Source organism: Vicugna pacos, chromosome 3 (genome assembly GCF_048564905.1).
Source record: "Vicugna pacos chromosome 3, VicPac4, whole genome shotgun sequence".
In the NCBI taxonomy this organism is placed as follows: Eukaryota; Metazoa; Chordata; class Mammalia; order Artiodactyla; family Camelidae; genus Vicugna; species Vicugna pacos.
Window position 1 is genome coordinate 115,265,278 of NC_132989.1, and position 576,716 is coordinate 115,841,993.

At 44.2% G+C, this 576,716-nt stretch overlaps 4 protein-coding genes, 1 long non-coding RNA gene and 1 other non-coding gene across 13 annotated transcripts; 3 read left to right on the top strand and 3 right to left on the bottom strand.

Moving 5' to 3' along the window:
• Nucleotides 1–36,452: 36,452 nt before the first annotated feature.
• Nucleotides 36,453–60,780, bottom strand: MTRR (5-methyltetrahydrofolate-homocysteine methyltransferase reductase). Of its 5 annotated transcripts, XM_072958871.1 has the most exons (16): nucleotides 59,905–60,448; nucleotides 59,346–59,407; nucleotides 59,035–59,199; nucleotides 57,979–58,132; nucleotides 56,207–56,324; nucleotides 53,295–53,670; nucleotides 52,264–52,386; nucleotides 50,617–50,770; nucleotides 49,733–49,821; nucleotides 47,148–47,328; nucleotides 45,165–45,207; nucleotides 44,422–44,608; nucleotides 41,689–41,807; nucleotides 40,527–40,619; nucleotides 40,253–40,435; nucleotides 36,453–38,015 (listed from the first exon to the last, which is right to left on the bottom strand). In XM_072958871.1, the coding sequence occupies exons 3-16, from the start codon at nucleotides 59,161–59,163 to the stop codon at nucleotides 37,874–37,876; spliced, it is 2,091 nt and encodes a 696-aa protein (XP_072814972.1). In that variant the 5' UTR covers nucleotides 59,164–59,199; nucleotides 59,346–59,407; nucleotides 59,905–60,448; the 3' UTR covers nucleotides 36,453–37,873. The 5 variants fall into 5 exon arrangements, with proteins under 5 accessions (XP_072814972.1, XP_006198358.2, XP_072814973.1 ...); XM_006198296.4 differs by lacking the exons at nucleotides 59,346–59,407; nucleotides 59,905–60,448 and adding an exon at nucleotides 60,518–60,780; XM_072958872.1 differs by lacking the exon at nucleotides 59,346–59,407.
• FASTKD3 (FAST kinase domains 3) lies at nucleotides 60,524–69,777 on the top strand. 3 transcript variants are annotated; one of them, XM_015251679.3, is made up of 7 exons: nucleotides 60,524–60,786; nucleotides 62,321–63,791; nucleotides 64,476–64,561; nucleotides 66,542–66,716; nucleotides 67,820–67,889; nucleotides 68,228–68,342; nucleotides 69,383–69,777. In XM_015251679.3, the coding sequence occupies exons 2-7, from the start codon at nucleotides 62,354–62,356 to the stop codon at nucleotides 69,488–69,490; spliced, it is 1,992 nt and encodes a 663-aa protein (XP_015107165.2). In that variant the 5' UTR covers nucleotides 60,524–60,786; nucleotides 62,321–62,353; the 3' UTR covers nucleotides 69,491–69,777. The 3 variants fall into 3 exon arrangements, 2 of the variants coding, with proteins under 2 accessions (XP_015107165.2, XP_015107168.2); XR_004189409.2 differs by lacking the exon at nucleotides 69,383–69,777 and having other exon boundaries at nucleotides 67,709–67,889; nucleotides 68,228–68,306; XM_015251682.3 differs by lacking the exons at nucleotides 67,820–67,889; nucleotides 69,383–69,777.
• A 1,658-nt stretch (nucleotides 69,778–71,435) lies between these two features.
• LOC140695723 (uncharacterized) lies at nucleotides 71,436–78,573 on the bottom strand. The gene is made up of 3 exons (XR_012071567.1): nucleotides 77,792–78,573; nucleotides 72,044–72,172; nucleotides 71,436–71,926 (listed from the first exon to the last, which is right to left on the bottom strand). It is a non-coding gene; the product is annotated as an uncharacterized lncRNA (long non-coding RNA).
• Nucleotides 78,574–78,649: 76 nt separating this feature from the next.
• CFAP90 (cilia and flagella associated protein 90) lies at nucleotides 78,650–90,949 on the top strand. Its single transcript, XM_072951526.1, has 3 exons — nucleotides 78,650–78,884; nucleotides 88,846–88,962; nucleotides 90,470–90,949. Exons 1-3 carry the CDS (start codon nucleotides 78,741–78,743, stop codon nucleotides 90,647–90,649), a joined length of 441 nt encoding a protein of 146 aa, XP_072807627.1. The 5' UTR covers nucleotides 78,650–78,740; the 3' UTR covers nucleotides 90,650–90,949.
• Nucleotides 90,950–94,936: 3,987 nt separating this feature from the next.
• On the bottom strand, nucleotides 94,937–473,075 carry ADCY2 (adenylate cyclase 2). 2 transcript variants are annotated; one of them, XM_072958874.1, is made up of 25 exons: nucleotides 472,496–473,075; nucleotides 452,553–452,750; nucleotides 373,637–373,798; nucleotides 284,545–284,694; nucleotides 223,404–223,552; nucleotides 217,217–217,328; nucleotides 212,977–213,104; nucleotides 207,958–208,116; nucleotides 207,016–207,148; nucleotides 205,479–205,655; nucleotides 201,314–201,357; nucleotides 197,788–197,868; nucleotides 189,734–189,803; nucleotides 186,657–186,754; nucleotides 170,670–170,754; nucleotides 157,843–157,980; nucleotides 152,145–152,270; nucleotides 145,898–146,067; nucleotides 131,647–131,731; nucleotides 126,474–126,632; nucleotides 116,189–116,335; nucleotides 114,351–114,458; nucleotides 103,411–103,525; nucleotides 99,831–99,955; nucleotides 94,937–95,750 (listed from the first exon to the last, which is right to left on the bottom strand). In XM_072958874.1, exons 1-25 carry the CDS (start codon nucleotides 472,718–472,720, stop codon nucleotides 95,598–95,600), a joined length of 3,297 nt encoding a protein of 1,098 aa, XP_072814975.1. In that variant the 5' UTR covers nucleotides 472,721–473,075; the 3' UTR covers nucleotides 94,937–95,597. The 2 variants fall into 2 exon arrangements, with proteins under 2 accessions (XP_072814975.1, XP_072814976.1); XM_072958875.1 differs by lacking the exon at nucleotides 116,189–116,335.
• A 7,561-nt stretch (nucleotides 473,076–480,636) lies between these two features.
• Nucleotides 480,637–480,709, top strand: TRNAD-AUC (transfer RNA aspartic acid (anticodon AUC)). The gene has a single exon. It is a non-coding gene; the product is annotated as a tRNA-Asp (tRNA).
• The last annotated feature ends 96,007 nt before the right edge of the window (nucleotides 480,710–576,716 follow it).

The window sequence follows — 576,716 nt, forward strand, 5'->3', positions numbered from 1 at the left end:
AAAAATAAACCTAATTACCTCTCCCCCTAAAATAAAATAAAATAAACCACAGACACATTTTTTCCCAGATACTGACAAATGCTGACCTCACTGAGGTCAAGAGCTTCTCCTGGGAGGTTGAACTGATGGAGAACATCCCCCCACCCCCAGTCTGGCCCACAGCTTAGAGGACGCCCTCCCACATGCATGAATGCATGTCTGGTTAGTTTGCAGTCACCTATGCGTTCCCTGGATTATGACATACTAGGTTTCAGGCATCCTTTCTGTTCTTTCCCTTGGTCCCTTCAGTCTGAAACTCCCCTGTGCCTTCAGCAGGCTTGACCACCCTGAAGCCTGCCCCCCTCCCAGGTCATTAGAAAATGCATTGACACTATCACCATGACAACCCCAGCGACCTCTCACCATTAACCTTTGTGCCTTAGGAACTGGCCCTTCAATCAGATTCTTCTTCCCCCTCATGGACCTTTTAAAAATAAACAGTTGCTCCTGCTGACCACTCTGTGAATTGCACCTTCCTTAGTCTCTTATGAGTGAGCTACAAAAGGCCTTCATATCTAGAAAATCTTGCATGTCTAAATAAATTATGTCTCCTGTGCTTCTTTGAGCCACTATGATGTCAACTTCAAAAGTTCTGTAATATATCAACTTTGTAAAAATTGGCATTCTCTACTTTTTCTGTCTTTATTAAATCTCGTTGGTTGAAGATTTACTTTGTTTTCTTTGTTCCTCTTCTCTTGTTTCTCCTGACATTAGAGGTCAGGACTAACTGTGTCTACCGGACCCATGATCACTTCAGAATTTTTTTTCTTTTTTTTACTATGTCATTCCTCATTGAATTCACATTCTTGTACAAAACCAGTCAGTGACGTCTTCGGATGCCTTTTGTCAGGGTGTGTAGAGTAATTACTAGGACATCTGTGTTGGTCTTTAGAGTTTATTCATAAAAGAACATCTGTTCTCTAGATGGACATCTGGTCATTCCAGCATAAGATCTGACATCTCACACCTCTGCCCTTAAGCCTGATTGCATCTGCAGAGATGAGGATCCATCCTGGGCTGAAATTAAAACCTGACCCAATGTCTTATCCAAAGACATGATGTTCACCTTTCACTATAGAAACTTAAGCACTGGGAGCTATTAAATTAGGAAATAGCCATCAGGAAAAGTTCAGATTACCTCTCCATGACCTATGTGCCATGCAGACATGTCCAACGGGCAACAACGCCCATGCAGAGCTGCCCTGAGGACAGATGTGGGATGAAGAGCGAGGAATACCATCCCCACCGCAGTGTCCAGCCATGACAGGGTTAGTGTGCTGGGTTCCACATCCTGCTGTCAGAGCTGGAGAAGACCCAGGAGAGGAGTGGACGTTTGCACATACCGGACTGCCCTAGAGGGAGCCAGGGGCCATGACTGAGGCTTTGAGGGAAGGAGGCTCCGGTCTGTGTTCTAATCAGAATGGGCTGTTATTGTCCCGTAAGAAACGGCTGCCCACACCCTGACGGCACATGATCACGGATCTCACAAGTCCCGAGTGGCAGAGGCAAATACTCCATCAGGCGCATTTCTCCCCTCCTCCCAGGTCGGATTTCTGGTGTCAGCCTTGCTAGGAAATGCATCAGTCCTATAAGGGCCCACAGTGCTGGTCTCAGCTTGGGGGAGGCAGGAGAACAAATCAAGAAAAGACAGAAGGACGCTGTCCTGCCTGGAAGGCTTCTGGGAAGGGCATCCCAGAGAGGCCCGGGTCTCACTGAGACTGTGTCTCCTGAGCCCAGCAGGTCAGGAGAGCGTCCCATAGGAGGTGATGCAGGCTCACTGTTCACCCCCTAGCTGGTGACCACGTGACAGCTGTTAGCCTGAACTGACTGGCTGCAAATGTGTTTGTTCACTTAAACACAGAATATAAATGTCAAGCAGCAGAGCAAAGAGGAGGAAAGGGAGCAGAGGCAAGGATTAGGGGGCTACGGCAGGAAAGACTGATTGTGAGATTTAAGAAGTAACAATCCCTAAAATGGCCACTGGGCAGCACGTAGAGCCAAGCGCACTTGACCTCTAGAGCCCTGGGATCTGGGGACTCTTTGCAGGTCTCCGTTTCCTCCCCATCAGCTCCCGCATGCTCTTATCTCAGAATCCTGACCATCCCTTCACTGCCGACCAGGCTCAGCTCCATCTTGCCTCGCTGCCTTTCCCTTCCATCGAGTCAAAACCCTAGAGGCAGACAACTTAACATCAAGCACTGTTAGATTCCATAAAAGATAAACTGCAGGTTAGAAGGAAAAAAAGAAAGAGAAAACCTATAAACACGTTAGAATTGCTGTGTATACAGAAGAAAATGCCAGCAGCTGTTTGGCAATCTCTAGAACGCTGGCAGACTGATTGGCTTAGCAGTTTTCTACTAGGAGCTGATGATGTTTGAAATGTTAGATGAAAACAATAAACCTGTGCTTCCCATAGCTTGACTCAATCACTAAAATGGAAAAAAGGTAAGATATTTAAATTCTGATGTGTGAGCATGGTTCTTTGGATTTATTGAATCAACAGTGCCAAGTACACAATATCTTACAATTTCTGAATTGAGATTTTTTAATTATATAAACCATCAGGTTTGATAACATTCGTGATTAAAGTCTTTAAAACTCAACCACTTCATTTCAAAGCAAAAGTAACTATAATCCCTTACAAATGTCTCGTAATGTCAACCTAGACCTGCATAATAGTGTAGCTTGAGTTAAATATGGAAAAATTTCCAACCCTCGATGTGTTTTGTTCTGTACAGCAGGCCCCAAATCTCTCAACTTATTTTTTTTAGCATTTTGATAGATCAATTTAATGCTTTTAACTCTTTAGAAGAAAAATTATATGGAAAGCCCAGATCATTCTTTGAAAACAGAGGCGCAATATCCAGTGCTCAGGAAGACATTCCATGTGTTGTCTTCTATCTGGGGAAGATTTTGGATTATCACTGTAAGTTAGAAAAACAGAACAATTGATTGGTTTCTTTTTTTCCTTTATTTTTAACATTTTTTATTGATTTATAATCATTTTACAATGTTGTGTCAAATTCCAGTGTTCAGCACAATTTTTCAGTCATACAGGGACATAGGCACACTCATCATCACATTTTTTTCTCTGTGAGCTACCGTAATGTTTTGTGTGTATTTCCCTGTGCTATACAGTATAATCTTGTTTATCTATTCTACAATTTTGAAATCCCAGTCTATCCCTTCCCACCCTCCGCCCCTCTGGCAACCACAAGTCTGTATTCTCTGTCTATGAGTCTATTTCTGTCCTGTATTTACGCTTTGTTTTTATTTGTTTGTTTTTGTTTTTGTTTTTTAGATTCCACATATGAGCCATCTCATATGGTACTTTTCTTTCTCTTTCTGGCTTATTTCACTTAGAATGACATTCTCCAGGAGCATCCATGTTGAAAGGAGTTCAGAAGTTGGTACTGCATTTTTCAGAAAGAAAAAAGAACTTACAGTCTGTACACAATTAATGAGATAAAATGATGATCCTGGGACTGCTTTCAGTCTTTCCTGTCTGTTTCCCACCTGTCTCCCTCAGGATCAGGAATGAAGGAAGCCTGCTTCCATCAGGATCCTTACAGCTGCCTTTTCCAGTCCTCTTCCCCTCCAGGTTGTCCACTTCTGAGGGCCCTAACGTCTCCTTTCGCCCAGCGCTCCATTTTATAGAAACCTCCTAAAACCCCTTCCTCTCTACTGCTCCCTCAGCCATGGCACCTTTACGGAGTCCCCACGGTTAGCTGGAGGCTGCTTTCTCCGTGGCTTCGCCCCCTCTCTTAGAGGAAGGAGGGCACGATTCTTCCTCCTGGCTGCCCGTGGGCTATTCTGGCAGTTTGCACCATCTTCTTTCCCACTTCTCTCCTGGGAATCCCACGTGATGATACACTTACTTTCCTCCACAGTGCTACCACGGATCAGTCCTCAGTTCGCTACTCTTCTCTCGTTTGGGTCCCCAGTCTGGTTCAGCGTTCTTGCCTCCACCTCATCCCCTGAGTTATTAGAGCCTCCACATTTATGCCTCACCGGTGACATGATATCAACTCCAATGACAACTACCCCCAGATGTTTATTGTCTTCAGATGGCTTGGCCACAGCTCAGATGACGTCATTACCCAGGATGGCTCCACTTTGAAAGAAACAAATCCCAAATTCTCTGCACTGACAACAACCCCCTTTCTTTGCCCTCTCCGCATGCCCTGTAACCACTCTTAGCTCACTGCAATGATTCCTCACTAGACACTAGACATTCCTCCTCCCTGAGCTGTTCTTCTTCCATTAACCACCTGCCTCTCAGCTCACCTTTTCAACTTCATTCTCACAAAGGCTGTATTATCCACCTCTTTGTAGCGTCTCCCTCTCCGCCTTGTACTCTCCCCGCTGAGGCACGACCCGGCCACGTGCCCATTTCTGGGAGACTGAACCAGCCTGAAGAGAAGTGCATGGCTGCTGTCAGAGCCGTTCCAGACTCCGCACCTCCAGGGTGGCTGTGGGGTCCTCGCGCTCATCCCTGCTTAGTGAATTCTCTGATTTCCCATGATGTATTACCTTTCTCCAAAGGTTTACACCTCCATTTACACCTTCTCACTGTAGATGTTCTTGAAAACACATCATTGGCTGTGAGCTGCTTTAGTGTTGATATGCTTTTCATCAAATCTTGCCTTAATTCTTCCTTTTCCTTATCTCTTCTGTGTGAAAGGAAGGAGTCTTTCTACTTATTTCCAGGGCGTATTGCGTCACACTCAGAAGCCACAGATCTGGGGAAACTTATGAATCCCAAGCAGCATAAATACAAAAGCAGCCACACCTAGGCACATCCTAATAAAACTGCTAAAGCCGAAGATGAGGCTTTCCCTGTGGCTTCAGAATCATCACAGTTTCATTGTGAAAGACTGTGCAAAAAGTTGTGCTCACTCCTTTGCAGTTTCCTCTTCTGCAGAATTATGGGCTGTGAAGTCCTGGGTTTTGTTTATTCTTGGTCTGGTCTGGTTTGGGTTGGGCTGGGTTGTCCTTAACTCCAAATGTGATTCTCTGGTCCTCTGAGACTGATGACAGCTTTGAGCAGCCGCTTTCGCCCCCACCTCTGGATCCCTTACAGCTTCTGAATCAGTATTTTTGATAAATAAAGTAGCCCAAAGAATGGACTTTATTCAATTTTTCCATCAATTACCGAATATATTTGTCTATAAGTGAGTTGGATCCCAGAAAACTTAGTCAAAAATAATTTATAGAAATAATTTTTTTTCAAATAGATGTTGGACATCAAAATAATTTGATGGAAAGATTAAACTACACACCCACTGGCTTTCATACATATAGGAAACCATATTGTGCTTTACTTAAGTAACACTTTTACGTAATTTTTCACTCTTACTTTTCAAATCCATTTTAGTCAAGTATTCCTGCTCTATATTGTGCTAGAGCAGATACATGGGTGTGCACACCAACATAGGACAAAATGTGATAAAAGAAATACCTAACAATTGCTGGATTTAATTAATACATCATATTAGGTTTCCCAATTTTTATAAGTTTTCTTAGAAAGAAATTATATTTCTATGTATATATGTGCATGAGTGTATATATAAATAGTGGTTAAATATCGTGGGCTCCAATACCCACAATGGATATCCCAGCTCAGCATTGCCTGAGTGGTGCCAATGAGCACATTTCCTTCTTGTGCCTTTTTATGACTTATATCTCTTTGTTTATATTTTCTATATGGTGAGACACCATACAGACTTGCTTTTAATTGCTTAGACAGTTTTCTTCAGTTGTTTCTTTTTTAACTTATTTACAATAGCTGATTTAAAGTCTTTGTCTAGTAAATCCAGTATCTGAGCTCGCTTAAGGTCAGTTTGTGTCCATGATTATTTTTCCTTATGCTTTCATGTTTCTTTGAACAACTCAGAATTTTTGTTGAAAACTAGACATTTTTAATCATATAATGTGGCAACTCTGAAAATCAGATACATGCTCTCACAAGATTGTTTTAGTCACTGTTTGTTGTAACGCTGTTTTCATTGTTGATTTATGGGGATCATAACAACCCTTACTTCATGAGATTATTATAAAGGTGAAATTATTTCACACATAATATAAAATATGTAGAGTGTTCCAGGAACACATAAGCATTCGCTCAATATAAACTGTTATTATTATGGACAGCATCAAAAGTGGATCCCTCTGGATATATGCCCAGTAATAGGATTGCTGGATCATATGGTAAGTCTATTTCTAGTTTTTTGAGGAATCTCCATACTGTTTTCCACCTGCAAGGCCACAAATGGGGTCCTTAACTGATTCTGAAAGCAGCATCTCTGTCAGGAGTCACTAGACAGCTTTCTTAGATGTAGAGCTGGATAGCTCTCATGTGAATAAGACCAGTGAACTGATAAACAGAAAAGATGAAAGTCACTGGAAATTTGTACTGCACATTTCTAAAATCCAGGTTTCCAATGATGGTAATAATTAAGATTGTAAGAACTAAAACTGAACAGTGCAGCCAGTGAAACAGTGAGGAAATAGCCCACAGAACAGGAGCATTCCAGCAGGACAATCAAAATTCCACTCTCTCCTTCAGATAAAGAGGGAAAAGCAATGCTATTTCATTCTACAAAGGCTCGAAAATTGCACCACCTGGGGAGTCATGGAAATGTTAGCTATCTTGATTGTGTTGTGGTTTCATGGGTATGTACATCTACCAAACTTCATCTAAGTGTACATCTGAAATGTGTGTAGTTTCCTGTACAGGAACCAAACCAGAAAAAAAATATTAAATATATATATATATATATATATTTAATATTTTTTTATTAAATATATATATATATATATATATGTATATATATATATATATATATACAGGCTGTGTTTTTAAATGTAATTATTGAGAAGAGTGAGGTCAGTAACTTCCTGCACTTTTTACCAAGGCTTGAAGTTGGCTTTAAAAAATGTTCAGTGACAAAGTAAAATAATTCCAAATAGGTACATTTTGTATCACAAAACAGGTGACAGGATTCACCACAGAAAGAGGGATGTGAGAGTTCACGTCTTCAGAAGTCACACCAAGTGGTAAAACATGAAGCTACTGTCGCTCACTTTATAAGAATTCTACAGTGGACCAATTTTATGCTTTTCTCTGCAGATGACGGAGAATTTCAGTAGTGAATCCAGATGTTCCAATGGAAAGTTGATACCGTATTTTCCCTCAAAGTGCAGACGCTCCAGTCTAATGTTATGGTTTAGGGGAAAAGCAATCAACTTTAGCCAAAAAAACAGAACTTTAACTTTTTTAGCCAAAGCTGAGGATGACACCTTTTGCAAGCTTGTGAAGCAATTTGAAACTGACTTCCAGTAAAAGAACCAGGCAATGTTCTAGGTGGTTCTCATTTGTCCAGTCACAATCTCTGTGGCAGCTTCCACGAGCCTGTGTCTGAGTTCCCTGTATTCGTGGATTTGCCTGAGGAGGAAAGCTTCTAATTTCTGCGTGCATCACACTGACATTCCTACTCTAGAACAGACAGTCGCGGGGTAAGGGGTTTGCTTGCATGTTTGTTATGAAGACGTTAAAGTCAGAGTGCTGCCTGATTCTGGAAGGCTGAGGCTGGGTTCACCTGAACTCTGAGCACGCCATCACACTTCTGGGTGTGCTGGTTGTTTTCTGTTCCTGACTTCAAAGAGAGATATAAGAGCAAATTTATTTAACGTATAGCCAATTAATCCTTCGCTTCTAATTAGAACCAATAATGTCCAAGTGAAATGACAAATCACCATCTTAAACAAAGCACTGGCAACTTTTTTGTAAGATATTAAACTACACTTAAGAGAGGGAAGCATGAGATGGAAGGATAGTTTGGATTTTTCAGAATCCAGATCTCCTTTCCAGCTTGTGAGTCTTTAACACTGAGCCATTTAAATGTTTCATGTAATCGAGGATTAAATTGCCTCTGATTGCTGATTAAATCAGGAGAAGCGGCACACAGCCTCGTGCCTGACCTACACATTAGTCTAAGAAATGCTGCAGACTGATTTCTACCACCAGCAACGTGTAGCAGATTTCACGCGACGTTTCTCCTTTCTGATCTGAAAGTGATCTTGACTGGCTAGCTTCATCTTGTCAACACAATCAAATAGCTCTCTCTGAATTCGATCTGATATCAACTATTTTCATTGGTAATAAGCTAGAATTTTTTCCAGTGGCAGAGCTAATACAATTCTTAGAAAAGACTGACCATGAGGCGACTGCTGCTGGGAACTTTAATGCAGGCTCTCAGTTAGATTTTTATGGCGCCCTAAGTCACCCACTCTGGGAACTGTATTTTCAGAAGAGAACTGGGCTCCATAACTGATGCTTCTGATACTGAATTTCAGATGATAAACTACATTAAAATGGAATCACACCTTGTTCCACCTCTTGAATATGTAATTCATCTTTAATACAAGCCCATTTTTAAAAAGAGAGCATGAAATAGAGTCTTTTTTAAAAATCACTGCTGATGCTTCAGCATTGCAAAGAGGCCGTCAGGCAGGGACGACATACATCCCAGGCATTGTTTCTCAGTCCCCAAAAGAGAAAAGAAGCAAAGATGAGAGCAATATATTTCCTTTGGTTTTTGTAGTTTCAAAACAAATAACCTAAACGCCTTGGTTCTGTATTTATTGAGGTACAAGACATCCTTAAATCAATTATTATTAGTGATCTCAACAGGGGTGAACAGCAGAAATAAATTCCAAAATAGTACCCAGCCTGCAAGTGTTTTATCCCACATGGTAATGCACTGTGCGGTACTTGGAATTACCTTCTGTGCATTTCTCAGGGCAAAGTGAGAATCGCTGTACGCGCTCTCAGTTCACAACCGCTGGTCAGCAAAGCACGGGAGTCAGATCAGCTTTCTGGCATCTGCCATAGATAATCGAACACTCATCTATGTCAGCTGCGTCGTGTGGACAGAAATCTCCAAATACACCGAGCCTGAGTGGATGCCCTGGGCGCGGCCGCCGCAATCGCCTTAGAAAGAACAGCGAAGAATCTGCATATGAGTTGCTTTAAGGGCATCATTTGAAAATTCTACTTACACAGAAATTTATTGTGGGAGCCGTGGGCTTGAGCACAAGCCCCCTCGTGCAGAGTGGCTGCTTTGAGGCAGATGCGGGTCAGTTCACTGCAGCTACTCATGGTACCTGGTATCTGCCCATAGTGCCCCAGAGCCGTCTTTTGATGCAAAAGTGCTGATTTTGGATATAAGCAATGAAGATACTTCAAAAATGCACCCATGAAAAAACCCCAATGGACTGTAAAAGATACCCTGGGGCCAAAGAAAGTTCACGACCACAGGTGGAAGTCAGCGCTGAGAGTGGTTTGACGGTGCTGGGAAACGTGCATGATTTATTCTAGCAGCGAGGGAACCGTCATCCAGGAGCATCAGGTGTGTGTAAGCGCAAGCTCCCTCAAGGCCGCTCCGTCCGTGTACGTTAACGAAGTTTTATGCAAACTCATGGCTGAGAGCAGGCTTGATACGTGTTTAAGTGAAGTCTCCCTTGACCTGCAGTCACTCTCTAATGCGTCCTCAGGCAGCCCCTGGGCGCCTGGAGACCCCTGCTGAGACTCTGTCCCTAGCTTTGAAGGCACCTGACCCGCTAACTCCACCAAAGACGCCAGTGGGAACACTCCCTACACAGGCTTTGCCTCCCATGAATGTCACCCTTCCGCAGATAAATAAGGAACAGAGACACCTTCGCCTGCGCTCCGGGCCGTTGGCCCCGGAGGATCCAGGGATCAGACCCACAGGACTGTGCGTGCCCGTCACGGTCCCCGCCCAGGACCGCCCACAACACTCAGCTGGAGTGACCGGGTCCCCTTCTCACGGTCCCCTCCACCCACATTCGCTTCCTTTCTCTTTGGCATCACTCGTGGGTCCGTGGGGCCAGATCCCTGGTTCCCGCTGACCCCGTAGCCTGACCCTTCTTGGGGACAGAGGCTGCTCCACGGCAGGGACACCCTCAGCCTCTCAGTTACTCCTCTCAGCTCCTGGAGGGCCTCTGCCCCCTCCACACACAGGGAGCCCTCTCCCCCCCAGTATCGATGCCCATCCCCTGTAGGCTCAGCGAGATGTCCCTGAAGGGGCAGGAAGCTCAGCTCCTCCCAGCAGCTTCCAGGGCCAGCAGCACAGAAATACACCTAAAGCCAGACGGGCAGGTGTGCGAGGAGACACCTAGGTCTGGGGGCGCTGGGTCTCCACGTAGCAGAGCCTGGCCCTGCGCCCCAGAGTGCCCGGAATTCATGGGGTCCCTGTCATTCAGGCGACAGAGCCCTGACGTTCATCAAAGCCACCATCTGCAGGGCTGTTCTGGGGAGGCCTCGTGCTCTGCAGCGAGCAGGGATTCTGCAGCACCGCAGGGCCGGCGTTAGAGGATGGCGAGTCTGGAGAAAGCCGTGAACACTGGGGGTCACTTCCAATCCAAGTGCGAGACTAAAGCCAGTTTCCTGTGAAAAGCACCCAGACTTCTACGGTATCCAGAAATAGCTCTAAAAGTTAAACTGATGAATGCCATTTGATACCCAGTTCCTTTAGGAAGATTAAACTGCGTGGTGCAGCTTAAAAATATTCACCTCTAATTGTGCTTCTTACGGTAAAAAGAAAAAAGGAAAAGAACGAAAATGTTACACAGAAATTTAAAATGTGACAACTGTCCCCAGGTTTCAGCAGGAATCCCAGCCTAAGGAGGAGCTGCTGTATGAAGTGGCTTCCAGCGGAAGCGGCAGGTGCCACCTGGAGAGCCCACCACGTGGGGGCTTAACGAGGGTACGGAGGGGAGGTGCAGACACATGAGCAAAAACTGCAGTCGTGGGAAAACAGCATCCACAGGAGGTTAAAATGCCTAGATTATAGCTAAACTTATTCTAAACCAATTGTCCTTCTGTTAAGTAATAATTTAAAATGATAACAGCCACACACCACCACACACCCACGAAGATGGCTAAGCTCCAAAAATGCAACAATACCAGTTACTAGTGAGAATGTGGAGCAACAGAAACCCTCATTCATTGCTGGCAAGAAAACAAAGTCAACCAGCTACTCTGGAAGCAGTTTAACAGATCTTACAAACCTACTGGATCTTGATCTAATTAGAGGACCAATGGGAAAAAGCAAACTGGTTGGAAGGAACTTTAATTACAAAGGGAAGTGACATGGATAGAAAGGGGGAGGGGGGATGGACTCGCTCCCTGGGGCCTCATTATCTCCTGTTTATTGGTGGAGAAATGGAGGCTCAGAGGGTGTGAGCAACTTTCTCCTGGTTACACAGGTCAGCTGGGTCCAAAGTTAAGGTCCCTTTCCCCGTTCTTCCTGGGGACTAGAAGGAGACTGGCCATCTACACAAAATGCCTGGTTTTAAAACTAGTGGCTTATAGAAAAGAATGAAATAATGCCATTTGCAGCAACGTGGATGGACCTACAGATGATCATATGGAGTGAAGTAAATCAAAGACTGTGATATTATCATATGATATCACTTATATGTGGAATCTAAAAAAAAAAAATGATACAAATTCTATTAACAAACCAAAAACAGACTCCTGGACATGGAAACAAACTATGGTCACCAAAGGGGAAAGGGCCGGGAGGGATAAATTAGGGGCTGGGGATGAACAAACACACGTTACTGTATGTAAAACAGATAAACAACAAGGACCTACTCTATAGCACGGGGAACTATATTCAGTTCCTTGTAATAACATATAATGGAAAAAATCTGAAAAGAAAATACATGTGCACGTATATGTACAACTGAATCACTTGGCTGTACACCTGAAACTAACGTTGTAAATCAAGTACATTTCAATAAAAAAGATTTTTTAAAACTAGTGCCCTAATAGGCCATTGGGAAGAAAATAACAAAATGCATCATCCCATTGCCTTACAGGGTGCGAAGGGCCTTCAGTGCGCTTGAAGATCTGAAGGCGTAGTCGGAAACAACGCAAACGTTGTCTCCTGGCGCCATCTAGGGGACAGTCCCTGGAGTGACACCCCTTTCCTCCCTCCTGCAACCCCGGGCACACGGCCCTCCTGCCTGCGCCCTCACCCCAGCCCCTCCACGCACAGCACGTCTTCCCACGAGTAAGACACGCAGTTTGGGGCTGAGACAAAGCTGGACACTGAACAGCTGCCTGACGTTGGCAGGTTTTCTTTTCTTGCATTTCCCTTGTTCCTTTAGAATCTACGTACCCAAGGTGACGTACCCCGCTTTCACAAGCCAAGTTAGGAAAGCAGTTCATTCATCATAGGGGGGCCCTTTATCTTGTCCCCAACCCTGTCAGCTGCGCCGACACCCCTGAGCTTTGCCGACAGCCCCTAGGGTCCACCTGCCTTCTCTGCACACCTGGCTGCAGCGATGGCTGCCCACCCTTCACCCCAACGGGCTCCACCGAGTCGCACTGGCCCAGTTGGCTGCTGTGGTTACTCAGGGGTGGCCTGGGGGGTTGCTGCTGGCTCCGCTGGCAGTGGGCGTAGCCCGACGATGGATGGTGATCTCGTGGACGGCAGGTTCACAGCAGCATCAGTTCCTCTTCCTTCCCCGCTTCTTCTTCCCGTTTTTTTCTGTCCCCGGTGCCCTCCCTTCCGTTCCTGAACAATTCAGTCCTCAGGTGCGGAGCTAGGTAGTCACATGAGGAGGCCAGCATGGGGGTCTGAGGTGGGCATCCACGGGGGGTGCGGCCCGGCAGGCGGGCGGCGTCCAGGCCCTGGCAGAGGGAGGTCATCCGCAGAGAGGGGTGTGGTGCTTGGTCGGCACACGGGGGGCGCAGGGTGAGGCCCCTTAGAAGAGCCTGCAGGTCTGTCCCCTGCACCCAGGTCTGAGTGATTGCACCTTACCACCGGGGCTCCTCTCAAGGACTCCTGGAGCCGCCATCCCCCTACCTGTGACCCGCAGCAGAGGTGGCGAGCCCTCATCTGTCCCTAAACCCCGAGCTTCTCCCGCTAGGCTGGGCCTTCTGGTGCTCCTGGACACCACGTTCCAGGGACGGGGCCCTGAGAGGTGGATTCACTCCCGGAGGTGGAGGGACGCCCCTCAGTTCTCTGGAATCATAACCAACATGCCCCTTCCTGCACTGAGACTCCAAGACCCGCAATTCCTAACTCAGGCCTCAGTATCTTCAGCACCAGGGACTGAACAATCCAGGAGGACGAAACAGTCCACAAGCATCACCCACTCCCTGACCCCACCTCAGGTTTTCACTTCTCTATCATGTGGTCGTTGGTTTAACACAGTGAAAGGAATGCATAAATCTCTGGCCTTTCCTGATTTTGTCTGAAGCCTCTCGGGCTGGACAGCCCAACCTGGGCAGGCTGGGTAAAGCGTCCAGGGGCCGTTCCACCTGCAGCCGCTAGAAGCTTCTCCTCTTCCCTGAAGCTGCCCTCGAGATAAGCAAGAGAGGATCTCACACGAGTTGCCATTTCTCCATCTTTCAGTGCTTTGGACTCCCCAGGGTCAGTGCCACGTACAGATAAATGCACTTCTGCTGTGCTGATAACATATTTTATTGTAACCTATGGAAGATGTACGACTCTCTCCATATGCAGACGCTGGGTCATTAGTCAAATGAATCATTCCCGCAGGTGCCTGGGGAAGGTGGGGGCCAGCTGACATCTTTATGAGAATTACATAATCTTTGTGTCTCACGCAACTAAAAATAGCTCTCTAAGCAGAAACATCTCAACAGGCCTGCATTCTTCTGCATAAGGGCAAAATCATGCCTATTAAATCTCTTCTAAATTTGCTTAGTGTGGCTCTTTGCTTTGAATATGCTTTTTTTGCTGTCATTGGTCAGTAAGCTGGCATGGAAATGCCCCCGTTGGTTAGGTGGCTGATTTTCTGTGCAAAATCTGATTAATTTCTCAACAAACGGAAAATAGAAGTCTCTTGTTTCCCTCGGCCTCCTAGAGCACTGCTGTGGAGCAATTGCTTGTTCTTAGCGGCCAGTCCTAAAACGAGACCCACCCAGTCTCTCAGCTGTCTCTCTGCTGGTGTGTTAACACTGGCAGCCTGAAGGGCTGAAACACCATTTCTGAGGACTACAGAGTGATTAAAGTTCCTGTAAGTTCAGCCAGCATCACCGTGAGGCATGCTTCTGGCTGTGTGGCCTGTTGGTCAGTCTGGCTCAGACACACAGGCGCCGCATTTCAGGATGGGAGTGAGATTCGCCCCTTGTCCTCTTGGGTGATCAAGGCCCTTAAAAGACTCCTGTATCCTAACCTGGGAGGGTCAGCTGGGGGAGTCTCTGCTGCTCACAGTCAGCCGCTTCTATCCGGGCATGTTTGTGACACAGACAAGTACTTTAGTGACATATGGATGTCACAGACGAAAAGTCCAAATCTGTAGTGGATTTGAACCTAAGAATGTGATTTTTTTGTCATCCAAGATGGTAGAAAGTTTAAAGTTTAAAGGATGTAGGCAAAACCTCATGCCTCATTGTAACTGAGTCAGCCCAGAGGCTGGAGATGTATGTGCCTTGGACCTGCAAAGCAGATGTGCATCAGAGCTTCAATCCCGCTTCACTGCTGGGACATTTCAAGGCAGGTGCTACCTGGGTGTCAATCGTTTAACACTGGCGTGTGTACAATTAATGTTCAGGGTGCTGGGGGTCCATGGAGGGTCCCCAGTCTGTCAATCTTGGCCACCAGAAGAAGAAATCGTTTGTAAAAGAGGGGAAGAGAAATGATCAGAGAATATCAGAAAGTAAGTAGACAGTTGAGGAAAAAAACTGACCTCCTACCTCTTCTGTGTACCAAATCTTGCCATTGATAATTCTGGAAGAACAAAGTCTATGGAAGGATAATGACATTAAATCTTCTTTTTAAATACACCCATTTTCATTTCTATAAGACTTGCAAGTCTAGAAGTTCGCTTCATGATAAAAATTGCAGTCTGTCTGTGCCGGTGTTTTCTACTCTGGGTTTTATGTTTGTTTACATAGTTGTTTTTGGAGGAGGAGGAGGAAGTTACCCGGTGCTGCCCTCAGGCTGGAGCCATGGCACCGACCTCAGCCAAAGCCCCACCAAGCTTGTGCTGAATTTCTGGCAAACGCCTACTTCTAGCTGCGAAGCCGGGGCAGCTCGGTGGTCTGCCGTGTTCCTGCCTCAGCGCTTGCGTTCCATCAAAGCCGTGGTGCCCATTCCCTGAGGAGGGAAGTCAGTCTCTGAGCTCTCCAGGTCCACCTGGAAGTCAGCAGACCGTCACTAGTCATTAGACAGATGGAATTAAGCACGATGAGAAAATGAATCTAGACACTGACTTTATACCCTTCACAGAAATTAATTCAAAATGGAGCATGGAATTAAATGTAAGATACAAAACTATAAAAATCCTAGGAGGAGAAACCGAGGTGACCTTGGGTATGACAATGGCTTTCTAGATGCAATGCCGAAGACATAATCCATGAAAAAAATCATTGATAACTGGAACTTCATGGAAATTAAAACTGGAAAAGACAACATCAAGAGAATGAAAAGACAAGGACAGATGTCTGATAAAGGACTGTTATCCAAAATATACAAAGAACTTTTAAAACTCAACAAGAAGAAAACAAACAACTCGATTTAAAAAATGGGCCAAAGACCTTAACAGACTCCTCACTGGAGAAGATACAGATGGCAAATGAGCACATAAAAAAATGCTCCATGCCATGTGTCATCAGGGAAATGCAAATTAAAACAACACAGAGACACCACTACACACCTATTAGAACAGCCAAAATCGAGAACACTGACAACACCAAATGCTGCCAAGGAAGTGGAGCAACAGGAGCTGTCAGTCATTGCTGGTGAGAATGCAAAATGGCGTGGCCACGTTGGAAGACACTTTGGCAGTCTCTTACAAACCTAAACGTGCTCATACATGTGATCCAGCAACCCTGCTTCTTGATATTTATCCAAAGGAGTTTAAAACTTATACCCACATAAAAGCCTGCACATGGATATGCAGCTTTATTCATAACTGCCAAAACTTGGAAGCAAACAAAATGCCCTTCAGTTCGTGAGTGGTTGAATAAACTGCTGCATCCAGAGAATGGGATAGTATTCAGTGCTAAAGAGAAGTGAGCTGTCAAGCTGTGATAAGACACGGAGGAAACTGAAGTGCATAACCCTAAGTGAAAGGAGCCAATGTGAAATGGCTGCAGACGGTATGATTCCAACTCTGCGACATTCTGGAAAAGGCAAAACTATAGAAACAATAAAAAGATCAACGGTTGCCGGGTTGGGTGGGGAGGGGCAATAACAAGCAAAACAGCATGGATTTTAAGGCATGAAAATACCCTATGATGTTATAATGGTGGATACATGGCATTGTACATTCATCTCAGCCCACAGAACATACACCACCACATGCAAACACTAAAGTAAACTACGGACTTTGGGTGATAATGGTGTGTCAATGTAGGCTCATCCTTGACCAAAAATGTACGGTTCTGGTGAGTAATGTTGATAATGGGGGAGGCTATGCTTGTGTCGGGGCAGGGAGTTCTTGGGAGCTCTCTATAGTCCCCTCTCAGGGTTGTTGTAAGCCTAGAACTGCTTTAAAAAAATAAAGTCTTTTAAAAATGCGGGGGTGGGGGAAGCACAGTTAGATATCACAATGCGAACAATACAATAGCTAAAAATTTTTTTTAATTGACCATATCAAGTGCTGGTGAGGACATGGAGCAGAAGAACGCTCTCACACTGCTGATGGAATGTAAAATCGTACAACCTCTTTGGAAAACAGTTTTGCAGGTTCTGAAACAGTTACTCACATCCCCGTATGGCCGAGTTATTCCATACCTAAGTATAATAATAAAAGCACATGTCCACACGAATTCTTGTGCACCAATATCATAGGAGTTCTCTGCAGACTAGCCCGAATGTGGAAAGACCCAAATGTTCACCAACAAGTGAATGAATAAACAAATTATATCATTCTAAGTGAAGTAAGCCAGAAAGAGAAAGAAAAATATCATATGAGATCGCTCATATGTGGAATCTAAAAAAAAAACAAAAACAAAAACGAAGCATAAATACAAAACAGAAGTAGACTCACAGACATAGAATACAAACTTGTGGTTGCCAAGGGGGCGGAGTGTGGGAAAAGATAGACTGGGATTTCAAAATTGTAGAATAGATAAACAAGATTATACTGTATAGCACAGGGAAATATATACAAGATCTTATGTAGCTCACAGAGAAAAAAAAGTGACAATGAATATATATATGTTCATGTATAACTGAAAAATTGTGCTCTACACTAGAATTTGACACAACATTGTAAAATGATTATAAATCAATAAAGAATGTTAAAAAAAAACAAATTGTAGCAGATCCACCCAATGGAATACTACTCAGCCATAAAAAGGATAAACTATTGATTGCACACAATATGAATAAATTTCAAAATAATCATCATGACTAAAAGAAGCCAGGAAAAAAAAGAGAATTCATGACATATGATTTCCTTTATAGAAAGTTCTAGAAAATGCAAAGTAATGTATAGTGTGACATAAAACAGATTAGTGGCTATTTGTGATGAGGTATCAGGGTGAGGGGAGATACACATTTCAAAAGGACACAGGGAGACTCTCGGAGCTCATTACCTTGATTTCTGGGATCGTTTCACAGGTGCACACATCTGTCAAAAGTCACCAGTTTTGCACATTAAATATGTGCAGTTTATTGTATGTCAATTATACTTCAATAAGGCTGTGAAAATGATTCGCTTCATAAATAAAAATTTTATGACTTTTAACCATTCTGGGTTGTGTTCTCCCCAAATTCATATTTGAGTCCAAACCCTTGACACCCCAGAATGTGACTATACTTGGAGATGGACCTTTAAAAAGAGAATTAAGTTAGAATAGTCATTGGGGTGAGCCCTAGTCCAAGATGACGGGTGTCCTTCTAAGAAGAGGTGATCAGGACACAGATACCCACAGAGGGAAGATCACGTGAAGACACAGGGGGAAGACAGCCGTCTATAGCCCAGGAGAGAGGCCTCAGAAGAAATCAACCCTGCAACCCTTTGATCTTGGACTTTTGAAACTCTGAGATGATACATTTCTGTTGTTTACTTGCAGAATTCAACCTTTTCCCTTTACAATGTCTAGTACACATATTATCTAATAAAGTATGTAAGACAGTAAGAGGGACTCAGTCAAATATCTGACAACAGTTAAAGTATCAGCAACAAGAATGCAGGCTTTTGCCTAGAGCTTTATGATTTTTGAGAACAATTTTGTGTATCTTTCCCAACAGAACATTTGCTGACAGGTGTTATTTTCCTCCTCTGTCGCTAATACTTAGTTCAAGCGTGTACAACCCACTCACTAAGGAGCAGGAAAACCTAACAGTTATTCTAGGAGGGAAATCTCAGGGTCATAGCGTGTGAGCAGACAGAAGAGACCCAGGGTCTCAGAGGGATTTAGAGTCTTGCCAAGACGGTGCAAGAGTCCACCTTGGAACCAGCCCTGTGATTTGGGTTCCTTGGCTTTTATATCCGTGATGTCTCTGCAGATAAAATCCTAAATGGGCATGGTCACAATCATTCTACAGTCAGGCAGCACAGAAAGGTCTTACACCAGGAAACCAACACGTCTGCCCCTGAGGCATTTCAAACAGTATTTATCCTAATCCATTTTTCAGTGAATACTTATACCAGTTTGTAAGGAACCTACCTCAATCTGTCCTTGTAGTTTCATAATCAGTTTCCCCACACAAAGCAGCTCTCCTGGGGTAGGGGGAGATTCTGGCTGTTTGAAATGTGAGCCTTATGAGGGAGCCCTGGAGGTGGATGTGGGCATTTGTAACAGAATCCAGTTCTTAAATCATTCCCATCTGCAAGGTTCAAAGTAAACATTGCATTCCCCTGCTCTCCTTTTCAGTTAGGTTGCCCTGGGGCTAAATTCTCCAAGCAAAGGAAATCGCAGTTTCCAGCACAGGGTGAATTGAAGGAGAACTTTCAATGCCTTGTCGGTTTTCCATTTGCTCCATTTGCAGAGCTGCTCTGTGCTCCTACCTCTCAGCAATTATTTCCACTTGTCATGGTGCTGGCCTTTCAGTCCACCGAGACTTCAGACACCAGCAGGGTAATTACAACCAGCGACAAGAGCCTTGGTCTTCCTGGACAGGACGTTGTCTGCTGACACAGCCCAGAAGGCTGCTCCGTCTCCTGTAACGCTCTAACCATCCCTACATTCCTCCTGCCCCAGCTGTGTGTGCAGCTCGTCCACCTTAACCGCTTCCACCTGACTTTCCCACAGTCAGAGGATCTTTAATTTCACCTGATGCCTTACGGCCATCCTGAGCCCTGGGCTGTAGCTAGGCATCCTGCCTTTGACTTTGTCAGAGAGAACCATCCAGGAGGGCAGGGGCTGCTGTGACCCTCCCACTCACCGCAGTGTCCTCAGCTCCCAGAGTTGGCCTGGCACACACTTGAAATATCTATCCATCATTGTTGGCTGAAGAAATGAAGAAATGAAGAGTGTGTCACTTGATTCTTCTTGCTGCCAGAGCACCCCATCAGTTCATTTATTTAATTTTTCAACATTTTTGGATAGCTCACTGTGTACATCACAGGGTAAACATGGACACAGGGATACAGTCCAGGTCAGAATGAAACTTAAGAGTGTAGTGAGGAGGTATCCTGCGTATAATGTCAACCCAGTATGGTAACCAGCTATTGGGCTGGTGACAAGATTCAGTGGCTCCATCAGCCAAGGACCCACTGAGACAGAATCATGGCGACCACACTGAGCAGCCTGCCCCTGAGCTGAGTCATGAGGGACAGACAGGAGTTGGCCAAATAGACAAGCAGGGATGGGGAGTGACTGGTCATGCCAAACACTGAGTACAATGTTTTTAAAGGCACAGAAGTTTGAAAGTGTGGCATCTTTTTCAGTAGGTACCAGCAATTTTGCACTGCCGGGGTGCAAACTGAGACACAGCTGTGGTGGTAGAAGTGACTGAACAGAAAATACACTGTCAATAGTTCTAGTAATTAATAGCACACTGTAATGTGATTTACCTAGTTATTTATCAATTTATTATTTAATTATTTATCAATTTATATAGTTGCCTCCCACATAAGATTGAGCACTACTTGAGGAGCACCCAACAAAAAGTAGGTTTGTAGCAGCTGCTCATTGAGCATTTATTGGATGGATGGAAGGGTGGATGGGTGGATGAGTGAATGAGTGGATGGATGATGCATGGATGAGTGGATGGGTGCACAAGTGAATGGGTTGATGGATGATAGATGACTGAAGGAAGGATGGATGGATAGTTGGATGGGTGGATGGATGATGGATGGATGAGTGAATGGATGGATGGAAGGGCAGACGTTTGATGGATGGATGGATGGATGAATAAACATGTACATTAAACTGAAAATACAGTTCCACACTTTGTAGCTGGGGCTCCCTATAATGTCCCTGCTCCTCCAGGGGACATTCCACACCGGGTAGGCTCCAGCCTCAGGACTCTCTCCATCTGACCATCCAGGTTTCCTGGCCAAACAACACTGAGGGGCTGGAATGGTCGCAGAGCCCATTCTTTCCCACAGCTTCAGCATGGAGAGTGGGAGGATTCCTCCTCTGTAGCTGGGAGGGAGCCCGTGGGGTGACATCATAGATTACGGTCTCTGCTGTCACTGAGCAGAAACGGTGGCATGGAGATGTCCGCGTCCCGCCCTCACCTCCCCAGACTCCAGACACGACTCTCTGCTGTCCTCGGCGGACGCCTGGATGCTGCTTTGGTTCTGGGAGTGCAGGGTCTCATCTCAGAGACACCCCATTAACATCGTCTGGTGGCTGTTTTATTTTATTAGCTTTGCTGTCTTGGCCCCATAGCTATTCCTTCCAACCCCATCTTGATAAACCTGAACTGCCAAACCTCAAAGGCTGATGAACTCCAGGAAAATTCCTTTCTTCTCAGCGCCATCTTTGACCAACTACTTCAGAAATTGGCTAAGTTTAGGCTGGCCCGCTTGCTAAGGCTCAGTGAGAACTCACCCCTTCTTCCCCGCGACAGATCACTCCTAGGGAGCGGCTCAAGCTCTGGCGTGCGGGGTAAGGGTGTATGCTTAACTGTACTCTGTCCTCTGGTTCATCTCCTGAAAGACACGTGTCCCCAGACCATGCCTGGTACTTACCATAGGAGGAAAACTGAGACACAGGGTCTAGTCTGTCAACCTGACCTGGGGACTCGGCTCAGGTCAGCCTCGGCACGTGGGGAGGAGGAGGTGAGGCCACTTAGGCATGTCTGAGCTCCTCTGACAGAACCAGGGCGTTTACTGCTCGAGGGGGAAAGATTTCAAATTTTGGCTCCTAATACTTCATTTAACCAGCAAAGGGAACTGCGGATCTGATACTGTAGGGAGAAGATGGGCCAGAAGTATCTCCCTCCACTTTTTTCTTGGTCTTTTAGATTTCACATGTGACGACATTGTCCCACAGAACGGTGACAAGTGCTGGGCACTGGGTCTAACTTATGAAAGCACATGAGCACATCCCTAAGGGACCCCACTATGGCTGCGTAATTAGCAGTATGTCCCCAAATCTTCTTGGAGCAAGTCACATTCATCCTCTGGGCTTTTCTAGTCCGGCTCCAAATGAAACCCTCCCCAGTCAGTCTTTTTTAACTGATAATTAGGCAAATATGCAGGTAAGTGATAACTCGTTCTAACTCTAGTTTACTCTTCTGTAGCTGCTATGAAGAAAGGTGCCCGTGATAAAATAATCCGTGTGCGTGGCAAAGTCCCCTAGGCCTTGTGACCATAATTCATATATTTCACTGAGAAACTTCTTACAAAGAAAATACAACTTTCTCAATTCTCCTTGAAAATACTGAAAAAAAAAAATCTTAAGAACCTACAGATAGGTTCTGAAATGAAGGCAGAGTTTAACCGCTCTTATACACAATGGAGTCATGCTCTTTTGTTAAAGGCATCCATCTGAAAAAATAGAAACATGATTTAGAACTTTTCGGAATGTGTTCCTTTACCTGTTAACCTCTGGAGCATGAATTAAAGCTGGTAAGATACACTAGGTTAACCACTATTGGATCAAGGACCATGGAGACACAAGGGTGTTCGGGAACCAGGCCGTGGGATAGGCAGTTGCCAGGGGAGTTAGAAATACATCAAAGGGACCTTGGCATACATCAGACACACCTCTGAAGTTCACAGCACACCCAGCCACGGAGTGGTGTTTCTCCAGGAATGGGTGCAGAAGTGTTAGGAGCAGGCATCATATTAGTAACAGCACTGCTCTTAGTAATTAATATGCGCACATTTTAAGTCTTTATCTTATATCAGGACGAGGCCTAGCTCTAAGGACTTCACATGTGTGAACTCATCTCATGGACCATTGTCAAAATTCCTGTTCACTGTGGTTAACCTATCGACCCAGTTGCCAATATTGATAAAGATTTAATAATCTTCTCAAAATAACATAATTTTCTCAATGTGACAAGGCCTTTCACATGAAGTCTGCCGGTCAGAGATCATGTGAAACAGACCAAGAGGTGCACATATGGTTAAGCACCACCCACCGCTGTTCACCTGGAGCCTCCAGTTCAAAATGCTACTGGGAGAGGGGAGGGTACCTCTCAAGTGGTAGAGCGCATGCTTGGCAAGCATGAGGTCCTCGGTTCGATCCCGGTGCCTCCTCTAAGAACAAATAAATAACCTAATTACCTCCCCCACCAAAATGCTATTTGGACTCGCCTCAGAGAAAAAGATTTGAGGCCTCAGTCTGTGTCCATCACTAACTTCACGGTTAACCACTGAAGAAACGCTACGCAGCTAAGTCTCACCTTGCACAGTCAGCTGGGAGAGAGTCCCACTGCCTTTTCAGGAAACCTGTAACAAGTGTGGAAGGAGCTGTGAGAGTAGAACTCGAAGCCATGAAGACCTGCACGTCTCCAGGCCTTTTTAGTCCTACATCGTTGGAGGAAATAAGGCATCTTTTATAATGACTATTGCACTTGTCCTTGGCTTACATTCCAATACTTACAACGAGCATCAGCTTTTCTTACATGTATCTGAAAACTGAAGTTAAAAAATGGTGAACGTTCAGAAATGAGAAGGTAATTAATATATACAGACACACCATCATACATTTTCTCAGTCTGATTTGATTAGAAAAGCAGTTAAGATTCTGGGCAGGCCGCTTTGCCATAGTCAGATGATGGACCGCAGTGGTGATCACCGGTCACCATGGAGACAAGCATCTTAAATAGTCCCCAGAGCTGGTCCGAGCTCCCGCCGGCCACACAGGAGTTCAGGAGGACGTGGCCGTGACCCCGAGTGGTTCCATTTCTCCTCGAATTTCAGGCTGGCAGGTTGCCCCGTCGGAGCCTGGAGACCCACGTGGCCGCGGTACAAGCCAAAGGGAACAGAGCATTCCTGACCCAGCTCCCCTTCATTTTCTGACTAGTATGTTCCAGCAGATGGAAAATCCCCCTCCGGTGACCTCGCACTCACCGTCAGTCACGCGGAGGCAGGATTAGACGCTAAGTGATGAAGACGGTGCATTTTTTTAAATGACAGAAATAATGAAAGCCAAGGAATGAGGGTCATGTGCTAGATGTACTGAATTTCAATTTCTGTATTTTATCACAGTGAAGAAAATACAACATGCTAAGAAAATGGTAAAATTTTTTTTTTTCTTTTTGGGCTTTTTCTTTTTTTTTTTAAATGCAAGTCCTCTTCCCACACAACAGAAAGCTCCCCCATCAGGAAGCTGTTCATTTACTGTAGGATCCCAGGCTGCTCCCTCTTCTGAAGCCAAACTTCAGGTCAGACGTGGCCTAACACATTAGCCACCGCCTCCTCTACGGGGCACATTATTCTCAGTAGCAATTCCACAGTGAAACACGTAATAATAATGGCGGGGAAAAAACACAGTGAAAACTTCCTCTTATTGACCTTGATATACGTATGTATAATTATTTTTAAATTTATTTTTATTTTTTATTGAAGTGTAGTTGATTTACAGGGTTGTGTTACATATAATCATTGTTACGTATAAAAGTTAAAATTAGATATTATAGAAAAGATCAATAGCAATGGATTGCTTCCTTTTAATCCCGCTAATGCAAATGCATTTTTGAACAAAGGGGGGAAATTTTTACCTACAGAAGGGCCTAGTGCCTTAACTGAATACAACACAGAGCCTGTTTTTGGTCCATAACTTCTGCATAGTTGTCAAAACTAACATTCTTTGCATAGAGTCACGTTCAGTGGACACAGAAGACGTGTCACGACTCTTCGCCCATAGTTAATCGAAAAGCGCTTTTGAAATTTTAAGTCCGAAAAGGGGTTTCATGTAAAGGAACAGATTAATGAAGTGTTAGGGAAAGTCTTGAATATAAGGGTGAGTTTGTCAGAGATCCGTAAAATCACGTTTCACAACAATTTCCAGAAACTGAAATACTGTTCCTGTCTTTGTTGCTTCAGGACCGATTCTAATGGCTTAAATGTCTCTGCAGCTGAAGAATTCCCGTAAGATACCTTCACCACGAATTTCTATTATGCTAAGAGAAAACGTCCAAAGGAATCTGAGAAAAGAGCTGAATGTTAAGAAACATCGAGAATTTGTTTATTAGCGGAGGTGCTGGGGATGGAACTCAGGGCCTCGTGCGTGCTAAGCTTGTGCTCTACCACTGAGCTAGACCCTCCCCTCTGAGGATGTTTAATCCACGGCTTTAGAAGAAATGTTCAGCTCTCGGTGATGTTGATAAAAATTCTCAAACACACCCTGCGGTTCCTTCCAACAACACAAGGCCAGCATCTCTTGTCCTTTCCTCAACATTCTGCCTTAAATTGGAGTCTTTTTTCTGCGTAAATGTCCATTTGCTTATATTTTATTGTTCCGTAGTTAATGGCTTTGTTCATAATGTCTCTGTGCTGATCTTCAAGGAGAAAGTTTTGAAATTTTAAAGCTTGACTTTCACTGTATCATTTTTGGAGTTGATTCTGGCTCTTTGTAAATATTTTTATATTTAAAAATTTACACCAGTGGGGAAGGTATAGCTCAGTGGCAGAGCGTGTGCTTGGCATGCATGAGGTCCTGGGTTCAATTCCCAGTACCTCTGTTAAATAAATAAATAAACAAACAAACAAATTACCTCCCCCCCCCCAAATTTTTTTTAAAATTTACACCAGAATAAAAGCTGGCTCAGAAAATGCTCACACATACAGCAGAGAACAGAATCTGAGAAGCACCTGTTGCGTTCATGTTAATTTGGGGGGGGGGCTGGGGCGGGTTGGAGGTAATTAGGTTTATTTATTTAATTTTTTTTTTAATGGAGGTACTGGGGATTGAACCTAAGACCTTGTGCATGCTAAGCATTCACTCTACCGCTTGGGCTATACCTTCCCTCTACGTTAAGCTTCATTAATTTTCAGATGGCAACACACTTCCAAGGCTGGGTGGCCTTCTCGACACCCGTCTGCATCCGTGCAGCCCTCCGTAACTGAGCACGGCACTTCGCCGGGGAGGGTCTTTTCCTGGCTGTACCGATATCCTAAGGCATTTTTCACCTACACGGTGAGGCTGAAGGAAGCAAATAATCGTCTACCAAAGTTAAAAAAAGTCACCATGAAGAAAACCTTCAGGTGGTCCTACAGAATCACAGGTGAAGTAACTCAAGTTCTGTCTCTTTTTGTTTATAATCCCCGTGCCGCCGTTTTAAACATCGACTCTCCTGTTTAAACTCAGAAACACTGAGGATGCTGGGGACGAGGACGGCGCTGAAGCAAACTCTAGCAGCGCTGAACTCCCACTAATTTACTCTCAAAATAAATGCATGAGCTCTCATGCCCCGCTGGTGGGGGTGCAAAATGAGACAGCCACTTTGGAAGACAGTTTGGCAGTCTCTTAGACATTTTTTTCAAAAAGGAAAATAAAAGAAAACCTTAGCACATGACCCAGAAATCCCACTCTTGGGTATTTATCCAAGTGAGTTGAAAACTTAGTGTTCATGCAGGTTTCCTTCAGCAGGTGAGTGACTGAGCAGCTCTATGTCCACACACCAAAATACTACCTAGCGATAGAAAGGAACCAGACACCAGTTCACGCAGCTACACGGGCAAAGCGTGAAGACGCTTCGCTAGAGGAAAGAGGCCCTACCCCAGACGCGCCCTGCTGTGTAGCCCCAGCCGTACCGCAGCCTGGGGAAGGCGACTTCTCGGACTGTGGTGCTCGGGGTTCTCTAATGAGAGGAATCAGGGTTCTTTGGGAAAGTGTTTGTAACACTGTGGCAGAGAGAATCCAAGATGATCCTGGAGCACCTTAGGCTGCCAGAAAATAAGGCAGTCCTTAGAAAATAAAACAAAGGGACATATCGAAGGAACACAGGAGTCAACGCGAAAGACCTTACAGTAGCCAAAGATGAACAATTTGAGCAACAAAAATAACGCAGGATTGCATCACAACCCATAGTATTTAAATAAATACTCGGGAGTCCATGCTGATAGAAACAAGTGATAAAATAAAATGTGTAGCTTAGATGGGACGAATTTCCTCAAAAAAGCGTTAGAATATATATATATTCCTCCAGGCGGTCAAGCTTAATTTCTCTTCCTTTTAACAGGGGCTGGACTTAGTGACTTGTTTCCAAAAAATCGACTATGAAAAGGAAAAACAGAAGCTGCCCAAAGGAGAAACCTAGCAGGTTCCACTTTAAGCAGGCGACAGGGTTAACCTGGCCAGCGATGAACCATGGTACGCGATGAGGTGACAGCTTGCCTCCGGTGTATTCTCCAAAAACCACGACCCCGACGTAACCACAGTCACTCTCCAGCAAACCCAGATGGAGGGCCTCCAACAAAACTCCTGACAAGGGCTCTTCAGAACTGCAGGGTCTTGAGAAACTATGGGAGACTGAAAAGCTGCCACAGACTGGAGGAGACAAAGGAGGTAAGAAGACAGATACCATGTGGTGTCCTGGATGGGGCTCTGGACCAGGAAATGTCAGTGGGAAAAGTGGCGAAATCAAAATAAAGCCTGGAGTGTAATTTTATTAAGTCCCATCAGAATTAATTCTACAACAATATTATTATTGTGTAGTTTAGTAAGTTATTTAATATTACTTGATGAATTTGCTAAATTCCTATGATTAATATCACCTAAATCTTATTTTCAAACTAGAATTTCAAATTCTAGAAATTCATTTATTTAAAGGTTTTAAAAAGTAATTTAGGAATCACAGAATATCTAGGGTTCCCAAGAATAAAATTAATGAAAGATGAGTAACCCTGTGCGAGAAAAATTACAAAACGTTGCTGAAGGACGTTCCGAAAGATTTAATCAAATGGAGAGCAGTACCACTTTCATGATAGCCAGTGACAACACGGCAAAGAGTTCAGCCCTTCCAAATTCCATTCAAGGCAATTCCAATTTAAAAGACAAAATCTCATCAGGATGTTTTGATGAATTCAAAAAGCTTGTTCTAAAACTTACAAAGAACCACAAAGACCTGAGAATTACCAAGATGCTCATTTAGAAGAAAAGTAAGGTTGTGTGAATTTATGGAGCAGTTAAACCTTTTTAGCCAAACCTCCTCATTTTCAGACTAAGACATAAATCTCACAGAATTTCAGTGATGAGTCTATGAGGCCCACAAAGGTTGACACACAGGGGCTGATAAACCCTGTTCACTCGGGCTGAGGGAAGTGGCAGAACTCGCCGACCGAGGAGCCCTGGGTTCTGAACTGGCTTATGCTCTGATCGTGCCACTTAGAATGGGCTTAGGCACACACGTACACTCAACATACCAAACCCTGAAGGAGACTGATCAGACAATGCATTCGATGTACCAGCCAACTCTAGATTAATGTTCTTACACTGAAAGAATACTTCTGAAAATAAAAATTGTCCTAGCCTAAAGTGCACATCTGAACCTCTGGTCACGAGAATGTAACGGACGTCAAAAGCAGTATGTGGATTTCCGTGAAACGTAAACCAGCCCCATTTAAAAAGAAAAATGTTAGCGTTAAACAAAACGTACATGAAGGCCCAGAAAAACTGATTTAACAACAGTATAACTGTTACCTGCTGTTAACAGTGTTTAACTTGAAGTTCCTTTCCAGGTGGGGAAAATGTATCATATCCAGGCAAATATTGTGAATATATTTAAATTACCTCAGTTTTCAACTTTGAGGAAAATAAGCCACTTTGGCGTGTACATCCACGTACATTAGGCAAGCTGCACCACCTGAGTGACTCAAAGGGGTTAAATCTGTGCGGGTCACAGAACAGGAGGGAAACCAGAATGGACCAGACTTGGCACGCGGGATGCTCTACAAGGCAGGCAGCATGTGATCCAGGGCATTCATTCATCTCACCAAAAATTGTGGTCCACGCACTTCTGGTTCTGCGGAGAGCTGCTTGAGATTGCCCGTATGTATGAACGCTCACTTTTATGTTTGAACCTTTAAAATATTTATCATTAATACCTCAGAGGCAAATAGAGAATCTCATAGAAACAAAAATGATTGTAGTTTATACACTTGGCTGCATTTTATAGAAAAAGATGGAAATATACAGCACAGAGAAAAGCCAAATCATACATGAAGTCGTCATCAGTAATGGCAGTCACATTTAGGTAGGACCCACTGAATGCCAGGAGCTACCTAAGTTCATCTCACAAATTAACTCATAGTCCCATCCCACAGCCTGAGGCACGAAGAGGTTAAGTAACTTGTCCAAAGACTTCAGCCCTGGGTGAGAGTGGAGTTTCAAACATGTGTCTGTTTCAAACACGGAATTATGCTTTTAACTACTGTGCTGTCTCTCCAGTGAGCAGTAGCTCCTAGTTTCTGATTCCAGACAGTGAGCTTCCGTCACTCTCCCAGAGGGCCCCCCGGCACATGCGGAAGCCGATGAGACCTGCCACTGAATTCTGTGTAAATCAGAAGTACTTCAATTAAAAACAAATAAATATGTGGGTAAAACGTTAAGTCCTTAATCATGGCAAAGTACAGATTCAGATGAAACAACTTTACAGTATGATTAGTGCTCTGATTAAAGACTTTAAAGCTTGAATTTACCAATGTGGCCATCCTTTCCAGTATTTTATTAATCTGACTGATTAAAGATGAAATTGAAGGACAATCTACTTGGTGAGAACATTTTAGGAAAATTCTACTAAAGCCAAGTCATGTTCCAGTGAAGAAAATCCACAGAGTGAAGAAACAGGGTCTTGAACAGGCAAGAAAGCAGCACATCTTAGAGGCCCTGGGGGATTGGAAACCGCCACGTTGCTGTGGGGATTTTAAAGTCAAGGAATAGTTTAGGTACTTGGGATCAGTGGGAGGTCAGAAGAACACTAAGTTTTTACCAGAAAATTCAGATTTAAGACTTACTTAAGGTAATTGTTTATTTTTCATGTAGCAAGTTTTAAATTTATAGTAACAATCTGGATGTACAGAAATACAACATCCTTTATTTTTTCCTAAGTGATCATGGTTTACTCATAAATCCCTTGGTCCAGGCTTGGTAATCAGACTCTTCTCACTCTCAGTGCTTCTGACACCAACGTGTAGATGTTTTCTTATTATGTTGAGGTGCGTTCCTTCTATACTCAATGTGTTGAGAGTTTTTATCATGAAAAGATGTTGAATTTTGCAAAACTATAAGACAAACATGAGGAAGGAGGGTATAACTCAGTGGTAGAGTACACACTTAGCATACACAAAGTCCTGGGTTCAATCTCAAATACCTCCACTGAATAAAATAATAATAATTTAAAAAATAAACCTAATTACCCTCCAAAAGAGACAAAGATGAAAGAAATTGAGGAAGGCACAAATAAATGGAAAGTCCAAGTTTGTGGACTGGAACAATTAACACTATTAAATGTCCTTACTATCTAGAGCAATCTAAGATTCAGTGAAATCCTTATAAAAATTCCATTAGTTTCACTTTTCAGAAATTGAAAAAACAATCCTAAAATTCATATGAAACCATAAAATATCCCAAATAGCCAAAGCAATCTTGACTAAGAGGAACAAAACTGGAGACATCACACTCTCTGATTTCAAGCTATGTTACAAAGCTATAATAATCAAAACAGTATGTTGCTGGCATAAAAACAGACACAATGAACGATGGAACAGACTATGGAGCCCAGAAGTAAATGCCCACATATCCAGTCAACTGATCTTTGACAAAGGTGCTAAGAATACACAATGGGAAAAGGATAGTCTCTTCAACAAATGGTGTTAGGAAAACTGGACAGTCACATGCAAAAGAAACTGGTTCCCTATCTTACACCACTCCCAAAAATTAACTCAAAATGAATTAAAGACTTAAATGTAAGACCTGAAATCATAAAACTCCTAGAAGGAAACATAAGGAAAAAAAGCTCCTTGACATTGGTCTTGGCAATGATTTTTCTGGTTATGAAACCAAAAGCACAGGTAATAAAATGACCTATTAAAATCAAAATAAGTGGGACTGCATCAACTTAAAAGCTTCTGCACAGCAAAGGAAACCGTCAACAGGTTTGAAATGAAAAGGCAGCCTATGGAATAGAAGAATGTATTTGCAAACAATATATCTGATGAGTTAATAATATCCAAAATACATAAGGAACCCATACAATTCAATAGTAGAAAGAAAGAAGGAAAGAAGGAAGGAAGGAAGGGAAGAAATTGAAAAGGACCTGAATAGACATTTTTCCAAAGAAGACATAAATGGCCAACAGGTGCATGAAAAGATATTCAAGGTCGCTAATCATCAAGGAAATGCAAATCAAAACCATAATGAGTTATCATTTCACACCCGGTAGAGTGGCATTCATCTAAAAGACAGACGATGACAAGTGTTGGTGAGGATGTGAACCCTTGTGCCCTTTTTTGATAGGAATATAAATTGGTGCAGCCACTATGGAAAACAGCATGGAAGTTCCTCAAAAAATTAACAGCAGAGCTACTATATGATTAGTAATCCCCCTTCTGGGTGCACATCCAAAGTAAATGAAATCAGAATCCTGAAGACTCCCGTGCTCATTGCAGCACCGTTCACAGTAGTCAAGGCGTGGAGACAACCGAAGTGTCTGACAACAGATGAAGGGATGAAGACAATGGGGTCTGTTCTGTTAGAATCGCTAAACAAGTTGATCAGTAGACTAGGATGGCTATCATGCCTTAATAGCCTGTGTAGGCAAACAAAACCCAAAGTTCGTAGTGCCTCAAGGTTGAAAAAACAAAACCTAAGGACACCCAACTACAAGCAGCCAAATAACCTCTCCAGGATAATGTAGCTGCTTAAGCCATAGCCAATCAACAATGGCCTGGCTTTGTTTGTAAGTCTTTTCCGTAGCTTCTATAGGTGGGGCTCTCCTAACAACTTCTGGTTTGGTGCTGCCTGGTTTGAACTGACTTTTGCTCAAATAAAATCTTAAAAATTTTAATATGTCTCAGTTTAACAATATACACAGGATAATAATAGGATATTATTCAGCCATGAAAAAGAAATCCTGTCATTTGCAACAAAGTGGAGGAACACAGAGGACATTATGCTCAGTGAAATAAGCCAGGCAGAGGAAGACAAATACTGTATGATCTTTTATGTGGAATCTACGAAGAACAAAATCAGTCACAGAAATGGAGGGCAGAATGGTGGTCACCAGGGGCCGAGGGCGGGGAGGTGGGGAGATGATGGTTGTAGAGTGCAAGCCTTCAGTTTAAGATGAGTAAGTTCTGGGGATCTAACGTACAGCGTGCTGACCATAGTTAATAATACAGCATTGTGCACTTGAAACGTGCTAAGAGAGTAAATCTTAAGCATTCTCATTACATACACTCAAAAACGGTGACTATACGAGGCGATGAATGTGATAATTAACCTGACTGTGGTAATCACTTCACAAAGGATACAGAGATCATGTTGTGTATTTTAATTATGTACAACTTTAGTTGTTAATTATACTTCAGGATGCTGGAAAAAGATCTTGAACAATTAACTTTTGCTTTGCTGGTTCTCTGTTGTATACTGCGTTTTTTTTTCTATTTCTATTTCATTTTTTTTTCTATTTCAGGATATCTTTACTATATCCTTCTATATTCTTGATATTTAATATACTGGTCCTTTTCTAACTTCTTTGTATCGAAGCTTAGATCATTGACTTTTAAGCTTAATTTTATAAGAATTTAGACCCCCAAATTTCCCCTAGAGCACTGATTTAGCTGCATACTACACATTTTGGAATGTCATTTTTTGCCTTTGTCCAAGTATTTTGTAATTTCCCTTGTGATTTTTCTTTGACTCATGAGTTATGTTGTGTTATTTATTTTCCAAATATTTGTGGTTATTCTAGTTTCATTTAGTTACTGACTTTTGGTTTAATTCTCAGAAAACATGTTGTGTGGTTTCTACCTTTTTGAAAGTTGGTCTATTCTGTTAAATAGTCAATGTAAACTAGACAAATTCTGTTCTGAAGAATGTGTTTTATATATGTCAGTTAGAGCCTATCGATTGTGTTGCTAAAAAAATCTCTTAAGTGCTTACTCTTCTATCTACTTGTTCCTTCCGTGGTATGTTAACTTTTCTGTGATTTTGGATTAGGTTCTTCCCCCTTTTAGTTCTGACAATTTTTGCTTTATGTATCTTAAAGCTTTTTAATCAAGTGCATGCATGTTTAGGATTTTTACTTCCTCCTCCTCAATTGACTTTAATCGCTATGAAAATATGTCTCATAATATTTCTTGCTTTATGTCTCCTTTTTACATTAACTACGCCTGCTTTCCTTTTCTCCGATTGGTATATCCTCTTTCAAACTTTCAAACTTAAAGTATGTCTTTTCTAAACAGCATATGGGCTTGTTCGAGTAATCTTGGCTCGTTCAGTACAGTTACAGTTAATATAATTACTGACTACTTTTGGCAGGCGTCCTTGGTTTGTCTACAGTGCTCACTATAAACCTAGGATGCACAGATCTGTGGGGCATGGCTTTCCAGAAAATTGTTACATTAGCCATGTAATTTTGGGCTTATAAAGGAGAAAGACCATGACCTAAATAGTTCCTTTGGTGTAAGTGATGCCCCGTACGCACGATATGTCATATACGTCTGCAAGGGCCTAACGCAGCAGGAAGATGCAGGGAGTGGTGCAGGCCGTCCTAGATTCTCAGTGATCCATGTGTCCTGAGTTTACCTGCAGCCTTGCCATTGGTAAAGCTTGGTAAGGTTAAGATTTCTGACTCTTGAGAGTCTGATTTGATGATCTGACTCTATTATGTCAGTTCTCTGAGTGGTTTCACTGCTTCAGTCCTTGGCCCCCCCAGTTCTCTCAACCGCACCAAAGCGAGCCCTGCAGAATGTGAATGAGATCACGTGACCCCTCTGCGCTACTGGCTGTCCAGTCAGAGTAAAAGCCACAGCCTGCAGTGACCCCAAGACAATGCACCGTCAGATCTCCCCATTTCTTTTCTGTTCCTCCAACTCACCACTGTCCTACCTCAGGGCCTTTGCACTGTCCCTGGCCTGAACTATCCACAGCAGCTGGTGCCTTGTCTCTTCCAGGTCTTTCCCTTCTCAGTGAGACTGTCCCTGACTGCTCTGTCTGAAGTTGTGTGGCCTCTCCAACACTGCATACCAAACCCCCGTTAGCCTGATTTGTCTTTCTCTGTAGCTTTATCACCTTCTCAGGCATAATTGATATTTATTTATTCATTGATTTATGGCTCTCTTCAAATAAGAATGTAAGCTCTGAGTAGAGGTGTTTACCTATTTTGTTCACAGCTATATCCACAGTACTTTTAGCACCTGGTGAAGTAGGCTCTCAAATATCTGTGAAATGGATGAATGAAATTTCCCTCTGGGTATGGTTTTGACTGCATGTGTACATTTAGTACCTTTTATTTATTTTTAATTGAAGCAGTTACAATGTGTCAGTTTCTGATGTACAGCATAATGTCCCAGTCATGCATATATGTATATATGTTTTCATATATTTTCATTAAAGGTTATTAAAAATATTGAATATAGTTCCCTGTGCTACACAGAAGAAAATTTTTAATCTATTTTTATATATAGTGGCTAATATTTGCAAATTCCAAACTCCCAAACTTTTCCCTTCCCACTCCCTTTCTCTGGTAGCCATACAATTGTTTCCTATGTCTGCAAATCTGTTTCTGTCTTGTAGATGCGTTCATTAGTGTTCTTTTTTTTTAAGAGTCCACATATGAGTGATATATGGTATTTTTCTCTTTCTGGCTTACTTCACTTAGAATGATCATCTCCAGGTCCACCCATGTTGCTGCAAATGGCATTATTTTCTTTTTTATGGCTGAGTAGTATTCAATTGTGTAAATATACCCCAACTTCTTTATCTAGTCATCTGTCAATGGACATTTAGGTTATTTCCATGTCTTGGCTATTGTAAACAGTGCTGCTATGAACACTGGGGTGCATGTATCTTTTTGAATTAAGGTTCCCTCTGAATATATGCCCAGGAGTGGGACTGCTGGATCATAGGGTAAGTCTATCTTTAGTTTTTTAAAGAACCTCCATACGGTTTTCCACAGTGGCTGCACCAAACTGCATTCCCACCAGCAGTGCAGGAGGGTTCCCTTTTCTCCACACCCTCTCCACCATTTATCGTTTGTGGACTTTTGAACGATGGCCATTCTGACTGGTGTGAGGTGATACCTCATTGTAGTTTTGATTTGCATCTCTCTGATAATTTTGAGCATTTTCTCATGTGCCTATTGGCCATTTGTACGTCTTCACTGGAGAAATGTTTATTCAAGTCTTCTGTCCATTTTTGGATTGGCTTGGTTTTTTTTTTTATTAAGTTGTATGAGCTGTTTATATATTCTGGAAATTAAGCCTTTTGTCAGTCAAACCATTTGCAAATATTTTCTCCCTTTCCAAGGGTGTTGTTTTGTTTTGCTTGTGGTCTCCTTTGCTGTGCGAAGGTCGAGTGTAACTAGGTCCCATGTGTTCATTTTCGCCTTGTTCCCGTCGCCCGGGTAGCCTGCCCTGGGAGACCTGCTGAGGTTCATCCGAGAACGTTTGCCTGTTTTCTTCTAGGGGGTTTTTGCATTTAGCACTTTTTAGAAATCAGACCAAATGTTCTGTAATCCATTTTTATTTCCTATGCCATGAACTGTTTGTGTGTGTTTAGAAATTCTTCAGTGTGGCCATTGTGGGTAGCTTCTCATAGTTGATTTTTAATTCTATTTGGATTAGCAAATTATGCCTTAATTTGCTGCATTTTCCTTTATGGCCTAGCTCATGTTTCAAGTGTATCTGAAACCAACGTGGGTGCCTCATTTGTTGAATGTGGCACATACGTCATCTCGTTTGCAAACTGTGATGTTCAAATTCTCGTGTATCTTCATCTGACCGTTCATGGCTAGATTAGTGCCCCAGTACTATGGCGTCTGGAATTCAGTGTAGAACACTTGCACACAGACCCATCGGTGTGTTAACAGAGCGAAGACTGTGTGTAGTCAGCATTCTAATGAGGATAATAAATACGTAATGACCAGTAATGACCATCTTGCTCCTAAGCTCTTCAATTAATTCCACCAGCGACCAGCATTGTTGCTGAAAGTAATGGGGCCAGCCGAGGCTTCTTAGAATGACTGAGGTTAGAAAGGAGCTCTGACTGACTACTTAGTGGCATTAAGGTATGATGGAGTTTGGACATTAGTTCAGAGCACTCCCCACCCCTACATAAACAAGGCCAAAGACTTTTTCTAGCAAGACTCTTGGGTGGAGGGCCGCTCATGGTGCTAGGAGGAACAAAACCCTGCCCCTGGAATACACACAACCACCGTGAATAAACTTTCCAGCAAGATGTGAAACTTCATGAAAGACGTGGCTGGACCACCTAGAGACAGCACCTTGTTAAGCTGACGGATGGGTTGTAGGATGCTGTGTGCCTGGTTGGCTAATGAACTGTTTAGTATCTGCACGCGCTGCAGAATCTAGACTGGGATCCATTTTCACTACTGTCTGTGGGCAAGATTGAAGGAGCAGCTGATCAATACCTAAAACCTGGTATCTAACAACAGAAATAATCGGGTTGTTGTGCATAAACCAGGTGCCCGGCCAGGTTCCGGGGCCTCCATGACTACATCTGTCTCCTCAGGGACTCACCAGCCTTGGGGTCAGGCACTGACCCACAGCGCAGGGAGGCGAGCACAAGCTGTACGGTGTGTCTTCCGTCAGTTGTCAGTACGGAGTATTGTTCTTTGTCCCTTTCAATGTTTTCACCTTAAGTCTATTTCAGCTGATACATATATAACATGCGTATAATTTTGCTTGATGTGTTTTCTTGTGCTTTTTGTTTTTTCAGAAATATTTCTGCTATGAAATATATGAAGTATATGAGATTAGAGAATGTAATAAACATTCATGAAGGCTTAACACACCTTAACACAGTATTTCCTTCAGAATTTTATTTTTCAAAATGACCAGAAGACTTTCACAGGTAGAGGTTTGTTTTTCAAATGCCAATCTCTTTAATATAAAAAACAATATATGCTGGAGACTTGGAGAAACGTTTTCACATCCGTTTTACATTTTGTTTTCAGCTCTGACATATTTTATGAGAGGATGTGTCACTGGGAAACGTCTTAGCCCACGTGCGCTGCTGTAACAGAATACCACTGAGGGGCTTTAAACAACAGAAACGGCTCAGAGTTCTGGCACTGGAGCTCAAGGCCAGGTGCCCGTATTTGTCGGGTTCTGGTGAAGGCCCCCCCCCCCCCGGCTGCTGGGTGCCGACTCCTCACTGCCCCCGCCAGGCAGGAGGAGCTGGAGCCTCTTAACAAGGGCGCTGATCCCCGACCCGAGGGCTCCACCTTCACGACCTGATCACCCCCAAGACCCCAGCTCCCACCACCATCACAGTGGAGGGTAGGGTTTGAACATGAGTTTTGGGGGATGTAAATATTCAGACCATAGGAGGAATTTTGAAAATATAAGGCTATTAAGTAGGTATATTAAGCCTAAGCTGAAGCTCGCACGAGATGATGGAAGTAAAATACATCACGTGGAAGAACTAAAACAATACGCCAGAGGGAGCCAAAATAAAAAGGTAGGGAGTGAGGAGGGCTGAATGGAGAAGGAAAAGACTGTAGCTTTACTAAAAAATGTACTTGTTCACATCTGTAAATTGAATGCAAATTTCCCTGAATTCTGGAACTGTGATACTAAAATAGAAGTAACTTTGGTAAATAAATCATATGCCAGAGTGGAATTTCAAAACGTTTCATATTCCTAGCATCATTAAAAAACTAAATCTCTGTCAGTATTACCTTAAAATATTTTTTGTCAGAAATATAGTTTTGGTAATAAATCACTTAATAAAATTATATAAACATAATCTGATATGCCATACATATGTAATCTTAACACAGTAATATGAATACTCTTTATGGTATATTTTACATAGGAATATAAGTTATTTTTAGATTATTTTAAAAAGTGGTAACAAGTTCACAGGATTTAACTATCTACCCAGTTAACTCTAGTGCCCACAACCCATATTGCACAGATACAGATTCCCTGTGAGCTGGTCAGGGTCCCTGCAAAGTTCTCCAGGACGCAGAGGTGGCCCCGGGAGGTGCTGGTGGAGTGAGAGCTGCCTTCCAGCTCAGGGAGGTTAGGGGAGGGGTGGGGACGGGGGCAGATATGGAAAACTGAATCGAAAGTTTCCGATATTGTTAAATGGTCCACCACCCTCCCTTCCTCTAAGAAATGTTAAAAATTTTTTAATTGAAAGTCTCAATCTTCAGTAAAGTTGTCTTTTAGTACATTCAGTCAAGAAAGCTTAATTCTCTTCCACTATTTTCCAACTTTATCACCAAATATCCTGAAGATACCGTTTTTCTTCTTTTAAAGTAGCCAATGTTCTCATTGCTTCTAGTTTCTCAACTCCAACCTCTTTGCTTATTACTTCCACAAGGGCATCATTCACATCCTTCGCCATATTCTTAGCGTCTCTACAAAAAAAGAACAGCATTGATGTTCAAGAAATGGGAATTTTTACCAAATCCTCCTGAATTCACAATCTCATTGCTGGTGGCTCCACTATCACGACACCTCAGTCCTCCCTCCGTGCATCTAGAAAGTGTCCCACAGGCCTCCCAGCCTCAGTCACCTATCATCCCTGCAATGCCAGGCCTTCATGGGGACCACACTGCTCATGGCTCAACATCCTTCAAGGGCGTCCCTGCTCCGGGAGCAGCCGAAATCTGTGTTTGAGGACCTCACAACCTGCCCCTTCACACCTGTCTTCCCTCTGTTCTCAAGGCACACAGCGTGACTTGCACTCCTGAGAACAAGCTGCCTTTACACCACTAGGCCTGCACATGCATGCTCACATGTGCACACGCAGTTACTCACAGACACATTTTACTGAGCACCTGCTGAGGGCCTCAGCTCTCACTAAGAGCTCTTCCACGTCCCAGCTCCTTCACCCGCAGGACGGGCGAGGCGCCCCTCCCCAGTGCGCCTGCAGCCCCCAAGCAGCACCTGCCATCCCCGAGCATCTGCTGACTGGCCTTTCCCACGGAGGGGGTGGTTTGGGGTGCGGAGTCTACCTCCTTGATGTCCCGTTTCTCTGACATCCGTACAGTGCCAAAGTGCTCAGTACACACTCGTTTGTTTGTTGAATGAATAAAAGTGTCAGACAGCACTCAAGTGTCAGAACTTGAGCTTATCCTGTCACTTACAATAAAACTTCCTGAGAAGATCATGTATAAAGAAAGGCTGTCTCAACTTCCCCATCACGCTCTCTCAACGACTCCAAGAAAGCTTCTGTCCCCGTGGCCCCTCCCCATGGCTCAGGGGCTGCCAGTCACTAAACCTACTGGTCCCTTCTCTGTCCCCTTTTTACTTGACTATCAGCAGCAAAGGCTCCCCCTTGAGACGGTGTCCCCGGGCTTAGGGACAAGTTCGCTCTTTTTGCGTGGCTGTTCCTTCTCAGTCTCCTTTGCTCGGTCCATGTTAAAGTGAGTGGGGTTTCCCTCTGAGCCCTCGCCTGACCAGCTACGAACCCTACCGACTTCACTCCAGAGGGGTGAAAACAAAGCACCAGTTATGGTAAGGAGTTATTTCTGGGTTAATGTTTTAAGAGTTTGGATGTTTAAGAAATCCTCCAATTCTCAATTACCAGTTTCTGATACATCTGTACGTATGTATTTTCACAATGGACTTCAGCTCTATTATTACAGGTGCATCTAAGACGCCAGCCTCTGACACTGACGGCACTGTCCTTCACAAACAAAACGAAGACCAAATACTTCATTAAAAGTGAATGAAAACGTAAACTGACAATCTCTGCCCTTTAAGACCTAAAGCAGTGGTTTCTAGCTGAGTCACTAACGGGTCGTGAAATCAACTTAGTACCCACAGACAGTTTTTTTTTTAATGAAACAAACAAAGCAGAAGTCATCAGAATGTGTCATAAAGAATTAAGTCAGAAAAGTTCGTTCTTGTTTCAATTATACTTATAGGTCATTATGCCAGTATTTCTTTTTCTGTATCACAGCTTAAAAATACCCCAAAACTTGACTTGGTGACTTAGTGAATGTTTCAAATGCCAGGGATCTATTAGAATAAAAAAGAATAATTCTTTACTTCAAAACTCCTTTTTAAAAATCTAGCAAAAATTCCTTGAGTTCCATTAAAACGAGCAGCCAAGATCCTAACATTTTTACTCTCTTTGGTGATCTCAGGTTTCCATAACGAATGCTTACTCAAAAAATAAAATACAACCTACGAATGACTCCTGGCTATGCCCACTCTGACATTACAAATTACGCGCTGAAGAAAAAGAATCCCAGATCCACATTCTGAGTCAAAACCAAAGCTTTTCTCCTTAGCTAGGTCAACTGCACAAAGCACACACTGCGACACAACAGCATGCATCCTGAAACTCCAGGTTAAAGGGTCACCAGCTTAACACGGCATGACTTTTAGAGCCTAAAACATGTATTTAAAGCAGCACAGACCACTCCCCAGTGCATGACTTAATTTTCACCATTTTCCTGGTAACAACAATTTCGTGACTATTAAACGTATTTTAAAATCATACCAGAATTTGTATTTCTATCCCTGTCCTTAAGAATCAAATCTTTCACCCGTACGTGTCTAGATTATTAACTGATCGGCCCTGTTTCTTTAGCAAGCATCACCGACCGCCCTCCCCTCGCCACCTGAGCACGTGGCCACTTACCCACACACGTAAATATAGCCATTCTCGTGAAGAAGGACCCTCGCCACCTGCTTGCTGTGACGCTGGATATGGTCTTGCACGTACTTCACTGGGGCTTCCTCCTCCCCCACACGAGCATCTCTTGAGAAGGAAACTTTCAAGTGAGTTAGAATTCCACACTTAAGGAAATGTCTGAGCTCTTCTCTGAAATGCAAAACATACAGGTCGCTAGAAGGTTTGTAACTTAAAGCTGAAAAGGTCTGAAATGAGAACTGCCCACTAGCAGGGAAAATACCTGAATAAATAGTCCCTGTCCTTGTGTCTGCAGCCAAAGAACAACCACGTCGCTCCGAAGCGCCCGCCCAGGTGCTGCTCTCGGAGTTTCTCCCTACGTGAAAAAGCAGGTTGAGATGCTTGATAGAAAGAACAGGTAAAACCAATCTCTGTTTGGTCAGGAAGTATCACTGACAAACCCAGATGGGCCTGCAGAACCCACCTCTGCGGTCACACAAAGTCCACTTACTGAATTCACCCCTTACCACCTGCGGGGAGCCTGAGCCACTGCAGCAGACGCTGAAACGAGCTGGCTGGCGAGCCGTCGTCACCTACGCGCTTTCTACGTCATCTCTATCATGGGCTCATTCAAAATACCAGTGTGAAGCCTAACTTCTACATTAAATATTAATTATAATTTTATGAATAAAATTAACTCAATTCATAAAATGGAAAAGTGGCTGAAAAGGTAGGATGACTTGCTGTGAAACGTTTCAGAAATAATGGCCCCTCCAAGGATCACACTGAGTGTATCTGCCATTACCTTTTTGCTTTAAGGAAAGAAATAAAACAAAAGAAAATAAAACAGCAAAAAAGACTCTGTCCAAAGGGTACTGCTACACTGTCCAGGGAACATTACATAAGAATTGTTATTTCACAAGCAGGAAGAGAAGCACAATTTCATCTACTTATTTTATATCAAATAGTTGTGTTCTGATACAAAGATACATGTATTAATATCATTCTGTTGAAAATTACTGGTGTCGGGGGTTTAACTTTGAAACTTGTGGTATAACTGGATCTCTGTTACTGCTGACTTCATCCAGTTAAGGAGTAGCTGACATCAGAGCAGCATCAAGGTGTGCCTGAGATCTGTCCCCAGCTACATGCACTATAAACCACAGTGCAGTGGGGGGGGGGGGCGCTGGGGGGACAAGACGGGACATAGCACCGCAGTGGAAAGGGACGTTTCAGCACAGAGCCGCATCCCCAGAAGATACATTTACTTCTCCCATGGGGACAAATTATGCTATCACACACTTGATAATGATTTTTTAAAATAAAAATTTTACAACCAAAGTCCAATGTTCTAAAAACTACCAAAGAAATAGAAAAGTCCTCTATTATATTCCCACCCAGAATCTCAAGGGGTACATTTCTCACCAGCCAAAGAAAGCACATACCTGTGCTGCAGGAAACCAATGAAGGGCGCCACGCCCGCTCCTGGTCCCACCATTATGACAGGGGCGGAGGGGTCATTCGGTAAGTGGAAAAAATTTGTCGTTCGAGGAGAGATGGATATCTGAAATATTAAGCCAATGGTCGTAAGTTCAAAAAATACCTAGACAAAAACATATAACCAAGGTGATCTCTGCTGAAGAAACCAGGAAGTACGACTTCCCTCAAAGAAGCATCATAAAACTAAACTGCAGCATTAAATCTCACTGAAACCACAAACACACCTGTCAACACAGAGAAATGAGTCTGTCTCACAAATTTTTCTTTTCTATCCAAGTCAAAGGTGTTTTAAGAATGATACGCATGATATTTCTGAGGAAGAACACTGAATAAATAATAATCAGATTCTTTTTCTAGGCCCAAGAAAAGGATCTGCTTCCTAGTAGGCAACTGATTCTATGCAGCATGAAGAAATGCACAAAAAACAGACACATGACCTTTCATGTTAGGACATGAAGGACAATGAAGACTGCCCTCGAGATGGGGAGATGGCTTTAGGCCCAATCTGGCAACCAGAAGGGGAATTAAGGGGCTGCTCCGAAGATGTAGAGAACTGGGCTGTATCTGTTACTCTAGGTCCAATGTGATTTGTGTTTTGTTGCAAAACTAGAAGAATAAGTGATAGACAGATAAGCAAAATCTTTTGGTTACAATTTCGAAAGGTTTTCCTTCTAAATCATGTGCCAAGGATGCCCACAAGTTATCAATTTGTAAACACGTGTATCTTCCAGTGCCTGAGTGGCACTAACAGTCAAGAAAGACAGGAATCTTTCCCACATTCCTTGCCTGTGTAACTAAGTATTTTAACCTCTATTAGAGAAAAATCGTATGAAGTTCATCAACAGGATGAACACAGTACTTTCTAAATGAAGAACTGGCAGAGCTGTGTCAAATGGCTATGGTTTCATTCTCGTTTTGGAATGAAACTGTGATTAACATCACATTAGCCTGATTCACTTGATTCCTTCCCTTACTTTCATGGAAGGTACTCAACATGACAAGCAGTACAACTGAAAAATGAACAAAACCACCTCCATCTTTGTGTGACTTACATTACATGGGTGGAAAAGACAATAAACACACATATATCTATGGACTGACAGGTAGTGGTAAGTTCCAGGAAGCAAAAGAAAACAGGATGTGAAGGGTGCGGCAGGAAGTGTTAACGAGAGCTCACTGCCGTCTTCCAGGCACGGGCGGCAAGGAGACCAGACGCTCACCGCCGGCTCTCCCCAATGGCTGCAGCTCTGCACCACGATCTCCTCCACCTGGATCCAAACCCGAGGAGCACCCCTGACCTGGATCACCCCACCTGACGTCAGAGGGAAAGGGCAAGGGAGGCGAGCCACATGCCACGCCACCTGCTCAGAGCTCCTGCTCAAAGGTGACATAATCCTGCCTGCTCACCCCTCACTGCCAGGGCTGGTCCACTGGCCAGGCTGAGCATCGGTGAGAAGGGAAGCCTACCCCCTCCACAGCAGGGACACCTGTGAACAACTGTACTGTCTACCAGCTGGGGGAGGGCGTGTGGCGGACGGATCGTGTGAACGTTAACGTGGTCTCCACTTCCTAATGAAATACAGTACTATCAGCACGTTGAAATTTAACTAATTTTAAATTGTATCCTTTATATAAATGGGGAAGGGAGGATGGGGGGAAAACGCGTGAAAGAGAATGCTTACTGTTTGTAAGACGTTATCAATATGCTTTTGTGTAACATTCTGGAGAGCATCTGCTGTGATCATGAAGTGACGTAATACTTTATGTCAGTACTATAGTGTTTCTTTTCAAAAAAGAAATCTCCCAGGTTCTCAGTATTTTACTAATGCATAATAATCTAAGAGTCCAAGGGCCACACACAGCAAAGCACCTGTTCCAGGCAGCACACTGGGAAAATACCAAGTTAAAAGGCAATTTCAAGCACTAATCTTCCCTTAAGCCTCAACTATATACCAGAAATCTTAATCCCCACTAAGTGCTTTCAACTTCAGTAACTTACAGCAACCAAACCAGTAGTAAGATAACACTACAAATGATGTGTTCGTTTTTCAATACCATGGAGACTTCATGATAAAGACTGATATTTTTTTTTTTTAAATTTCAACCATCCTCACCAGTGAGGAGGGACAACAGTAACTGGTCCCCAATGTGTGGTCTCTAATGAGATTCTACCAAGTGTAGATCAAAATACAAAATAATACCACGGCCCTGACAAAAAGGGAAGGAACAACGGCAGGGGAAAATCCTACTATTCATAGTTGAAAGACATAAAATTAATCTTCAGTTGTCAACTGACTGCCATTTTAAAGTGACTTATTCGGAACACAGGATACAGACTGAACGTAAGATGAGCTGTTTCGCGTCACCCGACTCTTCCTGAGCCAATCTGCCAAGAATATTAACAGAAAAGGTCTCCTCCTCCACGACTGTGACAAGCCAGGAGGAAAGACTATTATCTGAAATCCACACGTTACATATTTAGAAAATACAGACTACTTAACAGTGAGTTAAAGTAATGTTTCCTGACTTTCCAAAAGAGATTTTAAAATTCAAGTGTGGCATAAATTTCCTCTGAAACACGCTGACGGCAACGGACAGAGCAGGAGACACTCCACTGCTGTTTCTAACCAGGCAAACGGCATAGTTTCAGTGATCCCGAAACCGCACACTTGTCATACCTGGGGAGCCAGGGCCTCCTCGCCGTCTGCAGGGGGCGCACGCGTGTTTGGCTGAAGCATCGATTCAACCAGCGTGGCCAGCCAGCCTGTGCACACGCCCCTGCGCAGGATCCCCGCTGCGGAGTCAGACGGAAACTCCACAATGTTAAAAATGAAATGAAGCTTCCCTGGGTGAAACAGACTGGAGCTACAAAGACACAGAGATGGGGTTTTAAATGCCGCATTAGGATGAGCACACACAGGCCAAACTAGGCCTTCTCACTGCACTGAGGGGTGTTTCCTAATAGGCTCTGACTTACCTTCTGACTCTTCCAAGAGCAGCTTTGTTCCCTACTGAAAAGCCACCCCGGCCTCCAGCTTTACATCATTTAGGAAAGCTTCCAGTTACCTGCCTGCCTCCAAGATTACACAGGATTCACACAAACTTCCCTGTCTCCTCCCTACCTCCTCTGCCGCCCAGGGACGGCGCCGGGCACACCAATCAAAGCAGCAGATGGAGGATCTGGACACTCACTAAGAGGGGAACCATGGGAGCCACTGAAGATTCCACATCCTATGAACTCCTGGAGGACAGGAGTCTAAGTCCAGTCTTCATCCTCATCCCTATCGTGTCTGCTGCTGTCTTCCACAAACCTGAGCAGCTTTCAGTAAATGAACTTGCAGCTACTAAAGATTCAGAAGTCAAGGGTTTCATCGCGTCTTAGGAGAAAGACGCCGTGCATCGTGCTAATGAACATCAGTACCTTGCACAGGAGTACGGTCTGGGTTGCAGCTTAGGAAGATGCTCTAGAAGAAAATAATAAGCAGTTATTAATTCATTTCTACTGAAAACAAATTATATGCGAAGGGTAAAAATTCAAGGTCTGAATTTGATTCCTGTTTTCTCTTATTTGGAATATTCAAAACAGCATGTTTTAGTTTTAAATCATATTTTACAGCACACATTTACTTATTTTAGAGTAAATTCACTGTGTCTAAGTAAAATATTACTAAATATTTTTTCTAATTCTTAAAGACCAGACATACCACATTTCCTCACTCTGAACTCAGTATGTCTACCTAAAGGGGGGTTTTTGTTTTTTTTTTTCACCCTGAAGGATGAGAAGAACAGGATCCACGAATGTGCTTCATAATCAGGGAAAAGTACACCCTGTGTGTGCACCTGTGTGTGTACAAACACATTTCTGGGGCACAATGTCCAGAGTTTTCGGATTATTAAGATAATGACCCAAAAAAAGATAAAAGACCACTATTTTAAGGGCTATGGAAAATGCTCAGGCTTGAAATATTTTTCTTTTTTATATTAATACGGCAGTAACAAAAATGGGAGTGTAACAGTGGAATATAATCAAATGATCCAGAAACCAAGTGGTTTCCAGACACATAGGTACACTTTTAAAAGAAGATTAAGAAGTGTCAATATTTGAATACCTAACTGTCCACTAACAGACTGGACATTGTGTTCAGTACGTTATAGACGGTTATTTCCCCAAAATTTGGAAAGACCTTTCTAAGATATCTTACAGTCGGAATATCAGAATAAGGTTTAATAGAGGGCTTGACTTAATACTAACCTTTAAATATATTAAGTTTTCTGACAAAATTAGAAAATAACTAAAAATTTTATAAGTCTCTTTTTTTACATTATCTATGTAATAAGTGATATATACAAGTTTAAAAAAGTAACAGGAAATTTGTAAAAAGGACTGAAACACATTTTCCGTGATGAACAGCTTTACGAGACTTCCTAGAAGTGCCCTACACACATTCTGATGGGTCACCAACCCCTCATTAGCTCAAGACTGGACCGATGAGGGTGAGAACGTTCATTTGAGAGGGAAATAGGAAGAGCGGCCTCACCATCCTGAGGAGGAGGAAGGAAAATACTAATAAATAAAAAGGAAAAGCAAACAGGGCCCGACTTGTAAAGGAGAGGGCCCCCTCCTGTCCTGGGCATCAAAAGGGACCTTGCTGGCCAGCGTCCATGTTCTCCTGTCACCCAAGACTGATGCAAGTCCCAAACATTTCACTGCTTATCTCGATAGGAAAACAGATGAGATGATGAAACTACAAGCACAGGAAATAATAAAGGTTTTAAAATCCTATAAAATTCTTATAGGCACTGTCCCTGGTAAATGTCTCCAGTTCCTGCCACTCCTCTGCGGGAGTATGAGGCCCAGGAGAAACAATCTGGACAAAAACCAGGGCAGCCTTACACTCGGACGTTTTGTGAACGGTCCCTCACAAGCCTAACCCCCAGAGGCACCGTGAGTAAGGCCCCACGTCTGTACTGGTCCAACATGAGGAGCCCCCTTTGGCTCTTCAAAAACCCTAAATTTCAACTTGCCAGGATGGGGCATTTCTGTGTCTGCACACAGAGCGCGTGCTTTATCAAACTCCATCAATAATCATTATCTTTGAAAAAGATAGTTTTTTCCTTGGGAAGCTCGTTTTTAAATAAAATTTGACCAGATGCTTTCTGAAAAACAGAATTAAAACTGGCTGTATTAAGAGAGCAAGTGACAGTGGCAACGTAGGAAAGAAAATTTTTTTTAATGTAAACGCTTGGAAGAGAGATTCTTTAACTTCAAGGCAGTTCAGATGTCCAGGCGCCCTGGGACAAACGGGAAGACCACTTACAGACCAGTCACTGAGCTGTGCTCCCAGGCGCCTGCAGGTAACTCAAAGGCGCTCTTCCCCGGAGAGGCCGCCCCCGCACCACTCACCGAGCAGGAGGCCGAGCGGGGGCCGGCAGGACGGGAAGGCCCGCAGGAGGCCCAGCACGCAGGCACGGGCGTCCCTGACGAACCGGTTGTAGTCGGGCGCCCCCTGCCGGCTGCACAGCTCCTGCAGCCGCCGCCTTTCCGCGCCGTCGCCGGTGTGGTCCACGAGCGCTCGCAGAAACGCCTGTGGCAGGGGCAAAGGAAGGCCTGTAACTACGCATCGTTACCCCAGGCCACGATGCCTGTCCTCGTCTTAGCTGACCACTGCCACCTACAGTTACTGGACAACTGCTGAGTGCCGCTCCTCTGACAGGCACTGGGCACAAGATGATGCCCAACCTGCCCATCGGGGTTCGCAGGCTGGCGAGACCAACGAAGGCACGAAGTCATTAGCGGGGACAGGCCAGCGACCCAAGAGGGGCCCACGGATGTCAGGGGCTTCTGAGGCCAGGGGCTTCCGGAACGAAGGCTGAGCGGAAGGCCGGCCACGGGGAAGGCGGAGTGAAGCACGCCCAGGCGGACGGCGGGGCCACCCCAGGGCCGGGAGGCAGGCGAGGCCCGGCTCGCGGGGAGCACGCGCAGGTCCGCACAGACGGGACGTGTGGCCGCGGGGCAGTGGCCACAGAACAAACAGCGGGGGCCAGGACAGCGAGAGGCCCTGCACGCGGCTCTGTCTCCCCGGAGCCGCAGCGGGAAAAGGAGAGCACGAACAGCAAAGTAAAGCCCCGAATCCCAGCCTCAAGGATCCAAGCGAATCCACACTTGCTCGTTACATTTGTTTCAACGTGCTTCCAAGTGTGCCCATCACGCGGCACACGCGGCTCTCGTTGTTCAAGGGAAGCGAGGCATCTGGGCATGTCACCTGCATCAGTGCTGCTGAAACGTCAGAGGGCACCCCTAATTTCACTCCGTGGCCCCCATGGACCCCGGGGCCTGGGTGCCCTTAGCAGGGACGACTAGGTCTAGCGCCTGCAGGTCACAGATGTCCACTGTCCTCGCCCAGAACCCCTGCCTGAACTCTCCAGGGACAAACAACTACATGGCTTCTTCAAAGCCCCGGACACAGAGCCACCCCTGGGAAACACTGCAGAAGGAAGGAAGGAAGCCCCAGTCTCTGCGAGTCTCTGGTAGAACGGGACTTTACCAAGAATGCTTCGCACCACAATTTCTCCAGTTGATAAAATTTCCTAAGTTACAGGCTAAAATAATAGCAACTATAAATTCCTTAAAATATTTTCCACTTTACAGTTACAGAAAACTTTCTGGTACTGAAACACGAAATACTGCACTGTGCAGAGAACAAGCTAACAAATATAACTAAAATTTAATCTAGAAATATTTTTAACCTAGTAATTCTACTCCGAGGAATTTTAAAAAAGGCTTCAAACAAGTGTACAAAGATGAATACAGTACTAGAATGTTCACCTAGTTTTGTTTTTAACAGTGGAAAACTGTAAACAACCGACTGTCCACAATCAAATCAATTATGTTGCACCAACAGCATCTTTTCAAAGTATCTCCAGCGCCTTTCCATGCTGGGATATCCAAACTCATGATTTCTTTTTAAGTGAAAAAGGCGTGTCACAGAACAGCACATAGACTGCATGACCTCGCTTTTCCTCAGCAAAACAAAACTCAAGTGAGGGTTTGACTATAGAGGACTTTCGTTTCCTAAGTTACTTACTTCTGTGTGGAAATTTTATAAGCAGATTGCTTATGTAGTAAAGAAAAATGTATTTTTAAACATATACTTTATGAAATGTTCAGAAATTATAAAGCTGAACTAAAACTGAGTTATTTAATCAAGAAGTTCACATGACAGTGAACTGTAAATTTACTCAATTGCATCTGGGGCTAAACTTCTCTCTAAAGTAGTTTACTTCCCAAAGACCACAAATGCAGTAAACACATTAATAAATTAACAAACGCATTAATAAAACAGAGACTACACACTGCACGGCGGACAGGGCAACCTCATAATAGCACTATTCATGTTTATTGGCAACACAAGCTCCATTTAATACGAAAATGTCAGTCGTGCCCGGCACAATACTGACATCTAGTGGCTCTTTCTGTCTCCGAATTCATTTAAATTACCAACAAAACCTACCAAACCCCTTCAATTTTCCCTGAAGAATTCTGACACAATACAGATTTCTACACAAAAAGGGTCTTCACAACATTAAGCAGGTGGCAGGTAGCGGAAAGCCCGCCCTCCCCCGCGCTTCCTGTCATCAACCAGGGAAGGTGTCCGTGCGCAGCTGGAGAGCACGAGTCACTAGGGCCACTCTCCCCTCCCAGTGAATGTCTAGTAAATAAAACAGGACTAAGAAACAGCCCTACTTTAACAACCTCATTTCAGTAGAAAACAAAATTTCAAAATAAGCACAACAAAAAACATATTTATCCTTGACAATTACAAAGACACCACACACCCGGGGAACTGTTTTGAACACATGCTGTGAGGACCATATTTTCTAAGCCTTCAAAATCTGCAAATACCAGATTTAATAAACCGTACACAGAGGCAAGCACAGTTTTAAACAGTCAGCCAAACACAAATAATTAAAAAAAATATATATATATACCTTTTTAGGAACTGCTCGTATTTCAAGGCACCAGGTGAAAAGGAAGCGGAGAGAACAGCCCTCGGGTACATGCTGGGGCAAGGCTGCTCCTTTTCAGGAAGACGGGAGAGAGTTCGTGACACAAAGTAAATTTCAATCCCTAAAAACACAAATAGCTAATATTTCACATTACTGTGCTGTCAAAGTATAGTATGACTTGTGACAAAGTTTAGTCAATCAAAAACATCTCCCCAAGAGGAAGACAGCAGAAAAACACACTTTACCAAAAAAATTACTATGAATTCAACAGAATGACTGTATTAGCCACACCCACCAAGTCTAGGTATAACAAACAAGAGGGAAATCACCCACAACCGGGGGACAAAACGCCCATCACCACTGCCCGTTATCCTCATAAAGAATTTCAGACTGACTCAACTCCAGTTCAAAGGATTCTAAGCAGATAACTAAAAAATGACTTCCTTTAATTGTGGAAAAAATTATAATATGCTAACTTAGAAATAAAATAATACTAACTGCAAAAAACAAACAAATCGGCCCAACTAACCCAACCTGCTTCTCCAAAACTAGTCACATTCCTGTTTTCAAGTTTTCCCCAGTCTGCCACAAGCCTGTTAATTTCCAGAGCTTTGAAAAAGTTGATTCCTCAACTTCATTTTCAATGTTCGTAAGTGTCCAATAAGCATAACCTCTATTACCATCTCATTCAGCGTAACTGACCCAGTCAGGGTATCTGATGTGAAAGTTAAGAAACCACCAAGACCAGAGAGCGGTCTATTCCACCGCTGATCGTGGCCGACCCTCGGGTATCTGTGCAGACTTGTCCTCGTCACCTCCAACCCCTTAGCCCGATGACACCCTGAGAAGTAAGAGCAGGGCTGCACCTTTCTTCTTTGTGTCTGCCTTAATTTTCAAGAAGACACGGTGTTCTAGCCTGTCTGCGAGCTGCAGCCTTTGGACTAGGTCCTGTACCTCGGAGTCACTGTTGGGACAGATCACGTTGAAGGCATCTCCAGGCTGATAGGAAAAATTTGTTTTCTAGAGAAGAACCAACATGAAAGAAAAAAATTCCATATAAGTGAGTTTTAGTTCCAGGGTAACAAAACCAGAGTTTTCATTTTACGACCCTTTGAATACATGAATTAGAAACAAAATAATTCTAATTGCAAAAAACAAGCCCAACTAACTGAATAAATATATTTTTAGTGGAAGTTACTTTTAACAAGAAATTCTATAGTTATCCAATGTTTTGCTTTATATCATTGAGTATTCAGACTGGAAATAAAGACTTTCCGCATCTTCTAGAGAGTAAGTTGCTCCAATAAACAGTGTTTCAATGATCCATGTAAAAATTCCTCTGATGAAAACACACACACAGAAACACACACATTACGCGCTAAAGCTACTACCTTTAGGGCCACCTGCGTTGGCTTCCAATCTCCTCTCTTTACTCCTTTCCTTTGGGGAGGAACTGGGGTGGGAGAGAACACTTTTTTCCCCTTAGTGACACACATTAAACCATCTGGCACCGTACTGGCGGGGAACACACTCGGGCTCCAGAAGGACCCCCTCCCCACAGCACGTCTACTCAGAGGGTGAGGAATGCTCCGAGAGGGCCTCTGACCACGTGTGCCCACAGCCCTAGCTTGTGAAGGACACACACCGGCCCCGCCCATTAGCCAACCCTTGCCTCCTCATGACAGAAAGTGTAAAACAAAAGTAAAATGTTTTGAGGTACATAGGATATTTAACACTACAGGTTATTTAAATGTTCAAATGAAACGTGGAACTACTCAATAGTATGTAAGCAAAACATCTAGCTTCGACACCTGTCATTTTTTTCTATTAGAAATTCAACTAACTCTAAAGAGACAGCCTCGACGTGCCGTCTTCTGAAAGCCCAGCCCCCTTCGCAGGCCCCCGTGAAGGTAAAGGTGGAGCTACATGACTCCCAGCAGGTCCGGAGGCACTGAAGGTTCTGGATCAGCAGCCACATTTCCTAACCTGCGGCCCCTGGACGTGGGCAGGGGCCAGGAAAGCTCATGGATGGGTTCAGAGGCAGCACATAAACCCCCTGAAACTGTGCAACACGTTTATAGACAATCACTTTTCTGGAGAGGGCGTCCACAATTTCTTCCAGATTCTCAAAGGAACAAGGACCTCCACTCTGAGAAATGAACGTCACACTCCTGTCTAGCCTGGTCAACTGCCGCTGACCCCAGGTAACCAGCTTCCTGTTCCGGGGCTCTTTCACAGAAAACGCTGCTCTGATTCCTTTATTCTCAATAATTAAGGCAGCAACACTACTCTCTCCAGCTGAACCCTCTCCGGTCACTCCTTGCTTTAGCCCCTCCTTGAAGTGAAAAGAAAGCGGGTATGAGGTGGAGAGGAAAATGATGGGTGAAGAATAAAAAGGCTGATGTCCCACCAGAGACCTCACCCTTCCTGAGTGTGTGGTCCAGAACACATCATGCAAGTCCCTGCCCTCCTTGACAGCACACCTGTGCTCAGGAATAAATTCTGTAACTTACTGAAATGTCCAGTTCTACCAGAAGAGTGGTTTTTATGGCATCTTTTGTAGTCAGCTGAACTGCCTTTGAAATTGGAACGTGAAAAACTGGATCCACTGAAGTCACAGAAGTTTGGCTTTCCTCCTTGAGAAACGAATGTGATAAAATATTACTAAATGCAATTTTCAATTACACTTACCATTGCTTCACTAAGTGATGAGGTAAGAGCTACCACATCTCTGGAAATGCCCTGGCTATTTAAGTGTTCTTTTCTAAGGTAAACGGCTACAGACATATTCTGCTCAGTCTTTCAGAAGAGAAGCTCATCCATTTCCCAGCCTCCCTGGTTATTAGACTTTGCTTGGAATTTCTGAGATACATGGGAAACGTCAGATACTAGTATTTTCACAAAAAGGTCCAATAGTCTTCCTAACAAACTTATGCAAAAAGAAACAGTACACTTGCACACTTCAGAGATTCTAAAGGAAATGACAAGATGTTTATTAAGGTTGGCAGCTATCTATACAGATGGTCACAAGAACCCTCAGAGTGGTGGGCAGTGCTGTTCAACAGAGCTTCCTCGATGACCGGATGTTCCACGGCTTCACTGGCCCCATACAGGAGCCACAAGCCACGTGTGCCCACCGAGTACTGGAAATACGGCTAAGAAGTGTGACTCAGGAACTGAACTCTTAAATTTAAATTAATGAAAAATAAAATTCAGTAGCCACCTGTGGCTAAGTGTGAAAGCCAGAGGACTTCCTCAGTGGCTACAAAGAAGCGCTCACCTCCTGCAGCCTGAGGGCAGAGAAAGGAATGATTCAGGAGAAAAAGATTCTGACTGGTAACTACTCAGTTCCCCCGCCGCAGTGCAGGGGCAGCCAGACGCCACGTGAATGGATGTGCATGGCTGTGTTCCAGTAAACTTCACTTACAAACCGGAGGCGGCAGACCATACTCGCCTAGCAGGCCACAGCTTGTTGGCCTCTGTATAATGTAATTAAAAATCCACCAGCACTGCCACCCAGGGCGCATAAAGTAAAACCGCTCACCTGGCCAAGCGGCTCCTGCAGACACACCTGTAAATACTCTGGTGGTAAAGCGGGAATATTCAGCGAGGCCTGTGAAAGTGGGGGACCCGAACGGGTAAGTGAGGACTCAAAGTCTGCAGCCAAAGCGCTCGATTCTTTGTTCACTGCACTTTGTTCCAAAACTTCAGAATCTTTTTTTCTTGAATTATCTAATCTCAGAAGTTCAACTTGCGATTCAATGTGTAATAATTCCGGTGCCACAGGGTCCGTCCTCGGGGAGGCATCAGACGCCGCTGTGAGGGTTCCACTCATCTCCTCTTTTCCTCCAACTGACATGAAATGCTTGGTGAGGGCGGCCCAGAGTCCGTCAATCCATGGCTCAACCACAAGTTCTAAACTGGACCATTGTAACAAAAATGGAAAAAAGAAATGCCTAAGTTCTCCATTTAAATATACAATGATGGGATAATGGCAGAATCTGTCCATCTGGCAGAACACTACCAAACTGTCAAAAACACTAAATATGAAGGCTACTCAAAATACAAAAAATACCTATGAAGGATTAAGCTAAGAAGCAGAATATTATTGGGTTCATTAGCAGTGAGCTGTAAAGAATATGAACATGTATAAAAGTCAGAGAACAAAAATGAAGATAATTCAGTAATAGGTAACAGGAGTGTGATTTCTCTTAATTTCCTAAAATAGAGGTGGTATTTTAAGAAGTTGTTTGTTTTAGACAGGCATGCATAGTTCTGATGAGGCTAGCAGAACTTACCCCAAATCCAAGGCCACCCTAATATCACAAACAATAATTACATCAAATTACCATCTCTTTTTCCTGGCCTAGCCAATTTACTGATCTTTGCTTTCTATAGATTAAAGTATCACCAAGAAATCACTCCAGATTAATGCTCTTTGAGTAAGTAAACAGTTCAAATCTTCTATCAGTTCTGAAGAATTTTTCTGGTAAAATTTCCAGCAGGGCTGACCACAGAGGGAAAAGCAATAATCCTTTAGGAGAGCTCAATTAATCATAAATACATTTTAAATATGGTAGTCTCACTACTAGCAAAGAACACCGACTGAACAACATTCTCCACACTGCCTGAACAGAGACGCTGGACTCGGGGGAAGGGCCACGGCAGGCTGCACCAGGACATCGGGAATAACATCCTTGCTGTTTTCGATCACAATTCAAATGAATTAACCATTAAATTCCAATTCGTAAAGCTAAATGACCATTAAGAGGAGACACATTTTAGACCTCCATCTTACTGTGACTTTGTCTGTAATTTCACTGTGTTAACTTGGTGATCACACAGTATGCAGCTTAAAATGTGGTTATACAGACATCTGTCCCTCAGGAGCCTTTGGAAAAGTATGTACAATTAGCAGTTCAATAATGACAGCCTCCTTTAAAACACCTTTCTGAGAACTCAGAAATACTAAGATGATACCGGCCATAATCAGAGGGCTCGCGTTCGCCAAGTGCTCACTACACGGCAGGCGCTGTTCTAAAACAACTCGTATTATTTCCCGTGATCCTCCAAAGAACCTCACACAATATATACTATTATTAACTACTTCACAAGGGAGAGTCCAAGGCACAAAACGTAAGTCATCTGACCAAGGTTTCAGTCAGTAGGTGGGGAAAATCAAGGATGTGAACCCAGGTATTTGGACTCCAGTCCATATTCTCAATCCCTTCAACGTGATGGCACAAAATGCCTCCCTGAAAATATTTTAATTTTAGAAAAGGGAGGTTAGGGTGAAAATTTAAGAGATGCAATCTGCTGAAATGCACATTCAAGAATTTTAACACCCAATCCAGTAAATTTTTGGTTTCGGGAAACGAAAAGCCTTTGAAGTAAAATACAGACCGAGTAACAGGACTGATGGATTTTATAAGGTTTAGTAATTAAATAGCTCATACAGGACAGTAAACATTTAATGCCAACAAGGTGGGGGAGGGGGACCCAATATAAAGGGACAAAAGTAAAAGATAACACGCCAAGAAATGTGGTAGAGCTCTGTCCATGTGGAACGTGATCCCTGGGGATGTGGAAACCCCACAGCATCAAAGCTGCAGAGAATGCTGGAAGCAGCGGACTCAAAGGGGAAACAGAAGGGTCTTCAACACCCTTGTGCGAGGTGTTATACGCAGAAAAGCATGACACTTGCTGAAACTATCATGATGTACAAACACAGCTCTAGTAGGTAAGAATTTACTTAACATCCGCAACTGATAGAAAAAAAAATCAAGTGTGTGTGCACGTGTGCGCACACAGTTATCTGGCTAAAACAGTTCAAGGATAAATACCAGGATAAACTATACGACAAGCTTTCTAAAGTCTCTGAATTAACACATAAGAGGACTTAAAAGGCGGCACATAGGGTGAAATACTGATTTGTAAAAAGAGTAAATTAATAAAAGAGAAATTATATTGCTGGTTGGAATGGCAGCAAATGACCTTTAAGATGGTGACGGAGAGAACCAAGGAACCGGTGTGCCCAGAAGGCTCCACCTGAAACGCGTGGCTTGTTGGGCAGGTGTCCTCCCACGAGGTCCCGAGGTCCAGTCCAGTCACCCGCTGTGTGCATGGCAGAGAGAAAGTGCACATGCAATCCGAGTTCCTGCAAATACCTACACAGCTGTAAGACAAAGTAACGGTACTGGGGCACCTTTCCTGATTTCCTCCACTAGCAGTACTGAGGAGGATGAGGCACTTAAGAAAAAAAAGTCAACAAAATAGATAGATCAAACTCTGGAGGATCTTTTTTGGTCCTGGAACTAAAAAAGCAAACAAAACCAAAACTTTCAAGACCACAGTTTTAGTGCGAAATTAGAAGTGAACCCCTTTCATAACCTCGCTGACTTTCATCACATACTAGCCAGGCTGACCGGAAATGACAGAGAAGCGCGTTGCTCTTACCCTACACAGTCATCCGCGTGGCCAGTGTCATAGAAACGCTGGGCACCAAGCTCTTGAAGTCGTTTATCAATTATTTTCCCCCCATTACAGAAGTACGTGTATTCTGAGTCACCCAGACCTAAAGAGCCCAAATAGGTTATTGGTACACAGTAAGGTTTAAATGTAAATATATTCAGAAGACACAAAGCATTTAAAACAATACCATTCCAGGCCCTTGTTGATGGAACAAGAAATAATGTATAACTTCACATTTTCTTATTTTTCCCTTGAGAAATACTAAGTATGCAAATAGAAACAAAACACTTCGGACCACTGTTAACAGAAATGTGTTTCACATTTTTGCTTCCATGCATCTGTGCAAAAATATGGCAATCTGAAAACAAGGATTACACAGGATTAAAAACATTCAATATGTGTATCTGCAGACTTTTCCTAACTACTGTAGGGTCTGCAAACTAGAGCCCGTGGGCCAACGACCACCCACTGCCATTAGAGTTTTGTTAGAACACAGCCAGGTCCATTTGTTTACATCTTGTTATGGCAGCTTTCAAGCTACATCGGCAGAGATGAGTGGCTGTTACAGAGACCACAAGGCCTGCAAAGCCTAACATATTGACTATCTTGTCCTTTACAGAGTTCACTGACTCACAGTCTGGGACGTGGAGAGGTACATCTGAGACATGCTCACCAGCTCTGTTTCTATGCTGATACATTAGGAATTGCTTCTATGTTTCCTGGTAAGAAAATGGACTAACATTTTTATACTTAGTTGAAATTTTAAAATTAAAAGCTTTAATTTTTAGTTGTTTAATCATCTCCATATATTTTCCCTACAAGAAGGTGGGCCCATATTTGGGCCTAATATTGACTAAAAAAGCTAGACAGGTTCTGGTCTTTTTAAATAACTCTTTTGAGGAATGTTTGAAGCAATATGTACATGTTCACTCTTGAAAATAAAGAAATTGGAAAAAATCGAATTAAAGAGATGTAAACACTCTAAAATGCTCTTTTGAATACACTGTATATGATAGATCTTGGCCAGGGTCACAGTCTCACATTTCTAGTCAGTTATTTATCATAGCACAATCCATCCCTGCTAGACACCCTACCAAAAATGGTTCTCAAAGGAGGATACAGGTCACATGCCAGGCAAACGGACCCTTAACTCCCCCTCCGGTTTCCTGTCTGGCAAGCCGGTCCTCCTGATCCTGCAGTATTTTAGCTCTACTTCACAGAGCCCTCACCAGTGCTTCTTAAGCTGGGGTACATATCAGAATCACTGGGAGCTCTAAAAAATACCGATACCAGGATCCAACCTCAGGACAGGTACGTCAGAATCACTGGAGGGGCTCAAAGTAATGGAACTGGAAGGAAAACACCCCCAGCTGATCCCAGTGTGTGGCCAGAACGACCATCCTAGAGAATGAGAGCCACCTGGGAGCTTAAAAAAACCCACAATAAAATAGCTTGCAGGGCTGCTCCTTCAGGGACTGCTCGGGGTTGGACCCAGCCACCAACACTGGGGAAATATTTCAAGGTTGAATCTGAGGTGCGCCCATGGTTAAGAATGCCACTTAGAGGCTCTACGGAGGAGCTGCTGTGGGGTGAAGACTGGGGAAACAGCACATTTTTTACACTCAAATGTTATACATACATAAAATATTTATATAAAACCCACATAGTTATACACCATGGTTTTGAAAGATACATTTAGACCCTAGAGTTAAAGCCAGCAATAGCAGTACAGTAAGTGCCCAAAATACGGCACACACCTAGAAGTCCGTACCGCAGGTGAGCAAAGAAGTCGGCGGGCAGCGACCGGTCCTGTATGGCTTTAACAAACTTGCGGGCTGTGTCGGGTGGGTCTCCGTTGCCCGTGGTGGACACCACCACCACGAGAGGCGCTGTTTCAGTTTTCAGATCATACTATGAAACAAGGGTGTCACGTCAGAGATCTACTGCTGTATGTATTTTTGACGTGTATCAGCTGGGCAGTCAGCTTAATTTACCATCTTTCAGTCTGTACTGCATAAAGTACAGAGAGCACTTTTAAACTTTAGTCACTCCTCAGACAGCAGGAAACCTGGCTATCAGGAAGGGCCCTACTCCCTCAGAGTTCCAGGGAGCTGAGAATATCACCAGTGGTAATAAACTGAGATCATCAGTGTTTCCAAGTCTTACAAATCAAGTTTTTAATCTCTCATTCTCACCTAAATTTACACACTTCAGATGAAGCACTTCACTGTCTCTATTTATAACGACTCCCCAAGCTCAGCTCCTCACGAGTATCATTTAACTTGCCTCCAAGGAATTCACTTTATTTTTCACACTGACATAACAGGTAAAGACTTGAGCTAACATTTTACCAGGCAATTCAACACTTTCAGGACACTACACAGTTTGTCACAGTGAGTTTACCTTGAAAAAACTACCATGATCTAGGGAGAGAGCTGTCTGCCACCAATGGCAAAGTCTTTATTTTGGGGACGTACAAGCGGGCACTGGGATTCCCAAGGTGGAAAGGAAACTCGCGTTCCTCTGAACACACTTACCTCATTTGTTCCCAGCCAGCTCATGAGATAAACAAGGCTAAACTAATACTTCCATGTATAGTCCAGAACAGTTACTTGTCTTAGTTTTTAGGACTGTAGTCTAATTCAAAAAACAACTTACAGGTTTAAAAAAAAAAAAAGCTGGCAGGAATCTTACAATGCAGCTGATAGTGATGGTGGCACTTAGCATCCTACTCTGTGGTTTAACACCGGCTCCCAACCGAAATACTTCTAAGTACAAGACACAGGAGGAACCACGTGAGTAACAGCTCTTACCTTATCCGACTCACTAAAACAGTGGAGATCTGCAGAAAAGCCATGTGTAACTGCTTTTTCACATATTTCTTCCGCTATGGCCTTTGCCTGTCCTTGCTGTGTTGCATAGAGCAACAAAAACCTCCTCATCACCTCTAAAGCATATGCTACAGCTTAACGGTTACACTGAAAAACAGAAAAGGGAATTTCTTTCTCACAAAGTAGTAACAACCCGCAGGTACTAATTCTCTTAATTAAAAAAGACTGCAGCAACAGCCACACAATATGAGACTTCTCTAAATGTGCTTGTTGATGGAGATGACAATACGTACCTGACAGAGACAGTGCTTGAGACTCAATACATCGCAGACATCTTCTTTTAAAAAACGTAAAACTGAAAATTCATTAAAATTGTGGGAAAAAAAAAGTGGTTCCTCCTTGAACCCAAAGCTAAACAGACTAATCAGAGTAATCAATGCTCATACACTGCTTTCTTATTTAATTCAATATCCTCTACATGTGACTGCATGTATATATACACATATGTATATACAGAGAAAAAAATATCTCCAATTCACTCAAGCCTTCTCCCCATACTTATCCAGGGTCTAAACCTGAAAAGGCTGCCAGTTTGCAGGGAGAAACTTAAACTGAAACCCAAACCAAAATCTTGCCTCTTAGTGAATGAACCACCAATATTTGTATGTGCCTCTAGCCAATTAGATCTAAACACAACTTAAACCACGAAGAAATTAAAGGGTAATAGAATAGCGCTAAGCAACATGCTAAAAATCATGGACTATCCCAGGGAACAGAGCGACACCTGGCATACAGCGGGTGCTCAATGGGTTTACTGAACGAACAGATAAATAACAGCAAGACACTACACACCTGGAAAGTGTGAAACCCTAGTGATGGAAACGGCATCGCTTATTATTACAGCTGCGACCTGGGAGCCAAGCCCAGCTCGAGGTGCTTCAGACCATGACCCCCTCGGTCCCACAACCACCTTATAAAGCAGGTACTTCACCCCACGTTCCCAGAGGAGGTTCCGAGGCGCCCGCAGGACGCGGTCAGGCGGAGAAACGGCGGGAGCAGGACCTGCGTCTGGCTTGGTCCGCGCTCCCAACGTTCCTGACTCTCCGGCGCCCGCACCTGACCCCGCGCCCAGAAGTGCCCTTTCCCCCAGCCTAGAAAAGGGTTCGGAACCAGGAGGCCGACGGAGGAGGAGCCCACAGAGACCTGCGGGACCGGCTCCGCTCTAGCAAACGCCGCGGCGCAGCCGGGGACCCGCTCCGGGAGGCGGCGGGAAGGCCTCAGGGCCGAGTTCCCGCCGGGCCGCAGCACCGCGGGGCCAAGGTCCTGACCGACCCGCTCGCCCAGCCCGGCCGGGGGAAGGACGCGGGGACGCGGAGGCTAGTGCCCTCGCCGACCTTGAGCCGCCTCCCCTCGGGCCCGGGCCGGGGGATACCCACCCGGAGAGCGGCTTTTACCGAGTACTCACCCGCGGGCTCCCCGGACGCTGGGGAAAAGCGAAGAAACTGCGCTGCCTGCCCCCGCGCCTGCGCACGCAGAGCCTAGTGCTCGGCTCCCGAGACCAATAGGAAGCGCGGGAGAGGAGCTGGGCCAATCACAGCGCGCCGGACGCGGGGCACCAGTTCGTGCGCATGCGCGGATTCCTCGGCCCCCCCCCCTACCGCGGCGCGCGCGTACGGGGGCTCACGAGGCTCCGGGACCTGTGAGGCTGCTGGGACCCCTGGCGCGCCGTGTTCGGTAGGTGTCCACGCGGGCTGTGGGCTCGGTTGGCCCGGCCGGGCGTGCGTGGCCTGAGGCTTCGCTGAGCGCCGGCGCTGCCTTGGCTCCCCCGGCTCGTAGGCCGCCGCACCTGCCCTGCCGGTGCTTGAGCGCAGGTCCCAGGGGCGCCGGGTTTGGGGACGCCTGGCTTGTGGCGTCCTTTCCAAGGAGACTGCGGCCCCCGAGGCGCCCCGGCCCCTCTGTCCCGCACGCTCGTCCCCACGTCCCGCGGCCGGGTGTTCAGGTGTGGACCTGCCGCCCACCTTCCTCCTGCGTTAACCAGTGTTTTACTATTTTTATTCTATTTCTTTTTTCCCATTAGCCAACTAGACCTCTTTCTTACTCAGTTCTGGTCAAATCCTGACTCTACGGGGAAACCAACACCTTGGGGCCCTTTAAGCGCATTTACCCTTGATTTGACTTATCTGAAGTAATGGTCCCTTGACCTTATTTATTTATTTATTTGTTTAATTTTTTGGAAGGGGGAGTTAATTAGTTTGTTTTAAATTTTTTAATGGAGGTGTGGGGATTGAACACAGGCCCTTGTACTTGCTGAGCACGCACTCTACCACTGAGCTATACCCTCCCCCGGTTGCCTTTTTTAAGTTAAAGCAAACGCAATTCCTTCCATCAACCAGCACATGGGATCTGGACTGCCTGAGTTTGAAACCTAACTACCACTTATGAGCTGTGTCAGCTGGACACTAAGACATCTTTGTGCTTCAATTTCCTCACTTCTAAAATGACATAGAAGTTGTGTTGTTGGGAAAACTAACAATGCTCGTGAAGTGCAGCATTGCCCAGCAAATGACAGCGACTTTTATTCTCAGGTCCAGCCCTGGGTCTAAGCTCTCGGATGCAGCGACTCTGCTCTTTGGTACTTATGTGTCGACTGAAATAAATGCACAGCCTAGAAGCTGAGTTATGTTTTATTGGCGGGCTTTTCCAGGACTTCAAGCCTGGGAGACAGTCCCTCTCAGATCGCTCTAAGGGACTGCTCCAAAGAGGGGAGGAGCAGGATATATACGAGCTTTTGCAACAAAAACCAGGTAGTTGGAACATCAAAAGATTAGTTAATTGAAAACCATCTCAAGTTAAGGAACTTAGTGCTTTTCTTTGGGAGGGTGCAAGAGTCTGGGCTTGCTGAAATCATTCCTTTGATATGTACCTCACCTACCTAGGGCCAGTCTCCTGTGCTTTCCCATCTTGACTCCCCTCTGGGAGCACTGTTCCGGGTGGCTGCAGTGACTGAGGGCTTGATGGTGAGCATCCTGTTTCCATCCTGACTCCCCGCAGGGCTCACCTCTGGGAGTGACTGTGATGTGATGGCTAGAAGGCTGCAATGTGCTTTGTTTACTGAAGTGGCAGGCGGTATTTTTCATTCACAGGTTCGAGTGGGAGGTGTTTACTGAGAAGCACTTCTTTTGGGTACTCATCCTGACTTTTATAAGCGTTGATGTTAAGTGAGCTATGTTCTTTTACGTTTGACCATGTTTTTAATTCTTTAATGTAGGTATAAATCAGGAGGAATTGAGAATCTGATGGCATGGCTTTAATTACCTTGCGGAGGAACCTCTGTCATTTATCTGATTTTCGGATACATGGAGCTCTGGCTGCTCTGAGAAATCAACGTGTGAATCATGTTCACAAGATAGTCCAGGAGCACCTATGTCCATGGTTCTGTTCACTGCCACCTGGGCCTGTCAGGGTCAGGTTCCGTCACGCCCCTTGTCAAAAGTTCCACTCGGAAAATGGAAATGACCTTCCTCCAGCTGGTGAGCCAGCATTCTCTCAAGTACATGACTGGGACAGGTTTGAACAAAATCTTAAAAATGAGGATGAACAGATATCTTACAGGAGACTAAACAACTTCACCTCATCCGAAGAAGTGTTAAGTTTCCTAAGCACACTGCAGACTCTGCCCGACGCTGTGGCAGCAGGAGCCCTCAAACGGATTTGCGAAGTGGAAAAAAAGGGGGATTTCCAAAGGCTGCCGAAAGAGATACTGGAGAACAGCATCTTTCAGGTTGTATGTGATCAGCTGGAACAGGACCCCTCAAATCTGTCAAATGCCACTTTGGCGACTGCTTTGCAAGCCCTGACTCTGTCGTACGTGGACCCCCGAAGCAGCCTGCTGCTGAAACTGGTGGCCGAGTGCCAGCATCGTCTCGGAAGCGTTGGCCTGGACGTCCACAGTCTTTGTGTTCTGGGGGAAAGTCTGATTAAACTGCGGGGTCCAGATTGTTCAGCCGTAGAACGGATTATATGTCTACTGCAGGGTAAAAATTTGGAAGCCTTTACCCCTGAAGATGTTGTGACCCTCTATAGAATACTGCAGATGTGTCCCGACTCAGTGCACGAACACCAGGCGTTTTTAAATAAGATGAATACCTTTTCTCTGTCGGTCGTTTCCAGCCTGAGTCCTAACTTGATGAGCCAGATGCTCACTGCCCTGGTGGTTCTTGATCAAACTCAGGCACTTCCTCTGGTTATAAAATTGGGTAAACATGCGGTGAGGCACATCCCACACTTCACCAACAAAGAGCTGGGAAAAGTCTTAGAGGCTTTCATCTACTTTGGGCACAATGACAGGTTTTTTACAAAAGCCCTGGAGCAGCACGTCGCCCCGCTGTGTCTCACCCTGGATCCCGAGGTCCTCAGCGCGGTCATGGGGTACTGCGGCAGCAAACGGATTCTTTCCAAACCCATCCTGAATGCGGTGGCAGAAGCTTTTGTTTGCCAACCTGAGAAATTCTCACCCAGCCAAATTTCTGAGTTAATTGAGCCATTTGGAAAACTCAATTATTTGCCACCAAATGCCTCTGCTTTGTTTACGAAGCTAGAAAATATACTGTTAACTCATTTCAGTTCTTTTCCACCCAAAACACTATTGAAACTTCTCCATTCATGTTCACTTATTGAATGCCATCCAGTCAACTTTATGGCAAAATTATTCAGCCCACATTTTCTTCAGCGGCTGCAAGGTGAGTTGGCCATGACTTCTGAGAGTAGAAAAATTAGTGTTTGAACTTGTGATTTTTCAAGTCACGTATGTACCTTTTTTAATTGAGCAATGCTTTGCCTTTGTTTTTTCTTTCATAATGACCTAAAGATGAGATCTGAAGTTGCAGCTGCTAATATAAACCTAGAGTTAAAGATGCTAGAACCCTGCATGGAGAGAGGACGGTCTTGGGTCCGCAGACTGCTGCCCTAGCTGAGAACTGAGTCCTCTCTCGGGGATCTGGTGATGCCGACGACAGTGTCACAGTAACACGTTAGGATCTTTGATGGGAAAGCAGCTGTATCACTCCCTTTTTTTTTATATTTGAGAGGATGATATTGTTTATCTTAATTCAGGGTCACCCAAACATGTTGAAATCTGGATCTCCATGGGTAAAGGAAATCCCCGCTAATTCTACTAACATTACGTCTGTCACTTTTAATCCTATTTTCTGGTTAAGAGCTTGAGTTCTTGGAAGCCATATGAGATTTCATTGAGACAGCAAACAAGAAGGTATAATTAGTTCTAACAAGTTCTTTCCCTGGGGCCATTTAAAAGCACCCTAGTGGAGTGAATGAATGAGCAGTGTGCACTCTGGGTGTTCTCTTCGCTCACTACACGTGCCGAAGTCCCAGCTTAACTCTGACTGCGATGCTCTTTGTTTCAGGTGACGAACCCTATCTGGACAGACTGAGCCTAGCACAGCTGACCCAGCTTTTCTTAACCTCAGTTCTAGAGTGCCCCTTCTATAAGGTAAAAGCTTGACCTGCGTTGCTTTACTAACCTGCAGGGACACTTTTCTTCTGCCCCACCCCTCCAAATCTTTTAAGTTCTGTCTCTTTTGAGCTGTCTCAGTGACTTCATTAGAAAGTAGAATTTTCATTCACTTGAAGTAAGTTGCCAGCAGAGAACTTTGTCTCTAATAAGTGGACCCCGTTCCTGTTATCTTGTTCTTGAAAGAGCCTTTTCCTGCTGTGTGAGTCTTCTCGGAAGGTTTTACCAAGTGCCGCGGGGAGAGGGGTCCCAGTGCTCCTAGGTGCACTCCCAGGGCTCTGAGGGGTTTCGGCCTTCCCCAGGGCTGTTGCGTGTGGTACAAAAGTGTGATCTCTGCGCGGAACAGTTCCTGAACCGTTGCTGAGTATGTTTTTAAACCAAGCCAGAATTTTCATTCTTAAGACGATAGCATTCGGTTTAGGTGGAGTCTGTGTTTTGTATAAATTATCCTAAAGATGCATTCTGATGACTTTATCCGGCAGGTTGTTTAGGGTCAGAAATGGCATCCGCAGGCTCGCTCCTTCCTGCCTGGTCCTCCGTACTCGCCTGAGCCACATTTACAAGCAGCTCCCAAACACTGTATAGTTTATTTTCATGGATGGGACTCTTCACACTACACTTTGCTTTTTGCCCAGCATATCATGGACAGTCCTCGAGGGTAATACACACAGATCAAATGCGTTCCTCTAAAGGAGCGCCTGGTATTTCATGGTCTTCATTCTACTGTTGCACCAGTGATGGGCTGTCAGGCGTTTTCCCACGGTTTGGATCAGCATGCTGCCTGTCATAAACATGCTTACATATCCTTTCATTCTGAAGTCTTGTTGTTTTTTTATTCTAAAGACTAGTTTCCTGTGTGCTGGGCTACTGGACTGATTTTCGATCGATGTTGACAGACTTTTTCCCTGATGGTTGTAGAGGTCACATTCACCAGCAGTGAGTGAAGGTGACCACATCTCCCCACTTGTGCTGCAGTGTGTCATTAGTCCCTGTAATTTTTGTCATTCGACTCAGTGAAATGTCATGTCATGTGCTTGAATTGCATTTTAATGAGCAACAGTGAACTTGAGCATGTTCTCGGGTGTTTATTGTCTGTCTATACTTGCAGTGAATTGCCTTGTTACACCTTCACTTCTATTTCTTTTGGGTTGTCTTTTATTTTTGTTTTTGTTTTTTGTCCTAGAACACATTGTAAAACATAACGATTAACTATCACGTGTATTGAACATATTTCCTCCCGGTGTGTGGTTACAAATTATTTTAGTTTTAATTTAACATTATTTATGATGCCTTTTGCCGTATAGAAATCTTTAAGTTTTCTGTAGTCAACTCTATCCATCTTATATGATTGCTGGGTTTCCTATCTTGTTTAATAATATTTTATGACTCCTAAGGCAAGATAAAAACTTTACCAAATTTTAAAAAAATATTATCTTTCTTACTATATTTAGATCTTTAGTCTACCCAGAATTGATTATAATCTGTAATGTGTGGTAGAACTTTAACTTAGTTCTTTTCCAGATGGGTGACCAGTTGCTAGCACCATATGCCCCACAGCTGTCCTTTTCTTATTGAATCGAAATGCCAGCTTTATCACATTTTCCACCATTAAAAACTTTAGTTGGTGTTCTCAAGTCCCTTAAAGCAATTCTCAGAGTTCCAAAGATGTTCCTTGAGCTGTCTTTGTTTGTTTCTTTCTTTTCTTTCTTTCACTCTTTCTTTCTTTCAGTGACTAATGACTATATTTAAAACACATCAAAGGTATTTTGCACTGTTAGACTTGAACCGTAACAAGAATATCTGGCATTGTCACTTCGAGGAAGACTCCTGTCCAAGTCCAGGAGAAGTGTCCTGCTTGCGGAGCCACCTTGGATCAGAGTTTATACTCAGGCAACCTTCGTTGTATTCTCTGACACTGTGTCTTATTTTTCTTTCTCGTGTTTGCACATACATTTTTAGGGTCCAAAACTTCTTTTTAAATATCAAGTGAAATCATTCCTCACTCCGTGCTCCTCCCTGGAGACCCCCGTGGATTTTCAGCTTTATAAATCTGTGGTGATTGGACTGATTGACCTTTTAGGAGCAAGACTGTATTTTGCCTCAAAGGTGTTAACACCCTATCGTTACACGATAGGTAAGTAGTGGGGAGTCCGTGGTTCACTAAGTTCAGCCCGGTGCCGGCTGTGGGAGCACGTGCGGCTCAGCAGCATCAAAGGTCTGGAAACACAGGATGGGGCTGGCCCTTCCCTGAAGGCAAACTGGAATGGGGGTGGGGGGGCAGTTGGGCCGAAGAGCCAGGACTGAGGGTGGGGCTGAGTCCCACGTGTTGGCCAAAAAGTAGCAGAAGGACTTCGGGCATCCTTTTTGGGCATTCGTTTGCTTGCTCTCATCTGCAAGGTGAGAGCAAGAGGGATAGTGACCTCAAAGACTTGTTGAAGGATGAAGTGAAATAGAACGGGAGCTGGGGCACAGTAAATGCTCGGTGACTGTCAGCTATTGGGCTGCTCGGGCCGGTGCTGCCCTGCACAGTAGCCACACTGCCAGTGCTGTTTAAATTTAAATACTTACAGTTGTAAAAATGCACAGTGCAGGCCCCCAGTCACGCTGCCCGCCGAAAGTGCTCCGTAGCAGGTATAAGCATTTCCATCATCACGGAAGTTCTGGGCTTACTAGGCAGGCAGAGCCCTTCTGCCTTTGCAGTTTTTTAAAATTGTTAAGTAGGAGACAGCTCAAAGAAGACAGGGTTCATAGGCTCCAGGTGGCCACGTCTCCCCCCTCCTTTATGGGCTCCTTTACAAGGAAAGAAGGCAGGAGCCTGCAGGTGCTCAGGGCCCACGTGTCAGGTGCAGGCTGCTTCAGCTCCCTGGGGGCGCCGGCGCTCCGGTGATGAAAGCTGTCGGTGGCACTGGCGTCTGACTTTGTTTAACTCAAAGGATTTTCTTGCCTGCTCCCACCAGTTGTTACAAGGAGAGTGAAGTGTATGTGGGGTTCACATCCTGCCCAGATGCCTTGAGGGCCCCCTCCTTGTTTTAGTGCAGTGCAGCCTCCTTAGCTTGAGGCTGACATGGTTGGGCGTGGTTCTGATTGAAGTTCTCACCGCTGTCTGGTGTGGTCATTGCTTTGCAGCCTTCTGCCCAGTTGATAAATGCAGTGTGGAGGAAATCAAAACGAGGAGGAAAGGAAGAGAGTGTTTGTGAGGGTATCACACGAAGAGCTTTTCCTTTCTTCTCTCACCAGATGTTGAAATTAAATTAGATGGAGATGGATTTGTAGTGCCATTTACAGTCGATGAAGATGTGCATAAAAGGTAAAGAAAACTGTTGTGGTTTATATGTTACAAGACTTGTCAAGGTTAATAAACAGGGATTGTTTTCTTAAGAAAGTGAAAAAAGTAGACATGATTGTGGAAATAAAAACACTCCGGCATACTAGTTTTGGAAATTCCATGTAACATTTTATGAATCTCAGTGTTAATAAAGTTGAGTACTTTTTCACCTCATTAATGGATAACAGTCATGGTTCATTTGAAAACAGAATTGGCATGAAGGAATAGCTAAATCCCAAATAAACTCTGGCAACTAAAAACATATACATATTTTGGATTGTTTTAAAAATCAAATTTCTCTCTCCTCTTTGGTTTTTCAGGGTAGCACTGTGCATTGATGGTCCAAAAAGATTTTGTTTGAATAGCAAACACTTACTGGGGAAGGAAGCTACCAAACAGAGACACCTGCGCCTGCTTGGTTACCAGGTCATTCAGGTATGGTTCCACCTATTTTTTTTTTCCCCGAAAAGCCATTTCTAGTTCACATTTGCTTTTTCCAGGGTACTAAGTGGTATGCCAGCCCAGTGGACTGGGTCTTCTGTCTAGTTTAAATGCCACCTCTGTTAATTAGGCTTAAGTCTCTTGAGTTATATTTTGAAATACACAATTTTCAAACCTTTTGTTTACCAAAAGGGAGCCATCCCTAAATTCTGTATAAGCTGTGCTTAACTTTGCTTTAAGAATTAGTAAATTATTGGAATATCTATTTTGTTTTAATTTCCCTTTGATCTAATGAATAAAATAGACAAGATGGCCAACCAGGTTCTTCATCAGCACGATGTGTAAGACTCTCTATTTCCACCGTAGCTCACTTAGCAAGGTCTCGAGCGAGGACTCGCAGTAAATGTACCCAGAGCGTCTGCCTTCCCTGAGCCGCCCCCCAGTCTGCCCTCTGCTCTCCTGTCTGGTCACTTCTTTCCACTCCATCGTGCACAGACCCAGATTAATTTCCCTCCAACAAATCATGCCAGCGTGCTCAGAAGCGCTCATTGCTTTCTCACTGCTTATGGGAGAAAGTCAGACTCCTCCACGGGTCAACATTCCAGACCCTCCGAGGTGGGCCCGCAGCCAGGCTCTCCGCTCCGAGCTCGGTGGTCTCCTCCCTCCTCTTCCTCTTCTTCCTCTGCCCCCCTGTTCCAGGGGTCCCCACCGCTCTGAGTGTCTAAATCCTGGTCATTCATCAGCTCCCAGCTCAGGCCGACCTTTCATCCTATCTGAAATTTGACTCCCTCTCAAAACTAGAGCACCGATATTCTTTGCATGTTTTGTTTTGTATTACTGTTTACTCTTTGTATTTATTGTATATTTTAGGTTGGCACCTAATTTGTAAGCTCCTGGAGGACGGCGATCGTGTCTGATTCTCATTTAGGTATCCCACTGACAGGTGGAGCCCCTGCCAGCCAGGGGCTCCAGCACTGGGCACACCTTTCAGATTACAGAGGACCATGATGCACTTTATTTTCCTCTCTTTACAGATTCCCTATTATGAGATTGAGATGCTAAAATCAAGACTTGAATTAGTGGAATACTTACAAAGAAAACTATTTTCTCAAAACTTTGGCAGACATTGGTATCAAGAATGAATGCTGGCTTCAGAACTCAAAGTAGTGACAGAACTTGCAAATTAGCCATTTGTTTACGGACTGTGGTGATCTGGGAAGGGTCTCTCATTTCCTCGCACCGTGTATGCACTTATCAGTGGCAAATTTGAAGTTAATTTTAATCTTTATTTAATACTAGTGTCATAGATACTTTTATACATCAAACAGAATCAATCCAGTACAATAAAGAACGTAACGTGTAAGTGTTATTTTTAAGTCTTGTGTTTTGTGACAGGTAGCTGCTAACTGAAAATATACTCTTGAGAGACCTTTGTTTCCTATTCTAACAAATGTAAGAAAAATTTTATCTCCCATGTTTTTCTTTTATATTTTGTTAGAGGAAGTAATAGATGGTCAGGAAAAGGAGCAATGAAAAATAGACTGGATGTAAGCATATATAATTGTAGACTTATACAGAAATAACCCTTTAGTTAATAAGAAAATATTTTGTATTGGTATGGGAGCTTTTTATGTTTTTTTTGTTTTTTTTAAATGTATCAAGATGTGAAAAAGCAGGGTTTGGGGGAAAGGTTTGATTGGAGGGAGAAACTTCTAAATTTTACATTTAGAATTAATTAAATTCTTCAGTTCATTGCAGATGCTTCATTGTCCCGTTACGTTAACATTTCAGGGGATAAAAAGGGTTCTTTACCCAAATGCAGTGTGTGTGCTGGCCGAGGGAGTGGGGTGTGGGGGCTCCGACACCAGCTGGGCATCCCACAGCTGAACTCAGTTCTGGCACCACCTGGAGACAGCGTCGGGCCCCACAGGCTGAGGGCGCAGTGCCACAAGACTGCCCTCGCCACCACCCTTTCAGATGCCAGTCACAAGTCCAGCTTGTTCCATGGCCCGTGCTTCTGACCAACTGGCTATAGATTGGAGGTTCCAATGACCCCCTCCTTGGGTTCCATTAATTTGCTATAATGGATTGAAATAAGAAATTAGTTAATAAACACAGAACGCTTGGGTAACCACCCCCTCAGAGCAGCACACAGCCCATGTTAGCTTCTTTTAGTTGGTCTGGATTTCACCCCATCGTGCTATGTAGTTCATGTTATCTTTTGGGGTCTGTTTCCAGAGTAGAAATGGAGACCAGATGAACGCTAAGATCATTCTGTAAAGTTTATGCTCTAATTACAGAGGAGAGAGAGCCTATGAGAGCAAATGGAAATTAATGAGAGGAGAGGTGCCGAGTCCAGCACGCCGTCCATCTCTCTCTCATGGCTCAGCTCGCCCCTGGGTGTGAAACGCCCCTTAAATGTGCTGGGGAGGCAACGAGCTCACAGCTTAAAGAGAAGAGAGTCTTAACTAAATGGCCACACAGAGAGGTGATGGCAGTCTGTTATAAATGCTATGAAAAGACAGCACAGCCTAAAACCTTCCCCCAGCTTTTCCATTGATCTAAATCCTTCTCACCCATCAGGACCTTTTTTTTTCCTGGTTGCTCTCATCGGAATCAGATAGTCCTCCCTCTGCACTTTTAGTTACATCCTCTGCTGAGCTTTTGTTTCATTTAGCCCTTCCTTCCTTCCTTCCTTCCTTCCTTCCTTCCTTCCTACCTTCCTACCTTCCTACCTTCCTTCACCAAACGTTTATTAGTGAGCTCTGATAATGCTGCCAACCCATTGAATGTTAAGAGCGCCCAAAGGAAGCCGAAAGGAGCCCCCACCTTGAGGAGCAAGGAGGGGGCAAGACAATACATGCGCAGGTGGTTGCAGCAATGAGCCAGCTGGCACTCCCCAAGCGGGAGCAAGACTCTGGGATGCACTGGACTTCAGGCCTGCCTGGGGCGTGAGAGGAGGCTTCTTGCAGTGATTTGTAAGCTGAATTTCAGAGGAAGGCAGGTCACTGGTGGGAAAGCATTTCAGGCATCACTGTGGCCAGAGCACTCAGCACAAAGCAGACAAGGTCGTCACAGGAAATGAGGTTAGAACTAACTCTGGCACTGTGTATTAAAGCAAATTTCAATCCTGAAAATATGCAGTTATATATTATGAAAACAACTTTAGGCTAATCAACAGATAAAAAGCTTCTCATCTCACCAACTGGAGTAAATTTGACAAGTTCTGGAAAATTATAAAGACATGTGTCCTTGTAAACGAAATCCTGCCACTAAATTTTATTGTCTATCTATGCCAGCAAAAATAATGTGAATTTTCTTATTGAAATTACATATTCAGTTATGATAGCCCTTGGTACCCTATATAGATAATGTTTTTAAATAAGGTATAATCTTGATGTCATTTTTTTAAGTAAAAGCAGAGAAGAAAAAAAAAGTTAAGTAAAGGGAAATAACAGATGAAAAAAGTTGTTTTCCTTGCAAGCAGCAGCGATGGTCTTCAGACCAGCCAGGAGGGGGCAGCAAAGGTCAGGACATTTATTGGGCTGCAGACGTTGAACTGGAATGATCCCTGGTCCCTGCAGGAGAGAGTGGATCCTGTGTGTGGGTTTGTGTTAGGAGGGACAGCAGGGCAGGAGCTGTGGAAGGGTGCAGTGAAAGAACTGCCTGAGCGAAACAGAGGCAATTTTCCTTACCTTGATCTAAAGAAGGAATGCACTTCCCTTTGGCTGAACCAGGCAGGAGAGGGGAGATGGTACCTTGGTATGAAGAGATCCCAGCTGGTTCTTAGAAGACTGGGGTCCTACCTGTCAACCTCCATACACCTGGGTGCATACAGAGACTTGGTAAATATTTGTTAGGTGGAAAGAAGAATAGGAAGGAACAGAATTGAGCATATTTGATAGAATTCTGGGAAAACAAAAAACAAGGTCAGTTTCCTCTAAAAAAGCTACCCACTGGAAGACTTTGTGTACAAATTCAGGGAGGGGATCTTGGCTCCATAGTGGTGAGTTAACCCCCAAAGGCTGACATTTCCCCAAACTGGAAAAATACCCAGACCCGTTGGGCGTCTAAATACGTATAGGATCGTAAATGAGATTTGCCTCATCAGCTGTTTGGCCAGTACCTGGAAAACAGTAAATGATGAGCCGTGCGGACTCTTGTTACAAGCACAGGAGTCACCTTACAGTCACGTTTAAACCCTGTTGCAGCTCCTGGTGAGGGAGCCCGTCAGGGATGGTCTGGGAGGAGGGGCACCACCAACTCGCCAGTAAAGACTCCTGGGGCCAGCATCATCTTGAACCTGTGGCAGCTCCTTCTGCTAAGTAGCATCAAGTACATTGTGCTGAGAAATCTCGTTCTATAAACTCCCTGCTGTCTGAAATTGTATCTGGAAGAATGGAACACGCCTCTGGTGCCTACAGCATCTGAACCTCGTGGGGCATATAGCTCATAGAAGCAGCCTCGATTCCCCAAATGATGCAGAGTTTCAGGTCAGGGAACTCGGGACACAACATCCCACATTTCCCTGCCTTGAGGATCCCGGGTCGTCTTCTCAGGCCAGGTCTCACGTTGACCCTCTTACACACAAGCATACTCTCCAAGTCTCTCCAACCCAGCTTCACTCAATTTCACCCAAATCCTCTCCTTGCCCTTTCCATCTCTCGGTGAGGTTCCTCCCGTGGGCTTGTCTCAGTAGCCAGTAAGCCTAACTTTCTGCTGATGTTCTTTGGCCATTGGCTCCATCGTAAGAAATTTTGCATTAAGATACTTGTAATCTCATCTCAGAAAAAAAACAAACACCCCTCTCCCCAACTCCTCGCATCTCCCCAGCACACTCTTGGTGTCCTGAACTGATACTCTGGGTTCTAATGTTTGAGATAAACAGTATCTCTTAGTAATTCTACTGTAACTTTTATAATAGAAAACATTGGTCACACATAAGCGTAGAAAGAATAGTATAATGAATTCACATGAGCCCTTTTATTCAGCATGGAATAAAACCTACAATTTTCCAATCCTGTTTAGTCTACTTATTCTCTTATTCTTTTTCTTTACTCTCCTTTTTTTAATTGGACTGTTCCTAGAGAAATCCAAGCCATCATATTCTTTGGTCCAGTGGAAAGGATTGGGGAGAAGAACTCCTAAAACTGCGAAAGAAGGAAAATAATTCTGCAAAAACTTAAGTAAGGAAAGAAGGATGTAAAAGGAAAACCTGTAAAGGGAAATAAGAAATAATTTTACAAAAGTACGAATTGAAGTAACGACTGCTGATGGATTAAGAAAGCTAAATCTCTAGGAACTTCATGCCTACCACACTAAAATTATTCGTAGAGTTATGGTTATACATAAAAATTGAGATTCTTTTACTGAAAAAAAAAGTATGCATCCATTGCCAATAAACATTTTCCTTTGTCTTTATTTCGCCATTATTACAACTAACAAAACTAATACTTATTGCCTATGGACATTTGATACCTGGTCTATATTCTAAGTTTCCTATGCTGGCTCAGAAGTAGTCTTTAATTGTTGATTTGTTTGAATCAGGAGCTGAACAAAGGCCACACACTGCTTTCAGGTGCTATACTACTCAGTTTTCAGTCTCCTGTCTATAACTGCTCCCCTCCCTCACCTAGCTTCCATGTCATTGGTTTATTAGAGAAATTAGATCAGTTGCCCTGTAAAAACATCCTACAGTATTGATTTGGCATTTTGTGGCTGGTTCCTCTACTTGCTGCATCTCCTGTAAAACTACAAGTTCGACCTAGAGGCTTGCTTAGATTCAGGCTAATTTTTTCAGCAAGGATGCTTCAGAGGTGGTGCTGTGTGTTAGCTTTGCCTCATATCATAATGTCGCGTTGTCTCCTCTTAGTGATAGTCATTAAGATTGATGGTGAGTTCCTGGGTCACCAGCCTCATTCATCCAATATAGGGTCCCCATCACCCTTTCTCCTATTGGCTTTAACGTCTTAGGTGACTCTTACCTAGATTCATTATTCCAGCAGGTGTCTAAAAAAGATTTTGTAACTCTATCATTTCTTCTCCTTTTATTATCTTGTATCCATCTGTAAAGAAGGAATTTCTGGAGGAGTGCATAGCTCAGTGGTAGAGTGCAGTGCTTAGCATGCCAGAGGTCCTGAGTTCAATTCCCTAGTACCTCCATCAAAAGTAATAATAAATAAATAAATAAACCTAATTACTTCCCCCCCAAAAAAGAAATTTCTCCTGCCAACTATTGGTGAACTCTAAAATAAGGTTCATATAGGGAAAAAGAAAACAAGATAAATGAGCCTTTCCTTATATCAAGTTTTTCAATAAAGAGCTGGTTGCTGGTCAGTTTTGTTTGTTTGTTTGCTTTAGGATATTTATGAAATTTTATATAGTTGATGTGCATTAATTCATTACAGTCATCTTTTAGAAGCTTAAATTGTCCTAGTTTAGATCAGTGGGATACCCTTCAGGTTGGCCTCTTTGTCCTTTTGACCTTGACACATTACTTTTTGAAAATTTCTTGGCAGAACAGGATGTCCCAGTCTCACCATCTCCTGCCTCAGACCCAGGCCTGCCCTCTGGGAGGAGGCCTGATTGCTCCAGGCGGTACTGCTCATCACTAGGGCTGTCAGTGCGGGGCACTTTTCATTTGACACATCGTATAAAATCATAGTCATTTTTATTTCAAAATCAACAAAGTGAACAAACCAAAATTAAATTTATATGTTTATGTCTTGATTCATAAGCTTAAAGTGACCAGCCACAGGGACTCCATCAATTGAAGGAGCCAGCCTACAGGAAAAACCTGATGCCAAACATGGTTTCTAAATCTCCTGGCAGTATTCACACAACTTTCCCAGGGAAGAGGTGTCAAATAAGGTAAAGGTTTGTTAATACAACCACAGTCCACTGCCTGTGCCCAAGGTCTGGTAAAGATGGTTTGGAGGGCAGGCAGTGGCTCCCCTGATCCAGGAGCCAAGGTCATGCTGCTATTCTCAAGGTCAAAGAGCACTAATGGGGAATTTGGAAGAGGTGAGGCAGGAACATCATTTCATAACCCTTGAGTTCATAATGACCATTAGATTTGCTGGATACACACACAGCCAGTTCTCCTCCTTGCCAGTTACAGATCTCTGTGTTTGTCCATCCATCCCTGAACCATCATAAAACCAGCCACATGCAGAGTAGTCCTTAATCCAAGTAATTGTAAGCCATTTTAAAGCCTGTGAATCAAAGTCCAATTATTCTAAGCCACTTTAAATGAGTTTACAGTGAAATTTAAGACAAAATAATTAAGGGGGGAGGGTATAGCTCAGGGGCAGAGTGCATGCTTAGCATGCACAAGGTCCTGGGTTCGATCCCCAGTACCTACATTAAAAAATAAATAAATAAACAAATAAATAAATAAACCTAATTACCTTCCTGTAACATTTTTTTAATTAGAAAAACCAAAATAATTATAAAACTTTTAAATTTAAAATGGAGATGTCAACCTTGTGAAATTTTGCATTTCCAACAGAAGATGTTTTAGAAAGATGAGGCTGTGTTAATGTATTCACAGATGATTTTCCCTCCTCTCTCTGCCTCAGTTAACACGGGTTTGCAAGGTGGAGAGCAGACCATCTGATGTTTTGTGTCCCTCAGCTGAATCTGTGTGCTGCTGAGAATCACTGGCTAAAGCTTTGTGCTTTGTCCAGGCCATAGCTCCATCTCTGAATGGTCCAAGGGCCCCAAGGACAAAACCTTCCCCCAGAGCAGCCCCTCCCTTTCTGGAGATTTCATGCATCTTTCAGGACACTGGCTGTGTCCCCTGCATCCAGTCATTTATCCTGCCTACATCTTAGTTTTCTCATCAGCATGAAGAACCAGAGGTTCTCCTGAACTTAACAGGTGTGTTGGTTTATGAGAACATATGACAAATATAACATAAATGCTACGCAAGATATGCTGAAGCCACTGCCAACGTGACACATGGCATGCTAATGTCACAGAAAAGTGCCCTCCTCTGCTTTCTCCTCCTCTGCCTGAAATTAACAGACATTCTCCCCACTGGGTCTCTCCACGCTTACATTCTGCCCAGATGTCAAGAGAAATGGCACAGGTTCCAGCTGCAGTTTAGACCAGGCACTGCCTATGCTCCTGGGAACTGCCCAAGGTCCTGCAGTGGAGACCGCCCTCCCATGAATTTCTCCCAACTCCCAGCAGGGAGCTGCAGGCAGAGACGTTCTGGCAGATCCGCAGAACAGGCTGCATGAACAGTAGTTAGTGCACTCACATCTGCCTAAATCAGACCAGTGCAACGTTGTCACCCAACGTCAGCTCCATCCTAGTGCCAGGGTAGCTTCCATGATGCTGGAATGGGCTTTGGAGGGTGGACATTCCAAACTACTAAGGTTGTCATTTGAAACAAAGATGCCCTGACCTCCTGCAGAGTTAACCCACACTCAGCGTGCCTTCTTGTACTATTAATCCACTTCCTTTGACCGTAGGGTTTTCATTCTTTTATCCTTCCCTTCCCTTCCCTTCCCTTCCCTTCCCTTCCCTTCCCTTCCCTTCCCTTCCCTTCCCCCGTGCAGAACTTTGAAGGTACAAGTCAAAGACACAAGGGACTTAAACAAGTTAGACTCTTTGACCTTGTATTCCACTTATGTACCTGGAATATATATTAGGGTCATATAGGAAAATATTTTTTTAAAAAAGGAACTAAAATCTCTTGATAATTGAAAATAGCAAAGTTCATTTTACCCATTGTTTCCTCCACCTCTGATTCACGCCTGGCAGCTGATACCGAGCAGGACCCTGAGGGGCTTCCCCTAACCCCTGCCTCTTGTTTACACCCCTTGTTACAGAGACTGTTGCCCCCAGGATCATACCTCTGCTCCTTCCTCGAATAGAACAAAGGGGAGAAACAAGAACTGGTTAGAACCAACTAAGCCCAAGATGGCAGAGGATTTGACTTCCAGTGGACCTTGAACCTCTCATTATATGCTCATTGTAATGCATTAGCATCACACCTCAAGTAAGTGCCCCGTGCCTTTCACTGTCAGCCCCAGGGCTTCTCTGACTCCGAGGAAACCCTCAGGGGAGTCTGGGCAGCGCTGGGCAGAGGACAAACAAGGTCAGGAGTGAACAATCCAGAAAGAAGTCTCACCCTACAAGGACTGGGAATAAGAGGTAAAAATGAGCCTCCTTGTTGAGTTGGCGGGAGATTCTGAGAGGCGTGCCCCAGGCTCCAAAGAAAGTCCTGGGCAAGGTTGAACTCCAGCTGCCCTCAGAGGTGACCTTGAGAATTTAGCCTTCCATTGACCTTCCTGCTGCTCTCACTCTTCTGGCCCCTCACTCTTCCCCAAATAGAGCATCCAAGCCCTTGTCCCAGACTCACCTTTAGAAGGAACCCAAACTATGGCATTGTATTTCTCTACCGAGTTACCAAGTATATGTTGTGTACCTACCCTGTGCCAGACTTGAGCCATCAGAGGAAAACAGTGTATGTCTGTAAACGTGCCCTCCACAGCAGTCAGGTCACAGGGCAGAACAAAATGTCACCTACTGAAATTGAAGCTAGCAGACGCACCTCCACATAACTGCAGAAAAAGATTTTACAATGAAACGATTTCAGTCTCAGTTTTAGCTGAGTTCTCAAGATAATTGGTGTCAACCGCTTCCATTTTACGAAGGTGATACCGGATGATCTACGCAAAGCTTATGAAGCCTCCTGCCCGTTAGCTGACCGCCTATGTCCGGTCTTTAAAAGAGGTTGCAGAAGTTGAGGGAAGTAGTAGATTATAAGACCTTTTTTTTTCTTTGCTGGCGCTTTTAGGATTTCTACCCAGGGGAGGGTGAGAGTGTGGTTACCAGCAAGTTTTAAATTACACGTGCAGCTCTCTGTTCCTCTTCGGAGGCGATGCTCCAGACCCTCTTCAAGTTACTTGTTCTTTTCACGGCTGTCACCTGTCTTCCTCACCAGACTCTCAGATCCAGAGGGACGAGGGCTGCTTGGTTCAAGGCTACATCCTCAGCGCTGGCACACAGTAGATGCGGGGTCATTAACTGCCCAAGGAACAGTGGTCTGTGTGTGAAGGAACTGACACTGCGCGGGGAAAGGTAAGCAGGTTGGAAAGTGCGGATCCAAGAGGCGCCTCCCACCAGGGAACACCGACCCCGCAGAGTTAGCAGCTGGGGCTCCCCGGAGGCACTAAGGGGAGAGCCCGAATGAGAGGTGCCAGGAGGGAGGGGTAGGGTCGGCCCCAGGCCCCGCCCCCAGCCTCCCCTCGCGCGGCCCCGGTTTCCAGGCGACGGCAGAACGCGAGCGACCGGCAGCCTGCGGCGGGCGCACCCGGACTGCGCTCCTCCGCGGGCGGGACGGAGCAGGGCGGCCGCGGGGCCGCTGGACCGGACGGCATGGAGGACGACGAGGAGATCACCGCCGCCACGCTGCGGGGCAAGCCCCGGCCGCCGCCCATCTCAGCGCAGTCCGCCTTCAGCTACGTGCCGCCGCGGCGCCTGGACCCCAAGGAGCACAGCTACTACTACCGCCAGGGCAGGGTGAGCGGCCGGGCAGGGCTGCGCGGAGGGCCGGCGGGCGGGCCGGGCTGGAGAGCCCGAGACCTAGGCTTGGCTGGGGCGTGGGGCGGAATTGAGGGCGAGGAGGGGCCGGGGAAGGGGCTCTGGGGGCGGGGCTGCACTGCCGGGGAGGGGGCGGTGGGAGGAGGGATGGGGCGGGGCTACTACTGCTCAGGAGGGTGCTGGAGGCGGGGCTACACTGCCGGGGAAGGCTCTGGGGGCGGGGCTGCGGGGCGGGGCGGGGCTACACTACGAAGTGTGGTGGGTCGGAGGGGCAGGGCTGCAACTCCGGGCCAGGACTCTGGGGGCGGGGCTTCACAGAAGGGCTGGGGCGGGTGTGAGCGGCACAGCCTGTGAGGGGTTTGGGTCGGGGTGCAGGGAGTCAGGGAGAGCAGGGTCACAGGGGGTGGGAAGGTGGGAGAGCGGCCTCCCTCTGGGGCTCCTAGACCCCAGAGTACAGCTACTACGACTTCCAGAATAAGGATGGCCCCATCCCCAGCGCCGGAGGATGGACAGGGGCGGAGCCGAGTGTGTAGAAGGGAGGGGGGAATGTTCATCTGGGAGGAGGGGCTGGGGGGCCGGGCGTGCAGGGTCGGGTGGGCACGGGAATATTCGACCGGTATTCGGAGCCATTTGAGGGTGTGTCAGGGAAGTGAAGGAGAGCGCTGGGCTTCAACTACTTCTACCTGGAGCAGCAAGTGTGACCCTTGTGCCGAGGACCTGGAGGAAGTCTCGGGAGCGCCGGGGCTGCCCAGCTGGCAGGGTCACTGCTCCCTCTGGGGTCCGTCTGCTGCAGGCCTGGGGTAGCCCGGAAACAGTCACTGCCTGAAAGCTTTCGCAGCAGTGACGGCCTGGACGGCCCAGGGCACGGGAAGCCTCCTAAAAGCTCCCCTGCAAGCCGCAGGAAAGCGCAGGCGGATCTGAGCAGCCGCTTGCAGGGAGAGCGCGACCGGGACCCTACGTTAGATTGTGGCCTGGCCCCATCTGCACACAGCGCCCCGTGGAAGAGCCCGCCGGGCTGCGAAGGCCCGCCTGCAGCCAAAGCAGGAAGAAAAGGCAAAGGAAAAGAAGCAAGTTCAGAGCTTGTGGGGGTGGTCTAATCCTTTCTTCTCCATGTTTTTCTGAAAGTCTCCATCCACTGCCTTGCACTGCCTCCTGCCGCAGCGTGTCCTGCAGCCGGGGATGCAGGGGCTTCCTTATTAAAAGGACCATTGATGGGAGATGCTCAGCCTGCAGGGGTGATGAGTGCCTGAACAGGGATACAGATTAAGCAGCCTGGGAGGAAAGACGTCTTTCCCTCCTGAGGTGTAAGGTATTCCCACAAAACAGTCTTCCTTTCCTTCTCCCCACCCACCATCCACAGAGCCCAAACGAATCCCCGTTTAGACCAGATCAGCACGCATCTGAGTGCTTGCCACATGGGAATGGGAAAGAATGCTGTGGAGCCGAGCTGTACACACAGAAGCACTAGTTCCTAGCACTAGTTCCTAGTTTAGACCACTGTTGTGGGTTGAATTATGTCCCCCTAACCTTATGTTAGAGTCCTCATCCACAGCGCCTCTGAATGTGACTTTATTTGGTGACAGGGTCTTTACAGAGGTAATCAAATTAAAGTGAGGTCATTAGAGAGGGGCCCTAGTCCAAAGTGACAGGTGTGCAGAGAGGGGACATGCTGTGAATAGACAGGGAGAAGACAGCCATCTACAAGCCAAGGAGAGAGGCTGGGAACAGATCCTTCGCTCATGGCCCTCAGAAGGAACCAACCCTGTTGACACCTTGTCTCAGACTTTGGCCACCAGAATTGTGAAACAGTAAATTTCTGTTGTTTACCCGGGCTGGGTACTTCATTTTGGCAGCCCCAGCAAATTGATAGACAAACCTCAGCCAGGAGAATCTCCTGTATCTGTTGGCAGTCTCTGCTTGGCTTTGAGCAATGAATATTCTACCATGCATTTTTACACTCTGTGTAACCAGCTTGCCAAAGAAACTCAGCATGGCAGCTGCCTGAGCCTGCCCGCCCTCCCCTTGAGAGCATACTGTCCATCCCTTAATAAACCCCCACTTTAGTTTCTTGACCTCTGTGTCTTGTCTCTGAATTATTTCTGCGACGAGACAGGAATCTAATCAGTGGTAACACTTTCACTGATGGTTGGGTCCCAGGGGCCAGTCTTTTATCCTCCACCCTTGTTCACTGCTGGAAATTAACACAGGTGAGGCGGTTGTCTGAGTGTCACTCTGGTGGTTCCTAATCTTCTAAGGCCTCTCCCCTGCGGGAGCCCTAAGTGACATCCCTCACCGCAGCACACTTATTTAAAACCCCAGTAATGTCCCAGATCTTGACAAATTTGTCCTCTAAAGCTGCCAGCAAAAATGCTCTCAGCTCCTGCCCTGCTCCCCGGGGGCCTCTTGCAGTGTGGGCTGTTATACTATAAAATAGTGTTGCACAGATGCAGTTCAATTACTTTTGCAGTTTTTAAATTACTTTTTTCTTCTTCTGCCTAGTGCACCATTTCTGCTACTGAAATGGAAAGGCTAAGTCAAAGGAGAATGCCCTTTTCTGAAGGTTTTGATTAAATTTCTCAAAGTCTAAGAGCTACATTAAAAAAAAAAATTCCTAGGCAGCTTTAGAAGACGCTTTCCCTCACGCTCATGTGCAGCGTGGGTGGCTCTGTGCTGAGGAGGGCTGTGCTCAGGACACCCCACCTGAGTTTGGGTGGGATTAGCGGGCTTTTCTTGGTGTGTGGTGGAGATGTGGAGGCAAAGGGCTCTTTCTTTACGCTTCTGATACTGAATTTCCCTTTGCCAAGTGCAGCCAAGCATTTGGTAAACATGATGATGGGTGTTGACTGTACAGATGTGCACAGGGTGGAGGGGGTCTCTGAAGGGTCGATGTCAATGTCAAGGACCAGGAGGTATTCAATTCCAGCTCCCAGAGCCCCTTCTGGGTGGAGCCTCCGCACCTTTGGGCACCAAGCACCTCTGCCACTCCATCTCGGCCACTCCTAGGTCCGTGGAGGACGGGTAAGCTCTGGTTCTGCTGCTGACCCACCTGTTAAGAGTGTCTCTCTGTTGTCCAGCAGACTCTGGCACCCATGTGTCTAGCAGTCACAGTGTGTGCTACCTGAATGCAATTGCGCCACCCTCCCCCAACTTCCTGCCTCCCTCCTACTGAGCTTCTCCGTCACATCTATTAGTACCTAACCTACTAAATATTTTCCTGAGTTATCTTGGGTTCTTTTCCCCTCTCCCTTTAAAACATGAGCTCCATGAGGACAGAGATTTATTTTTATCACTGCTCTGTCCTCAGCAATCGAGAGTTCCCGCAGGTCTCATAGTTGGTGCGCCGTGCATACCTGCTGATGGACTGGCGAGGAATGGATAAAGTGGTGCGGACTTACTAAACAAGAAGCCGCTTCACCAGTGCATAAACCCAGCCTCTTAGACTACACAGAGGTTTTCTTTTGGATTATCTGCTGTTTAGGTTACCCTTGACCTTGCTCCCCTCCTTGGGGGGTCAGAAGTGGGAGTGGACTGTGGTTGCCTCTCTCCTCTCTGGGCTAGTTCACTGGTCAGTGACCTGCCCTGGGGAATGTATGGCCTGGGGGGTGGGGCTGAACATCTTCCTCCAGGGCAGGGAGGGAGGAGGGGGCAGGTCACCAGGGAGGGGGGGAGGGAGGGAGGGGAGCAGGTGGGCGTGCTCTTCTAGCAGAGGTCCCTCCTCTTGGAAGGAAACACGGGGGTGGGGAACGTGCTCCTACCATGACCTCCCGTGAGCACGTGGTGTCTGCCCTTCCACGTGTGTTTAAGAACGTGATGTGTGTTGAACTTTGAAAAATAACACGTTCACACATGATCACACAACCATGTATATATATATATATTTGCAGCTTGCTTTTATATCTGCAGTATATCTTGGTCTTTTTTCTGTTTTCTTCAAAATCACCCCCTTTTAAGAAGCACAAGCAGCTAATGATACGTGAAAACAAACAGCATTTTCCCCAATATATTTGACCAAGAGCCACTTGTAGGATTAGATTCGAGTTTCAGCCCCTGGAAATGCCTCTTTCTTGATGTGAATTTCTAGGGGACAGGAGGGTGGATGGGGAGCTGGTTTCGGTGGATCTGTTATCTCTCTAGAAGGTAGCTGGCTCCATTCCTATTACATTGCTAAAATATTCAGGTTATTTGGAATGTTATGAAAATTTCCCCAGACTTGTGATCTCAACATACCAGAGAGGAAACAGTCTTTGCCGCAAACCAAAGAGAATAGTTGAGTTTTGTCGTTTTAAAAAGAGTTAACATTATGTCCTTGACAAGCTACAGTCCTTCTGAGATACAGAATTTTGAACAATGTTAAAATTAATGGAAACGCCCTCCTTAGGCTTCGTACACCTCTAGGCTCCCAAGGAGAAGCCGCTGAATTTTTCAGAAGGACAATGAGGCCCTTATGAATCAAAGACGACCACTTTCGGTCCCCTCAGGCATCTTCAGTTTTAAAAGTAGATCACACAGCTGTGGGTAGGCACGCAGTACCTGGAAGCCTCAAGGTGGGAGGGAGCAGGACTGGGGTCAATGAAGAGGGGAGAGGACTATAGCCACCACCTTATTAGTCAGGGTGGGCTAGTATGTGCTGAGCAAACAAATGGACCCTAAACCCTGAGAGTCCTTCACTAATGGTGTGTCAGAGCCTAATCATACCAACAAAGGGGATTTTTAGCATCTCTCTGAGCTCTGGCTTCAGTGGGAAGCCTGAAATGGGCCATGGCGGGAGTATTTATACCACAGAAATTAGCCAACACTACAGATCAGGTCTTCTTTATCCAGAGAGCAGGTTGTTAACATAAGTGCACCGCTGGCCTTATGCATACAAACATACTGTCATGAAATATAGCCCAATATGTGTGTCTCTCTTGGGCAGCACCTCTCAATGCAGTCACTTGGGAAACTGGCTCCATTATTGCCGGGGCCTGAGAATCTCTGGCACTTTGCGGTCCTTCCCTGGCTCCTTTAATTTGCTGGCAAATGAGCAAGGGAAAGAATATGGAGGCCAATGGGAGCGTTTCTTATGAACCAGATGTAGAATGTGGTATCCACTGGTTTTACCCACATTCTGTGGCCAGAGCTGGCACCTGGCCCCAGCTTAACTGTGATGGAAACTATTTGTTTTGGAAGAGCAAATGTGTTTGGTGAGCACTTAGTATAACCCTCTCTGCAATCATCATGGAAAAGCGCATACATTTCTTTTCTCTTCTTTCTTCCTTGCAGCGTTTGTCTGCTTCAAACTCACAACAGTGTATTTATATTCAAAATGGTTTGAAAGGGAGGACAAAATAAAGGACTTGGATCTCAGTTTGTACAACATCTTACCCCAACTATTTGTGTGAGAGTTTGTGTAACTTCTGGGAGGAGGAGCATTTCCAAAGCTGGGAAGAGGCTCTGGGCATAGTAAAGCCCACAGCCCCAGAGATGCGCGCCCTGGCCTGCCGTGGGCTGGAGGTGGGAGCCAGTATTTCTTCCTTGTTTATCCACTTGCATCAGTCTTGATAAGCTAGGTTTTTCTGCAGTAACAAACAATCCCCAAAGTCTCAGTGGCCTAAAACAAGGCTTGTTTCTCATGCTGAGTGAGTGTCCAACAGGGATCAGAATGGCCCTCGGCCAGGACAGTCCCTCATGGAAGCTGCCGGCATCACAGTTTGAAGCTCTGGGAGTCCCTGGCACCAGCTCTTAAATGCTTCAGACCAGAAAGTCACCTGTCACCTCCACTCACAGTTCATTGGTTAGAACTGATACATGGCTTCACTATCCAAATAGGAGGCGAGATTAATCCTCTTATGTAGTCAGCAGAGGAGACCGAACACTGGTGACGTTGACCAGACCAGCTGGTCTACCAGCTGGGTTTACCTGGAGCAGCGTGTGCTGTGGTTGGGTCTCTGGCGCCCCTGCAGTGGCCTTTGTTTTATTTCCACTTTTATTTTCCACAGTTCAAGAGATGGCTCCTTCTCCTTACCACGTGCATGTGTTAGAGCTGTAACACAGTACCACAAACCTGGCAGATTAAACAACAGAAATTCATCATCTCAGTTTCTGGGGGCTGAACATCTGACATCAAGGTGCAGCTGGGCTGCCTGTCTCCTAGGGCTAGAGCGAGCATCTGTTCCCTGCCTGGCAGGTGGCCGTCTTCTCCCTGTGCCTCTTCATGGCACCTTCCCTTTCTGCCTATTTGTGTTTGTGTCCAGTTTTTAAAGGACACTCGTCTATTGGATCTGGGGTCCACCCTACCCCAGTCTGACCTCAGCTAATTACGTCTCCAGTAGTCTGATTTCCAGATAAGGTCATGTTCTGAGGTATGAGGGGTTGGGACTTCAACATATGAATTTTTGGAAGATGCATTTCCACCCGTAACACGCAGGGAGCGTCCTCCCTGGGGGCTCTGGTTTCACTGGTGTGGTCCCTCCTGGGCACATGGGTCACGTCCACTTCCTACCCCAGCCCAGCCGGGAGCTGACCTCCCTCCCTCGCTGCCACTGTGCTTTGTGCACACCTGTTACTCCCTGGGCATTATGTTGAAATGTTTTACTCAGTGGGTTTATTTCCACTCTCAGCCTTTAAGTGATCCCCATAAGGTATGGGCTCCCTATTTCTGTCCCGGAGCCTGAAAGAGTGGCTCACACAAAGCAGACCCAACATGCTTTGGAGGCTGAAAACTGAGGGCCTCACTCCATGTCAGCCCAAGGCTGCAGACTGGAGGGATTTTTCAGTGTTAGGAGTGGAGGCTGCCCCGGGGGAAACTGATGGTAGGTGATCAGACCAGACCACAACCAGACTGAGACCGTATCACGTTATAACAACACAAGGGGATAAAGGAGGATCACAAGGGAAAAATAAAGGGGCTCTGAGTTGCTTTGTTTTTTTAAAAAAACAACGTCACCTGGGAAACAGCACAATCCCTTGAGAGATTTTAATAACGAAATACCAGCAAACCCGGAAGCCCTGTGTCGCGGTAGCCTCCACATCCAGATTGACTCTTATTAATATCAGTTTGCTTCAAACCACAAAGGAATAAAAAAGCAAGAAAGAAGAAAAATTAATCATTAAAATCCAGGGGGAAAAACACAGATTTTCGGCTTGATTAGGTATTGGAAATGGACAGTCACGTTACTAAGGGAGGCTGCCTGCCTGGTGATGGGTTTTTCTTTTTCTTTTGTTTTTTTTTCTGTTTTTCAGTGATAGAAAAGTTCATTTTTCCTCTGGAAATTTCTGAATATGCAAAATCCCCACATTATTCTGTAAAGCTCCACATCGCCGTGGGTTTCTCCAGCACTGGGAGCAAAACGAAGCAAGACTTCCTTTCTCGCTCAGATAGCAGTGGTTGCGTCCTCGTTCTGTTCTTGAGTCCATTCTTCCCTCCTTAGTCTTTTCTCCCCAGACAAGTCCAAAGATCCCAGGGGGCTTACTCAGTCCGGAAGGGTCAGGCACGAATGGGACACCTGCACAGGAAGACAGCACCAGCCAGGCAGTTCCCCGAGGACCCGTTTCCCCAGCTCTCAGTGCTGCCCCCTTCTGGCGCCTCCACCACCTCTCTGGCTGCAGTTCCCCTCCTCTCTGGCCCGAGGTTCTCAGGGTGCAGGAGAGGGTACCGCTGGCCCCAGGGGCAGCTCCCAGCCAGGTGCTCAGTCCCAGGGAACCAGGTCCTTCTGTTGCCACTACACCTGTTCCCCCGAAACACACTCAATTCACAGGGCAGCCCGGCCTGCAGGGATGCCAGTGTGACGTCTAGATGACAACCAAAAGCCCAGCTTAAGTTACTGTGTACGTGGGGGTGGTGTGGGGGTGAGGGGCTATCAAGGTACTCTTGGTGTCTGCCTGCGGGCCTTGGCCAGGCATGGCCAGGAGCTCTGAACCCCAAAGGGAAGGTGTGAACTGGGGCACCTCCCTTGCAGGAGGCAGGCATGCACCTTTGAAGAATGTCTCCCACAATCCTGGCAGCATGGCTGGTGTCCTTGAGCTCCTGTTGTGTCTCGGCAGGGCCCGTTGGCCTGGGCTGACCCAGCCTTCCTGCAAGGTTTGCTTAATCTGTCTTTGCTAGATGCAAGCACCCAGCCAGTCCCCACCAGCTCCTGCTTCTGTCGTTGCCCTGCACACTGTATGTTAAAGATACAGAGATTTCTCGATCATTTCCTAAAGTTTTTTCGAAGTTTGAACTTTATTTGAGAAGCAAAGGGCTGAGTTTTACATACTCTTTTTATGGTATTTCTTCCGTTACTTTTATGTTTAGGGCATCCCTTATGGGTTTTCAGTTTTTCTAATCTATCCATCCAGAATTTACTTTTGTCCATGGTATGATGTGAAGACACAACTTTTTTTTTTTTATTATTCCCACCCCCACCCCAGCTAGCCAATGTTCACGATTCCAAAAGCAGAATAATGTACCACCTCTCCATTGACTTGGGCCTTTGCTTTTTAACCCGATGAGTACATGGGCTACACTGTAGGCTGCCTCCCGGAGGGGCAGAGGTCAGCGCTGGCCAAGCCAACGCGTGCACAGACCTAGGAGCTCAGTGGTTGGGAGAGAAGAGATGCCAAGAAGCAGCTCCTGCAAGGTGACTCATTAAATGGCCAAGGGACACAGGTTCAGAAGCCACAGCTCCTGCCTCCAAGCCGCTTAGAGTGACTCGGAACGTAGGTAAACCAGGATTCCAGCATCACTGAGTAAAGCGCCTTGAGCGTGGTGCCCCTGGACTGCTTAGAAACCTGCAAGTAATGTTTCTGAAAGCCGGCCTCGTTTCCCTGACTAGATGGTTAATGTCACCGGGACAGCAGCCATGTCTGAGTTATCCTGAGACCTTCTGAGCAGGAGCAGCGCGACTTGCACAGGACAGGTGACCTGGGAGTGATCTCTCGAGTCCGGGCTGAAGCTGCGTCACCCGCCAGCCACCCCCCTGCCGCCTGCAGCTCTGAGTTCCCGCACTGACGAGGAGCAGGTGTGTTTTCCAACGGACTACGCGCCAGTCCTGCGTCCTTTCCACGGTTACCTTCGCCCTCCACAGCCTGCGGCTGGAGGGGCTCATTCTGGCATTACTGTTACTATTCAGGGGGAGAAAACCAAGCAAGCACGGGTTAGAGGCCCCGGGACCCCAAATCCCAGTGGTAGGGCACGCGGTTGGAACGTAAACAGGCCTGACTTCCGAGGGGAGGACGACCGGTCAGCTGCCGCAGGGACTGCTTTTCCTTTGACTCGGCGGTGAGTAAGGCCGCTTTACGTCTGCGCTAAGGAAGCGCGGCGGTGAGACAATGGAGGTGTTCCAAGACGGCAGCCCTGCGAGCGGGGTCATCTGCTGCTGCGTCAGTGAGTGTGTACCTTATACCTGTGTGTGTATCACGCGCGCCTGTATGTGTATACACACATAGCACAGACATGCTTGTACATGCATGAATTACACTTGTTACAACTGAGCAAAGGAAACGTTTCCGTCTCTCTAGAGAGGAAGAACATCTGTTTGGTCGCGTTGTCCTCGTCTGCAGGTAGTGTTAGTTTTTCATGCAGGACGCGCTTAGTGTAGGAAATTCTGAGAAATTCAAGAAAAGGAGAAATGAGGGCGAAGGCACACCTGTCGAGTAGATGATGATCATTTTCAGGTCTGAGCCCTGGGATGGAGTCCGGGGGAGTGGGAGGGCCCAATCGTGAAGGAGGGGCTGTAACAAGTGGAGGAGAAGGGCCCGTGGGCACGCCCCCACCCCGTGCGCGCCGCTGAGCAAGCTGGGGCCCGGCCTCCCCGCTCTGCGTCTGCCCGCGGGGTGACTTGCCCGTGCACACTCCGCGCAGCCGGGAACCCCGGGTCCCTCCGCTCCCCATCAGGGAGAGTTTGGGCTTCCAAGCCCCGTGAAGTCTCCGTGGCTCAGCCCCTGAATAAATGCGTGGCTTTCTTTCTCTTCTTATTCCCAGGCTGGAATCATTTCCCTCTATGACTGTGTTTTTAAGAGGAACCCAGGTTATAATCAGAAATTGCACCGAGATGACAGAGAACATGCAAAAAGCCTGGGACTTCACGTAAACGAGGAGGTAACGTGAAGACGGAGCGAGGGATGTTAGGGGCTTAGCTGTGTGTGGTTACTTACTGTCATGTCCAGTCGGCTGCACGTGCCTCCCCTGCTCGGTTCTCCTCTCTCCTGTGCTGCCGGGAAGGGAGACTAGCTGCTGCTACAGCTCCCACCCCCCCCCCCCTCCCCGCCACATTACTGGGTTTTAATGTTTGTGACTCTGTGGTTTCATCCTAGAGAATTTAGCAATTTCATGAGAGCAAAAAACTCAGAAGTTCTTTTCAGCAGATAAAACAGGTCTTTGCTTACCCTCCGAGACCTGGCGATCATGGTTCTAGGGACACTGGCCTTCCGGGGATGAAACCACTCACGCCAGCGTTTATCTCCCAAGTCGAGCTCCCAGGCCCCTGTACCCACCACCTATGCGCAGGTCCTCTGCAAGGAAGGGCACTGCTTGTAGGCGGCTGCACAGGGCGAGTGGTGACCCACGGAAGGAACCAAACTCACAGGGTGAGGAGGTGAGGCTCACAGCAGGCACACAGGTGGGGGCTGGAGGGACGGAGGTTGGCATCCCCTTGGGGTGGTCAGGCCCGTCTGCCCGCTGGGTTAGACCCGCCTGCTGTGTTTATACACTAGGACATCGTCTCCATAAAATCTGATCTGAGGACAGTATGTTTATTAAAATTCGGGTGCTGAATTACATCTTTATACGATACACCGAAATCAGAATGAAAAAGCTTCTGCTGGGATTTCTTTTTGGCTCAGAGGAATTTTGCCTGTGGCTTACTGTTTAAAAATGCCATCATGTCACTTTCAGTGAAACGTTTCATCTTGATGTGAAAGCAAGTGGTGGAGGCATGAGGAGGGATCACCACTTAAGTCACAGACATTAACAGTTTTTTCTGTTGTTCTGGTTTATGCTCATTCATTCCCAGTTGGTAGCGAAGTCAGTGCTTTTGCCTTATAAGCGCATGCCTGGCATTCCTTCTGTCCAGTCACAGTTTTTGAGCACCTCCCATGTGCCAGGGAGTGTAAAGGGAGTGAGACAGTGTCTGTGCTCCTAGAGCGGACATTCCCACGAGGAGACAGAGAAAGAAAAGCCAAATAAATAACGAACCAAATGTCAGGTAGTGATAAGCGGTATGCAGAGAATTACAGCCCTTTGAGGGGATGGGAAATGGTGAAAGGGGTGTGGGGGGCTGGGGAGATGTGTATTTGGGAAAAGGAAGAAGGTGGGACAGAAGACAGGCAGGCAAAGTGCAGGGAGAAGGGAGGAGAGGGAGGAGGAACATGACCCTGAAGTCAGTGGGTACCTGGTGCCCCGTGCAAGATCTCAGCCTTTCCTCTGATCAACGGGAGGTCACGGGAGGGCTCTGAACAGAGGGGAGTGGGTGGGAGGAGGCTGAAGAGGTCCCCTGGGGTCAGAGTGGAGCACCCCGGAGCAGAGGCAGGGCGCAGGCGCACAGGAACGCCCGTGGGCAGGTGAGCCTGACCCGCCTGCCCTGCTCCCCCCCCCCCCCGCCCGACAGGAGCGCGAGAGGCCGGTGGGGGTGCTGACGTCTTCTGTCTACGGGAAGCGCATCCACCAGCCCGTGGAGCCTCTGAACCGGGACCACCGCCGCGCCAGCCACGTGAAGGCCGACTTCTACAGGAAGAATGACATCCCCAGCATCAAGGCTCCCGGCTTCGGGCACATTTCTCCAGCCTGACACCCTCCCGTGGCCTGAAGGGCGCGCGGACATGAGAGGTGGCACCGGGAGGGGCAAGGCGGCGCCTTCCTGGGCCTCCCGGAGCCTGCCCGGCGCCCCTGATGCACCACGGCGGCAGCAGGGACTGCGCAGTACCACGTTCCCTCCCGTTTCCTTGGCGACGAACCTGCCCAAAGCCCTGCCATACTTAGGATGAACGTCTAGGATGACGGTTTTCCTGTGAAAAGATTTCAGATGAAATGATGCTGGAGACTGACCCACTGTGAGCATCTGAATAAAATGAAACCTTTGTTTCCCCTTGACAGTGGTTGGGGTGATTTTTGTTCACTCCTCTCCACTTTGTTCGTGCGTCTTCTTGGCAGAGGCTCTCATGGGAAAGGTGTGCAGTTTTCCCTTAAGGGTTATGTACCCCTAGGTACATCAGGCACCGTTTGATCACACAGACAATACTCAAGAGGAGAGATGACGGAAGTGTCTTTGGCACAGCAGAGCTCTAGACACCACAACACCCCTCACCCCTCCTCCCCCGCCGGGGTCTGAGCCACGGGTAACAGTTCTGCACAACTGAGGACAAGAGCCCTAGCAGGACGGGTGGCCTCGGTGGCCAGCAATGCCACTGTCACTTCTGTCAGTGGAGAAGCAGTCATGGGAAGAGAGTGGGCTTTGGTGCTGAACACACTTGGGTCACAGTCTGGCTCCTGCATTTTCTAGCAGCGTGGTGGAGGGAGACGGTTTCACCAGCTTGAGCCCACATTTCCTCGTCTTACTTAACGCGGGCGTTCCAAACCGTGAAGAGTCCGTGTGGGAATCAGGGCGCCCCTGGGGTGTGGTCGGAGCAGGCACAGTGGGGGTTGTGGCCATTACTTTGACCAGGTTTCTTTTAGGAAGCAGCTGCTGCTTTCAACCAAAGTTGTAAATGTTTACTTTGCAGATGATCTGAAACTTTTTCAAGTATTAAGATATTGGCTGTATTTTTTAATGAATGGATCTCTAGGAAGCAATTATCCCTCATCTGTCATGATTAAATTTCCCATAGCTCAGAGGTTAATGAGCAGGTGGTCTAATTAATTTCGATGCAGATTCCTCCATTGGTCATTTTATTGTTTTGACTCGCTAAGCACTTAGGACACTGAGTTTCTGGCACTTTCAAGGCTGAGTGACTCCTAAATGTTTCTTTATACTTAAAAAAATTTTTTTTTCACTGTAGAGATCTTGTTTTATTTTTTTTCAAACAAGTAACAGTTTATTTGGAATGACTTCGGGTGCATTAAACCATATCTATAATAACATCATAGAAAATATATAAAGTTTGGGTTATGCAAATTTTTATAAACTGCTTTCTTCGGTCTAGATTACCAAGAAAGACAAGGCGTCTTTAAGAAATGCCTTCATCTTAAAGTAGCTGCAATAAACTGATGTCAGACTAACTTATTTTCAGTTACTTTAAGCCTGATCCTTCTCCCTTAACCATCTACTCCTTGTAAAAAGCAGGGCTTGAATTGGGCAAGGTTTCCAAAGCTCTCACAGTTGTTAGGCAGCAAGGGAAAATGAGATGTTAAAGAGAGTTAAAGCCAAATTGCCGAATGCCTGTTAGGCATCATATCAAAGAGCAACATATTAAAAGAATTTGTTTTAATTTATCACATTAATTTATCACACTTCCACCACCAGCCAGTGGTTTTTTTTGTTTTTTGTTTTGTAAGCAGTGTTGCCTTTGGGAAAGCTCACTAAACTGGGAAAAAGAACAACACGGAAGGTTCCTGACAACCCAGGCTTTTCTAAACTGCAGTGTTAAAGGAAGTGGACTCGCCGCGTTTTTCATGAGGGGATGCTTCCTGCAAGACTCAGAGGTTCAGGAAGGTTTTGAGGAGAGAGCCTTACCTGTTATCAGTAAGGCACATCCCGGCACAATGGGCTGACGGACGGGATAGGCGAGTCCTCACATTTGCATGACTTGCTTATAGGAATGTCTGTAGTTGCCAAAACTTGGGAAGCCTTAACCAGGAGTCACACTTTCAGATTTCAGGGAACAGGCAGTTTTCTAGTCTCATCGCGGTCACTGATCAACTGGGAAACCTGGACTTCCCTGCACCTGTTTCTTTTTTTGCAAAATGCAGGGGGTCTCAGGCGTGATCTGCAATTACAAGCACCTGAGGAGCTCGTGCTGCAAAGCACAGCCAGCGTGCTGGGCCCCCGCCCCCAGCAGGATTCCCAACTTGGCAGGTCTGGGTTTGACCGCACCTGAAAGTGCTCATTTCTAACAAGTTTCCTGGTGACGCTGCTGCTGCCAGTCAGGGTCCTCACTTTGAGAGACCTGGGTACGCACAGACCTTTGCAAGGTGGACTCTGAATTACTCGCTTGGCGAATCACCCATCTGCGGGTGTCTACCTTTAAGGGCAGGTGCCGATAAAGAGCCCTGGGGTGGGTGCTGTAGGCTCTCAGGAGGAAGAACCACATGGCACAGACTGAAGTCACTGAAACTCAGGGTATCCTAGTCCAGATTTTGGTTCCAGTGAAAAGAAATGTCCTTACACCGTTTTTCTTCTCTCAGTCACCTTTTTGGAGAATTAAGATGTATTAAAGCCAATGCTGAGTTGCAATTACAAGATCCCAAAATTCCTAACTGAGGCAGAGAATTGGACAAGCCACGCTGGATTCTCACTTTGGTAATGAAGGCTGATTGTTAGTTTGGATAAAGCACTTTGGATCGAGCATGAGCCAAAGTGCTGGCGGGGCGGCAGGGTTGGTCCCGCGATGCGCTGGCAGGAGCTAGCCCTGGGGACCTGCCAGGCTGTCTCACAGTCATCAGCTCTTTTAATCAGACCTGATGCCATGAGCTACCCATGAGGAAAATACACCTAAGAGAAACTGAAAAATGTGCTCAAAGTCTCACAGCTGATAAAACACCGGAGTCAGGAATCCCACCTCAAGTTCAAGTTTGCAGCTGCTCCCTAATGGGTCAGTGGGCTCCTCTGCCACTCATGGACGCCTGCCCTGTGTGACAGTTTGCCCAACCAGGCTGGCATTTGCAGTCTTGCTTCTCAACATCTGCTTATGCATGACTGCTCTAGTTTGCCTTCAGCAAAGTATGATTTCTTTATGTAAAGAAAGAAACCAAACCTGCAGTGTTGGATTTATAAGAACAGCATTTTCCAGGTTTTCTCTTTTCAAAAACGCACAGCCTGGCTCTGTGCCTTCCTATCCTCAGACACAGCAGGCAGCTCGTGGGGCTTTGGCAGCTTCTCTCGTTAGCTCACCCTATCGTGGCGGCTGATGTACACTCAATTCCAAATTACCCCTGGTTCCCCAGCTCTACCGAAGTATACAGTAGACCTGTTAGAGCAGGCAGAGAGCTAGGCATGAGCAGAGAAAGGGCGGCACGGGCCAGATGTAGGAAACCATCCGTCAAGTATACAACAGGGGTCCCTGGGCAGACAGAGCAAAGCAGGAACCTCTGGGCTGATAAGAAATCACACATTTTGGGGTGACAAGTGCCCTGGAGGCAGACAAAGGAAGGTGGGAAAAGGCAGGAATCTCTGGTGTCTGAATGTAACCTCTTGCTCATTATGCCCTCATTTCAATAAACTTAGCCTTGCAGATTAGAAGTACCCATCATGCACCAACACCAGGACACTTCCCATCCAGACTAAATAAGGACAAAAATCTCTCCTTCCCTTGGGAAGGTGGAGTTGGGATGAAAATCATGGAAGACGACCCCAATCCTCTCCCTTCCCCAGTGAATATTCCGCCCATTCATTTTCACACCCTATGTAACCAACCTGCCAAAGAAACCCAGCGCAGCTGCTCACCTGCGCCTGCCTGCTCTCGTCTTGAGAGTGTACTGTCCATCCCTTAATAAATCCTCACTTTACTCTCTTGACCTCCGTGTTTCACCTCTGAATTCTTTCTGCGATGAGACAAGAATCTAATCACCGCAGAGACCAGACTACGTGGGCAGAGAGGGTGCTGTTGCTAGTGAAGAATCTCTTTATGTTAAAATATTCTCCCCTGAAAATGTTCCCTAGAGACGCCGAAATGAAAACAGACCACGTGACACGTTGAAACACGCTGTCTTTCTTTCCAGGGAGCTGCCTGATCAGTTACCGGCATCACAAACTTCGTCCTCATCTGAAGTACTCAAGGATATCTCAGTCTTTGCTTCTGGAGGGGTCCTTCTGCAAGAACCGGCCACACAGAAGAGTAAACAGAAAACCGAGTCAATCCTGGAGCAAACCGCAGGAGAAAGCAGAACGGGGCGGGGGCGGGGGGAGATACAGACTATCCAGCAAAGTACATAAAACTTTTAATGAATTAACCTTACAAAAGACAATGGCATCAAAACATCAGACACGTTTGGTACAAAACTAGTCCTAGGTTGTAAGAACTAATTCTGGTGATGGATGGCGACGTGCTGTTGGCAGGAGACAGGACAGGGCAAGGAGACGGGGCCACGGATCCCAGCGGGGCCCGTGGACAGCCCCTGCAGAGAGACACGTGGCTGGACACGGATTCCAGGTGGGGCGACAGAATCAACTTATTCACAAATACTGTGTGTTTCAGTATCGGACTAGCAGATGCAGTTGGCGAGCTACCGTATTTTCCAGAAAAGAACATGCACCGGAAGATAATATACACCCCCTAGTTTTATTGCCTTAAGAATTTGTGTTTGCTTCACCTCTCATCTCGGTTAGTTCTCTGAATGCTTTTCTCCCCAAAAGCGCACTTGTTTCCCTCTTGCTTAGGAATAAGCACAGTGCAAGTGGCAGAGAGACCTTGGCACACATCAGACACCGAACGGTACGCCACCGGGTGACAGGGAGGAGTCTGCAAAGGCTCCGGAGGACAGAACAGAGCACGCACATCACAAACGAGGGACAGACTCGCAGTCAGAAAGTGCATTGTAGCTTCCTGAAAATACAGTCTTCTTGCCGAAGTGAAGGCGACGCTTCAGGATGCCAGGTTGCTCTGGGAAAGGGACCTTGACATCTCTGTGTTCACAAAGTACGTCTTCAGCTCCCCCTTTCCTTTCACGTTGATGATTCCTCGGCACGTGCATGTGTACCCCAGGGTCTGCAGGACGAGGCTGGTCTCCTCCGTGACCTAGAGGCACAGGGACAAACGAAGACGTGCTCAGTGCCGGTGTGGTCACGACCCTTCCCAAGGTCGTCTGACCACAAGGACAAGGAGCCCCGAAGTGTTCACGTTCTTTGACCCATTCATTCTACTCCTGAGAATTAGGAGAAGAGGTAACAGTCGAGGAGCAGGAAAGCTTTCCGAGGTCGATGTTTAACTCAGTGCTGTGACAGACAAAGACTGGCAGCAGTCAACCCCCAGTCATCTCGAGGCCAAGTGAACTACGATGCTATCGTGATCGACATCCCGGATCTGACGCTGAAATCATATCGAATTATTTCACCCCCCAAAAGAACTAAGCCAGGGTCCACTAAGCTATGATTTTAACCACGTGAAGATGATGCACTTACACATAAGAGAGCTGGAATAAAAAGAGTGAATCAAACTATGTTAAAGCGGTGGGGTTTTGGATGATGCTCACAAATTGTTACGAACGTCATTTTGTGAAATAATAAATATTCATAATGGATTTTAATACAGATGAAACACACGAGAGACAGCACCATCAACTCTGCACACGGCCACGTGTTTCGGGCTTAATGTACGTGAATGAAATGAGCTAAAACTGGAAGAATGCTGGGACCTCGCATCAGCCTTAGTGTGGGCGGGATGCTGTGTCAGGTCTGGAAAGTTCCCTCATCTCACGGGACTGACTCAGGATGCTGGGACGCCGAAAGCAGTGAGCCCCTCCCGTGCAACCTGTCAGTGTGACAAGACTCCTGTTCCCCTGCCCCTGCGCCAGAAGGCAAGGACCCCACTGCTGCGTGACGTTCCGGTCCCGCTGGGTCGGTGGGCAGTGAGCCTTGCTGGGGGGCGGCTCCTCTCCCTGGGGCGGGGGGATGGGTGGTCCCGACCCTTTCACTGCCTTCAGCTTGGGCATGCGCTGTGTTCTCCTTGGAAGACCACGTCTGGGGACCAAGAGCAGGCCTGCCTGGGGTCTGTCTGTTTGCGTGTCACAGGAGCCTCCTAAAAAAGACATCATCTAAGCAGAGAACACACGCAGTGTACAGACTCGGCTACGAATAAGACCTCAGCTTCGGAGGAGAGGGTCCACCTGCGGGAACATAGTTCCTTTCCAGGCCCCCCAGGAGGTATCTGGGTCTTGAGCAGAGAAGGACGGAGCTTTTTCCAGAAATCCTGGTAATGCTGCTTTGGAAGCATGTGAAAAAGTAGAGAGGGGAGAGACTTCCTCCCACTTCATCAGAGAAAACAGACATGGCACCTGTGGGGCCTGGCCACCTCGGACACGCGGGTGACACACATGCGCTGGGCAGGCTACGCCACGATTTTGGTTTTGGTGTGGACACTGTTGGGGGCCAGGCAGTGGTGGGAGAGCGGCAGCAGTGGTGAGCCAGCCCCTCGGAGGCTGAGAGAGGCCTGGAGGACAGACACTGTCACGGGGCAGAGGCCCAAGCACATCCAAGTCAGAGCAGGGCTGGGCTTACCAGAACCCCGGACAGCATCCCGGGGCCCCCGGAAGGAAGGCTGAAGTGTGCACTGTGAGGATCTCAAGGGCAGGCTCAGGGAAAGAGCTAGAAAAATCTACGTCTTCCGCAGTGTGACCCAGCGGCTAGCCCCTAGCAAGGGGGCCCAAGTGTGGGTCTTTCTGAGCAGGAAGGAAACGGGGGACACAAATGCCAGGTGCTTACGTCCTGCCCTTCCCTGGCTGGGTGCAGGTCCTGGGGGAGGACAGGTGGCTCGGGAACATTAGATAAGAGCTGACAAAAAAAATGGAGAGTCAAGAAACTCGGAAGACAAACACGTTCTCGAGATTAGAGCTCTTAGGCGGCAATCAGAGTTAGAGACTTCTACAGGCAGTTGACTCCCGGCCTTCCAGGCGGAGCACTCACAGCGTCTGGAGGTTAATTCTGCAGTGAGGTGGGTGCTGAGCACGGCCCTTGGCATTTTGGAGCCATCGGAACTGGTAGCTCCGACCACAGAGCTACTGTGACGCAGGGAGGTGGGAGCCACCTCCCCACTAATCACCAGCGATCATTCCTCCAAGTCCGGGGGGGCCTGGCGGGGCAGCGAGGGGCTTTCTAGGCTGTGTTTTGGGCACAGAAAGCCTGGTGGGAGTGTAACGTTCTCTAATAAAAAGACCCTGTTCCACAGGCCCAGGAGACACTTTTAATATCCTCAGCAACGTTTTTTATTTCTCCTGGCATCTCACCCCCTTTTTTTTGGACGTAAATGGACATGAGAGGCTACTGGAGCGAGAGTGAGCTACACCCTCAGGAGGGAAAAAACCGACCCGGATACAGGCCCTCTGGCTCTGAGCTGAGTGAGCACAGGCCTGCGGCACCCCTCGCCCTGGACCAGTAAAAAGCTGTCTCATGTCCTCTGGGGGCTCGGAGCGCACCAAGACGGTCTGGTGGCCGCACCGCACTAAATCACACGGAGCCGTGTGACGTCCAGTTTCCCCTTAGGGACGCACTGGGCTCCAGCTCAGCTTCAACGTTGACCTGTAGCGGATTTACGATCTCCAGGAGGGAGCGCTTCCCTGGCCAGCCTCTCTTCAATCGCTGTGGGTACGAATCCCAAGTGCTGGACAACTGCCTGGAGGTTGTGAAGCAGGTGCAAACGTCCGTCCATCTTCTGAACGCTCCCGGTGTGTGGCGGGGGCCCAGGCTGGCCCGCAGGTGGGAGGGTGTATTCTCGGTGGGAGCAGCCAGTCTCCCCACCAGACGTCAGGCCCGCGTGGGCCGAGGTTGCTGGAGCGTCCCTGGGTCCCCGGAGGGCCGGGGGTGTCCGTGCAGAAAGCCCCCTTAGAGGAGCCCTGTTTCCGCGGAGAGCTTGGTCTGGGTGGGCAGAGTTGTCTGTTTCTTGGCGGTGCCACCCCGGCTGAGAAGGCCGGGGCACTTCTCCTCCTCCCCCCATGACTCCTCTTTCTCTCTCTCCCTTCTCTTTGTTGGGCGGTTGCTGACTTTTCAGCAGCTGTTGACTAATACTCCGGCTGGAAGGTGAACACCCGGAAGTCACGTTGGTCACCTTCCATAGAGAATTAAAACAAGGCAAGAAGAAGGTCCCAGCAAGAGAATCCTCTTGGAGGGATGAACGGAGCCCCGTGAAGAGCGAGCGGGTTAAGTGGAGGTTTAACGAAGAGCCCATTCACGGTGGCACTGAGACTGACGGATTCCCGCGGAAGCTAACAGTTGGCTCTGGCGTCCGCATAACTTCAGGAGGCAAGGTTATTTGAGGACACCGGCCAAGCTGAGGCCCAGGACAGGGACTCAAGTTCTCTGAAGAGGACAAGAAACTGATAGAGCCTATTACCTGTGTCCAGTGATTTTCTTACAAATTTGCCACTTGGCAGGAATTTATCTTCCAGAATTCAGCATAGCTGGGGTGAAATGTGGAACCAGTCATTTTTGAAGGCGAGGCAAATAGAAAGTTCAGCATAGACACACACACACACACACACACACACACACAAATACATCCTTCTCATTTGGAGAGTGAGGGTCTTGTCCTAGGTGTCTGGCACCGTGCCCCCAAGCAGGTACATGCCATCACTGCTGATTTAATTTGTCAGATCTTGGCTTTCTCTCCCTCGGGTGGATTCCAGAGCTTTCCAGGCATTTCCAGATATCCAAACCCCATGCTAGTCCGATCTAGTTGCACCATTCACATCACTCCATTTTGTCTCTCCCTCCCCCTGGCTGGTCCCTCTACTCACCCTCCCACTCCAGCCCCCACCCCGAGAGAGAGGAAGGCAGGTCATGTCTGGCTCTGGTTACACCAAGGGGCTGGGGCCGGGAGAAGGAACAGGACAGAAGGGCTTCAGCACCGCACCTCCCCGCAGGCTGCCTCGCAAGTCACGTGACCATTTACTGTCACAAATGCAATAACCTTCATACTATTACACAGTGTTTCTCGTTAACAGTTAATGCGGAAACTAATTAATATTTTCCCCAATACAAAGTTAAAGTCAATTTCAAGGTCTACTTTCTTTCCTTTGTTATAAAATATCGTTATCCTCACTGCATACTTACTCCTGGTTCCCAAGAGCACAGACATGGCTGATGATGACCGAGCGGAGGGAATTACCTGTATTTTGTCCAGGACGCCGGTGCTGTCCATTCTGCTGGCCACGTTTACGGTGTTGCCCCAGATGTCATATTGCGGCTTCTGAGCGCCAATGACACCAGCTATTACAGGTCCATGGTTAATACCTGTGACACAGCAGAGCCAGGTGGACAAGTGCAGATCATGAATTTGACAGTTTAAGCAACTATCTTAAACAGGATAGTTTTATGAGACCATCCCTGAACCATTGTTACCAAGCAAACGTTAGCTCAGCTCACGGAACTCTGAAACAAGGAAAAATAATTCCTCTAACTTTATCATCATCTCAAAAACATGAAAATATGTCTTTTTTCCCTTTTCCACCTTGATTCATGCTTCTATGACTATTTATCATTATTCCATAAGAGCATACAATTGGTATACTTTAAAAATGAACGTTACGATACATTGTTTTCTATGTTGCCACATAATCTCAGGCAAGAGATGATCATTGTATTCTTTTCCAATATTGCAGTTAATTGATACTGAAATGCGCATATTTTAATTTAATTTAATCTTTTGGGGGGAGGTAGTTAGGTTTATTTATGTATTTATTCTAATTTTTTTAATGGAGGTACTGGGGACTGAACCCAGGACCTCCTGCCTGCTGAGCGCATGAGCACCACTGAGCTCTCCCCTCCCCTCTCAGGTGTTAATTTAAACAGCTACACCGAGTACACTCCACATTTATTGGCCATCCTGCCACGGCTGGACTTCTGGACACTCTCCAACGTTTCGCTGAAATGACCACCACCCTCCTGACACCAGTGCTGCCCTGTCTACTTGCCACGCATTCTTCCAGGGGCTTTACTTCTAATTCTCCCAGCAGCCCTGGGGTACAATCTGTTAGCATCACTCCCCACTGTTACAGATCGGAGGCAAAGCTTCCTCTTTGTGATGGAAAGGGAGGCAGGAGACATAGTCCCAACACCGGTCCACAAAATCCCTGAAGGTACCCAGGGCGGGAGAAAGCGGTTCTCCCTTGCTTTTGTGGCGTACTCCATACATCTGCCATCTCTGCTTCTGACAGCCCGAATAATGCATTCCAGCTGCTGGCCAGTGACCACAGCCCCTGCTGCCCTAGGCTTTCCCTCTGGCTGCTCTGAGTCCCGCTCGGTCAGCGGCTTGGGACCGGGGGAGAGAGCCTGGGACCATAGTGCTGGCAAGCAGTGGTCTCTACTTAAGTGCAGGAGTGTGCTTGATTTGTGGTTCCCCCTAACTGACTGAGTCTGCATCTTGACACGCAGAAGAGGGCATCAGGAGCGAATTCGGCTCTCGCTATTTGTATCACGGTTTTGCAGGGGCCCCTGTTACTCTTCTCAGTTCCTACTCCGGACTGACACTGGATGGCGCTGTGCATGGAGGTGGAGCAGGGATGTTGCCCCCGAGAGACGCTGAGGGTTTGGGGAAAGGCAGGCTCAAAGCCCACGGAGACCCTGAACTCAGGATTCCTCAGAAATCTAACAGAGCTGGTTTGTGGGGTGAGTGGTAGATATTAACAGTTATGCAATAATCAGTGTAAAGTTAGCACACAGTAAAAAAAAAAAAAAAAAACTGAAGGAAGTTCACTGAATTCCTCATGTTACTTTGGAAAATATTGTTATGGTCCAGGCCAAGAACACTACGCTCCTTTTTAAAAAAAATTTTTTTAAATCGTTATATCTTTTTTGTGTCTTTTTTTGAGGGGGGTGGGGGAAGGTAATTAGGTTTTTTAAAACTCACTTACTTATTTAAGAGGAGGTACTGGGGACTGAACTTGGGACCTCATGCTCGCTAAGCAGGCACTCTACTGCTTGAGCTACACCCTCCCCTCAAACACTGTGCTTCTGATGAGACAAATGTGACGAGCAAAGAATTGTCCTGTTCCCCCTCCCTTGCCATGAAGGCCAATGCTATCTTGGTCCACACATATTTAACAAAAGTGGGGTGATTCTGGCATGCAATAGACTTTTTTTAATTTAAGGAGGGCACTATGAAAGTTTAAGGAGCCCATTTTCCAAGTTGTTAAAATAAGAAGCTCCAGGGTGGAAGGGACACCTCCGTGTCCGACGGGGACAGCAGGCTACGGGGCGGTGTCCTGCCCGCCTGGCCCTTCCCACCTTTGTACACCGTGCAGCCCGGGGAAAGGTCCACTGTGCACACGGGTGAGGAGGCATAAGCAAAAGTGTGTTCAGAGGCTGACAATCAATAGGACATACGTGCAGTGAAGAGAATCCCACTCGCTCAAGAGATGTAAACTACTTCTGGGTTTTAAAAAAATTCAGAACATATGCACAGCTAAGGAAGAACACAGCTCTACATACTGAGATTTTTTCAAAGTTGAGATCTGCATGCAAGAGAAGTGAAAAGCCATTCAGATCGAATTTGTTAACAGAACTACTCTTTTGTGGACTTGCTTTCAGAAGGAGCAAAATATGTGGCCAAGAACAGCATAAAATGGTCAAAGAAGCTCTTACAAATCACGAGTGCCTGTAAGTGACCGTGCAAATGTCACTTCCTCTGAGCAGCCAGAGGAAAAGCCTAGGGCAGCAGGGGCTGTGGTCACTGGCCAGCAGCTGGAATACATTATTTGGGATGTCAGAAGCAGACCTGAGCGTTTAAAACACACTGTGTTTTTGTATAGACATTTGTAAAAGTTGAGGCATGAAACATGGTCAAGAGTCAACTTAAAGAAAAGGAAGAACTTATTTGAATTAAAAACCATCTTCATTTAGTTTTTATTCATTTAATTTTGGGGGGGAGGTATTTATTTATTTATTTATTTGTTTAAATGGAAAGACTGGGGATTGAACCCAGGACCTCGTGCATGCTAAGCACGTGCTCTACCACTGAGCTATAATCTCCCACTCTTTGAATTTTTTTTGGAAGAAAGTTGGCTTTTTCTCTCAAATTTGAATATTCAATGTGAAAACCGCTAGGTATGTTAAGACTTTAGAACACAGTTGGTGTTCTTGTAGGCTGTGACCCCAGGGTGACTGTCCCAACAGTTTCTAAGGTGAATCTGTTCCTTCCTTTCTTCCTTCCTTCTTTCCTTTCCTTTTTTTCTTTCCTTTCTTCTTTCTTTCTTTCTCTCTCTCTTCTTCCTTCTTTCCTTTCTCTTCCCTTCCTTCCTTCCTTCTCTTTTCTTTCCCTCCCTCCTTTCTTCTTTGCATTTTGACATCTCTGAAGTCTGGATGCATCCTGCAGCTCATAGCAGGTTCTAGTTTCATAAATGGTGGAGCGGTTTACAGTCAGTGGCTTCTTCAGCCCCTGGGGATGGCTGAAGGCTGTAGCCCCCATGACTTGCAGAAGGGACCCTGGCTGGAGGGACTGAAACCCAGCTCACGGGCCACTTGTGAAACCAAGTGCTCACAGCCTGATGCAACCAAAGGGGGTGCTTCTTTTCTAATTTGCACAGAAGTGCCTCCGGGGCTCCTAGCTGCCCTGGGCCCTTGCACCGCCCTCCAGTCCTGCCGCTGTAACAACACATCTGTGCCTGTGCAGCTCCCACACTGCAAGGATCCTCAGCGTTCCCATGAATTTGTTCCTTCCCGACAGCGGCCCCCAGACCCGCACGACATACCCACTCGCAACTTGAAGTCGTTGAAGGAGTGCTTGTTGATGGCATCCAGTTTGGCCACCAGGGCAAAGGCGAACTCCACCATGGTGCCGATGTGCACGTACTGCCTCTCCGGCTCCTGCAAGAGAGCAGACAGCCCACGGGGTTAGGACTCAGCAGGCCGGGGGGCGCCCCCTCCCCTCCCAGACAGGCTCCCGTTGGAGGCTGTGTGAGAATGAAGCCTCCAGGCGGCCTGGAGCCTGGATGCATCTCGCTGGCCCTGGGGAGACGGGGAGCATGAAGACGTCGAGTAGGGCCCACACCGATGACACCCCGAGGAGGGGCTGGCTGCCTGCCCCGCGCCCGCTGCGCTGGGCCCCGCCTTAGGGAGGCGGCCCTCTGGGTTCCTGTCGGACTTGAGAGGACGGAACACACGCTGTGCGTCTCATGCCGTGGCTTCTGGGCCGAGTGTCTACTCTCAGCGGGCCCCGGGGTTGCTGAATCAGAGGGGGAGAAAGCTCTCGGGGACGCTGAAGAGGAGGCACCTGGTGACCGCGGGTGGGGACGGGGGCCTTCTCTGTGGAGGGTGAAGAGAAACACCAACTGTGAGGGCTTCAGGAGCAGAGTGAGAAGGATGACAGGAGATGGAGAAACCAAGGTGACAGCTGAGAGAAAGAGGACCGCCACAGGGGGGTTATCCCATGGACCCACACAGCATTTCAATGACGCCCGAGAGGATGGGCAGCGCTAAGGCAAGGTCTCTCACTGCCGACGTTTGGGGGCATTATTCCTTTGGGGGAGTCCTGTGCGCCACAGGATGTGGGGCAGCATCCCTGGCCGCCACCCACCGGTGCCGAGTAGCACCTCCCCTTCCAGTGTGACAACCGAACTGTCTCCAGACATGGCCCTATGTGCCCTGGGGGACAAAGCTGCTCCCAGCCGAGCACCACTGCACTGAATAGTGTAAGTATGAACGGGAAGAGAAACTCAGAGAGCCCCTCCTACCCTCAGGTGAAACGCGTCATTCTAGAAAAAGACAAACCAAATACTGCTGTCGCCGTAAACCCACAACTTAAATGTCGTGGGAGAAGAACCACAGCATTTAGACAACTCTAAGTGCGAAGCAGACGGTCGGCCGCCTTCGGTGGGCGGGCAAGGAGTCACTTCTTAGAAGAGTTATGCTTTCCATCAGGGCTTGCTAGTATTTCCCACCTCACGGCTTAGGGGAGAGACACGTTTGGAGGTTTATGCAGCTGGTTAGAAAACATTGCTCCTTAATGGGAAGCACGGACTGTTAAATCAGCAGGCGGTAAGAATGCCAACTGTCCCGGCGAGGAGGGCAGATGGGCCGCGGGAGAAACGGTCTGCGTTTCATATGGAGCCAAGGTGCAGCGAGCAAACTTCACTCCCTGATAAACGGCTGCCCAAGCTGTTCCCACGTGGCAGGCGTAACTGGCAGGTGTCACGTGACCTCAGTGGTACGTGAGAGGCTGGGCTCTGGGAATGGGGTTTAAATCCAGCGTCACTGACTCGCTTGGGCTCAGGAAACCTAGGGACAGTTCTGCTCAGTCTCCAGAAGAGCCCAGTTCAAGTTCAGCTCAAAAAGGCTTCATAACTGAGCTTTTGAGCGATGTTTGGTGACAGTATCAGACTCAGCGTTTTCTCCCGTGATCCAAATAATTTCTCCCGTTTCCAAATATTTAACTGACTTCCAGCTATACAGTGAGACCACTAATTCAGTTTCCTGGAACACATTTTGCAAGCTGTTTGTTTTGGACGCTCGACATGCAAGGAACACAGCTTTTTAAAGTCAATGCATGTTTACTGAGGTTATTTTATAACCCAAGTGACTGGTGACAACCGAGGGGAAGTGCCCACAGGCCCCTCTCCTGGCCTCTCCTCTCCTCCCTCTCTGCCCCCACTCCATCCAGCAAACGTTCACGGAGGACCTACTATGTTGGTGTTTGTCTGATTCTGAAGGTTTAGAACCGCTGTCTACGGAGCACTCGGTTCTTCTGCCTGGGACTCCCGGGAGTATGGCTCGGACCTCACAGCCCTCTGAAGGAAGTCAGCCCGATCCGGTGAGCTGACTGTCATCGTGAAGATCAGCTCTCCCCTCGGCGCTCAGAACACCTGCGTTTCAGGCACCTTTTGGAGAACAGGACTGGAATGCACAGCTTCCCGGTGTTTACCAAAACTCAGGGGCATGAAGTAATGTTTATGAAAAATGGCCTGATTCCTGGGTCATCCATGGATTCCTCTACAGTCAACTTGGAATAAGCTGGACACAGTGTTCTCCACCTGATCTCACTCTACCAGAGAATGTATTTGACTAAAATATGCATTAAGGGATGTTACAGCAAACATCCCTTCCCATTCAATGTGCTAAACCATCTTCCGTGAGGAAGTCACCCAGCACACTGCTCACTACAGACCCGTCCTTATGGTCTTGAGGGCCTATTTGCTCTCGCATGGGTCAGGTGCCCAGTGGAGCATCCAACTTCAACTTGACTTCACCTCGTTTCCAAATATACTAACGAATGAGTGATCTGATCGCACTTTATGAACACAAAAACATTGCACTTATGTTGGCTGCTGGAAATTTCAGAACAATTAATAGGAACAGTGTATGTATGCATGTACTTAATCCTCACAGTGACACCCATGAAGGTGTGTGTGTCTTTATCCTTATTATGCAGATGGGAGTGGGAAACACACAGAGGGTAGTAACTTGTGTAAGTGGTACAACCAGGCTTTGCTGCCCGGTAGTCTGACTGCAGGGTCCTCAGTCTTCACTTACTTTAAATGTAAATGGACTAAATACTCCAGACACAGAGCAACTGATAAGATTAAAAACAAATCCATATATATATGCTGCCTATAAGAGACTCACTTCAAATTTAAAGACACATTCAGACTGAAAGTGAGGGCATGGAAAAAGGTGTTCAGTGCAAATGGAAGTGAAAAGAAAGCTGGGGTGGCTACACTTATGTTAGACAATTAGACTCTGCCATCTTGCCTTCTTCCCTGTTCACATTTAGATTGTGGTCGGAGCTCTGCTATTTGATTTGCATTTTATTGCATCACCTCATTTTTGTTTCTATCTTATCCTTGAGGTTCCTTGCACTTTAGTCTATTAATTTAAAAGTATTTTTGCATTGTGCTCATTTTTGTAAGCTTCTTAAGGGACAGATCTAAATAAAATACGCACAGACATGTAGACAAATAGGTAAGCAGTTTTCCTTGATTGTCTTGTTGCTCAAATGGAGACAGATGGGTTGGATGATGAGAATTAGAGAGACTCTGTTGATGGAGAACTATAACCAAGAATTGCTCATTCATGGCTCTGGAACTAGCCACCACCCATGTGGATGACTGGAATTCTACTTGGACATCTTAGTGAAAACTCAAACTTGGAAGTCTAAAACTAATATGATCTTTGAATCTCCCATAAACAGCTCTTATTCTTGACTCCTGTACTTTTGTTAATGGTGTCATCAATTTCAAATCCCTAAATTGGAAACCTGAGATTCAGACAGCCCCCTCCATCCTGATTCCTCAGCTCCCAAGCCCATCTCCCACAGCCATGCTTCTCTCATTCACCCCTTTCTTTAATTTCTTAGGATCATTGGTTATTCTCTGATCACTACTTGCTAAAACCAAGAAGTTCACTAAATAATTGCTAGCACTTTTGAGTCAGACAATGTTGGCTTCAGCTCCAGGTTCTACAGTCATCAGCTGTATGGCCTTGGCTGAGTCACATAACTGCTCTGTGCCTCAGTTTTCTCATCTGCGAATTGAAGCAATAACTACCAGTCTCGTAGGGTTGTGGCTAAGATTAGATGAATTCATGGGGACAACGTGTTCAGTCTGCACCCGTGGGGCCCAGGACTTATTTGGTTTCCTTCATGGTGGGTTAGAGAAGCACATGACTTTGCTTGAGGTGAAAGGCATCTGAGAGGAAAACGGCAGGAAGAACTGCTTTACGCCCCAGTGTAGGACCCCTGCTCCTCCCGCCTCCACACACGGAGCATCCTGCACAGACTTACGGCTTTGACAATGACCTAAGTGTCTGGCATGTTAAGTACCCTTTAGCTTTGCGGTCTGTACAGCAAAGAGTGATGGTTCTTCTTTCAGTTTTTGTTTCCTGTTAGTAGCAGGAGGGCGTTTCTCTCTGCTTCCCAGGCACCACGACAGCTTTGGTGTTTGTGCAAAAATAGGCAGCGCTGGAATATTGCTTTTCATTTCAGCAGGGACCAAAACTATCTTCTACTTTTTCCAGTAAAGGGAACTATGGTTATGAGTTTCAACACACACTTTAGTTACTAAGAAACCAGCAGCAGAAGAGCAGAGAATGATTCATGACATCTCCCTGGTCAACTTGGTGGAGTGTCCTAATGTCTGTGTTCCCCCAAAATTCACATGTGGGGGCCTAATTCCCAATGGGATGGTATTAGGGGGTGGGGCCTTTGAAAGGTGATTAGGTCAGGTGGGTGGAGCCCTCATGAATGGGATTAGTGCCCTTGTAAGAAGAGACTGGAGAGAGCTGCCTCCCCTCTCTGCCCTCCATCTGCACCGCGTGAGGACACAGAGAAGACGGCCGTCTGCAACCCAGGAAGAGGGCCCTCCTCAGCCTTCAGAGCCATGAGAAATAAATGTTTCTTGTTTGTGACCCGGTCTATGGCATTTTTTCACAGCAGCCCAGCTGAGACACTCTAACATTCCCAGACACCATCCATGCTCACCCAGCGTTGGAGTTGCTGTTTGCATACATGACTTTTCCCAGACTGTCAACTCCGGAGGGCAGTTCCAGAGGGGCGGTCACTAACCAGGAGCTGGCACTTGCCATAGCAGGTAAAGAAAATGTCTGCTGGATGACCTGCTAGCTAAACAAAATCCCCAACAGCCAAGCAGCTCCTAATTCAGGCCGAGAGGGCGCTGAAAAACAGACCCCGTGCATGTGGATGAGCGGAGTTCATTGCTCCGCGCTTTGTCGGTCAGCTCGGTTTGGCTCACAGACTGAGCCAGCAGGTTCAGGAATCTCACGAGCGGCTCACTGGAGCCCGGGATCTGATTTGCCAGACGGAGGGAGCAGAATAACAGAGCAATGCTAGCGCTAGCCGCAGTGGTACGTCTACGGGGCGGACTCAGCTAGAAAGAGACGGAGCGGGAAGTCGTGCTTGCAAAACAGCAACCACGCTCCACCCACACCCCTGGCCCACTGTCAAATTTGTTTGCATGTAATAAATAAGTAAACTTTGAAACTCATTTGAAACCTTTTCCAAATAGAGAATTTAAAATAAAATTTTAAATAAAATAATAAAAAAGAGCAATAACCCAAATGCTTACAAATTTTTAATAAGCACCAGCACTCACACCTGGATAGGAATAAAAGCTCCCTGTTACCTCTTGCTTCTCTGCCTCTTCCCTTCCCCATTATTCTGACACCACAAGTTATTTCCTTCCAAAGTGTCACTGGCCATGGGCATCACTCTGTTTGAAACTGAATAAAAGCTAGAGGTTTGGCTTATCACAGCAAAAATACAATCAAGCATGGGTTTAAAGGAAAGCTCTCATCTCTGTACTTTGCTTTTGACTTACTTAAGGTCTTAGTAAAATTTGTTTTTAGAAGATCAAAACCAATTTATGTAATTGCTAAGACCAGAGTTAACCCCATTCATTGATTTGGGCACGAAGGATGGACTTCCTTTACGATAGGGCGGGCAAAGTCCCTTCGGGGGTGAGTCGGTGTGGCTCCAGAGTGCAGCCGAGGGAACGGGGCAATAGGGAATGGTGTGGAGTGTGGTAAACTGGGGAGAAGGCGCCAAGTGCAAATGGAGCAGCTACTTCTCTGCTCCAGCCGATGACTGTTGTCACCAGGAATGACCATTAGGGATCTAACAATTTTCAGGAGAAGCAGGCAATGATTATTTTTTTTAATTGAGACGTCCTTTTAAAGAAAAGTCTATGTAAGTCAAGAAAAACATACTTGTAACCACAGGTTTGCTGTCAGGGCTTGAAGTCTAAAGGCTATTGCCAGGAACAAGCAGGGGGCTGCCGTGGGGCTTGGAAAGGAGTGAGTTCCTGATGGGAAAACAAAGGGCCACCAAGGTGCGCAAGCCCCTGGTTCTACCGACACCGACGGGCATCGTGGAACATCTGTCTCTCTGTTGCAAGCTCGTGGGACTAGGAGAGTGGGGTTGGAATCCAAGTCTCCTCTCGATGGAACATTTTATTTTTTGACAAATGCCTGCTTCTTTTAAAAACCACAATCAGTTGTTACACGTAACACAACCAACCATTTAGTCACGCTGCCTTTGAGCTTAAAATGAGAAAGTATTGTTTCACTTAAACAACACAAATGAAGCAACAAGGCAGACTTAAAGCCCTGCTCCGACTAGGTGCCGACAAGCTCCTGTGCATTCATGCTCCGCCTGCGAGCAGGAAGTGCTGAGGTGATTACGAACAAAAGCTGAATTTCTAAAGGCTTTTATCCAGATAACTTTGCCTCTTTTTTGTATTTAAGAAAAATACATGAATCCTTGAAAACCCATTGTATTTGGCAAATTGAACGTATCTTGTTGCCAAACTAAGTATTTGGCTAAACAATAAATAGAAAATTTTGGTTTATAAGCAATATCTAGAAAGTTTTTTGTTTATAACTAGAGAAACAGGTAGGCTGCCAAAGGCAAAAGGGATGTTCATTTCTCATAAAAATAACTAATACCCACGTTAATATTTATCAAGCATGTTATCCCAATTAAACATAATAAACTTTCAGAAGGTTTTCAGTGCACTTCTAAATATTTCTAGGATGATCTTACCAAGATTCTAACGAAATGGTCTAAATAAAAATAGCTCCTATGGAGTGAAAACTCCCTGCATGGATGTGAGGACGTATCGTGTTTCATTTATGCCCCCGAACCCTTTTATCTCCCCTGCTGGAGGAGGCAGTGGTGTCAGTATAGGGAACTGTCCAGACCACCACTGTATTATTCTTTCCATTGGCATCTGTGTCACCTGCTCTGGCCACGGCGCAGTCTGCATACTGATGTCATCTTCCCAACAGCCTTGTGAAATGAGTATGATCGCCGTTGTATATAAAGGGCACGGACGTGCAGAAAGCTCAGCTCTGACGGTAAGGAATGCGCAGTCTCACTTGAAAGTCGCGCTCTTCCCGCCCTACCATGACGGCAAACACTCATTTACTAACACTGGTGACGGGGAAGGAGTCAGGATGCAGCCCCAGGGTAGCTGAGAAGCCAGGTTTTGTGGGTGCGGGTGATGAGGGCGCCTGTGAAAGGAGTGCCTTGTTAAGGCGGGGCTGGGAGCAGCAGTGGGTGAGTGGTGTAGATACAAACTCGTGGGTGCAGACGCCAGCCTGGTGGGGGCTGGTGAAGAAGAGGAGGGGGTGAAGCAGCCCGAGAGCTGCTGACGGACAGAGGTGACCCTGCGCCCTGCTCTGCAGCGGCCTGTTCTCGCTACAATCCGTGGCAAGCTACTGCATGGCTGTGCCTCAGCTTCTCCTTCTGCGGAAAGGGCTGCGGTGGGGCGTCTCCTATGCTTGCTTAAGGTAAAGACTCCAGAGGCACTTAGTAGGTGTTCAAAGACGGCAGGAGAAAAAGGAGAAGGTTTGCACTGGAGGAGCAGGTCTGTACAACGGAGTGAGGGATGTGAGATGCTTTCGGGGGAGTAGGGCGGCATGCACTTGATCATTCATGGAACCGCACGTGCAATCTCTCTGCACAGAGCCCCCTGCTGGGGACTCTGGGAACACCACATAAGACCCGGCACCTGCTACAACCTGGATGTTGGATAAGCAATGCACATCGACATGTAAGCAGGAAAGCACGTGGGAGGAAAGGAAACAGGGTCTAGACGCAGGAAGTCGGGTGAGGCAAGGCTGCCCCGGTCAGGGTGCAGGAGAGGCTCCTACGAAAGAGGGAGCCGTGGTGCTGCTGTTGGGTGAGATCTGAAAACAGGGTGTCTTCCCCGCACATCAGAATCGCCTGGGGAAACTGCGGAAATGGGATTTCCAGCTCCCACCCCCACTCCGACTCCTAGGTGTCTGGAGACCACGCCCAGCAACCAGCACAAGTGGCTCTGATGCAGGTGGCGGGTGCACCCGGCCTGAAGGCCATCTGAGTAGACCTTGCTGTTGTTCGGCACAAAAGCACAGTGCATGTTTGAGGGCTGGTGAGGACACTGGAGGGAGAGGGAGGAGGTGGGTCAGGGGGCCCTGTCCTGGGAGTGGAGAGGACAAGAAGGTGTGGGTGGTGTCAGAGAGCTGGGTGTCCCTGGAAAGCTGGAAATGTGAGACCCCAGTGTGGCCCAGTGGTGAGGAAGGTGGATGATGGTTTGGGCAGGGGTGAATACACAGGTGGGTAGACCAAGTCGTACTTGAGATCCCTGATGGAGAGGAGGAGGGATTGGGAAGAGAACAGGGAAATGTCCGCAGGAGGATGCATGAAAGTGAAGGGCCTGGAAGCTGAGCGGGAGAGGACTTCCCAGAGGAAGCGGCCACCGGCTCTATCAGAGGCAACAGATGGAATGCAATCTGACTTGGATTTTGGAATTTGGAAGTGCTTCCTGATCTTTAAGAGTGGAATGTCTCACATCAGCATTGGTGAGGGTCAGGGGTGAGGGCTATCCATCCAAAAACTGTGCAAAAAATTAGGGAAGGGAGAGAACAGACCTGGAGACACTGGGTGAGGATCTAGGAGACCAGAGTCTTGTGGAGGCAGAGTCAGGACCAGGGAGACAGATGGACACGGTAGACTGAAGGGATGATGGAGGATGGACACCCCACGGACCCCGAGTGCTGGGTGGGTCTCACGTGCTGGTGCCTCTGCGGATCCTTGCCAAGGCTGTCGGGAGCTAAGGTCTGGAGGTGGGGTGACTGGGTCAGGTGCCCCAAGTGGCCCACAGGAGGGGAGACGAGCTGGAGAGGCCTCTGGGTCAGGGCTGGGGTGAGGGCAAAGAGAGCGAGGCACTCGTCTCAGGTGCAGAATTTAAGGGGACACCCAAAAGCTCAAAATCATGAGAAAGAGTACCCTACAGCATGGTTAGAAAATCAACATTAATGCAGAAGATTCCAGAATGAACTAAAATACTGAAATTTCAATAAAGACAAGGCTGTGAACTGAACTGTGCCCCCTCGAATTCCTATCTTGAAGTCCTACCCACAAGGTCTCCCTCCCTCCCTCCCTCCCTCTCTCTCAAGCCAGGAAGAGCGCCCTCACCAGGAGCCCTGCCCGCAGGGCCTCAATGCGGGATCTCCAGCTCCAGAGCTCTGACAAAACCAATCTCTGTTGTTTAAGCTGTCCAGCCTGCGGGGTTTAGTACGGCCCTGGGACGACTCCTGAACCGGGTTCTGACAGGGCTGTGCTGAGCATCTGAGAGCCCGGGGCAACAGAAGATACGTCCCTCCCTGTACACATAATTTTATGTTACTCTTTTAACGGATAATTTTTTCCAGATTATTTAAGGTGTTGAAAAGTATGTTTTCCTCTACTAAAGCCAGGAAAGTAAAAACAGAATTAGTTCTGCTTGGAGTCTAAATAAGATATTTGAAATTAAAATAATGTTGTGCATTTTAATATCTTTATTTTACAAATTCCCAGCAGTTTTTCAACACTTTAACATTCTGGCAATAAAAACCCAACCCTTAAAGATACACAACCCCACGTAAACAGGGGTGCCCGCTTTTCCTTCTGCGCCGGGCGCCAAGACGGCCTGGGAGGGCGCTGCTTAGGACCCGAGATGGGTTCTTCCCAGGTTTACCTTACTGCCTGTTTCTTCTCTTTATCCCTAAAGTAGTGCATTGAAAAATAATCATCTAAATTAGGAGTTTGGGATAAACAGATACACACTACTATATATAAAACAGATAAACAACAAGGACCTACTGTAGGGCACAGGGAACTATATTCAATGTCTCGAAATAAACTATAATAGTAAAGAATCTAAAAATACATGTACGTGTATATATATGCGTATGTTCAGCTGAATCGCTTTGCCATACACCTGAAGCTAACACTGTACATCAACTACACTTCAATAAAAAATAAAATTAAAAAAAAGAAAAAAACAATAATCTGGGAGCCAACGCCTGAGGAGAGGACATGGAATACATATTACCCTGTTCACTTGGAAAAATACCGGTGTTAACTGTGACGCAGCCGTCTCCCGGCCCAGCCTCTGGCCCAGAACATTAAGAGGGAAGAGGACGGCCTCCCGGCGTTCGTGGCGGGGGCGGCCCTGTTGGAGCTGCTGCCCCGCCACGGGCGGTGGGGGTGGGGGGCGAGCTGGGCACGTGGGGGCTGAGCTCCTCCTCCCTTTGGGGGACTCCACCTGCCTACAGCAAGTTGTGCTCTGGAAAGTTCTGTTCCTCTGTGCGGCGCCCACCGCCTCAGCCCCGCGGGAAAGCGAGCGGGTGCCGGGCAGGGAGCCCGCCGTCCTTAGGGGAAAGGCGCGTCTTGTTTGTTGACCCACGAGTTTCCAAGCATACACCCACCCACACACTCAGAAACAGAGCACAACCTGACACAAAATCCTCAAAAGCCCTAGGTGATGCTCAATTTTCTCCAAATTTCCTTTTCAACCAAACTTCGAGGTGGTCAGCTTATTTTCCAACCACACTGCTTTAAATCAGAAGACCAGGAGCCCCCCCTCTATGTAAACAGCTCTAAGCGACTTTCCTGTGTATTTATCTGGTGTCGAGCAGCTATGGGATTGGCTGGTTTTTGCCACCTTGTCCGCCAGAGAAAGGAGTTCTGCGAACAGACCCTCGGAAGCCTCCCGGATTCTCATCTTTTCTCATGAGCCCTTAATCCCTGAGGCTGAGCTTGTGCCTGCAACACAAGGCACAAGCTCAGTGGGTCACTCGCTGCCTGACGGTTCTGGCTGTGGCTCGGGCGCCCTGTGTGCGGGGCCGGCGCTCAGGCGCGGGCCGCTGTCTGTACCTGGGCGTGCTCCTGGCTGGGCACGGCGCTCAGACCCGTCGCTGCCATGTACGTGCTGCCGATGGTCTTGATCTTCTCAACTCCGCTGAACTTCGGCTTGGACAGCAGCTGGGAAGCAATGACAGTCATCTGGTTACTCCACCGGCTGCCGACCCAAGGCCAAGCACGCTCTGGAGGCGTTCTCAAATTCCAGTTTCACAGTAACGTGAACTTGACACGCCTATTCACCCTTCGACCTTGGGCTTCGCTGGGAAAGAACACTTCATGCATTTCACAAAGAGCGTGCCCTTGGAAGGAACTGCAGGACAATGATTTGCTTCTAATTCACATGAATTGCCTTTCAGAATTTGCTACTGAAGGAAATAGGATAAATGATGATGTGGGTGATAATGACCACAAATAAATACCCCCCTCTGTGTCTGAAGGGCCTAAATATAAAAGCAGGATTCAGTGGGTGGGGTCTTCCTTGCATGGTGACGGTGATGTACGCCCAACCGCAGTGCTGAGGACTGGCTTTGGCTCTCTGGAAACTGGGAGTGGAAGGAACAGAGATCTAGAGTGGCTTCCCCCACCAGCCCTCACCCTAGTAACCTTTGTCCCAGTTTCTGGCATCAGTAACCAGCTTCCTACTGGGCTCCTCCCCATCCACTTCGTTAGGGGACGGAGGAAAGGTCAAAATAGAAGCCGTAGGGAAGAGAAAGACTGGGTGGGAGAACACATGAGGGAAACTCTGGAAGATTCTGTGTCTGCTCAGGAGAAGAATGGCATTAACAGAAGGCTGGGAGCATCTTCCTGACCCTTCCTTGGTACCCGGCTTTCAGAGGAGATTCTTTCCAGATCACACGTTAGAGAATCTAAGATAGGTGATAAAGCCCACTGTCACACGTCCCTGAGCCGGGCCAACCTGAACAAACACTGTCACTCACCCCCTGGTACTGGAGAACATTTATTTTACTGAGCGGCAGCTGGAGCAAACGTGCCACCGTTTTCCACTATGAACGGGGCATACGAGTGGAGATGTCTAGTGTCATTACTTCACCAAGAGCCTTGAGTTAACCTCATGGCGACAGCAGCAGTGAGAAATGCACAGGTCCCACGAGACATTTAGAAGGTTGGCCTGAAACCATCATATGACACAGTTTCATCACTGTATTTCAAAGTTCCACGAATCACGATGAAGCTACGTTCACGGATGTCAATTTTCCTATATTTGCACAATATTGTTAAGAATGGTGTGGTAGCAACATCCTGAAACCCAGAGAGAGGTCTCTTTGTTCTTACTGGAACACGAAATGCGCTGTTGCCTTTGTAGGCAGAAAATTGAACATTGAGAAATGACATCTGTTTCAGAATCTAACACATTCATTTTGTCCCTTTTAAAATACAGTTCACCCCATGCCTATTGGTTTTCAATAATAAAGGATGCCACCCACACCCCCGTTAGGTTGATATCTGACAGACATGCCAATAATCTACTGTGATAAATATATTCATTATTTTTTTACATATAAGGAGATGAGCGAGTATTTTCCTTGGACTTCAAGGCTTTCAAGAAAATCCACGTGCGCACTGGGTAGATATTTATTGAACAGATGTTGGTAGTTGTTCCTAGCACTCATGCTAGCTTTAAAAATAATATGTGATTGCCTCACCCCAACGACTCAGTGACCTGAACAGAGCAAAATGCTTTAACGCCCAACACCAGAAATCAGGCCAAAAGGCAAGTTTAAGATATTCCAAGATACTAGGCCACCTTCAGGTTTGCCAGCCCACAGGAATGCCAGCGTGTGGGCCTGGAGCTTCCCCCCGCCCATCAAGGGTAACTCTGAAGTACCTACATCATCAAAGTCAGCGATGATCTCGTTGAGGAGCCGGAGACACTCCAAGCCCTCCTTGTTCACGTCTGACTCTGTATAGAACTCTTTGAAATCCGGAATAGAGGCGAACATGACGCAGACGCAGTCGTAGGACTGGTGGTATAACTCCTGCCGGGGGGAGAGGAGAGCTGAGCACCAGGAAACTTTTCAACATGCAGGGTCTTCATCCAAGAGTTTCTTTAACTTAGGGCTGGTAAAGGAGTCAGCCAGCGCCCAGTCCCCCGGCCCCACTGCAGTCCCAGGCCATCCTAGACACCGGCCACTGATCACAGGTCAAGGCTTCCAGCGAGCGGGGTGCGGGTTCAGAACCCGCACCCTGCACTCCCCGCTTCCACCTGTTAGTAGGAGGCGCCCCTGCAGGTAAACCTCTCTGCTTCCCTCCCTCAGACAATCACAGGAGACCAAAGGCTCCTGACTTAGGCAAATGATTTCCCAAACTACTGTACTGTACTACAGTGACTCTTTATGGCTACAGCTTTTGGAGTGAAGGCTTCATGAATTTTCCTTTTTAGTGTCCGCTGAAAGGAGCGAATAAAACCCATCAAGTTATTTCTTCTTTTTTTAATTGAAGTACAGTTGATTTAACAATGTGGTGTTAATTTCTGGTGTACATCACACTGATTATTTATATACATGTGTGTGTGTGTGTGTGTGTGTATATATATATACATATATATTCCTTTTCATATTCTTTCCCGTTATAGGCCATTATAAGGCATTGAATATAGTTCCCTGTGCTGTACAGTAGAACCTTGTTCTCCACTTTATATCTAGTAGTTAGCATCTGCAAATCCTGAACTCCCAAGGTATCCCTTCCCACTTCCTGGTAACCAAAAGTCTGTTTTCTACATCTGTGAGTCTGTCCCTGTTTTGTAAATAAGTTCATTTGTGTCCTTTTTTTTCTTTTTTGATTCCACATATAAGTGGTACATAGCATTTTTCTTTCTCTTTCTGGCTTACAGAAATTCCTGGCTGCACATGGCATTCTTTTACTTTTGCATGGCTGAGTAGTATTCCATTGTATAAATACACCACTACTTCCTTATGCAGCCATCTGTCAATGGACACTTAGGTTGTTTCCATGTCTTGGCTGTTGTGAACACTGCTGCCGTGAGCACTGGGGTGCAAGTATCCTTCCGAATCAGAGCTTCCTCTGGATGTAAGAACTAGTGAAATTCCTCAGACTACTTACTCACATTGTATTAGACACCAATAATAATGCTCAGGATATCCTTTTGTTTTTAAATAGAAAGAGGCACACGGCTCTTTGTCCATAGGCATGAGTAAAATTACAGTGTCCATAACTGAAATGGGGTTTCCATGATTTTCCCAACATACGGTGAAACCTTCAAGTTCAGTGGAGATTTCAGAAAGGAAGGGTGGTCATGCGGGCGTGGGGGTCTACTCTCCCAAGGGTGCTGGCTCCTTGGGGCCCTCGCACAGTCTGACACGGGCGGAGTGGCCAGGTGCCAATGTGGGTGCCAGACACCTGGGAAAGGCCCCCCCACCACCAGGAAACGGGAGGAGAGTTCTGCTAAACAGGATGGCGACCTCTGAGTGGACGAAGGAACGCTAGTGACTGGCGCTTCCTGTGTGCTGAGCAGAGTGAGGGCCTCCACCCTGCGTGAATGTGACCCACGTGCTCTGCTCTCCGGGGCACTGAGATGAATCCCTTGGTGGGGAGCGAGCACTGCACCACACTCCAAGCACCACATTCCGAGGTTCGATGCTCTCTCAGAAGAACCATCTTTCCTCCACTGAGGTCGCAACACACAGCGACCCATGGCAGGTCACGACCACTTCCTGGAAAAGCTAGACTCATCTTCCTCCTGTTCTCAGGGCCAGCCAGCCTGTGACGCCTTCTGCCACTGCTTCACTGTCGGTATAAGACACGTGAACAATATAATCAAGGTCTTCCTTTTCTACGCTGCTGTCAGTGTGGGTGAGCTGGCTCTCTGTGCAGACCTGCACTTCCTCTGTCTGAAACATTGTTTTTGTGAACACTCATCTCCTGGGAAAACAGCCGGTGGCACGTGTCATTGCCAAGTTTAGGTTCCAGTGACACTGGCTAAGCCAGGGTGGCAGGGTGGCAGGGTGGCAGGGGAGAGAGAAAATCCTAGAAGCCTGTTCTAGTTAAAAATGCGTTTCATAAGAGTAGCATAAACGCAGTGACTTCCCTGTTCTTAATGAAAAGAAGGCAAGGATATATATGCTGCTCCCTGCGTTTCCCCAGTGTCTGCTGACGTCAGCCAGAGGGACCCTCTGGGGAATGGTGATGATGTCCAGAACATGCACGAAAATCACCAGCCCTGCGTGAGTGCCCGCTGCGTGGCAGCACGTGCACGCTTCCCAGCACTAACTTGCCCCTGATGGCAAGCCTTTCCTTTTGTTCTCAATCTGCAGACAGGGAAACTAGGCACAGAGCAGTCACGTTACCCGCCCAAGGTCGCAGTTACCAGTCTGACTGCAGAGCTCACTTTCACAAATGCTGCACTTGACAGTTCACCCTGCGTCTCCTAGATGAGCAGAGATGTGCTGCCTGGATTTAGGGCAACGGGGGCCTAGATTCACTTGCGGGTCATGTCACTTTGCCCTTCTCCTTTCCCCTGGGGTCGTCAAGAATGCCTGGAGATGAGAGATAATGAAACGCAAGACTGAACTGGCAGTTTGGACACGCGGGCCGGTTTTAACCACCTGGGGTTCAAGTCCAGTCAAACACCTTCAGGTTGACACTCTTGCATTGTCCTCTGAACTCTTGCCCCAGAACACCTAGGCTGTTGACGCTGAAAGGGGTCTGATGCGTCATCTCATTCCATGGTCTTCAAGTAAGAATGCCTGGGAGAGTCACCAGTGGGGCTTTCAAGGAAATGCGACCCAGGCCTCCCCACTGACCAGCTGAACCCTGCCCCTGGTGTGGGCTCCAAGCCTGGGCAGCTTTTTGAAAAGCTCCATGGGTTATCCTGCTGTGCAGCCTTCATTAAGAACCACAGGACAAACAAGGACATGGAAGTTCAGGGGAGCTGGGAGACACACCAAGCCTCCTGCTGGAGTCCTGGTCGGGCACTCTGCAGGCTCCGAGGGCTGCTGGGGGCTCGGACTGCAGGCTGCAAACCCTCAGAGAAACACCAAGGGTGAGTGGGGACCTCTGAGCCCCTGGTCCCTGGCTCTGGGATTCCACAAGACTGCACCTGAGAATCAGGGGAACCTCACAAATAAGAAGCTTTACAAATTCATTAGAGCCACTGAAACCTGCAGGGCTTAGAGCCCTGCCCTAAATAAACTCACGTGAGGTTCCCTCAGGTCTTCTGGTTGGGCTTGGGGCCAGAGAGGACCACAAGCTGATTGGTTGATGACCTGAGCTTCTTTTCTACTTCTAGAGGATCTGAGGGTGGGGGTAGGGCAGATGGGAAGCCTTTGAGGAGAGTTTGGAATTCAGGGTCTAGCACAGGTGACCCTCATCCAGCACACAGCTGCCAAGAAGCATTGATGAGCTTTGGAACTGGAAGGAAGCGTAGATGGCATTCAACGTTCACTCACATGTAACCATTCTGCCCAAAGAGCTCAAGTAATGGAAGAACAATCACTAAGCAACTGCATTTCTGTGCCCACTGTCCTTTTCAGTTTATTGAGTGGGACTAGTTTTTCCCCAACTCTGGATGAAAACTGGGAACAACGTCATGACACTTCTTGTTCTTCATGGGTAATATGAGTCCCCTCGTCAATAATTTAAGTGTCTAGTCCAACAAGAAGGCAAAAATCAGATCCCGACTGAATGTCTGGCCCTCGACCTCCCCAGCGTGGGCCTGCGGCGGGGGGGGGTGTCTGCAGGGTGGGAGGGGCAGGGTTGGCTTCTACTCTCTCTCCTCCTCATGCTTCCACCCTGACCCTCCCCAGCTCATTGGCCAGGTTTTCCAAAGCACCCAGGGGTGGAGAACAGAGGAAGAAGGAAGTGTCTGTTGGAGAAGGGAAGTGTCCCATTAGCTGCATCACCTTCCCTGGGAACCTAACTCTGGTGAATAATTTCCTGGGTGACTGAAGACTTCTTGTCACTTCCCCCCATCCCAGGATTTCTGGCTGAGGTTCCCCTGATGTGGACGATGCACTCCCCGCCTACTCGTGACCTCTCTCGCTGCCCCCAGCTCTCAGGTTAGTCTTCTAGCTTCTCTGCTGTGGCCCGTTCATCTCTCCAAGCAGCTTTGTTAAACAGTATTTAAAATGACCCCATGCCAACTCTCTCTCTCTTGCTCAATCCCTGGGAACATTCAGTGTGCTTTGCCCTCTGAAACCCTCACAGTCCCATAACATCCCCTCCTGCAGCCCCCAACTCTCTTGTCCTGGACCTTCAATCAGTCCCCGCCCCCTGCATTTCCCACCTGTCAGGAGCCTGCCTGTCATCTATGTCCCCCAGATGGAGCTGATTCCCTAGGACTACACAGGGATGCAAGGTGCAAGGTACACATCCCAAGCTAAGCGGGTCTGGTCCATTCACGAGGTAAGAGGTGAAGGGGCGATTCCCACGGTCCTGCTAGGTGCGGGCTACATTCTGTCCAAAATCCACCTTTCAGCCTCTACCCTCCTGGCTCACGTGTCTCTGAGAGCGAAGGGCTGAGACTTGCACAGTGCTTGCATCTGTAAATTCCGCACACTGTTGAGCGCCCCCTTGGGAATATGAGACCTACTGTCTCTTGGGGTCACAGGCTGACACCCAAGAGCCTGACAGAGCCCCACCCCCCACCATGAGGAACTGCCGCGTGCCAGGCTTCACACCAGGTGTCAAGGACACAGAGGACACTTCAAGCCCTGCCTTAAAGAGCTTACACTCTAGCTGGAGAGAGCGAGCAGGTAAGAGAACAGGAGAACAAAGTGTGACGAGCGCTGCTGACTCCAGCCTTGGAGATGTCTGCTCCGTGTGCCCTAGGAAACTGCCAGGACCACCGCCAGTGCTCAGGGCTCCAAACTCCAGGGCCAGCGCTTTCTCTTGCTGACTCAGGCCATAGTGAGGAGGCGTTCCCACCTGTCATGCTACCCCCAGGTGGCCTGGGTGCTAACTGCTGGGCACCCCATCCCCAGTTGTCAGCCAATGCCTAGTTTATTCAGGGGAGTCAGATAGTTAGAAAGCATTAAAGCATCTCTTAAGACCCATGGCGCTCTAGCCTGGCTCTGTAAGGAACGGGTTAAGGGACCCGCCTGGGTGCTGGGGGTGGGAGGGTTTGCTGGGAAGGGGAACTGTTTTGGATTCCCCCCGGACCCCAGTGACATCTGCGTCTTGTTCTGATCAAGCTTCAGATCTCCTGGAATGAGGCTGCTTGGCTCCAAATCACACACAATCCTTACCCCTGGGGACTCAGCCGAAGGACCAGTGGTGACACAGCGCAGTCTTTTCAACAAGTGATGAGAGCTAGCTTGGACGTGTGCTCAAGGGGCCTCTCAGACACATTTCTGCCAGGACACAGCAGTCCTGGGAGGCGGCTTTGTAATCCAGCGGGCGCCATCTGGACGCACAGAGCTCTGGCCCTGGGGCTGGAATGGCCTGTGGGCCTGGACCTGGCCAGGATGGTCAGCCGCTGATGGAGAAGCTTGAGAAAGTTCTGCGTAAAACAAATGGCCTGGGGCAGGAAGAAAGCCACCTGCTAACAGCAGCAGCTCTCTGCCGCCCACAGGCCTGGAACACAGGCGCAGTGAACACCTTTAAATCAAAATAAATACCTTTCTGGAGTTATTGTGATTAAATCATTCTTCCCTTCCTATTTCTGAAGGGAAACAAGTTTCCTCTGTATGTGCCTGCAGAGGGCAGGAGAATCAAGAGGACACACCAGAAGGCTCTTTGTTAAAGGTAGGTCCTGCCTGAGGTCATGTGTCATGTTTCCAAGGAATGTTCCAGAAAACCACAGAACGTTCACCTTTACTGGGGGACTGAAAGCTGAGCCCCCGTCTACCACATGCTCTAACAATAACCCTGGTCTGGTCTCTGCATTCAGAAGTGGTGAGAACTCAGCCCGCCCCACGGACAAGGAGCTGAGGCGGTGGGTGCTGGCGGGTGCGGGTACGGGGCAAAGTGATTATGTCCTTGGTTGTCCACTCTGCTCAGGCCCTGAAATCTGGTGGGAAGATGTCTTCCTTGACAGCTACTGACCAATTCCAGGGCGCAGTGATTCTCAAGTTTTGCGGAAGTCTGGGGCACTTGTTTAAAAGATTACTAAAACTGTTTGCCGCATGCCAGGAACTCACTGCTCTAAGACTTTGAGTGAATTACTGCCTTTAAAATTGTTACAGCCTTTGTGAGGACGGGGCCCGAGGTCCCACCGCTAGGAAGTGCTGGGCCTGGGACAAGAGCTTTGCTCTCAACTGCCAAGCGGGGCCCAGCAGGTGAGGAAGGCCGGCGAGGGCCCAGGAAGGGCACTTTCAGTGGGTGCCTCAGGCATCCCTTTATTGGCGAAGCCCCACCCCTAGGAGTAAGGACCTCTGTTGTCCCCAGCATTGGTTGCACTCTGCCACACCCAGTTTGGGTCTAGACTCCTCCAGGAATGATGCTCCTTCAGGGACTGCACGTTCAACAGTAAGTAGAACTTCCCCTCCAGGAAGCCTTAGGGGGGTGGGGTAGGGGGAGGAGAGAGAGTTGGGCACGTCTCTTTGGCTCTGACACTGCGGGAGAGACCTCAGCACCTTTTAGTTTCAGGAGGCAAACACCTTCAGCCTGCCTAGCCTGGGATCACTGGGTCAGAGAAGTGGGTTTTTCTGCCCAGGGACCAAGCCCACCGTGGACAGGAAGGGGTGACCGTGACAGAAGTTAGGCAGCCAGCCCGTTGGGAAGCCAGAGGGATGGGACAGGAGTTTGCTATGCACTCAAAGGAGTCTCTTTTTAATAACTTTGTCATAAGTATTTTGGGGAAAATAAAAACCAAAGCAGAAACAAAACCCTCCCTTCTGAGACTCGCGGTGGGAGCTCTCAGACCCTTGAGGCAGTGGGATAGTGACTCTCCCCCTAGGCCCTCTGTGATGGGCTCTCTGCTGCAGCCAGGACTTCCCTACGGGGATCGGAGCGACAGCATCTCCTTCAGGACCTGCGTGCTCTTCAGCGCCTGGAGGGCAACGCTGCCCTGCTGAGCGCGCAGGGCCTTGCGGCAGACAGCGGTGCTGCCCTGTCATTTTTCAATCCCCAACATTTGCAGTGGCTGCTTGAGTAGCTCCCCACTTTCCAACTCCCAAATATTTCACCCGACCAACAAAAACTGGCAGTAAAACATGGCAAGCCACAGCTCAGGGGAGCTCTGTGTCATCTGCAGCCCACGGCTGTGCAGAATGAAGACATCACTTGAAGGAGGGTCTCACAGGTCTGATGCCCCCAGTGGAAGGATCAGCATGTGTTGCTCTCCCCTCCCGAGCAATGTCAGGGCAGCAGCTAGAGAATGCAAACCTAATGCTGCCCAGGGAGTCGAGGGACCCTGAGCAAGACCGGAGACCCCTAGTGTGCTGTTAGGGAACCCGGAGCTGTTTGAGGCAATAAGAGTACGAAAAGCTTTGAAACTGAGCCCCTGTCCATTTTTCTGCAGAGCCAGGCTGCCTGGGTCAGGGCTGTGTTTCCTGAATGAAGGAACAAGCCGTCTTCACAAACCACAGCTGGGAGCCTGGTGAACGGTGCTGATGTCTGCAGGGGGGTCAGTGTAGTGCCTAAAGTCAGGGTCACGTGCGCACACAGGCGTGATGTGGTCATGGACCAGGCCCCCAAGGAATTCGCCTCCTTTATCTGACAAATGAGGCAACAGAGTACAGAGCTGGTTTCATCAAAATGTGCTGATTCCTACTCTGTCCCGGAAAAGTTGCCCCGTTGCCTGAGCGAGCAGCGAGGTGGAGCCTGGTCCAGGCTGCAAACCCGCTGCGCAGCCCTGCGCCCACTCTGCAGCCATCTGGGTGGTGGCGGGAGCCCACTGGCTGGTGGAGGCTGTAGGAGATGCTGTGCTTGTGTTTTAATTATTAAAATAGCATCACTGATGAGGGAACTTGGAAGGAATGGTCACCTCCGCCTTGGGGCACCCAAGAGTTGTGTTAGTGGCATAAGGGTCACTGGCCTGGTGCACAGTAGGGCCACTCAGTAAGTGGATGAGTCCTGGGTGCTTTGGGGCTAAGCTCCCTGCCAAGTGTGTCCCACCCATGTTGACCTAAGACTCTGGGTCCCGCCCTGTCAAATGCCTGCCTCTGCTGGAGTGACACTTGGTGTGACAGCACCATGTCAATGTCCCACACTCCACCTAAGAATTGCACAAAGAAAGGCACAGTTCTCCTCTGATGGAGGCGGAGGTGGGGCTCATGCCGGGATGCAGAGGCCCCAGTTCCCACGGCAGAAAATGCTGGGATGAGGATTCGCACCCATGCTGTCCACCTCTAGGTTCTACTTTCCATCCTATGTGCCTTTCCGTATGATTTCCCAGATGCCTGCTTAGAGTAAGTCAAGCAAACAGGAAAGAATGGAGAGAAACAGAGATTTCCCTGGTCTGGACAAGGGAGATGTCAGGAGTGGGCAGGAGAGGCTGCCAAGCCCTGAATGGCTGAACACGGGGCCTTTCAAGGTCTCGAACAAGATGCTTTCTCGGCATCTGGACAGAAGCAGCCCCTCGCAGCCTGAAATGGTCTTTTCCTCCTCCTCCCCAATCTCCCTAGTTTCCAGCACCTTCTTTTCAGTTCGGAAGTCACTTGCTCACGGTGGGGGCCCTTCTGGACTCCTGCACGTACACAGCCAGAGCCTCTGGAGAAGACAGGATTCCTGCCCTCTCCTGGGGATGTGGCCTTCTTGTCCTGTTCATCTCGCATCCAGGTCCACACCAGCCTGACTACAGGGCAGGGGCAACATTAGGCACCTGCTGAACTTACAAACCAAATTGACAGCTAGACATATAGACACAGAGAAGCTCTTATTTTGCTAATGAAAACAGATGGTTCCTTCCTAATAGATGCAGTGATTTCATCATCTGGGACCAACAGGTAAGTTGATGAATAAGGTACAGAACGCAGAAAACCCCAGGAAAAGAGATAGGGAAGTGAACAGGCCACAGACAGACCGGCTGGGGCCCCTGGACTGGCTCCCAGGAAGACCAGAGTGATAATGTCCAGCCCCTCACAGTTCACCTGGCACTTTCTTCTAATGCCAACTTTACAGAAAAATGCCTAATGCGAACGGCTACAGAAAAATACTGTTGCAAGCCTTCTCGCTCGAGGCTGCTTTGTACATCAGAGTAATCAAGGTTAAGCGTATCTATTAATGAGTTCATCTGTCTATAGGTTTCTGGGTCCCTCATGCACTCCCCATCCTCACTGAACATTTCCTGAGAACACAGGCTGCACCTCACCCACCTCTGAAACTCCACAGTACCAAACACAGGTCTTTCACTCAAGGGATGTTCAAAGACGCGTTTCTTAAATGAACAGAGTCACACTGTAGATACAGCCGCTGACTCTTGTAATTTAGTAACATTAAAGAAAACTCATGACATTTCATAAGCCATTTCAACATCGAATCGACATGCTAACCTTTCCAACTCTAGTTAAATATCCATTCTTTCAGATGCTCTGTGAAATTCCCATTTCCATCCATTCATTTGATATGCTCTCGTGTGGCTAGCTCCTTAATTCTGTCCCTCTCCTATCTCTGAAGTTCTAAGACCCTTATAAGGCTCTCAGGGAGGTGGTGAGCAGTGAAACGGTGGGGGTGGGGGTTCATGATGTGATTCTGCCTCTTGACTTGGGCTTCGATGGCCTGCTGCTAAGGAGGTGTCCTCTCACACCAGGTAGAGGGCGGTGGCCAATTTGGGAACATATCTGGAACCCCAGTGCCTCAAATGGCGCATTCAGAACTTTACATGATTGGGGAAGAAAAACTAGAAGAGTGAATCAGCTTCATGATTAGAGGTTCAGAGGCGATTCTAACTCGCATTTTCTTCTGATGTCTATACGGCCAATCAGTGTCCTTCTGGAGACAGACCCATTCAGGCCAATGTTGGACATTTTTAACATGGAGGTGTTTAAAGTGCCACAGGCCTCTGGGTCACTGCCAGCAGCCTCCGCCCCAGCCAGCCCACGCCCTTCCCTGGTCACAGCCCCTCCCCACGGGCCCCAGGCCCTCCCCGGCCCCGCCTCTCCACTTGCCCCGCCCCTCTGCCAGCCCCACCTCTCCTCACTGGCCCCTCCTCTCCCTCCCACTGGCCCCGCCCTCCCTGTCAGCCCCGCCCCTCCCCGTCTACTCCGCCTCTCTCACCTCATTCTTCAGGCTCCGGGCCAGGAAGTGCTCAGCCACGTGCGCAGGGAGCACGTTCTCCAGCAGCACGCGGTTCAAGTTCTCCATGGTTTCTATCTCCTCCCGCTCTTTTTTGAACTTGTTCTTCCATAAGAAGTCTAACCTACAGTAATATTCATTCTGTTACAAGAGGACACAGAGGTAAAGAAACAATAGGCATCTTGTCCTGCCAGAGAGTGGAGGTTTTAAAGAGAAAATAAAAAGAATGAAATAAAACCTAAAAAAGAACCCCCCCAAACAGAATTGTCACCCTCCCTGCCAAGCCCTCTGTTCCCCCCAGATCTCTCTCATTAACCCTGTAACGTGGATTTGCAAAATGCAAATTAGAGAGAGAACCAGCCTCAGAAACAGAGAAAATAGCTATCCTGGAAGCTTGAAAGCAAAAACGACAGGAAAACTTCTTACATAGTTATGTTAATAAGTGGTGGCTTGAATTAATTTTTGAAAAGAGGCATGATAGAATATAAATAATGAATAAATGAAAAAAAGAAAGCACATTAGCAGAGAGAGTGCATTGTTTCACGATTTGCATTTAAAAATAATAGTGTCATTTGTGGCACTTTGCCTTTAATATCTGAAAATCAGTTTTCCACTACCACAAATTATATAATTAAATCTTCATTGAAAAGTATGTTTTTTCATTTGGGATTGCATTATCCTGAGAGAATGACATTATATTTAGAAAAAAGTTCATTTTGATATCATTTAATTAAGATGGTGCCTGCTAGTAAAAATGTATGTGTTCATGCTTTACGATGTATTAAAATTCAGTGTTTAAAAAAACTAGCTGTTATTAACATTGGAGAAATAGAGAGGCCCATTTACCGTCACAGGGTCTCTTTGGTTTGGCATCATTCTGTGCCTGCTATGATGTATGTAATTTAATATAATGAAATAGCCTTGAATGAATCTTCCTGTAACAGAAGGGGCGAATAGAGAGGGTGTATTTCAGAACAGATAGTAAGTTACTGACAAATAAATGCAAAGAAGAACTAAATGCAGGGAGTTTGATTGGTTTGATGAGTTACACCAATGACAGCGCAAAACAAAGCAAAACACACATAAATGGCTTTGCATGCACGCATGGCCATTAAAAGAAAATTCACATTGCGAAACCTGAAGAAACAATTATCGTTCCCTGATGAGGTTTGATTCAAACTACGTATGATATACCCCCAAATTACTCCTGTTACTCTGAAAGGCATTTTATTTTTAGCTCATATAACAAGACATTTTTTAAAAAAATTACAAAGGAGTTATTTTTAAAGTCTGCCTATATTAAAATTTTACATTAATGCCACATTTTCCACATTCTGTATTTATGGAAATCATGCTATGCTCTTACTAGAAAAGGCCTCTCACTTGGATAATAGATTATTTATTTGGATTTCTTTTTTGGATAAATCAAAGTGGTGTGGCTGGTTTTAAACTAAAATGACAAAAGCAATCTAGGGTGGCGTCACTGAGAAGACACAGGTATGCACTGAAGATCAGACAAAAATGAAACATGTGATGAAACCAAGGAGCCCGCTAGGGCAGGCAACAAACCGAATTCGTGTAGTGTAAGTCTGAAAGCTTTCCATAAGCCATGCTGAGTGGCTGAGGTCTCCCAAGTGCACCATCCCCTGCAAGCGTCCTGCAAGTCTCCTACCGAAGGAATCAGAGCACTTTGGGACCAGCCACATTGGACTGAATGGGACACTCCGCCAGATCTTTACCTCTTCTCTCTCCAGCCATTGCAGTCTGCTGTAGAGCCCTCTCCTTGATGTACAGCCACCTTAGAAACTCACGTGGAGTCCCCCGAAGGAAGACAAATGTTTATCCCAAACCAGTTGTAATGGATTTAATCATGTTCCCAAAAGATAGTTTGAAGTTCCAACCCCCAGTAGCAGATGTAATTAACTCAAGGGTCTCAGGATGGGATCATCCTGGATCTAGGGTGGGCTGTAAATCTGACGACGGTGTCCTTGTAAGAGGAAAGGAGAGGAGGGTCTGACCCAGACCCAGGGGAGGCTGTGTGAAGAGATCCAGGGAAAGGCGCTGCCTCCATGACCGTGACTCAGAGCAAGAAAGAGCTCAAGAGGAGAGCTTTAAGGACTCTGTTTCTTTTTGTTATTTTTTGTTGTTGCTGTTTTTATAGGGGAGGAAGTAGTTAGGTTTACTTGTTTTATTTATTTTTAGAGGAGGTACCAGGGATTGAACCCAGGACCCTGTGTATGCTAAGCATGTGCTCTACCACTTGAGCTACGCCCTCTCCCCTGAGAGCTTCAAGGACTCTGTGCCACTTCTACTCAAACAGCCACCCTGCTTCGTAACCCCCGGACCTCAAATCTCCCCCATCTCTCAGATTCTGTGTGCCGCTGCTCTCCCAATTCCCAGGGGCCCATGTCCCACTCAGGGATGCTGAATTTGCTCTTCATCAGCTGTGGCTTGATGGGTAAAGAGTAAGAAGAGTCTGGAAGAGGCATCCAGACCACATCTGGGACCCTGATGACCCTCACTGCTGTGTTTCACATCCCAGCACAGCCCTGTCTCGTTCTGAGGAACTGAGCTTACATCTTTCTGCGTGGACAGAAGTGGTCCCCGGGCCAGGGTGCAGGCGGCATGTGATTCTGCTTTCTCTTGGATTCTCAACTCTTGCACACAACGACCTTGGCTTCACTCTCAGGCCACTCGACTGCCTGGTTCCGTATCCTGAGTGAGCCCACCTGTGACGCAGACCCTCGACGGCCGTGTGCTGCCCTTTGAACTTGGGTGAAATGTAGGGGATCTTTCTTTTTCAAGAGGCCCTTGAGTTGGCATTTCTACAGAAACTAGATTTCACTGCAGAGCGTGGTAGTCTAGGATATGTGTTACATTTTCATTGAGGCTTCTTAAATATTTAGAGCAATATTTAGCACAGTAATTTTCTCCAACAGCAAGGACACTGCCATCATTTCAGAAAGGACGGTCATGGGGCAGGGGAGCCTTTAGGGAAAATGATAATGAAAATCAGTTGCAAAATGTCTGTATAATTCTTTAAATTGTTTTTTTTTCCCCTAGGAGGGTGGTAATTAGGTTTACTTATTTAGTTTTAATTTTTTTTTCTTAATGGAGGTACTGGGGATTGAACCCAGGACCTTGTGCATGCTAGGCGTGCACTCTACCACTGAGCTACACCCTCCCCCTTTAAAACAGATTCAGAAAATAAAATAACTCTAAGGCCATGAATTCTTTTGAAACTTGAAAACCTTATTTCAAATATCAGCTGTTTGTAATACAGTCATGTTCCCAGAAGGGTGTCCAGAAGCACTAAATCACAGACTTCACAGTTCTTGTTGTCCCAGAAGACTTGGGACCTTAGAACCATTCACTTAATGATTTTGGACCGACAGTCAGCTCCTGGCCTCTTTTGGTATGTCCTTGGTGGGTGCTGGTTAAAGGACTGTGAACATACTACTCCTGCAAGGAGTCATAACTCTAGGTCTCAAGATGGACATATTACTTATCATCACATTAGTGATGAAAAAGGAATGGCTCCCTGTAAGGCTGGAATCAACACTATTGTGTTAAATTGATGCCCGATCATAATATTGCATGCTTTTGATTATTTACCTTAAATCAATGAGAGAGCAACTGATCAGTGAGCAGCAGTGGGATTCAACATTTGTGTAGTGGCATGGCCTGTGTGTTACCTTGTGATCAATAACAAAGTTGGGAGAATTCAGTTTGATTCTAGGTAATTACAGTGTATTACTGTGAAGCATCCTGAGTGATGATGCTGGCAGGAGAGACCACAGCGTAAAGCAGGAGACTCTGCAAAGGGACGGCCATGCTGTCTCCCGAGGAATGATCCTCTAGGTGACATCCTGCAAGGAAGCCCAGTTCCTTCACATCACATTGTCGGGTTTCCAGAGGGAGGATGTGCCCTTTCTCTACGAGTGAATGCAGAAAGCTGACCAACAGTAGAGAAAGCCAGGTGGCCAGAGCAACAAAGGAAACCAAGAAAAAAGAACAGGACATGGTCTACGGGGTTAATTGAAAGATGCAGGCTGTCAGAACTCAAGCCAAAGAGCGCAGAACCAAATGTCTGGGATGTCATGACAGGGGCCGAGATGGGGAGGGCGGGGGGAGACTGGGGTCCTCTAAGCTCTGCAGCAGGACCCTAGCGCTGCTCTAGGGAGGTTGTTAAGGGCTGCACCGTGGGCTTAAGATTGGTAAAGTCTGCACAGTGGGCTTCAAGGAAGGAAGACCCTTGCCCTGCCCAGCAAGATGGAAGGGGACGGCGTTCCCAGGTGCTGGACTGACTGTCACAGGTCTGGACTCTGCCTTGACTGTTCAATTATTAACAGATTCCTACTGGGGAGAAATGGAAGCCAGACCCAAACTCCCAAGTTGATGGATTGCCTCTCAGATAATGTAACTGTTGAATGATGTGCACATAATTCAGTTGGCACTGCCTCCTCCTTGGTTATTTCCAAATAAATCACTTCGCTGTTTCACACTGTCCATCAGAGAACTGAAAACAAACTTTAGTTGAAGCAGAGCCACCTGGGATGGGATGGGTCTTCAGTCTTGGGGTGACTGTCCTTGTTTTCGGGCAGAGAAAGAACATTGTCCTTGGAAGTCCTGCACCCATGGGCTCCACTGGGAGGCCAGAAGCAGGTGCAGAGCCCGAGGAGGAAGTTTCATTTGCATCACAAAATACAATTTCTGCACAGGGGACCATATTTCTAAGGAAAATTACAAGTGACAGCAAAGGTATTTAATACCCACTTCAGAGAAGCAGCAGCCATGCTTTCTGAAATGCAGATGAAAACCCCAGGCAAGGGGACATTGTTCCAATTAGCGTCTGAGGGAATTCCTTCGTAGGCTTACAAAACCTACATGTTTATTTTGAGACTTAACAGAAGTTCCCTGATTCGCACTTCTACTGTTCACAAAGTTTGCCTCTTAGGGAAAAAAATGAGAGACCTCTCCCCTTTATCCAGATCCAAGCACACACCTTGCACTCCCCACTCGTCCCTTAGGTGATAGGGTGATGCCGATACCTCAACACTTGTTTGCATGGAAGTAAGGGCGACAATGCCCATCAGCAAAGTGTTATTAATACAGCACTTTAGAGACGTTATATGAGAAAAAACAGACTTCTTACCTGTCTACCCAGAACAAGCAGTGTGATGAAAAATATAAAGAGAGACACTGATCCCATGGTCTTAAGGTCTTTCCAAATGCCTGGTCTATTAAGAAAAACAAACAGACGAAAACAATACAACAAAACAACATACACACAGGACTTAGAATTCATGTTTTAGCAAATTTCAGAACCTCTAGTGCATGGATACATTCTGCTCCAGCCAAACGCACACACATTTCAGATACACCTGCAAATCCAGATTGCATCAAAAGATGAAAAAATAATAATTATCTGAGAGTTCAGTAAAAGAAAGTCTTCCAAATTAATAGAGATTTCTTATTTTATACTAAGCTTTAGCAAACAGAAAAGAATAGCTGAATAGTAATAATATTTTCTTTGTATTTCTGGGGTCAGCATGGATAATCTGATATATGACTTCTATTTTTTTTTAGTAATTATTCACAGAAAGAGACAGTATGCTAGAGATTAATAATCATGGGAGACATAAAAATGAAGCAGGGAACTTAATTTTTACAAGCTACTCTGGTATATGAATAATAATACACGTTCATATAGCTTTCTGGCAGGCATCTATTTTTATCCCTCCTTTCATAGAATTTTGTATCACAAAGTCATAACACAGATGGAAACCCTTGGTCAAGTGCCCCATCTCCCGTTAAGTCCAGGCAGACATCAGGAACCCATCCCTGCCCAAGTTCTCACAGTGCTGGCTGGGGCCCTCCGTCCTCACCACAACCTTCTAGGCAACAGCCACCCACCTATCTTTGCTGCCATGTGTGGTGGTCCATTTTACATGTCAACTTAAAGGTTCTGTTCTTCTGGAGAACCCTGCCTAATACAGCATCCAAGGAGAAACCTAATGCCGTCCCCAGGGGAATCTTGCATACACTGACCAATGATTATTTCCCACATGTAACTGTACTGAGACTTGAAATAGAAAAGTTGACCACACATGAACACCATGCCACATAAGCAGCCTAGCTCCTACTTAATCAAGCGTAAGTATCAGGTAATCAGCTTCTGCTTGTCAGCTGAACTTGCTTTGAGATTTTCCCGCTTCCCCATAGAAGGTTCATGGGCTAATTAATAAGAGGAACTGAGAAAGTCCTAAAGTGCTCGGGTGGGCTTTGAAGTCAGCCACCCACACTGGAATCCTGGCTCCCTTCAGTCTAGTGAGCTCCCACCCCTCCAGACCTCACTTTCCTCATCAGCCCCCAGGGGCACCAGTACCCATCTTACAGGCTCTCTTGGTCACTTGGCCAAAGATTCATGTACCTGGTGCAGAGCCTTACACACAGGAAACACTTCATAAACGGCACTCACAATTCTTAGCATGAACTGCACGGTGATAAGAAAGGGGATGGAGCGAGGAAGCCAGAGAAGAAGATAAGAAAACGTGGGCTGGTGAGTATCATTAACAGAATGATAGATCCCTGTGCAAAGGAAAGGCGAGGAGCCAGCATGGCCAGTCCCAGTGGCTGAAGGGCTCAGGACCTCAGAGAACCCTCCAGACAGGAGGTGCTCGTACCTGGGGCTCTTTCCTCCTAGCAAGCCAGCGGTGCTGGGAAAATCTGAGCCCGTCAGCCGTAAGGAGGTCACCAGTTTCCCTCTGGGACTGACATGAGCTGAGACGCATCACTTTACTGTCTCACCAGGACTACGTTTAAGACATGAAATTCCTTTTGGAGCCCACGGCAGCACCACTGAAGTGGCTTAGGGGAGCGGATGCGTATAAGCAAGGCAGGCTTCCGTGAATTTTAAACCCATTCCCCGCCATGGCCTATTGACGATACTGACAGGATACTGACCAGTTACTAAACGTGGTGCGACACGGCCAACAGCCTAAGAGGCTGGTGCAGGGTGTTTTTAATTTTCACGTTGCTTCGTGAACATCCTATTACTTTACAATTTCAGGGGTCTCAGAAAACCACTATGACGTCTCCCCGTTTTACCTGCTAACCCCAGTACATCTAAACTGGGAGTAAAATGGGAGCTCCCAGGACAGGATCTTACAGTAGCTTCATCAGTGTAACCAGTCAGAACCCAGGCCCCCCTACGTTCCCAGGTAAGGGCCCAGATGCCCCAAACACACCAAGCCATCTCAGGCCCCTCTCACTGATGGAGAGTGAGAGGTAAGACCCTCTTTACGCAGTTGAGGGGCTGGCTGGGTTTTCAGTTAATCACACAGAAAACATACACAGGCAACCTAGTGGGAAAAGTCCTTTTCTGGGACTCATCACACTGACGCATTTGAACATTGGTTTAGGGGTAGAAATGCTGTCTACCTGCCAGACCTGGAACCTTCTTGGGAATAGTGGGTAGAGATGGGGACTTGAAGGAAGCGACACGAGGGAAGGCTCCCACTGTGGACTGGACAGTGCGTTCGGAAGTCCAGAACTAAATGGACCTAGCAAATGACAAGGCACGACCCAGCCTGTTGGACAGACTTGCGCACCATTCCATGGGTGCCTTTCTTCCTTCTGACGTTCTCCTGTCAACCGGGAAGAACTGTATCCTGCTGTCTTGGATTTCATTCAGATTTCTCAAAAGCCGCTTTTATTTATCTCGCCCTAAAGAACTGTCGACTCCAGTGCGAGTCCATCTCTCCTTTGTGGGCCACTCACAGGCCAGGGCGGTTGGGCTCCTGGAGTTTGAAGGGTGCATTTCACTGTCTACAGATCCATGCCTGGGTGCCTTGCTCTTTGGGTGAGTGCAGGAGAGGACGGGAGGAAGAGGAGTGTGCAGCGTGGAGGGACCATCGGAACAGGTAGAATAAAACTCCAGGATGTCTTCCTGGCACAGTCGGATCCATTGTGTTGATTGTATGAGTTTCCGAGAGTTGCTGAAACAAAGGGCCACAAACTGGGTGGCCTAAAGCAACAGAAATCTACCAGTTCTGGAGGCCGGAAGTTCGAACTCAGTTTCCAGTAGGGCTGCACTTCCTCTGAAACTTGCAGAAAAATCATTCTGAGCCTCGTCCTGCCCTCTGTGGTTGGCTGGCCACTGCATCACTCAATGTCTGTCTTCATCATCACGTGGCCTTCTCCACGGGTGTCACTGTCTCCACGTGGCCATCTTCTTATAAGGATACTGGTCATGTTGGGATGGGGCCCACTTGACTCCAGCAGGGTCTCATCTTAACTAATTACCTGTGCAGTGACCCTATTTCCAAATAAGGTCACATTCTCAGGTACTGGGGGTTAGGACGTCAACTGTCTCCTTTTAGGCAATGCAATGCATGCATCAGTTGTATTGGCCATTTATATAAAAATATCAGCGAGCTGGTGTGAGCCCCCCCCCCCAAGTGTTAAGGGTGAAATCCTCTTTGGCCTTGCACATCTCAGAGCTGTGCCTCACTCTGTTACAAAGTACGGAAGACGGAGCTAGTGTAACTGAGGAGGGTTCTAACGCTAGGATTCTTGACAGTTTGAGCCAAAATGTGACTTGATATTCTATTTTTCATACTTAAAAACTGGGCTCTGGAGACAGACACCCAAATGTGCCTGTAGCCACACACTAATTTACAGCTGGCCCTCACCCCGAGGCTGTAATGGAGTAATCATTCTGGCCCTCAAGTTTCGAGAGTCCAAGGGAACAAAGAAATCGAACCAATTGGGTTAGAGAAGCGGGATTTCTTGGTGAACCAGTCTTTAATCTAAAGGCAAACAGCCCCGTGAGCTAAATGTGACATTATTCATTACTCTCAGGAGAGGATGCAGCCCAGGTGTGTAGACACAAACATAATTACGTTTAAAAACATGCTTTCTAGGTGATATACGCCTCTATTTGTTAAGAAAAGTACCTTAAGAAATCTAGTTTCTGTTGTGTTGGTAACAATTCACAAACTGAGGGAAAATCAGATCCTCCCAGGTCCCTCACTGGGATCAAAAGTAGGCTGACCTCTGGGCACCTGACCCCCTGAGGTCCAAGGGTCATAAAGAAAAGTCCCACAAAGGGACCAGGGCTACGGCTACCTCCCTTCCACGAGGCCCTCATGCTCCGCAGCTGATGGATCCTTTCACTTCTGGCTTCACCATGTTCTACTAGTAAGTTAGGGAACGCCTGGCTTTGCTGACAAGAGTCCTCTGAATCCTCAGGCATCTTCCATGTCAAGTGATGCAAAAGGCTAAAGTTTGGGCCAACATGATGATGCTGTAAGGATGAATCCACTGAACTTTGCTCAGTCCAGGACTGAGACTTCAATTACAGCATCAGAAGATGACACTGGCCAAAATAGAACAAACAAAAATGTCCCAGAATGGAAACGCAGGGGTTAAAATGCACAAGGTGAAATAAAGACAGCTGATTGCCCAGTCAGTATATCTTCCTCTACATAGAGCAGCCTGTGGGTCTCTGCTTCCAAACTCTCCTTCCGTCTGAGTTGCCAAGACAGCGGGTGGGACCCAGCCAGGTGACGCTGGCTGGCGATGAACACGGGGATGACAGCTCAGCCAGAATTCCCGTACCTACTGCTCAGATTCAGCAGCAAACCTATTTTCTGATGGGTGGTCTGCTTGTTTCCAATGACTGCCTGAGCTATGGGCGGAAGGGAGAGTTCTAAAACAGCTCAGTCATTTAAAAATACACCAGTCCTTTCCACTGACTGGAAATGCATCTTTAATGATTAAGAATACACATTAGTATGTTTTCTTGACCAACTAAGTTACCCCCAAGTCAGGGGTGGGAGTGATCTGTGTGGACAGGTTGTGGTTTTTTGACATACTCCAAAGTTATTTTCTTTCTGGTTTTATTGAGATATTATTAACGTATAACACTGTGTAAGTTTATGGGGTACAATGTTTTGATCTGATACACATGTAGTGAAATGATGATCACTGTAGCATTAGCGAACACCCTCATCATCTCACATAATTACCATTTCCTTTTTGTGGTGAGAATATTTAAGATCTATTCTTTCAGCAACTTTCAAGTACATAATAAAGTACTGTTAACTATAATCACTCTGCTGTATATTAGATCCCCAGAACTTACTCATTTTATAACTGAAAGTTTGTGCCTTTTGTTCAACATCTTCTGATCCATGAACATGGGATATCTTTGCATTTGTTTATGTCTTCTTCAATTTCTTTCATCAAAATCTTATGGTTTTCAATGTACAGATCTTTCACCTCCTTGGTTAAATTTATTCCTAAATATTTTCTTGTTTTTGATGCCATTGTGAATGGGATTGTTTTATTTCTTTATCAGATATTTCATTGTTAGTGTATAGAGACACAACTGATTATATGTTCATTTTGTATCTTGCAACTGAGCTGAATATTTTTTATTAGTTCTAGGAATATTTTTGGTGGCATCTATAGGATTTTCTATGTATAAGATCATATCATCTGTGAACAAAGACAATTTTACATCTCCCTATCTGATTGGATATCTTTTATTTCTTTTCTTGCCTGATTGCTCTGGGTAGGACTTCCAGTACAATGTAGAATAAAAATGGCAAGAAAAGCACCCTTTTCTTGTTCCTGATTTTAGATGAAAAGCTTTCAACCTTTCCCCATTAAGTACAACATTAGCTATGTGTTTGTTACATGCCACTTTTATCATATTGAGGTATGTTCCTTCTATACCCAATTTGTTGAGAGTTTTTATCATAAGATGTTGTATTTCATCAAATGCTTCTCCTGTATCTACTGAGATAGATGATCATATAATTTTTATCTTTCATTCTATTAACGTGGTGTATCACATTTACTAATTTGCATGTGTTGAACCATCCTTGTATCCCAGGGATAAATCCCACTTGATCATGGTGCATGATCCTTCTAATGTGCTGTTCAATTTTGTTTGCTAACATTTTGTTAAAAATTTTTGCATCTAAATATCTATATTCATTGGGGAAATTAGTCTTTTTTTTTTCTTGTAGTGTCCTTATATGGTTTTGATATCATGGTAATGCTGGCCTCATAAAATGAGTTTGGGTTTGTTTCCTCCTCTTCATTTTTTTGGGAAAAATTTAAGAAAGATTCGTGTTAATTCTTCTTTAAATGTTTGGTAGAATTCACTAGTGAAATCATCTGGTCCTGAGCTTTTCTTTGTTGGAAGTTTTGGTTACTGATTCAATCTCATTTCTCATTACTGGTCTGTTTAGATTTTCTATTTCTTCATGATTCAGCCTGGGTAGGTTGTATGTTCCTAAGAATTTATCCATTTCTCTTAGGTTGTCCAATTTGTTGGTGCATAATTATTCATAGTAGTCTCTTATGACCCTTTGTATTTGAGTAGCATCAATTATAATGTCTCTTCTTTCATTTCTAATTTTATTCATGGGTACTCTCTTTTTTCCCCCTTAGTCTAGCTAAAGGTTTGTTCATTTTGTTTATCTTTCCCAAAACCAGTTCTTAGCTTCACTGATCTTTTCTACTGGTTTTTTTAGTCTCTATTTTATTTATTTCTGGTCTGATCTTTGTTATTTCCTTCCTTCAGAACTTCGGGCTTAGCTGTTTCTTCATTTTCTATTTCCTTGAGGTGTAATGTTAGGTTTTCAATTTGAGATCTTTCTTTTTTCTTAATGTAAGCATTTGTAATTAAAACTTCCCTTTTGAAGCTGCTTTTGCAGCACACTGTAAGTTCTGGTGCATTGCTTTCCATTTTCATTTGTTTCAAGTTACATTATTTTCCCTTTTGATTTCTTCTTGACCTATTGACTGTTCAGGAGTGTGTATTTTAACTTCAACATATTTGTGAAATTTCTAGTTTTCCTCTTGTTATTGATTTCTCATTTCATACCATTGTGATTGGAAAAGATACAGGGTATAATTTCAATCAGTGTTACTAAGGCATGTTTTGTGACCTAACACATGATGTATCCTGGAGAATGTTCCATGTGTGCTTGTGAAGAATGTGTATTCTGTTGCTGTTAGATGGAATGTTCCATACATGTCTGTTAGGACCATTTGGTCTAAAGTATATAGTTCAAGCCCAGTGTTTCCTGTTTAACTTTGTTTGGATAGTCTATCCATTGCTGAGAGTGGTGTGTTGATGCCCCCTACCATTATTGCATTGCTATCCACTTCTCTTTTCAAATCTGTTAGTATTTGCTTAATGTATTTCAGTGCTTTGATGTTGGATATGTATACATTTATGATTTTTATATCTTCTAGATGAATTGACCCCTTTGTCATTACATAATGGCCTTTTTTGTCCCTTATTACTATTTTTGGATTAAAGTCTATTTTATCTATGTAAGTATAGCTAGCTCTGCTCTCTTTTGGTTTCTACTTGGATGGATTATCTTTTTCCATTCCTTTACTTTGAGTCTATGTATGTTCTTAAAGCTGAAGTGAGTCCTTATAGACAGCACATAGTTGGCTCTTGTTTTTGTTTGTTTTTTAGTTTTTTGTTTCTTAAATCCATCTAGCCACTTTGTACCTTTTAAAGGAAGAATTCAATCCATTTACACTTAGAGTAAAACTGATAGGTAAGGACTTACTAATGCCATCTTATGAATTGTTTTCTGGCTGTGTTTTAGTTCCTTTGTTCCTTTCTTCCTTGATTTTATGTTCCTTCAAGTTTTGTACTGTTATCTTCACACTTGAAGCAGCAGTCACTTCCTGCAGCCTTTACTAACTGTCTTCAGGGCTTAAATACCTTCCTTCCACCCTTCTAGTGCTTTAAGGCTTTCTGTACCTTCTCTGGGTACATCGCTCCACCTTTCTTGCTCCCTCTTGTGGCGGAGTTCTAAGCTTGTATGCCTTCTCTCCATCCTACAACGCACCAGGCCGACTGAAGGCAGTCTCCCATTTCTTTTCCAAACAGAATTTACTAAAGTCCAAGTCTGTGGTCTCTCCATGGCCCTCAGATTTGGGCCAGCCTCCTGTGCGTGCAGTTGCTGTCTGCCAAAGCTTGCTCTCGATGCTGCCATCGGGAGGGGATACGCGCAGGGAGCTGACCGTGGGGCAGGGGTGCGTGTCAGGCATGTGGAGCGATGTAGGTGCCTCTGGGCCGGCTGGGGGAATCTGTGGGTGAGGTGTTCCCAGAGGCTTGTGGGTGGGCTTCTTGATAAAGGCTCCGATGCAGTTAGCAGGGTGTCCCTTTAATGCCCTGAGAGTCGTATCAGCCACTCCCCCAGCTTCTTCCTAACCCCAGTCATGCAGCTCAGGACTCACTCTGGATGGGGCAAGAGAGACATGGCCTCTTGCCGGGAAAGAGCCAGCGAAGCCAGGGGCTCACACACATGCTCCCGTTTTCCCTCGCAGGAGAAGCCAAGGACCCAGAATGTCTCTCTTGGTCTTAAGCTGTGCCATCTTAGGAGAGGGGTGATGTGGAGAGAGTCACACCGTTTCCCTTACCCGCTTCAGCGAGTCCAGTCTCTTCTGCCCCAGCGGTGTGCTGGGCCCCCTCCTCTGGAAACCCGGGCTTCTACAAAGGCTCTTTCGTCCATGGGCCACTTTTCCAGGGGCTCCATGGCTGAGAGAGGCTGGAGTGAATCACATGCTCCTTCAGGGTCCGTAGCCAGGGTCAAGGTCTGTACGCTGCTACCCAACACAAGGGTAGGCAGGACTCCTTCTGGATCCAGCATGGGCTGGGTCCCACAGCTCCTACAAAGGCACTTTTGTCCATGGAGAGATTACAAATTATTGTAGGGGGTGAAAATGAGGGATGTCTTATTGTGCCACGGTGTTGACATCACTGCTCCCCCACCCTTCGGGGTCTCCACAGTTCCTCAAGGTGTTTCTAACACAGGAGTCAACCCTGGGCCACTAGCTCCCGGTCAACAGGTTCCTAGGTGCACTGTAGGAAGTCAACCTCCAAGTCTCCTTTTGGCCTCTGGTGAGACACAACTGTCTAACAGAGAGATTCTGTAAGTTCTTGAGAGCAGAAACTATTTTATTCATCTCCACGTGCTTTGACTCCAGCAATCAGGCCTGAGACACACAAAGTGTTCAATGAAAGTGCATTGTAAAAACAAATGAATGAATGCGCCAATCACTGTGTTGGTTTAAGACCTAAGGGATTTCATTTCTAGGGACTTTTTCCTCCCTTGGCTGGACACAGATGCGCCGGAACCCTATGCAATCTTCCAGAGAAGGAGGACCAATGTCATCCAAGGACAGACGGCTGTAAACCTCATGCCTTTTCAGAGTGTTATTCACAAATGCCAAGCAAAACATTCTGGGGCTGCAAACGACTAATGTAATAAAGGATAGGCTCTTGCCTAGAAAAGAGCCCTGGAGGCAGCTTCAGGTCAGGAGAGATAATAAAAATGGGGCCGGAGAGGTAGTGCTGGCCCTTTGCTATGGAGATAAAGATGTGCCCTGATTAACGCAGTCAGGGTTTCACTCTGTAGAGAAGAGAGGTTTTAAGTGGGAAGAACTGGTCCTTCCGGGCGATCAGATACTGTGGGGCTGTGCTCTGGGCTTTGGCCTCATAGATTGAAGAGTAGATGATAAAAAGTAAGTATCCTTTCCAGCCTATGGGCCCAGGCTCTGTGAAATCTCTTTCCTTCCCTCATGCTCAAGACAAACAAAACAGCCTAAAAATTGAGTATCTTCCTGCAAGTGAGTTCAAACCACAGGGCTTTTTCTTTTTTAGGTTAGATTAAAAAGTAGCTCACTAATAGTTGCCATGTATGTATGTATGTATGTATCTAGCTATCTAGCTAGCTAGCTATCTAATAAATAGTATTGAGCTATACCCCATCCCAGTTGCTTTTAAAGGAAGAAAAGAAAGCTTGGTAGAATTTCAGTGGCCCTAAGGCAACTTGAGTTTTTGTTAAATTAGGTGGCTCAGACCACCCGCCTCCTTCCTCTGCCTCCCAGCTCCCTGAGACTGGTGTCAGCCACAGAGAAGCAGACAGGTGTGTTCCTTGCTGGGGCTGGCACTGGGTGGGGGCATGAGGAAGACGAAGAGAAACTGGGATATTACATTTGAAAGTAATTTCCAATCTTTTCAGTATTATTTTGGATAGATGATGGGCTTGAATTCAAATCCAGAATAAATTTCTTTTTCATTTAAAAGAGGAGACTTTAAAGAAATGTCAGGTGTTTTGGAACACCTTGGGACCACCTGCCCCAGGGTGGATGTGCACTGCTCCTGCCTCTCCGTGGAGCATAATCTCTGCTGCAGATCTTCCTCCAGGCTTTCTGGTGAGCTCGGCGCCAGCTGATCTCTAACTGGGACACTGTCAAAATATTACAACATGTCGAAGTCTAGCCTGGGGGTTTTCCATGAGACACCGGAAAAACAGACAAGGCAGAACAATTCCACACTGAAGCAGCCTAACTCGTGGCTCCCAGTGACACTTGTTCTTTTGAGCATTTCCATCGTTATCCTTGATTTGGAGCTGTTGCTAAGCTCAGGAAGTTAAATGTACGCAGACATTTCTACCAGCGACAATCCAGAGCTTCTGAATGACGGTGGGTCCTGGATATCACTGCTGCTTACTTATGCATCTTATTTATATTCTGTCCACAAAGTATTCATTTCATTAGGCTAAGTGTCCACACAGAGCTGGTTAATAGGCTGGATTCCTTGTTGACCCCTCTGCCCCCAATCTCCATCCCCCACACGTCTTCAGAACAGAAGACATATTTCTAGCACTCAGGGATTAACATAATGGGGAATGATAATTCTCATCCCTTGAGACTTTTCAGTTCTGCAAGAAAAAAAAAAAAAACAAAAAACCTCACAGGAACAATCTGATAATGCCTTACAGACTCCAGAGCAAGCTTTTGTCATGGGAAGGGAAAAGTGTCTTCAAAACGAAAACAGTTTCCAGCAATATCAATGGTCATCACCATCACCATCACCGAGTAGGACATCTGGCATCCTCAGCAGTGCTGGCTGAGGGCTTTGGGAGACCACATCATGGAAAAGAGCCAGAATCGCTGTTGACTGATTCAGCAAAACATCTTGTACCACAGACAATATGGAGGACTCTTGTAAATGCCAAAGAATTAAGAAACATATTTTTCCAGACTTTCTAAATACCAGACACTTCTGAGCTTCCTTCACCATGAGGTACTGATCAGAATCACCTGATGGCAGGTGAAGTGAAGGACGAGGACATCACTGGCCTCCATTCTAATGGATATTTTAATGATGCACTCCCTCAAAGTAGTCTTTCGTTCTCCTGAAAAATTGACTTTCTGCATCCATGAATCTCTAAGAATATCTTTGATATTATGTTCTGAATTACTCATTGGTTTGGAGTTTCTCTAGTGCCTTCTCCTCCTGTTTTCTGTACAGAGTCAGCAACAAATTCCCTGTTGGGTTGTCCATTTTCAATGTCAAATCTGGCTCAGAAAAGGCCCCTGAAACATGGTGAACTCACAGGACAACACCACTGTCCAAACTGTGTGTTCAGAAGATGGCCCAGCACCACCCTATAAACAGACATGCCCTCTCCAAGCTTCCTCTTGAAATTTAAAGGTTTAAGCAAAACTGATGTTGATTCTGAAAAGTCACATCTTCAAGGAGCCTCTGGCTTCGGGGAAGCAGGTGAGGTGAGACATTTTTCTGTCCAGCATTTAGGCTCTAATGATAATTCAGGACCACACACCTGCCTTTTATTCATTCATTCAACAGATGCTTATTCAGCCTGCTCACCGGATGCCAGGCACAGCTGTGGGCACTGCAGGTACCGGGTGGTACTTGGTTCAGACCTGCTCTTGCCTTGATTTGAGAGTGTCTAATAAACTCCTCAGTGTGTGGACCACAGGAAAGAGGCGAGCAGACCACAGACACTGGCGACAATTCATCCAGAGGGGTGCTCTCCACTTTTCCGGCGGGGAGGGCTGCTCAGTCCTCATACACACCCAGAGATGATAGCTCAGTGGCCATGCAGGGTCAGTCCAGAGGCTGAGGTGGGCAGCAAGGACACTGACTGCCACAGCCATGCATGATCCCAGAAGGACCAGAGCAAGGATAGGAAACCAGGAGTGAAAAGGAAGCAAGGACACAGTGAGCAGAAATAGGTCAGAAAAGGGATAGGACCAAGAACGTGACTTCAGTGACACAGGACCAGCTCGATCAGAGAAGGAGGTGCTGCCCGCACTGTGTTAAGCCGGCTCCTTCCCTCCTTGAGGGGCACCCCTGGCCTTGGGACTGAAGGATGTCCACTCTCAAAGCACCATCTCAGACCAGCTTGATTGGCTGATTGATTGATTCAGGATCCTAGGTTCATATCTGAAAGAACTGCATCAACAAAGCAGATAAAGGATGAAAAATCCTCCATCAGTTGTTTGATGAGGGGTAGGGTCTTCTGAATCTCAGAAAAGAGAAAGAAAGCATGACATTGATGGGCTTCAGCTCCGGCATGAGTCACAGGGCTGCGCCAAACACACACTGAGGTTGGAGGAATTGGAATTCCAAGCTCTGGCTCTTGAGGTCTCTCTTTTTGGGGTGGGTTTTACACGCATATTACAGAAAGACCGTTTATTTTGAGGCATTATGTCAGTAATTTCATCTTTTGGCAGAGGAGTGCTTCTGAGAATATTGTGGCAGCTCATACAGGAATCAGAAAGTGCCAGAACCTTACGGCCAAGATTAGACAGACAGGAACACCCATCCTAGAGGGGATGCTGGCTTACTAAGTGACGGCAGGTCCCCAAGGCTTTTCATGTCAGTCCTCCCTAGCTTTCAGGTTATTATAAAGATAAAACCAAGAGAGAAACACAAAAGATCTTGAACGAAACGAAAGAGCTCGACAGTCAGACTCCTCTTCTTCAACCAAACCCTTACTCTACCGCTGCCGCGGTTCTAATCAGAGGTGGTGCGTCTCTCTCGGATCCCCAAAGTAATTCCCTCCCCATCAGGAACTTGCTAATCTAATTTCTTATTCAGCTTCGGATGAGTACCATACTCAGGAGCTTTAAATTTAATAAAGGGAAATTTAGTAGCGTCCTCAGCTGTGCGTAACGATTGATAATGCTGCATTTACTTAGGGATTCGATCCAGGCTTTCTGGATACAGTCGAGAAACATTAAAGCATGTTTGGCTGGCAATTTTGAGAATTTATTGGAAAATTAACTTCTGATTGCATTCTCATCTTGGCTAAGGAATCATAAAGTTTCCTTAATGCAATTATGTATTTTTGCAACTCCACTACCCCAAGCTTGACTACAGGTTAGTAGGGTTTCATGGTATGGAGAACGATGAAAATTAAATTAGGTGAAGAGAATGCATTGCAATTGTGTTTCTAAAAGTATTTTTACTGGTAAGAAATGTTTACATGGTGAGGCGCCCACCTTCCTGATACCGGCCCCCTCCAGTAGAGAAGTGGCCACGCGTTGTCAGCACAAACCATCTTTTCGGAGCAACAGATCTATGCAAATATTTAAGGCATTTACTTTATGTTAAAAGAAATATAGAAGTATTATGGAGGATTATGCAAAGTATAACAAAGTATAAAAAAGTCTGAAGCCTGGTGGGTCCAGAAATAAACCTAACATTTGATACAAAACGTGGTTTTGCTGTTAAGACGTGAAATGGAGAATATTCTGATTAAAACATTTTTTTTTCAGGCAGGGAACAAATATTCACAATAAGCTTAGAGATGCAATTTGATCACAGGAAACTTTCCATAAACCCGAGTGACTGGACCCTCACTCTTGAAACACCCAGTCCTAAGGCTAGCAGAGTAAACACAGTCACATCCTTTCCTGAAAGTCAGTTTCTTCATAGAACAGAGAATTGCCACAGTTGACAGAACTCCCTCCACACAAGGATGTTCTAGGAAATCTTCAGTGAGAAATTCGCACTGTAACTTGTGAATGGAACCACTCATTTTTGTGTCTATGGATTCAGCTGTTTTGAACGAGGGGGCCGCACTGCCTGACAGGGCATATTCTTCAAAGTCTGGAGGCATTTTTGGTTGTCATGACTAGGGGTGGGGGGACTGTGTCTGGCATCTCGTGCTCAGAGGCCAGGGAGGCTGCTAAATAACCTTCAATGCACAGGACAAACCCGCACCCCCAATCCCCTGGAAATTATTCAGTCCAAAATATGAATAATGCTGAAGGTGAGCAAAAAGATTCTTCTTATCAACATAGTACAGATTATTAACATCGTCTCTCTAAACTATTTCATATCTTCTAGTTATAGACTATAATACCTATCTATGTAATCTATCATAAAAACACACATCATCTTCCTGAATCATCACTTCAGAACTCTCACACAACGATTCCCGAGGGCTGTGCTAATTTGCATTTACTCCACACACACTCACGTTATCAACATCCCATGAAAGAACAAAGGAAAGAGAAGGGAAGAGGAAGCAGGTTACCTCTCAAACAAGACCTGGCTGTAGTCGTCCAGGAGGTGGGCGTGAGTGTGCAGGAAGATGGTGTTGTAGGCCACCAGCGCCACCATCATGATCAGCATCTTTAGCTCGTAGTTCACGCGCAGGAAAACCGAACAGGAGATCAACCCCAGGATGCAGCTGTATATAAAGTACTGGGACAGGGACAAGGTCGCGTGAGAACTTAGGATTGCTCCTGGGAATGCATGCGAAGTAAATGTAGGGACCACCTCCAAGCTCGCCTGCTCAACTCGTAAACTGACTGTGAAAGCAGATGCCTTTTTCTGCTCTTGGATCCAGTGATAAATGACTAAACCCATTTGATTGAGACAAGAATTACTCATTACATGGTGTCTCACCCACCACAGCACGTTTAATACAAATTATCATGCGTATTGCCAAATACTTTTCAGAAATAGTTTTTAGAAATCTGTACTGAAGACATATTAAAGGCAAATGTCAACAAAGATGAAAACAACTTGCTTTGTGAAGATGAAAACCATGCACGTTTACAGATTAAAACAAAATTACAAGACAGAATATTCTGTGACCTTTCAATTATCTAATTCATTAAGAGGATACAAATTATTACAGGCAGTTCTGTTAAAAGTGTAAGAAATCATAGGCATTTGGTTAAAAGGGAAACTGTGTGTCAGAGGGACTATCCAGAACGGAAAGGATTTTAAAAGCTAAAAGCTTTGGCCAGGGTCAGTCTTGACCGCCCTGGAAGTGAACAGGCACTCAATGAAATCGCAGGACCAAGTGTGAGGAAGAAGTCGGCATGGGCCGCCTTTTATGGGCCATTGGGAGCAGCCCGCAGGCCCGCCCCGTGTCAGCGCTTTTTTGTCTATTTACTACGAAGAACATAGTCAAGACAGGACAGCCCTGGATTCAGTCCTGCTCCAATCGCTTACCAGGGGAGCCACAATGTCGTCATCTGTAAAATCATAGTAACGTCCTCCTATTGCTCACTGAGCAAGTGAGGCTGGGAGCCCACCGCCCTGCGGGCCCGGAGGGGCTTGCTGAGTGGAAAGAGGTATCATTCTCACAAAGCCTTCGTTTGCTCTGTCCTGGTTTCTTTTTAATTTAATTTTTTTAAATTAAAAAAATATTTTATTTTTTTTATCCTGGTGTTTTTAATAACAAGGGTTGGCTACTATCTTAGCATTCCCGCAGCAGGATTAGCACTCAGTAAAGTTTCATCACTTTAATAAAACATAGATCTGATTGATTTTTTTCTTTTTTTAAAATTGAAGTATAGTCAGTTTACAGTGTATTAATTTCTGGTATACAGCATAGTGATTCAGTTATACACATATACATACATATATTCCTTTTCATATTTTTCTTCATTATAGGCTATTACAAGATACTGACTACAGCTCCCTGTGCTCTGCAGTAGGACCTTGTTGTTTATCTATTTTATATATAATAGTTAGTATCCTGCCTTTTAAAAATAGCCCAGTGTGTAAACTACTCCATTTTAGTTTCATTATATGCAATAAGCTTTGTAAAAACTGCTTATTTTTGTCATTCTACCTCTTAATTTTATTTCCCCAGCTAGGGTCATCCAGTCAGCCCTGGGAAAGGCTACTGGTATCAGTTCATCAGTCCTGTTCTTGGGGAAGAAAAAGTCAGAAAACGAGCTGCAGTGGTCCCACAGTGCCCTTCCTTCCCTGCGGGAGGCACCCAGGCAAGAATTAACCAGAGCTTGTCAGTGAGGACTCCGAGCTGGCACTTCAGCTTCAGAAGGAGGACGGGCAGTTCCCTTGGGTCCCACAGCAGCTGGGGCAGCCTTTGGGAAGTGAGGTGTGCCTCGGCCGGGGAGCCTGACAGGTGGTGGCATTTTAGGGGATGCCAAGGGTTTGTAAGCACAACCTCTTCGGCCACAATTACCTGACGTCAGTTCTCCGCTATTCAGACCACCAATCCCCCCACAACAGAGAACAGGGAGAGGGAAAGAGAGGAAGTGTGTCCTGCTGGGGCTGTTAGGCTGACAGAGAGGAATGACAGAACGGGGGGCCTGGGAGACACTGGAGGGGCACCACTAACTCAGTCTCACTAACGCAGAAGGTGGGAGAGAGGCAGCCTGTGCTTGGAGACCAGCCCTCATTTACGGGGACGTCTGCCACTACTGTGTTAATTCCTCAATCACGGGAATACTTAATGACCGAGGATCACCTTCTGAGGGCAGGTGTGAGGCTCAGTGACCCAGGGGGCACCGGGGCTGGGACAGCCTCTGAGAGCAGCCCAGGGAGCCCCGCGCCACCCCCCAGGGGCCCTCCGCCCAGGGCCTGCGGAGCCTTACAGCCTGAGGGGGTGGGCTCCCTTCTGGTGAATCTAATAACACACGGGCTGCAGCTTCGTATGTCTTCTTTCTTTAGCTCATTTTTGGGCTAATCCACCATCATATTTTTCAGAGTATGAATCCCCACCGAGAGTTTGCCAAGCCCGGGTCTGTAACCTGCTCTATGAGGCAGCAGGCGGCGGATTACAAACCGCTCTTGAAAAGCCGTGAAATCGCCTTGCGAACAGGCAGCCAACGAAGCTCCGACGCAGCGTCTCCCCTTCCACGACAAAGCAGCTTGTTTGCACAAATAATGAAAGGCACGTCTGTGGGATGAGGCGAATACCCACTTTGAAGAATTCTTGTGAGGATTAAATGAGATAATACAGAGCACAGACCAGCATCTGGCCCCTGGGAAGCTGTATACATTCTGAAACTGGGGCTCTTTGTAAGAGTTGGTTTTGAAAAGGATTCTGCTGCTAAAATTATGCTGAAAACCTTTCTGAGGATGAAAGTTTCCAACAGTTCAGCCTAACTGAGCAGACTGAGGAGCCCCTTACACAAGTGTGTGTAGCAGTGTGCGCGTGTGCATTTGGGGGCACTGAGGGCGGTAGGGTTGTAAAGGTTTTCAGCAACAGCTCTAGGTTTAAATATGCGCCAACACCTATAATACATGCCTAGGAGTTCAGCTTCATTCTTAGGCTTTTAAAACGCTCTCACATTTCAGGGACATCTACCCAGATGCACGCGTCGACAGGAAGCAGCCTTTCAGAGCATCTTGTATTGATGTATCTGTGGGAGGGGGTGAGCTCTGCGCCCTCTGTACCGACATCCTGAAGCCCCTCCTGGCCCTTTCCTATTAAATACCCTTTCTAGGACACTTGGGGGCCACGCACAAGGTATCGTGGGAATTCATTAAAGGTAGGTCAGGACCCTGCTGGTATCTTCAGAGGGAGCCCCAAAGAACACCTCTCTACCACTCAAGGCGGCCCAGCGGGGAGATCAGTGGTTGTCAAGATTCTGGCTGTAGGCGCCTGAACTGACTTCTGCTAGGACATAATCATTTGTATCCTTATTTTTATATATAGTTTTGGTACAGTTAATATAATTATGAGTTAATTTTGTCTTAGTTACTATTTGTTCCTATTATTTGAATCACTATCATTTATTTACATTAGTTACTATTAAGTTAAAATTGGTTCCTATCGTCATGAACACTTTTCATACATTCAGTGAAATCAGCCTGCATTTTGATACCAAGGAAACAGCCACTGTCATCTTTGTAATTTACTAAAGCATCTTTTGGCCTCCGTTTCCTTGCCTGGAAAAATCGGAACTCCAATATCTAACTTACAGTGTAGATCTGTGGATGAAACGATATAAATGCCCGATATAGTGTGAACCGACGGCATGGCAAAGATTCTTTCTGGTTGATTCTGTTTTCTGACATTTTTAAGTGACTTTTTCTTCTGCTACAGAAGTATCTGATGTTAAATATTAATGTACAAAGGACAGATATAAAAAGTAAGGGTCTCCTGCAATCGCGAACATCCAACTTGAGCTATGATTAATTTTTTGTCTGTCCTTCCAGCTTTTCGGGTGTCATTGCTACTTATTATTGGTATTATTTTAGGAAATTAGGAATGTGTTGTTTGGAATAATTTTCAATGACACTTTTCAATTAATAACTTACAGGTATAAATTTCTATGTCCTTAAATACTTTTCTACAGCATCTTCTATAGTGACGGGATATAATTAAATTGTAAGTTCACAACAAAATTTAAACAATTAAATTTATTCTAACTTTTAGGTTGTTTGCTTCCTTCCATTGTTTTTGTTGTTATATAAACACTCTGATGAACACTCCTGTAGCTAAAGCTTCGCACCTTTAAAATTAATTTCTAAGAGTTGTGTTGCAGGGTAAAAAGTATGCCTGTTTCTACGCTTTTTGACTATTACAAATGACCACCAGGAAGAGCCACACCACTTCTCATCTCCTGCCGCAGTGAATGTGGTCACGCCTTCCACCTGCTGTCAATCAACCTCGGACATCACGGAAGGCGGGCTTTGGGAGGAGTAACGGAGGCATCATGCGTATCCACAAAACGGCTTTCCCGGCGTCCCTTTCCATCCATTTAGACGGAAGCCAGGCTGTTCCGAAGCTCCTCGGGGATCCCTAACTTTGCAAGTTAATAATGCCATTTCTGCACAGACAGTATGTGAGCACACAGGGCCTCCTTGGCAAAGCTCACCATAATCCTCTTTCTGAGGATTTATTATTGGAACAACAGTAGCCGTGCTGACTAAGTCTGACCTAGATTTTACAGTCTACTGTGTGTTTTTTCGGAATCTGTTCTGGTTGAGGAAAGGTGCCCTTTCACTATCTTGGCTTTCTAATGATTTGTTTCTTTGAAAATAAGATATCACACAGACTTTCTTAAATGAAATTCACGATGATGACTTTCCTGCCTTTCGGGGTGCCAAGGATGGTGAGCCGTTCAACTCAAACACGCTGGATGGAGAGATTACAGAAAAATGATTTGCCAGCTATGCTTTTCTTTCCTGTGAAAAAGCATCTTCACTGTAAACCGTTCAAGAGCTGGAGGGATGCAGCATGGAGATGGCTCGCAGGCATGGCCCCTCCACTGCCGATGGACTGTGTGCTGGGGCCTCCATCCAAGGAGGAAAAGCCAAGCAGTTTACATCATCCCCTAAAGAAAGGGGCTCCGACTGCCCACACTGAGATCACAGCCAGTAAACCCTCCCCAGGAATCCCATCTCTCACTGTTCACATAACTGACACAGAGAAGACAATCCCCAGTGCTCACTGGGGTTCACAGTCCTGCCCCAAACGAAGGCCAGGACCCCGTGGACAAGGGACGAAACTGATGCCATTCTCTCATCCTGAGCCTCTGGGGACACCGTGTGGACGCTGCTCACTGGCCTCAGAAACAAGCCGGGCTTAGGATCAAAGCCTAATATCAAAGGGACAAACCAACGAAAGAAGAATGAAGAAAGGAGATCCCTTTAATCATCATAGCTCATGGAGTTTAAAAAATTGGGAGAAAGATGAAAAAATACACATATTGAATGATCAATTTCAGTGCCCAGAAGAGCTCATTTAGCACTCTTGAAACTGATTATGTGAGACAAACCAAGTGGGAAGAATTTATGCTACTTTAGATGATTATTCAGAAAATGAAAAGGAAGGTATCGAAATCTTTTTGTTTTTATTTTTCTAATGGAAGTGCTGGGGATTGAACCCAGGACCTCGTGCACGCTAAGCACACGCTCTACCACTGAGCTACACCCTCCCCCACAAAGTCATTTTTTTGCATGTGAAAATTCATGGGAAGAAAGAAGTTATTAAGCAGCAAATAACTGATTTAACTCTTTTCACTCAAATGACTAACGTGTTAGTAAGTTTTGAAATTTCAGCTGGGGCCCTTTTCTTGGACATCAGTTAAAATGGGCCAGTTAGCAAGGATTATTTGAGGATATAATCACTTGACACATCTGCAACCAAAGGAAAGAGAGAAATGTGAGCCGTGGGCCTCGTCACCACAGAGCCAGGAAGCTGACTCTAATTCACTGGGATAATTAGCACAACCTGTAAGCGACAAACCCCGAAAGTCATTGACGTACTGTCGAATGCTACGTGCTGGGACACAGGCTGTAAAATGCAGCTTTCAGAGGAGAAACACGAATCACCCACGAGGGCCTCGAAGTGCCATTTCTGGTTTGCACATGAGACCTGATGGGTGCCCCTGGCTGGGACTTCTCCGCTGAACACTGGCAGTTTTCCCCTGGTCAGGACAAACTCAGGTATTGAAACCAAAGATGAAAAGTAAAGTCTGTCCCAGAAGAGGAGGTGGAGCCACGCCACCCCACAGGGAACAGCACACAGGAGACAACAAGAGCAGCAATGAGCGAAGCGTTCTTACCGGCAGGAAGAACAAATTTTGTGCACGCAGAGTTGCTGCCTGATTATTTAAGGCAGAAAGACTTGTGTTTGACGTGTTGGCCATTGGAAGAGTCGTTTCCTCTGACTCCGAATCACTCAGAAAAAACTGCAAAGAAAGTGTTTTTTTCAATGAATTAGTGCAAAAGAGATTAAAGAGACAGGAGGTGGTGTTACGTTCACTAACGACCAGGCGTTCCTTCAGCGCAGTAAACAGGGTTGTGTGGGCAACCCAGCGTCTCGGTTTGCAGTGCTGACCCCTTCATCTCTTTTTTTTTCTTTTCTTTTTTCCTTTGGAGGGGAGGTATCTATTTATTTACTTATTTAATGGAGGGGCTGTGGCTTGAAACCAGGAAGCTAAGCACGCACGCTACCCCTGAGCTAAGCCGTCCCCTCCCAGCTCCTCTAGGAGGCTTCGAGAGTCTCTGTTGAGTAAGTAAATCATACTGCTGTGCTCTGCACGTCATAGTGAATTCCAGACCTACAGGATGGATGCGGAAGGAGACAGAAGCACCTCTGTCAAACATCAGTTTTAAAATCTACACAGCACAGGGCAGGGAGCTACGGTTAGAATTACGTGTGAGGCTGACATCACCGCACGCAGACCCTCGACCCTCCATCACGACATTGGCATCTTCACGTGGCGTCTCTGCAGCATCTTCACCCACTTGGCTCAGACGTGGAATGAGTCAGTGCAGTTGTATGAGGTTTTCATTTTAAGAAAATAAGCTCATTCTGTGGGCAAAGTGCATTAACTGACACCAACATCTGTGTCTGTTGCACATGAGTGCTTGGCAGCCCAGGACCACGAGGGATCACGTTTGGAGAGGATGGATGCTCTCAGGACTGTTAGAAAGGGGGTCCTGATGTTTTTCTTTAAAAAGGAGTAATCCTGAGAAAATAAAGGTGATTAGGTCTCATATAATGGTCTCCAATATCAGCAGCCATAAGGAAAGTGCGGCCAGTCCGCAAGGTGGGAAAAACTCAGCCTCTCTTTTTCTGTTTCTCTCTCTCCCTCGCTCTCCTCCTCTGTCTGTCTGTCTGTTTCCGTTTCTCCCTGTCTCTCTCTTTCCTGGAGAAGCCTCAGCACAAACTGTTCAGGTGACTGAGGACCACTCACTTTCTGTATCGTGGCTGAGGGTCAGAAAAGTGTTCAGTGCAGGTAAACCGGAGAAACCACTGGGGCCAGGTTCCCTTTACAAAAGAAGTTCATCTCATCTGTGAAACTAGGCTGGCTTTTCTGCACGGGGCTAACCATCCAAACTCAAGGTCTAAAAAGGGAATCGTCCCCGTATCATTTCCGTGGTTGCTTTTTGAGCCTCCTCCCTTCCGTTTGTTTCCTTTGACAAGAGTTCTTGTCAAATACCTACAGTACTTTACTTAGGTAAAGAAAAAGCCGTTTATTTTGTATGTTCTTGAGAACGTTTCCTCTCAGATGCCAGGAATGATACCAGATACCCATTTTACCGTTCATAAGACACTGCAAAATGCTGATTTAAAAATCAAATAACTGGATAGATTTCTTTATTTACTAGTAAAGAATTTATCAGAAATGTCACAACCCCCGGCTGAAACATAAATGTGCTAGTTATTTGAGAAAAATAGCATCAGGAGAAAAATGTAGTAACTGCTTGGCAAACATCAGGCTTCAACATGTTACAAATTTAGATCTGACAGATCGAAAATGAAACTGATTTAAATAAATAATCAAGAAACAAATAGAAGGACACCATTCAATTTAACAGGTTACTAGTCTCAGGCAACTGAGATCTTAAAACAGTTTAAAAATACCCTCTTGATTCTATCAGCATATAAAGAAGAAACTAAATTCTTGCTGTACAACCAGCAGAAGTATGTCCCGTGAGGACCACCTAGGCTATGCGGTAATATGATGCCCTGAACTTGAACTGCAGTGGAGAACTTCAGCCACCACATCCAGTAATGCTTCGTTAACTCCCTCCTGCTACTTTTTTCTACTTTTTACATTAACTACCCCTAAAATCAAGAACCCCTTCATCCTGTCTACGTGGCACCACATTGCAGCCTGCAATCAATTTTCCTCTTCTGTCTTCTTCATTACTTTAAAATAACAAACTCCTAATTACAGCTGTCAAAACCAGAGCTTTATCTGTCCCAGGTCCCTCTCTCCTCCGGGTTAAAGTGCCATCATTTTCTGCACAGAATGAATTTCTCGTATCATCATTATTAGAAGAACGTCTCTCTGGACCTGCTTTAATATTCCACAGCCTCTGTCATCACGGGGAAGTGATATCCTCTTTCTGGACAAGAGGTCCTAATTAACTATAATTTTTAGCCCGACTTCCCAATTTTACATTTCCCAGGCAACGTCAAACACCTCAGAATTATGTTCTTCAGATACTATTCAGCTGTGAACACGGGATTTAATGCTGTGTTCTGTGCCTGGTAACACCGTTGCTTGCCATTTGGCTGGAGTGAGAAGTCCGGAGAGCGTCCTCGTTAACTACTAGTTCACTACGGCCAACTCCTTGTCTGCGTGGCTCACAAAGCCAGGCTATTCATAACGTTCTCTGAGAGGGGTCTCAGAAGAGATTGCGAAATGATGGGAAGAATCACACGATGACATGGTCAAAGTGTCAGAAAAAAATGGCAGAGGATTTGAGCGTCTCATACATGGTTCAAAACAGTCAGCTGAAAAGTAAAACGGAACAAGACCCGCAGGCTGTTCTCAGTTTGGTGCCCAAACCCCATATTTGAAAAAAATCTTTTTGGATAACTGATTTGTTTTTCTCTATTTTTTATTGGGGTGTTTGGTGTCACAGGGGTGAGTGTCAGGTGTTTAAGATGTCCTGGTAAAACCCCATGGTTCACTTTAAATAAAACTCGCTTGGCCATTCTGACATTTACATCAGTGTGTCATGAGAGTTAAAGAAGCCAGTTTTCTGAGCGCCGCATCCCTGCTGGCCCCTGCTCTTGTCAGGGCTGTGACCATTCAGCCTCGGGCTGCACATCAGTGACACACGCCACGTGGAGGCTCGGTGTGGAATAGTCCACCACACAGTCAGCGGCAGGGGAGACCGTGGGTGGCCTTGGCCCCCACAGCATGCCTCACGCTCCTGGGTGATGGCAGGTGATGACAGAAACAGCCAGTAAGGGCTGTTTGCCACTGGCTAGAAAGCCCCGCGCAGACTGAGAGGGTCTGCTGCTGTGGGGGGCTGCGCATCAAAGAGAAAATGAGAACCTTGGGAACACTATTCCAAGCAAAACCAGCCAGACACAAAAAGACAAACACCGTGTAATCCCACGTGCACGAGGTTATCTGCAACAGGCAAGTTCATGGAAACAGAAAGCAGAGTAGAGGTTACCGGGGCCAGGGCAGTGGGGAGTTACTGCTCGCAGGTACAGAGTCTGTGTCTGGGGTGATGCAACAGTTCTGGACACAGATAGTGATGATTGCACGACACTGCACACGTACTGAATGCCCCTAAGCCGTACGCTTAAAAAGAGTGAAACCCATAAATTGTATGTTGTACAGATTTTACCCATAGGAAAAATCATATTGAAAACAGAAAAAAAAAGGAAGAAAATGAAAGCATTTTTGCTTTGTCCCTAAAAGAACTCTTATAAATCACAGGAGCTGAACTAGAGGATCTGAATGAGGCTGTGACTTTATAAATATGAAGTTTCCTGACCAAAAAATTAAATTCTCTTCCCAGGGACTTAAGCAAAGCTTGCTCATGAAGGCAGCCCCTCCCCAAACCCACCCACAAAAGAGCTTTTAGGCCCTTTGGAGAGTGAGTCCAGTGCCTGGATTAGCCTCACTGGGTCAATAACTGCTTAGAAATAGCAAACTACAACTTGAGAGCAGGGCTCAGTTAGTCTAGGAACTGTGTTCTCAAAAGAAGTACCGAGGCAAGTTCTAAAAGCTATGCTGCATTAAATAGAAACCTCTCCACGATGGAGAGGTTCAAGTGCAGCTGGAAAAACAGGCCCAGAAATACGGCGGGAGGCACTTAGCTGCAGGCAGGTCACTCCTGGACCACACCTGCATTCCCAGCGGGGGAGGTGCGGCCTGCCCCGGATGTGAGTGAGTGACCCGGAGCCCACCACCCGCACCTGGCTCCTCACGGATACTCACTCCTACCTGTCTGGGTCTGAGTGCTGTATCAGTACCCTTGGTGGTGCGTGTGTGACCCAAGGGAGCTCACAGCATCATGCAGTCTGGCTGGGGACACAGGACCTGGTGTCTGCCTCATGCAGTCAAAACTCAAGAGGTTGGGGACCTGATGAGCTGGAGGGCACTGTTCTGTAAACCATCAAATGTGAACGAAAAATGACACCCTGATGGGCACGTCCTTCCCCTCCAGTGATTCATAAGAAATTACAAGAAAGCTCAAAAATAGGGGAAATTTTTTCCTTTCTCTACTCTGGGCAGAGTGATGTGGATGAAGGGGCCAGCCCACCCTCACAGCCGGGGCCACGCCCACCTGCTTCCTCTGGCATCGCCCTCACCTGAACCCCCAGGTGTGTCCGGAGAAACTGCTCCATCTAGAGTCTAATGTGAAGGACTGGTCCCAAGTGAACATTCAACATCCTTCTCGACTTCTGCCTAATTTTCTACTGCTTCTCAATACAGATTTCTCTCTCTTCTCATCCTCGACACCAAATGTCTTCCCCCTTCTCATCTTCCTTCCACCATATGATGAAACTCCTCCTGCTTGGCCTTCAGAGTTCTGCCCGGCAGGCCCCCTCGCCCCTCGTCCTCGCCGCCTCTCTACGCCTCCGTGTGGGCCCTCGGACGCCCTCCTAACAGTTCCCCCAGCTGTCTGCACCCCGAGCCCCACCATGGACCCCTGGAGGAAGACTGGCTTTGGGTTCTGCGTCTCTAGCAGCACACCAGGCACGTACTTGTGCTCGGTAATTTTTTCCTGAATGAATGTTCACAGTTTCATCTAGGAGAACCATGACTTTATTATTTAACATGTGTGCCTCCTCTCCTCAACCTCATTTGGTGCTTCCAGAAGGCAAGGGGTGTACTCACGACACTCCTGAGTCCCAACTCGAGTAAAGCATCAACGTCTAAAGTTTCATAGCCTTATGGTTGACGGTGACGATGTCAGAATAACAATAAGGTTGTGTCTCAGTGTGTACTGATCACCTAAGTGTCTTACTTTTAAGGAGACACCAGTAATAATGCTGATATCGTTAAGAGCGACCACTGGTTACCAAATGCCTGATGCTATGCTGAGTGTGTTAAGAGCACCAGTTCGTTTGCCCTGAAATCCACCTTGGCAGAGAGGTGTCAGCTCTCACTTTCAAGAAGTGAAGTGGAGTCCATGTAAATTTAATGAAAAATCTTCAGAATCGCACAGCTGGTCAGATGGGAGCTGATGTCTGAAATCAGGCATTTGAGACCCCAGAGTGGGACACCTTTCCCACTGCGCTCTCCTTCATCTGCTGGTTCTGTCGTCCCCAGGTGACCACCCTGCTGACACTCGGTGGCATCTCTTTAGCTGGGACCCACAGGAGCCAGGAGGTGGGAAGCCGGTGGTGGAAGGAGCCCCCCTCCCCCCTCCCAGGGAAGCCCTTGCTGCGGTGGGTGGAGGCTGAGTGTAAAAGGCAGCAACTGGTGTTGCCAAAGGAGCTGCAGGCAAGGCTTCGAAATCCCGCTGGACAGCACCGTCCGGCAGGGCCCGACTCACCATGTTGAACACGGCCATGGTCAGGATGATGGCTGTGGTGATGACCGTCAGGGAGATCCGTGGCCAGGGGCGGCTGGCGATGATGCTGGACGACTTCAGCAGCCACAGGAGGGAGGCAGAGGCTTTCTTGCTGCATTGCTAGGAGGCGGGGGAAAGAGAAAGAAAAGGAGCTGGTGTTTTGTGCATTCTCCCAGGTTTCTCAGTGATGCTTAAAGCCACCAGATGCGTCCATATCCTCTACAGACTCAACACGAGGACGACACTGGGACAATTAGGAACAAATTAATTCAATTTCTATGACAAATTAGGATACGCTTGTGTGTCCTTTAAGACAGACCTGGAATGATGTCTAAAAAAATCTTCTGGTAAAGGGAAAATATGTCTGTTAACTAAACCACTCTGGGGAGCGTGCTGGCTCTCAGGTCACAGCTGTGACGAAGCCGTTTTCATACATCTAGATGATTTATGTAGAAAACAGATCAACGTGCAGCTAATCCTAAGAACACAACCGGACGACAAAACCGTCTGGGGCCTGCACCTGTGCAGACGGTGCCCGGAGGTCCCTGCTGTGCCCGGCGTGACAGCTTTACCGCACCCTGGCCTGAGGGCTCCCCCCCATGTGGAGAAGCTCTACTTTTCACTATAAATTTTTTGATTTTTAACTGTGTTAAAAAAAACACATAATATCAAATGTACCCTCTTACCCATTTTTTAAGTGAACAGCTCAGCAGTGTTAACCATACGCACAGTGCTGGGTAGCAGATCTCTAGAACTTTCCACCTCGCACAACTGAAACGCCACGCCCACTCAGCACGTCTCCTCGTCCGCGGCCACCACCATTCGCTTTCTGTCTCTAGGAGTCTGACCGCTCCAGGCCCGCGTGCGAGCGGAATCGCGCGGCGCCTGCTTTGTGATGGGCTTGTTTCACTTAGTGTAGCGACGGCCTCCAGGGCCGTCCACGGGGGCAGCCTGCGGCAGGACTCCTTTCTTTTTCTGAGGCTGGAGAACATTTCATCCTGTGCAGAGACCGCATTTTGTTTATCCGTCCATCTGCTGACGGACGCTTGTGTTGCTGCCAACCATTGGCTGCTGTGAATAAGGCTGCAAGGAACAGCAACACGGTGCTGGAGAGCTTCTTCCTTTCGATACAGGAGGAACTGAGGTCTTCACAGAAAGGCAGCCAGCATCCCCTCACCATTTTCTGTGGGCCAGACTCCGCTCGGTGGGAACTCATTAGGGGCTAACCTCCTCCTCAAGGCCACCTTTCGGGCAGGAGCCACTGTGACGCTCCCCTTCACCCAGGGGGTGGGAGAGCAGAAGCCGGGAGAGGCCTGAGGGGTGGGGGACGCAAACGCGGCCTGCGTCAGGCACGCCTGCGGGTGTTTACGCGTGTTACATACGTTATCTGATACGACAGGCAGCCCCTAAGGGTTCTGCAGGGATCTAAATTTTAACTTTCATCCCAAAGAAACTGGGCACCGGAGGCTGTGTCCTGGAACCATTAGAATAGAGGTGTAATTCCAAAAAAAGAATCAGAAGGAAGAAAAGTGTATAAATTGTACACTTTTGACTTGCACTATTAACAGAAAGATAAAACTGCTGTGACATCAATAAAATTCAAATAGAGAACACTCCTTAAGAGCACTCATAGACAGCCCTTTATTTCTCTACTTATTTCACATTTGCTTTCTGCTTTATTCTTAAAAATATTCTCGAGGACCTACTGGGTAGCACAGGGAACTATATTCAATTTCTTTAATAAGCTGGAATGGAAAAGAATCTGAAAAAAATTATGTATATATGTATGCATATGTGTAACTGAAACGCTTTGTTACACACCTGGTGCTAACACTGTCAATCAACTACATTTCAATAAAAAATAAAATTAAAAAAATATCACTGACACAAGCATGGCAGTAAGTTAACCGCTGATGTAACAATGAACTGAGATTGTGTAACTCTGGATGAGAGGGGCTCAGAAAGGTAAGGATCCCTGTGGCCGAGGGTCACACCCCGACGGCTGTGAAACTTTCTGCAAGTTAATTACCCTCTCTGGCCTCAGTTTCTTCATCTCTGAAATGAGTAGCATTATGCTACTCATAATATGTTTTTGGTCTTTTAGGAGACTTCAGTGAGCTACACAAGGTGCCGGAACAGGACACAGGAGTTAGCGGTGCTTCTTCTATTTGTGAGGAAAACATAATACTTCTCAGAAGCCTAAGGACTAAACATCTATTTGCTTTATATCTGGATGAACAAAGGACCATTTCCCCCCTTCCTTCTGCTGCAGTTGTTCTTGCTCCAGTTCCTGATATAAAGAAATACAGAGTAGCTGTCTACAGCACACAGCCCCCACAAGCGCAGGATCCCGGGACGGTGTTTAGGGCTCACGGCTTGGGTGGATTCTCCCAGGTCCTTCTCTGGTTTCTCCTCCGTTCTTGTCCGGGAGAATGGACCAGTGCCGCCCTGGGTTCCAGAGGCGGCCAGGAGCTGAAGGGATGGCTGGCAGCAGGGGGCGCCCTCAGCCGGGCTCTGCAGAGAATCTTCCCACCAACAGCTCTGAAGGAGCCAGATTTATGCCTCAAGTTTCTTCCCCAGAGCAGGGCTCAGATGGGGGTTGGTGGTGGCCTTAAATGTATCATCCAACAAAATGCCGTTTAATGCTCTGAATATGCAATATCTTGCAGGGTCCTCCAGCTGGAGGAAAGTGTTTAGCATTATTGTTTAGCGCACTGCATGGTTATTCACCATAGCCAACAGTTGGAAGCAACACAAGTGTCCATCAACAGATGAGTGGATAAACAATATGTGGTCTCTACCTAGAATGGAATGCTTTGAATAATATTAATACCACAGACGACAGGCAGATCTGCAGTCCGGAGGAGAAGCCATAATAAGTGAAAAGAGCAGAGATTCAAACAGAAGATCATAGTCATCTAGCTCATATTCCGTTAGGAGATGATGGCGTTTGCCTGGATTCTGGCAAATTCAGACTGTATTTATGTATTTGCATCCTCATTGACTGGGGTTGGTGTTTTTATTTAAGAGAAAATTATTAAGATCGATGCTTTTGTGTCTGTATACAGAAACTGTCTGTAGAGATGATAATAACAATTTTAAGAGCAGAAAACACAATACTACTACTTTAGGAGAATATTTAAATCCAGCTCAGATTCCATATCACAGTCAATTAGGTAAAATAGTATCTAGTTATTACATAGGCATAGTATTGAGATTATGAAATCTAAAAAATTACTGTTTGTGTTTTTAGAATACAGCATGGTGATAATATTGTCAAATATACCATCTAATAGGAATATGGCCTACTCTGCTCATAGGCTCTTGTGGGCAGACACACATGATTTTTTTCTGCTCCTATGATACACTAGGTAAAATTACAAACTGGTGGCCTTAAAAACTACTGCCTCTTCCTGCCTCCTGTATACGTGGAGGCTGTCCTGGAAAACTGTCATGATCCTCTTCAGCCCCGCAAAGGGCAACAGCTGGAACTACTCACTAAAGACGTCGGTTTGGCACCTGCTGGGTTCAGGACAACAGACTCAGGATGCAGTAAGTACAATTCCTTCTCCTGCTTTGCCTTCATATGTGCCTCCCAGCCCTCCCCACCCCCCACCCCCAACCATGCAATCGTTTTTAAACCTATTATGCCAAATACTCATCATTCGCCAGGTCACAGAGGCAGGCAGCCTCCCCCATCTTTCCACCTTATCACTGAGGAGAGGCAAAGGAAATAAAACTTCTGAAATATGAAAATTGGTAACACTGCCAGTGACAAGGAAACAGAAGAAGATGATGGAGATGTGACCCTGAACTATAACGACCTTGAGGGAGGAAGAGGAGGGAGACAAAGACGTCAGAGGGAAGAGAAGAAACCAATGGTGGGAGAAAAGGAGAAAAAAGCCTAAGACCTTAAAACAGAAGGAAACTGGGGGAAAAATGGGGACATTGATTCCATTTGCAGCTCTGAATAAAAGTTACAACTTGGGTCTTGACATGATCATTTTCTTCAGTTTATTCTCTTTTGGGTTCAGTATTGTAATAAACTCCCTGATGGAAAAATAAGTTTATCAGAATTTACACCATCCTAATGAAACATTTTAAATAACATCTCAAAGGCCATTTTGGCATTTATTCAGGAGATGCTATTCATATGAAAATGAGAGCATGCCTGCTCAGAGCTCAGTGTAGTCATTCTGCTTGATCTTTGGTGTAATCACTGGCATCATTCCAGCCAAATCCGATTTCTCCCTGTCCTGATCATCAGTGAGGCTCACTGTATCCTGTGATTGCTTCTTATTACTTACTGAGAGCTCACTGTGCACCTTCTGGAAATGCTTTTGGCTGTTAATACCACATCCATCCAGTGCTGTATGCGGAATTGGTACTAACTGTGGTGGGAGATGTAAAAGGAGAAAGAATATAAATTTATGTGAAACCCTATCATGGGGTTGGCACTGGGGACGATGAGCAGTGTGGGTGGCTAGAAAGGGTGTGGGATGAATGCTAATGCCCTTCATTCAGTACAGGCAGAAAGTTCTCCAAGCAAAAATAAGTCTTTCAGACACTGCATTTTGGATTAAAAAAAAAAAAAAGAAAAAATATCTCCATCAAAAATATTTTCCCTTCCTTCCTTTTCTTTTTTCACCTTTTGCAATGGAAACAACTGGTGGTCTCTCATTCTAAAATTCCTCATAATTTAATGTAACAATTATAAAAGCAGATTGTGTTTGCAATCTCATTAGTGTTCCTTTGAGTGGTAATAAAATGAGGTACCTGAAAAAGAAGTAGATGCTTATATAAAGTGAAGTGTAATAAAATGGAAAACATCTCAGAGAGTTGTAAGCATGTCATAGTGGCTGAGGAACAAACTTTTAATATTAGAAAAACAGACCTCATCTTAAAAATCTTGCCTGAAAAATATGGTGAAGTTTATCATATAAACATGCACTTTTGTGTATTTGTCTAAAGGAACATCTACTTTGGCATTTTAATTGGGCAAGGGCTGTCTTTTTGAATGGCAGCAACAAGCTGCAGCAATAATTGCTTGACACAATGTCACAGACACTGATGTGTGTACTTTAATTATTTATTTGTACTTGGATTTCCTGCAGACTTTTACTCCAATCAGTCATGTGTTACAAAATCAACCTGTTTCTTTTGCCTGCCTTGGGTGAGCCATATTCCTTGGTTATTCACCCACCGCATGGCACTCACAGCATTATCCACATTGTGTTATTTTTGCTGACATGCTTGTCTCTGGCCAGGTGGAGAGGTGGTTGAGGACAATGACCACCTCACACCCATCTTTGTGTTCCCAGAGGCAGCACAGTGTCCGACAAGTAGTCAGAACTCAACAGATGCCTGCTTGATAAGTTCACTGTCTTAACGAAGGACCCGAAGAGGAATTCCCAGGGGGCCGAAACAAAGAAGGAGGCCACTGCTAGAGGGGCCGAAGCTGTGGGATTGGTCCAGGAATGTCCAGGAACTGGACATCACCTAGGACTTAGGATTTTAATACCCACAGGGGAAAGATGTTGCCTTGGGCTTGGAAAAAAATGGCAGCTGCGACCAAGACCCATGAATAAGACCAGAAGCTTCAGAAGGTTGTCCTCCTCATGTGGGAAAGTCCAGAAGAACTCTGTACACTAGGTCAAGGAAGTATCAATAAGCTTCCAATGATAATTGAAACTTTAAACATGGGCATTGGTTTTGAAACCATATTATCTGCTTCATAATGAGAATCTCAAGTTAGATGGTTTTCAGTCAGACCAAAAACCAGAGACAGTCCTTGAGGCTCTGGTAGAATCATGAACAACACTTTGCAAATGATACTTTATATCACAGGGTGCAGGGCGTGTCCCAGTTGAGGGGGGGTAGTCCCCACTGAACATGACCTCACAATAAACAAAAATTATGAACTACATAAGGCAATGGACCATACAAGGAGGAATCAACAAAAATAACAGACATTAGAATCAGTATTACAATATCTGCAAATATTACATCAATCTGAAGTAGTCTATAAAATAAGATTAAATTAATAAAAGATGGATTAGAGTTCATAATGAATGACTAGTTAAGAGAAAGTAACAGGTATATTTTAAAAATGAGCCCCATAGACTCTCCAGCAATCAACATGTAGATACTGAACTTAAAACACTCAGCTCTGAGGAAAAAACAGAAGCATAGAGATAAAAAGTATAAAAGAGTTGTTGAGGTACAGAGGATAAAATAAAAAGATTCAACATACTTGTAATGAAAGTTTGAGGAATCAAGAACAGAAAGACTTGGAAAGAGGCAAAATACAAGGAAACATGGAGCAACAACTTGGTGGACCTGGAGCAGAAGATGAGCTCTGTGGTTGAGATGATGCATTGAGTTGCAAACAGGAAAAATGAAAGTAAACCTATCCTTAAGACAAGGAATCTATTACCCAGGACAGACAAAGAGCGAGTCCTACAAAAACAATCAGAAGAAAGGCATTATCTATCAAGGAACAACAATGAGACTGTAGATCTCCCCTCAGTATATTAAAATCCAGGAAAATATGGACTCAGGTTTTAAAAATGTTAGAAAAGTTATCATAAATTATTAGTCAATGAGGAAAAAAGTTATTTTTAATACAAAAGTGGATTGGGTAGATTATGCACAGGCTCTCATGGAAAGGATTACAAAGGAATAATCTTATGGAAATATGAACACTGAGTCCTGGAGGCAAAAATGATATTCAGAAGAATGGTGAACAGGCAGATTGTTAAGCAAGAAGAGTGATAATAATGAATAATAACAATATATTGATTAAATTTAGGAATATCTAAATAACACTAGTATGGAGAATGAAAAAGGATGATCAGATTTAGAGATTTAGAGCGTGGCTTCTGTATTCTTCAACAAAAAGATGGAGTTAACAATAGGGCCTGTTAGTCATGTGCATGTTACACATTTTACGTTAATTGCTAAAAGACGAGACTAGAATATATAACTGTCAAGTCACTAGCAGGAAAAAAGGAGAATAAATACACTCCATTAGTCCAAGAGAAGGTAGGAAAGGAGGAAAAATAAGTAGAAGCAAAGAACACATATGACAGACTAAAAAAAGCCAGATAAGACTAGCAGTAATTATAATACACGTAAATGTATTACACTCGCCAGGTAAAAGAGAGAGACTCTCGGGTCAGAGAACGTAACATACACCTAGATGCTGTTTACAAGAGACACACCTGTACAGCAAGGGAAAACTGAACAAGATGGGAAAAGGGACACTGGGAATATACCAACCTGGCAGAGTTATATTGACATTAGAGAACACAGACTTCAAGGGAAAAACACTCCTGTGGGCAGAATGCTTTTCTATCAGCTGGTGTGTGACCTACTTCCCTTCCCCAGGACTGTCTGTGTATTTGTGCTCTCAGCTCTGCCTGGAACAAGGCTGGTGGGCTGACAGCGTATTAGCTCTGCTATACAAAGCACAAGAAAACCACAGAGAGAAAAATTTCCCCTGACATTTTCTAGCATTTTCATTTGCTGAATCGGGCATACGTCGCCTAAAAGACATCTTATCAAGGAGGTTTCTGTGTGTGTGTTATTTATGTTATTTATGGTTACATCTCTTGTATTTGTCACGGAGAGGTCACTTTACTTCGGGCGGTTTAGAAAGTTACATTTGGCAGCGAAAATGCATTTATTACTCCTATGCTGACGACAGCTATTCTCACCTTTTCTTGCTGATGGTAATGAAAATGTTAACTTGAGTCTCTTAGTTTACATCTTAGTTTCTACTTAGAAAAAATGGACTGTTTTGATTATCGAATAAAAAATATATCGTGAAAACACTTTGTAGGGCTCTCATATATGAGAAAACATTTTGTGAAGTGTTTCTGTTAAGAATACTTTAGAGCCTAAATCCACTTATAAGTTAACTTTTCCCCCCATTTTTACTGAATGTCTTTGAAGATGGAATTATACCTTGCCCAGATTCCAATTTTACATAAACTGGGCCACCAGCTGAATATATTAGAAAATGAGAGAAGAGGAGACTATGAATTAGGTTTTATGTTAGATTATCTTCACTTATTTATGTGATTTTGACCAGCTGGTGCTTAGCAGTCACCCCCATCCCGACAACCTCAGTGCCATGATGGCCCGTAACCACGAACGTGGAATCCCTGCCTAGTTTCGAGCACTAACCTGCCAGTGACCCTCCACACACAGCCTAGCACCCTCTGGAACCTGCCTCCCTTTAACTACCAGGGTTCTAAAGCTTGTTTCCAATGGCTCAAAACCCTACTTGCTATATACCACAGGCAAGTTCTGTAGCCTCTGAGAGCTTCTGTTTTGTTGCCTGTAGAGTGAGCATCCCCTCCAAGAACTCATGTGGATAAAGGAGCCAGTATACAGAAAATGCCTGGCAAAGCAAGTTGTCATTTTTAAAGTAACAGAACATTTATTACTTGTAAACTGCGATGAGGTCAGATACAGAACTAGTCATGGGATTTTGCCCATCATAAGCCATTTATGCTGATTCTGAAGGTTCTTATCCGAGGACAGGAAGCCTCTGCAGGTGTTATGGTCATCACATTCATGTTCCTGAGCTGCAGTTTCCATCTCCGTCCTCAAGAGAGGATGCTGACACCTCCTGCATTGTTTTTCACGGAGGGAGACTTTTCTTCTCAATAAGTAGAAACAGAAACTCACCGAAGTGCGTGGCATCTCCAGAGTCCTGGGTCCCTCATTCATAAAATGCGGGGCCAGAAAACGTTATCTCTTGGTTCCCTTTCGCTTCTCAGGTTTGCAGTTCTGAAATGCTAACCAGCATCTGGAGAAAGCTAAGGACCTCATGAAGGCACCGATGTGGAGGCGGCTAAAGCGGTCTGACAAGTGAGGACACAGGATGCTGGGGCAGGATGCCAGGAACTTGCCAGAATTTGGAGCAGGCATGCAGTGACTGTGAGCTGAATTCAGAGCTGCGAGCTTGGGAGAAATCAAGTCTGGGTGGGAGAGTCTCTGAGCAGTGGTGCCAGCAGGTTGCATTTGCAACCCAACCTGCCTTCCAGTGAACTGATATTAATATTCAGCTCGTGTTTCAAGTGCCCGAAGGGCTACAATGAACAAAACAGGGCTGATGATTTTTTTTGTCTAAAAGAACAGAGCTCAGAATAGGAAGCAGGAAGGCTGACCAGCAGGCACTGGGGATGCTGGTGGTGGAAATGCGGGCTCTTCAGAGTCGGTTTATGAAGGTTGGAAGATCATTTCCAACTGAGGATCCAGCCCGAAGCATGCCAGCATCAAGGACCCGTGACGTGCGTGAGAAGGGATTTCAATGCGGCAAGAAGGCGGCCATGAACCGCCATTCACTCCTTCACACACTCAGTTGCACACAGAGCCTGTCCCCATGCCAGGGCATCTGGAGAAAGAAGGATTCACTTGGGCTCCCAGGGGACGCCTAACCCTGTCTGAGGATGAACGGGGGTGCTGGGGAGACAGGGGAGGTGTTATGTGGAGCCCGGTGAGTGGCGGAAGAAAAAGTCGCCTGATGGAAATGACGGGAATCCAGCAGCGCTTCTGCTTAGCGATGCTTACTGTAAACACGGTTATGTGGCAGCATCCTGCTGCACGCGCTGGGAGACAGGAAGCAAGTGTAGGAAGCAATCCTGGCCTTAAGGAACCTGCTCTGCAAGGGGACCCAGCAGTCACGTTCACCAAAAGGAAAAAAGGGGGCCAGAGATGCTGTACAATCAAGTGCTAAGTTACCTGGCACGGATCCCGAGTCCCAGGGCGCTGGAGAAGCCCCGTCACAGGGGCCAGCGCGGTGCCGGGGGAAGACCTGACAAGCGGGCAGCCTGGGGCAGGGGGCGAGCGCTGCGGGGAGAGGCACCAGGGGGTGGGGGCTGGGCTGCGGGTGCCCGAGAGAGAGGAGAGGCTGGGCTTCTCACGCCATCATAGTAACAAATAGATTCCGACACTTTTTCCAGAACGTGTCACCAAAGAGCGGGCTGTATGTGTTTTTTAATCAACAGGGAAAAACTCCGTTTCATCATCACTCTTAGTTTTTGCCCGTTTTGATGTTTCTCTACCTTTTTATCAAACACAGTTGTATAACGTCCAGTCAACTTTATTTCCCTGTGCTGCGCTTTTGTGCAATGGAGGATAATAAAGGTAAGTATCTTAGCGGAAAGCTGTCTGTCAGGCTTACTTTTTCTTAACATCCTTGACAGAAGTATTTTAATTTCATTCCCCTTTCAGAGAATTTAAGACGGATATTAGCATTGCTACTGCCTTTGGCATTTAAGTTTCTAGAAGGTCAACATATGTTAGTACAAGATGAGTCTAGGATATTACGTATTCTTTCATAAACTCAGTATTTAATCCATAAATCAAATCATAATAAAACCTCATACTTTTCCATGAGCACTCTGGGATGTTTGTGATATGTGTAGCTTTTCTTCTTCTTCAATTTAAATTTACTCTTTGTAGAGTGAAACAAGTTCACATTAAATGTCACATGTAAGAACGGTAATTTTTTTTAGAGACAGAAGCAAGCATTTATCATTGTGATCTTTGTTCTAAACACCGAGAGAACTCATATTAAAAAAATAAAGCTAGTACTGTTGTCTCTTGTCTAAAAAAAAGAGGGGGGTTTGTCTGAAACTTTCTAAGAATAGGCACTCTAAAATGCAGAGCACTGGAACATAATAGAGCTGCAGTTTGCTGAGAATCTGTTAGAACCCTGCCTGGTCTGTAACACTGAGTATTTCCAGCCCTCCTGAGAGGCTCTGAAGATGGTTGATCTCTAATTTCCATGTGAGGAAACTGTGGCTTGGAGAAAGCTTGACCAAGTCTCAAAGGTGATCCATGTAGTTTTCAACTGAATTTGGAGGGCAGAATAGAAAGCACACTTAAAGCCTTCTTGCATTGGCTGCTATTATTATGTTTGATGTAGAAATTCGAAAAAAAATCCTTACAGTGTGTTTTAAAGAGTGAAAAGAACCTCTCGCTGGACTAAGAAGAATTCCTTCTTGAATTTTACCAGGATTTCACCTGGATCAGATGTCAGCTGGTCACTGGGGGGAGACACAGTCACGGGTCCTACTGATTGAAGTTTAGAAAGATCAGACGTCTTCAAGTCTAGTCTTCCTGACCGCTCTGGCCAAGTAGAGGCTTCTTGAAAGGATGAGGCAAACACCAGGTCATTTGCAGCCTTGAAATATTCTCCTTGAGACATCATAGAGTTAAAAAGAACTTCCAAGCATCTGGTGCGTGGGTGTCAGAGTCTTGGGAAGCCCCCGGGGAACGGGAGGGACCAGGAGCTGAGAAATGTTGGATCCTGATCACCCTTCCGCACCCTCAGCAGGTCCAGGAGGGACCAAGAGCCACAGAAAATTCAACAGTCAGGGCAGATTCTACCAGGGCTGGGAGGGGAGATAGTACATAAGAGCAAAGCATCCCACCAAGGCAGCAAAGATGCTCTGGAGACTCTCCCCAGCCTCCAGCCCTGTGTGTCTTTTCCATAGCAACTCAGACAGTGGAAGGAAAAGCCAGTTTGAAACCCTGAGTACAAGCTAGACTCCTGCCACCCCCAAGACTGGATTTCTTGCAATAGAAAATGAGATGTATGGCTACTTAGACACAATGGCATAAGCTGCTTTAATCAGAACAAGGTTTGGATTTCCAGTGGAACCACAAATGATAGCTCCTACCTGCCAACCTGAAAAACGGGCTGCAGGAGCCTTTGGGGAGCCAGGAAGACAGAGAGCGGAGTCTGTGTGCTTTTCTACCCAAGGAAAATCTGAACATGGAAAATCAGGCTTCCCTGCCTATTCAGAATTCCTTGTATCTTAGGACTTGGCCAGGATTCGCATGGGTCAGTGGTTCCTCAGTCTTCTCTACAACCACAAGGTCTTCAGGGGACTGTTAAGAGACTTGGGATGCCATGTGTGTACTTGCGGAAATCAGAACCACAGTCTCACTTTTGGAAGTGCTTTCAATCCAGTTTGAAGCACCCAAACTATGATACAGCAAACAAAACCCACACAAGTTTGCAAAGGACAAGGCAGAGGAGGCAGAGTGTCCACTGTTGAGAGGTAGAGACATATTTTGGCATCTTAACCCCTTTCGGCGAAATGATTTCACGTATCAGGCCAGAAGCACCCAAAGCTTGGACTCTGGTTCAGGGTATCCTCTCCTGTTTCAAGTCATCTCCAATGATCAAAACAAGACACTGACTGTCTTTCGGGGTTTCTATCTCACTGTTGACTTTCTCAGGATGCTCTCAGGGAGCTGGGGCCACCCCACAACACTTGCTTTAGACTCAAGAATACACTTACCAATTCACTTCTTACATCCTGAACTAGCATTTAAACCGTAAGCACTTACCATAATTGGTTTAAATTAAAACACTAATAAGGGATATTTCTACATTTGCTACTTTCATATTTTCCAAAGTTTTATACCTTGAAAGTCGACATCGAAGACACGTTTGGTTTCAATTTTAATTCCCTCGTACACTAAAAACTTCCTATTACACTAGTATGTGCTACTATAAATAGTCCGAAAACTTAGAGGATCTAATAGAAAAGGTTGACAGAAACAAATAAACATAAACACGATTTTAGAGTGTGACATCCCACATTTCAAGTAACCAAGCTAGTGTCTTGGATGCACGTGTACTCTGGGCTGGTGACATAAAGGGTACATGTTTCTCTACTGAGATGTGTATCTGTTGAAATGGTAAGTCAACAAGCTCCTTGTTTTAAGCAAGAAATCAGTTTTAATTCAACGAACACACTTTTCAAGTTTGAAGTACCTACCAAAAGCTGTCCCGCAAAGCAGACGAAAAGGATAAAGGCCAGCGAGAGGAACGCAGCTCCGAAGGAGATCCCAAGAATGGACGTTCTACCAGGAAACAAAAAGAACAGGTTAGTGTGGGGACACTTCCCATTCTTCTGGAAAGCCATCATTCATATTTTTGGCTTAATTAGGACTTTACTAAATGAGGACTTCAATCCTCACTCATTTTGTTGAGAAACGGAAACGGAGTTAAAAACAAACCCAAGGTACGTGCTTAGAAAAACGGGTCTACAGTTGTGTCTGGCCCACTTGTTACAACTCATTAAAACTGTCCTGCAAACATTAGTTCTTCATGAAAGAAAAACCATCTTCTTATGACTTGTCTCGGCAACCAGCAACCAGCACTCTCATGACCGCACTTGACTCTGCCCACCACGCTGCCCTCGTCCCTGACACCAATGCCCTCGAAGCCCTCGTGCCGTTTTCACTCCTACTCACTTAGAGACAGAGCCTTCGCTCTCCCCAGGACAATCCAACCAGATTCAACTTCCTTCAAGACTGATGCAGCTAAATGTTTACTGAGGCGCCCCAAAGATTTCCCGGCCATGACCTTTACATACTTGCACCAACTAATGAATATCCATGTGGATGATCATGTGGAAAACGTGGCCCCTAAGTTACAGACTCTGCCCCCGGCAGGTTCCAGGTAGATAAAAGTGTTTGTAAGAATTGTAAGAACTGCATGCATTTCTGAGAGGCCCTTTAACTAGTTAAAAAATTCAAGGCCTCTTAAACTGTCATTTAATCCAAAGGAAGATGTGTTCAGGGGTATTAAAAATGGTGAACCACAATGAATAAACTGAGATGAAATTCAAATGAAACATCCAAAGAGATCGGGTGGTATCTGAGACCACAGTGGAACCTGGTCCAGTGGGGCTGGCTAGTAATACAAGAGACAGAAGGACTGGCACTGAGATGACACGTCGATACAGCGAATGGACGACTCAGACGCCAACCAGCAACAAGCTGAAATAACCAGCAGGTGCACAGCTGCGAGTCCCACGGGGAGGGAAACGAGGTAACCTCAGCGAACTGAGCAAACTTCCTAATCCCATCAGGAGGGGAAGGGTCCACTCGGCTCACACTCGGACACCTACCCTATCTTGAGGGACGATTACACATCAGGCAAGATCTACAAAACCTTGACTTCAAACCGCTGTATACTTGAGCCTGACCCAATGATGTATTTAGTGGGTACTGAGTTATCTCCAGACACGACAGACGATGCTTTCAAATACCAGGCCTGATAGTGACATTTGTTCACATTTTATGAGACACAGTAGTCTCTGCTTGGAGGGCGTTTATATACCAAGGACACCTGGATTGCTGACTGGTCTCCTGTGCCAGGCCCATGCTAGGCTGTAATGGCAGGAAGACCAGCAAGACGTTATCCCTGTTTTGAGCTGCTTACAGTCTCGTAGAGGTAAGGACCATATGCCTCCTCACCTCCCCTATCCCGAATACCCTTCTTTCTTTCAGATATCCCTCTGGTCCTCAGTTCCCGGTCAGAAGCCAGTCTAACCATTTCTCCAACACATACTCTCAGAGCCTCCCGCTTGCCAGGCAATGTGGCGGGAGGGGAGTGTAGGACAGGCTATACAGCTCAGAGGTGTGGTGGGCTTGGGTTACTCCGGTGACCAAGGAGAGTCTCAGTGACTCATCTGAGTGACTCATTTCGTTTGCCATCTTTCTCCCGCATCTTTATAAGAGAGCTCTGATAGGTTTCCTTAGACTCTGTGCTCTCCTGGTTCCTTGCTGGTGTCAAGGTAATTCCAGCTGCATAAGGCTGACTTCAGAAACATGGCATCTTTTTCTTAGGTCTGAAACTGTTTAACGAATGATCTCTTATTGAAGGTTTGGTAAATCTCAGCTATAAAACCAGCTGGTGATAACGAGGGTGATGGTGATGATGGTGACAATATGATAATCTGATGATAGAATATTTACTGTGTCGAGCGCTGTTGTGAAGATTTTATATGATTATGTAATCCTGGACAGCACTGATTATTACTCATTTTCCCAAAGAGAAACTGAAGCCCAGAGAAGTTAAGAAACTTGCCCAAAGTTAGACCCCTATCAAGTGGTGTGGTTAGGATTTAAGTCCACACAACTGTGTTCCTAACCCAGGTCCTATTTTTAGTATTTTTAGGAGTAGATACATCACATTTCTGTCATGTTTTACTGACTCTATTTTCCCAGAAAATTATTCATTTTGTTTAGATTTTTGAATGTGAAATATTCTACATAATATTCTCTTGTAACTTTAAAAGTCTCCATATTTGAAGCAATTCCTTCTGACCCTCAATGTTATTTTTCCTATTTTCTCTGCTTTGGACTTTTGAAGCTTGGCATGTTTTGTTGATCTTCTCAAAGAATGAGCTTTTGGCTGATTATTAAGGTCTATGCTTTCTGATTGTTTTCTATATTATTGGTTTCTGATTTAACTTTTAAAAATCTCTTCCTCCCTCTTTATTTAAACTTTAATTGTTCTTTTTCTGATTGTCATTTATTGTCAATCTTTTGTGTTTTCTAATAAATGCATTTAAGCATAAATATTCCCATAATTACTGCTTTAGCCTATTCCTGCAGCTTTTGATTTATAGCTACTCATTGCCATTCTTTTCTAAAAAGCCTATAATTTCAACTTCCATTTCCTTTTAACATGAGAGTAATTTCACAAGGAGATTATTTTTGGTCTGTCCTTGTCATTTCTCATTTCATTAGGTTTGATCAGAGATGGTGGTCTCCATTATTTCTACTTTGACTATTTTTCTTCTGGGGTGTGATTAAATATGTTCTATTTCTATTATGTCTCATGGATTTCTGAAAATGATATATATTTTCTTTTTGGTGGAAACAAAGCATGTTCTTTAAATACATCTATTGTCAGAGCCTGATGAGTTACTCAGATCCTCAGTGGGCTGATTTATTGGTTCAATTTGGTCTTTCAGTTTTATTGAATGTATTAACATTTCCAACTAAGACTGTGGGTCTGTCAGTACATCTGAACATTTTAACAGTGTCTATTTATTTCAAAGAGATGCTGGAGTGCATAAAGATTTATGATTGTTAACTTTTCTTGGTGACTGTACTGTAATATGTCTTTTTATTCATGCTAAGTGCCTTTCATTTGAACTCTAAAGTGAGAAATCTGTATTACTGTGGTTTCCTTTTTTTTCTGTTCCCTGAATAGCTATTTTTCATCCTTTATTTCCAACCTTTCTCTGTCTTTTATGTTTAGCTAGATCTTGTAAAAGTGGTACAGAAGTGGCCTTTGGTTTGTAGCCTCAATCTGTGAGCCTCTTTCCAAGAACAGGGCATTTTTATCCATTCACAATTATAAAATCTGTTCATATTTGACCAGTTCTTTCCATTTTATTTTCTTAAAATGTCTGGTAAAATTCACACAGAAATCACTAGAGTAAAAAAAAATTTTTTTAATTTATTATTTAATTTTAAATTCATATTTAAATTTAAATTATTTAAATTTATACATTTAAAATTATTTAAAATTAAAATTATTATTTAATTTCTAAAATAGGTAAATACCCATTTACATTTTCTATTCCACTATGTGTCAGTTTTGGTAAGTTGCTTTTTTCAATGAATTTTCCCATTTTATCTAAATTGTAAATCTTTTTGGCCCTGAGTAATTTATAACATTCCATATTTATCTTGTTAAAATCTGTAGGTTCTGTAGTAAATCCCCGTTTATTCCTTATATTATTAGTTTGGGTGGCTGGTGATTATTACTGTTTTTTCTTTCTTGATCAATCTTGCTAGTGGTTTAGGCATTTTTCAACTTTTTCAAAGAACCAACTTTTTAGCTTTGTATTTTTCAGTATTGGTTGTTTTCTATTTTATTGATTTCTTCTTTCTTCTTTAGTATTAATCCCCCTCTACTTACTGGATTTGCTTACCTTTTTTCTGGTTTCCTAAGTTGGAAACATAAACAACTGATTTTTAATCCATTCTCCTTTTCAAATACAAGCATTTTAAAGCTATAAATTCCTCTCTAAACTACTGTTTAAGTTATATTCCACACATTGTATTGTGAGACACAAAACATTTTTCAATTTGTCTTGTGATTTTTTAAATTTGACTTGTAGGTTATTCAGACGTACACAGTCTAACATTGAGATAGTTGGGAGTTATTTTTAGATATTCTATTGTTTTCAATTTCTAATTTGACGTCAGTGTAGTTTGGTATCAGACTGTAAGACTTTCATCTTTTCATATTTATTTCAATCTTTTCAAATTTGTGGAGATACTTTTATTTGTTTTTAATACTTTTTAAAAATAACTTTTTTTGGGGGGTAACTAGATTTATTTATTTATTCTTTTTTTTTGATGGAGGTTCTGGGGATTGAGCACACTACCTATGACCTTACTCTCACCCTTGAGATGATTTTATATATTATATGTATTATATCATGCCTATATATAATACATATTATATCTTGGTCAATAGTCCATGTGCAGTTTAACGTAACATGTATTTTACTGTTGGATTTAGTGTTCTATGAATGCCAATTCACAGGAAGTTGATAATCTTGCTCAGATTTTCAATATCCTTATATATAGTAAGGGATATAAAATATCTAATCTGATTATTGATTAGTCTAATTCTTTCTTTGTTTTTTCAGGTTTTTTCAAGTATTTTATAGCTGTGTTTTAAGTATGTTCCATTTAAAAATTTTACATTTTCTGATGAATTGAACCTTTCATTATTTTTCAATGTCACTCTATCTCTGTTAATACTTCATGCCTTCATATCTACTTTGTCTGATATTAATATATGTACCATAGCTTCCTTATGCTTACTGTTTGTATAATCTGTATTTTCCATCCTCTTAACTCCAACCTAACTTCCTTCTGTATTTAAAGCACATCTCTTGTAGACAGTACATGGCTTTGTCATGCTTTTATTTGAAGTGTTTAATCCTTATACATATAATATGTTTGGTTTTAAACCTTCCTTATTACCATCGCTCATCTCTTGTCCTACCACTTTATGGTATGGTCCATTACATTTGTTCACATTCTTTTTTAAAATCTACCATTTTCCATTTGTTTTCTGTTTGTCTCATGCCTTTTTGGTTCTGTCTTCCTCCTTTACTGCCATTTTTCATTAATCTAATATTTCCATAGTATTTTTTATTTTTTTCATTGATTTTTTAAGCTATACCTCTTTGTTCTTTTTAGTGATTGTTCAAGAAATAAAATAAACATTATTAATTTATCAAAAGTCACTTAGCATTAACATTGCACCACTTTCAAAATACAAAAGATCCTGACAACAATTTAACCCCACTCTCCTCCCATCAGAATTCTTACTGTAGCTATTATTTTTGTGTTAAATAATCTGCTGTCCTTCAGAACAATTAATACCATACAAGTGCACACTCTCACATATTAAGCATATCCTGCTCTTCATTCTCTTGTGAGGATTCTGGTATAATTTGCTTCTGGTATAATTTCAGTTCAAATTGAAGAACTTCCATTAGCATCTCTTTTCTCGGCAAAACTAGAGGTTTGCTGGTGATGAATTCCTCTAGCTTTCTTTCATTTACAAAATATCTTTCACCTTGTAAAAAGATGAATCTTTTTACTGAATATGTCATTCAGGATGAACCATATTTATATCAGTGGTTCTGATGAGAAGTCAGTCCTCACTTTTATGCAAGGTCTTTTCCCTCTGGCTGCATTTAAGGTTAATTTTTTCTTCTTTTCCCCTTTGGCTTCAGCAGTTTGAATATAATAACACCACATGTGTTACTGACATTTATTCTTCTTGCTGTTTTTCATAGAGGTTCTTGCCTTTGGAGGCTGATGTCTTTCCACAAATTTGGGAAAATCTGTCACTAAGCGTGCTGGTAATTTCCTGTTTGTTTTCAAACACATTTCTATCCCATCTCCTACAAACTCCGTTTTCCAGACTCTTTGCCAACTGGTTCTAAGAAGGTTGCCAACTGGTTCCCCAAGAGACGTAGCGGAGGAAGACTGGAAGGGCGGGAAGGAAGAAGCCTGGGTACTTTTCCTTACTCTCTATTCAGCAGTCATTTTCTGAACGGGCTGCAACTCCTGCTGTCTCTGAGGTTCCAGGTCCATGTCCAGCACGCATTCTGCCTGGTCATGGTCCCAGTGTCTGCAGAAAGGTCCAGGAGCCTGAGTTTCCGGTGACACCACATCCACCCTGTGTCATTTCAACCTTAGGGTGGTAGCAAGTTCTCCTGTTCCTCTTGGTTGCTTTCCCATCCCCTGTTCTGTTTTTCAGCTTTCCTCTCATTCGATAAACACTTTCCTTTATCAAATTTGCTTGTTGAAATGCCTGAGGACATTTCTGCTTTCTTTATAGGACTCTAATCCATCAGCTCACATTTTTTCTACGTAGTATGATATCATGAGTGGTTAGATGGAATTCTAGGAATAATTAGAATCAGATACTTTTCCAACTTTCTTCCTTTTTCCTTTGATAAAGAGCAAGCCATTCAGTTTTCATTAGAAGTATTGAGAAAATACCTACATATTCCATAGGTTATGCCATATCTGAATTTCCTCATGAACGGATGATTATGGATTATACTGGCCTTTAATTACACAAATCTCAAGAGCTGTAATGAGAATTAGCATGGGTCAATCTCCTTTCAAGTCATGTGACTTCTTTTGTGAAGCTGAGTTTAAAAAAAAGATCCTTGTAATACAGTGAGTTTCACAGGCTCTTGTTTTCTGGAATGCATTTTAAGTTTTGTTTTTAGGAATAATCATTCCACCATGAAGATGGTGGATAGAGTCTCTGGACATTCTAGAGTTGGATCAAACAGCTATATGAGAGTCCGAGAGAAAAATAAGGGTGTTAAAATTCGACTCCCACATTTTATAATGCTCCACTGGATACAGTGAAGAGCACCTGGTGATCTTTTTTCTGGATGTATCTCATGTTCCCTACTTTGCTTTTTCTCAAATGTCAGAATCCATTAAAGGGGGACAAGGGATTGGTAAAGGAAAACAGTGATATTAATACCACTGTTTTTTGTTTTGGTGGAATGGATGACATGTGCCCTTTAAAGCAGGAATGCGCATTATCTTAAAAGTATGTTATGCCACAAACTATCAGATGTGACTCAATAAGAAACAGAAAACCCGAATAGACCTATAAAAGTAAAGAGATTGAGTTAGGAATTAAAAAACAAAACAAAAATTAAAACTATTCCCAAAGAAAAAGCACATTCTCAGATGGCTTCAGTGGTGAATTCTACAAAACACTTAAAGAAGAATTAATGCCACTTTTTCACAAACTGCTCCAGAAAATAAATGGGATGGAACAGTTACCAACTGATTCCATGAGTCCAATATCACCCTGATACCAATATTAGACAAGGACATCATAAGAAAACAAAAGTCGACACCATTATGTCTTATGAATATAGATTACAAACACCCTTAACAAAATATTAGCAAACCAAATCTAGTCTGTATAAAAAGGATCATATACCATGACCAAGTGGGGTTTATCTGAGAAATGCAAGGTTGGTTTAACATCTGAAAATCAATTAATGTGATACAATGTATTAATAGGATAAGGGGAAAAAAGCACACATGGTCATCTCAAAAGCTCAGTATGAAAAAGTCCAACCCCCTTTCTTTATAAAAACCTTCAGCAGATGAGTAAAAGGGATTTACTTTATCCTGATAAGGGGCATCTATGAAAAACCCACAGGTAACATCATACTTAATGACAGACTGGATGCTTTCCTCCTAAGAGCATGAGCAAGAATACTCGTGTGCTGTGGCAACTTCTATTGAATGTTACACTGCAGGTTCCAGCCAGGGAAAATGAAATAAAAGGCATTAAATGAGACAGGAAGAAGTAAATCGGTCTCTCCAAGTAGACAGTATGATCTCATATGTAGAATATGATGTCATAACTTGAGATCCAGACCCAGAGTGGCTCACTTTCCCTGCTGGGTGCCACCAGGGGCTGTCCAATGCTCCAGTCCATGACACATTGACACTCATGTCTGTTGGATGTAACTTTCACCCCAGGGAGCAAGAACTACCACGAGGCGAAGTAATGGTTGGTCAAAAGCTCTTAGTTATAACCATTTACCCTTCCTGTTCTGTCAAAAGCACGTTCAGGCTCATTAAGCACACCAAGTTGTTTGTGTAATACAATCAATTTTAATTAACATTCTGGTTGCAAAGCTGTTTTTTTTAACATACAGGCATAATTTGGTTTATATACTCTCTGAAAAGCAAACTTGACTCTCCCTTGTCAGGAGGCAAGAAAAATTACACTTTTTAGTGGTAATTTCTGACTTTGGTACTTTAATCAAGTGTATTGTTACGTTATATGGCAAAGGCTGATTTGAGACAAGGTGCTTTCTCCTCTCTTTTTTTCCAGCCAGTTTGTTGCTTACAAGTGGTCCCAATGGAAACGAGGGAGCACATTTGCTGACAGAAAAATCCAGCAGAGATATGCATCCTCTCTCCAAAAGTCTAAAAGTTATATTAATTATAAACCATTTCTCTGGGTAAATAATGGTGTTTTTCTCTGGAGTTCTATTTAATGTGATGACTTTCATGCCCCACCTCCCTCTGTATCCTCAGCTTCCTCCCGCAGGAATGATGCAGATCAATGCTCTGTTCACATCTGTTACAGTGTTTAACAAGGACAATGAGAACTGAGGGATGAAAACTCCTCCTTATAGTCAGCAGGAAATAACACCCACCTCCCTTTTAAGTGGCAGGTGATAGAACTTCAAAATGAAGGAGAATTTGGCAAAAGAAAAAAAGAATCAAAAGGTGAAAAGGCATTTAAATATCCATCACCAGGACAGATTACAGCAGCCTTTCCCTGACACTCAGACTTAGCAGCTTTGTGATGTTCTGGCCACTTGAAGGTCCTGTGATGTAGGAAAGGGAAAGAGGGTTCCATCCGGCAGAGCAAAGAGCTTCCATTTCATAGCAGCATAAGGACTGAAGACTTGAATTTTCAGGAGGTCCACAGTCTTCTCTTTCTACACTCACTCCTTAGGTGAGCTCATCCTCTCCCACAGGTATCCTAGCTGTGTGCTGATTTTTCTGAATTACGGCCCCACCCCTCACTCCCCCATGAACCACGGGGTCACACATGCGCTCCTTGCCTCTGTGAAGCCCCATGGCCTGGATGTCTAATACGCACACACACGTCTGATGCCTGGAGCTGTGCCCCTCATTTCATGGCCCCCCTAACCTGTTCCTTCCCCAGGAGTCTCCCCCTCTGTAAATGACTGCCCATTTTTTCCAGTTGCTCAGGCCAAAATCGAAAACCAAAATTAATAAAAAAAACCCACAGAGCTTCTCTTTCTCATTCTTCATTTCCCATCCAGTAGCAAGACTTTTCTTACAGTTCTTAATAACGTATCCCAGAATTTGACCACGTTTTACACCTCCACTGCCACTCTAGTGCAAACTATCATCTTACAAGGTCTTCCTATTTCCTCCCACCCTCTTCTGGAGCAGCAAGAGCAATACTTTGAAGCACCACTAGATCATGACCTCAGCCGGGAGTAAGCCAGGGCTCCCCATCACGCTCAGCATCAAGTCCAAAGTTCTTCCAGTAGCTGTGAGGGCCAACACGCCCCACCTCCTGCAGGCTCCTATGCCCCCATCTCCACTGCCCTCCCTGAACTCACTCTGCTCCCACCACCACTCCTTCCTTGTCCTTGAGCACACCTGTGGCTCCCATCATCTGGAATGTTCTTCTGCCAGATAGCCACATCATTCCCATTTCAGTTTACTCAGATTTCTGCTTCAATATCACCGAGTCAGTGATGAGTCTCCGACAGCCCTCATCTGAAATACCACCTCTCCTCAACTCCATAGTTCCCCACTGTTTTAATTTTTCTCAAAACTTATCACCACTGAATCACTGATACGAATTTGTTTATTACATCATTGCTGTGCCCCCAACAGAGTGTAAGTTAAATGAGAGAAAGGACTTTTGGGGGTTACTGCTGCTATTCCAGCATCTCTAGCTATGCTTGGTATAGATATACTACTACTCAATAAATTTATCTACTCAATAAATAGATGTTGAGTGATTCCACAAATGATTGGCTGAATGCATGTATAAATTTCTCTTATTTATTTTTACTTGTATTGCAAATTCTCAGAATATACCTCTAGATGCAACATAAAAGTATATTGTCCTGCTTCATTGAGTAAAAATGTTCAGCTCCCTTTTGATTGCTGTTGTTTCTCAAATCTTACTACACCAGTGACAAGACCACTGTGACAGGAAACTACAACAAAAATCACTTTTTATGCCTGGAGACAGTACTGGTTTTCATGAATTCCATTTTTTCCTGATATTAGAATTTTCAGAGAGGCACCCTGTCACACAGACTAAAGGCTACATATTCCAGCCTCCCTTGCAGCTAGGTTTGTGCATGTGACTAAGATCTCAGTCTTGAGTTATAAACCAAAGTGTCATGAGGCAGTTTCTGGAAGGCATCCTCAGAGATGGCAGGTATAAATGGTTTTTGAACCTCTGCTTCTGGGTCTGTTCATCTATCCTGTTGCTCAGAATGTGGATGCTATCATTTTGAGAATGAGGGTGAGGACAAAAGTCTACAGAAAGTAGAGCTGTGTGCTGGAGGGACTGAGGAGCCCAAGGAATCTAAAGGACAGAGAATCACCCTACCTCTGGTCTTTGATTATGGGGAAAGCACTAAACTGCTCATGATCAGGCTACTAATTTTGAGGCTTTTCCTTACTTTCAGATGATCTGAATCCAAAGTTGAATATTGTTCATCTCAGTAAAAGCTACATGGTTCATTTATCTCAGACAGTGAAAATTATCTTCTTTTCACTTGCTTTTCTTTTCTTCCTTCTTCCTTCCTTCCTTCCTTCCTTCCTTCCTTCCTTCCTTCCTTCTTTCCTTCCTTCCTTCCTTCCTTTCTTTTTGCTTTGCTCTAAGATTCACACTCACTGCATCAAAGCATGCAGGGAGTCATTACTCTCATGGTACCCAAACTTTGGCCCCACCAATATGGCTGCCCACCAAAGCAAACTGCCTTCACGATAATTATTCACTATCATTTGTGTATAGAAATCCAAGTCTTTCAATGGACACGAGCAATTTTACCATTAAACTTTCTCCCATTTTTTTTCCTTTCTGAAGATGAAAACAAATTGAGTGACTCTTTTGAAATGAGTATTAAAGAATTAAGCATTGATTATTGACATGAGTAATTGAATGAATATTAAAGAATCTAAGCAGACGAAGTAGTTCTAAGATATTTAAGACTGTAATTTGCTAGTAATTTTCCTTAAGGAATAATTATTCTTAATTTTACTTGGGCTAATGAAACACATGATATGTAACTGAACTTTATTGGAAAAAAGTCATCTTAATTTTAGTAATTGTCATGCCTGATTTAACATAATCTACTTAGTTTGGCAGACAGTATGAGGGAAACTACTAATAAAATGCAAAAATTCATGCTTGATCATTTCTGGCCTTTGAAGGTTGCTTACATTTCTGATAAATTTATAGTACAAAGCAGACAGAAGTGAAAAAAACAATTCCAAAAAAAGAAGCCAACTAATAATTTAATTACATCTGTTCAAAATCTGAGACCAGATTCAAAAATTATGGGCCAAAAAGGGATGATGTAAGGCCCTCTTTCTGGGAGATACTTCCTCTTACTGGTCTTTTCAAGGTCACAAATTCCTCTATTACTAGTTATTCATTCACTTGTTCCTTTATTATTCACTTCCTCACTCATTTAATCATTCCTCTCCTTTCTCCCCCCTAAAACACAAGGCAGTTTACCAAAAGGAGACCAAATCAAACCAAACCATAATTCAGTATATTTGAAAACAAGTGAGGGTGTATCAGAAAAAGTGGCAAGCACCATTATCTCAATGAAAATGCTTCATAGAATACAACAAAATTATTATTTTTAAACAGACGCACTCATAGCAAGGAAGAGCACACATCAGACATACAGAGGGTATTCAGAGCAGGAAGCTGCGAGGCGTTGATGCTAAATGGCCCGGGGGACCAGGGGCTGATACAGGCCTTAGGGTGTTAGATGTAATGTCTACAAGGTAGGCGATGGTCACAGATATTTTAATCGAAAATTAGAACTGAGCTCTTGAATACAGTCAGAAGCCATTAAGTGCTGTCCAGCCAGGAAACAGGAAACATAAAAACTACGCCCAACAGTCGAGTGATTTTCAGGGAAGTCAACTGTACGTGTAGGGCCATAAGTGGAAAAAGAGTAACCTTGGAAAACTAAGACCCCCAATCCTGATCCATATTATGGGGCTAATGAAATTCACGTGACCTGTTTAGTAAAGGAATCTTGACCTAAGGATTTTAAAAATATATTGTGAGTTGCACTGGTGAACCCTAGAGGTACCTGGCAGAGACATAGTGAAAACCACATCACAGTGATGCCTTAACGACTCAGAACATCGGAGGTTACCATGGACCAAAACCCTTGCTTTGATGAACTCACAGTAGAAGTGACAGATGACACCAAAGACACACATGCCCATGAAAGAGACAACAGGCAGACTAAATAACAGGATTCACACATTTATGAACATAAATAACATAATAAAACAGGTCACACCTTCATATAATATGTTTCAAATCTGAAAATAAAATGGAAAAAATAAATTCATAGGTACAATATAGAATTACAGGAAAAATTCAGATAAAAGACTTCTTAGATATGAAAAAGTGGGCGAGGAAGCCACCAGAAGGCAACACAAAGAAGTAAAGAGGTGGGAACTTTGAGGAAAAATGACAGGACCTGGAGCACAGAATGAACAGCACAATATACGATTAAGAGTTTCAGGAGGAAAGAACACAGAAAAGAGAGGACAAGCAATACATAAGGTGATACAGGCAGAGAATCACTAAGAACTAAGCAAGGATATGAATCCTCAGATTGAAAAAAAATCACACCTTGTCACTTAGGGAAATAAGGACAAATACGTATCTAGAAGCCATGTACTAAAAAATCCAGCCACACCCCCCAACCCCCCCCAAAAGCACACATAGAGAAAGGTTGCCTGAAAAGGCATGTAATGGGGCTGACAGAAGACATTTCCTTAGCAACAACAGAAGCTGAGATTCAGTGCAATACTAAGGGGAAATAAGAGTTAATCTAGAATTTTATACCCAAACTATTATTCAAGCGCCAATGCGACGTAAAGCAGATACAGATATTTCAATACAAACAAAAAATAGGAGCTGTTACTACTCACAGATCATGAAGAAGAGAACTAATAAATGACAGACGTCAGCAAGAACAAACGTGATGAAATAACTTTTAAAAAGCACCGATGAGCCAATAAAATGGTAAAGAATGTGGGTAACTCTAAATAAGTACCGACTGTAATTACCATCTGGAATTAAAATCCTAAAAAACAGTTACACAGAAGAGACGTAATGATTAACTTTAGACTTTATTAAGTTAAAAATATATGTTAAGATTTCAATGCCAATCATTGGAAGAAAAATATATAGGAGCCCCCCGCTCCTATCCGCCGTATATAAAATATTCCCCATTATATATATCTGTATGTATTTCCTAACCAGTAAAGGAAAATTAAGAATAGAGAAAACTGGATCCGTCTTTTGGAGGTTAGGTGCATGGGGGATGCGGGTGTGGGGAAAACCAAAGAAAAGCAAAGTAAATGAAACATGAAATAAGAGAGCAGAAGTAGGTCCACACACAGAAATAAACGAATTAAGACACAAATGGAATAAAGTCATATTAATATACAAAAAGATATGAGATCTTTTTGAATAAATGAAAAATAAAAACGGATATTGTTTACAGGAAATATACTCAACCAATAACGGCCCCAAGAGCATGGAAATGCACATACAGTAAATACGACAGGATTATCGTTTGTGAAGCCTGGACTGTGTGCAAATGCACATGTATTACATTAAGCGCTGTACTTTTTCTGTGTCTTTGAAATATTGCACAGCAAGAATGTTTAAATGGAAAAAAAGAAAAATTAGGACATTAGGATAAAAGAAGAGTGAAGGAAAAAGACTAATATAATATGATATACCGTACTACGAGGCTGGTACAGAAGTGCAGGTCTTAGCACTGTTGGAGGCGTCCACAGACCTTACTCCGAGCTTTCTAACTGCCAACACAAAGAGGAAGAACTACCCAGCGCCTATTTCACAGTGCTCATGCTCAAAGTCCAACTTGTCGTTCAAGAGAAACACAATGATCGGTATTGAGGCCCGAGCAAATGAACTTCCACGGGTTCCCGTAAGCAATGCAACAGAAAAGAGACAAGAAAATAAAAGCAAAGACAGAGATGATGTCAACTTGATTTTTTTTTTTTTAAACACTGTCATTTCATGAAAGGTTTCTCCTAGTCCCCAGAAGTCCTTCTGTCTTCTTTGGTCTTTCGTTTATAACGCCCTAGTCACGGTCTCCCCTCCCAACAGCAGGAGAGAAACCCTGTCTTCACTGTGACATAGAAAATATAGAAATACTCCTCCAATAGGAAGATGTAGAAAAAGGCAAGAACTTATCTACTTCAGAGTATCAACAAGGGCCTGCGTCCCTGGGTGACACCTGCTTCACCTACCTCACTTTCTAAACACCTCTCTCCTATTCAGTGAGCCTTGTCTGTGCAACAACAGCTGAACTTAAAAGCAGCTCAATTTGTTAACATTTTTGCCGATGGAACACTGATGGCTGACAGATTTCAGTCAAGGCTGTGTAGGTCGACAGGAAGAACTCGTCTGGCGAATGTATTTCAATGCTAATTTATGGGGGAGGGAGGGGACGCCCAGTGGAACTTCTTCTAAAAGTGGGTGGAGAGCTTTGGGACTGTACATGTATGAGGAACATTTTGATCTGTCATTAATCTACAAATACCTGGTATTGGCTCATTGCCCAGAACACTGTTTGGTGTTGTTTGCAGTACAGAGGGGAAGGCAGACCATTTCCTTCTAGTTTGCTCACATCTTCATAAGACCAGCTGTAACCCAGCCTCAGCAACTCAAGTTGCCCATGAATGCAGGCGGTCCCGCTGAAGTTAAACGCAACCACACAAGGAACGCCAGCTAGACTGGAGACGGTCACTGCGGCCTTTGCAAAAAACGCAATGATCAGGGGAAAGGAAACGTGTCTTAAAAGTTCCTTCTGATCCCCACCTGTTGGAAGAGGGACAAGAGTTTTCTCTTCTTTTAGACTGTACAATGAGAAAGAATCCGTTTCTCTAAAGGAAGTCAGCGGACTTAAATCGCACTCACTCAGAAGGTACGAGGGGAAGACGACACAGGAATCAGAGTGATTCCTGGATTTTCCCAGTAGGTGGACAAGTGTGAAGATGTGCAATCTGGTTACTCAGTTCTCCTGTCTGTTCCAGGTCTCTCCGGGGAGGGGCGAGCTGGACAGGGACTCACAACCATCAGAGACGGCGGAGAGGGTGGACGTGAGGGAGGGGAACGTGAGGTCAGGACGGATGGTTGGGCAAGTGAGCCCACTGTAGGCTTTGTCCTTTCAATATACAACGCTGTTTACTAGAAACAACATCTGGTGATGTTCCCCTTTCTGGGTAAAGTTGATTGGATTATGTTTCTTACACATAAGTATCAGCATAGTATGGAAATCAAAGTAAAATGGCTAAACTTATTTAAAAACATCCCTATAAGGTGAATCAACATGTCCACCTTGAAAATCCAGAATTACTGTAGCTAAGTGTGACACGCGGGTGGGGGGGCACTCAGCTTTGTGGATCCTGAATTAACCTGCCCCGCCCTGTGCCCCCTCCCTGCTCCCCCCTCCGCCATGTTACATAAGCGCTCTGATGGAAACTATCCATCCTCTCATACCCTTCAGTACGCCCGGGCCCCAGCAGAGAGGCACCCCCAGTGAGAACCGCAGAGGAGAGCCATGCGCACTTACTTGGGTAACACCAGGATCTGCACGATGAAGATGCAGAAGAAGATGAGGCAGGCACAGGTCACGTAATACTTAAACGCTGGCAGTGCAGTGGCTCGGTACTAACGGGAGGAAAGAAACCAGGAATGAGGGGCTTTCTAAGAGAAGGGCTGAAACGATCATCCGGCAGCCTGACTGTATCTAGTTCACGCATCACACTCGTCACTTGTAGGTTGTGGCAAAACACGAGCTAAGGACAAGGGCTGCCCATCTCCAGCAGTGTGAGCTTCCTCCCTCCAAATGAGCGGTTAAGGAGGGACTCTGACGGCCATGAGTTTTATGAGTCGAACTGTTCAGAAACCCATTTAAAGGCACTCAGATCACTCTAGAAAGGAGAGTGGGCACCTCTCTCCTTGAGGTGAGGGGTGAAATGAGTGAGGGGACTGCAGGGACGTCATCTGCAGGTGTCCTGGTTCCCTTGTGGGTCTGAGGTCCCCGATTACTTGGGGAAAGTAAATGACTTCACGTAATAATATTTTACTTTTGAACACTATTGAGGAAATGCAATTTCCTCATTTGATTTAATCGTTTTAGTATTTTATTTTATTATAGTGAGTGAATTTACAAGACAGAAGACCAGCAGGCTCTGTTCTAGGTCTCCGATCGTTCCGTTTGCCTGTTTGGGGGTGGCTGTTGGATGCCCTAGCTACTCGTCCAGCGTAATTGACAGGTTCAAGCAACTTTCCATAACATCGAGGATCATAAATGGATCAATGTGGCTGCCTGGTTGGGACTGTCCCTGCTTGAGTTAGCAGGACAAGCTGGCCAGTGCTGCAATCATGATGGTGATAGTGGTCTGTCACATATCACCTTTATGATGGTGATGATGGTGATGATGGTGTGCTGGGTACTCTCCATGCTTCCCATGGTCTAACTCACTCAATCCTCATAACAACTGCCCAAGACAGGAACTATTGTTGTCCCAAGTTTTGGATAAAGGAACTTTGGACCAGAATGACTGATTAACATTCAGAAACACACAGCACATGGCAAAACCAGGGTCTTCACCCAGGTAGACTGGCTCCAAACCCAGGCTTCCAACTATGAGTCTCTACTGCCTCTCAAAAGAGGGTTCTCTAAAAAAATGAATGGAAATAAAGTGTTTGTGGCAATGCTATAGAAACCTCCTGACAACGCTGACAGGTTGCATTAGCTACATCTGCAGTTTCCCAAGTGCTGGGAAGTTAGATGTGTATTTCTCGGGTTTAGCCTCCGGGGTTTTGGTGTGGATGGCGGATCTCTGGTGGTCTGGCTCCTCCCCTCTGTCTTGCTGTCTTTTACCCCTCCTGCCAGCCTGAAGAGCAGGCTGGGAATAGGAGGACAGAAAGTGAGCTTGAGTCTCAGTGCTGTCTAATGTCTGCCTCAGAGCCGGCCTCTGCAAATGCTCACATGGGGAACGTCAGCAAAAGCTTCCTGTTTGAATGATGATCACTTTCTGTTTACTAGAATATTTTTGGGTGAATTTTGTGACTTAATAGCCAGGATAATTTACATCCTGATGAAGGAGCTATATTAGCATAATTACTAAAATGTGATCATGTTTTATGCATTCAATTATGCCCTTGTCTTCTGCACTGTGTATAGAGACATGAACTGGAATCTCTCCGTGGTATTAATAAAGGAAAAGGAGTGGTATTAATAAAAGAAAAAGATTTTTATCAGGAAGGAAATAATTTAACATTTAAACAATAAGTAGTCATTAATGTGTAAGTTGTTCAAAGATAAAATAGCCATTAATAATAATAATAATAATAATGATAATAATAATAATAATAAATTATATAAAACAGCAATTTGGTAAACTTACTGCAGTCAAGGCTCTGACTTAGAAGCACACAACCGACCTTCTTGGCCACTAACTAATATAAAAGACAGTTCTGGTGTAACTGTAAAATCCAACCTTAATGAATTTTGGAAGGATTTCTGATATTTGATATGTCCATTTCAATATCCATAAAACAATGAACTAAATTTTCTCAACAGAGTTTTAATATCATTGCAGTGACTGCTGTCACTAATATGGTAGCTTTTGTTCAAATTAAGACTGTAATTATATGGTTGGATGATGGAAATCTTACCTCTAACCTGTTTCTTTTCTAGATCGACACAAAACAAAAGGCCGACCTGGAACAATTGTCCTTTCTGCTATAATTACTTAATTTATTTTAGCAAATCCATGTTAAGCTTGACATGAACAAAGTAAATGTCCACCTATTTATATGTGCCTGAAATAGCTCTCACTTTGGAAGTCAGAATGTGAAACTAGATGCAACAAAACTTAAAAGTTTAGGGTTTCTAATTCTCCCCAACAGGGGGTGAATGTAAATCTCATGCTTTTTTCAAAAATTTAAAGTAATTTGTATAAAGACATTATAAACTTCTCAGAAAGGATTTTGCCTCCCTTTAAAACCTTTTCCTTTTTTTTCCATTTTTCAGCTTATTAGGTAGAATTATTACAGTTTGACTGCACATACACATTATATTGCATGTAAATACGTATATGCAATATACTGCACATATTTTTTAGTTTACATATATGTACTGATCATTGCTTCTAAGAACAATTTAGAGTTTCAGCTTTTTAAACTTACATAGCTATCAAAGGAATAAAGCCAACCACAAAATAAGAATCAACAGAATGCGGTGATCCAGTCATAAAGGACAGACAAATGTGCTTACTACACATGTTCAAGAAATCGATCGTCTATCTTCCTTTTAAAACCTTTTCTAAGAAAACTTCCCACTGAGAAAGAAAAGTACTAACTCCTTCCCTTTGTTACCTCTTTTGCCCCATGTATCACAGACAGCATTTACCACCAGGGGTGTTGAGAGTGGTGACAAGACAAAGACAGACCTGTAGCAACAAGGAATGTGGGAAAACATCTGCATAAAGAACCACAGGAAAAGCTGGGAAGAAACCGGAAGCGGTTAGAAGCAGTTTAAATGTCATGAGTGAAAAAAACATGACTACAATTTCATGGTGGAATTTTTAAAAAGTAATATTTTGGCAAAATGATTGATTTTGAAGGAAAATAGCTTACTTCTTTCTCTAGTATTTTATTGTAGAAAAGTAACGAGATTCTCTGAATGTCTTCGGACTTGAGCCATTGCCTGGAAACAAAAAAGGACAGACACATCATAAAACCAAAGCTCTAACCAAACATCTGAAACTATTTTTTAAAAATGACTTGCATTCTTCTTTCTTCATAATGCCAAATAACTGGATATGGAATCCAGGTTTGTTAACAGGATCTGCAAAGACATTTTTCTTATTCAGACACTGCCTTGTCCTCCTTTGAAAATTCTATATGACAAATCAACTGTCATACCCAAATGAAACTCAAGTTATCCAACTTGAATAATTAGGGAGATAAGTCACCAAAAGGACTCAACTGTGTCAATAAATTTACTCCCAGATGTTTTACTGAAACCACACGGCAGTTTCATCCCCTAAAGGATTTGGTTCACAGAGAAGCAGTATGTTTCTTAGCTTACGGTGAGCAACACACCCCAGAGCATCAAAAACATTCAGGGTGGCTTCATGCTCTAGGCAGGAAGATTTTACTCCTTTCACACTTACTAAAGGTACTTTCATTGTCATGGTTTTCATTTCTATAAAGTAAAAAAAAAACTATACTTGAATCGTTTTCAAAAACTGGGTAAAAATTCTAACATGAGAAGCAATCAGTTCAGACCACTAACATAGTACGTTGCTGCAGGCACACAAACACATGTATCCCCCTCAGATGTTGAAAAATAAAAATTATATGAAAGTAAGCATTCTTACACGTTGACTGACTTTCAGAAATCTATTTCAAGAAAGCAGCTGAGCTAGAGAAAGACCTTGGAGACGAAACCCTTCACTAGAACGTTGCGCACACTCACAAGTTAAACAGCCACACCGGGCGTGTAATCGTGCCAGCTGGGCTCGCAGTGGCTGACACAGTCGCACATTTTGCAATAAAATAAACACAGCATTTTATGGAATAAAGCTTAGTGAGACAGACAGATACACATTCTCGTAATCATGAGTACAGAAATGTAAGAAAAAACTGTAATCTGTGCACCAAGAAAAGTATCTGCAAATAAATGTTGACGAAATAAATAACCAACTGGGTTAAGTCATTACACTGAGGAATTTTTATTTCTACTTTCTGATGTTTTAAAAATAAAGACTTTTAAGATTAAAAAAATAATAACCTGAATTACATATGTATATGCATGTAGTATATATGTATAGATACCTGCATATATATGTATATGTAACTATACATCTATATCTAGACATGTATCTATATATAGATAGAAAAGGCATATATATATAATTTCTAGACAGAAAATTATGTTTTATGTATATAAAATGTTGTATGTATGCAAACAATGATCAATTCCCACGAATTCTCAAATATGGCATTTTTCCAATCCACTGGCCATATTTCTGTGGATTCTGACTACCTGCGATATATTTGGGAGATAAAGGTAAATAGGGAACACCTTTGAGGATCCAGGAATAAAGGCCAGGTGAGCTGTCACATGTCACCCTGTAATCAATAGGGACAGTCACCTCCCGATTTCAGATTCGGGTCTAAACGTGCACTGACGCTTCACACTAGGATTAACAAGTTAACCCAGGAGGCCAGCGCATTTGAGGAGGAACATCTCCAGGTCCACCTGGACAGCCATGGGCCCTGGGCCTCTGGGCAGATCCACAGACTCATGCACATGAGCTTAAATAATCCAGGAGACGAAGCTACAGTCAGTGCAATTTCAACTGAGGCACAGAAGCCAGGAATGGATTCTAGAATGATTGGTATTCAAAGTGAGATCTATAAAAATACTTCTTGATTCAAGGTTACAAGCTTTAGGTATCAGTGAAATAAACTTGTTGGGGGGTATTTCTTATGACTGCACCAGGTGCAGAAATATGGGACAAGTTGGAAGAATCAAAGGAGCAGAAAATGAAATGCAAGGTACATGTTCACTATTCTCATTTTAAGAACTGCATACTTGTTCTGGATATCAAACTATGAATATTGTATGCTGGTAATTTATTAAAAACAGTTTTCTTCTTTATTGAGAATGAGAAGTCTAATCTAAAAGTGCTCCTGGATAATATAAACTTGGAAATAAAATATGAGTGTAATTTATGAAGTGGAAATAAAACCAGCTCCACACTAGTTAGCAGGGCCCCCACATTTCCAGTCTAGGTTGTGGTTACCTGTCTGTGTCCTGCACATGGACAGGAGGTGCTCAAGACCAGGCCTGACCTTCCTGGTGTCCCTGGCACCGAGCACAGGTGCTAAGGCTTGATCCCTCGGGGAAATGACTGAATTTCAGTAGTTGGTTTTAGGCATTAGCTAATAAGAATCTCTGTTGCAAACAGTCACGCTACACAGTTAGCCATAAGGCCATGTCGTTTTTGCCACAATAGATGAAATCACTGGTTGATTCAGTTTTGGATTCATTACACTAGAAAATGATAACATACCGATTTTTGCAAATTTTTCATCTCTCGATCTGTCAAAAACCAAAAATGTACCAAGCTGTGGCACATGTATAAAAGGTGGCTAGTCATCCACAACCGTCTTCAAGACCATTCATCATCGGTTCTTTGCCTGATTCAGATACAACACCTTGTTCTCTTGCCATGTTCTCTACCAGATCCATCGTGCAGTGTTAGAAGCTGGAGGTAATAGAAGAATCAACCCCCATCACTCCTCCAGAGGGGATGGCTGCATGATTCCTCGTGGGTATAAGTTTCTCGAAAGTGGTGAAATTTTTTTTTGTCATTTACAGCGAAGGACATGATGTGGACAGAGTTGTGGTATTTGGCACAGAATTTGGTTCAGATGACTTGGTGAACTGTGAGGACTGGGCGTGACAGGACACGTCAGTATAGCGGAGCTGCGCATCACCAGGTGTTTACGTTAACACACATTGGTAAGAAGCAGCAGCGTCCCTCCACTGTTCGTTTTACTCGCAGGGAGATCAGAAGAGACGTGGAGCAGAAGTCGTTTCTATCCTAAAGAACCCATGTTCTACCTTAGGTACCGAATCCTTGGCGATGGACCTTGAGAAAGAGAGCATCACCGCTTTCTCTGAGATCCCCTCAAATACAGCCACAGCCCTGTATCTACACACATTTCAAGGGCACCCAAATATCTTTGGTAGTTTTATTTTTCAGAGTCAGATCTTTAAAAATTTTGTTATTAATGTGTCATGATGTCCATTTTAATGTCTCTTTCTTCATTTTATTTTCTTGATCCTTTATGGTAAGACTGTCTTATACTGGTTAGTCCTGAAGCAAAACCCCTTGCAGCAAAGATATTTAAGGCGAGAACATGGGACACACAGCTGTGGCCTTTGCCTGCCTCTTCCCACAGCAGGTGGGGTGTGGCCTGTGGCTTCTTCCTTGGAGCGATGACTGATGGGCCTAATTCTTCCTCCCTCGTCCTCAGAGTGTAGGAGAGTAGATCCTGCAGACCTCACGGTGTCTGTGGTCCCCTTACAGATTTGTAAGAAACTCAGAGATGTCTCCTGTGACTTGGGTATCTGGAACAGGAAAAGTCTGGGTGGGCTGTCAAGATCAAATATTCTGGGGAATGGGAACCACAGAGAGAAGAGAGAATCTGTGTGTGTTTCATGCACGGTCTCCTGACATCGTTCCTGACCCACGTGGTCTCTGGCCTGGAGAAAGTCAGCCCCACCCCTGGGCTGTAAATAAGTTTCTTTATCAATTTACGTGCAGTTGTTTTGGGGCTAGGCTGAGGCCAATAAAGACAATTCTAAACAAGATCCTGACTTGAGGTGAGGAGCAGAGATATCCTGAAATGTAGGATGCAGGCTCCGGCAGCAGAGGGGAAGCTAAAGCAGGGAGAAGGCCACCTTCCTCTTGTTAATGACAGTGGAGTGTTTGTACTTCCCCCAGCTCACGCGTCAGAGGCCTAACCCTCCATGTGGCTGTCTTTGGAGATGGGGCCTTTGAGGGCGTCAAGTTAAATCAAGTCCTAAGGGTGGGGCCCTGACCCAAGACAACAAGTGTCTTAGGAAAGAGGAGACACTGGGGAGCTCGCTCCCTCCCTTCCTCTGCGCGGCCCCCAGGAGAGGCCACATGAGCACATGGCATGGAGGCTGCCCTCTGCAAGTCAAGGAGAGTTTTCACCAGACACCACCGTCCAGGCACCTGATCTCTGACTTCTAGACTTCAGAGCTGTGAGAAGACCAGTTTTGTTGTTTAAGCCCTCCAGTGGGTGGCACTTTGCAGGGCAGCCCCGGATGACTGACACTCCTCCCTACGCGGCGCTGCATCCCTAGGCCTGCCTGGCCCGGCTGTGCAGCGAGGCCCTGGGTGACCCTGGGGCATTCAGGGAAGGGGGTCCCTGGACCCAGAGCTGTCGTCAGTGATGCTGGACAGGAGGTCTCTCTGAGTGAAAGGTGGAGCCCTGTCGTCTGCCGGTCACCGAGTTGTGCACGGAGGCCCCTCCACTCACACGTAGCTCAGCTGGGATCACCCATCCTTCATCACCTCCCCAGCACCCTTCCTGCACCAAGGGGCCCGTGGTTCTCCCCTTTAGAACTTTTTACATTACCTCTTTCTTAACTGTTGGTTTTTTTTAAACAAATGTGGGAGAAACCAACATGGCAACTTCATTCTGAGTATTAACTATCCAGCACACACATCTGTAACGAGATGACTCTTTCAGGAGCGCCCAGCCCCCGGAGAGAAAAATGCCGTTGCGGAGAGAACGGCCCCAGCAGCACCCTCCACCCACGAAGCTCCCCTCCCCGCCCGCTCTGCACCTCCGACAGAAGCTTCTAGAAATCCTCCTTGCAGACACATGGTACGTGCTTTCTCCCGTCACCACGCAGCCACCTAAAAGCTGGCACTTGCCACCTGCCTCTGCAAGGATGAGGTCACGAGCCACTGCGGTCGCTGACCCACAGCACACCCCGCGAGGTGCTCAGGGCGGAGGTCAGGAAGGAGGCGCTCTGTGCTCTGGGAAAACTGGCCGAACAGGCCTTCAGAGACCTAGATGCTATCAGGAGGAGACTTTATTTGCCCCATTTCTTGCATCTTCTCCTATCTAGAAAGGCACTAACATCACTAACGGTGACATCCACTCCCAGTGGCCTGCAGCAACACTCATCCCCTTTCACAGAAATCACGTACTTACTGAGCTCGCCCCCTGCCTCTTCGGGCCAGTTCCTCAGAGCTCTCTGAGAGCCTGTCTCCCTGGCTGCAGTCCTCATTCTGCCCCCAGTAAAACTCAATTCACAGCTCTCCTGTGAATTTGTTTTCAGTCAACACCACATACCCAGGCTAAGTCAAAACCTCTGCCCTGAGCTCCGTCTTTCCCGGGCACGGCTAGCTCTGGTTTGGCTGTGCAGGATTCACCAGTGGGTCTCCCTGTCTTCATGAATCCTTGACACACCACCAGAATGTATCCGATCCCACAGCTGTTGCTCGCAGCCCTTCGATGGGGCCCAGCCCCACCACTGTAAGTTGCCTCTCAGGAAATCTGACTTTCCGCTCAAGCCCCTTTACCCTGAAGGACTCCTGCAGGATGCCGGTGTCCTGATGGTGCTGAGAACTAAGTCCATCTCCGACCCCGAGACCCGCTACCACATCGTGAAGCTTTCCTTCTCCTTCTCTTAGTTTCCTCCAAGATGTTGCTCAGGCGTCAAGTGTCACTTCCTCCAGAAAACTCAGGATGCTTCTGTCCAACACAACATGCCTTTCGTCTCTGCTGCCCTTCTCCACTTTACATGTCGAGACCACAGGGCGTCTGTGTAGTGATTTCTCCTCCCCTCCTGCAGGGCTTTGAGGGGTGACCCTGCGCCCTGGGTCTTGGTAAGTCTGACGCCAGCAAACCTGCTCAATCTTTCACAAATGCTTGCTAAATGAGTAAGTGAATGAACACAGGACTATTTGCGTATAAATCACTGTTTTGTGTCAACAGCAGAAAACAACCGAATGGCACATCAATCCTGGAGTCCCTATTAAATCCTTGAGTGGAAAATCAGTTAAGGTCAGAAGAACATCTTCTCAAAGAACAAGAGGAGTTAATGAGCAGGGCACAACAGAATGGGAGGGAAGCTAATTAAAAAATACATGTGTAACAGCTCCCATTTAAAAAAGTGTCCCGTTTGATTTTTGAGTACAGCATGACACTTCCCCCTATTTGATTTCGGAAACGTATTGGGAAAATTACAACACAAGCCGTTACACCGACGTTAAACATTACCCTCACACAGAAAGGTGGTAACCAAGCATTCCGTGCACACTAAATGCCACGGCGCAACAGACAATGCACAAACCGCCTTCACGGAAATCAAGCGAAGCCGACAACCACGCTTCCTAACGACCCCTTTAGCAGGAAGGCTCTAGAGGGCAGGCAGGGAAGTGGCTTCAGAAAGCAGGAGGCCTGCCTGAAGATCTGCTGAGGCTGATCTTGCACATTCTTTGTTTTTTTTTTTTTTTAATGAGTACTGTTATGACTGTGATTGGCTAAACTTTGTCAAGGAACAAGATTGCTTCTTTCTTAAGATGTAATTTCTTCCAGGTGGGTCACAAAGCATCTCCTCCGGTTGAGTGAACCTACATTATACAACATCAGACCCACTTGGGTTTCCGCTGCCAGTACATTCGAGGGGATCAATGGTCCTCAGTTTGTGAGGGGCTGAGGCTTCAAGTGGGACGGAGCTGAGACCGTCTTTCACACTGGTCGGGGTACCAGGGGATGCAGAGCATCTGTCCGGGCGCTGCCGGCCTGCTCTGCGCGCTGGACGGCGCTGGGAGGCTTTGTCCCTCTGGAGCGTGCAAAGCGACCAGGCAGCTGCCCACCCAAGGTGCCGGCTTATCTGAACTGCGGCTCTGACCAGACAAGACACTTTATTGTGCATACATGCGATTTCATACGTACACACACATACACTCATGTGATGCTCACATAAGTCCTGCAAATATGCTAAAATGAACACTTACGAGGAACACTCTAGAAGAGGCACTCACTTTGCAAAGCTGTGTAACCTAATTTTGGAGGCAGAGTTCTAGGTGAAAATTATTTACACTTTCCAAGTCAACTCTTATGGTAAAAATTAAATACGTTTCCATAAGCACGAAAACTTTTCCATAAAAGCTTTGTGTTTGGATCTGCTAAGGGTTTCACAACTGAATTTAACAAACATTTATGGAGTGTCTGATGAGCACCAGGCACGACTGAGGCGCTGACCTCGGGTCCTCCCTGAATTCAGCAGGATGTGCGCATCGAAGGAGAATCTGAAGGCCGATGCATGTAACCATTCTGTCCGGGCCGTGAAAGCCACCACCCTCTTTAAATCTTTTCTCCTGCATTCTTGGACCAGTAAATTTTTTAAAAATGTTTTATTTGTTTTTTTTTTTTTTTGTGGGGGAGATCATTAGGTTTATTTATTTATTTTTTAATGGGGGTACTGGGGTTTGATCCTAGGACCCCGTGCATGCTAAGCACCACCCTCTCTCTACCACTGAGCTATACCCTCCCCCTCCTTATTCTTGGACCACTTAAAATGACAACAGCAATTCTTGGCTTCATAGACTGAAGGATATTTTGCCCTCCAAAGAATCAGTCTTCCTCCCACAGCCTCCACGAATTCAGCTTCTAATACTCAAGACTCTCTTCCAGGACTTAGAACGCAGCTACCTCCACCTTCTCTGATTTTGCAGGAGGAGGGGGAATAAATGCATTTTGAATGGATAGTGTCACACAATAATGTTTTTCTCATGTGGAATCTCTACAGAGCTTTAAAAAATACTTACTGAATATGTTATGTTTTTCCGTCTATGATTACATATCATGTTGTTTATCAGTAAGCTACTTGGGGAGGATCTATTAGGCAGGAATTAAAATTTTTTCAGAAGATGAAATACTGTTAACAAAAGCTATTATTAAGGATGACTGAGGCGAAATGAATGAACTGTCTCAGCGAACTTGGCTTTGTCATGATAAGTATTACCGAGTTTGTGGTGAAATTCTTTTGGAAAATATGTCATTATTTTCAAAGAATAGGGTTGAAATGAGAGATGGATGATAATTTAAGATTTAAAAGTACTCACTTTTGTGCATTAATTCCATCAATTGCTTGAATCATCCTTTCATTTAATTCCTCTTCAAATCTTTTCTTTTGTGACTTGGTTCTACATGAAGGAGGAAATATTATGGGTAAGAATATCATCACGAAACTAAACAGCAAGCTCGTTGTTCTGTGACGCCAAAAGCTTTTTCTGATTCTGTTAATTGAATTTTTTAAAAAAGGAAACAATAGTCCACGTGCAGCCTTGTCTCTGTTAACACAGAGCCACTCTGTGCACTGAGTGAACTGGGTGGAGTTTTTGGTGCAGTAAAACGTTGCCTTACAACTCACTTAGAACAAAATTAAAAAGCAACACTGACAGACGTGTACTTACTGTTTGAGATAAAAGAAACTTCTGTCCTAAGAAACGCATTAGCCCTTGAATCGTTGCCTTCATAAACTTTATTCAGGTGACAGAACACACTGGCTTTGGAACCTGTCTTGCAAAAATTTGGTTTGGTTGACAAAACAATCATTCCTGCTTCGTGTTTTCCTTGGTCAGTTTTCAAGAATGTGCAGAGGCTGCAGCCTTATTTGAGACACGTCAGAGCTTAAGTGTATGCATTTAAACGGTCCTCAGTTTTTGAAAGCGCTGTTCCCAGAAAACCCTACTGACAGGCGCAAACCACTCACTTGGTCTCGGAAGCGAATACTCTTCAGCCATCATGTGAAATGCTTTGTAAATAAACTGTGCCAAAACAACACTGAGTTCTCCAAGGGTAATTTGACAATTAGCAGGAGAATGATGTCAAGGAGAAAATCAAAATAATACCTGTTTTTAAAAGTTAAACAACTACTGTAAAGAGTTTATGCACAGTCTGGCCCTTCCCAAACTGGCCCGAACCCGCCTGCGTCTGAGTCCAGGTGTGGGCAAGCCCCCCAGTCCACTGGGAGTCAGCACAAGGCTTCTCCGTGCTGTGGGTGGTTAAACTGCTCACCAAATAGCCCTTCCACTCTGGAACAAAAATAATACTTTTCTGACCTTAGAACTGCCTCCCTATATAGATAAGAGTAGTATTAAATATGCAATGTCATATTTATCTGTAATTAAATCTTATGGATTATCATTAATGAGATGGATGGGTAATCCAGTTACATTACATCATTGTTTGTGGATTCCTGCCTTCAGGTCCTGCCTTCTTTCAAAGGGCCAAGGGCAGTTTTGGTTCAAAAACAGAATACTATTAAGTGTTCCACCTAGAGACACCAAGCCAACTGAATGAAGAGGTTTCAGCATGCCAAATTCCAAGCTAAATTTGGAAGCAAATTAATTTTGATCCCTCTCTTAGAAAAAGCAAGAAATCCTAGCAGTCCCCCAGTGGGGCTCATTCTCATCTGAGGAGCCACCTTCAGTCAACTGAAGACTCTTCATTTTAATTTTATCTGCCCCATGCCTGCACTTGAGATTCTCGACTTCCACTGGGTGGCTTTCTTTTTTGAAAAGTCTCACCAAGTCTAAGAAGAAACGGTGTAAGCGCCTTAAAAGGTCACAGGAAAAGGTAATCCTCCAGCCATGTGCCCAGGGCTAACAGTGGCACCATCTCTGTGAATCTGTTAGGATGAGCTAAGATGATGCCTGTGCGGTGCGGTAACTGTGGCACACGGAGTACCCGACAAATGCACATTATTATGCATCCTTTGTATTCACTCGCTTTCTGGATGACAGTTCTTAACGCGTAGATAGTTTCTTTGTCTCCACAGGTTTGTGACCTCTCCTACAGAAATGACAGGATACCCTGGGGGCTGGCCATGTACCCACGAGGAGCTCTTAATTCACCCACCAGCGCCTTGTTCCTCTGGCTTCCAATGTCTCAGCGTTTCTCACCTTCCTGTCCCTGGCCCCACTGTTGGCTTCCCCAGTACTCGCTGTCCCCAGGCCCTCTTTCCAATTCCTCTCCATTCTTTCCCCTGAAGAGGTCCTGCATTACCTCAGATGATGCTTCACTGCCCTGTGATGCAACTCACTGCCAGGCTGGAGGCTCAGAGAGGTTTTTTGACCTTGGCCGTGTTACAAAGGCGGGACGTGCCGGGGAAGCCCCGGTGAGGCTGGCTCGGAAGTCGAGACTTCTCCGTGGCGCCTGGGGCCACCACAGGTCAGCCACCACAGAGGAAGGAGTCAATAGGGAGGACGTTGTCAGTAGGGCAGGCAGGACACGGGAGCCGCTAGGAACGTGGGCTTTGGAGTCACAGAGCCTGGGTGCACCGTGGCCTTGCCTCCCCAGACGCATGACTCTGGTCGTTCTTCTAACCTAGAACGTCAGTACCCGCTTCCTAAAATGACAGTGACAACAGCATCCACATTGGAGTGACCCTGCAGGGATGAATTCAGATTTTCCATCTGCCGGTGCAGATAAAAATAAGAGCCTATGCTCACTCAGAAGACACTGCCACAGAACGCCGCGCCGCACCAGGCACTTCCCCCAGTAACTGCAGGAAATAGATTCTTAGAGCAAAATTGCAGCGAGGAGCAGACAGATCACAGGACACAGCGAATATAAAGAGAAAGGGTGTCCGTGACACTTCCGCGGGCAGTTGCTGGCAGGCGAGCTCGCATCTCACTGGCCTGAAGTGTCACGCCTCCTCAAGGCACGTGACGGGGTCCAAAATACTCCTTAAAGTGGCTTAAGTTCTCTCTAATAGGGCATTTGCCACATAAAAAAATAACAATTCAAAAGGCCAAGGACCCAATTATCCCTATAACATAGGCCTATACTTTTATGTGTCAATGCTACATTTCAGATTTTACACAAAGTACAAGTTAGAGCTCATTACAACGAAAGTGAAATCGCACAGAGGGACGTGGACTCGCGTGCGCTATCTGCGAGGACTTAGCAGCTAACGATCCAACTAGTTATGTTCATCTTTTGCTTTGATGTAACGCATTTTCTACAGGAATAAACTCCCGTCTCTGTGGGGCAAGAAAGGCTGACTTAAGTTTTGGGCCTTTCATTCATTACCCTAACATCTTCAATAAGAAACACTTAAGTCCCAGACTAATGCCTCAAAAGCTAGAGGAACACAGATGAGGGCAAGGACTGGTGCCCGTGACCTTGTGGAGGGCGACAGGCAGCAGGGCTCCCGGACACTGGCGGGAAGGCTTTTTACATTTCTGAACAGTGTGAGCTACATTTCTTTTCACTACAGAAATGCTGGACTGATCTGGGTTTTACCTGGAAGATTCGACACAAAAATGCCCTATGAAGTGACGTACTCATTTTAGGAAAATTCAGTTCTTGACTACAGGCTAATATTAAGAAGCATCGTCTAAGAAAACAAAAGTTCTCAAGTGTTTACTAGGCAGCGTTCTCCCTCCCCCTCTCAACGCTAATAAAATGACACCAATAATTCTATTTTTAGAGGCTGAAAGCAACTTAATAGGGCTTTTCACAAGTAGCTGCTCTTTTTTTCCAAAGTAGCCTTCAAAATGACTGTAATTGATAATTACTTTGAGAAATAAGTTAAAAAAATGAAGCCTTTAAAAAATCAGAAAGTGGAACAATGTACCATACCTTAAGGTGCGGTTTTGAAAATTATGCTGACCCATTGGTACATCCTGTTAAAAAAAACAAAAAGGTTATGAGCTGCCAAAACCATACTTTAAGAATCTTGCAATGGTAGTGATGTATAACATACTTTTTTTTTACCACAGAAAATATAATTTAGGTAACAAATTATTACCCATGTGGAGAAAAAGAACTTAATTATAAATGTGAAACAAGATTAAACGTTCAGTTTATATTTAGAATGTTGGAAGAATCAGGATCGTTGTCTGGACTTTTAAACTTTACATCCTGAACTCAGATGAACTTATTTACAAAACAGAGACACACTCACAGACATAGAAAACAAACTTACCAGCAGGGAAACGGGGTGGGGAAGGATAAATTGGGAGTTCAGGATTGGCAGATACTAACGACTATATACAAAATAGACAGACAACAAGGTCCTACTCTATAGCACAGGGAACTGTATTCAATACCTTGTAACAGCCTATAATGAAAAAGAATATGAAAAGAAACATATATATTTATATATGTAAGTGATTCACTATGCTGTACACCAGAATTTGACACAACACTGTACACTGACTAGACTTCAATAACAAAGGGGCTCTGCGTTTTGATCAGGAATGTGAGAAACCCGACTTCCTCTCAATAATAAATAACACTGAAATTAAACAAAAAAAATTACATCCTGATATGTGCAGGTATGATTTCAAACACTGCAGAAGACTGTTACAAGGACTGCCATGAAAGTTACTATAGGCAACTTAAATCATGTGGAAATGTAGTTTTGGCATCAGACAAAAATTTTAAAAATGCTTTAAAACACAAACATAATCACAAAATCTGTAGTCAATTCTTATCTCTGAACTGAGCTGTTAAGAAATGGTACCATGGGTTAAGTATGTGAAATCAAGAATCGTTGAACATATATATATATATATATATATATATATATATATATATATATATATATATATATAAGAATCATTGATGAAAAGGAAGAAATCTACATAAGAGTCCTGAAAAGAACCAGCGAGAGGCAGACACTGAATCCATGGCCAAATGTTCAATAATAGACTTAAAAAAACCAGGTTCACTTTCATACATTTGTGGTGGAAATTAAAAGTTGGAACAAAGCGGCTCTGAAGAAACTTTTCTCTGTGGCTTTGATCTCCAAGGTGAGATCAGGAAATGTATTTAGCCAAGGGAAGGTAAGGCTTAAAAAAATAATAACTGAACTCCAAGTTTTATTACATAACGTGAAATAATGCATTATTCACCAGTTCTATCAATGTTAAATCAAGACTCAATGAGGTTCTGCATCGGGGATTAGACGAAAGAACTTTGGTAATGACAGTTGTTCGACCCTGGAATGTCTTAATAGGAATGCCAATGAGCATCCATGTTGCTGCAAATGGCGTTATGTTGTCGGTTTTTATGGCTGAGTAGTATCTTATGGTAGCTCACAGAGAAAACAATGTGACAATGAATATATATACGTTCACGTATAACTGAAAAATTGTGCTCTACACTGGAATTTGACACAACATTGTAAAATGATTATAACTCATAAAAAATGTTAAAAAAAAAAAAAAGAATGCCAATGGGATCTGTCTGAAAGTGAGTGAGGGACGCAGCGAAGTCGCAGTCCTGCGGGCTTCATGTGCTAAGTGAAGCCTCAGGATTTCCTCCAGGTGTCCTTCTTCGCCACCAAGGCGGTGCTGAGGCTCTGTATCCGTGACTGGTTAGGGAAACTGAGCTCACTCCAGAAGTCTGCTGACTTTTACACACAACCTCCTGAAGCTCAAAGCACTGGCAGCTCTCTCCTGAAGGAGGCACCTTGGCCCCCACGTGGCCACAGACTGAAGTCAGGCGGAAATCTTTCCCTGGGGGCCGTGCTGACAGAGTAAGGGAGACAGTCACTCTGAAGTCCTGAGACAATGAAGCCTGATAAGAAATTGGCAACCACAGTGACAGCAGCAGCACGCTGGAAATACAAGGTCTGTTTTCACAGGTCCACGTATGAAACAGCATGGAAATCATGTTCACATATTTATATATGACTCTTATTTCTTGAAAACCAACCAACCAACCAACCTACAAACCAACCAACCAACCAACCAACCAACCAAACAACACACCAACCAACCAACCAACCAGTCATTGGTTTATAACAAATCAGTGAGAGACATAGTTATTAGCCATTAGTGCCAACAATAAATGCAGTGTTGAGCAAAAGTATCCAATTTTTTTTCACAGGAGGGACAGAAGTACCCATTGGCCCTGACACCTAGATTCTGGGCTCTCGGATGCTTTTCCTCTAACAGGCCTAGTTGCTGGAAGGCCCCAGTTGCCCCAGGCTCCACTCGTTGGATCTTTTCTCTTCTTACGATCTCATCCAGCTCTGTGGCCTCAAACTTCATCTAGAACCTGCCGACTGTCACAGTCACAGCTCCAGCTGGGACCTCTGCCCCGAGTTCCAGACTTGCACATCCAAATGCCAACTTCCCAGCGGCACTTAGATGACTAAAAGGCATACAGATTTGAAGATGCCCATTAGCAAAGTCTGGATTTTTCCATCCTAAATCACTGGACTTTTCCTGAGTGTCTGTCATCTCAGTTAACAGTATCATCATCCTTCCAGGTGCACAGCCAAAAAAGTATGGATTCATCTCTGATCCTCCTTTTTACACATCTCCACTCCATCCCCAAGTCTTATTTGCTCCGCTCTCAGATTACACACCGAACTTGCTTCTGTTTCCACTACTAAAATCTCAGCACAAGAGGGGACCATCCTCACCTGGACCCCTGCACTCTTGCTCCGCCACCCAGAGCACTAATTATACTATGCCCGTCCCTTGCTTAAGACCCTCTAACAACTTTCCCCTGTATCAGAACAAATTAGACACGATCACCTCAGAGCCTCTCAGCCCTAATGACCTCCTTTTGCTGACTGCCGATGACACTACAGCCACACCGGCCTCCTCGCTGCCCTCAAAGACACCGACTCACCTCCATCGCAGGGTCCCTGAGTTTGTTTTTCCACCACCTTCTCTCCCAGCTTGCTCCTCCCGCTCTGAGGTCTCCCCAGCCACCTGACCCAGAGCAGCCACACCATTCTCTCCCAAAGATCTTGCTCTGTTTTCTCTCCAGCACGGCCCTCAGCAGCACCTGCAGTGTGCCGTTTCCCAGTTACAGTCTCTCTCTTCTTGACAGAACGCAAGCTCCTCTCGGGCTTGCCCTGGGGGCCCCCCTTCCTGATTGCCCGTTAGATCAGATCTTCTGTCAGATCATTAATCGTTTTGGTTGAGAAGGACAAAGGAAGTTGAGAGAGGAGACATAACTCAGACAAAACAAGAAGGCTAAGCCCTGCCTACTGGGCTTGGGCGTGTGGTGGCGACGTGCTGGGAGGTGCGCGACACAGGGAGATGGGAAATACTCGCTTTTTTCTGGCATTTCTTTTTCTCATCAGCTAATAAGAATTATCTAACATCCCATTTTCCAGTTCACCCCAATGGCACCCTGCATACAGTTCTTGCCATTCTACATGAAATTTTACTCAGGGATTTTTTAAAAAATCTGACTATACCATTGGGGTTATTCTAAGTGATTACTGCATTTACTCTTCCCTCGTGAGTTTTTCTGTTTTCCGTCTGCATTTCAGCCATCTGACGGAAAACGTCCCTGTTGTAAGGAGCACTTTATTCTCTGTTGGAAGCTGGAATGTTGTAAATGAGGAGCTTCCACAGCAGGATGCGCGCTGCCCCTGCCGCAGCCTGGACACACGGGTGATGCAGACACAGTTCTAATGAGGCTGCACGAACCCCAAGGACACCACGCCTTCCTCTGGTCTTTTATCAAGATGCTCAGGCTTTCTACCTCATGATAGCAAAAGCAAAACACAAACTTGGGTCAAAAAAAAAGAGTTCAATTATATTCAGTTACTACACAGTCTTGGGCTTGAAGTTCTAATGCAAAATCATCCTAGGTTAAAACCCTCAGCAACGCCAGGCTGGTGCTCGTGGCTGTCTGTCTGAGAGCTGTTTGTAAGGGGCCTCTCCGGGAAGACGGTAGGCTGGCTTCAATACAGGCAAAAGTAATTATGGCAGGAGATGCCTTTTGCTTTGGGGAACTAGCTGTGGCCCAGCACGGGGATGGGGCTGTGTACCGTGGTGCTGATCTTGCCGTTCTCCGTGGTCATGCTGTCTCTGTGATGCAGGTGTGCAAAGGGCTTGGCAGCCCCCCAGGACTCCAGGTACCGGGTCATGCGCACGGAGGCCCGCATCTTGGCTCCGTCGAGGGTGTGCCGAGGCCTGAAGAGGTGCTGGGGACTCCGTCGTTCTCCCTTGGGGTGAGAAAGGAAGTGCTACACCTGGTGCATACACCCGCCCTCCATCCTGCTCCGCCCCCCAAGAAGTCCTCCTCGCTAAGCATCGCACAATCACCCTCCTTGGCTTCCGCCCTCAGTCCTTCAGCGTGACTGGTATTCAGTGTCACAAGCTGCTTCAGCTGAGTGATTTTTTTTCCAGACAGCAAGACTTATCTGTAATTGAAACTTAGGAACAAATAATAGCCATTTTAAAGGCCATTTTAATAAAGTTAATTCTTAAACAGAATACGCTGATCTGTTTCAATGCTTTCTTGATGGTTGTGTTTTTTCCTAAAGTGATGGCTGCAGAGAAGGGGCTGTTTTTGGATGCTAAATGGCCTCGAATATCCACGGTGTTCTTTGCTTGAACACAGCGTTCTTTGTACACCATTTTTTTTTCCTACCTTTCCCTGTGCCACCCCCTGCTCCACCACCTCAGAATTCTTCCTGCTTGCCACACATCTGTCTCCAGATCAACTGTCAAGTGAGCTGGAAGTTTGTCTCCAAGGATGAAACTGAGGTTTTAGGGAGGCTGTTGTGACTAAATAGCCATAAACTTGATCTCGTGGATTTTGTGACACTGGTTTTGACAATTCAGGGGTGTTTCTTGCTGATATCTGCACTATTCACCAAGCCCGTGATTTCAAGGAAGTTATATAACCCCTCAGAGCTTCAGTTTTTTAATCTGTGAATAGCAATAATACTCAGTTGGCAGGAATTTGAAAAAGGGTGAAAAATGAGAGCCCTAAGCCCCCTGCTCTGGTGCAACATGTGGCGTGAAAAGGGTAAAAGACAGCCACTGTCTGCATGGGCGGGATGGTCTTCCAGGTCAGGAAGGTTTTCACTGTATCAAAGTTAGCATGTCTGCACAGAACGTACTCACACAAATGTATATGTGACATTTAGCTGTTAATCTTTTAGAAATGTCTGCTTTCCCTTTTTCTTATCTTTTCATCTTACTTTACCTCTTTAGATTTTTATCATCTGAAGCCCTGAGAAAAATCTTTACCTTTCTTTAATTTCTCAACTGTCAGTCAGGACCCATAGTGGACTTTCAGAAGCATCACGGACCAACATACACATTGATTAACACTGACTAACATACACAACCTCGTGATACAGACAATACCCCTGTCATATAAACAAGCAATTCATGTCGACTGTTTCTTTAATGAATATTTGAGTTCATAGCTACAAAACGTACATGCATTTATTTAGAGGCAAAGATTAGCAAAGAATTACTCTTGACTAGAAACACTTTTCCATGCCAGTAATTTGTCCCTTTCCCTTTTAATCATGGAAGTCATAAGCTAATTATAGATTCAACAAGACTGACCTTGGGGTTGATTACAAAGTAGGTTTTCACCAGGTGCTGCTTTAAATATGGGTCCCTGATGTCGCCATCTCCTTCCTCCACTTTATAAGCCCCATTCAAGTGTTCCAGGGTGACCGAAGAAATGTGAACACGTCTGAAATTCCATTTTAAAACCACGATCAAGACCGAGAAGAAGGAACGTGCTGGAAGATATTCTACTTATTTGTGTTTTCAGAAAGGATCTCTCCTTCCCCAAGTGAAGGAAAGGTTACGTGTTCTTGGTAAAATTGACTATAATTAAGGCTTACAGTCCCTTAGCCACTGCGTTGGAAATATGCTCCCAGATGCCACTCGCTACAAATACTGGGAGCTTCTCTGCACTCGCAGAAACCCACATGGCGAGTTATAGCAAATAAAACCTGATCATAGCAAATTTGGGGGTATGAGGGTATTTTTTTGAAATGCATGCCAAAGTCATCTTAGGAAGTGTGCAGATCCATATAAAAGAATGGGCTTTCTTTCTTTTCCCTTATTTTTATGCTTCTGTAAATCATAGCACCTGCATCAAGATTCCATCTATCCAGGTGGTACAGTCTGCTTATTTTAATAGAACTGGTTTCAGAGGTTATCAGCAATAGAGAGAAATGGCATTTCTGCACTGCACTATGAAACATCTTTAACTGAGGTCTCTATTTGCAAATATGCAAGTAAGTGAAAGTCTGTAGTTAAGATCTGATATCCGCATTCTCTGGCCGCGGGTCACGGGGGTGGTGGACTGGCTGTGGGTCACGGGGGTGGTGGAGCCGGGGCTTGAGTTCATGTTCCTCTGGTTAATGTAACAGCCCACTGGGCAAGAGTGCCCTGGTGCTAGCCGACCAAGGCAAGGGAGATCTCCGAGCCCTGAGCAGTTACCAACCTGTCCGCCTATTATTCCTAACCCAGAAAGCCAGCATCCCACCTTACCCAGGGACCCCTCCGGCCTCCATGTGATTGGCCAGGGTGACGTCGTGGGACCACACGTCGTACTGCCACTTCTGCAGACCGATCACGCCGCAGAGGACGTTCCCGGAATGCACGCCCACACGCATGTTGATATCAACTCCGGTGGCGTCCCTCACTTTCCTAAAAAGAAGGAAATCACATCACCCTCTAGGCGCAGCCTCTTCTTCCATTAATTCTTGGTCAATTTTCCAGGCATTTTCTTATTCAGAATTTCTCAGACTGTTGGAAATACTGTTATGAATTTCCCCCGCGGCAGAGGATCGCTGCTCTGAGCCTAGAGGAAGGGCCTTCCTCTCTGGCTACCACCCATCTAAACCATGAGTGCCAAGTTCCGCCTGCTAAGGCATCAGGCCGGCCGTGTCCATGACGCAGCATTTTGGTCGTAACTTCTAGTTTTTCAACCAACATGTATCAAGCACCGATCACGTGCTGACACCTCCTTGGAATTTTCCTAGTAGACCCGTGTGTACTGCCTTGAACTGTGAGAAACCTTATTTGTTACTTGCCTTGTACGTCAACAAACAATCTTAGATGCCACTTGCAATTCTAGTGCTTAGCATGACCTACATCCCCAGTGAATACGTTCTGTTGGTGACGGACAATACAGCTTATCTGTGAGCTTAATAATGACTTAGCCTGAATGGAAAATTTTAAAAAATAACCAGGAGATTAAAGCTTTTCAATTGTGCACATTCTTTAACAAAACAAGAGGAGAATAAAAACCTCTTAAAAGCTTTAATCATGCATAAGGTATCATTCAAAAGAAACTAATTTTTAAAAATCATTTAAAAGCGACTTTGGGACCCTGTCACCGATTTATTAAAAGAGACAAATGAAGGACTTCCTTTAAGGGAAAATGGCAATGCTTGGCGACACTTATTTGTTTTTGGCAGATAGATGCATTTATCAATTAAAATATTATGGTAAAAGAAGAGTGCAGGAAAGTGTCCTTAGTTACATGGAGAGAACCACCCCCAGAGGAAGCGTGGGGGAAAACAGTGATGCTGACTGCTCCCCGCGAGGAGGCGGGGCTGCAGAAAACGACCCTGGAACTTCCCAGAATGACACAGGCTTGCAAGTCATGCCTAAATGATGAAGAGCCACCAGCTGAGCATTCTACTGAGAAAAAGAACGGGTCTATGATGTAAAAATAAGTGAGCTCCTGAAATATGGGCATAGAAGGTTGTTTCTTTCCCTTCGCATCCCTTCCTCCCTATCTTCCTTTTCTGTTTTTTTTTCCTCCATAAAAAAGACAACAATTCTAGTTGAGGCACTTTGAAAATTGTCCAGACCCTTCATTCTTGCTCACGAGAAGAGCATCAACACAACACAGGAGACCTGGGCTGCCCCCCCACCTGCCCTCCAACCCCCGCGGTGAGCGCTGCCCTGTCGGGCACTGCCTGCTCCTCCCCTCTGTGCTTCTGCTCACACCGCGTCCTCCCTGCGCCGCACTCCCCTGAGCCTCCCTTCCCAGACCGGCAGGGGCCTCAGGCCAGTTTGCCTGGTTCTCCCATCCGTGACTGAGGCACGACCTCATCCAAGAAGGCTTTCCAGTCTCTCCCTCCTGGCTGAGGTGGGCGTCCCTCCTACGCGCTCCGACCCCTCCGAGTACAGTCAGCGCTCCCTGCTGCTGTCCACGTCTGCTCTGAGAGTGTCAGCCCGAGAGGACGCAGACCTTTGCCTGAGGGGTCTGGCTACCCATCAGCAGGTTCATTCAGGACCTGGTGCAACACAGACACTTCATACAAGTTTATTAATTGACCCAAGTCAGTTTTGAAGGATTTACTGTGTTTCTGTCTTTGGGAGATGATGATCCTGAAAAAATTGTTGCAGAACATTACTATGTTCTTAAGATTTTACGTCATTGAGAGAGAACAGTTCCAGCCACATGGCATTTGTTTTTTTTGGGGGGGAGGGGTAATTAGGCTTATTTATTTATTTATTTAACAAAGGTACTGGGGATCGAACCCAGGACCTCATGCATGCTGTGCATGTGCTCTACTGCTGAGCTATACCCTCTCCCCACCCATGGCATTTCTTTTTATCAAAACATGATCATTGGAGAGCCAAGAGGGAATAACAAGGGAAGACAAAGCCCTCTACAGCTGGCCATTGAGACAGAATAGACTGGTTAATGATTCAACTCTTTAAAACAATCTCCATGTGCTTCGTGTCTTTTTTTAGAAAAATGAGTTGATCAAAGGTTCAGATGAACTGACTGATTAAATGACTTAACGCACATAGATGGCAGCCTGTGATCTATAGAAAAATGTTGGAATAACTGCTAAGAGCTTGCAACAATAGTAGCCAGCCTTCCTAGTTTTAAGGGGAGCTTTAAACACTTACAAACCAGGGTCCTGAATATTCCTTCCTTGATTAAGGACAGTTTACATTTTCATGACAGGAAAAAAAAAAAAGCCTCGCTAAGCGTCGGGAATATTCCCGAAGGGCAACGGACGGACGTGCTTCTGCAGAGCTGACTCAGCTAACGGGGAACGGGGCAGCGGGTGAATGTGGAGGTCCCAACACGGCGGGACAAACACAGGCAAGGGTTCCTGGACCTACGCTGACAGTTCTTACAAAACACCCAAGATAATCTGGAAAAATTCCAAGTGCCAATTGCATGCTTTCTCTGCATCAGCTTGAAAAATAAACTTCCTGTGTTCATGCTCATCTGTGGCTGAATAAATGGGGCTGGAACTGCTCATCTCTGGATGTGAGAGAGAACAAAGAAGTTTGAAATCCACTGAGATGCTCTCTCTTTCTCTTTTAATGGAGGTGCAGCAAGACACCCTACTATTGATCACCTTGCCAACTGTGCATGAGCCGAACAGGGGATATACTACAACGGACGCAGAAGCCTCTGGTCAAGGATTGGGACACATGGCCATTACATTTGAAGCTTCAGTTCAGGTATAAGAAAGAGTTCTGGGAGTTTGCTCAACGCTGCTGGCATCACTGAGATGCTGGACACATGAGACATCACTGATGCATCTAACATAAATGGATAAAGAAGGTGGTACATACATACAACGGAGTATGATTCCATCACTTAGAGGAATGAAGTATGAACACAAACCACAGCATGAATGAACCTCGAAAACATCACAGCAAGTGAAATAAGCCCGACACAAAAGGACAAATATCGTGTGATTCCACTTACATGGACCATCAGAACAGGCACACTTGCAGAGGCAGAGAGTCAAACAGAAGTTACCAGGGGCTGAGAGGAAGGGGACGGGCACTTGCTGTTTAATGAGCAGAGCTTCTGTTTGGGATGATGAGAAGGTTCTGGAAGAGCAGACAGTGCTGATGGTGGTATGACATTTTGAATGTGCTTAATGCCATCTAACTGTACATGTGAAAGCGGTTCAAAGGGAAGTATTTATGGTATGTATATTTCACCACCATAAAAAAACGTAACGACAACAAAAGATACCACGGACGACCTGATGACGTGCCAGGGGACAGAATGTAAGGGGTCCTTCTCCTAAAGGCGCTTCAACATGCTGGGTTTACAGAAGCAACACAACCAGAAAACAGCAGATTCCAAAGTAAAAGGGTGGATAGTTAAACCCAGTGCTACTGATGCAGAGAATCCCGCCTTTCACCAAACTCATTCGTGGAATCCACTTCATCTCACGTTGAAACCAACACTGAGGTTGCCTCCAGGGTGGGTTATAAATTTGAAAAAATCTGTTAGTTCTACTGATTGAATTCACTTATACCCAGACCCATGGTGCCGTGAACAGTTAATTCATTCTGAAATAGAGTTTAAAAAAGCCCTTTTTTATGTTTCAGAGAAGACAAGTTATTTACTTATGGGAAGAAGCAGGAATATTTCTTTTGAGAAGCTGAGGCCACCCTGACCCTCCCTCCCTTCTTGATTCTTTCTTCGACTCCTCTTTATTCATTTGCCTCCCACTCCCTGATCTGTCCCACAGTGGCCTGTGACAAACGCTTAGGTCTGAGGGCCCCCCTGAGGCTGGGGGCTTCATTATTCCTCCTGGGACAGCACTGGGAAACCCACCGACCAACCGTTCAGTCCATCGCAGCACACGACCAACTTACACCGAGGGCTAAACACAGTGTCAACTGGATTTGTTGCTTTCTCACTTAAAGTCTCATTTATTCTAACCCTGAGATAAGGAATTATAAGATCAAGCACACAATTTCTATCCTGTTTAGACCAAAAATATGTGAGGGTAGCGGAAAATCACTTGACCAAAACTAGGCAATTAACTCCACCCCCTAAGCTGAAATCTTTCAGTCACACAACCAACAAACATGAGCTTTTATGCAAGCATATCCTGGCTTCTACAAAGGTATTATAAAGAAGTATGCATTATAGTACCAGCAATGAAAATGAACTGTTCCTCACATTTTTACCCTCTCTACTTGTCAACTGTAATGACAACATTATTCTTTGTAAGCAAGATCTTCTCTAGAATTAAAATCAAAGAAACCATAGATACAATGCAGAAAGCTATTATGGATATAGACTGAAACTGTGTTCACAGAGCTGAGCATGTTTGACTAGATGGAGTAATTCTGGACTGGATTTTGATATTAATTATAGTCTGATGGTAAAAACTTGCTCTTATGATTTGTGTGTAGCCCTATTACTTGCCAGAAATCAAGAGAGATGCTAAGAGTACAGCCTTTTTCCTAAAGATGGAAGAAGACGTTTAAATTTAAAAAAAAATCACCTTTGAAACAAATGAAATGAAATGAAACCTTCCCATAGGTTTCTAACTCAGTTTTGCTGTGACCTAAGGCTAATAATAACAAGATAAAACACTTACAGAAGTCTTACTTTGGACTGAGTTCTCATGTGCAGTAAGTGAGTCTCCACACATTTTTATTTAAATGTATAATAGTGTATTTAGTGCCAGTAGACAGAAAAATAGAAACAGTTGTGAGAACCACAGCTAAAATTTACTCAACAGTTAGCACAGGTCTAACGAAGCACACACTTACTTTATGGCTTCGCACATGTCCAGTCCCATTTTCACACAGTTCTTGGCGTGGTTAGGGAGGGAGATAGGGAGTCCGGACACACAGTAGTAGCAGTCTCCCAAAATCTTGATTCTCATGCATTCATTCTCCTGGAAGAAGAAGTCACAGAATCCCAGGTGCATTAAGCACTTATATAATGATCCCCGTTTCCCAAACACCACCACGTGCCGGTGTCACCGGCACTGTCCCAGGGAATAGGGTCTGTAGGGCGAGAGAAAGGAGAACTAGTTGAGTTTCCTTTCATTACCCACCCAGACTGAGCCACCCTCGCCTGCATGCCCAGTTACCACAGCAGGGAGAGCAAGGGGAGCGAGCAGAAGGGGAAAGCTGACAGAGTGTTCCGGGATGAGTACACTGAACACTGCAGAGGCACGTGAAGATAGGACCAGTCTTTTTCATCCGAACATCCCCAGATGTTGACAGTGAAATCAAACATTTGATGCAGAATAGGAAATGATCATCAGAACTCAACTGGAGTTAGAATCTGATGTCATTCCCTATCACAGTCACAGTTTTCTTCATTTCTTCTAAAGCTGAAGCACATTCTTACCTGCAGACATGTAGCTTCTGACAAACATCCCTACAATGTAATAAGCCGCCATTCAACATTGCCAAGAAGGTGAAAACTCAATTCTGATCTCAGGTGAAATCATCATTTGAATATAAAGTTAGGCTAACTCATTATTTTCCTTGGCTGGATTATATTTATATTATAACCTTGAGGTTAACTTCATTCATGTGCATCAATCCTACTTCCATTTCTAACCTTTTCAACTAGCTTGTAGACTCTTCACTGCCATTAAAAATAAAGAGTACAAAGATGTACTAAACACAGCTTTTCTTCCTTAACACTCACACAGGCTTGTGTATAAATTGAACAAATCTGAAATAATAAAATGAACATAAGAGCTTTCTGTTCTTTAGTATGTGTTAGGTTTACTGAAGGTCGTGCGTACTTCTTTCCCTGTCTCATAGAGAGCTCCTGGATTTTCACGCTTGTCCACAGCACTATAGGTGACGTGGTAGTAATTCCTGAGAACAACGTTTACATTATAAAAGGCAAAACACTGCCTACTAACAAGGCTTTCCTTCCCACACTTTCCTAAGTATGCATTCTGAGTCTAGAAAACAGGAAGATTAATAATAGTGAATTCTTGGCACTCTTAGCAAAGATCAGTTGACTACATATGCATGGGTTTATTTCTGGTCTCCTTATTCTGTTCCATTAGTCTATGTGTCTGTTTTTAATACTAGTATCATGCTGTTTTGATGGCTGTAGCTTTGCAATATATTTTGAAATCAGGAAGCATGATGCCTCTAGCTTTGTTCTTCTTGCTCAAAATTGCCTTGGATATTTGAAGTCTCTTGGGGTTCTGCATACATTCTAGGATTTTTTTCTGTTTCTGTAAAAAATAGGATTGGCACAGGTTTTTATTAGGGATTGCATTGAATCTGTAGGTGGCTTTGGGTATTGTGAACATTTTATTGATATTAATTCTTCCAACTCATGAACTTGAACTGTCTTTCTACTTATTTGTGTCTTTTTGGATTTCTTTCATCAATGTTTTATAGTTTTCACTGTATAAGTAATTCTTCTGTTTTTATTCTTAAGTATTTTATTCTTTTTGGTGATAACATAAATGGAATTATTTTCTTGATGTCCTTTTGAGATACTTCATTCATAGAAACTGTGTTCGTAGAAACACAATTAATTTTTGTACGATGGCTTTGTATACTGCAACTTACTGAATTTAATTATTTGTTCTAACAGATTTTTGTGGACTTTTTAGGGTTTTCTATATATAAGGTCATGTCATCTGAAAATAGAGATGATGGTACTCCTTCTCTTCTTATTTGAATGTTTTCATTTCTTTTTCTTGCCTAATTGCTCTGTCTAGGACTTCGACTACTACGTTGAACAGAAGTGGTGAGTGCAGGTATCCTTGTCTTGTTCCCAATTTTAGAGGGAAAGTTTTCAGTTTTTCCCCAGCAAGTATAATGTTCGCTGTGGACTTTACATAAATGGTTTTATTGTGTTGATGTAAGTTCCTTATTAGTTGAGAGTTTTTATCATAAAAGGGCATTTAACTTTGTCAAATGCTCCTTCTGCATCTATTGATTGAGATGATCATAAGATTTTTATCTTTTATTCTGTTAATATGGTATACATCATTCATCAATTTGCTACGTTACCCAACTTGCATCCCAGGGATAAATCCCATTTGGTCAAAATGTGTGATATTTTTAATGGCTGTGGAATTTGACTTGCTCAGTGAAATAATCCAGATACAGAATGACAAATACTATGTGGTACCACTTGGAGGAATCTAAATTGGTCAAACACAGAAGCAGAGAGTAGAGTAGTGGGGGCCAGGTCTGGGGAAGGGAAAGCGGGGAGGTGTTGGTCAAGGGTACAAAATTTCAGTTATGCACGATGCGTTAAGTCCTAGAGATCTGCTATATGTACAGCATGGTGTATGTAGTTAATAATACTACACTGTAGACCTAAACCTTGACTAAGAATGTAGAGCATATGTTAAGTGTTTTAATCACAAAATGATAACGATAATAATTATAAAAAGGGCAAAAGGAAACTTTTGTAGGTGATAGATATGCTTATGGTGTAGATTGTAGTTGATGGTTTCGTGGGTATATCCCTAAGCTCAATAAGTTGTGTATATATTAAATACGTCCAGCTTCTTCTATGTCAATTACACCTCATTAAAGTGGTTAAAAAATGACAGTGAATGAGTAATGATGCTGAGTCCCTTAACCTAAAGTCATGTGCTTTATGTAGTATTCATTTGGTGGACTGAGCTATCTGTTTGCTTACGATGCCTTCCAACTCCATGGTCTTGAATTATGAGCCATGAACTGATATCCAAAGCATGCTGCTCCCAGAGATCAACAATGGATGGACCAAGAGGATGCTTCTTCCTAACGTGAGCAGGCAGTCCAACAAAAATGACCTTTTATTAACTCAAACTTTCAAGACATTATTTAAGTTTTTTTCCCTAAAGATGAGTATCCCCAAAACTCAACCTCTTCCTTCGGTTTGGTAAAGGAAGGAAACAGAGCTGTATTCTTAATGATCTTTTAAAAATCCCCAGTGAGATCTGTCCTGGTCATCTGGGCATAATGCACCTCATGGGGAGCTTGACTGAAGAGTGACTCTGCAAACACCTGCAAGCCAGATTTATCCTGAAAAGGCTCAGCTGGAATGTTCTATATTGTTTAACAGTGAGTGAAACCTCATGATGAATTAAACTTAGAACTAACGCTTCCTCGTGTAAATAATGCATATTAATAAGAATAATAGATGCTTGGGGTTTTTGCGCATGAGCTGCCCATTCTTCTTGCTTGGTTGGCCCTGCAATAAACCTTTCTCTGCTAAAAAAAAAAAAAAGAAAGAAAGAAAAGAAAAAAAAGCATAAAAACATAATAAAGTATTTTTTTGTATTTTTGTTGGGGATAATTCAAAAACAAAATTAAGCTGACCAGAGATGTTTCCTAAGACAGAAGCAGAGGGCTAGCAAAAAAGAACAAGAGTATCAACGTTCCCACCAGAACCCTAACAGTTCCAATAAATAAGTCCAGAATAAGGTCTAGTATGGTCTTAGGTCAGTTGTCATCATTCCCTCTCTGTGAACTGCCCATAAATGAGCATATGAATGGCAGATACTGAACTTACGTTTCTGTGTAAGCAGTGCAGGGGTCAGTGGAGAAAACCGACACAACAGTAAATAAAGGGCTTAGGGAGAAGCTATGCATCTTATTTCAGAGATTTTCCCAGGATGTTGCTTAGCACTATGAATATGTGACGGTTCTAACTGGAGAGGAAACCATGTTTCCAACTCCTTGACATCAAAATGCCTAAAAAGACAACCTTAGAACAGCAGAGTGCAAAGACATGCAAATCAAATCTTGTCATGTTGAAGGTATTTATTATTTGTCTGCTGAATTATACATAAGTGGAAGATTTAAAAATAGATGAAAACATATGCTAATAATATGCTGCAGCATTTCTCATTCCCAAGGCAGGTTTGAGACTTGTCAGGGTTCAATGGCAAATAAATCCAACAAATTTACAAACAACGTTCCTAAAGGATGCTTTTACGAAGAGGTAAAAAATTTGTAACGGACCACAGAAAAAGTAAACCAAGATTTTTGTATAAAATAGAAGGCCATCACTAATACTCACCTTTGCAATTTGATCGAATTTTCCGAAGAGTTCATTCAGCATGTGGACTAGTTCTCCCGGGGAGCAATCACTGGCCAGCCGGGTGAACCCAACAATGTCCGCGTAGAGGATGCTGTGGGAATGAACAGATGGATGCGGTATTTGCAAGTTGACATTTGTTAAGCAAGTAATGGTAGTTTTTCCCATTAAAAAAGTGTAATATCTTTATACTCTCTCTCTCTCTATATTTTTGTAAGAAAAATGTCATTTCCCTGGGTAGGGAATATACAGACATTTTTCTAAACTTCCCCACCACTAAGCATTTTTTTAAGTTAAATTTTTCTAATTAAAATTGGGGAAGACAAAGTCGCGCAGTGCACTTTTTCTACTCTAGTCCACTCCTACTGATCACCTTTCTTCTCTCGGGGTCGAGGTCGGGGTCAGGGTCGCGGCTGCCCCACCACCCCCCGCCCGGTTTTTGTAGTCTTCATCCTGACAGTGCATTACAGTCATAATTCTGAGATCAAATAGGGATCTTCTATTTGAATCATTACATGACTTTACATAAGAGTCCCCTTAAGTAAAAGAAGTAAAGTCATAAAAGTCAAATCCTGTTTTTATTGATTCGAAGAAAAAATTCTGGGTTACTTACTCCCTGCTGGGAGGGCAGATACAGCACGTCTTCCTAAAGTTCAGAGTTTAGTTGGGGCGATGCGTCAAACAAATAAGGACACCAACTGACGTCCGCTGAAAATGAGTGCCAGAGCGGAAGACAGCAGAGAGCCACGAGCCAGAACAGCGGGCGGTGAGGGGCCTGGACGGTCACTTAGGAAAGGACAGTGCCACTTCCCTTCGTGGGAGGGACAGGCTGGCGGGGCAGGTGTGAGGTTCCTAGAGTTCTGCACGTGCTCAGCTAACCTTGAGGGGTTGGGGCAGAGAAACACAGCCCCAGTTTGTGCGTGACAGCTTTGCGGACATGATAACCTGTTTATGATTTGTTGGAAGATGGTTTAAGATGGTCTGTGAGACGAAAATAACTACCAACACCCACTCATGAGGAGAGGCTTCATTAAAACAAAAACAAAAACACATGTTTCTGAGGATGTGGAGACACCGGAACTATTAGGCACCTTGGTGGGAAAGCAAAATGGTGCATCCACTCTGGAAAACAGTACCATGTTTCCACAAAAAAAATGAAACACAGAACTACCATGTGATTCAGCAATTGCTAGGTATCTACCCCAAAGAACAGAAAGCAGGGACTCAAACAGACATTTGTGCACCTGTGTTCACAGCAGCATTATTCACAGTGGGCAAAAGGTAGGAACGAACCAAATGTCCCCTGACAGCGATGGATGGATAAAGAGACTACGTGTCTACACACACTGGACTGTTACCCAGTCTTTAAAAGCAGTGATATTCTGCCGCACGCCGTAACAAGGGTGGACTCTGAAGACGTCACACTGAGTGAAATAAGCCAGACACAAAGGGACAAATACTGTATGACTCCACTGCTACGAAGTGCTCGGAGCAGTCACACCTTGGAGACAGAGACCGGCATGGTGGCTGACAGAGGTAGGGGTGGGGGCTTGTTGCTTAGTGGGTCCAGAGCTTCAGTTGGAAATGAAGAAAGTTCTGGACATGAATGGTGGTGATGGCTGCGGAACAATGTGAATGTGTGTAATGACACTGCACTGTACAATTTAAAATGGTTAAAACTGCGTTACGAATATTCCAACACAGTAAACAAACAGGGTGGTCCCGTCAGCCTGGTAGCATGCGGAATACAGCTCTGTCTCTGCTGTGGGGCACACTTTGCTCTTTGTGCAAGAGTACACGGCTGACGGTTTCACTCTGAAGGGAAGACTGGCTCCTCTGATGGTGGACAGAAGCCGGGTGGGGGAGCCCTCTGGTCCAGAAGAACCAGGGCTGCTGAATGGCTCTCCATTCAGATGGTGCTATGTCACCACCTCCACTTCTCCCACGGTCCCCCGCAGGGGCAGAGCTCACGGATGCGGCCTCACCGTCCAAGAGGAAACACTGCTCTGCTTGCTCAGAGACAGAGTGCCTGACCAGGCGATGCTGGGAAGGAGAATGTGAGAATGGGCGGTGGACCCCACCTCTTGCTGACGACCTCTCCTCATGCTTCCTGTGTCAAAACGTCAAGTGGACAGGCTGAATGTAGATGTCCTAAGCTGACCCAGAAGTTACTTGACAGCAGGGAGATCCCAACTGTATGCACGAACCTATGATGCAACGTGCAAAGGGTTCTGGTGGGGGAGGTGTGAGCACTGTGGGGGCACGTGGGAAGCACACCCCACACAGGCTCTGATCAGATCACCTTTAGAAAGATCACTCTGGCTGCAGCAACCTGGAGACAGGCAGGTCAGCGAGAAGCCTACCCGTCAGTCCTGCGGAAGATCTGTAATCGGGGAAATGGAGAGAACTGAACAGATGTGGGAGACACACAAAGAGGAGAATCAGTCAGGCTTTGTCAGCAATTAGATGTTGTCGGGGCGGGTCTGGGAGACAAAAGGATTAAGGATAAAGACACACTGGGTTCGTACAACCCAAGTCAAGCTTGCAAGGGAAGGTGAACTAGCTCCACTTTGGTTATGTTGAGTCTGAGGGTAGCTGTCAGTGCAACACCCAAGAGGAATCCACCCACTACGCAGGTGCTTATGGAAAGCCGTGGTTGAGTTCTGTGCCTTAGCGTCTTGGTGATGGTCACGAAAGTCCTGGGTGAGAGCTAGAGAGAACAGAGGAGTCAGGAGGGAGCCCTGAAGTGCTCTCATTTACAGGAGAGGCTAGATTTAGGGAAGAGAAAACACAAAGGAGACTGTAGGGAGAGAAAAAGGGGATGCAATGCCATGGAAGCCAAGGGCCTCTGTAGAATGCTTTAAGTGCGAGGCCAAGGTGAACAGGCCCAAGGGTACCTGAACAATTAATGAGATAAGGATGTAGAAGGAAGTAATGCTCAGATTTGAGAACGTAAGACAGCTGAGGGTGAATTAAGGAAGAATGAGCACTGTGACGGGGTGGGGGTTAAAGCCGGAGAGTGCTGATTCGAGGAGGGGGAGAAAATAAGGAAGTCTAATCAGAGAGAGTGTGAAGAAAATCTTTCTAGAACCTGGGGCCATGGAATTCTTGGGAGAAAGAGGTAATTTCAGAGTTGGAGGGCGGCACTGGAGCAAGGGGTACGTGTTTGTTTTCAAAGACGTGACTGGCTTGTGAATGTTCCCGCACTAGTAGGGGGGCTTCAGAGGGAGCAACTGGGAGGGGCTACATTTACATCTATAGATTCTCCTCCACTTTCCCCTCACCCTACTTATTACTATTACTGCTGCTGTCATCAGTCAGTAAAGAACTAGGACATTTTATCAACAGGGAATGAATACTTCATTGAATGAATCATCAAAGCAGAACTAAAAGTTATTAACTGATCTTCTTGGTCTATAAACCTAATAATTCTCATTAAAAATCCCTCAGGTATCGACCGAACCAACTGCATTAGCCATGCATGTGTCTGCTTTTCTGCTTAGTATACCTGTCCTGTTTCAGGACGAAAAAGCTGTATGTCTTCACAGTTCTTTAAAAAAATAATTGGTACTCCATGCCATTTAAGCTTTTGTAATTTCTAAGTATGTAGGTTACTTTAGGATCCGAAATGCATTTTATGAATTTAGATTTAATTCAACGCTGCAGACATATTCCAGACAATCTCTGAAGGCAGCTTCAGCTGAAGCTGCCTCACTCATCCTTCGCCTTAGTGTGGTCGTCGGCTTCCAAGACGGCCCCAGGGGTCCTCGCCTTGCGGTCCTCACACCCTGTACTGTCTTCTCCTATAGTGGACAGGGCCGACTTGTGTAACCAACAGGATACGGCAGAAATGACCAGAAATGATCCTCCAAGGCTGGGCCATTAAAGATACTGCAGTTTCCACCTGGCTCTCTCTTGGATCCCTCCCTCTGAGGGAGCAAGTGGCCACATTGGGAAGACACTCAAGCAACCTGACAAAAGGCTGCATGATGAGGAACTGAGGCTTCCAGCCAACAGGAAGTTACCTGCCAACCACACGAGAAGCCACGTCGGAAGCAGATCCCCCAGCAGCCCCGGCCAACATCTGGCCTGCAGCCTCATGGGAAGGTCTACGCCAGAACTACCTGGCTAAGCTGCTCCCAAGCTCCAACCCACAGAAACTGTGGGATGTTTAATGTTCTTTAAAGCCACCAAGTGTTGAGGTAATTGTTATGCAGAAATTGACAAGCGATATGGATATTATGCAGGCCCCTTGTCAACGGCCTGAGACTGGTGGTGTCTTCGACCATTTTTATAGGTCTGTCGATACCGGATTATACCACAGCTGCTTAAAGATAGTCTGTGATCCTGTTTCAATACAGATGCATTTATCTTTACATATTTTGAATACCAATAAGCGACTTAAAAATATTTCCCGAGATGGAAGGGGTATTGCTGATTTTAAGACAGTTAAGGCTGCAAAGAGCAATTTCTAATGCATCTTGTCAGAAAATGTGAATTTTTAAAAATTATATATATGTAAAATGCTTAAAAACCTGAAAGCAGGCCAATGTTTTAAATAATTTTACTTCTAACATGTGTGGATAAACGCTCTATGTGTGTGTGTGTATATATATATATATATATATATATATATATATATACACAGAGGGAGAGATCTGTCCTATTATTCCAAAAAATGGTGATGACTTTAAAAACTTTTTTTTTTACTACTGATTCCTCATTTGCTCAATGAGTGTTTCTTAGTTCCTACTTGATACACAACTTTTATTCTGTTACCTCAATCTCATTATGCGTTTCTTAATGGATATGAGCTCTCTGTGTGCTTGGGCGATAGCTTTTTCTAAAATCGCATGTCAAATTGAGATCTGTCTTAGCAATGTATTTAAGCTGCAGTTAAATCTGTTTCTTATGAATAAAATTCAAAAATCCTTGATCTGAAGTTGCCAGACCGGAAGGCAGCATTGTGTTTGGAAAAGGTCTGGACTTGGGGGCAAAGGGCCCAATTCCAATTCTAGATGATGCTCAGCACATTTCAGTCGTTATCTGTGGTTGTTGTTACTAAACTACTGAATTCGGGGGGAGCAGCTCTGACAACTAAAGGAATAACATAATGGATGAGGCCACATGAACCCAAGTTACTTTTTTTTTTAACCTCTTTTTTGGTTTTGTTTTATTTTGGAGGAAGCAGGGGGAGGTAAATTAGATTTATTCATTTATCTTAATCAAGGTACTGAGGGTTGAGCCCAGGACCTCGTGCGTGCTAAACACGTGCTCTACCACTGCGCTATACCTCCCCTCAACAAGTTACTTACTGAGATGACCCAGCCGCCACTGCAATATCATCGCATAGATGAAAGAACACCCCACCCCCAACCAGAGAAGTACTATCAGGAGCAGGTGGGCACAGAGAACGGCGAGGACCAGGGCACCCACTTCTGGAGGGGCCCACCTTACAGCTAGAGTTGGACAAGGAGCGTGGGGGGAGCACCCTCTCCAGACTGAAGTGAGGGTCCACACGGCTCCTCTCTAGGGTTCGGGGGCAAGAGGCCCTCCGCCACCCTCCTCCCTTTCCACAGTCCCACGCCAGTTTTCCAGTCACTGGGATCCCAGGAACGGCTCCCTGGGAAGCAGACATGACCGTGCCACTCTTAGAAGAGCAGTAACTTTCACTAGCATCTAACTAAGGTGCACACTGGCTCCCCATCAAGCGGGCACTGGTTGGCCAGAGCCCAGAAAGCCATCTCTCCTGACAGGCAGCAGGACACCCAGCTTCCCTGGAGAGTGCTGGCTCCCCAAGCCCCACCCCTGCCGAGTCCACTGTGAGGAACCAGTCCTTGTGCCCAGAGCCCACTGACTCTCTAATCTCATGGCAGCACTGAGTCCTGGGTTCCAGGCACACCGTGAGATCTGACCAGGAAGTTCCCAGAATAAGGACCCCACTGTCCCCCTCTCTCCCGTTTGTGACTAAAGGTCACAAAATGCAGTAAAGTAGAGGAACCCATTTCCTTATCTTAATGTGAAGGCCTGAGAGGCAGCGCACCGGTGGGTGGCGTGGCACCCTCTCCTCCCCGCTCCTCTGCACGCAAAGGCGACCAGTTCCAAAGGACGCGCGACACCGGGAGACGCGGGCTCCCGCTGCCCACGCCCGGCCCGGCGGCTGGCGTACCTGACGTTGGTGTGGCGCTTGACGTACAGGTTGTGGAAGTTGTTGGTGTTCTCCATCTGGCCGGCCTTGGGGCCCTGCAGCCGCTGGATGATCTCCGCTTTCATTTCCATGGCGATGTGCGCTGGGAGCAGGGACAGCAGAAGCCGCTCCTGAAACAGGGCGTGGGGCAAAGACCAAGAGCTGTCGCACAGCCAAGGTCACATTCAAGTGCTACTTGAAATCATCCCTGATTGTAGTGGGGCCAATGTGAGTACTCTTTCCAACAAGTTAAAATACAGACTCTAGAAACACGTATTGAAAAACAAATCAGATTTTCTAAGGTCAGAGTGTGCTATTTATCATTTTTTGAATTCTAAGCATGTGCTCTTCAGTGTGGAGAAAAAGGAAGGCATACTTATTTCCCCAAAGATATTATTTATCTATTTTGATCTTAAGGTAGTGAAGCAGAAATAATATTAAAATTCCAGAAACCAGTGGTCAGTCTAAAATAGAAAACACTCATTTTCGCCAGCTTGTTCATTTGAGAGATAAAGTACAAGCTTTATTGCACTTTAGAAAGTCAGCCGATAGTCCACATTCCCTAAATAAGATAGTTACACATTCTCAAATATTTCATTTTCTCTGTGGTGACCACCCACTCCTCTTTAGTGACTCTAAACCAACATACAGACAGAGACGAAAACATTAGCTTCTTTAAACCGTCGTCAATAAGAAACCACAGGTGGGACACAAAGAAATGATGGCGAATGAGCTTTTCTTGTATTTTTAGTCTTTAAATTCAGTAAACCTGGTACATAGTAACACACGATATTGCACATATTTGAATATGTGCTTATTTTCGTTAAATGGCACATTTCCATTCTCTTCAAAGAAACTGCAATTTTTTTTGAGAAAAATTATCAGAGAAGGGCAATCTTTGAAGTTTATATCCATCCTAGAGTATTTTCAACATCAATCTCTTATAGAAAACATCCTATTCTCCAGGTATTGTGAATTTAGCAGCTGGTATTCAGTGTGTATAAACAAACATTTGTGGAATGAAATATTCTCTTTCTTCCACATTTTCTTTTTCTTTTTTTAAAATTTTTTTTTCTTTTTGTGGAGAAAGTGGTGAGAACGTGGGGCGGGGTGGGGGGAGTTGGGCTTCACTCCCAGGTGTCTGTCTCCTGGGCCCACCCACAGCGCACATCACTTTGGGGGCTGTTGCAAACTTTCACCAAAGGAGCAGAGAAGAGGCCAGGAGGGCACCTTGATGAAGATGAAATGACCACAGCTCATGCCCATCCTGCTCCAGGGAAAGACAGGGGCAAAGTCAACAGGAGACTGAGTCTGGCTGTGGGGGACCGCAGTGCATGGCAGGGAGGTCTTCTCCGTGAACTGGCGTAACTTTGTTCGTTCATTCATTGATTTGTTCACCCAGTCAGAAAACATCCATCATTGCCCAGGAAATGTCAGGCCCCTTGATAAGCACTCATGGTAAATGCAAAGACGAATGAGACAGTGTCCCTGACACCACGCTGTTTATGACCTGGGAGGGGGCCCACCCCCAGGGCACGGCTGTCAGATGAGGCGAGAAGCACAGGCTGGTGTTCAGAGGAAGCCACAAGCCCGGGACCTAGGAATACAGAGAGAAACGTGCAGACCAGGAGCACGGGCTCTGACCCGCATTCTCCCGGGGGCTCCCTGCGTGTGAGCCAACTGCATCAAAACCACAGCCCTATCTGCTGGGTGTTATTCCGAACCTCCGTGTAACAGAGGCAAAGAGAGGCAGTTGGGTAAAGGGTGGGGAACTAACACTTGTCATAGCACCTGACACAAGCCAAAGGGAATTGTATTGGTGCTTAAGAAAGTAAGAGAACACTTTATATTTAATAATTATCTTTTTACTTTTTGTTAAATTCCCCTTGATGTTTCCTCATAAATTAAGACATGAAATGTAGAAATCAAAAATTTGTAATAAGGTAAATGTCCATGGTTGATGACCCAGTGTGTACACGAGTACCCGTCTGACCTCGGGATCCACATGAAGACAATGGGATTTATTTTTTAAATAAATGGTACTTTACCACCTCTTGTAATCTTAATATAAAGAGCTATTCCATTACCTACTCATCTTTTGCTATCCGCCTGCCAAATACATATATTTGCCTTATCTTCAATTCTTCAATGGTTTACTTTCCATGACAAATCAGTGGTTAGACACTTGGGAAGTCTGAAGTCATAAACCACGCGATATCTTCACGGAAGGCCTGAGATGACAGACTTTGTCCCTTAAAGCCTGGAACTGAGTTAATGCTAATGCTGCATTTCCTTCAGCCCATTTCAGTGGCTGTTAGTCACACTGGTCCTGTTGAGTAACCCTGAATGGATGGTCCCCACTTCCTCTTTCTGTTCACTGATCCCTGAACTGGATGATTGGGTGTGAGGTCAAATGTTACAAAGGAGTCATAACGTTCAAGACCTAGGAAATGTAGTGAGGAAGGTACAGCACTGCTGTCAACAAAAATCAGGCAACCCGTCTGGTCACACTCTCGGACAAGAACAGAGCAGCCCCAGACGGGAGCAAAAGGACACATGTTACTCAAAGATGCCATCAAACCCCTGTCATCATCAAAGCAGGTAGACACTGAATACAAATTTGCTAACTTCTAAAACAGTGACAAGAAATGCTGGCATGCAGGAAGTAGCAGACTATGAATCTGGCCTAGGCTGTCTGTTTAGAAGTCTTGGTGGAGTCTGCGTGTCTACAGAGATGTCTGATGATTGGCTTAAGCAGATTAAAATCAATTTTGTGCTCTTTCTGACAGGTGATGGATGAGTTAAGGGCTAAGAGAAAACAACACGCACCAGGTCCCAGTGCTCAGCTTACATCACTCTGCTCGACTGTCGTATGAGGATTACTGTGTCTTCCCGTGAATTCAGTGCGGTCTCCTGATGGACTTCACGCTCTCAGTACGCTCTCCCAATGTTTATACTCAGTTCTAGTCATGCTTTCTGGAGCCGATGCTTTCGGTGTCCTGACCATGTTCCCTCTCCCTTCCCTGCAGCTTGTTCCCTTCTAAATCTATAGTTTTCTGTGTCTTAACCAATGAGGACGTAATGGATGGATAAACACCCCAGCTTCTGCACCCACACCCCTCAGTGGGCAGATGTGAGCATCTTCCACACTTCAATCAGAGGGTGTCCAGATGGACCGAGCCCCTGTTGCCACCAGTGTCCCCTTTCAATAGCTGACCTCCCTCCCTGCCCAACTCCTTTGCTCTGCTACCTGGAACCATTTCCCAACTAAACGACAATACCCACATCCTTGTCTTAGGGTCTGCTTGGGGTAACCCTAACTGAGACGTCTCTAAGCACCTTCTCTCTTCCTCCTGCATTCTGTAATAAGAATACACTAAACCCCAAAGCACACAAAGCCAGCCTTTCCTGAAAGACAGTTTCCATGAACAAAAAAGATGGATCGAATATAGTAATCCTCTTTCATGCCCCTGGTTTCATTTAATGACCAAATGTAAATGATGATCTTTATTTTAGTCCCAAGTGTTGACAGACGACTGGCTTTTTATAAGCAGTTTGAAAAAAGCAGGAAATAAACTCCATATGTTGTGTAAACCAAATTTTCTTTGGCGTGTGTGTGTGTGTGTGTGTTAAAGAATCTGTGTGAAGCTAGACTGGAATAAAGATTTTGGTAACAGCCAAAGAGCCAAACAGAGAAGACCCAAGTCTTCTCTGCTACCACGTGATGTCAGGACCGCTGGTGGAGGGCGAGACCTGTGACCAGAACTCAGGACGGGGTCCGTGCTTTGGGGTCTGCACGTGCCCTCCTAGCGATCACAGCGCTGGGTAACGGGGAAAGCCTCAAACAAAAGCCTGCGCTCCCATGTGGTGAGTCAGGACGCTGTTACTGTGTCTTTCTTCCCTTGTAAAATGCTGTGCTCTCAAAGCAAAGCCCAGTACTGTGGCACACACGATAAATTTCAACTCAGTTCGTAATCTGACAAGGTTAATATTCCCATTAATATTTCAGCTTTTTGCTAATGTAGCTGTGTGCCTGCCAAATTATCTGAAAGCGACACACAAGCTTAAGTGCTTAATATATCAGATATAACCCAGCTACGTAATCTCCAAGTCCACTAGAGACCGTCTTTAAGGGGTCTTTTGGAAAATCAAGTTGTCACAAAACTGATGGATATGTACCATTACTGTTCATTTCTCTTATTAAAAAAGACTAACTACAGAGAATTTGGCTAATTCTGGCCTATTCAAAGGTTATCCAATGAACCACTTGGCCCCAGTTTGAGAGTTCCGCTTCAACACATCCCTTTATTAAACCTCTAATTATTATTCATTAGCAATAAATTTTTCTGAGAACTTATTTTATAAAATTGTGCCTCCTAGAAAAGCTACAGAGGTCATAAATTTCAACGTGTTATTGATCAAAATTCAGGACACTCTGCACTCTGAAGTGTTTCTAACATAATGAAGCAAAGTACATGTTTAACTTTATATTTTATACTGTTTTTGAGCTTACTTCGGTTGACAAGAAAATACAATTTAAGCCAAGAAGACCTGAACTTAAAATTTGAGCTAAGATACAATGATGTACATTATGTCCTGTTCCTTCATTAAACCAAGGCATGTAATAGTTAAATCTGCTGTGCTTTCTAAAGGGAGGTTGACAATGACATGCTCTTTCACAAGAATTAAACGTTTTTTCTCCTTCAAGATTCTCATTCCTATTTAGTTCTTATTTTAAATGCAATTCAATTACATCAGGAAGCCAAACCAATGCAATGAATAGAAGAAATTTTGTTTTAAAATGTTCTCCTCCCAACAGAAAGTAGCTACCAGAATATACAGACACCAGATCCCTCAAGAGCCACTGCATCACATGTGATGCGGAGACAGATGACGCCGTTCAGTACTGTCTTGCACTATGAATGGACCATGTGTCCACTTGGAATCAAATGCTGAAAACTCTGTGCTTGGGAAACACCTGCCAGGGATGTGACTGTAAGTCGGTGTCTTCCCCGAGCTCATGCATCCTCCTGCCGCCAGCCTCACGTTTGCAGGCTTCAGAGAAGCAGCAACCTCTGGCACCAACCTCTGTCGCCTGCACAGCTCCACAGTGAAGTTCCAGCAACTACTGCTCATGTTGCTGCCTCCTGTTCTAAAATGTAGTTTGTTTCTCTTAGGTCCTTCCTTTGAAATCTTGCTTCACTCAATCAATCAATCAGAAAACACTGAATACTCTTACTGTTTGAAAGGTCTTGCTTTTTCTTTCTTTGAGTTTTATAAAAACAGTCAGTCATCATATTCATGTATGATACAAAGCAGCAGCACTTTGGAGCAGAAACAGCACCTACGTAAGAGCAGACATGAGCTCCCGCCACTCCTCTGCCACCCCTCTGTCACCGTCCAGGAGACCTCAGCCACACCACTCCAGCCTTTCAGTCCCAGTTTGGCTGCCTAGAAAATGTCTACTGGACCCGCTGAGTTGGAGGTCTCTGTGTCCATGTAAGTTCCTAGAATTTTATGGAACCATAAAAGGTCCTTTCTAGAATTTACCCTTCATTGTTTAAGAGTTCAACAATTAGTGACATAGAGTAAAGACTCCAAGTGCTCCAAGACAAAAGACTGCAAGAAGGACTGTGAGAAAGGAGAGAACACTTGGGGTCTTAACAAAGAAGACAAGGAGGAAGCTGGGGTTTCACTGTTCTTGAAGAGTGGCTCCAATGAACTGGAGGAGGATGAATAAGAACCAAGAGCTATGGTGTGCCAGGTTAATGGCCAGTGTTTGTGTGTGGAGGGTTGTCGATTTCACAGGAAGACTGCAATGCTTTGTGCAAAGTAATATCAACATACTATGGAAATGTGTGGTATGCATATGTAATGGAATACTACTCAGCCATAAAAAGAGTGAAATATTGCCATTTGCAGCAACATGGTTGGACCTAAAGATTATCATGCTAAGTGAAGTAAGTCAGACAGAGAGAGGCAAATATCATATCACTTATATGTGGGATCTAGAAAAAGACATAAATAAATTTATTTACAAAATAGAAAATAAAGTTACAGTTAAAAAGGGGAAAGGGGGCAGGGATAAATTAGGAGTTTGGGATTAGCAGATACAAACTACTATATACAAAATAGATAGACAACAAGGTGTTACTATATAGCACAGGAAACTGTATCGATAGCTTGTAATAACATCTAATGAAAAAGAACATGAAAAAAGAATACATATATGTACAACTAAGTCACTGTGCTGCACACCAGAAAGTGACACAACATTGTAAATCAATTATACTTCAATACAAATAAAATCAATACGCATTTCAACAAATCACTGTTCCCTTTTACAAAACAGTAAGTCCTTTCATTGCATACATATATTGTTGTCTCACTTTATAAACCCTGGTCACCTTTGATTTCACCTAAACGTAAATATTTTTGACCATAAAAAAGGCAAAACAGATACAGGTGTGGCTCAGAATGGGTATGGAGAGGTGGTGTTCACTAGGAAGTCATGAGCAGATGAAACTTGTATCTTCCAGCTTTATGACCACTAACTGCTCGTTCCATTCACTCTGATCTGTAAGTTCAGTGCGAGGGTGGAGACGACCAAGATGCTTTTAGAGAGCAAGGCATTAAGAGAGGGTGGAAAGAAATAAATTTTCATCTACATGCGCCTACTCTCCAGTTAGGAGAAGTTAGAGAACAAAAGCCTAATCAAGGCAAATTATAAATTATGTCTGTAGTCACAGGTGGCAGTAAGTTGATACTTCTAGACTTGAATGGTGTATAATCAACCGTCAATTCAACTCCTAAAAATAGAGCCTCTAGTGGAAAAAACATCACTCATAAAGTAGTCGCTCCAAGGATGGGAGAATATGGAAGTCTTAAGATAAGAGGCACATCTCTGTTCCCTTGACCAGCAGCAGTGCACACGGCTGCACATGGCACCCAGAGCAAGATGACTGGAGGGCCCCTGAGCATCACATGTACCTCTCAGGCTGGTGACCCCACAAGGTCTGACCCAACACAACTCAACACCAGTGCTGCTGAATCACCCAAAGGGGATCTCATCGTGCAAACAGGCCTCCATACTCACGTGCTGTAAAGAAAAAAAGTCAAGTGCTCCAGAGTGATGTGGATTCTGGTATGACTTGCCTCTCAAAGGTCCTCTGCCTATATGCAAGGAATACCATCCAGCCCGAAACAGGCAGAGCCAGTTGAAGAAAATGGCAGAGAAATGTGCGAAGACTGACCACACTACTGGATTTTGGGGGGAAAACCCACCTCATGACATATAGGTGGCCGGGTGATTTCTTCTGAAAAGAAGGAAAGATGAAGATGCTAACAGCACCATGGACAGAGGAGACGATAAGACGACACAGAAAGACGTTAGTATGTGGGATCCATTGTATTAAATATCACAAAGAGTAAAATGGAATATTTAAACATTCAAATGCAGTCCCTCAGTGACACTGATGCCCAGATGACAATGTGGTTATAAACACACAACACTTGCAGTAATTCAACTGTTTTCCTGAATCAGGTGTTGACCCTCTATTTCCTCACCCCACTGACCATAAGCTTGGCCACATGGCTTAGTCTAAATTATGAGATGTGGCGGGCATGACGCGTGCTTCTTCTGAGCAGAAGCTTTAAGAGCCAGCCTGGGGCTCACCATGCTTTTGTTGCCCTCTGTTTTGGGGACCAGCAATGTCCCAGGTAGAGGCTGCTATGAACCTGGGTCCCCTGTATGATGCAAAGTGGGAGCCCACTGATCCTGGACAAATACAAGGGAGACAGCATTGTTCTTTCCACTTTGATCTGGGGTAATTTTCACTCCAGCTATGCAGGCAGAAGCAACACCACGAGGGCGTGCACACCCACCTGTGTGCTCGGTCCTTGTGTGTGTACGATTGTCATAGCTGTTCTGACTTGATGAAATTTCACTTCCTCACTCACATAGACACCTTGGAGTTGCTTCAAGGGGTGTAGGAATTACACAGGGTAGGAAATCCCCCACCCAGTGTCAGACGCGTCTCTTCAGCTGTAAAAAACAGATCACTTCTCTAGAAGCTTTTTTCCTAAGAAAAGACTGAAGTCATGAGACTCGACCCATTCTCCTTGGCTGCAGGTGCCATCCTATATGCAAATTGTTGTTGTCTGTGTCCTCCAACTATAGTGTTTGTTCTCACCAGATGCGATGCGATGAGCCTTCATCAACCAGCCATGTGCGCCCAGACTTAAGACTGTCAGCAGTGCAGTGTCACACAGAGATGTTCATCACATCAACTATGAAAGGTACCACGAAAGAGCACTGGGGTGTGCTGGGGAGGCGGCAGACCTGGCTCCCTCCTTCACAGCGATAAGGCTGCGGGTTCACTCAGCCCTCAGCAACTTGGGATCCTAGTCTGGAGCGGGCTGCTCTGTCTAAGCCTGGATGCTTGCACGTGTGAAGCCGTGCGTTTAAGAGCGCTGGAGTGGGGGGTGAGGGTGGGCGCCAGAGCTTTGGAGGGGAGACCAGTCCCTTCGATGTTGCGACTGAGTTCTCCTTCAAGAAAGGCCTATAAATTCACATCTGGGGCACCCAGAATTGTTGATCAAAGAACAGGAGACCTCGCTTTGACACGGAAATGAACTTCCTCCTGTTCTTCTCGGGAAATGACAGAACCACTTTATTCGAATGCAGTTGCTCTGCTCTTAATTCAAGATTCTTTTCCCCGTTCAGCAAATATTTATTGACTACTTTCCACGCACCAGTTCCAGTCCTAAACAATATGTAATCATAATCTCTTAGACGTGATTGATCCCTTTATTTTTTCTTTTTTGGTGGGGAGAATAATCCTTTTTCGTAATTGTGCTGAACTTGGAGATGTGAACCCAAAGCCAAATTGCTCTTGGGGTGAGTCTCACAGCCTCCGACGGTGCTGACAGCCCTCAGCCCCCTCCCAGCCCCCAGTCCGAACCCTGGCCACACTGGGGCACAGAGCAAATTCCAGCTAACATCAGACGGCTTTCTCTGAGCCGGGAGTGAACTGAAGAGATTCCTGGAAGAAACTGCTTGGTGTTTCTCTCATGAACACACCATTGAATCCTAAAGTGGGCATTTACTATTTCTGCTGTGACTGCAACGCTGAGTGGCTGGCTTGGAGAGATAATTTCAGGACTTTCCAGCACAGAGGTAGATGTTCAGATTTCTGCTTATTTGTCCTGAAAATTGAAGCCTCCAGAGAAAAGCTTCTGAAGTCAAAACCCTGCAGATGATACCCTGTAAATATTGTGCCTGCCCCCAGACACTGATTGTCCCCTTGGGCACAGACGCGACTGATACCAAGAGATGGGCCCATCATTTTTGCATAACATCAACTTTTCAGGGAAAGAATAATAAATGAGAAAAGACAGAGCAGAACTGCATTAATTCTCATTCTGCTAATCAAGCAACGTCTGAAGCTTCCTCGGATACAAATGAAAGAGGCAAGCAGCAAATTGTACAGCAAAATCATCACGGCAGGAGGATGAAGGGCCATCATGTTCCTAGAATTTCATTGACTTGAATGAAATGAAACAATCCTGCTTCAAACTCAGGAATGAAGGTGCTCTCCTGGTCCAGTTTGCTGGACTGTTAATTTGTCACACACCTGATCTGTGAACCAACATTGCTCGTACATCATAATTTTGAAGTTTTACCTTTGTCTTAAAAAAATACATTCTTTGTAATCAGACTGCAGATTTGTTTTCAAGGATTCTCCCACCTAAGTCTCACGAATAGGTCTGTCCTTAGAATTGCATCAAATATTAACTAAAAACAGTGAATCTGGTTCAGGGTCTCAAATGAAACTCTTGGGGCTCAGAGCAGGCCACCCGAAGATATGCCACAGTGGCATCTTGGTTATTATGAATTAAAGTTACTTAAGAAACAGTCAGTGCAAAAAAGGTACTCTGCCCTCCTCTGTCTCCCTACAGGCAGCAAACAAATCTTCCACATGAAAGGTGCACTGCCGGCACCACGCCGTAGAGAGACATCTTTATCGCCAGAGACAGGGAATTCAGGGCCAAAAGTCCCCTATGAACAAATCTTGTTACTTCCTAAATGGACCACCCCAAGCCCAAACTCTGATTAGGTTCTTCACTAATTAAGCACCCATGCCTAAGTTTCTCTGTCTTGTCAATTCCTCACAAATGTATTGTTTCTTTGTCTAAATACAAAAACTTCCTGGTTTGCCACTTACTGGAGCCTATTTCTCTGACATTTCCAGAGGTATGAACTAAATCTGTATTTTTTCCTCCTGTTAACCTGTCTTATGTCAACTTAATTATTAGACCAGCCAAAAGAAGTCAAGAGGGTGGGGTGGGGGTGGATTTCTCCTTCCCTAAGGCATGGCTACCTGACAAAGAAAAATAAATGATGGCTCGGCGCTCCTAAAATTTAAGCAAAACATCTTGTAACAGAGTTTACTGTTAGTTACATATGATGATAACTCAAGTACAAATCATACAGGCAACGTAGCAGGAAACCTTGATTTGGTGTGTCTGCTGACTCATTTTCTTACTCTCAGCATATACTGTCTTAAGAATTCATTGAAATTTCAAGTCCAGAGGAAGCAAGCTGGCAGCCTGCGGCCGAGCCTCCCCAGGCAGACGAGCTCTGACTGGCTGGCAGAGAGCGCACGTCCGGCTTTGTCGGGGTGCAGGGGGAAGAACCTGAACGCCTGTAGGTACGGCATGCAATTTCACCGCACGTATTTACCTTGTCGGCTTGTCCTCTAAATCTGACCTCTCACCCTTGGCACTATTGGCATTAGGGGCTGGAGAGTTCTCTGTTGTGGGGACTGTCCTGTGCGTTTCAGGATGTTTAACTGCATCTACTCCCTAGACCTAGACCTGAGCTAGACGCTAGTAGCGCCCACTCACCGGGCACCAGTAGAAATCCCATCCCCATTGGTGACAGCCCAACCACCTCTAGACACTGCCAAATGCTCTTCGGGGGAACACCGGTGGCAAAGATCTCCCCTGATTGAGAACCACTGCTCTAAATATGAGTCTCCTCCTTTGGACCGTTAAGCTGACTACTTGTTCCCCCTTGCCCCTCCGCTTTCCTTACTTCCATTCCTTTCCACCCTGGACTCCACAGCCCGTCACTTCAATTGCTTTCTTGCCTCCATCCTTGCAGAGCGGAGGACAGCACCTCTCGAGGGCATCCCTCCCAAGTAGACCATGACTTGTGGTCACGTATCACTGGCCAGAGGCCACCATAGGGCCACCCCCACCTCTGAGGGATGCCGGGAAGCGTCTTGGTTCAGGGCGGCATATGCCCAGGTAAAAAGATCCTCATAGTAAAGAAGAAAAAGATAATGGATTTGGGGAGAAAAAGCAGTGGTGTCTTACATGCAGAAAAGTCAAATGCTTCATCTCCAAGATGGAAACCATCACCTTCCCTCCCAGAGCTGTTCATCCCCTTGTGCCTTTTGTTCAGTTGAAGGCTGACCATCTTTCCAGCCGCCTGAGCAGAAAGCTGCTCTCAGCCTTGATCTCTCTTCCCTCTCACCGCCCCACGTCCAGTGAGGCAGGATGTCGTGTCCTTCACACGGGGGAACTTGCCCCGCTCCCTTGACCTCCTGCTCCTACCCAGTTCTTGGCCGCCTCCACCACCCATCTGATGAGCAGATGGTCTCCTAACTGGCCTTCCCACCTCCTGCCCTCTGCGCAACCTCACCTTTTCTCTCCTGCAGCAGGACTCTTTCTAAAGCGTGACGCAGCCAAGTCAGATCTGTCCCAGCTCTGAATGCATCTACTGGCCCTTCTCCCCACTGTTCCCCTTTGTTTCTTCACCTCTTGCCTCCCCTCCCACATACACCGTTTTAATTTGGGGGGCCATTAGTCCACACCCCTTACTGCTGTCAAAATCACATAAGCTGGAGGCCAGGCCTGGAAGGGAGGGACACCTCTCCCTACCCAGAGCCCTCTCGTGTGTGGTCAGAAAATTTGCCGTTTTTCGGTTTTTTTCTAAGTAAAAAGATTCTATTAAAAAAATTTCCAGTATATTAAAAAGACATGCTATACCCCCAAGAACTCCACCTGCTTCGTTTCTTCCTCCTCCATCTCGAGCCTGTGGTCCAGCTCCTCTGAACCACATGCAGCCCCAGCCTGGAGCTGTGCTCACCTCTCCCTGGAGAGGATGCTTTCCTGGGACCTGAACTCCAGGCTCCAACACAGCACTCCCACCCAAGCACCACCCCTCACTAAGGGGAGCCCTGCAACTCCTCAGCCAAGCTTCTAATCACACACCCACCCCTCCTCCGCCGCACCCTTCCTGAGAGCTGTCTTGCACAGTCTCTCATCACCCCCAGCTGGTTAGATGCTGTGGACTGTTTTGGCACCCAGTGTTTACCTTCCAGCTCCACTGAAATCATCTGTTTACTTTCCTGCCCAAAGTTGTAGGTGTCGCTGTGTCTAGACTGGCCCTTCCTCTATATTATGTTCTCGGCATGGGACAGAGTTGGGCACACAGTAGACAATAAACAGCTGTCGGACAGACGCAGGAAGGGACGCCTGGATGTGTGACGAACGCCTCATTACACATCAAACAAGATTTCTGCTGGGCAGCTCATTAAATAGTCTGCTTTTTCAATGATGGAAGTCAAGAGAGCATTCTGGCCTCAGCTCTGCCACTCACTAAGTGGACGGTGGGTCATAGGAGTGGTCACTCGGCTGCCAGTGTCCTCCTAGTGGCCTGAGAGGAGTCTGAGTGCATCTCTGCGGCCCTTCAACCTGGAGGTTTCATCCTCTCTGCACGGTGTCGGGAAGAAATGGGGAGACATCCTTGAGCAGTGGCAGAAAGGAAATACATTTTGAAATTTTGGGGGGGTGGTAATTTTTAAAAACCTATGCTTTTCTACAGTAGAAGAAATGATGGAAGAATGTAAATAGCAAATGCATGTATCTATATAATGCATGTGTATCATATATGTGCACGTATGTCCGTATCTACAGACACTCACATACCCACAGATACAGATGTACAGACAGGTACCCTGTAATGTTGTCACAGTACACGTTAGTTGCCATGCGTGCATGTACATGTCTTCTTCATGTATTTTTCTTAAAGGTGTTCTCCTGTCTGATCTTCCTAGAGCTGAGGAGCACTCTCCTTGTCGTCACTCTGCAGGTACAAGTCCAAGTGCTGATGCAATTCTGCCGGGAAGGCTCCTCCCGCCGCTGACCCCAGCACTGGGCATGACGGCAAGGACGCAGCCCCGCGCCCAGCCCGGAGGTGCCGAAGAGGGAACGCATAACTTACGAACTGCAGTCCAGTCCAAGCGCAAAGAGGGTATGTTTTCTGCCAGGAAACAAAAACTGAGATCGGCAGGGGAATGAAAGCCATGGCTAGTGAGAAGACGCTCAGTGACACTAAAAATCGATGTTGTTATTGATTAATTTGAACTAACGACATCAGCATACATAAGCTTGGGGATCCTCAACGTTGTCACGCCAACAAAAAACATGTGTCCACCAGGAAACGTATTTTGGAACACTGAATTGGCGTGTGAAAGGCTGGTATCCAGTTCAACACTGAATCCTCTGCAGTGTTTTCCAAGGAAAAGAGCATGTTATTCTCGCGAGCTCCCGGGTCCACGCCAACTTGACCTCAGGCCTGGTTTGGATTAGAAATGGATTTCGGTTGCCTGTTGTTGCAAAACAAATCACCCCAAGACCAGCGATTTAGAACAATAACGTGTCTTCTTCTTCCTCCTCTTCTTTTTTTTCTCATGAGTCTGTGGACCAGCTGGGTGGCTCCCTTGCTGGGTTTGCTGCGGGCCGGCCCCAGGACCATGCTCGGCTGAGGGCTAGCCTAGCTGGAAGGCCCAGCAGGGGCCTTATTTTTCTGGCAGGTGCTGCTGGCTGGCGGCGGGGCCTTGGTTCTTCTCCCTGTAACCACTCAGCCTCCATTAGGCTGACAGCCTTCCTAACGGTGATCTCAGGGCAGCGGTCCCAGAAAGCAAGAGGGAATCTCAGGGCCTCATTAGGCCTTGGCTCCGGAATTCACAGAGCGTTATTTCCCCATATTCTATTAGTCAAAGCGAGAAACGCACTTGCCTAGGTTCGAGGGATGGCAAAAAATGGTGGTGTTTTCCATCAGACACAGATAGGGTGACTGATGCTTCCAACATTCATGGTTCCAAAGTCATGGCGGAGCCAAGCGTGAATAATGTCTACGTGTCCTGGAAGCGCAGGGCCTCCCCACGAGGACTCCCGTGGCTCTAGTTCAAGTCAGGTCTCAGCTATGTTGGTTCCAACTTGACTTTCTGTGAATTTACCTCCTGTCCAGCTCTGCACACAGCTTCTCTCTCTTCCTCCCATTCTCATCCAAACACATGCTCCAGGCTGAGCTTAGACTTCGCAGGGCAGGACACAGGGCTGGATCTTGGTGAGGCACTGAGGAGAATGCTACTTCATTCTCTACCACGGCACTCACATTTTGGCCTTCATTCAGTACTCCAAATTAACACTTAGTAAACAATTCTTAGAGATGCCTTAAAGGAAACAATATAGACAGTGGAAATCAAGCAGCTGTCTCCAGATGCAATGAGTCATTTTCAATTTATTTTAAGATTGTTTTAGATATAAATTCATATGAATAATCCCAGAACAACTGGGAGTTTTTAAACTAATGCCAACTTTTTGTCGAGAAGGTAAAAGTAACAAAAATTGGATAGGATTGAAGAGATTTCTTCTGTAAACAATCTTGAAAGGAAAGGGGAAAATGAATGAAATGGCATTCTGATATGTTTGATGATTCACTCTTAAGTGATTTGTGGAAATATCTGGGAATGTTCTGTTCTTTGTTTAGTGATTTTGCTAAACTACTTTTCTGGTAGCTGATAAAAGCATACCATACCACACTGCCCAAAGAAGTTCTTTGTATGTGAAATAGGCAATTATGATAGAGCAGAAGCATCCAAAACTTTCAATTCAACTGATGGACCTCAAACTTCTTGTGCAACTTGGATTCAAAATCATGAAACTCACATAAAGTAAGATTCCTGATCATCAGTCATCCTTTACTCAATACTGCAAAGCTACAGAAAAAAAAATCCATTTTAACGTACCATACGGTTCAAGAGTGCACTGGGATTATCTATTAGCTGTTGAAATAATTTAAAAAAATCACAATAATAGATACTTGAATTTACAAATGTTCTACCATAGCTTAATGCTTTTATCAGTACAACTGTGCACCTGCCAGCTATTAACTGCTTACATCAACCCACCATCAACAACAATATTAACCACATCCCCTACCTAGGGAACTCATAACCCTTCCAGTCCAGGTAAAAAAACTTCCAGTCTAAGCAATTCCACAGCATCCATCATCTGATCCAGTCTCACCTACTGGACGTCCCACTGTTTCATTCATTAACGTTCCACAGTTGGGTCTGTTAATTTCTCTCAGAACACTCTCTCCTGTTACATTCGCTTCATTCTTCCTTCTCCTTTAAGAGTCACTCTTACCCCCTCATCTTAACGGGGGTGAGAAGAGCCCTCTGTAATGAGGCTGCCATGGGGTTAAAGGGCTTAATGTTCAGAAAGGGCTCAGAACATGCCCGGCATGTAGGGAGTCCTGTACGGCAGCCCCGCTGGTCAGAAATCTCCTTAGACTAGTTCAAGCCCACACGCCTGGTTCTGTTCTCTGAACGAGGATTTGTTTCACTGCCAGCAGCGCCCACTTGTTTAATTATTCTCTGACTCTCCCACTTCCACTGGTCCCCCAAGTTACAGACTAAATTACTTTGGGGGGAGGGAGAAGTGGGCAGAGATAATGCATTTTATTTATGGAGCCTTTGCAATTCTGGATGTTTATTGCACTTACTAAATAATCAGTAATTATGGTTCTGTTTGTTGATGACTCTAAGTATATAAATAAGATAGGTGGCCAGATTTAGATGCCATTTAAAAACTATCAGGCAGAACTTCCCTCCCACAACACCTAACATAATGGGCCAATGTTTATGAAAAGCGACCAGGAAAATTCATCACCTACAGCAATAATACAGAAAGGCCATGGCCCAGTATCAGAAACTCCGGGAACCAATGGCCAAAAAGAGAAAGAGAAGATTCCGGAGCTGAGCATGAGGTGGGGTAGGCTTGGCTCTTAACCCTACCCACCCCTCTAAGCAGTCTCACTGAGTAGACAAAACCCAAAAAATCCTTACTAATACCTACAAACCCGGAGAGAGGCAAACTATAAGGCATTCTCAGTTTCTGCCTGAGGGATGGTGATCTCCGGATGGTGGAAACAGTGTGCTGCACTAGCTACTTTAAAGGGTGCTCCTGCTAGAGGAAACAGCAACAAATTAGGAAATAAACCTATCACTGCCGCAACTGATCCTGGAAGGAAGAAGGGAAGAGTGTAAGGGTCTCAGTCCATACTGGTAGTTGTAACGGGGGACAATCCTGCACCTCCGTAGCGAGCACTGGGTAGAGCTGGAGACACTGCTGGCTGTCATATCTGGAGAGTGCTACTGGCAAGCAGTGGGCTGCGGGCAAGGACGCTGCTGGGCACCTTACAGTGCACAGGGCGGCCCCATGGCAGAGGAGGATCCGGCTCCACGCGTCAGCAGTGTTGAGGTTGGGAACACCCGCGCTAGGCACCCCACTTCGCTGACTGTCAGGTACACTGCATATGCTTAGAATTTAGCTTTGCTGAAGAGTGGGATGAAATAATCTGGTCAATAAAATCATGCCTTAATTCCAGTCCTCTGGGAAGCATCGGAACTCACGAATCTTGAAGAATCACCCCATGTTTTTGTTACAAGCATATACAGGCTATTGTGTGCTGATCAAAACAAGGGGCATGCCTCTGAGTCGTGTGCCTGCCAAGGTGGCCATAATGACCCCGTATTGATTTTCTAGGGCTTCCATAAGGAAGTATCAGAGACGGGGCAGCTTAAACAGCAGAACCATACTTCCTCACGGCCCTGGGGGCTGGAAGGCCAGGATCAAGGTGTCAGCAGGGCTGGTTTCTGCCAAGGCCTCTCCCCTTGGTTTGCAGACGGCCACCTTCAACCTGCGTCTTTACGTGGCCTTCCTTCTATGCGTGTCTGTGTCCTAATCGCCTCTTCTTACAGAGGCACCAGCCAGATTGGATTAGGGTCCACTCTTCCCGGTAGGAAGCAGAGCTCTAATGCTGGGAGGAAACGGCGGAGGACAGTCTCCGCCCTCACAGCCTCGCGCAGGACTGGCCACCTGCTTCTGCGAAGGGCCAGGACATAAACACCTCGGCTCTGGTACCGCAGTGCGTCCGCACAGCCAGCCGGCTCCGCGCCGCAGCAGGGAGGCCGCCACGGACGACGCGGGAACGCGTGTCGGGAGCCCGCGCTTCCCTTACGGGGGTGGGACCCTTCATTTCATGTCATGTTCGCGTGTCATGACATATTACGGTTCTTCTGATCTTTTAAAAGAGTCATCTAACAAAGTAAAACACTTTCTCAGCCCACAAGGTCCTGACGAAGCAGATGGCGACTAGATCTGACCTTCTACCTGTATTTTTTTAAATTTATTTCTCATAGACTTAGAATACAAACTTCTGGTTGCCAAGGGGGCGGGGGGTGGGAAGGGACAGACTGGGATTTCAAAATGTAGAATAGATAAACAAGAATATATTGTATAGCACAGGGAAATACATACAAGATCTTATGGTAGCTCACAGCGAAAGGAAAATGTGACAATGAAAATATATATGTTCATGTATAACTGAAAAATTGTGCCCTGCACTGGAATTTGACACAACATTGTAAAATGACTATAAAGCAATAAAAAATGTTAAAAAAATTTAAGTACAGTCCTTTACAATGTGTCTATTTCTGGCGTACAGCAGAATGTCCCGGTCATGCATACACATACATATATTCATTTTCATATTCTTTTTCATTAAAGGTTATTACAAGACATTGAATATAGTTCCCAGTGCTATACAGAAGAAATTTGTTTTTTTAAATCTATTTTTATATATAGTGGCTAACATTTGCAAATCTCAAACTCCCAAATTTATCCCTTCCCACCTCCTTTCCCCTGTAACCATGAGATTGTTTACTATGTCTGTGAGTTTCTGTTTTGTAGATGAGTTCATTAGTGTCCTTTTTTCTTTTAGATTCCACATATGAATGATATCATATGGTATTTTTCTTTCTCTTTCTGGCTTACTTCACTTAGAACGATGATCTCCAGGTCCATCCACGTTGCTGCAAATTGCATTATCTTATTCCTTTTTTATGGCTGAGTAGTATTCCACCGTGGTTTGATGTCTCCTGATGTAGAGTTCTCTCAGAAATTACACTTGAAGGCACCGCAGACACATTAGAACTGTCACTGACAACTGAAGTAGTGACAATAAAGGGTATATGTTATTTCCATAATCTGTCTCATGTGTTTCTCAACATGCTGGGCTTTACAATAAACACCATATTATAGATCTTCTTAAAAACTCAAGTTCTCATCAAGCGCTAGGCTGAGGCAGAGAGGGCAGGAGTTTCAAGCATGTGCTTGGATGTTCTCAAGTCTGGAAGCAAATCCTGGCTCCCCCACCTCCTTGTGTTTTGATGATACTGTCTTATGCAGGGATCTGGATTTAAATCCACATCCTGGATTTAAATGGCTGCTTGTCCAAGAGGTGGCCATCTTGTCACATGATGAGGACGATGGCAGGGCAGCAAGACCACTGCACAAACCAGAATTTGGAAATTCAAGTCTGAACTGGCCACTTCTTTGGATGAGACTCCAGGCCAGCCTCTCATCTCCCTGAGCCTCATTTTCCTCTCCCTAACACACAGGAGTTGGATCAAACAATCCCAAATCCTTCTCACTGTAGAAGCTGGTGAAGCAATGGTTCTATAACACTTATTTTTAGATAAAGGAAAAAAAAAAGTCAACTTGAGTTTAGCTGCAAACAAAGGTATCTCATATCCCCACTCCAGAGCTGATCCTCCAGCCGTCAGAATTCAGAACACATGTTGCTTGATTTATGGTGGCAACTGGTAATTTGTGTGAGAAAGACTTAATTTAGAAGAACGCAAATGTCATTATTTTCCATAACCGAGTGAGAGTTACAATTAGTTTGATTCATATGCTGTCACGGACGTCTCCGCCACATGCACCAAGGACAATACAAAGTTTTTCAGGCAGCTCTTTGATAGAGAGAGCTATTTCTCAGTTGTGTAATTAATACTAAACATAAATCCTCCTCCATTCCCCTTCTGAATACCCCATGCCACCGGAGCATGCTCCACTGGAGCGGATCATGAAGGAGGAAAAATCACTGAATAGGCTCACGTGTAGTGAGTTCTGCTCAGAAGAGCCTGCCTTTGGGAAACTGTCAGAATAAGTACACAGAGCGCCACATGCCAAATCGCCACCACCAACAACAAATGCCTCCACTCTCCCTCCCATTTTCACCTGTATCTTAACGTGTAGCACATTTTAAATTAATATTATTCTATCAAAAACCAGATGAATCAAAACGTTTTCCGGTATTTGATTTGGAAATCAAAGAGATAGAAGACTGGGTTTAAAGTAAGACTGGGGATGCTGTTGATAACTGTTAACAATTATTATTATAATTGAGAATCAAAGTGTTAATAATGACTTCATTTCTAGTTGCAAAATTCTACCCTTGCTTCTCAACTGTCTGACTTAAAAGTGAAATAATTAAAATCACATAGGGATTGATTTCATTGGAGAGAAATAAAGAACTACCCACAGGTCAAATCTTAGAGAAGTTATTACATGGGATGTGGGATAGTGGACATGGAATAAATGCTGTTCATTTTATTTTTTTTCACTTGAAGTATATTTGATTCACAATGTTGTGTTAGTTTCTGGTGTACAGCATAGTGAGTCAGTTATACATACATATATGTTCTTTGATGCTGCTCATTTTAGAACGTGTATGTGTATATATATATTTCACATACTATTGAGAAATACACTCTTGGTATGTAAAGCAGGTTTGCATTTTCTATTACATAGTTAAATAACTATATGATAGCATAGGTCTTCAATAAAGCCTTTCCATCTGTGCACATTTTGTCCCAGAAATAAATATAACAATTATTCTTTAAAAATATTATCAAACATTTTACATATAATATGCACTCAGTAAATGCTGAAAGAATGAATACTGTTTTGAGATACTATCTTAGTCCCATCTACCTGGGTTACAGCAGCCTCTTAAATTGAATAAACGTAGAACAAATTAGGAAGAAGCAGAGTGCACAGGGAGGGGGGAACAGAGGACCACTATCCTTGACAACCGGCAGACCTTCCATCCATCACTTAGATGCCTGCATCCCTGGGATGGAAGCCAACAGCTGGCCAGTGCTATGTGACCTTCCTTTATTACATGTCTTGTAGTTTACAGGGTCTTCCTCTAGGTTACACGCCCAGTGTTTTTCATATACAAGGCTCTGAATTAGAAGAAATACATTAAAAACTAGACATTCAGTAAGTGAACAGACAATACTAGTAACAACTCATCTGTCTTGAGCGGCTACTCCATGTTGGGCACTGTGCGGGAACTGTGCACGCTGACAGGAAGCCCTTGAGTTGGGGACGTTACTGTGGAAGACGCCTGGCGCTCACACCGCCTGGAGGTGGCAGTGCTTCCATACTGCTCGGCCTTCACTCACCAGCACCACTTACTCCTTTGCTCTTCCTGTGTTTATTCCCTCTAATTCCTTCCCATCGCCTCCCTTTAGGAAGTACCACTAGTTTAGGTGATTCTCACCAAAATTGTGTCACACTATTTCCTACCCCCAGGCCTAGGACGGCCACTTTGCCTCCTAATCCAGGGTGCAGTTTGATTCAGATACATTTCAACATCTGTTTTGGGAAATTAGTGGAGCCCTGATAGATTCTGGGCTACTCCAAAATCAGTAAAGACTGAACAAGTCACTGATAAACCTCACCTCTCTCATCACAGCTCACATCTTTGGGTCAGAATTTCAGAGCCCTTGGCTTCTTCCAGTGCCAAGCGGATCTCAGACAACAAGAAAGACTCCCGTGAAATCCCCACTGACGTCACAATGTCATAGTCTTTTCTTTCTATAATTAAAAGTACCTTTGTTGGATCCTTATGTCCAAATGTGTGCTTCTGGTGTTTAATTTATCCATGGTATTCTGATTTCTAGTGACCTCTCACACAGAGACCTGTCTTAGTCAAAGTGCACCTGAGAAAACAGAACCCAGAGAATGTGCGTATTTCTATCCACATATCTATGTATCTATGTATCTATCCCTATCTATCTATCTATCTATCTATCTATCTATCTATCTATCTATCTATCTATCTATCTATCTATGTGTCTATCCATCTACCTATCTTTATTTTAAAGGACTGGATCACATGATTGTAGGGCGCAGGCAAGCAGACTGGAATTGATGTTCTTCAGACATGACTCTGAAAACAACCTGCTAACAAAAGTCCCTCTTTCTCAGGGAACCTGTCTTTTCTCTTAGGACCTTCAATTGAGCGCATGAAACTCACCCGCATTATGGAAGGCAATCTACTTTACTCAAAGTCTACTAATTTAGATGTTAATCTCATCTAAAAGAAATGCCTTTACAGCAACCTGGAATGGTGTTTGACCAAACGTCTGAGTCCCATGGCCTAGTCAAGCTTACACAGAAAGTTCTATCACACTGTGGTTTCAGTCAGTTTAAATAATGAAATATACATCTGATAGAAAAAGTATTTAATCTCATCCTCGTGAAATTTTCACTAGAGCTGTTCGTATAGAAATCTAGGGAGAGTATACATTTAATCTTTTCTGTCTTTTTTCTCCAGAGAAGTAGCAAAGTCGTTGAGAAATGGCACAGATGGGCAGCCACACGCAAAGAGGGACGCATCAGCACAGAGAACTCAAACCAGTCACCAGGGAGACACCCTGTGTCCTGGTATCATCTGTAGCTGACTTGTCTCACATCCACCTGGTCAACACTTAGAACATCTTCTTTCCAATGAAGGCAGGAGGTTAAGTAAGCAGTGGTTTCACTTTTAATGTCCTTTACAGCTATGAAATACTTTCATTTTAATTAGTTTGGTGACTTACAGGCAATACAAATTTAGTTAACTTTAGAGAAAGTAATAATACACAAAATTAGTCTACATCTAAGATGGTGACTTCATTGCTCTGCCCACACCAGCACAGCATGTGTCCATTCCAACCAAGGGAATGGCTTCTCCCCTCCCAGAGAAGACTGCGGCGTGTCATTTTCTTATTTTAGAAGAGAATATTACGATGTTAAAAGTATTAAGAAAAGTTAATAGAAAAAGTTAAAAGAAAAATCACATAGTGAATATTGAGAAATAGTTACTCAAAAAAGGAATCTTTTGGAATTGGGAGGCAGATGGACAATTATTAAGAATACGGGTTCTTCTGCTCTGAGGTTGCGTTAGGACTTACACATCCCGATTGTCTGACAGCGGATCACACAGTTCTGGCCAAAACACCTTCTACGTGTGGGAGCCTGAAGGTGGGACGGGGAAGGGAGAGGGCTGACCCTTTCCTTCCAGCCACATGAAGCGTCCCTGCCCGTGCACCGTCCTGTGCTTACACTTACAGTTCCCCTCGTTCGGAAAACACAAATGCCTGGAAGTAGGAAAAGGAAGCTCCTCCCCTTTTTGACAATTTATGGACTGTCTACTTGCCCATCGTGCGCTGAACAGCTCTGCTACTCGTCCTAGCATCAGCCTCTACTTCCTTCTTCCGCACACCTCTTCACAGATACCTGATTATCCCATCAAGCGCCAGGACTGTGCTGGGAGGCCGAGGACACGAACCCAGCCCTCAGGAGATCTTCGCCTCCCCAGAGGGCCCCCAGTGTGAAAGAGGGTCCAGCAACGGACTCCGCTGGCTGTTTCACCAGAATTATGTTTCAAGGTACAGATGAGACAAGAGGGAAGACGAGTCTGGGAAAGGAATCAGCAAGCAGGACCTGCAGCGGGAGAGGCTGGGGCAGGAGGCCAGGAGGGTCCAGGGGAGCCCCAGCTCTTGGCTCCGTGATGGGGGGTGGGGTGGGGCAAAGGGCAAGGCATTTAGGTCCAGACAAGTGGGGCAAAAATCCCCATCCAGACATGATACTCTGCTGTGTGATCCTGGACTTCACATACTGTCATCGACAGTTCCACCCACCCTGCATGTTTTCACTGAAGTTCCTAATAAAAACATGAAACGTTTCTGGCGTGATGTGGGAACTAAGTAAGTGCTCGTTCCCCACCTCCCAGGCAGAGGAGAGAAAGACATCTTTAATGTGTGGGCAGAACATGGGCACACAGGGAGGTGGTTCCTCTCCCTCCTGGAACCTGGAAAAAGTAATACAAAATTTTTCCCTAAGAATTATATCAAAAACCAAACATAAAATAGACCCAGAACGTCTTAAAGAGCAGTACGCTGCAGAAAGGTGTGCCAGGACCCAGCAGAGAGCCACAGAAACGGGCAGCAACGATGCACAAGGAAAACGGAGTTGGAGAGGCAGGTGGCGATGGTCTCAGAGAGCCGTCCAGGGAGAGGCCAGGTAGGCTCAGGATCACAGTGTCCAGAGCGTGTCCAAGTGTGACCCACATGGGCCTCTACAGAGGAAGAGGAGGCACTGGGAGCATGGGTGACCCAGCCATGACAATCCTTCTCGGCCCCCTCAGTCTGATTCCCGGCCCTGGGGCATCACTGCAAATATAACCGAACTTCCAACTCACGGAGCATGAACTGATCTGCAAACGTGAGCATCCTGTTTAGGCAACAGCAGGATCTCTCAGGGTAAATACATCAATGGTCTGTCTCTCCCTTATGATGCTCTTGCATGTGAATCTGCTCCCAAGAGTGGAACACACACTTGGGGTGTCGATAAATTGGGGTGCTGAGTCTCCATAGTGAAATGCCAACCTCGGCTGGGGAAGGGGTTCGATCACCAGGTGGGAAGCTCGGTGGGTGGACTTCAGATGGGCACCTAGGACAGGGAGGGGACACCCGTGACCACACAGGACCTTTCAATGCAGCAAAAGAGGGGGGAGGGCAGACGGCGGGGTGGGACGCTGGAGCATGAATGTCTCATTTCGATGGCCTAAAAAGAGCGCCTTTCCTATCGTCCCTCTTTGAACATGGAAGTCTTATTGGAGAGCAGAAACAGTTTTTTGCAACTGAAGTCCAATTTTTAAAATGAGTTTTCAATTCAGCAGTGAGACAAAAAAAAAAAAACCCTCACGTGTTTTTCAGATGGAACAATTCGTGGCTGTGTTCCTTAGGCTATTTTGCCCCATCTTTTGCCATTAAATGTTTTTTATTAGACGCTTTATGGAGAGATTCTTTTGAAATGTTCATATAACCTCCATTTGGATGGTTTCTATAAACAGAAACTGCCCGCGTTACTTTAAAAAAAAACGTTTCTACTTGACAAGGCTTCGGCACATGAAAGCCTGGAAGCTTCCAGCTTGCACCCAACAGTGCCAGGCCTGGCTACCTGAGGCCCTAGAGAGCCAGAGGCCACTCCGAAGAGTCATCCTTTGGAAACCCCCTTCCAGCCCAAGTCGCTGAGTTCCTTCAGATGTCTCCCCGACCCCTGCAATTTCCAGCTCAGAGGGAAGAACTCCTAGACAGCACAGAGCATCTCTCTCCTTCCAAGGGAGCTCTGGGGTGTGCAAAACTCCACGTCGGGCGTCCTTGGGGCCCTTGTGCCCGAATCCTCAGAGCATCTGGTGTCCCCTCCCCGGCCCCGGTAGTGCCCTGACTTACGGAGGGCTCCCAGTGCTCTTCCAGAAGAGCCAGTTTCCAAGGATCAGGAGCATCAAGGCGTCCAGACGTCAATGTGCCCGGCTCCAGCTTTTCTTAAGGATCCCGGAGCTACACCCTTCATTTGTTCCCCCAGCACGGGGTGCCACCGGCCCACCAAAGCAGGAGCCACTGTGTCTTCAGTCTCTCAGTGAAAAGCCACAGTTCTGAGCCCTGGAGTTCGGGGCACCAGGCTAGAGGCTCCAGAAGTGAGGTGTTATAACCTCAGGGTATCCAACACAGGGGCTGCTGGACACAGGCCAGCTCCCACATCAGGGTGTGTCGTGGCAGTGCCGGGGGCCCGGGGAAGCACTTTCCCAGCTAACTGTTTTCCACCAGCGGTGAGGCCTGGGCACTGAGATGCTGCTGGTACAGGATTTATTTATTTTTTCTTTTCTTTTTTTTGGTGGCTAGATAGGTATCAGCCCAGAAGCTAGGTACCTAACTGTCCACTGTAGTCATTTACTACATGCCTACTGGCATTGGTACTAATACCTTTGCTAGCGATGTAACAAACAAGGGATTGGCCGACCACCATCCTCAGACACCCTGCCTCCCCTGGATTACTGGTTAGGCCTCTAACGTCTGCTTAACCCAGCTTAATATATTAATACGCTAAAGACTGTTCGATTATCTTTTGCTCAAACTGAACGGGGAAACGCGCTGAGATGTTGCCCTGAACGTCACTGCAGACCCAAAGAAGTGAGGTTCACGGGGGGACGAGGGCCTCAGACTGCTCTTCAAGCAGAGGAAGTTTTGGGCAAACTCTCCTGATGTCCTGTCTTTCTGCCTCTCGGAGCATGTTTCCGGCCACAGCACGACCCAGAACTTCTCTGTGCTCTCGTTGTCTTCTGAGAAGCCCTTAAGCAAAGATCTCTCCCTGGAGGCTCTTTGCTCAGAAGTGAGGACCAGGAAGCAGCGCCTGTCAGGGCGATTTGTGGTGGGGGCTGGGGAAGAAACTCCAACCCGCATGGCTTATGGCTTTTCGGGAGAAGGGAAGAACATTTTGGGTGAAGCTCTTCTAGACCTAAAACAAAATGTGTTCCAAATCACGGGAGGTACTAGTTGAAACAACCATGGTCCCAGCACTGCAAGTCAGAAACGGAACAGAAAGCACGGCAGCCGCGCTGCAGGGCCGCCAGCCGGCCACTGGGTGCCAAGGGGCGCACGGGTGTCTGTCCATTGGCGGGGAGTGGGGGGGGGCTGGGAAGGGAGAGGCCTGGCTTCTCGGAGGCTGGCAGCAGCAGTTATGGGCACTTGCAACAGCTGGACGAAGGAGTCTCAGCTGTGTTTCCGCCTCTGCCCTTGAAATCGGAGAAACATGTTTGCCTCTTGCTCCCAGAATCCTGATTGAGGCTAATTTGTGCACACTCACTTGATTGGGAACGTATATGCAAACGTAAGCAGTCCCATTATCCTTCTGACCCCAGCATTCTCTCCATAAAATCTGCAGTCTTTGTTTTTTCCCTTCTGTGCCCGTGTGTGCTGGACCAGCCACTTCTATATTACCACTTGACTGACGGTTAGTCACAAAAGGGACGAATGCACGGCGCCCTCAGACGTCCTCCTCTAGTCCCAGACACTGTGAACAGGCGGCCTTACAAGGCAAGAGGGACTTTGCAGTTGTGATCAAGATAGGACTTAGGATGTTTTGGATTATTCTCGATTATTTGGTTGGACCCAACATAATCCCAGGGACTTCTCTAAGAGGGAGTCAGAAGGTCACAGACGGAGAAAAGGTGATGGTCTGATGGCGGCAGAGGCAGAGACAGGAGGGAGGGACATACAGCTTTGAAGACAGAGGACGAGCCACGAGCCAAGGTTTGCAGGCTGAGATGCAGCCATTCCCGCCCAGGGCGCCACGTCCGCAAACTGAAGCTTGGATAACTTTTGTGTCCCTGTAGACGCTCTGCTGGACCCAAACCACAGTGCAGCCCATCAGCCAATCCCCAAATGCCACGCCACCTCCCTTGTTCCTTCTCACCCCAAAGCTGAGCCCGTGGCCCCAGCCAATCAGACATTTTCTATTTTTCTCTTCCTCATTCTTTATTTTTTATCCTACGACAACTTTCTGCCTTCTGCTCCACCGTGCAGTGCTCTGAATGGAGACTGCTTCACGAAGGGTTAAGTTTGTCTGGATTACCTCCAATTCTTTTATTGCATTTTAACACCAGGAAAGGCAAGGAAACAAGTTCTCCCTTAGAGCTTCCAGAAGGAGCAAGGCCTGCAACCCACTTTAGACTTCTGGTCTTCACAACGGGAAGAGAATACACCTGTGCTGCACTGAGCCACGATCTGCGGTGCTTTGTCACAGCAGCACTAGGAAGAAGTCCTACACACGGATCAGGACGTTACTACGCTGCTGGTGGGTCCGGGACTTCCCGGGAAGGGGAGCGATGGGCGCAGATGTGAACTTGGCCCTGAGGTGGGTCTGGATGGTGGCGAGGCCAGGGGGCAGAGGCGGGGTGCAGCTTGCGATGCGGCTGCAAGTGCGCGGTGGGACCTCCAGCCTGCCATGCTCTGTCATGGGCTCCATCGCTGAGACGTGGACCTCAGGCCTGGGTGAGCTTCCGAGGGGCATTCTTAGCTTGACATCTTCCCGTCACGTTGCCTCTACTCATACTTATTTAATATAATTAATGAATAAAATTTACCAAAATAGATAAAGGCGGATGTACTGCGCTCCCTGCGATGAGGGTCCTCTGGTGCTCTCTAGGCTGGGTTGGGAAGAGGGCTTTCTCTGGAACAGGGATTCATGGAGCGTGCAGAGCAAACATCTGGACTTCCATTTACATGTATCTTTTTAAGTTAAAAGTGAGAAAGCTATCCAGCTATTTAGTTCCTTGACTAACAGTGGCATCCTCTCTAGGTGACTGCCAAGACACACGGGTGTCACTTTAACAGAGGGGACACCAGTAGGAAGGCCGGACTTCCGTGAGGAGCACCAGAGCTGGCGCCCTCTCTGGTGTGTTGGCATACTGCGACATGTGGTGATCCACCTGTTCCAGAATGTTCTGTGTGGTTAATTCTTGAGACAGTAAAATCTGTACAAAACTTCCTGATATGACAGGTTCTCACACCACACAGTACTTTCCTGGTTACCTTCAGCATAGTCATTAAACTGAAATAGGTATTATGTGTCTTCTGTGTGTCTTTTTTTGTTCTGGCCAAGATTATAGCAATCAAATTGTTGACCTTTCTTGCCATGACAAAACCTGGTAGCATCATACTACCTATGAAGTATTTTTAAACACATACACACAATTAATCTTTCCTAAGATTGTCATTTTAACCATGAGGGAGAAACGAGTTTTTTCTATAAGAACACGTGTTGTGGAGAAGCCATCTGAAAAGCAGGCGCTTAGAAATACTTTTCTTTTTGTGATTCTCTTGCCAAAAACACTATAAAAACTCTCGTATTTCTACATTTATATTCCTTAGAAATAGGATTTTTAAATTCAGTTAAAAATCTCCCAAATGGAGATGCAGCACATCTTGAACCAATTTGCTGAAAAATAAAAATGCAAGACCTTCTGGTTTATTTGCAAGAACTGACTGACATCAGGAAAACACACGGAGACTTTGCCACTGAACTTCATCAAAAACCTCTGCATAAATGTGCACAGGACTGCAAAAATGAGTACCATGATGGAAAGACCCCGTCCTCAAAGTCTCTCCTCAGATCATTGGATCATTAAACCAAGTGTCAGAATTAACTGAACTTAAGGACAGAACTTGAAGACATTCTATTGCAAAGTGTTAATGTTCACAGCAGCACTATTTACAATAGCCAAGACATGGAAACGGCCTGAATGTCCACGGACAGATGACTGGATAAAGAAGAGGTGGTATATTTATACAATGGAATACTATTCAGCCATAAAAACCGACAACATAATGCCATTTGCAGCAACCAAACAATTCTTAAGCAATGAAATGTGTTTCATCATAATGCTCTAATCAAAAATATTAAATATTAAAAATACTAAATAAAAGGTTCTGACATATTTTTGAATTATTAAAAAGTAAATAAGATTATTTTCATTGTTGTTTACCTTTAATGCTAACCTGCTTTATAATGTTCATAGACTATTAGCATATAGTTTATGAATAAACAAATACACATACCAAGGTTCATGGTTAATACTTTTTAACCCTAAGTCTGAACCATAAAAAACAGTTTCATGCCCTCTGCCTTAGAGCTGTACCTCCCCGCCCAAACCACTCTTCATTGGCTCCAGAGTAGCAGAAATAAAGAAATACTTGGGTAAAGACATCCACACAGTGCCAATTTAATGAGAGCCTATGGTGCCTGGTGCTGGGAGAATGAATTCTGCTTCTAAGAGCACGTGGAAGAATGCTGCCTGCTTTGCCCTCACTGCTGCTCTCTCTTGTTTCTGTGCTGTGATGGTTAACTTCATGGGTCAATTTGGCAAGACTCTGGCGATCAGCTGTTTGGCCAAACAAATCTAGATGTCTCTATAAAGTGTTGTGCTCCTTTTTTTTCAGACATTGTCAACATTAACAATCAGTTGATTTTAAGTAAAGTTGATCACCCTCCATGATGTGGGTGGGCCCCATCCAATCAGTGGAAGGCTTAAGAACAAAGATAGGTTTGCCAAAGGGATTCCGCCTCCAAAGTGCAGCACAGAAACCCTGCCTGAGCTTCCAGCCATTGGATTCAAGGCAGAAACACCAACACTTACCTGAACCTGCAGCCTGCTGGCCCACGCTACAGATTTCGGGCTTGCCAACCCCCACAAGCGCATGAGGTGATTCCTCGAAACCAACTCCTCTGCGTGTGTCCTGTCGGTTGTGTTTCTCTGGAGAGCCCTGACCAGGCCACGTGGAAGGGAGCCAGGCTAAAGGCCACCAGCTTGTCCTGGCTGGGCTCTCACTCCTCCCAGAGGAAAATCCAAGGACAGCCCCTCTCCGCCTTTCCTTTCTGGCAACACACAGGTTGCTGTACTTGCTCCTAGACGCCTTGCATTCTCCTGGGCTACGTCTCCAGCAGGGGCTTCTGCAGCTGTTCAGCTCCACCTGGGGCTGAGGCTAAGTGACGAGGCTGCTTGGGACCAGATCCAAGCCAAGCTCTCCAGGAGAGCCCTGTCAGTAGCAGAAGGGGAGTCCTCATCTCCGGCTGTTTGACTTCTTTTACACCACAGCGCATCCTGATCTCAGGCAGGGCCCTGAGGGCGTGGGCACCTCATAGCCCAGGGAGCACGGGGGCCACTGGGCTCGGCTGGCAAGCAGACGGCGGATGTAAGGTGCTGATGCCAGCGGGAGCTTCTGCGGGCAGCACTGCGGATGCAGGGTACAGGCTGCCAGCTCTGCAGGGCTCCCGACTGCTGCTGCCCTTGCGGTGGCTTCTCTGGGCTCAGCTGAGGCTGACGGTGTCAGCCAGGCTGATGGGGAGTCGGGGAGGTGGAGGGAAGGAGAAGGAGACGACAGGCACAGAGGGGAGACGGGGCTCCGTGCGTCTGGGGGCTGCAGGTCGGTGGGCTCCAAAGGCAGAAGTGGTGTCTTAATGGCTCAGGTTTACCTTCTGAGGAGGATCTTACTCCACCCCATCCTCCCTGTAACCGGCTACAGCTCCCTTAGCCTCAGTTAGAAAGCCTAGATTTGGGAGCAAAAGCAAAGAATTACAGTCAAGACAAGAGCCGTGGAAGTTAAGTGTCCACGCTTATAGGCGTAGTTCCACATTTGGGTACCGTATTTTCTCAGCCCGGGCCGAGCCTCCCATCATAGCCAATTAATTTGGCACGCTAGTCAGGAAAGCTGGTAGTCTGGGAGTGAAGGCTCTCCCCGAGCCCCCGGACTGCTCTGTGTGGCTGGGCCGGGGCTCTGAACATAAAGGCGACTTTCTCGAGTGCTCCTAGAAAGTCCCACTTCCGTGTAAATTGATTAGAGAAGGAAACGGTTTCCTGTAAGTGGCGTCACTCTGGGAGAGAGGGCTCATGCACAGGCGTTATTTACCCTTCGTAACTCAGCGTCCTGGTCCCACCAGGGTCCTGTTACAAGCCGCGGACATTTGAGGAGTAACTGGTAAGTATAATGCCTGGAAACCACAGAGCTATGGATTTCAACACAACTGCTGGAAGTTTTCAGCATGTTCACAGAGAAACAACAATGATTTTGGTATCAACTGTATCAGACTGTTTTCATTTTCCAGTTTCATTTCCATCCCAAAGCCGGGGGCCAGCAATGCCATAGCCTACACAGGTCAGTAATCTGGGTATTAGAAAGCTCTTGAATAGAACACACACAGGCACACACACACTCTCACACACAAAGAAGACACTTGGTGTATGCCAAATCTCATCTTAAATTACACTGCATTGAAGCAAGCTAAATAATTACATATTATTTAACTGGAACTGAATTGTAGAGCGGGAACAGCTGCAGAATAAGGAGAACACTGCACCTACACTGAGAAGCCAGCCCTCGCAAAGTTTAGGACGATGACATTTGTTTCTTTCATCTCAGAGTCGGAGCGATGAGACTGTGGAAATACCTAGTTTTCAAAAGACTCTTTGCATGAAATAAATACAACTTAGTGCTTTAAACTGAAGCACCAAGAAAATGCAGAATGATGATTAAGTTTAGGTGTCAAGTTGGCTGAGCCATGGTGTTCAGATACCTGGGCAGTCATGATTCTGGATGTTTCCCTGGGGGCACTTTTGGGTGAGACTCACATTTTAATCGGTGGACTCTGAGTACAGAGGAGTCCCTTTCATTATGTGGTGGGCCTCACCCAATCGGTTGAAGGGCTAAATAGAACAAAAGACTATCTTCCCAGAGCAGGAGAGAATTCTGTTGCAGACGGCCCTTGGACTTGAGCTGCACCGACTGTTCTCTGGTCTCTAGCTGGCTGCCCACCCCGCAGATTTTGGACTATAGAACACACACACATACAACCCTGTAAGCCATTTTTTATAACCAATCTCTCTCTCTCTCTCTCACTCTACACACACACACATGCACAAACACACACACACTCTATTGGTCTCTTTCTCTGCAGAAACCTAACTAATAGACTCAGGATTACTGAAGACTAATGATTCTGTTTCCTTGGCTTTGTGTTCTGTAGTGAATACAATTTTTTTTTCACTGGTGAGAAGGGAAAACAGAAACTCGCCGTACAAAAACGCAGTCAACATCTCAAAGAACAGTACAGCCCAAGAGGGGAAAAATCTCAGGAAGAGGGGTTACAGGAGTCTGTCTGTTCAGAAGAAAACTCTGGGGACAGAGAGAAGGCCAATATGGAAACAGGAACTTGGGTCCAGGAAAGGCAGTGATATTCCTCACTTAGCCTCCCAGGGTGCCGAGCAATCCGCCGGTTCAGTGCATTTGGCCAGAAATCCCCACACTGAGGAAAGTCTGCAGGAGGCAGGGCTGTCACTGCACCTGTAGGTGGGGACCCCGAAGGCCACAGACACTCACTTCGCACGCGCGGCTCCCCTATCAGCCTGGACGCCGGGCAGCTGCACCTCCGCGCACTCACAGCTGCCCTGCTGCAGGGTCTCCTGACTCTGCAGGAGAATTCTTTGCTGGAAAGTTTGGCGCCTGATATTCAGTGGAGAGAGAAAAGCAAAGGTCTGGATTGTGTACATCTGACTGGGTACTGTGACCCCTGCTAGGTGCGTGGACCTGAAGGGTCATTTCAGAGGCATGGGGTGGGCACTGGTTGGCCTTCAATTCAAGAACTTAGATCATTAACCCTCCACACAAGTTAAACCCTTAGGAGGAAAGAATAAAAGAGAATAGCTCCGTTGAACACTTTGCTTATAAGAATCAAAAAGGTACCATTGTGAGCACATGTGTGTGCGTGTCGGGGGTGGGGGAGATGCGGTGGGGGCGGAGCACAGAGATGGAGGCAGGGACCGCATTAACCTGGGGACAGAGAACCACGGCACCATCCTGTGACGGACGGAACCCTGCTCAATCCTCCATGCTACTGGGGTTGGAGACAGAGCGCCTCACAGCACAGCTCCTCCCATCTTCCCAGGGGACGTCACCCTAATCTACACCCACAGCAAAGTACCCATGATGAGGGCGGCAGAATTCCATCAGCTGCACTCATTTGCAACTACCCACCACCCTTGCACGCCCACCCAGGCCCACTGTGGGCTGGCACCTCCCCGCGCCTTCACTGGGCGGTGTATGTATTCTCAGCTGTGCAGAATTTGGGACTCCAGCACAGAAGACGGCGGGCGGCATGCCCAGGTGCTCCTCTCCCACCCCAAGACCTTCGAACCCAGAGGAACTGTTGTGCCTGCTCCTGAAGGATTCCCATCGCACATTCAACAAAGTGTGCTGAACTGCATCCCATCTCTTGCCATCATGCTTTTGTCCTGAAGGGACAAAACGCTGCCCCCTGGAGGCTAGCACCCTGGCCTCCCAGCGCTGTGAGCTGGGGAAGGATGTTCAACTACAGGGCTACCTCGACAGTGAGGACGGACCCCAGGTTCACAGTGACGTGAGAGACTCAAAATACTGGTCACCACGTATCATCCTTCTGTTCAACAGTCTTTAGTGATATTCCCCAATTAGTGCCCTCAGCACGCTTATGACCCTGGATCCACTGGTTCATCTTGTTGTAAACATTTCTGAAAATTTTAAAAGCATGGACTTGGTATATAATTAATGCAAAACATTTAAGAAAGTGTTTCAAAAAACAGTAGCTCACGTCTGTGGAGAGCCCCCTAAAGGTCAGTGCTGGTCCTGCGTGCCTTCTCTGTTAACACCTCAAACACCCTTCTCTTAGAGACACAGCTCCCAGGAAAGGGGGAAGCGTCCAAACCCAGACTGTGCAGCTCTGGACGCGTCTCCAACATGGTGGGCAGGCACCGGGGGTTAGGGCTTTGCTTCGTTTTCCCACGATTCCTGAGCTGTGATAAACAAGGTTATAAAAAGTATGCAGCTACTTCTGAGAACTGAAATGGGTGCTTTCTTACAGTTCCATTAATTGGTCCTAAAACATTTCAGAAATCACAATAAAAGCAACAGAGAAACACAACCCAATAAAATGCCACGGAACTAGAATTCCTTCCTGACAGTCAATTTGCAGCTACTGTGGGATCACTTGGTTCCAGCCCTGAGGCAGCGGAAACCAGAGCTCTGACTCCTGCTGTGACAGCAGCCAAGGGGCAGGCTGTGGAGGTGCCAACCGCCAACCCTAGCACGTGTCTCTAGATCTCTTACTGTCTTACACCTAACAGAGATCAAGTTCTATACGTGCGCCCCAACGGTCAGAGCATCGCTGTGTACAACAGCAAAGCCATGAAAGCAACATAAATGTCCATCGACAGATGACTGGATAAAGAAGCTGTGGTATGTTTATACAACGGAATACTACTCAGCCATACAAGAGATAATGTCATTTGCAGCAACATGATGGAACTAGAGATCATCATTCTAAATGAAGTAAGCCAGAAAGAGAAAGAAATATACCATATGATTTCACTCATATGTGGAACTAAAAAAAAAAAAAAAGGACACTAATGAACTCATCTACAAAATAGGAACAGACTCTCAGACATAGTAAACAACCTTGTGGTTACTGGGGGAAAGGTGGTGGGAAGGGATTAATATCGAAGTTTGAGATTTGCAAATGTTAGCCATGATATATAAAAATAGAGTAAAAAAAAACTTCTGTGTAGCACAAGGGACTATATTCAATATCCTGTAATAACCTTTAATGCAAAAGAATGAGAAAACAAATATATGTGTGAAAACAAATATATGCATGACTGGGACGTTGTGCTGTACACCAGAAATTCACACATTGTAACTAACTATACTTCAATTAAAAAAATAGTACTTCTGAAACATGATGGAAACATTCCGGTCCAGCCATTAATAGCTCCCACGCATGTGTTTCAGAAAAGGACAATGGCAAGTAAGCAAGACTCATTGCTATTTTTTTCTCCTAAATAAACGTTTTCAGGTCTTAAGATCTGGCCTCACTTTTTACTGTTTCAGGCCATCATAGGTTACTTATCCGGACAACTGATGTCAGGATACGGGCGATCTTGTTTCCCAGATTCCCCCGAAGAGTAGACTTTGCATCCTTCCTCTGATCCCTCTCCTCCCGTCTCTGCTGAGCCTGCAGCAAGGAGGCTCTCTCCGCCACTGCCCGTTGCACCCTGCAGAACCGCTCTCCTTGAGGACGCAGCTCACTATCTGCCTTCCTCCTGAGACTCTTGATTTAGTTGACTTTCTGAGCATCACACTGGCCCCACCTCCCACCTGCTGCAGGAATCACCTCTTCTCAGGGCCCTTTACTGACACCTCCTTCTCTTGTGGAGCTCTGATGTCGGGGTCCCTGGGTGGCTGGCTCCAATCTCAGAGCCTCAAATGCAACTCACCTGCAGGCTACTCTCCGATGTGTATTTCCAGCCTGGCCTGTGGCCCCGAACTCCAGACTTACAGCTCCAACTGCCTTCTCAGTGTTTCTCCCTGGATTTCTAACAAACCTCTCATACTTGTACCTAAGACCGAACTCCTAATTTGCCCCACAAACTGGCTCTTCTCCCAGGAGCCAAGATTTATTCATCCCAAGTGATGGTAAAAATTTATAATTTTTGAAACCTTATGTTTCTCATGAGAGGGGATAAAACACGTGATAATATTTTACCCTCATTAAACGTATGAAAAGAAATGGTCTCAACTGCAGAAGGCTAAGGTGATTCTTGCTTGAATCAATAAGCAAGTATTGAACATCTTCAATGTTCTAAGTGATACGGTGGGTAAAGAATATCTAAAGAATAAGAAACTCCCTGATAGTTACTGAGCTATACGCACCAGGAAAAGAGCAAGCTCATCACAGCTTCTGCTCATTAAACGCTCACTGAAAGCTGCAACACGGGATGGGATGACTGTCATCCCATTTTCACAACTTGGAAGCTTGAACAAAAAGAGCGTTTGGCCTGACATCCCACAAGCGCCAAACCCCAACCCGGCCTGGCCGGCCCCACTGTCCACACTCCAGGCCAGGGTTATGGGAGTTGTCGTGGGAAAAGGAAAGGAACAGAATATTCTGGCATGCAAATTTCTTAGTAGTTACACTCAGTGTAACAAATAAAGCCCAGGAACAGAACGACCAGCGATCTGCATCTAAATGCAAGCCCTCCCCTGTCTACGCTCTCAGTTTAATAGAATCAAGGGAATTGAAACGTTATCAGTTCCAACACAGTAACATGGGAAAAGCCCAGAATCGTGGAAGTTACTCTTTCCGTCCATTCCAAAATCTCATTCCCTTTTTTCCATCCTTTTGTTTGTTTTTACATTTTTATTTCCCCTCTGGGTAATATTTTATTGCTTTCTCCCCCCCACAAAGTTCACTGCAGAACTTATGTAACAATGAAGGTTAGCACGTCCCGGGTAGAGCAAGTCACTGAGGGAGAGATCTTTTCCTAGAAACGAAGGGAAGCTGTAATTCCAAGATGTTCATAAAGAACACAATCCAAGCCTCACCCTCTTGATTTAATATGTGCATGTTTAACAAAATAAAACCAGTGTCAAAAGAGCCTCCTTCACATCAGCTGCTGAGACCCAGACAGACCTCTCTGAGGTCCTCACGGGGACAATGGGCTCAATCTGAGAAAAGGACTTACAAAGGACAGATGAAATTTGCAGAGTGACATACAAAGGTTTCCTTTTATCGCTAACACTGATAACAATGACACAAAAAATGTAACGGCAATCTTTTAAGAGCACATCCAAAACTTATCCTACTCTCAAGGGTAGATAAAAAAAAACTTTTCGATGTTGTTATGTTTATTATATCTCCATCCTTTACCAAAATTAAGGACAAAATTTTTTATGGCTAATATCTGAAAGCCGGCTTTTCCTTCAGCAAGAGAAATAGCAATTTTAGTCAGTCTTTCCCATCAGTCTCTCCGTTTCTGTAATGTAAATGGCTCAATATTTTTATACGTCACGACTTAATGGAAAAGGTAATGGAAGTGCCCACAGCTATAATCAGAGAGTGATTTTAAACTTTTACCTTTTATAGTTTTATTGATCAGTTTTTAAGTCTGTGATAAATGTTTGTAAATCTCCTGCTCAGGGCTGGAAACCTCAGCAGGGCGAAATCATTTTTAAGAGATGGAGGTGGGAGAATATTGTTATTAATGGACATGCAATTTACTTACTAGAAGAGGCACTCATTAAACAAAGTACACTTTTTACATCGTTCCTTCTATATTCTTGCCCAACAAATGGCTTTAAAGAAGAATCCCTTGATGCTGGGCTTCAAATCAGAACTCCTGGGCACTGGGCTGAATTCGGCCACTGTAACACCGGTAGTTACATGATCCAGAGTGGAAAGGACACTTCCGAGCTGCTGGGGGAGCCCCATGCCCTGTCTGCAGACCTCTGCGGGCCTCCCCTCTGCCAAGTCGCCAAGGAATGGTCCACTAACCACTAATGTCCTATCAGCATCTTTATAGGCAAACAAAACTCTCTGGGCAGCTGTCCTACAAACAGAGAATGATTTCTGTTCCCAGAGCCATGCCACCCCACTCAATTCCGCTTTATTAAAATGTGGGAAAATATCTCTTCCTTGTACCCTGCTTCCTTTTTATATTGATCCTTATTCCACAAGGCTCTAAAGAACCGAATTTTTTTGAGAAGCAGCTTTCGCACACCCTTTAATCATCATTTCATTCAGAGCATCAGCAGCAATACTGGAGTGTGTACAAGATGCAGGAGACTGGGGAGAAAGGTCAGGAGATGCTCAGACAATCGGGGAAAAGCTTTGGGTTTTGTGTTTCTGGAGGTTCACTTGTGCTCCTCAAATCTATTTTTCCATTTATGGAGTTTGTGCCGCAAAACATTTTTTTCCAGTATCCCTGATTTTTTAGGTAATCGGTATAACTTCATTCTTTCTCACTTGGCACCTGATTTAAAATGTAGCTGTGATTGGTCTTAATCAGGGATGGTAAGACACAGAGACACAAGAATGACCATAGTAAAGGAAGAGATGTCTATACTCGCAGGTGCCCAGGAACAGGAGGCATGGTGCACCACGCAGGACCACAGAGTCAGTCAGGGGCAGAAGGAGCAAGGGAGAAAATGTGGGCAAGTTTTTATTGCCGTTTCCATGGGAAAGGCCAGGCAAGCAGGGCCAGCAGGCTCCGGATTGGCTAGTTTGAATAATTACAGTGGGCTTGAGGGCCGTCACTACCTGTCTGGTACCTGCTTGGGAGGGATTAGGGATGATGGACAATGGCTTGGAGTGTGAGAGCCAGACAGAGGAGGTGGCTGGGGTGTGGGCCCTGGATTGGTTGGCTTACATATGACTGACAGGTGTACAAGCAGACAAGTCTTTTCTCTCTCTGTGGACTGCCCTGAGTGCACATGCAGATGGGGAAAGTTACACCTCATCCACGGGACAGTGAAAACACTGCTTGTGAACAGCTCCAGCGGAATATCAGAGGCCCAGCCACATAAACACCACTCGTGGCAAGCAGAAGCTGCCTCTGTTCAGGTGGGGACAAAAGAAGACAAAAGACAAGGCCACAGCATCCACGTTTCGCAGGGAGCCGGGCATGGAGGGGTGGTTTCTGAGGGAGGAGGTTTGCTGATGACGGTGATGATGGATAATCATGATAACTGATGATGTTAATATTTATGGACATCTTTCAATAAGTAATAAGGCACAAATCTAGACAAAGAGGAGTTCCTCCATGTGCTTGACAAGATCTCACTTCTCTGATGCCACACGGCTAGATGGATGGCTATAATTTCCCTGTCACAGATGGGAAAACCATTGCTGGTGAGAGGAAACTGTAGATAGTAGATTCCTAAAGGGATGAGTTTGGAAATTTGGGTTGCTGCCACATCTCGGCTATTATGAATAATACACAGTGGTCCTATAAACAATCATGCACAAGCTTTCGTGTGGACGTAGGTTTCCATTTCTCTCGGGTACGGATCTAGGAGAATAATTGTTTGTTCACATGGTAACTCACTGTTTAGCTTTAAGGAACTGCTAGATTGTTTTTCAAAGCAGCGACATCATTTTACAGTTGGATCACCAATGCACAAGAATCCCAATTCATCCAAATTCTCCCCAAATCTTATTTTCTGTCTTTTTGATGGCAGTCATTCTAGGGAGTGTAAGGTGATATCCCGGTGGTTTGATTTGCACATCCCAGATTGCTCGTGATGAGCATCTTTCCATACGCATATTGGCCATCTGCGTATCTCCTTTGGAGAAATGCATACTGAGATCCTTCAGCCCTTTTCAGCTAGAGTACTTTGATTTTTTTTGTTATTGAGTTCTCTATATATTCTAGACACAGTCCCTTCTCAGATACACGATTAGCAAGTATTTTCTCCCATTCTGTGAGTTTTTACACTTTCTTGATGGTGTCCTTTGAAGTGAAAACTTTTAAATTTGTGAAGTCCAATTTATTGATTTTTTTTTCTATTTTTGTGCTCTTAATAGCACATCTAAGAAACCTTGCTTAATCCTATGTCCAGATTTATGGCTGTATTTTCTTCTAAGAGTTTTATAGTTTTAGTTTTTACATGCAGGTCTTCGAACTATTTTGAATTAACTCTTTGTATATGGTGTGAGGAAGGGGTCCAACTACATTCCTTTGCATGTGGATATTCAATTATCACAGCACCACTTGTTGAAAACAGTATTCTTTCCTCACTGAATTACCTTGACACTCCCGTCAAAAATAATTGGTATAAATGTGATGGCTTATTCGTGGACTTTCAATTCTATTACACTGATCTCTATTTGTGCCAGTATTGCAGTTTCCTGATTACTATAGAGTTGTAGCTGTTCTTAAATCAGGAAGAGTGAGTTCTTCAAATTTATTTTTCTTTTTCAGTATTATTTTGGCTATTTTGGGTAACCTGCATTTCTATATAAAATTTAAGGTCACGTTCTCAATTTCTATTTATTCTTCCCCCTTCATGTGCCATTACTGTTGCACATGGCAATAGTTATTGCACACAATCATTGCCATTATAGCGTGATACACACATAACATCTGTAACACCTTGTTGTAATTGTTACTGTATATAATTTTATGTCTTTTAAAGAAGAGAGAATAAATAAAAACAAGCATATGTTCATAGAGTTTGTTATATTTATCTTCTTAACATGAATTTTTTGGTTGACAGTTTTTTTTTCTCTTTCAGTGCTTTGAATATGTCCTCCCACTGCCTTCTGGCCTCCACTGCTTCTTGTGAGTCTGCTATTGTCCTTATTAGGGTTTCCTTGAGAGTGATGAGACATTTTTCTCTTGTTGCTTTCAAGATTTTATCCCTGAGATTGGCTTTCAGCATTTTCACTATGATGTATCGGGGTGTAGATCTCTTTGTATTTATATTCTTTTTAGATTCTTGGATTCATCAGATTTGGGGAAATGCTCACAATTATTTATTTGAATTTTTTTCCTGCTTTCTCTCTGTCCTCTCCTCCTGAACTCCCCCCCAGCTTATGCTGGTGCACTTAAGGGTACCCTGCATTTCTCTGAAACCGTGTTCATCTTTCTCCATTTCTCTCTGCTCAGTTTGCATAATATCTATTGATCTAGCTAAGTTTACTAATTCTTCATTCTGCCAATTCAAATCCCCTTCAGAGAAATCTTTATTTCAATTATTCTACTTTTGATTTCATAATTACCATTTGGTCTTTTAGAATTTCTATCACTCTATTGATATTCTCCATTTGATGAGACACTGTCATTACACATTCCTTTCCTTCTTTTAGTATGTTTTCTTTTAAATTTTTGAGCATATTTATTGTGGCTGCTTTGAATTTTTGTCTTCTATGTTCCAGGGACATAGTGATAAACCAAAATTTCCAAGTTCCTTCTGTAATAATGTTTACTTTTTAACTGAGTGATAAAGACCAGGTGTCATCAATCTATATCCCATGAGCTAAATCTTGTTTCCCACCCATTTATACATGGCTTATAAGCTGTCCTTGGGTTTGGGTGCCCTGGGAGGCAAAGCCAACACGATTTGCTGATGGTCTGGATCTGAGGAGTCAGAGAAAAGGCTGAGACCAGCCTGACTTCTCCTATGGTTCTGGTCTGAGCAACTGGGTGAATGGGGTATCACTTCCTAAGAGGGTAACAGGAGCAAAGTAGGTTTTGGGGAAATCAAATCTTCCCTCTTGGTCATGTTAAGTTTGAGATGCTCACTGAATATTCCAATGAAAACACAGACTAAGTAGGTTGGCCTTTGAGTGTGGATTTCAAGGAAGAGATCACAGCTATGGAGTAATCAGTGTGGGGATAGTTTTAAAGCTGTGAGAAAGGGTGAGAACCTCAAGGGAGTGAGTCACAGAACAGACTGGAGACCAGGACCTTGACATGAACCAACATTTAGATGTGCTGCAAGCAAGGCTCCCTGCAAAGCCCTCCTCACTTTGAAGTACCATTCACTGTACTTCTTCAGCTCTTATTCCTCCACAGAAATAAAGTGAGTAGCAGAAAACACAGATATACACACAGTTGTCCCTCAGTATCCACTGGAAACTGGTTCCAGGACCCGCCATGGACACCAAAATCCACGGATGCTCCAGTCCTATAGTTGGCCCTTTGTATCCATGGTTCTGCATCCACAGGTCATGCAGTATCAAGCACAGATCATGGAGTATCAAGCACAGATCATGGAGTACCAAGCACAGATTATGGAGTACCAAGCATAGATCATATAGTACTGTAGTACCTACTGAAAAAAATCCACATATAAGTGGACCCACAGTTCAAACTCCAGTTGTTCAGCCATCAGCTGTAGTTCCTTCCTCTGTCCCTCACTCTGTCTTTAAATGCATATAATAGTATGCAGATTAGTAAAGGTCACAATGAGATCCTCCAGACTCTCAGAATTTGTTACATTTACGTCGCTTGATGAAGAACCCTGAGCTTTCAGCTGTGCTTGCTCTCCAGAGAACTCAAATTTCTATGATGAATCCCTACAAAATCAGAATGCAAACCAAAATAATTTTATATCAATGCTCCATTCCATATCAACATAATATTTGTGGTTCAAGAACATTTTACTCAATTGTTATTCCATGTGAGGAGCAGAGCAGGAAATATCATACTGTTATCATGTTGTTTGAGGAAAGAACAAAGACGTTCCTTCACTGAGAGAATATCTCTAAATATTACGAGGATCCCACTTGTGCAACCCTGAGGACATAAAGATAAGTATTTTCTTAGCCAGACCAGTGATTTATTAGATTAGTTTTAGTAGCTCAACTCCTGCGCTATCAGTGTTTATGTAAGCCATAGCATGAGCAAAAGACATTTATCTAATTCTATTACTTTTCAGAACTTGACCAGATATCTATTTTGCCTATAATGGGAGAAATGGCTCGCTTCACAAATCTAAAATAATACTTTCTTGCTCATCAAAATTATATTAAATAACAAAAATTATTTTAATTCATTTTTCTACAGTTAAAAATTCCTAAGTTTTAAGACTCAAGACTAGTTTATTGTGTACATACATTTGTATATATTTCAGTTCCCACCATAAGTCTGTCTTTCTGTCCCCTGGCATTTTACTTGATAAAGATTTCATTAAATTATTAGGAAACTCTGCCTTTTTCTATTGCCAGGAAATTGCCGTGGTGAGTGCTTGTCGCCTGAAACCACTAGAAGGCCGACACTCTTGGATCACCAGTTGATGACATTTGCCGTAGACACACTTCTAGTACAAATATCATTTTCCATTATGTCATTGTAGCGCTCATTCTCGTAAGTGCAAACATAGCTGTTCACTTACGAAGCTGTTTTACCCGCATGCTTTGCTCTGAAGAGTTTCTGGGAATGAGTATACAAGAATACTTAAAATTCTCGAAAATAATTAGCTAATAAAATAGGAGTAACGTACCTTGAGAAACAAATGCTACACTCACAGGACAGAAACAGATGTCCACAGATAGGAACGTGTGAAAACTCAACGGAAACATCTCAAAGTCATAGCCAGAATTTGAGATGCAGTAAAAATGAAAAAAGGAAACCAGTCACGGAATTTTCTTTGAAGGTTTCTGAGATACTGAAAATAATATTAGTTAGAATGTAGAATCACGGGCTGTTAGGCTGGGAGGAGGTGCATGGAGGTTCAGAGCCCTCATTTCACACGTGAGGAAACTGAAGCCCAGGGAGCGCGGAAATCACTCCGCCTGTGTCTCCCCGGGGCCTGCACAGGGAGGCGGGAGGAAGGCAGCGGGGCCGATGATTTGTCCCTCTGCTTTGCATTTTAAGTCTGAAGTATTTCGATGGAGAGAAAAAGAGAACATCAGGAAACATCAAAAGGCAAGGACACTTTGACCTGCAGAAATGAGAAGTGATGGTTCTTTGCAGACCTTTAAATATTTCTAAAATTTTGCCAAGTGATGGTGAGAAGAGAAGACAAAAGTAAGAGGTCAAAGGTCCTCCAACACACTAGATGGTTTACAGCCTTCATTCTCGGTCCCTCTTCACCTTCCTAAATCTGTTTCCGCCCCCCCTAATTTTTAAGAAGTGTCAAAAGAGTTGCAAAATTCTAAAACTCGAGACGGGGCTACTTTTCCCCAGAACATTCAGGAGTATTTCTCAGTGTTCATGCAATAAATGAAAACCTGTGCAAAACCATCAGTTTACAACTCATGCAGACGGGGAGCTCGTGCAATTCCGTATCCCCACGAGCCCCACCTGCTGGCCACGGCCCCGGTGCGCCGCGTGCTCGCTGGGCGCGCCATCCCTGCGACAGCCCTGGGGGCGGCACTCCCACTACTCATATGATACAGAGCGGGAAACCCAGGCACAGACGGGCTCAAACCCAGCCAAACAAATAAAACAGCAAACCCTTGTCCAGGGTCGGTCACAATCGGGCAGAGCTTTCCCCTAGAAGAGGAAAGGCATTCCAGCGGGGGAAGGGTCTGCTCAGTGAGGGCTTCTGGTTAGGGGCAAGGTCTTCAAGCTCTCCTGAGGACACTGAACTTTCTCACGGTGACTTTTTCCAGCAGGAGAGCCTCAGGACGATGACGCCCGTACACGCGGAGGTAAAGGAAAATGCTCCCAAGAGCAAATTATTCCCAAATGAAACTTATTCTTGAGTCTTGGTTTCAGGAATTGGGTGAAATTGTCCTCCTGTGCAAACTTTTGCTAAAACCTCAGAAATTCCCTGCCCTGTGTACTTAGGGCAATAACGCCACGGGACAAGAGAATTCTGTGGAATGTGCTATTTATGATACTTATAAAGAACTCGATTCCCTCAGATGAAAGATGTTATGTAAATGCAGGTACCAATAATGCTAAAGTGAATAACGTGCTTCAGGGGATTCTGACTTTGACAGCGTGAATGTAATAAGCACTATTTACCTGGTCCTTAAACTGAGATTTTACTGCACTTGGATGGAAGAAAGATATTAAAGTGTAAGTGTACCAAACTGCGTAATTCAGAATGGCTAGTCCTTATATAAGCAATGTCTTTTTCCTTTGCAATGAATTTAGAATTACCACTTATAGAGGTTTTAAAATTTAACACATAATCTATTTTGATGGATATGAAAATCTAATTCTCTCCTTTAATGTAGTTTGAAATAAAAAATACTCACTGGGGCTGAAAGCAATGGGGTAAACCATTCCCTATTTTTAAATGTTGCTTTCTACAAGAAATCAGTTTTTCTAGACAAGATAAGACAGTCATCTACCTAAAAACGCCCAAGCAGAAACCATCTGATTTTTAAATGTTAGAATTTTGTTCTTCTTGCAGTCTTAATTAATAGCGCTATTTTTACACAAGGCAACTATAATTATTTATTCTTAGTATTTAGTCTTAATTCTCAAGTTTTACCAGTTTCTGGGCCCACAAAGTTTCCTTTATTCCCTCTTTTGTTTGAATTCATTTTTGTTTGTTTCACTGGAGGAAGTCCTCAAATTTCCATGTCACTATACATGTATGGGGTTGCGTTTTCTGAGTCCACGTGAGCCTGAAAAGCATACTGCTTATCTATCATCTATCTGTCTATCTATTTTTATTGAAATACCATCAGTTACAACGTGTCAGTCTCTGGTATTCAGCACAATGCCCCAGTCATGCATAATACATACATATATTTGTTTTCATATTTTTTTCATTAAAGGTTCATACTGCTCATTTACGAATGGCACTCTGACTTGATGTACAAATCAAAGTGCAAAATATTTAAGTCTTAAGTACTTAAGATTTTGCTCTACTGTTTTTTTAATGCCTGGTGTCGATGATGAGAAATGCAGCTCTGACTCTCGCCCCACAGCAGTTTTCCCAGTTTTTCTCCCTCCAGCAGCTGTTAGAACTTCTCTCCTTCTCTGCAGTACGGGCATGTGAGCAGCACAGAAATGAGGACAAAATGGGTATCTGGAGGGCCTGGGATTGAATAAACAAAGAATCAGGCTCGTAATTCAAGTATTGATGATCCCCTCATCTTTTTTCAGGGTAAAGAAATGTCTTTAAGTGATGATGTAAAGGAAGAGGGGGCAGAGATGTTCCTAGAAAGAAGGCGCTGCGTGTGATGAGGACGTGTCCACTGGTGACCCGGTGACCCAGGGAGCCATCTGCTTCCCAAAGCCCTTACACGAACTGGACACTCTCTCACTGGTGACAAGGTGGGGACATCCTTTAGTCTCCCCGGTTTTCCACATTTCCGTCTTCACAGTCTGTCAGCTGAAAAAGTATCTCCTGGTGTCTATGGGTTACGCTGGCTCTTTTTCTTCCCCCAGGACTCTGAAGATGAACATGCTGGCTCTGCTTTTATTATGACTCTTAAAAATGTCCCAGTGAAGTCAGTACCACATCAAATGAGCCTCAGCTGTCCCTCCATCCTGGTATAAAGTGTCAGCTACTTTCTGTGGACTCTCTTTAGGCCATCTGGAACTCAGAATGCATATATGTACTCTAAATATATATATATTTATAAACATATAAATTTAATAATCACATATGTGAATGTATTTATATAAATATATAGTCTCTCTATATACATCTGTATGTATCTGTCTGTATACATATATATAGAGAGAGAAAGAGACAGAGAGAGACAGAGACAGAGACAGAGACAGAGCACAATGCGGGCACACCCACATATTCATGGAAAATGTGCCCCTACTCAGTGATAATAAAGTGTATAAGATACGCACCTATCTACTGAGGTAGGTAATGTCATTACTCCATTGCTTTGGTCTGAATGTTCGTGCCCCCCTGGTATTCATATGAAAATCCTAGCCTCCAGTGTGATGGTATTAGGCAGTGGGGGCTTGGGGGTGATTACATCATGAAAGCAGAGCCTCATGATTGAGATGAGGGAAGATCCTTATAAAAGAGATTCCAGAGAGCCCCCTTCCTCCACGTGGGGGTACAAGGAGAAGTTGGCTGTCTGCAGCCTGGAGAGGGTCCTCACCACAACCCCATCATGCTGGCTCCCTGGCCTTGGACTTCCAGCCTCCAGAATGATAAGCAATACATTTCTGCTGTTTACAAGCACTCAGTTCATGGCATGTTGTATCATTTGATTGGATTAACACACCCGTTTTACAGATGAGCAAACAAAAGACCAGAGAGGTCACACACCTTTCCCAGAGTCACGCAGGTATCAAGGGGTGTCACAGGATTCGAAACCAACAACGAGGAGCCAGAGCGACACTCACAACGATTACACAATCCTGCCTTGCAGCGAGCAGCTCAATGAACGCCTGCGCAGGGCGCTGCACTGTGAACCGGGTCAGGGAGCTCACAGGCTCAGTTTTGCCCTGACACTGACCGTGCCTTTCACGCATCAATATGATTTGGTGCATGGCGTGGATCTGACAAGGGAGGGTGCAGCAAAACCCTAAACTAAGGAGGTGGCAGTGGGAACGGCAAATACCAACAACACAGCAGCACAACGGTTTTATGAAAGTTGCAAAGAAGAAAACACAAGAAGGGAGATTTAAATATGGGCTGAGGGTGAGAAGTGGGGAGTCACCAACGGAAACAGAGAGGACGACAAACAAGCGTGGTCTGGTGGAAAATGGGGTTTGGACATTCTGAGTTTGTGGTGGTAATGAAAACTGAGTCTAGAGCCCAAGAAAAGATGGAGGCAGAATTAGTGCACTGAGAGCCATCAATCCAGGCAGAATGACTGAAAATGAGTGATGTGCTGAAAGCTGACCAACACAAACAGGGAGAAAAGACGCCTCTGGGTGGAGCCCTGATGAACATGTGTGTGTTTGGTGGATGGGAAGAGAAGGAGTGTCCATCAAAAAACGTGCAGAGAAAAACAAAGTCAGCGATCCTGAGTGGGACCAGGTGACGGGAACCAAGACATAAGGTTTTGGTTCTTCCCTCCAAGAATCTTTTTCCCCTAGTGGACAAAAAAGTTGGCAACAAAAGTCAACCCTGCAGAAATCTAGGATGGCATATGCCTTTAAGTTAGCAGATGCTTCCAGCTGAACAGTGAGTTTTGATGGCAGCTGAACAGTGAAGCTAGGAAGTGGGTAAGAAGCAAAGAGAAATGGAGAGTGGTCACTACTTTTTCAAGAAGTTTAGTGGTGGGTGGAAGGAAACAAGAATGAAGACACCTGTGAGATATCTAAGACAATACAACTTTCTTTTAGCTTATTTATTAATTGTCAAAGAAGAGAAAGTGGAACGTTTATTAGCAAAGAAGAACATAGATACATGTTATTGGGGGCATTTAGATAAAAAGTAATTATGTTAAAATGTTGGCACATATTCTAAAATGCTCACAAGATATACTAGAAATAGAATAGAAACCTCACAAATTATATTAAAAAGGAAAAGACATACAAAATAGAATGACACATCTATAAAAAAGGATTAGAAAACAGGACTCAGTACCAGGAACCAGAATGAAGGATACAAGATGTGGTATAAAGATTATAACAAACACAAATGGTCTCAATTTTTCTCTAAAGACAAAAGTGTGTTTAGATTTAAAAGCAAAATCAAAATGGCATGGCTTAAAAGAGAAATATTTAGGAAGGTAGGAAAAAACATCAAAATATTTTTAAAGGTTTATGTATTTAATTGTAAAGAACAAAATGATGGTCATTTCTTATAAGCACAGGCACCAAGAAAACTGCCCAGCAGAGTGATGTCATTCAACACAGTATTGGAGACTCTTGATACCAGACAATGTAAACATTAAAGCTAGAAAAACGTAAAATGAAGTTTGCAAGTGATTATTGTACGTGAGATGAGTTCAGGAAGAAAAGCACTGTTAGAGTGAACAGAGAACCTCCTGAATGTCTGGATACAAGATAAACACACACCCCAGGAGACACCTTGAACACTGATTATAATCAGGTAGAAGTCACGTTGAAAAGAATATAACGTCTTCACAAGAGTGCAAAGACCGATAAAAATTTCAGAACGAACTCATCAAGACTGTGGGATCTTGCAGAGAAAACCTTAAAAGCTTTGTCGACTGATTTAATGGTATGTTTTGTAAATTGAGAAATTCAACATTTCTGAGTGATAAGGTTAAAGGAATATATTTCAGAACTTGAAAAAATGATCCCCCAGTCTATGTAGAAAAATAAACAGGCAAAAAAATCAAAGAAATTTCAAATTAAAACATACACATATATTTTATACATATATATATATATATGTATAAAGAAAGGAAGGGTGATGGTAACCTTGAAGATATAAGAATTACTGCAAAATACAGCAATGACGATGCTAAGTTCCTGGGACAAGGGCACAGACACAAACTCCTGGGTAAAACAGATTTGGCATAAAAAGTTTAAAAATATGCATGATAAAGGAAGATGCAAATACAGATCTGCATTTTACACCATGACTGTCTGTTATTCTTTAAGTTTGGGGTGTTGGGTAATATCTGTATTTTTGGTCTGCATTTTTTTACAACTCCAACTTGAGTGCAAAGCACTGTACACAGAGGCTCACAGAGGCTCACAGATTCTGAGAATCCTGGGGCAGGTGGATGGGCAGTTTGGCTCCCTCGCAATGTACAAACCCTTTAACCACATCCGTGACAGGTGCCGAACTCCCCGACCTGAGCCCCTGTGAGGGGGCATGTGAGTTCCCTGCCTCCCAGGAGCTGGAGCACCGCTCAGAGAGATAGGGGGTGACAGGAGCATCAGACCTGGGTCCTCCTTGGAGAGCGTGACACTGGGGACACATGCTAGCAACTGATTTTCAAAGTTCTCATCTCTCTACTCAAAGGGTGTCTTGTGAAGAAAGGCTGGACAGGGAGCAAGTGGAACTTCCTCTGAAGCATCAGAAATGCAACCTTCCAAATCCCTTCTCAGCTGGAGGACTGGACCAGCTATGTTTTCCTTAGATTTAGAAGACGATCCAGCCCATCACTCTCTGTTGCACCAACAACGGCAGACAGTGAGGCACGGGATGGTGAAACTCATCGTTCTCTGGAGAAAATACTCACGAAACATCTTAAAATTGGTATTTCTCTTTTTTGCAAAATAATATCCCTGAGTTGTCCTCTCCAGCTTTCAGTCTCATGCTGTTCATTTCTCAGCGAAATAACATAAAATCATGATGTCCCCAAAGGCAGAAGACCATTGCTATAAATGCTAATTTACATGGGAACTGATAGAAGTATTTTTCATGAAAGCATGTAAAAAGCGAACTTCATTTAAAAGCAAGTTTTACATTGTTTCCGTTATTCATCAGCAACTCAGAGATCTTTCAATTCTCCCTTGTGTAGAAGTTGTTCCATGTACGTCCATCTGAATCAGCTGATGAAATACAGTGCACATTAATGAAAGGATTTCCCTGTTTTTCAGCAAACATTCAAAATCTCACTCCTAGTTTTCCCAAGAGCTCACTCATCTGAGTGTTGTATCTTCAGAGCCCAAGTTTTGAAAGCTCCTCAATCTGTCTACCCCTTTTTTAAGAGCAGGATCTGTGGTTGACATTTGTCTCTGTGCACCGACCCAACCTTTAGAACGCCCACTCCTAAACATTGCCCCTAAACATTTTTTTTTCTTAACTTGACAGTGAAATTCACCAGGAAAGATCTGAACTAGTAACTATTTAAGTGCTGCCGTATTCACCAACTTCAAAAATCTAACACCGTTTTAAAGATCCATTACGCTGCAAAGTGTCATCACGATTGTATCCATGAGCCAAGCATTCTAATACAGGCTTGTTCTGGGTCAAGTCAACAGGCTGGGTGATTTCATGCTTGTATTATGCCTTTGATATAAAAACTGCAGCGTTCATAACACACACACACGATTCTGTCTGGATGCTCCCAATTGGAAGGATACTGACCACTTCCATGACAAAGGAGACTAAAATAACCCAAGTTCAGAGAAACACTTCAGTTGAATTTCATGAGAAAAACTTTTGGGGAGAGGCAAACGGGCCTGGGAGAACAGGGAACTGAGATTTTTTTCTGTTTATCCTCGTTTATCCTTTGCAGATTTAACACAACCAAGTATTACTTTCATGAGTAACCGTGTAAGTGAGCCTCATAATGGAAAGACGTATCTGATGGTATCTGGGTTCGTTCAGAGCTGACATGTCCAAATGTAGTAAGAGATTATATTTAACCTGCAGAGAATTCAGAAGAGACAGAGGAGAGACTGACGAATGGTTAATCAAGACAGTGTACAGATACTCGGGAGCTGAGGCGCTGGCTATAATCCATTAGGGGTCCAACGTGTCAGAGGGTCTGGCTTGGGACCACTGATAATAATGGAGCTAAATGAATTACTGCCATGTACGTATACAATTAGTAACTGCATTAGAAGGGATGAACACAGAAGGGGAAGAGAGGGAGAGGGGAAGAGGGAGAGACAGGGCAGAATGTTCTGGTGTGTGTTGTCAGCTGGTGTGCATGTTCTTGCCTTCTCCATGCCCAGAATTGCACTAGGTTCTAAGAACATAAAGAAAAATAACGAAATAATAGACAGCCCTTGCCACCAAAGAATTCACAGTCGAGTTTCAGGATGGCAGGAAGGGGCCCCAGGCAGGCCAGCTGGACGGATGCCGCACTGGGAAATGGGCCCAGCGTCACTTTGGCCGCCAGTAAACTCTTGGGCAGCTGCCAAGGTGGTGGCCACATTTTGATGCCTAGTGAGCCGTGGATGGGAAGAGCCACTGAGAGGGGCCTGGGAGAGGACACCTTCACACGTGGCAGCCGGCCTCATGTGAACAGGTTTTGTGTTTTGTTTTAATGCACCTTTCTTCCTCTAGCCACTGGATCTTGTCCCAGAGTGACAAAGATTCCCCTTGTCTGAGGAATGGTCATTTCCTTCGGGGGCTGAGATGCCTGCGTGGCCCGAGGGGCCTAACGTCCCAGCAGGTGGGTCCGAGCCCATTCTGCGGTCAGTGATAAAGCATTCCCGCTTCTGCTCTCCACGACGCCTTGAGAGAATGACGTCATCGCCACACAAGGGGCCAGAAAGGGGCCTCATATAAGACCCTGGGAAAAAACACAGCTACAAAGAAAATTCCACTCTGAGGCCAAACATTGTTCCCTGGACCCCTGTCACTTGGAATCTGGCCAAGCAAGGTGCACAGGGGTCCGTGCACAGTGGGAGGGAAATCTCACTGTTTCTGCAGCTGCCTTTCCGTGCTGGACCCACGGAGGTGGCCAAAGCTGCGCCCACTGCTCTGGGTTTGTGCTGTTAAGTTCAAACAACACCATGGCTTGCTGACTGATTTTTATCTCCAGGTGAAACGCTCAGCTTCCGACTTCCGTTCTTGTAGCGAGGACGGTGCTTTCAGTAAAGCTATCCAACCCTGAAACCGTCGCGCTCTGGGCAGCAAGCCTTCCGAGGACTGCAGTGACCACAGCACGTTCACTGACAGGGATGTTTTCTCTTTCGCAAAGAGGATGAGTTATTTTTCCTTTAACATTTAATCTTATGGTTTCCCTTTGATGTGTGGTGAAACATCGTTAGTCCAAATTGAGGCCTTTTTGTCTTAACTCTTTCTCTCGATTTTGCTCATAGTCTTTCCAACTGTTTTTGGCTCCGCTTCCATGATGTTACTATTTGCCTGTTTTTCAGTAACTCTTTTTGCTTGTTTCTATTTGGGTTAAAACCTTTCTAGCAGCTGTTATCAGAACACGAGCTAGCACGCCCCATACACGACAGCCGTGATGATTTATTAACTGTAATCCAGGATCTGAGTTGCTTTTCTAGAAAAAAATCAATCAATCCTTCTGCCCTTTCCTTCCTGAGAATCAATGACTCAAAATAAAAAAAGACACGGGGTGTGTAACTACGTAATACAATACAGGAGAAGCTATTAATAATAGGCAGCTTACAATGTCCTGCCAGGGAGGCCACAGGAAGACACGGGACACGACACTGCTTTCCATCTCGGTAGAGAAAGTCCTGAGCAAACAACCTGCTCCGCATTTTTTGGCGCCTCTGCCTGTTCCGTGTGTCACGGCCTGTCCTCCGTCACCGCCCGTTCTTTTTAACCCCTCTGCCCAGGTGCCTGCCAGGCTGCAGGGACTGGCGGTCACTTCACCCACATCCCTCTGCATCTCAGCGTTTGACTGAGTTGACCGCTGTCCCCCGACGCTTCCTCTTTTGGCTTCTCCTGAGCCGTGCTGTCTGGCTTCTCTCTCGTCTGGTGGGTGGTCCTTCTCAGCGACGGGCTAACCCCTCTCCCCCATCTCTTCCCAAAGGCTGGTGCGCCCCGGGGCTTGGTCCGGGGTCGTTTTTATCTTTTCTACTCCTATTCTCTCCCTAGGGGTTCTCATTTGGTCCTTTAAATTCCAACTCCATGCTGATGACGTCCACATGTATGTCTCCAGCTCCAGATTTTACTCACAACTGCCAGCTTGGTATCTCCTCTTGGACACAGAATAGGTCAAACCTCAACTCTTGGTTTCTACTCCACCTCCATCCTCCATCCCCCATAATAAATATTGTTCCCAAAGACACTGACATCTGAGGAGTGGCACACCAACCATTATCCAGTTGCTGGAGTTTAAACTTATGGATCTTTCTTGGCTAGTTTATTTTCTTCTCACCCACCATCCAATCCAACAGTAACCCCTCTACTGGTTTCATTTCAAAATATGTCCTGAATCTGTCCACTCCGACCCAAACTACTCTTACCGAGATAAGGTCTAGACCAGCTCGTAGTGGGGCACCTGCCTGGAATGCTTCCTCTTCCAACTCACTCTCTACCAGCAGCCAGAGAGCTCCTTTAAGAATGTCTGCCTGTTCCCGTCACTGCCCTACTTAAAACCCTTCAGTGACTGCCCTGTCCAGATATAACAAAACCCCAAGTCCTTCTCACACCTTGCAAGGCCCGGTGTGTGGTCTGGCGTCCGGCTCCTGGCTCCCTCCTAACTCCCCTCTCTTCCCCAGCTGTCCCGCTGACCTCCGTGTCCTTCAGACCGGTCAGTCCGGGCCTTAAGTCTGGACGTTGGCAGGCCACCCCTTCTGCTCGGAGAACTCCCCATCAGGTCACCCTGACGAGATGACTCAGCCTTCTCTAATTCATGCTGCAACTCAGCTCACGTCCCCAGAGAAGCCTCCCCGACTGGCCTCCCTGGGTGCCATTCCACCTTCTTCCCACCCCGCCAAGCTTTGTCACGTGACCTTGCGGCATCTTCTTGTGAAAATTATGCCTTCAGACAGTTATAACCTGTCTCTTGGCATTCAGACTTAAACCCAAAGAGAACAGGGACCTGCAGGCTCCTCCCAGAATGCTGCTACACTCCGTGGGTCGGTCCCTGGCACAGAATAGATCATTGAAGGAAAAAAAATGTGAAATGGGAGTTTTGATGTGTAGTAAATCAGGGCTTCCATAGCCTTCATGAGCCTGCATTTAGCAGAAGAACACATGTAAAAGTCCTACTTTAATCTACCAGTTCGCACACAGGTTTCTGTGCTCATCACTGCCTCTGACGCTCCTCGGGTGTCACTGCTGAGTGTATCACGTGGTCCTCCGTGCTTTCACATTCATGGAAAACCCAGGTCTTTGGGAGGAATTTTCACATCCAGTAACGCACATATATTAAATGGCCAATAATCTATAAACAGCTTACAGGATTCTTCTAAAGAAGCCAAAGAACAAAATTTTCCAAACCTTTGAGGTCACTTAGACAACCTAAAAAGGGGTAACTCCAAAGACTAACATCTTTTGAACATGCATGAACAAAATCAACAAAATTCTAAAGCTCCTAAGCCATCCTTTTCAACTTGCTGTAAATCCTGGTGGGCTTCCTGTAAATGGTATAAACATTGCTGCGTTGATTCAGCAAGCAGAGCGCTAATGCCACAGGACGTGTAGGGGCCCAACTGTGCTGACATCTGCAGGAAGAAAAACACGACTGCAGTCACGGAAGACTTGGCATTTGACTTTGACTCTGAAGTGGGCACGCATCTTCTCCTGTGTCGGACGAACACCCAAAGGATGGACACTGCGACCAGAAGGACTGGTTCTGGAGCGCTTTCTTTATTGGGCTTATTTTTCTCATATCAGATGATCCTGAGGGTACTTGAGTCTTTCCATTAGATTATCCTTTGCCTACTAAACAGTCTTGCCAGCATCAAAATACTGCTCCACAGGGTGTAAAAAGTAGGCAATCTCCAAGAAAAAAGAAAACCTTTCAGGAGCCAAATATATCAAAACCAGGTGTCTCCTGAGGGTGCAACTTCTGTTTTTTCTGTGTGTTTCTCTAGTATCATCAACAAGGATTCGCTGGGGATAATCCGGTGCAACATAAATGTCGCCCAGGTGCTCCTCCAAGGAGACAGGCGAGTGGCTTCCTCACCGTGATCTGAGATGGGGCTTTGCTCAAGTGTCGTGCGTGGGGGAAACTTCTGGAGGCTTTGACCTTTTAGCTTTTCTACTGTCATGACAGAAATAGGCATTTGCACATATTGGATTAATTTAAAAATCTGATTAATGATTGTAACACTATTTTACTTTTCTCTTTAGAACAGGATGACTAACTTCTTACAGAATGAGCGCTAATGCTGTTTTGAGCCCCTATTACTAGTGCCCCGCAGTGGTGTTCACTTCGGGCACTAAGATTTGACCTTGATTCCTACAGTCTTCCTCCTCTTTCCCCTTGATCTTCGATCTATAATTGTTGGTTTCTCCTTAAAGGAGCCAGGATACACAGTCACCGCCTGGCCTTCACTGCAGTCTTTGAAAGTATGTAATGACCTCATCCATTCTAACTGAAGGACACACTGGAAAGTATTTCAGGCTTGATGATTTGAGGGTTATTGATACATTTTTTTTCCTGGAATTGATTTTCATTTCCCCTTTAAAAGTATCTATAAGCATCATGGCATAAATCGCAGCATCCCAAAATAGCTTCTTTTGTGTTTCTCAATGAGACACAGTATCTGAGCTTCGTGAGAATTTAAGTAATAAACAGCACACAGGGCGGTGCAAGCTGTTAAAGCAAGTCCTGAACTTCATTCCCATAAACTCGCATGGCAGACACTGTAAAGGGGACTCTGTTATGAAATCTCAACTCTTCATTTTTTAAGAATTCCAAGCAAAACGTGTTATCTTCCACATCATTCAATCTTCCCCTAATGGGTGGTGAAGAAAAGGTAGTGTGACATGTGAGCTATGTCCTCTCCACCAAGGGAGAGGGACCAAAGGAAACAGGACGCAATTCACCGCTTAATATGATGGAAACAAGTGGTGACCAAGAATGCTGCAAGTTACGACATCATCAAGGAAAAACTACACAAGTGATTACTAAATAAAATAGGAAAAAGTGGGTGGGGCGGGAGGTGGGAGGACAGTTTATTTAATAATCTTTGAAGACGCGAGAGCCAGAGCGGGGTCAGAACCAAACTGGAAGGACTGTGTCACGTTCTGCGTTTCTCCTGTTCTGCTGTCTCTGCTGCGTGCACCGCCATCCCCAAAGGCCACGGATACCATTTATGCCAAAGTCTGCTGCTTTAATTCTTCAGGAACTGCAGTGAGAAAGTCTCACTGGGCTTGAACTCTTCGGGGGCTCCTATTTCCAGTTTGGTTTTATCAAGAGGTGTACACTCTGGGCTGGCTCACCCTGGACTCCACGGACCGACTCAGACACAGACGACGAGTGCAGTGATGAGGCCTGTGGTAGAAGCGGCAGGGACTGCCTCGCACCGTCCATCCTGCTGGTGAAATGTAAGCCTCCCAGCGCGGTGAGCAGGGGCTGGTGAAAGCAGTGTTTGGAACAACTCCCTATCAGATGTTCCAGCAGACAAAGCAGAACGTGTCTCTGTTCAATCTGTCTGCTTCAAGGAAGAAGGGAGCTTATTACGGAGGGGACTCAGGAGCCGGAATGGCTGGCACCAAACACTCCCCCTGCCCCAGCGCGGTCGATGGCTTGGCCAGGGCGGCCTCTGATTTGTTTAATGCCAGTGCGTGAAAGTCATACGAGTTCAATGCGAGACCGGCTGCAGATCACTTTCTTAACAGGATACTGTTTGGGATGCGGGAGAGACTGCTTCTTAAATTTGACAAGAGCTCAAGGAGAACTTCCATCACAAGAACTAAGACACAGAGAAGGTAGGAAATTTGCCCAAGGCCACACTAAAAGATAATGTAACCAGGATTCAACTCAGGAGGTCCGCCTCCAGGGTCCGCCTGCTTCGCAGCCACTCACCACAGAATGGAAATAAAGCCACATACAGACTGAAGACGGCGGCTTCCTGAGTGTGATCTTCCATACAAGTCCCCAGCATTCTCACGGACGATATGCTGCCTACGGTGGTAACGCATCAGCTAATGACAGTCAGATCAATGACTGGTATTGTCTTACGCTTGCTTATGCAATTAGTAATAATAAACAGCATAGCTTAAAAAAAAAAAGTCCTTTATGGCTGAGAACACTCTCTATCCCCAGAGATCACTCCAAAACCCCAGGCAGAACCAACATGAGAGGCAGAAAAAACAACACTTCAGAGCCGAGTGATCTTAGACAAGTCACTTGGCAATTACTTTACTTGGTCTAAGTGCGGAAAAGGACTTACGCGGTAAGAGTTTGTAAATCGATTAAGAAGACAGGATAGTAGGCTGAATAATGAACTCGCAAAGATGAACTCCATTCTAACCCCCAGCACCTGTGACGATGTGACCTTACACGGAAAACCCAGAACTTAGCAGATGGAATTCACTTAAGGACCTCAAGATGGGGAGGTTCTTCTGGATTCTCCTCCTTTGAGGGAGGCTGGAGGGTTAGGCAGAGAGAAGGAAGACGGTGCAAGAGCAGAATCACAGACCAGAGAGCGGGGGTGGAGACAGAGGGAGAGACTGGAAAATTCTCTGCTGCTGAATTTGAGGTTGAAGAAAGGGGCCGGGACCCAGGGAATGCAGGCAGGCTCCAGAAACTTGAAAAGGCAGCTAAGCGGACTTGCCCCTTCAAGCCTCCGGAAGGAGCCGGCCGTGCCAACACAGCGATCTGGCTCATGAGACCGACTTCGGACTTCGGGTCTCCAGAAACGTGCAGCACTAACCTGCCCTAAGCCGCCACAGTCGTGGTCATTTGTCACAACAGCAACAGAAACCTGATGTAACAGTGTGAGCAAAAAGAACTAAACAGACAACTGGCACCTTATAAGGACTCAAAGAAACACCCATTCTTCCCTTTCTCCTTTCCCCTCATGGAAGGGGACCAAACTTTAGCAGTCCAAACCCAAAACAGCTTCAGCAGCGCTTCCCCGAGCATCCTAAATGGTGCGTGCAAAGCAGCCGGGCGTGCCCGAAGAGCACCCACTATCGTATCAGGACAGAGACGGGAACATTTATTACCTGCCCAACCACGGGCACAAAAGGTCCACTTGTTCCAACGAAGTCTGCAGAGAGGAAACACAATTTTGCCCCCAGGGAGAGCCAGGAAGCCCCTGGTTCACTAGCCCCCACCCCTAGCCCAGTGGGATACAGACCCAGGTGTAACCCGGGGGCCATGGCTCGCTTGACTGGCGTTCTCCACCGGAAAGCACACTGTGTCACGGGCAGTCTTCAGGATGGTTCCAGAGGAAGGCAGACCGTATAAAGATTCAGTGAATTATATTACTTTAAAACAAAGACAAATATAAATTGAAGAGTGTTGATTTTCTCTCTATAGAAAAGAAAAGCCCAGTTCTCAGTCCTACAGAGGCAACACTGACTTCAGTGAAGTGGGAGGGTCCTTGTTTTGCTCTGAATCCGGCTGCTGTCAGTCCCTGGGAGGCTCTTGCCCACCCCAGGGAGAGGCACCTGCGGCCTCCTCAGGTGTGATGAAGGGTCTTCTGCTCACGGACACCGAGCACAAGAAGCAGCTTTCACCGCGGGGCGGGGAGTTTAACGGCGAAGTCAAAGCTCACCGCTTTCAGGCCCCAGTGGCGGCCTCCACGCTCATGGGATGTACTTGTTTTCCCACTTAGTGAAAAAAATATATATATATTGTTTATACATGAGGGCACTTTTAGGGAAAGAATACAACTCTGAGAAAAATTTCTGCTAACATTTTTCATTCCTTCTTCTCCCAAAATCTTACAGCGCAAATAGCCACTTTATTCAAACATGGTTGTTAATCTCTAGAAATTCATCTCATTTGCATCTAGGAAAAATACTATCTAAGCTGAAGAAAAGAGAGTACAGAGTTGAGCAAATTTTGAAATGATTTCAGAATCTCTAGGCACTGCTCAGGAGTATCAACTGTTTGCAGCCCCAGCGGGCTCGCTGAAGGGGCAGCTCCCTGGGCTCCATGGGACACACACGTGCCTTCCTCCCCAAGGACTGAGGGCAGCAGCGGGTCAGGCTGAGAGATGAGGCCCCGGCACCACTCAGGACAGCGGCCACTGGGCCTCCAGGAGCATCCGCTCCCTCCGAGGCCCCTGTAGACGTAACAGTAAAGTGGATGGTATAGGTTTTATCCAAGTGGTGGCTGAAACTAATCGTTAATTGTTTAGTAGCTGCTCGGCACACTGCCCCCCACCTGAAGAAGATGCTCTGCAGGACACTGCTGTTTGCTGTAGTGACTGAGGATGGAGCAAAAATGGTTTGCGGGAAAGGGTGGACCGGCAGTGACATGTGCAGCTCTTGGTCCGGGCTGTGGCCGCAGCAGACCCCGCTGTCTCAGAGACTGCCCTTCGGCAGGAGGGACACGCGGGTGGCCACTGGCCAAGTCTTACTTGTTCCCTTAAGTCTGTCCCATCACATCTTACTGATTTCATTAAATTTTTCACTCCCATTTAATTACACGCTGGTCTGAAAAAACTACATTTATTCTAATTCTAGAAACATATTTTCCAAAGCCCTAACAAGAAAAGTGCTCCAATCTGGGCTCCAGATCCTAAGAGCTGACTCCCAGCTTTGGTCTCCAAATAACGTGCGTGCTGTCAAATTGTGTTTTATTAAATATCTTTAGTATAAGGTCTTATTTTGCTTCCAAGTGTCCCTTTTCTCTTTCCTTGTTTTAAGGGATCATTAGCTCCTTTCCCTAAAGCTATTAATACATGCCCTTATAACACCTCCCGTGACGGCCTCACAGAGCCTCCAGCACGAGGTGTGCCTCACTGGTCTGGTTATGGAGCCGTGTAAGGTCAAAGTGTGGCCTTTCTGACCAGTTGGACCCCACAAATCACTGTGACAAGGGATGACACCCGGTTCTGGTTGCTCAAGGTCGCTTCAGGGAGTCGGCAGTGCAGAGGAGGTCGGCAGCCTGACTTACTGCTCTGTCAAAGCCGGTGCTATAAACATTAGGTTACATAATCCGTCTGCTGGGAATTCCAGGTCTCCCTAACCTTGGTGCTATTCTGAAGGCAGTTCTGCAGGTGATGGAAAAGAAAGGTAAACAAGACCGGCAGGACAGACCTGATCTAGTCACCGCTGTTTGAAAAAGGAAACCATCTAGCCCAAACATCTGGACTGTGTATACGGGACAATCACGAACGCTAAGTGCTGTCTGTTGAAACTATGGAATTTTCTAGAACCTGGATTTGAACTATTACTGAACACAGATATGCGAAGATTTGCTGGCTAACGGGCTCATGTCAACAGCTGTCTCTATCTCAGCGTTGAATACAGAGTCTGATATACATAGAGACTAAGGAATCAAACATTGAGTATGGAATATTTTTGCTATACATGTTGTAACACAAAATGCTTTTTAAAAAACAAACCCGAAATCTGCTAATACGGGTGAGAAAGTAACATTTACAGGCACATCCCAGGGCCTAGGCTCATGCCTGCCGTGAACTCGGTGCTCCATGAACATTTGTTGAATGAATGAATGGAACTCCCTGTTTTCAAAAAAGAATTCAATTATTATCTACAAGTCCATACACAAATCAAAGTCTAGTGTCAAAATTCGAAGGATTTCTTTGGCTCCCACCACCATAATACATTGTGATGAAATCATACACAACAGACTAACTCAATACAACAAATAGCAATGGCGCATCTTCCATGTGCCAAATTTTGATGAATGAGCTCAGAGAGGTGACTGTGGTGTTCACAGAGAGTCGTGCTAACGACCACCTTCACAGATGGAGGCTGGGTTCCTAGTGATGGACATACAAACCCAAGAAAAACAAGTTTATTCACATGGGTATTTCGCCATGACCTGAAATTAAGCATGTCACATACAGGACTCCTTCCTAGTCTTCCCTCCAAAGCACACCTGCTCCACCTGCTCGCCACCGTCCTGGATGACACCACGTGGCTTCGCTCCCACTGCCACTTACCTCCAGTTCCTATCTCTGCAGTGTTTCATCATGACCTGTTCATTCCTCTGATGTCTGCTTCTTGCATCACCCACAGCAATCACTGTAGGACAGCCCCTGACACCATGACGACTAGTTCCCTGTCAGACTCCCCCTCCTGACTCCAATCACCTCCCTCAAGGACGATTTCAATCATCCATCCCATTTCATCATTTCATCCCACCCCATCCCATGTGGAAAACAGGCACTCTATGAAGAGCTGTAGGTGGTCCAGAAAGATTTCAGCAGGGGGCAAACTCTTGCCACAAATACTATCACAGAGAAATGGGCTTTACCCAAAAGTGGGTGCCTTAATGAAGTGTTACTATCATCATCATCATCATCATTATTATTTGAACTTCCCCTGCCACGTGTTGAGGGTGGTTGATGTGGCTGTCAGCTTGTGGGCGATCCTGGGGTCACTGGGGTTGAGTCTGAAGATGCCATCTCTGCTGGTTGGTTTACAGTGCCACCAAGCACCCTGGAAGCTGGGTGGGCAGGGCAATCAGAGAGCTACTCTGGTTTCCTCCCGATGCTTCGAGTGAATGAGCTGCACACTCGACATGGGCGGCAGCAACATCAGGTCAGTAACACCTCCAGGAACACAGATGGAAGATTGAAAATGCACTTTACCTGCTGACGTTTTTCAAATTCCAACTTGATCCGGGACTTGATGCAGTTGCACGTGTCCTGATATGTCTGCTGCAGAGCAAGCTCCATGAGGTGCTTGTGGTATGCCCCCGCCAGGTTTCCACAGATGAAAATAATCACATTGGCCAGGATCTGATGAGACACAAAGAGCCACTCAGCAGGCTGAGCATTCCTCCCTCACGAACCCAACAAAAGCAACGCAAATGAGCAACAGTCTGCAAAGAGGTGACTCTGCAGGAGGTTAATTTTATTTCTTTTTCAAAACTAACATTTGCATCTATGTAACAGAAACAGCTGTCACCCTTATGGATTCCATCCCCTTCTCGGATCCATGCCCTCCGACAGGTGACTCTGCAGTCCCTCCCTTTCTTTGGGCTCTGCCATGTGCTTTGCTACAGCTAATGCAATGGGGGTGGGAGTAACCCAGTGCCAGATCTAGCCTGGCTTAGGTGGTCTGGCATTTTGGGTGACTCTGTTGTGTCTCATCAGGAAAAGAACATGTTCCGGCCAGCCTACTGGTCCCAGGAAGATGAGAGACATGGAACAGAGATACCCAGCCAACCCCTAGTCTACTATTGTGTTCCACTGGGATTTCATGGTTGTTACACAGCATTACAATGATCCTAGGTAACTGAGACAGGCTGCCCTCACATTGAAACTGTATTCACTGAGCCTGGAAAAGTGATATTCCCCAATATCTATGGTTTATATAGGAATATGGTAGCCTTTCAAACCATGTAACTGGTTATTCTGTTGATGATAAAAATAATTCATGTTCACAAAAATCAGGGTGGGGGAGAGAAAAACACATAAAGAAAAACTAAAAAGAACCTAGAATTTCCTTGCTCAAGAAGACCACTGTTGTCCATACGGCCTTACCTACCCACTCCACATCCTCCCATATTCTCAAACTTGGTGCCATATTTGGTATCATCAAGACCAGTATCTTGTTGCAAAGAAACTGAGTTCATCCTGAATGCAGTGTTTTGCTTTACTTTTTAAATTTAACATCTAATCCGATTTTTTCCAGATCAAAAAATTCTGTAGAAACAGGACTTTGAGTGCTTAGATAATGTTCTGTCCTGTGACTACATCATAATTTAGTTATGTCCATACTACCTAGCACTGACTTTATCAGTATGCTTTGCATTTGCCTAAAGTTAGAGTGGTCAATCTTGCATCTAAAGTTTTGGCTTCATAGTTAATCATTTCCTTGGGCTCAATTAGTAAAATACACTGAGTTGAAAGCCGTGAATATTTTAAATTTCTTGGTATCTATTGCACAATTTTGATATATATTGCATTCCGAGGAAATGTTCCACTGACAGTCTCACCAGCAGTGTATGACAGTGTTTTTTTTCAAGGAACGCTATTAACCCAGAGCAAGTGGGGAAGATACAACTGACGATTGTGTGTGCAGGGCTGGGCCTGCGCAGGTCCGGCAGTGCCCGCATGGCCATGCCTGGGCCAGATGTCCCGCTGCCCCGGCTCCTCTCCACATGACCTGACTTCTCACCAAACAGGCACGAATGCCTTCAGCAACAAAGGCAGGGCATCCATTTCCCAATGTCCTGTGCTCCTTGCTAAGAGTCTCCCACTGACACACATCAGCTTATCGCGGACAGCATGGGCGGCTAGGACTCAGCCACTGCCGGGGATGTTTTATTCCTAAGCCGCCAAGGTCCCCGTGATGGGACTCCACAGAGAATCGGGCTGCACGCCCTCTGCACAGTGTAGTCCCTCCTCCCAAAGAAAGCAGGTCAAATTTGTCTGATCAGAGAGGTGGGGAGAAGGTTACCCTGGACAGCTTACCCTCCTCTGCCCTCTCAGCGGTCCAGACCCTGAACACAGTGCTCATCCCTGCCAACCGGAGAGCCCAGGACCCATGTGCCCCTGGGCTGGGGCCAGGGGAGATGGCTTCATGCAGGACAACAGTTAAGTCCAGCTGGTCCAGACCTAAGCCATTTCTCCAAACACTCTTAACAGTGATAAAGGCGGTATTTTACTCTTCTGACACTCTGTCACTCGATAGGTCTGAACGCTGGTAGAAAACAAGGGTGTTGGTTCTTAGCCACCCAAAGCCCAGGGAACCCATTCTGGGGATGGAGGGGTAGAGCAGGGCAGAGTTAGAAATGGGCCGATCAGTGGGATGAGCTTTGTTCTGTGAACAAGCACAGCCTCCCGGCACAAGTGGAAGGCAGTTGTTGAGACTAGAACAGCGTGGCCTTCCACGTGGCCCCACCTACCCCACTGGTTCCGTGGGTGTGGGAGGTGGAGTTTCCTGGACTCACCCACATTCTCACAGCAACCCCGGAAATGGTCTCTTATTCATCCAAATTTTATCTCCCCTCCAGGACTGCTGCTGATTAAAGTATCAGTGGTGGGTGTAACCGTGCATGTGCATGATGGGTAAGAGTTGTGCATGATGGATGCATGATACGTGTGTACACAGCATGCATGCAAGATTTGTGTGATGTGTATGGCGTGTGTGATTGGTTGTGTGTATACACGTGAGAGCCATATGTGTCTTGAGTGATTTGTGTGTGATGTCTGGATGTGGTACGTACGTGCACATGGGATGTGTTATCTGTATGACGTGTGTGACATGTTTGCAGGCTGTAATCTACACAGGGGACATGCATGTGGTTTGTGTGGTACGTGCATCTGCGGCTCTGACATGTGTGCATGTGGTCTGTGTGCACCAGCACCGAGCTTGGGAGCGATGGGCCAGCCTTCAGTGTTGCCTGCACACATTTCTGGCTGCACAGGCTCCATTCCTTCCCGCGGCCATCCTCTCACACATCGCCTGGTGGAAGTCCATCGGGGGAGCAAGTGGAAGAGCTGATGGACCTCCCGACTTCTTGTCTGAGGACAGGCCCTCCCCTCGCTGACGGAAGTTCATGTCAGAGATGTGCCCAGGGGGCCCTGTTAATGAAGCCCTGCAGTCCTCTGTTTCTGCAAAATGACCATGACTTTGTGAAAGGTTCCTCAACCTTTGTCGTTGCTGGAAGAACAGCGAGCCGAAGAGCGCAGGAGTGAGAGGCACCAACACAAAACAGACTGCCCAGAGTTAGAAAGGACTATCTCGTTCCTTATTAAGTGCAGCTGAAATAATGATAAAAATGACAGTCGTTCTCTATGAGAGCTTCTTCTTTTTCTCCTTAAAAATGCCTTCAAACAAAAAATGCAAACATTTTAGGAAGTCAATTCCTCCAAAACAAGAGCCACATGTAAGCAATGGAACTGAACGAAGCCACCCCCATCCCCTGTCCCCTGGCCTCCCCCAGCGGGACATCCAGATGCAGCATCTCTCTGACAACGCTGCCTGCCTGACACGGTGCCCTGGCGGCTTTATATTGTCACGGAGCATAAGGAAAAGCCTTCTTTTGATCATTCATTCATCCATTTGGTCAACAGATGCTGCATTGCTTTGAACAACATGTAATTCAAACCCTTCTAGGCGACAGATAATTGGAAAGAATGCAATAATGGATTTTTATGAGTAAATGCAAAGGAAATGCTTAAGAAAGAAACAATGACAAGTTTTAGGGCCAAGTGAAATATGACATATCCCTTCTGATGGAAAAAATAAACGCATTACAAGCATTTTTCTGATACCCGGGTTCCTCCTGCAATACTATACAATAAGGTTAACAGGATTAGTCCTGATATTTTAATAACTACACACATTTACAAATGTGACTGATGTCCTAAAGCATTTTCCTTTCAAAAGGGCACATTCATACAACGCCTTTGTATGAAAACCAGGGCACAAGAAAATGATGTGGTTAAGGTTTCCTTTCCAAAAATAGCATCACAGCACTTTATTGTCTAGAAGACTTAAGCAGAGCAGACCACAGAAACCCTGTTTTCACAACGCTGGGTTTATTTGATAACGTCACTCTGTCTTGATATCTTCTCTTCTCTTTTTGCTTCATTTAGCTTCTCTCACATCAGTCAGAAAACAGAAGAAACCTGGCCTCCCAAGACGTGTCCTGGGAGAAAAATAAATTGTTGAAGGTAGTGACAGCAGTCAGGGTTCACCCTGAAGATCCAAATCAGGCTCTGAAATCGAGCATCACCCAGGATCCAGAATCTGTGCAAACTGGACCTTGCCAAGAAGTCATCACGGAGGCCAGGTGGTCCCCGCCACTCCCCCCACGTCCCCGTCTTCATTGGACGGAAGTGAGGGGTCATTCTTGTCTGACGCAGCATTCACGGGCCCTGCGCTGCTGGGAAGGCCGGCGTCACCAGCACACCGTGACGCCGCTTCCTTCAGAGCCCTCACCGCCGTGCCCCCGAACGTCCCTTGTATTTTCTCATCCTCGCGAGAGTCCAGACAGAGAAACAACCAGGAGGATGGACGTTTTTATTATTTCACCTTAGAGGCAAAGAAACAAAGGTCTAAAAAATTAAGACACTTGAGAGCAGGCCCATGCCAGGCTCGCTGGACGGTCCTTGCTCCATCCCACAGCGCCCCAGGTCACGTGAGTCAGGTCAGGTTCATCCAGGGCAATCTGACTCCCTACGAGGGTGTGGGGAAGGTACTTCTGAACAAATTCTAAAGAGACATGTGTAAGCTTTGTAAGAAACTGACATTATTTCCCTTTATAAAGCATTTGTGTTTTCTGCTGTAATGCAGCTCTGTCATTTAAAGTTCTTGAAGTGGCTGCATTTTGGAGACCACGTGTCCACGGAGCACTTAACTGGTGATGCGGAGGCGTCCACGTGCATTCAGAGGAAAGTAATGGGAAGCCAGGCGGTTCCTAACTGGGTCAGGTGACCAAGGGTGAATGACCTGAGCAGGGTTATGTAATCTGGGAAAGAAACACTGAAGGGTGTCACTTCACTGCCTTCAGACATTTGAGAAATGATCATGTGGGTCAGGTGAGCACTCAGGTCCTTCGTGATTCCTTCAAAGGGTTTTTCAATTGTTCAGTATTCCCATTCTTCATCTCACGTGAGGAGCTGCAAGCTACAGCATCCGCAGGGGTCAGCAGGCAGCACATGTCTGAGTGAGACCCCATCCCTCAGTGCCACGCCTTCTCTATGAGCCGGCTGCACAAGTCTGGAGAGCAGGGACAGGACAGCCTTTCAAACAGGCCCTCAGCTTAACACAAAGCAGATCATAAATATGCAAACACATCAATTATAAGTCAAAGGAAAATAAGAGGGATCAGAAGAACTTGATGAGCAGAGCTGCAAGTGAATATTCAGCAAGCTCACTGCATCTCATAAGCATCATATTTGGCTTAAACAAAACAATGCTCTTGCTTGGGAGAGAAAATGATCAGGTAGAGTGTTCCTTAACTGAGCTCGCAAACATGCTGCAACCCTGTCTTCCCCGCATTTCCTGCAACTTCCAAAGAATTAGATTTGCTCTATGCCCTGCCCACAGGATTTCAGCTTTTTTTCAGTTATTCAGTGCAGACCAGAAACACTGCACTTTGCCTAATAACATCCAATGATCCTTAGGTCATGTGTTGGAATCCTCTTCTAATTTAAAATCCCTCCAGATGAGAAGAGGTAGAGTCAGAAAGTGTTATGGATTGAATTTCCAGTCCTTCCAAGGTGCATGTACTGAAGCCCTAACTCCTGAGGCGATGGTGTTAGGAGACGGGACCTTTGAGAGATAATCAGGTTTAGATGAGGTCACGAGGGTGGGGCCCCCATGATGGGATTAGCGTCCTTATCAGGAAAGGAAGAGTCTCTCTCTGCCATGTGAGAAGGATGTCTGCCAGGAAGAGAAACTTCACCAGGACTGAATCATCGGGACTGATGATCTTGGACTTCCCAGCCTCCAGAAAGGTAAGAAATAAATATGTGCTGTTTGTACCGCCCAGTCTGTGGTGTTTTGGCAGCCTGAGCAGACGAGGAAAGAAAGTTATAAAGAAAATTCAGAGACCAGCCACCTCAACATGAGAGCTTTGGGTTAAAGACTGGAATTGAAAATTGGGAATCAAATGCAATTTGCTTTCTTACGGAAATGGTCACTAGAAATAGACAGTGTGTTGGCTGTGAGCATTATTTTCATATTCTCTTTTATATCTGTTGTTATTAAGCCTTTCTGAGTAGCATGCATTATGCTATTTTTCCAGCTATATTTGGGCTGAAGAACTAAGACTCTTACACTCAGGTAGGGTTCAAGTCCAGTATCACAGCCACATAAAATTGGAGGAGAGAGTTTGAGAGCCTTTGATCCTCTTGGAAGTGCTCACCAGCTCACTGCAAACCAACTGGAAGAGGCAGGTCTAGAAGATACTCAAGATCTTGATAGAAAGTTTCTCCCACAAATTAAGTCACTGAGAGCACATCTTCCCTAGAATAAGGGAGAGCTGAATTCACCACGCAGAAACCCAGACGTATGCTTCTTGGCTTAGAGGCTGCAAATCTGAAACTGATGGGCAGAAGGCAGTCTTGATGAACAGGTTAGAATAACAAAAAAGAGAGAAGACATAGGGCTTCCAATATTCAGAACTCTGCAGAAAAAGACCACACAAGCCTCCCCCCACAGAGAGCTACAGTTCACTCTGTCCTGTGGAGGGGTGTGTGTCACACGTTCGCTCTCTCATCCAGGCCATCTCAGGCTTCAAGCACATGGGAGAACCTTAGCTCCCAGGGCCTAGTTCCTCTTCACCACGAGGAGCGAGGGGACCAAGTTGTATGGAAAGGAGAGAGCTGCTATTTTCATAACTCAGCCCATTTCCCCAGCACCCAAAATGGGGCCAGTCATTTTACTTCCATTGTTGCCTTATTCTGCAGGCCATTTCTGCAAAGTAATACGAGCAGACATTTCTCTCTCCACTCTGTTTCACAGAGCTTCAACCCCAATTCAGCATTCACCTGTGATTACTAAATACCTCTGTTAGAGTTAGTCTCTGTCTGGTCCAAACCACCCCCTGCCCTACCACCTGCTGGACCAGTGATGTCTGGATGATTACATCTGATATTTTGTCAACTAATCGATGATTAACTGAACCACACATCTTCACTAATACCCAACAGAAGTCTTTGTCTTCTTCGTCTTTGTAAGTCCAGATGGCTGAATGGAAAGCTAATTGTCCCAAAGAAGTGCCACTGTTTCAGAAACCCAGGGGACCAGGTGGTCCAGGACTGTCCAAGAGGCTTAATCAATGCTGGTTTCTGTGTCTTCCTAACCCCCTCTCCTAAATATAATGACACATAAGCAACAGAAGAACACATTTTAAGTGCTGTGTCTCAATGCTTTTCAAAAATTTTAGAAGCATGTAATTATTAACTAATTAAAACTCAAATTTTATTAGCCTTGAATCAGCTCACCTAAGATTCTGCACTAAGCAATATATAATTTGCCTAATTCTGGTGATTTCAGTGGACTCAAAAGTGGAAAAAAAAGATATCTGAATGCACTTTAATTTCAATTTCCCATCAATTTGGACAGATAATCTCTAATCTGAATCAATGAAATTTAGTTTCATTTAAACACTATACATAATTCTCTTCACTTATCATCACTTTATAGGTGACACATTTAATCCATATCCATTCATTTAAAAATGTAAGAGCCAACAAGTGCTCAGATTCAGTGAACAAACATGACCAAAGCTATCAGACACTCAGCCTGTGCAGCTCAGTTTAAGACGAGATGATACGCCACATCACTGCACACAAGTGAGATGAGTGTACCTCTTGAACTAACAGCCTAAGAGAAGGGATGTTTGCCTTTGCTGGGTACATGGGGTATGCTTACTGTTACCTCACTGGCAGTTTGCCTCATGACCTACTTGTGACCCCCCTTTATAACCGACATAACAGTAGATAAATTAGAATTAAGCAAAACAAGCACAAAATACCCTGCCAATTATGACTGAGTAAGAGGACACCCTATGAAGGTAATGGACTAATGGGGGTATCAAAGGTACATGGTACCCGAGGGGCAGGTTTGCAGAGGGCAGAGCAGTAACAACACAGGGACAGCACGGCCAATCCCGGTGTGACCTCAAACATGGTATCCATAGGTGCGTCCACAGAGAAGGGATGGACGGGAGAATCCTGCACAGGCAGCCACAGCCTTCAAATACGGGAGAAAAACAATGAACGCTGCGATTCTCAAGGTCTATTTTGATTGCCTTTTATAGTGAGACCAAAATATGTTCCACAGAGTCACACTGTGATTAAAAAAGATAAATAACTGCTTGGAGGCATAACTGAAACCTCTGTGAGCAGGAAGACAAAAAAAAAATTCCTATTACAACCTAAACTGGATGTCCCATTACTAATATGAATCACAGTGGGGGGTGCCTGGCAGAAGCTTCCCTTCTGATAGAACAAAAGGCCAAAATGTACTTTAAAGGTAGCACCTCCCCAGAGTGTGCTCTTGGGTTACCTCAACCAGCCTCTTTCCCCCACTACTGTGTATCTTCCTGTAGTATCTGTACTGTGGGGACACAAACACACGTTTTAACCACGGCCACCAGACCCTGACTTCTGGGCAGTTTCAACCAGAGAGAACAGACATGAGGTCTGCCCAAATCACCAAGAGGCATCTCAGCTCTCCCTGATGCGCAGGACTGAGCAGCTCCTCCTAGTCAGCAGCGTTCAACGACCCCCGCCTCCCATCAAAAGGAATGAGCTGTGTATCTGCGAATCCCAAACTCCCAGCGTATCCCTCCCCGATGTTTCCTCTTCGGTAACCGTAAGTCTGTGAGTCTCTTCCAGTTTTGCAAATCAGTTGACTTGTGTCCTACTATAAACAGACTAGAGAAACCACAAAGTCCTACCGTAGAGCACAGGGAACTGTATTCAGTGACTTGTAACAGCCTATAGTGAAAAAGAGTATGAAAAAAATTTTATATATGTATATGTGTGTGTAACTGAATGTAACTGAATCACCTTGCTGTACACCAGAAACTAACATGACACTGTAAATCAACGGTACTTCAATTTAAAAAAAAAGCAAAGAAACAAACAAACAAAAAACCCTCAGAACAAATGAACAGACGAAAGGAATGGGCTTTGCTATCCTTGTGTGTTAAGCTGCTCAGGTTGCCGTAACGAAGTGCCACAGACTCAGTGGCTTAAAGGACAGAAACTGGCTGTTCCGGTCATCGAGGAGGCTGGGAGTCTGCGGTCGAGGTGCGGGCAGGGCTGTTCTGTCCCGAGACCGCTCACCTGGTTTGCAGACGGCCACCTGCCAGCTAGTTCCTCACACGGCCTCTTCTTCACGCAAGCTCGTGTGCCCCTGGGGTTTCTCTGTGTGTCTCTCTTTCTTATAAGGACACCCTCCTCATGGCCTCATTTCAGCTCAGCCACCTCTCCAAATGCCCGATCTCCAAACGCAGTCACATTGTGAGGTACTCAAGGCTGGGGCTTCGGCATATGTATTTCGGGAGGGCACAAACAGCAAACAGCAACCTGCTGGCAAGGGTTTTCTGGGGGGGGCACTTTGTGGACATGATTTCACTCATTTTTTCTCTTCCAGTTGTATTGAGATAGAATTGACATACAGCGCTGTGTAAGTTTCAGGAGTACAGCACAGTCATTTGATTTCCCTGCATCATGGGGTGATTACCACAGCAAGTGTAGTGAACATCCATTTTCTAATAGGCATAAAAAATTAAAGAAATAGGAAAAAGGGTTTTGCTTGCGATGAGACGTCTAGGATTTAATCTCTGAACAGCCTTCACATACAGCGTAGAGCAGTGTTGGTCATACTTAGCATGGAATACATTGCATTCCCAGTATTCATTTATTTTATAACTGTTCGTTTGCACATTTTGGCTGCCTTCCCCCACCCCCACCCCTACACTCCAACATGCTATTGAGTTTTAAAGACAGATTATTTATAATTCACCAGAAAATTCACTTAAAAGTTAAAATCTTCATTCCTTATAAATTGGGGGCCCGTAGTTCTTTCGCAGACATGCCCCATACTGCCGATATTGATTTAAGATGAACTGAGATTAAGACATTCATTAAATGACTTCATTCAACAAATATTCATTGAGCATTTATTTCTAATCAATTTCTTATACTCCACCCAAGAAATTAACTTCACTGGAATAAATGCAGTCAAACCAACCAATAAGAAACGTCAACAGAGCGAGCCGGCAGACATGGGTGATGCAAAGCAGGCTTCTCACGAGCGGGACAGGTGAGGCTTCAGTGGCGGCCGTGGCGCCTGCCATCAGGGGCCCCGCTAGCCAGCCAGACGTACGGGTGCTTGTGGGTGAAGGAAGACTGTTGAGGAACTGAGCGCACTTCCTCCAACATTACTGTAGAATTTTACTTGCAAAAAACAAAGAAACCTACTGAAGAGGTCCCCGCATTTTCCTGTTTCACAATGCCCACAGCGGCTCAGTGATATTTTAGCAGCATTCCTAGGCCAGAGGAGATAGCTAACAGTCTTGTGTGCTAAGCAGACAGGTCTAAACAACGTGAGTAGTCCTCCCTAACAGCCGAGGAGTTGTTGAAAGAAAAATCCAACACTGGACCTTACATTTTATAATATAAAACAAAATGTTATTGTATATTATATATATATTTATGGTAAAATATTGTATTTTTATTTCATTCTTAAATAGCCACTTACTCTGGGACTTACTCTGGGCCTTCAGAGGTCAGTGTGCTTGCTGAGCGCTGCTTAACTGCACAAACCCTGGATTATTCTGATTCAACACCACTATTCACATTTCCTGTTCTCTCTTGATTTCCACAGACTACAGTTTTTTTTTTTTTTGGTCACAACAATGCCCCTAATCCAGCTTGACAACAAAAGGAATGCCCCTTGAAAATTTAAAATATCCTGGGGTGCCTTAGCACATGGTTTGGGAACCACATCTCTAATGACCTACCGTTTAACAACAGCAGCAAAAATACGTTAGTTAATTAAACAGAATTAAAAGTGTTACTCAGATCCTGATAGGAGTGCTATTCTCTTTTGTCTTTAACGAATTCTAAGAAGGCACACCTGATTAGACCAAAAATACATGAGACTTGCCGGCAGAACTATCGCGCAGAGTTTTAGAAGACGCAGCCCAGAGAAGCTGGGTTTAACCTTCTGGGCTAAGGTCTCCTGTGTGTCGTTCGGGATGGCAGCTCTTTCCTCCCTGAGTCCACTTGTCTTCCTTGGGGACCAGAAGCAGCCATCGGATACATCCTATGAGTCTACTTTTAGTCCAGGTCTCACCCAAAAAAGACAGCATTTGCAAAAGAGGCAAAGTTTCAAGAAATGACAATTTACAAAGGTTTCCAGAGGGTGGGCTTCACACACACTGTTTCAGCTGATCAAGAAAATAAGAGTTAAAGCCCCAGTCCTCATCTGGGGCCATCGTGATCACATTTTAAAAATCCCTAGTGTCTTCCAAGTCTAAGCGCATTTCTGTGATGAATTAGCATGCCTCCTGATGGTGTGGCGCAGTGCTGCAAGCCAGGAAGGAAACAGCAATCCGCCCCAGGCTGCTGAAACTCCAGAGCGAATGTACAAAGTTAAAAACACTCCCTTCCATTTTCCAGTGGACATATTACATAATAAACCTGCCCAATGAAAACCAAGAGGCCAATTATTAGATGAGCGGTCCAGAGGTACTAAATTTTTAAGGCCAGTAATAAGAGAAGAAATCTGATTTCACAATTAATGAAATTCCCTTTATTTTGTCCCATGTATCAACCAGGCACTAACCAATTAGAGCAATCTTTACTATCTCACAATTTAACTATTTTGAGAAACGGTTTAATGCCTTTCAAAAATTTGCAAGGCTTTTTGGAAAATGAAATTACATAGAAGCAGCAAAGAAGTTAACTGACATGTGTTTAAGAGACAAAGAGAGCAGTCTGAGTAATGATCTCGGAAGAGACGGGCCAGGCAGAACTTCCGGTGATCAGGTGGTCCTGATGGCAGTCTCTGCCCTCATCTGAGAAACTGAAATGCTGCGCTTGCTCCAGGAAATAGTTTTCACACCTTAAGGACTTCTATAGGCAATCACTGCGCTGAATGACGCTGATGAGAAGAAACCGTGCTCGGCATCAGAACCACATGGAAGCAAATTGGAATGAAGGAAACAGTCTGATTTTAGAATATGCATTTAGAAATTTCTTTGTTTCCATGAAATCTGACAACCAAATTCTACCACTTGCAAGAAGAACACTTCTTGACTCTGATGAATCAGCAAACCCCACAGCCTGGACCATTCTTTTGTTCATCAACTGTCTCCAGGCAACAGGGATTCCAGGCTCCAGTTCATTCCTGGTCACTTCTGTCATCAATCTCTCCCTCCGAACCACTCCTGGCAGGAAGCAAGCCCGCTTCTAACCAAACAGTGCCCTCCCTAAACACACACAGCCCTGCCTTCTCCTTTATTTCTCATTTTCCTTTAGAGCCAAACCTCAGAGGCTTGTCTGCTTAGGCTCTTCCCACTTCCTTGCCCTCTGCCCTGACTCTCCGTATTCCATTTCGAACTATGTCGTAACCTCCAGAAGCCCCTGAAACGACCCTTGTCAAGGGCACTGGTAACCTACAACTTCGTCAAACCCATCAACACCTTTCTGCCCTCCCCTTACTGTGAGTCCTGGGCACTGTCCTCGCAGCAGCTGGTCCCTTTCTCCTGCCAAGAATCTCAGTCTCTCTCGGCTTCCTTGACCCCACACTCCCTGGGGTCTGGCCGTTCCGCTGACCCGGCCTTTCCTGACTCAAACATTACACTCTTCAGGGCTCTGCTAAATCTCCTTCCCTTTACTACCCCTCCAGCTTCTCCCTTGCAGCATCACCCACACAGATAGCGGCTTCTTCAACGTCATCTAAATAGCACTTATTCCCGAAGTAGATCTCCAGCCCAGACCTCCACCTGCAGTCTAGACTCAGAAGAGCTGCATCTCTACTTTAATGTCTACACTGAACTCTTTACACGTCTTGCCCTGGTCTTCACCTTCAACTTCCATTCATGCCCTGTCCCCCAATTCCATGCAAGGTGCTGTACCCTCCTTTGGGGTCTTCCAACTTGCTCATCTCTCCAGGCTCAGGGCCTTTGCACACACAGCTCCTTCCGCCCGCGGAGCTCCTTCCTGCTCCTTTTGTTGGGTGGGACCGTCTTAGGCCTGGCTTCCACGACAGGTCCTCCCTGAGCGTGCTGAGTGCCTCTGCTGTCCACCAGCCCTGCACTCCAGCACCACTTGCCCCCTAAAGGTAACAGTTTTTGTTTACTCATCTGCATATTGCTCGTCGCTCTTGCTTTGCTCTTGGGCCCATGAGGGCAGAGAGCCCATCTGTTTCATTACCTTAGGTGTATATTGGGTAATTCACACAAGGTTTATCATAAGCTAAATTATTATCCTTGGTAAATATTCTTTGAATGAATGAATATAATGCCTCATAGCCACATGATTCACTGCGTCAGAAGATCCTCATTCACAGACTGAAAAAAATTTTTTTTCTCATTCAACAAATATTACTGAGGGCCCACTATGTGACAGAAACTGTTCATGGTGCAGGGACCATAATTTTAAGCAAACAAAAAGGACAAAAATCCTTGTCCTCTTGGAACTTCAGTTTAAATATCGTTTTTGGCCTTGGACCAGTCCACTCCACTTTCCTGCCTTTGATATTTGGGGAGAAAGCTTCGTAATTGCTTTGTAAGATGTTATCCTTAACAGCAGGGTTACACTTTGACATATACCTGACGTCCCTTCGGTAAACCCATGCAAATAATACCTGGGACAGACATGAAGAATTTGAACCCAAAACTGTCCCATCAGAGTTAATCTGAAAAGGATGCAGATACACGTTTCATCACCTGAAAGAGAGTGCAATTCTTGCCATATTTGACTGTGATCTGTTGGCTGAACTAAAACATCTAAAGAAAAGATACGTCCAAGAAAGGAAGGACGTGAGTGGGTGGTGAAGATGTTAATTCTGGAAGCACAGAAAGAGGCCAGTCTCTGAGGAAAACAGGGGTGTCTAGAAGAGAAGGCATCAGGACAAGTCTGTGGATTCAAGGATCTGGCCCACCTGGCGGGTGGAGCCCTCTAGTGGACGTGCATGGTCTAGGCTTTAGGAAATGGATTCCTTAAGTCATACATTCTCAGCAGAGGTCACAGCATCCCCAAGAGGGCAAACACTGGTTCTTGGGGAAAGCCAAAAATAAAAATAAAAAATTGCTCTGTAATGCATGACAGAGATGTGCACACATCACATAAATAAATATGCAATATACCTGCGGTATTAAAATTTCATGTGGGGTTGATTAAGAAAAAGAAATCTAAAAAACCTCCTTAAGTAATGGAGAAATGTCGAGAAACACTGCCTCAAACATATAAATCCCCACTCCACCTGCGCTATCACCAGTCATGGGTGCCCTTCAGATAAGGTGGCTTCAAAGGTGAGAGTTTTATACAACCAGCTGGTCTATCTGAAAGGCATAGTCCTCATGATAAATGAATAAATTGGCATCCTGGGTTTAAATAGCCTTCCTTCCCACTTTGGTTAGAGCAAGTCAGCCTGCCAATTTTGGTAAAGTCGGGATTATTAACAAGGTCACACTTCAGGGCTCTCCAAACCGAGGGCCACTCCCTGCAGCGGAGCCAATGCCCCCGGTGGACAGAGGCTACCTGTGTAAACAGGCTTCCCCCGGAGACACATCTGTCTGATTACATCATTCTGCAAAGTGAGACCAGTTAATGACCCCATCAACCACAGATTAGAATCCACCCATTTCAACCTTTGTATCGTTTCCATTTGGTAATGTACACAAATTACACACAATTCTGTACCGATCTAATGAAAACATCACCATAATAGACAAATGCAAATTTCATGCACAAACTATGCTGTTTAGAGAACCAGAGAGACTTATATTTTAAAACCTGCTGTCAAGTATAAGCACCAGATACATCTGCTGATTTTGCTGTTAACAACTGGAAAGGCAAGATAAAGCTTCAATAAGGCTCTTTCCTCACCAGAGCTCAGGGCATCGCAGTTCTGAAACAGGCTGTGGGTAAGAATTACCTGGCGCTTTGAGAAGATGTGGACGTGCCCAGAGCCCACGCCTGGAGAGTCAGTTGCTTATTATTTTTTTAACATAAATCTCCCCAGGTGAATATACTGCGCATTACCTTTGGAGAAACGAATGTCAGATTAAAAAGTAGATGATTAAACTCGAATCCTGCCGGAACAAAGAAGCAATTCAAGTGGAGAGAAGAGCTGAGAATTTAATAACGGACTGAATAATGGCTAATGCTAACGAGGGCGAGCTTCCCACAGGAGGGGGGGCTCTGCTATTCAAACTGAAGGTGTGAGGTGTGGTGTAATTATTTAAACCAAAGACACCCTTCTGCTCATTCAGGAGGGCTCCCGCGCTGATAAGTGGAGGGAGAGGAACACTGCGGTAAGAGGACTAGAAAATTAACCCAGACAAAGCTGAGGCTGAGTGGCGGGCTTTGGTGGGGGAGAAAGAGAAGGAATCAGATGGATAAGAGATGGGCCAAGGCCAACCTCAGGTCCTCACATCTGAACAGACAGTGGGATTTCAGAGGACCCTCAGTGACCGGTGAACTGAGGTCGGAACAGGGGTGGCAGACAACGTGTGCACAGCGTGACATCAGAGAAGGGTTTTAGGGAGGACGGGTTTCCCAGAGACTGCTAAGGAAGTATTTTTAAACGCACGCTTTCAGAACTGGAGCACTCCTACTGTGGTGTGCGCATGCGTTCCGTTTTGAAGGCAAACAGCAAACGTTCAGTAGTTTCTAAGACAAATGGACAAAACAGAAATCATCTAGTGAAAACTAGTTAATAAACCAGCATTCTGAAGTCACCTGTCATTCTCTGTACCCGTGTCAGAGCAAGTCAGCATCCCAAGGCTTGAGAGCGTTTGGCTCAGCAAATCTGATGAAGTTTGGATTAATAAGGAGACCAGACATCAGAGCAGCAAAAACGCTCCCAGGTGGAGCCTTCGTTAATAAAAATTGCTGCATTTCAGTGATCATTGACCAAACTTAGATTTAAGTGTGAAATATCTCCTTCATAAATAATAATTATATACTTTATTCATTTTGCATTCATGGATGATTAATCAATTAACATAGATACATATCTGCATAGTCTTTTTTTCTGGGTTTCTCCCTCATTTTCACCCTCACATCACTGTCGGATGCAGGTCCACAGTAGCCTACGAGGACACAGTCCTGGGTGAGCTTCCCCTGCAATAAAGGCAGGGGCCGTACCAGAGCCTACGAAGTTCTCTCTTACACACTCTACTAACAGCAGTAAGAAAACACCCGTGGGTACGCTCATACACACGGCACAGACCCCCCCCCCCAAACAGCAGTCTTCCCCAGGCTTAAGGGCAGCCTCAAAACGACTGCACTGGAGCTTTCTGTCTGCAGAGGCGGCCACTGATCCGTGTTCAAAACAGCACTCACCTGTGTGTTTAAAGGAAAAAATCCTGCAGCCTGGTAATTTATGTACCTTGGAGTTAATTATTGCCTACTAACTTGATAGCTGTTCTTATCAACCTGGCGTCAGACGAGATGACAGTTGTAGACGGTGTGGTGAGGACAGGTAGGGACCAGGATGGGGGGGCCACACAAGCACTTTGAGGGAGCGGCAAACTCTGCTGGTCAGCTGGTCACGACATTTCCCACCCCCTCCCTTTTTCTGGGTACCTCCCACTGCAGAGGCTGGAAATCCACACATTTGCATCCCCAGGTTCTTCTATACCTGGGAGTGGCAGTGGAACCAGATGTGAGTGAAGCTGGCTTCAGAAGACAAAGAGCTGTCTGTCAGCTTTTAATTTTGTAATAAAAAGGGGCAGATGCAATTAATGGGAAACTTCCACTTTCCTATTCCATCTACTTGCTTTGAATGTAGACGAAATGGCTGGATCTGTGGCAGCCTCCATATGACTGTGAAAGAAGAGCCAGTGCATACCTGCAAACATTGGTCTTGATTTCATTAATCTGCAGGACCATGGTCAGTAGTCCTCTACTGTTGGATTTTTTTTTTTAATTTTTGAGGCAAATAAATTCCCATTTGTTTAAACCTCTGTAGTCTGATTTTCTGTTTCCTGCAGCCAAATGTAAGGCTGACTCATACGATCAGGACAGCCAATTGAGTCAGCAAACACAGCCTTTCCTATGCTGTAGCGTAAGCTTCTGTCATACGCAGTTTTATGAGTGTATTTGGTGTAAAGCAAATGAATAAGTCGACACCACACATAAAAGCTACGTATGGAATATACCGTAAGTAGGTTGGCAAACTAATACGAGAAGGGATTCAGATCAATCTGAGAAAATTAACCTCTTTATGGTAATGTACGGCACCACCTAAAGGAGGCTTCTTGAAGGTAGGCCTTGGGCTAAGTCTTAAAAGGTAGGAATGACTTTGCACCATGTATGAAGGTCTGCAAGCTGAGAAGCAGAGGCAAAGCTGGCCAACTGGGCAGACCTGGAGCGCCCCGGGCAGAGGGACTGGTCAGTGGGAACAGAAGGCACATTCTTTCCCTCCAGGAGTTGACTATATGGTTATCATGGCAGAATAAACTCAGAAAAAGAAAACATTTTGTTCAGGTACCATTTATGATGATGATGATGATGATGCTGATGATGGTGATGATGGCTTGAATGGCACCCCCCCCAATAAAAAAAGGCATGTTCACGTAGAGCCTGTGCATATAACTCTCCTTGGAAACCATTAAATCTCTGTAGATGTAATTAAGTTGCGGATCAGAGACCAGTTCATCCCAGATTAGGGTGAGCCATAAATCCATGGACAAGTATCCTTACAGAACAAAAGAAACAGGGAAGATGAGGGAAGACAGAGGCAGACTGGAGTGATGCGGCCACGGCCAAGAACACCTGGGCCACCAGAAGCTTGAGGAGGAAACAAAGGATCCCCTAGAGCTTTCAGAGGGACAGTGGCCCTGCTGACAACCTGAGTTTGGGCTTCTGGCCTCCCACTGTGAGAGAATGAATCACACTTGCCAAAGCACCGTGTTTGTAGTCGTTCTGGCAGCCCTGCAAAACTCACACTCTGGTGCACACACCATATACTTTATTGCTGAGAAAAGGTGACAGAAATGCAATGAAGGCCAGAAACCTAAAGAAGGAGGAAAGGAGAGAGCAGGATTCTTGGAACAGGGTAAAGAGAGGAATGATGAACTGAGGTATCTCTTGGATCCCAGTGCCGATGGTCTCCGTGCCAGGTGAATGCTTCTCCCGCAGCAGAAGTCTGTGTGGTTGAAGAGGTTCCTTATTCTCAAGCCCAAAGCTGAGCCGGCCTTATGCAGCTTTGTTTTGAGCATTAATGGGGCTGCAGGTGAGATCTGGGGCAGGTGCGCCTCGAGAGTCTGCATACGTCACTGTCCTACATAAAGCTCAGAGCCCAGACTTTCTGACTGTCCCCTGAACTGCGTTTTGCTCAGCACAGCGGCCTAAGATGTGGGTAAGGGTGATGCACTTGGCTTTTGAGGAATTTCCTCCACAGTTCTTTCTCCATTTCTTAATTCATCATGGTATTAGTTTAAACTTAAACCACTCATAGCTTAACATTAAATTGGCCTAAAAATACCCCTGTCAAGAGAAAACTAAGCTGGATCAGGAGCTGAGGGGGCCTTGAGGGGCTTCTGGTCCCAGGTTCTGTGCAAAGGCTTTGACCACGTGGCTCCGCCCTTCACCTTGGGAAAGGCAGGGTGGGGCCAGCTGTCCTGGGTCTCAATTTCCTCATCATTCACTGAAGCCTTTGGGACCTAGCTTACAGGCTTCCATGATACCAACCTTATCTGTGACTCTAAGGTATTTCAGTATTCATGGACATGACCTATCCCACAATTCATGGGCATCTGACATTGGACTGCTGGACTTCATCTCAATCACATGCCCATAAACTTGAACCTTCTGATCACGTGAACACATCCATCCCAGAAATATCAAACTCGTTGCCTATCCCTTCTTCCCTCCCAGCTTCCCACCTGGACATATCACAGTGCCCCCACCCCTGGCCCTGCCTCTGCTGCTCACCTATCAGCTGATCTGCAGTCATTGCCTCCTTCTCTAGACAGCTGGGAATTTACCACCGATGGTCTGAACGTTTCCCTTGCCAGTCTCCCTGTAACCACATCCGCTGTGCCCAGCCACGGATGAATCACGGGCTGACACCGTCTGTCTTATCCACCCTGGTGCCAAGCATACAGCTCGAGGGATTCCCCATGGATGTAAGATTGAGCCACTACACACTCATGGTCTCCAGTCTCAGCATGCTTTGGGACTGCCAGGAAGTCATCTCAATACAGCTTAGCTCTCACTTCCAACTTTCTCCAAGATGATCTCAAACCTTTGACATGTCTACACGTCTTCATCTCCTTCCCACTGAGCCCTGTCTTCATGCTCCCCAAGCCAGTTCCACTCTCTATTTCAAAGAGAAAATGGAAGCCCTCCTTCACTCCCACAACGTATGACCCCATAACTCCAATTTGCATCCACACCCATGTCCACATGGGTTTCTCCAGTTCAAGGACAATCTCCCCACCTTGACCTCAAACTCTTCTCTGGAACTCCCTCTGGGGCCCACTGCAGCCACCATCCCTTTAGTCTCCTCCCCTTGATCCTGTCGCTAAAGGGATGCCTGTATTTCTCTAGCTCCTGCTCATCCCTTCTCTTTTTATCTCTACCAAGCTTCCTGGAGGTTAAGCGAGTCCCAAACTTGGGTGTGCGTCAAAGTTTCCTAGAGAAACTTTTATGAAAATCCCTTGAATCCAACCCGCAAAGACTAGTGAATTAGCATCTCCAGGACCACGGCACAGGAACCTATTTGGACATATTTTTCCATTCTGGCCTATTTTGGATTATCCTCTCTTTCCCTGACCATTCCGCAAGACTCCTCTGCTCCCCACGCACCTTGCATCTTGGAACTCTCCAGGGTCTTAGTTTCCTCTCACATTAAATTAAGTGACCACCGTGGCTCCCACGGTGGACACAACACCCTGCAGGACAACATCTCCCTGCTCCATCTGTGTCTCCAGCTCAGACTCCGCTTTCAGAATTCAGGCAACCACAGCCAGCTGCCTGGCACACATCTCCACCTGGCGGACCCTCAAGCACATTCCAGCCAAAAGAAATTCCCCATCTTCCATCCCTAAAGTTATCCTCCATCCACCTTCTGTCTACACCTGGTGTCACCCCTGATAACCCGCTCACCCAAACTAGCATCCGGACACTCTTCCTTGATGTGTACCTTTCCCCACACATCTGACATTCACTAAGCTGTGACAATTTTATTTGTTAAATATCTCTAGAATCTATGCCCTTTGCTCTCCATTCCCCCTTCTGCTCCACTTCTCAATCAACTCTGGACCATTGTCACAAACATTTCCACTGGTGTCCCTGTCCCTGGGCTGTCCCTATTCAAATGTATCTGGCAGAAGCCACTAAAGTGATACAGGTGACTTCTAGATGAAGCTCCAGCCAGCACAGGTGGGGATGCTGTGGCTACGGACACCTTCCAGATCTCAGGGGCTCATGCACTAAGTGTCCATTTCTGCCTCAAGTTTAAAGTCCACGACAGGTCAGCAGAGGGGTTCATCTCAATTGTGGGAGTCCACAATTACTGCAGCACAGAGGCTCCTTGGGGAGATACCACACATTTCTGCTACTCACTTGAGTAAGTCACCAAGTGCAAGCTTATCGTGTCGTGTGCCCGCGGGCATACAACTCGAATCCCCGCCACCAGCACTGGGCAGCCCTCTGCTTAAACCTCTCCACTCCCTGGAGCTTTGTCTGTAAACTTCACTATGCATAAGGAAGACCAAGCATGCAAGTTTCAAATACAAAATTCTAGGACCCACCTCCAGAAAATTCTGATCCATTTGGAATGTGGCCCAGGAATTTGCATTTTAATAGATTTCCAAGGTGATTATTTTGCTGGGGGTCCATGAGCATACTTTAAGAAACACTGGCTTACAAGATCAAGTGAAAGCTTCGTAAAATGTCATGGGATGTCCTGCATGCTGGGCTGCAGGCTGTCTCTGGAAGCCACTCACACTCACCACCCACCTTGGAGCCACCATGCTTCTTGAGGTGAGGCCACCCCCACCCCCCAGATTCTGGCCACTGGCCTTTGCTCTCGGTCTCCATCCCGTGCTCGCCTTCTCCTTTCTAGCGTTTAGCCTGGTCAGCTCCTAAGTGACCCCAGAACTCAGCCCAGGTGGCAGTGGAAGAGGAAGGCCTTTCAGCTCCCGTCCCAGTCCTAGCCAAGCTAGATGGCCTCTCCCGTACTTCACTGCCCCGTGTACGGCGCAGTCTTGTGCTGAACCGACTTTGAGCTTGTCCTGGGGCAGGATTACCTACTTCTGAGCATATTCTTTCATTAGACTTTGCAATTAAGAGCAATGACTTCTCCACCACCAAGTGTAATGCCAGGCAGACAAGATGTTCCACACATGATGGGTCATGAGACTGAACGGATGGATGGATGGTTTATCCCACCTCCATGTTTCTATTGCATATTTCATTCCTGCTCCATTGCTCCTGAGGGAAAACAAGTTTCGACCTGGGAGGGGTGAGTGGGTGAGTGCAGGAGGCAGCAGGGACTAGGACTGGGACCCCTGATGGTCTGTGAGCTCCTCACCACAGCTTTGAAGCCTTGCCGTCACTAAGGGGCCTCCAGGGCCGCAGCCCGAGCGCACCAGCTTCTCAAAGAGGGCTCTGTGCAGTGTCCCCAGAAGCTGCCTGAACGTTTGCTTTGAATCCAGCCCAAACCTCAGCCCCAGCCTCACCCTGGCCCCTGCCTCCTTCTCTGTGCCTTCAAGGGGACACCAGAAATAGCAATTGACAGAGGAAGGGAGGAGCCCGCAGCAGCCGGAGACTGCTCCCTTGCCCTTCAGACAGTTAAAGATGAAGATAAATGGAGATTCCTGGATTTGGCTCCCCATGCGGCTCCGACTGGAGACAAGTCTTTTGGGCTTGTCTCTTACAGGAGCTCAAAAACCCACTCGCAGAGCTGCTTCCCCACTCACTTGCTTTTCCTTCACTTCACTTTCCCTGCATTTGGGACATTTTTGTAACTTGGTGCCCTAAGCGCATGTAGCCCCCCTTAATGCCTGTCTGAAGCAAAAGGAGGACTGACTGAAAAAAAGAAAAAAGCACGACTCCAATTCACTGCCTCTGCAGAGGCTCTCACGTCAGGGTACCCTGTCTGGGACACTTAATTCTGTGGGTACCAGTTGCTAACACCGCCATCAGCAGCGGCGGCAACGCCGGCTGAGGCGTCGGCAGCACCCACTGTGGGAGGGCACTGCTCCAAGTACAAGCCAGTTGTTCATGAATGTAATAGCTTTAACTCCCCCACGTAATCGATGGAGATGTGAGGATGAGAGAGGGGAGGTGACTCACCCCGATCCCCTGGGAACCCAAGGGTCTGACCCACGGAGTCGCCAGCCCGGTCAGTCCACTCATCTGCCTCAGACGCAGACATCACAGAATTAATTTTAGGACAATATTTTAGATCTGTTGTCATCTGTACATGTTCTCAAGGAGTTAGAAGATAGTTCCTTTGGTCAGTTTCAGTAAACTAATCACCCAGGTAAGCGGATCACTGCTATAAATACCCACTGTGCTGTGAGGCAGAGGACGAGGGGCTATGTAACAGCATGGACTTGGAGCCAGATGCCCAGCGCACAGGCTAACCCTAGGGGAGGGCATTGGATTATAGGGAGAATGTATCCACCGGCAAGGCTGTTATTTCATGACTCAGGTTATCAGAGCAACGGAAATTTTTAAAATCACTTTCTACTTCGAGCAAAAGGAATTATGAGATACAGCTTACCAATCATGGAAGGAAGGAAGAGAAGGGAAATCTATAAGTATCTGTTATATACATATATTTTATGTATAAATATATAGAGGAATAAGTAAAGGAATATATGGCTGCAGAATAATACCTACTGAGAGTTTTCTATATCCAGATATATATATATATATGTATTTTCCCCATATGGATGCCAAAGGGGGTCTATCCAGCCCAACAGCATTGGTAGACACAGGGTTCAACTCCACCCCCACCCCCTGAGCCTGCCTAAGAGGGGGCCTCCCAAGCAGGGCTGGGACCCTTGCAGAGGTATCTTGCTCTGCAAGGAGCAAGGACTCTGGAGAGGGTGTGGTCACCAGACTCTGAGAACACTGAGAAAGAATGACTAGTACTCTTCTTATTTTTTTAATTGAAGTCTAGTCAGTTTACAATGTTGTGTCAATTTCTGGTGTACAGCATAATGTTTCAGTCATACATACACATACATATGTTCTTTTTCAGATTCTTTTTCATTAGAGGCTACTATAAGATATTGAATATAGTTCCCTGTGCTGTACAGAAGGACCTTGTTGTATAAGAATTATTTTAAAAACAGCACCATGTAAAATTTCCGGTATGTCTACATACTTTGCCAGTATTTAAAAATTAAGTCGTTGGTCAGACTCACAGACAGAAAACAAATTTGGGATTACCAAAGGGGAGAGGGAAGGGGGGAGGGACAAATTAGGAGTATGTGAGTAACAGACATAAACTACTGTATATTAAACAGATAAACAGAAAGGATTTACTGTATAGGACAGGGAATTACATCCCTTATCTTGTAATAACCTACAGTGGACTGCAATCACAAAAACACTGAATCACCATGAAGGACACCAGAAACTAACACAATATTGTAAATCAATTATATTTCAATAAAAAATTAAAAATAAAAAGCAAAACCAAGCCCACCTAACTGTTAGAGACGTGTACTCTTCACAGATAGTACTCATGGCAAATGTTTTTCACTTACAATTTAAAAGAGAATATTTCTGAAAAAATTGTCATTTGTACGTGGAGACACGCAGCACTCAGGAGATGCCAAACATTTGTACTTTTGTTTGTGAACATTAGAGAGGCATTTTCACCTTCAAGAAGAAGAAACGTGAGAGGAAAGAGACTAACAGACTGCTCTTTCCTTGGGGGTTCACACCATTTTTTTTTAACAAAGCCAGGAACTAAAAATACTTCATGTACATTCGGAAAAAGCCAACTTTAATGTCCCTAAATATGTCTGAGGGTTAGGAAGGTAACCTAAATACCATCAATAAAGATTTATGGGAAATGGCTCCCTAAAACAATACTATATAAATATTAAAATAATAAATGCTTGGAAATTAGCAACGACAATGGTCAACAGGAATGTGCTGCTTAATTAAAAAAAAAAAGTCAAGGTGATATTCACCCCTCTTTACTAACAGCGCTGTTGCGTGTTCACTGACGCCGCTTTTCTTTCTGAGGGCTTGCACTGGGGCATGAGCAGGTGTTCGAGTGCTCATTATCAGGAGACAATTATAATGAGATAATGAACAAAACCACTATCCCTTGTAAACCACCTTGCCTTGAAGGACAAAGAAAATACATTAAAAGGGAGGCGGGAAAGGTGGGCCAATGTAGCATGGGATCCCAACGTCCCCAGTGATCGGCTAAGGGAAGCGTTAGGGCAGGGGCAGATGCAGGCCTGGATTCTGTCCTTAGAAAGTGGCCTGGAGGTGCCACTCTTCCTAGGACAGCCTTCCTGCTGTGAAATCAGGCTGGTGACGACGTGCACCAGAGAGAGCAGAGGGGCCTTCTCTTTTTATAAGCACTTCGGGCTTCTTTCATTAACAATTTTAAGCAGTTTCTTTGAAGTGAAGGCTTCCCAAATATAGAAAATCCACCCTCCTGGTGAAGTTTTGTTCACTGGGTCATTTATGCATCAAACATTTCACTGAGGACAAGACAGACAAATGCCCTCCTGCAGACTTCCAGTCGGCCTGGGGACAAGGACAGCAAGTGTGTAAACTCCTTAACGTCAATAATTCATTACTGACTGCAGAGTGCAAAGAACAGACGTGCTGTGAGGAGGGCCACACAAGAGCTCCTGGCTGCTCGCAGAGAAAGGTTGGGATGTTGGAGCTAGACAATGACTCCCGTTTTTAAAACCAGAAAAGCTCCAGGGTTCCTCCCCCATGAGTCCCTTCCCCCATGAGGCCCCTCCCCCGTGAGGCCCCGCCCCACGAGGCTCCTTCCCATGAGACCCCCTCCCTCACGAGGCTCCTCCCCCATGAGGCCCCTCCCTCACGCTATTTGAGTTTCTCCTCTGGCTTTACTTCCAAAGCTTGGCCAGGCATCTTTGGCCCAATGTTCCCCCAGACTTTGGACTCCTACGTGCTGTCTCGAATTGTCTTATTCTCCACATCTGACTGATGGATTATCTAAGCTGGTCAACCTCCAGCAAGTGTTCCACACTGGCCACTTTGTACCACTTCCATCGCTAGTGCCCAGGTCCAAGCCACTGCCCCTCTCACCTCTGCATGGGCCTCTAAACAGGCCTCAAGACTGTCCCCCATCCACCTGTCTGCTCTCAGCACAGCAGCCACTAACGCTGCCTGAACAAAAGTTAGACCATGTCATTCATTTACCCATGATGCTCTGGTGACTTCTCAAATCACCTGAGAACCAAAGTCAACACCCTTGACGTTGCCTCCCCAGTGTACATGGTCCACCCACACCCCCAGTCCAATCCCACTGCTTTCTGCTCCACTGCCACACACTGGCTTCCATGCACCTAGAACTCTCTTAACCCACAGGTCCCCCTCCTTTGTCTCGCTCAAATGACACGTTATCAATGAAGACTTCTGTGACCAGTTCATTCCAAACCAGATCTCTGTCCCCCAGCACCACAGAGCCTCTTTCTCTGCTTTGTATTTTCCATACAATTATCACATTATCTGCTGTATTATAGTTTTATGAGTTTGCTTATTTGTCTCATCTTCCCTCAACTAGAATGCATCAAGTCAGGGTTTTTATTATCTGTGTCTGTTTTCCCCAGCTTCTAGGAAAAGTGCCTGTGACAATCTGAGTAATACATGTTGAATGGATGTCTTGAATGGACCTGTTTGGCTCAGTATTCCATAAGCAGAACAATTCCATTCTTCTCTTTTTAAGTGAGTTTTAACAGCTATATTTTTTTTAACTTTAACCATCCCATCCTTCCTTTACCTCTCCTCCACTTCACCCTCCTTGGTGACACAGGGTCCTGGTGAGGAAGAGAGAAGCGAACACACTCATCAAAGTTAGTGGAGAAGACACAACTGCATGGTCCGCTAACCCACGCCTTCTGTGTGTGCAGGTGATCCTGGCAAAGGTCAACTCAACAACTTATTTTATTAAAACCCCTGAAAGACAAGTTCACTTCCCTGAGTCACAGTCCCATCTCCTAAGCTAGTGTCACATGCTGTGCTAACATAACTTCCACTGAGCTATGAAACAAGAAACTTCTTTGGGCTGAATACGTAAGTGCTCGATATTGGAAAATTTTACACGTGAAAAGCAACTTTCGGTAATACTTCAAAAGTGCTTGGGAAAGACTGCTGATGGGACGGGCACTACCTGTGGAATATTTGTCACAGTACATTACTGAAGAGAATAATTCTCACACTGGCATTTTTATGTCAAAAATGCTAACCTGATAGATGGACCTAATAACTCTCAACAAGTGTTTTAGACACTCAAGCACATATTTCCCGGATGAACCTCATGGTTTTTCATGCAAATTTTGCATCTTCAGAGCAGCAAAAACCAGGGAGTCCTCCTCTGACAGCAGGCAGCACAGGTTTCTGGACACCAGGAAGCTCTTAACCTCTCTGCCCAGAGCATCTCTTTGCCTCGAGGCTACCAGTGCCGCCTCTTGCTCGTGATGACCCCTCTGGGTTTATTAGGTTCACAGTCCACGAAGTTCAGTCCCAGCACTGCCCCTTCCCAGAACCACAGTCAGCTCTGGAACCAGACAGCCGTGCCACAGCAAACACAGATGAGACAAACGCACACCATGGAAGGAACAGCCTTACTCTAATGGCAGGTAGACATTGCTGATGAAACCGACCCTCTTTTGTGTATGAATAGCAAGTCTTCGGTTTTATGAGTAACAGGCAGAGTCAAGATAAATACTGCTCTCGCTGTAACAAATGAGCCAGGATGCTTATTCCCAAGAAGAGCTGCTGCTGATCCTCAAACCTGCCCAGAACGAGTCCCAGTCAGCCCGTGCGTGTCTCTCAGATATAGAAGGCTTAGCACCAACAATATCCAACTATGAAATGCGTATGAAATGAGTAACAGTACGTCAAGCTCTGCATCCTGTCTCACGTTACATGATAAATTCTAACTTACCAGGGAAAATTCTCCTTTTCATTAAGTTCACCTTTCTAAACAAAATGTGATCCTCTATTTCACAGAGGTGGCTTCGTGCGGGGGTGTGTAAAGTGTTCTACATAATTGAAGTAGGATTTTCTCGCATTCTCCTGGTCCCAGATGAAGCCCAGAATTTTTGTTTAAATTTCCTTCATTCCCAAACTGCCCTACTTCAAGATGTTCTTTTATTTTGTATTTTTTGTGGGAATCTCTATTCAGATTACTGATCTGTTTGTTGGTTTCTGCCCAAGTCCAGCTCTGACTTCACAGAAAGTTATACGAGCAGGTGAGCAAATTCTCCCTCACTCTCTCACTTATTTTATAATTTTTAAGGCGTTCTCAAGAGTGTAAAATTTTCTTTGAAATTTATCAACTCTTTTCCCCAGTTCCAGGAAGAGATTAATACGGGGTTGGAACTGCATGTTAAGTGGGGGAAGGACGGATGCGGCTGGAACTCAAAGTCTTCACTGGGAGCACAGGATCCTCTGCCATTTCTTCAGATTCCATTTGCTGTCTTTCAATAAAATTATGCTTTATTTTCATACAGGTACTGGAACATTCTATTTGACCCTATTCTTCCATTATAGATTACCAATTATCGATAACAAATAGATTTTACTATAGAATCTTATTTTTAATTGATCCAAAGATACCAACTTTTATTTGGAAGGAAACACTTTCAGAGTCTTTTCTCATAATATTTAAAAATGATTTTCAGATGGATTATATTCAAATTAAAAAGCAAAAACATACTAAGAAATATTTAAGAGACCCCTTATAAAATATTGGGAATGGGGAAAGCCTTTCTAAACAAGACTGAAACCTAGTGACAATAAAGGAAAAGGGCCATGTTTAAGGATATAATTTAAAAAAAATTTGGCAGTGAATATATATATGTTCATGTATAACTGAAAAATTGTGCTCTACACTGGAATTTGACACAACATTATAAAATGACTATAACTCAATAAAAAATGTTAAAAAAATAAAACTAAAAATAAATTTTTTACTGAAATGTTTGAACTTTTTTAATAGTTGATTTACTATATTAGATTGCTTTTAAGTGTACAACATAGTGACTCAATATTTTAGGAGATTATACGCCAATTAAAGTTGTAAAATATTGGCTGTATTCTCTATGCTTGTTGCTTGTTGCTAACCACTCTATCCTTGTTGCTTATTTTCTTCTATACAGAGTAGTTTGTGTCTCTTAATCCCCTGCCCCTATCTTGAACCTCCCCCTTCCCTCTCCCCGCAGGTAACCAGTTTGTTCTTGTATCTGTGAGTCTGTTTCTGTTTTGTTATATTCATTTGTTTTTTTACCTTTTAGATTCCACATTTAAGTGATGACATATAGTGTCTGTCGCTCTCTGTCTTTCTTATTTCACTAAGCGTTATACCCTCCAGGGAGCACTTACAACTGTAGGTTGCACCGTAAAAGCCACTATAAACAAAGACAAGTGATAGGAGGCTTGGGTGGATATATTTGCAACACACATTAAAAATAAAATAGTTTAATATTCTTGTTACCGATACAACTCTTACAAATTGAAAAGAATAAAATACTAAGAAGCCTGTAGGGAAGATTTAAAGAGCTACTCCAAAGATGAGGAAATCCAAATGGCCAGAAAGCACAAGCATTGTCACAAGCTGGGAAGACGACCATTCCAAAACTTAGCCCCTACTCTAATTCTGAAGATGGTAATGAAACCGCAATAGAACTGAATTACCTATAAATTCTTTTTAAAGGGCTACAGATTTAAATAGTAACCACTTTTGTTCAGTTTGAATGTTATTTGTCTTACCAATGGCAAAATAGAAAAAAAAATGAGATAAGAGTTTATAGCAATAACCCTAATAAAATAAGAGTACTGAATATACAAATAGCTGAGATAAACTAATAACCAACTTTTTAAATGCTCAGAAGCAAAAACACACTGAACCCTTTTTCATGTATATTAAACATAACCACATTTATACTGCAGGTTCCTGTGGGCGGGCTTCGTCCACACCATAACGTTCACTACTTTTGAGAGCATCATTAAACTGCACCACAGCCCTGTCAAATCATTTCATACAGCTTTCACCTTTTCTGATAATAAAAGGCAGACAACAATTTCTTAAACTATTAAACCATCTTAAGAGAGAAAACCTTGCTTCCTTTATACAATCACAAATGAACAATTTATTTTTCCCAAATGCAAACGAACACAAAATCCTTAATTTTTAAACTATGCCTTTGAATAAAGGGAGCACGATGGATTCTAGAATGACTTTCATGACTAGGCAACTGCTTCTAAAAACAGAATTTTTAAAAGATAGCCAAAGTTGAAATGCAATCTAATTTTGCAGCAGCATGTCTTCATTTTATCCTGTTCCCTGGTACATCTGTCACGAACAGCTTCTGTCATTTTCTGAGTCAAGGAAATTAAATGACAGAACTTAAAGATTTTTCCTGTGTCAACTAATAATCGACACTTTTCTATCATCCTTTGCAAGTGCCCCCGAGTTAGCCTCCTCATACCTCTTTTTACATCATTATCCTTTTTTGCCCTCTGCACCTAGCTGAAGTCCAGTGACTCCCAAAATGACTCATTTCCTTTTATCTCAGGTACAACAGCTCTCGTCAGCTTTGCTTTTGGTTCTAGTAGATGGAGTCCAACTAACACTTGGACGTGGGATTTTAGCATCCCAGGAGGCCAGGTCCGTCCGTGTCAGCCACACAATCTATGAACCAACCCTGTCGGACACGGATACCTGCAGGTGAGGCGGGAACGGTCATATGACCAAGGGGCCTTTGGAGGCAGTCATGAAAGATCTCATGTAACCTTGCTTGGCTCCTGCTTCACTTCATTTTATGGTTTCAGCGTATTTGGGGGAAGAAAGGTTTCCATGGTGCCTCCTCCCGGTGTGAGTGATACGAAATGCCTGGAGCATCCCAAAGTGCTGCCAGCAGGCAGTCCCCCAAGGAACAAGACGGGAACCTTTCCCAGATGGTCCAGCTTCGGGGGACAACTGAGAAGAAACACCAAAGAAAAGGGCAGAATTTAGGGCCCAGAAAGAGTCCCTTTTAGGCTGAGCAAGGACTTCCTACTATGACATTAGGTATTCACTATGCTTTCCTTATTTATTTTTTTATACTTATCTCTTCATTTGGAGTTTATTTTGGTTGTTGCTGGATGGTGAAGGTCTTTCTTCCCCTCAGTTATGCAGCCAGTTTCTCACACTATCTGCTGAATAGCTTTATCTCTATGAGACCCCTTATCTTAATTCCTTACATATCTTACTTTCTGTTTCTTTGTTCTTTTTTTCTATTCCAGGGGGTGGCAAGCTGTGGTCCACAGGTCAGATCAGGTCTGCACCTTGCTTTTGTGTAGCTGATGAGGTAAGAATGAGTTTTACATTTTTAAATGATTGGGGGAGAAAGAAAACAAGCAGTATATTTCATGAGAGATGAAAGTTATATAAATTTCAAATTTCAGTGTATGCTCATTTGTTTGGTCACTTTTGTGCTTAACAGAAACGGCTAGTTTGGCTCACAAAGCCGAAAAAAGGACTGCCTGGCCCTTTACAGAAAATGTTTGCAAACCATGACAGTAGTTCATTGATCTGTGTACTGACTGTAAAACCTGTAACTGATAAGGGAGATTTCATTAGAAATTATTTCTTTATTTTCCCAAATTCAATACATAATTGTCTAATCAAATTACTATTACGGACTGAATGCTGGTGTCCACCCGCCTGTTAATTCCTATGGTAAGGCCCTAACCCCCACGGTGACGGTTCCGGAAGACGGAGCCTCTGGGAGGTGGGCAGGATTAGATGAGGTCAAGCAGATGGAGTCCCCATTTGATGGGATGAGTGCCTCTGCGGTAAGAGATGCCTGAAGTCTTGACTGTCCTCTCTCCCAGCCCCCACAAAAAGACCTTATGATGACTTAATGAGAACCACCAAACCCCGACCATGCTGGCACCCAGACCTCAAACTTCCAGCCTCCAGAACAGTGAGAAACTACATTTCTGCCGTTGAAGCCACACGGTTTATGGTATTTTGTTATGGTAACCAAGCAGACTAACACAATTATATATAAAAAACAAGTTTACTGGGACGCTGAGTGTCAATGTTATAAATGAACTTGGTAAGGACTGACCTTGTTGTAACATTCACTGTTTTCACCCAATGTCATGATATCATCCCACTCCTCAATTATTTGGATTTTTAAAATATCTCTCAGAAAAGCATTTTAGTTTTCTTCTGCATGTCTCTTATTTTTATTATTACTTTATTCTGGAATAGTGTACATTTTAAAATATTTCCAATAGAATACTTTCTTCTATTAAATTTTTTCTGAAACAAGGAAAACTTCACCAGTTTCTTGTATTTTATTTAGTCTCTTGGGTTTTTCTGGTAACAACATATTATTTGCAATAACAATAATAAAGATTATATAATAAGAATAATAAATTTCCTTTTCTTTCTCTAATCTTTACAGCTTTTTTCTCTTTTTCTTGTCTAATTGCATTGACTAGTATCGCCATAGTAACTTGGCAAGGTGGGAGGAGTACAGTAGTTCTAGACTCCTGGCAGCTCAGCCCCTAACTGATCCTTCCTCTAAATGTTTTTATATCCTTCTCCGTGTGCCTGCATTTATATTCCCTTTGATTTGCTCTCTCTTCTCCATATCTCCCCCTTACTTATCCATAACATATAATGGAATCATATTTTTAAATTACTGTCATTCTAAATATTGATACCATTTCTGTTCTTAATTTTAGAGGAGAAGCCTCATCCATGAAGTCATCCAGGTAGGTTTTTGTCAGCTACTATCTTCCAGGCACCAGGCCACACACGAGACTCTGGGAGTTCTGAGCTGAAGCCCACCCCTCCCTGGAGGGTGCGGGGAGCCCATGTGTGGTGGGAATGCGGTGAAGGTGGCCGGGCTGGGGGAAGGAAGTCGTCACTTTTTCCTGTGTTTGACATTTTTTTTCCATGTACATCACAGTTATAATAAATTCAATGCTTTTGACTTAAAGGAAAGTAAAATTGAGACTAAAATTCTTAAATTAGAAAAAGAAAACAGCAATGTGTCAGTTAAGTACCTTCCAACCTAGCAGAGAAGAAGCCAAATGAAGAAGTCAGACTCAGGATACTGCCCAGTGCTGTCAAGGACAAGTTACAGGCCAGTTACTGGACAATCAGCGGGAGGAGGGACCCTGATCTGGGCAGGAAGCAGGGTGAGCTGAGAGTTCCCAGAGCAGGTGAGTTGAGTCTCAAGGGATGAGATGGCGCTGAGTCATGGGAGTGATGTCTTGTGGCTGAAAGGGTGCTATGCCTTGGCAGCAGGTCTAGATTCTGACTTCACTTACCATTGATTGTATAATTCTTTGCAGTTCCCTCAAACCTGAGCCTCAGATTCTTCACTGGTAAATCACCTGGGGACCAAGTGATCTCTGTCTACCTCTGTCTCTAGCTATTAATTATCTATCCGTCTGACATCTATCCTGTCTATCCATCTGATATCTACCTACCTACCTACGTACCTATCTGTATCTGTATCACGCTATCTAGCTGTCATCTCTCTCTGTAGATAAATAGATGTACATATGAACATGGATATGGACATAGACTTAAGTACAGATTCCCATGCCCATCAAGCTCAGTTCATATTACCACCACTGGTCCACGGCCATCATTTCAGGATGGCCCTGCATTCACATGCGTGGTGTGACAATAGACCACCTACCATCGTCTGCCGACTTACAAAGCCTCCTGGCTGCAGGCCTTTCTCTGACAGTTGTGCATCTAGATTATCACAGACATGTCTGGGCAAATGAGAGACATCCAGTTAGCTACCTGAACACGCCCCCCAGGGAGCACGGCATTCAAAGGCCCCGTCAGCTGCTTATTAGATTAAGTCGTCTCCCTCTGCTGAAACGAAGCCCTGTAGCAAACGTGATGAAATTTAATTAACTGTACATTCTCCTTCTGTCACATCTGTCAGAACTCACGAGTTGACTTAGACTCTAGACTTGCCTGGTGCAGACATAAGCCTGTACAGAGGAGATCCTGGGAAGGAAGACATAGAGGGAAAGTAAAGATGAGTAATAGAGAAGCTGAAACAACGGGCAGGCTTGCAAACGTCTCGGAAATCTGAACACTGGCTGCTTTTTAAAACTGCATTTCCAAGGAGGAAGGTATAGCTCAAGTGGTAGAGTGCATGCTCAGCATCCACAAGGTCCTGGGTTCAACCCCCAGTACCTCCTCTAAAAATAAATAAGCTAAACCTAAATACCTGCCCCCAAAAACTTAAAAAAATTTTTTTAAACGTTAAAAAAAAGTTACATTTCCAGTTTAAATTTCCACATCAATAATTACATGAATTTTTTTCTCAAACCCTAAACTGCCTCTATTAACTGTTCATGAATGAGTCCAAGTTCACTGGTCTGCCACACAAAAAAAGAAAATGAGATAAATAAAATCAATGATTTACTTTCCTTCCAAATACAGTCATAGTCATATTTATCAGTCTTGAGACACGAAAAAACTACACCAAGGTGGTTAGATTTGGGGGCCAGCTTATTCTTGTCCAATACAGAGTCGAGTCCAGTATTTTCCTTCCTTAGTGAGCTCTGTGTTTCATCACTCTGGGTAGGAGATCTGCCTTTACGTGCATTTCTCCATCCTACTGCTGCTACAGTACAAGGTGAGTGTTTAGAAAACAGTACAACGACTAGCTGATTTTCTCTCCGCAAGAACCAGAGTTAGAAGACAGCGTGACAGTGAGCAGGAAGCTGGTGCTGGACCAGCTACCACAACCTTGCCAGTAACGGGTGTCGTCATTCTTATAAATTAAGCCATTTCGGCTTGTGGATGGCGTTACTTTCAATTCTGATTTGCATTTGCATTTCCCTGTTGATTAATGATGGTTTTTACAAACCATCCTCTGTGAAATGTCTGTTCAGATCTTTGGTCTCAGTTTTTGTTTTTCATTTTTTATTGAGTTATAGTCAGTTTACAATGTTGTGTCAAATTCCAGTGTAGAGCACGATTTTTCAGTTATACACGAACATACATATATATTCATTGTCACGTTCTTTCTCGCCGCGAGCTACCACAAGACCTTGTATGTATTTCCCTGTGCGATACAGTATGACCTTGTTTATCTATTCTTTGTATGTCTGTCAGTATCTACAGATTTTGAAATCCCAGCCTGTTCCTCCCCACCCCCCGCCCCCTTGTCTCGTTTTTAATTAGGTTGTTTTTCTTCATATTATTGAACTGCAGTTCTTTACACATTCTGGATAAAAAGGTTTTTGTCAGACCTACATTTTGTAATGTTTCCCTATCTTTGGCTTACCTATTCATGTTCTTAATGGTGTTTCTGATGAGAAAATTTTATTCTTTTAACGTTACTATTTTCTGTTTCTCGCATAAAAGAAAACTCATTGTCTATTTTAGCCCCGACAAAGATGTTCGTTAACGTTTTCATCTGGAAGCTTTATGGTTGTTTTTGTGTTTAGCTACAATTAGATAATTCACCTGGATTTAATTTCTTTTTATTTTTATGTGTGTTTTTTGCATGCATGTCCAGTTGTTTCAGCACCATTTTGAAAAGACTTTTCATTTACCCATGAGACTGCTTCTGCACCTCCGCCCCAAACCAGACGCCTGTGTTAGCTGGTCTGTTCCGGACTCCCTGTGCTGACCGTCATGCTAGTACCGCCCTGTCCTGAACGCTAAAGCCAACCCAAGCGAGTCTGGTAACCTGGCTCTACTTTTACAGGATTACTCTGACTCTCCTAAGTCCTTTGCATTTCAACATAAGTTTTACATCAGTTGATACATTTCTACAAGAAGCCTACTGGGCCTACAATTGGGACTGACCGACTATATATAACAACCTTGAGATAATTCATATTTTAATAATTTTGAGGCTTTCAGGCCATGAACACACTGTACTGCTCTCCTTTCTTTGCTCTTTTAAAAATATCTCTCAGCAACTGTGTAATTTTAAATGTAGAGATCTCACTTGTCTTTTTAAAAAATTTATTATGCACTTTTTTACATAAATGTAAAGGAAATTATATCTCTACTTTTCTTTTTCAACTTTCTTCCCTGCCAGTATATAAAGGTACAATTGACCTTTGTATATTGGCTTGGCATCCCTCAACTTTGTTATGTTCATATATTAGCTCTACTGGTTGTTTAATAGATTGTTTAGGATTTTCCCTGTAAATAATTTGTCCTGTGCAAAGAGACCATTTTACTTGTTACCTTCTGTTTCCTCTGACTTCCTTTTCTTGCCTCCTTTTCCTTGTATGACCTGCAGTAAAACTATTGAACTGAACTGCCTTGTTCTAGATCATAAAGGGAAAATGTTCAATATTTGACTAAGACGTCATTTGTATTTTTTTCATATATGCCCGTTATCAGTTTGAAAGTGTTCCCGTCTTCTAAATTGCTAAGAGTTTCTATCACAGAATGGTGTTGAATTTTGCCGAATGCTTTTTCCATTTATTGCAACCTTCATATAATTGTTCTTTGTTCTGTGAATTTGGTGGTCTAAACTGATGAATTTTCATGCTAAATCCATCCTACATCCTCAGAACAAACCCAGTGTGGTCAAGATATACTATCTTTTGTACGTATTGGCAGATCTGATTTGCTGAGACTTTAGTAAGGATTTTGCATATAAATTCATTAAGCGTATGGGTCAGTTATTTTATTTAGTTGAATATCTTTACTAGGTTTTGGTATCTGGGTTACGCTGGCCTCATAAAATGAGTTGAGAGGTGTTCTCTCTGTTTCTATTTTTTTTAATGGTTCGTGTAAAACTGGTGTTATTTTCCCTCTAATCATCACCAATTCATTCTAAGAGGATGTCTTACTCTTTTAGATTCTGTCAGCTCTGTTTTCAGCCATCTGTAGCGCATAGTATTCGTGACTGTCACATCTTCCTAATAAAAGCACCATCACGTTACTGTGCGAAGTCTGGTCGTTCTCTGGGTCTTGCACGTGATACTAACGTGACCACTCCTGTCTTACAGGGCTTGCTTGTATGGTGTATCTTTCAAATATTTTAGCCTATATATCTTTATATTTAAATAGCATCTCTTATCAACGGCATATAACTGAGTTTTGCTTTTACCTATTCTGATTATATTGACCTATTAATTAGTGCATTTAATCCATTTATTTTAACATAATTATTAACAGGGTTGGATTTAGGTCTGCTATTTAACTCCAGCTTTTATGTTTGTCCGGTCTGTTTCGTGTCCCTCTTCTTTTCCTTTCCTCTTGTCTTTCGATAAATTGAATTTGTTAAAAAAAAAATTCCATTTCAATTAACTTGCTGCCTTTTGAGCCAGCTTGGGTGCGTCCTGTAGCGATGACAAGATCCACCCCTAACTTTTCCACTTAATGTAACAGGCAAGCTCAGTGGGCAGCAGTCCCCTGCCGTGGGCAGCAGCTGTAGCCTCTGTTCAGCTCCTGTATCTTCAGCTGTGTCCCAGGGTTCTGTCCTGTTCCTGTTTATTTCAAGAGTCAGCCTGAGGTGTGTATGGTGTTTATATTCGGTATCGGGGGCTCTTCCTCTGTGGCTCTGTCCCTCCAAGCATTTCCCCTCCTCCTGTTCCACTGACTGCCCTGTCAATGAATTCCTTTAGTGATGGTACAGTCCAGGGAAACTGCAGAGTTCTTCCTGAACTGTATCCATGCCTCCGGGGCTGACTAGGGTCCTCCCTAATACCCCACATCCATAAAAACAGGAAACTCATCCAGGTGCTGTGCCTTTATTTCCAAGTGCGACTCCAATCTGATTCTGCTTCTTTTCAGTCACTCCCTGGTACCTTCAGGCAGTTTTGTTTTATATTTTTATCCAGAGTTTGTAGTGTTATCTCGGGGACATTTGGTTTGACAGGAGCTACTCTACCATCAATGGAAGTGAAACTCTATGACCCCATTATAAAGACCAGAAAGACCGAGGCACGGAGTTTAAGTAACTTTCCTAAGGCTTACTTCCCATTTCAGGGGGATAGTGTAGCAGCAGACAATGAAGGTCTCAGTTGGCAGGAAATATATCTGGGCTTCTACAAGCAGTCCTTAGTTGCAAATGTCTGTCTTTATTCCTATCTCTCCTACCAGCCACTAGGAAGGATTGTCTGTGGACTCAGAGGATCTTGGTACCACCTTCCACCGCAAGCTCCCACAGAGCCCCACCTTGCCGGGAGCACAGAAGTGCATAAGGGATGGGGAAAGCGGTGGCAGTCAGCCCTGAGAGCTGGTACCTTGGCTGTTCAAGTGTAAACTTGGACGTGAAGCCCTTTAACTGAGCCCTGAGGCTGGTCACACCGTGCAGTCAGGGAAAAGCAAGCTCTGAAAACAACATCCCCACAATTCTAAAACATTTAGTTCCTTCAAAGAAATTAGATAAACAAACAGCACAATTTATTGCAGAAACACCCCAACAAGACAAAACAATAACAAACAAAACTAACTTGCTAAAGAGAATAATTTCTCTTTTAAAAATACCCAGCCAGCAAGTAGGAACACGCAAAAGATCCTTCAGTGTAAGGAAAGGTGAGAAGAGCTGAGAGTTGGTGCTGGGACACCTCAATGCTGTATTTATGTAACCTTCTAAATAAAAAAGTACCAGGAGTGCCTTCAAGACGTCTCTTTCAACTTGACCACTGGCACCATCTCAATGCACAGGTTAACGCTTCAGAAGGCCGCCTCTCCGGGAAACTCTCCAAGTGCCCTCAGATATATGAAGGCCAAGAAACAAAGTACCAACGGTCCACAGTAGAAGCATCCTCATTGCATACATCTTTGATCAATGCACAGTGATCAGCTGGAGGGAGCTCAGCTGAAAGTGTGATGTCTTTTCTGAGAACAAAGGGAGACCCTCGCAGGTGTGTGTCTGCCGGCCCCTCTGCCCTGGCCAGAACAGCCGCTTCTCTCCTGCCCTTTTCCTCCGTGGACCCCAGAGTTTCACCTTCCTCTTACTCTTGGCAGCCATCAAAATTTAAGTAATTTACCCACTTCTCTTTTCTCTGGTATTGGAGTCAGGGAACAGATTCTCAAAGCTTCCCTTTACCTCCTGTTCCAGAGGCGAACTATGCCCCTTAACTTTTCTAAGCTCGGTTTTAATTTAATATCACTTTAACATCATCTGAATACTGGCAGTCACAAGACAGTGTAAGTCAGGGGGGAAACGGCACGCCTACAGGGTATTTACCAGACCACAAGGTGGCCTTCTGAGAAGGTTCTCCAGGTGTTCTCCGTGACTCAACACTTCACAGCTGCCGGCCCCACCCCTGCTGGGCCAAATTCACAACTTCATCAGCATCTTACTTTGTTCCTTGAATGCAAACCACAGACACCTTTTCCTTTGGCGGGGGGAGCCCTCTCTGTCACCTACATACATGTCAAAATCATTTAAGTGTGTTAACTGCAAATCTGATGAAAGGTAAAATTGTTTTGAAGTCTTCCAAATAGAGAGCGAATCTAGTTTAATGTCTTCTAGAACATGAAGTAGCTTTACAGACATGCTGTCAAGACAGACTTCCTTTCTTTGGTCATATATCTGATGTTCAATTAAAATTGAAATGCTCCCTTACTTTAATGCAATCATTCTAATCCCTCACATCTGCCCTAAAATGTGACCTATTCACTCTGGCTTTCCTTGGCCACTCTAGAATACATAAGCAATTCCATTTCTCTGGCTGGCAGAGACTAATGCTTGGAATGTGAGCCACTCTGTGAACAAGAGAGATTAACAGCATCTCTATCATGAACTCAAGGGAAAAAGAATAATTTTCAATACAGATTAATTAGAAAGGAATTAAGCATCCTGAGATACTGGAACCTCTTAATGAAGATACACACTGAAAGGTGCCATGTTAAAAAGTGACATCTTCAGTAAAGGTAAATCTATTCAGGTACACCACACTTGCAAATAACTTTCACCCAAATAGTCTGCCAATTTTAAATAGGTTTGCTGGCTCTACTTGTCAAACAAAATAGGTTTATATTTGGGGATGTGCTTAGAATAAATCCCCTAGTTAAGAGAGCTCTTAAAAATGATGTCTGTAAGTGTGCATGTGGATGTGAATCAAATGCTTCAATTTCCATCTTCATTTACAAGCCCTGTGACCATTCGCTAGCTACTTGAGTGATCTGCGTCTCTGTTTCATGTTCTGTAAGTAGGGACACTGCCATTTTGTGCACTGAAAACCAAAGTATATGTTGAACACTATTGCTTCGTACAGTGTCTGCATACAGCCAGCATTTGAGAATGGTAGCTATGATTTTTATTTATCCAAGAACCCTTGGAATTCTTGGATTATATTACATGCTCTTACGGAAGCTATCACGAGAGGATTCCTTATTTTCTGTAACCCTGTTTCACCTGAACCCTCTAGCATGGCACAGTCCTGTTGTTTCCAAATGCAGACCTGGAAATGCAGGTGCGTGGTGGGGCGGGGAACCTCTACCATCTGTAATTAATGAGCTGCCTCTGTCCAGCGACCCACAGGGAGTGTCTCTGGAGTGACATGAGCAGTTTCCAGCCACCCTGTCCCTCCCCCAAGGAGGCTCACCCTGAGCTGCAGATTTAGCACAGAACCATCTGCAACAGCCCTGTGACAGCTCTGTTACTGCCACCCGCCTCCTGGGAGGCCTGTGAGCAGCACAGTGAGCCAGAGAAAAAGCATTTTTGGCTCCACTTTCATGGGGGCTGCAGGAGGGAAGCCGAGGACGCTCACACTCACAGACTTCTGGTGGAGAGCTCTAAACCCAGAACCCCAACCCGGAGGGTCCATTCCAGCACATTCCACTCCACATAATAGCTCCTTGTGCTTCAGTAAACAGAAAGAGAACAGACTCACTGGTCAAAAATAGACAGACACACACAGACGCACCACCCCCTTCAGGAACAGGTCAGTGTTTCTGAATTCTTGAAAAACAACAACGTCATATGAGAGGTAATTCATTTAAAAAATCTCAGTTGTGTTTTCCAGTAGATCTGATTATTTATAGTACATTCAAATTTTTTAAGAAGCATTGGTTTAAAAATAGAACATCGTGGTAAAGATGGTCCATGATACATATTTGATTGCAAACAAATAGTTGAAATTTAATTTTCTTAACTGATCCACATTTGGAAATGAAGTCAGTTGCATTCCGAAGAGGAACTATAAGATGAATGGCTTCATTAAAGGTGGCATAGGGGCAGAATACTTACTATTTTGACTCTGGAAGTCCTAAGGTTTAGGAATATTTAAGATAAGAGCTAATCTCCAGTGAAATCAACAAAACAAGAGCAAGACATGAACTATAAAACATGACTGCAAAGGCACTTGGCGTTTCAGAAATTCTACCTTCGCTTTATGAAATCAAAGCTGTCACAACATGACTGTTTCTGGAACATCATTTTTATATTTAAGTAAACCATATGGAGTCTTTTTCAAACAGTATTATATGTATTATATGTTTATTAAAGAAATGGAAAACAGACAATCCAAAAGAAAATATTAAAAATTACCTATCATTCAAATATCTGTAATCCAAAATGACCCACTTCAGTATTTTGATGAACATCCTTCCAATAGTTTGTTTTCATATATAGCTACTTTTCTTTCAAAAAAAGAACTGCAATATTCCCATAATTTAGAATTGTGTTTCTTTCACATAATAATGTAAATTATTATAAAAATTACTGTCATATTGTCATCCTATTGTCAGCCTGCAAAGTCTTTATATTATATACAAACGTAACCAAAGTTATTTCACTAATCCCTTGCTGTCAGATATCCGATTCTTCCCACATTTTGCCATTATAAAACACACTGTGATAAACATTCCTAGAGGCTAAATTTTTGCACACATTCATTGGCACTTCCTTGGGATACAGGATGACAAGCATCACGGTGGGTCAAAGGGCACTGTCCAAGTGAAGGTCATCGCTGTTTGAACAGGCTGCCCTACAAATACAGGAGCCAGTTTAAAGGCCACAGGTCCATTTGCACAGATTCTTACCGACCCTGGGTTTTACATACATCTGAAAACTCTGCTTGTTAATGGTTTAATTTAAACATTGGGAATATAATACTCACAACTGTTGGCTATTTGTGTGCGTGTGTGTGTGTGTGTGTGTGTGTGTGTGACAGGGAGAAACAACAGCTCCACAGCAGCAGCCTGTGTCTCCCCTCTCCAGTCCCATCACTGTTTTTTGAATTCATTTGCAAACATTCCTTTATCCATTAAGGAAATCAACTCTGTACCACAGACGCGGCAAATGTTTTCTCAGTTTTTGTATAACTTATTGCTTAGGATAATCTTCGTGCAAAGAAACTCACGTAGTCACATAAGACAGTCTCTCCCCTCGTGTCTCCCTTTCTAGAACCACACATCTGCTTCCCCTGCAACACGGAAAAGAGGTGACCGCCTGGCACTTCTCTAAGAACAGCCCTCCTGACGCCCCCCCACTCACCCTCTCCAGGAAACACGCTCAGTAATTTCTTGTACCTCATGTGAACACGAGTTCGCATGTTTTTTATTATAATGTCAGGTCACTAGCTTATTAAGGTGAATTAAAAAAAAAACAAGCCTCAAATTTCTTCAATAATAACCAAATAATATGAAACCTAAACGTGTTACTTGGCTCGGGCCGCCGTGGTAACGACTACAGACGGGGCGATGAATGCGGCGGGAACTCGCCTTCCCCGTTACTGAGGCTGGCAGTCTGAGCAACAGCCTCTTCTTGCAGGGACACCAGTCAAGCTGGATTAGGGCCCACCCTAATGACCTCACTGAACCTTAAATTCCTCTTTAAAGATCCTATCTCCAAATACAGTTACATCTGAAGGCGTAGGGGTTAGGACTTCAACATATGAACTTAGGGGGACACAATTTAGCCAATAACACTAATTAACACAATCCTTAATATAGGAGAACAAGCTAAATGAAATTTTAAAACCTCCAACCTACAACTAACTTGGTCAATCACTTGTTAAAACAAACAACATTCTCCTTAAATAAGACCCAGAATCCTGTAACATAATACTCAAATTGTCCAAGAATCAATCCCAAATTCCTACGGCCCAGGAAAGTCTCAACCCACAAGCAGAAGGAGAATCAGCAGACACTAATTCTATGTCACAGATGTTAAAATTACCAAAGACTTTAAAACAGCTATTATAACCAGTCTCCAAGAAACACGGGCAAATACTTTAGAAATAAAGGCAGTAATAGAAAGTCTCGGGAAAGAAAGAAGGTGATACAAGGCGGAATGAAATGGAGATTCTGCAACTGAATCATACAGTGACTTTTTAATTTGAAGCTTACACTACTGTTAATATCTCGTATCAGAATTACATTTATGATTTCAGGTTAATGTTATTTTTATACTGCTAATACACTTGTATACTTTTTAATTGTCAAAAATGCTCCAAATCAAACAACCTAAATGTCCATTGACAAATAACTGGCTAAAGAAGTTGTGGTATATTTATACGATGGAATACTACCCAGTCATTAAAAACAATAAAATAATGCCATTTGCAGCAACAATGATGGCCCTGGAGATTGTCATTCTAAGTGAAGTAAGCCAGAAAGAGAAAAATACCATACGATATCACTCATATGTCGAATCTGAAAAAAAAATGACACAAATGAACTTATTTACGAAACAGAGACAGACTCACAGACAGAAAACAAACGTATGGTAACCAAAGGGGAAGACTGGAGGAGGAATAAATTGGGAGTTTGGGATTTGCAGATACACACTAATATATATAAAATAGATAAAAAGCAAATTTCTTCTGTATAGCACAGGGAACTATATTCAATATCTTGTAGTAACCTATAATGAAAAATAATATGAAAAAGAATATACATATGTATGTAGCTCAATCACTGTGCTGTACACCAGAGACTGTTACAACACTAAATCAACTGTAAGTACTTCAATTAAAAAAAAGAGAGCAAGCCATCCAAAATTTTTCTCTGATAGCAGTGTCCCCTCTGAACCTTCTCCAGGGCTCACCCTTCGTCCCGGTTTCTCTGTTCCTGGCACTGATGCCATGCACATCATGCACATGGGCCCCAGTCCCCAGGAGAAGTTCCAGGACGACTGCTGCAGATAGACTTTTAAAGAGAAAGACTGGCAGTGACACGGACCTTAAAAGGTTATAATGTTCACCTTTACTAATTATGAAAAATTTACTTCATATCATCAGTTCTTGAGTGATCTGAAAACCAATGGTCCATAAGTCAGATGGCCACTTCACACAGCTCCCACAGCACAGGGGTTTCCCAGAAAATTTAGAAGTGAATTTTAAAAATGGGAGTTTGTTCTCTTTTGGTTAAAAAACCAACAATAGAAAAAACTCCTCTTTTTGACAGTAGTGAAGAAAATGCTGAACAACATTATTTTCCATGGATGGAACCTAAGCTTTAGATTCCAGAAAAGCAAATGATTCACATCATACATATGTTCGAAAGGCAAGTTATTGCTTCCGAGTTTAGTAAATCTCTAGTGACAGATCAGTTAAGAATATTTCTGGTACAGTCAGCAATCAACGCATGAACAAAGGGAGAGTTTCTGGGCCCTGTAAGACTGAAGGCTGAGGGCCCAGGAAGGAAAGAGCACTTCCCACAGTCGAGGACAGATGTCTGCTGCTCATGTCACAACTTTTTTTTAACATACAAAAGCATCTCAGTATTATTCCCATGACACTAAGTTGAAGTAACACAATATCTGAATTATGAAGCCATAGTCTAAGAGAAAGGGTAAAATTCCATAGCATGGGGGGTGAAAATATTTACGTATTCCTGCGTGGTTTTATTTTCTGCTCCTAATCACAAGCTTCTTTTTTTTTTTTTAACTGCCTCGTCTGCTCCTCAGCTTGCACAGCGATTTTCCAATTCTCTATTATCGTTTCCTTCTGCATGTCTTTTTCTTCTCTTCCTCCCTCTTTGCCCACTTTTCGTTGCTTCTACTCGTTTCAAACCTAACAAAGCACTGGTTCACCTGCCCATGAGACCCTGAATCAGGAGGGGACCTCCACGCTGTTTCCTAGTCTTAACCAAAGCCTAAATTAAATGGCTACACCGGGTGCTCCAGCAAGGACATGTTCAACTGTAAACTACTTTATCACAACATTACAGAGCACTGAACTATTTCAGTTTCTCAGGATGCTTCTTCAATTGTTTTGGTCAGAAAGTCAAGCAAACAACCAGTTTCGATATACAGTTTCTCTGTGTTTTCATTTTGTCCCTGAAAAAATATACAGCTGCCAGACACTGTGCTCACAGATTCTCCCTGAGTCACAAAGTCACTCTGATTTTGAAATATTGAAGCAGAAGCCTGATGGCTGTATCCTACAGGGATGAAAAGGCTGTGTGACCTTAAGCAAGTCACCTAATCAATCTGTTTCCTCTTTCATAAAATAGATGAGGCTGGTTTAGAAGACATCTGAGCCTCCTTACATTTCCAAGATTGTTAAAGGTTCTATTAATCTTTGCCTATTGAAAAATTTTCATCTTCAAACCAGAATGAGCCTCCTGAATTTGCATGAACAGAGGACTAAAACAGCAAGGGTCAATTAAACTGAGATTAATTCTCAACAGCCTCACTTCAGTCATTAGCATCGATCTTCTTTGTTTCTCCAAAGGCAGATAACCCTTTTTTTTCTTCTTAAACCTGAGCAGTTCACCATTTCAACTATGGGCTTGTTACCTGGGGATCCAAGGCCACCTTAGAGACAACAGTTCAACAATAATTAGGCAAGAAGTTACATACATGAATGGGATATGAAAACCCAGCTTCAAATATTGTCTATTCCAAGCAACTGGTGATGAAGAGAAGGAGAAATACTGGGGAGTCAGCTGAGCAGAGTCACCTGGCAGCTGATGAAGCCCCCCACCGCACGCCTGGGCGGAGCTGTGGAGTGCTTAGTTGGTGGATGCTTGTGTATGTTTTCCAGGACTCTAGGGTCATGTCCTTCCATTGTTTAGAATTAATTGTGTCTTTAATGCCTATCCAATGAGGGTCAAATTTTTTGTCCTGGACTACATATGTTTTCAATCATGTGGTCCAAGACCTTTCCGAGCATCATCTGTAAAAGATCTCGCCAGGTCAAACCACGTGCCGCAGCTGTAGGTTCAAAGAACATGTCTGCGCTCTTAGACCTCAGTGCTTGTGTGTGTGGTAGCCTCGGCCTTCCAGACTCTGCTCTGTGGTGCCCTCTTCTCTGGAGCCGTCCCCACCTGCCCGAGGCCTCGAGGAGCTCTCTCTGGTGCTACCTGAAACTCACCACACTGAACCGGGATTGCCTGTTCCCAAGTCCGCCCTCTACCAGAGCAGATGGCCCCTGGGTGATGCACTCTTGTCTACAGCTCTTAAGGACACCCAGCTTCTTAATGCAAAATAGCTTATGTTTTAGTGGCACATTACAGTCAACGCACTATTATAGCCATGAGTCTATCTGACAATCAGCCAATGAGTAGACACTGCAAGCGGTACTGCCCCAGATTAACCTGAAAGTCTACAGATGATAGCTTAGTCTCGCGTCCGATCCATTAAATCACGGCTGAAAAAAACAAGAAAAATATATTCTTCACACACACAAAAGGAAGCTGTGCTGTTAGGGAAAATAAGGCATTCTCTAGAACAGTTGTCAGTTGAAAAGAATTAAGTAAAAGTTCACCTAGATCATGAACTGTGCTGTGAAGACAGCTGGGGAATATCCTCTGCTTTAATCAGAAAACTCTGAAGTCCCCTATTTCATCTCCAAGAAGGAAAACATTTCAGCTCTGGGAATAGCACTGAACACAGGCTTTTCTGGTGAGGAGTTCTGGCCCTTGGTAGGAGCAAAACCCACAGTCAGGCACCAACACCATCGATCTTGGAATCTGTTCTCATCTCCAGTGAGAAATTCCACCATAAAACCACAGAACACCTCTGGAAGTGAGACCAAGCACGTGGATGATGTAATTTCCATAAACCTAAGAAAAATGACTTAAAAGGAGAAAGGGCCCTCAACAAGCTAATTATTGTACCAGCCCAAAGGATAACACCACTTACAGACATGTAAATTTCTTTTAAATTGTCTTACTGTCGACTTCAAGAAGAGTATGCCTGTAATTAAACTGAGAGGCTGAAGAGTCAAAGTTCAGAGTCTGAGGAAGAGGAACAGTTATGATACTATGAAGTAAGATTGCCATGATAACTCAGGGATGGACTGGTTATGGAATCAGTGGTGCCGGGAGAACGTCTGTTAATAATAAAAGGAAACTTCGAGTCTGAGCTCTCAGCACATACTACATTAAGTGCCAAATGGCCAAAAAGTGAAATATTTTTTAAAAAATCAGATCACGAAATATGGAAAACAAAATCCAGAATGCTGTTCTCTTAAAGAAACAGAATCAATTATAATAGAAAATGTGGGGAAAAAAAGAGAAGGTAGATTTCTTTACTATAGGTTTTACAGTCTGAGGTCTTTTGAGAGACAGGTCCAGATCAGATTTTTCTTGTTTCCTTTTTTTTTTTTTTTTGGTCTGATACAGTGAATTATACTGATAGGTACTCACCAAAGAAGAAAATGTGTATTGACTAAATACAGAAGTGAAACATTTATATAAATATTAGATACTTAAGTAAAATGAAACCCAACCAAGACCAAGATCAAAGGGAAAATTAGGAAACACCAGGGACAAACATGACCGAATATCTAAACTGCATAAAGCACTGGACTCGTTAGCAAAACCATGTCCCTACAGGGCAGGATGGTCCAGGTTCACACAATATGGGCTACAAATTAAAAACAGCCCTTGGGAAAAAAATGTTGATTTCATTAGTAATTAAGTAGTAATTACTTAATTTTATTGAAGTAAAAAAAGGACACAAATGTCAAAGGTACCAGTTACCTATCACTTAAGGAAAAAAAAATTAGGTAAATGCCAAAATCGTGGGCAGACAAATTTGCTGTGCTTGAAACAACAGAAACCAGGGGAGAGTTTCGTGAAACAATCCTGTTTATACCACGGTGATAATTCGGAGGGACATGAATAGCAACAACTAACTACCCTCAATTCCAGAGAAGTACAGTACAGTAGTGGAACTTGAAAATCGAATGCTTCAGCAATAAAAATGACCAGTGTAAACCTTTTACACAGATGCACAAGTTTATCTAATTATCATCCAAAGAGTAGAGAAAAATGATCTGTACACCACGATTAGCCCTAGGAAAGCACTGTGGCAACAGGTGGGTTCAGACTGAAAAGAATCTCCCAAATTTAAATATCGGCTAAGTGAGAGAGTTGTGCATGTAATCTATTTAAAATTATTTAAAGATAAATGTTACCAAAAAATTACTAAGACTGATCAACACGTTCTCGAAATAATAAACTATAATGAAAAGTTCTTGGAGACTTAGCAACTTAAATATTTCTAAGACCAAAAATATCATAATGCTTGGAAACTTCCAAACAGTAGTTCGTTGCAACTTCACTGGCAAAGTTCTGGAATATTAGACAAGGTCATGCAGTAACCAGTTCCCTCATTTTGCCACTGAGGAATCTGGAGTCCACAGTGTGACACATTTAGCCCCTGACTAGGGAAACTGGCCCCTCCTTCCAGCACCTTCCCAGGACACACGGAGGCTTCGGGGTGCTGCAGATCTGTTTGCTAAGTCGGGTGAATGTCTGCAAAATCAGAAGGTAAGAAGGAAACAGATTTGGGGGTGTTCTGTGGCTCTTAGAACAGTATCCTTTCGTCTTACTGTCGGCGCCGGAGCAGCACTGTGAATAACCATGCAGCACTTCTGATAAATGTCTTAATGAGTTGCCCAGCGTTCCATTTCTGTCTGCTCGGAAAGGCTCTTCAATAAGGGCAAGCGAGTTCACAATCTACTCACGAACGTCAACAGAACAGCCATAAAGGGACCTGGCAAGAGGAAAGGCTTAACTCTCCCTCTCAGTCCAGCAAGTGAGCTACGTAGTCAGCTCACCCGGTGCTGGCGTGCGGGTTGATACAGGTGTGGGTGTGTGGGTGTGTGGGTGTGTGGGTGTGTGTGTGTGTGTGTGTGTGTGTGATACAGGTGTGTGTGTGTGTGTGTGCGCGCGCGTGTGCATGTGCGCACTCTTCCCGTGCCTCAGGGTTTGGCCTTATTATGAGCAAGTTCATTTCCACTGGCTTCAGCATTTCTCTTTGGTAACCAGGAGAAGATCAATAAAGTGGCGACTTTCACATGTAAACGTTCCCGGTAGAACAGTCACCTTGTATAAAACAGACCTGCATTCAATGTCGCACTTCCTTGAAGCCACCAGCTTTTGCCGTACCGGTGAACGCTTATGGAGTGCTGGTCCTGCATACCTTTAGGCTTTGTCTTTATGAATCTTCAAGAAAAGGATGAAACCCTCCATTTCCTTTGGGGTGATCTCCACTACGGTTTATTTGAAGCTTGCTGGGTGCTAGTGGTGCGTGGAATCCAACTCAGTGACTTACAACGGAGCCGCCCTCAGAGCCCAGGCCCTCGGCGCGCGGCAGGACGCGCTGGGCGCCGCAGGCGCAGGAAAGCAGCGCAGCCCCTGCAGAGACGCAGCGACCGCGCTCCGGGAGCGGCCCCCCGGTGCCCCCGGCAAGACCGCAGGCTCCCAACACCCCACACGGGCGGCCTCCCGGCCCCGCCACCTGCCAGCTGCGTGCCCTGGGGCACATCAGTCGCCCTCTGTGCCTCCCAGGTCTGCTGTGGGAGGTACACGGGTTCATGTCCGTGGAGGTGTTAAAATAGTGCCAGGCGCGCTGGGAGCCCTGCGGGCTGCTTTCCACTTCAATGACAGCGGATCCCTTGACTGCCTCTATAGGTACGTTACTCACATTGTGATTCCTCCTCTGCTGCAATGAGAAGTGAATCTTGAATTTGTTGTCTCCTGCACGTGACCTGTAAGTGTGTCCTTATGCCGCCTTGCTCGGAGGGTTCTCGGCTCAGAAATGGCGCCAGGTCAACAGATAAACTTATCAAACAGTTTTTGGAAAAAGGTGCTGAGTAATGAAAACTGCCATGTTCAGCTGGAGAAGGAACATCTTCAGTATGCTTTCAAAGAATGTCTTCTATAGAATTAATCTTTTAAAATTCATCTAGTGCATGTCCATTTTAAAATCAATTAAGAATATGGCCATAAGCATCACATGTAATCAGGATATGCCTGACTGTGCAATTCAAAAACAAAACAAAACAAAACAAAACAACCCCTTTCTCGACAGGCTGTGCTTGGGATGGGGCTTATGATCACAGCAAGAGGGGTCTTTGCTTAAATCAATGGTGACGCCCAGTCTAGCGGATTATTCACTCAACCAACCGACCTTTACTGACCATGAACAATGGAGAAGGCGCTGTGGACACACAAATTCGAAAACACAAACGTCTTCACTCCCCCAAACCTTAGACCATGGAGGGGGCCGTGTGGCATGAATTTTAAGATACAAAGCAGGTGCTCCCCAAGACAGCACCAGGTTCCCTAAGAAGCCGTAGAACTCCGGCCTCTCACCTGCAGCATCTTTGTGCTTTGCTCTCACACTGACCCAAGAAGCGTCTTCAGCAGACACAAGGAGCGCTGGTCTTCTTATCAACTCTGCAAGATCCTATATTTGTCTGGGTTACATAAAGTTATATAAGAGTCATTCTATTTTATATGGATGGCTTTTAAAATCCTCTATATATTAAGACAGCTATGTATATATCATCAAGAAAACTGCAAGTCGGGCAGTGCATATTTTGATTTTAAGAATCAAACAGGAGATTTCAAAAAACGTGTTGTGACTTTGGAGCAGGTGTGCATGGGGAAGTCCTGAGCCTAGCGGGCACACAGGCAGCCTGTCCTCTGGACTCAGGGATGCTCAGGGCACTTTTCCACGGGCACCCTCATCCCTGTGTCTCACCTGCTTATTTTATTTTTGATTTACCTTCTATGAAGTCTCCGTCCCTGGACCCTGGGGAACTGTGAGGAGGAAGGATTTCTGTCAGTCCCATGCAGAGGATATTTACAGAAGGGCATTCAAAAATATTTAGCTAGTTTATACCAGTTTCTGTTCAAGTGGTATGATTTGCTAATTCCTTTTAACTTTACACTTTAAAAAGTAAATATCACAGGTCACAAATTTTATGAATAGATTCTGAATACGATGAGATCAGAGATTAAATCTGTCTTCCAAAATGTCAGGAAAGCGAACAAGACCAAGAGGATGTATTGAAAACAGTCCGCAGGACAGCAAAACATGCTGGTTAAACCCGAGACCCAGAATTTCGAAAGATAAAATAAAGACAAGGGAGCGCCGTGCAGGAAGACGCCTCAAGATTTTTCTCAGCTGAACTAAAAATCTGATATTGGTCTATAAGGGCAGTCCTGGACAACACAAAAAAGAAGAACTAATGACCTATTAATGGATCCCTAGGATGAGCAGGGAAAATAGTTCATAAAAACCCTGAGAAAGTAAGAAAAGAGGACCGTTTTATAAAAATTTAAAGACTTGAGGTTCTTAGGCTTTAAACTAACAGGCTTTGCCTTTTGAAACATGTTTCCATCAATGTCATCAGCTTGTTTTTCTGCTATTTAAAGCCCCCTCCTCTCCCTCCCTCCGTGCGTGTTCTGAATGGGGACGATTCAAAGGCATTATTACTTCTACAAACTATTTAAAAGAAATGGAAAAGAGAACGTATCTTCTGCCCAGCATCAAGCCCACCAAAGAGTGAATTATTACAGCAAATGGAACACCGCAAGGTTCATGCCGCAGGCAGGACAAGCCACTCCTCCACAAGCAGATGGCACAGAATGTCCGTTTTCCCCACTTTTCCTTAATGCCTTTCCAGGAGTTTAATGTCACTGAATTAAAAAAAAAAGATGTGGATATTGAAATTATTATAAATTATAACATAATTATAAATTATCATTATATAGATAGAACAGAAATAGAACCAAAAATAGGATTATGAAGGATGTTCAGTTAGTTGGCCTGTTAGCAGCCACTAATATTAAGATGGATAGTTTTCCCTATATGTCAGAAAAAGTTGTAAGTTTTAGTTAAAAATTAAAAACCCATTCAGAGAGTTCAAGAGGATAATTTTATATCCTAGAAATTAACAAAAAATGTACAAGGCCTGTACAATAATCAAGACCATAGGACTTTATGGATGTGCAGAGAAGACAGCACACAAATGCACTGCTAAGTGTGCAATACAATTTTCTTTCTCTTTCTTTTCTTTTTTCCTTAAATGGAGGTCTTGGGGACTGAACCCAGGACCTGGTGCGTGCTAAGCACACGCTCTATCCCTGAGCTATAACCTCCCCCACCCAAATACAAATTGGCATAGACATAATCAAAACTGGCACTTTGCAGAAACTGAATAACTGAGTGGGGTTACAGGGAAGGTAACGAGACATGAAGGTGGCTGTTACGGGGTCATGGCAACAATCTGTAGCTTCTTCTGAGAAGGGAAGGAGTGCCCAGAACAGCACCGTATGTCCTGCTGGCCACCAAATGTATGGGACAGGTGCACCTTCTGACCTGGGGCTACTCCCCGTTATGCGACAGTAACCATGTCTAAACCCGACGTAAATCTGGGCATTAAATTATCTATATATTCTAATAGTTATACAAAGAGAGGTTTATTATTTACCTTCACATTAACAAAATTCACATTTTATCTTACCTTTTACAATGCCTGTTAAAAGTCATTGAGAGGGCAAAAAAAAAAAAATCACTAAGTGCATAGCTCCAGAAGCCGCCAAGTATGTGTGTTTAGGCCTCACTTGGCCACCGTCCTGACCTTCCCCCATGTGCTCTTACAAATCAACAGGAATAAAAACATCAGTAATGGCAACAAAACGCTCCTATATTTTTAAAAACAAAGAATGAAACCAATGATAAAAGTTAAATATTCGAAGAATGTTGGCAAATTCAGAAGGATTTTTCCTCATCATTGTTCTCCGTAAGGAAGAGACTTGAGTATCTCCCACTCAGACTCCTTCAGAAGTTTCAAGGCCATAAACTTCAAAAGGTAACATTCAAAATGACATCTGGATGTCACCCATGTGCGGAGAGGATGGACACCAGGAAAAGAAACTCTCATAGTTAGTTTGGGGTGGAAAAGACAAAGAGTTTTTAAAGTGGCATTTCCCCCCTTACACTGGAAACTTTTTGTTTCTCATTGGAAACTGCTTTTGAAAAATGAAAACATTTAAAAGGCAGAAAAGTACAGGAAAAAAATAATGTAACAAATACCTGTGAACCTGCCATCCACATTTATAAAAGCGATGTGAAGAATTACTGAGAAACCTTTCCCTTCTCCCCTCAGGGGCCGCTGGCATCCTGCTTATTTCTGTACTTTTACCATCTCTGAACAGTACCAGAACAAAATGCAGTGTTTTTGTATGTTTCAAATGTACAAAATGGCATTCTACATAGAGCCAGGATTCAGCAATTTGCTATTTTTTTACTCAGTTTGCTGTTCCGGATGACCACCTCTGCTAGAACATATAAACCCAGTTAGTTTCCTTAACCTCTGATTAACATTATCTCCAAATATGCCATAAGCTATTTTTTCAACTCCCTACCAATGGACACATTATTTCCTTTCAACTGTTTATTATTATAGATGATGTCAAAATGAATATTCTGGAAACTGTCTCCTTGGGGACACTCACTAAAGACTCTCCAGGAAGATCAAGCAAGTCACATTTCTGTTCAAAGTTATGCCCAACTGTATTCTTCTACAGTAGTTACTTTAACTTTCACTGGTAACAGCCGTGTACCTGTTCTCAGTCCTTCATATGCAGTCCTACCGAGGGGCCGTCAGGCTCTTCCAACGTGGCCGGTCTGACGGTTGTGCGACTGTAATTCCTTCTTAGTAACTTGCACTCCTCTGACTAGGAGGGAGGTTGAGTATCAACTCCTGTTTTTTGTTTTTTTTTTTTTTGTCATTTAGACACACTCACTAAAAAAAATATTTCACATACTTTCCATATATACATATTTTTGGCTTCAGGATTTACAGGAGAGAGCACTTTTATGAGCCGTATTCATTACAGACATCTCCTAGTCCTGACTGTTCTTCACTTTTTTAGTGGTGTCTGTGCACAAATGAAATTTAAAATTTTTATGTTCTAAAATTACCAACGCTCCCTTTTTAGTTAGTGCTTTTTGGGTCTAAAGTTCTCACAAAAACATGATCCATAAAGGAAAAGACTTAAAAATTGAAGCACAGAATATTAAAACCTTCTAAAGGACAAAAGTTATCACATGTTGAAGTTAAGACATGACACACTGGAGCATGTGTTTATGTTCATAATAATGGCTCAAATAATGTGCGCTGATTAAAAACTACTTCAATGCAATCTATTCACATATTTATTATTTACTCCTTCATTCAAGCATTCATTTATTCATTTCTATTTTGTTAACTGTTCATTTCCTAGAACGTAAGTTCCACATGCCAAAGATTCTTAAATATTTTATTTCTATGACACACAGTTCTATGAACGTTATAGTCTATGAATATTCACTGAATAATGGATTAATTACTGCACCTTAAGGAGATGTGATAGGTATGTACAAAATTTACATATGAAGCTGTTCATTATAGCATTAAGATTAACACTGAAACACTGAAAATCATCTAAACGCACAGCTTTAGGAAGCTGGTTAAATAAATTACATTCTTTAGCTGAGCTATCCAGCATGGTAGCCACTAGCCATACATGGAAGGAGAGCACATGAAATGCGGTACCACGGAAATGAAATGTTATCACAGTCAACTTACATCTTAAAAATTTATTATTTTTATGTTTTAGTTGACATATAGTCAGTTTACAATGTTGTGTCAATTTCTGGTGAACAGCATAATGTGATAAATTGGGAGCTTGAGACTTGCAGGTACTACTACATATAAAATAAACAACCAGTTCACACTGCATAGCACAGGAAACTATTTTAAATTTAATTTTGAATAGCTGCATGTGGCCTGTGGATACCGTATCGGACAGTGCAGATCTAAACCATGAGGCTGACAAAATGCAAAGGACTGACTGCGCTCATTTGAATTTTGTTCAAAATTTGTTTCATTATTCAAGAACTCTGTGTGTGTGTGTGTGTGTGTGTGTGTGTGTATGTAAAAGTATGGAGATCTTTTATTATCCTGAATTGAATTACTATTTAAAACCAAGCCCACTATAAAAAGATACATGAAAATTGTACCACCACATATACAGTCTGTACATGACACAAATGCTAGCTAAGGCGACAGTAATGCAATATTCCCAAATAAATGATGCATGCTTGAAAAGTGTCTAACTCTCTTATTTTAAGACCATCTTTTAAACTTACTTCCTATATATTTAAATTTGAAATGCTTTTTTGTCTATGCACACAGAAAATTATACTTAAATAAATATCCACACCAAAGTCCCAAATAAAGTGTATGTTTTCTATTTGAATTTAAGCAATTGAAACGACCTAATGGACCAACGATCACCAACTTAAAAGCAAAAGATCTGAACAATTTCCCAAAAAGGCACTTCTACCACAAAACTCAAACAAGCTGAATATTAAGTGCTACTTAAATTTTCATAACTTTTAATAGAATAGGCACTTGAAAGAACCCATTTAATTATGCAGTAGGCATTCAACAAATACCTGTTGATTGATGCCTGGAGTGCATCCCCCTCCCCCGTACAACAAACTTCCCAGGAAGAGGCCCCTCCAGGCTGCAGGAGGATTGTCAGGGTCATCGCATAACAATGATCTGGCACATGACTTCAAAGATGTATTTTGCAGAAACAGTTCAAGTACAGAAAGGTGCACAGGCGAATACAACGCACACTTACAGACACCCCATTTGCTGTCTGAGGATGAATTGACTATAAAAGCACCACTTTTTCGTATCACGCTATCTTGGAGCAGGGAGTTACTGGGATGCCGGATGGAAAGTGGAGGACCAGGTTGGAAAGAAACTGCAGGATGTTCCGTTTCTTCACGTTCCGGGGACAGTCACTGACCTCTTTGAATATCTCATGAAAAGTGCTGCAGCATTTCAATTTACACAGAAATACTTCACAGAACTCCAGCAGACTCCTGAGAACCCAGGAACCCCATCCTGAGCACCTGCTCAGGCTCAAATGTCCAGCCAGAGGCTGAGATCTGATGGAAGCCGTGGGCAAAACAAAGATGGGTACAACCCGAGACTCTCTTTTCCAGAACCTGTAGGAACTCAGTGATTAAAGACGTCAGCCTGGCTATCCAGCTGGCATACGTTGAGGCCTTAAGGGATCAAATCCGAAGTCTCTGTGGGCTTATGAAGAGCTTTGTATATCTATGTTTTCAAAAGACCCACAGTATGGAAATGCACATGTGTTAACCAAACCCCAGCCAGATCCTTATTTACAGCAAGTAAACATTTGGTGATTGTAATTATAATCAAATATGCACTTCTTGTCCCCAAATCACCACCGCTTTATTAAGAATAGCATATTGCCTTCATCACAGTTAAAATGCAAAAATATGTTCAGTCTTCAGAATGCCATTGAAGCTCTCAAGTTCTATCAGGCAGGACAAGAGGGCTTATTAATTAATGCTTCCATTGAAAAAAATCAAGGCAAATCCCCGTTATCTATCTATCCACTTATTTTTTATTTGAAAGGAGAAAAATGTAAGTTTCAGTGTCTTCAGCATGTGACTGATCATTTTCTTTTCTCTAGAGAGCTGCGGCATGCTCAGCTTCAGCACCGAAACAGCTAATAAACACAATCACATTTATTTGTTTCTTTTTTTAAAAACCTGACCTTTTCATCTAACGCTCTTTTTACAGATGTGAGATGCTTGGATGGCTTATTTCTACTTGCCAAACTCCAAGCCCTCCATGTTTCTTAATTAATTTGCACCATAGTGGGGACTTCACAGTAACAGTACCGAGGACTTAACGTGCCACGTGTCACGCTTCACCAGGCTTAGCATTTCCCTGCCTTTTCTTACATTTTGAGAAAGAAATGGGGGTCACTCTTGTGCTTCTATGTCTGTGCACTGCAGGGTGAACACCTTAGCAACCTTGCTCTGAAGTGCAACGCTGGGTCCCTGGGGCTACTAACAGAGGTGTCCGTGTGCGGTGGGGTGTCCCGCCTGCCAAGCCCTGGTCCGTCCTCCCACAGCAAACATCTGCTCCGCTCTGCACTCTCTGGTTCTGCACTCCCCTCGGTTCTTTGAACGGATGCACCGCTTGTCTTTATGATGTGTCTTGAAATGACGTCTCCAGGCTCAGCTGAGTTGAGTTTTGAGACCAGATGGAGAACAGATGAGCTCCTGCTTTACAGTCTGACCACCTTCTCCTTCCTTTTCTTTCTTTTTCCTCTCTGGAAAGCCTGACAGTGAGATCTAGAACTTTCTTAAAAGAACAAGATGCCCAAGCCCAAAGAACATGAGATTACAGAGCAGGACGAGAGAACCCCACTGCCCTTTGGTGGTGATCCAGGATCTCTGAGACTGAGGAGGGAGGGAGTTCTCCGTCAGAGCATCCAGGGTCTACGTGGGCTCCCAGAGCTGTCGGAACTCATCAAAACGAACCCTTACATGGTGCCTCTTACTGGACGCAAATTTTCCCTCAATAAAGTTCATCTGAAGTCTTTGGAGGGCACAGGATATGGGGGCTGCTTGTGACAAGGTCCATCTGGGATGTTCTTCCCTGGCCTAACTTGGTCCCAAGAAACAGCCGTCCCCAGGAATGGCCAAGTGGCCAATTAAAGGCCTTGACGCTTGACCAGCGCTGCCCTGGACCTCTCCTTCAGAAGTTAAGATGAAGCAGGGTGGGGGGGAGGTGGTTACAGAATTTCATCACACTAACAAAGAATAACAATGAGAAATGCATTTTAATCAAAGTATTTAAAAGTACTGTATGTTTTGGTTCTAAATCCTCAGTGTAAGTAGGCTCTAGAAAGAAAAATATAAAAGTTCCTTTAAACTTCCTTCCTTTCTTTAACTTCTGAGATCTCCTAAAAGTTAATAAGAAAGACCATCTATTCTGGTACATTTATGGTTGAAAACAATAAATGATGAAATATTACAAAAATAAAACTTAGGGTAAGAACACATCTTTCTACCATGTGATTTGAATGACCAGAACAAAAAGGATTTCTGGGGAGTAGAAGAAGCAAGAACGGAACATTTATAAAATGTGTTATGTTCAAGAAATATGTCTTAGCAGACTGAATGGTATTGTATTCCAAGGCTTCCAAGCATGGGAGGCATAGCAAGTTCAACTTCTGCTAACAGTCTTAAAGATGATATTTGGGTGATTTTATCCCCTTAGACAGAAAAAAGCAAAATTTCCAACCAAGACTCACCCTCGTTAGCCCTGGCACTGCAAAGCTGTGGGAAGAGAGTCTGTCAACCATCAAAACACCGCTTTTCACTGATGAAAGGCTCCGGATCCAGGCTCTCATTTCCAGGGGGATATTTTAAAACAGTGTAATTAAAATGTGAATCCAGAAGAAAAGTTTGCTCTTTCTCTTTCTTAACAAGTCAGTTTATTTGAAGAGACTTATACCAGCACGTCAGCTGGTTTCATGAGAAGCAGCCTCTTCTAGGTCTGTCGGGAGTCTCTGCTCACGGGAGCGATGACGACAGATGCGCTGCTCATCCCAACCAGTAATTCTGTTCAACTCTCCCTCCACGTGTTCAGGGCTCTCGCTAGGCCACCAACAGTAACATTTTAACCAAATGGTACAACTTTGTACTGATTTCATCATTTCTGTGAACATACTGTTCAGGTGATAAAATTAAGTATTTACAGCAAAATTATACACAACATCCCTCAAAGACATAGATTAGAGAAAATAACAAAAGGTAATAGGCATAATTTGAGACAAAGTGTAGCCATGGAGGGTCTTGCAAAGGCATCTGGGACCTCTGGAGGACTCTCCACCTCTTCTTCAATCAGTTACTTAATAATTACATACTGGACACTCAAAGGTAGATACACAGTAGTATGCAACGGGAAGTCTCTGTTAGTTGTGAACGCCTGAAATAAACTTCCTCCAAAAATAGGATTTTCCAGAGCTGATCGGCAGACTGACACCATGGATGCTGAGGTACCAGTGCTGGGCTCTCGGTGATCACTGAGCCTTTGGGGATTTACTAGTGTTTGTCACAAAGTGGGCTTTCTTAAATATTTTGAATAGTCAAAGAATACATAAATAAGGCTCAGCAACTATACATGTGTTCTTAAAAGAAAATCGTAGACATTATCAACCTATGAGGACAATGTGATGCAAAATAAGAAAAAATGTGGACCCATCCTGTCCGTGGAAACTTGCTCAAATCACTTCAATGCTCTTGAGTCTCAATTTGCCGATTCTTAAATCAGGATAACAATGTTTTTACAACTGTCGGGAGGATTAAAATAGCTGAACGTAAATTACAAGGTCCCTGAATCATAACTATAATGAACGTAGACGAGTTTCCCTTCCTCGCTTCCCCCATTCCCCAGTGACGTTTTTGGAGCCCCGCTAGGGTGAAATATAATGCTGTGAAGACATCCCCAAAGACAAACTGTGCAGAAAGTTCTGAATACAATGGTATCCGTAGGTTAAGGTAAAAAATAAACACCTACCTCTACCTATGAGAGGTCAAGAAATACTCCTCAAAGTAGGTGTCTCTAGACCTGACTTCAAAAAGATGAACAGGAATTCTGCGGGCAGAGAGAAAAGATGGGGCAGAGCGAGGATGTCATGGAGTGTCAACCATGAAGCTCCAAGGGGATTTTTTAGGCAGATCGTGTGGCTGCGATGTTGAGTGTGAGTGGAACTATGGGTAAAGACAGTGGGCCTGTGACGGCGAGCTGGAGCGTGTGCTGTCTCAGGTAAGTGCTAACGGGCCATCAGGGTGTGATGCAGGGAAGTGGACTGAGCCTGGACACAGGGAGACAAGGCACGGGGATGCCAGGTTTGGGGTGGGAGCACTCCTCCAGGCTGACAGAGGACCAGGAGAACAGGGTTCATGGCCAAGACTGAAACAGACATATCACAGCGTCTTATCAACTGGCTCAGTCATCAGTGAGCGGACAGAGGATATCTAAAGAAGGAATGTTAATTCCATGTAGTTCATATAAATGCAGTTTTCAGTTGGATATCACAAACGTGAACTGGATCACCGCCACTGGGACCTTCTGCGGCACAAGAGTCAAGTCTAATTTCTCAGGGCCATGCTCAGACGGGCAACACAGTACTTACGGAATGATATTCATCGATACTCTTGGGGACAGAGATTTTTACATCCAGGACATTGTTAATGGTTAACTTTCTCACTAGTAAGTACAGGGATATTTTATAACAAAATTGGGATGTATTATTTCTGAACTTCAAAAAAATCACTTCTTGGTCATTTTCACAGAAACCAAGAAGGTTTGGGTTACAGTTTGAACCGTCAGAAAGTTCTGGGCTGTCATTCAAGGGAAAGGTGACCCATCAGGTCACCAGAGAGAATTTTGGACACGTCCACTGCGGGGAGGGCTTAATCTGCATCCTCCCGTTTGGAACATCCTGCCGGAATGTGGAGGCAGGACGTCAAGGGTTCTATTGGCAAAGAGCTTCTGAGCACCGAGAAACAAGGCAGAGCAACACCGCAGCCGCTGGGCGAGGACATTCGGAGTCCCAGGGAGGCAAGCTCTGGACTAAAGGACGGGCAGCGGAGGTGCTCCAGGCAGACTCTGGTGAAGCAGGAGCTGGGTCTGTCCGGGACACTGCAGATATTAGCTGGAGAGAGGTGTCTGTGCGCCCGTGTGCTCCCCAGTCTCCTGTCCAGGAACTACATACAACTAATGCTCCTGCACGATGAGAAATTTGACAGCAAGACAGTCAGCCTACTTCGTAAGGCCCTAAAAATGAGAAATGGTCACTTAAAAATTAGACTATCACAAGTTGGCCAAAAGAGTCCTAACCGCTTGGAAAGACCTATTTAGATTTCAGAAGCGATGAAGCAAAGACCCAGCACCCAAGGAGCACTTGCTCGTGAGAGGGTCTGTCCTTAGCACGTTGCAGAAACCTATGCGCATGAGACCCAGGTTTGGGAACCTGTCCTGTTGTTTCCATGTATTCTCTGCACGGTCCCGTGGTCTTCAGACTTGGTCACGTGACTTGTGGTGCCGTTCCTGTGAAGGGAACTGTAATTTCTCTTTTCAACTAAAACGAAGTTTGACCAAAGACTTTTCAGAAAAAGTGATCTGAGCCACTTGCGAGCAGAAGCTGCAAGTGCCCATGCACGACTGCCCTCTCTCACCCCCAGCCGTCGTGAGCCCAGCAACGTTCTAGATGAGAAGAACCCTTCAGACCCCAGACTGAAGGTGCAGTGGGGGTGCAGTGAGGGCTACAGCCCGTGTGCAGGAGGGGATGTGAGCAGGAGCACAGCCCTGCCGGCAGTCCCTGAGACCCAGGGTCATTTGTTACAGCAGCACGACCTCACCTACTCTGGCTACCACGCCAGGTTCACAGCACCCACGGTCCTTACAGGAATTATAAAATAATTCCGACAAGACAGAGCCCTTAACTGCTAAGTAACACTGCTGGCTTTATGAGTGCCTTTCCAACTGTGTTTTTCCCCCCAGTATTGTTGTCCTCGCCCACAAAGCCACCGCCTGTCATCACGCGCTGCCGACTGCAGACGCAGCGAGAGCCGTTCAGCCCGGGGCCTTCAGCGCAGATGAGCGCACTCCGCCTGCTACCTCTCCTCCCGGGGCAGGCGACGAAGGCGGACGAGTAAATATTACGGCCGCATGTTCATTTTTAATTTCATACAGCTTATTTATAGGCAAACTATATATAGCTTGGGGATTGTAGGCCAGTTGCCAAGGAGATTCTTTAGGTCCCAAGGTCTGGGCCTACAGTCTGGACTTGCCCGTACTTGCAACATATTTCCAGTGATTAAAGTGCTTGAGCCCAAAGAAAGATTTCAGATCCACTGCTACTCAGAAGAGGTGGTGAAGCTACTGGCAAAGGCTGAGGCTCTAACAGCTTGCTCTGAAGGCACAGAATAATTGTGCAGGAGCCACTGTGCAGGATGCAAATAGAAGCAGTTTAAGCAAAGAGCCGTACAGCCCACGTGGCATACACGCTCCCGGGGTCGACAGGCTCCCAGCTGTGCTAAGTGAAACCCACGGCCAATCTGCATCTTTCCCACAGTGATTTCTGCACAGGATTTTACTTTCTCACCCAGTGTCAAATTATTTGCTTTTATATTTTGAGGTAAATTACATATAATGTATAATACACAAGTATATTTAAATAGATTCATTATGATTAGGTAGGTAATGCTAACCTTTTCTCTGAGAAAAATCAGTTTATAAAGAAGTCATTGATGGAGACAAACTTGAGTTGCTAATCTTTGAACTTCCTGGACATAACTGTCTTTCTAATTTAGAAATACCACTTTGTTTAATTTGCTTCATTTGTTCCCTACAAGAAAATGAAAGCAGTTTCACAAGCGCTGTTTCTGGCTGCCAGGTCCAGCCACGAGGTGGGCACATGACAGTCTCCCCAGCAGTGGTTTCATTTTAGCCGTGAGGATCCCAGAGAAGAATCTGAGGCTTTAAGAAACTTCCTTCTATGGAATTCAGGAAGACAGAGCGCCTTGGTGGGGAGCAGGAGACTGTGCGACATGGTCCTTGAACTTGCCCAGTGACACAGTGCGCCAGGAGGAAGACCTCTGCCTGCGGTCCCCCTGCGGAGGGCGGGGTGGGGAGGGCAGGGGAGGGGCCACCGCATTTTCAGAAACTAAAGCAACTGAAAGCAGAAAGCAGGTCAACACCACCTGACGTCCCTGCAAAATGCTGCGTGTCAGCTCTCAGTGGGGACTGGTCATAATCCACCCGCTCAGGTGGAGGGACGCCAGGCGAGCCACTGATGAGAGGAACAAGAAGACAGGCCAGCTCAGAAGCTGTCCAGTTTCAGGGGCTTATGAGAAATGCCTAGAAAGTGCTCCTTTGTGCTTGTGCCACAGAACCAGGGGGCTCTGGTTGTTCCCCAGGCACGCCCGCCTGTCCACGGGTGCCCTTGCGCAGCTGAGACTCGAAGCAAGACCTGGACCAGGATCTACTCCGGGAAACCTTCCAGGATCCCCCGGACTGGCTGAGGGGCTCCGTGCTCATGCTGCCCAGCGCCCCCCAGCTCCCACACTCAACTCCAGCAGCACGGAAATCTCGCTACCATAACTATCTGAGCATCTGTCTCGTTCAGTTCCCGGAGTTCCCGGAGGACAGAGCATCGTTGCCAACCCAAGTCTCTACCAAAGGGGCACCTGATGAGAGAATGAATAAAACGAGGAAGCCAGGGGCTCCAGCTCTGGAAGACCTGGATTCACCCACACCCAGCGGTGACACGCCAGCCCTTCCCTTGAGGAGACGTCCTACAAACATGCACCTTCTTCCCGAGCAGCAGCAGCAAGAGGTGTTAACCATTTGGGGGGCTGCAGAAACAGCATGCTCTGAGGCAGATCGCAGCCCCACACGCCCACGAAGCTTACAGTTGAGCAGGTGAGAGACACGGAGCAAATACAAAAGGGAACAGGCACTAGGAGTGATGTGACGTCCTCTATGACAAATACACAGAGGTTCCGGAGAGTGAATGGAGTCCTACTTGGGTGACGGAGAAGTCAGTTTCTCCAGGGAAGTGCTGAGACCTGAGGAAGGAGAAGGAGGCAGGTGTAGAGCTTCCCGGAATATTCTGGAGTGTCCCGGAGGTGGAGCCTGACTGCACAGCGGGTGAGGGAAGGGCCAGCGCTGGCCGTGGGCACAGGAGCCTGGATTGGAATCCCAGCTCCGCCACCTACACGCCGGGTGTGGCCGTGGGCAAGTCACTTAGTCTCTCTAAGTCTCCGTTTTTACATCCGGAAGAAGGTGGGAGGAATTTTATTACCGGGATTAAGTAAGATGAAAATGTTAAGTACCTTGGATTAAATAAAATGAAACATGTTAAACACAGTCAGCCTTAAGTAAATGCTGTTGGCAATCATTTTATGATTGCCATTGTATTTTTTTTCCTGCATCATCATTTATTCAAGCCCCGCTCCGGGCAGGGCACCGTGACAATGAAGACCTAAGGGAAAATGCTAGATGAACCAGATTTCTCTTCTGTCCTGTGTAGGGAAGACCATGGGGACCAGTGCGGGGAAATGTGAGCTTAACTGGTGTTTGTTCAAGGCATTTCACACCTACCGATGGGGGGAGTCTCTACGGCGCATTATTTTATACGTGAAAGGCAGCCGTGAGAGCAGGAAGGAGGCTTATCTTTGATAAGTAGATCCTAAGACAGCAAAGGTGAATTTCTAGCACTGGTTCTGGAAAATAATCATTCGGAGGCAGAAATTTCCTCAAGCTTTTGCAATGACTCCCTCTGCAAAGACCGAGTGCACAGACCTCACTTGAAACAGCCATGGTGGGTCCGATAACACGTGCAACCTCCAAACCTGCAGTCACCGTGGCTGAGCCGCGCGGCAGGCGGGGGTCACGGGGAACTGCGCTGGCAGAGAGGGACAAATGCGCAAAAGGGCTGCTTATCAGCGGGGGTGGAGGGACCATGCGGAAGGATTATGATGCCCACCACGTCACCGTCCAAATGACCTTCGGGGAGAAGCAACTGCCCTTCAAACAGGCAGGCCAAGTTCTCCAAGTACAGAAACTTGGATGCATTTAAAATGAATATAGTAGAAATGCATCGCTCTCCTGAGCCCTGACTTTTGTGACCACTTGGGTTGGGTGGGGTGGATCTGGACAAGGCGTTTATTCTCTAGAAACTTCTCTGAGCCTCCAGAACAGAATGAGCATTTATTCCTCTGCTTCACAGGCACAACCAGGTCTTCCTTTAACAGGGAGGTGAGCGTCCCCTGATTTTAAAGCAGCCAGCACACCAGCAGGAAGGTGGCTCTCTAATAAGCTACTCTTCTTTTCCAGGTAAAGATGAGAAAGGCAGAAAGGCCGGTGGACACTGACCTCGGGAGCTACATCAGCACGGTGCACAGGAGCACCATACAAAGGGCTATGGAAGGACACCTGGGGCGGGTGTGCGTCTGCAGTAGCCAGCTGCCTAGATGGCCGCACCGGTCCCCACCTACTGCAGCTCACACCCCTGTGCCACCCCCTCCCCCCTGCTGTGGGCTGGACCCTGTGACCTGCTGCAGTGACCAGACCGTGAAAGGGTCATGGGTCAGATGTCACTTCCAAGATGAGCTTACAAAGACTGTGACTTTGCCTTGCTCTTTGTTTCTCTCTTGCTGACACTCTGTTTCCTGTCCCTTGTTTGCTCTGAATAAGCCAGTGGCCATGTTGTGAGCTGCCTTATGGACACAGCCCAGGAGCAGGAAACTCAGCGAGGCCACCAGCCAACAGCACATGAGAAACTGAGGCCATCAGACCAGCAGTCTGCGAGGAGCTGAATCCTGCCAACCACGTGAGTGAGCTCGGGTCCGTCCCCAGCAGGTCTCAGGATGTCTCTGTCCTGACCAGCACCTCAACCACAGCCTTCAGACAGACCTAGAGTCAGAGGGTCCAGCAAGGCTGTGCTCGAACCCCTGACCCATAGAAACTGTGAGACGGACAATAAATGTTGCTTTGAGCCACTAAATGTGGGGGGAAGGAATTTGTTACACAGCTATAGATGACTACTACTACCACACACACACACACACAGTTACTCAGGAATGAAGGAACTGAGAGGCCAAGTTAGAGAAGCAGGGGTAAGGCCACCCAAAGATTAGAGACAGAGGAAGCCCACCGCCCCCCTACCCCAGACCCAGGCTGGAGGGAAAGAGATGGGGCTGATGTTAGCAGAGCCTAGAGGTTATTAAAAGAACCAAACTGGTCCTGTCCGTCAGAAGCTGGCACCACAGAGAAGCAGCAACTTTGAAGGCAAAAAGAGAAGTCGTGTTATGGGTTTTCCCTTCCAACGTCTCCCAGACTCCTGCCGGTGCTGGTGTGGGGCCTGAAGCACACTCTGGTCAGCCCCTGCGATGCAGAGCAGAGAGAACGCAAGGGAGAGGATGGGGCAAACAGGCCACCCCGGTGGCCCTGGGCACACCCCGTCAACCACTCTGGAGCCCCTGTGCTCTCTCCTTGGGCATCCGTCTCAGGTTGGACTCCCAGATTTAACCCAGTTTTCCTTTACTGGTGATTCCCCTTTCTCATGTCTTCCTGTGAAGGGACTTCCCTGGAAATGCTCCCCATCACTGTTCCCTGGTTCTACTGACTCCTCCTTGCAGAAGAGAGTGATGGGACGGGTGAGACTGGAGAAGGGGCTGGCCTATGTGATGGGCTGAGCGATGCCTTCCCCCAAGACGTCCACGTCCTAATCCTCATTGGTGGGCTGAGCCGTAGCCCAAAGACACCCACATCCCAGTTCTCAGCACTTGTGAACGCAACCTCCCAGGGAAAAGGGACTGTGTAGATGGGACTGAGGTAGAGATCCTGCGATGAGGAGAGTATCCTGGAGGGTCCAGGTGGGTCCAGTAAAACAGCAATTTTTTAAGTAGGGGCACAGAAGGATCAGAGAGGAAATAGGAGATAGAAGCAAGAGGTTGAGATGATGTAGGAAGTGAGCATCTTCTGGAAGCTGGAAAAGGCCAGGAGATGGATTCTCCTATAGAGCCTTCAAGAGGTTACCCTCCGGCCAACACCTTGACTTTACCCCCAATGAAACCAATTGCATCCTTTTGGCCTCCATTACTGTGAGAGAATAAAATTATGCTGTTTACAACAGCCATAGGAAACCAGTGCTGCCTGCTCACCTGGGCCAGTCCTCTCCGGCTCTGGGGCTCTGCCTGCCGCAGGGAGCACGGCTGCCGACGGGCGGGCTGTGTGTGCTGGGGAAGGGGTCCAACCACGGAGGGGAGCAGAAAGGATGGAGTGAAGTGTAAGCAAACCCACTTGCTCTGAGGTGTGATGGAAGTCTTTTTATCTCTGTTTGTCTGAGTCCTGAGTGTACCTCTCAGCTGGTTTTGAAAGAAGAGAAATCTAATACGGTATGTGTTTCTGAAACTTCAACCAGCTTCACGTGTGGGAGAGGAATCGGTAGCTACTGCAATGGTATAAACGACATATGTAGATAGATAGACAGACATCTATATATATATATTTATGTCCTAATGGTTCTGTTTTCATGGAGAAAACTGTCTAAAACACTCCTGTTAACACAAATCAAAAGAAAGCTGCGATAGTCATATTAACTTTGATAAAGTAGACTTCAGAACAAGGAAGATTATCAAGGATAAAGGGTGACATTACATAATGGAAAAGGGTGAATTCTCCCAAAATACACAGTAACTCTAAATGCAGATGTAGCAACAGTCAAAATACACGAGGCGAAACTGGCAGAACTGAACGAACAGACAAACCCACTGTTACAGTCGGTCATTTCATGTCTCTCTCCTGGCAGAAAATCAGTTAGAGTAAAAAGGACTTGAACCACATGATCAATCGATCTGGCCTAGTTGACATTTATAGAACACACCCTTTCAAAACAGGAGGAAACATGTTCTCAGAATCACATGGAAAATTCACAACAGCCCACAGCCTGGGCGACAGAACCAAGGGTAAAAATTGAGAAGACCAGAAGTCATGCCCATCAGGCCAGGAAAGGATGAACCTAGAAATCGGCAGCAGGGAAGCAGATGGAAGATCCTCCACGTATTTGGAAATTAAACAATATACTTCGAGATAACCAATCAGACAAAAGAGAAGTCTCAAGGGAAATTTTAACATGTTTTAAACAAAATGGAAACAAAAATTCCACCAATCAAAATCTGTGAGATGCAGCAAACACAGTGCTTAGAGGGAAACTGACAGCATGAAACTCGAAAATTAGAAAATGAGGAAGATCTGATATCTGTGCCATACGACTTCATCTTGGACAAGAAGACAAAGAAGAGAAAAACACAAAGCAAGCAGAAGGAAAGAGATGACAGAATTAGAGCAGAAATTAATGAAATCACAATCAGGAAATGACAGAGACTGTCAGGAAAAATAAAATCTGGTTCTTTGAAAAGAACAATAAAATTGATAAACTTCTATCTGGGCCAACAATCTTAGAACAACTGGAGAGACTTACCACGTATTTGTTTTATGTGCTGCAGTATCTCTGCATTTAAAAGAATTACACTATCCCCGCTTCCCAGATGGATCATTGAATCAGCTGGAGTCTAAAAAACAGTGTAGTGGTAACAAGTAAATTGACAAATGCCAGGCGGTCACTAAGCCTACACTTTTGGCCACTGCCCCTGGATGGTAAGCCCGGGACAATCCCATGGAGGGACCAAGGAGGCGGACCTTAAGGTTGGGCGCCTGGGTGGCAGCGCTGTTGCCTGCACATCAGTCCAGGCTTTACTGAGCCACACTCGATCCTGATTTGATTTTGATTCTGATACTCGATTCCGATCTTCAAGGGTCATTCAGGGTAAACTGATTATAGTTCTTCTTGAGTTTTTTGCTTCTTCTTCATTAAAAAACAAACATAGACAAAACAGAAACAGACTCATAGACATAGACAACCTTGTGGTTGCCAAGGGGGTGAGGGATGGGAAGGGACAGACTGGGAGTTTGAAATTTGTAGCTACTGACAGGCATATGCAGAACAGATAAACAAGATTATACTGTTATAGCACAGGGAAATGTATACAAGATCTTGTGGTAGCTCACAGCGAAAAAAAAATGCGACAATGAATATACGTATGTTCATGTATAACTGAGAAATTGTGCTCTACACTGGAATTTGACACATTGTAAAATGACCATAACTCAATAAAAAAAAAGTTTTTAAAAAAAAAAAAACATAGAAAGCAAGAAGAAAGAGAACTCCACGAGATTTTTGCCTGCATCTGGGAAGAGATCATGTGGCAGTGTTTCTGGTGGGAGCCCACAGTCAGTCCTTCTCTAAGTGGACTTTCTCAGCACTGTCCTGGAACTAATGCTGAGCCCCATTTCACAGCCACACCATCACCAGAAACCTTGTACCTCTCAGGGGGCCACAATCTGTTCCCTTTCATTATCTCACAGAACAGTTTTCACATAGATGCTCTGCGTGTTGTTTACATAATCACGAAAGAGCAGAGCTGGAAGGGAAATCAGGACCATTTTCTCCAAACCCCTCATTCCACAGATTAGGGTGTTTGCCTGGGGAGGGTGGTGGGAGGGACTGGAGTCATAAGGCTCCTGCCTTCGTGGTGGAGCTGGGTCCGGAGCCCACGTCCCCTCATTCCCAGCTCAGGCCTCTCTTCTTTGTCCCTGTTTGTATCTTCTCACTGTGACTGTCACAAAGGTGATTTTTTTTTAAATGGAAGTATAGTCAGTTTACAATGCTGTGTCCATTTCTGACGTATAGCATAATAGTTCATACATATACATACATGTATTCCTTTTTCACTATAGTTACTACAAGATATTAAATATAGTTCCCTGTGCTCTACAGTAAGACCTTGTTGTTTATCTGTTTTATATATAGTTGTTAGTATCTGCAAATCTCCAACTCCCAGTTTATCCCTTCTCACCTCCATCCCCCCCCGGTAACCATAAGTTTGTTTCTTATGTCTGTTTCTGTTTTGTAAATAAGTTCATTTATGTCTTTTTTTTTTAATTCCACATACAAGAGATATCATATGGTATTTTTCTTTTTATTTCTGGCTCACTTTACTTAGAATGATGATCTCCAGGTCCATCCATGTTGCTACAAATGGCATTGTTTTATTCTTTTTTATGGCTGAGTAATTCCACTGTATAAATACACCACAATTTCTTTATCCAGTTATGTACACAGAGGCCTGCTTCACAGATATATAACTGGTTGTCAGTAGGAGGAATGGTTCAACCTTAGGCCTTGAAAAGACCCATTCTTTTGATAATGCTTTTCTTGTCTTTCATTTAAATTATAATGGGCCCTGTGTCAAAAATTTAAATCCTCCTCAGTCTGCCATTCAAGTCAAGAAAATCATCTAAGATTCCCCTTTCATTATGCGACTTCTGGGAAAGTGGAGTCTTCTATTAAATGGTTCACAACAGTGGGGATGGGAGAAGGTGTCCAGAAAACCCCACAGTGGCTGGGGGCCTGGGCCTGAGTCCTACCTACACTTGCCATGCAGGCTGGGCACCTGGGAGCCCCCCTGCTGCCTCTCCCGGCCTCAGGCTCCTCTCTGCATGAGGGAGAGCTGTGGGAAGTGGACTGAGTCAAGATGCTTACAGTGCTTGGAAAAGCAGATGTGAGTTAACTTCATGCCAGTTAAATAGTAAATGTTCATCCATTAGTTACTATCAACCCATTTTACGGAAATGCATTTCTTAATAAAAGATATGAAGACAAAGGTTTTTCTTTGGATACCATTATTTTGTTTTATGTGGATACACATCACACAGTCTTGCTTGCTTGGGAGAAGTAATCATCCTGCTTCAGTCTAAACGAATCATACGCAACTTGCAGACAACTACAATCCTTAAAATTCTTTTTTCAGGAGAAATTCTGTTAGTTTATGCTTCTGTTTTGTTTGTTTTTTGTTTTGCTTTGTTTTTTGCTTATGCAGATCACCTTTTGACACTCATCTATTCAAAACAAATCTCATCTAAAGTGATCTGTCACATGTTCTCACTGGACAAAATTGCTTCTGGCTCTAAAGTCGACGTCGATCATATTCGGTATCTCCTCCAGATTCACGTCATCCCTGCTGCTGCAGGGCTGCTCTCAGAATCACCTCTGTCAGCAAACAAGCCTTTGATTTAAACTGTGCTTCAGGCAGAGGCAGGGATGACCCTGCAGAGTGCACCTGAACACTTCTTTTCACACTGACCTGGGAGGCAGTGGGCGCACTGGGCCTCCCTGCTCCGCTGGGGATGGAGCCACCGGGTGGCCCTGTGTTCCCAGACCACATTCCCCTTTCTTGTCCCGAAGACCTCAGGCAGGATCTCACCAAGGGCCTTGCTAAAATACAGACACCTTCTGTCTCCAATATCCCGCAGTCTAACAGCCCACTGCATCTCCCAAGAGCATGTGTTCCCATCAGACCTTTAATAAATGGGAAAGAGTTTTGTATTCTCCTGAATATATTTTCATTTTACAAGACTTGCATTTCACACCATCTGCTGATCTGGGCACTTCTCTTGCTGCCAGTCAGCTTAAATTTTATTTTTAGATGGATGCCAGCTTTGGGCAGACCACGAAAACTCTGCAGGCTAAATTTTCAGACATTCTAAACAAAATATCTCAACAATCTTTTAAGACCCCACGAGAGTGGACTGGGTCAGGAGCCAAAATCGCTGAGAATCACTTTGTGGTTATTTCACGAAAAGAAATGAAAACAGCTGCAAAGGGAAAGGGGTGAAATAACCAATGCTTATGTAAGCGCACCGCGCACGCCAGCGGGAGGGTGGACGATACAGGCAATCGTATGTGAAGCACAGCATCGGGGGCATCCTCAGCCAAGAGAGCGACGCCAGACAGCTGAATACGCAGATTGCCGGGGAGCTCCCAAAGCACAGAATGAGAATCTTTAAGTACCTCTTCTCCTAAGAAGGTCTGATCTTCCCTTGATCCCTCCCTCAATTTGGACTTAGTAAGAAAGACGCGAGCCCAGGTAGGAATGAGGCAGAAATGTTATGACTCAAGGACGCTTCAGTAAAACGTGCACTCTTATTTCACCAACAGCTGTCTGTCTTTTTAAAACAGAGACCCAGCCGGGACATGAGCTGGGAGAAGGGCTGACCAGCACCTCCTGGGGTATTTTCATTCTGTTCTTTTGGAGATTCTCAGGGGGAAATGTTTAGCAGGACCCCGCAAGTTGAAAAAACACATAGGGCTTGGGATGCTGCATCACCCAGCCAGTTACACAGTGTCGAAAAATGTAACTGTCATGTGAAACCGGAAGAGTCTGCGCAGAATCCAGCAGATCACCCACAGGGCACAGTGGAAAGAAGAGCTGGAGAAGGATGAAAATCCTGGGTCTTGCAGTGGGAGCAGAGGTGTTGAGACTGACGAAATAAAAATTACCCTCACATTCCCCAGGGGTGTGACACAAGTGAGGCATTTCATGGGGCTCAGAGAACAAGACAGAGATATTTTTCGAAGAGAAACGGTAGCTTTGGAAGTTGCATATTATAAATGTCTGAAAAATAACAAATGATGTTTAAGTTAACAGAAATGTAATAGCAGGCATTTAAGAATTTTCTGGGGTGATAAATTATTGTAGTTGAAATGAAAACAAAGTTTCTAGTTATTCTGGGATGGGCCTGTGTGCCAAGTCTGATTTTGTAAATAAAGTTTTACTGGATTGCAGCCACAGTCATTCGCTTGCACGTTGCCCACAGGTGTTCGAACACTGCAGCGAGCAGAGCTGAGTAGCTGCCACTGAGACCAGATGGCCCGAAAATTCGAAAATATTTACTCTGTGGTCTTTCCCAGAAAAAGACTGTGAACCCTTGTTCTAGAACATAGACAGGTTTGTCTTTGTGGCTCGTGATCTTATTTGTAAATCCTACTGACAGTCTCACAGCTGAGGGACTGGAGACCTGGCATTACTTTAAATCACCCTCTAAGTTCTCACTGCAGAATCTACCAGTGAGGACGTCCTGACTAAGGTGACGCGTTAGGGAAGAATTCTGTTAGACAGCACGCCATCACCGCCCTCTCTCCACTGCTGTGAAGCCACGCTTCTGGATGCCAGTGTTACTCACACGCCTCCTGGTAGACATTAAGGGGTTTGAGGTTTTGTTGTTGTTGTTTTAAATCATACTTATTTTGCAAGCGCTTAGAAAAGCACTGGAATGCGGCCATTACTCAAAACATGTGTCCTGGATGGACTGATGACAGTGCAGTGGACGTATTTAATATGCTACCTAAATTTATAAGAAACAGATTTATTAAAATTATAACCTGATTTGTAAAAATAATACAGTTTTAAAAGTTATTATTATTATTAAAGACGTTTGCTTTAAAAAAAAACTGCTTCTTAAATCACCTCCTACACTACATAATGGTTTTTTACAGTCTTGGACATTTAACTATCGATTTAATTGACAATGTTATACTGGTTCCCCATAAGGTTTATATGATTCTTCCATTAATTTTTCTAAAATCTCATCATGGGGTATCTTTCTGGAGGTACAGCGTTTTCACTGATTTAAATACCTCAGGAAGAAGTTCTCTCCTAACCCAAGAAGTTATTTACTAGGTCTGTGAGTCTTCTGTTTTGTAGATGAGTTCATTAGTGTTCTCTTTTCTCTTTCTTTTTTTTTTTTAAGATTCTATATATGAGTGATATCATATGATATTTCACACATAGTAAACAATTTTATGGTCACCGGGGGAAGGGGGTGGGAAGGGATAAATTTGGGAGTCTGAGATTTGCAAATGTTAGCCACTATATATAAAAATAGAGCAAAAAACAAATTTCTGCTGTATAGCACAGGGAACTGTATTCAACATCTTGTAATAACCTTTAATGAAAAGAATATGAAAATGAATATATGTATATATACATGCATGACTGGGACATTGTGCTGTATACCAGAAATTGATACATTATAAATGACTGTACTTCAGTTTAAAAAAAAGTTATGTGTGTGTTACTTACAACAAAAAATAAGCCACAGAGAGACAGGAAAAACCCCAGAAAAGCCATAACCTAATGAATGGCTACATTTATTGAACACCTAACATGGGCCAAGCACTCAGCTAGGAATCATATACACACAGTCCCCAGTCCTCAGTCCAGTTCTGTCATTGGCCCCATTTACAGACAAGTAAACAGATGGATAGTCAGCGAAGCTAAGTCACTTACTAAAACCCATACAACCAATTCAACCACAACTGGGATTTGAGCTCAAGTCTTTTCTGCTCCAAAACTGAAGCTCTTTTCACCAGGCATCACGTTGTCTTTGAAAAGTGGAGACACGTCTTTCACTTCCAGGGGATGCGGCAAAAATAATTCACAAGAGAATTTAACTTCTTTTGCCAGCACAGCGCACAAATAAGCTTTCCTAGTTCTACAGCTGCAGGTTCAAAAGATGAGGGACAGTGAACAGAGGCATGCTGCGTATCCAGGAAGCATCTGCATGCCCGCTGTGGACCACAGAGCCAAGACAAAGCCCCTTCTACAAGCAGCATCCAGGAAGCTGGATGAAAAGAAAAGAGAGCCGGGGACTTGAGGTGAGAGGAGAGTTATGACTGGGCTCCGAGAGCCCAAACTCGGGCTCTTGGGACAGTTCATAGGCCATGGAGGACTTTCTGCAAGGGACACGCAGCTTGTTCTCAAGGGCTGGCCAGGTGATAAGAGGGGGATGCTCCAGAGCAAGGACAAAACAGACATAACAGGACTTAGGTGAGATAAGGCAGAGCACAATCAGGTACCCACAAGGAGCTCAGCGTCTGCAGAGCTGCGAGTCCAGCAGGGGAGGATCAAGGGAGGGGCGGGGAGGGTGCACATGGTACAGGGCCTTGCATCCTATCCCAAGAGACCTGGGTCACTTGTCCTGCAGGAAATAAGAACCACTGGAGGACTGTGAAGGCGGACGTCAGCTTTAGGATGGTCACCTGGAGGGCTGTGGGTCAGGCGCAAAGCCAGGCCAGGCGTCTGTCTCCTGCAGCTTCCAGGGTGGGGGGCAGCAGGATGAAGAGCAGGAAAGTGATTTCTGACTAATTCTGAAGACAAACATTTACTGAGACCTGGAGCCAGAGATAATCAAAATGATTCTCGAATTATATGCAAGTAAAACGGCCTGGGAAGAAATAGAAATACTTTTCCACTTTGTAGATGTTATAAATATTAGATTTGAAAGCATGCTAAATAAGAAATGAGAATCTTAAATTGATCCAAAAGAAAGATAAGCTCAAAATAGTTCTTAAGAGTTTCCATAAGAATCCAACACCAGGATGAAATTTCTACACACTTACCTAGTCTTTTTAATCCAAACCCACAAAATTCTTTAAATTCCGTATGAGACAGAGTTAAGGGAAGGAAAGAAATTAACTGTGTATGTAGTCTATAAGTTTACTTTTAAATTTTGTTTAGAAATGACAGCTTTTAGTCTAAAAGCTAGATCAACGTGAAAACTTATATTTATAAGAAAAAACTGACCAAACTCCTCAAAAGTTCAAAAAGCTGTTAAATAAGTCGTGAAGGCAAACTATTGCTGAGGGAAGTGCCCCAAGTGGGGTTTTTGTTTGTTCGCTTGTTTTGTTTTTTTATGGGGGGGTCACTAGGTTTATTCATTTATTTCTGTTTGGAGGCGGTACTGGGGATTGATCCCAGGACCTCTTGCATGCTGACCACGTGCTCCACCACTTAAAATATATACCCTCCCCCCAAGAATGGGTTTTAATACACAGTAGATCACGTAACAAAAAGAACTGAAAATGTGATTTGCAATGCAGTAATAAGATGTTGGAGTCATAAGATTCCAGTTCTTAGAGTCATCCGAGAAGGTTCTCGAAGGATAATCAACTGAATCAATTAGTACTGAACCAGCTCTGCAAGATTCACTGAGAGATGGCAGGAATGGGCAGCGCGTCCCACCTGCATAGGTGAGGCTCTTCTAGTCACCTCCTCCTAACCTCTGCTGCGATCCACCCACTTCTGTCACAACAGCTGTCACCTCCAATCCCACAGCTACCAAATGGGCCCACAAGCGACAGATCCACTTGGGACCACTGTATCTGAGACGCAAGACTTCCACACCCCATGATGAGCAGAATTTCCTAAGAGTCTGGACACTCTTCAGCATGGAAAGGCTGGATGACCTTCCAAATGAAGGCTTAGCTCTGCCCACAGAACATCCTTTGTGCTCAGTCAAAAGAAGCAGTCTTCAACCTATTATTAAACCCAAAACCAGAGGTTTAGATCACAGGATAACCCTTAGCTTGAAGCACTAAGTCCTTCATTGACAAAACTTCCCGAGATACCTGTCAGACAGTTTACTTCAGATGAATGCCCTCAGTGTCTTTACAATTTTTGAAAAGTGTCTTTATTTCTTAATTAAAAGGAACTCAAATCAGTGGCCTTCTCTGCCTCTTTAAGTGGCTAAATGGATAAAATGCTCTGTATTGGTCCAGGGACAAAGCTCGCAGGGGCTGCTTGGACTCAAGCCTCCAGCCTATTTTTCTTATGAATCATGTTAACATCACTGGAGACCAGTTCAATTTTGTCTAATTTTCCTGTCAAGGACAAGTACTCCCGGATCCTTGAACCCTGTGTGTACCCAGTATCCTAATTCTTTAACCATCTTCGTGTCTTTTCTCTGATTATAACACTACAAGTTTGGTTTAAAACTTACTTAAAATTCATGTGAGGATCTGACATCGTGATGAAAGCAAAATGACAAAATAAAAGTTTAATTAAGGGTGTCAGGGTCGTTATCACTCTTCCTGATTATTTAAAAAAATTTTTTTTCATTTGTGAATTTTTTTTGCTGCATTTTTATCTCATTTTGAGGGAGGAGGTTTTTAGGCATATTCATTTATTTTATGTTAATGGAGGCACTCGGGATTGAACCCAGGACCTCCTTAATGCTAAACACACACGCTATCACTGAGCTGTACCCTCCTCACTTCCTGACCCTCTTTAAAGGACATGACCACTTCGCCCAGCGCTCATGCTCAGAGATGTCGCACAGAGAAAGAACTGCCCGCCAGTGCCCTCGTTTGGTGTTATCTACCCAGGGAGCACGGATGTTTACGATGCCGTGTGTTTGCACGCCCTTTCATCCCACCCCTCACGAGTCTATTCATGCAGGCATCCATTTAACATTGCGTACCCTCTGTGCTGGGACAAATAAAAATATTGAAAAGCTCAGGTTCCTGCCACAGATCTCAACAGCTCATCTCAAGGACCAGGGATGTGTGACAGAAGGACACACAGACAAATAAGCATCCTGAAAGAGGATGGGAGGATTCGTGCAGAAAATCATAACACAGAGCAGACTACGGGATCGGGCAGAGAAGTGAGGAGGGTCCCCACGCCCTCAGCCTTCATCTCCAGATTAGTGACTCCCCATGGGCACTGGTCCCTTCACCACCTTAGCTCTGCTTCTGGTCAACTCAGGTCTGTCTCCCTGAGTTCAAATGTGGAGAGGGGAGCAGGAACGCTGCAGGACTAGAACAGAAGGCTTTGAAGCACGAGTCCTTTAAACAACGCTGGGACTCACACTTGCTAAACTTCTAGTAAATCAGACAAACCAACTGCTATGGACCAAACTGTGTCTCCCCCAGATTCACATGTTGGGGCCCTAACCCCCATGTAACTGGATGTAGGGTAAGGAAGTAACTCAGATTAGATGAGGTCCTAAGAGTGGAGCCCTGGGCTGCTTAGTCTCTTTACCTGTTATTTTCTACTTCCTCATCCCATTTTTTGGTCAATGTCTTGATCTAGAGTTTGACACAGAAGGTGAAAATTTAAGAAACTAAGAAAAGGTTAAAAACTAAGTATTTCCAGTTTGATCCATAAAGAAAACATTTCTTCTTCTTTTCTTGGAAATTAACCAGAACACCAAAGAGCACAGGAAATACATATATAATTCATATTTTCAACAAAATTAGAAGATCAATAGACCCTCCAGATTCCAAGGGCTTCTAAATGCAATCAGGGCCCAGAGGCAGGAAACCAAGAAAAGAACTATAAGAGAACCCTAGTAAAGGAGGCCACAGATTCAGAAAGGAAGCAGAAACGCACCTCGCCAAGGTGAGGAGCCCACCCAGACGTGTAAAAGTCACATCCCACCCTCTTTTGCAACTGAAGGAATACTGGTGGAAGCCCTCTTGGATTCAGGATGCTCAGGAGGCCGGGCTCAAGAAGGAGTGGCATCACCAGGTGCCTGTAGGAAGCAGTCCTTCTCTGAAGCATGGAGGTTCTGTCCCTAAGCATCTCCACTGGCTAGAGGAACACAAGGACTTGAGCGTCACTTAGCACAGCAACTCACCCCCAGAGTGCTCAGCGCTCTAGTGGTGGCGATGAGCGTGGTTAGCAGTAGCAGCAGTGGCATGTAGTTCATATTAAAAAGGGACTCTGCAAAAATGGAAAATTAAGTGCCGAGCAGTAATAAAGCATCAAGTTGCACTAAAGTTGCTGGACTTCAGAAATAAAGAAGTCCCTTGGGCAATCAGGCAGAAAGATCAATTCTGTTGTAAGGGGAAGGAGCAATCCAGGCTGGCCTTCGATTACCAAACAATGACCTCAATAAATTCTAAAAAGTAGAAAGAGCATAGACAATTCTCCAATCTTAATGCAGAAAGGGCTAAAATTAATAATAAAGCAGAAAATAAAAATCCACTATCATTTAAAAATAAGACAACAACAAAGTTCCTCTGTGTCAGAAAAGAAATTCAAACCAAATCATCAAAGTATCTAGAAAATAATGATGATGGGTACAAACAAAGCATAGAGCTAAAGCAGGCTCCAGAGGAAAATGCATAGTCTGCAATACTTTTATGTATGTAAATAAAAGAGAAAAAAATGAATGGATTAAGCATCTAACACAAAAAGTTTGAAATAAAATAAAACAAGCCCAAGGAAAATTAATGTAAGGAAATTAATAAAGAAAAAGCTGAAATAAAATTACAGAAAATCAATAAAAATAATAAATATATTAAAAATTCACCCTTTGCTGAATAAAAGAAATAAGCAAAAAATTGTTAGATGAATCAGGAGTTAACAGAGAAAGGACAAGTCTGAAGAATAAGAAACTAACCAGGGAAAAGTACACACAAGAACAAAGTGAAACCATGAGAAGAGATCACTCAACTCCACGGAATACAACTGCAATCTTAGATGAAAGAGACTACAGTTATTAGAGTGCATCTTTGAGAAAAACATTCCAGAAAAGAAAGTAAATCTAAACAGAAAAGTTGCACAGCAAAAAAAAAAAAAAAAAAAAAGGGAATGTTCTCTCATCTAAATGAACATTTGGGATGGAAGGTGGTCACCCATGAGCGAAGCACCCAGCCTCATCCCTGGCCCATGGCCAGTGCTGCCTGCACTTGCTCTTACTGTCAAAATAGACTCAAAATCCTTCATAATTGTTAGTCAAAAGAACCAAGCAGCAAATTAGATAAAAACACAACATGACCTGCTGACTTAATTCCAGAAATTCAAGAATTTTTCAGTATTATAAAAGAGGAGAAATCACACAATTTTGCCCATGGGTTATTGTTTTAAAGGGTCTTTTGATAAAGTTCAAGATCGTTTTTTAAAAAAGAAAAAAAAGAAAATGTCTCTAACTAGGAATTGTTACATCCTTCAAATTATAACATTTATTTAACTTAATCCAAAAGCCAGCATATTGCTTAAAGGACAAACATCAGTCTTACTAAATAATAATAATAAAAAACAAGTGAGTCTACTACCACGTTAATGTTAATTTTTTTTTTCTGGAGGCACAAGGCAAAGCAATTGGAAAGAAAAGATGGTTTTAAAAATCAGAAAGTGTATATCCATTTGAAAATGATGTGATTATATACCCAGAAATCCTAAAAGGATCAAATGAAAAACCACTACAAACAATGAGAGAATTTAAAATGCTTGGAAGAAGCATATTTACTGAAAACCTTTTGAAACCTTTATCTTAAATTTTTTTAAAATGTGACCATATCACCTGTTTTTTAAAAAATGGGGCAAAGAGCCAATGGCAGATGTTCAGTTGCCCTCCCATCTGCAATCATCCCTCAGGAATCCTTGCTGACCGCCCTGTGGATGAGAGTTTTATTTAAACAAGAGTGGAATTCCCATATGTTTCCTCACTCTAAACTCTTCTAGCTTTGCTTTATTTTCCTATGTGTTACCAAAGATAACTTCCAAGGAAGTATCTTCGTATGTTATACACCGTAGAGCTTAGTCACACCTGAGCAGGCAAGGGAAGGGGAACCCCACAGACCCTCTGGTCTCAGAGAACACATGGAGTGTCTCCAGCAAGCCTTGCGGGAGAGGATGGAACTGCTGTCCAGCTGTGGCTGCTGGTGTCTGTAGTGGGTTGAACAGAAGTTCCCAAAGTTATGTCTAATGGGAACCTCAGATTATGAACTTTTTTGAAATAAGAGTCATTACAGATATAATTAAATTAAGGATGCTGCTATGAGATTATCAGAGTGGGTCTTAAAGACAATGGCCAGTGTCCCTGTAAGAGACAGAAGGGGACAAGATGCAGAGACATGAAGAGGCCAGTGAGGATGGACACAGAGATTGGAGTTTTGAAGCCCCAGGCCAAGGGATGCCAACTATTGCTGGTGACCACCAGAAGCTAGGAGAGAGGTGTGAAAATCTCCCTCAGAGGGTCCAGGGAACCCAGCTTTGCCAACACCTTGGTTTTGATTTCTGTGAAATGATAAACTTGAAAATTTAGAAACTGCTGTTGTTTTAAGCAACCAAGATTGTGGTAATTTTTTTCAGCAGGATTAGGAAACCAATACAGTATCTCAGGTGGGGGTGTGGTAGGAGTGATGCAAAGAGATGGAGCTGTATATATGCATGTCTCTATGACCACAAAGCTGAGCTGCAGGATGGTCAGATCCAACCCATCAAGGCACCACTGGCTGGTCCAAATGAGCAATCCCCATGGTTGTCTGGGGAACAGGAGTGGCTTTTATAGGGAACAAGACAGTGGCAATTGACCCTATACATCCTTCTCTCTCAGTCCTGACAAGAGGTGAGCTGTGTCTCGTGTTTCCAAACCTAACTATCCCATTACCCTACAGACACACAGGAATTAGCAGAACTTCTAAGCTCCACTCGTCAGTGGAGTGTGGGCTTCTGGCACCTCACCAGGATGAAGCCACACCCCCTACCTTAAGTCTGGGTAGGACACACTGCAGGATGGTCAACCAGACCAGACCTGGCTCTGAGAGCCTTGCATACGTATGATGCAACTTTCACCCTACTTAACTCCATAGGTCACTCGGACTTTGGTTATTAACATTTATCTTCGAAGAATTTCTATGCTCCACATTTCTTAGCTTCTGTAAGTCTTTTAGACTTAGCAAAATACATTACTGCTGCTGCTTCTGTCTACTGTTTAGTGAGGGCTAAGGACAAGCCCTGCTTGGTAACAGTTCTTCTTGGACACGAAATCATCTAATCAGCACCAAGGCCAGCGACTACTAGGGAGGCTGGTGTTACTGTTGCCATATTCGAGATGAGAAAACTGAGTAAACCAAAGAATTAGTACAAGTTTATTTGATACTGCAGTTGGATTCTCCAGGAAGCACATTCTGAAACAGAAATTGGTGTTTATTAGGGGATGCTGTTTGGATCAATGCCCATCAGGAAGGAAGGATGCAGGGCTTGGCAGAGGGAGAAGCTGAGCTTGGATGTGGGCCTGACAACTTCAGACAAACTCAAAGAAGCTCTGGAGCTAAAATGGCCCATCAGACCTGTTCTGCATTGGGCCAAAACGGAGAGAATTTAACCCCCCAACTCTATCAGTCACGGATGTGGACCACTCTGAAAGGTATGACATTGGGCTGGGAGCTCTATGCACCTAAGGCAGCCTGGAAGGGTCTAAGAGCTGAAAGTCAGTCACTGACAACACCCCCAACAGCAGGACAACCGGCCTTTCTTTCAGGGAGATGTGAGTGGCCCATCCTCATGTTCACCGCACAGGGCTGTTAAGTGGGAGAACAGAATCCAAACTCAGATTCCATCTGAGACCAAAGCGCTTGCTCTACCCACCATCTCATATTCTCTCTCATATCAAGACATTCATGAGCTACCGAGAAGGGTATCAAACATGATTCACCCAGAGGCTGGCCAGCAGGACCTCACATCACCTAAGGGAGGCATGTTGTGATTATTGCTGCAAAAATGGACAGGAAGCATGTCCCTTCCCTATGCGCCCAGCCTATCCAGTCCACTGCATCCACAAATATGATGAGAGTGCTGTAGGTCTGTCATCATGCAGTTAATATTATTAATACCTAGTATTACTCACTGATGTACTCACTATGTACCCGGTCCAGTTAAGTCCTTTTCATTTATCATCTCATTTAATCATCTCTGCTGCCCTAGGAAGAAGTCATTATTATTATTCTTCACACTTTGCAGATAACTAGGAACACCCCCAGCCCTGTCTCTCCTTGGGGTGCCTCCTGGTGACTATGTGCACATACTCTCTCCATGGCACCAGCTCATTGGCTTTCTCTCTACTCTTTAAAGACACCCCTTAGAACCAGAGCCAAGTTCTTGCTAAAGTCAAGCTGCAGATACAGAACCCTCTCAAGTTCACACAATCCAGCAGATTCATCATTTGTCCTGCAAGTACACAGAAGGAGCCCATCCTGTGCGATGCCCCGTGGTGGGGTGCTGCTGATGTTCTCCTTGTCTTCTAGGGGTTTTAAAAAGCATAACTGATGGTTTAATAAATGATTAGACATCAATATCTTCCAGAAACTCTCCTCAAAAATAAACATGTGGAATGGAGAGCGCCTCAGATCTCTGTGTGTAATGGAACAAAATGCATGGTTGGTGAAAGTAAAGGAAAACCGCCTGTCAAGGTGTCAGCCAGGGCAATGCGGCGTTCAGCCAGCATGTGATCAGTCTGTAATGATGCGTCTAATTTGACATGAATCCATTCCTTTGAAAGAACAGAAAGCTCAGGATTCAGGTGACAGATTCAAGAAAAGGACAGAGACGGCTGATGGCTGATCAATGGCATTTTTCATTTTTAGAGAAATTTTTCTTTTTTAGGCTCCTTTGATCAAATCTCCAAGACAAAACTTACAGTCTAAGAAGGCTTCCCTTTACCTTTGTTCCTTCTGCCCCCTCCCCAAAACAGCTTCACAAACACTAGAAAACAAACCTGGATTTCATTCCATCATGAGAGTCAAATAGTTTATTACCAACATAAAGCTTCTTGGCCTCAAACATTCTTGAAATTGCCAGAGCGTTTTTAAAGGGTTTGGTATCCTGCAGGGAAGTGTAAATTTTTGTTTCATTGTTCACTTGCCTTACACCAAACTCTCTTTGGTGGGATGAGATGGTGCAAAGTCCCTGTCATTTAGAGGAGAATGGGGTTTATCTGTCCAGCTGGGGCAAGGATAAGGAAGTGTAATAGGAAAGAACAAATCTGACTCCATATCAGATCTGTTTCTTTTCCTTCAACCTTCGTATTCTATTGCTTTTGCTAGAAGTTAATCACTAAAGGGACACTGCCTCTAAGCTTCAAGTACACATAATGGCCTATCTCCAGGACCCCTGCCTCCCAGGCCTGAATGTTAAGCTAAAGAAAAAAATACCATATGAGATCGATCATATGTGGAATCTAAAAAAAAAGAACATAAATACAAAATAGAACAGACTCATAGACATAGAATTCACACTTGTGGTTGCCAAGGGGGATAGGGGGTGGGAAGGGACAGACTGGGAGTTCAAAATCTGTAGATACTGACAGGCATATGCAGAATAGATAAACAAGATCACATTGTATAGCACAGGGAAATATATACAAGATCTTGTGGTAGCTCACAGTGGAAAAAAAAATGTGGCAATGAATATATGTATGTTCATGTATAACTGAAAAATTGTGCTCTACACTGAAATTTGACACAATATTGTAAAATGACTATAACTTAATAAAAAAAAAGTTAATAAAATAAAATAAAATACCTTTGCTTAGCTCACAGGAAACATCCTGACCAGGCCCACCTGTGAATGACTACAGGAAGGAAAAAATTAACACAAACCCCTCCTGGGTCTGGCCCGAACCAGGAAATATCTGTAACAATTTTATCGCCCCCCCTCCTTCTTTTTTAACTTTACCTCCTCACTTCCCCATCTTTGTTCTATAAAAAACATTAGCATCCAACCCCGGGCAAGATGGTTCTTTGGGACACTAGTCCACCATCTTCTCAGTGTGCTGGCTTTCCAAATAAAGTGGCTATTCCTTGCCCCAACAACTTGTCTCTCGATTTACTGGCTTGCTGTGTGGCAAGCAGTACCAGCTTGGACTCAGGAACAGAAGGAGAAAGGAGAGCAGAGGTGTGACGTGCATTTAGATGTGCTTTAGGATTTAGTCACAGTAAGTACTTCCCCGTTTTTACCTCTTCTCCACACCTACCCCACTCCTTCCACATTGTAATGTCTTTAGAACAGGTAAATGATATCTTGCTCAAGTAGGCTACCGATCATAACCAACTCATAGCTGGATGCTATGCAAAATGAACTGTGGTACAGTCTCCACCCCCTCCCCTAGCTCCTTGTGGAAAAATATTAATATCCTAAGCTTCTCTAAAGACGAACAGTAGGAACAGAGATCCAAATTCCTGACAATTAGTCTCCTCCACAGCCAGAAACTGGGCAGCTGGTAACCTGCTGTTCTTCCTTTGAGCTTCTCAGATTAGATCCTAAATGCAATTTAATTCCAGACTCCAACACACAGTTCCTGAATTATACTGAAAAAGAATTAGTTATGTAACAAATCTGCCTTACTACTGATTACACACTTGACATAGAGGACAGGCTATATTTTCTACTTGAGGTCCAAACTAAAAATTTTCAAACTGTATCACGACTTAAATATATGAAAGAATCCACTGCATAAAGGAATCCTATAAAATGTCTCTGAGATATGAGTAACCCTGTTAGAAAATCAATATGCACTGCTCAGCTGATCTTCTTTAATAACTATGGATCCTCATACAAACTGCTTGCTGAAGAAATCTACAAATTCCCCTCTCTCATGGGAAAATACAAGATACACACAATGAAAATGCTGACCGTGCTACAAATACCAAGGAAATAAAAATATAAGAAAAGTAAGCAAGTTCCAGATACAAAATGTAATTGTAATATATAAATAGGGATACGTGGAAATTCCTTGAGGATGGTTCAGTATCCTGCTGACGTGATGCTGACCTACAGAAGCTTAGCACACGGAGAACAGACAAAGCATGTGCTGAAGATAAAGCGAGGGCCAGGCAAGCACAGGGCGCAGGCGAGGTCGAGCTCCAGGGCGACGGACCCGCCGCCCCTGCCGGGGAGGCAGACCCCCACCCAGATCCTGGTCGTCTCTGCAGAACTGCCGGCACACGGCCCGAGCGGGAGGCTGGCACCCCGGCACGAGGTGGGAGCTCTCACCGTGTCTTCCTAGCCCCGGCTTCCCTCTGCTTTAATACAATCATAAACAAAAAAGACTCCTGTCTGCTTCTGTGGAACTTTCTATCACATGCATGTTACTCTACTGATACAGGTAAAATTCTTATTTTCTTGTTAATCATAAATTATTAAGGGCTTTTGGTGCTTATGCTAAATTTATGATAGAGAAACAAAATAGCCTTCTTACATAGACAATACAAAACTGCTTTCTTTTTTTAAAGTTTCCTAATATCTGAATAACTTATTCTCTTTGTTATTAAGGGTTTCAGAGTCCCTTAACTACCGCAGATTCTAGAAAAATTCCTCTTTGAAACCCAGTTAGGAAAACAAAGACAGAAAAGAGTTAGAAGAAAAGTTGCCCGGACCAGTACAAAGGGAATCAGAGAGAGTAACTGAAAAGAATCTCTGCTTCGGCCACAAACCAAGTCCATTCCAAGCGTGTTCGCTCTCTTCCTCTTCCTCTTCCTGGCCCAGCCTCCTCCCCTTCCCTTCCCGTCCTTTCCTTCCCCCCTGAATAACTCAGTGCTCAGCCCTCAGGTGAGGCAGAGCAAGGAAGCACCAGCACCAGCAGGGAATGGGGGAAGCCAGACTCACCCAGGGCAAACTGGGCTGGGTGTGAGGCGTGTCTGCGGTGGGGAAAGTCAAGCACAGGGGACAGGGCTGCAGCTGGGGGAGGGGACACCCTCACATGGACTGGGTGTCAGAGCCCCAGCTGGGGGAGAGGCACCCTCACATGGACTGGGTGTCAGAGCCCGAGCTGGGGAAGAGGACACCCTCATATAGATGGGATGTCAAAGCCCCAGCTAGGGGAGGGGAACATGGTCTGGGGAGGGGACACCAGGCCAAGTGAGAGGGCACCTGAGCAGGGGAAGGTGTTGACAATCCAGATAGGAGACTCCTCACATACGGGGATTCATCAAATATGTAAAATATTACGGATCCTGGGAGCTAAGTATTTCTCACTACTGATCAAGGGAGCCGCCATGGAGGGACAGAGAACTGGCATGACACTTACATCGGGCTGGAGATGGAAATACCAGTGTGAAGTCACAGTGTCTAATATGTAAGTAGATATAAAAATAGAGACGTACAAAGTGCGGGCCTTGGCTTGGGGCACTGACACCCCAGTGGCAATGGAAAGACCCAAAGCCCAGATCTTGCCACTAAATGTCATTCTTCACCAAAAAGCACCAGGGCTCCTTGGAGAGACGGCTGATTTTAGGGCCAGGGCAGGGAGGGCATGAGATGAGATAGCTTGTGCCAGAAACTCAGGAAATGCTCGAAGAATCATGGGGACCTGTCAAAGGTACAGCTTGAAGGGGCACACACTGGAGAAATCTGAGGCCATCCGGGCATCAAAATACACAGGGATGGCAACAGTTTATAACCTACTGAGCACCAGGCCACGCAGATACTAGTAAGTAAATGAATACATTGAAAGTTTGATGAGAAACAGGGTATTTGCCTGGTTTCAAAGCATCTCTTCACAAAATATGCATAATTACAAGGAGGAAAAAAGTAATTTCAAAATGGGAAAGTCTGGTGGACAGCACCCCAATAGTAAGGACGCTGTAAGTAACGGGGCGACGTGGACGGACGGGCCCTAGACAGAACGTGACAAGGACACACCACCCCTTCAGTGATTCCTGCCAAAATGTGTAACTGAACCTGTTCCTGTGGAAATACTGGGCACCACAATTTAAAGGACATCTTACAAAATAACTGGCCTGCCACCTTCAAATGCGTTAAGGTAATGAAAGCCAAGGAAAGACTAAGGGATTGTTCCAGACAGAAAAGCAAGGAGACTTAAGAACACAACGTGATGCATGGGCCCTTTTGCTGTAAAGGACACTACTGGGAAAGCTGGAGGGACCTGAACGTCAGTAACTGAATCAGGTGCATTTCTGGCTTTGACGGCCGCCTTGTGGCTATGCAGGAGGGCGGTACCGCAGGAACTACACACTAAAGCATCTGGGGGAAATGGAACATCAGATTGGCAACCTATCTCTGAAAGGCTTAGAGGAAAAACATTATCTGTACTGGATCTGCAACGCATTGGTAGGTCTGTAAAAAAATGCATTCGGGTTATACTCTCTGTTTAAATGTGTTAGGAAAACACCGTCCATAATTTTCAGGTATTAAGTAAATTTCCTCGAGTAGATTATTTGTCATAGCTGGAGAATGAATTCTACTTGAAGACAAATGCAGGTGAAATCAATTTCCTGAGAACAATGAACTGAGACACAAGACAGAAGGGGAATAAGGGTTCTCATTAGGTCAATATTCTGGTGAACAGAAAAGTTACTACATGCTGTTAATGGATTGCCAATGTTCAAAGAATAAAATGAAACAAAAATTACTACTACAGAACCACGTGAAGTAAAAAGCACTCCTTGGGGTCTCAGAAGGCAGGGCGGTACTAGTGGCGGACATCTCATTCTTTATTTCAGACCAGTATTCTTCATTTTACATAGCTTTGCTTTAACGATGACACCACAGCGATATTACCACCTAATCTTCTGTCTTATATACACTGTTCATAAAGAGGATTCAATAACATGTTTTCATGCATCACAAACCTCTGTTATTTTTAGGTCATATTTCCAGCAGTGGCCAAGGTACTTACAAGCTCTCTTACCTCATTACTTTGATGTTTACCTATGAACCTTCCATTTTAAATCTGTTGGCAGATTTTGCCTTTCCCAGCTCTGGAAATCACTGTGAAATTATTTCTGAAGGGATGGAAACCTTGACCTTACATTCTTCTGTTCCTTTCAATGTTATTTTTATATGAAACACGGTGGAATGAAGAATTTTTAATTCTTTTTGCTATTCCAGAATTATCCTATCTCTGCCTGTCTACTGATAAGGAGTATTTTTCTTTGTTGGTTTTGGAAATTGAGTGAATAAAAATTTAAGATTACATTCTTTCCACATTTCTTTTTTTCTTTTAACCAATGCAAGAAAATAACAGTGCTTAAAAAAAAAAAAACCAGTACAGTTTTTGATATCTAAAATACGACAGGTTCTTTACAAATCACTTACTTTTTCCTATGTCTTTTAACCCCGTTTGAGCCTTACAGGCAGGTATCCTAACCCTCATTTCCCAGACGTCTCTTCTATCACATCGGCACCAGCAGACACTTTATTGATTCATGAAATGGCAGTAAGAAATGGCTACAAAATGTTCAAGGGATTTGTGCTGGGGTAACCCGAAACCAGGAAGATGCTGCAAGCTGGGGAACATGTTTGAGTGCCCGTTGCCCACGTGACGAGATCTTTCCTGCAGTGACTTTCATAGTGTAAACTGTCGGAGCAAGTTATGTGCTCATTCCTGCATAAGACATACCCATCGCCCTGACCTGCACGTGACCAGCTAAGGTTGGGCTTGACGGCCCCACCGAAGGGAGGGTGGAGCGTGGACATGATGGGAGAAGGGAGAAATGTCCTAAATATCCCCAAGGGAGGCTCCGAAGCGCAGAAACGGCGAGTCAGAGCTGGGCAGAGCGCGTGGAAGAAGGAACGCTTCTGCCACCGCTTCCCAGGCGCAGCAGGGTTGTGTCCTCTTTTAATAAAATACCCACCTTCTTTCTCCCATTTGATTAGTGACTGACCGGACGCCGTGTGTGTCTCTGGCCACGTTACTGACACGTGTCTATTCTGCTCAGTCACAGGGAACGCGTGAAGACGCGGTTTTCTCCACCTCCTGGAGGGGACGTTTCTTAGTAATGTCCAAATAACTGGAGGCCGCCGTGCCAAACTGGGCCACTGCCTTTACCCTCTCTCAGTGCCCGCAAAGGACGTGTCTTTCAGGCTGCTCTCAATGAACACTGTGTCATGAGAGCTGGGACAGGGCTACCGAGGAAAGGGGTCCCTAGAAAGCATTCCAGCTAAGAGCGGTTACTGCAGACCCAAGGCTGAGCCTCCAACACCGTCTCAAGTTCCCAGACACAGTACTCCATCAAGTGAGTGACACACGGGTTTGTCAGACCCCACGGGGCTCAAACGACCCACGTCTAAAAGCCCCTTTGCAACAACAGTGCTGTTCATAACTCTCTCCTCAACCCCACTGCATTTCACACACGGCCGCGTTTGTTTTATTTGGTTCCAGTACAGCAAAACAAAACATACTTTTTACAGGTGAAAAAAAGAGTTTTAAGAAAAAGCCCAAACCACTGACCTTCTTGTTTACAGATGTACCTAACAGGAAATCAAATGGCTTTTTAAATGCTTTTAACTAACTAAATAGAATGGCTTCGTTGAAATGCCATGTATTAGTAAAACTAAATTTGCTGTTGCAGCATTTAAAGAATTATGCTTCTGTGTCCTTGGACCTGCCAGAAGATTAAGAAATAGAGAAATCTTTTGTCCTCTGTAAAATGGGGTTTTGGATATCAAGGTACAGAGAGCTTGAGGGGGGATTATGAATTTAATTGTGTAAGTTATTTCACTCTAAAAATAAGAGTGCTAAATTATAATGTATAATAACAGCTTTTAACCATCAATCAGCAAAATGGGATTGCCATTTCCAATTTTCACTGCTGCTAATTGCTAAGTGACTTCTGATTCTACTGGTGGAGGAGGGAGTTGGCAGTCTACCCATCAGCAATATGCAGTCAACATCACAGAGCAGATCTGGAACTCCAGCCAGGTGCCAGCCAACAGTCACACCCTGAGCAGGTGCACGGCACCCCCTCCCTGAAGGGATAGGGAAGGTCAGCGTGCAGAGGCAGAGGTGCACTCACCTGCCAGATTAGGTGCTCCTTGGCCCCCGGTGCTGCAGACAGGCAGACGCTCAGCACGATGGTGTGGGAAGAGGAGGTGAGGACGCTGGCGATGATGGCATCTCGCATGTTGAAGGGCAGCATCGTGTACACCACGAAGATGATGAAGAGGAAGAATGACACCTAGAGGTGGGCAAGAAGGACAGTGAGAGTCAGAGAGTCCTGTCTCCAAGTGCTTCCTCTCTCCTTCCCGTGAAAGGCTGCGTAAACCCCCAAGAACCACACCCACTTAAGAGACAATATCATGACAGAACAAGAAGGCGTGTTCAAACTAATCCACCGGATTACAATAAAGGACTAACCATGTGATGGAAGGAAAAAAGGTTCTTTTTCAAAATCAAGGGACTTCCACTTTTGGCATCCAAACGATTGCAGGTATTAGGTTAATCTGAGTAGTTCATGGGCAGGGATGCAAAGCTGGTCCTAAACTCTCAGGGTTTTGTATCTGTGCTTCAGAACACACATCTGGACTCTTTACATTTTCTGTCATACTGTTCCGGGAGAATGGATGGCTGTTGTCTGCGGGGAGTCAGTGGAAGTAGATGCAAAAAACAGCTTAGATGTGAGTCTCCTACCATGAAAACAGTTTGACAGTTTCCTAAAGGTTAAATATACAACTACCAATTAGCATGACTCAGCTCTTTCATTCCTAAATACACACCCTAGAAAACTGAAAACAAGTACTCAAACAAATACATGCACACATATGTTCCTACAGCACTAGTTACAATATTCAAAAGGTGTAAATAACACACATGTCCATCAAGGGATGAATGGATACATGAATAGCATTGGTAGATCCATACAATGGAATATTATTCAGCCCTGAAAAGGCAGGAAGTACAGATACATGCTACCGTGTGGATGAACTTCCAAAAAATAATGCTAAGTGAACAATGCTAGAGCAAAAGACCCCATATTGTGTAATTCCATTTGTATGAAACATCCAGAATGAGTAAATTTACAGAGACAGAAAGCAGATTGATAGATTTTAGGGGCTGGAGCAAGGAAGAACGGAAGTAACTGCTCAACAGGAAAGGAGTTTTCTTTGGGGTGATTAAAATGTTTTGGAACTAGCTGGAACTGCACACTGCACAACAATGGGAATGTATTAACAGCCACTGAATTCTTCCCTTTAAAGTGGTTAATTTATATTATGTCAACATCGCTGCAATAAAAAAAATCAATGCAAAACAGCTTAGAGGAAGGTTTGGAATGGAAAAGAAAATGGCTTAGTAGGTAACAAAACAGGCCATTTTCATTACAGCAGAAGCAGAGGCAGGAGAACTTCAAAAAGGATAAAAAAGTGATAAATCAAGTGGAAAAAAGACCGAGGTCAGGGAAACAGGGAACAAGGGATTTGGTGAACTCTGCCGCATAGCTCTTCACTCCAAAAATAAGTGAGGCTAAGGAGAGAGCTTATTCCACTTTGACAGTATGACTTATGTGATGTGAAAAAGTCCTGAAGCCCAGTACAGCGGGCAGGAGACAGAGACCTGGCATCAGCTGTCCTGCTGGAGTCAGGGCGTTAGTCCACGGGAAAGACGTGGGCAAAAAAAAAAAGGCTCTGCCCTGGCGGATTCACAGAGACGGACGCCTGGGTGGACGCCAGCCTTGTTTCCCTCCTGCATAGTCACAGGCTCCTGCACTGCGTGTTACAATCGAAAAGTAACCGGACAGATTCTCATAAGCAGAGTTCCTCAGCTTGGATAATTCTTTGCGGTGGACACTGTGCACTGCAGGATGGTTTGCAGCATTCCTGGCCTGCACCTCCTCGATGCCGGCAGCATCACCCCTTCAAGGTTGTGACAACTAAACATACCTCCAGGCATCACCAAACACCTTCCAGGGAGTAATGTCACCTTGCTCAAGAGCCACTGAGCTAAAGGAAAGTTTCTTTTCAGGATGCGGAAAACAACTGTCGTGTAGTCACGGCTTACTGAGCAAATTAAATTTACTTCAGAATCCCTAATATCCAGCGACTTTATAGGAAATATTTTCAATTAAGGTATTATTTCTACACGTAGACTCTATGCCAGACCTTCACAGCCTACAAGAGGTGTTAAATGAATATTTTCAGGTATCAGAACTGACATCAATTACAAAAGAAAACCTCTTTAACAACGACTTGTTTTTCTTCTAACTCAAAAACCTTTAGCGTTTCTTTGAAATTACCAAAACTTTTGAACAGCTCAGTTTTGGACAGCTTTAAATCTCAACATGACTTCAATTAATAAACACTCTGTAAACATTTTGAGCTTTGAAATGGACGCACGTGGAACGCTTATCTACAGTAACCAAACGGAGAAGAACAGTTGCTCCTGTTGAGTATTTCCTTTTCGATGACAAAAATGAAATTGTTAAAGGTCAGTTAAGCAAGCCACGTTCAACCAAGGTCTGGATTTTAGTGGCAGCATTTCAGGAGCAACTGTTTTGGATGCTCAGCGCCTGGCATCTGGGGCAGCTGTAGGCAAGCTGGGTGGAGAGGAAGGAGGCTGATGTAGCTTCAAGTCCCACAGGGGACAGTCTTCACTTTTTATTAATCCCAGAAGGCTTTCTTTCTTTTTAGCCTGTTTTCCAAAGCAGCTTCAAGTAGGGCCCTATGTCAAACCAAAATGGATTTGGCACATCTAAAAAAAAATGTGTGGGTAAAAAGCTCCAAAACGTTGATTGTAGGCACTTGGGCTTCCACGATTTCATGGGGACATTTCCACAACTGGATGCCCCTTGGCTGTGTCTCTGTCCAGGGGCTGAAGACAGAGGAGCACCAGTCTGGTTCCGAGACCCTGCATGGAGAGCCGGACGAGCCGCGGGTCTGAAGCGGGGGCGCTCGTCCCCGCAGGACGGCGGCAAGTGTTTCTCTTAACTCTGGCCGGCATCCGCTTTTTTCAAGATGTTCGTATCTTCCCCTTGAAGGTCTGCTTGACCTTCAAGCTCCACAGTTTTCAAACGGACTAAGAGCTTCTCCTTCATGTTCTTAAACTTGTTCCTTTTGCAGGATAACTCAGTTCTGCCTACAATGCCTCGCTCTCCAAACAACCCAGGCACAAACGTTTGAGAGTCCCTTCTGACAATTCTTCACAGACACACAAAGAAAAAAGTCTTCTGACTTCAGAACGCCAGCGTCCTACAACTGTCCCCTCCTCTCCACCTTCACGGCCACTGGGAAGGTTTATTATTACCTTCTCATTTGGTAAGAAATATGTCTCTACACTTTCTCCCCCCAAAACAAGGACACCATGGTGAGCATTCTTCCTCCCATTTGCCCGTCCTCCCCAATCCTACCCTGTCCTCCCCCGTCCTGCCCCGTCCTCCCCTGTCCTCCATGCTCCGGGCAATCGTTAGGACTCCTCACCAAACAGCTCTAGCTTTCTTCCTTCTGACCACATGGTGCAAATGAACTGAGAACTTTCTTTTAAGTTAGGTGAGGGCATGTGACTTGCTCTGATGTGAGCAGAAGTGGTATGTGTCCTTTCTAGGTGGAAACTTTAAAAGCTAGTGCATAATTTGCCAAGCCCCCTTCCCTCCCTGTCAATCATGGAAACATGACATTGTAGCTTCTCCCAGCCTTGGTCCCAAGTAAGATGCAGAGCCCTTCAGCTGATCCACATGGACCTGTGATCGTATGAGTGAGCCTCCAGGGTGGTAAAGATCTGGGTCCCCTGAGCACAGCCTGGATGGTCCTGACTGATACCAAGCTCAGACAAACATGTACATGCACATGCACACCCACTCGCACATGCAAGGTTTTATTGATGGTTTAAACAGGATGCTTTCATATGCATTCCTCTGCCATTTGCTTTTATCATTGAACTATATATACACCATGGGCATCTTTCCAAGTCCACAGATGTGAATATATTATTTACTTTTTATCAGTTGTAAAATATCTCACAGGAGTGGGTGCACCACATGACTCCAGAATGTCCTTACTATGCATGATAGGAACCCCTTACCCAACTGCTGCAGTGACACCCTCACTGACCTCCTCTTCTCCAGCATTGTCCATCCTTCAATCAAGCCAACATACAACTGCTGGATTTGTGATTCTGAATGCAAAGGTCTAATTAGCTTTTTCCCTTGGATGAAGATTTCCTCTGGCTTACCCCAGTGCTCCGAACATTTCTCTCCAAGGGTTTTTGTGATCACAGAGTAAGTGGAAACCACACAGCCTGGAGGTCCAGATTGTCCCGAAACTGACCTCTGCATCCTCTCCTTCTGGCCCCACTCTGGAAGCATCCTCTGCTCCAGCCAACCACGGTCATTCCCAGGCTGTGAGCATGGGGTGCTCACCTCAGTCTGCCATCCCCCAACCTCAGAATGTCCTCTCTCCTCTTCTTGAACTGCTGAACTCTTACCTCTTTCTAGACCCAGTTCAAGTACAAATTCTTGTCATTTCCCCAACAATCTCCAGCTGCTTCTTGTCTGTCTCACTCAGAGTAAGCTCCCCAGACCTGGTAACGTCCCACCAGTCCTAGGATGTGGCCTCCTGTGGCCACCCTGCCCTCCACTCTGCCAGCTCATCCCTTCCCTTGCTGTGGTCCAGCCTCTGCAGCCTCCCGGCCACTTCCAGGGCCTGCGAGAGGTGCTCCCTCTGTCCACTTGGGTCTCTGATCAAGTATCACCTCACCCACCAGCCTGCAAGGACCACCTCTGCACAAAACAGCAACCCTCCACCACGCCCTAGTCCTTGTCACTTGCTTTATTTATTCATAGCATTTACAATTCTGGGTTTGATCATTTTCTCCCTCCACACAGTGAAGCTTAATGACATCATGAGGGTAGGAACTTGTTTCACTCATAGCCAAGACCCCAACGCCTTGCGTCCCAATGGCTGACACACAGAGCTCCGCAAACGTGCTGTCTGCATGGAAGACTCTACAACACATGCCAACACGACCCAGACTATGTCCATATTATCACCATCTACTCACTAAATGCATCTCTAAAAATATTTCACCCTCTTCCTTGATTCAATCGGCCCTGTCATTCATTACAGCCTTATTGAATTTGGAATGATTATTTCTCTACCCATCAGTCACATTCAAAGACTTAAATGAACAGACATTTGTCAGATGCCTGTGGCAGGAAACAGCAGACACTCAATCAAACAGGAAATGGCCCCTGTTCCCAGGGCACCTCCAGCCTACCCCCAGGAGCCCTTCAACCCTAGGAAAAAACATGTTATTGTTTTAGCATACAACTAGCAATGCCAAATTTTAGTAAAACTTGCCCAAAGAAAAGACAGAAGTCTTGAATAGATTGATCTAATTGAGCAACTTGGAAAGATAAGTTCTAAATTCAAAATGAAAATTTCCTCTTTGAATGTTACCTCCATCCCAAAGAATTGATGATTTGAGAATATTTATGATTTCCAATGAGGGACATTTAAGAAAACTTTTTGGAAACACAGTCTATAAAGCTATTTAGCCAAAAATGTGCTTTAACTAAAAAAAAAAAAGATATGCAAACAATATTTACCTTTTCACCTAGATTAATATTTTTTTATCTTATTCCTTGATCATACTTGACATAAAGATTACTTCTGAGTCACTGTTACTTTTTTAGTGCAAATATCACAACTGTGTAAAATCGGCTTTCCTTTAATTAGGGGTCCTCAGTCACACCCGTTTTCAGTGCCAAACCATCAAGCGCGTGTGAAGGCTTCTTTGAGTGTCTCTTTACGATCGCCCTGTTTTCCAAGTTTACTTTTCTCCCCTTTCCCTTCTTGCCCAGGTCTTCCCAGTGGGGACGGGGTTTACATCTGTGCGTCTATCCCTGTCTGTGTGCACAGATGTACACACACATATGGACATGTGCTCACTGTGTGTGGACATGTGCAGACTTGGGTAAACCCACAAACTCTATCCCACTGAAATCCCATCGAACCCCAGTTTCCATGTTCTTATATTCAGTTAAGAAGCCACCTCTTCCCAGTTCAAAGACAGAGGCTTACACACAAGAACAAATGAAGGGAAAGGACTGACTGTGTCTCCAGCCTGATAGCTCCCCCATTATATATGTGTGTGGGTGTGTGTGTATACATATGTTCATATATATGTTCATTTACATAATGGTATACTATCCAGCCATGAAGAAAAAGGAAATCCCGCCCTTTTTAACAACATGGATGGACCTTGAAGGCATTACGCTGAGAGGTAACTGACATGGAGAAAGACACTGAGGACTCATATACATATATGATACCACTTATATGTGGAACCTAAAAAAGCCAACTTGTAGAAACAGAGTGGAATGGCGGTTACTGGGTGGGGCAGCTGGGGGTGGAGAAATGGGGAGATGATCGTGAAAGGGCCCGAAGGTGCAGTCATGAGTAAGTCCTGGGGATCTGAAGCACAACACTGTGCTTACAGTTAACAACATTGTATTATAGTCTTCAAAGTTGCTAAGAAACTAAATCTTGAAGGCTCTCACCACAAAAAAAGGAGTTTCAATTACGAGACATGGTGGAGGTGTCAGCTAACACCGTGGTGGTAATCAAAGTGATCTTTTAAAACGTTACAACTGATCAGACCACTCCTCCTCTGTTTATATCCCATCACTGGCTTTCTGTAACATGGAGAGAAAATTCAAAGCCCTCATCATGCCAATAAGGGTTCCTCACGGTCTGCTGGTGGACACCTCCCATCTTGTGTCTCACCAGTTCCCTTCATCCCAGGTTCATGGTCCCTGCAGACTGGCCTTCCTGATTTTCCTTCAACAACCTCAGGGCCTTTGCACTTTCTGCTCTGCTGCCCCAAATGGCTTGGGTTCCTTGGCCGGCGTCTTTCTGTCATCCAGGCCTTGCAACTCAAGCACCACCTCCCAGAGAGAGCCCCACTAAGCCCCTGCTCCCCCTGCAGCTCCCCACTCTGCTTAAGTCTCCACATCGTTATTGGAGTTAGAATGTTTGTTTTTAGATTTTTCTAAATTTTACTTTCTGTCTTTCCCCATACAAATGCAGGCCGTGAGGGGACGAGGACCTTGTACGGACCTGAGTATAGTATAGTACCTGGCACATAAAGGCCTCCACAAATACGTGCTGAAGGACGGAAGGAACGGGACACTCAGGTGTGATTCCGCAGGGAAGTTACAACCAGGGAAGCCAGGGAAGCTAATGGACCCAAGGCACGTGCTCAGTGACGGGTAACTGGCGGGTGTGACCGGGGCTCTGCAGACTTGCGTTAACTCCCAGCGCCCCCTGCAGCACGAGGGGCCACACTCACTTCCATCCCAGCTCATCTCAACCTCTCATCAGTAACAAGGATAACTGAGAGGTAGACACGTTCATCGTTAAAGACCCTGTTTGAGAGCTAGTGATGAAAGCTAAACCAGCTTGGTGGAGTCCGCTGTGTGCTCTGTGCGTCTGCTCACCCGTAACTGTCAGGTGACTCCTGCCTGGGTGTACGCGCTGTCTTCCCGCTTCTCCCCAGTCCGCCACTTGTCCTGGCTGACTGTCCTCCAGGGTGTGGGAGGTACAGCGCCCCTCAGCACTTGTTACGCTCTGGACCGGTAACAATCCTGAACTGTCTCTTGCTCTGTGAAGCTCAGGTCCTCGCCCCACCAAGTACGGGGCTTATACCTGAGCTCAGCCTCACCTGGGAGCCTGTTAGACACGTGTGCTCTTGGGCCCCACCCAGAGTTTACTGAATCCGACTTTGTATTCTAACATCACCTGTTCCCAGGTGACGTGCCTGCGACCCACATGGATCTGATGGGCTCTGGAAGGCGGAGCTCCGTGGTCAGCATCACTCTCACTTTGGCGGCAGTGACTCCAAAGTTTCCAGGAGGCCAACCAGGTGGATACAGGGGACAAGGGAGACGTACTCCCCTCTGCCACACAGTTCTAACCCAGGTCTGCGCTACACAGACACTGAGTTAGCCAACAAGTCAGTGAATTGGGAAGAATAATTACTCATCATTGACTTGGTTATTAGATCTTGTATCTTGAGGCCTCCAGACCAATTTGATTTTAAAATTAAGACCAATTTTAAAAATGACTGATTTCCAGCTTTATTTCTACTAAATATGAAGCAAAAAGGACCATACCAGCAATTACTGGCAGTATGTGACATCTAGGCCGTTTGACACACTTCCCTCCCTGCGGTCACTGCCCCATCTGCTGCTTCCATTTTCCGATGGAGGCACTTGTTTCAGAAGGAACTGACCTGTCCATTTAAGCCACCTCTCACTGAGTGTCTCTCACTCAATTCTGAACAGTTCACGTAGAACCCCATCTTTCTCCCTAAGAAATATATACTTAGAAATTCTTGGAAATAAACTCTATACTATTCCAAAACATCCTTAATGACCAAAATTCAGGATAAAAACTCAGGGACACCTTAAAGACTCAAGGATAGAAAAGACTGTCTATTTCTTCTAAGGATATTTTTGGCCAAGAGTATTTTCTGAATATCAACTCTATCTTTATGGAATATGAAAACATTCCTTTAAATGTTGTATTATTAAGGAAAAGAATACATATTATGTTCTTTGATGGAAAGTCTGTGCTCCAAAAGAGTAATGATGAAATCATGAATCACTGGGTCGCTTTCCTGAAAATGTTATTCAGAGTTAGAGAGATTGATGATGGACCCAGAGGTAAAACAATAACTTTCACTGTGCTTTTTAAATTTAAAATAGGTGGGAGGTATATCATAAATTTTAAAAAGCTTGAAAAAAGAGAATAGGAGGATGTAAAGAGAAAAAACCTGATATCCTAGGAGAACAAAGGCGGCCTCCCATCTTCCCCCGCCCTCTGTCTGTCCAAACCCTCAGCCCCCACTTTGAGCCGGCGATGACTGATGTGGTCTCCTGGTTTCCTTCCCTAGTCCCTTCTCTCCATCCTGTTTCCCTGTTTGGTCCTGGGTATCCATCTACCTCTCTGTGTCATCTTCCTCTCTCCATCATCCATGCATTCATTTATCCACCAGTATTTAACTCTACAATATACAAGGCATTTTGTTAGCTATCATGGATAATATGAGGTCCCTATTAAGACAACTGAAATCCCTTGGCATGAAGGTCAATTTCCAAACTTGTCCATTTGTTTCCTGTATCTCCTCTTCCTCCTTATACCCATAGAAAGAGAGTAGGGTCTCTCTGCAAGTCTGATTTGTTTAGAGTTAAATATCCGTCAACCTTCCACCAGTAATTAGCAAACTACTATGTCTGAACATGAGCCACCATCCTCTCTGTTAAAAAAGCATTTCAACTGTGTTCCTTGGGACTAAAAAAAATAGTACAGTGTCCCCACATTATACTCCCATTTCCCAAGGTACCTCTTCAGATTTCTAAAGATTTGTTTTGGATAAAAATGAGAAGATAGGCCTCCTGGAACCTTCCTCAGGCACAGTTTTTTCATGTAGAGGATGTGGTGGGATAAAATACCTGCCCACAATTTTCTTCTCTCCTGACCCTTGCCATGGAAGTCAGCAGTTGGGGCATTCATCCCTCCTCCACTGACTCTGGACTTGGTTCTGAGACTTTCTTTGAGTAACAGGTTTGGGGCTGAAGTGACAGCATGCAGCCCAGAACTGTGGCTTTAGGAGACCTCAATTCACATTTCTGCCTGCCTTCTTGGAGTTTTGGTCTTCCACGATGAGGAGGCCACGGTCCAGAAAGAGACATCTCTTTCAATGAGGTCTGGACTAAAGACACATGGAGCAGACCTGGACCTAACACAAAGTCTGGAATATACGCTACCTGTTGAGCCTAAGTAGGACTAACAGAGATCAGATAAATTCATCCAACCTGCAGACTAGTGAGTATGAAGGAAGGGATATGCTATTACTGCTCCAAGGCACTTGGATTTGGGGTTGCTTGTTATTCAGCATTATCAAAGCAGAAATCTGACTAATACAGCAATTGAGATCAGAAGTGATGTGCAACTCTACTGAACTTAAAAAATAGGTCGTTGCCTTTGGGATTCCCAAGGAATTATTATAAAGCACTTAGAAAAATTTAACCTATTGGCAAAATAATTAGTAAGCATGGCTTCAAAGAAAGTCATTTACCAAAATGTCCAGGCTTCATAAGGTCTTTGAATTGCACGATTAAGTCTTTAGAAACAAGAGAAAAAAGAACTGAGAAAAAGTGGAATGTTCCCAGAAATATCTCTCAGTGTAAAGAAAGAATGTCATCCAACCTAAAATTTACATTTCTGTCTATCTCAAAATATAAATGGGATTTACTGACAAGTATTTTCTGATTTTACCATTGGGAAAACCAAGGTGCTGAGGGGGTTAAGAATTTTGTCCAAAGTCACAAAGCAGCATAAAAACAAGCTGTGATCTTCTGCTGCAGCTAAAACGTTATTCTACCCTCATCCCTGCAGGTTAACAGAGCAACACAGGGTGAGTGTTCAGGGTATGCATTTATTCAAAATAAAAAGAACCTTGAGAATCCATCTGCTCTACCAAAACAGCTTGTTCCAACACTGAGAAGTCTTTTTTCCTTAAAAATTATTTTTCTCATCAAATGCAAAGAAAGAAAATAGCAAGCTCATCTGGAAGCAATCAGGCAAAGTGATATTTATTAGAAATTGTCTACTTACTTTTTCGAGTTACATGATTAGGAAAAAATAATGTGCTCTTTGATAATTTTTTAAATCATTTATTTCAGGAGGTGGTAAACAGTGTTCTACTGTCTGAACTTCGATTTTTTTTCACAAAAATGACTCCGTGAACATTTTCATCTCTCCATGGCCCCCTCTCTGCATGTGCCAGAATGGTCCACGAGCCCACCCTCCCATCCTTCCAATGTAGCAAGCGGATTTCGGACGGTCAAAACCAACCTGCCACAAATGTAACCTTTCCTACTGCAATTACATCAACCTCACCTTCATTAACTTGCAGATTTAAACGACGACATATACTGCCGGTAAGTTAGCATGGATTATGAGGTCACGTATTCAAGGACAGTTGCAGCCTTGGATGGCCAGTGTCATAAAGCAGACAACGGCGCACCTCTGCGCTCAGCAATCTCAGGGATTACTTGAAAAAAGAACAGCAGGACAACGCCATCAGCAGGATTCGTCGATCAAAGGGTGCACCGCCTCCTTTTCAACCAGTTGTTTGGGCAAAAGTAACCACAGTCTTCATTTGCTTCTCTTCCTCCTGGTCAAACGCCGGCTGTTTCATTCTACCTTTACCTGCACCCCTTAAAAAACTGGGATAAGGTCTTCCGTTTGTGTTCCCAGTTTATGACAACACAGAACCTTGCACACACGTGTATTTTGTGTATTAAATCATTGGTTTTTGTATAGAAACACCTAAAAACGTTCTGTCATACGTTATGTGCGTGAACTAGCTACATTTTTCAGGGCACATAATCTTTTTTAAAATTTTGTTTTCTATTTTTACCGTCCTCCAATTGTTTAGACAAACACTTTACTGAGGAGTTGGCACCATGCAAGGCTGAATCTACGGCTAATGGGCTGTATAAGCAAATGTTATCTCATTTCAATTCATGTCAAGGAAAATACTGTTGCATGAAGATCCGGAAAAGCAGTTATCACTACTTCAGTAACAGGTAGGCTTCGCAGAAGAGTGTCCTGGAAAATCACTTTGAACAGCATTATTTTAGAAGAACAAAAAAATACATCAGCAAGGTCCTCATAAAAAAAATAAAATGTTATGTAAAAGGGCTTTTATTTATATTCACTGTTTTGGTCTTTATGAATATTCATGCCCATATTCTTTTGAAACATTATATTTATTTAATTTGAAAGGCCAGTGCTTCAAATGAGAAAAACTCATGCGGGGAAAATGAGTGAATTATTCATCTAAAACAAATATTGTTTTGAGCCTCCATCTGATACTTGTGTATTCAACATCTACATAAGTCAGCTTCTGGTGGAGCTGTGCGTCTGTGCCGTGGGGTCTTAATACAAAAAGACCCACCGAGTTCTAAATGCTTTTGTTTGCTTTTTCTCTCATTCTGCAAGAGGAAGATCTCAAAAGGAAGGATGCATATCTTTGAGCTGTAAGATGAATTATTTTAGTGTCTGCGTTGGCTCAGGGGGGCTTTCAATTCTTGAATTATACAACTTCCTGCCACAGCCCTCAACTCCAACCATGAGCCTGGTGGCCGCCCCAGTTCCTTCTGTTCCCTCCTGTACGTCAGTGAAAACTGGACGGTCTTCAGAGCAGGCCTGACCCACAGCAGTAATTTCACTCTCAGACACCAGAATTATTGTCTTTGGTTCTTTTCATTATTATTACTTTTCACAGAAGGAGAGGGTCCAAGCCACCACCCCCCGTCCCCCAGCAGCCCTCCCACTTTATACAGGGCGCCACGGTTTAAACAGGATGTGATCTTTCTAAGTTAATTTTTTTTAACTTTTCATTTATATATTTTTAATTGTTTAATCTTACAAAATAATCATGGATTATTGTCATAAAATAAAACAAATTCCGTTGACAAAATGAACTCAAAGATCCCACTGGGTATCTAAGGTCCTGTAACTGCAGAGTTGATCAGTAACTACATATACAAGCTAAGTATTATTTTAAAATCTCAGGGTTATTAAGCTTCGGGCTTATGTCACATTTTTATGACATGTTTCATGCAATTTAAAGACATATGATTCCTCCCCACCCCCACCCATCACCAGTATCATGAAAACCAGTAGCAAACTGCACACTGTGACACTGTGCATCGCTTTAAAGTCACTTTAAAGACGAGAAAGCACTGCATTTAATTCTGGCTGAACAGTATTTATTTTTGAAGTGATAACTCCCCTATTACTACCTAAATATTAGTAAGTGTAAGTAAATTCCCATTTACGTAGGCAGTGTGTTCCAAAGAGCAATAATAACTTCACAAAAACGGGAAATGTTCACATTCTGGATATTTTCATAACTTTGAAAACGCATTTGCTGAAATCGACTTAGTAGGTTTCATTTAAAGGAATAATCAATTCCAGACTCTGTAAAATCTGATATTTGGATCTGTGTTTGGGTCTATTTCCCTTTTCTTTCCAGTTCGTAACTGACGTGGGCTCTGTCATTTAGCAAGTGGGTTCCTTGATCTAAGAGGCGGAATGCCAGGTAGACGGAGTTAGGCAAAGGGCCCTGAGCCAGAACGTCGCAGGCGGATACCATCTCCAGAAGCCTACCACGTGTCCCTTTCAACCCCAGAAGCCAAGGCAACTGAGACAGAGCTTCACACAAAAGCACATCCACATCAAGGGCACAAGCCGACACGTTCGCTGAACTTACATTTCATTGTTTTTCATGGCTTATAAATGCCCATGAAGGACAAACACAGGGACAGCAAATATGCATTCGTGCTGCTCTTTTACTGAACTCATATCTTCATCACGCTGTCCTCCCTTTTTGAAATACCATCCCTACCTTTAAAAAAAAATGGGTTAAACTGTGATTGTTCTTTAAGATTTGCCTCTGTTCCACTGCTAAGCTGACGTGCTCCCATGGGGATGCCCACACGCACGCTGGCACCCTCGTCTCAATCCCACAAGGCTCCTCCAGGTGGGGACCACGGAGCTGCCCTCCTCTCGATGTTCATAATCATCACACAGCCAACAGAACCTTGTGACAACCCCAGGACGGAGGGTTATTTCATGGATAAGGAAACTTGAGTCACAGAGACAGGAGACACCTTGTCCAGGTCCACCCTAACCGCAGGGGCAGCATGTGGGCTGGAACCCTGGGAGTCTGACGTCAGAGTCTGCACCCCAACACCCCCCTCACCTGCCCCTGTGTTCAGCCCCAACTCCACATGCAGCTACTAAATTGACGTGACTTGAGGACTAAGCCCATCTCACAATAAACGAGGCGAGAGAAGACGCAGGATTGGTTTCTTATTGTCTCCTGTACTCAACAACTCTTACGTGTGCACCTGTTGAGATGTGCTCTAATTACTAATATTTTATTACATGATTAATTGCACACATCTCAGACACTTTTAATATTTCGGGGGGAGAACTTTAAGAGCAGGGAAAAGCACATATGGCAACACCATGAATCCAGGGGAAACTAACAAATACTCTGAGCGAAGATGGGGTCCAACGAGGTCAGGTGTCCTTTCTTTTGTTCATTCATGAAGCACCTACTGTGTGTCGGGCTCCGTGCTCCACATGGGATACAGCAGAGGGCAAAGGGCGCCTCGTCCTGCTCTCATGGAGCCAGTGCTCCTTAAGGACCAGAGAACCAGGCAGCTCTAACACGGGGCACAGGCGCTCGTGGCCAGCATTCAGGGAGTGACGCAGAAACCGAGAGAGGGACAGCTTTATCCCGAAGAACATTCCGGGGAGAGGGGACAATGTGAGCAAAGCCTGGAGGTGATGCAGGCACCTAAACATTTTTTTTCAGTTTTTACTTTTCTTCAGATTTTTTCCCCTAATTTTGGGGTTTTTTTTGGTTTGGGGGGGCAGGGAGGTAATTAGGTTCACTTATCAATTTATTTACTTACTTTTTAATGGAGGGACTGGGGATCGAACCCAGGGCCTTGTGCATGCTGAGCACTCTACCACTGAGCTATACCCTCATCCTAATGTTCACTTTACTTCAAAACTACTTAATTTCTTCTCAAACCAGACTGTATTATTAAACAACACAGAACATTCAGTTCACATATAAAAGATCCATGATTCTGGTCAAAAAGCATCGATATCTTAAGTAACTACTGTTGAATAGTAACGTCGTTTTATGGCTCAGAGTTGTTCATTTTTTGAAATTCTGTACATTTAAGTGTCTCCGCTGAGCCTGCATTGTACCTACAAGGCTGGGCAGAACCTCTAAGGAACGAGCCAGATTTCGTAACATCTCCCCTTCCTCACAGGGAAGCAGATATCAGAACCAGAGCTACAAGGAACATCACTAAGATTCCAAGCAGGACGTCCAACAAGGGGAGAAAACAGACTTTTATTTAAAATGTAGCTATTACTCGAGGATCAAAATAAAAAAAAGATCTCGAAAGTTTTCTGTAAGAATATGCATAAAGGTAAAATTTCTTAAACCTGGCACTATCATTTCAATTATTAAATCTCTCAACTAACTTAAACTTCAGAAAAACACGTCTGCTAATTGATTAAGCATACGCTGATAATTTTCAAACAGTACTTTCCCACCTCAGACCTAGAATCAAGAATCTCTCCAAGGACCCTGATTTCTTTAAGGGGAAGAATAGTTAGAAACCAGGAAGTGGGTATTAGGCGTGATCATTACCCCACTGTTTTCTGGGCACTTCTGTGGGCACAGCTAAAAAATACAAATGTAACTGTATGTCATGAGTGCACAGTGACTCCAGTTTAAACCCAACACAGATACACTGTTTTCATCTTGCTTAAGTCATATGTATATCTCTCTTCTCCAGAGATAACGCTGGTTCCTGACATCCTCAGTATACTTACTCCATCCTTCAGCACACACTCCTACTGGTATCTTTAGAATGACTGTATCCATACAAATGCCAAAACAAGCCAGGTAAAGTCCATGATAAGTTTCAGATCTTTCTGTTCTTACAAATTTTCCATAATGAGTATATGGCCAGGCTACTGCATTCAAAAGTTACTCGAATTGATTTGTCTTTCTGTGTGGTCCCCAATAAGCTATGTGTTTAGGTTAATTTGAGGGTTTGATTTTTTTTCTGCTTTTCATATTTAGTATCATTTATTCTTCCAGTTTTACTGGGATATAACTGACATACAGCACTGCATAAGTTTAAGGTGTGCAGCTAATAATATGACTTACATGCATCATGAAATGATTATCACAGTAAGTTTCACGAACATAATCGTAGCACATAGATACAAAATTAAAGAAATAGAAAAAAATATGATGAGAACTCTTAACATTTACTCCCAACAACTTTTACATGTAACATAAAGCAGTGGTAATTATATTTACCATGTTGTACTTTACATCCCTAATACTTATTTCTCTTATAACTGGATGCTTGTGGCTTTTGACTGCCTTCATCCAATACGCCATCCCTACCACTCTACTTTGGGTACCCACGAATTCGATTGCTTTTTCTATTAAGTTCTTGAAGTATAATTGGCCTACAACACTATGTTTGTTCCTGTTATACAACATAGAGATTTGATACTTTAATACATTTCAAAATAATCTCCACAATAAGTCTAGTTACAATATGTCACCATACAACAACATTACATAGTTGTTGACTATATTCTCCACATTGTATATTTCATGCCCATGACTCGTTTATTTTGCAACTGGAAGCTTCTGTCTCTTAATCTCCCTCATCTGTTTCACTCATCCCCCCCCCACATACACATACAAACACACACACACACACACACACACACACACACACATCTTCTTTATCTGTTCATCCATCAATAGACACAGCTTCTTTCATGCCTTGGCAATCGTAAGTAATGCTGCAATGAACATGTAGGAGCATCTATCTTTTTGAACTAGTGTTTTTTATTTTCTTCAGAAAAATACACGTAAGTGGAACTGCTGGATCATGTGGTAGTTCCAGTTTTAATTTTTGGAGAAACTTCCTTACTATTCTCCATAGTGGTTTCACCAATTTGCATCCCCACCAACAGGGCACGGAGGTTCTCTTTTCTCCGCATCCACAGCCAACACTTGACATTTGCTGCCTTTGTGATAACTAGCAGCCATTCTAACAGGTTTGAGGTGATACCTCCTTGTGGTTCTCATTTGCATTTCCCTGATGATTAAGGATGCTGAGCATCTTTTCACGTGTCTTTTAGCCGTCTGTATGTCTTCTATGGGAAAGTGTCTATTCTTGTCCTCAGCCCATTTTTCCATTGGGTTATTTGGGTTTTTTTTTTTTTTTTTGATGCTGTGTTGTATGAGTTCTTTGTCTGTTCTGGATATAACCCCTTATCAGGCACATCATTTTCAGGTATCTTCTCCCACGAATTAGGTGGGTTTTTTGTTTCATTAACAGTTTCCTTTACTGTGCACGTCATTTTCGTTTGATGTAGTCCTATTTGTTTATTTTTGCTTTTGTTTTCCTTGCCTGAGGAGACAGATCCAAAATACTACTATTAATTCTGATGTCAAAGAGCTTATGTCTGTTTTCTTCTAGAAATTTTATGGTTTCAGGTCTTACATTTCAGTCTTTGATTCATTTTGCATTTATTTTTGTACACGGTGTGAGAGAGCAGTGCAGTTTCATTCCTTTGCAAGTAGCTGTCCAGTTATGCCAACACTGTTTTTAAAGAAGCTGTCTTTTCCCTGTTGTATATTCTTGCCTCCCTTGTCATAGATTGTGCACGTGTGGGTTCATTTCTGGACTCTATTCCGTTCCATTGATCTACGTGTCTGTTTTGGTGCCAGTACCATACTGTTTTGATGACATGTTGGTATAGTTCAAAATCCAGGAGCATGATACATCCAGCTTTGTTCTTCTTTCTCTAGACTGTTTCAGGGTCTTCTGTGTTTCAATACAAATTTTAGAATTATTTGTTTTCTAGTTTTGCGAAAAATGTCACTGTATTTTGATAGAGGTTGCACTGAATCTGTAGATGACCCTGGGTAATACTGTCATTTGAACAGTATCAGTTCTTTCAATCCATGAACACAATGTATCTTTCTATCTGTTTGTGTTGTCTTCAATCTCTCTCAACCACATCTCACAGTTCTGCAAGTGCAGGTCCTCTGCCCCCTTAAGATTTATTCTCAGCTACTCTGTTCTTCATGATGCAATTGTAAATGCGACTGTCTTCTTAATTTCTCTTTCTGATAGTTCCAATTTAATTTTATTTTTGAATATGTATTTTCAGAAACAATCAAAACAACAGATAAAGAAATACCCCCTAGGGAATTTTTACTGATGACCCACATCAGGTGAAGATAAGTTCTCTGTGCTCGGGTGTCACATGTGTTTTAGAGCCCTGAGATCTACTTCAGTGGTGACTGGTTTAGGTCTTACTCTAGGTCTGTATTTGTCTGTCTCCTTGTATTTCCTCTAGCTTCTTCTTTGTGAAGGTGGTTATTCTGGTACTCTACCTGGCCCGATAGTATTACAATAGCTCCTCTTTTTCCACTGTTTGCATTTAACTGGTGTAACTTTGAACTCCTTTTTAAAAAAATTTAATCAACTATTTTCTTAGGGTAGTTTTATACTTACAGAAAAATTGCAAAGATAATACAGTATTTCCATGCACCTTGCATGCAGTTTCTCCTTGATAACATCTAACATTATTATTAATATCTTACATTATTAGTAGTATCTTACATTATTATGCCATAGTTCATTGCGATGTCCTTAGTTTTCCCCTAAAGTCCCTATTTTGTTCTAGAATCCCAGCCAGGATACCCAATTACATTCTCACATCCCTGTATGGTGACAATTTCTCAGACTTTTTCTTGTTTTTGATGACCATGATAATTTTGAGGAGTACTCGTAAGATATTTTATAGACTGTCCTTTGACTGAATTTTGTCTGGTGTTTTTCTCATGATCCTCCTGGAAGGAAGTGTCTGCGGGGAGGAAGACTACACAGACAAAGTGCCTTCCTCATCACACCATGTCAGGGCAGGTACTATCCACGTGACCTAACGCTGCTGATGTTCATCTTGACCATCTGGCTGAGGTCAGTTCATCAGGCTTCTCCACCACAAGGGTACGCCCTCACCCCGCCCCTTCCATACTGCCCTCTGTCAGGAAGTTACCATGTGCAGACCACACTTGCAGGGTGAGAATTATGTTCTCCTTACTTGAAAGCAGAACATTTACATACATTATGTGGAATTCTTCTGCATGGGAGATTTGACTCTTCTGCCCATTTATTTAAGCATTAAATCGTATGTTTATACCGGTGTGGATTTATGAATATTCATTTCAGACTGTGGATTATAATCCACTACTATCTTATTCACGTTGGTGTTCAAATTATTCCAGCTTTGATTTTCCTTGAGGAAGGGTGAATCCAGCACCGGAGCAGGCAATAGACACAACTGGCTCTGAGCCTCCTGTACTGCAAATAAGTCCACAAGAACAGCAGCAACGACAAAGCCCACAGTGACGGGCTCCATCAGAGGGGCACAGCCCCGGAGGCAGCTGGCACGCTCCCGCTTCTTCAGCCTTTCTCAATGGCTGCAAGGGAGTCTCTTGCAAAAAGCAAAGAGTTGGGCTTTACTTTGTGAGCCAATATGAGGATTGTTTTCCTTCTTGTAAGTAGGTTAAGCCATTTGTATTCACCGATAGGACTGCAAGATTATAACTTGATCAAACCATTTATATTAATTTTACTGTGTAGATTACATTATACTTACTGTAGTTCTTTGTCTAGATTGACAGTTTTCATTCTTTTTTCATTATAGTTCTCTGAATCTAGAAAGGCTTGCATCTTTTAGTGGTAACTGCTACACACACACACTCATTAGTACTCCTTTTCCCTACTAGGTGTGTGCCATTTATTTTGTCAGCTTTAAATTCTGTCCTTTGAGCCTTATTTATTACCTAAGTAACAACCAAGGAGCTTGCTTTAGTTTTCTTCTTTTCTCTTTGCTCCCTATTGTGAAGCTTTCATTTAAGTGTGACATCCACACACAGCTGCATAGCATAATGGGTTTCACAAAGCAAAATACGCGGTATAATCAGAACCCAGAACAATAAACAGAATATGTCAAGCTTTCCAGAAACCTGTCCTTGGGCATTCCCTCGCCCAGCAGCAGCCACACCTGCCACCCACAAAGGTAATCATGCGCTTGACTTCAAATGCCAGACAGTAACTTTGACTGGTTTTAACCTTTATGTGAATGGAATCCTACCACATGTATCCTTTTATGTTTGTTTTTTTCTGATCACCATTACGTTTGTGGGATTCATCTGTGTCGTTAAGTCCACTCATCGTGGGTCCTTCATCCCCCTGGTTTCTAGCATCCCACTGCGCGGACATACCACAGCTTGCTTAGTCATTTTTTGCTAATGGACATGCGGGTAGTTTCTAGATTTCGCTATTACCACCAAGTGCTGCTATGGGCATTCTTGTACGTATCTTTTGATGACTGTATTTATATACATATATTGAAGATCAACTGAACACAATTGCTGCATAGTAGGCTATGGACGTGCTGACCTGTGAACTAACTTTAAAGTTTTCCAAGTAGTTGAAACAATCTCACTACCAAAAGCAGTATGTGAGAGTGTCATCTGCTCAGTATCATTGTCAATACTCCTCCCATTTTAAAATTGTATCACCTCTGTCTTTTCAGAAAATATAGTATTTATACATACTGCTTTCCCGTATTTGTCCTCACTTTCATTTTACTCTTAGATTGACACAGTATCCACAAACTTTAGAAATAGATACCATCTTTGTTATTGTTGTTGTACAGAATGAAGATGCCCGAGGAAACACTGGGGATGGTCGCCTGTGCCCCAGACTTCATGCACATCTTGTAGAAGTCAGCATACTCTGCGCATGATCAGCCCTCTGGTGTAAGAGCCCCTTTACCCCTTATTCTTGGATAAACCTCATCCTTTCGTCTGGTATCACTCAAAGTGTGGTCTGCAGACCGGCAACCAGAGCGACAGAAGTTAAGAAACTTGTGCCAGAATTCAATGAATTACCACACCGAGGACACTGTTCAGTTCAGCTAACTCATTTTTTCCCCCATGTTTAACTCATAAAAGCACGTGGTACACTGAGTCACGTTCTGGAACAAGCTCCTTTTCTCCACATCACGAGACAACAGTCTGAGGAGCGCTGCTCTCCTCAGCTGCGCAGGAAGGACTCATGACTACAGCATTACTCGGGTTTTTGATTCTTGGAAGGCAACTGGGCTGGATACAAAATTACAAGTTCATATGAAAGATACCCTTGAGTTCCTTAAATCATTGCTTCATTGCTGTTTTGCTTGCTACGTCAACATAGAGAATTGTGAAGTCAATCTGATACTCTTTTCTCTGAGTGATGGGGCTTTTTGTATGGAACCTGAACATGTGTTCTTCTCTTTAAAATCCAGTAGATTTCTCACAAATGCAGTGGCATTGACCGTTTTGGGTCAATTTTCTCAGGTACTCAGTGGACCCTCTAATGTATAGATCCAGGTCTTCATTAATTTTCCCCAAATTCTTGTATTTTAGTGTTTAAACATTAGGTCTGTTTCACTGTATTGTTTTTGTCTTCAGAAACTCCAGTCACATGAATGTGAAGACTTTTTTCTGCCTATCTTTTCTACCTATCCCTGTCCCACTGGTCCTTTTTACCTTTCTATCTCATCTTGGTTCTCTTGGCGAACGTCAGTCCTCAATATCCTTTGTTATATTTCCACTAAATCTACTCTGCCCTATGTGCCTTTGTCTTTTTCTTCAACTTTTTTCCCTAAGATTGGTCAATTCTTATTTTGTATCTCCCTGTTTTTATCTGAGTTTTTGTATTTCTAATTTGAAATTTTAATAATTATCTGAAAATGCTTTAAGAATATAAATTAGCTTAGAGTGGTCTGTTACATTTTTCCATTTTGGTTTCTGTGGTTTGTTTTTCAGGGTTTTCCATTCTCATTTTCTTATTTTTTTCTTAGAGAAAATATAGATGTTGTCTTCCATGTGTTGCTCATTCAAAATGTCTTTGTTATTTTCCTGAACAAATAATATCATATATAAATGTACATGTGGGACAGAAGGGTACTGTCCTATTTTCATATAATGAAATACATTTAGTTTTATCAATGGCTCCTAATAAGGAGAGACCAGAGAATGTTCTAATTTTTTTTCTAATTCGAAAAGCATTTTATTTTTTCTAGCTTTGTTGTAATGTAATTGACATACAACACTGTATGAGGTTAAGGTGTACAAAGAATTGATTTGATATTGCAAAGTGATTAACACCGTAGTGTTAGCTGACACCTCCAATCCTTGTGCACTGTTTGGTGGGATTGTAAATTGGTGCAGCCACTATGGAAAACAGAATTGAAGTTCATCAAGAAAATTAAAAACAGAACTACAAATTGATTCAGCAATTCCACTTCTGGATCTATATCCAAATAAAATGAAATCAGGATCTCAAAGAGAATTCTGCACTCCCATGTTCACTGCAGCGTTATCCACAATAGCCAGGATGCAGAAACCACCTAAGTTTCCATCAGGAGATGAATGGATAAAGAAGTTGCTGTATATATGTGTTTACACACACATAATGGATAATCATATATAGTTAGCCATGAGAAATAAGAAAATCCTGCAATTTGTGACATAAGGGCATTATGTTACGTGAAATAAGCCAGACAGAGAAGACCAACACAGTATGATATCCCTTATTTGTGGAAGCTGAAAAAGCCAAAGCCAAACTCACAGAAACAGAGAGTAGACGTGGTTACCAGGGATGGGGAGAGAACAGGACGGAGAAATGGGAGGATGCTGGTCAAAGGGTAAAAACTTCCATTTAGAAGATAATTAAGTTCTGGGATCTAGCGCACAGCATGGTGACTATAGTTAATGATACTGTATTATATACTTGAAAGTTGCTAAAACAGTAGATCCTAATTGTTTTCACCACACACACACCAAAAAAAGGTTCTGATTTTCTATTCTTTGGTTTCCGTAGACCTTTAATTTCCACTTCCATTTTTCTTTCCTTCCATCACTATGCAACCAAGGAACTCCCTCTCCCCAAAAAAGCAATGTCTCTCCAAGACTGCCACCTCTGCTCCTGTGCACGTACACATTGTCTCTTTAAATTCTCCATCAGTCAGTGTTTTGATCCATCAGGGTTCAGACAAGATATGAGGGTCTTTTTCTCTCTGAGGATGATTTTATTTTATTTACTATTTTATTTTTTCCTCCTCTGGGCTGCCACCATCTTTTCCTGTTTCTTGTGCAATTTGTTTCTAGTTCCGATCAGACACGGTCTCCGTATCTGGGGCTCTGTTGGCAGCTGGTAAATGAAAGTGCATTTCCCACCAGACAAATAACATAGGCAATTGTGAAATTCTGTCTCCTGGTCATGCTTCTGAGATGGGTTATGGATGGTGTCATTTACTCTCCCTGTTCATGTGCGTGTTTTGGGGTGGATGTGTGGAGAAACTCAGATCATGTGGCCATCGAAAGGGGACTACTGACACTAGAAATGGCAATTTCCCGCTTTTATCCCCAAGTGGTTAGCTAACACTTTTCTTGAAGGTTGAATTCATTTCCCACTGATCTGAAATGACACATATATGCCTGAGACTGTTTCCATTCTATCCATCTGTCTATTTTTATTCCAGTAGCCACATCTTTTAATTATGGTAACTTTCACGCATTCTAATAGCACAGATATTCAAGTTACCATCTCAGGATCTTCCTTTACAACTTCCCTGGTTATTCCTGCTTGTGTATTTCTCTTTCATATTAAAGTTAGTGACATGTGATTAAGCTCCCCACACTTACATGTGTATTTTGGTTGAGATTGAAGACCAGGGGAAAAAACTTTGCTGCTTTTTTTTTTAAGAATACAAAATCTTCATATGTAACATTATGCCATGCTAGATTAATTAATACCTTTCCTTATGAAACAGCTTAAAGTTTTATAGTTTTCTTCCAGGAGATTTCTTATGTTTAGCCCTAGAAATATTACTGTTAATACTTTTAAATGATAACACTTTCCTAGATATACTAGTGTTAAGGTAAACAGAGTGAGTTACTGTCCCATTATATCTGCTAACATTTTTCACTTGTATATTGAAAAGCACTTAAGCTTTATATATGAACTCAATAACACACAGACTTAACGGAATCTCTCCATTAATACTAATGGTTTTCAATTGTGTATCTGACTTCTCAGGAGGTAATAATAAAAATGAATAACATGTACTGAGTGCTTGCTCCTTGCCAACTACAAAAGAGGCCCCTTACATGCATTATCCAAGTTATTTAAACAACAAAATTTGAAGTATGTGGTATTCATAGTATCAATTGAGAGATTAAATATTAAAGCTGAGAGAGGTTAAATAACCAGTGATCATCCAGCTGTTACATACTGAGGTCAATGTTAATAGCCACAATTAGTACAATTTTTCTTTATCCTTTCCTATATGCATACTTTAATTTTCCTCCGTGTTGACCTAAAGTTTAAGGACAATGTTATTCAACAGTATTCACAGCAAACATCCTTCTTTGGTCTTCACCTTGATGGGAATCCCTCTGATCTTACATTTGTAAGAATTTGGAGGCCAAGACTGAGTTATACTTATAAAATGTTAAGGAAATTTCCTTTTGATTTTTATTTCACTGAGTGTTCCCCCACCTAAGACTTGTAATTGAATTATCTTAACTGTTTTGAGCCTACTTCAAAATGACCTTGCATGTTCCCTCTGACAGATTAAAACATTAAACGATATCACCAGATTTTCTAAAGTCAAACCATCCTTGCACTCGCAGAAGAAAACTACGTAGTTGTGCAAGATATGTGTGACTTTCGGCAGATTTCTTCCTCTCTGTGGGCCTGTTACACTATTTTATGTAGAATGGGAATATTAATACTATCAAGCTAATGTTGTTATAAAAATTATTAGTTCATTTATTCAACAAATGTATTGAGTTTCTGTTTTGCACCAGGGTGAATTCTAGGTTCTGTTATTAATACCAATGAGGAAAACAGAAAAAGACTTTGGAAGCTTACAGTCTACTTAACACAAGAACTTAGAATAGTACCTGGAACATAGTATCATATATGCAGGGATTAGCCACCATCAATATTACAGTTTTAACACACTATTGGGCCAAATTTACCAATATTTTCCTTAAGATTTTGCATCTACAGCCATAAAATAATGTCAACAGTACTACTGTTGTGTTGTCTTTATCATGTTAGAATATTAGGATGATGCCAGAGTCATAAAAATGAATCGGAAGACTTTCCTTTTCCTTTTTTGCAATAGTTAAACATTACCAGTACCTCCAGTCCTAGAAGTCAGCTTTTCCAATACTAAAGCCTTTTTAAAAATAAGTTCTCTCTTTCTGAAGTTGCCTTAATTCTGTTTAGGTAAGTATATATTTTATTAAAAATCCACTTACTTCATTAGCTTTTGGTACTTACTAGCATAGACTAGTACACAGACCTACGATTTCCTAACAGCTGTGCACTGCTAAGCAGTGAAAGGGGATGTTTTAAAAGGACATACAGAGGGAAAGTGGGGAAAATAAAGAGCTGCTCTGCATCCTCCCCCGTCATCTCGGAGGTGAGTTCTGAAACCGAGGAAACGTAGGTGAGTCATTATGCACATAGTACTCATCATTTTAAAAACACAACCTCAGCTCATCAAGTTTACTCCTTATACTACTGAAACACAAATATGGAATGAAAACCAATAAAGCAAAAAAGATGTGACCACGTGGTCTCTGTGGTCCCTCCTCGGCCTTCTCAGGGCTCTGATGACCTGAGGACGGACTTACATTTGTGTGCTGCCCGCGGCACGGTGACAGCAGCCCGCTGAACGAGCCAGCCATCCCCTCGTCTACCCGTCTACCCCTCTCTCTCTCTGCACATTTTACCTGTCTCCCCTGTGCATTGACTTCTTAGTGCATCCACGTGCGAATGCACGGATAAAAATACCTTACAGGGTAAGTCATCATCTCTAACATAGTGACTTTGTTTCTCCTCTTTCAAAAGCCTGTTCTTTTGCATGTTTTGGGCACTCAAAATCATAAATTTAATGCAAAATCAGAAACATCTACTGAGGCAACCCTGATGATTCTAACTTTCCATTTAAAAATTCTAAACATCCCACCTGTGGTTCAACCCGGACTCTGTTTTGGGGCAACAAGAACAACCACCCTCTACTGTTTTCACAGGACGCCCCACGCTGACCACAGGTTACTCTACACACACGTGCTGGTGGTCGTGAGAGACAACCGTTTTGCTAAATTCAGTGACCTTTTACACGATTACTCCTTTTTCTGAAATGAATGAAAACTTTCCACTGATGAGCTAAATAATTCACTGAAACAGCCTCCAAATCTATTTCTAAATTAAAGAAATGGTAAGTATTTCATGGACTATCTTTAGAAAAGGATGTCAAGGTCTTCAGATTTAGAACACTTGCGTAAAGTTCCGGAGAAATGTAAGAGGTACAGCGTGACCTTTCCCAAGTTTACGTAAAATGGGACTAACTGCACTGGAAACAAAATACCATTCAGGAACCTTTTTATTACCAACAAATGGAATACATCATCCTTCTCAAGATGAAAATAGTTCATAAACAGATTCAGTTTAGGTCATTTCATTTAAAAGTAACTGTCCTCCTTGGTCAATGTATTTGGTTAAATTCCTGGGAAGAAAACAGAATTTTAGGTATTAAGGGCTGTTGTACTATAAATTTCCAAAAATAATTAACATATCCTATCTTAAGAGTCCACAGGAATAATTTAGATTCTTCTAAACAAATGAATGTGAGGTCCGTGACACAGAGATATATGAGCATCCTGGTGCATAATGAACGAGAGGCAGAAGTTCCCACCCAGCCAGTGTAACTCCTTTTATTTACAGCATATTCATTTCACACCATGCAGGTGTGATGCTAGCAGCCACTGGGACTAACATACATATGTATGTGCCTACATATGGCTCACACACTAGACCAAACTAAAAACGGCTACCAGAAGTAAAATATGGGTTTGCCTGAGCTTTCTCTTGGGGATGGGGAAGGTTTGAGTCAGAAATAGTTAAAAGGAAGTGACAGCAGATGAGAAACAGCTGGGTGTTTCCCCCAGGGGAGTACGGGCAGCTGGCAGGTGGGACAGCGGCCAGCAGCCACCGCGGCAGACTGGGTCCTCAGCGCACACTAGCTCGAGCACATAGACAATATGGCCTTGGGGCCGGTGTTCTCCCAGAAAGGCCTGGTTTAGAAGGAGAATCCACATTTCCACCTGTTACCTCTTCTCACTATCTAAAATGTAGTCAAAACTACCAGGACAACGAATCGAAATGAAGTCTGTTTCTTTTTGCTGTTTTTAATGCTGCGGAGTTCTGTTACACCTTGCCAGCTCTCCGGCTAATTCACACTTCGCTGGAAACCTGTGAGAGGGACTCCCCAGGGCTTACTGGGGCTTTAAACTGAGCCTCAGAGCATCTCTGCGCTCAGGAAATTACTGAAACGGTATCAAGACTGTCTAACCACTTCTGTCTTCTGCCAGGCCTGGAGGAGTCCTTGGCCAGGGGATCAGGCCCTGCTCCACGGAACAGATGAACTAGTGAAATCTGAGCACAGATGAAGGGCACTGGTGTCTGACTTGAACAGCCAGGGAAACATTACGGGAAGAGCCAGGTCAGAGATGAGGGTGGAGGCTGGGAGGCGTGAATGCACTCAGAGGTCACAAGTCAGCAGGAGGTCTAGACCTGATCAAGGGGCAGGGAGCTACACAGAGGGCTTGGAGCAGGAGGGCGACTGGCTGGCACCTTGACTTCAGAAAAGTCACCTCGCCCTGGAGAGACTGGACAGCAGGGGCCTGGGGGGAAGGCAGCTGGGAGCCTGTCATATTTCAGTCTGGGAAACAGAGGATCTGAGAAACAGAGGACCTGAGCTCAGGTAGTCACAGAAGAGAGAGAGACAAGAGTACAGACTTGACCTCTGGCATCCACCTCGGGCAAGCGGGCAGCATCTCAGGAAAAAACCGATGTACGCGTACAGAGCTGATTCCCAATCATGCCGCTGCCGCACTGCAGAACCACGTCCCCTCGGGGCTGAGGGTGCACCACCTCTCCTGAACAGACCCACGTGCCCGGGGCTTGCCTCTCTCCGGCGTAGCTCATCAGGTCAGTGACTGGCCGTCACCGAGCAGAAAGTCCCGTCCTCTCACCCCAGCTCGGGAGGGTGACTCCAGAGCTTCCAAGCTCCCTGCAGGGCGCGATGTCTTTGCTGGGACCTAGGTCAGTCCACCGTCTCCCTCAGCCCAGCCTGCTTCCCTCCTTCCCCTACAGGTGTCGATCTCAGGATCCCACCCCCTAAGCCTCCTCCACAGTCCCCTTGATCCCCAGAGCCCAATCTGCACAGCATCCGTGACAAAAGAGGACACTGCTGGTACCAAGACACCTCTGAGCACTAGAGAACCATGGGCAGAGCGCAGGCCAAGAGCGCAGCCTGGAAGTCACGTGCGGCGCGGAAGGTGTTCTCGACAGGTAACCAGAAACAAGTGACATCTGAAAAGTGACCATCACTTTGCATTATATTGACATGATATTGTATGTTCTATAACACAGGTAAAATTATCAATGCAATGTGAGAAACAAGTTGTAAATCTCTATCAAGAGACTTAAAGTGGTGGTCAGTAATTAAGGCACAATTCCACCGTTACGCACAAAATGTACACAGAAGGACTTACACGAAAAGCAAAAGAAACATACAAGACACAGAAACAGAAGGAAAGGTCCCACCACTCAGGAAGGAGTGATTACGTACTGTGGTGTCCGTTTGGTAGGATGGATGCTTCTCAACAAGGAACAGAACACCTCACATTCCAGAAGGATACGGGGAACTGTCTTACTGGGATCTGAACGATGCTGGAAGATACCATCCTATTCTCTCCGCCTCCCTGGTGCTGGCCCCCAAGGCTGTCCTCCATAGCCAGTGTCTTATGCTCCCAGCAACAAAATACGCTGTTTGTGGAGAATGAGCTAAGGAGGAATCTACCTGCTTGCCTGACTCTCCTCTGACACCCACCTCTCAGCACGTAGGAAAGGTGCCTGATTCTCATCAGCATAAGACAGGAGAACAGGAGACAGCACTGAACTTCTCCAAATCTGCGGAACCTGACATTAGGGGAATTGGTCTGGAGGCCGTCGAACTGACCGAGCCCTTAAGTAAATTCCACACAGACAGATCGGAGAACATCTCAGAGAACACAGAGGGGAAAAGCCTTGAGCCCGGTGAAGAAACTGGGTTTTCTGTCTGGGAGGCCCCTCCAGGGACACCTTTGATGCTGAAACTCAGCAGAGACTTGTCTGCATTCACGATTAGCCAGATTCATCGGAGGGACATCCCATTCAAACGACTGCTGGGAAGTTTTAAACTCCTCTGGCATTTCATCCTTTTATTTTTTTTCCTTAAACATTTCTGCACCTGTGTCCCTGTGCCTGCATCCACACACCTTAAGAGGCATCGGTGTCTATTCTGTCCCTGTGCTGCCACGTTTTGGCATCACTTACACTGGCCTCAAAAAAAGTTTGCTGATGTTCCATCTTCACGTTTTCTAAAAAAAGTTCTACGAAGCTCAGCATTACTTCTTGGGTACATGTTTGGTAGGATTCCCATGACACAAGTGCTCTGTGTCTTTCTCACCCCCAGGCTAGGAACCATCCCTGCCTGTGCCCCCCGGACCCCTTCCCCCGGGTCTAAGATTTCCCAGCTCTCCCCAAAGCCAGGTCTGCTATCAGAAGTTGAATGGTGCAGCCAAGGAAGAGCCAGCTCGTTGCCCAGGGGACTTGCCCATCTTTCCACCTCCTCCTCCACAGGTACTCGCCATGCTGTGTGACATGTCATCTCCCCAGTGACACCTGCGCTCGTCCAAGACAGAGCCTGCTTCTTACTCAGCAGGGGCACCCGACGTCTAGCAGAAACCCTGGAATATGCAAGAAGCTACATTGGTCCTTTTCAAAATTTAATAAATGACTGCACTGTGGAATAAGGAAACGGGGTGTGCTAACTGGATAGATGAGGAAAACAAAATGACTTATTCAGTTATTTTCGTACTTATAAAAAGCACATTATAATTACCCCAAATGGAACTTCATAATCATCAAAGAAAGATAAAAATTAATATTACAGAAAGTTGGTTTTAATTAAAAGTATAATGACAACACAGTTAGGGCTTACAGCTTCTTTGTTAGATAAAGTAGTGGTTTTAATACCTATTTTAAATCTAGATATCAATGGTCTATTTTTAAAATTTATATATACCAAAATTATTTGTTCTGCATTTAATGCACAAAATGCAAAAGTGCCAAGACGATAACTCAAAGTAAAAACCATATTGAGCTATTCTGCTTCCCTATGAGAGTCACCAAAAATCAGTTTTATGTAATTAATTGTTTTGATTAGTTTCTGGGTCCTCTTACAAACATAAGGCTAAATGAAAAGAAGTAAGTAATGTAATACAAAGCATCATTTCGAACTGCATTCTTTTCACAGCCAAGCACAGATATGTGAGACTGCATCTCCAACAGTACGAGTCCTAGTTATTACAGAGATGAAATTATAATTATAATTATAATAATAAACCAAGTAAAAGCCTCAGCTGCCCTTTGCAAATCTACATTAAAATACTTCCCTTTATTTAATTTTGTGCTTCTTGGGCTCCTGCTTAACATAAGTAACCTTGTTTTGTGATTTTTATTACTAGCCTTTCAATTGCTAAGGGCACGTCTGTATTTTTTTAAAACAGAACAGCATCTTCCCTTCTTTCAAGTTCATGTCCTCAATTATGTATATTTCATTTGCAAAGTTCCCATTTCTTACTTGTATCATATTGAATGGCCCTATTATTTCACAGACATCTGACTTAGGGTGATTGTGATTTACAGCATTATTAACGTGTCTTCTCTAAACCCCTGCTGGGCTGACACAGCGATTCAGGACAGCCTTTAGAAAGGTCACCTCATGTACCTTAGCCCACACGGATTCAAGATTACTTAGCCATTTGTCACGCAATTCCATCACCAAAGTGATGCTTAAAGATAGATAGATGATAGATAGATAGATAGTAAGACAGACGGACAGATAGACAGACAGACAGCTTGCCAGAGACTTTCAGTGGTATATAATAATTCCCTATAAGGTAAATTTCTATTCTTTCCATTTTTGTTTTAAGATCAAGGCAATAAAGTCGTCAGAGAAGAATTTTATTGTGTGTGTATATATGCCTCATTGCTCCTGTGGTCTAATCCTAAATTCGCCCAATCAAGACCACTTTACCTCTACCCAAAGGCAGAGCTCTGGACATGCACTTGCTTCTTGGTCACCTGACAGGCTGGGTGCCAATGGAGCAAACTGAAATCAGCTTGAAGCAAATCATGAATAGTTAAATATCCCCATCTGAAAATAATTCCATTTAATATCAGAGAAAAGACTTCTGAAAGATACAAACAATGGTATTAACAGAATAAAAGGACAGCTCTCACAGAAGCTATTTATATTACACACCTCCTACCAGTTGTAAGGGAAAAAAGCTAACATCAATTATATATATTTTAGTCTATGAAAACGCCTACTTACTCTCACAGTAATAATGAACCTCCAATCACACACTGGATTTCCTTCTTTCGGAAGTAATATCCCTTCCCACAAAGAATGATAAATTGCACCACTCCAGTCCCGAAAGCCTTTACTTTTGCATTAAATAAAATGTTAAATCTGTCTTCAGTATTCAATCAAAAAGCACAGAAACCAAGACCGAGAGAAGAGCAATCTCACACTCCAGCGACACGCGGCTCATCTCCACATCTGCCACCTGCTCCCGCTAGGCCATCAGCAGTAGCGCAGGTCTGTTAACCTGGGTCTCAAAGAGCGAACGCTCCCCCTCACACACACTTGCGCACAGAGAAAGAGCAAAGGCAAGTGAAGAGTGCACCACCTTTAGGACATTCTAAGTTTCCCATCCTGGGAGAACTCTGAGTATTTTCTACCCAAATCGTGCCACTTCAAGTTCAGGTTGGGGACCAATGGGTTCATGCAAAGTTGTGCACATCCATATAATATGTGTGTTTCTACATCTACCTATTGTAACAGCCAAAGTTTATACATACACATACACAATTTACTTTTGTAATCTTTAAAATTTATAAAAGCACCATCATGAAGAGATGCAGTCTGGTGGTGCGCACTTCGAATGCTCAGCTGCCCCTGGACACAGTGTCCTCAGTGAGTCATCAGATTTCCCTCTTTCTTATGTGCTCTTAATGAATAAAACCACCGATATTTCCACCTTGGATTTATACTTAGAACCCTAATTATAGAATTCTCTTCCTAAATAAAAGTGCTGTATTTCTTCAATTTTATTATTTTATATTCAGAGCAATAGGTATCCAGTACAGGAAACATGGGAGACCAAATGAGAGGGTAAATCAATGTAAATATCTCTCACAGCCATAGGTCACTCATTTTATTATCTGGGTATTTATCCTTCTAGCTTTTTTCTGATAAATTTAAAAAATTGGGACTGTATCATACATATTACTTTGCAGTGACATATCACAATTGGGATATTAACACAACTTCATATTATAATTTTCACTGGTGTACCAACAGATATTTTGTAACATAGAGCTTCTCTGTGCTTCTATAAATTCAGAAACATCTTTTGCATATTTGTGTAATTATGTTCTTAGGATAGTTTACCAGATGCGGAACTAATATGCTGAAAGAGATGCACATTTTGAGACTTGAGGAAAAATTTGCCAAAATCCCTTCCAGGGATGTGTAGCAACCTACACGCCAGTGGCAGCATATAAATATGCCTGCTTTGTTTTGCATTATTATTCTTTCTGTTTTGAAAATGTCATATCCCTGACAAGTTAACTTGAATTTATTTATTATTGGTAAGACTGAACTTAGATTTTTTTCACTTATATCTGTTCTGTGAATTTTACATTCATGTCTTTGTCTACTCCGTTTGGGGGGCTTTGATCTTTTTTTAAATTAATCTGAAAAAACTCTCTAAATTTCAAGAATATTAATCTTTTGCCTCTCACATATGTTTTGAGTATTTTCCCCAACTGATAGGTTTTTTTTCAGAACTGTTTATTGTATGTGTCTGTGTTTTCTTTCTAGACTTAGAAAAGTTTCAAATGTGTGCGTAGCCATGCTTATTCAAGTTTCAGAGGGAGAAAGAAATGCACTGTGTAGAGCAAGAAAAAGGTGGGCTGAGAACTGACCACTGGATTTAGCAACATGGAAATTACTGGTGACCTTGACAAGAGCAGTTTCCCCCAAACGGGCAGCTGTGACCTCTGCTCTCCTCTGGCCACTCTGACCTCATTACTGATCTCATCCCACTCTGGACTGGTGTGGGGTCCAAGAACAACTGTCACCAGACAGCACAGACAACTCTTCAAGGAGTTTTGTTATAAATAGAAAGAGAAGAATGAGATGGTAGTTCATGGGAAATGGGGTCAAGAGTGACATTTTGTCTCTAATTAGGAAAGACACATGAACCCCAATGTTCATAGAAGCACTATTTACAAAAGCCAAGACATGGAAGCAACCTAAATGTCCATCCACAGATGACTGGATAAAGATGTGGTATGTGTACACACACACACACACACATATACCATAATGGAATATTACTCAGCCATAAAAATAATGAAATAATGTCATTTGTAGCAACATGGATGGATCTAGAGATTATCATCCTAAGTCAGACAGAGACAAATATCATATGATATCACTTATATGTGGAATCTAAAAAACTGATACAAATGAACTTATTTACAAAACAGAAACAGATTCACAAAAAAAGAAAACAAAATTTCTGGTTACCAAAGGGGAAAGAGGGGAGGGATAAATTAGGAATTTGAGATTAGCAGATACAAACTACTATATGTAAAATAGATACACAACAAGGTCCTACTGTATGGCACAGGGAACTATATTCAGTAGCTTGTAACAGCCTATAATGAAAAAGCACATACATACAAATGTATAACTGAATCACTATGCTGCACACCTGAAACTAACAACATTGTAAATGAACTATACTTCGATTAAAGAAAGTCATTTTGTAAGATGTAAGAACAGCATGCTGGCGTGCTGAAGGAGGTCTAGGAGAGAGGGAGAATGTTAAGATGCGAGAGAGAAAGGAGAAAATCATACCCTTTGGTAGCTGAAGATACCTGAAAAGCAGTCATGAGGAAGAGCTGGCCCCAGTAAGGGGGCGCACAGGCAGGCCAAAGCCATGGCAGGCAGGAAGGCCCGCCTAGAAGTGCAGGGAGGTGGGCGTGGTGGTGGGAGCCAGTCAGTCTTTAGAACTTTCCAGAGAAACAGGAGACGACGCAAGATTATCGTCTGAGAGTGGGAGAGGCTTGGACTAACCAGCTGAGAGCAGCTACTTTCCTGGAAGTGGAGGGGAAGGGGGCAGGGTGGGAGCCCCTCCCCAGCAGGACGCTCCAGGCTTCACCTGCTCAAGCTTCAATCCGTACACTTAGACAGCTTCAATGCTTTCTTCATGAAAGTCCTGCCCATTTATTACGGAGCTTACTTCTAAAACCCTTTCTAATTCTGTAGATCTCATCGATTGGATTATTTCTCCCTAATGCACTTCCTAACCGGGTGTTAAGAGATGATACACAGACCGCGAACGCTGTCCTTTGCTTTTCAACTGGTCGCTTGAGGAGACTTCGCAAAGCATTAACTGTCACGTTTTCCGTTCAGCAGCCTATACATGGAATAAAAATTGGGGAAATTATAACTGATTAAGAAATTATATTTTGTCAAGAGGAAGAATATTTCACGTACAGACTGGTGAAAAGCAGACATCAGTACCCTACAGGAGTATCTTTCGACTTGTTAGAACCTGGGTGTCCTCACCTATAAAACAGAAAATCTGTTCTATCGACATTTTAATGTGAATAATACGAGTTTGTGTAAAAATACCTGTAAGTTGTCTTGTATTATACAAATGGCACTTGTTGTTCTTAGAGAGAGAGCGAGCACTGAAGGTCAACAAGCCCCAGACAGTAAAAGTCAACTGAAGTGCACTCTGCACGTACGTCAGGATTCCGAGTGGAAAAGGGGAACCAGGAGGCCACCTGCAGCGGGAGGGAGAGGAGGACGCGGAGAGGTGGGTCCTGGGTGCAGGTGCAGGAGGCAGCAGCCCCCCCTGCAGAGGCATCTGCATCTGAAAAGCCTGCTTGTGGCCGCCTTCCACTGGGCACCCCAGCCCTGTGCCGCCTCCCTGGGTCCACGTACATCCAAACCGTGGTCAGGCGGGGAGCGCGACAGAACCACTTTGAGGTAAAGGAGTTTTAAACTATTACATTTTGCATGACATTCATGAAAGGAAATGTTTTTGGTATCGTGGCTAATAATAACTTAAACAAAACGCAACTGTGCTTTCTAAGATGGAATGCACCTTTCTTGAAATGCACCGCAGCCTTCAATTCCGGGAAAGCTAGTGTGTTCTCGGAGGGACGCCGTAAGCTGTCCACTCTTCACTCGTCACAGCCCAATCGTCTTAGACCATTTCCAAATCAGAAGGGGAAATTCACATTTCACAGGCTGAAAGCCATAATCATGCCCCTAAATCATGACTCTCAGAACTTCATTCAAAACTAGCTTCCTACAGTGATCGCAACAGCTTAGAAATAAACAGGGCGAACCTTGCTGACGGAGCAGACTCGCCAAGCTGGGAGGCTGCAGCTAGAATCAGACGCCTCCTGTGGTCAAAGCTGGACTTTGTTTTATGCATGAGTAAAGGACCTCATGATCCCAGCACGTAAGCTACAAAGAATGAGCCAATACAGTATATCTGAGACATCGGGCTTTATTTATAAATCTGTCACTCTTTCAAATGTGTCCCTTTTTTAAGAAGTTATACTTTTGTTCTGTATGGCCTCATGCTGAATTTGGTCCCCTAAAAGCATGAACGCGTGAAACACATTCATGAGCTGAGTGCATAATATATTAACCTACTTGAGGTTCCAAGGTTGTCACCACTCATACATCATACATTTAATCATCCTTTCTGCTAAGTTTCTGCATGGCTTCTGCCAAATCATCCAAACCCTGAAAATTATATAATATGGAAAACAGTGAATTTACAAGTTTAATTACTGAATTCCATAAGATCTTTTTCAGTATAAATTCAGGCAACATTTTACTAGTATAAATACCACCCTAAAATAACAAGTTACAATTTAAAACATCCACACCCTTCGTAGATGGCGGGCTGTTATTAAATGCCCCGCGTGCAGCTGTGGTACATGGAAGGTCAGTGTTTTCCTCCAACTCCCAACACATCATACAAAATCTGTCAGCCCTTTCGTTTACTCTAATGTGTCATCAGTGAAAAACAAACATACTTTCGGAACGAAATCTGTTTCAGGCCAGGAACTCTCCCTTTAGAAAAACATCAGAGTGTGTTGGGGCCAATTACCCTGTAGAAACAGAGGGGCCTTTGTTTGCCTCAAAGATCGGCCTAACATAAAAGATTAGATGACACAACAGTTGTACCTTATCAAATGTGCTTCCATTTTCTTCCCCAAACAGTTCAATAAGCATTCTTTGAGCAGCAAAGACACACCATTCACTCAATAAATACTTGAGCACCCAGTATGTTCAAATATATTCTATGGTTATTAAGATTACACAGACACACTCGTAGAAGCACAAACACATGCAAAGAAGTACTCAGGCAGGAAACTGATGGAAAGAGCAGCAACACTTTTACACGGATTCGTATCTCCTCGATCAGCGCAGCCTGTGGGTGCTAGCTGATGGCCACGTGAGTATTAGCTTACATGTCTGTTTAAAGCCTTCTATGTTGGTAGGAAGAGGATCCTTGTTCATCATTTTATTATCAGTAAACGAGGCTGGTAAAAAGCCCAGTGCTCAGACGGTGAACCCACCCCCCAGACAACCTTACTGGGAGGCTGTAACTGTTCGAGGTTATACTCGGGAAGTTATTCCTGCCCCTCGGAGAAGATGAGCAGATCCTGGGCTTGAGACACTGAGAAAGCAAGCACGTGAAGTTGCAGGAACACCACACCCCCATACCTGATATCACCCAAGATTCTACATTCATTCATTCATTCAATTAGTTATGAAATTCTTTCTAGATTAGAGAATCTCCCAGGCACCATGTAGGGTAAAAGACTGAATAAAGCACACTGAATTCCCGTAAATTAACAGCTGTGTCCTTTCCCAAACAGAAACTGCTGCCAGCCAGCGTGCACACATAGAATCGACACAACGAAAATTCTTTTGCCGCTCTATTTAAATCCTGGAGGTTAAGAGTAGATCAATAATGCAGTGAAGATGAAGGCTTAGGCCCCGTACCGGTCAGTGAACTTCACACAGACAGGTTTCAGGTTTGCAGACTGCGTCCAAGCTCTGACCAGGCTGCAAACAATGCTTTCGGCCAAGGTATCCTGCCTATAACACAGAAACTCATATAAACTGAAGATCAAATACGTGTATTTAGAAGCTCTCTACAGAGAACAAAACACCCACCGCTTTACAAGCAGCCTGTGCTGTCTCTGGCGCCAGGTACAGAGCTTTTGGCCGTCCGATGATGTAACTGACAGAGAACCAGACGAGAGAGCCCCTAAATCTAGATTACCCCAATTCAGCACCAAAAACGCAGCAAGCAGAATATAAACAAACGAAGTTTCCAGATATTTGTTTCCTGAAAACTGACAGTTCCAGAATCAGGCAGACAATACTCTGAGGCAGACGGTGAAGTCATATGAGAAATTAGGCTGGGATTAAGGATAGCAAATCACTTTTCTGTATCTTAAAAACATAATTCAATAGCCCATGCGTCTTGACTTGGCCTGCCTCTCTTCACGGTCACTGGAGGAAACATGAAGTCTCTGCTGTGAAAAGATCTCTGGCTTTTACTTCCCATTATCCTGCTAGAGGAGACATGGAGGGAGGTGGGGACGGACACGAGAGAGGTCATGTTCAACGAGAAACAGGCGTTAGCAGAGAAATTTGAGTCTGCAGAAATTATGTGCAGAACTAACATTTTATGGTTTTCAAGAAGCACTTCCCAATTTCCTGGACTCATAGGGATCCTCTAGGTGTCACAGAAAAGGAAGATGTGATATTTCTTTTCATGCTGCTCTGCAGTCTGTTTCCTCTCTGGTATCACTGCTGGCTCAGAAAGAAATAAGACAGCGAACTTCCAAAACTGTTCTCATTGGACACATGACTTATATATTAGAAGACAAGACTTCGACTTCCACCTCGGAGATCAACGTGAGCAAGTCTAAGATTTTGGAACAAAGAGAGTTACTGGAATAAAATTCTGGAATGAAAGACTTCTGGAGACAAGCCATTGGACGTCCATCTGGCGCGTGCTTTATCTGGAGTCGACAACCCAGAGCACCAGCACTGGGAAAGAGCTGCAGGGAGTGTGGGATCTTCTGCAGGGGTCTGCGCCATCTGTAGGTCATGGAAAGCTAAATCCACCAGCAGCCGAACAACTTAAAATAGGCTGAGAAAGCTCTTGCTGGCACCAAAGGAAAGGGACCTTAGAAGAAGCCAGTGCCTGGTTTTTAGGGAACAGAATAGGATGACATTTTCATCCTGTTCAGCCTGGGTACCTGATGAGTCTCTGACCCTGCTGAGCATCTCTCATCCTCACACCCTCTGCCTTCCCCTCACACCTCCCCTCTGTTTCTCACCCACCTCCCTGCCTGCTCCCTCACCCCACGTCAAGATGTGAGGGGTCCATATGGCTTGGCTGTGGGCCAGTTCTTCTGGCCAAACCCTTATACACTTTTATTCCCACCCAGATCTCTCCTGTTAAATGTGGAACAAGCTTTACCACATAAACTGAATCTGGAGAAATATCTGCAGAGCTAAACTTTGATGATTTTTAAGAAGTACTTTTTAAATTTCCTGGTCTGATAGTAATACTATTAAGTGTCAGAGAAAAGACAGACTTTTTTAGCTTCATTGAGATTTAACTGACATATAACATTGCATAAATGAAAGATACACAATATACTGATCTGACACACTTATATATTGTGAATTGTGAAATGATGACCACCGTAGTGTTAGTTAACACCTCCATCACTCACATAACTACCATGTCTTTTTTGTGGTGAGAACATTTAAGATCTACTCTCTTAACAACTTCCCAGTACTGATGGCTATAATCACATGGCTGCACATCAGACTCCCAGAATTTATAACCTGTAACATCTCATAACTGGAAGTTTGTACCTTTTAACCAACTTCATCCCAATTCCCCCCTACTTACCCCCAGCCCCTGGCAACCACCCTTCTACTCTCTGTTTCTGTAAGTCGGGCTTTTCTTGATTCCACATGTCAGTGACATCACACAGCGTTTATCTTTTTCGTCTGTCTTATTTCACTCAGCAGAACGCCCTCAAGGTCTACTCACGTCATCATAAACGGCAGTATTTCCTCATCACCAATAACATTCCCTTCTATATACTGTATCTTCTTTATTCATTCATCCATAGACAGACATTTAAATTGTTTCCATATTCTGGCAATTATGAATAAAGCTGCAATGAACATGAGACTGCAGATGTCTCCTGGAGATCCTGATTTCATTTTCTTTGGATGTGAACCCAGAAGCAGGACTGCTGGATCATATGGTAGTTCTATTTTTAGTATTTTGAGAAACTACCATTCTATTTTCCATTGTGGCTGTACCAACATACATTCCCACCAACAGTGCACCCAGGGTCCCTTTTCCCCTCATCTTCCTCGACACCCTTTTATGTGAGGTGGTACTGTGGTTTTGATGTGCATTTCCCTGACGACTAGTGACGTCAAACATCTTCTCACATACCTGTTGGAAGGTGCGCCTTCTTTGGGAAAATGTCAGTTCAGTTCCCCAGCTTATTTTTAAATTGAATTTCTTTCTTTCTTTGTTGCATTGTATGACTTCCTTGCATGTCTTGGATATTAACCCCTAATCAGATAGATGATTTGCAAATATTTTCTCCCATTCTTTTCATGTCTGGCTACATCCTCTCTGACTATTGAGTTGTAAAGTCAAGACAGTGGACTTCAAAAATACGTTCCCATTAGAGACATTATTTCCATCGTAAAAGACTTTTTCAATTAGAAGACAGTTTTATTAGAAGATGGATGACTTCCTGCTTGACACATCCACTTGACAGCCCCAAAGTTGCCTCAGACTTAAAATCTCCAAAACATCACTCTAGATTCCTCCCCTCAGCTTGGTCTTGCCACAGCAGCTCCCATTTCAGAAAAAAAAAAGTGCTGGTTTTGTCCTGTTAAAAAAGCCTGCCAAGTGGGAGGGTATAGCTCAGGCATAGAGCGCATGCTTAGCATGCACAAGGTCCTGAGTTCAATCCCCAGTACGTCCATTAAAAAAACAAAAGCCATAAAAAATGGCCACAAAAAAGAATACGTTTCTTTAAAAAATAAAGCTAAACATAAATTAAAAAAAAAGAAAAAGAAAAACAAAGCCTGCGAATTATCCTTGACTTTGCCTCACCCTTCACATATTACCCAACAAGTCCTGTTTGTTCTAAGTTAAAAATACATCCCATGTCTGTCTGTTTGTTGCTGTTGTTATTGGGGCGGGGCAGGGGAGACAATTAGGTTTATTTATTTATTTTTAGAAGAGGTGCCGGGGGGATTGAACCCAGGACCTTGTGTATGCTGAGCATGCGCTCTACCACTTGAGCTATACCCTCCTCCCCAAAATATATCCCACGTCCATCAGTCTTTCCCGTGGTCACTGCCCGGCCACCCAGCATCTCCCCTCTCCTCCCGAGTGCTGGGAGGAGCCTCTCACTGCACTCACTGCTCATCACACGTCCGCCCCTCCTGTCCGCTGTCCGGCCACTGGTGGAGTGACCTCTCCAAAGAGGAACTCAGTTCCTGTTTCTCTCAGTGCTGCATGCATCCCATTTTCCCTTCCACGTCTGCTCTTCCCTCTGCCCTGCGCCTGAGAGGCTGACATCTGAAAACTGGGCTAATGGGCTCCTTTCCGTTTTGGCCTCCAGTGGGGTTTACCAGTTAGCTGCTTAGCCAAGAGCGGAGAGGGCTTCCGTGACTGAATCACTGCAGGGCAGCATCCCTCCAGCAAAAGCCACGACACCTTTGGGGACTCTTCCAGAACCCATCTTCCCCAGCCTGGGGCTACTGGCCCCTCCTTCCTGCTTCAGGCTCAGGTGGTAACAGCTCCCTGTTGTGTCTAACCTCGGGGCTTCCCCAGCCCAGGCTGGTTTCTTTTAAACTTGTCTAGATCTTGTGAACACCACCTTCCTTACTTGACTCTCAGCCCCCCCGTCTGAGCCTGCCATCTGTCTCCCACTAGGACCTTGGCTGAGACACTGTCCTTTCTCAATCCGCCAGCCACTTCCCGATGCACTTAGCACACAAGCTTAGCATCCCTGCACGGCAACCAGCAGGACCCGGACTGCCTGTGTCTCCCCCTCGCTCAGGAGGCCTCCCTCTCCAGGTTCAAGGCCCTTTAGTCAGTCTCTGTAGCAGTCCCCGCCCTGGGCCCTCTGATATTTTTTCTGCTGGAAAGTTCTCCCCAAATCCCTGCCCTAAACCACCACAACCACAACTTTTAACAAGTCTGGCTTCTCTTTAGTCTTCAGGTTTCAGCCTCTCCAAGGAGGCCACCACCCACTACCCACCCCCGTATCAGACACTTGTCTGCAGCCCCTACAACAGCGCCCCACCGAGTTCCAAAGCGGGCACTCCCAGTGTTTGCCTCTGCTTCATTATTGCTCTATTTTTTATATGCATGATCTCCTTTACTGGCTAGGACGACCCTGAAGGCACAGCTGGGTCCATCCTGGGTGTCTGCAGTGTCTTCCCCACACAGCTCTGTGCCCGGCCTGGTGCATACTCAACAAAGCTTTGTTCCATGAGTGGATGAATGAACAGGATATAAAGATACGTAAATAAGAGCTCCTGACTTCTGCTTAAAATGCCGCAACCTGCAAAGAGCATCGTTCCCAGCCTATCACTACGAAGAAGCAGGATCACCAAAAACTCACAGCTTTTCTCCAATTTATCACAGAGCTGACATCACAGAACAATGAGCTAGTCTGAAATCTCAGGGAAGATGGGTGCCCCTGAGGGGCAGATGGGGTGAGCCCTAACTCCTCTGCGCTAGAACAGGTGGAAGAGAGGAACCCCACATGGGCAGGAGAGGAGATGTCGGCTGAAACTTTCCCTGGATTGCTAAGGCTGGGCGTGGGCTAGTGTGAGAAGATGGAACCCTGGGGGCTGAGATACCCAGAGAGCGCTGGGCACTCCACACCCCTTCACAAGCTCTTCCCCACGGGTATGCACCAAGTGCTCCTGGAAAAGCTTAGAGCCAGTTGGGAGGCTGGGAGAAGGCTCCTTCGATGGTCCATGCTCAGAAGAAGAGAAAGGCCACCACTGCAGAAGGCAGGTGATGCGAGCCGACCCTTCCCCCTGAGGCCCAAAGTCCCAAGCCACCGAGAAAAGGCAGCATACCTTATCACCCTCAGAGCCCAAGTGAAGATCCACTGTGGCCAGGAGGAGAGCAAATACATTTTTAAAAGCGTCCTCTATCCCTGGGAGGTGGGGCAGGAAACATCTGGGTCCAGATGCTAAGAATTCCCTCGTTCTGGGGAGGTGCAGGACCACTGAGAGCCCCGGCCCCTGTCAGTCACGGACACAGAGCCCGCCTGATACTGAGGCAGACCCGGTGCAGCAGAGAGCTCATCTCCCCCCGTGCCTGTCGCTAGGCTTGTAAGTACCAAGTGACAAGTAAGACAGGTCTGCTGCTGGGGAGGGGAGGGCAGGGCTGGAAAGAGAGACCCTCTCAGGGGGGCAGGACACGAAAGAAAGGCCCGAAGCTGAGGATGGAGGAAGAGCATTGGAGAAAACCCACCACAAATCAGAACACACTCTACGGGCAAGGTGAAGAACTAGAAGTTAGCAGCACAGGGAAGTCGCCTGCCGGACAAAGCCCAGACCCGGCACGGCTCCTGATGAGCCTGACTCCACCCTGCACGCTGGCGGCCTCACTGAAGGAGAGGCCTGCCCACCTCCAGGCATAAATCCTATCCCCACCTCTACTCTTCTTCTTGTAAGGCCCCACATTCAGTCAAAAAGTATAGTTATATACACAAAAATGCAAGGGAAAATGCACCAACAAGAGACAAAGCAAGCTAGAAATCCAGATACATATGCGATGCTGAAAGGAAACTGAAAATATCCGTAAGTGACATACTGGGCACTCCCGTGCAGAGGCGAACACATGCACGGACACACAGAGAATTCCAGCAGCAAGGGAGAAGACGAGGAGCAGCAGAGCGGGGCTGACTGCTAGAAATACAATATTGTCACAGGCTGTGAAGGGCCTCCTTCATCTCTGCTTCCACATTTTTATGGTTCAGTGAAAGTGAAGATGGCTTGATAGAAATTAACCAAACTTGAACAAAAAGAGAAGAGAGAGAGAAAAAAAGACTAGTACATCTCAGCATTGTGAAATAATAGCAAACAGCCTGTAACACACGTGTGATCAGCATCCCACAAGAAGAGAGGCTGTGACAGAAGAAATAGCAGCTGAAGATGTCCCCACAAATAATGAAACACATCAAACAACAGTTCCAGGGACCTCAGGATGAATGGGAAAAAAACCAACAACAACCCTAGACCTTATTCATTATTTTCAAGCTGCTGAAATCCAAAAACAAAGAGATAATTTTGAAGGCTTTCAGGGGAACCAAAGAGGGAATCGAAGTGAAGAGTTACAGCCACCTCCTCCTTAGAAACTATGCGAGATAGAAAACAATAGACTGACACCTTCAAAATGTTCAAAGGGGGAAAGAAAAAAAAAGGTCAAATCAGCATCTGTATCCAGAGAAAACCTCTCTCAAAGTGAAGGAAAAATAAAGACCTTTTTTCTTCAAACAATGAGAACTTGGAGGATTCATTACCAGCAGGGCAACACTACAGAAACTTGGATCTACACAAACAAATGAAAATCTCCAGAAATGATTAAAAGAAAGCTAAATGTAAAGCACATTTTTTCCTTTGTTAAAAATATCATTCTAAAATATAATTTATTTTATCAAGGAAAACCAGTAGCCATACACTGTGGATTTATAGCATATGGAAAAATAAGATAAATGACAACAATAGTACAAAAAATGGGAGGGAAGTTGGGAGTACACTGTTACAGGTACTGTCAGTATTTGTGAAGTGGTATAATATGGTTTGAAAGTAGACTGTAACGAAGAGTCTACACTACAAGTCTGTAAAAGGTATAAATAATAAGCTAATGTCGGAGACAAAACCGAATTATAAGAAATAATCCAGCAAAAAGCAGGCAGATGAAGATTTTACATGACAAGAGGGCAGGTGGAACAAACAGAAAACAGCTAATAAAATAGACGTCTTTAATCCAGTCTTATCAATACACCAAAGTAAACATACTAACCCGCCAATTAAAAGGCAGAGATGGCCGAATCAGATAAAAAAGGAACACCCAACATTGTACTGCTTACAAGAGACCCAACTGAAATATGAAGACACGGAGAGACTAAAAGTAAAACAAATGGAAAACGATATACCATATGACTCTAACTAAAATAAACTGGAGTGGCTACATTTTATCAGGCAAAGTATACTTCAGAATAAGGAATATTACCAGGAACAGAGAAGCACATTACATAATAATAATAACGGAGTTAATTTATGAAGAAGGCATAAGAAACTGAAACGTAATGATGTATTTAATCATTAACTCTCTTGAGTGATTGTAGAGAAAGATGAATAAGACAGCTGTCTTGAGGAGTTTTTAATCAAATGGAATATAAAAATAAAACTGTTCTTTTGGAAATTCAACATATTTTTGTTAGAAAACTCCTATAAATGATTTTTTTCTTCTCCAGTGGAAACAAAATCCACTTATCAGGGAACACTGTCAAATCACAGCAGGCTTTCCTGGGGGCAGAAAATGGAGGATTCAAGGCTGAAAAAAGAAACTCAACATAACCAGTCCTTTGAAGGCAAATTAGCATGTGCTTCACTCACAGACAGAATGGCCCTCCAGTCCACGGCGACGTGATGACCCATCTCCATGACAGTCCATGGCAGCACAACCACCAAAGCTTCCTGCACACTTCGCACCTACCACTTTTACATGTAGTAGTTAGTGCCAACAAATCCTGAATTCCCAATTTATACCCCCCTCATCCGCTTTGACAATAGATTTTTCTTTGTTAGGATTTCCTCCAATGAAGTACAATTTACTTAAAATTAGGTGGTTCCTTTCATTAAATATGAGATAAAAGCCATGCAGATGTAACATCCTCTCTTTGAATCAAGGAAACTCCCTGGGTCACCCAGTCCCAGCACATACATTTCAAGCTACAATAAAGAGGACTTTTTCTAAAATATTCAGAATTGGCATATTCTATATCTATATATACACAAATGTGAAATCTCATTAAGCTGCTAAGCTGTTATCCTAACATTTATGCACTTCGCCCATGTAAGATACACCGCAATGAAAAGAAAAATCATTAATAAAAAAGGATCAGGGTAGCTTCCATGTGGAAAACCGCAGGTGTTGGCATTCTCGCAGACTTCGTCCCAAACATAATTTTTATGGTATCAGCAGTGCCTGTACCACTAGCTTGTGGTACCCATGCACCACAGACTGTTAGACAAGGATGCACTGCCACTTTGGAGATGCCCGCGGGAGGACTTTGGGGACAGGAGAAAGTAAAGCTGATGGCCTGGACAAGGTGACTATGACTCACAAAGTAGTTGGATTCTGAATACACTTTAACATGGAGCCTGCTTACTTGAAGAAACATCTGTGCGGGGTGTGAGAGTAAAGACCCGCAGGAAGGCCGCCCACGGGCCTCACCTGCGCGACTGGAGACAGAGGGCCGGCAGTATGTGAGATGAAGATTCTATGAAGGAAGGTGCCTTTTGGAAGAAAGATTAGAGATTCAATTGGGGGATGTTTCTTAGATGTCCAAAGGGAGATCCCGGATTCTAGATCTAACTGGTGTTGTTAATTCAATAATCCATCCCTGCCTTGTACCCAGCCCCTCCTCTTCACAGCCTCCTCCTTCCTTTAGATGTGGTCACCGTGACTCAGCCACGTCCAGCATAAAATCAGCGACGGCACCTCACGTAGGGCGCACGGTACCTCACCCCAACTCCGACCCTCGCCCTGCAGAAGGGAACGGACCTCCATTCCGCTTATCCACGGCTGCTTAACAAACCAGCCCTGCCTTGCAGACATGAGTGGCCTGCTTTATCTCAGTTTTGTGGGTTATGAATCTGGGCAGGGACAGGCTGGGAGGTTCCTTTGCTCCACAGGACACCGCTGGAGGGGAGGCGATGACACTCAGATGGAGGTTGGGCTGTTCTGGAGGGTCCAGGACAGCTTCTGACCCCTTTCAGGGATGGCAGGAGGGAGGGGCTCGGCTCGTCAGCAGGATGGTCTCAGGAGAGTTGGACGGTCTACACAGCAGTGGATGGCTCCCAGAGAGAAAGTTCAAAAGAACAAAGGCAGTGGCAAGCCTGCTGTGACCCGGCCTCAGCACCCAAACGGCTTACACTAGGGGGCGGAAGACAGGCCACGCTGGCAAAGTCTGCAGGGTGTTTCCAGGAAGTAATTAGTAGCAGGTAGAAAAATAAAACAAAACTAGGGGACAGTTAAGAAAATGAACTCCTAAGAAATTGTCTAAACATGTCATTTCTTTACCCTAAACCTCCAGTGGCTTCCCTGTGTCTACCAAATGAAAAGCAAATTCATCTCGGTGTCATCTAACACCCAAGTCACAGCAGCCTTGGTGGAGAACTCAGGACCCCTCCCCCTGTGTTCATCCTGCGGGCTTCTCTTTGCAGCGTCGCCACTGCTATTACTTCCTCCACCAGGTGTCCTCCTGTTCGGGAGCCCCGTCCTGCCTTCGAGGCACCGTCTCCATGAAACAGTCTAAGTCCTTCAACCTAATAAAGTCCCTTTCTCCCTCGGAGTTTTTTTTTTGGGGGGGGGGGTTGGTCGGGTGAAGAATTCTCCTTTATCTACCATGTTAGAGATGCGTACATACTGAGCCCATTCCTCTCCCAGGCCACTCCTCATTTGCTGCGTGTCTATCCGCTTGCGCTCCCAGCAGGCCATCCATGCGATGGACGGGGTGCGACGGGACGGCTGCAAGCTGCAAGGCTGGAACTCTGCTCCCCAGCAAACGCTCGTGAATGAAGAGCTCTGCGGCCCTGGGAACACTGTACAAGCGCTGGGCCTCACCCCCCTCAACTGGAGAACGGGAGGAGAGGAAGAGGCAGCTCAAAGGGCAAAGCACACAGGACGGTGCTCACCATGCCATGCACGGCACGGAAGGACCGCTCTCTTCGCTGTCTGCACAGCAACGCCGTGGACACCGAGTGAATCTTCACAAACTCCAGGGGCAGTAGTAGCAGGGATGTGATGACAGCATCAAGGTTAAAAAGGATTCTGGCAGTGCATACAATGGGGTAAAACCAAAAACCTGAGGGAACAGGTACCAATGTGAGTGCTGTACTTTGTTTCAAAAGCCAATTACATAAGCACATTTATCCAAGCATATTATTCATATATGATTAAAACAGTCTCTTTTTATTGACTCCGAAGGAAACAGAAGCCAACTCAGAAGAAAACTGAGTTAAATCTCAAAATCATGGCGAGGACAGCCCACCCCAGTCCAGGGATCACAAAGCCTTCTGCTGCCTCCCACTCTGACAAGTCTCTGGAATCCCGTCCCATCTCCTCGGGTTCACTGCACACCGCTGGGCAGGTCCCCACCTGTTCTCTCTCCCCTTCATCACCTGGACCACCTGCGGCAGCCTCCCAGCTGGCATCCGCTCTGCCAAGGAAAAGAGCCACAGGTCCCCAAAAATGTATTTAATGTCTATTGTCCAATCCAACCCACACACAGGACCACATAGAGAACCCCACTTAATAGAAAACTGCCATTTACACTGTGAATGCCCAAAGGATGCTGAAAAGAAGTAAAATGAAACAAAGCAAATCTTCAAAATATATCGAATGTAATTTCAGCAATGTGATGATTCAAAAGGCACTTCAGAACTTTTAGGTATTTTTGGTAAGAACTGCCAGCCCTTACTATTACAGTCTTCAACTATCATTAATAAATTGTCAAATAATTTGATGTTTTTGTAACTACATTTGACAATCTGCATTTTTTTAATAATGAGGGAAAATATTTCCTGGGAGAGACAGGAAGTGTCAAATACATTAGTTATTAACTTCAGTAAGTGTGACTAAAACAGCAATATTGGGGATGCCATTTAATCAAGAAATTAAAACTTGGCAACTGACCTAGTATTATCAGTCAGTAGCTGAAAAACACAATTTGGGGACTGACATGTTTGTTGCTTTCATCTGCCAGTATTTTTAAAACATTACCATTAATTAGTCTGAGAGATTTATGACTCTCTTCCAAGTGATATTCAACTGCTACTTGAAAATAATAAGGTCAAGCGCACTAAGACGCAGTGTTTGGGCTCTTAGGCTGTTGTTAATTAAAACACATTAGGCCTAATCGAATACTCGGGCAGCATCTTGTAGACAACCCTGCTGCTCCATCTATTAGTCAACTCGCTCTGTTTCAAGGAGAAACAGCGAATGGCATCAAACTGCCATCAAAACATGCACACGCTGGAGGCCAACCAAGGAGACAGACGTCTTTACTTACAGTAACCACCCACCCCTCCCCCCGCCCCTCCTCCACATTAACAGCTCAAGTCACGCACAAGAAAGCAACCTTGTCCTTCATTGCACTTCCTTCTCCGGGAGATTCGGACAACGTTCCAGATATTTAAGAACGATGGTTTCCATGAAATAGATGCTAAGGGTGAGACCTTAACAGAAACCACTTTCGTTATTAGCCACCAATGAGTGTTTCAAATGCAAATTTAGAAATAACACCGAAACACTGTTAAAACTGCCTGGACAACATAACCAGCATTCATTACATACACAAATTCACAAAGACGAACTCCAAGATTTACCTGACAAATTCTCACTCCAAAACTGGGAGGAAATTTTTTTAATCCAAGTTTAATTTTTCCGTAAAGAGCCACACACAAAGGAATAACTCAGCTAAATCCCCAGTTCTTTTTAAAAACATGGTTTGATTAGCTTGGAAGCTACATCTAATTCTATGAGGTGCCAAAGGCACATATGCGGAAACATAATCATAGCTTCAAGGCAGCCCATAAAATAAATAAAAGCTATGGGAAGGCAAACTATTATATGGAATTATGATGCTACTGTGAGTGTAACTAAAAGCTTGGTACTGGATGTCTCACAATGCACGGCCCCAAGCACATTCAGAACGTCCTCCAAAGACAGACGGGATTAAGCAGAGCTTGCTAGTTGCCCCAGGATCAATTCTTCAATTTCTAGGAAACGGAAGAGCATCTCAATTCTTTGCTAACCGAATCAAAAAACTACATTATCCACTTCCCTTCCAGGTCAATGTGGTCCTTCGGCCAGTGAGGGGCAGGTGGACGTGCTGTGGGGTTTCTCCCAGCATCTTTGTTTGGTTTGTCTTTTCCCCACCAAGTTTACGGAGGTGTGATAGACATATAAAATGGAAAGATATTTAAAGTGTACATCGTGGTGATTTGATAGGTGTATACACTACAAAAAGGATTCCCTACATCTAATTAATACCTCCATCACCTCACATAGTTATCTTCTTTTAATGAGAACATTTAAGTTTTATTCTCTTAGCAAATGTCAGTTACACAGTGTTATCAGCTACAGTTGCCATATTTTACATTAGATCCTCAGACCTTATTCATCTTATAGCTGAAAGTCTGTACCCTTTTACCAACCTCTCCTGATTTCCTCCATCGCCCAGGCCCTGGAAACCACTTTTCTACTCTGTATGAGTCTTGACTACTTCTTCTTACTCGATTCCATATGTAAGTGTTACCATGCAGTACCTGTCTTTCTCTGTCTGACTTATCTCACCCAGCATAGTGCCCTCAAGGCCCATCCGTGTCACAAAGGAAGGATTTCCTTCTTTTCTAAGGCTGAAAATACTCCATCCTGTGTGTGTATATAAAGAAAAACCACATCTTCTTTATCCATTTATCTACTGGCGGACACTTAGGTTGCTTTCGTATCTTGGCTATTATACCCAATGCTGCAATGAACATAGGGGTGCACATATCTTTTCAAATTAGTGTTTTTTGTTTTCTTCAAGTAAATACCCAGAAATGGAACTGCTGGACTGTATGGTAGTTCTGTTTTACTTTCTTTTTTTTCATAGTGGCTTCACCAACTTACATTCCCTCCAACAGTGCACAGGGGTTCCCTTTTGCCCACATCTTTGCCGAGACTTGGTATCTCGTCTTTTTTATAATAGCCATTCTAATAGGTGTGAAATGTTATCTTACTGTGGTTTTGATTTGCCTCAAGAGTTCTAATTTTGATAATGCTGAACATTTATGTTTATATTTTAGCTAAACAGGAGAACAATTTTCTAATAATTTTATGGTTTAATATACTTCATATTTTATAGTAATTACGAGCCAAGTAAATGTTACCTGCATTCTTAATATTGCATGTAAACGGTCCTTGCTTATCAACTGTGCTAATTACAATATTCAAAGGCACAGACAGCCCTATAGATGGGATGGAATTATACCTTCTTCTTTGCAAAGAAAAATCACCTCTTAAATTGCTATGGATAATGCATTCAAGTTATTTACCTTGTTAATGTTATGTGCCATGTCTAGTTTTGGATTTATCTGTCATTTACATTCCCGAATAAACACAACCATAACTGCAGATCAAATCAAGGACATATACTGATCTTCACTAGGAAGTTGCCAAAACTATTCTTAGAAAAAAATGTAGCCATTTCAAAATCACTGCTAGTAAAAAGGTCACCTGCTTGGAGGGTAATTATGTTACAAAGAATAAATCTCAAGGTCTCTCCAAAACACAAGTTAGGGGGTTGAAGTGAACAAGTGGAATGAAAAATGACGGTAAATTCTGCATTAGCATGTGCACAGCTAAGAAAAGAAACATCAGCCTCCTCGAAGCCCTGACTTGCCCGGCCTCACTTGGAATAGCCCGAGCTAGGGTCAGTGAGTGCTCGCTCTGCCCCATCTGCCTGTGGGCAGGCGACGCCCGGCCCCACTGGCGCTGGGCTTGGCCATGTGACTGGCTTTGGCCAACAGACGGGAGCAGTGGCCGTAAGTGGGCTGCTCATATGGCTGGTCCCTGTGCTCTGAGGACCCGCCACAAGAAAATGCCTCCAGCAGCCCCTGATCCTTGAAGTATGCAGATGTCCATGAGGCAGATCTGAGCCCGCCTGCAGCCTGGAGTTAGGGCCACCCCTCACCAACACGTGGGCCTGCGTGAGAAACATGCTCTTTATGATTTAAGCCCCTGAGCTTGGGGAGGTGTTTTTCAGCATCTCTGTGGCCATGGCTGACCAAGAGATGACTCAAAGCTGACCTACCCCAGCCCCACCAGCATCCCCGTGGCCCTGTCTTCAATCAGCCTTTACGGCATGAAGACTAATTCCTTCCATCTGAGCATTTCCTTCCAGGCTGCCTCAAAATCAATCCCATCTGACTCTTTCTCAAATGACCTAAGTGTTCTCTGCTTTGTGAACCAGCACGTCTTAGGTAAAAAGTCTTTGCCATATTGTCCAGCCTCCCGTGATTGTCTTATGACTGTTTGATGGTGGAATCACACTCCTCGGGGAGGATCATACTTCCTGAAGGCATAGGCTTTTTCTTATATTTCTTTTAGGAAGAAAGAATTTGAGACAGAAAAAGTCTTTTAACATATGCTGGCTGGAAAATTAAAACTTGTGAACCAGGGAGCAGAAGCTCCAAGCAGACTGAATGCCACAGAATATGTGTCTTAATTTTTCTAAACATGTGGGAGAAAAAAAACAACAAGGCATCTTTAAAAATATGGATTATATGTTAGGGGAATACATCTGATCAAACTGTTCCACATTAGCAAATTATCTGAAAAACACAAGTAAACAGTTCTTCCTCATTATATAATATTACCGCACAAAACAGTTTATTACCACCATTAATAATTTAAAGTGAAACATCAACTATCAAAACCCCTATGCTTATTATTAATAAGATTAAAGATCATATAATGTTTTGGTCCAAAGCTCATTAATCAAGGGCATACTCCTTTCTTCCTGCTCCTTTTCTCCTCTTGTTCATCACAAACACCCTGATGACGCAAGCAGCAGCAGAGCGCCCCCCAGCATCAAAGCCCCGTGACCATAATTACCATCCCCGCCACATCCCCGAGGACACAGTCAGCTGCATGTGAGAACCGGGGTCTTCGGGCAGCTCAGCGCTCGGAAGACTGCATTCTAGAATCACATCACAAATCCAGGGCTAACAGTGAGAATTCTGCTCTTGAAATAAAATGCATATGTTTGCTTGTTTCTACTTAGCTTGTTTTATATGCATTTTATTAATCAAATGTTAAGGTTCATGCAACTTTTGCAAACATGGTCTTCTTGCTGGTACAGCGATAACTCAGTGACTGAACAAACTGTGTTCTCTGCTGTCAGCTGTGTCATTCTCAGCTTCAGAGAAAAATCAGGATGCTTTTCATACTGAATGGACTACGGGAAGGACGGACAGAATTCCTTAGCCAAGAAGTGGTCCTTCTGCACCCTGTGCCCGGGGCTGTGGGTAGACTGTTCGCACCCTGTCATCCTCTCCCTGAATCTTCTCTCCTTTAGGGTTTGACTTTGCATCCCCTCCCATCAAGAGGTGGAGTCCTCCTCTCTAGTCCTTGAGGCTGCGCTGGCCTTGAGTCTTGCGTGGTCAAGAGGAAATACAGGGGGTTGCTAGGCTGATTCTGAGGTCTTGCTCTTGCCCATTTTTTAGGAACCCTGTGAATGACTCCGGAGCAGCCTGCCAGGGGAAGGATGATCATAAACAGGACAGGCAAGGCCCCACAGCTGAGGACATCCCAAACCATGCAGCCCTCAGCGGACCAGCAGCAGACCACAGACACACGAGGGAGCCCAGCTAAGATCAGAATGGCGGCGCCCGCAGGGTTGTTTTAAGTGACGAAATTCTGGGACGGTTTGTCTACCAAAGCTTCCTGATATGTGAGATCTTCACCCCAAACTTCAAATGAAGCCTATTTCTTAACATCACAAAGCATCAGTGCAAAAGATGGTGAAAGTCAAGTGGGACTATTCTCTGAACAAAAATCAACATTCATTTTCCCACCTGGAGCAGCATGGAATCACTTGGAGACACGTTTAAACACAGACTGCAGGGGCCACACTGAGAATCTGATTCAGCTGTTCTGGGGCGGGACCTGAGAATCTGCATTTCCAGCAAGTCCCCAGCCTTTGCTCATGTTATTGGCATGGGAACCACACCCTGGGATCTCTCCTTGACAGGACCAGGTAGACTGCAAATGAAAGATTTGCTTACAGAATATGCAAATTACTGGATTGAAAGATTATAAACACATCTTCAAAAATCCAGTCAGATTCCAACATAAAGAGAAAAGGAATTATATTTAGCATTCAGGCACACTAGGCAAAATTCACCTCAGGCCACCAGTACTTCATGAATTACTGCCAATGCAAGAATTTATGGCTAGATTTAAAACTAAGGGTTTTCTCTTACAGTTAGAAGAGTATGAGTCACAGTTAAAATTACAGCAGGAATAAACAGTGTTTCCATATACCATTAATATTTAAATTTTGGAAATCACAGCAAGCGGAGTATTTATTTCTTTCAGCCTGATCACAGCTAAGATTTCAGACATTATTCATGTTGCTGATGTCACCCATGGTTTGCGGAACACACACACTTTCACTCTGGATGTCTTACCTCAGAACGTAAATATTGCATTCTCTGGAGCTCTGAGTTTTACTGGCAGACACTCCTGACTCTTTTTTCAGGCACATAAAACTATTTCCATCCAGTCTCCTTTAATCTCTGCATTTGAAAGATCATTAGCGTACACTGAATTCCTAAAGGCGTACAACTCTTCAAGGAAAATTCATTTTGTTCAAGTCAATAACATAATTGATAATTGAGAAAACGGATTTACTTAAACAGAAACAGTTTCGAGGTCTGTTTTCATTTCAAAGTAGTGATTAATACTCCAATTTATGGCAAGTTTAAATGTCATTACTTTATACACCATGAACATATCTGGAGAGTAAGTTCAAAGCAAATGCTGTGCTTGTGCAATGACACCGCTCTCCTCCTCACAGAAACTGTCAGATATTCTACCTCAAGCCCTCATTTCCTCAAGATGGGAGTAGCAGACAGAATCGTCATTTATCTTAAATTTTGTTTCTACTAAAAGTTACCTAATCACTTATATAATATATATTATATAAACATGCTTTTATATATTATATTATATAATATATAATAGCATATAATTATACTACTTTATTATAAATATTACAAATAACTTTGTTACAATTATATATTTATGCTATGTATAACATACAATATATGAAATGTTTTATAAGTTACTACATATTATACAACTTACAAAAGGTATGTATTCATATATTTCATAAGCAATATATAATAAGAAAAATATTTCATATTGTATGTATCATCTATAGTATACAACTTATAAAATGTACATACTACATAAATTTGTGACTATGTTTTTTAATTGAATAGGTATTTATTTCAATCTATGTAATGAGTGACAGTATCACACCTGCTGGAGACTCTTCCCTCAACTACCCAGTGTAAGGACCTCTTTGTCAGCTGTGTTTCAAGTTTTCGTGGAACAGCGTGGGATCATGGCTCTCCCATCTCAAACAGACCCTTAGATTTGAATCTGTCTCTTACACAAGGCAGAATAAGCTTAGCCTCTCTTTGGAATATCAGAATATCAACAGTGACAACAACGTAAACGTGGCCGGAACAACCAACATGTTCCTCCGTTTTGCTCTCAAATGAATATTCGGTACATTACAAGCAGAGCCCAGGAGAGGGGCCAGGCAGGTTAAATTTCCTGTGGTTAAAAAAGAATGAAACCCTATTCCGCAGGTGGGGTATACAGTGTTAAAACTTCCTTACAGAGCTGTTTGGAAGTATACTCTGGAACCCTACAAATACTCTTTCGGACCAGCAACTTCATTTTTTTGTAATCTATACTAAGAAATGACTAGAAAAAGCACAAAAAATACTCTATGGGTAAGGGCGTTCTGTCACAGCATCATGATAATGATGAGAAAATTTAGAATAACCTAAATATCTGACAACAAGAGTTTAGGTAAACTGTGCAGGAAAGTGAAAGAATGAAGAATTTCAAATACCTGTGGAAAAGGCAAGCTATTAAACTGCTGACGGACGACGCACCCCGAGCACAGGGCAACGCGGAGGAGGGCACCCAGAGGACCTTCCGAAACAGGCAGGCTCTGCCCTGCCAGGTGGGTTATCAGTGGATTTCATGTTCTTTGCAGCTGAACATACTTTTATTATATCATAATTTTTGCAGCAAAACGTTATTTTTCAAGGTAGCAGGACTGTGTCCCTCTTCTTCGTAAGTCTTCTGTTGGATTATGTAAGAACAGAATTGCTGCCCAATGTCTGGAAGTGGTAAATGCAAACCTTCAGGGACAGGGCAGCAAAGCAGGACCGGAGGGGGAACTCGTACCTCGAACTTTTAAGTACCTGAAAACTGTTTTCTTTATCAGGAATTGAGAACTAAATCCTCTACATCAAGTTGGCTATTTTCAAAGTGGAAAGTCAATTACCAATGCCTTTCAGTTTCTGTACTCGGTCATTATGTATCTCCCCAGGGGAATAAACATTTCCCAATCTTTTTTATTTACTTTTTTTCCTGCTATTTGTGTTCAGAGGCGGAGGCTAAGTGGAGCTGGCATCTGTTGGTTTAGCTTTTCAATACCACATCAATAAAGTCCCACATGTGAGAAGCTAGGACACAGGGACACTTCCTGTGACCCCAGTGCTAAAACAGGTATCAAGTACACAGAAAACACATTTGAATGACTCCTTTTAAAAAGAAGGATGGTTTTGTTTTTCAGCCTATTTTGAGGGGGTCAACATTTTAAAGTGAAAGAGAGTTCAGCTGTTTTGGGGTAGAAAGTGTGAATTGGTAAATTTGTTTCCATGAGTTTCTGAACTTGAGAAGCTGACAATCAAGAATATAGTTTGGTGCAGTCTTAGAAAACAAAAAACAGACACCGTATGATCCAGCAATCCCACTCCTGGGCATATACCCAGTAGGCTTATATATCTAATTTGAAAAGATACACACACCCCATTGTTCATAGCAGCACTATTTACAATAGCCAAGACATGGAAGCAACCTAAATGTCCATCAACAGATGACTGGATAAAGAAGTTGTGGTGTATTTATATAATGGAATGTGACTCAGCCATAAAAAAGAATAAAATAATGCTATTTGCAGCAACATGGATGGCCTGGAGATGGCTATTCTAAGTGAAATAAGGCAGAAAGAGAGAGAAAAATACCACATGATATCATTCATATGTGCAGTCTAAAAAAAAGACAAAAATGAACTTATTTACAAAGCAGAAACAGACTCACAGACATAGAGAATAGACTTATGGTTACCAGGAGGAGAAGAGGGTGAGAAGGGATAAATTGGGAGTTCGAGATTTGCTGATACTAACTAATATATGTAAAATACATAGATGACAAGTTCATACTGCACAGAGAACTATATTCAATATCTTGTAGTAACTTAACAGTGAAAAAGAATATGGAAACAAATACATACTTGTTCATGTATGACTGAAGCATTATGCTGAGCACCAGAAACTGACCCAACATTGTACACTGACTATACTTCAATAAAAATACACATACACAGAATCCAACTACTTTGTTGTCCAAAGAACACCTCTTTCGCCCCTGGCTCTCGTGGTCACAGATGTTGATGGGTCCACGTATGTGCTTACATACGGCAAAACTGAGACCAAGAACATGGAGCATATCAATAAATGTAAGTGGCCCTAACCTGCTATCAAAAAATATTTTCATGCTATTAAACAATAAAAGGCAATCTGGGGCTACAATTCTGGTGTCAAGACATGGTGGAATTCAGGGCAAAAAACATTTAAAAGCAGACAAATATAGGCACTTCATAGTGCTAAAGACAATGAAGGGCAGTCAAAATCCTAAAATATAAGTGATTCTATGAAAGATCAATAAAATTCATTTCTAAAGATGTCAAAAGGCATTTAACAAAATTCAACAGCAGTTCTTTATAAAAAACACCTGGTAAAAAGGCATTGATAGATGCTTACTTAACACTGAATGCAATTATATACAAAAAAATCTCAGCCCAAATGCCAGGATCCTACTTAATGAGGAAACACTGGAGACATTCCTACTAAAGTGAGAAAAATGACACAGATGCCAACTGTCACCACTGCTATTAAGCATGGTAATGGACGTATCAGACCATGCAATGAGACAAGAAAAAGCAATTAGAGGCGTAAGAATTCTAGGGGAAAAAAGACATGAAACCAACCTTCTATGTAAATAAAACTGCCTGTCTACAAATTCAGAAGTGCATTAAAGACTTTTATAAAAAAAGAATTTAGTCAAATAGTGGGATATAAATTTAACAGAGAAAAGTCAATAAACCTCCTTTATAACACAAATAGCTAAAGAAAAAAATGAGAGACAAGACAATGGAAAAAAGTACCCCATTTAAAGAGGAAAATAATTAAATGAATGACAAAAAATGTAATACCCAGGCACAGAAATAAGGCAGGTGCCAAATCTGTATGAGAAACTTTATACATTCCTGAAAGAATACAATAGAAATACAGACACCAATAAATGGAAACTACACCATGTTCTTGGATCACAAATTCTCCCTAGATTTAGCCATGATTTTAACGCAATTCCAAAAAACATATCAACGTGTTTAGCTTTCTTTTTTTTTCCTGGGGCTGGAAAAGTTAAAGTCTATAAAATTATAAAAGATCTACCAGATATTAAAACATACTACAAACCCTCCAAAATTAAAACAGAGTGATCCTGGCACACAAACAGACTAATGGAAGAGAAGAAAGCTGAAAAACCAGGCCCAGGGGAAGGGGAGACTTGGCCCAGGAGAACAGTGGCATCCTTTCAATGAACAGCTTCGGGCCAGCTGCGCAGCCCCTTAGAAAAAGGCAAAGCATGTCATACCTGCACCAAGATCGATGCCACACCGACCCGGAACCTAAATGTTAGAGACGGGCTCGTGAAGGGGTGTGCCACTGTAACCTAGGAGCGGTGGGGGTACTCCCTAAACGTGCCCCCAAATCTAGAAGAATAAACTAAAGGCTGACTAATTTAGCAACACAAAAACTTGAAATAAAACTTTGGCATGCAAAGCATCGCAAGGAAACTCAAAAGATAAAGGACAAAGTGGGGGGAATATCTGCAACTTATATCAAAGGCAAATCACTAGTAGCTCCAATGCGCAAAGAACTCCTCAAAACAGAGAATGTTCTAGTACGAAAATGGGAGAAGACACACACAGCTCCTGACAGCTGTCTGGCAGCACACTCCTGCGTACACATATTTATGTACACAATTTATGTACACAATCATGTGCACAATTTAATGAGTTTGGGGACAGGCACACACCCATGAAACCACGACCACGATCAATACACATCTTCATCACCTCCAAGAACTTCCTCCTGCACCCCTCCTGCTGTGGTGAGAACACTTCACATGAGACCGAGCCTCTCACATGTTTAGGGGCCCAGCCGCGTTGTCACCTGCAGGCACCACATCGTACAGCAGGTGTCAGCAACGTGCTCATCCCGCGTTACTGGGGAGTCACTCAGCAGATACAAAGTTTCGGTCCCTACACTTGTTAGTATCTGCCCACCATCTCTCCACCTGCGACCTGCAGGGCGCCATGACCCCCTCGTCACCTGAGACTTCTCTTACTCCTCTGCCCACAGCCTGAACTCTGTCATCATCACGGTCTCATCTCTGCTTTGAAACTAAGCTTTCGCTTGGGCTCGCAACTCCCATCTGACTCCCAGAAACGCCGAAATCAACGATCTCCATGTTAGAGACGGGCTTGTGGAGGCGCGCTCCTTTGCAGCCTAGGCGTGGTGGGAGGGCCTCCTAAACGCGCCTCCAAATCTAGAAGAATAAGCTACAAGGTCGACTCGTTCACTAAGCCGAGGAAGGAAGGCCTCCTTCATGCTCACCTGAGTCTCTTCCTGTCTCCCTTCACCTCAGACTCGAAACCCCACCCTGCCTCCCGTATTGTTCAAAATGCTAAATATTTACCCCAGTGCAGCCTAGGGCTACCCGCCTCCATGTCTCTATTCTTTGCCAGCTGAATAAGGGAGCTGCAGCACGCAGGGTGCGGGGAAAGGGGCCCCAGGATGCGGTAAGGCTGACCACACTCACTAAAACCTAACGAGCACCTGCCACCACGTGCCAGGCACTCCTGAGCTAAGAGTCATCCCCGCTACGCTTCCCGCGGCCCCAGCTGCTGCTGGTGTGGCTCTGATTTCATAGATGGGGAACCTGTGGTGGACAAGTTGTTCTCCTTGATCAAGGGTTGGAACTTGTACAAAGCGGCACTGCACGTGACGTGTCCCTAGGACGTGACCTGCAAGCCCCGGCTCTTGCCCACCACTCCGCAGCCCTCACAGCGGCATGCGTTCATGCCCAGGGTCCAGGCGACCCATGTGTCCTCCGCAGAGGGCCCAGGCAAACCCATCTCTGCAGGGAAGGCCGGGGGACAAGCCTTAAAGCTGTGTAAAGCTTTATGCAGCAACTGCACACCTTTACTTAGCTTCGCGCTGGCTGGAGGGGGTTGATGGAGATCACACACAGGGGAGGCTGAGCACCCTACGCCAGGCCCTGTCCTGACACACTGTTACGATGCTCTGGCTGAGTTCTTGCAGCCATCTAGAAGCCAGGAGTCATCGCCAGTCCCACGGCTGGTACCCGCGAGGCAGGGCTGTGCCTGATCCCAGTGGTCCCTTTAGACAGTCTCCTTCCTGCCTAAATGTCACTCGAGGGACAGGGACAGCCCCTTGTGAACGTGGAGAGGCTCTGAGATAACTCACAGACTGATGCCAAAGGACTCCCCAGGACACTGGCTGAGGAAGCGGCAGTATTTGGTTTGGATGCAGGGCCCCTCCCTGCCACAGGAGCATCCCCGCCACGGCTCCCTTAAGCTCCTGCACAGGGCTGTCTCTCAGGAGCCCAGGAGAGCTCTGGGATGCCGCGTCACCCAGTCGGGCACCTGCAGTCAGACTGGCTGCCAAACACACCAGCTGCTGAAGATGTCACTGCCGACACTGGGGGTCACTCATCAAGGACACTGATCAAAGGACGGCTGTTTCAGAATGTTAATCCCGGAAGCCCTCAACCCTTCACGTGGACCTGTTTCTCTAGTTTCTAAAGCTATCATCACTTTGCAATATTTCAACAATTAGCTGAAATTGAGCGAGACCAAAATACAGCTCACAGAAACACCAAGACCAAAACACGTTATTTTAATACATGACATATGAAAATGGAAAAGGTGATGAGAGAGACAGAAATCTGAAACCAAGCAGTTCCAGTGCCATCTCTGTGGGCTGTTACACTGATCTGGTTGTTATTCGACCTCCCAAGGTGAGGCGGTCCATCCTCACTCCCGTGGTTATGTCCACATCATCACCAAGAACACTGAATCAGTGAACACTGAATCATTAAACACGGGCCAGCGAGGGTCCTGTGGGCCCTGGGCACAGCGTTTTCCTCAGCCGACCTATACATAACCTTGTTTTATTGCGTTTCTGATAGAGACACCTTATTTACTGTCTATTGTTGATTCACTAACACTGAACTCTCAGCCAGCGTCTCTGTACCTCGGGCCTGAGTGAAGCTTCTCTAACATGCATTTTCTCCGGAAGGTACAGCACAGCCTTCTTGCATTTAAGAATATCACGCAGCATTTCAGCAAGATGCTTGCAGGCCGTTTTAAGCAGGGAAATCATCAACATAAAGCACACACACACACACAAAAAAGGCACTAAGTCAATCACAAAAAGGACTTTGCTGACAGTGTGAGCTGAAACCAGGAGGCCGAGCATGCCTGTTCCAGCTCAGCTGAGAACGTGCACACGGGGCAGCTCAGGTTTCCCGCTGCTCTGCGCGTGTCCAAACACGGCCTCAGGTACTGATTCTGGGGTTGCAAATACATCTCAGCCAGGAGGCAAATGTGCAAATCTGGAAGCTGCAAATAATGGGGATTGACAGCACTTCTATTCCAATGCTGACTCTGCTCAAAAACCAAAGTAAGAACTCTGAGATTTCCAAGGGTTTCTAAAAATTCAACATTGGCCTTTATGTACAGAAATCCATCATTACTAAGTCACTTCATTAACTTTTGGGGGAAAACACTTGCCAACCTGAGGATATCATTCACATCTAACAGTTCTAAGAGCTGGCGTCTCTGCGGTCCAGTCATGCTGGGCAGAAACACCGCAGGGTTACCAGCGAGGCTGGAGCCTGCTGCCCACCGCAGGCCCTGTCACCGAGCACGCGAGCAGACGGCCGATACGCCAGAGACAGGAACCTTCACCGTTCTCTCAGCCGTCATCACAGCCTCCAACTACTCCCAGCACCCCTTTTTTCAATTAGAAATCTTTACGAACTCTTAAGGAGAATTATATTTATTTAATGAACAGCTTATGTGCAACAGCAGTGCTTCTAGACCTCAGCCCTGGCTGGTCTTAGGCCCTGAACTGTCCCTGCTGGACACAGACTCCAGGTCCTGCTGCAGATTCCAATGACGTCAGATGCCACAGGACAGGTTCTCACGTGGGGCTGTGTGTTAAATAATGAGTGAAGGGGCATCCGGAAGAGATGTCAGCCAAAACCAACCCCAGGTTTTCCTCCAATGGAGGAAAATAATGCTCTTGTTCCAAAAACACACATCCTCTTCCCTGGGCCCCACGTGCTACAGAAGACTTTACATCAGTTCACTTGAGAGTATTGGCAAGATGTCGAAACTGATCCTGGAGGATCTCCGTGCAATAGAGCCCTAGACTTCTGCCCAGTACAACCTGCCAGAAACAATGACCTCACGGTGCCACTGTGCTACTCCTCAGACTGCCGCAGCCTGAAAAAATGCCCAACGAGCGCTCATAACCCCCTTCGTTCCGCTCTGATCTTCAACACACACCCAATTGACTAGGTTTCCCAGGTAACCTAGTGCCAGAAAGGCAGTGTTCTGCTTAGCAGGCAGGAGCACTCTCTAAACAGCAATAAAACCATAAATTGGCATTCTGGGTGGAAGTGGATTAATTCTCCACAATCAGATCATCCTGTAAAGCTACAAATGAGATCCTGGACCCAGGCGGTCCTTGATCAAGACAGACACTAAAGAAATCTTGGCTGAAAACACTGGCTGTTTATGTTCACAATATGTGGGACACAACTTTGCAGGGCCCCACGTCCACCCCCGTGAGGTCCAGGGTCTCAGGGCTCTCCCCACTGTGAAACTCACCAGTAACCAGACGAAAGCTCAGAGCCGTCCCAGGGGCCAGCAGACAGATGCCTTCCGAACTAAAGGCATGTTTCTGCTTTCATTTTATAAGACAGCCCTTGGCGTCTGGACCCACATCCCAAGAGTACACAGCATCCACATGTACCCAACTGAGCCGTGGTGTCTGCATTCCCAACAAGGAAAGAAGTAACTATCCAGATGCTGCGTTTCATCTTCGCCAAAGACCTACGGAGCGTGGAGGGACCAAGAAAGCAAAGCCTTAGGCGCTGACCAAGATTTTGTGTTCAGCACACCGCGTGTGTCTGCGGTCAAACGCTGGCACACACCTTGAGAGAAGACATGCAGAAGAAAACTGAGGGGGAGAAGTGGCAGGGTTTGAATCAATCCACAATTATTTCATTTAATTCTTCCATGGTAATATTCTAATTGTTATCATCATGGGTCAGTAGGAAAAAACTGTTAAAAACACAACTTGACAGCGTGCCCATGGAAAACTCAAAGGCAAAGGTGCCTTCATTTTCATCCTTCATTCTCAAACATTTTGTCAATAGTTTTAAGGGTTGTTTTTTTTTTTTCTTGAATAGTTGAAAACCAAGGAAAACAACTAATATTCAATTGTGATACCAATTACTTTACAGGACTTAAGGATTAGGGCTATTAATTACTCTCCCGAGTATTTATTCCACGAAAACAGAATGCTATCACTATTCAGCTATTTCTTTTAAGGACCATATTCTTTGCACATTTTGATTGAGTTTTCGTTCATTGTTAAACATGGATCCCAGAGACCAAATCTCACCATCACTCACTCTTGCATTCCCTGGCATCTGTATACACTGAACGTTATTTTTACAGTTTGAAAGATAGAACACGTTTTATAAAATCTAGCGACAAACACACACATTCACAGGGGAAAAGGAGGGTTGGTTGTTCACGATGGTGAACGACAGTCACACCACGGAGGCGGTGGGACAGGACGCAGCAGGAGAGCGAGAAGGCTGACAGCTCTCCCAACGGCGGCTGAGAGGCTACTAACGAGGTCAGATCCTAAAGGCTGGGCTGGGACCCACAGTACAGAACAGCAAATCCAGGTCAAAGGCAAAGTTATATTCAGTACAACTGACGTCCTTTTCAGTGTTTGTTTCACTCTAAAATGTAAAACACTAAAACCACTAAAACCAGAACTTTTCAAAGTGACAACAGATAATATGACGGCCTCCCAAGAACACAGCTCGTACACTGAACACTACGTCCTAGAGGCGTCCACCCTATTTTTCTGCATAAACATACGTGTATATTTATGAAACACACACACTGAGGAAGTTACAGCTAAAATCTCCTCCTCACATTGTCCTCTCTCTTTCCCCACAAAAAACCAATAGGTAGAAATTAGTCCGGTATTCTCTATTCTTTTAATACTGATACTCAGAGTACAGGTACATATATAATTCGCATCATTTTGCAACTTCCTTTTCCACTCAGCACTACGCTTCCAAGATTTCTCAGAGTTGATCTATGTAGACCTATTTATTCATTTGACTTTACTTAGTATTTCATTGAGTAAAATACTGTAACTGATCTATCCAGTTCCCAGCCGATCTCTCTATATGCCTCCTGGGGCTCACACGTAAGGCGGCTTCTTGAGTATCTACGAAGAAACAAAAATAACTGGGATGGCTCTTTCTTTTACACTTCTTCACCAATTTTCTTTCATAATCAAAGAAAAGTTTTCCCTTCTCATGCCTTATTTAAGAAACTCTTGCCTACACTAACGTTAAAAGGAGATTTTCCTCTACATTTTTTTTAAAACCTTAATGGCTTGCTTTCCTCAGCTAGATTTAAATCCACCTAGAATTCATATTTTTATATGGAATAAAGTAGGAATCTGATTCTTTCCATAAGAAAAATCTGTTTCTTTCTTTTGTTCATCTATTTCAATTATTCATTTTTTCATTTACTGAACAGTCTATCACACCCCCATTATTTTTTTAAATTGAAATACAGTTGATTTACAATGTTTCAGGTGTACAGCATAGTGATTTAGTTGTACATATATGTATTGCTTTTCATATTCTTTTCAATTACAGGTTATTACAAGATACTGAATATAGTTCCCTGTGCTCTACAGTAGGACCTTGTTGTTTATCTCTTTTATATAGAGAAGTGTGTATCCATTAATCCCAAATTTCCAATTTATCCTTCCCCCGTACCTTCCCCCGCAGGTGACCATAGTTTGTTTTCTGTCTGTGAGTCTGTTTCGGTTTTGCAAATGGGTTCACTTGTGTCTATTTTTTTTAAGATGCCACAGATAAGCGATCTCATATGGTATTTTTCTTTCTCTTTTTGGCTTACTTCACTTAGGATGACAATCTCCAGATCCATCCACGTTGCTGCAAATGGCATTATTTTATTCTTTTTATGGCTGAGTCATATTCCATTGTGTATATATACCATCTCTTCTTTACCCAGTCATCTGTCAATGGACATTAGGTTGCTTCCACATCCTGGCTGTTCTAAAGAGTGCTGCTGTGAACACTGGGGTCCACGTATCTTTTCGAATCAGAGTTTTCATCTTTTCCCGTTTTATGGCCAGGAGGGGGACTGCTGAGCCATCCCACCTCTGCCATACAGGTCTCTCTCTGAGCTCTTCCTTCTCTTCCCTTGGTCTCTTCATCTGTATCTGGGCCAATATTACAAAGTTATTTTTTCTCTTATTATAACCCCCTACTTATTTCCCTTCTACAAGAAATTTGATTCATCTGTCTACCACAAAAAAGTTATTTCATTGCTTCACAGTTTTTAGAGTCATGCATCTGTGCTACACTTCTCAGAATATGTGGTTCTTTAGTTACATCCCCCATTGGGAGGCAAAAACAGCAAGAAAAGTTTTTTTTTTCCATATCAAGAGCTTTAAAAAAAGGTATATAGCATTTTGTGTGTGGACCATGTTCAATGACAAAAATATTCTTTAAAACACAGGCTGAACAGAGATTAACTTTTACATGACTCAGCAACTGACTTCCCAATCTTTAAAAAAACTTGATAGGTAACAAATCTTTGCTCAAGGAATCATCTCCATTTTAGACTTGATAAAAACAGAAACAGTGCCATTCTCTTAGAACATCTCAGTATAAATAAATATAAATAAAGGGGAACTTTATTCCCCTTAAAGACCCCCATTTCTTTGAGCCACTATAAAGGCATGGAGAGAGCACAGCCAAGAGCACACACGTCGGTGCCTCTGAATGGACAGAGGAAAGGCAGCCTTCCATCTGCTACATGTTGCTGTGAAGTCACAAAGCCTCTTCTTGTGTCTCAGGGTTTTGGGGTGTTTTCTTTTTCAGGTTTAAAATGGGAATCACACCTCCCATTTGAGGATATGCTATCAATAATTTGGAATGAAACAGTATGAAAATTCTTCGTGCACTACAAAACCTCAGACACCAATTTTACACCGTTATTGAATATAGTTGTTGTATGTAGTTGTAAGAGTGTGTTCTGTACCCTAAGCACAAGTGCTCTATCAGATCCACGTATTTCCATTTTCCGTCCAGGGCCACGTTGAAGATCCGTGGTGACAGTGAGCATCGTCCCCTCACTCCAGATCACAGGGGACAGTATTTGGTCCTCCCCTATCACACGTGATGCTGCACTTTCTGTGCAGCTACCTTCTGTCAGTCTGAGGAAGTTCGTTTCTACAGCTAGATGGCTGAGAGACGTCATTATAAGTAGGCGCTGAATTTTGTCAAATGTCTCCTCTGAATGTACTGAAGAGATGGCATGCATTGTATTTATGAAATTATCTGTTAATGTGGTGAATCATACGAATTGATTTTTAAATGTTAAGCCAACTTTTCATTCTTGATATAACATACATTTTTTTTGGCTGAACTAAATTTACTAAAGTTTCATTAAGAATTTTTTTCTATGTTCATGAAAGATATTGATCTGTAGTTTCCTTTCCTTGCAATATCTTTGGCTGTGGTAGCAGAATAATGCTGGCTTCACGACCTGAGTTGGGAAATATGTTCTTCTTCTATTTTGCAAAAGAATTTGTATAATTTTAGGGTTTTTCATCTTTAAATCTTGGTAGAACTCACCAGAGAAGACATTCGGCCCGAAGTTTTCTTTGTGAGAAGATATTTAACAACACATTCAAATTATTCCATCCTCCCGGGTAAGTCAAGTGATCTATTTCTTCTTGAATGAGTTTTGTTAGTTTGCTTTTCAAGGAAGTTGTCCATTTCATCTAGACTGTGGAGTTTATTGACATAAAGCTGTTGATAATACTTCCTTATCTTTTTAAAGTCTGTAGGATGTAGAGTGACAGCCCCTCTCACATTCCTCATAGTGGTCATTTTTCCTTCTACTGTTATTTCTGATCTGTCTGCCTAGAGTTCTACCAATTTTATTGATCTTCTCAAAGTATCAATTTGGGCTTCACTGATTATCTTTACCGTTTTCCTGTTTACAATTTCATTGTTTTATGTGCCTTTCTATTTCCTTTCTTCTAGTTTCTACTCCTTGTTCTAGTTTCTGGAGTTGGAAGTTTAAGTCATTGATTTGAGCCTTTTCCTCTTCTGCGGTATAAATGTTTGATGCTATAAATTTCTAAGTGCCATCTGAGATGCACCCTACAAATTCTGATTCATCACGTTTTCATCCCACTCAGTCCAACATACTTTCCAGTTCCCCTTGTAATTTCTTCTCGGGCTTCTGGGTTTTTTTTAGAAATGAATTGTTTAGTTTCCCATTATTGATTAATTTTCCAAACTTCTTTATGTTATTGATTTCTAACTTAAGCCATTATGGCCAAAGAACGCGCTGTGTATAATAATAGTCCTTCTAAACTGAATGAGACTTTTATGATGAAGAATATAGACCATCTTGGTAAATGTCCCATGTGCATTTAAAAGGACACACATTCTGCATTATTGTATAAATATCAATGAGATCAACCTGTTCGGTAATACTCTGCAAATCTCCTGTATCCTGACTGATTTTCTTTCTTATTGTCCATCTGTTATTGAGAGGGGGTGCTGCCATCTCTGAGTAAGATTTTCCCATCATGCATTTGGCATCTCTATGATTAGGTATCTAGGTTCTTGGGACTGTTAGGTCTTCTTGGTGAACCGATGCCCTCTGCTTTAGGAACTGCCTGGCACTTGCTCTGCAGCCTTGTGCCAGGAGTCACTCCATCTGCTGTTCCCCAGAGGCTCTTCCCCGGGCCCCTGGTGCCTTCCTCCCCTCCATGTGCTAATCGTTGGTCAGGTGAAGACTTGAGGGACCCTCTACAAGTCTCCAGAGCTCCCTCTCTCTCTGCGGGTCTCTCCTCTCTCCTCCTTAGGCTTTCTGTCCTGAGAATTCCAGCGCCTTTGCCTTTGCAAACTCTGAACTCTGTCTTTTCAACTCTGAAATTGCTTGGTGAGGATGATATTAGTGGCTGCACTGCTGAGAAGAGGAAATCTGAAATACTGAACACTGGAGAAGCTAAGTGAGGTGTTGCTTAGCAACTCTTAATAGGACATAATTTAAACTCTGGATTTATTATTTTTTTTTCCTGAGAACTTGCTGCTCCAGCCGGGAGTCTAGAATTCTCTCCCCTTCGTGCACACACGAGCACACACAGGTCCAGTCACAAGGGGTATTATTCACCAGCGCCCATAAACACGTTTCTTTGGATATAAAAGAACAGCATCCAAGATTCAAGGCTAAAGAAGCTGGAATTCTGTGAAAAACACAGCCTTTCATAAAATCATGTGTCAAATACAAGGGACACAATGCAGGAAGCCCTAAGATAACCACCATGAAAAATGTCTCCATTTAAAATGAGTCAATAACAGATGCTTATGGAACATTTTTCCTCCCTTTCCACTCTTTCAGGAAAACACTACCAACTCCAGACAACAGCCATGACTCCTTCCAAACTTACACTGACTTCCCTGGAGGGAGGAGGGTGAAGAGCTGCGCACACAGGACCAGCCTCCTTACGATGGCGGCCACCCCTCTAGGGCGTGAGCTCCTACTTCAAAAGCTTCCAGATGGTCACAGATGGTACCAAGCACAGGCACAGGGCAGGAGGAGGCTGGCAGGGGCTGGGCTGAACCCGGAGCGGCATCCCAGCAAAGGGCCCTTTGAGCTTGAGGGGTTTTTCCTACAGGGAGGAGAGGGGTTGATTACTCGTGTTCAGGTGCTAAGACGGAGCCAGATGAGAAACCAGCAGAAAAAAAGAGAAATTAAAAGAAGCCTACTGATACAGGAGTTATGTTCATTTCAGTGTAAAAGCAATCACTGATTTCCAAACAATACTACTCACTAATGTGGACACACGGACACGTGTTCCTTGGGCCAAAATGTTCCGTTTCTCTTACTGACCCATCTGATGAGTGAAAATACCTCCGACTGGGAATCTCTCTAACCCTGTGGAACAGTTATACGATCTATCTTTTTGGCATCTCTGAAGTAGTGGTTCCTGCCCCATGAAGTTTTTCCAGATAACACATAACGCCATGTGACTCAGAAAGAACCATCCAGAACTCCCAAATGTGTCCCCTTCTCATCACACAATAACCTGTCATTTGCTGAGGCCCCACAGGGAACACCCCAAGGTCACCAATGAGAAGGGACAGGTGGAGATGATGGTGACGATCAGTGTCAGGAGGTCATGTTCAAACGCTGGCTCTCTTCTCAGCTGTGTGACTTTGGGGAAGTTGCTTAACTTCTCTGGGTCTCCGCTGTCTCATCTTCAAATTGCCAGTAACGACGGTACTTACTCTGCAGGGTGGTGCAGATTGGGAAGCAACGTATGAAAAGTAACTAAGTGGTGCCTGGAGCAGGTAAGAACCAGGACCATGGACACGCATGCCTCCATCCTCACCTTGGAGGAGGGGACGAGAGGACAGATACGTTACGTGTACACTCGTTCCATTACTTCCTCTAGTGTTTGCTGTATGATCTCGAAGTATGTGACACTGTGCTGCATCCTGGGGACCCAGCAGCAAACTACCCAGCCTTTAACTTGCACATTGATGTGGGGGTGAGGTGGGGACAGGACTACAAAGCTCAGGGGTGACAATGGCAGCACCCGTTCAGCTGCCGGATGACAGCTCCATGAAGATGCCAACCGCAAGGACCAGGGCGTGCGCTCCTCTAAGGAAAAGCACAAGAGAGAAAAGAAGAGGAAACACGGAGGTTGTTCCAGAAACACCAGCAGAATTGTCTATCCAAGCCAGGTCAGGGCTGGGAAGATCCAGTGAGAGTGGCAATAAATTCCCAGTTCACGGCACAGCCAGTGTGGTTCTCACAACACTCTGGCTGGGAACGGACGGCAGAGAGAAGACAGCGGTGCCCCCTCCACGCCAGCCAGCCAGAAACGCGGGGTCTCAAAATAGCTACACTTCAAGATGCCTCCCTCCAGCTCTGCTGTACGTCCTCAAAACTCACATTTCATCAGCATGTCCCTTGTCATTAAGAAAAAAGAAGGGGAGGGGGTTTCGAAAAACCCTACATTGTTGTCGTTAAGTGAAATAATTTTTATTACTTTTAATTTTTCTTATATTCTCCTCCATATTAAGTCCAAAATGCCCCCTAAGAAATCACCCTGGTGCGCAGAAGCACACAGAGTCGGGGTTCTTGACTACTCAGGCACAGGCTGGGCTTTCTCCTTTTATTCATAGGCCACTAGCTTCTTCCAGTGGTAAATACATTCTTTAATAGCTTTTCAAGTGACTGCTCTTGCAAACCAATTCTGTGCCATTTCACAGCATATGAGAGGCCATTATTTTCTTCCATTTTCACCCATTTTTCAATAAAAAAAATGTTTGCACACTGATGTCCTATTTTTGTAGGAAAACACACACAGGTACATGCTGAATGCCTGGCACCCTTTTAGGTAACAGGACAAAGCAAGTCTCTTGTTCCTGGAGCAAAATGTTAGCCTTTCAAATTGGTAATTTAACAAATCTGTACAGTAACTTCAGCTCGGTCTCCTGCCAAAGCTGAAATGGGGCTGTCAGAAATGGATGTTTTGACTTCACTCTACTCAGCGAGCTCCCAGTGTGAGGGAAGCAGAAAACTGGAAGCAAAGTGAGCAGGACTCAGCTCCCTCGCCCTCACTTGGCCAGCCCGGCGTCAACAGTCCGACACCATTCACTGCGGTGACTGCCTTCATTCCATTGTATATTCTTGCCTCCTTTGTCGAAGATGAGTTGACCAAAAGTTTGTGGGTTCATTTCTGGGCTCTCTATTACGTTCCGTTGGTCCATATGTCGGTTTTTGAACCAATACCATGCTGTCTTGATGACTGTAGCTCTGTAGTATTGTCTGAAGTCTGGGAGAGTTATTCCTGTAGCCTCTTCCTTTCTCTTCAGTAATGCTTTGGCAGTTCTAGGTCTTTGTGGTTCCATATAAATTTTATTACGATTTGTTCTAGTTCTGTGAAGTATGTCCTGGGTAATTGGATAGGAATTGCATTAAATCTGCAGGCTGCCTTGGGCAGTGTGACCATTTTAACAATATTGATTCTTCCAATCCAAGAGCATGGGATACCTTTCCATTTTTTAAAGTCTTCTTTAATTTCCTTCATCAGTGGTTTATAGCTTTCTGTGTATAATTCCTTCACCTCCTTGGTTAGATTTATTCCTACGTATTTTATTACTTTGGGTGCTATTTTAAAGGAGGTTGTTTCTTTACTTTCTTCTTCTGTTGATTCATTGTTAGTGTAAAGAAATGCAACTGATTTTTGAACGTTAATCTTGCAACCTGCTACCTTGCTGAATTCTTCGATCAGCTCTTATAGTTTTTGTGTGGACCTTTTAGGGTTGTCTGTATATAGTAACATGTCATCTGCATATAGTGACACTTTTACCTCTTTTCCAATTTGGATCCCTTTTATTTCTCTCTCTTGCCTGATTTCTGTGGCTAGGACTTCCAAGACTATGTTGAATAGGAGTGGTGATAGTGGGCAGGCAGTCTCTTCAGCAAATGGTGCTGGGAAAACTGGACAGCAGCATGCAAAGCAATGAAGCTAGAACACTCCCTTACATCATACACAAAAATCAACTCAAAATGGATCAAAGACTTGTAAGACAAGATACAATAAACCTGCTAGTAGAAAATAAAGGCAAAACATTATCTCACATACGTCTCAAAAATGTTCTCCTAGAACAGTCTACTCAAGCAATAGAAATAAAAGTAAGAATAAATAAATGGGACCTAATTAAACTTACAAGCTTCTGCACAGCAAAGGAAGCCATAAGTAAAACAAAAAGACAACCTATGGAATGGGAAAAAATTTTTGCAAATGATGAAACCGACAAAGGCTTGATCTCCAGAATATATAAGCAGCTCATATGACATAATAAGAAAAAAAAACAAACAATCCAATCCAAAAATGGGCAGAAGACCTAAACAAGCAATTCTCCAAGGAAGACATACAAATGATCAATAGACACATGAAAAAAATGCTCAATATCACTAATTATCAGAGAAATGCAAATCAAAACTACAATGAGGTATCACCTCACACCAGTCAGAATGGCCATCATTCAAAAGTCCACAAATGACAAATGCTGGAGAGGCTGTGGAGAAAAGGGAACCCTCCTACACTGCTGGTGGGAGTGCAGTTTGGTGCAGCCACTGTGGAAAACAGTATGGAGATTCCTCAAAAGACTAGGAATAGACTTACCGTATGACCCAGGAATCCCACTCCTGGGCATATATCCAGAAGGAACCTACTTCAAAGAGACACCTGCATCCCAATGTTCATAGCAGCACTATTTACAATAGCCAAGATATGGAAACAGCCTAAATGTCCATCAACAGATGATTGGATAAAGAAGATAAAGTGGTATATTTATACAATGGAATACTATTCAGCCATAAAAACTGACAACATAACACCATTTTCAGCAACATGGATGCTCCTGGAGAATGTCATTCTAAGTGAAGTAAGCCAGAAAGAGAAAGAAAAATACCATATGAGATCACTCATATGTGGAATCTAAAATAAATAAATAAATAAATAAATAAATAAATAAATAAATAAATACATACATACATACATACATACATATATACAAAACAGAAACAGACTCACAGACATAGAATACAAACTTGTGGTTACCAAAGGGGTGGGGTGTGGGAAGTGACAGACTGGGATTTTAAAATGCAGAATAGATAAACAAGATTATACTGTATAGCACAGGGAAATATATACAAGATCTTACGGTAGCTCATAGAGAAAAAAATGTGACAATGAATATATGTATGTTCATGTATAACTGAAAAATTGTGCTCTACACTAGAATTTGACACAACATTGCAAACTGACTATAACTCAATAAAAAAAATGTTAAAAAAAAAAAAAACCAGTCCGACATGAGCCATCAGAGGGGACGGGACTGCACCCGGCCCTCCCACCCCGCCCTTCCTTCTACGCTTATGTTCCCCCACCCCGTCCTCCCACCCCTCTGGCCCCCCTGCCCCGCCACCTTCTGAAAGGTGTTGTCATCTCACAGGGAGGCTCCTGAGTCAGTGGTTTTCAGCTGAGATGGAAGGCATTTGTCTTGTTAGAAAGTTCATAAATTAAAACAACGCCTAAACGTTTAGGCTTCACTAAGTGAACCAAAGATGTCACAAAAACATATCAGACAAGAAAAACTTGACCATGTCACTCAGGTAGAAACCCCAAGGAAGCACTTTCACTCATCAGACAGGCAAAGGTGGCCCGACCGAGCACGCAGACACACCTTGACCACCACCATCTGTCTACACGGCAATGCAATCCATCATCAGGGTGTTGTTTTCTCTCTATATTCACAAGTGTGGCTTTATTTCAGCAAGCTGTTCACACAAGTTTCTAATTCCTAGACAGTGGTTTGAAAACGCAGCAAAAACCTCTGTGACATACATTTAATTCCAATGGGGAACTTCAGTTTAAGTGAAGGTCAAGAGCAGCTATCAAAAATCCCAGGGGGGGAGTGGATAGTAAAACAACATCAACATCTTGTAGGAACCTGGAATGAAAAAGAATGGGAACAGCAATATATGTGTGTATGTACAACTGAATCACTATGCTGCACACCAGAAACTGACACAACATTGTAAACTGACTATACTTCAATTAAAATAATAATAACAGAAAGAAAGAAAGAAAGAAAGAAAGAAAGAAAGAAAGAAAGAAAGAAAGAAAGAAAGAAAGAAAGAAACAAAGAAACAAAGAAACAAAGAAAGAAAGAAACAAAGAAAGAAAAAAACAAAGAGAAAAGGAAGGAAAAGAAAGAGAAAAAGAAAGAGAGAAAGAAAAGGGGGAAGCGGAAGGAAAGGGAAGGGAAGGAAAAGAAAAAAAAGGAAAGAAAGGAGAAAAGAGAAGAATATGCCACAAGACGGGACTGGCTGCCTGCAACAGGAGAGCATCCTCTTAGGGAACACAGTGTCTTGCTGTGAAATGATAGCTGTTATGAATTGAACTGTGTTCCCCCTGAAAGATATGTTCAAATCCTAGCCCCTAGTACCTGTGAATGCGACCTCCTCTGGAAGCAGGGTCTTTGCAAATGTAGTCAAGGAGAGATATTAGGGTGCCCTAAGTCCAGAATGATGGGGGTCCTTACAAAAGGAGAAGAGACAGACAGAAAAAGACTGCCCTGTGATGACGGAGGCAGACACTGGACCACAGGAAGCCGGAAGAGGCAGTGAAGGCTTCTCCCCTGGGGTGCCTACACCTTGATTCCAGACTTCTGGCTCCAGCGCTACAAGACACTTACTAGTGTCAACCTCGATCAAGCCTCTTTCCATAGGACTCACCTATCAGGAGGTCCCAGCCTTCTAGAGGCTCTCAGAGAGGCATCAGCGCTGCGTCGTGTGACTGCACCGGGCATGTGCAGACTAAGGGAAGACGGGCCCCACACATCAGCACCGATTTCTTTAAAAGGAAATAAAATAAAAATTATCCCACTTCCTTAACCTATCAGAGCAGAGGAAACAAAAGCCTAGTGTCCTCTCTATTAACTGAGTTCAAAATGGTTCAAGCATTTTTAAGCCATTCCAAAACATAAGATAAAATGCAGCCCCTCACTTTGCCTCTGAGTCATTTTTTTTAGAATGAATATCATAATTTATTGTGCATCATCATGTTGGAGAACTCCCAAAAAATGTTTTGTTGTTGAAAATCTAGTATGTATCTATATTTTTATTGAAATGTAGTTGATCTACAATGTTTCAGGTGCACAGCAAAGCGATTCAGTTACATGTACATATACATACACAGATTTTTTTTTCAGATTATTTTCCATGAGATGTTATTATAAGGAATTGAATATGACTGGAGTTTGGGATTAACAGATATGTATAACAGATACACAACAAGGACCTTGGGAAGGTCGTAGCACAAGTGGACGGCGTTTGAGCGAATCAGTTGGAGCAAGAAGCAGGCGGACGGAGCCTCCATGGAAAATGCAGCCGCTGCTAGAGTAACAGCTGGAGCCCAACACCCTGCACTTGCCTGCCCGACCTACCCCACTGTGTTTGGAACTGTCAACAGAATTATCATTTTTAAATACTTTCCATCCAGGAGGCAGCTGTGTGGGACACACGACAGCTGGGTTGGGAGGCCGGCAGCACAGGGCAGGGACAGGGGGTTTCAAGCCGCATTCCTTCGTGCTGAATTAAAACACCAGCAACGAGAGGTCTGCATACACAGTCAAGGCCGGGAGGGCCAGCCCACTAAAGTTTTTTCTTTCTGTTTTCCTAATTTCCTCAGGGAACCCTTCCAAATACACTGATGACCCATCTCCAAACCTGCCAGTACTTTCCGAAATCACTCCTTTTGGCCTGATCAAAACCGGCACCACCGCTCAAGTCGGGCCCTGGCAACTCCACGACCCTACTCATGGAGGCCTGAAGAATGGGGTCTCTACAAGGCATCACGGAGGGGCAGCACGTGGCAACGCCGAGTTTCTCAGACTCGGCGCTCCAGACACTCAGGCCTGGAGAACCCTTGGTGGTGCCGTGGGCCTGGGCGTTGCAGGGGGCACGTAGGATGCGGGGTGGCCTCTATGGTATCCGCCCACTGGGTGACCCCAGCCAGGCTGCGGCATTAAAGACGTTTCCAGACAGGGTCACAAGGCCCTGGGGGTGAACTGACTCCCAGCTGAGGACCACCAGCCTCATGGATAAGACTGGCCTCTGGCATCAGAACCCCTGGGCTCAAATCTCCTCTTCCAGTCTCCAGCAGCTTGGCCGTGAGCAAGGTACCTCTCCATCCTGTGTGGAGGTCTGGGCACGAGGGAGCCTGGGTCCAGTGCGCCCACCCCAGGGAGCCATGCAAGGGCTGCGGAAGGCTGTGAGTGGAAGACTCGGAACAGGGCAGCAGAGTTGGGACAAGGCCCGAGCTGGCGGCTCAGACTCCGTTGGGCGCTGGAGGTGTTGATGGCTGGACCCGCACTCGACCCGCCTGCGCGGTGATGAACTCACCTTACCCAGAGCGAGGTCTGGCCTTTGCCCGGGGCTCTGGGTGGGGGATCTCGGGGCTCCGGGAAAGCCCGGCCTGCTGGGGCTTTCTTTGTTCGCCTGGGGGCTCTGGCCAGCAGCCAGCCACAAGGTGATTTATGAAAGTGCTCGGGGCCACGCAGCACCAGAGAGGCTGGGACCAACAGTCAGCCGTGCAGGCAGCCCAGGGCTGAGTCCCCATCCACGCTGTGGGCACAGGAGGCTCTGCTGACCTTCCCAGGCAGGCGGTGGACCCGGGGCATCGCGCCAGGAGAGCAGGGCTGGCCATGACTCCACCGGGAGGGGACACTGGAGGTTCCACACTGGGTACTTGTCGTGAACACGCCCCTTGGCTGATGTTAATCTGTATTCGTGCTTTGTAAGAAGCCATAACCATGAGTCTTACAGCTTTCAAAGAGTTCCGTGGGTCCTTCCAGCAAGTTACTGAACCTCACAGTGGTCCTGGGAACCCCAAACCTGCCCTCGGAGTCAGCAATGAGGGTGACCCTGTGGGGACTGTTTCCCCGTCTGCATCTTCTGCCAGTTAACTGAAGCATCTTCTAATAGAAGCTTTTCCTTGAGCACCTTCCCTTGAGCTCAGTCAGCCTACTGCGCCTTCTTGAAGGCGAGCATTCATGAAGGGGCCTCCACCTGTACTGCTGATGCCACAAGGCGCCAGGTAGTAAACTTTCCGTTAATATGGCAGAACAAATTCCTTTGAAGTCCCCATACCTGCTGAGAGGGGCAGGAGTAGCCAGGAACGTTGGGCAGGATTTCAAACTCCAGTGGGGGAATGAGACCCAAAGTGGTCCTCGTCCGGCCAGAGGTGTGAGCAGACCCACAGCGTGAGGCAGACACCCTGCACCCGCCCCCGATTTAGAAAGTGCTCCAAAATAGCTGCGCCCACCGAACCTGGCTGTGGTCTTCTCCGACCACCAAGCACACACAGCTGTGCTCCTGGAAGTGTGCTCAGGCCACCAGCGGGGCTGGCCACCCCGCCCACAAGGTCAACAGGGCCAAGGCTCCACCCACAAGCTCGTTCTGGGCCCTGGCAGCGTGACAAAGGCACCCATCATGCAGGGGTGGAGGTGAAGAAATTCCAATTCAACACGAGGCTGGAAACAACAGTGTCAAAGTGCACACGGATAACACACACGAAGACATGCAGCCAACCGAGAGCACCTGAGAAATTGATCTGGAGAAAACGGAAGAAAACTAACTCTGAAATAAATGTGTTTAAGATGCTGAGAGAGATTTTTACAAGCAGGCAGATAGCAGCAATAAAGCCAAAGTGTACGTTACAAAACCCAAAGATAGATACAAACAGAACGAGTGGACACACACACACACATTCAACAACAAATCTGGAAACGAAAACATATAGCCATCCACCCGTGAGAGCACCAGGTGCCTGCTGCTGCTGGAGAACTCTCAGAGGAGTGAAGACGCAGCAGTGGACAGACCGTCACTCACATCCTGCCCAGAAGGGGGTTATATTCCAGCAGGGAAGACAGTCAACTGACAAAGAGAAGGGTACGTAACACGCTCTGCGGTGCTGCAGACCATTGTAAGCGCTACAGAAAAACAAGAAAGATGGGGTGTCACCCCGTGGAGCATCTGGACATCTGGGAAGGATGCTCTGAGAAGGGGCTTAGTGAGGTTACTGAGGGTAACACTGGCGTTTTCACCGAACAGGACAGATTCTGCAATTCAGATGGAAAGGCAAGCTCAGAGGAATCTGGGCAAAGGAAGACAGAAGAACAAGAAAGGGATACCTGCCCTGGGTGATAGTGAGGCTGCTTATAAAGCTTCGTCATTAGAACCAGGTGGCCTTGGTGCTAGGAGAGACCCCTGGGTCCATGCCACAGACTAGCAAGGATGCTCTTAACCGGGTTCCTGTTTCTGCTCCACATGCACTGGCGTGAAGGTGAAGGGACCATGGACGGGTGTGTCATGGGAGCCAGGTGAGGCCAGGGCACGTGAAGAAGGGAGGTAGGCGCAGAGCCAGGGAAGGAGCCGGCCAGAGCGTGGCGCCCCCAGACCCACAAGGAGCCTGAATGGGGGAGTCAGGAGGAGATGGGCCAGGGGAGCTTCCCTGAGCACTGGGGGCTCTCCAGGGAGCTGTCCACTAACGTAGCATCCTTTAGGGCCAGAGAGACCAAATGAGTTCACTCAGTCCAGCCTCTCCCTTTGCAGAAGAAACCAAGATCCAAAAGAGGATGATGGCTTGACCGAGGTCACAAGACAGAACGTGCCGGAAACCTGACCCCTGGGCTCACCCAGGGCCCTCTCCAGCTCAGGCACAGCAGTAATGCTTTGTCCCTTGCCCTGGCACTCGAACCCTTTTATGCTTTCCCATCTCGAATCTCTCTTCTCCCATGGCCTCCACAATAATTTGCCCTCCCTAGTCCTTGTCCCCTAATGACTTCTGCATCCCTCTGAGGTCCCTGTGCCTCTCCTACTCAGGTTCCTGAGTCCCCGCCAACCCAGGGCCAGCCTTCTCGGTGCTCAGGTTACTGTCTCCCTGGATGGCCAGGAACCTCAGGGCTTCAATTACAAGCTTGAAACTAGTAACTTGTTTATCTCTATCTGCAGCCCAGAGCTGTGCCCTGGACAATGCACCATTTTACCCAGCAGTCAGCAGGATTCGCACACGCGGCAGCAGCACAAGGGGGAAAGCCACACTCCTCTCTGAAAGATCTCACATCCTCCAGATGCATCCCTTTTCTAAGCCAAGAGCCCCCCAGGTTCAACATGAAGAACCGTGGGTTTGCCTATCGATATGATGTAACCACGTTGACACAGAATCAGCATCGCAGAAGTCTGTCTGGAAGAAGGAAGATCCAGGATCTAAGAAATAGTTCAAGAGCAACCAGACTTTGAGAGTTAGAGGCACAAAGTCAGGCTCCAATCCCAGCAGGATTCCAGAATAATGGGAAACTCAGGGACTGGAGGAGAATGGAGCTTCCAAAACGGGGTGCGGGAGGAAACACAGACTGAGCTGTGACACAAGGGACGAGGTGAGCCTGGGCAGCGCGCTGACTTCCAGCAGGTCTGACAAGTCAAAACGGGCACCGAGTGGCATCACCATGGGGGCACCGCTAAGAGGCTATTACAGAAGACTCTTCTCAGCTATAGGTCTGCTCTTTACAGTTTAGGGCCAAGTTTACAGAACTTAGTATGTCACAAATCAAAAAAAAACATGAAAAGCATCTGAACACCTTACCTGGTCCCAGGGAGAGACGGTGCCTCCGAAACACATGAACAAGTACCCCATGGCCACAAGACAAATCCATATCACCAACGAGAAAAGCCGGAGCAGCTTCTTAAACACTGACTCGATGCAGACGAGGATGAATATCGCAAAGAAAATTGCCAGGGCAGTTGGAACTGTTATTAAAAATGCCACATGGTCTTCAACTTCCTAAGGAGAGAAAAAAGTATTGCAAAGGTATAATTTAGAAAGACCGTGATACCAATGATTTGTTATCAAAATGTTATCAACATTAATCAGCATCAAAATATATCAGGTTTTACAAGTGATTTCAGAAGCAGAACATTCGGACCTCACACCACTCAGAACGGCCATCATTAATAAGTCTACAAATAGTCAACGCTGGAGAGGGTGTGGAGCAAAGGGAGCCCTCCTACACTGTTGGTGGGAATGTAGTTTGGTGCAGCCACTGTGGAAAACAGTATGGAAATTCCTTTAAAAACTAAAAATAGAGTTACCATATGATCCAGCAATCCCACTCCTGGGCATATATCCAGAGAAAACACTAATTTGAAAAGATACATGCACCTCAATGGTCATAGCAGCACTATTTACAATAACCAAGACACGGAAACAACCTAAATGTCCACCAACAGATGACTGGATAAAGAATATTCCATTCACAATGGAATATTACTCAGCCATAAAAAAATGAAATAATGCCATTTGCAGACCTAGAGATTATCATACTTAGCGAAGTAAATCAGAGAAGGACAAATACCATATTATATCACTTGTATGTGGAATCTAAAAATGATATAAATGAACTTATTTACAAAACAGATATAGACTCACAGACATAGAAAGCAGACTTATGGTTACCAATGGGGAAAGTGATGGGGGAGGGATAAATTAGGAGTCTGGGATTAACAGATACACACCACTACATATAAAATAGATAAATAGCAAGGACCTACTGTATAGCACAGGGAACTATATTCAATATCTTGTAACAACCTATAATGAAAAAGAATCTCAAAAAGAATATATATATAACTGAATCACTTCACTGTACACCTGAAACTAACACATTATAAATCAAGTATACTTCAATTAAAAAAGTAGAACAGTTTGAACTTCTGAAAATGTGTTTCTTATTAACCATTTTTTTCTATATAAATAGCCCAGTACTGGATATTTAAATTATGAAAAACAGCTATGCCATCAAATTTTAATTTTCTCTGATAAATGGAGAAATGGATTTTATTCGAAAGTGGAGGCAAGAGCACATAATACAAGGATAAACCAAGACAACCAACTTCACCGCCTGACCAGAGGACCAGAGATGCCCAAGCTTAGAGAATTAAGTCTTCCAAATGGATCCAAAATACTTCATTTTTAAAAACCTAAAAACTAGCTCAGTCACTAAAGTGAGGAGCTTTCATTTTAATGCATGGCAATTAATGTTTTAACAGGATCATAGGTTAATAGAAAGGGGTCGGAAAGGACTAAATAGAGAAGACGAGGGAGAAGAAGATATTTGGAAGAACGTGCCATTTTGCTGATTTTCTCCCCACCTCTTCTGGGCTCAGCAGTGAAAAGAAAATGGGCATTTACTACTGGCCTCTTACTAATGCATTTTTTTAAAATCCACATTTGCACACTAACGCTGCTTTTCTATTTCTCTGTCTAGCCACACTCCTCCCAAAAGACACACTATTACGATTCTACACAATTTCACACAATGTAATGGACATCATGCCTCCTCTGATTACACAAGCCTGGCTTTAGGCTTCAGCCTCTCCAAACATGATGCTGAAATCTTGCTCTAAACAGCATGCGCTACGGGATGGAACCCAGTTTCAGATCTTCAATCATCACCCAATATGTTGAGTTACTGAAACATCCAAAGGAGTTTCAATCAAAAAACCCATCTGGCTGGGACCCTAAGAACTTCAACTGAGGTTTCAGAATATTTAAAGTTACAGCAACACTGGGGACTTATGGGGCCGCTTTTTCAAATACCAGCGCCCGGGGGAGCCCTCACCTTCTCGATGGTACAGGATTTACTCTGGGCAGTGAACAGCTCCCAGTTCACACTGGGGATGGTCCTGTTCATATATCAGGCCACCAACCACACGGAGAGGGGGAGCAAAGCAGATCAGCCAAGCAGCCACACGGACCCCAGGATAACAAGGAGAAAGACCAGGCACCCTCAGTGCCTTCACCTCCTTCTCGCCCACAATTATGTGTCACGTGGTACCTGGGGTGAAAGAGCAGCACCAACCACAGCAAACACTACCGTATATATTCTTGTGCTGAGCACTCAAGTGTATCAAGCTCTTGAACACTTACAACAACCCTGCGGGGGGCACCGGTGTTCGCACTACTCCACGGGTGAGAAAACAGAGGCACGGGGAATGGAAAGGAGTTCCTGAGGTTGTGGAGCTGATGGGAAGAGGACCAGGACTCCAGCCCAGGATCCGATCGGATGGGGGAGTTGGTGCTGCCAACACCGCGGGCTCCACCCTCTGCTTGTGCAGAGACAGCGGCTACCCCACGTGGGGCCAGTCCCGGAGCGCAGGAAGGGTCTGTTTCCAGAGCAGCCAGAAGACAAGAGGGTCACACGTGATGTCCTCATCCTCCCGTCCACTGCTATTTCTGTCCAGGATGAGGTGCCTCGATGCACTCTGACCCTCAGACACCTGTCCCAGTCACTGCAAAAGGGGACCAGATCCCCCCAGGCTGCGGCCCTCCCCATCACACGGGCTCCACGTCCACAAACCGAGGTCCACAGGGACACGACAGTGTGTCTTCTGAAGACGTCAAATTTGAGACCACGATCTCTACACATGTGGAGCCCTGAAAGCTGATTTTATTTTAAGCCTCCCCAAATGAACTTAACTGAGCTGCGGACAGAAAGCTAACCAGGAAATAACCAGGACAGCTGCCTTCCTAGTGTGACTTTTCACTTATTTCATTAACGCAACAGGAGAGAAACAATCACTGATCTCACTGGCTCTGATTTCCCCAGAAAGGCTGAAAATGGTGTGAAAATGGGCCTGACCGTCAAGTGAAAACTTGTGGCTAAAGGAACGGGAGACGGCGCCTGCAAGTTCCTCCAGAAAAGGGGGAAGCAAGCCGCCCGCAGGAGGTCTCCCTGTACGTCTCCCTTAGAAGGCCTAGCTGTCAACAAGACAGAGACCCAATGTGCTACCTACCGTGCTGGGCTCGTTCTATAATGAGACCTGATGTGGGTTTGGTTCTAAATATTGGAGCCTCTCACTTTTTTTTTTATATCACAGTCTCGATCACTGAGAAGTGCCTGGTCTGGGCTGCAGGGTGACCTTCCCACTAGGCACAGTGGACACTGTGCCTGGGTCCCACACTATTTTTAGGGGCCCACAAAAGTGTTTTAATCTCTTTCAAAATCAGAACAGCAAAAACCCAAGCTTTTAGACTCAAAGGTTACAGGCATCTTCATGCTAACACAGTGTAAACTATAATCGTGAATATACTTTTAGGGAGGAAGGGGCAGACAAAGGCCCCTCAGCCCTAACGTGGCCTTAGGGGGCTGGCGTCCTGGCCCTGCTCACCAGACGGGACAACACCAGGTCCAGCCCACACACCAGAGGACAACCTCCAGCTTCAAGCATGTCTCCCCACCTGGGTGGAGGGGCCGGGTTCCCTGGTGGCCAAGAGCTGAAGACAGCCAGCCACGGCTCATGAGGCCAGTCGCACTGACCACTGCAAAGCCTGAGCCCCCGGAAGAACTGGGGGCTCTTCTAAAAAAAGAACAGCCAATCATTTATTCTGCCTCTGCCTTTTGAACTCCTAACCCCCAACAGCTTTTCATATGGACGCCTCCACTACACAGAATCTTTTATAAGGGTGTCAAGGAAAAAACAGTAGAGTATTCATTAAAGATTGTATAAGCTTATAAACTGCATTCTTTCCTAGCCCCGTGTCTGCATCATGTGTTTTTCTTAAGGCTCAGTAACTGGAACAGCAGAAGGCCCTCAGCCCTTGAATTACAAGGTCTCCTCCCCCGTCACTCCAGTCCCAGTGGACAGGAAGTTGAATGAAGCCACAATGGCTCACCCCATGGGGCTGCTGTCTCAGGAGCTAGATGGGTTTTAAAAATTCAGAGTTTCAAGCAAGTAGAGTAGCTGAAAATAAAGTGAACTGAAACAGTGAAAACATCATCAACCTAAATTAAATGTTTATGTATCCCAACCCCTCCTCCCTTCATGGGAGGAAAAAATTACCGTATTAAGCAAACTAATTGAAATGTACTAAAATGCCTTTATTAGTACTAAAATACCTTTAAAACACATCTTTTAAAAGGTTTAAAAAATTACCATACAATGCAAACTAAATAAAATGTACTAAAATGCCTTTAAAGGGGAGCTCAGGAGCACAGCATTATCACTGTAATGATAATGGCTTCCTGTCCCTCTTCTGGAATGTTTCAACCTCTCCTTGTCAATGCATTTCCAAGTAATTTGCGATGGCTTCTAATTGCCAGGCCTATTAAACACCCATCGCTTTTATTTATTCTGTGACAACTGCTTTGTTTCTTGTAGGCTTTTCCCAGAGCCAGAGATTATCTCTATTTTCATTCTTTTCCACGTGTATTTGCCATTTTTTGTTAAACAGTACTATTTTTCTTTTAGATGATAAAGGACAGACTAATGCAAAAAAAAAAACTTCTTTCCTATAAAAAGAGTATTTAAGTGAAGTGCTTTGAAGTCCGACAGATTGAAGGCAGAAATCCATTTCCATCACGTGCTGTGGCTCGGGGTGAGCCCTGGGCCCCCCCAAGCCCGTTTCCTCACATCAGCAGCAGCACAGACGCCGTGCGGCTGGTGGGGCTGAGAGCATCCCGGCACAGTGTAAATGACAGACACGATTATCGTGATGACCATCGCTCCCTCTTTCCTTAAATCTCATTACTTTTCCACCAAGGCTGGCCTGACTATTCGTTGAAATGACGTCTACTTTGAATTCTAAACAATTATATACTTTATCACCACAAATTCTTTTGAAGGGTTGTCACTGGGCAAAAAGAAATCAGCCTTTAGCTGATACATTTGACTGTAGATGTATGTGTACAGACACGTATTTTAATTCATTTGTGCTAGCGTGTGTATATGATACATAATAGAAAATGCATTTTTTATTCATTTCCACATATATGGGCATACTCCATTTTACCATAAGGTGCGAAAGGAATAAAAAAATCCTAAATAAAATATTCTATAAAACCCTGATGAAATAAATCCAAGATGATCTCAATAAATGGAGAGATAGCCCAGGTACATAAACAGGAAGACTTAATATTGTCAAGATGTCAGTTCTCTTTCAATTAATCTATATAGTCAATGCAGTCCCAGTTGAAATCACAGCAAGTTAATTTTATAGATATCAACACACTGATTCTGAAGTTTAAGTGCAGAGGCAGAAGTCCCAGAAGAGCCAACACAATGAAGGGGAAGAACAGAGTTGCGGGACCGACACTACGGGACTTCAAGACTCAGTGTAAAGCTCCAGCTACCAAGGAGGGGCGGGATTACAGGGGAAGAGACAAATAGGTCAATGGGATGAACAGACCCCCACTACTGTAGTCAACTGATACTTACAAAGGAGCAAAGACAACCCCATGCAGAAAGGACAGAACAAAGACACAGATATCCACGTGCAAAATATGAACCTAGATGCATACTTAACGTCGTTCACAAAAATCAACTCAAAATGCATCACAGATCTCAGTGTAAAATGCAAAGTAATTCTGAAAAAGTCTGGAAGCCTTCCCATGCGCACACTTGTGTTGTACAGTAAAAGTGATGCCCAGAGGGAAACTGGTCTTTTTACTAGTTGAGCTGAGTTGTTCTCTTGTCAATTTGGTTTCCCTGGGAGTCACATTTCTTAGAACCCCTTTCCCTCTCCGGCTCTTGGTTAGAGTTGAATAGAAGAGGAATTTATGCCAGAATTGGGGAGTGAAAGAGGGGCAGGTCCTCACCAGGATCCCCTTCTCTGAATACTCCCAGGTGAGAGCTGGCCCCCCCAGGTGCTTGCCTAGGATTTGGGAGGTGGAAACCCAGCAGCCCTCAGGAAGGGCCATCTGCGGGCTTGCATGTGGTTGAGACACACCTGGAGGCACCTGGAAAGACCCAGCCCGCCCTGGCTCCCCGCTGCTCCACACACAGCACTCTGACCCAGCAGCCAGGACCAGCTCCCCGCTATGTATCTCCCTGTGATGCCCCACAAAGGCCACAGCCTCTCAGGAACTTCCTGAACAGGCTCTTCCGCAGGTGCACATGCTCTGCTCCTTGGATGTCCCTGAAAGCCCCAACTGGCTAGCAACTCCTCTGCAGATCGCAATGCTCCCTGCTGGTGCCAAGCTGGATATTACAAAAGGAGGCTGAAAACTCATGAATTCAGGATCCCACTTCAGAAATTAGCAAAAGAACTAAAGAAACCCAAAGAAAGCGAAAGAAGGTGGGGTGGTCAGGGACTTTCCAAAATATCCCTAATTTCCTTCTTCTGGGTTCCTTCCGGGAGCATTTCCTGACCTCCTTTGAAGTTACAAGGAGCCATGCTTCGGCCGATAAAATGTGAACAGAAGTAAAATGTTTCTCCCCTGGGCAGAGGCATGTAAATGCCAGCGTGAGGCCACGGGGCACTTTCATTCTGTGGTACAACGATTACGAAAGCACGTGTCATGAGGGAGCCTCCTACAGTCCAGCTCTCCAAGTAACTGAGATGAGCAGAACCTCCCTCCTGGTCTGCTCTGGCCAGGACGTGTACGCAAGAAATAAACCTCTGGTGTGGGAGCCAAATTCGAGGGTTGTTTATTAACCCATCACAACCTGTAACACTCTCACTGATATAAAAATTGGTGCCTGCGCTGCCCTAACAAAACCTGAAATGCATGGCGTTGATGGCTGCTCGGTGGCAGGTGCAGCAAGGGAACTATTATCAGAGACTGAAAAAAGGCCACCCAAGTCATGCAATGGTCCAACATTTGGTCAAAATATCTTCTTGTCTTGGAAGGCAAAAGATGCCCTAATAGAACTGCAAGTCTAGTACAGGGCTCAGCAAACTTCTCTCGGAAGAGCCAGATCAGAAATATTTCAGGCTTCACTGGCCACATGGTCTCTGTCACACTGTTAGCTCTGCTGCTGTCTGTTAACCCAAACATAGGTCACATGCACATGAATGGTCAACTATATTCCAGTATAACTTTATTTGAAAACATAGGCAGCAGGTCAGATTTGGTCTCAGCCTTGAGTCTGTGGACCCCTACAGACCATCAAACACCAGGTTACAAGTGTGGGTTTGTTGACTGCACTTGTTATGGTGTGACAAGAAAAATACAAGATCAGAAAGTAACTGATTGGTTATAAGGAGGAAGGACAGGGAAGCAGAATTGTATGGGTTTGTCAGACTGGAAGAGGAAAATGCTTCTAAGTCTCAATGGGTAAGGGACATAACCTGGGTCAGGAGTGATTTAAACTCAACCATGTAGGGGAAAAAAATCAAACCTATTATTGAAAACAAAATGGACTAAGGTGCCTCAGAGTAAAGAAGCCCAGCAGAGTATGGTGCCAGTGAATTCTTTCAGCTGAACAAAGCGCGCAGGGAAAAGAGAACCTCTAAGAGTGTTTCCCAAATAGGCTCAAAGCACACACAGACTGAGAGACAGAGAAGGAGAGAGATGGGGTGAGAAGGCAGAGAAACACAGCAAATCAAAGAAGTACGTCTTGAGAAGAAGTACGACCATGACTGTTGACAGCTGGAGATGACTAAAATCCAACAGAGGAGAAATCAAAGAAGTTCTGAAAGATTTGTGTTTCTAAAAGAAATGCCAACCTGAACTTCAGCTGTTCTAGACTTAATCTGAGGTTCTCTATCTATGGCAGGAAATAGGTTGAGAAAACTGCTCAGTCCCCTATAAGGAAATACACCCCAGCACTCAATCCAGACGTGGTCTAAAGGATGTCCAATAAGGAAGAATCATCCAAACGTAGGGCTCAGATGTCACAGAAAGTAACAGACAAGGGGACTGCTCCTGGGACAAGAGTCTGGGTCTGGTGAAGAAGCAATCCCCATCTCAGGGCCAGGGACCCTCAGACTGTCTGCCCCGGGGGATTTATAACTGCTGTGAACCAGAGAAACGTGGGCCATTCCTCCCTTGGCATAGTGGGAGAGCTCTGTGTGGTTATCCTCTGTATATTGGGTGGCTGAGTGGATGGTTGATAACAAGCCTTCTTAGTGCACAGGTCTCCAGATCAAGAGAAACCACATTCAGACTTTACATGAAACGACGGCTCAGCATTTCCTTTGAACAAACAAGTGCCCTTCATTCAGAGATCCTAGACTCTGAACTTTCTGCCAGTCGTGGATGGGACTTTTGGATCATCTCTCTTGAGAAAAGGATATATGTATTTTCTTAAGGAAAGAGTAGACTAAGTATTTGGTGACCAGGGAGGTAGGCTATAGTAGTAACTGGAGCTGTTAAATATTCTAGTTCACCTCTCGATATGGTTTGGTCAGCCAAACTGGCTGCACCAATCCCTTCCCTGCATCCATGTTCTTGGGTAACTCTCTCCTACACCGACTCTGGCCCTGGCCTTGTGACTCTCTTTGGCCAATCTGACAACAGATGCATGATACAAAGACATGAAAATACTTGGGTATTTCTTGCCCTCTTGCCCTCTTCCTCACTGACCTTTAAAACCCTACATGCAAAGTACCTCAGGCTAATCTGCTAAGTGGGTGGGGACACGTGACTCTGTCACCTCTTCCAACAGCCACAGCTGACAGCCTGCCAACTGGCCACACATAAGAATGAGGATACCTTAGATGATCCAGTTACCAGCTGACACACCAGCTGACTACACAGACATGAGACAGACCAGCAAACATCAACTGAATAGCCAAGTCAGAAGAACCAAGAACTGTAAGCTAAATAAAAGGGTTGTTACTCCAATCAGTTCCATTTGGGGGCAGTTTGTTACACAGAACAAGCTAACTGATACATCCTCCTTCCAGGCATACGAAAGCTTGGCATGCCTAAATAAGGTACTGTGGTAAACTGTATTTTCGACAACTGGGGCCCACAACATATCCCATTCCCAATGCGATTGGCATGCCTCTCCTCCAGTGAGGTTCTATGTCCCCTTCAGTTGAACCTGGGCAGACCTTTGTGACCATGGTGGAACTGATGTTATCTGACTTCAGAGACAGGATTATAAGAATGCCATTCAATACCATTTTGTTCTCATAGGATGATCATCCTTGGAATCCAGCTACTATACTGTGACGAAGTCAAGTAACCATTTGGAGAGGCCATGTGAAGGTGTCCCAGTCAACAGTCTCAACTGAATCTCAGCTACCAGCCAGCAGTGACCACCAGACAAGTAAGTGAGCAAGCCGGCAAGGATGCCAGCTCTCAGCCTTCAAGCCATCTCAGCTGACACATGGAGCAGGGATGAGCTGCCCCTGCCAATCCTGCCCAAATTGCTGATTCAAGAGGAAAAGAAATGATCCTTATGTCTTCAGTCACTAAGACTTATGGGGTTTTTGGTGCAGCAACAGGTAACTGGAATACTTAACTCTGGTCAATGAATAATGAATGAAAGTGGTATGTCACTTCCACGTGGAAGATGTCAATTGCCAGACAGTGTGAAACACTCTTTTCTTCCCTGGAAAACTGAGGAAGGAAGGATGCTGTGGGGATGCAGCTTCCTTCATTCTAAATCTCTTAGTGACTGACATGAGAGCGCTCCTCTGCTGACTCACATTCACTGTGCAGGTTGAACAAAATATAAACCCTCATTGTGTTAAGCTACTAAGATTTTGGAGTTGTTTGTTCCCATAGCATAATCTAATATGTTCTATTTGACATAGGAGACAATAAAGAACAGAAATTTTTTAAAAAAATAGAAAACAAAAATGCAACAGAGAGGACCAGAAAAGACAATGGATGGTTCTTGAAAAAGTTAAGACAAAACAGACATCCAAGGAGATTAAGTAAGGAAAAAAGGAAAGCATCCAAAAATGATACTATAAATAAAACCCAAAGATACAGTATATGTAAAGTCTAAAAATGAGAATAGTATTATCAAATATCTGCCATTAAACTTGAGAATGTGGATGAAATGCAGAAATTCCTAGAAAAGTCTTATTGAAACTGATTCAAGAAATAAAATTAGAAACTCTGTAATCCCATTACTATCAAAGATATGGAAGCAAAAATTTTTAAAAATCTCTCTACAAAGAAAGCAACAAGCCCATGTGGTTTTCCAGGCAAATTCTATCAACTCTTTCTAACATAGTGAAAACTTTTAGAAAACTAAAAATGAAAGCATACTCCCTGACTTATTTTATAAGATCAGCAAAACTGGTGAAAAAGAAAAATGACAGTTTGATAAAGAAATATTCCAAACTCATTTCAACAAGATATTTGCAAAAATCTTAAACAAAATGTTAGCACTTCGCATCCAACATTTTATAAAATCATAAAAACTGTACTTATCTCAGGAATATAAAAACTGTTCAATAATAGAAATTATTCATTACACTGACATTAAAAAACAACAAAAAAGCCTACGATTATCTCAATTTGGTAAAACTCAACACTCAATCACATTTAAACTTTTTTGTAAATTAGAACAAAAGGGAATCTCAAAGGATATCTATAAAAAGCTAATACTAACACCATACTAAATGGATAAACTATATGAAAAATTCATTATATTTAAAATTAGGAAAAAGGCAAGGTACCCACAATCACCAGTTCTGTCAATAGCATATTAGAGCTCCTAGCCACCACAACAATATAAGAAAAAGAAATGAAAGGTCTTAGTTTTGGAAAAAAGAAAATAAAACTCTCATTATTTTTTATATATATATTATTATTTGCAAATGATCTGATTGTCTTTACAGGAAACCTGAAAGAATCGGCATTTCAGTTACTAGTAATAAAAAAGCTATGAAAATAAGTTGTGTGAATATAAAATAATATCCAAAATTCAATTATATTATTTTACATCAGCAACAAAATAGTAGAAATCATAATTTTTAAAACACCATTTATAGTAAATAATAAGATACAAAATATCTTTTTGTATTAAGGAGTAAGAACAGCCCACAGAAAATTTAAAACATTACTGAAGCACATAAATGAATGGAGAGATGGCCCATGTTCATGGATAGAAAAACTTAATACAAAATATTAATTCTCAAGAATGAATCAATAGATTCAGTGTAACACCAACAAAATCCCACTTGAGTTTTTTCATACTGAGGTTAAAATAAGTTGATTCGTAAAGTTTATATGGAAGAACAAAAGGTCAAAAATAACTCAGAAACTTTAATTTAAAGAGCTGACTGTTACTTGCCTTTCCCAATAAAAGTACTTATTATAAAGCTTTAGTAATTATATTCTGTGTGTGGCTGTGAGTGTGTGTGTGTGTGTGTGTGTGTGTGTGTGTGTGTGTTATCAAAAAAAGAACAAAACTTAACCAATGGAGCAGAATAGATACCCATAACAAACCACTCATGCAGAATTTCGATATATAACAGATGTGGGGAAAGAAGTAACTAAAATGGATCAGAAAGAAAAAAGATTTATCTACAAAACAGAAACAGACTCACACACATAGTAAACAAACTTACAGTTACCAAGGGGAAAGGGGTTGGGAAGGAAGTTCGAGATTTGCAAATATTCACTACCATATATAAAATAGATAAAAAAAATTTCTTCTGTATAGCACAGGGAACTAATTCAATAACTTGCAGTAACCTATAATGAAAAAGAAGATGAAAACAAATATATGTATGACTGAAACATTATGCTGTACACCAGAAACTGACACATTATAACTGACTATACTTCAATTAAAAAAATTAAATTAAATAAAATGGATCAGTAAAAATTGATTCTCTGCAGGAAAAAATAATATAAATATGTATCTCAATCACTACCTTATACCACATATAAATCATATGATATAAACAGGACATGTATGATCAAACTTACAAAAAGAAAAGCAAGAGAATGACAAACAAGAAGTGCAAATAAAGTGTACTTCTGAGGGTAGGTGAGGGAACGGGAGGGTTTTCCATCGCACTGGGTTCATGGGTGTTTATTTCAGTATAAACACATAAAAAGCCAAACAGATATCAATGAGGACTGTGCACAAGAATCAAAGATTCATCAAATTAATCAAATGATAAATCCCATCCTGTGCACCTCAAGTCCAACTCCGAAGGACATGGATGCTATATGTTTCAATTAACCGCAAGTCAATGTGAGGAAAGGATTAGACATGAGGTCAACCATATGTCTGAACTATGTTCCATTTCCTCGTTACTTCCTTCATTTGAATTCACCTGATCTCTTTATCCTCTTAATTTCTAACATCAAATAGTTCTTACTGGTTCTAGTAATGCACAGTCTGAATTTTGCTTTCCTTTATAATATCCACAGATCACTAGTAGCTTGAAATCTTAATTGTTCTCCCATTTTTATATAGCTTAAAAAATAATGCAGTATATTTAAAATACACACAATAATTCGGCCTTTGGGGTAAACACATAGGAACGAAAGCCAGCACCTGTGAGCTCTGGCTTGTCCTGGCTGTGATACTCCGACATCACTATGGCTGAGGGATGGGAAAGGACACTGGTGGAAATGGATCGAGGTTCTAATTTCAAAACCTTGCGGTCAGGGGTCCCATCACCATAGTGCTGATCCAGCCTCTTCCACACCAGGAACCTTCTGTAGGGCGATAACGCTAGAGATTGACTTATTCACAGGATTCTCTCGGACAACCATAACCATCTCGAGAAATCTCAGGAATTTCAATGTTCTACAAAAAAGCTATTGTACTTTCTGTGTGTATGTTTCAATTGCGATAAATTATTCATTCAACAGATTTTAACTGAGCTAATAATTGAGACTCCATTTCAAGCACCAAGTTTTCAAAAAGTGACTTGGTTCCACACTGAGATACAACTGGCCTTATGCACCCCCAACAGCCGTGACCCAGGTCTCTACCCTGGTTCTGTCTCGGCGCTGTTGTTCTGGAGCTCTGCGCAGAGTCAGAAAACTAGATGGCAAAGCTGCTCACATGGTTTTGCAGGCTGAGCCTCGTGCTACTCTGTCCACCGTTCTCTCTCACCTGAGGCTGGCTTCTGGGGATGGAAGTGTAAGCCCAAGTGAAAGAGGGAGCAAAAGTGATCACCTGTCACATGGCCGGCGATTAACTGAGCTAATGAAGTCTTCCTCTGAACCTCTCCTCTGTCTCCTTCCTTGGGATTTTTACCGCATCCTTATACAAAGAGGGCACTGACGCAACATTAGTGAAGTCGTAATTTGGTCAAACGGATCAAACACAAGGGCTGACTCAACAATCCTTTTCTCTCCTCCCAAATGCACCTGGTGGCTGCAAACCAGAGATGTGTGTCAATTTCCTACTTTGATACTACAAAATCATCTGGTAAATAGCATCTTATTACTCCTCTTGATTTTACATATTACCCAAAGCTAATAAAATTCAGAATTATGAAGGTCAATATGAGTGCCAATCTGGCAGCATTTCAGCGCTAAAGAATGGGAAACTTAGGTCAAAGCATGACTTTAATCAAACGATCTATGCTTGTCCCTCTGTAACATAATTCAAAACTACAGTCACATTTATCACGTAAACAGAAACTCATCCCCTGTTCTTTCACACCCAGATTTTAAAATTCTAGAACTCATTCAGTTGTCAGCCTGAAATACATCAAAAGGAGACCTTGACAAGGGGACCCTGTGTGGTGCAAACAGAATAACAAAAGTGATCCACATCTGTTGGGGTTAGGTACTTGCCCCACTCTGTGCTCAGTGTTCACATGATCCACTTTACTTCATCCCCAACAGAGCTCCCTGCGTCTGGCTGTGTTCTCCATTTTATTTCACAGACGAAGTAACTGAGGCCACAGCAGATAAAATGAATTTGTCGGGAACACACACTAAGTGGCAACACTGAGACCGGATCCGGGTCCAGTAACAAAGTTCTGTACTTTCAACCAGTAGGCTCCACGCTGGGGAACGACAGCTGCTAAGGGAAACGTATCCACACCCTAAATTACCCACGTTAATTAAGCACCTGCGACCAGGTTAGTGCCGTGTTAAATATGGGGAGAGCTAAGTTCCCTCCCTGAAAAGAACTAATCACTAGTTGAGGAGACGAGACGAACTCACAAAACCATTCTGAACATCAGACAACAGCAATGCAGCGGTTCAGTCAGTTCGTGTAATTAACGAGCTCTGCAGGATCACAGGCAGCAAGCAGCACAGGCAGGAATGCGCAGCACAGGCTGGACTGGTCCCCTCCAGAAGGAGCGTCTGGATTTGGAGAAGCAGCATCGGGGGGAGGCTGCCAGGTGAGGGGAGGCACTGGAGCAAACACAGTGAAGCTAGAGGGACCAGAAGTAGATGCTCTAGGCTCATCGGAGCCCAGGCTGACAGGTCAGCCTAGGGCAGAGGGGTAAATGGCAGTGTGCCCAAGACGAGTCACTTCAGGGAGGAGTGCTACCCAGGAGGATGCCCACCCCAGCGCTGGCTCCAGGAGGCACTCCGTTAAGTATCGCGAAGGAAGGAGTGAAGTCCGGCGAACTCTGCTGAGGCCAGTATCAAGTTAGAATAAGGACTGGTGTACCAGTGGGCCATGCACGAACACCCAGCTCTGACTATCCCATCACTAGCCATTCCTGATCAAAGAGACCAAAGTGACTAACAACCACAAAACACCCTTATCAAAGTAACAGATCAGCGGTAGCCCTGTCTCTGTCTTTTAAATAGAACGTCTGATTTAAAAAACCTCCGTGGGAATCGAGAGCTTCACACACAGCTCAACAGCAGTGGATTTCACAGGCCACGGTCTCAATGCCAGGGACCTAGGCAACAAAAGCAAAGCTACAGATGGACCCGCTGCTTAATGGGGAAGATCCTGGGAACATGCAGCATCACGGACCTAGAGGAAGCCCACCCCAATGAGCTCATTGTGGGGAAGCTTCACTACCCAGAGTCTGTTGCTGTTAAAAGAGAAAAACATTGAAATGTCACTCCATTCCATAGACTGAAGCTTGAGGACTTTCATTTCAGCAGGAAATTTCAACCAGAAAACTGCTGTCCTGCCAGGACCAGAGCTGGGAATCTCAGATCTGCAGGGATCGCCAGGAAAGTCCACCCAGGCGAAGTCTGATGCCCACTTCTGCAACTGCGTGGCCTTGAAGAAATGAGCTGACCTCTTCGAAGCTCAGTGTTCCCCTCTGTAGTATGAGCGCCCTTCCAGCTCTAATGCTGTGAACATGCAGTGAAAATGCAACTACAGGAGACCCAGTGATGACCACAGTCCCAGAGGGCATACTCTGGGCCAGGCGTTATTCTAAATGCTTCATGTGCACTGATTTGGACCATCACCTTAGAAGGCAGGTACCACTCCATTTCACAGACAAGAAAACTGGGGCATAGAGAGGGTTAAACAGTTTGCCCAAGATCACAGAGACAGAAAGGGACAAAGACAAAATGCCAACACAAACAGAGACTCTTAACCATTACATTCTGCCTTTTTAAAATGGACAAGGCAAGGTATCCTACTGTGCATAAATTTAAAATATGCACTTTAATATCCAAAGGGTGCTTCAAATCCTTTCTTGCCAGGCCTCTTAATTACAACCAACTTTCCTGCAGAAAGTAACAGTTTTTCGCTGTTTTTCGTTTGGACCACAGTAAAATTACAACAAAAATGACATACTGAATACTTGTTGCAAATTACAAACACCTGCCCAGTAAGACTCTCCTGCATGTATAGAAATTTGCAGGAAGATATACCTTTTAGCTACCTCTACTCCAGTTCCTGAGAGCATGCACTGTCCTCCTCCACCTCCAGAATCATAGGGCTAGGAAAAGTACACAGAGAGTATTCCCTGCTCTTTCAAGATGTCAGGCATATGCGTCTGCCTCTCCAGCCTTCCACCCCTCAAGACAGGGGTGAAGGATTGACTTTTCCCCATTGATCCTTCCACCCCCTGGGGACGCTGAAATAGTGTTTGGAATAATAAAGCCAATTTCCCTCCACAATGATTGGGTTTATTTGTTTGCTTATTTGTTTGTTTGTTTGTTTTAGAAAAATTAAGAATCTTTTTCCGCGTATAGAAAAATGAAACACTCTGACACAGCTGCTCCAAGAAAAAGCACCTGATGCCGGACAGTTGATTTGTAATGAAAAGTACTTACAGTTATTGTTTTACGAATCTAGCACACCAAATCACAGCAAAGGCGAGAAGGCAGACTATGTTCTGTCAAAATATTATATACATTTAATAAAAGTATATATTCATATGGATTTTAGTACCAATCTCAAAAAACAGACCAAAAAAGCAAAAACAAAAAAAAAAAACAAAAGAAAAAACTATTTCACTGCAATATCTGACTCTTCAAAATGTACAGGGATGAAATTTTTCTATTCCAGTTGAAATATTGACCATTTCTAATCATAAATTTTAGCCAAAACAAATCTGGCTGGAGCCAGCTGGTATTTTGACAAACTAAAAAAATTGATGTCAACCTTTCCTAGCAACAACAGGCAAATTTTGGGACAAGCTGGCTGATTTTGGACATGATAAATGAGAGAGGATTTAATTCTGAGAGGTTTTCCTGCATTTAGTAGTAAGAACCAGTCCCGGAAAATACAGTGACATCATAAGATTTAGAACTTCAAGTCCGGTCTCATTAGTTCCAAGTTTTCCGATGCCAAAGGTCAAGTTAATTTTGCTCATCGTGCCTGGTACCATCGTCAAAACCTTCCATCATAAGAAAATATTTTTCCAGATTGATTAGATAGGAAGTTAAAATTCAAGACATGCTATCATCTCTGCTATTTACTTTGTTTCATGTTTTGATATTTCTTAACAAACATGGGGATAAACCTATTTAATAGCTAATAACTTTTTACATAGAAATAGTTAAGCAAGATAGTAAAGTTTCAATTCAGAGTTTATGTTTACCGCATAATAACATACTTTGCAGATTATTTTAACTTCACGATCAATGACGCAGATGCATGTATTGACCATAGATTGAAATTAAGTGAAAGCAGTTTGTGAATAATGTCAATAAGGGAAATACTCAGTCGAGGCAAAGCGGACTTTTTTCCTTCTCAATAAATATTTCAAGTCACTTTACACAAAGGCAATGACATATAGCAAAAATTCACTCTGTACCTGGATGATACTAAGATCATTTTGTAATCCAAATGTTCTGGGAGACTATGGATGTGCATTAAGAAAGCTGCCAGACTTTTTCCACTACAAGATCTGACGGAAGTCTAATGGAAGTCAAATTCTGGCAGATTCATGGGAAAGCAGGAATCTGTCCAAGATTTCAGGCAGCAAAAATAGATCTGCCCAAGCTCCTGAATTACATCAGAGCCTAGAGATTCTAGCAGAGCGCTCGACGGTGGAAACTTGGGCTAGTCCCAAGCAGCTCTCTCCTCCCGTCTCCCAAGGCAGAGCTCTCTCTCGGAAGCTAAGCTCTGGTCAGGGACATGAACTCACCCACTCCACGCGCACATGGCTCTGTGTTAACACTGTCCAATGCTCCTAACCTAAGCACCTTTGACTCTCTGGATGGAGAACATTTTTGCAAAGTAGAACTCCTGTTTATGGTATTACTAAAAGCAAAATAGAAATGAGCTGTCCAGAGCTCAGAACGGCCCCAGTCCTTCCTAAAGTGACGCTTCAGATAATGGTGCCCATTCCTCCCATTTCCCAGTTCCCACCAGGCCCAGCAGCCCCACTTCCCACGTAAAGGTAGCCTTTCCACCCAAAGGTAGCCTTTCCACCCAACCGAGTCACCCTTCCTGATTCTGGAACGTGTCCGCACAGCTCTTTAGCTAGAAGGATTTACACAGTAGTCAGATTGTGTAGCAGGTGCAGCAAAAAACAGGGTCTGTTCCACTGTCTCTAGACCTCACTCTGGGCTACAGCCATGCCATGGAAAGTGCCTGCTTTGTGCGTAAGATGATTTAGCAGAAAGCCAGCAATGTGTGGAAATGATTGATTTATCAAGGAAAAGTAAAGATGCCTGAATAAACTTTTAAAAATGCTACCACTCCAGCATGTGCACCACATAAAGGAACTGTATACAAAAACACGAAGAGCAAAGACAAATTGAGAAGGGAGCTTACAGCTGACTGCACGGAATCTCTGACGACCCATTCAAGACTCTACACAGATCAAGGTTTAAGAAGTTAGAGATCTGTATCATGGCAAACAAAGTGTTGTCTGTAGGGGAGGCATGAACTTCACACTTGTCTTTAAATATATTAATGGTGCTATAAATAGGCCATCACCTGCTCCTCCTTTTCCATTTAGAAGAGAACCAGCCAGAACGGGTTTGAATTACAGATTCAACAGAATCATAAGCAGCAATGTCCCGGCAGAACCTGCAAGAATGGCAATGAAAAGGAGATGCTTTTAGAGAATCTGCTTGCCAATAAGACTGAACAAAAGTCTCTGTCAAGTCCTTTTTGGCCCTAAAAGTGGCAAAGAGGGACAAGGCTGCCCATCCAGGGAGGACTCCAGGCTGGATGTAAGGGGGTGAGGGCTGCCCTGAACCCACACCCAGAATACAAAATCAAAGTGCTCTCTGCTCTGTGTTGTATAACATAAGAATCAGTTGTGGCCAGTGGCATCATGACCATCTGCATTCTATTTTTCATTCTTTTCTCACTGAATTCCATCAGAAGACAACAACTCTTGACTAGCTTGGGAAAAACAAAACTTCCATTCTTTTTTAAAGAACTGATGACAACAAGTTTTCCCATGCATAATATTTGAGCACCATCTGGCTCAAGATATCAGGAAGAAATTGCCAAATACCAGGGACAGCTATCTTGCACACTTGGCGAAATAAAAGCAAACACCTACTCCTTTGCTCCGCGGACATGAATACAGGTGCATATTTATATCCTCAGCTAAAAAAACATCCTTCAGTGCAGACATCCCCAAATCAACCACTGACCAAAAATATCTCACTGGATAATCGATGCCTGGCACACAGTCTGCACATACATATCAGAGGCGGAGTAAAAGTTTGAACCAGACCAACAGAAAGATCAGTGACAGGAAGTTTACCGCCATCTACAGATTCCCCCTCGCTGCTCAAGGGGGTGAGCCAAGGATTTCTGCTTGAAAAAATATAAACTGGCAAAACTGCCGTGAGCTGTTGAGTTGCATTATGCTCCTAGAGATGCAGTGCAGTTTAATAGCCTGGACGAAACAGTAACCACGATGAACCAACCTCTCTAGAAATAGAAAAGCAACGGTTCATATACGCTTCTCAAACACGCAGAAGGAAGATTCACAACAGGTCAACATCCCAACTCACAAATAACACACATTGAAAGGCAAAGATGTATAATCATATACTTTTTTTAATTTCCCTCGCCATGAACCACTTTCCTAAGGCAGGCTTTTTACTGAGCTAAATAACGTCAGATCCAAACTAAAACGCCAGCTCAGGGAGCCGTGCAGCGGCCTCGCGAAGAAGCGCGACGCTGATTCGGATGGAGACCTATTTGAGCCGAGGTTGCGGGCAAGGGCGCGGGGTGGAAAGCGCCACGGAGTTAGCCCGCGGGTGCGCAGAGATGGAAAACCCACGCCCTGTCCGTGCACCTGGTCCACACCCCGGCAACTTTATCTTGGACAGAACCTCCCAAGGAAACTTTTCTCTTGCCCGCAGTTCTCCCCGGAGCCAGATCGGCCGCGGGCAGGCGGGCGGCGTGAGAGCCGCGGGCCGAGGGGCGGCCCCGGGCGGGACGCGGCTCGCCGGGGAGGTCCCTCTCTTCTCGGGGCCCGGGGGCGCGCGGGGCAGGTCCCGCGGGGAGGCCACTCACCAGCCGGAGCGCGAAGAAGACGGCGAGCAGGGCGAGGCAGGCGCCCATGACGATGAGCAGCAGGAAGACGATGAGCGGGTGCTGCTGGCTCATGCAGTAGTAGGACTCGTACAGCCAGTCCCGGGACCGCTGCAGCCCGTCGCCGCCGCCGCCGCCCGCCGCCGCCGCCGCCGCTTCGGCACGGTCCCGCAGGTAGCGGCGGCGCCGCATCGCCTCCTGCCACATCGGGGCGGCTCGCGGGGCGCCCGCCGAGCGCGCCCGGCCGGGGCTGCGCCGCCCGCTCGCCCGCTGCCGCCCGCGTCCCACCCCCGCGCCGCCTGGGCCGGCCCGGCTGCCCGCGCTCCCGGCAGCGCGCAGGGCCCTCCGGCGCGGGCGGAGCTCGGCGCCCCGGGCTGGGCGCGCTGACGCGCGGGCGGGGGCCGGGCGGCGGCCTCGGGGGCAGCTCCCGGCGCCGCCGCTGCCGCCACAGCGCAGGAGGGGGCGGGTGCGACAGGGGGCGCTCGGCCCGCCCCTTCCCCCTACCTCGCGCGGCGCAGCCCGGCCGCCAACCACCGCCGCCCCCCGACGGCCGGGCCGCGCGCTGGGGGAGGTGGGGGGCTGGCGGACGGGGACGCGGGGCGGGGCGGGGCGGGGCAGAGGGGGCACGGGCCGCGCCCCGGCCCCGGACGTCCCCCTCTTCGGCCCGCCCTCACTCAGCTTCAGCGTGGGCCACCTCCTCCCCACTATCTGGGAGCACAGGCGGGGGTGCAGTCAGGGCTGCCACCGTCCTCTGCACGGCCCCTGAACACGTCCTGGGGGTTCCCACTCTCTGTCCCCCCACCTACCACCTCGCTCAGAAGACTACGAGGGCTCCTAAATCCTCTCCAGCTCAAAGTGCTGGGAGGGGGGGAACTCTCGCCCTCCAGTCCTCCAGTCCCCCCAGTCTCTGAGTGGGCTGAGGGGGATGGGATGGGGCGGGTGCTCCCACACTCCTTTCCACTTTCTCAGAGCGTAGCCGGGAGAAGACCTCCCATCCTTTAGTAGCCCCTACTCAGAGAACAGCAGGGACTCCCTCCTTTTCACCATCTGGGCACTAGGAGAAGGGGTTCTCCTTCCCTCCGCACCCCTTTAGTGGGCAGGGGTTTCCCACTCTCCTCTTCATCTCAGTAAAGCAGGCTTGGTGGTGGGGGTGTGAGTCCCACGCTCCTCCTATCTCAGAGGGCGGGGCGACTTCCCTGCGGGGGACGGAAAGGCGCGAGGGGACGAGGGGACCCCTTGGCAGAGAACAGCCCCAAATGCGCAATGGAGCAGGGAGGCGGGTGTGACCGAGCGCTGCACCCCGCCACGTCCTCCGGTAGGGAGCCTCACTAGCGCCCTGCAGTTTCTGCTTGTCACTTTGGGGGTACCGGAGGTGGCAAGGTTTTCTGCATCGGAGTTTGGGGGAGCCCTCTGGCGGGTCCAAGATCCCCGGCGAGCCCCTGCTGTGCGGCAGGGAAGACGGTGAGGGCGCGCCAGGGGAAAGCGAGCGGCTGGGCGCGGGGGAGGGCGGAGTCGGCTCAGGGATTGTCTCCCTCCACGCCACCTTGGGGACTGGGCGCGGGGGGCGCTAGAGACCGGGCTGGCGCTGCGTGGGGACAGGCGTGTAGCAGGGCAGCGCCCCCTCCCACCCGCCACACGCCTGGGAGCCGAGACGCCGGCCCTCTCCCTGGGCGGCAGGGGCGCTCACTGGCGCTCTCCAAGGGAGCCCACCCTTCTGGAGGCTTCCTCCTATTCAAACGCTGTCTGGCCCCAAGGCCCGCAAACCCCACCTCCTCCCCAAGCCTAAGGAATCCGAGGCACCGCGACCCTCCCGTCTCGTGCGAACAGCAAACAGCCCAGGAGGTGGCTGCTACGTACTTGTTTCCTCAGGAGGCGACCAGCGCAGTGAGGGCGGAGGTCGGGAGGTCTGAGCCCGGGGCACCAACTAGCACATGAAGAACCTTCGCGAACTGCCCTTTTGCCCGCGTGGGCCCTCCTGTCCCCCTGCCGGGCGAGGGCACTGAGCTGGGTAACTGCATGCCCCCAGTGACCATAAGACCCAGGCCACCAAGGGGCCCTGGAGCCTTAACAGGGGCTTAATTTTTAGCCTAGGTTAATACCTGTTCTGCTCAGGGCGTGTAGACCGGAGAAAGGCGACCCTCCGCCACTGGCCGCCCGAGACCTCGGCTGGGGGGCGGGGAGGGGGCGGGAGGGGCGTGTCCCGGGCCCTGGACGCCCCGCAGGCAGCCCTGCCCCTCGGGGCTCCTCCTGGTCCTGCGCCTTTCTCCTGACCTCCTGCCCTCCTCCTGACCTGGAGAGCAGGAGAAACGGGAGGGGGCAACGGATGGGAGAAGACCCCTACCCTGGACGTCTCCTGGACGTCAGGAGAACGGAGCTCCCTTCTTCCTAGAGCTGCGCATCTGCCGCCCGCACCCACCTTGCCTGCTCTCCCGTTTAACCCCCACACCGGGCTGTATAGACTGTAACTCGGGTAATTCCAACCTCAACCTTTCCCCGCGGGTCCAGACTCCATCCTTGGCCTCAGTTCTTTCTCTTGGACCAGGGGATTTTAGGGTTTGCAAGCCAGCACTGATGGAAGAGCCTGGTCTCTCCCAAGGAAGCCCAGGGAGCGGGAAGTTAGACGCAGCCTCTGTGGGATTGACTCTCCCTCCTGCTCAGCCCGAGGTCTGTGCGCATTTCCGGTCTTTTCGTGGTAGAGCCACATCTTCTCTCCAATTCTCAATGTCTCTTCATCCTTCGTATCGATAAACAGCTGCCTTTGCCCACTCTGGAAAGAAGAAAAAGTGAATAATCGGTAATTTAGGTTTATGGTAAAAAGGACTGCAAGACTTGTGAGGGAAAAGTACATGTTTAATTATTTTCTCGTCTCTAGTGGGGAAGTGAGGCATTTTTGTATTTTGGAGTGAAAGCGTCTTTAAATTCTATAGTGCTTTACAATTTTCAAAAGTTTCACACACATGATTTCTTACAATCCCTTAATAACCCTTTTTTTCAACCCTCTACCCCTAAACTGTCCTTCCCCCCACTCCTCTCCTGATTGGTAACCACTAGTTCATTCTGTATATCTGTGAGTCTGCTTTTATTCACTAGTTTGTTGTGTTTTTTAGATTCCACATATAAGTGATGTCATACAGTCTTTGTCTTTCTCTGTCTGATTTACTTCACTTAGCGTAATGCTCTCCAAGTCCATCCATGTTGCACAAATGGCAAATTTTCATTCTTTTTAATGGCTGAGTAGTAGTCTACATACACCACATGAAAATGGGAAGGTTTTAACAACCAGTATCTATACCATATATACATATTCTCCACATGGTAAAAGGGGTTGTTGTAAGATTTTTAGGAGATCTTGTTAAGTATAATAGCAAAGTATAATTTAAAGAGACTCTGCATGGAGAGAATTTTGCACCTGACCCCTATAAGATTTTTTTATCACTCATTCTTTCATTAATTTATTCAACAAATATTTATTTTGTGCCTATCATATGCCAGATGTTCAGGGGGGAAGCATGGACCATGCCTAGGACTCTTGAAGGAATGTCCAATGTTCTTTGAAAAGTAGGGCTACAAAAACCAAAACATGAGCAAAAATCAACATTCATCCCCTGCTCTCGTACAATTTAAATTTCAGCATCGTAGACAAAGGTCGTGGAAGGAATGTAATATAAAAACCAAGCTATATCAGGTTTCCTGAGGTTATATTGGGCTTTTTGGACCTCTGTTGTAGTTTTATGCTTAATACAAAATAAAATATGAACCAATAGAATTATTAGAGTTATTCTATCAGCATTTTAGAATCAGTGGCACTAAGTAAACCTTTTAAAAAGTTCACAACAGTTTCTAGTTTGAAGGGAAAAAAGAAAAGAAAAAAAATAATAACCTCCAAGCAGCATGAAATGGAATCAAAAATGCCCTTTGGTACAAAGCTGGGAGCATGGAATATAAACTCATGCAACTAAAGGGACCCCAAGGAGTTCAATGGTTCATTTCTGTGCCCTTGTGTAGCAGGGCTGGAGAGCAAAGGGGTTCGCCCATAAATTTACTCTGTATCAATTCATTTGTGACAAAATGCCCGAAAAAGCTGCGGAAGCTCTAACTGGACCTGAAGGAGTAGGGAAAGAGGGGAAAAAAAAAAAAAAGAGGAAGCATTAGGAAGGAGAAATCATTTTTCCTGCGACACTAGAGGGCAGCCCTCCATCCTTAGAACCCGGAAGGCAAAGCAGGCGTCATGCGAGCGTGATTTGTGCCCTTGCACGGGCCCCATGCCTGGTTTAAGGTTCTGCTGTCACCATCCTGAAATTCTTAATAGATTTTGAACGAGGGGGTCACCCATTTTTATTTTGCCCTGGGCTCCGCAAATTAGAGAGCTGTTCCTGCTAGCTGGTGACACTAAACAGGACTCACATCTCTGCCTGCGGTGCAGAGTGAGGGTGAGGTGCAGGCTTGAGTTCAAGCAGGCAGGCTCCCCCACCTGGGAGCTGCCGGCCACCTGTCCCCTTCTAATCTGATCACTTCTCTCACACACTATGACACACCTGAGTCATTAGAAATCTGTTAACTAGTTATGCTGCAGGATGGGTTTTTGAATCGATGGCTTTTGCTTTTAAAAATAACCCATCTTCTAGTTCCTATTCCAAATCCAGTTATATTAGCTCAGTCAATAAGGACGCCGTTGGGCTCTTCCCAATGTCACAGTTCTCTGATTGATTAAAGGCAGGCGGGCAAACTGTGCCAAGGACAGGCACAGACATGTGCCAACCCAGAGCATCCTGTAGGGCCGAGCACAGAGTATTTCCCCTCTCCAGCAACTACATCACTACAATTTATATAATAAAGTATGAACAGTATGTCAACAGATTCATTATCACCATGAAATATGTTCTGTGTACCTAGATAACATTTACATTTTTATTGAACCAGAGTCTGTGAATACAGAAGCCACACAACCAAAGCCAGCTTGTGGCTCCTGGAAGTCTCGTTAACTCTTTCAGCTCACTAAGGAACTTTTTTGCAATGCAGTTTTTAGAGCATCCAAGAAAACATGGCTGAATGGACCCTTAATGTATTCCTTTTCTTTCCCATTTGGTGTGGGATGATCTCGACATGTCTTTGAAAAATCCTACTTGATTGGTGTATTTGATCAATTATTTCTCAGCTGACAAAATAGAATAAATATTTCATGGACTCATCTTTAACATCTGATTTCAGGTGACTTACTGGGAGTTACAGTCCTGAATACGTGAGAAGGTGGTACAAGTATTTTGAAACAGACCGTTCACAAAATCCCCCTGCCGTTCCCAAGTTTGTTAGGAAAGAACTTGGTTCAAAATCCACCGAGACACTGGAATTCCTTCTGTGAGTTGTGGGAGGCGTGAGAATAGGTTAATGACTACCAGTCCCAGCACGTCAGCAACCTTGTGTGAGATATTGATTTCTCTGCTCCTGCTCAGAGAATGTAATCTAAGAAGTAATGACTCATGGAGCAGAGATGTGTGCTCAGGATTTGTTGCCTAGGGAGGTACCGGAAGAGGGGGCTTATTTACCAAGCTCCAGTGGATAATTCAGATATCTTGATTTTTATTTTTATATCCCTTTTAGGTGTCCCTTAAAATAGCCAATGAGAGAATAATTTAATTATACTCTCACACTGATAAATAATGTACTTTGAGGGATAAGAAACAGTCTGTGTGAAAAACAATGCTAGGACAGAATTGTGACTATTTTTGCCCAGTTCTGAATTCATTCAATTCAAATAACTTAGCTTAAGATTTTAAGCCACCCCACCATGTTTGATTCATGGTTTTATACTTGAATTCAAAAATAACAAACTCACTTCTTGTATTTACACTGTTGTAAAAATTGTCAATATTCTTGTAATAGCTTTCTTAAAGTGCTGGATTTTTGCGTCACCTCTGATACCAACTATATATCCTTAAGGAAGTCATAATCATCTCTGAGCTTCAACTTATTTCTCTGTAAAGTAAGAAGAATGAACCAATTATTCCAAGGATTTTTCTGACACGTTTATATTACTCTGGGATGGATAAAGGGATGGATTTTAATCAATGTTTTTAGATCAAGGGGGGAAAAATCACTTACATTGAATACAAATAAGGAAATTATGCCCTAAGAAAAGTTTCTTAAGTTGTATGTAGGCATTTGTTAACAAGTGCTAATTCCTTTGGTATAAATGCAAGAGTGAGCCTGTTCCAGCAGTACGCCATGGCAATCAGTAGACACACATGAATCTTATTTTTGTATTAATGTGGTCAGTCTTCCCGCACTAGAATTATTAATTAATTTAACTAGAAAAATTAATTAAGGGCAAGAGATTTTGTTTCTTTTGATCACTAGCTATACCTCTATTACCTGAAATTTGCCAAACACGTAGTAAATGCTTAATAGATATGGGCTAGATGAATTAATGATTAAATGAATGAATGAAGACATAAGGTGATTTTATTCTTTAAAGAAAAGAGTACAGTTGGCAAATAATGCTAGTAGATGACTTTGATCAGAACTCAAGTTGATAGAAATATTGCCCAGGTCCTGAAGAGGTTATATGCATATAAGTGTTTGCTATTGGCACTACATTCATACTTTTAAAAAATCTCACAATATCTTCAAATCCTAAAATGGCAAGGTTTTCACCCACTATTGAGCACCTAGTGCTGCCAGTTCTACTCACTCAGTATAGCAAAAGGTCGCAGCCTGTATGAGAAGAGACGCTGAATATGTCCAGGACAAGTGTGTAGAGAAGTACCATCACAGTTGGTTTTCTCAAGAGAAAAATGAAATCTGGTGCTTTAGCTCCCAGTAATACATCAGAGGCAAAACAATTCCAGGCAGCGAAGACTCAGGATTTATGAAGTGTCCACTGAAAATCTCATCTACTTTCTGCAGCTGAACCATGGTCGGGAAGTCGACAACAAGGTAGAAGAGGTAAGGTGGAGTGAGGCGAGTCACCCCCGTGGGCGGTCACTCTAATGCCGACCGTGCCTGCCCAAACTGAGGGGCGGAAGATGAAGACAACGGCTCAGAAGAAGCTTGTTTTGGTTGTTGGATTTTGTTTATTATTGCTAACATTTCTGAAAAAAGTAGTATGCTCCTAAATTTAATTCCAAAGATTATGATCCCTGTGAACTGAGTTGTAGATTCCCTATTACAAATTCAGGAAATTTTGTTCTTAAATGGAAGTTTACCAAAAGAACCCCAAGTAGAATGTTTAAGGAGCACACTGAGTGTTGCAGCACGTGAGGTACACAAACATCTTCATACTCACCTCAGGAGGCACTTCCCTTTTAAACGGTCCCCCATCATAGGTGGCAAGTCCAAAACTGAAATTAAAACCACGCCTGCCAAGCCTTCCTGTCCCTCTGTGACCATCTGTAAGATGACTGAGCTGGGACAAGGACTTGTCCTCCACTCTCTTACTCTGTTACGTGCCAACATCCAAACAGCCATCGTTCCTCCAACTTTATCACAGTCTCTTCCAAGCCTCCCCTATTTTCCACAGTCCCACTCTCTTGCCTTAGTCAAGTCTTTAGAATCTCTCACCTGCCTTGCTGCCTGCTCGTATCCATTCCCCCAGTGCTCTGCCTGGAGCCAATATCTGGCCATGCTATGTCCCGTCACCTATGTAAGAAAACCACCTCCAGCTGTGAAATGCTGGGGCTTGCTAGCAGCAGCCCTGTCAGGTCTCTAATGCCTTCATCCCTCCTGGTTTAAGCTCTAGATGAAGTGAGCTGCATGAAGCCCTGAGGTCCCCATCCCATCCTCCTTTCTGAAACTCCCCACCTGCCTCTTCCTGCCTGGAACGGCACCCCTCCTCTATGCACTATTTAAACAGGGAGACCATCGGACTGTGATGGTTCTAATGCCTGGATTGCCTGTCTAAGCAAACCAGACCCCAAGCCAGAGCTGATGCACTGACATCTGAGGAAGTGAAACTTAGCACCAAGCAGCCTTCCAGACTTTCCCAAATAAGAAACCTGCTGAAAGTATAGGCAATCAAATCATTCTCTTCGTTTCTGGGTCTTCTCTGTAAACTCCTTGCCCCTGATCCTGTTGATGGAACTTGGTGGAGCCTCTTAACTACTTTGGGTTTGGTGCTGCCCTGGCAGGGAAGGTATAGCTTAGTGGTAGAGCACGTGTTTATCATGCACGAGGTCCTGGGTTCAATCCCCAGTACCTCTGCTAAAATAAGTAAATAAATACATCTAATTACCCCTTCCTCCCCCAAAAAAGAAAGATTATTTAAAAAAAAAAAGAAAGAAAAAGAAAAAACAAGAAAAAATATATCACCTTTCATTTGGTGGGAGGGTATAGCTCAGTGGTAGAGTGCATGCTTAGCATGCACAAGGTCCTGGATTTAATCCCCAGTTCCTCCTCTAAAAATAAATAAACCTAATTACCCACCCCCCAAATTTTTAAAAATTAACTTTAAAAAAAATTGCCCAAATAAACCCTTTAAAATTTTTAATGTGCCTCAACGTAACTTTTCACCACACATACACACTCAGCCATGCACCCTCCCACCACTTCCCGTACCTGGAAAACTGACGCTCATCACCTGGTGTGGGAATGTCCTTGATGTGCCTCTGCCACCCAGTCTCCACGGGCTGGCTATGTGGCCATGTCAACCCTGATTACTTTCCTAAAACAGAAAGGCATTATTATCAAACAATATTTTTGGTATTAAAATGTTGAGTAAAAGACATTCTGAAAGGATTTTTTTTAAGTAATGAATTGAAATGAATGACTAGCATCCAGTCTTATTTTGTAGTTCATTATTATAAAAGCATGCTAATTTACATTAATATGGGCAAGGATTTCAAAACCCTGGGCTTTTTTTTTTTTAGCATTAACAGAATGTTAAATACATAGATAGTGACTACATTTTAAAATAAAATGAGTTAAATTAAAAAATATTGTCAGAGTAATAAATGATATTTCAAATGAAGAATCAATTTAGCTTTACAGAAAGAGACAGAATCTGCTTCTGCTGCACCCAAACACCTGAATGCACTTTTCTCAGCTCCCACTTCAGCACCAGGTGGTGCCTGGGACAGTGGGGAGAAGAGTTGCTGGGTTCATGGGGCCAATCCTTGTAGATTAAATAACCTCCAAATGGCCAGATGTGGTTAACGTGCCAACTCTCTTTAGACACGCTGCATTTACATAGTTACTGGGAAATGTTGAAGACATTTTCATGCTCAGCAGGCTAAAGCAATAAAAAGGCAATCTTAAATCTAGACTCTCATTATTGCACTACAGTCTGATAACTAATACATGAAAAAAAAAAAAAAAGAAACCTGTCTTCCCTGCTATGGTAGAGTTCTCTTCACTGCTAAATATATTTTCCCCAAGAGCCAACAAGTGAAGGGCTCATCTTAAAAAAATATATACTCAGAAATTAAAAGATATTAGTTAATATTAAAATATCTGAACTCAAATATGGAGAATAGATATCAAGCTTGGAGTTTGCTCAGTGTTGATTCAAATTATATCCAGTTACAGTTCTCATATGGAGACAAAAACATGGAATTATATTTAGCCTTTAAATTGCAAATGCTGAATACAATTATGTCTGTTCTGGACAGAATTTTATAAACCTAAGCTATTAGTTCCCTTTTGCTAACCCTATATTGATGGTGTACAAAAATATCCACCAGCTTTCTTTACCTTCTTTCAATGGTATATTGTAGGAAAATCTAAGAGCTAAAGGAGTTGTGAGGGGTGACATCAGGCTCACAAATGTGAGCGTGTAACAAAATCAGATTCTTCCAAAGATTTCCGCATTACCCATTGGATGTCTTCTTTCATTTGGATTCTTCCAGAATGTTTTCCCTTTCTGTGAGTGACGTATTCTTGACCCAAACAATATTCAGCTCTTTTCTTTTTGGGGGTCTATTCTGTGTTTCAGTGAATTACATCTAAACAAAAGTGCCCCATGGAATTTATATGATAAGTTTTGTACTCAAGCTGATACTTAGATTCCTTCCAGAGCCCAGAGTTTAAGAATGGGCTCTGGGTGCTAAAAGGAAAATAAACATTGGCATTATTTGTGTGAAGAAATGCTGGATGTGGGTGTATTTCTTATCAAATGTTGACACAACCAAAAGCAGGAGTAGGTACTGGTTCCAACCAACCTTTTAACCTACTAATCGTTGGATGATTAAACTGTAGGGATGCTTAACAATTTTTTATTAAGCATTTAAAGCAGGATTATTTGTGCTTGTTTATCTTCTTTTGATCACTGGCTCAGGATTCATAAATAAATTCTCATACAAGTGCACTTTATAATATGAGACCTTTAAGGGGAGGACCACAACTGCTTAGCTGGTCAGACAGCTGGACAACCCACCATCATAATCTTGTTTTATTTGTTATTGTTATTTTTACCCTAATACGTATGTAATCCTGTAATCCCTTGAGTTGCCTCTTTTCTCTTAACCAGCTGGAAGCTTTTCTGTTTCTTAATTGACTGATAATTGATTGAAAACCCACCCACTCCCCTAAGAAGGATTATTGGATTAGTTGCAGTGCTCTGATTGTTCTATTTTAAGTAATGCTTAATTAAGAAGTCAATTCTAACTATTTTGGAAATATGTGGGATATGAATTTCAATTCAATAACAGCAGGAGACAGAAACGAAAGACAATTAAAATACAGCCAATTTTATTATTAATGAGCTTACAGGAAGCCTAGACTTGATTGTTGAAAGTGTGTATTTAGTTTCTGAAACGAAATTTTAAAAGTAACCTTGAGATACTAAGATCATAGCAAAGATAGTACACAGTACAGAGCCTGGGGATCAGAAACCCCACGTTGCAGTTTGCTGCATGGAATCTTCTAGGGAGCCTCTAAAAAATTACAAGGTATAACAAAAAGTCAATACATGTGTTGATTGGGAATTCTAATAACAAGAGACTAATTCTTACAGAAAAAGAAGACAAGAAGAGAGGAACACAGGAATAAAAACCAGATGAAACAAAAAGAAATAGATTGCAAGGTGGTAGAATTATGCCTGATTATATCAGTGGTTGCCTTAAACATGAATAGACCCAAAACTCCAATTAAAAGGTGGAGATTGGAAGATCTGATAAAAAAAAAAGCAAGATCCAGATTTATGCTGAACAAAAAAATCACTTTAAATATAGTCACAAATGAAGAAACATGTAAAGATGGAAAAATATATGCCATGCAAAAGTCACAATAAGGAAGCCGGTGTTATCATATTAATATCAAAGTAGAGTTCAAGACTGGGGGTGTTGCTGGAGATATTGAAGGACATTTTTAATATTAAAAGATTCATTTCATCAGAAACACATAACAAATGTCATAGCAAAATTAATTTAGGATGATCACAGTCCTCAATGTAAAATTTACTACAGAGCTGGTAGAAGAAAATATTGGAGCGTATCTTCAGTGTAGGTAACAATTTTTAGGTCACAAACGTACTCAGGATAAAAGGAAACTATTGATAATTGGATGTTATTTTTTAAAATTCTGCTCCAAAAGTCACTACTGAAAAAAAAATAATGCAAGCTACAGGATGGGGGAAAATATATAGAATATGTATATTTGAAAAATGTCTTGGATCCAGAATTTTTTAAAGAATTCTTATAGTTCAATAAAAAAGAAAAAACAAAGGACTGAAAAACAGACAGAAATCTTGAACAGATGCTTCACACATAAGATGTACAAATGGCCCAATAAGCACATGAAAAGATGTTCAATATCATTAGTCATGAAGCAAGCCAAAATTGCATCAGCAATAAGGTAGCATTTCTCACCTCTCCAAGGACTAAAATCAAAGAGACTAACACCAAATATTTGAACGGTCGTGGAGTAACTGAAACTCTCAGATGTGTAAAATGTTACTTTGGAAAACAGTTTGGAGTTTATGATAAATTTAAATTTATATCAACTCTATGATCCAACAACTCTTATTGTTTAGCAATGAGAAAACTAATACTTCCAAAAGTCTTGTTTATAATAGCTTTTCCTATTAACTAGCGAAAAGTGGAAAAGACACACCAGTCTGTCACCTGGAGAATTAATAAAAAGTTATGGTATATTTATACAATGGAATAGAATTCACTGATTTTTAAAAAATGAAATATTGATACAAACCACAGCATGAATCTTAAGAACCACTCCTGCTGGATTCCATCTGTTGAAATTCAAGAACAGGTGAAGTCTTGATGATATCAAACAGTGGTTCCCCCTCGTGGACAGGGATCCCTGGGAGGGGGGAGAAGAGAATTTTGAGGGTGATGGGAGCATTATTGCAATTGGTGTTTACATTGATCAAACCTCATTACATTGCGTGCTTAAGGTCGACACATGAAGTGAACAATAAGAGGTATTTTGTAAGTTGGAATATTTATACAGAAATAAATTCAAATAATATTATGCCAAAACAATAAACACATGAAATTAATATATGATTTGCAGGATCACTAAATTTTGCAGAGATGTATAATGTCCAATGTAAAAAAAGTACATTTTAAGGGATGTATTCATTTTGAAATTTCTTACCACATGTTTTTTTCCTAATGTTTCAAAAATATGTATACTTTGAAAATGGTACAGTATGACATTTTAACTTTCAGGTTGAAAACTCTGGTCTGAAATCATGTTGCAATATGGGTAGGAAAATAAGAGTAAAACCACATTAAGCATAGGAACATCTAAAAGTTTCCATTTAATACAAAATGTGTGAAAATCAAAATAAAAAATAAATTGTCTTGTACTTAGATACCAAAATAAATGGGAAAAAGTAATAGATCAGTGGTGATCAAAAATGAAATAACAATTTTCAATAATAGATCTCCTATCATATTAAACATTCTTTCAACAAATCTCATGTGAAAGTAAATGTTTAATTACTAAGCATGAGTATATTCAAATACTGAAGTCGTAGGTCTCTCTCGGAAGTGCATAATTCAAGTAATTAACTCCCGAGTCCTATAAATGATTTCTCTCGCTTTCTGATCTTTTCTCTTTCCTTTCCATGCCTGTTCCTCAACTCTTCCTTCAGTGAAGGCTGAATCACAGAATCCTAAATATAGGGACATTCTTCTTTCCAGAGGTTTTCTTCTTAAGAGCCTTGGAAACCTGCTTCACCCAGAGACATGAATGGAGCGCATCTTTTTCACACAGACCCCAGGCAGCAGCTAACTCTGAGGAGCAGCCCATTCTGTCCTGAGCACCCAGGTGCCCCACGATGCCCACCGATTCTGAAGCGAAGTATGAACATGTGCTTAACTGGAATGATTATCCGTGATTGTCCAATCCTGATATTTCCCTGGGAGACTGACCACACCCAGGAGTGATCTTTTCCACTCATTCCGAGAGGAGGTCCAGGGCTGTCATGGCTCTTCTGAAGGGTTCTGGGATGCTGTTTTCGGTAGAGACCTCTCCAGAGGCCACGTGTGAGCCTAGGGGTTGAATCACTCCGTGGGTTTATGTACTGTCATCCCATACCTTGTGCTGCAATTCTTTCTGTGCCTGTTGGCACATGCTTTTGATAATGTCCACCTCAGTCACACATGACATATATTCCTGACCTTTGTCTTCAGAGAATATGATTTGTTAGTTTGACAAAAGTTTGAAATCTGGAGAACCAAGCAATTGATCTTACAACAACTATGGTATGAGTTTTTTAACACCATGTTCTGAGTCACTTGAGTATATAACCATTCAGCTCGCCTTGAGTGATTTAGAAAATTTCGATGTCACTTATACCCCCCGGCCACTAAAATGGCCATAATTCATCTTCCTGGGGTGGTGTGTCTAGTTTACAATCTAACTTGGACAAAATACGAAGAACTTAGACAGTGTCCAAGTAAGGTGACAAGAATCACTACCTATTGGAAAATCACAGTGTCTCTAGATGTAAACCACCATTAATTGTGCAATTACGTGGATTTGTCTTTTCTACATAAAATTCAGTAATACTTCTTCAATGTCCCTTTTATGACAAAATAATACATTTTTGAGAAATTTGTGTGAAGTTATTATGATGTCAAGTTGTGAAGATGTGAAAATGGAATGCATCAAAACTAACCTTGCTCTATTACCACTTTGCTCTGAACAATGGGGCCACCCATCAAATTCAATTCAAATTGTGGGTCATGATTAACTCTCTATGCTTTCCTGAAATTGGTACCATAGTGGTAGAACTCAGCCATCACTTAATTATTTGTTGACTAATACTGACCCTGGGATGATGGAAAAGAAAATGATTCATTACATGCTTATTAAATGTTGCCAGTGAAGAGAGAGGGAGACACCACATAATTGAGTGAGACACAGTGGTCAAGGCAGATGTGGCATTCAGCTCACCAGGGTCATTCTGGCCCATGAAAAATGATCATCAAGAAACATTTGTGAGCTAGACTTTCTGCAAGATATTTAAATAGTACCCCTTCCCAATAGGGCTAACCTCTGGTCCTCTTGTCTGAATATGACTGGGCCAGGACCATTATTTCATTAGAAGAACTTGCATAGATCCATTGACAACTGGGGAAAGAAGGATATTCTGCAAAAATTCAGAGTCATAACAGTACAGGTGGCCTCCTGTATCTGTGCATGTGGAGCCCACCAATACAGAGGGCTGACTGTAGGAGATGATTTTCTATAAGGGATTTGAGCTTCCCTGATTTTGGTGTTCTCAGGGTCGACTATAGTTAGAAGATGGCAGAAGATGGGGAGATGGTAAGGATAAAAGGGAATGAACTGTAGATGTATGGCAGAGAGAACGCACAGGGGAGATGGAATTCAAAGCTGCGTTTATTTCTCTTCTTCCTTCTTTCTTTGTTTCTCTGCCCCCAAGAAGTTCTTGTCCCATGTCCTACCCCAAAGTCTGGTCAAAAGCCTTCCAGGGACACTGGAGGAAGAGCCACAAGCCAGCCTGGCTTAGGAATGATTTTTAACATAATAGTGCTACCGTTAACACTATTCTTACATTTTGTCACTGTTGGGACTGATGCTTTCAGAAAAGTAGTGCTATGAAGAAAGAACGGGAAATAGAAAGGAAGGGACAGAGGGACTGGAGACAATGTGACCCCAAGAGGAAGAGATGGTCCGAGCAGTGGAGCTGCAAGTGAGCAGCCCAAGTGAAGAAGAACCCATGTGACATCCCCTCGGGGGCTCTGAGGGAGGCTGCGGCCAGGCCCCCAGGCTTGCAGAGGTTGGGCTCTGTTGTCTTGGAGAGGAAGGATGGAGCGGTGGAAGCTCCTGGGCTGTGGAGTTCAGCAGACACAGACTCCATACTGACTGCTTGACTGTTTGTGCAGCCTCGGGCAATGTCTTCACCTCTCTGCACCTCACCTGTCAGTGCATGTGCTTGGTCACACCACCTCCTAAGGTCCTGGTAACTAAAGGGGTTATTGTACACAGGAAGCATCCAGCAGGAGCTCATAATCTAGCAACAGTAGGCTATCTGTGTATTTGACCTCCTCTCCTGCCCCTTGCTGTCAGAGGAACATGGAGAATGAAATAGGTACACACGCAACTTTGAAGGCATCATTCTGATGCACTCAGCCACATCCTCTGCAGAGTAAGGAGAACCCAGGTGAGTCCTCCCTGGCCTTGAAGGATGGTTGCCATGAATATTCAGCAGTAACTGCCACTTGGGCCTCTATCTCTGAAGTTGATGGAACCTGTATCCCAAGGCCAGCAAGATGGAAAGGCACCATCTTGAAAGTGAAAAAGAGAATGCCCATGACAAGAATTAGGGTCTTTTAGGCTAGAATCCAAAGACAGCATTACACATATTACATTTGCAAAATGGATTCCTTTCTGATTTTAAATTACCTCAGCCATATAAAGCCACCCAATCCTTTTAACACATAAAAGTTATTTTCAAAGGAGACTGACATTTCCTGCTGAAAGGTAATGAGAAAATGCTACAAAATAAAATGAGAAGGAAAAATATTCAAGCTATGTCTATAAGGTGGAGAATGTATATATTTTGTATATTTCCTGCTATCGACAGAGAATCAGATATGCTTGCCCAAATACATAAGCCACACAAATTAATGTAATTCTAAGCTTGAAAAGAACTATTTGCAACCAAAATGGGTGAAAAATTGGATTTACAAAGTTCATGCATTCAAAGAAAGTCTTTGGAGGATACAGAGAAAACTGCTGAGTAGAGTCGGATTTGCAGACCGGGTATCGGAAGCTTGGGGCAGCGGAATGCAAGGGGAAACAGATCACTGGGGTGGAGCCCTCCTGAACGGGATGAGTGCCCTTATGAAAGAGACCCACAGAGATCCCTCACCCCTTCCGCACGTGAGCAGAAAGACAGCTGTCTGTGAACCAGTAACAGGGCCTTCATCAGACGCTGAATCTGCAGGCACCTTGATCTTGGGAGTCCCGGCACCCAGAACTGTGAGAAATAGATTTCTGTTGTTTATAAAGCACTCAGCATATGGTGTTTTGTTATAGCAGCCCAAATGGACTAAGACAATAGTCAAACTATTAGTGGCCTCAGGTAGAGACAGAGAGAGAGGGTAAGACACATTTGGAGGTAAGGATTGACATTGAGTACTCAAAAGGTATACCATTCTCATGCTTTTAACAAAAGTATAACACTCGAAAATTATTCCATAATTTGAAGAAAAATCAGAATATGTATTACTCACTATTATGTCAGTTTTAAAGTAAAATATACATATATGTGCATTTAAAGTAAAGCACATATATGATCAGTGATAAACTATGGTTGTGGGATTACAGACATTTTATTCTCTCATGCTTATATTTCTTTACGTTCCATGTTTTCTGAAAAAGACTATGTATGCCTTTAATATATTTTTTAAATCCTAAAAATAGCCAAAGGGTTCTGAAATTAAGTCAAGGACTAGAAACAGTAACAAGAACATTCTCATTATTTCCACAAATATAGCCATTCCATTTAGACACATTAAGGCATTGCTTCAAGTGTTCAATGTGAATTAATGAGAAATAGGTCATTTTTTGACATGGCTCACAAAACACCTGATAACCTCTTTTGCAAGCTTGACTTCAGTAATTAACCACAAAATACACATTGCCTGGTCAGCAGAGCTTTAAGATTCTGCTGGGGAACTCTCTAGATCTGAAGGATGAGGGATTTTACTGCTTAACACCCTAAAATCCAGATGGAATCCATACCCAGATGTCTAGCAGAAATTAAACTCATTCTCTATCAGTAAAGAGAGTATGAAAGAGTCAGGAATATGCTCGTTCAGCTCTTAAAGTCTTTTTTTTTTAATAGAAATTCATAGACACCCTCTGTGATCAGAAACATATCAAGATGAACTGGGGACTCCCCCCGAGGCAGACACCTCCACTTGACATAGGAAGGAAAGACTCAGTAAGAAATAAGATGCAAATAACTTCTTCATTCTGAGCTCCCCGGGAGCGGGGCTGAGCCTTTGAAATTTTATTTGATGGTACAAGATTATGATCTCGCCGCTCTCACAGTTTCCCCCTTTCTCTGCTCTTTTTATGCGGGAAGAAATATTTTGCCTGTGAACACTGACAGTTTCTTCCCAGTCAGTTTAGCTTTGGCTGCAGTAAGGACATGCTGCATGTGTTTGCGCTGTAGCAGCAACCTGAATCATGATCGATACACTATTCATTTTAGGATTAGGATAACTGATAAAATTTCTGGATCTCATTCATGCTTTATTGACCCAAGAATCAAATGTGTTGACTGTTCAAGATGAGTTTGTTTACAGGGCGAGTTGTAAGGTTATTCTTTCTTAATTAATTCCTTACCCAAAGAGAACACATGGAGACTGAAGTGATCTGTTTTGATTAAGCCAACTCCCCGAGTTTTCCAGTTTGGATACAGGAAGCCATGTTGATGTGCATGTAAATATTTCTACATGAACTGATATTTGAAACAAACTTGATATTTGACTATATGTTTTTATAATGCCTTTATTAATGAAAAGCTATGATCATTTTGATTCTCCATTGTCACTCTATTTAAGAATTGATTAAAAAAAGAAAAAGCCCTCACTCCTCAGCCGGTTACAGAACAAGTAGATTTAATGTAGGTGTATCTCTTTGAATAAAATTAGAATATACCGGAAGAGAATAAAAAGCATGAGTGTATTCACCTCAGTAAAAACAGGTCTTTTGGCAGAACTTTAATCCCAGTTCTATACATGTAAGTGTGTGTGTGTGCACACATGTGCATGTGTCCAGTTGTGATGGAAAAGTTATTTCTAATTCTGGGATGGAGACCAGATGAAGTTGAAAGCCACTCTACTAAATTGTAGACTTCATCTTTTATTGGATGCGTACCTTTGGTCACAATCCTTGAGTCTCTCTGCCACATTACATTCCTTACAGTGTCATTGCAAAGATCAAATCAGTTAATACATGTGAGTTCTTGGAAGACTGCCTGGTGTCCTTGGAAGCATGGTATGAGTGTTACAAGCATTGTATTTATTTAGACTTACATATTATTGTTCACTGCTTTACCTTCAGTACCTTGCAGAGTGTCTGGCACACCCTAGCTCTCAACATTTATTGGCAGTGAAATAAGCCGTCTTACATAAAGTTACAGGCGAGGGAAGGAGTCTAATGGGAAATCAGAAAGTCTCTTTTTTCGTAAACGTCAGAAGAATTTTCAAGGTGCTTTTCTTCCAATAAATCTCTCACTCTTACTGCTTCACCATATTACCAAAGGCTGGTGGGCCAGCATCTATTTATTTAAATGTCTGGAAATCTCTAAACATTACATAAGTAAGGGGAATACAAGACAATGAGTGGGAACATTGTCACTCAAGAATGGTACCCAGTAACACCCCTCCTTTTTCAGAGGAATGCTTCTTTTGAGGCCAAACCATTGGCAGTTGGCAAGGTGCCTGATCTAGGCACGATTAAGTTGTTGATTTGGTTCCAAAATCTCCCTCAACCAAACCAAAGAGGGACCTAAGAGAGGATGTTGTGAGCTATTTGTGTTGTTGAGAATCAGACACTCTAATTCAGAAGGACATATTAAATTTCTACTCTTTCAAAGACAAGAGTATTATTCTGAGTCCATTATCATTGAAAATAGGCTAATGGTTTATTTCCTGTTTTGACTGTAGCTGACCTGGAATGTTCACTCACAGGCATCAGCCCGCTGTGCTCCCAGGCCAGTAGGGCCCATGGACTACTCATCCCTATGCTTCCCTTTCACTTACAGGAATGACAAGTGGACGTTGCATGAAGGTAGACTTAAAGCTGGTTAAAAAGAAGCTGACTTAGCCAATGAAAGCTGCAGCCTATGGGATGGAGCGGGTTGCCTCCCAGAGTAGTGAATGTTCATCACCAGAAGTGTCTGCCTGAGGACCAGATCACCATTTCCATATGAAAGAGCCATGTCCGGGGTTTCCATAGGGCAGAAACAGGGTTCTGAGGTCCCTCCCCATCTCCCTTCTCAGTTCTGCAGTAATCCATTGTCCTTATCCTGGTAGAGACCAGCACCTGGCAGGTGCAGGTTTCCAAGATGAGCCTTCAGGAGGTGGTCCCCCCACCTCTTCTCAGTACTGTGTCTTTATTTTGATGCATCAGATGTGTCCCTGCATTTTGTCTATGTTGTGGGTCCAAAATTCTCAGCTTTCTTTGTCGAGACGATGTGAGAATGTGCCTGTCCATCCCAGCCCTGGTGAAGGAAATGGCCATGTATCATGAAAAATACCAGCCTTTCAAGGCACATGGAAACATGAGTTTACAATATACTCATACACCAGACCAGCCACTATCATTTTTGTGTGGAAATAATTATGATAAGCTTAGATCTTTTTCCAGAGTGAAGTTGAAGTTGAATTACGCAAAATGTTAAGACCGTTTTTAAAGATTTTCTGATGTATGAAGAATATGACTTTGAACATGTGAGTCTGGAAAAAGGATATAATTCTGAGACAGGATGGACGGAGGCAGGGCACAGATACTCAAGGAATGCTACATCAATTGACATCAAAATGGTGAAAGATTCAACCCGCAGTAGGCCTTGAGGCTCAGGATGATGACAGATTTAACTTCTAACAGATCTTGAGCTTCATTATACGCTCATTGTAATATATTAACATGATGAGTAACACGCCCACAGGCACTACGGCAGTCCCAAGGCTGGACACAGGTCAAAGAGTGGGACATGGCCAACTTCCCGGGACTTTCAGCCCCTTCCCCAGGCTACTTAGGCTGGCCCTCCCACTTATTAGCATATAAAGCCACCAAGCCCATAAAAACCAGCAACATGGTGCCTCGTGGCCACCCCCTCTCTCCCTCTTCGGAGACGGCCCACATTCTGTCTGAGAAATGTGTACCTACTTTTAATCTGAGCACCCAACCCCCACATCTCGTGGCCTCTCTCTTGCCTTTCAACGGATCTCTCTGAATAAATCTATCTTCACTCAACTGCGGCTCACTCTTGAATTCTTTCCTGCGCGAAGCCAAGGACCCACACTTGGCGGGGCACGTCCCAGGGGCTCTGCCGAAGCCTGGGACATGGCCCTCCTCACACCCCACATCCACTTTCCTGCATCATCTCTGTTCAGGACGATGATTCCAATGAAAAGACAGTGTTGCCGTTTTATGTAGAGGTGACGTTCATGTCACAGAAACCCATGTGCATGCTAGCTGGTTTACTCTCTTCAAGTTTTCTGTGCATTAAAAACAAATGCTTTCTTTTGAAAGAATTATATAGCTGTTTCATTGAATACAGATACATTCTATAGGCAGATTCCATAATAATCATAATGTATGTTTGTTAAAGAAAGGAATTCACAACATGAATATCTATGTCTATTCTTTTCACATTTTTGGAGAATGGGAAAGATAGATGGGTGATTGGTATGAGTCCCCAAATGTTCCTTAAAATATTCAAACTATTTTAGAATCCATGAATTAAATTAGGTATCATTTAATATTTCCTTTCTAAAAAGAATTGTCAGAGAAGAGGATGAAGGAAGGAAAAGTAAAACAGTCTTCTTTGAGTGTAGACATTTGAAAGAGAAGAAATACTCAGGTCTGTCTGGGTTTTTTTTATTTAACATTTTTTATTGATTTATAATCATTTTACAATGTTGTGTCAAATTCCAGTGTTCAGCACAATTTTTCAGTCATTCATGGACATATACACACTCATTGTCACATTTTTTTCTCTGTGATTTATCATAACATTTTGTGTATATTTCCCTGTGCTATACAGTATAATCTTGTTTATCTATTCTACAATTTTAAAATCCCAGTCTATCCGTTCCCACCCTCTACCCCCCTGGTAACCACAAGTCTGTATTCTCTGTCCATGAGTCTATTTCTGTCCTGTATTTATGCTTTGTTTTTGTTTGTTTGTTTTTGTTTTTTAGATTCCACATATGAGCGATCTCATATGGTATTTTTCTTTCTCTTTCTGGCTTACTTCACTTAGAATGACATTCTCCAGGAGCATCCATGTTGCTGCAAATGGCATTATGTTGTCGGTTTTAATGGCTGAGTAGTATTCCATTGTATAAATATACCACAGCTTCTTTATCCAGTCATCTGTTGATGGACATTTAGGCTGTTTCCATGTTTTGGCTATTGTAAATAGTGCTGCTATGAACATTGGGGTGCAGGTGTCATCCTGAAGTAGATTTCCTTCTGGATACAAGCCCAGGAGTGGGATTCCTGGGTCATATGGTAAGTCTATTCCTAGTCTTTTGAGGAATCTCCATACTGTTTTCCACAGTGGCTGCACCAAACTGCATTCCCACTAGCAGTGTAGAAGGGTTCCCCTTTCTCCACGGCCTCTCCAGCATTTGTCATTTGTGGATTTTTGAATGATGGCCATTCTGACTGGTGTGAGGTGATACATCATTGTAGTTTTGATTTGCATTTCTCTGGTAATTAGTGCTATTGAACATTTTTTCATGTGCTTTTTGATCATTTGTATGTCTTCCTTGGAGAATTGCTTGTTTAGGTCTTCTACCCATTTTTGGATTGGGTTGTTTATTTTTTTTCTTATTGAGTCGTATGAGCTGCTTATATATTTTGGAGATCAAGCTTTTGTCAGTTTCACTTGCAAAAATTTTCTCCCATTCCATAGGTTTTCTTCTTGTTTTACTTCTGGTTTCCTTTGCTCTGCAGAAGCTTGTAAGTTTCATTAGGTCCCATTTGTTTATTCTTGCTTTTATTTCTTCTAGGAGAAAATTTTTGAAATGTATGTCAGATAATGTTTTGCCTATGTTTTCCTCTAGAAGGTTTATTGTATCTTGTCTTATATTTAAGTCTTTAATCCATTTTGAGTTGATTTTTGTATATTGTATCAGGGTGTGTTCTAGCTTCATTGTTTTACATGCTGCTGTCCAGTTTTCCCAACACCATTTGCTGAAGAGACTGTCTTTATTCCATTGTATATTCTTGCCTCCTTTGTCGAAGATTAGTTGACCAAAGGTTTGTGGGTTCATTTCTGGGCTCTCTATTCTGTTCCATTGGTCCATATGTCTGTTTTGGTATCAATACCATGCTGTCTTGATGACTGTAGCTCTATAGTATTGTCTGAAGTCTGGGAGAGTTATTCCTCCAGCCTCTTTCTTTCTCTTCAGTAATGCTTTAGCAATTCTAGGTCTTTGATGGTTCCATATAAATTTTATTATGATTTGTTCTAGTTCTGTGAAATATGTCCTGGGTAATTGGATAGGGATTGCATTAAATCTGCAGGCTGCCTTGGGCAGTGTGACCATTTTAACAATATTGATTCTTCCAATCCAAGAGCATGGAATATCTTTCCATTTTTTAAAGTCTTCTTTAATTTCCTTCATCAATGGTTTATAGTTTTCTGTGTATAATTCTTTCACCTCCTTGGTTAGATTTATTCCCAGATATTTTATTACTTTGGGTGCTATTTTAAAGGGGATTGTTTCTTTACTTTCTTTTTCTGTTGATTTATCATTAGTGTAAAGAAATGCAACTGATTTTTGAACATTAATTTTGTAACCTGCTACCTTGCTGAATTCTTCAATCAGCTCTAGTAGCTTTTGTGTGGACCTTTTAGGGTTTTCTATATATAGTAACATGTCGTCAGCATATAATGACACTTTTACCTCTTCTTTTCCAATTTGGATCCCTTTTATTTCTTTCTCTTGCCTGATTGATCTGGCTAGGACTTCCAGGACTATGTTGAATAGGAGTGGTGATAGTGGGCATCCTTGTCTTGTCCCAGATTTTAGTGGGAAGCTTTTGAGTTTTTCACCATTAAGAACTATGCTGGCTGTAGGTTTGTCATATATAGCTTTTATTATGTTGAGATATGTTCCCTCTATACCCACTTTGGAGAGAGTTTTTATCATAAATGGGTGTTGAATTTTATCAAATGCTTTTTCTGCATCGATTGAGATGATCATGTGGTTTTTGTCTTTTCTCTTGTTGATGTGATGTATTACATTGATTGATTTGCATATGTTGATCCAGCCTTGTGTCCCTGGGATGAACCCCACTTGGTCATGATGTATAATCTTTTTCATGTGTTGTTGAATTCTATTTGCTAAAATTTTGGTGAGGATTTTGGCGTCTATGTTCATCAGTGATATTGGCCTATAATTCTCTTTTTTTGTAGTGTCTTTGCCTGGTTTTGGTATCAGGGTGATGGTGGCTTCATAGAATGAGTTTGGGAGTATTCCCTCCTTTTCAATCATCTGGAAGAGTTTGAGAAGGACTGGTATGAGTTCTTCTTTGTATGTTTGGTAGAATTCCCTGGTGAAGCCATCCAGTCCTGGACTTTTATTTGTAGGGAGGTTTTTAATTGCTATTTGTATTTCCTTTCTAGTGATCAGATTGTTCAAGTATTCAGTTTCTTCTTGATTCAGTTTTGGTGGACAGTATGTTTCCAGAAACTTGTCCATCTCCTCTAGGTTATCCAGTGGTTTTTATCTACATCAAAATGTTATATTGAATTGAATTAAAAATTTCTCAATTATGCATCATTTCTATTGAATAAGGCACAAATTCTAGAGGAGAGATTAGGTATGAACATGAATTATACATTAAATAAATGAATAGAGAAATGGACGATTCTGGTACCAAAAGAGGAAGGGATTGTTGCCATCCAATTTGACATGGCAACCCTCCTCAAAATAAAAGACATAGAAGTTGGTTTCTGGGCAAATTAAATGTAGAAATTTCTAGAGAACTGTCAAAATGTGTTTAAAACCACATGAGCATTGGTTGATATGAATTAGATCAATTTTATCTCATAAGAAATGAAAACTGAGGAATTTTGAAAATGCATACTTATTTATTTGAACCTAACAATATGTCCACGGCATATGTATAAAATAACATATTTTTCTAAAAGTGCATTCTCCCAAATCAAACAGAAGTGAACGAGATGAGCGGCTTTGTTTCAAGTTTTTGCAGATCTGCTCAGTGCCTGGTTTAATGATCAACACCTGGACTCTCACATCTGGCTCTGCACTCAATCTGTTATGCCATTTTGGTTGAAACGATAAAGAAAATCTGGCCTCCTACAGATGTACGCTGGGAAAGGGAGGAATTTTCACAGCCTCCTCTGATTGTTGTGCACAGCCTGCTTGTCACTGCACCCAAACTCAAAAGCAGTATTTCCTTGATAGTTAATGACAATGTGGTCTGAAACCATGACCATGAACTTTCTGTGCTCTGCACACTCATAAGAGGATGAGAATGAAGAGGTGGATGAGAACTTTGGGTTTTTTTCCCAGCTTTGAGCTATAATGGACGTGTAATGCAGTGTAAGCATAAGGTGTACAATGGGAGGGTGTGAGGTATATTGCACTGTGAAATGGTCACCAAACAAGGCGAGCTACTCATCTGTCATCTCACTTGTTTTCTGTGGTGAGAACTTTTAAGCTCTGCTCTTTCAGCAGCTTTCAAATACAACACAGTATCGGTAACTGTAGTCTCCATGCTGTGCGTTACAGCACCAGGACTTACTCATCTTATACCCGGAAGTTTGTAACTTGCAACCACATTTACCCATCCTGTCTCTGTGCCTCTGCTCCTGACAACCATCAATTTACTCTCTTTTCTTTGAGTCTGGTCTTTTAGATTCCAGATATGAGTGAGATCATACAGCATGTGTCTTTCTGGTGAAGCCCTAGGCCTAGGAGGGCCCTCCTGGGGCCTCGCTGTGCCGGCCTGGGGGTGCGGGAGCTATTTGGTCAGAGTGTACCCGCTCCTCTCACCTTCCACACATGCTCTTTCTCCATCCCTGTGGTCCACGGAGTGCTTCAGCCTCATCCCTGGGATCTAATACTTTCTTAATAGTGTCTTGTCAACGGATGATGCCAGCTGGTTTTCTTGTGAGGAGGCTGACATCCAGAGCAACCTATGTTGCCATCTTGAAGACATCCCCCTTCAATTTTGGCTTAAGGAAAGTTTTGACCTTGGAGACCTCCCAGAAGGCTTTTGGGGGCCCCAATTTTTCTCCCTCCCACACTTGGAGAACTGCTGTTTTTAACCTACCATTTTGGTATAGCTGCTTAGAAGGCATGCATTAAAAAAGAGACATTTAACCTCGACAATCACAGCAGGCTTTTTTGAAGATAGTAACAAATGCCAAAATTGATACCAAATTTATATGGAAAGGTAAGGAACTCAAAATAACCATAGCAGCCTTGAAAAAGAAGAACAAATTTTTAAAATGTGCACTCCTCATTTTAAGACTTACTATAAAGTTACCTTATAATCAAGACTGTGTGATTCAGGCAGAAGCACAGACAGATCTAGGAAACTGAGTAGAGCCCATGAACAGATCTGCATACATGCAGCAAAACTAATTTTGACAAATGTGCCAACGCAGCTCAATGGGGAAGGGAAAGTCTTTCTAACATGTGATGCTGGAACCGCTGGCATCTGTATGCAAAGAGTTAATCCTTGATATATACCTAACATGATAATTGACAGACACTGATGGATACTGGGCAAAATTTTACAGTTAAAATTTTAAAAAGTCTACCAAAAAAATAGAGGAATTTCTTTGTGGCCTGTGTAGTCAAATATTTATCAGAGAGATTGCAAAAACACGAAACCCTAACAGAAAAAAAAAAAGGTGAACCGGACTTTATCAGAATAAAAAATTTCCATTCTTCAAAAGCGTTTGTTAAAAAATAAAAAAGCAAATCACAGTCTAGGAGAAATATTCACAATCTATGTATATGACAAAGATATGAATCCAAATTGTATAAAGAACTCCAACATATCAAAAATATAAGCAGTCCAATTAAAAATTGTCAAAGGACTTGGATAGATACTTCACAAATGAGGATATAAGTATGGCTAATAAATGACAAGAAAACGTGCCTTTTAACATTGTTTTCAGGGGAGCGCAAATTAAATCCAGAATGAGATAACCCTATACAGCCATTGAAATGGTTTAAATTTAAGTGACTTCCAACAAGTGCTGGAGAGGATGCAGGTAGCTGGATGTCTCATGCTTGCTGGTAGGTTGTGAAATGGTACCACCAGTGTGGAAAACTAGTATTTCTTATAGAATTAAATGGATACCTACCTTGTAACCCAGCAATTCTACTCTAAGGTATTTTTCCCAGTAGAAATGAAAATATAGGCCTACATAAATATTTGTACAATCATGTTTACTGCAGCTTTGTTTATAACAGCAAGAAACTTAAACATTCCAAATGTCAACAGAAGAATCAATAAACAAATTGTAGTATATTCGTCCAATGGAATATCACTGAGCAGTAGAAAGAAATGAACTATTGACACACACACGTGGATGAATATCAAAGTACTATGTTGAATGAAGGAAGCCAGACATGGATATGTTCTGTATGTTTCCATTTTTAAGATGTTCAAGAACTAATTTGTGGGAATATAACTCAGTGTGGTAGGTGCTCTAAGTATGGGGAGGGAAATATTCCAAGAGGCATGAAGAAACTGTCCGGGGTAAAGGCAGTGCCCTACGCCTTGACTGGATGTTGGTTCCATGGGTTTGTATATTTTTAAAAAATTGTTACGTATTATTTTAAATGTATTATTATCTATAAAATTTAAATGTATTATTTTTTGGTGGGGGGAGGTAATTAGGTTTACTTATTTTTAATGGAGGTACTGGCGATTGAACCCCAGACTTCCTGCACGCTAAGCATGTGCTCTACCTCCCCCATATACATCTGTAAAACTTGTCTGAGTGCACTTAAGATCTGCACATTTTACTGTATATAATTATAACTCAGTAAAAACATTAAAATGCATATGCTAATTATCACAACTTGTGAATATTTTCTTGGTTTATTAAATGAGGTGCTCAATCAAATATGCATTTTGATTGCATTATGAATTTGAAACCTGCTGATTACCAATTCATATCTATTTGGTAACCTAGAGGCAGAAGAGCAAACTACCACGTGTGCCCGGAAGACGGACTTGCCCATCCTCCAGCGTTCTCAGCTTTCAATCTCTTGTCTATTAACGTGGTAATTGCCTTTAATGACTTTGTTCTCCTCAGTGTAATCAGACAGGAAACTTTAGATGGAAATTGCGTAAATTACTCTAACTCCTGCCAGGAAAAGAATCCAAGATTTTAATCAACTTCTGCACATTTTATTCCTCTTGTTAGGAAGTTTGCTTTACATGCGTGCTTAACTGACAGGCCCTCTGCCTGGAAGACGCGGTCCTTGTTAAATGGCTCCACCAATTGGACTGTGTCCCTAGTGCAGGAGAACAGATGACATCCCTGCTCGGAGAGGGTCAGCTATGCTGAGGAAGATTGTGCAAACTCACCTGGCTCTCTCTGATGTTTTTACATACCATGTTGTACAAATATCAACATTGTTAATGGTATTAACTTTATATATTTTCAGCTTATAAAATATTATGCACTCAAGGTGGGTGAGATGGGCAAGAGCTGGATGCCTTTCCTTCCCATTTCAAAACAAGCCACCTCTTTTATTGATATGCAGTTCAGCACTGGTTGAGTTATGGAAACACTGAACAGAAGACATTTTATTTGATTCTGAACTGCATCGATCTATATGTTGATCGCAAAGAGGTCTCCTATACAGAGTCACTTTGGTCAAATAGTTCCAGAGGAACCCAGTGCATACTCTACATTACAGGGGAAAAGCAACCATTCAGGTGGTACAAGTTGTGGTGCCAAGAACCGTCACTAGTTTAGAATACCAGTCTGGGTCTTGGAAAGTGTTTGAGGTCAGGAATGAGGATGCAGGTGCAAAGGCTAAAGCATGAACATCCCTGGACCAAAGGCCTGGACATGTAACAGCTCCAAACACTGGCTCCCTCATCTGTAAAATGGGGATAAAACTATCCCACCCTATCTGTAACCCAGGGTGCCTCCCAGTGAATTGTAAACTAAACAGACAACACTTTTTGAAGTTGGGAGATTTATGCACATCTAACATTGTGGTTGCCGTGGCAATTTGCCACTGTTTCTCCACTTTCCTTCGAGGTGGGTGATAGGTCTGAATTTCTTTTGGACGCATCACTTGGCTTACTTTCATCCTCTTAAATATCAGAGTCTTCTCATTATGAATTTGCTTAGAGAGCTGTTGCTGACCTTTGCTCCTTCAGCCACTTTCATTCTGTCTCATCCTTTGGAATGTCCCATTTGTATGTGTGAGTGCCCACTCTGGCAGGAATGGTGTGTCCTTCTGTGTGTGTATAATTGGAAAGAGAATGTATATATCGTTTCCTTCCCGTGGAGGACTCTTGTTGACAATGAACTTGAAGAGATGTCTTGGTCCACAAGGTTGAGAGTCCAAGGGTCTGGGTGACAGGATCCCAGGGCCCCGATGATGTCATTGGGTTTTTCTCAGTCTCACTGTCTTTTTCAGTTCCGCTTCCTTTGGCATTGGCTTCATTTTCAGAAGGACCAGACTGCTTCCTAACGACCTCAGGCTGGCTGCTCCCAGCTCCGGGATTACAACCCATCTGTCTTAGTCAGTTCAGGCTGTCATAACAAAGTACCGCAGACTGGGCAGCTTACAAAGAACAGAAATTTATTCCCCCAGTTCTGGCAGCTGAAAGTCCAAGACCAGGATGTCAGTGTGGTCAGGTAAGGGCGCTCTTTCCTGTCGCAGGCTTCCCCTTTTGTCCTCACGTGGCCGAAGTGGCTAGCTAGCTCTCCGGGACCTCTTTTATGATGTGGACCAAATCCCAGTCGCCGGGGCTCCACACTCATGACCTAATCACCTCCCAGAGTCCCTCACCTCCTAGTATCATTACATTGGGATTCAGGTTTCAAAATTTGAATTTAGGGGAGACAGAGACATTCAGTCCATTGCATTATCTTATTGGCTATGCAACATCAGAAAAAAGGTCTTCTTGCTGGTGGCACAGATGAAAGTGTGGCAGTTGTGTCTCATTGGCTGGATGGTCTGCTGGCTTGGTTCCCACAGCACATCTCTACCATGTACGGTGACCCGGGCCATGCAGGGTCTCAGGTCGGAGTCACATGGTCAGTAAAGAGGAAACTGAGAGGGTCTCAGGAAAGCCAGGATGCTGTCAATAGAAGATTTCTTAGCACAGAAAATCACCATAGGTTTACCTCCCTGTGGCCTGAGGTTCACTGCTGTCTTGTTCATGCAGAGGTGACCAGGCTGATGTTGACGCCACCGCCACCCAGTGAGCTCCATCAGCAACATGGTGGCTCCCCTGCCTGCATCCCGAGATGCCCGGTCATTCTCCCCTCCATCTGGAAGGAATCTGTCCACTTGTGATCAAGAGACAATTGCATGTCAGAACTTCTCAAGAAATTCCTTTTTTTAGCTAGTCAATGAAAAGCACATTTTTTTTCAACAAAGATAGTCAAGCAGCAATTTGTGTTTCAGACTTTGTGCATTTTGATTTTGATAGGTGTATTCGTTTTTTATGGTTGCTGAAACAAATTAACACAGGCAATAGCTTTAAACAGCACAGATGTCTCATCCCACAGTCAGAGGTCAGAGGGCTGATGTGGGGCTCATTGGGCTAAAACCCAGGTGCCGGAAGCTACGTTCCTTATCCAGGCTCTGGGGGAAAGTCTATTCCTTTATTTATTCCAGCTTCTAGAAGCCACCCGCGTGCCTTGGTCCATGGTCTTCCTTCATCTTTGTACCATCTTGAAATCCCTCCCTCTTACTTGATAACACTTTTCGTTGCCAAAAAGAACTCGGTTACGGGTTTGGATTTGCATGATTTATTAGACACTGACTTTACCCTTGACTTTGAAATGACAGGCTGACGTTTTCTCATGTTTATTTTATTTCCCAATAACTATTATGTCACATCTGTTAAATGATGCTTCTTTTCATGCTTTTCTTTTTCTTTCTTTTTTTTTAATTGCTCTTGCTTTTAGAAGTTTTTCTGGGAATCTCTTTCAGGAAATTCAATTGGATTGAATGCTTAGCCTTGATTCCTTACTTATTACAACACCTTTTCAACATTTACGAATAAAATAAGAATGACATGTCTGTGTTACAAAATGAAACTGAACAAACTACCGACCCCTGTTGAGGTGAAAGATGCATAGTATTGTTTTCTCTTGATTTTACATAGAAGACCTTCAGGTGCCTTAGAAAATGCAAATGCTGACGCCTCCCTACCTCGATGCCATGGTCAGGAGAGCCTAGGCGGCAAAGAGAGAGACAGTGCCACCAGGCTCCTGGACCATAAACCATGTCAGCTTGTCTTGCGTGGCAATTTCCATGAGACAGAAGAACAGAATAGCCTCGTTAGGAACTTAATTAATCACTTGATAATTTATTTGAGCCTCCACCCAGTGAGAAAATACATCTTGCTAGAGTAAAAGCCGTATCAGCAGGATGGGAAATTGCACACCTTCCTGTGGTATGGTCCTTCTACTTGTCCATCTTTCAAGGATTTACCTTATTTGAAGTGTTTTCATTAACTGAAGCAAACAGCATCTTTGCCTCCAATATGAAAGATATTAAAAGAGAAATAAATACATGTAATCTTCTCCACATCTTTTATTATAAACTCCTCCCAAACCGCTTACTTCATGTGACCTGCAAGCACTAAAACAGTGTGTTAAAAGTGGCCTCAGCTAAAAGCAGGTATGAGGCAATAGCAAGGATTATGTAGCATTCTACAAACAAACTGTGTGATCTGAGGAGGAATTTGAGGGGGAAGTGTTATTACTCTTTCTATTTTATTTTTTTTGGAGAAAACACCCGACAGATGCTTTGAGTTTTTCAAACCCATTTTCAGCTGCATGGGGAACAGAGTTCCTGCAGAGAGGCTGCATTTTTAGAGCGGTATTCCAACGTGGGCAGCTTTGTGGCCAGACTCAGGTAACTCTGCAGAGTACCTGGGTTTGCACAAGAGGCATAACATTCTGACTCTAAAGGCAGATACATTCTAAGATGCAGTTAAATGCAGACACACGCTTATTCTGATGAAAATGGTTTAAGAAGCAATAATTAACCTGGGGTGGCTCAAATATTTACTTAATGCAACATTGTAATGGATCAACAATTGGAAAAGGGGTTGTTAATCCTTCAAATACGATGATGACGACTGCCCCATCCTTACCCTTACCCTCCCCTCTTGCACGGGTGGACGGCGTGGTGGATGGACCTTGACCTCTCTGTGTCATTCAGCAGCAGCTAGTAATTCTGCCACTAAACCCCACTCTTCCGTAGGTGCCTAAGCCTGATCCTTCAAAAACCTGTTCATTTCTGGGCAAAGATTCTTGGTCCTGAGAACTCTGTTGGCTTCAGTTTAGATGGTACGAATAACTTCTTACTCTTGAGAATAACTTCTGCATCTATAAAGAAATGTAGTCACATCTGCAGCTGATACTTCCCCACAGGTATTGGGAAATTTGTTAAAATTTTGGAGGATGGGCTGTACACTGGCAGCATCTTAGTATACTGCTAAAAACCAAGGGTGACTACTTTAATGCTTCTGTCCGAGCCTAAGAACGTCTATTTTAAAAGTCGCACATATTTGTCATGTTAATGTGTTTCCTATAAGGTTGAACTAATTCCAGTTTTACATTCATGATAGAATTTATTCAGTAGAAAAAGCCAAACAGAATGAAAAATTTCTTACATGAAATTAATGATGGCAACATATGCAACAAAATATCACAGAGACTGGATCAGGTGTCTTTCCTAGAGCAATGCAAGGGTTTTTCCATTGCTTCTGATTTTTTTTAAAAAGATAACATAATGCATGCACTGGACTGTGTTGCATCTGAGCAGTGGAATTCTGAGTCATTTTCAATAGGCCTATTCTCATGTTCTTTGGCAAGCCACTCAGGTTTGGGACTTGCAGGCAGATCTCCGTTACAAACCTTCAGCAATATCTTTTCACCTCCAAATTACTTTCTATTTTCTCTTTTCTTTCCTTTTTTTCTTGTTTTAGTTTTTTTTCCAGTAGTAATGTAAAACCATACATACCCTTAGTCTAAATTAAACAATGGGACAATAATTATGTAGTTGACCGTGCTTGCTGGAGAGCAAATATAGCTCTCGAGTTCTGATGATCAGTCCCGTGTTCTGCGCCAGAGTAATTTAAAAATTTAAAAGTGGGTCTTTGACAGTGACACTGGACTCACACTCAAGAGCTTTCGAGTTTAAATCTGCAGAAACCACGACATCCATCTGAAGGTCTGAGTGAGGAACACACACAGGGTGTGTAGTACTTACTGCCTTCATTCCGCAGCTCTCCTGCTAAACGGGTTTCCCATTTGCTCTTTTGGCTCAAAGCTAAAAACCTCCAGTCTGGACATCCAGGTTATCATTAAACATGTCTGACAACTATCCAGTCTCCCCTTTACGAGTTCCCCCGATACACCCTTAGTTCTAATCACACCGGTCTCTTTTTCCTTCAGTCGTCCTTCAGATCACCAAACCCCAGCCACGGCTCATCTCCCACTTCCAAAATCCAATTTGGATGTCTGTCAGCTGTTGTCTCTCTGCCAATTCAAATCCTGCAGGTGCTTTGAAAGCCAGGCTGAACGTTCTGACCATATTAGCAGACTTCATAAATTAACCCTGTTTGAGGGTCACCTCTCCCTTACTCTGAACTCTTCCCACATTGATGCACACGTTGCATACGGTGCTCCTTCATCCATTTCTTTTGACTCTCTCGCAGTGCCTCGTACGAATCTCTGGTACACTAGGAGTTCACAGCATTCTCATTGAAATAATTTTCATTATACAATGAATACATATTGTCCGGTGAATGATGTCTTATTAACCTTTTACGACTCTCCCAAACATAACTTTCTCCTAAATTTTTATGCTGATCAGAAAATAAATGAAATAATAAAGATAATTATAAAAAGTACAGCTTCTAGGAAGCCACCTCGTATTAGGTCCTTGTACTTGGTACAGAGAACCAGTACATCCAGAAGGTAATGCAAAACCTTGATCCAAATACAGTTACTCAGTGGTACTGAGGAAAAAGATGAACGCATTGAATAGAAATGGTTAACTATGAGACAAAGAGGACTTTTTATCTTAAGCCTCTGGCATCTTAATTATTATTTTTATCCAAACATCTGCCTATTAGTAGATAATTCAAATCAAAGGGCATTTGACTGGATTAAAAAATCTGTAAAAATTAAAATAACATTTAGTTTGCACTTTTAGGCATTAGCACAAAGGAAATACAAACCTGCCTGAGAAAGTCTCATAATAATTACTTTAAAGATAGTATCTTAGAGATACGCCTCTTGACTAATTGTGGGCAAAGACCAAAATCTTTATTTCCCATTCATCATGGACTGATGCCTTTGTGAAGTACAAACTCTTGCTCGTGGGTGCCCCGGTAATGTTAAGTTGCTATAAAACTTTCCAAATACTGGCACTTTCTGTACTTATCTGGTAGGGGTGTGGTAGTAACAAATGCTTCATGGATGCCAGCAACCTGTGGACCACACTTTGAACAGCAGTCATTGCATAAAAGATTCATGCCAGAAAGGGTCGTGTTATATTTCCTTACAAGTAGGAAAAAGGAACACTTTAAAAAAAACCTGTATCTGGTAAAAATACAGCTTCAATAAAAAGTACTTGCAGATGAAGGTGGACAATCAGTAAAAGACAGTTACTTGGCAGTAATCAACACAAAATGTTCTAGGCAGCGGATTCAGTTCACTCTGAACAATGTTACCAACGCAAAATGAAATGGACCAAGAAGTCCAGGAGTGTCTGCCAACTTTTCTAGTGAAAAGTTGTTTTGCAGGAGGGCAGACAAATGGACCAGATGAAGCTGACCAGTCAATAGGAGGCAGAAGTCAAGTACACGAGTGCGTAACCCTAAACATCCTTTGCTGGCTAGTGGATGGTTTGGGCTCTGACTTTCAGCAGCCCTTCATCTTCTCCACGTCTCAGCATACAGCCTGCGGCAGTGACCGAGAGGCATTACGTGAGATGATAACCAGGGGGAAAGGGGAGCTGGAGTCAAGGCAGGTCTCGCAGGGTAGCCACCTGCGGGGGTGGTCAGTGCCAGGGGTCAGATCCTCAGCTGTGCAGGTGCAGAAATCGATTTTTATCAGCGAACCTGGGGTTGGAGGGCAGCAAGGACTATACAGAAGTCGGAAGGGACTGATGTGTAGACCAGAAGGCCAGGTGGTAACTAAAGTGGGAACAGAAATGGCCAGTAAACTGCTGCTTTTACGTTAGCAGGTGGGTGCAAGGAGATGGAGATGCTACAGGGGAAATGAAGAGAAATTGGAAGGTATTTCGTGAGTGTGATAAAAGCACATTAGGGACATTAGGAATGCTGTTTGGATGACATTAATGGCCAGTGTCATCAACCTATAAAAACGTGATGCAATTAAATCTCTCCTTCTCAATTTTCATATTTAGTTAAAAACTTACTAAGTTTTCTACTTTGACTCGAAAGATAGTCTGTCATTCAAAGAAACTGTGCAGTGAGATGATAATCTCTGTAAGTATAGATTTCACTGTTTCACCTCTTGGACGGCAGTGGTGTTCGCCAAGCTCTTTGCAGGCTGCGAAAGTGTTAGTCTTATGCACTAGTTTTTTTCCTTAATGAATCGTGTCCATCTGTATGTGTGTGAATGTGTATATAGAGCCTTACATCTTATTATCATAAATATTCTTATGATTTTGAGCACAAAATATGGATTTTACTTCTCACTGTTCACAGTCAACTTGTTAGCAGGTTGTACAGTTCAATTTGATTTTGAAAAAAGAAAGGGAAATTTCATTCCTCTATGCAAAATATGATTAACAAGTGTTCAACTTCAGTTTCCTATATGTATAATTCGATAGTTAAGAAAACTCTTACACTTCTCCTTTCATAGATCAATGGAACGGAATCCAGAACCCAGAAATAGACACAAATACAAAACCATTCAGTGGAGGGGGACGAGGGATGGCCTTCTCAGCAAATGGTGCTGGAGAAAACGAACAGCCACCGGCAAAAAAATGGAAGCTCGACTAAACCTCGTAACCAGACAAAAATTAGCTCGAAATGAATCACAAACTTGAATGTGAACCCTAAAACTATAAAACTTTTTAAAAAATCCTAAGAGAAAAACTTTGGGATATAGGTAAAGAGTTTACAGACTTGCTGCCAAAACAAAATTTTTAAAAAGAAAAACAGCTAAATTAGATTTTATCAAAATTAAAAACTTGTTCTCTGTGAAAGATCATATAAAGAGGTTGAAGGACAAGCAACAGGCTCAGAGAAAATGTAAACCACATATTCAACAACAGACTAATATCTAGAATAAAGAATTCTCAAACTCAGCAGTGAAAAATAAACAAAAACAATAGCAAATAGAAATGTGTAAGACCCTAACAGGCGTGTCAGCAACGGGGGTACACAGATGGCCAGTGAGCACCTGGAAAGATGCTCAGCACCATTAGCCTTCAGAGAAATGCAAATTGCAGCCACGGCGAGCTGTCACTACACGCCTATTAGAATGGCTGAAATGAAAAATAAAGACAACATCAAATGTTGGCACGGATGGGGAGCAAATGGACCACTCATGCCTTGCTGGTGGGGATGTAAGTGGTGCAACCATTCTGGAAAACACTTTAGAAGCTTCTTATAAAACTAAACATGCAAATACAACACAATCCAGCAATTGTACCTGTGGGTATTTTTCCAAAGCAATAAAAAGTTATGTCTACACCAAAACTATACACACATATTCATCATAGCTTTATTCATAACTGGCCCCAAATTGGAAACAGCACAGAGGTCATTCAATAGATGAATGCTAAACAAACATTGGTACATCCATACCATGGAATCCCACTCAGCAACAGAAAGGATCAAACTGTTACTATTCACCCAACAATTTGGATCAATCTTTAATGAATTATTTTGAGTGAAAAAAGCCAATCAAAAAGTTACATAATTTATGATTCCATTTACAGAACATTGTTGAAATAACAAAAATTTAGAAATGCAGAGTATATTGGTGGTTGCCAATTCTTAGGAAATGGGAGGAGAGATGGATGGGGTGGGTTGGCAAAAAAGTGGGTGTGGTTTTCAAAGAGAAAGAAGAGGGATTCAGAACTACCCTGTATCTAGAGTGTAGTGGAGGCACATGTGATGAAAATGTACAGAACTAAACACACGCAGGGACTAATGAGGACAACTGGGGAGTTCGCCATGAGATGGGCAAATCGTATCAATGTCAATGTAGTGATATTGCACTCTACTTTCTAAGTTGCCACTGGAGGAAATTGGGTAAAGGGTACACAGGGTGTCTGTACTATTGCTTACAGATGCTATAAATGCACAATTATCTTACTAAATGTTTCAACTAAAGGGGGAAAAATCCTTTTTCCTTCATTCATTTCTTGGAGATTTACCATTTTGGGTTGCCCTTAGTAGAAGGAAACGGTTGCCCTTGGTCAAAGCTTGTTCTAATTCTTTGGTCAGTTTTCACGTGGGATGTGGGTCGTGTGTGGACTGTAACCTGCCCATGACAAAGCCCAGACTTGATGGCATTACACTCTCAAAGCTCACCAGCCACGTGAAGTATGCAGATGTTTCTCCAGCTCTCTTTTCCGGCTACATTTTCTTAAGACAGATTCCATGAAGAACCATCTCTCTCACCTGAGGCCATGCCCAAAGCTCTGAATGTCTTTCCAAGCCCACACTTTTGCTTTGATTGCCTACATTCTCAGTATTGACAACAAATCTCTTTTAAAAAAAATATATGGAAGTTTGAATGAGTTTTCAAGAGCCCACAATGTGTGCCCAGGTCCATCAATTCCACCTGGAATCAGAGTATACTTTTGTACTTTCATAACCACAAGAAGTTCAAGGATATTCTCAATATTTTTATAACTATAAAATTAAAAAAACCTTGTCTTTGATCCTATAAATATAGACTCTGAAATGTATAGAAAAAATTTCATGCAGTAATAAATCCACCTGCTGAGCGAGCCTGCCCTATATACTGCAATTACAGTGTTCAGTTGTATGTGTTTCTTCCATTCCACGAAGCTCAACATTCCCCTCTTTTCTCTTAACTCATGAAGAGAAATAAAACATAATATTCCCTGAGTAACGTTCTCCGTCCCATTTGGGGCAGAGGTCCCTCCAGGGCTTCAAGGATGTTAATTAACTCCGCGGCGAGGCAGAACTTCCCTTGAGAGTTGCTGTTACATAACGTTGGGTGGCCTGTCCTCAGTAGGGCTGGCTGAAGATTAAATTAAAGGAGAGGCCAGCAGCTCCTGACTGATCACAAGCTCACCTGGGGAGAGTTAAGGCGACCCCGCTGTTTACTGCTCAGACCTTGCTTTGCTCTGATCATCACCTGGAATCCTCACTCGCCCTCAGCTGGGCCCTGTTTTGACTCTTTCCTGGGGGCCTGACGCCTCCGCTTCGATCCTAAAACTTGGAAGAAGAAAATGAAAAGAAATTGCAAATCTCTTTAGTGCCTTGCAATTACTTAAGTGAGGTTTTGCTCCGGCCCCTGCTGGCTCTCTAATGAATCTTCCAGCATGCCTTCACTGGAGCTGGCCCCTGCCATCCGCTCAGCCCTCCAAGAGTTTTTTTATTCTAAGACTAGTTAGGAAACAAGAACAAAAAAGCTGCCTATCCCTGGCTTCCCAACTCTGTTGGCTCCAGTGTGTTACCTTTAGTATTTCTGCAATGATGGGAGTGAATCCGGGAGCACTCTAGTTCATTAAGCAGAATGTGTGTATGTGTGTGTGTGTGTGTGTGTGTGTGTGAAGCTACCAGGAAGATGTTTAATAAATGAATGCAGATATTTCCCCTTCCAGTGTAATTAGATATTCTGTTTCAATCTAAGGCCCTTATTATGCCAAAAAGGAATAATGAAGCTTTCAAACATGATTCAGCGGGGCAGACTTCAGCATCCGCACAGAAAGAAAACCAGGTGCCTGCCCTCCAATTTCTGGGCGGAGGAGCACAGGGGAAGATGAAACCTGACTCCCGTGGTGGGGGAGGGAATGGATCTAAGGAACTCTGGGTCCAAAAAAGAAAGCAAACGGAGTTGGATGCTTGTTTTATAAAATTTTAAAAGGCAAAGCAGGGCTTAAATGGGAGGTAGACCGGAAGGGATGGCTTACTCCCCCTCCTGCTCTAGAAAAAACAACTAAACTCAGATGTGTTTTACCCACTGGTTTCCCATCTCTGTAGGCTCCACTGAGAAGACTAACACATTACAAAGTGTGCAGAGAATTTTGATTGCACAGTAGGAGAAAGATGTTGAAGCTTGGTTCCAACATCCGTGGAGCTGCCCCAGACACAGCAGAGCTGCCAGGGCAAGGGGTCTACTTGGAACCCGGTAGGCACTAGAGACACTCAAAGGCTGTTCATCATATTGCAATTTAAAAAGAGGTCATAACTTACATATGACCCAGGAATCCCGCTCCTGGTCTTATATCCAGAAGAAACCCTACTTCAGGATGACACCTGTACCCCAATGTTCATAGCAGCACTATTTACAACAGCCAAGACATGGAAACAGCCTAAATGTCCATCAATGGATGACTAGGTAAAGAAGATGTGGTATATTTATACAATGGAATACTATGCAGCCATAAAAACCAACAACATAACGCCATTTGCAGGAACATGGATGCTCCTGAAGAATGTCATTCTAAGTGAAGTAAGCCAGAAAGAGAAAGAAAAATACCATATGAGATCGCTCATATGTGGAATCTAAAAAACAAAAACAAAAACAAAAAAACAAAGCCTAAATACAAAACAGAAATAGACTCATAGACATAGAATACAAACTTGTGGTTGCCAAGGGGGCAGAGGGTGGGAAGGGACAGACAGGATTTCAAAATTGTAGAATAGATAAACAAGATTATACTGTATAGCACAGGGAAAAATACACAAGATCTTATGGCAGCTCACAGAGAAAAAAATGTGACAATGAATATATATATGTTCATGTATAACTGAAAAACTGTGCTCTATACTGGAATTTGACACAACATTGTAAAATGATTATAAATCAATAAAAATGTTAAAAAAAAAAAAGAGAGGTCATAAAAATGACATGCAAGACAGTTACACTGAAGGCCTGCTGCCCCTGAGAACAGGCTCCAGCTGCTCAGTGGAAGGGGCTGTGGGGGCAGGAGAGTCCGGGATGGGGCCAAGGGAACGGAGGCCTGGAACCCAGAATTCTGCTTTGGCTGTGTGATACGGGCCAAATTATTTGATTATTCTGAGCATCTACACCTTTTCCTTAAAGTGGATATGAAACCTACTGTGGAGTTTAAACAAGAAGGACTATGTAAAACTCCCAGAATGTGGTCTTTAGTGCTCAAAATCTTTTTTTAATTCTTTTCCTCCGGTTGCTGGGTGGTAATTTGATTGATTGATTGATTGATTTTTTTTTAATGGAGGGACTGGGGATTGAACCCAGGACCTCGTGCATGCTAAGCACTCACTCTACCACTGAGCCATCCCCTGCCCCCCTCCCTGTTCTCAAACACTTTTATTAACCCCTTTCCCACATCTGTTTCCTTAGCAGCTCTCCGCACATAGTCTAAAGCAATGCTTTGTTAACTCGTACATCAGACATCAAAGACACTAGAAACACTTCATCTTTTAGAAAGAACTTAGTGGACATTTGATATTCTGTTTGGTAAGTTGAGTAAGTCCTCTTTAAGGGTATGTAAACCTAGATTTCCTGATAGACTTTGCGTTAAATAATTGACTGGAGAGAAGGCACCGGCGATCCCTTTCTCATCTTCGGATTCCCAGTCCTGGGCTTCTGTCCTCGGAGCACTCAGTTTCATTGCTCAGCACAGAGCTCAGAGGAGCCGTATGGCTGCAGCCCTGTGGGGCCAGCTCCCTGAGCAGCAGCAGCGGGGTTAGGGTGGGGGTTCCTCTTCTGTTCTCCCCACTCCTCCATCTGGGCAGGGGTCGGGGGCCATGGGGATCATGAACGAAGTCGGGGATGCGACAGGCTTGCTGTGGAGACTTCCCCAGTTCACACCTCAGTTCTTTCTGTTAAGGAGTATATATAGAAAAAATGTGTTTATAAGAATAGCCATTTGAAAAACAAGGTTAGCAGTTTGCAAAGTTTCTGCATAATCATATTACCATCAACACTTAAGAATTGCTGATTCCATGACAGGCACGCTTGACGTGTGTTAACTTACACCATCTGCCCGACGATCCAGCGAAGGAGGTACTGTTGTCAGACACCTCGTCTGAGGCCTAAGGAGAGTCAGTGAATCATGCGAGACCCCAGAGCCAAAGGCAGGGACCTGGATTCGAGGCAGACCAGCTCCCGAGCCCAGGATCCTGATTGTTAATTTGTTTCACTGACTGACAGCCCTGGATCATTTGTACAATTTTCTTGCTTGGAGAAAAGCTCTTTCTTAATCTCCAGCTTCAGCCCTTAGATTTATCTGTTCAGGGCTGGCGCGGGGTATTAAGTCACTGGAGTCGTCTCGGCGAAGAGCGGTTATGACTTCATTTGAAATTCAGATGGATCAAGCCTTGTTGATTTTCTTTTCAAGTGAAATAACCGTTCAGTTAGTTTTATTGGTCATTATTTTTCAGCGACTTGTTCAATGGCAAATAAATCCCGTTGAAGTTAGTCATGTCGTGCAACAGAGAGAGTCTGTTCCTTTCACTAATTGTCTCTTCGGTTATAAAACCCCGATCGCAGAGCCTTCTGCTGATGCTCCCACGGGGCGGAAACAGGGCGGCGGGCTCTGGGCTAAAGCAGGCGCTGCGGGGGGCTACTTCACTGCAATCTCAGGAGCACAGAGGAGTGATGAGAAGACAAGTGTAATAAAAATCAGCGAACACAAGGAACAGCAGTCGCCTCTCCTCCACGGCGCTCACGGCGTCCAGGCCTGCTGTGTGCCCGCACGTGCCCTAACTCGCTCCGCCCGGCCCCGGGAAGGAGTTCTGATTCATACCCCCGTCTCGTCGTTGTCTGATAAACTTACAGAATTCTAAACAGCCCCATTTCCCCCAAAGCAGAACACTTACATGGTCATGTGGCTCTGGTTTAGTTCTGAATGTCACCATTTACTAGCAGAATGACCACAGGCCAGCACATCAGGTCCCTGAACCTCGCGTCTCCTGTCTGCCCCCCACAAATGGCAGTGGTGACAGTCCCCGGGATTGTCCCTGGGTTACCTGAAGCAGCACCAGAATTGTGCTTACACAGCATCTGTTAGCCCTAACCCTGTGCTCTGTTTTCTGTGCTTCATCATGCTAGTTCTGCACCTTTTGTAAAAGAGTGTTGCCTAGAGCCTAAAATATACAGGAGAGCCCATTCTCAAGGCTCTGACCGCTAAGGCTGTAACATTCTCCCATTCATGTAGAGATGAAAAGTGGCAGAACAGAGGATAACATTTGTTTTTTTGGAGATTTACAGGAACATCATGACCTGACCCATGTGGGCAGCTGTAAGAACAAAGGATTCTGACACCAAGAAGTTTGCACTAACCAACCACACCGTCTCCCCTTTTAGCATAAAGGAAGCTTGAATTCTGACCTGGGGATGGTTTTCCAGGACATCAGTCCGCCATCTCGATCTGCTGGCTTTCGGAATAAAGTCGTTATCCCTTGCCCCGACACCTTGTCTGCCGATTTACTGGCCTGTCGTGCGATGAGCAGAACAAGTCTGGACTCAGTAACGGCTGTTGCCCGTCTCCTGATCTCCGTGGCCAAGGCAGTGCCTCTCCTAGGCTGAGTGTCTGGTCACCTCACCGATGCCATTCTTGCCGCCACCCCTGCCCACCGCCCTTGACTCTGGGCTACTCCTGTCCTCTGCCAGGTTGTCCACTCTGGTCGCCTGCGAGCAGTGGGTCCTGTGAGGTCTGGTGGGGGCAGTGGCAGGGGTGGGGAATGGCTCTAAGCTTTTCTAAGCGTTCTCAGTGTCACGGAGTGGGGGCCGAGGCTGCAGTGACAAGAGGCCTTCAAGTTAATGCGACATCCCCAAGGATTTGGCCCTGAGACTGTCTGTCTGCATTAGCACTGTCGTGAGGTTTTCATCTTGTTATGAGTTTTCTGGTGTCTTTAAAGATATTTGGGGGGAAAAGAGGTTTAGAGAGAATTGTTAGGCAAAACCTCCATCTCAAATTGTAAAGCACATCTTGGCATTCTAGTGACAAGATTCAGGCCTTCCAGCGCTTTAAAAAATGCCTGACATATTTTCCTCCCTATGGCGTAGCCAAGGGGAGATGCCTGATCACGCAGCTGTCGTGCACACAATGGGACACTCAAGTAGGGTGAGGCGGTTTTGTAACGAGGTTCTTCTGGCCCTTTGAGAGCAAACCCTCTTCAGTGGGATGAAAGAAAGACCTGCCACAGCTTTGGGGGAATAATGTTGTAACGAATCGCTAATCATCGATCATGTTTGGTAAGTAGTCGGTGAAGGTTTTACATCCCTGAAGCCAATCCTTCTGCGCGCTGGAGTCACATCGACGAACAAGCCCAGAATTAGAAGTGACACGTCTTTAAATGTAAATGGCTTCAGAGCCATTTTCCAGCTCCAAAAAAAATGTGCTGTCAGCTCCAAGAAGCCACTTTCTCCTGATGGGTAATTCTTGGGGTCACTTGCTGCCAGCAGTAACTGAGCTGCTGCAGCCACCAGCAGGCAGAGCGTAGCTGTGGGGAGAGGTGAGCATGTGCTGTCTGTTCAGCATAATTTTAATATAAGCTGTAGAGCCAGGCGCCAAGTAACAAGTATCCATCAGCAGAGAAGGGAGTTGAAAGATGTGTCGTCCATCTTCTGGAGGAACCTTGATTTGCAGGTTTCTCCCCCAGCACAAGCTCTCTGTCACCAGCACCGCTCTCCCCACTCCATGGAAAAGGTAAAGATTCCCTCCTAGAGGGTACGTATCATCAGGGAGCCCTGGATTGAAGCAGAAAGGGTGCAGGTGCCAGAGCAGAATCCCGAATTCATTATCACACATCATTTACTGGCTGTGTGTTACAGGTTGATTCTCTTGGATGTGGACTCTGAGATGGAGATTCATGCAGGAGACCTTTATTAGGGACTGTTGGGGGATTGACGCCTAGGGAGTGAGAGGGAGGAGGAAGGACGGAGACAGAAGCTGACCTGTAATGCAGAACTCACAAGGTCCTCAGCAGAACTTCTAGGATGCTCCAAAGACAAGGTGGGGAGAGGGGGCCATGCCTTTATTCCCCTAGCTTGATCTCTCATGGGATGTGGCAGCCTTTGGAAGGAAGGCAATTTTTCGACCCAGGCAATCACCCAAGAAGACTGACAATGGAGGGCTGTCTGCCTGGCAGCGAGCCCAGGAGCTGGGAATGCCTCGTTGCCGAAGAGGATGGCTGCTTCCATTAAACCACGTGGCATTGGGAAGTTCTGTGCCCACTAACGGCTTCAGTTTCTTTATTGAGAACAGGGTGACTGTGATGCCTACCTCACAGAATGGTGGAAAGGGGTCCTAAATGACAGAGTGCCCGGGACGCATTTAGCTCAGTAAGGAGTCAATACTGACTGAGGAAACTGAAAGAGCAGACATCATTGTTCAAAGGAGGCTCCAGCCTGGCGTAGAGCCTACAAACTCTCTCCTTAGAAGGGCAGACGGTTGCGTGTAAATTACTGCTCTGCCCACCACCACCTTGTCACGAATTGAAGCTCATGCCCCAGGAATCCTTCCTGACACCCCGTCCCAGGCGGGTGGAGCTGCTTTTCATGTGAACTCCCTGTGTCAGCTTCTTAGGGCTGCTGAACAAACTGCCACAACGCTGGTGACTTAGAACAGCACACAGTTACCCCTGAAAGTTCTGGAGGTCAGAGATCCAAAATGAATTCTATGGAGCTAAAGTGAGCGTGTCCGTGGGCTGACTCCTCCTGGAGGCTCTAGGGAGAATCCGTCCCCGATGCTGTCTGTCTTGTGAAGGCCATTCTCATTCCTTAGCTTACGGCCCTGCCTCACCTGCCTTTCTCCCCCTGCTCCCCATGACACCACAACACCTTCTTCTCTTCTGTAATCAACTCTCCAAAGACACCTGTGAGCACTGCAGGCTCACCTGGAGAGCCCGGGGACATCTTATACCAAGATCCTTAATCATGTCTACAATGCCCACTTTGTCACGTAAGCTAACGTTCACGGGATCCAGAAATCAGGATGTGACTGTCTTTGGGGGCCCTCATTCATCCTGCCATACAGCGTGAGCTTTTCTCTGTCCTTTAAGACCCTTGCTAATCTACCCACACTGGCCCATGAGCTCCAGGAGGACACGAAACCTTATCTGGCCTCTGCCCGCAGGACAAGCAAGTGTCACACACACAAGATGTTCCCAGAACACTTACGTGGTTGAATCCAAAGCTTATTATTTCTACTCAAAAGCAGTAACTCATCATGAGGAACTGACAAGGATTCCTGTGTGTGAGAGGCTAAGATGAAAGGCATTTTTGCTCTGTGCAAATGCAGCAGAGCTGCTCAGGGCCACTCGTGGGTTTTCTGTGCACGGCCCTGAATTCATGGCCAAGGACACTGGGACTCCATCTTCCGTGAGCAGAGGGCTGTTTTGCATGGGGTTGAGCCACTGAACCAGTGTGGGTTTGCAGGATTGTTTTTTTTTTGCTTACATCACTCCCTATTTCCACCTACATTTTTATGTACCAGGGGACTATTTTCTTGCTTTGCTCAGCTTCAGTACAAAGTAGAGCTTTAAAATTTTTTTTAAAAATATTTAGGCCATTTTGGGATTAACAGGTACACATTACTATATATAAAATAGATTAAAAAAAAAACAAGGACCTACTATACAGCACAGGGAACTATATTCAATACCTTGTAATAAGCTATAATGGAAAAGAATCTGAAAAAAAAGTATGTATATACCAATCACTTTGCTGTACACCTGAAACTAACATTGTAAATCAACCACACTTCAATGAAAAATAAAATTAAAAAAAATTCAAAAAAAATATTTAGGCCATTTTAATCAGCTGTTTCTTAATTTAAAGTTTCAAGGATAAAAGCCATGGCTTTCTCTTCTCTGATGTGTAGCCAGAATCCCTGTGTCACTGCTACTCATCAAGTGGACATTTACTAAGCATTGAAAAAAGTAAATGAAAGAAAGAATGAATTGTCAAAAAAAAATTCTTTCAAAAAAGAAGCAAAATTAACTTGACAAGACAATTTGGATACTTCTTACAATGCAAGTGGTCACGAATAGTTTGGGGTCCGGGAAGCAGAGGTCAACACTCATCTGCTCAGCCTGCGGTGTGGGCACCAGGAACCCTGGGACCAGGGCTCCGTCTCTTCCCTCACACCCGGGAGGTCAGGGCTACGGCTCTTCTGTCTGCCTGGGGAGCCCGGGTCCCACTGTGACAAAGCAGGTTGTCACATAAGAGGTCATTTGATGACTTCCATCATTTAAAACAGAGTTCACTCTTATCAAGGTGTCTTGGAAAAGACTGAGTTTTGACTCGGACATTAGGTCCAGGTCAGAGAGTCAGATACCAGGGCAACACAGCTGAGCAGGAGGATAATGAGCAAAATCGTGAGTTAGGGGACCTGAAGTGAGCTTGGGGTGTCTGATGAGGAAGGAGCACCCACAAGAGGTGGTTCTGATTGGAACAGACAGCCCAGGTTAGGGGCTCTGGGGAAGAGGGGAGTTCAGACCACAGAGAGCGTGGAATTGGGCATGAGAACCGCAGTTGCATCTGAGGCTTCTCTGCTCCCAACTCCATTTCTTGGAGGGCCCCCCTGTCTCCCAGCTGGGGGTCCTGTTGAAAGATGCCATGCTCTGATCCCGGGGCTGCGGGGGGGCCCATGATTCAGGCTGGCCGGTCTTTGCAGTCCAGCCATTGACAAGGTTGAATTGTCTGGAGGGACAAAGGACTCCTGCAGGGCCAGTTTTTCCATGTTGGGAGTGAGAAGTACCTTTCTGGCACCGGGATGGCTAAGTCAGGAGCTGGAATCTGGATCTGTCGCTGATGCAAGTCAAAATCTGCCAATTTTGCTGTAAAGGCCCTGAAGCTGCAGCCTGGACGCAGAGCTGACTTCCTTCCACAGAACAGCGAGGGCCAACCTCCTTCACCCCATCCTGCTGCCTGCTCCGCACTCTGGGGTCTGCACTGACGGCAGCTCATCTCCCAGTACGGCAAGGATTCATCCCACCAGCGCCCCATCAGGTGCCCAGTGTCTGTGGAGCAATGGGGCCTGCTAAAGGTCTCATTAAGAAAGCAACATGCAGACACAAACTACTACATATAAACCAAACACCAAGGTCCTGACGTCTAGCACAGGGAACTGTATTCAGTACCTCGTGCAGTGCCAACTGGTGCCTGCCAAGGCCCTGGGACCCCCGTCCCTGGGCTCTCAGATGTCCACCTGCAAGCCTCAAAAAACAGAAAGCACTCCCTTTCCAACCGTGTTTGTCTCAGCACAGCTGGCAGCCCTGGGGAAGGACCAGCCACACTGCAGCTCAGGCTGCCTTGTCTCGGCACCGTCTCCTCCTTACTGGGGTCATAAATCCCACTGCCTTGCTTGTGTCAGCCCACGTCTCCACCTTACTGGAGTCGTAAATCCACTATCCTCCCATATACCAAAGCCCCTTCCTCACTTACAGCCAATCAGAAATCTGCTCCCCCGTCCCTTTGTGTCCACAGCCTCATCCCCAATAAAAGACCCTGCACGTCCACGCTCGCTGGACACGTGGGCTCCTCTTGTCTGTGTGGCCGCTGTTGCCTGTAGCAGCGGACCTGCTGAACTTTGTTCTTAAACTTTTCCCTTTCTGGTAAATTCTCCTTACCAACCCACGTCATGAGCCCTGCCAAGGGTCCCCCAACATCCTGTAATAACCTACAGTGAAAAGGAATCTGAAAAGGAATATATTATATATAAATGTATAACTGAATCACTTTGCTGTACAGAAGTTAATACAACATTGTAAATCTACTATACTTCAATAATTTAAAAAAAAAAAAGGAAAGAAAACATGCCGCTTCTTGGAGATGTTTGCAAGCAGGTCAGGGAGACCAGCAAACGACTCGCCAAAAGAGTCAAGTTGCAACACACAGACTCAGCTCTGCCAGGAGCGATTTCCCGTTGCAAATGTATCAGACGGCGGCGCAGGACTCCAGGGTCAGACCCCTCCCCACATCCTCTGCTGCAGCTCTTCCCTAATAATAGAATCTCATGTATTTTTCCTGAGTTTTTCAGATGCTAAAAACCACCACCAAAGGGAAGAAGTTAACTACTTGATGGTGGAGAGCACGTGGCCCCCAGACCTTTTGGCGCCCGGGGGTTGATAGTGTTGACCACCCTGTTCCCTCAACATCAGCAAATCAGAGAATTGTGCATGAGCTGACCACGTACCCTGCCACACCCTCCCTTCCCTGGCCATTAAATATGCTTTGCTGAAACGCTTTGAGGAGTTTGGGTTTTGGGGGGCATGAGCCACCCCATCCTCCTTGCTCAGCCCTGCAGTAAACCTCTCTCTGCTCCGAATTCTCACCTTTCAGTTTGTTTGGCCTCTCGGGCACTTGAACTTGCCTTTGGTAACAATGGGACGCCTGTGGAGAAGGGAGCGCTTTATCCAGCTGAATACAGCGGGTTACGGGTTACGGCCACTTTGAAAGTGCTTGTGTGAGAGCTGCCCTCTTCCTCCAGGGACGTTGGGAGATGAACCCAGTATCTGATGAAAAATAACACAGTGAATCACAATGTAAAACATGGTTATGAGAAAGGGGCAGAGCAGGAGTGGAAGAAAGGATTAGACTTGAGATAACACAGTTAATAAAACAGAAATTGGCTTATAAAGCTTTGTTCTGATATAGTAATTTATAAATTCAGCCTTAGTGTGAACACACACCAAAAGGCTTTTTTTCCTTCAGTTGAGGGTAATTCCCACCGAGTCCCGCACAATCAGTGGTAGCGAGAATGATGCAATTCCAGGTTCCTGGTTCAGAGCCCTGCTTCCCACTGGGCTGCCCTGATTTAGTCAATCTTGCAGGTTAAGCACCTAAGGCAGAGAACATCTTCTGAAATAAGGATCCGCAGCCCGGCACCGTGGCTTCGTTTTCTCTCCGTCTCGGGGGGAAGCACTGTGGTGAAGTCCCCATGAAACCCAGCATAATAACTTTGAAGACGAGCCCACATTCTGCTTCGTAATGAGGCCAGCAAGACTCATCAGAAAAATAATCTGGAGATGCCTTTGCTCCGTCAGCAGTAACTCCAGGGCAGCCTGAATTCCAGGCGGTGGCCCACAGAGGACACTGCAGAGTTTCCTGCAACACTTCAGCCCAGCAAAGAGGGACGGGGCATACTATGCTGTGAATGTGGTGGAAATGAAGAAAAACGGCTTCAAATATTTAACAAATTGCCTCTTGTTTCTCCCGTTAAAGAAAAGGCAACACCAAAAACTGCCTTCTGGCTTCCTAGAGGACAAAATTAAACATGATCAAATTCTCAGAGTCCAATGAAAGGCAAAACTTTCAGGCACATAGACGCCTGAAAAATAGTTTCTACATTAAAATAACAAGAATTTTTGTATGGTAAGACCTAGAACCAGGGAATTAGCCTGGTAAGGATATTTAAAATTTTTTTGAAAGGCAATTGAAGGAAGGATAAAGAAAGTAGCTAAGAAGAGTAAGAGCAGAGAATTGGAAGAGAAGCGAGTCCCATGTTTAGAGCTTTTGCTTTTATGGGTAACATGCAAGTGAAACATGTGTGTAGAAAATTAGGGTGCTTTCTGCTATGATAAAACAGCGGACTCAACACATTAGAGGTTCTTCTCAATGAATTCATTCTTAAGTGGGTTGTGAACGTCACCAGGGTAGGGATGTAGCGGAATTTTTGCTTTATTTGAATCTGCATGAGCAGGAGTGCTTCACAAGAGTCAACTTCCAATCAGTCAGAAGTCCTGTTTATGCCGTTAGCCTCTCGGACCTCCTTCCCTGAGGGAAGGGGGACAGTAGTTCCCGGTGCACTGGGGGTGTTTCCAAACGCGGGGTTCGCAGCTGTGGGGGACACTCGGGATGGGCCTTCTCCCCACTCTGGAGTCCAGCGGTGGGACTCTCAACCAGGAATGCTGTTTCCTTGACCTCTTGGTTCCTAGGTTCTGCCATCTGATGCCCTCCTGGGAGACTCTGACCTGGAACTGAGCTCCGTGAGGGAAGGCAAGGTGCTCAGTCCCCGTTTGTTGGTGTCAGATGGTGACAGAAGTGGCACTAATGTGCAGCCCGAAACTGCGGCTGCAGCTTCCGAGTTCAGCGCGAGGCTTCAGCGGGCTTCCTGATACGTCTGCGGCAGTGGTAGGGGTTCGCCTGATCTGGCCGCAGTGGTGCGGTTCTGCGATCGGCAGCAGTGTAGACCATTCCCTGATTTACTACAGAAGAGAGCAGTTTGGCAACTGGGAGTTGCTCCTGGGAGAAGCTCTAACGCCTGCTCCTCCGGCCTTCCTGATGGCGGTAAGGAGTCCCTTTTCGCTCACACCTGCTAGCGTGGATGGGCGTGCTGGTAACCAAACCCTAACCAGGGCGTAAGTGAAGTGCTGGCCAGAAATGAATTCCGAAAGACTGAAAGATACACCCTTCTAGGCGTGCACACGTATTGCCTCACACAAAGAACGCGCATCATGAGCAGCACCGACCTTGTTGAAAGGTGCCGGGCACACTGACCCACACCCCTCTGGTGAACATTGGCAGCTCTGGTCACAGCTGAGTGAGGAAGTGGAGCTCTCCGGGCCTCCCGGTCAACAGCTTGGTTGGGAAGAAGCACATCGACCTTCCTTCTGAAGGTTTGCTGCAGACCCAGCAGGTCCGCACGCAGGGGGTTCTCCTGTCCACGTCGTGACTTTGGGCTCTTTGCGCGTTACAAGAGGCTGGCTTAGCAGCACTGGGGGATTCTGGCTAGAAATTGTATGTGGAGCTGTTGGGAGGATGTGTTTCATAAATAAACTCCTGGCCAGTTTAGTGCTTCTCCCTCCGGGAGCTGCCCCGGTCAGGGATCATGACGCCCTCTTGATAAAATGCACTCTCTACCTTTTGGAGAGTCAGAGTGCTTCCGGCAGGGGCCACTTTTCCACGCAGAGACTAACTGATGGTGGTGCTTGCAGCTAGCTGAGTCAGTATTAGAGGAATCATTGTGCAGTATAGTTTTTATTTTGCATGGAGATCAGTTTCAAAGTACACAGACACGTTAAGTACCTAGGGTTCGTAGCTGTCACCTCACGTACAGTGAAAGGGCAGCATTGCACTGGGGGTGAGGGCACCCTGCTTCCCGCTGTGGCTTTGAATAACCTGATTCGCCGTATGGTTCTGGGACAGTTACTCAGCTCTATGAGTCTCAGCATTTTCACTTGTAAACTTTGTGATGTACAAAAGTGACAAGACCTCTGTCACCTGGAAAGCTCTCTGATTTGTTACATGTATGCATTTGAAAAGTCTTGGCTTTTTAAATACCTTCAAAGAGTTTTAATCCCTTGGGTGGAAAAAACATAACTCCACTGGGTATGAAAAGGTTGATCTAACGGTGAAAGAGAATTGACACCTGCAGGGAAAATGGAGTCAGTCAGGCTCCCTCGCCGGACATCGGGGTCCCAGTGACTCAGCTATGTTATCCTGCAAGCACAGGACCCATGTAGTGTACGTAAGTGTGATTTGTGCTACACGGGCGCCCTGGTTAGCTCCTAGCTAATAGTCAGCCAGACGCCAGCCGTGTTTGCTTTGATATATAAGGCCGACGGGATTTTCTGCCATGGCCACCAGCATCTCCTGTCACCCCTCCCCAATAAAGCCACCTCAGAGATACCTACGGCGTCGAGGGCGTCGAGGGCGTTCCTCCATCTGCCCGAATCCCGGTGTAACTGCCAGGCCTGGAGGGCCTGAAATACAGCACTGGAGTAAAACCTGAGTGTGAAACTTAGTTCCCAAATGACCTGGCTTTGTGACCCTGGGCAGGTTAATAAATTCTTCAAGCATCGTTATAATAATAATAATCCTTTTATCTGCTTCATGGGGTCATCGTGCTGAGTAAATATAACATGTATTGACAGTGTTGGAATTAAGAAAGTTCATAAATGAGAAAACATCTTAAAGAAAAAGGAAATACAAATTACACCCTGGGAGAGAAAGTGCGTGCAATACGATTGACAAAGCAATTATGTCAAAAATATGTAAAGCAAAGCAAAGATGGGGAGAGAGAGAGCGCGCAACTGACAGAGAGACAAACAGATGGAGAGATGCTAAACATCACGAGTGACCAGGAAACGCAGTTCATGGATGTCATTTGCATCCATTTGAATGGCAATTATTTAAAAAATCTGAAAATGCCAACGGAAGAAGGGAATGTGGACCTGTAAGACTTCTCCCCCACTGAGAGTGCAAGGTCTGCTTCACGGCAAGCATCTAGGAAAACAGCACGGCATTATTTCTAAAGTGGAATGTTCACACCCCCGGATCGCAGCACGCACAGTTCCATTGCCCTCGGGGACACCAGGCACATGTATGGGAGGGGCACGTACAAAAATGTTCACGGCTGTCCTGTTCACCATACCAAGACTGGAGACGGCAACCAAAGACTGGGCCAATAAACCATGCACGGTGGAGCTCATTAGAGCTGTCAGAATGAATGAGCTACAGGCGCACATAATACTGAAGGATGTTAGCTGTATAATATGAAGTAAAAAAAAAAAGTAAGTACAAAAATTTGCCTAATACATACCTTTTTTATAAGCAAAACCAGCTCAAATGAAATATATAGAGATGTTAAGAATACATAAAATTGCAATGAAACTACTAGCTAAGGGGATACCCCATTCATAGTAAGTGGTGCCCCTAACCTGGGGTCCCCTTGCCACAATCTGATCCTTGGGACAACAGGTCTCATATAATCTTTTACTTTAACAATTATTTGACTGTAGACTTGGTGCCTCCAGCTAGACAAACACGAGGGGACCCGAGAAACGAGCGTTCTCCTTCCAAGGTGGCTTCTGGCAGAGTGAGGGGGACTCACCCAGAGAGTACACATTGTTAGAAGCAGTCCTGAAACTCCTGGTCAGGAGGCTGTACGAGCAGGATGTGAGGCGAGGTTATACCCACCAGCCCCATGTTTCCATCGGGAAGATTGCATCCCACGGAGGAGTGACCCTTAGCCCCCCGCCCCCGGAAGCAGGTTCAGCAGTGCTGGTGGTTCCTGAGCAGGTATCCAGGCAGGGATGTGGCAGGACGCAGTAGTCCTGCCAGGAACGGTCCCGGGCAGCCGCAGGCCATGTCTGCATGGGCTTCTCTGCAGCGTATCACGGTGTGTCTTTCTGCTTGTGATTTTTGTTTGGGTCAGGTTCATTGAGGTGTAATTTGCATAATACACCCAATGTGTATATAGAGTAAAATTCACTCCTTGAAGTGTACAATTCTATGCATTTTTTTTTGGAGGGAGAGGTAATTAGGTTTGTTTGTTTGTTTGTTTACGTATTTATTTATTTTAATGGCGGTACTGGGGATTGAACCCAGGACCTTGTGCATGCTAAGCACACACTCTGCCAATGAGCTATACCCTCCCCCAGTTCTATACATTTTTGATGAAAGCTTACAATCATGTAACCACCATCATCATCAAGATACAGAAGACATGCATCGCCCGCTATAGACCCTTCGTGCTCCTCTGTAAAAATCAGATCTCCTTTCTCCCTCTATAGTTTTGTCTTTCCCGGCATGTCATTTGAATGTGGCAACTTTCACCTGAAGTAGTGCATTTGAGATTCATCCGTGTGCTGTGCGCATCAGTAGTTTATTCCTCTTTATTGCTGAGTCATGTTCTCCTGTGTGGAAGTGTCACGGTTTGTTTATCCGTTCACTACTTGATGGGCATTTGGCAGTGAAACTCTTGACAGTCGGAGGTTAACTACCATCATTCCTTTGACTGGGGGCTTGCATACAATGGAGTGGAATAAGCTGTCACTTTTTGTCATCTGTCCAGACCCACGTCCATGACACAGGTAAGAGTCGGGGGCACGTGATTTGGAAGCGTTAATTGTGAGACAGACTCTAGGCTATGCCCATATATTATCTCCCTTGGTCCTCACTGACCCTTGTGATGTAGACACTCATTTTCTCCATTTCATAGATCAAAAATTGAAACTGGAGGGTTAAATGATTGTCCACATTCACCTAAATTTTGAGTAGGTTTGGGAGGCCATCTGACTCCCTTACACATAAGCAGCAGGTACGACTAATATGTTACCCCAATGAACCCATGTAATTGTGCTAAACTTACCAAACAGGGTGTGGGTTTCCAGCCATTGTTTTATCTGACTGAGCTTGAGAGAATCCTGGATGTCATCTGGTCTCTGGATCCTGAGTGTGGCCTCAGGAGCCAACCCTCCAGAGTCTTCTGGACACCAGACAGAAGTGGCCACAGGGGGATTTATTTCTTGTGGAGTCAGTTTCATGTAGTGCAGAATCACAGCTCTGCCTGATAACACCTTAACGTTGGTCGGAATATTCTGTTGGGGGAATATTCAAGTTTGGGGGGATAAAGGGGCTTTTTTGTCAAAATAAAATCATGAAATTATGAATATGAAATTTCTAGGGCCCATCCAAGGCCCTTGGGAGAGGCCTTTGTAAGTGACAGCTTTGTACTGAAGTTTCATTAGCTTCGTGGTAAATTCACCTCTCATGCTGTTTAGCTTTTCTTTGAACACCACCACCAAATATTTTGACAAAACTTTAATAGATTATTTCAATAGAGTCAACTTTTTTTTAAAATTATGGCTTTGATATTTTTAACACTTTTCTTGAAGCCAGAAAATCTTAGCCACATGGAGCAGGCTGTCAGACCCGACAGACTGAAGCCTGCTGGAATTGATGAACTGATCTGAAGCATGTGGGGAGGCCACCGAAGTTCTCATTTTAGTTAGGTCAAAATGCAAAACAGATCTAGTAGGGAAAATCTTACCAGGTCACCAACTCAGCTGAGCAAACAATACAACACTTTTCTATACCTTAATTTTATTACAGCTGAATTTACTTTTATCTCGAGCCTCCTCTCCCACCAACGACCACAACTTAGTCTTAAGCCAATTGTGGACAAGCAGGCATTGCACAGTTTCCTCCCCAGCCCCCAACAGGGTCCTGTCTAAATCCCAGCATGCTGCTGAGGGTTTGATAGAAAGCCAAGGTAGGGTGGAGGTCCTGACCCTTGGTCATGGGTCAGCAACTCTTGGCACTGGCTTTCCCTGGATGCACTTCAAGGACCGTCCTCCCTCCACACCAGCATCCCTTGGAAGGGTCTGCTTCCCCGCCTGCTCCTTGGTGATCAGCCCTTGATCCAGAGTGTGCTGTCTTCCCAGATCAACCTCTGCTACTCTCTTGTCTGTACATTATATTGGTGCCTGTGATGAGTTTGAGGATTTCAGGGCTGACCGAGGGAAAGGCAGGCCCACGAGACGACTGTGCTGCGCAACCAACTTTCCTGGGTGGCGCCTGCACTGGTTTGCAGGAGAGAAGCCTCTCCCAGCAGGGGATCCTTCAGAGACAGCTGCAGGGGGCCAGCGGCCAAAGAATAAAGAGGCCAAGGGAGATGGTGGGGGCCGAGGGCACGTGGCGGGGCTTTACACATCTAGGTGCAGAGTCTCTGGGTCAGAGGGCGCTCAAGGGCACAGGGGGTCTGACAGCCCCAGGGTTCGTCTTATCTACGGCTGGCAGCTGTTGGGTGCGGTTTCCTGGGCTGTGCAAAGCAAGCAGCCTCTGAAGTCTCAAAGTCTGCGTATTTGGGTTCTATTAAAATCAATTTATGTGTCAAAATCTGAGTTTGGGGACAGCGGACTGTGAGCTAATGCTCACGGAAGTAAGCAAGCAATGCAGGACCCATACAGAGGGGCCACATTTGGCTGATTTATATAGTAACCCCTACACGGCCCTGGGTCACTCAAGAAGCTCTGAGGCTTCCTCAGTACTGGCCCCTCATGGGTTTTGCTTAAGCACGATGCTGAGCATCAAGGGGACTCTAAGGGTCCCACCCTCTCCTGGGCTCTGGATGCTAAGACATGGGTCTTCTGTAGTCTGCTCTCAAATTGGTCCAGGCAGCCTACAAAAAGTATTTTAGAGTGAATCACAGAGTTGGCAAGAAAGTAAGGCTCCCCTAGAGAATAAAAAAATGAGGAAAAAAAAAAGGAGACAAGGAGACAAGGTCTGGGATAACCCCTCAGAGCAATGGCAGAGATAATGTGATGGCTCGTGCTTGGGTGCCCAGCCAGCCCACGTTCACACGTCCGCTCCACTCCATCTGTGCAGTCCCAGGACCGAATGGCATCAGGTTCGCTTATGTGTCGACACGCGATCTATCCTTGTACCAAAATGCGTTAAGTCTAATTGCATCTTGTTGGCTGGGTTACCTGCCACAAGTGTGGTAAAAATCTTGAAATTAATTGTGTCCCTGACACTTACATGCTTGGCGTTTTCATCACAATCAATATTGACATGGAGGACGAACTCAGTTACTCTCTACAAGTTTACCAAATGCCTACAATATTTTGTACTTAATCCATGAAAAAATGATATTTCTCTAATGCCTCTAGTAAAAATTTCCAGCCTAGCCCAATTTTTTAAAGTGTTCCTTTTGTATAGAAAAGTAATTGTTTCCTGTTGTGGGAGGTTATTTTCCATTCAACGCTGCTAATGCTAAAGTCTATGATGCACCTGTTTCTGCTGTTTCCTTGGGGTTTATTATTCAATGATTTCTCCTAGTGTTCTTATAGAGCTTCAAAGATGAAAACAAAGGCCAGGATAGCATCTGTAATATTTTTTCCATTATTCAGTGTTGCTAGAACATGGGTCTTTTTAATGGCAAACACAATAGCCACGTGCAAGAATGTTGGTTTCTATGCAAGTTTTTAAAAGGAAAGAAATACGCTCCAAAAAGAAAGCCGACAGCCATGTGAAATATCTGAGGGCAGAGTAGAAACCTGAGAGCTCCTCTTTCTTTGCTAAATCCGTCCAATTTCTGGAGAAAATCTAAAGCACTGATATGAAGATGATTTAGATTTGAATTCAGATTTTCAAGACACTTTTTGTTATAGAAAAGGTCCCATTGTTGTTTGGCAAAATGATTCACGCTCACTGACATGACCATTCGGTTCACCAACAGCGAGCGTGGAACTACTGGGGTAAGAATTGAAAGTGTGGGGAACCCAGCTAAATGCAGACAGTCTGCCTTCTAAATTCAACCACAAATACTGAGGGTGCGATGTTACAGGTATGAGTCTGTAGATTCAAAAAGCTTCATCTTGTACAAGTCATGTAGTGGAAGAAGTGAGAATGGATCTGTGTGTGGGCACATATGGATGCTGACGGCATTGTCACATTGCATTCAGCAAACAGCCCCAGCGTCTTTCAGCAAACTGCCATCACTGGGCCAGAGCTGGCCATGGCCTCCGCCTACCTCGTGGCTGACATCAGTCCACACACAGAAGTGGAACCAGGGAGTCGCCGGACTGTGGTGGGCTGCACGGTGGGCAGTGTCTGTTTCAAAGGGAAAGGATGTCGTATGAGGGCGTTACATCCCAGGTCGTTTATCTGATGTTATGCACCAGTGATGTTCTGTGCCAGGTGCTTTATTCATGACGGTGACGGCTAACAGGAGCTTGAACTCCTTCTGTGCTTGAGTGCTAAGCTTTTATGCTGTATCTAACTTAATCTTCATTATTAACCTAATTTCACCAGCTAGGTATTTCAGAGGCAAGACTTGAACCCAGCTCTGTGATCCGTCCCCTCAGGCCTTCATCACTGCACTGGGTGCACCACCGTTTTCTTTGCATCTGGTCACCACAGCCCTCCTCAAAGCCCTAATTTGGAACATTACAGACCATGTGATGTAGCCATTGCTTCAGAGGGAAAATTCAGTCTGGTTTCTAGGTAATCACAAGGCAGAGAGCAATATTGTTTGTGAATGTTTTACTTCCAGCTCCTTTGGTAGCTCTGAGATGCCCCTACTTGTTCTGATAGTTCTACTATTGCTCCTCCTTTTTCTAAGACACTGTGTTCTCCATGTGCTCCTTGCTTCGATCTCTGGAAGCCTCCTTCTAAGGGGGTAGACGCAGTGCGATGGAGTTTAATGGCTCTCATCCCAGCCACGTGGTTCATTCCACACCTGTGACTGATCCGTGTCACAGTTGTAAGGGCTGTGAGGAAATGTGCGACTTTGCCATCTTCATTATGCGCGTGTCTGTGAGGGCAGCCATCATTTAGGCACGGGTGATGAGAGCCACTTGCCTATAATGAATGTGCCTCATCTGTAGGCTCTCTATAAATATCTGTCTCAATTTACTTATTTAGAGTCACACCAGGGGAGTGAATGTTATTTTCATCAGCCATTGTTGCGTTTTGTGATCCACGATGTTCCAAATTTAATGTCAAACAACCGCTTTTCCAAAATATTAATCTACGTGTTCCTGACAACAACATGAGCAACCACTTGAATGTACCACTGTATTATCAGTTCATCACACATGAAAACAGATGCTGTTTACTTTAATGGAAACAAAGTTGCTTATACATAATTAAAAGATTTTCATTTCAATTTGACAAAAAATGCTATCAGGATGAAAAGAAGCCAAAAACTTGTAGAAAATATGTATTTTTCTCTTAAGTTTTCCATGAAATATCTTAATGCTTCAATTGTGTAAATGCAGTTATTTTCTGAATAGATATATTTCAGTGGTTATATATTAAGATTTCTCAACAACTACTGACATTCTGGGCTGGACACTGCTTCGGTGTGGGAGGATGTCCTGTGTGTTACAGGATGTTCAGCAGCGTCCCTGCCCTTCACCCACTGGATCCCAGCCCTTCACCCACTGGATCCCAGCTGCGAGCTCCAAAAATGTCTTCAGACATTGCTGTTTTTAACCATCCCTTGGGGGACAGACTCTCCCTAGCTGATAACCACTCATATATGTATATATGTGTGTGTATATATGCTTTTTTGACTTTGTTTCTTTTCAGGGATAAAAGACAGTAACTGGAAAAAATACACTGTTATCTTATTTAACATAAAAAATGCCATCCCTAAATAAAATGACTACATACATAGGACACAAAAGTACATTAATAAAGAACATGCATTCCGTGGTTTAGGAATGACACCGAGTTAGCTGTCTGTTGCTGTTTAACAAATTAGCCCAAACTCAGCAACTTAAACAACAAACATCTGTTATTGCAGGTTCTGTGAGTCAGGAATGCAAGCTGGATGGGTAGTTTTGGCTCCGAGGTTTCTCATGAGGTTGCAGGTCAAGATGTCAGCCCTGGCTCCAGGTATCTCAAGGCTCCGCTCAGGTTCATGGGTTCTCTTCCATGACACTCACGTGGCCGTGGGCAACTTCAGTCCCTCCCTGGCTGTTGGATGGAGCCCCTGATACTTCGCCAGTAGCGCTGGCTTCTCCCCAAGGCTGCTCCAGCAACATGGCGGTGAGCTTCATCCAGCATGGGTGATGCAGTGAGAGCGAGCACGCTGGAGACGGAAGCCATGTACTTCTTACAATCCGATTTCAGAATAGCCCATCACTCCCGCCATGTTCTATTGTTAGAAGTGAAGTAGTATGGTGTGCCCTTACTTGATGAGAGGGGATGACACCAGATTGTGATCATCAGGCAGCAGGGACCCCTGGGAGCCACCAGGGAGGCTGCTTACCACAGTCTCCTTCATATAAACACTGAGCTTCCTTGTGAAGTGAGGATTAAGGTCCTCCTTTGCTTTCCTGATGCCGATTCCATACCTTGGGACCCTTTTCTCAGCTGAATCAGCCAGGATCCCATGCTCAACTCTTCCAATAAATCCCCTGAGTCATCCTGCCGTTAGCCTCCCAGGTTCCAGTCCAGGCTCTGCTTCTTACTGTGCCTCTCTGAGCGCCTTATTTTGACCTCAGCTTTCTCGGTAGGGTGGGATTGCTGTGGAAATGAAATGAAGAAGAACATAGAAAGTTCCAGGACATGGTAGATATTTCCAATGGGACTCGTCACACGCTCATCGACCTCTGTAAGGAGGCAGTTGTCTCCAGTGCTTCACACGAAGGGCTCTGCATTTTGTGGGAACCTAGGACCAAGAACAGTTTACCAATCCAGCCTGGGTTTTAACCAGCAGTGAATCTGAGTTTCTTTTGGCAAGTGCTTTGAATTCTAAAATGTCTGATTTGGAATGATGGCTTTTGCATGATGGCTTATTTTAATTTGAGGATAGTCTGTAAGAGAGAGATTTGCTTCCTTGTACTTACTGATTTTAACTAGGATTCCTGACAGAATCGCCCTTTTAGGCAGAGTGTGAAAAAGATTCCTGGAACAGGAATCAAGAAATCCGGAACCAGGATTTGTACCAGTTGCTGGCGCCATTATGGGCAGATGGCTGGATTTCAACTGGTCTCATTTCCCTGCGTTTACAATGAATGAAGCATATGGATGAGGTAATTTCCGAGGCCACACCTGATAAAATCCTGTGCTATTCATCTTGTTGTAAAGAGTAACGTCATGGGGAAAAGATTTTCTGAAATACACTCATAACTTTTCAAGTCATTTAGAAAGGATTGTTGGTCTGTGTGCTGAGGCAGGTGTGCAAAAATGCTCCGAGCTGTATGCTTTTGACACTCCTTGCAAAACACAGTGGGAATTTGTAGTAAGTCTTTCTTTAGTAGAAATCAGTACCTGTGGAAGGATTCGAGTGACCAGTATATTTTGAGAACAGGTAAGTAAAGGAGAAGAAGCATTTATTGCTCTTTCCTAAATAAATTGTTCCACTGGCTAACCGAGTAGTAGATGAAGAGAAATTTTCATTTATAGAAGTGTCCCAGCCAACAAATGAGGAAAGTAGAACAGAAAGGAGACTATGGCTGCTTTATCGTCCCAGTGGTCGGCGGGTGCAGCCAACGAGCATCAGCAGGATCCCAAGAAGAGAGACAGTCTGCTCCCGTGAACCTTCCCACAGAGAACCACACCACCACCAGGCAAGCAGTCTTGCCGTGAAAACTGAACCTGACCCTGGCTGGTCAAGCTCACCTAGAGCCAGTTATTTACATACAGGAAACGCAGAGGACAAGGCAACACGTATATAACAGCGTGTGGATGCAAACGGCAACACCCAGTCTGTGGAAGAGTCTGCATGACAAATGGATCTTCTTTCTTCTGCAAAGATATTCTAAGGAAAAAGCGATTTAGAGAGAAAATTCTACTGATTAAAAGAGACATATAATCCATCATTTATAATGTGTGGACTGCATCCAAGTTCGAACTGTGAAAAATACAGAGAAGAACATTTGTGACTTTTATGAGGCGATTGGACTTTTGAATACTGACTGGAGATACTTGATGATAAGAAATAATGAATTTTAAATGTGATAATGATATTATAGGTAAAGAAGCCCATATATTTTAGATATACTGGCATATTTATAGGTGAAATGATACATTTTCTTCAAAATAATGGAGGTGGAGGGTAATATAGAGGGAACAGAGATGCACAAAAGGTGTAATGTGGAAGAGTAGAGTCGGGAGGGGGGATAAATTAAACTAAAGTGACCAGGAGTTGTAATAGCTGACAGTAGGTGACAGAAACAGGGAGGTTTGTTACACCATTCTATGTATATATTTGGAATTTTTCACAATTAATAGCTTAAAAATAACTAAGTGCCAGCAATTGAAAAAAATTAAATAGAACCCTCTATCTTCAAATCTGCTCTATATTTATAAAAGAAACTGAAAACTGAAGTTTTCTTGGCATATAAGTGTAGTCTAAAATGGACTTACTTTATAAAAATTCAACTTTATAGCCAGTAATAAAATGCTAACTTTCCAACTAGCTTTAAGGGTTGGAAATTGGATATAAACAGTGCTATTTGGAGCCAGCTCATACAAACTCATGAAAATAATTACATTTTGGGGTTGTTAAACACAGCCATTATTAAAATTAAATTCTATAAAGTTATAATTTAATCATTTCTATATATATTAAAATACGGTAAATATTCAAAGCACATTATCTCTTAATTCTTTGTATTTTTCCATTATCTATGCTTTTAAAATTATTTTCATCTATTGCATGTACATACGGTGGCAGTGCTCTGTAGTGTGTAAGGTAGTACATTTCTTTGCAACTCCAAGTTCAGCAGTGTCACGTTGGTTGCTTGAAATTGGCCACGGTGGGAGCATTTACACCATGGAAATTGGCCAATACACAAAGCAGGGCTTTTTTGTTTTCCTTAAGAGCTAGCTGCTAATCATTTACTGGCACACTGCTTACGTAAGGAGTCATCCGTTTGGTTCTAATATGAATAAAACATGCTATAAGACAAACTTATTTAGAGCAACACTGGAGAAGTGACTACCTCTATGACTAAACCCTCCCATTCTTCCATACCTGTGCATTTATGTGTCGGTCTCCTGTGCTCACCCGTGAGCTTCTAGCAGGAAGTAAGTGCATTTACTTATCAGCCTGCTCCCAGGACCTCAGAGTGGCTGGTGTGTTTGGCTGGCTGAAGGATGAACAGATGAGTCCTTGTTTGTTCAGCATCTTCAGCGTGCTCACCTTTGCACCAGATACTGTGGAGACGCAGAAGGGATGCAAACACTTTACTTGCCCTCAAAGGGCTTTTAGTCTAATTGGGACACCCTACTGGTAGATTACACAATTTTATCAATGATGTACAATTGTTTTCTAATTTAATAGATTGAAACTGTAAGTTCTAAAGAGACCAATGGACAACAGGGTCAGAGAGGCAGGTGTACTGAGTGAGACGTGAATTATCCTGGATGGATGCTCACCAATCTCCATTCCTTGTTCAGAAACTTACTATATACCAGGTACTACAATAAATAATTTATATGTATTTCATTTAATAATTTTAGTGATACTCTGAGATAGAATTATTACTCCCATTTTATAGATGAGGGAACTGAGTTTGAAAAAGATTAAATAATTCTCAGTGCGAGGTAAGGCTTAGATTTTATCTTAGATTGCTTCCAAAGCTCAGGCTCTTACATGTTTCATGTACTGTATTAAAGATGAGGAAGAATAAAATTAGTTCTTGAAAGATCAGTATAACCTGAAAAGCAGAGGAAAAAGGAGGACGCTTCCATCACAGGGAAAGAGGCGTCATCAAGGCGAGGTGGCAGGAAGGGAGAATTATTTATGAGCAAGTGAAGGGACTGTCCTGGCCTAATGGCAGAATTGTCTTTGGGAAGAGCATGAATGTGAGGCTGGTTGGGAGAACTTTTTTTTTTCAAAGCTTTGAAAGCCAAGCTGAGAAATTTGGGTCTGAAATAGGGAGTCATTAAGGTCTTTGAGCTAGAGGGTCCTACACAAAATCACAGAATTCAAAGAACATTAGAAAATATACCAGATGGATTGAAAGGGTAAGAATGAAATCAATATTGTAGTGATAAAGATACGAGGTGAGGTCAGACTGAAATAGAATAACAGACATTGCTGTTGGAGTTTGGGAATTTGTTCCTAAATTATTGCTCATAGTCAATAATAATGATGATGAAATTACAAGACAAATTCCCATAATTGGATGAAATAATGCCTTCTCCCCTAGTCATTGTAGCACAGATCCAACTTCCTTCCTGAGAGCAGCCTGACCCCTGCGTGATCACCAGTGCTCAGCGCAACGGAGGCGCTCGGCGCATTTTGAGGGAGAGGGTTTGCTGTGCAAAGTGTTCAGCATCTTATGCCCCAGGGCACCAAAATCCGGCGACAAAGCCACTCGCAGTGTTTGCCAGCGCTGCCCTGGCAGGTGCCCAGAAGTCCTACGGGGAGGGGGAGCCACCCCCAACAGAGCACCGCTCGGATCAGCCGACCACCACCTGAAGTCAGTTTAATGTTCTTTTTCCCAGAAGTAGCTCATCATCCATTGAGAAGGTTTCATATCAAACAATCTGTATTTTATTTCCAGGGAAGACTTAAAGAGGTTTAATTATCCATCACAGTGACCTTCCAAGTCTCTGACCTGATGAATTGTTTGAATTCATTTGAAACGTTCCTTAATGGCAAAAAGGAGGATTGCATAAACCGCCATGCGTCAGCCTCAGAAGAGTAGGTGCAAATTAGGAGCAATCACCCATAACAGTGAAGTCCCAGCTTATTCAGGCTGTAAGAGATTTGAGGTGAAGTTCAGTTTAGTATGCATTCAGCAGAGCACAGGGAAAAAGAGGGTAGATCCCTCTGAAGGAAAAGAAAGGTGAATACAGGGCAGAGCATGACTAGTAGGTTTCTAAATAGCTTATTAATTTTTCAGTGAGAACTTACTTTAATGCCTTTAGTCCTTGGAGGCTGATTAGATTTCTAAAGTCACATTCAAAATTGCTCTTTTGCAAAAATGAGTGGATGGAGACGTGTGGGTTTTATTGACCTCTGCTATTCCCGGCTCCCCGGCCGTGGTAGTTCTCAGGGAACATTACTGCGACCCGACCCACCCCTGCAGCTTCTGAGTTCACTGGGGACCACGGTCAGAGCTAGAGGGAAGACTTCCTCCCTCTCCCAAAGTTCTCCACCAAGTTCTCAGTGGGCTCTCAGTAGAGTCACAAGCAATAGGTTGGCAGGTAGACAGGGATCAAAGACTAGGGAAAGAAATCGTAACAAACCAAAAGGTTTGCGGAGGGAGAGGCTGGAAGCCCCCAAGAGGAAAACAAGAGGGAGAGAGCCACGAGGGGAAAGATGTGACCAGAACCCACCTGCACTGGGACCAAGGACCAGCTCCAGGGAATTCCAGGTGGTCAGGGAAGGTTCTGTGCCGGGGGGCAGACTCTCGTAGGGTCGACACAGTTCTGCCCTCACCGGGTAACTCTCATTAGTACAGTATTAGGTTTTGTTTAGTATCTGAATGTATAATTTGGAAAACCAAATTCTAAGAGAATATTTAATAATAATGGTAAGTTTTACAGTGATCTGGAAATTTCTAGTTGAAACTATCTCTTAACTAGCCTTCCTGTAACCCCCTTCCCATTCTATGTTCAACACAGCGCCTGTGATCCTTGTAAAAGACAAGTCCGACTCCACTCCTTTCTCAAATCCTCCGATGGCTCTGTGTGCCACGGGAGCAGCAGTTACAGCCTTAGAGGGACCCCCAGGCCCCGCACGATGGACTGCCCTGTGCTTCTCGGATTCTGTCCCTTTTATCTCCTCCTCACCCTGCACTGGCCTCATCGGCCTCCTTGATATGATTTCACATATCAGACACACATCCTCTCTAACACCTTGGCATAGACTGTCCCCTTGCCCCAGAATTCTCTCCCCCAGATATCCACCTGTCTCCCTCCCTCACCTCCTTCAGGTCTTTGCTAATACGTCACCTTCTCCAAACACTCTCCCTCCCACCCTCTTTGAACGGGGCAGCTGAGCCCATGTTGTGCACACCCAGGTCTCCTGCTCTGAACTTGCTGTCCCCCTACCCCAGAGCACTGATCATCTGAAAGTGGTGTTAATTTGTTTATCATGTACATTACTTACTCTCCACTTCCACCTACTAGGACGCAGGGATCTTTTTTGTTGTGCATGATGTTAGACTAGCACCAGGGACGTGTAGAAATGCAACACATGTTCATCAAATTAACTCATTAATTCACTCCTCTTCTGTTTGCTTCTGATGGATGTCCTGATGATGACGTGGAAGGTTAGGACATGGAGCGACACAGTAGAGGACTACCTCTAATGATGGTGGCGTTTTCTAGGAGACAACCTGCTTTTTCAGAGCTGAATATGAACACAGTCAGAAACCTCTCCTTTCAGATTCTGATTAGCTTCCTATCTCATTAGCCGCTTTCTCCCTTGCAACACATCCATCACTACCCTCCCTTGCACACAGAATGTGCAGTGCCGACAAAGCCCGTTCTAATTTGCATCACATCTGTGGTGTCTAATTTTTTTTTCCCATCTGACTACCTGAACATGCATAGATTTCAGTATTACCATATTCAGGCTCCTTTGCATCTGCCTACCATGGACAAGCTTCAGTGACATGTCACTCATGCAGTGGGGGTGGATTTGCAGGCTACAGTGTACAGCATTTTCTTAGAGACCCACTGCCACTTACTTACCTGCCTTGACAGGTTTCAGCGCCACAGTCTTGACTGCAGCTAATTGGGCTCCTCTGTTCAGGAACTTCTCCTTACCAGCTCCTTAAGAAGTTCTTGAGCGTGTATAATAATGACAACATAAAGAATTACATTAGAGCAACTGAATGTAGCAACATAGAATAACTACTGGTAATTGAGTGACTGTATCCTTAAGCACACTTATAAATAGCCAACCAGAACAGCAGAGTGATTGTGGCATTTACCTCATTGTTCCATCAGAATGAAAGCCTGGTGAGGGCAGGACCGGGATTGCTTGCACATCACTGGGTCTCTGGGTGGCAGGCAGTAGGGCTGAGTCACTGTTGCCAAGCAGATAAATCACACTTCACTTGCCCGTAAAGCCAGCGCTCTTACTGGTTATGAGGGTCGGCTCTGCTCAGCTGTGTGTAAACTCGGGTGAGTTCTTTGTGCCCCTCATGCCTCAGTTTCTCCACCTGTGGACTTTGGGTGATGTGGGTTCCTGTTTCACAAATAAATCGTGAAGACGAGAGTGTTACCTTGCAGGTGGGACCGCTCAGGACCATGCTCACTCTTGCTAATCAGGATTATGATTGGGGCCACGGGAACTTTCTCAGCATGCTTTTCAGAAGGCAGCCAGCCTTCTGGGACCATGAAGCACCCCTTCAATCGGTGGAAAATGGCTAACGGGAGGTGTCTCAGATGCTCAGCATAGGAGTCCCTGCTAGTGTTTCAGCTTCCGCAGAGCTGGCTCTGGTGTCATTCATGGTGGTTGGGCGATTTCTGTCTGACCAGTTGTGACTCTCAAACAGCACTCTGGACGCCACCATCTTCACCTTGGACTGTGATGGCTGCTTTCTGCCCAGTGACCCCGACTGGCCTTGACTCTGCCTGACCTGCCTGACCTGCGCCTTTGCCCAGGTGCTCCGCCGAAGCCGCTCTTGTGTCATCTGTCACAGAGCAGACTTCCCCAAAGTTCTCAGCCCTCCTCTTATTCCAGGACCCTGGTCCTGCCATCTCTCCATCTGAGCTTCTGGCCGACAAGTGTTCCCTACCCTGTCAGGCCATTCCCATATGATGGGGCGAACATAGAAGCTGCATTCTTAGCCACCAGGTCTAAAATTTATGTTCTTTTCAGACTTAGAATAAGCAGCTAACTCCAACAGTGCAGGCTGTTTCTAATTGTCGCTTTATAATCAGTACTGCCCATTTTGACCTAGTAGAGAAAAAAATTCTGAGTTTGAGTATCTTTAACAAGAATGCCCTTTGCTGTTCTGAGCCATTTACAGGAAACACCGTGCTGCCCTGTCAGATTCTCCCAGGCTGTGTACATGGGAGCTGCACTCACAGGACCTTGGAGGGCCCACGTTTGGCAGTTATAAGGCGAGAGTAGGGCTAACCCTGACCCTGCTGTAGCCTGTAAAATACCTGTAATGTCATCAGCTTGCCTTAAAGATGTCCTTATATTCTGTACACTGTTATGATGTGAATCCAAAGAAGGCCTGCAAAATATTAATGTTGGTGGACAAGGCCCCTGCCGGTATAACCGAACATTCTAGTGCATGAGCCTCATGTAAACTGAAGTGACAAAGCTCTTCAGAACCAACCAAAATTGCATTAATGATTCCAAAAACAATTGGTTTTCGTCAGTTAAAAATATCTTGGAAAATTATGCCTGGAACTCTACGAACATTAGAAATTGAGTACTTATGAAAGGATATTTTATTCCCAAGAAAAAGAAAGTCCTCTAAAGAATACATCCAAAGACTAACTGCTGAGCAAACATACATTAAATATTCATTCTTGCACAAATGATATTAAAAATACTGAATGATAAAGTAAAGGTCATTGAGTAACCAAAAGCAACACTAGTAGTTAAGTCTTCTGTAATTAATGTCTCTGAACCTTCCTCCAAAAATTGAAAAATTGTCAAATAAAGTGTTACAAATGCACAGTGTTTATTTGAAAATCAAGTAAATTATTCAATATTAATTTCATCTGCTTTCAGGTGTCTTTAATTTCAAGAAAATATTTTATGAATAATAGATGTTCTGTTATCTAAAACCCATCATTGGCAGTTTGGAATCAATGGCTCTGTTCTTACAACTCAGAATGTTCTAAAATCTAACATGACAGCAACAGATCAGATGAACGTTCAGTTGGTTGAGGAGGCATATAAGGAATTTAACTGGGATTCCAAATGGTTCTCACTTGGATCCATCTTGAAACAGAATATAAATAATATAAGTAATTGTCCTATTTGTGAGTTTCACTGTGTGTCGGGGGGATCGGGCAGGGCTGAGGATTAAGGAGCAAATCACTGAAGGGAAAGGAACTACAGAAATGATCCCTGAAAGTACAGTCTTCCACTGAAGGATAGAATGGGAATGAAAACCACATGTCAAAAGTTGGAAAGCTCACTGCATGCACGCACAGTGACAACTGTGACAGAATTTACATCCACTCCTCATGAACTTGTCACTCTTGCAAGCGCTTTATAGACATGGTCTCATTAAGCACAGAAAGAAAAGGTTTTGCACAGAAACCGGAACATGCCTAGGGATAAGGTAGTGCTTTAAAAAGAAAAGATATGTATCAGACACGCCACAAACAGGGCCCCTGGGCACGAAAACCGGTGTCCCCTGTGATAGCAAGCCCTCCCCGCGCTAATGCAGGATGTGTTCCCGAGCCGGAGCGATTCTTGCATTGCTGTTGCAAGTGACACGGTCATGTCTCTGTGCTCAGACTCTGAGAGATGGGAGGCAGTCAGGATCGCACAGCTTAAGAATGACAAGAAGGACTTGAGAGATCTTTATGGAGAGATCATGAAATTATTAACATATTTAGGGGAAAAAAGGCAGACGCTTGAAGGAGAAAATCATTTAGCCTTAAGAAGAAAAGACTGAGGAGATAGTAAGATTCATTTAGTGCATTATTTATCTATACCAGTATCTAGCAATCACTATCTATCTATCTATCTATCTATCTATCTATCTATCTATCTATCTATGTAACATATATATTAGATATTTTATATGCGCCATATACACACACACTATGTATATCTATATATTTACTGTATTTGTATTACATGTATCTACATAACAGTACATCAAGCTTAGGGGGGCAAAGCCCTCCTATTTTGAGAATGACCTGATACTACATTGATACGTTAAAGTGGGAAATGGTAGAATCTCTTCCTTTCCATCCAGCTTTAAAAACAGGGCAGCTTCCCATTTATCTGATGTAGACATGGGACAATACAATGGCAAAGGTGACCCTTTATCGCTCTTTCTCTCTCTCTGAACCTACACTTGTCTGCTTGTACGTTCCTTTTATTAGGACAACTCAATCAATTTGCTCAACAACAAAGCCAAGACTTCCTCTCTGACTACTTTGGGTAAAATGAGAAGTATAACTACAAACCCACATTCCTCTTAGTTTCTTTTTTAAATTAAAAAATATCAATATTGAATAAATCAGCAGTCCCGGGGGTTCCGGGTGGGGGTGGGTGTGCCCAGAGAGGGGTAGCAAGAGAGTTCCGGGGTGCTCTCTTTGACACTAAATCGTATCCTGGGATGTTGGCTTACAAATCTATACACGAGTTAAAACTCATAGAACTTCTAAAAAATCAATAGCAAAAAGAATGCTCTTTGACTCGTGCAAAATACCTCCACCAACTGTAGGAGGAAAACAGCCTCCCCGATGGCAGCTTTCGGGAACGCCTTCGAGGCCTGATGGTTTGACAGGTGACACGGGATTTCTTTTGCTCCACTTCCCCCCACGTGGAGGCACACAGATGTCACTTCTCCAGGGTCAGAGGGAGAAGGAAAATGAAGCTGTCCTCAGCGGAGTCCATCCCCTGACTTGATGGAGCGTGTGCGGGTCTGCCTCCCGAGCTGGCACAAGGGGAGTGTTCCCCCTGGAGCGTGAGAGAGGAAGGCTCAGAAGGATCGCGCTGCCGCGGCGGGACCTCTGCCTCCGAGACGCCAGCCTTCCTCCCGCCGCGGCCGCGGCCGCCCTGCCGCTCGGTCACACGCCGCCTCGCGGGCGCGCCGCCCCTGGTGGCTCTGCGCGCCGGGCGGGGTGGGGCGCCGCTGCACGGTGGCAGCTGTGTTGCCGCTTTTCCGTATCCGCCCGGACACCTCAGTCTTCCCAGTACATCCCAGTAGCCTGGCCCCGCTCCAGGCTATTGCCAGGTAACTGTTTACCCATGGCGGGCGAACCTGCCTTCCTGTCTCCTCCGGAAAACTCCTTGATTTTACTGGGCGCTTTAGCAACTTTCCTGAGGTCAAAATGTGCCGAACCATTTATCAGTATGCTGATGGGAAGGACAGTTCTGTGGGATGTGGAATCGCTAATGATGCACACGTCTCAGGCTTCAGCTTTCAGCTCTGTGAGAACTGTCCAACCACGAAAAAGGAATATATGTCAACACTTGAGATAAAAGCGAAAACACACATCACTGAGGGGAAAAGAAATCTCTAGAAGAAGGAGACAATGAAGTATAGGTATGTGACTATAATGTTAGGAATATAAACAATTCATTTTATTCCGAGATTTTATAAATGATTATATTTTGGTTTTACCAAGATTCTATTTTGTGTGGTTTCCCCTTATATCAGACGATGAATTTATTTTAGCTCTTTATAAAATCAATGGCAATTACAGTCCCCTCTCAAAGGCTGTTGACTATGAGCTATGTTTACCAATTTATTAAAATATTTGTAACAAATATACAGTATCCTTGCCATCTACTTAACAATACTACCCCTGGCTTCACTTAAATTTTTTTTCCAGATTTATTGAGGTATTATTGACAATTAAAAATTGTGTATATTTAAGGTGTACAATGTGATGTTTGACATTTGTATACATTGTGAAATGATTACACAACCAAGCTAATTAACATATCCATCACTTTATGTAATTACTTTCTTGTGTGTGTGGTGAGAACTCTTGTGATATAATCTTAGCAAATTTCAAGTATATAACACATCATTGGTAACTATAGTCACCATGTTGTATGTTAGGTCAGCAATAATAAATAAAAACATAGTTTTAAATTGAAAAAAATCAATGGCAATTATACATTCTTGTTCAATTTTTAGAAACGTTGTCTATAGAACAAGATTTTATTCCCAAATTATTAATATCAGAGAAAGCAAAGAAGATAATTTTTGTTTTCTATTCATTAAAGGGTGGAGTTTTTATTTTTTTCTTTAGACATTTTCTCTACCCTGTTTATTGTTTTGGAAAATCTGAGTCAGTCAGAGCTGACTTTTCGCTGGAGCTGATAGACATCCTTATTGGTCCTTCCTCGGGGACTCGGAGCAGCGGACCGTGAGAGATAAGATAACATGTGATTTATTGCATCTGGGGCCCGACGGAGAAAGCGGTGCTGTCCACCTACATTCTACTTGGTGAAAGGCCAGACGCAGGATCAGGAACATGTGGGCATGTGGAGAGCAACATGGCTTCTTAGGTAACAAACTGACATAAATGAAGGATGAATTTAAGACATCTGACCAATCTTAGGCGAGAAATTTGAACATCATCCCTAGAACTTCTGCAGAGTCTTGGTGAGATAATATATGCAAAGGAGAAGTAAAAAAGGTCCAATATGTACTGTTAGTACAGGGTCATACTGTCCCAGTCTTTTTCAAACTGAGGGAGAGAAACACTGGGGAACTGCAAAACAAAGGCTGGAGAATCAGAAGCAGAGATACTTTGTTTGAAGAAAGTGTTGTTAAAATAATTGAAAAATCACCCATGTTTCAATCACTCTTCTCCCATGACGAGTAAGAGCGCTGACATTCATACACACATGAACAGTGCTACATATGATCGCATGATGGAGCATGTGCTGTTGATGAGTGTATAATCCCAAAGTATAATATCTATGGTGTTCCTCATGCTACAAAAAATTTTGTCAGCAATTAATTGAACCACTCAACTTGGTCCTTGCCCGTTAAAGCTCTAAATGATTAAAATTGTCCTAGTTATTAAAAATTCTACACACATATATACATACACACCCTTCAGAAATTATAAAACATCTTTATATTAGTCATTAGCTGAATTAATGACATTTTGGAAAAAGTGCTTTCTTTTATTTAAGAAGATCTGGCGTATCATCGTCTCTACATGCTGACACTTGGGGGTCATTTCTTGTGCTTTGTGTCATTCAGATTGTACATTCCCTCTGTAGTTCTTCTTGCTGAGATTCTTAATGTTATCTATACTGTGTACCTAAACTTCAAAACAAATTTTTTTCTGATTAAAAGTCACTCATATTTGTTATAGATATTATAGAAAAAACAAAACAAAACAACAACAAAAAAGAAGAGTCAGTTATACAGAAATAATCACCAAAAAAATCCTTCTAAGATATTTGAAGATGATCACAACACCATGTCTTTTTTTTTGTTCCTAAATATGTCATATTTTGATGACACTTGAATTAACCGATATGTTAAGGTGCCGAAATAAATAAGGCCCTGAGTGTCTTCAAAAGAAAGAACTTTATTTCAGCCTCACAGGATGATCTGAAGGTGGTGCCCCAGGTTGTCAGGGGCTGGCTCCACAGCGTCCCTCAGGGATCCAGGCTGATGAAGTCCGTCCTTCTATAGGAGCTGTCCAAGCTTGCTCTGACTTGAGAATTATAGCCCTCCACCTGGTAAGAAACTGAAGAGAATGGGGAAGGCATGGTCTGATTGTCACGCTCTGACCTAGAAGGGGCACAGGTGCCTTTGCTCACGTTCCGTTGAATGAACTCATGGCCACGTCTCACGCAGGGGAAATGCGGGAATGCTGGGCAGCACGGCCTCCTCCACCTCTGTTTACTGCTGAAAAGGGGCTGAGGGATTCTGATGGATGTTGAGATGTTTCCACCTTGGAGACTTTGATCAGCTTTTCACTGGTGTGTAATACTCCGCAAACTGCAAAACCAGTTCATAGTGTGAAGTGGAATTAGCGCAGCGGAGGCAGAAAACATTTCACTTCCCTAGCATTTTCTTCACCTCTCTCCAGTGCATCTTATTTTCCACTCTCAACTGGCAAGTCCTGTCCCAGCTGGTAGAGACTTCAAGTCACAGTCACAAATTTCAGGCACTAACAAAAGGCCTCTTGTATAATGCTGTTTAACAGATAAAAGCGATCCAACATTGAAACTGTCAGTGTCATATTAAATGTGGGATTCTTTGAACTTCCTACTTTCTTATCCTTTCCCTTGATCATATTTAACAGAGTTCTGTCTGTTTTATTAGTGTCAAATAAAAGCTTTCCTTCACTGATGGAACATACTTTTTAAATTGTTTCTCACTTTATTAATTTCTGCTTTTGCTTTCATTAATTCTTTCTGTAAACTCTCTTAGTGATTATGTTATTGCTCTTTTTCAATTTCTTGGTTTGAAAGCGTTTCACACATTTTCATACTTAATTTTTTATATAAATGTGCTCACAATATGAATTTTCCTTTCAATACCACTTTAATTTCATCTCATTGTTTAAAAGATTATTGTTGTTCAGTTCTAAGTAGTTTTCAATTTTCATTATTTCTTGGTGTGTGTGTGTGTAATATTTTAAGTGAATTTGTGCTTCTAGACAAAAAAAAAAAGCAGTGAAAGAGGCGCCCAGCATACATTTTGAAGCATTCTTTAAAGTCTTGGAAAACATCCTGAAAATTACTTTGGCAACAGTTTGAAGCAATAAGTGTTCTGTGACCCATGGAGAGTCAGATACTTGAGTGATGTAAACAGTAGGACAGGATGCTCGGGGAGGTGGGAGGTGGTTACTAATAATGTGAAGAAGTCTTGGTTTATCAGGGTTGAGCTACTTCTTCATTCTTTTTTAAACTGAGATATAATTGACATGTAACATTGTATTAGTTCTAGGTGTGTAACATAGTGATTTGATCTGTGTATATATAATGAAATGATCACCACGATAAGTTTAGTTAACATCCATCAACTCACAGAGGTAAATGTTTTTTCTTGTGATGAGAACTTTTAAGATCTACTCTCTTAGCAACCTTCAAGTAGACAACACAGTGTTGTTAGCTACCGTCACCACACTATACGTTGTACCCCACGACATTGATTTTATAATGCAGTTTGTACCTGGTGACCACCTTCACCCATTTTGCCCATTTTCTTTCTTAATCCAAAACTATTTCAAAGTCTATTTTCTCCAGGTAATTTGTGGGAGATTTATATATATATATATATTTGTTTTTAATTTCTGATTTCATTGTACTTTGATCAGTTAATGTGGCATCTGCAATATCATTTCTCTGGAATTTATTCTGGTCAGTAAACACGACCTGTATTGTATTAGTGATGATGAGCTTTGAGTTGTCAGATATCTAAACAATTCTACATTCTGCCCTGACACTAAAATTACATTTTGAGCATAGAATTCTAATCCTGGTTATTTGTCTCAGATTTCAGGATATTTTTCATTACCTTCTGATACTTGTTAATTATAGGATAATTCTTACCGTATAAGAATTCTCATGCTGATTTGATGTAATTATTGTATTTTGTCTTTTTTGTCTAAAAGTTGAAAGGGTTTGGATTCTCTACTTTGTTTTTGAAATTTCATTACATGTGTCTGGGTGTTCATTTTTTTTAAGGTACTTCTCAGTCAGCTCTGAGAGTCCTCCTGGGAGATCCTTCCCTGCTAATTCTCTTGATTTGACTTCCGTTCTATTCTTCCTTCTCTTAAAAGTCATGCTGGATTGACACTGTAATCTCTCTCTATTCACTATGTTTCCAAACGTTCCTTTCTTGCTTCATTCTCCTTATCCCATTGTGTTACCTCCTGGAAGAATTCCGCACCCTCATCTTTTGGTGGGAGAATTTGTTCTTTCATTGTGTGCATCACGCTATTCAGCTGATCTGCTGAAATGTTTTTTTGCATGAACAAGTTTTTAGTTTTCACGCTCTTTCTATTCTTGTAAGATCCTCTTTCATCTCTGAAGGTTCAGCACATCAGCGTCTTACAAGCTGCAGTCTGATTGCTCAGTTAAGGGCATTTCATCGGGTAAACATCTCTCCCTGAGCTGGAACTGTTAGGCCTCCATTTACCCAGCAATTTAGAATCTCACTCTCATCTCTGTGTCTGAGAAACCCTGTTGCATTGGGTTGCAGGCTTCTTAGGGGAAGGGGGGGATACTGGGGGGCGCTGTTGCCCCAGCTTCTCTGGGAGGGCAGAGGGCGCCCTGATGTGCCGCTGGCTGTGCCCTCTGGGCAACCTGACTTCTGCCTGGCCATCCCAGGCCCCTCTGACCATGAGGACACTTTCCTGCTCTTGGACCCAAACCATCCAGATCGCCCCTCAACAGCTGCCTGGCCAAGGTGTGTGGGACGGGGCCACCTGGACACTCCCCCTCCAGAGTGCTCAGGCACCCCTCCCCCAGGTGTCCTGCCCCCCTCTTCATAGCCACCTCCTCTAACTACCACATGCATTTGGTCTTTTTCCCACAGTTTCATGAGTTTAGTGTTGAGGATTTCTATTTCCAAACACTTCAGGTCTGCTTTTACACCTTTCAAGGGTTTCTCATCGCTTTTAGAGACAATGAATTCTTTCTTGTTTCCCATCATCATCATTTTTTTTTAATTTCAACCATGTTTAGAACTTTGGAGTATGAGAAGCTCCATCTCGGTATGGAGAACCCCGTCTTTGCCTCTTCTAAAGAAAAGGAACTTTAACAAGTCAAAGAGCAAAGGGACAAAGAGAAACTTGAGGAGTCCAACTTTGACCTTATTCATATTTAGGTATTTTGACTTTGGGGACACAACTATTGTTTACATGAAAAGGAAGGTCTAAGACTGGCCGAAGAAGATTTAAGGCCTGATAGATCAAAGAACGGGACGATTTATGACGAGAAGAACAGTCAGGGATGATGCAGTTTCAGCTGACGGAGAAGAACCAGTGACGCGGTGAAGAAGCCAGACCCATCTCCCCCATCTGACAGCCTATCAGCACCCAGTCACTGCGGTACCCAAGCGCGCACCACGCTGACGCGGCAGTGACAAGCAGGGAGTGAGCTGTGCAGTGGCTGAAGCACACGCTTTTCTCATATGATAGCCCAGAGCTGTTATTTCCGGGCTACGGAGAGCACCTGTCGAAACGTTGTTCAGGAACGTCAGCCGGCAAACACTGCGGTTTTCAACTCAGGGCCTCTAAGGCTGTCACGTTCATGTCATGACCCTCAGAAGGGGGAAGGAGTGTGGAGGAGCACAAGTGAGGGGTTCTGATGCTCTGGATGAAGGGGGTACACAGCACTGCTCACGTTCCGTTGCCCAGAGCTTAGTCACAAGGTCACACCAGACTCCAAGGGAGGCTGAGAGATGGGTGTGGCTCTGTGCTCAAAATAAGAGGGGAGCTGGATGGTGACGGACGCCAGCGCTCTCCGGAGAGTTTACTCTGATGGCCACCAGGCATCCCTTTGTGCCTCCTTCTTATGTAAACTCTATTATTTCCCCAGTGGGACACACCCCAAGTTTCATTTGGACACTGGATTAGAACTTCAACATATCTTCTGGGGACACGCAGTTGACCCCCTATCAGAGTGCCAACAAAGAGAGCTCTGCCCCCACTGAGCAGCACTGTTGGGTGTGTGCCCGACACCTTTTCACCTTGCACGGCCACCAGCTGGTGACCTAGAATTCATTCCCTGAACAGAAAACAAGGCTCCCCCACAGGAACTCTGCCTCCGTTCACCTGATAGGACCTTCCGTCTTAGTTTCATCTCCAAGTTTGCCTTCAGATCGGCCTCATCTTCTTTCAGGGCCTTACTGACTTACCAGTCTGCATTATCAGCAAATGTGATTTTGTGGGGAGAATGTACAGAGCACAATCTCTCTTCCCCTAGGAACTTTCTCCTTCCATCATTACCCCTCCTGCGTCTCTAGGAGACAGACGAGATCTCCGGTGTTTGATTCAGCTGTGCCTGGTCAGTTCTCTTCTCCTGTTATCCCAGCAGCAGCGGCCTCTGTCTCCAAATCTGCCAAGTCAAACCGCAACTGCAGGGGCTGCGCCGCGTCTGGGTTCAGAGCTCATGGGAGGAGGCACCACAGCAAACTGGATCTGCAGCCGGAGGAGAATAACTCAACCCTCCTGGTTTTATCTGCACAGCATTTAGTTTTTCCAGTGGATGCTGTTGGATTTACCTTCTCATCATGACTAACTCTTTGGGGAAGAGCCCCTTTGGATCTGAGACTTTTTTTCTTCCAGCCACGTGATTGAGAAGGGAAGGCCACCTGAGCTTTGCAGACCCTGGCCCGCGTCCCGCAGTTGGCTGGAGAGGGCGCTGAGGGAGCCGGGCTGGTCTGTGCTGTGATGGGGAGGGTGGGTCTCAGCTATGTCTGCAGGAGGCGGGAGCACGTGAGAGAACTGGATCACACTCCTTTACTTCTGTCTTACTATTTTTACATTTACTGTGTTTATAGAACAAGTGACACTGGCTTTCTGTTTCTGGTAGTGACAAAATTTCATTGGAACATACATTTACTAAAGTGAGAGAGTTGATTTAAAAAAAACAAGACCGTGAAGTAAGTAAGAGGCATAGCCCGAGAATGACTTAGCTTTGGAAAACTGAGCACAGAGAACTAGCAATTCAGTCTTTTTAACAGGACGTTTAAAAATCTTCCTTAAGTCAGTTTCATAGTTTGCGTCTTTCTAGTATTTTGTCCGTTTCATCATGTTAACCCAACTTGCTGGCTTTCTGCTGTTTGTAGTTTTTCCTCCCAAATCTTTATTTCTGTAAGGTTGGCAATGATTCCCCTGCTCTTCCAACCCTGATTTTAGTGTTTGAGTTCTCTTTTCTTCCTGGTTGCTCTAACTAAAGGCTTGTCAATTTGCTGGTTTTTTCCAAAGAGCCAGAGTTTTTCTTTCATTAGTTTTGTTTTTGTGCTATTTCACTAATTTCCACTCTAATCTTTAATATTTCCTTCCTCTCCCTGGTATGGTTTCTGTTTGTTTTGTTTTTTGTAGTGTTATAAGATAAAATATTTGTTAATGATTTGAGATTTTTCTTCTTTTTTTAAAATACAGGGGTTTCCAGCTGTACGTCTCACCCTAAGCGCCACTCTCACCACCCCCCCCCCCACATTTCGGTGTGTTGGGTCGTCATTTTCATTCAGGTTAAAGTATTTTCCAATTTATCTAGTGGTTTCTTCTTTGACCCATTAGTACTTAACTGCGTGTTGTTGGAATTTTCACACGACATGAACTTTCAGAGTGCCTTTGTGTTACTGATTCCTAATATCATTTCATTGTGGTCGCATTATTACACTTTGCATGACTTTGATCTTACACATTTATTTAACTTGTTTTATGGCTTTAAGATGGCCTATCCTGGAAAATCTTCCATATGACCTAAAAACATTGTTTGTTTTGCAGCTCGTAGGTGGAATGCTATATATACATGTTGGTTGGCTCCATTTGGTTTATAGTGTTCTATTTCCTTGTGATCTTCAGCCTCTCTTTTTCTATCCATCGCTGAGAGCGAGGTGTTAAAGTTTCCAGCTATTGTTGTTGAATTGTCTGTTTCTCCCCTCAGTTTGGTCAGTTTTCACTCCATGTGTTCCAGCAGCTTTGCAGTTATGTGCACATATGTTTATCATAGTTACAGTTTCTTGATGGACTTGATGCTTTTGTCATCATAAAAAGTCTTTTATCTGTAGTAACACTTTTCTTGATTTGTTTTAATATTTATTTTCTTTGATACGTCAGCGTTCTTATGGGTGCTGTTTACCTGGCACATCTTTTTTCTATCCTTTTGCTTTCAACCTACTTGTATTTTGAAATTAAGGTGCGTCTCCTGTAGACAGTATACTCTTGGACCTTATTTTTAAATCCCATATGATGTTACAGTCTCTGCCTTTTGCTTTGATTCTTTCATTCATTCACATTTTACGTTACTGTTGATATTGTTCAAATTGTGTTTGCCACTTTACTTTCTGTTTTCTGTACGTCAGGTGCTTTTCTGTTCCTCTGTTCCTCATTTACTGCTTTCTTTTGAATTAAGTGAACGTTTTTAGAGCAATATTTGATTCCTTTAATGATTATTTTTTACCATATTATTTGAGTTATCTTAGTGATTATTCAACGGTTTACTTATCAGAATCTACTTCAGATTTATACAAACTAAATTCCAGGAAGACTTGTATAGACATAAATGCTCTCTCCTCATTTCATGTGCTATGACTATTATATACATTACTTCTTAGGGTATTATAAACCTGACTGTACAGTATTATAATTACTACCCTATAATTTTCTCCTTTTAAAGAAGCAGGGGGGGAGAAAGAAAGGACATATTTATAGAGCTGGCTTTTAAATACATGAGCTAAAGAAGGCCTTTATATTTTGGCTGTATGTTGTTTATTTCTTCATGGCAGACTGAGACAGTTAGCTCAAAAACCCTTTGATGTTAAACTCAAAACGTCACAGGGATAATACTAAAGTATAACTCGTTAAATGTTTAACTAGGATGTTATTTTAATGAATTCCAGATAGATTACTTTCTGATTCTCTAAACAGGAATAAAGACTAACAATCAAAGGGTGCTGCTGTGTCACTGTTCCCTGAGACACCCCCTAGTTACTTAGTTACACTTTTGTGGAAAGTTTCTTTTTTTAAGTTACAAAATTAAACACTCTGGCATACTTAGAAGGCAGATAAATTCTTGGTAGACACCCCAGGATTCTGCAGCATCAAGAGATAATTTTCTCTAGAAACTTTATGGTCAACTGTTACCAGTCAGAGTTGTTTGCTTTATCAATTATATGAACGCTTCTCATCATTCTAATAAGTGCATATTACAAAATAGACATCTGACATGCAGAAATGAACTCTGTTATAGAAGCACGTATAACAAAGAGCCATAACCCGACGGGACAGCAAGTCAGGGATGGTTTATCTGAAGAATGAAATATAGAAATTAAGTGAGCAGCAAGCCAAGCATATGGAACCAATAATGTGTGTGAATGTCTGGTGGCAGGGAGGAGGGACGCTTTTTGTGAGGAGCAGAGCAAGGACCTGGTGGCAGAAGCCCAGAGGGAAAGCAGCAGGATACGGTACTGAAGACACACACACAGAGCAGATCGCCGGGGACGCGCAGGCCACGCTGATTCTTGGTTGCTATTCCACGGGAGCAACGGGTGGCATATCTGGGTGTTTCAGGCAGAGACATAACATCTTCTTATTTGCATTTGAAAATGATTATTCTAGTTTTTGTGTGGAGAATTAAATTGGAAGGGAAGCAATGATAGTAAGTTATTAACTGCTTTAGAAGACAAGGGGGAATGGTTTGAACTGGGTTTGTGTGATTATGGGACACACAATCCATGCAGATGGAGGAAACGATTTGGATATTGAGAATAAAAGGAGAAGCGTGGCCTAGACAGAAAACCAGGGGGGGAAAAGCAGTAACATTTGCATGAAATTTAAATCTTCAAAACTCTTGGTTAGAACACCTCCATGTCCCAGAACCAGCTGATTTTAAGGACATATGGTGATGGTGGTATCTGATGGGGATTGTAAATACTTAAATTCAACAGCCACAGCAATAAAATCTTGTTAAGTCTAAATCATGTTGAATTGAAAGAATTTTAAGTTTGGTTTCCCATCTCATCTTCCCTTCCTGTGTTGTGCTGTGTGGGGACATGACTCTCACAGCATCTACTCAGCGAAGAGCTTTCAAGAAGTGATTCTCCATCAGCCCCAAATGACAAGTTGCCTCTATGGGCTTCTCTTTCTTTGCAGAACTGCACCCCTGCTCCCCATCACTATTAACCACTCCTCTCCTGCTGGTGTGGATCAGGGTTGAGTAAACTGGTGGGGCATTTCTGGCAGTTGCGACTGCCTGAGAGCAGCACGGGTCCTGTTTCATGCCATCGCAGGGACGTGAAAACTCTCTCTAGATGTGGACGAGGTGTAATTTCACAATGTACTGACGTCCTGGAGACAGTCGTTCTCAGTTGTGAGAGTCTGTTCTGCGCAGGGTTGAGGCTGAGCAGCGATCCCGTCCTCATCTCCCTAGATGCAGCAGCGTCCCTCCAGGCACGACAGTCAGAGCTGCCTCCAGTCAGTGCCAGCTGTCCTCTGGAAACCAAGATCGTCCCTGGGGGAGATCCACTGGCTTAGGTTTTTAAATCAGCTTTTTTTTTTTTTGGCTTTGTTATGGGTGCTGTTGATCATCGTCACAAAGGAGACTATTAGTTTTATGCATAATTATTAAAAATATGCTCTTAACTTTGTCTAATCAACAATTTTAGTTTGGGTACTTAAATAAAGGAACGTTTGATTCTATCATAGCCAAAATGTAATGTTCCAAGATGAGAAATCGGTTAAACAAATGTGCTATGTGACTACGATGAGTTTCAAAACACTCATTACAAATACAAGCAAAAGACTTGTTGCCATGGGAAAATGCTCCTGATAAAGTGCGAAGCGAGGAAAAAGCAACTATAAAGTGAGATGCAGAGCAAGATGTCAAAAATACGTGCATGTCTATGTTCATACAGCCTGCAAAGATATATACCGCAGCATCAAGGGAGAGTACCTTCGAGTGGTGGCGTTATAGATGGCTTTAGTCATTTGTATTTCCTTTGTGCCTTTCCCATTTTTGAACTTTCTTGCATTAGAAGTGCACTACGTTGGCCATGAGAACAAAACAGCACACCATAAATGTCATTCTTTAAAATGATCACATTTATGGAAATTCTTGCATTTTGTATTCAATATCTACTTACCTCTGAAATCATGACTGAAAACACCATTATATTCCTACAAATAACACCCGACCTGCACACAGTTCAAAGGATTTTCATTGTGGTAAAGACACGCATCAGCCTAATCACAGTCATTCAAAAGTGATAATTTAAAGGAAAGAGAACTTCTGAACTCTTAGCTTTCATATCCATGGGACTCTCATCTTTGTATGTAATTAGGGGAAAAAAAAAACAACGCAGTTACTAAACTGATGAGGGAAAAACTCTTGCTATTTTTCCCTGCCTATAAAAGCAACAGATAATTACAGGGAAAAACACATTAAAATACAAAGAAAAATGGACAAGTTTTAACGGGACTTTTTCCTGAAAATGAGACTTTGCAATATATATTATTTTTCTGCTTTGATAGTGTTGCTTAAATGTTCTGCTTACACAAGAACATTTTCTAAGGAAGTTCAATATCAATGATACAATGGACTATTTGCTTAGTAATGGAAAATATAGACACAATAATATCTCCAAAACAATACACCTGGAGCTTGTTTCAAATATTTTCAGACAGTTCTCATTTTATAGCATCTGAGTTGCATCAAAAAGATATCCTATTTTTTAATGACTGTGTGCTATTATGATGTATTATTAGCATGCCAACCTGACTGGCCGTGAAATGTGTGATTGACAATATTTTGCTTCCTCCTCAGAATTCTGAAGTCCATTTTAGAATTATTTGAACAGTGCAAACTTGGTAATATGTTCAAAGAAGTTTACTCCTGGTTGCTTTCAGTACATTCTAGAACAGACAGAGAGGCACTTGGCATCATTCTGCTGATCTTAGCAATCTTCTCAAAGTACTAATAAAAAATCCTTAGAGGGGAGGTAATAGCTCAGGGGTGGAGCGCATGCTTAACAATCCCCAGTACCTCCATTTAAAAAATAATTAAATAAACCAAATTACCCACCCCACCTAAAAAAAAACAAAAACAAACAAACCCCTAAGGGTTAGCATTTGAAAGGGATCATCCAAACTGGTCTGCTCAGCCAGGGTATTAGGGAAGTAAACAAGATAAGAGTTGACTAGGCTTTGTATGAAAAGGATGTGCACTTTTGGTCAGGGGCTAGAATATTGTGGTGACCACATCTCCCGCCATGACTAAATGAAAACATGTATATTATGAACACCACAGAAATATGTTAAAGACATTTACTTACCATATGATCCAGCAATCCCACTTCCAAGTGTATATCCAGGGGGAACTCTAATGTGAAAAGACACAGGCACCCCAATGTTCACAGCAGCACTATATACGGTAGCCAAGACATGAGAGCAATCTCAGTGTCCATCAATGGATGACCAGATAAAGAAGTTGTGGTGTATTTACACAATGGAATACTACTCTGCCATAAGAAAGAATAAAATAAGGCCATTTGCAGCAACATGGATGGCCCTGGAGAATGTCATTCTAAGTGAAGTAAGCCAGAAGGAGAAAGAAGAATACAATATGATATCACTCATATGTGGAATCGTAAAAAAAAAGGACACTATGAACTTACCTACAAAACAGAAACAGACATTCAGACTTAGTAAACAATCTTATGGTTACCAGGGAAAGGGAGTGGGAGGGGATAAATTTGGGAGTTTGATATTTACAAATGTTAGCTACTATATATAAAAACAAATTTACAAAAGTTTCTTTTGTATAGCACAGGGAACTATACTCAATATCTTGTAATAACTTTTAGTGGAAAAAATATGAAAATGAATATATGTATGTATATACAAGACTGGAACACTGTGCCATACACCAGAGACTGACACATTGTAATTGACTGTACTTCAATTAAAAAAAAAAGACATTTAATTCATTGGAATCCCAGAAAGAAGATAAGGAGAATGGAGCAGAAACAAAATTTAAAGAAAGATGGGAGTTATGCAAAACTGTTGAAAGACATTAATCCATATATTCAAAGACTTCAGAAAAACCCAGGGAAGATGAATACAAAGTCAGCCTCACCAAGGTACATCATAGACACACAGATTAAAAGCAAAACTGAAAGGGAACCCTTAAAAGGAGCCAGAGAAAAAGCTGTACCATTCTCAGAGAAGCAAGAATCAGAATGGTAGATGTATTTCCAACAGGAATCATCTCTAAAGTTTAAGAAACACCATCTACACTTCTGTACCTTGATAAAATATCCTTAGACATGAGGGCAAAATAAAGACATTACCATGCGGCAGGGTTAGCTCAGTGGTAAAGCCCATGCTTAGCACGCACGAGGTCCTGGGTTCAATCCCCAGTACCTCCACCGTAGAAAAAGTTATTATCAAGACATTATCAGATAAATCGAAGCTGCGAGCCATTGTCACCAGGAGGCCAACACTCTAAGAGATCATAAGAAAACTCCTCCCTACCAGCTGAAAGAAACACATGGTACAGAAACACAGGATCTCAGAAAGGAATGAAGAACACGGGAAAACAGACAGTTGTGTCTCCACAAAAGGAAAAGAGACTTATTACAGGTACACTAATAACAGCATATATTTGAAATTTAAAGTAAACATAAAAATAGAATACACGACACCCCTTGCAGTAAGTGCAGGAGAGGTGAGTTGACTTGCACGGCTGTAAGGTTTTCATGTTGTCCTTCAGAGGTAAAGTACTAACTCGAGAAAGATGTGAGGCATTAAGGGCGGATGCTGTCACCTCTAAATTATCCACTACAGTAACAATGCAAAAAAAAAAAAAGAGCTCAAATAAAATTGTACAGGTATTTTATTAACTGGAAGGGAAAAAAATCAGAACAGAGAAGCCATGAGACACTTAGAAAACAAAGAGAAATTTAACCATATTAGGAATTAAGTTTAATGTGAATGACTCAACAGTCCAGGTATAAGGCATACTTTAGACTGAACAAAAAATGCGGATCAAACTATGTGATGTTCGCAGGAGATGCAGTTTGTGTGTAAGAACACAGGCTGAAAGTTAAAGACATGAAAAGCATACACCGTTAGGCGGCTGCCCGGCCACCGAGGCTCTGTTAGTATCAGGCAGGCTTTAAGACAAGTAGTATAAATGAGGAACATTTCATGGTGAGAGAACAGTCAATTCAACTGGAAGACAGAATAATCCTAAATATGCATCTACCTAATACATCGCTTCAAAGCACAGAAGCAAGTGGTAGAAGAATGAAAGGACAGGAAAGTCAAAGGTCATAGTTGAAGAGTTTCACGTCGTACCTTCAGAAAGATTTATGCATGTGTGTATAACATAACTGAGCAAAAATCGATGAAGATACAGGATTTTGAAGAACAACTTTATCGAGGCAAAATTGACATACAAATAAACTGTGAGCATTTAGAGGATATCTTTTCAATAAAACCCACTGAAGCATCACTGCCATCCGTACAATGAACGAAGCAGTTGCCCCAGGCCTCCTTCACGCCCCTTTGTAATTCCTCGCCCATGGCTTCCTCTCCAGCCTCCATCTCAGACACAGGGCACTCATCCCATTCATGGCCCAATCACCTCCCAAAGGGCCCCCTCCCAGTACCATCACCTGGGCCGTTACACTTACCACATACGAGTTTGGGGAGCACACAGACATTCAGACCACAGCGACTAGTGTACATTTTCTAGAATTTTATATAAATTGAATGATACACCATGTAATTTTTTCAACATTTTTTCACTCAGCATGATTATTGTGAGGTTCATTCATGTTGCTACGTGTATCGGCAGTTGAGTTTTAAAATTTGATAAGCAGTATTTCATTGCATGGCTACAGCACAATCTGTGTATCCGCTCACATGTTTTGACTGTTTGCAGTTTGGAGCTGTTGCACATAGCACTGCTTCAAGCATTCATGTGTAAGTCTCTCATGGGTATGGGCATTCCTTGGACAAACACCTGGGAGTGAATTATCCGGATCATCCAACTGGTGTATGTTTAACTTTTTAAGGAACTGACAAACTGTTTACCAAAGTGGTTGCACTGCCTAACACCCCAAACAGCAACACATGGGGGTTTAACTTCCTTCACCTCCTTAGTTACACTGGGAATGGTCAGTACTTAGCCATTCTGATACGTTTTTACTGACATGTCCTGATTTTGATTGGCATTTCCCTAATGACTAATGATGACATGTTTCTTCACACGCTTATTTTTCATCTGTACGCATTCTCTGGTGAAATGTTTATTCAATACTCTGGTCCATTTGTATTATTTATTTTCCCATTGAATTTTGAGAGTTCTTTGTACATTCTGAATATAAATCTTTCCAGATACATAATTTGCAAATATTTTCTTCCAATCTGATTCTTGCATTTTATTGCTTTTTAAAAAAAGTTTTTTCTTTAAGGCAGAGGTTGTTAATGTATCAAATTTTTTTTCTTTTAGGTATCATGCTTTTGAATACAAGAAATTTGTCTAACCCAAAGTCATAGAAATTTTCTCCAATGTTTTCTTCTAGAAGTTTTAGAGTTTAAGATTTTACATTTTAGAGAGGTCTGTGATTTATTTTGAGTTAATTTTTGTGTGAGTGGTGAGGGATGGATTGAGGTTAGTTGTTTACATATAGATATACAATTATTCCACCATCATTTGTTAAAAAGTTTTTTTTCTTTCCCTACTCAATTACTCTTGCACGTTTTCCCAAGATCAAATGTATATATATAATCACAAAATATATTTTATGTATGTAATTTTATGTATTTATTACACATATGTATGGATCTATTTCTGTGCTCTATTCTGTTCCATTGATCTGCTTTTCAATATTTACACAAACACTGTGTTATTCTGATTACCTTAGCTTTATCATGAATTGAAGTAAGGTGATTCAAGTCCTCTAACTTTGTTTTCTCTTGTTCACATTTGTTATGACTGTTCAAAATTTGTGTTTCCATACGAATTTTGTAATCAGGTTGACAATTTCTACAATAAGCTGTTGGAATTTTTATGGGGACTGTGATGAATTTATAGAATAATTTGGGACGATACACATTTTCATCATACTGAGTCTTGTTTTATAAATGAGCCAAAAATGACCTCCTTTGTTTTGATCCCAGGTTGTTTATTTGTTCACTGCAGGCTGAGACCTGTTAGCTCAAAAACCCTGCAGCACCAAACTCAAATTTTCACACAACCTATTATTTAAAAATAGCCCAAAAGATCAAGCAAGCCATTTAGAGCCTGTCTGCTTTGCATACCTGATGAAACCTCACCTCCCATCTGTTGGCCATTGGAAGACAGAGCCTTGGAGTCGTAAGACCTCAAGAGACAGGTACCCTTCCAAGCTCTCTGTCTGAGGGACTCCCTGCTGTGCTGCTGGGTGCCGTCACTTAGACAGGTGAGCCTGACCCTCTCTCCCCCAGGAGTTCCCTTGCCCTTCCCTCCTCTGGATGGTGGTCCCACAGTCGTACACTTGTGAGTGGTTTCATGCTGGGAGGGGCTCCTCGTCACACAGCCCTGTCCAAGCATGCACGGTAAAGCTGGTTGTGTGCTCCACCTGGTCACAGCTTTTTCCCGAATCAGCTCCCACGGTCGCCCACCCACACATAGGGCACACCTCTCCTCTTATTTAGGATTTCTTGAACTTCTCCCAACCCCGTTTTACAGTTTTCACCGCACAAGTCTTGAACAACTTTGGTCAGATTTTTGCCTAGGTATTTCATATTTTTGACACTGTTAGAGGTATTTTAAGTCTTATTTTAATGTGTACATTTTTGTTAGCATCCAGAAGTACTATTGCTTTTCTCGTATTTCCTCATTCTGCTGCTGCAGTTACGGAATGCAAGCTTGTGTGCCCGTCACACAGTGAGGGTGAACGAACTGAGCTGTTGGAGTCTGGAGCAAAGAAAGGTTTATCGCAGGTCTGGGCAAAGAGAGTGGGTAGCGTGTGCCCCCAGACCCCGAACTCCCTGAAGGGTTTCAGCAAAGCATTTTTAAAGATCAGGTGGTGGGGGTGGGGGTGGTCACAGGGTATGTGATCAGTGTGTGCACAACTCTCTGATTGGTTGATGGTGCGATCACAGGGCGGTTAACGTCACCAGTCCTGGGGCGCCAGTAGGTCTGGGGCTGGTGATCACCAAGTAGCTAATGTCCTCCATGAGACGGTGCTCTCAGCAGCTGTGAGACAGCTCAGGACGTGAGCGCCAGGCGCTAACATCTAGGGACGTCGGAGAGGAGCTACAGCAGAGGGTACGGGGCAGGCTGTCCCTGGGAGGCCCCATAGGGCACTGCTCGGTCACACTACCTTACGGAACGCACATAATACATCTGCTAACTGTATCTGTAGACCCCATACGGTTTTCCACAGTTTCTAGATCTTAGCTACATTTCACCAGTTAAGCCAGGGGGGTTGGAATTTTCTTTTTGGAAAGGCTTTTGAAGAACAAATTCAATGTCTTCAAAAGACATAGGGCTAGTCAGGTGATTTATTTATTTCTTCTCAATAAATTTCAGTTCATCTTCCAGGGAGCTTGTTTACTGCGACCAAGTGGATGGAGTTTTAAGCATAAGGTGTTCAGTCCATCACGCTAACATTGCAGGTGTGCCTGATGGCAGCGTTCCTCACTGTCTGCCTACTGTCTCTGTCTCTGCCGCCTCCCCTCCCCCCGCCATGTGTCTGGCTAGAAGCTTATCAACTTTGTTGATCTTATTAAAGAACTACCCTTCAGCAACATTGATTTGAGATCTTTTTTTTTCTAATATAGGTATTTATTGCTCTACATTTTCCTCTTAGCGCTCCTTTAGTGGCATGTCACAAATTTTGGTGTGTTATGTTTTTCTTCCCATTCAGATTAATATACTTTCTAATTTCCCTTCTGACTTCTTGGAACTATCTTGAATTGTGTTATTTAAATTTCAAATATTTTGGAAAAGTTTCATCTGTTACTAATTATTAATTTATTTCTGCTGTGGTATGAACGTATTTTTTATGACTTGGATCTTTTTAAATTTATTGAGACATTTTACAGTCAAAACTTCGGTGTATCTTTGTAAGTTCTCATGTTCAGTTGAGAAGAATGTGTATTCTGCTGATGTTATTGTTTCATAAAAATTAATTAGGTCTAGTTGGTTCATAGTGTTGCTTGAAACTATTCTAAGAAGAAAATAAAGATCTATATATTTCTCTATCTACATTGCTTCCATGATTTAAAAATGCCTAGCATTTTTGCTGCAGTAAAAATGACAAAATTTGTAGTACCTTGGAACCAGTTTATTGTCACTTGTGCTAAGTGGAAATGTGAAGTAGTTAAAATGTCTTACAGATAATTTGCTGATTATACAGATAACCACTTTCTTTTTTTTTTTAAATTCCATTCTTTGTTTTAATTCATGTGGTAGTGTTGTCCTCTACTTTTTGATCCAGCAGGTTCATGGTGGAAATTAAAATGTCAAGTTTCTTTTAAGGAACTTTTAAAGACTATCAGTTAAGTTGTATTTCATAAGTGGTAAAGAAAGTCTTCATGTTAGGAAAAATCTTGTTCAGCACAGTAGTAACTGGCTGAAAAAGTGTAAATTATGTCAAAACGAGAATGTGATATTATTAGAAATAAAGAGGTAAAGGATATTTCCCTCAGTTAAGCAATACAACTGGAACTTTTTACTCTTTAACATGACTTTTATAAATGCATGGTTAATAATTTTACTTGCTGTTACTAATTAATAGCTTATTAATGTTTTCCTCACTTCTAAGAATACATTTTAAATGACGAAAAATTGTCCAACAGCTTTAATTGAAAAATGAAACTAGATATTGAGTAAATTTTATACTTCTTTTATTAAAAATGCTTAGGAAAAAACTTGCTGTGTATTATAAAAATATTTGAGGAGCAAATCATGCCAGTTTTAAACACATTTTTCAGAATATAGAAAAATATGAACCATTTTCTAACTTTATACTAAAAGCTGGCAAGGACATTACAAGTTAAGAAAATTATAGATCAATATCCTATGAACAAAAATCCTTCATAAAATGTTAACAAGTCAAATCTAGGGATAAATTAAAGGGATAATATTTCATGGTCAAGTGAGATTTATTCCATGAACAAAAAGTTGGTTTCACAACTGAAATTCAATCAAAGTAATTCACTCATGAACAGATAAGGGAGAAGGTCCATTTATTTGTCTCAATAGATAGAGAAAAGGAAGCTGATAGAATTTAATATCCAGCCATATTAGAATCTTTCTGAAAAAAATAGGACTAAGAAAGGAAATTCCTCAGGCTAATAAAGGGTATGCTGAATAATCTAGAGCTGACATCACAGTTAATATTCAATAATTTCTTCTTATATTGTGGAAAAGACAAGGACATTCACCATCACTGAGTTTCTTCAACACTGTATGGGAAGTCTTAGCCACTACAATGAAACATGAAAAAAAAGTTAATAACATTTATAACTGTTAGAAGTAAAACTTGTTTTATTTTCAGATGACATGACTGTGTACATTCAGATCCAGAATAATCTGAAGACAAAACAAAAACTAATGAGTAAATTTAGCAAGGCCATAAGATACAAGGTCAACGAACAAAAATAATGTATATTTTGAGATTCAGCAAAAAACAATTAAAAAATTAATAAAAAAAATTTTAAATGCAAGTAACATTTTCAATAGGATCAAATCATTTAAAACTTTAGGGACTAATTTAACAAGAATATGCCAGATCTCTTTACTGAAAACTACAGACTATTACTGGTGAAAATTAAAAGAGACTTAAGTATGTGATGGAATAAATCAATAAAGAAGAAGAAAAGGTGTTTAATGTCAATACTCTTTAGGGAAATGCAGACCAAAGGCACAGAGTCACAACTCCACACCCTCTAGAAGGTCATGATGACTCAGACAAGGGTGGGCAAGGAAACGCAGCAATGCTCTTACGTGTGCTGTTGGACGTGAGAAAGCCATGAGCTCTTTGGAAGACTGTGTCTGGCAGTTTCCATCCAAAATAATATTAAAATTAATGGACTTTGGAATTCTACTCTTAAATGCATATAAGGGAATATAAATAGATTCTACAATTCATTTACTGGAGTGTTCATAGCTTTCCTATGCACAAAAGTCAAAACGAAGAAAAACTCAGATACTCACCAACAGGTAAGTGGGTAAGAATCCATACACAGCAGACTATTATGCAACAATTTAAAAATAAACTACTGGTAAATGCAAAAATATGGAAAGCTCTTAAACGTATTTGTTGAGTGAAAATGACCAGATGTATAAAATTGAATATCCTGATTCCATTTATATGAAGTAAAAACAAAACAAAACCAAGGCAAAGCAAACAAAAAATCAGAATGAACTGATATGTATTGAAGTCAGAATAATGGGTACCTTGGGGGACAAAGACTTTAAAGTTGTACTAGGAGCTCCCACCCAGTGTTTGTTTATTTTTCCACACTGAAAATGATAGGATTGGATGTAAGCCATATATATCTCATGAACACATTGAAAGTATCTATAGAAGGATATTTCTTAACCTGGAATCGTGTAAAAACAATGAAAAGAATTATTGAGAAAAACAGATCTTTAAATTATAATACAGTTTTTGTCAGTAGCCAATCTGACATTTTTAACACAGCGGAGAGACCACCGCAGCTGGTTAGAAGCCAATCTCTCTTCCCTAAAAGCTTCAGCAACACTATATACAATAGCCAAGACATGGACACAACCTACATGTCCATTGAGAAATGACTGGATGAAGAAGTTGTGGTATATTTATACAATGGAACACTACTCAGCCATGCAAAAGAATAAAATAATGCCATTTGCAGCAACATGGATGGACCTGGAGAATGTCATTCTAAGTGAAGTAAGCCAGAAAGAGAAAGAAAAATACCATATGCTGTCACTCGTATGTGTAGTCTAAAAAAGGAAAAAGGAAGACATTAACAAACTCCTCTACAAAACAGAATCAGATGTAGTAGACAATCTTACAGTTACCAGGGGAAGGTGGGTGGGAAGGGATACATTTGAGAGTTTGAAATTTGCAAATGATAACCACTATATACAAAAATAGATAAATAACCAAATTTCTTCTGTACAGCACAGGGAACTCTATTCAATATCTTGTAACAACCTTTAATGAAAAAGAATATGAAAATGAATATATGCATATATATGCATGACTGGGACATTATGTGGTACACCAGAAATTGACACATTTTAACTGACTATACTTCAATAAAAAATCAAAAAAAAAAATAAAATAAAAGCCTCAGAAACTCTTCAACCAGGGCAGTCCATTAGAAAGAAAACAGGGGACGATATATCATGTAAAATTTTCTAGTAATCACATTAGGAAATTTAAAAGAAACAGGTAGAAGTAACATTAATAATGCATTGTATTTAACCTAGTATATCTGAAATATTATCATCTTAACATGGAATCAAAATTAAAAATTAATATAGTATTTTATGATCTCTTATTCCCACCAAGTCGTTGAAATCTGGTGTGAATTTTACATGCAGTACATCTCGGTCTGGACCACCCATATTTCACGTGCTCACAGGCCCAGTGTCTAGTGGGGACTGTGCAGGAGGACAGGGGGAGGAAGGACATTTCCATCTTAGTTTTGTGCTTTTTTTTTTTTGTTGACGGGGATGGGGTTGTGGGAGGAGAGTGGGCATAGGAAGCACAGAACCCAAATGCACATCTTTTTATTTGCCATTTAGTCAGCAGTTTCTCCTCAATTTTAGCTAGTCTTCCATGAGTTTTGAACCTGCATATATTTCTCAATTTTGTTCACACTATGAGAGGCTTAAAAAAAAAGATCCTGAGTGATGCCTATAGTATTTCCTTTATATGTCAGTAGGATAACTAATGAAATATGCGGTGTCTTTGCCATGAGCAATCTCTAAATGCCACACCGAATTTTGGTAATCACGTAGGTATTTAATAAAACCCCCTAGAATCTATCGTGGGGGGAATTTTAAGGTTCTGGTTTCTAGTTGGCAGGAATCTGATTTTTTTCCTCTGTTAAAAAAAGGGGGGACTGTATTTACTCATCTGAAGCATATCGAACCCTGAAAATTTCCTGGGATTTCGGAAGGACTGGAGTTTCTGAGCGCCACGCTTGCATCTTGCACTCATGTCGTGAAGCGAGGGGCCTTCGTCCACCATCCTCCCTCGTCAGGACATTGTACCTCTTACCTGTACTCCCTCTCCTCTGTTGTGCTCCTTGATGGAGAAGATGGAACAGGAGAATCAGTTTCTAAGTAGTTCTGCTTCCTCTCCTGTCATCTGTTAAAATTAAATCACCGACCACAAACTATGCTTTCATCTCCATTTTCCTCTTATTTTACCCAAAATACAGAGAGAAACGAGGCTTATTATTTTGATATGTCATATAAAGCTTTTTATCATGTGGAAGATTAACTCTCCTGGAAGATGGATTATGATCATTTATCCATGGGTCCACACGGCTTCTTTAATCTTCGCTATTCAGTCTACGAGAGTTGGAGCTGAGCAGACATCTAGTGAAGTCACGGGTGCTGCATAAAGTCAGCGCAGCAGAAATTAAGTGCCGACCAGCCTGTGCTCAATAACATGGCAGATTCAAAACGAACATTTTTTTGATTAAACAGCTGACATTTTTAGAGGCAGAACGTCACTGGCTTCATAGACCTGTCTTTATTGTTATTGTTATTATTGCTTAAACTTCTATGTTTCCTGGGTCCTGCACTGTGACAGTTCTAACTTATGCTAGAAGCCTGTCCTCAGTCTTGAAAAAAATTAATCTTGCCTATTTGGTAAAAAGAACTCTGGACAGGCATGGGCAGGTCTGTTGATGCAGGTGCTAAAGACTATTTCAAAAGCTGAAGTCAGAAAAACATTATAAGAACACAGTCCTTTTCTGTATTTAATAACCACAGAAATCCTGTTCTGCGTATAATTACTTTATGAGGTTACTTGTCAAAGTCCATTTTGGAGAAAGTTTTAATGTCTCTCTTGTAGAATTACAGTATTTAATTTCATAAAGCTTTTTATTGGAACTGGTCATCGTGGATAACAGTATTCAGACTGATATCTTTAACTCTGACTATAGATAAAGCGTCTACTTGTTTTTTGTTAGACCAAAGGGTCTTAGACCATCATGTTTTCTTCTCCTTTATCCTTTGAAGTAACTATGCCAATGACTCTGGCAGATTCCATAGTTTAAAACAGCGTGCACACAGTGGAGCCAAGGAGAGGAGCAGGGGGGCTACTGCACCCCGCAGATCTGCACAAAGTTCTCTCAGCATGGCTGGAGGGCAGTTTCTTGTTCTCCATCAGGAGTCTGCTGTCTCTGTGGCAAGTCTAACCAGGGACGAAAACGTGGTGCAGAAATCATGTGGGGGGTCTGCAGAGCTGTAGCAAGAGAGTTAAGAAAAACACAAGCATCCACATAAATTTTTCTCTCGGTGGGGGACTCACCAGGTTAAAAGCAATCTTGGTGATTTTTTCTATTCTTTCTGGTACAGATAATTTTTCACAGATTTGAAAATTTGATGAAACATACATCCCTCTTTTCTCGTGCAGATTGTAGAACATACGCCCAGCGATGGGGAGAGATGTTTTCTTGGTCACTAAGAAGCCAAATATTAGGTCGAGGTCCTCAAGAGAAAAACCACCACAATCTCGATTTCAGGCATCCTCTTTCTGTCAACAGTTCCATCGCTTCCTGTCTCCAGCTTTCCACTGGCAGGAACACTCCAACCCACTGGGAGGTTCCATCCACGGATTCCACAGCCACGCCCACGGCCTTTCACCACTGACTGAGAAGTCATAGAAAGAAAAATAACCTAGGGGTGCACAGAAGGTGAGGACCCTACAATTTCCCTCTTTTGATTGATTTCTGATTTTCTTAATTCTGTCAAATAAAAATATCAAATAGAGGACTAAAGAATCAGATCAAACATGATTATCAGTCTACACAGCCAGATCTTTCTCTTAGCCTGGGACCTCTCATCACTTCCTCTTATTTCTTCATGTAGACCGTTCTTTCTTTCCCATTCGAGGGATTTCACAAAACAGCATCATATTCTTTTTGTTTTTGTGTTTTACATGGCATGCTCACATTATTTATTTTCAAATTATAACATACCCTTAATGGCCAATAAGTTCACGTGTCTTTTTTTGAAGTACTGTTGTTCTACAGTGTTATATTAGTCTCAGGAGTACAACATAGTGATTCAATATTTTTATAGATTATAGTCCTCTTAACTTTATTATAAAATATTGGCTATATTCCTTGTGTTGTACAATATATCCTTGTATGTTATTTATTTTATACCTAGTGGTTTGTACCTATCAATGCCATGCCTCTATCTTGCCCCTCTCTCCTTCCTTCTCCCCGCTGGTAACCACTAGTTTGTTCTCTGTATCTATGAGTCTGTATCTATTTTGTTATGTTTCCTTATTTGTTTTGATTTTCAGATTTCACATATAAGGGAAAGCATATGTTGCTCTGTCTGACTTACTTCACTAAGCATAGTACCCGCCAGGCCCATCCATGTTGTTGTAAATGGCAAAATCGGGGAAGCCGTTGGAGCCCTGAACAAGTTATAGCCTTAGTCTCTGCTCGCTTTTTTTTAGAATTAAAAATACAAAATCTTGTAACACACAGGAAGCCATCATTTACAACACCATAAACTCATTTTTATATTTGATAAATAAAAATTTGGAACAATATCCAAGATGTATATAAAGAAAATTACAAAATACTAAAAAAGGTCTTTTAATTTTTGATCTTAAAACTGAAATTGGCTGCTGACTCTCCTCATTCTTGTCTCCTCTGATTGCTCTGTGAGTGAATGCCCAACAGTTGTAGTGTAAGATGGTTTCATTTCATTTAATTAACAGAGCTGGGTCTTTAGGGAATCTTCCCATTAAATCTGAGTTCTCTAAGTGGAGAAGTCGTTTCCAGAGAGGAGCCAACACAACCACACACTGACACTGTTATAGAAATAATTCCATGTTGAGGAGAGAACCCCCAGGGTAACGTTAGAGAAGTTTTAATCGTAGCTTCTAATTATGAGTCATAAGTCACTTCCACAATTCCTTGTGTCTCAGATATAATAAAAGGCATAATTAACAGTCAGTGATAATTCGCAGGCTGGTAGAGTTATACAGACAAGAAATCTGAATCTTGTACCCCAATAGAGGAAAATACTTTGTGGAACATCCTTCTACCTGGCTTGTTATGAACGATCATTTACCAAAGAGCAGGTCCTTCCAAAAGCGCTCGGGCTGTTACCCACCAACTGCTGAGAGGTTATTAAGGCTCATGGACGATGCGCTAAGAAACCTCACTCTTAGGAACAGAAATGACTGCTGGTTAAGGACTGGAACCCAGGTTGCAAGGGTTGCAAACCGCCGTGGGCACCCCACCCCCACCCCCGGGCTTGTGTAAGTCTGAAGCAAGTACTGCCAAATTTGTAATGTCTACACTCCGGTCAATGATTTTTATTCTCCTCTTCTTTACGTTGATTATTTTCCAGATTCTGTGTGATGGGGGACTATTCCTTCTATAACCAGAAAACAGTGTTCTGTATGAGGACTCCTGAGGCATTCAACCTTTCCCATATCCTTCAAGCTGCAATTCCAGCCAAATTCCCTCCTCTGGGATTTTTGGACCAACTGTCCCTGCAGTCCCTGGGCCCTAGGCGGTCAGCCTCACGCCTGTCTCCCTGTCTCTGCGTTTGGCCTCCTTCACGCCCCGCCCGCCACCATCACTGGCAGAGCCACCTATTAAAATGTGTCACCTTACCGTAGCTGTAAACCGATAAAACCCTTCCTCCCCTGACGTCACTTGGCATAATATACTGTTACAAAGTCAGTATTTCAATGAAGTAAAACACTCGGTAAACCGAGATTGTGACTTTGTCGTCTGAGTCCTGCTTCTGTTGGTGGAAACGGGGGGTGTGTCATGCAGAAGGGAGAAGGAAGCCACACGTGTGCCATACTCAGAAAACAGGGAACAGCTGTGATGGCGACATGGGAGACGCCTGCCCTCCGGCCTCGCACTTACAGTGTAAGGCGGGGTGTTCCTTCTTTTCATTTGCTCCTGGTCTTGCCTGTGCTTCTGTTTGCAGGTGGCCACTTTACCTGAGGTGCCCCGCAGAGCACCTGCGATGGGATACTTCTGCAGCCTCTCTCTGCCCGGTGTGATACTCAGCAGGGCCAGTCCCCCTCCTGCTGCCTTGCCTGAGTCAGGGAGCCTGGCCCAGCCCTACCCTCTGCAGCCTGTGGGCTTCAGCCCCATGGCCCCCTCGCAGCTTTGATCTTCTCGCCCAGTTCTCAGAGGGTGGCATTGCTTCTGATCTGCTGGTTCTTAAATTCCTTCCCTTGAACTCTGGAGATGCATTTTTTTTTTAAATTGAAGTATAGTCCATTTACAATGTTGTGTTAATTTCTGGTAGACAGCGTAGCGACTCAGTTGAGATAAATATGTGTATATATTCCTTTTCACATTCTTTTTCATCATAAGCCATTACAAGGTATTGAATACAGATCCTCGTGAAATACAGCAGGACCTTGTTTACCCAGGTTCGTGAAGATTTGCCCGGTAGCCCCCCTCATACAAGACCTTCTGTCCGAGTCAGCAGGTCTCCGTGCGGGCTGTCCACCTGTGGATGTGCCTGTGGGAGAGGCTGAGCTCTGCGTCCTCCTCCTCCGCCATCGTGAAGCCTCTCTCCGGAAATGCATCTTACCTCTCATTTCCTTTCCTTGTTGAGGGAAGACCTAACAACGCCAGCCCCTATGTGCGCAGCTCTCACTCATTCCTTTACAAAGACCTCTACATGCCAGAGATTTCTGCCTGCCTGTCTCTGGTGAAGACCAATTTCTGCGCTCCGGACTCACGTCTTAGTGTCCAGCCTCTCCGCCTCCGTGATCCACACTGATCTCAAAGTTATCATTTCCTAAAACAAACTCAGATGTCCTGGTCCTGCTGCTTATTGGCTGTGATCTCAGGCAAATTGCTTATCTGCCTAATGCGTCAGTTTCTCTTTTGTAAAATGGAGGTTGCAGTGAGGTTGTAGGAAGACACCACATGCTGAGTGCTTAGGAAAGTCCTGACGGCCGGTCCTAACTGACACGCTGGCGATTCCCAGTGCTGTCATCTCTTCTCCTGCCTCACACTGCTCCTTTTCCAGCCTTTTCCTCCTCAGCAAATGGCACCCCCAGCTGCTCAGGCGGCAGGCCCCAAACCAGCCCTAGCCTCTCATGTGCATTACCGAGATATGCCCATTGTCCAAAATGTGCTTTCAATATACCAAGATGCCTCCTTTCCAACGGTCTCTGCCATATTGCCTGGATTGCTAGGCACATCCTGGGTTCTTCTTTCCATTCTCACTCTCCCCCACCCCACTGCCAGTTAATATTTAAAAATGTGCACTTGGTCTCACCATCCCAGCCTCGAAGCGTCCGCAGCCTCATGTGACTCGGAGGAGCGCCCTGATGTGGCTGCCTTCCATGGCTTCTGGCTCTTTCTCTAATCACGCTCATCCCAGTAACTGTTCTCTGTGTCACTCACTAAGCAGCATGATCCAGTGAGGCCGAACAGGGTGCGCCCTCCCCATCCTATTCCCAGTGAGTGGCATGTAGTGGGTACTCAAGAAACCTGTGCTCAAGTAAATACAGAAAACTTTTGCTCTCAAATTAATTTTGAACATCACCTTTCTTTGGAGGTTGTATCTCAAAGCTGATGAATCCAGTGGCCTCTTCATGGCTTGAATTTCCTGGCTCTTGATTTTCTGATGACTTTATCTCACTGGAGTCATTATTTAAACCTGTGTGTGTGTGTGTGTGTGTGTGTGTGTGTGTGTGTGTGTGTGTGTGTGTCTATAACCACATCTTCTTTATCCAGTCATTTATCAATGGACATTTGGGTTGTTTCCATGTCTTGGCTACTGTAAATAGTGCTGCTGTGAACATCGGGGTACACAATGAAATGTTACTCAGCCATTAAAAAGAATGAAATAATGCCATTTGCAGCAACATGGATGGACCTAGAGATTATACCTTTAACTGAAGTAAGTCAGACAGAGAAAGACAAATATCATATAATATCACTTGTATGTGGAATCTAAAAAAATGACACAAAATTCTATTTACAACCCAAAACAGACTCACAGGCATAGAAGACAAATTATGGTTACCAAAGGGAAAAGGGCAGGTGAAGGACAAATTAGGAGTTTGGGATTAACAGACACACGTTACTATATATTAAAGAGATAAACAACAAGGACCTATTGTATAGCCCTGGGAACTATATTCAGTTTCTTGTAATAACATATAATGGAAAAGAATCTGAAAAAAAATTATATGTATGTATAGGTATAATACCGCAAATTAACATGTAAATCAGCTACACTTCAATAATTTGTGCCCACTTGAATTGTAACAAATGTGCCCAAGCAAACCAAGGGAAGAAGAACAGCCTTTTCGCACTCCCCCTCTGTCTCCTGGAAACCCGCCTGCCTCTGCTCCCCTGATCGCTCTTCCTTCTCTGCTGACTCTCAGGCAGGTGTGGCCTCAAGCTTTCTAGGCTTTGCCTTAGGCACCTGCTCCTTCCTGCTGGGGCTCTCTTACGGTGTCAACAACCTTCCTCCTGCCTCCAAGTCCTTCTTCAGCTTACACAGGTACAAATCTCACATGAAAAGAGAGACCCCAACCCTCACCCCCATCTGCATTCTGCCTTCTGCCCTTGCAGAAGAGCCCGGGCAGTGCCACCTCTTCCTTATAAATTCTGATCCCATGGTAATCCTACTAGACATTTGCCCTTGCTTTTGTCCCTTTTCTCCATGCACACGTCCAGTTTTTCCAGCACCGTTTGTTCAAGAGAGATTAATTTTTTTCATTAAGTTGCTTTGACCTCTTTCTGAGAAATCAATTAACTATATACATGAGTCTATCTCTGGTATTTTGGGTTCATTGATTTTTTTTTTAATGCTGACATCACTCTCTTGGTTACTATATCATTTCAGTAACTTTTAAAGTCACCTATTTTTTATATATTCCACTTTTGGTCTTCTACAAGACTGTTTAGCTGTTCTAAGTTGTGTTTCCATGACTCTAGAGTCAGCTGGTCATTTTCCAAAGAAAATCCTCTGGCAATTATGATTACAATTGTCTTGAACCTGTAATCAATGTGGGGAGAATTGGCATTTTTTATAATTCTGAGTTTTCTGACCTGCTAGCAGGGTGTGTCTATTTATTTGCATCTTTGTTCTTCAAAACTAGGGATGCTGGCAGTCACTCATGGCTACCAGACTCTGGGGTCCTCATTGTCCTCTTCGGTTATTTACTTTTTCCAATCATCATTTTGTTGAAACTCAGTCTCTGTGTCCTGATTACTGAATTGAGACTTGAGGACAGAGTTTCTGATGAAGTAGAAAAGGCAGCTTCATTTCTTTGCCAGGCAGAGAAGGTCACAGTGGGCTAATGCCTCCAAGACTGTGAGCCTGCTAGGGAGAGAAGGTGGGAGGTTTTATAGTAAAAGTTCAAGAGTTCAAGGGGCAGAGCTAGTTTCCATAGAGATCATGTACAGGATTACAGATTGTTGAAGTTGTTCTCATTTTTGCAGATGCAACAGTCCCCTTCCTTCTGCTGGGTGTGATGTTTGCTTCTGGCTTTGGGAATCTCCTAATATCCCTGTGCCTAGAACAAAGGGTGCCTAGGAAGGGGGTCTGTGGAGAAGTACTCTAGAGAAAAACTTGTACAGTTTAAAGTCAAGTTGATAAATTCTTCTAGCATCTTCGGCAGGTTGAGACCTGGGACCTCTTGCTGCAGTGTTTGCACAGGCTGGGACCTGCACCTCAAACAACAGAGTACAAAGGAACCACAAGGGACTGAAACTAACTGCAGACATGCCTAGTTGGGGTGAGTTAGAACAACAAGATTCACAAAACATCCAACTGCTGTTTCTGAGGTGGCAGGGGCAAAAGGCAGGGCCCTGGGCATGGTCTCCAAGCAGAGCATCACCAGGGGTTGGGTGGTCCATCTAAGCCTCCTCACTTCAGACCAACTCTGGTTGGCAATGGCATGAGAAAAGCCACTAAACTGTTATACAATTAAGCAGTTACAAATACCATATGGTCACTGAGGACAGTATTCCCCATTGTTAATTTATTCCTTCCATTTGTTGGTGGTTTGAATATGGAGGAGGGGTCTGTCCCGGGAAGGCCCCATAGGGTCTTGCTCGGTTACAATTTGTATAACCAAATACCTATATTATGACATGTTTGAAAGAACTATTTCCTAGCTGGATTCTGAATGGCCCACCCTGGAATTTCTTTTTCCTCTCCCTACAAATATGTAGCCAGACACTTACAGATATGAACGTCCAGTGAACCTCTCTGCTTAAATGCCCAGCAGATAATGGTGAATGAATGCCTAGGTGCTGACTTCAGTCTTGCCCAGTCCTCTTTGTTGAATGAAAATGTTAGAAGAAAATGGAGAAATCGTGTAAACATACAGGAGATTGGAAACAAGTACAAACAAACAAAAAAGCATGTGAGCTGTCTTAAGAGGGAATCATGAAATGGTCTTGTAAAAAGGAGAATGCTAGATGTGGGCTGTGGCTGCGACGTTATCAGCACAGTTGCAAAGCCGCCTGCAGTCTAGCAAGTGGGTGAAATCTCATTATCCCCTGTGCCCGCAGGGCAGCACTTAGAGAAAGACTGCCTTCCCAGTACCTGCACTCCAGTTTGATTTCCTACACTCACAAGTCGGTTTTAAAAGAAAATTTCCATTTTCGTCTTTTTCTTTTGGGAGACGATCTTGATATTGAAAATATAGGACTGTCAGAATTTGATAAGATGCCAGTTTCGCTAGAGTCATTCTTCCTCTTGAAATAGCAGACGGAGCTTCTGTGTCCAGCACGAATCAAAAGTCATTAAGGAACGTACGGATGTCGCTGTGCTCATTTGCCAGCCATTGAATAAGGCATGTGCCGCTGTGAGTTTTGAGAATTCACAGGCATTTTAAAACCCTAATTAAAATAAAAGCCACTATTAGGGAACACTCAGACATCTAATTTTTAAGTTTCCTTTTTTCCTGAGTACAGGAGTGAAACATGTTTAATTTGCAAAGTTCAGAATAATACAGAAAATTTAAGGGTGAAATGAAAAGTACAAGTAGTCTCATTACCCAGAAGAAATTAGCACTAACATTTTGGCACTTTTCTAACCAATAATTTCTAAAAACACTTTCAAAAAGTGGATGCATATCACATTTTGAATCTTCTCCTTTACTGTTTAACACCATAGCAGTTTCCTTGTCTAGACTCCAAGTATCCACATATGGTTTTTGAATTTTCACATGTTTTATTTTATGCTATATGCTATTGTTGAAGCAGTGGTTTGTAATATTTAACTTTATATGCGACATTTCTAAGGCCACCTTTACCAAGAGTTGATAGCAATTTTACATACACTATCTTCAAGAATTACAATTACTGGTTCAAAGAAAGACATTTTAGAGTTTCTTGCCACATATTTCCAAGTAATTTTACAAAAAGTAAGTAACCAATTCCACTGCCAAATCGTGTACATCTCACTATAACTCCACCAGCACTGAGCATTATTAGCTCTAATCTATGTTAGATGTTACCTAGTTTTTATTTTATTTTATTCTTGCAAAAGCTTAAGCTTTATTGAGGTATAACTGATGAGTGAAATTGTCAGATATTTTAAAGTGTCCATTGTGATCACTTACAGATTTTTTGAAAGGATCCCTCTCATCTAGTTAAATGACACATTCATCACCTCACACCTTCATCCTTTGTATGTGTGTGTGAGAGAGATTTAAAATTTGCTCTCTTAGAAAATTTCAATTACACAATACAGTGTTAACAATTATAGTGGTCATGTTTTCTATAAGAGCCTTAAGTTTTATTCATCTGAAAGTTTTTACCCTTTTACAAACAACCTCTCTCTACTTCCTTCACCTGCAGCCCCTGGCAGCCAATTTCCTACTCTCTCTTTCTGTGAGTCTGATTTTTTTTAACATTTTTTATTGATTTATAATAATTTTACAATGTTGTGTCAAATTCCAGTGTAGAGCACAATTTCTCAGGTATACATGGACATAGATACATTCATTCTGATTTTTTTTAAAATTTCAGATTCTACATAGAAGTGATACCAAGCAGTATTTGTCTTTGTCTGGCTTATTTCACTTAACATCACGCCCTCCAGGTGCATCCATGTTGTCATGAGTGGCAGGATTTTCTTCCTTCTCGTGGCTGATAATATTCCGTTATATCATGTACATCCTCCATCTTTACTCAGCCACTGACGGACCCTTAGGGAGTTGCTGTGTCTTGGATGGTGGATGATGCTACAGTGAACACAGGGCTATGGGCATCTCTTTTGACGTTCTGTTTGCACTCCCTTTTGAACGTACGCCCAGAAGTGGGATTGCTGGGTCACATGGCAGGCCACGCAAGTGTCTTGAATTGCTATGTCTCTGTTCAATACTGTGGAAAAACATTTTAAACTTTCTTTAGAAATTGCATTTTCATTGCTCTGTTGTCCTTTTATATTCCTTGCTTCTCCCACTCCTCAAAAGGGTCCTAGATGAATTTCTCATTGTAATCTTTAATTATTTAGCATATTGATCCTTTGTCATATTTTTCCAAATATTTTCACAATGTTTTGATATAATTTAGGTTATTTTTTAATTGATGTTTTACATTTTTATGAAGGTAAAATAACAGTTTCTTTTGTCACTCTGTCTTCTAAAAACAAAGCTGACGTGATGTTCTGAAGTACTAATTTCTCATGAAAATATTTTACCTTGATGTTATAATATTTTTTAATTTTACTGTATAGGATTTTTGGAATTCTCTGAAAACTATCTCTTCTTTTAATCCTAGAGTTTTGACATAAAAATGAGGCCATATTCTTACAAAATATCCAAGCAATTTTTGTTTTCTTTTGTTTTCTTTATTTTCCTGCAACCTCTGTGGCCCTGAATTCCCGGTGTGCTGGCACATGAACTGTTATGTCATGTTGTCCAGGCTGAGGTTTAAAACTGTGTGGAACTGCAAGAATATTACGATTATGGATCTATTTTAAAGTAAAATTTGTAAGATACACATATGTCTTAAAAATACTTTCCTAAAATACAAAAAAAATTCTTTTATTTAAGAAACAGTGCATCTCATCTGAGTTGACTCTGTTCCAATAGAATCAAGGTTCCCAGCAGCTTTTTTGTATGTTTGTTTGTTTGTTTGTTTTGATTTTTTGTTTTTAATCTGGGACTTCTCTGAGAAGTTGACAGGAGGTACAGACCCCATTCCAGAGTGATTCACTCACACTGAATTTTGTAAATAATTTTACAGGTTTTACAGAGACCTACCTAGGAACCTCTACTTATTCTTTCAACTCATCACAGAATTAAATTATAATTTTAAATAAGTTGAAAAAAATTTTCCCAGTCATATATGATCTACTGAATGCATGCAGATGTCTCTGCTTCCTCCTCAAACTCTACTACTGTCAATAAAAGAACACATATTATAGATAACATATAATAAATTAATACATTAGGTACATAGAATAAAAAGATACAGTAAACTCATATATAATAAATATAATAGTGATAATATATTTAATAAAATAATACGTATCAACACACAAGGTCAAACACAAAAGAAGGGAGATAACAGAAGATGCGAGGCCAACCTGCTGCTCACCGTAACTGAGGAATAGCTCTGCAGTTCGGACCCAGAGCACTGACTTTCGTGATGTTTCAAATAAAAATGCCACACTTAAACCTGTTACCGGGCCCCCATCAGGTGCTCTATAGATGCATCCCTCGTAGAGAAGCTTTCCTTGGCCTTCTTGTTGAGGTTCTCCACTCAGACGCTGGGACCCTGCGAACCCTCCCTGGAAGCATTCTGACACGGGCGGCCTTTGGATGTGCCGGTCCCTCCGTTGTCCCCGCCTAGTTCGCAGCCCACCCCGCTGATGCTCCACCCCCAGGGCCCTGCCTCCCGGTGTCTCATTCTTCGCTGCCC

Bases quoted from the DNA above. Each gene is read 5' to 3' on its own strand.
- MTRR (XM_006198296.4), bottom strand. From the start codon at position 59,163: ATGAGGAGGTTTTTGTTGCTCTATGCAACACAGCAAGGACAGGCAAAG. The intron at 56,325-57,978 runs GTGTGTGCCGTA...TGGGCTCTTTAG, and splicing joins CCTGCGGTACGGACTTCTAG to GTCTGGGTGACTCAGAATAC. The intron at 38,016-40,252 runs GTAAGTGGCCAC...CTTTTTTTGTAG, and splicing joins GGCTATATTTACGTGTGTGG to AGACGCTAAGAATATGGCGA.
- FASTKD3 (XM_015251679.3), top strand. From the start codon at position 62,354: ATGGCTTTAATTACCTTGCGGAGGAACCTCTGTCATTTATCTGATTTT. The intron at 66,717-67,819 runs GTAAGTAGTGGG...TTCTCTCACCAG, and splicing joins ACCCTATCGTTACACGATAG to ATGTTGAAATTAAATTAGAT. The intron at 68,343-69,382 runs GTATGGTTCCAC...CTCTCTTTACAG, and splicing joins TTGGTTACCAGGTCATTCAG to ATTCCCTATTATGAGATTGA.
- CFAP90 (XM_072951526.1), top strand. From the start codon at position 78,741: ATGGAGGACGACGAGGAGATCACCGCCGCCACGCTGCGGGGCAAGCCC. The intron at 78,885-88,845 runs GTGAGCGGCCGG...TCTTATTCCCAG, and splicing joins ACTACTACCGCCAGGGCAGG to GCTGGAATCATTTCCCTCTA. The intron at 88,963-90,469 runs GTAACGTGAAGA...CCCGCCCGACAG, and splicing joins GACTTCACGTAAACGAGGAG to GAGCGCGAGAGGCCGGTGGG.
- ADCY2 (XM_072958874.1), bottom strand. From the start codon at position 472,720: ATGTGGCAGGAGGCGATGCGGCGCCGCCGCTACCTGCGGGACCGTGCC. The intron at 114,459-116,188 runs GTAGGTACTTCA...ATTGCTTCCCAG, and splicing joins TCATCGCTGACTTTGATGAT to CTGCTGTCCAAGCCGAAGTT. The intron at 99,956-103,410 runs GTATGTCGTGCG...GCTGTGTCACAG, and splicing joins CGACTTCAAGTTGCGAGTGG to GTATTAACCATGGACCTGTA.